Below are 508,149 nucleotides of genomic sequence, written 5' to 3'. Positions count from 1 at the left end.
CATACACTCACTCTGATATGGCTGGCTTCCCTACCACCACTCCACAACAGATTTGATCAATGCCAGTGCCAGGCAAACATGGCACTGCTTGCTTAATGCCTTCTCTCACAGTGCTTTGAACACAAAGGCAGGGCATTACACTCACAATGGGCATCATAGGAGGTTGGGTCTTTCCCTCAGTAACAGAGTCAGCTGGCATGGACTGATCCACTTACTACAGACAATGAGTTTAGAGGACCTGTGGCAATCAATTAATCGATTAATCGATCAATCGATCATTCAATCAAAAATGAATGAACTTGTCATGCAAAAGTATATGAACAATTCAGTGGACATCAAATTATTTTTGTTATTCACCATTATGGAGTAGCATTATTTTTACTTATTGTCTTGCATTTTTGCACAGTTACTTTGCACGCTTTTTTCTTTTTCATTTTTCGTGTTTTTAAACACATTACATCGGTATGAATTAGACCTTAAAATATTTTTGTATCCAGGAGGACAAATATTAAAGAGGCTGGGGAGAGGAGCAATGAGTGAGTTGGTCAGTTATTTGAGAGATATACTGAAAAGGGGTCCCTGCAAATACTGAGGGCATGTCATTTTGTATATAAAGTCTGGCATGAACTCACAATCTTTATCTGAACGTAACATTTTTGGAGAAGGCAGCTGACCTGGAGGCAAATGCTCCTATCTTTTCAGTGTTATTGTAATGATTTCTACTAGCTGTAAAATGTAAAATAAAAGCAATATTTAAAAAAACAAAACAAAACATGGAAATGTTTAACTGGGCCCCAATGTGAAGTAAAATAACAATTAATTCATTTATGGTACATTTATGTTTTTGCCCATTTTTAAGGTTAGATCAAATTATTCAGAAGGGTTCAATCTGTCTTTTTCAGTTCTCAAGTTACTCAAAAAAGTAATCCATTACAAATGACTCTATACAATTGTTTCAGATTACTGGCTTAATACAGTAGACTACTTCACTGAAAATAGAAAAATAAATGAACATTTCTAATAACTTTCTAAAACACTTCACAGAGAAGTTTTTGTTTTTCCACGCAACAAATTCAAATGAATGTCTATATTTCCTCCTTTTATTGTCACATGCAAATCATACACTCAGCACCACACATATCTCCCTTACAATGACTTTTTAGGGGGCGTACGCCCTTCAGCTGTCACAGAAATGCAAAAGGCATATTTATGAACAGAATATTTTTTGTTGTTGTTTTTTTCTTACAGAATTTCTATATAAATAATTTTATTTTAGAAAAGTGCAATTCAAGTATTGTACTTAAAGAAATTAAAAATGTGAAATTGTATTAATGTGCTACACTACTTTTTGAATATAAAAGCAATTAGATTACAGTAACTAATTACTTGGTAATCAGATTATTCCCAAAACTGGTCTTTCTCAACGCTCTTAATTCTAAATGTTTTATAATTTAATATTAATAGGATTGATATATTGTGAGAACTGGGGAGCATTTTTTTTCTCTCCCCTTTTCTCCCCAATTTGGAATGCCCAATTCCCAATGCGCTCTAAGTCCTCATGGTGGCATAGTGACTCGCCTCAATCCGGGTGGCGGAAGATGAATCTCAGTTGCCTCCATGTCTGAGACCGTCAATCCGCGCATCTTATCACGTGGCTTGTTGAGCGCGTTACCGCGGAGACTTAGCATGTGTGGAGGCTTCACGCTATTCTTCGCGGCATCCACGCACAACTCACCATGTGCCCCACCGAGAGTGAGAACCACACATTATAGCGACTACAAGGAGGATACCCCATGTGACTCTACCCTCCCTAGCAACCGGGCCAATTTGGTTGCTTAGGAGACCTGGCTGGGGTCACTCAGCACGCCCTGGATTCAAACTCATGACTCCAGGGGTGGTAGTCACTGAGCTACCCAGACCCCCACAACTGGGGAGCATTGAAAAATTATGAAAATGGTTTTAGACCAACTAAAAACAAGATCATATCTAGGATAATGTCTAATATTTAATAGTGGCTGTGAGGGATAGACTTACCATCTCATCAATGGCATGAATGGTTTAAAGCTGTATAAAGCTCCTAGATCACATCTGATTTTCCACAACTCATGTTGTCTGGAGTTTCTTTGTATACTGAATGTATCTGGACAGATATTTTATCAATTTTTTGTCTGCAGAATGATCCAAAAACACTTTAAACTGCAGTACAGCCCATTGAAGAGACTGTAAGTCTATCCCTCACAGCCTCGTTGTCATTCTCATAAAAAATCAAAGATGGCACTAGTGTGAATAAGGTCCATATAAAACACACAGCTGGCTGCAGTGGTAGACATTAAATATTTGGTCTCAAATTTGTACAATTTGTCACAGATGCAAGTTTTGCATTGTTGGAACATAGACCATAGTAATACAGCAGAAGCAAGAAACCACTGTAGGGCTTGTAATATCAGCCATCCACAAAAGTTAGAATTCTTTCATCAGTGAAATGATATCCATGTTTCATCTGTAAGAACATGGCTTCACAAGAGAGTGAGAGATTATGCACAAGCCCTGCTGCAGGCACTAGTCTGAGCTGAAGACCTGGGGAGGTTACTAATGACTTTAAGTTTTGCCCTCAGCAAAAAAATGAAAAAAATAAACAAATTACTGTTGACGGAACACCTTTTAATAGCACACATGCCTCATCATAACATGGCACGCAGTGCAGCTCAGTAAAGAGTCATAATTAATAGTATTAAGCGGGTTAGTAGAATGGAGCATATGTCCAAGCTAGACATATCACCACATCTGGGCAACAAACACATCACTATTATGTAATTATAAAAGCTGGGTAATCCACAAGTACTTATTAGTGCCAACCAATAATAAATGCAGTGAATCTTACATCAAGGCAGAACAACATTTCAATGACTGAACCCATCCGTTCAACCACAAAATGGAAAAATGAACCTGAATTGAAAATTGGATATCATTTTTTGTTTTCTTTGATGAGTCAGTGATTGAGTTTATTTATTGCCGTCTCAGTTTGACGTAGTTTGGTGAAGATGGATTGGTTGACACTCAGACTCATATGATGGGCTTGGCTAATGCACCACATGGATTCCAACCTTAATGGGACAAAATTGGATCATGTAGGGGTGAAAATTGAATTATGGACCGTATCAGCAGTAAGGACTACTTGAGCACATTGTTCTTGCTTCTGGATGGTGGTGAAGATTTGCTCGTCAAGAGGCAATTACAAAAATATGAATTTCACCTCTCTAAAGCTTTGAAGTTTATAAATAGACATCGTTTCATTTCATGGAATAGAAAATCGCCGACTTCTCATTGTGATGCATATTGTTCTCTGTAATCTGTAAATCTAATGCCCATATCCCCCATATCAAAAGCGAGTAAGCTACTCTTCATGCTTGCATTCAAACGTTTTGTGACATGATTTGTGCCAACATTATTGGCAGAATTCAGCAGCTATCAGCAGCTACTGTTGGAAAAAATGGCCCCAGACTGGACTGGACAGGGATAGGACCTGAGGCAGAAAAGAATCATTTAGCAAATGGAAATTCCTCAAGACTTTCAATTCCGTGTTCAATCAAAGCATCTTTCTTTAACTCTTGCCAATGTTTTGCAAAAGTGGAGTCAGTGTCCTGCAGCGGGTGCAAAGAAAAAAAAAAGGTGCCCAAACTTTTTCCTGTGAAGGGCCAAAAATCAAACTTGATTGAGGGCCATGGGCTGAAAGTAAACGTTGCATTATAACAAACACAGGGCTTAAAATTCATTTGTGGATTCACTTACACATCTCATATGGGGGGCATTTTTTACCTTTACAAAGGTAACTTTTTCTAACCTTATGACTCTGTCATCCTTTTAAGTCAAATACTTTAATTTAAACAATTAATTACATTTTAAAATGGTGTGTTTCAATAATTACAAAGTTGCATGATCTCTATTAAATGAACATAGCCTTCAAAACTAGTGCACCGACACAGAGGAGGAGGTGACAGCATTCAGATTTGGAATGAGAAGCTTATAAAAAACTTAGCAATTCCTTCATGCCAATTGAATAAAACAATACAAAAATAAACATTTAACAATGAACATCAGAGATATGATTCATACACCAAAAGTGGTTATTGTTCTATAAAAATATTATTGTATCATTAATAATGTTTTATTTAACATCAAGGTAATTAAACACATCCAGATATTACTTTTGTTAATATTCTTATTAAGTACATTGTAGCATTTGATATTTTTAGTGCAGGAGCATGACACTGAACTGATGTGCAGTATGAGAAGCGGAGTGCCTGTCTGTGTGCATTTATGGCGTGAGCATCTGCCACTGACTCGGCAACATCTAAATAATGGACAACACAAAACAAATAATGTTCAGCAAAAATTCAAATGAAAATCGCGATGGATATATTTGGAACTATTTCAGATAGCAGGGGAATTTTTTTTTGCCCAGAGCCCCCATTAATTTCCGACCCTGGATGGAACTAGAGATGGAGATGAGAGGTGTAACAGGTGTTTAAGTGTCTCTCTTTATCATGTAGCTGGTACATTACACAAAGCATTTTTGCTATTTCTGCCTTTCTTGCAAATGTGCTGCATTATGAGGGAGTGCCAAGATATGAAAGGCTTTCGCTGTCACGCGCTTGCAATTTTAACAGCTTTGTTGATTATGAACTGGAACGATATAGTTTTATTGCGTCACTTGCTTACAGAGACGCGGTATAATGCCATTTGCATGTGGAATTAACAGGTTTAGAAAGGCTTATACATCTGTAACATCTTAAGTTCAGTAACTATGTGACAAAACGCACACTTACACTAAAGGACGAAACATACTTCACGCAAGTATGCAAACGCAGATGCGATCACTTGGCCAACACAAGGCCAATGCGTGGTCCCGTTGTACATTACGTGCGCTTTTGCATTGCTCTGGTGGTTACAAACCTCAGACCACAAGGGGGCAATAGATTTTTTCAGCGTGACCACGAAACCGGATGTGGTAGATGAGTTGATAGTTAAGGAGTGGGGAGAGACATGGAGAAAAAACAAGTTCTTTTGAATGGACTGGAGACAAAAAGTTGTATATATTTTTAGAAAAGATTCAACTCAAATTGCTGCCCGAGTCCGCCATGACAGTTGTTGATTGAAATAAGGAAATCCGCTCTGGCACCCCTTGCGGCAATGCTGAGAATGCAGCCCGTACTTGCAATGTGTTATGAATTGAGCACTGACTCATTTCACAACGCAACAATGCATGAAATCGAGCTTGCATAGCAAGGTGCGTCTGCGTTCACGTACTTGCATAGAGTATGTTTGGGCCTTAAATTTGTCAAGCGCTGTAGGTGCTGCTGACAGCTTCAAGAGAGAGAGAGGGAGACATTGTGGATTTACTCACGCAGCTTCTGGAATTACAGTTTGATACTAATACAAGTATATTGATTTGTTCATCTGTATCTATTGGTTTACTAATTCGCAGCTGCACTGTAAAGTGAATAAAAGTGTGTGGGAATTTTCACATTATGAACGTGGAACTTGCGGGAATTATTAAAATTGTGTGCAATATCCGCAATCCCACGCGAAATTTCAGGCTCTGCGAACTGTATTATATTAAAATATGAAAGTTGCCCTGGTTCCCCTCCTTTATGATTTCATTATGCAAAAAAAAAAAAAAAAACCATTACTCTGCAATCTGTTAAATTAATTCAATGAAAAGCTGCGTCAATAGCACCCCCCCCCCCCCCCCCCCCAATATATGGCAAGGCGGGCCAAATTAAAGGTCATCACGGGCCATCTTTGGCTCGCGGGCCCTGGTTTGGGCATCCCTGCTTTAGAGGTTATGGTGACCTATTGGAAATTGGCAGGGAGCTTATATAAACTGGAGAAAAAATACACTGCATGAATATCAGGGAGCTTTTCTCCTCTTTTGTCATTTGCATCATCATTACGGCCATCCAAAGATATTGGTTATAGTTTGAGTATTTAAAATTGAGCTCTTGCTTTTGCTCTTTAACCAAGATAAAAAGAATTCCAACAACAAGTGCAGCATGTAATCAAGCAATTAAACCAATTGCATAGTAGACACTGTCGTAATAACCCTGGGGATCGAAGAGTCTGGAAATCTTTTCTTCACAAGGATGGAAGGCTATACTGTTGGAATCCGAAAACAATGAATATCTCAGTTAGCTGAAAATTGATAGCAAACGAGCAAGAGGGATGTTGGATTTAATATCAGCATGGCTGTAATTTGGCTGCGGATAATTACTGATATTCAGTACAATAGCATGATTGACAATGAAGAGCTTGTGAATAGCTTACATTTACATGAATCTACTTGGCATATGCATTTTTTTCTACCAAGAAAATGCATGGGCTTGCCTCTCTTTATCTATCAGAGCCTCTCCATCCATACACCCCAGCACACTCTCAGATCTTCTGGTTCCAGTATATTCACTGGTCTACTGGTCTCTCTTTCATGGGTGATAGGCTGTTTGCTATCATGGCTCCTAAACTTACAACCTGGTTTAATAGAAGCACAATAATATACCTAGATTTTTGCAAAGTAGTTTTTACATGCCTCATTGTACGTATCGCAGCAGTTTCCTGCTGAAATGAACACTAGAGGTGCTACAACGACTTTTAGTCCCTTACAAATTACAAGTACAACTGCAGATTATCAGTTCATGAACAGGGACTTTTCGCCCTGTTTATCATATAATGCTATCTTATGACATCTAAACACGTTTACCAAAGTGCATGACTTGCAAGGCGAATACATTTTAACATTTGAATTACATAGCCATCTACATTCAAAGGCTTGTTCGTGTGCAGCTGAATTGCACGGTATGTCAATTGATAAAGCATTGCACTTGCAATGCAAAGCACTGTATAAAAAATATGCTGTCATAAAAGCACTACAAAATAAAAAATAAAAAAAATCTCATGTTTGCTTTTTATGACACTATCGGTTAGGTTTAAGATTTAGGGTAGGGAGGTAGGTTTTGTTGATTTAAAATTCAACAGAACAGTAAAATGTTTTGGGTGATATTTAACTTGCTTTTAGTGCCACACATGGACATTCGAAGTGTCTATTTGCACCCCGGTGTAAATAGCATCTGCCACACGCTGCTGCTATTTTCACCCCAATAGTCTGGTGGAACCACAGAAATATATGACAAACTAAACAAAAGATGTCACTGCAGTGGCGTGGGGTGTAAAGACAGTGTGTGATGGTGTACTGTTGTCCTAATGACCACGGTTCGAATCCACATTTTGTCCCACTCTTTTTCCCCTCCTATTTCCTGTTTCCACTCTTATTAATTCCTTTAACACTACTTAAAATAATAGATAAAAATGAATATAAATGTTGATTTCAACAAAGTGATTTGGTCACGGTGAATATCGAGGAGTGCAGAGAAGGGTCTGATCCGGAGGTGTTGTCTGTCGATCGCACTTTTTCCAGCGGCTCAGCATCGCTTGTGTGAGATTGCATCGCTGTATTACTGTAGTACTATTGTAGTAACCATGTTTTGTTTTTTTTGGCAGAAACCATAGTTTTAATGCAATTAACCATGGTGTTAGTACAGTAATATGTTAGTAATATAGTAACCATGGCTAATTTTGTGGTTACTGTAAATTAACAAAAAATACCATGGTGAATCCATGGTTACTGTAGTAAAACCAAGATAATCTTTTCTAAGGTAAGGTTAGGTTTAGGTGTAGAGGTTAATGTAGTGTGTCTGCGGGACTCTAAATAAACACAATAAACACTGCAGTGATGAATAGAATCTGACACAATTTGCACCAGGGTGTAATTAGTATCTACCATTATTTGCCCCAGGGTTAGCGTGCAAATAATATCTACCACTATTTGCACTGGTTTGTAAATAGCATATACCATTATTTGCACCAGGGAGCAAAAAGGCTCTGCTGTGGACATTTCACCTCGGAAGTGCCACGATAAATGTAAGGAACCACTTAATATTATTTTGAAAAAATGTTGCTACAGTTAAGTAATTTTCATGAGATCATAATAAATTCCCTCAGAACTGTGTGCATGATGGAGAACACAATGCGGGTTGCTATATTTTTTGCTTTTTTAATTAATTTGGTGTCATTATGCACACCAGAGTGAATGACACTTGCGCCTCTGTGTGTCGCATGGCGTAATTCAGCAATTGTACATGTCCAGGAGAAGGCGACTAAAGGACTAAACTGCCAGTGTGAAAGCCCCCTTAGAAATACTTGGGAATACCATGTAAATACCTTGGAATAGGAATATTGTACTATGGTAATTTGGTCATTCAGTACAATACCAGTACAATTGTACTGCCACAGTACTTTTTATAATGGATAACCTGCCTTATCAATAATGCTTGTGGCATAAAAGAGCGTTCACACATTTAGTGACTAAAATATTGGAGGTCAGCAAGTCTCTTGCCATTGTTTTCTAGTAGGCGTTTCTAATTGACTGCAGTGTCCAATTACATCAGGCAGCGGATCAGTGTCTGCACTCTAATTGGTAGTCATGGCATCGTATTGCTGTTCATTTGCAGAAAGTTGAACTCTGCTTAACTTTGTCACCTTGGCAACGTTTGCTGTCACTCATGACATCGGAAATTACCAACTCTCATTGAAAAAAAATCACTTCCTGTCACTTTGTCACTGTACATGTGAATGCCTCTAAAAGAGTGAGGAGGTCAGAAATTAAATGTAGATAAACATCTATTGATAAGTGCTAATGCGCAGCTTGACTGTTTCACCTGTCTGCAGCAGTGAAATACAAGTGCTGCTAGTCAGAATTTCAGGGCCTTTGGGCGACAACAGCCCATCTACTGCTGTAGGATCACCAGAGAATTATTTGCTATCCTTTCAAGTCTTATAGGCCAATACAGAAAATAATTTCATCTTGATTTCACAGAGTAAAGAAAAGCTTAACTGCACCCATAACATATCTGTATCTCTGAGCTGACAATGGCCATGCAATTCACATCCAAGAAGAAGGGGAATGAAAAGCAGCCATTATTTAAAGAACAGTAAAATACAGAAGGGTGAAGTAGACATTACTGTAGGAGGAAGTGAGAGGCGATAATGAAGGGAAGAAGCAGTGAAAAAGACAGAAATGGAAGAGAAAAAGAGACAGAGGAACAATGTTTAGAAGGGAGTGAACTATGCATCTATCTTTTTTCAGTCAACGTTGAGCACTATTAGGTTTTTCACCCCCAAAGACACAAAACCATCAAAACAGACCAGCCTGACTGGGCTTGGATACCTGTTAACTTGGTAAGGCTGTTTTCTTTTTCAGCAGGGGTTAGTAAGGGGATGTCACTGCCATTGTTTAAATGAAACCTACACCACTGGAGGGAAGCAGCAGTGAAGGAAGAGAATGAATTTAATATGACATAAAGGAGAAAGATAAACAGAAGAGAGAATGAACAAAAGACAGACAGTGGAAAGAGAGGAAGTCAGACTAATTGCCTCAGTCCTGGATTTGCACCCGTCAGATGCCACGCAGTGACATTAAAATTGATTTCTTTTGTGCCACGGATCACCTGCGCTGCTGGAGATAGATCACAGACAGCCTGCCAGCCCGAGTCTGTGTTCCAGGAGCTGCTAGTGCAGAGGACACGGGGTCAGATCTGCACCCCTTCAAGTGTAACAAATATGATAGTGAGGAAGTGCCCTTTTTGGCAGAAAGAGAATTAGTCTTGTGGTCATAAGATGGAGAGGTATTGCACTTGGAGTGGAGTAAAAAAAGACAGACAGACAGATACTTCACACAAACAGACAGATGGACAGACAGACAATAGTTAGATAGAAAAAAAACAGATAGACAGACAGACAGACAGACAGACAATAGAGAGACAGACAATAGTTAGATGGAAAAAATAGACAGACAGATAGATAGATACATGGATGGACGGACGGACGGACGGACGGACTGACGGACAGACAGATAGATAGATAGAAAGAAAGATAGACAGACAGAGAGAAATAGACAGACAATCAGCCAGACAGAAAGAGATAGACAGAGAGACAGACAGACAATAGATAGATAGAAAAAAGAGACAGACAGACACTTTACACACACAGACACACAGACACACAGACAGACAGACAGATAATATACACACAGACAGACAGATACTTTTACACAGACAGACAGAGAGACAGACAGGCAGACAGACAGACAGAGATAAATAGATAGACAGACAGTCAGACAGACAGACATACAGATAGATAGACAGACAGACAGATAGACAGATAGATAGATAGGTAGATAGATAGATAGATAGATAGATAGATAGATAGATAGAAAATAATAATAGATAGACAGATAGACAGACAGACAGACAAATAGACAGTCAGACAGACTGACAGACAGACAATAGGTAGATAGAAAAAAGAGACAGACAGATACTTGACAGACAGACAGACAGATAGATAGATAGACAGACAGACAGATAGACAGATAGATAGATAGATAGATAGATAGATAGAAAATAATAATAGACAGATAGACAGACAGACAAACAGACAGTCAGACAGACAGACATACAGATGACAGACAGACAATAGGTAGATAGAAAAAAGAGACAGACAGATACTTTACACACACACACACACACACACACACACACAGACAGACAGACACTATACACACACAGACAGACAGACACTTTTCACAGACAGACAGACAGACAGACAGATGCAGATAGACAAATAGATACACAGACAAACACTTTTAGACAGACAGGCAGACAGACAGAGAGACAGACAGACAGACAGGAAGAAAGACAGACAGGCAGACAGACAGACAGACAGACAGACAGACAGACAGATAGATAGACAGACAGAGAGAAATAGACAGACAGACAGTCAGCCAGACAGAAAGAGATAGACAGACAGACAGACAGACAGACAATAGGTTGATACAGTAGAAAAAAGAGACAGACAGACACTTTACAAACACAGACACACACACACACAGACAGACAGATAATATACACACACAGACAGACAGATACTAATACAGAGAGACAGAGAGACAGACAGACAGACAGACAGACAGACAGATAGATAGATAGACAGACAGACAGATAGACAGATAGATAGATAGGTAGATAGATAGATAGATAGATAGATAGAAAATAATAATAGATAGACAGATAGACAGACAGACAGACAAATAGACAGTCAGACAGACTGACAGACAGACAATAGGTAGATAGAAAAAAGAGACAGACAGATACTTGACAGACAGACAGACAGATAGATAGATAGACAGACAGACAGATAGACAGATAGATAGATAGATAGATAGATAGATAGATAGATAGATAGATAGATAGATAGAAAATAATAATAGATAGACAGATAGACAGACAGACAGACAAATAGACAGTCAGATAGACTGACAGACAGACAATAGGTAGATAGAAAAAAGAGACAGACAGATACTTTACACACACACACACACACACACACACACACACACACACACACACACACACACACACACACAACACACACACACACACACCCACACAGACACACACACACACACACACACACACACACACACACAGACAGACACACACACACACACACACACACAGACAGACAGACAGACAGACACTATACACACAGACAGACAGATACTTTTCACAGACAGACAGACAGACAGACAGATGGCAGACAGACAAATAGATACACAAACAAACACTTTTAGACAGACAGGCAGACAGACAGAGAGACAGACAGACAGTCAGACAGACAGGAAGAAAGACAGACAGACAGGCAGACAGAAAGACAGACAGACAGACAGACAGACAGAGAGAGATAAATGCATAGACAGACAGACAAACAGACAGTCAGACAGACAGACAGACTGACAGACAGACAATAGGTAGATAGAAAATAGAGACAGACAGATACTTTACACACACACACACACACACACACACACACATACACACACACACACACACACACAGACAGACACTATACACACACAGACAGACAGATATTTTGACACACACAGACAGACAGTCAGACAGACAGAAAGAAAGAATTAGACAGACAGACAGACAATAGTTAGAAAGAAGACAGACAGACAGACAGACGATAGACAGACACACAGACAGACAGACAGACAGACAGATAAACAAACAAACACTTTTAGACAGACAGACAGACAATAGTTAGAAAGAAGACAGACAGACAGACAGACGATAGTCAGACACACAGACAGTCAGACAGACAGATACACAAACAAATACTTTTAGACAGACAGACAGATAGATAGATAGATAGATAGATAGATAGATAGATAGATACATAGACAGACAGACAGATAGATAGATAGATAGATAGACAGAAGTGATACCATGTGATACCAACAACTACCCAGTGTTTCTCCAGCAATTCCTGGAAAACTCAAAGTGTCAAGGTTCTCTTAGTGCCAGGGCCTTTTCTGACCATTTTGTCTGTCTGTCTGTCTGTCTATCTGTCTGTCTTTCTGCCTGTCAATATATCTATATACATGGATTAGATAGACTGCGCTTTTCAGTTAAACTCTTACAGATCTTTCAGATGACATCATCTCTTTCACAGATTTCTACTCACACATTTCTCATTCTCTCTCTCCTCCTCCTCCTCCTCCCTCAGTTCTGTCTCGCTTGTCTTTCTACACCAGCGATAACTAGATTTCCTCACATTGGTTGTTTCTGATCAAAAAATCTGTGGCCGTACAGAGGAAAATGTCTTCATCAGATTCTATCAGATGTGAGCTTTGCACCTAAGCAGTCTTTCCCCGACAAGGAGACTGTAGCTGTAATGTTGCACCACCTTCTAAAAATACCTGTCCTAAATTCTCAAAACCTACACGGAAACACACAGAAGCGCTGAATAAAGTGTGTCTGCAGCTTATCCTCTGAAATGTGCAACCATCGTTTTGGCGTTTCTTTGTTGCAAAAGATGAGTCATGAAAAAAAATTTCACCAGGTTTGGGTCCCATTAAATTTTCAAGAGCTTTTTGCATTCTTCCATTTAGTAAATGTCTCTCCCCAGTGCTGCGGCTCAGAGTTGAGGTATATTTTCTACTTTTAGACAAAAACTACAAGATCAATAAGTCAAGCATTTACAAACAGCTTTTTCATTAGATAACTGTAAAGTTGTCTCAGGAGGAAAAAGTTAAACAGAAAGTTCTGCCCAGCAAATGGTGAGCTTAACCAGGCTGTGACATTAGCCTAATTCAGGGGGAAAAATACTGAACAAATAACAACAAAATTGCATTATTCATGCTGTGATCTAGAAGCTTCTATTCTCTGGCAGTCTGGTAAATATCTGAATGCATTTGCATTTCTAAGAGCCCCTGGGAATAAGAAGTCTGCCTTAAGTTCACTTGCCTCAAGGTGCTATAGCACTGATTTGGAAAACAATATAACTTCACCCTTTCTATGCTTGTTCAAGAAGAAATGTATCAGTTACTAACTGCTGTGCAATAACGCTGTTTACAATTATGACTTCCACTAAAACAGGCTGATAACTGAGAAGAAAAAAAAGCTATATTTTTATAATCCACTAATCACTGAACATGAGACATATTTACTGCAGCAACTGCAAAGAATGCAATTCCACATGTTATAGTACACTAAGCATGAGCAGCATGATTATGCTTTATGGTGAAAAAAGGCAGTATATAAGGAAAGAGTATATAATTATAGATGGGGTTAAATTTTGAACACTAGGAAACATGTAACATCTGTTCACGATACAAACGCGAGCTGGGTTTCTTTCTCGCAACCTAGCCAGATTGGACTTGAGCTAAATTTCCATGGCAACCACTTTGTACCACCTCAGTTGCTCAAATCTGGTTGAGTTCCATGCATGCTGGCTGAGATTGCATCTTGTCTGTGCACGCTCCAAACAGTCAATTTTCAACACTTTTCATGGCTTCACTACAACAGAGCATGCTCTTTCAGCCACTCTGGAGAGCAGCTTGATTTTGATTTCAACAACAAGACTTGCTTGCATGACTCCTCTCTCTGAATCATTGTGCAGTGATTCAAATGCTACTCCCACTGTTTGAATCATGTACAACAATTCAGAAGCTACTCCTCCTATTTACTGTAAATATTGTTCAGTATTTGAAATACTACTCTCCCTTTCTGAATCATGTTCAGTGATGTTCAGTGATTCAGATACTACTCCCTCTATTTGAACTATGTTCAATTATTCAAATGTGGCTCCCTATATTTGAACCGAGTTCATGAATTCAATTACTTCTCCCCAGAATTAAATCAAGTTTAATGATTCAGATACTACTTCTGATAACTGAATCAGGTTTAATGATTCAAACACTATTCCCCCTATTTGTATAATGTTTAATGTTTGAAATGTTTGAAATCATTCTTTTGACTATTGTCTTGTTTTACCGTTTTTAACACCACATTTCTAACACTCCTGGCCCTGATATGTGTTCAGATAACACAGTGTATTTATATAGAAATGATAGAAGCAGATGTCATCCACAGCTCTCACATGTGCGACAAAGCAACAGAGGACTTCATATAGTAGAATTTGCTGACAATGACAAGGATCTGATTCTTTGAGTGCAAGCCCCTTGAGCTCTGGAATACAATTAATTTCCTTTTCTATACACATTCACAACCCTCTCCACACTCCAAACGCTAGCTTAATTTAAAGATGGCACTCCAACAATCTGGATACAACAGCATGACCGATTCAGTATGCACAGGGAATTCTGCATAATATTCCACTTGGCAGCAAAAGCTAAATTTTGCACAGACACAGAAAGTTCCAGTGCAGTTCATTTTTTAAGAAAGACTTAGTCCATGGTTAAAGCATTAAACCTAGTCTTGGACTAAAATTTCCATTCTGCCTCTAGAAAAGCTAATTTTACAGAAACAATCAGTACTACTATCAGTCACATTTAAAATATGTCAATATCATTGCATTAGATAACAAAACATCAAACCAAGTGGAACTTATTTTAAAGAAAGAGGTAGCATAAGCACAGTTTTCGAGCAGAACATTTAAAAAAAATACGTTTTTTAGGTTAAAAAAGGATTTAATTTTGAATTAATTTGGACACTTTCTAATTGTCAAATGTTAGTGGAACATGTCCATATTTAATGTGATGAACTACGCCTACTCTGCTAGGACACCTGTGTGAACTTACTTAAGGCATCCACTAAAAATCACATAAATAATTATAATAATTCATAAAGCTGAAGTAATGAGCAAAAATGTGAAGTAAGTAATAGTTCAGAGAAAAGCTCTAGCATCATTTCATTGCAAGTTGACACTTTGTTTGATAATTTGTTGCAAAGAAATTATTATTATTATTATTTTTTACTGTGACTTTACTGTTTAAATATGTTTTATGGCCTCTGTACACTGATACTGGAAACGAAAGACTGATGTGAACACTTCTTATCTAACTCACAGGTTAGACACATTTTTGGAAAGTGTTTAAAATGTATCTTTGGTAATTTCGTTACAGTTTAAGTTTGATGCTTTTAGTAGCTATATCAGGTGTAGGATGTTTCAGCAAAACGAATAGGGCTGCTGTCCTCAAAGTCCTACAGGCTGCTAAATGCTTCTGCAGCAGTGTGTGACTTTCAAGTTTCTGAGAGACCAGTTCAATAAATCTTCCGTCTCAAAGAGAGACTTTAATTTTCTCGACCCCTCTCCATTTCTTGCTTCAGCTCTTGTTTTTCAGATGACACAAGCACAAAACAAATAGCCCAAGAGTACCAGAGAATAAAATATAACAAGAGAGCCCTCAGAGAGAGGTGAGAAATAACTTTGTGACATACACAGCGTGATGAGCCAACCCTTGACTATTTGGAAGATTGGGGCTACAATTCATAAAGGCCTACCTCACACACCTGAAGTGCTATTTAGCCTAGATTCATGGAGGCAAACACAGACAAAGCAAGCCCTCTTTCATGCACTCTGACAAGAGGAGCGACTTTAAACATCCATTGTTGCACAGTGTAACAAAGACTCAACAGCTCAAGGGAAGAGAGACACATCCATTTCTTAAATAAGATGCTGTGTTGGATGATAAACTAGCAATGATTATTAAAGGAATAGTTCACCAAAAATGAAAATTCTGCCATTATTTACTCACCCTTATGTTATTAGAAACCAGTCGGATCTTATTATTATTTGTCAGTATTCGTATGTAATATTTACATGTACATTTTTGTACGTTTGAATAGACGCTGAAATGTACAATATGGAGGTACTGACTGCAACAAAAACGTAAACATTTTTATGTGTTTACAGCTTTCAAATCGTGATTATATTTACAAATACTTTATATCATACATATTTGTTTAGTTACATTTTTACCATTTTATACATATTTTTGTTCCACTTTATATTAGGAGTCTTTAACTGTTATGTACTTAAGCATTTGATACAATGTACTTATTATGTACATACACTTTGCTGCAAAGTACTTGTATTTAATTACATTTGTAGTTACACTGTTAGCCTTACCTCTAACCCTAACCCTACTCCTACTCCTAAACCCACCTGTACCTCAACCTCAGTAGCAGCAAATGTGAACCGTGAGATCTTTGCATGTAGTTACACAGTAAATACTGTACATTGTACTGTATGTATTTTAATGTTAGTACATATAGTTAAAGCCACCTAATATAAAGTGTGACCCATATTTTAAATCCCTTAACCTCACCCAACTCCTAAACATTTTTCAACAATATAAAAAAAAGCAACAGGAAGATTAATGCACAGTGACAATATTTTTTGCTGCAATATACCAGGGGCACCTGCAGGATTTCATCTCTGTGTATGCAAAGAAACATGACCAAGTAAAAGTATACCCACATTGTCTGTTTTTTGCAATAAAAACACCAAAGCGTTCAATTCTGGTGACATTGGGAGAATCATTTTTACACTTTCTTGAGTATGTGTTGCATTCATGTAACTGCTGGCATTCATGTAACTGTTGACCGTTCAGACTGAACTCATACTTTCACTAAAAAGCAAGATGAAGCATAACGAACAGATCAGAATGCAGGTTTTGAAATGCATTTAAACCAACCTAGTGTCATAGAATGAACGTTACTATTACTACATTTAAAAAAAAAGAGTTTTACTTGGGGCACTCTACGCTTCGCCGCAATTTCCTGGTGAGATAGATTAACACTAGGGCGCTACAACAACTTTATGCTTTATTCACTTTCACACAAATCACAAGTACAACGGCTGATTATGACTTTATAAGCATTCTTTTTCGCACTATTACTCACCCCCCGCTATGATATCGAAACACTTTTATAATACACATAATTTGAAAAACAATACTTTTCAAAGCTAGTATTACAGACTCACCTAAACTAACACACTTATTCCAACATGACTAGCTTGCATGGTAACTTACCTGAAAGACTGTTGGACTTTGAACTCTGAGGACTGAGCCTCGTGTCCACACAAGCATGCAAGCTTGCATGTGAGACAAAAGTGTCATAGAAGTGACATGAAATGACTTGACTGTTTAAAAAAAAATAAAAAAATTCTCAAGTCGCATTTGCTTTTAGGACACTATCTGTTAGGTTTAGGTGCTGGTTTTGGGTAAGGATGTCAGTTTTTTTCACCTCTCATTTGCTTTTTTAGAACACTACTGGTTAGGTTTAGGTTAAAGTTTTTAGTTAGGGAGGTACATATTTAACTTGAAAACCTCATTACAACACAATTTTACTCGCTTTTTGCGTCTCCTGCTGGACATTTCCCTGGGGAACGTGTAATGAAGTAGTTTTGTTTTGCAAATACAGTATGTTGCCAGGATAATGTTTTTTTTTTATTTTTATTTTTTTTAAATTTGGTGCTCGTGGTAATAAAACGTGGTAAAACAGCTGCAGGCACCACTGCAATATACTATTATTTTTATATATATATATTTTTTTTATTATAAAAAAAATTAACAGGGAGAGACATATAATCACAACAATTTATTGCAAAAAAATGGCAAAAAAATGGCAAAAAAAAAAAAAACATGTACAAATGTAGTCCAAATGACAATGTGCAGCAGATTTAAATTATAATGCACAGTGCTTCTGTTGTGTATTTTATACAAAAAATTGTAACTTTTTTTTTGTGAAAAAAATAAAACCAAAATATTTAAATAAATAAGTATATATTAATATATTAATTTTTTATATATTAATCCCCTTTTCTCCCAATTTGGAATGCCCAATTCCCACTACTTAGTAGGTCCTCATGGTGGCGCGGTTACTCACCTCAATCCAGGTGGCGGAGGACAAGTCTCAGTTGCCTCCACTTCTGAGACTGTCAATCCGTGCATCTTATCACGTGGCTCGTTGTGCATGACACTGCAGAGACTCCGCATTTGGAGGCTCATGCTACTCTCCGCGATCCACGCACAACTTACCACGTGCCCCATTGTGAGCGAGAACCACTAATCATGACCACGAGGAGGTTAACCCATGTGACTCTACCCTCCTTAGCAACCGGGCCAATTTGGTTGCTTAGGAGACCTAGCTGGAGTCACTCAGCACACCCTGGATTCAAACTCGTGACTCCAGGGGTGGTAATCAGCATCAATACTCGCTGAGCTACCCAGGCCCCATGAATAAGTAATTATTAAAAGATTACAGAACTATAGTTATTTTAACATTTTGAAGTTTAGTCTAAGTTAAAGTAATGAAATCCTTGGAAACGAGTTGAATATGGCACCAAAAATCACACAGAACAGAATGAAACCGTTATAAATGTCAAATTAGGTAAATGCGTCAATTGCCTTCAATAAATACAATGGCATTGAACATTTAATCATTCAAAGTTGTTCCTCGTGATAAAATTGCACTTGTTAAACAACACCAGAGTCAATTATTTTCACAGTATGTTATTACTATGCTATTAGTATGTCATTCCTACAGGTCACAGGACAATGCCCATGTTCCTATATATCCATACCTCAAGAACATTCTTTATTAATGGTTGAGATGTTCTTCATCAAATATAGTAAACACCTTCAAAGTACGGGAACTTGGACGTAGTTTCTATTCCTAAATATTTTTTGCCAGTTATCTACATCGCAAGTTAAAACGGTTAAGTTACATCTTTCCATTTTAGATGCATAGATTTGTGGGGAGCTGCTATTCTAGTGTCCATTAAATGAAATATGGGAATAAAGTTTGAAAGCTGATCTCTATCTTTATAGTTTAGAGCAGTGCTTGACCATAACTCCCATCATGAGAGCACATTTCTCTTCGGTTATTTTCCCTCAGGGCGTTTTGCAGGAGGGGCGGCAGTGGCGCCGCTGTGATTAATATGGGTGTCACTTGGCGTGCAGGGCTGGGAGCTCCATAACAGGATCGGATCTGAATAACTCTCTGCTTAATGCGCCTGCGGCCCACACTCTAATGCCATTATTAACCCTTCATCCACCTGCATCAGACATTCTGACTCCATAAGGCACAAGCTTGATATATGACACAATCTAGCTCTGTTAGTAACCCTTTATATGCCATCAGTATCAAATTCAGAAGTCAACAAACGATGGCATGGCATGAGGGTGAGTAAATGGCATGAGGGTGAGTAAATGGCATGAGGGTGAGTTTTTTTTTTTGGGGTGAACTATCCCTTTAATGGCTCCATGGTCAATGAATTACTTTTATAACATGACTCTTAAGAAGACTGCATGACCCTGATTTACAGTTTGCATTTACTCGCAAGGAAATTGGTTATAAAGAACCCCAACATGAATCCCTTGCTGTGGGCTGTTGTTGCACTTTGCCTGAGAGGAAACAATAAAAAGGGATTTAAAATATATATATCCAAATTTTGATGCATTTGTGCCCATCTTTGAGTGGCAAAATGAATGGCAAGAAATAATCACAAGGACTTTAGTCCACCACATTTTTGGTTCCCCCTCCAAATTTGTGTTTGCATGGGGCTTCTGATACAGATAGACATAAAAATTGAGGATATCCTTTAGATGGGAGACCCTCAGTCCCAACTCACAAACCAAGCAGGAGAAGCATAGGCAATAAAATGACTTGATGGAAAAACTATTTTCGGAAAACAACAAAACTGAGATGACTTTCGGTTTACAAGTCTTTTTTAAAGCCTTTGATTTTTGGACCAATGCTAACACATCTTATAGATTTGTAGGTCAATTATTTATTTGAAAGACCACAAGATGTACTGTACTTTTAACTCTGGATCTCAGAATTGAGGTCATAGCACACACATGTCCATTTGAGCACATGTACAAGTCAAGGGCCAAGCCGCAGTTTTGATCTATTCTTGGAAATTTATAGATCTTTCATGCAAAATCTGATCCAAGCATTGAGCCGAGTGTTGGTATTCCTCCACCTAAAATTATGCCAAATTAATTTCTCCAAATGTTCAGTGGAGGCAGTGCTCTGACCCGTTTCTTATTTCCACAGCAAAAGAGCATGCTAAATTGCACTTTTTTCCTCTTTTCTTTCTTCTTACTATAATGTTTGCCAGCCTCTGGTGTGAGTATTGATCTTCCTACAATATCCTGGAAAATCATGAATTTCTTCAAAATCAAGTTGCTCCTCATGTTCAATTTCACATTGTAGAGCTAAAGGTCAACTTGAAATGAACTTCAACCTACATTTCATATTGCTGGGAGGGAAATTATTTGTCATACATTTTTTTTTACATTTATTTATTTAGATATACAAAGGGATTTCATTTTTACCTTCAACTGTACAAATTTTATATATGCAAAAACAGAAAATTTACATTTCTGAAAAATGCTGGTGAATTGCCAATGTATGAAACCATACGATTTGAGAAAAAATAGAAAAAAACTATTACAAAAATCTGAAATTTGAATCACTTCATTAAATTCTTTTAAATAACAAATCTTTCCTTGCTACGTTATGAAAATATGAATAATATGCAGCTAAATGAAAATGAATGATCAAATCCTACCTTGCTTAAATCAAAGGAAATGCATTAACACCTAAGTAATAGTCCCATTGGGCCGTCTCATGCTCTGCAAAGAAGACTGTCCCATTCATTCAGTTTCTGATTGCACCGCATCAAAAATTCATTACTCTGATTCTAATTGAGCTTGTTCTCCAAAGGAAGATCCCTGTATTCTTTAACCACTCCTCAAAAACATGAGTGAGACACAAAGACCACACCATGAGGGCTCATTAAGATGCAGAGGACACTCTGGCCTGCTCCAACAAATGCCATACTGGTCGAGGTCAGTTTTCCCAATCTGTCTGTATACATATGAATTAGGGCTGGGATAATGGGGATGTATTGTTCTCGCTGGATCCAAAAGGGCGATCTCGAGATGAATGATGTCACAATCTAAAAAACAAACATGACATCTAAAAAAACAAAAGAATTAATGAATAAATAAAAGTAAATGATCGTCTGATAGGCACATAATAAACATTTATTTTTATAAACATGAGTGACATTTTCATTTGGTATGAAACCACCGTGGTGTGCACCCTTATCTCATTATTTGTAGGTATTTGTACATACTGTTTACATATACATTTTTGTACCTATTGCCAGTATTTAAAAGTTAACATTATTATATATGTACAGCTTTAGAAATGTAAGAAATATTTATCAATCCTTTACATTGTAAATATGTGTATTTGTACATTTTTACTATTTCATAGATATTTTTTATTAAATACTTTCATTAAGATATTATTTTATAGATCCCCTAACCCAACCCCAACCATAAACCTACCTACTTTTCAACAATATATATATACTGTATATACTGTACACACACACACACACACACACACACACACACATATATATATATATATATATATATATATATATATATATATATATATATATATATCTCATCATTTATTCAATTTAATATAAATAATACAATCCTTTTATGGTACTTTTGTGGTGTATTTTATGCTCATTTTTTTTAGCCACAGTATATTCTGAAAACTCCTTTTGTGTCCCACTACAAACAAAATAAAAATTACATTATTAAGTCATGATTAAATTATGACAGAATTTTTATGAATTTTAACATTTTAATTTAGTTTAGTCTTGGTTACATTGATGCAATCCTTCTAAATGAGTTGAATATTGCACCAAAAATCACACTGAAACCGTAACAATATCAAATGAGGTAAATGTGTCTATTGTGTTAAATAAATATGAATATTTAGTTACTCTCATTGATTATCAGTGCAATGACAACAACTGATTAATTCTATGAATTCAATAAAAGGATTCGTAAACATTTGCATGCACTCAAAACCCTAATATGTTGACCCTACTCAGTTAATTGAGTAAACTCGTTTCCTCAGTTGAATTATGTATATAGTAATGGCAAACACTTGTGTAATTATTTTCACTTAACTTGGTATTCATATAGAATGAACTTAACTATTTAAGTTAAGGCAACTAGATGGAAGTAGACAACTCAGATTTGCAATTTAAATGTTGTTGTCTCAACATAATAATTTTAAATAAATGGAAAATTAGGTCATACAATAATGAACAAGTCAATCATCAAATAAACTTATTTCTCCACAAAAATGCATATATGCCTATCCTTCAGCTGCACATGCACAAGGTGAACTGTAGTGATGTTTCTTCATGAATGAATCAGTCTTTTTAAACAAATCTTTTAAGTGAATGAATCTTTCTCATTGTTCACTGACATCTTTCCCTTTTGAAGCCAATGAGCTCTAGTTTGAAGTGCGAGACTTCTTTGGTGGCTTTTCATGCCTGTAAAGACTGATTATAGCATGAGCCAATAGCATTCGAGTGCAGGCTGTGAAGGAGCATATAACTGGTTCGACCCACTGAACGAATACTCCCCTTCAATGAACTAGTCTGTCATTTGAGTCTGAACGAGATGAGAGGTGTTGTTCATGAATGAACTGAATGTACAGGTAAACTCGTTTGTGAACGAAATTAACGACTTAGTCATCTCATTTGTTAATGAAGATCTGCTGACTGACTGAACGAGTGGAGGCATATCGTTCGTTCAGTTCAACATGTGAGTCAATTGCGTTCAACAAGGAGAGAAAAGGGTGAAATGCACTAAAGACAAGTTTATTGGTATACACAAAAAATAATCCCCAATTTATGAATGTGTAAAAATGACTGAAGACCATATCATTCAAATAACTTGAATTACAGATGTTAATGTTGTGCTTTGATGCACAGTGTAAGGTATTATCAGGATTTTCTTGAACTTTTCCTCTGTCTTGGTAAAAATTAAGCCCAGCATTTGACAAAATATAGGGAAAATAAGACCTGCCACTTGTGGTGAAAACAGTTTTTGTGTTTAAACTCTATTTTTAAGTGTCTTCCTACATTTGTAGACATGCAAATTCCATTTGTGTTGCTTTTAAAGACTGACTATAGCGCTAGCCAATAACATTGGAGTACTGGCTGTGAAGGAGCATGTCATTGGTTGGACCCACTGAACGAACACACCTCTTCACTGAACTAGTCAGTCATGTCATCTGTGAGTGAACTGAATGTCCTGATAAACTTGTTTGCAAACGAATGAAATTAGTCAGTCATCATGAATGAGGATCAGCTGACTGGCTCAATGAGAGGAGTGACTGCATGTCGTTCATTCAGTTTGTCAGTCTCATTCAACAAGGGGCCGGATTAATTAAGAATAGAAGTGAGTGATGACCACACATTACAATGACATACAGACGTTATTGAAACTCATAATTATTTATTAGGCTAGAACTGTTGTTTTTTATTGTATAGCTTGATAAGAAGTCGTGTTCAACAGTTCAGAAAATGATAGATATGCTTTGTTGTCATTTGTAGGGAAATGCTTATGATGCTTAAATACTCAGTGCTTAAGTCTCTTAGTAGAATTGTAGACAAGCAAATTTTAATAAAGGATAATTAGACTTGTTCTGGATGTAAATGACTGCTTTTGGTTTAATGCAGTTACTTGAAAGACAGTCATTTGGCACCATCCACAGGCACAAAGGTGTAACCTGAAGAAATGGTCAATGAACAAATTAATGAACGAATCTGAACAAATTGTTTTGGTGAATGGAATCAAAAGAATCGAGTCACTGAAATGTATCAAAATCACCACCACTAGTGAACTGAGATTGGCTGATATTTTCTAAGAAAAATAAGTTCAAGGAAATTAGCTATTTGAGTTGTAAACCCAAAACTTGACATTTCAAGTAATGTTTAATTAAGTGAACTGATTTTCCAGTAATGACAAGATTAGGGTTTAGAGTGAGAAATGTAAGTTATTTAAGTTTTCATACTTAATTTACATTTTAGATGCTGTCAATACATCAGTGTTGTAAATTGTGTTTTTGCAAATGTACATGTGCTAGAACCACAATTTATGTAGGAATACGTACGAATACTCATGAAATTACATTGATGCTGCTCATAAAACAGAAATATATTAAGTTCAAAACTCACAATCTGTACAACAATGTTAAATAATGTGAACATCAAACCAGACTAAAATGCCGTACTGTTTGGCCACATTCTCACAGCAGCTAAATGTGGAGTGACAACCGCATTCTACAATCAAATTCGAAAAATCTACTGAACGTAGTTCCAAACATGGTAAACTCTTGACATCCATGTTTCTTCTTTATAATTGCAAGATGGCAAAACATTGCTATATGGTTATCATCACTATGGTTATCATAAGTTCAGGGTAGTAGGGGCGACTTCTTTATTCCATACACGTACAAAATGATAAATTCAGTCATCACTCCCAAAACTTAGCAGTGTGAATGTGGTCTTTGATTGCTAAGGTATGAACCAGTTGGGAAATACAAAGACAAAAAAGGACAGTGACTCAAATACACCTCGACATTCAGTTTATTTTCTACCACAAACAACACAACAACAGCGTCCTGTTTACCATTTTACTGCAGAGTCACTTTAAGGGATCGTTTCATTGTCTTACTAATTTCAGGGCAGCAGCTCATTACATGCTACCTCACATCTTCTAAGGAAGTATAGAAATGAGATCCGTATCTGTTAGCTCTGTTTCCAGCTTCTCATCAGGCTCTGTGGCTGGTGCATATCCAGATGTGTAAAAGGCCTCTTTGACATTTGTTTTGACTTTAAATGTGCAGCCCTCCCAGCTTGTGTAAGTAAGCCTGGCTTTTTGCGCCATGAAAAAGCTAGTGTGATGTGGGTGCAATCAGGCCAAATTATTGTGACCAAACAGGTCATTTAAAGGTCAAAATTCTGCTTCCTATGTAATAAAACCAAATGTTTGTTAAAGCAATACAGCAGTTCACCCCATGATTAAAATTCTGTCTTTGTTTGAACTAAATAACAACAGAAATGTAACTGTTGGTTGAACGATTCCTTTAAGAAAACTGAAGATGGAGTCCCAAAGTACTGTTTTAACTGTTATAAAAAAAGCTGACACATTTTATTTATCTCATAGAGGTGAGACTATTTCTGTGAACCAACAAAAGGTGAAAGACTCTTAAAGATCACCATCAATTCCCAAGGAAATATCTAAGAAATGTGATGTTGGTTCCTGTGAAGTCTCAGTATCTTCCCTCCACTCCAAACTTTTTTATAGCCGCCTGCTCAATGGCTTCATGAATAAGCCGCACTTCATCCTGGGTCAGCGTTCTCTCCATGTGACGGTATACAATGCGGTAACAGTGGCTTACTCTCTTTGTCCTGAAAGAAAAAAAATTTTTTAATATGGGCCAATATTTGTACCCTGGAAAATATCAAACATGCAATAAACTATACATTTGTCACAAAAACTTCAGTTAAACAAAAGAACTGAAATAGGTTCTGTACAGTTATCCCCACTGACTATAAAATCAAGTCAACATCACATAAAAAAGTAACTGTACATAATAAACACTCTCTGCTGGAATTTTACATAACTGGTTAGATTGTACAGCTTTCTACTGTCTACCGTCAGGGTACATTTAATGTAATCGCTCCTTTGATGAGGATTTGGGCTTGTTGGAAGTGTTTTCAGAGCTAATTTTAGTCTTATTTTGTTAAAAACTAGGGATGTGCACGGATGGTCAACATTCGGTTGACTGTTTGATGCATCACTATTCAGTTAATCTACACATGTTAAAAAGAACTTTATAAACACATCTCCAAACACCTTTGTTGTGTTGTGCCATGTTCTAAAGTTCAGGTTGCAAAAAGGACCTCACATGACTGTTACACCATTAAACATGATTCCAGGTTGTTTTTCACGGAGCAAAGTTTCAGCGCTTGATAAAAGTGGTTTTCCCTTTTGCTTTAATGTGCATATTTACATATAATAATTAGACAAGTTCAATGCCATTCGATTTTAAACCAAAGCACCCCGAAGAGGCTATTTAACCGCAGCAGTGTAACTCCACGCACATGTATTGTGCTATTAGGCTCATAGCTCACTGTGCACTTTATTTGCTGCTATTTTGAGCAGTGTTTGAGAAATTCCATTGCATTAAACATTTTTATTCCAGCATCCCAATGAAAAAATGCTCAGAAACCTCAAGGTTAACTGAATGTTAAAAACAGTAACAGGGCATATCCATATACATATATATAAAAACCACTTAACGTAAAGATTTGGCAGGCTGAAGTAGCAGCAGACGAAGGCGATGATGAAAAGAAACAAAGTGCAGTTTATTTACAAGGTGCAATCCAAGATAACTAAAACTTGAAGTTATCTAGAAAATAAACTAAGAACTAGAACAAGAAAAATCCAAGAAATGCAACATAACCACACACAATACCTGACCAGGAACAAAGACAAACAAGAGGGTTTAAATACACAGACTGGGGTAACAAGATAACAAGATAAACAATCACAAGACTGAACTAATAACATAAGGACCAATGACAGATCGGAACTGTTAATAAGATAACAAGACTAATAAACCAAAGACCAATAAGAACACAACAGATGTAACATAAGGGTCACATGACAAGACCAGGAAATCACAGACACATGACAGGAACAAGGAAGTGAAAATTAACTTCAAAATAAAAGACATGTAATCAAAACATGAAACAGGAACACACACACAGATGCTACACTTAACATTAGCTCTATAGTGTTGGGGAAGTTGTTTGGAAACTGTAAGTATTAAACTACAGTCAAGCTACTCTTTTAAAAAAGTAGTTAGCTACACTACAAGCTATTTACAAAAAGTAGCAAACAACATTTTAAATAAGACAATATTTTAGATATAAAACAATCACATAATATTATTTAATTCTGCAATCAGTTCTGACTGCTGAATTCAGTAATATCACCTGATAGTTATATAAAGTATTTAAATAGCTTTAGTGATCTGAAAAAAAAAAAAAAAAAAAAAAAAAAGAAAATCATGGTTACTACCAGTGTTGGGTAATGTTACTTTTAAAAGTAACACTTTAGAATATTACGTTACTCCTTAAAGAGTAACTTAATTAATGAAAGTAATTTTTTTATGGAAAGTAAAGTGTTATGTAACTTTTGTGTTACTTTTGCATTACTTTTTTCTCACAGCAACTTTCTCTTCTGCTATACTGTGCATTCCATACAAATAAGCCATGCATTGCATACAAGAGACATTACAGTCATGCTAGCTACTGTAAAACACTCATGTCAAAACAACATAGTAAACAATCAGATATTTAGATAGTAGATCTTCATGTCATATTTATAATAAAGAATCAATAACATGAATATGCATGATTTGGAATAAGTCTGATGAATAAATTAATATTTTTCACTTAAGTCATCTCAGTGAAGCTTGTTTTGAGTTGCTCCACAGTGCGTACAGATGCAACAACTTCAAAGGCACATGCTGATACAACTTGAATGGAATCCTTTTTAATGCTACCAAAATGTCATAAAAACTAAGAAATCTTCTCTGAGTACACAAACCATGTAGAACGTGCTTGGAGTCACTGATCCAGATTCAGCTTTTCTCATTCCATTCTCCCAGTTACAGGGAGCTCTAACACGGAGCAGTTCGGCTGCATAAGTCAGTGAATTGAGCGTGAATTTCTCCCTCTGCCAAAATGCGTTTACTGATTTTTTAATGCAGTGTGTATTAATACACGAATCAATTGCGTTTCACTCAACCGAATGTTGAGTTGATCTCATATTACGCTAAAACACGAAATGCGCGTTAGCGAGATGATTGACAGGCAATGCCTTTTTTAAAAGGTGATTGGTTCTTTTACCTGCAAGGCGGGACTTCCTTTCTACATCCATTGACTGTTCCAATTTCTCCCATTCATTTAAATAGAAGTGACTTGTCTCTGCTAAATAGTCTCTGGCCTCACACTCTACACTATAGAACTCACAAGTCTCCTTCCTGAAGTTTGGACACTTTTACTCGCAATACAGGGACAGTAGAGGTGTATAAAGCAAAGAGTTACTTTATTTAAAAAGTAACTCTGATATTATGATCTAAAATAAAAAATATTGCGTTACTTTAATACTTTTTAAAAAGTAATCTGATTATGTAACATGCATTACTTTTATCACGTTACCCCAACACTGGTTACTACCATATAACTATAGTAAAACCATGGTTAATTTCAAAAGGGGTCAACAAATACAGTGACAACATTAAATTGAACAAAAACATATAGTTAATATACACTAATAAAATAAAAAACACCCTATTTTATACAACTGAATCAAAATATAGTGATAAACAGCAGCAATTTACAAAATATTTCACTTCAATAAAGAAGGCAAAGTCCTTTTAAGGCTGCGTGGGGCTCAAGTGAATCAGTGAATCATTTATTTGAACTAGTTCATTTACATAAACAGTCTAAAAGAACCAGCACACTAAAACGAATCAGAGTTCCCAATCCTAAATATAAGGGAATCGTTTATTTTAACCGATTCATTTACATGAACTGTCTGAAAGAACCGATTCACTTAAATGATTTGGTTTTCCCAGTGCAACATGAGAGGACGGTTTAGGTGAGTGTGTTTGATCACTCACTCGGCTCCATTGCTGTGTTCACAATACAATGTGACAAACGTAGCATTTTTTGACACTACTAGCACACTACCAGCTGGAAAATGTAGCACGTTTCTTTAAAAGCTACACTGTTGTGAAAAAAGCACAACTTCTGTCACGCTCCTGAAAAATGTGCTGAATTTTAGTTAACTACTTCCCAACACTGGGAAACATTAAACACCACTCGCCTCTAAAACAGCAAACAGATATCCAACAGCTACAAGTCACCACAGTGTCTGCAGAGGCACTAAATATATTACTAGACAGGCCTTAAATAGACTGTATCACCTGTTTCATAACAGAGTACACAAAAGAGGAATTCACTACAGGTGCATTTTTTTTAGGCCACATAATTTAAATATTTGAGCCATTTTTGTCGATTTCAATTTTTGTTCCCCAAGCCCCGCTTAATTTCTCACTTTGGAGGAGATGGAGAAAGACAATCATGTTAGTTCAGTTGGAACAGAATAGAGATTTCTGCACATTCAAGAACACTACACGGATAAGTTATACAACACTATATATGAGGTCAAGTTGATACATGGAGTGAGGCGTAACAAACTCGTTCAGGGAGCTGTCAGCCAGTCTAACAGACTCTCCCTTTCTCTCACACACAGTATGCTTTGTCTCAGGAGGGTAGCTATTTGGATTTACAAAGAACAAGAAACGACAATGTTTTCACTTACACAGCACTCTCCAGGGAGAGCACTAAAGTCAAGCATGATTCCTTCAAGTTGGGCTATGCTGAATGCACGCAAGACTGCAGAAGACTCAGGAAGAAAGGCAAGGGTTTGGACTATAACGAATCTTTACGGAGCAACCAAGTGAAACAAAATGGCTGACAGGCGACTGCAGCAAAGCAGCTGCTGAAATATCAGCGCAAACCAACGGGGAGTTGTGAGGCTATATCGGATTCACTTTGCCGATATTGGATTCGCTGTCAGCAGGGCCGGGCTGGTGCCTACTGGCAGTGTTGTAGTCCTCAATTCGTGATAACGATGACTCATGACTCGTCTCGGATTTGAACACTAATGACTCGAGCATTGGGTGCATTCTTACTTGGAGGAGAGGACTTGTTACAACCGTTAACTTTTGCGTTTTGCCCTTTTATGGCTTGAGATCACATGCATGTTGTTGAGAAATTTGGTAGTATAAATGTACATAGTATGGATTAAAGTGCCTGCATACCTTCACCAGTAATATGCAGGACATTGTATAATGGAATTAGTTTAGGAATCTTGGTTGCATTCGACAGGATAAATGACAAATGATCAGATTAGAAATTGGAATAAAATTCTCCACCATCAAAAATGTAATACAACAGGCTCGTTGAATCAGTTCACAATTTATATGTAAGGAATCGGCTTTATAAGGGAATTATGATTAATTCACTTATTGAAAGAATTAAGGTGTACATCTGATCACTCGGCCATGCTGAGTTGATATGATGCATCTGTTAACTCTTTAGAATAATACTATTCTCATGGCTTATTGAAAATAATATCACAAATATGTTTAGATATGGTTCGAGCTTCGGAGCGCAGATCTTTTAAAAATCAAGTGAAGAAATTATTTATCAAAATATACCACAGTCAAATTAGCTTTGAATACAAACAAGACTTTATTGCTAATCTAAAATATCAAACTAACTAATATATATATAGACAAACATAAACAACAGGTTGGTAAGTGAGCTGTAACAGAAGGTGAATGAAAATGATCTGTAAAGAGAAAATAGAACTTCATGGAGTCTATAGACATTGCCTTGAGAACCATCGATACTTCATTTAGTCTAACTCGATTTGCAATCGGGTTACTCAAATTATGTTAAAGAGACACCAGCACTTTCAATGAAAGTTTGGAGATGTACTAGCATTTCCTTGCATTGCTTTGGTTCTTTGGCTCTTTGTGGAAAGTTCTGGTTGTTCCGTCAATGTTTTGGACCTCTGTTAATATCGTGGATAGTTTGTTGCTGGAATGATGGGGCGGGGCTTTGAAGTGAGGCCTTCCACAAGGAAGACTCACGACTCCCGTCACGTGTGAGACGTAGAGTAGAGAGGGAGAAGAGCTTCCTCTGAACTTTGCGTTCTGAGCTTTCCTGGATTCTACATTGTGCAAAGCCAGCCGAAGAAGGGCTAAGAGCCCAGAGCCAAGAAGGAAGAGGCGGAAGACACGAAGAAGAGCAGAAGAGAGCCGAAGAAGAAGTGTGCATTTGTCCTAGGTGGGGAGGCTTTGTTTAGTTGAGGTTGGCCACACCCCAAAGGTGCCTTGTGTCAATCAGTAGTGTTTTTCAGATACCATGTGATCATCTCTCTGTCCCTCCTTCTGAAGGTGATTAATGAGTCTTTGTTCTTAAGGTTGCTGTTTTCCACTCAAAATTGAGCAATGTTTAATCATGAACCTTTATATAATGAAATTGCTATAAATATTAGAAAATACCATTCATTAGCATTCGAGACATGCAAAATGAAACTCAGCTATAGTAAATATGACATACATTCATCAGTTTCAACGTGCAAGTTACAAAACATGAAAATACCAGATTAAAAATCATAATGGTAAATTAATTGGTTTTACAACATGGATAATAGATTACACATTATGAAAAACATAATTGTCAGGGTATATTATCAGGTTAAACCTTGAATGAGAGTTCTAGGCACTTTGGCAGATTATGTACAGGATAAAATTACAGTAAAGTAAGTTTTGCGATTGTGTCACAGTTCCTGGATTAAGATGAGATGTCCTGAGATACACTTGTATACACCTGAAAAGTTAATTTGTACATTTGAAGTTATGAGCAGAGCATCTGTTTTCTGTTCTGCTAAAAAGATAATACAAAGGGATCATTTCAAAGAAACCAAGACAGTTTTCAAGCTCTCTCTTGACAGAGTTTTAGCATGTGACACAGGAAATGTCTCATTGTGGTCATTCAGTATATAATTTTAAGTGTCCGTGTGTTACTGAATGAATGAATCAAAGGAGCTTCTTTTGGACCTCTGGCTCATTTGTTTGGCATCGGCAGAGCACAGTCTTTAATTTATGACATTGAGGAATTTCCGGTCTTGATCCTGGATTCAAGTAATTTTGCATAGCAGTTGTTCGTTCTTCCGCCCATAATATACTACAATGTCATGCCATGTACCGGTTGCGCGAGCGTGAATCTCTGCACTCGCACACGGATTTCCTTTGCTTTCACTCAAAACTGGACGCGCACTCTCAAATCCCCTTGCTCTCGTTCAGAGAGTGTGTGTGCCACTCAAAACATGTCATGTGTACTCGCAAATCTATTATAAAGCAAAATAACTCTTCCTCTGTTTATTCATACATTATTCTGCCTCTGTAGACGTGGTGTAGCGAGAGAGAATACGGAGTTTGAGAAATCAACTCGGCATTTGGTTGGTGGTGCATAATACATGGTTAAAGTCGTACTGTAAGAATGATATTCTGATGCTCACTGACAATGTAAGAGACATAAGCAATTCAAATGACAGAAACAGTTTACAAAGAACACGTTACGACACAAGTCCTCTCCACAAGAAAATTTACCTGCACAAGTTTGTCTAGAATGCATAAATGATTTTTCAGAATCTATGTGGCGGCACATACGTAGAAAATTCGAAAATATGTGGAACAAAATCGTAAATCATTATTACAAGTTATCATTATAACGGGAACATAAGATCATGTTGACATATGTTCATGCGTTTATGACAGGTGCAGTTTTACATAGAGATGGAGACTGACTTGTGTGATGCGAGTTTATCACAAATGTAGGCTAAAACAGTTAAGTAATCCCATTGTTAAAAGGATAAACATCCAGCCATCCATGGAAAGTCATGTGAATTGCTCCATGCCTGAATTATAATGAATTTTGATAATATAACACTTGAGGACAATACCTGAGAAAAAAAGTAAAATAAATAAACTTCACATAAATGGCAAGAAGGCATTGTTGTTTACAGTGGAAAGTTATTTGACATCTCATTTTTTATTTCCTTGATTATTGTATAGGTCTATATACAACATTGTGATGAGATAGAATTTCTCAAGTAATTATTCAAGACAAAGAAACAGTTATTACTAAAATAAGAACTAAGAAGCAAATGAAGAAAGCTGTGCTTAAAGTTTCTAAAAGCAATATCAAACATTCAAGTAACATTAAGAAAAAAAACCTACAGACATGGTATTGCTATTGTGTGTATGGTTTATTGTACAATACACTTTGAAAGGCTGTGTGTGTGTGTGTGTGCGCGCGCGCCAATAAACTTAAAATGGCAACAGAATTTTGATTTTTTGCTTATTTTATGACATAGAAAAGGACTCGTAACTCTGACTTGTATGCAGTTATTGGCAACTCGACTTGAACTCGACTTGGACACAATATTGGTGACTTGGACTTGGACTCGGACTTGACTCGCCCTTAAGATCTAGTGACTTGACTACAACACTGCCTACTGGGATGCTATCTAACATAATAATGCACAAGAATAGTTCATCCAAAAAACCCACATTCACCCGGATGTGTCAAAACACATATTACTTTTTTCTTCTGTGGTGCGGGGGTTGATCTACTCCTTTAAAGTTTAAGCATCAATCAGGGCCAAGAAACTGATTGTTAAAGACTAAATACTATGAGCTCTGACAAATTTTTGAAGTAGATTTTGCTGATTTAAAACTTAAAGGGATAGTTCACCCAAAAATGAAAATTCTATCATCATTTACTCACCCTCATGCCATCCCAAATGTGTATGACTTTCTTTCTTCTGCAGAACACAAATGAAGATTTTTAGAAGAATATCTCAGCTCTGTAGGTCCATACAAGGCAAGTGAATGGGTGCCAAAATTCTGACGCTCCAAAAAGCACATAAAGGCAGCATAAAAGTGATCCATAAGACTCCAGTGTTTTAATCCATATTTTCAAAAGTGATATGATACAGTACATCCGGAAAGTATTCACAGCGCTTCACTTTTTCCACATTTTGTTATGTTACAGCCTTATTCCAAAATGGATTAAATTCATTATTTTCCTCAAAATTCTACAAACAATACCCCATAATGACAACATGAAAGAAGTTTGTTTGAAATCTTTGCAAATTTATTAAAAATAAAAAACGAAAAAATCACATGTATATAAGTATTCACAGCCTTTGCTCAATGCTTTGTTGAAGCACCTTTGGCACCAATTACAGCCTCAAGTCTTTTTGAGTATGATGCTACAAGTTTGGCACACCTATTTTTGGGCAGTTACTCCCATTCTTCTTTGCAGGACCTCTCAAGCTCCATCAGGTTGGATGGGGAGCGTCGGTGCACAAACATTTTCAGATCTCTCCAGAGATGTTCAATCGGGTTCAAGTCTGGGCTCTGGCTGGGCCACTCAAGGACATTCACAGAGTTGTCCCGTAGCCACTCCTTTGTTATCTTGGCTGTGTGCTTAGGGTCATTGTCCTGTTGGAAGATGAACCTTCGCCCCAGTCTGAGGTCCAGTGTGCTCTGGAGCAGGTTTTCATCAAGGATGTCTCTGTACATTGCTGCATTAATCTTTCCCTCGATCCTGACTAGTCTCCCAGTTCCTGCCCCTGAAAAATATCCCAACAGCATGATGCTGTCACCATCATGCTTCACTGTAGGGATGGTATTGGCCAGGTGATGAGCGGTGCTTGGTTTCCTCCAGACATGACGCTTGCCATTCAGGCCAAAGAGTTCAATCTTTGTTTCATCAGACCAGAGAATTTTGTTTCTCATGGTCTGAGAGTCCTCCAGGCGGGCTGTCATATGCCTTTTACTGAGGAGTGGTTTCCATCTGGCCACTCTACCATACAGGCCTGATTGGTGGAGTGCTGCAAAGATGGTTGTTCTTCTGGAAGGTTCTCCTCTCTCCACAGAGAAATGCTGGAGCTCTGTCAGAGTGACCATCGGGTTCTTGGTCACCTCCTTGACAAAGGCCCTTCTCTCCCGATCGCTCAGTTTGGCCAGGCGGCCAGCTCTAGGAAGAGTCCTGGTGGTTCCAAACTTCTTCCATTTATGGATGATGGAGGCCACTGTGCTCATTGGGACCTTCAATGCTGCAGAAATTTTTCCGTACCCTTCCCCAGATCTGTGCCTCGATACAATCCTGTCTCGGAGGTCTACAGACAATTCCTTGGACTTCATGGCTTGGTTTGTGCTCTGACATGCATTGTTAACTGTGGGACCTTATACAGACAGGTGTGTGCCTTTCCAAATCATGTCCAATCAACTGAATTTATAACAGGTGGACTCCAAGTTGTAGAAACATCTCAAGGATGATCAGTGGAAACAGGATGCACCTGAGCTCAATTTTGAGTGTCATGGCAAAGGCTGTGAATGCTTATGTACATGTGATTTTTTTTTCATTTTTTAATTTTTAATAAATTTGCAAAGATTTCAAACAAACTTCTTTCACGTTGTCATTATGGGGTATTGTTTGTAGAATTTTGAGGAAAATAATGAATTATAATATATATATATATAATGAATCAATTTTGGAATAAGGCTGTAACATAACAAAATGTGGAAAAAGTGAAGCGCTGTGAATACTTTCTGGATGCACTGTAGGTGTGGTTGAGAAACAGATCAATATTTATGTCCTTTATTGCATGAAATTCTTATCCCTGCCCAGAAGTGGGCGATATGCATGAAGAATGTGAAAGTGAAAGTTAAAGTGGAGACTGACTGAGCAGGGAGGAGAATTTATGTATAGTAAAAATGACTTAAATATTGATATGTTTCCCACCCACACCTATCATATCGCTTCAGAAGACATTGATTTAACCACTGGAGTCATCTAGATTACTTTAATGCTGACTTACTGTATGTGATTGTTGGAGCTTCAAAATTTTGGCACCCGTTCACTTGCATTGTATGGACCAAAAGAGCTGAGAAATTCTTCTAAAAACAAAATTGAGTTCAGCAGATGAAAGAAAGTCATACACATCTGGGATGGCATGAGGGTGAGCACTGCAAATTAATTTGTATTTTTGGGTGAATTATTCCTTTAATAGCACGTTAACCTAAAAAGATCATTTAAATTGCTTTTAGCACCACACAGGAACTTTCACCACGGAACTGCCACAATACGCATAATAAACTATGTAACATTTAGCATAATGTTGCCACAGCCATGTACATTTCAAGAGATCAGGCTGGTATTTTTATGTTTATTAAAGTATTGTGTTGTTAGCTTAGCAACATGCTAACATCAAACTCTATTTGTATCAATTGTGAGTCGAGCTTTCTTTACATTTTACATTTCAAATCAGTCACTTGAGAGGTTCCATTTCATTTAGGATGCTGCCTTAGAAGGGGGTTTCCTATGTAGACAACAAGCAGATCACTAGGTTTGGATAAGAACTCTAGAATTGCCTCTGTTTGTTGTCACAAATGTCCATTTGTATAATGTGGGAAAAAGACCCATATTCTTTGTAACCACACATTATCTTACACTATAGATAATGCAACATAATTCAACTCTTTACCTTATGATTGCATCTCTATTTAAAGAGAAAATAGGTTAAAGCATAAATGCTGAGGTGCTCCCTGCATCTCTGTTACAATATAGCTCCTCTCCCCATAGAAGGAAACAGCATCCTCACAATTAAAAAGCTAAAAATAAACATCAGATGAGTGTGATCCCTGGGAAACCTTATCCGTAACTGACTGACACATAAGAAAAGATCATACCTAGTGCTGTGTGAGAAGAGATAATTAATCAAACCACAGTTAGTGTGAAGAAAGACAGAGCTAAAAGGAAAGCAATTAACGTAAACCCTAGAAAGACTGACCCCCCACCCCCATCTGACATAAATAGATATATGTAAAAATAGACAGCTATGAATATATCTGTGAAACGTGACAGCTTTCTACCCACACAGGCTGTGGAAAACGATTTGCAAACTTGTGGATCCATAAGCTGATGCACTCATTCTGACTCCCAGCCAGATTTCTACTGTGTGCACTCCACAAACGTGAAGCTTGACAATTTTTGTCTATCGCTGATTGCCACTGGAAAACATACGGTTTCACGCGTCCCACAGAACCAAAGCAGCTAATTGTATAAAGTGATTTTTGTCCAGCACTAAAATCTAAAATGTTTTAATCCTTTCAAAACCTCCAATAATTTCTCTCTTATAGCACATCAGCATTACATAAGGAAAGGACACTGTGGGGCAAATTTACTTAAGAGTTGTGCTACTTTTGTGCACAGTATTTCAGCACAGATCTAGACAACATGATCACAAGGAAAATCGATGTCTTCCGTGTGTTCATGAACCCTGAAATTGACCACATTTAGCTGACTTACTGACAGGCGCCATCCCCATCAGACATTTTTGTATCAATTCAAATGCGTTTACCTTTACCTCTGGCACTAGTGATAGCATGTTGCATGGTCAACCTCTGAGACACGGGTTCTGGTCCCATGGAATCTAGGAAGCGTGTTCACAAAAACAATGGTGGGCACAGTTCTGAGGTTGCATTATCGCTCTAATATGACATTTTTACTCCATTGCCAGTTGGTTTAGGGTTGGGGTTTGGGTTATGGATTAGAGTTATAGAGATAGTTCACCCAAAAATGAAAATTCCCTCATCATTTACTCACCAGAATGCCATCACATATGTGTATGACTTTCTCTCATCTGCTGGACACAAACGTAGATTTTTAGAAGAATATCTCAACTCTGAAGTTTCATGATGCAAATGAACAGGTGCCAAATTTGTGAAGCTCCAAATAATCCACATAAGGGCAACATAAAAATACTCCAGACAGCTCTGATGGTTAAATCCATGTCTTCTGAAGCGATATGATAGTTGTGGGTGAGAAACAGATACATATTTAAGTCCTTTTTCCTTCACTTTCACTTTCCCCTTCTTCTGTTTTTGGTGATTCACATTCGTCATGCATATCACCCCCTACTGGGCAGTGAGAAGAATTTATGATAAAAAAGGACTTAAATATTGATCTGTTTCTCACCCACACCTACCATATCCTGTCTGAACACATGAATTTAACCACTGGAGTCGTATGGATTACTTTTATGCTGCATTTCTGTGGATTTTGGAGCTTCAACATTTTCGCATCCATTTACTTGCATTGTGAGGACCTTCAGAGCAGAAACATTCTTCTAAAAATCTTAATTTGTGTTCATTTTTGGGTGAACTATCCCTTTAATAAAATAACTCTGTTTTGGTGCCACTCTGTGGACATTTAAGGCGGAAACTGTAGCTCACATGAATTTCGGTAAGCACAGATACATTTCAGCAGCAGAGCTTTAGACTTACTCTCGCCAAATTCACAGTGTGATCAGTCTGGTCTGGATCACAGTAGTGGAGCAATGCTTTACAGTCCCAATAAAATGTGTCAGATTGAGGTAGCCTGCTGCATCAAAATTAACATGAACAGCATATAATTAATTCAAACAATACCTTCAGTCATTTTATTATGTACAGGTGCATCTCAATAAATTAGAATGTCGTGGAAAAGTTCATTTATTTCAGTAATTCAACTCAAATTGTGAAACTCGTGTATTAAATAAATTCAATGCACACAGACTGAAGTAGTTTAAGTCTTTGGTTCTTTTAATTGTGATGATTTTGGCTCACATTTAACAAAAACCCACCAATTCACTATCTCAAAAAATTAGAATATGGTGACATGCCAATCAGCTAATCAACTCAAAACACCTGCAAAGGTTTCCTGAGCCTTCAAAATGGTCTCTCAGTTTGGTTCACTAGGCTACACAATCATGGGGAAGACTGCTGATCTGAAAGTTGTCCAGAAGACAATCATTGACACCCTTCACAAGGAGGGTAAGCCACAAACATTCATTGCCAAAGAAGCTGGCTGTTCACAGAGTGCTGTATCCAAGCATGTTAACAGAAAGTTGAGTGGAAGGAAAAAGTGTGGAAGAAAAAGATGCACAACCAACCGAGAGAACCACAGCCTTATGATTGTCAAGCAAAATCGATTCAAGAATTTGGGTGAACTTCACAAGGAATGGACTGAGGCTGGGGTCAAGGCATCAAGGAATTTGCCTACAGTTGTCGTATTCCTCTTGTTAAGCCACTCCTGAACCACAGACAACGTCAGAGGCGTCTTACCTGGGCTAAGGAGAAGAAGAACTGGACTGTTGCCCAGTGGTCCAAAGTCCTCTTTTCAGATGAGAGCAAGTTTTGTATTTCATTTGGAAACCAAGGTCCTAGAGTCTGGAGGAAGGGTGGAGAAGCTCATAGCCCAAGTTGCTTGAAGTCCAGTGTTAAGTTTCCACAGTCTGTGATGATTTGGGGTGCAATGTCATCTGCTGGTGTTGGTCCATTGTGTTTTTTGAAAACCAAAGTAACTGCACCCGTTTACCAAGAAATTTTGGAGCACTTCATGCTTCCTTCTGCTGACCAGCTTTTTAAAGATGCTGATTTCATTTTCCAGCAGGATTTGGCACCTGCCCACACTGCCAAAAGCACCAAAAGTTGGTTAAATGACCATGGTGTTGGTGTGCTTGACTGGCCAGCAAACTCATCAGACCTGAACCCCATAGAGAATCTATGGGATATTGTCAAGAGGAAAATGAGAAACAAGAGATCAAAAAATGCAGATGAGCTGAAGGCCACTGTCAAAGAAACCTGGGCTTCCATACCACCTCAGCAGTGCCACAAACTGATCACCTCCATGCCACGCCGAATTGAGGCAGTAATTAAAGCAAAAGGAGCCCCTACCAAGTATTGAGTACATATACAGTAAATGAACATACTTTCCAGAAGGCCAACAATTCACTAAAAATGTTTTTTTTATTGGTCTTATGATGTATTCTAATTTTTTGAGATAGTGAATTGGTGGGTTTTTGTTAAATGTGAGCCAAAATCATCACAATTAAAAGAACCAAAGACTTAAACTACTTCAGTCTGTGTGCATTGAATTTATTTAATACACGAGTTTCACAATTTGAGTTGAATTACTGAAATAAATGAACTTTTCCACGACATTCTAATTTATTGAGATGCACCTGTATATAAGTTGAACAAATTCTTTTTCTGTACCTAAGCAATTTTGAGTTGAAGCTACCCTTTTAAAAAATAGTTAACTACTCTACAAGCTATTAACAATAGGCCCTAACTACACTGAAGTATTATATCTATTACATATATATATAAAACTATCAGTATTAAACAGCATTTGAACAGAAACAACAGTGTGTAAATAAATGTTAACACATCAGTGTAAACAAATGAATCAAAAACAGTGGTGAACAGCAGTATTTAACTAAATATTCAGCAACAAAATTCTTTATAAAAGCATGCCGTGCTGGTCTGACGTGGACTCCATGAGCGCATGCGCTGAGTTTCTGGGCTTGTGGCGGCTACTGTCAAACAAACACTGCGTGCTGTTTATAAGCTGCCCTCTGCTCTCTTTTTTTCAAATAATGAAACTAACCTTCATAACCTTCATAATCAGGGTAACAAGTAATGAGAGGGTCTGTATCAAAGTAAAGAGTATTTATTTGGTCAAAAAAATTTAGCGAAGTAAAAGTTGCAACAAATTTTAACACTCAAAAATACTTGTACATGGTTACTTTACACCACTGCACAAGGGAATAGTTGCATGTAAATAAAGACATTTTAGAACTGCATTTTAGCACATTGCCTGTTTTGCACGATTGCTTTAGTGACTCCTGTGCTATAAAAATGTAGACAGCATGTGTAAATAAACAACGCTATCAGTGGGTGCAACACTGTAGCTAGCAAAGCTAACTAGACCTGTCAAAATGAAAGGCAACCACGTTGAGATTGAAACATCAGCCATCAGCTCACAAAGCTACAACATCCACAACTTCTTTATAATTATTTTCATCTTTAAGAATAAAAATGTGTGTTTAATTAAACAATTGAGATCTATTAGTCTCGAGCTAGCAGTGTTGGGTAAGTTAATAAACAATTATCCAGTACAAATGACTAATCATTGCTCAAAAATTATAATCAGATTACTTTTCTGATTACTTCATAGAAAAACTAATCACATTTCTAATTTCATTACTTTTAAGTTACTTTCTCAAACACTTCACAGAATCCTTTTTTTATTTGCATTTTTTTACTTTCAAAGTAATCTCCTTGTTTGTTGTTGCACACCCTTCAGCTGTCACAGAAACAGAATATTTTAAATGTTTTATACATAAATAATATTTTTTTAGAAATGGCGCATCCCAAGTTATTACCTGAATTGAAAGACGGTAATTGTAATCTGATTACAAGAATTTAAAATGTTATATATTAAACTACGTTTTGACTTAAACAGTAACTAGATTATAATAACTAATTACTTTGTAATCAGATTGCACCCAACACTGTGTGCTAGCATGTTATATCCATTGATGTTATGCATAGCTTTTCCTGTCTCTTTGCCTCTATCTACCTCAGTAAAAAGAACAGATGACATTTCCAGTGAACACACGTGTTCAATAATTCAGTGGTCACAGAAGGCGAACAGTGATCCAAACACACACAACAATTCCATTTTATTGGAGCTGACTCTGTTTTATTGCTTGGCAAAATTTGGTGTGGGAGCTGGCAGGCGCAGTTATTCATACAGGCTTTGCTTTGAATGGAAAGGTGTATGTGACAAACTTCAAGGATGCACATAAGAGAAAAAACAAGTGCACAGATATGAAATTCATTAAGAGTGACAGAAGAAAAACTGTACCTCAGAGATACTGAGAGTGAGTCTTGAAACAGAAGTTTGTTGATCAAGCTTATGCTCTATTTTCAAGACAAGTCATTGTAAGAGGTACCTCTTTTCTCATAGCTGGCTGTGTAATATATTTTCTTGATTAATCTGGCATGGGTTTGAGCTTATGCTACCAAAATGTATGATTTCTTAAACTACGCCTAATCTGTTGCATACAGTTAATTTATACTGCACCAAGCTAACTAAGCATAAAGTCTGTTCTTGGTTTATTATTATAATATAATTCAAGTTTTTATATGACTATTTTACACAAACAGGCTGTCGACTGATTTTCCATCCTGCAATTAGAGATGTTAATAAAACCCTGTGCAAACCGCCCATGAAGCCACAGAGATTCATAATACAGCTTCAGTAATGTAATAAATTAAACATTGGCTCTCTTTCTCTGTCATTTGCAGCCCACAGTATTAATGTGCAAATATACACAACTGAATATATAGAACTTAACAGCTTTAGCTATTCATATGGCATCTGCCAGCTTTTCACAGCTATGATATGAACATTGGTCTTCCATGCTCTTCAGAAAACACACAATCCATTATTAAGGTCACATGCATTTCAGTTAGATGGGAAGATCTAGACTGTGTAGGATTACTTTTATAATTTTACCAAAAATACTGTTAATTTTTTAGGGAGCATTTTGTGGAGGTTTACACTTTTAAAGTGAAACACTTAAGTTGTTTTGCAACACAACTATTATATGTAGACTACATCTAGAATAAACTGATAATGTTTTAATAATGTTTTGTACATGTACCGTCCGATACCAATCCTAACAGAATATGCTAGGGCTTTCTATAGTTGCTATGGTTACCTCCTTAAGCAAGTGTGACTTATGTTCACAAGTAATTATGAATTTAACAGTGTAGACACCATATAGGAATAAGTACCTACCATACAAGTATTAGCTTATAAAAAACAGTTAACAGCTAACAAAACAGAGAAAGGAAAAGACCTTTTAAATGTGTTGTTTCAAGTCTAGGAATGTAACTTTTCAGCATTTATATTAAGCTGACAGTGGACGTGACAACAAAGTCACAACAAAATATATGGTAGAGTGAAAAAAAAAGAAAAAAACATGTTTCATGTTCACGGAGCACAACAGAGCCCAAATGGCAGATGCTTGAAGCGTTAAAGGCCATGGTGATGGTGAGCAGTGTTTTTCCATGTCTCCTTTGCTTCTAAGTTCTGTCACTGTGTGAGAAGCTGTAAAATCAGGGCCTCATTTTACAGAGGTTTCAGCATGGCCTTTGCCTCTCCATCCAGTAATTGGGAGCAGTATTCCAAGACAGTGCCTGGCTACATGGTGCAATTTAAGAGACATAGGACAGGCACAGCATGGCTTTTCTTTTTCATTTTTTTTCAGAGCCTGAAACCACTACAGCATTTGTTAGACATTGAAAAAGAGGTATATCTAGTCTCATGTTAAAGTATGCTTTTTTCTTTATAAGAAGCAAGCTATTTTTAATGTATTGCATTTGGGGGCCTCTGTGGTCTCTGATGAACAGTTCGAAAAATAATGACTCAGTCCAAGTACCAAATTTGCAAGTATTTGCATCCTGTATTTGTTTTTATTTGTGTTTTTGATTCCATATTTATTATTATTTTTGACTGCTCTTCCTAAGCGTACAGTATGTAAGAATCACTTGTAAACTGGGACCGAACATCGTTATCTGAAAATAGTTCATTTAAGAACTAAAGCTCATCTCCTGGGCACAGAGTCCACTTATTCTTTTGTCTCGAACATGGTAGGAAAATGTAGGCCACATCACAATCTTGAATGTGGTCTCAAATGTCTCTTACTTAAGAGGCACAAGAGGAACCTTCAGTAACTCCTTGTAGCATATATCCTATAGCACTACATAGTGTATATGCAGTTGGGATCAAAGTAAGAGTCCACTAGTAAAAATGCTTACATTTAGCATTTTTATAATTTAATACAGTTTTTCCATTAAAAATCATATTATAATCATAAAAATGTTATGAGCATAACAATTTGAGTGAAAATTTGAATTCATTAAAAAATTGAACAAGAAATTTAGAATTTAGTAAGTCCCCTTTTTGCTTAATCACAGCATGCACTCGAGTTGGCATGAATTTCAAAAGTTTGTGCAAAACCTGATGATCCATGTTTTACTTTGTATTTATTTATTACTTTTTAAATGTTAACTAGAAATTGTACTGGTTCTTAAATATTTCTTAATCATTTAAAATCAATTATAACGCTTCTTTGTTTCAATTTGTAAACCCTAAAACTTTGTTATTCATGTGAAAATTTTAATGTGGTCTCAGACATTTGAACCCAACTGATAAATCTGTGCTGTGAAATACCAATGTGTTTGGGTCACCTAAGTCCATGGACATAAACACAGGCAGTATGTCAAGTGGTAGATGGGAATTTCAGTTCAAGTAATGGGAAACCACATGTACAGAAGTAGAGTTTCATTCATGGAAGCCATTCCTGGAAAGAGGTCTACAGAACACACCCAAGATAGGCACTTATCTTTCAGAAAGGGAGAGATTATGAAACATGACACTCCCCACTGGCTGAAGCTCTTAGAAGGGGAAAAGGCACAGACAGAAATTTCACTCAGTGGGTTGCTAATGATTTTACCCAGGGAGTGCTGCTAACATGCTAACAGCTCCAGCACTCTAGCAAAGTGATTTCCTGTAAAAAAAATGTTCAAATGAGTTCATGTTTGGCCAAATGGGCCAGCCTCCACACAATTATCAATTAATACTCAAATTAAAATACACTGACAGTCATAAGCTCCACTCAACAGGAATTTGGCCATTTTGGATTGTTTGAAAAATGCATGCTCTGGAATTTGAAATACTCCTCCTAGGGATTTCATGTTACAGGTACCAAATGTGGGCGACATCATACCAAGACATTGATGATGCTAAATTGTGAACACATTTTTGATATATCCAACGGTGTTGCCATGGTGACACGATAAATTAATGTCAAAAAATGGGAAAAAGAAAGTATCTCATATCTTCTGCGTGCATCGTGTGATTTACATCAAGATTGAGCCAAATGTTTGGCCTTGTAGGCTGATCACATTGATGTGGCTTTTGTGGGTCATGGTCGTAGTGCCACCAAGTGGCGGAAGGAAGTGTGGCATGTTTAACAGACTTTGAAATATCCCTCTTATGTTTACCTGAATTGCTTAAATTTTTTTTATTAATGTCAAGATAGCGGAGATTTAAAATTCTGAAGGGATTATTGATATTTTACAAAGTGTCACCATGGCAATGCATTAAATGTCATTATTCCTTTTTATGTATATTTACATGTTTTTGAGGTACTTGGCATGCTTGAATTTTCATGATATTTTGCACACATATCAGAGTTGTCGGCCATTAGGCCTGGGCAAAATTTAACACATTGGAATGGCCGAGGAGCTCTGTAGCACCACCTTTTAACAAAAGTGGTGAGGTCAGTTTCGTCTACAGTCACCAAACTTGCTACATATATTGTTCTCATCAAGCTGGAGAACTTTCAAAATTACAGTCATTAGCTCCACCCATCAGGGAGTCAGCTATTTTGGACTGAATGTGCATTTTTTTTAAATATATTGCAGGCCCTGAACTTTTGAATACGCCTCCTATGGGATTCATGTGACTGGCACCAAACTTAGGCAATATTATGCCAAGACATTAATGATGTTAAATTGTGAACGGATTTTTGATATTTTGAACGGTGTTGCCATGGCGAGGCAATAAATTAAGGGCAAAAATGTGAAACAGGAAGTTCCTTATAACTTTTGTGTGCATTGTATAATTGTGATGAATATTCAGCTGTATGTTTTGTAATGGGGCTGATCACATTTATGCGGCTATTATTGGTCACGGTCATAGCGCCACCAACTGGCACCAGGAAGTAAGGCAATTTTATCAGACTTTGAAATAGCCCCCTTGTGTTTACATAAATTGCTTCAAAATTCTTTAGAATAATGTCAAGACACAGTTGATGTAAAATTGTAAAGGGATATTTGATATCTTAAATACTGTTGCCATAGCAATTTATTGTGCAAGTGAAAGTAGTTTTTAAAGTGAAATAAAAAAGCTTTAAAAGTTTATTGTAATGAATATATACTGTACAAACTTTTTATTTTTTATATAAATAAAATATAGTAAAAATATCAACCGAAATGTAAAAATACTAGAAAACAGATCGAGTGGCAATGTGCTCAGATGCAGTACCAGAATTGTCCAATAGAGGACAGCCAAGCTCTATTGGTCAGAGGACAGCCAAGCTCCAAGAGGTCTTCATTGCTGTCTGTAGCGTGATGACGTACTTGATTAGATCCAATATGAACCGTATGTTGTAACGCATGCACCGGAGAGAATTTTGTTGACATCATGATTGTTTGAACATGCCTGCACTAAATCAATGGCACCGATGAACTGTTATTGTATGTGTTTTTAGCGCTCATGTTGTCTTTGGTAAAATTGTTATGTCTGGATTAATGAAATTATATATATATATATGTTATGGATGTTAGAATACCCATGCACAAAACAAGATAATTAATATTTCATGATATATGCATGCTCCATGTTTGTGTTTGTTGCAGAGCTTCTATAATTTTTTATCACGTGATCTTAGGTTTAAAAGAAAAGTATTTTGTGATAAGTATAAATTCATAAGCAATTAGTAGATTTAATGTGTGTAAAATGCTTTGCCATTTTTAACATGCTTAGTGGTGTATAAATAGCCAGTATGAAACAAACCACCTCCGTGAAGTTGGCACCCCATATAATTAAATCATTACCAAATCTATACCATTCATTTGTGCTGATTTGTGCCGCAGAAATTAGAATTTTTGCTGGTTCGGTGTTTGAGATATTAAACATTATTCTTTGGGCTGTGTGATGTCACTTTCCACCCCATGAGGTCCAAATTGCTCCAAACAGGTGCTGTTAGTTTGTGCTCGATTTGTGTCGTTAAAAGAAACACTGTATCTATTTCCCTGAATTCCTTAGAAATAAGAATTTGAGGGGGGCCTGGGTAGCTCAGCGAGTATTGACGCTGACTACCACCCCTGGAGTCATGTGTTTGAATCCAGGGTGTGCTGAGTGACTCCAGTCAGGTCTTCTAAGCAAATAAATTGGCCCTGTTGCTAGGGACGGTAGAGTCACATGGTGTAACCTTCTTGTGGTCGCGATGAGTGGTTCTCGCTCTCAAAGGGGTGCGTGGTAAGTTGTGCGTGGATCGCGGAGAATAGCATGAGCCTCCACATGCTGTGAGCCTCCGCGGTGTCATGCACGGCGAGCCACATGATAAGATGCGCGTATTGACAGTCTCAGAAGCGGAGGCAACAGAGACTTGTCCTCTGCCACCCGGATTGAGGTGAGTAACCGCGCCACCACGAGGACCTAGCAAGTAGAAGGAATTGGGCATACCAAAATTGAGGAGAAAAGGGGATAAAAAAGAAAAAAGAAATAAGAATTTGAGTTCGGTATCAGTGTCGTCACTCTCCACACCATGCCATCCAAATTGCTCCAAACCGGCGTCGTTCATTTGTGCTCGATTTGTGCCGTTAAAAATTTATCTTGTATCTATTTTCCTTCCTTAGAAATAACAGCTTGTATTCGGGAGCAGTGACATCACTCTCCACCCCATGTGGTCCAAAATGCTCTGAACCTGTGCCGTTCGTTTGTGCTGATTTGTGCCATTAAAAGAAACACTGAAACTATATATCTTCCTTATGAAACTTTTCTGGTGCAGTGACATCACCCCAAATCGCTCCGAACCGGTGCCGTTCGTTTGTGCTCATTGATTCTGTTAAAAGAAACATCATAACATATTCCTTTCTTTGTATTTAACAAGATAGCTTTTGCAAGCCATGAAATCGTGCAGGCTAAACCCCATATCAATCACTCTCACCTGTCTCCATCGTTTGTGCTAGCATCTGGTTTGTGCAGTGTTTGGTATCATTGAAGCATTCATTTTTAGCAAAGATTTAATCTACCACCACATCAAATTCCAAATGCAAAAAAATAAAATTAAAATAATGTCTTTGTGCTTCAAATTTATAGGTTATATGTGACACTGCATAACAAAGCTGTGCATAATGTTTATATAGGTTAATTATTCCAAGTTTTTTCTCAAGTAAACAGCCACAGTTTTCAGATCTGAATTCGCTTATTGATTTTAATTTAGCTAGAAGCTAGCACGACTTGTGTTGACGGTGTTTGTGTAATTGCATAGTCCTATATGTTAGCTAATATTCAAAATATTTGTTTGAAATTTCATTGCAATGTTTAAAAACATGTTAGGCACCGTTCACATGCTGGAATGTGTTGTTGTTGCAATAAAATTACACGCAGCGCCACAAAAGAGCAAAACGTAGGTGTCTCGACTCGAGACATTTAACAGTTTAGGTTCTTTTAACTTGACATGGCATCTAAAAACAAGAACAAGTTGGCAAAGACATCTATCTAGCGCATGTTTAAATTGAAATAAATTATAAAAAAGCACGGACCGACACAAAAACACACTCAATGTGAATGGCCCCTCAGTGTAAGACTAGAAGTTTGATCACACTTGCCTATTCTTTATTATTTGTTACTACACATTTGAGATTTTAGAGTATAACATTATCAAAACTAAGAAGTAACACAAAAGTATGGAAATTATGCAGACCAAAACAAATTATATCAGAAACATCTTCTATTTGAATTTCTTCGGTGTAGCCTTTTGTCTGTTCCAGCTCTGCATACTCTGTTCATTTTCTCATTCAACTTCAAGTGCATCCTGTTATGCTTTTTAAACAGTATTGAATGATTTCATATGCTGGACACTTGTTGGCTACTTTTCTTTAAAAAAAAAAAAAAAAAAAAAAAAACTACAACAATTAAATAAATAAATAAAACAAATAAATAAAAGGTTTGTATAATTAGGCACAATTTATTTTTGAGTACAGAAATAATCCCATGAGCCTTAGTCAAACTTAATCCTTTGGACTGGTTGTGTAGGCTATATTTATTTTATATTTATAAGTTCTTGATATTCATTTTATTTACTAACTTTTACTATTTTTTTATTTGATTTGTATTGTATCTTGCTATGTTTTACTATTGCTGTAGATAAATCGATGATAACTGAGTTTCAAGTTTTTAGTTTAAGTTTTTATGCTTAAAGTAACCATTTAAAATGATTTTAATAAGGACAATTTAGAAATTTTTCCAAACAATTTGGTGAAATTAGCTTCAGAAAAGGTGACTTTAGCTGAAAGGTGAGTAGTTTGCATCCCTGGTTTAAACACCAGACCAAATCTGATATTTCCTGACAGAGAGATGTGTTTGAGTTTGATGTGGTGAAAGATTAAATCTTTGATCAAAAATGAATGCTTCAATGATACCAAACACAGCACAAACCAGAAGCAAGCACAAACTATGAAGACAGGTTTAGCCTGCGCGATTTCATGGCTCCTAAAAGCTATCTTGTTATATACAAAGAAAGGAATATGTTATGATGTTTCTTTTAACTGCACAAACTGGCACAAATCGAGCACACATGGACGACACCGGTTTGGAACGATTTGGACCACATGGAGTGGAGAGTGACATCACTACACCCGAAAAGTTTCATGTTATTTCTAAGGAAGGGAAATAGATACAAGATTAATTTTAATGGCACAAATCAGCACAAATCGAGCACAAATGAATGACACCGGTTTGGAGCGATTTTGACCACATGGGGTGGAAAGTGATGTCACACAGCCAAAAAAATGATTACTGACATCTGGCTGATGACACAGCTTAATGCTCATTGGCTTAAACAACCATGATGTTTCGTTATCTTCTAAAATGTTAGATTTGTTATCAATAATATCACATTTTTATGTGTATAAATTATATGTGAACATTCCAAACACTATGACTGTGCAATCTCTGTATGGGATATGTGATAGGTATCATATTTCTGTGCCGCCTGCCTGCTACAACTGCAGCTGACTCGCTCTCGCAGGAGTATTTTTCACATACGTGGTCATGATATCACAGCAAGTTTTCTAACTGGCATGCACCTGACGGTGATCACCGGTGATCGGTTCTGCACAGAACTTGCCCATCTCAAATGAGAGGAAGTGTCTCTTATCTTCTGTGTGCAATGTGTGATTTAGATCAAAACTGAGATGTATGTTTAGTCTTGGGGGCTAATCACGTGGATTTGACTATTTTGGGTAACAGTCATAGCGCCAACACCTGGCAGCAGGAAGTCTGGCTCTTACAACAGACTTTAAAAAAGTCCTCTTATACTTACTGAAATTGCTTCAAAATCGTTTAAATTAATGTCAAATGCCAAATGCATGTATCCACCTTGCATTGTTTTCTGAAAGCCACCAGGTGGAAATAGACCAGTTGTGCTTGGGCCCGTCATCGCTGATTGTAGCTATATTTAAAATAAAATCGCTCAATGACAAAACAAACAAACAAACAAAAAATCAGCCAATTGCTGATTGGAATTTACATTTGACAAGCTTAACATATTTATGACTAGAAAAAGATCTTGTGAAATGGCAGACTGAAGCCAAACACAACTTTCAAAGGTTTGAGAATGGAGCGCAACCGTAGAGCTCTTGAAGTAAAAGATCCCATTTTTTTTTTTGGCCAATAATTCCAAACCTATCATGATGTCAGAGGTTGTTAAGTGATGATATATGCCTCTGTAGAAGCCACAAGTCAGTGTGACCTCTAGGTTTTAAAAAATCATGTTTAATAGCCAAATTCCTGGTGATGAACTACACTACCCATAATCCTGAAGAAAGATCCACCAATCAGAAGTCATTGTTACCACTGAAGCTGAAATTGCAGCAAAAGAGCTAAGCAGACTCCCTTTAAGCATTGCGAATGACGTAAGTTGGGTCGGTCTTCCCACACTCTAAAACTACTTCTATATAATTATATACTGCATATCTGAATAAAAAACAAAAAACTTTAAATGCATTGTTTCTCAGGCTGTCAATCAATGTCAAACTTTAACCGAATTAATTACACGAGATGGTAGTTGATAAATTAATCAAAATGATTATATTAATTGACATTAATTTACCCTAATTGACATTGGGTCAGGGAGGCATGATTAATTGCATTTTTTTTTTTTACTTGTTTCTTTTTTAAATACAATTAATCACACTAAATTAATGTGTTAAATTGACAGCTATAATTGTTTCTATTCTCAAAATTAATGACTATAAGTCAATAGTTTTACATTTTTCTGTCATTTTGTATTTGATTACTCTCTTTAACGATAGGCCTACTTCACAGACCATAGCTTATCCACTCATAAAATATATTAATATAAAATAAGTTTGAGTATTTTTAAATAGTACATTTAATAGGACATTTTTACAATACAATAAAAATTTTCAGCAACTTTTTGCTTTGAAACAAAGCTTGTTATGTTGCGATTCTATTAATTCGTATAAGGCTTAGAACTCTTTATTGAAGAATTTTTTGGAATGGAGAAAATAAATTAGGAAAAAAAAAACAACTACTGGAACCAAGACAGCTGAAAAATTGGCCGGTCACTGTTGCGCTCTACCAGTTTAAAGACTGACACTTTGGGTCACTGCTTCCATCATCTTCAGCAATACTTCAATAAACATAATGCCATGATGAAGATTGCCAGGTAAGAGGATTCAGCTTTGACTTTCATGGCCTTTGATGAAAAGACAAGACTGTGAAAAAAACAAGACAACATTATTTTCATCAAAGGCATGGTGGTATTTCTCTCCACTGGCATGAGAGGGAACAGCTGAAGAATTCAATTTGCATTCCATTAAGAGTTCCAGACTTCGGCATCCTGACTTGTAGCAGATGAACCTCTTGTCTTTATTAATCAGACAACTAATTTATTTTCTAATCATACCCGACAAAGAGGAGGGTTGCTGAGAGCGCCTCTTGTTCTACGTGTCGAGAAACTGGACGTGTAGATGGATAAGGGCTATTTCAAGGATACATGGGAGGTCATTTGGTTGAATGTTACATAAGTACACTAAACTTCACGTTTTAGAGGAGAGTAACAGAATGCATCGGTGATCACCACTTTTTCAGTGGCTTTGATTCTGGAGGTACTGTATATTCAAACCAACCAACTGCTACATTACAAACTTTGATTTTAAGCAAAAAACTACATAAATTAGGAATTAAAGACAATGCTACAAGACTGGGTACTTTGTTTTATGAAGGAATAAAATACGTATGCAGCACTGCAAATATCATAATTGAATAAAACATGATGGTACAATGTAAAATTATTGACCTTTAGACATTGATTATAAGTATTAAAACAATATATTTTAAGTTTATGGCAAAATATTCATACATGTATAAATGGGAAAACATTTTGAGAGTTTAGAGAGACTTCATGGGAACTGACAAGCTCTTTTAGCTCAATTTCCATTTCCATGCTAACAGTGACTTCTCTGATTAGTAGACCTCTCTCCAGGATTATGGGTAGTGTAGTACTTCTCTGGGAATTGGCCTATTAAAGGAATATTCTGGGTTCAGTAAAAGTTAAGCTCAGTCAAAAGCATTTGTGACAAAATGTTGATTACTACAAAAAATAAGTTTGAATGGTTCCCTCCTTTTCTTATAAAAAAAGCAAAAATCGTGGTTACAGTGAGGCACTTACAACGGAAGTGATTGGAGCAAATTTCTGGAGGATTTAAAGGCAGAAATGTGAAGATTATCATTTCATAAAAGCACTTACATTAATTCTTCTGTTAAAACTTGTATTTTATTTAAGATGTAAAGTTGTTTAAATAGTCAGTCTTACGGTCGTTTTAGGGTTTTAGGCGTTATGTCATCATGGCAAAATTGGATATAACTGGATATAACCTTACACAGAAAAGGTTAGTAAGATCTAAAATCATGCTAACATATCGTTTCTGTTATTTGTCTATACTTTTGAAACAGTGAGGATTATAACATTTACAGATTGGCCCCATTCACTTCCACTTCCACTTTTTTTTTGTTTTTTAAAGAACAGAAGTCAAGATTAATTTTTGTGGTAATAAACATTTTGCCACAAATGCTGTTGATTGAGCTTTACTTGAATTGAATTATTTTTCTTGTATTAAATAATAACAATTATTTATAATTATTATTAAACACAATATTTTGGAAATGAAGTTCTACAGAAGCATATATCATTGTGTAACCTCTGAGCTCATAGTACAGTAGGTCTGTCTAGAAAGATTTATATGTTTTAAAAAATCAATTCCTCCATAGAAAAAATGAATGGTATTTTTACTTTCAGAACCCTACTTTTGTGCTTTATAGTCCTTACATAGTCATGTGAGCCTTATGTGATCTTCAACTAGAACATTGCTATTAGATAAGCTGAGCTTTGAGAAACGATACTGTACTTATAATTACTCAGAAATGCATGACTTTAAAATCAACACATCTGTTTTTCAACCCAACCAGTCAAGCACAAAGAACACATAAACCTGATACTCAGCTCTTGTTCTGCGCTCTATCCTAATATCTGTTCCCCAGGGGGGACAAATAAAGCGAGACAGCGCTCATGAGAAAATAATGAACCTAATTAAAAGGAAAGTGCCTCGGATGATGGGAAGAGGGGAAAGAAAAAACTTGGGGGAGATCAAATTAAAATTCCAGCTCAGAGGGAAGTCTACAGGCAGAGAAGAAGTCACTGAATTATTAAGATCTCTGTCATAAAAGCCGGGAAGCACCTCTATCATTAAAGGAACTCAAGGAAGGGTGACAGTATGGCTTCTTCAATGCACCTGGCAGCTGGTCTAAAATAGGCATCAGTCTGCTGCTGTTAAAAAGTGGTGAATCTGTGCCACAAAATGCTGTTTGTGATGATCAATATTCTCATAGGCCGTTAAAGGGATAGTTCACCTAAAAATGAAAATTCTTTCATAATTTACTCACCCTCATGCAATTGCAGATGTGTATGACTTTCTTCAGCAGAACACAAATTAAGATTTTTAAAAGGAATATCTCAGCTCTGTAGGTCCATAAAATGCAAGTGAATGGTGATTAGCACTTTAAAGCTCCAAATGTTCAATATTCTGGCATGTTCAAATGAAAGCAAAATCAATGAGGCTTGTGAACAGCATTCTGTAACCCAGCTGCACTTTCGGTTGTATCACATCAGTGAAAGAACTTGTAAAGAACACTTAAAGAACTTGTCTCATTTCTGGGAGCGACAGCGCATCACACAGTTCAGGGAGAACTACGTGTGCATTCATCCATCCTTATGACGTTTACGTGCGGCTATATAATATATTTTTCAAATGTGTCAAGAAACCTGCTCTTCTACACAATTCCCATTTGTATTCAACTTATTTACTCTGCAAACTCTATGCAGGCTTTGGATTTTCTAGACACTGTTATTTCAGCATGACCAGAGCAACATTTCAGATGTGATGACTGGTCCGGTGGTTAGTCCAGTTATGAACTTATTATTCAGTCACATTAATTTTTAATGCGCATCTTGTATTCCTAATAAATTCAATAGGAGTTTATTCGGTAAATGCATTTCCATCATAGTTTATGTGCATTTCTTCTTATCAACTAAAAACTGTCCAACTCAAGCGAGCATATACGTTTTTGTTAATTTATGCACATTTTGGAGATTTTATTATCCCGATATCCCAAAGTGCACATAAAAATGGATGGAAACCCAGGTAAATGACATTAATACACAATTTTTTAATCAGATGCACAAAAACATAATTATTTTCTGTTCATCACAGAGAGCTTCAGAAGTTGTGGAATATAACAGCATACAGGTTTAGAACAAAATGAGTATGAAGACATTGATACAATGATACAATTAAAATTTTGGGGTGAACTATTCCTTTATCACTCAAATCTTTGGAATTAAAAAGTTAAGACATGCTGATTTGGTAGGCTGTTAATATTCATGACATTTCTGAACCTGAATGTAAGAGTCATAACACTATTTACTTAAAAGTTACAACTACAAGAGTATTTACATCATGGTATGAAAACCAAAATATGAGGGAACTGCATATGATGTCTTTCAAATCTAAATTTGGATAATTTGAGTTGAATTAATGTTTTAAAAAAGGGGTCACAATGCACCTTACACACTGTCAAATGGAAGCTATATAAATAAATAAAATTTCTTAATAGATATTTTAGAGATTCGGTATTTAGTATGAGCAAGCCAACAAAGAAAGGCTCAGATGAATAAAAACACGGTTTGTATCCAGCTGATTGTAGCAGATCAAGTTTTAATTAGGAGGCTCCTCATCAATCTTTAATGGGCTTAAGGCTGTGGAACAAATGAATTATTTACAGTACATAGTGTAATTCTGCATATTTACGGACCCTGCTCTTCTGACACTATCAAATCAGAAACACTTTTTAATATAGACCCTAATTCAAGTGTGTGCATGTATTAAAGTGAACATGCTGGATGAATCAAAAGCTTTGAAAAGATTACATAAAAAGTTAGAAAGACATCACCCAAGAGCCATATGTGATATTTAAGCAAACGAATATGAGTGTGTTATCGTGCATATCATAGAAATAAAAGCATAAAGTAACGTAGAAGAAATTAAGAATGAAGTCTTTGCCTCAGATGGCACACCACACACAGCCCACAGTCCATTCACTGACTGTGTATGCACACTGACTGCACACAAAAATGGCAAGAGAAGGTGAAATAGGCAGTTTCAGTCTGATTGCTGGCTTTACGCAAGTTTAGGGAGTCGATGCACCAGTCAGCCTGGAAAAACTGGGTTTCATAGGTACTGGGTTGATAAATTAATCACTGAGGGAGAACTGAGAATTGGATTTTGCTAAATTTACTTTTTATTTGAGGCATGTAGTCACAAGTAAATTAGATATCCACGGGCAGAACTGTTTGCTTAGTATTATGAGGTACAGTACGTCTGCAAAATAATCTGTACTGACAGAAATTCTGATTGCAAAATCTACATAAATATTCAGCTTATTTTTTTCTGTGTTCTGCTTCTTTCTGAGTTTTGCTGGTTTATTATTTTGGTATTAACTGTTTCATTGACTGAGCATTGGGACTCTTATGACTCAATCACCTGTGACACGATTATGAGCTTGCGCATTCAGTCACAGCTGGAATTAATCAGCAACATCACTGTATAAATGACACTATTGTGCGTTTTTATAATTAAAAAGTGTTATCATGAAAGACGAAGAAATAAAAATACAAAGGAGTGTATTTTTTATCTTTTTCTAACAACTCTAATATTTAAAAGTTTGTTTACTTTTCATGAACATTATGGATGAAAGGTCAGTTTTTAAAAAGAGAAAATAAGTCTTCATATATTTACACTTGTGCTCGTCCTCTAACGACTTGACAAACTTCAGAAGACATGATGATGTTTCTGGTAAGGGAATGGGTGCATTCTGGGAATTTTAAGTGAGTGAATGTTTCAGTGCGCTGGAACGATTTCACGATTAATACAGCCCTAGAAATGTGGCCGTTTCTTGGCTAAATGAAGGTGCAGTGTGGACGAGACAACTGTGCTCAATCACTTTTCCAGCCATCTGAGTTCCGGAAGTATTTTTCCCATTCACATTGGTTATAAACCATGAATCAAACCAACCAGCTCCTAGGTGAATCACAAAATGACAAAATTGGATTTGAATGAAAAAAGTATTTGAAAATCGGACATAACGTCAAAAGGTACTGTATACTTACTGTCCTTAATGAGGGAACTACAATCCAAAGAAGCATTGCGAATGACGTTATCGAATTAAAAACGATGGAAATAAACTATTGATTTAAGTTGTTAATTTTAAGTGTAGATTGATATATTTAAAGTATATTGCAAACTATCCAGATATATACAAGTGTATATGTAGTTTGAGAGTGTAGGGAGACCGACTCAATTGTCATTCACAGTGCGTCATGGAACTGAGCGGTTGCTGCAGAGCTTGTTTGGCAGGATTTGTTGGCCTGCAATTTTCTGATTGGTGGATTTTTTATTGATCTTTTCAGGAACATGGGTAGTTCTTCACCAGGTTTTCCGCTATAAAAAAAAAAACAAACAAAAATGGACTGATGGCTTCAAATGAATCATATACAGTGCATTCAGAAAGTATTCAGACCCCTTCATTTTTTTCACATTTTGTTGTTGCAGCCTTATACTAAAACACTTAAAATAATTGTTTTCACATCAATCTACACTCCATACCCCATAATGACAAAGCAAAAAACAGATTTTTGATAACTTTGTAAATTTATTAAAAAGAAAAAACTGAAATATCACATTGAGATTAGTATTCAGATGCTTAACTCAGTACTTAGTTGAAGTTGGCAGTGATTACAGCCTCAAGTCTTATTGGGTGTGATGTGACAAGCTTTGCACACCTGGATTTGGGGATTTTCTGCCATTTTTCTTTGCAGATCCTCTCAAGCTCTGTCAGGTTGGATGTGGACCGTTGGTGGACAGCCATTTTCAGGTCTCTCCAGATATGTTTGTTTGGGTTCAAGTCCAGGCTCTGGCTGGGCCACTAAAGGACATTCACAGAGTTGTCCCTAAGCCACTCTTGCATTGTCTAGGCTGTGTGTTTAGGGTCATTGTCCTGGGAAAGTGAATCTTCAGCCTAGTCTGAGGTCCTGAGCGATCTGGACTAGGTTTTCATTAAGGATATCTCTGTATTTTGCTGCATTCAGCTTTCCTTCAACCCTGACCAGTCCCCCAGTCCCTGCCGCTGAAAAATACTCCCATCACGCAGGTGATGAGCGGTGCCTGGTTTCCTCCAGACATGACATTTGGAATTGAGGCCAAATCTTCATTTCCTCAGACCAGAGAATCTTTTTCTTGCACTGAGGAGAGGCTTCCATCTGGCCACTCTGCCATAAAGCCCAGATCGGAGGAGTGTTGCAGTGAAGGTTGTCCTTCTGCAAGTTTCTCCCATCTCCACACGTGATCTGTGGAGTTCAACCAGAGTGACCACTGGGTTCTTGGTCACCTCTCTTATCAAGGCCCTTCTCCCCTGATTGCTCAGTTTGGCTAGGTGGCCAGATCTAAGAAGAGTCCTGGTTGTTCTAAACTTCTTCCATTTAAGAATTATGGAGGCCACTGTGCTCTTGGGAATGTTCAGTACAGCCAAAAAATTGTTGTAACCTTCCCCAGATCTGTGCCTCAACACAATCCTGTCTCTGAGCTCTGCAGGCAGTTCCTTTGACCTCATGGCTTGGTTTTTGCTCTGATATGCATTTTCAACTGTGAGACCTTATATAGACCGGTGTGTGCCTTTCCAAATCATGTCCAATCAATTGAATTTGCCACAGGTGGACTCCAATCAAAGTGTAGAAACATCTCAAAGATGATCCAGAGAAGTGGGATGCACCTGAGCTAAAGTTCAAGTGTCATAGCAAAGGGTCTGAATACTTATGTCAATGTGATATTTCAGTTTTTTATTTTAATAAATTTGCAAAGTTATTAAAAATCTGTTTTTTGCTTTGTCATTATGGGGTATGGAGTGTTGATTAATGTGAAAAAAAAAATAAAATGTAAAGCATTTTAGCATAAAGCTTTTTTTGTGAAAAAAGTGTAGGGGTCTGAATACTTCTGAATTGCACTTTACCATTGATTAAGTACACCAGAGCTCATGGTAGGTCTATCTTTAAAGGTTTATAACTTATAGTTAAAAACATATTTGCTTGTATATACAGTATATATAAAAAAGAAGGGAATTTTACTTCCGGAACCAAACTGTTGCAGTCTACTTACAATCCCTATAAACTATATCAGTTCACCAAGTGATGCTATGCAGAAAACTTTCTGGCTACCAGTGGTTCAGCCCTGTTGAAAAAGAAACAACAACAACAAAAACAGCTTAAACCAGCCTACGATGGTCTGCTGGGCTTCCAGCCTGGTCTGTTTGCTGATTTCAGAAGGGTTTTGAGAATTTGTTTCAGCTAATCATGCTAAGACCAGCTGGCTACCCAGCTAAACCAGTTGAGCACTAGCTTGGCCAGGCTGTAATACCAGTTTAACAAGCTAAACCCAGCTTTACCAACTAAGATCGTCAAACCAGCTTTTTTCAGCAGAAAAGTAATCAATGAAATGTTACAGCTGCGAATACAAACTGTAATATTATCATAAATAATCATGACAGGAAGAACAAAGGAACAGAATAACAAAGAATTTATTTGCCTGCTGAAGGCAACGCAAGGACTGAATGGACACTATTCTGTGCCTGAGAAAAACATTAATATGGATGTAAGCACAGATATTTTTTCCTGAAGAAATAGCTACACATACAGCACAGTATTCCATTTGTCGTTGTATGGGACAAAAGGGAACTTGGTCACATAAACACAGGCCCATTCTCTCTCAGATGGATAACAGTGGAGAGGCAGCAGTATTTGTACTGAGCATACCTACGGTGGCATGAAGACGTTCCACTCTGCAACACACTGGAAGGCTATCAATTATTTGTCAATATGAAGTGGATCCATGGCACGCATGACAGTCACCTCCTCTCCATCTGCTCAGTCAGTGAATGCCTGATGAGTCTTTTCAGTGAATCATGTAAACGCAAGCACTGTGTGGACAGCCATACATTAAAGTGCATTATGGGTCCTCGTTATATGGACATACCTCTAGAGCTTGACTTTGAATGGATCCCGTTATTGTTTTACCATGTTCTTTGGAAATACAACAGAGTTCCTTTTTTGTTTCCCAAAGGAATGCAATGTTTAATGCAATCAAACAGGTCTTGGTGTAAACCATTAGTTATCAACAGGTGGCTCAAGACCCAAAAATGTCCCCCAGGTCTGTTCTGATTGGGTTGCTAACTGCAATGGAAAAAAATAATATATATAATAAAATGCAACTTATCATACAATCATGTATAGTTAGGATAGCTACTTTACTTATTAACTTAAAAAGTTAAAAAGGGAGAAAACTTTTGAAAATCTTTTGTCATTGATGTCAATGGTTGTGTGTCCTATCAAGCTCCAAGGCATTTGCCACAAATGACATGCCTAAAAAACCTTAAACAAAACTATTTAAGGTAAAATAAAATACAACCCAAACTACATTAAATACAGGTTCAATTGTGAGTCTGGTCAATCGCACTTCTGTTGTTGTTTATGCATTCACAAAATTGTCAATTAACCTATTCAGCCATGTCTTTGCACTATTTTTGGCATGCTTCTACAACTTTTTGTAAGCAACAAAATGACATCACTGTGATGTCATCGTGAGCAACAACTTGCTACAAACAAATACATTTGTAAATGTTGTTTACAAAAAGTTGCAGAAGTACGCCAAAAATCATGCAAACGCCTTTATGCATTTTTAAGATATGAGCAATCAAACATTGTGGCCTTATTTTTTTGGGCCACCCTGTATATACTTGGGCATATACATGTTAATATTAATACGTTTCAATGGTTGATTGCATTGCAACTTGATGTACAATGTACAATTTGGGTCCTGAAGTGAATCCAAAGAACTACTGCTTTAGATTTCAAATTCAAATAAGATTGACCCAACCAAAGCTTTACATAGGGAAATGTAAACCTGCATTTGCTTTAGTAATGTTTTCATATGGAAATTTAAGCTATATATCAAAGCTTTCTTCCAGATTCAAACAAGGAGACCCTGGATATCATTCCACAACACATAGGTTTACATAGGAATATTTGCTGCTCATTGTAAAATCTGGGACCTGAAGCAAAACCAGTTGAAAACCACTGGTGTGAACCATTCAACTTTTTTGGGGTCTCACAAGACCCTCCCTTTGCTTGAAGATATATAAATACAGTAACTATACACTGTAAAAAAAATCCTGTTGTTTTTACAAAAAAAAAAAAAAAAAAAAAAAAAAAACATTTGGCAGCTGTGGTTGCCAGAATAATTATGTAAAAAAATACAGTAATAATGTAAACAACTTTACAGAACAACCTGTACATTTGACAGTTTAAAACTGTTGTAATTTACATGACCACGATGGCACTGTATAAAAAAAGAAAAAAAAAATCTGTTAAATTTACAGTAAAAAAACATAATAAACTTGATATTAGCCTACTGAAACTGTAAAATCTGCTTTTTACTTTATAAGGTATTTGTTGTAACTACAGAAGAGTACATGATGACATGAAGTTCACCAACAGTGGCTCTTCCAGGAGCAATGACCAATAAACATGTAGAGACAGCGCTCAGTGTCACTCACACAAACACTAAACACCATCAGGGTAACACGTGATATTTAAATAATACAGTAAACATGAACTAAACTACATCAAATATAAAACAGTACACCCCAATGTATGTAACTGATATTAAAAATAAGAAGAAACATTACTATTAACATAAAATATAATGAAATGTAATGGGTCACGCAGGGAATTGTGGGAACGCCCGATTACTGCTTTATACTGTAATTTTAACAATAATTTGCTGTAAAAAGTAAATGTACTCTCTTTTTAAACATGTAATTTTTTTTACCATTAATTATACAGGAAAATCTTACTTTCTCAATCTAAAAAAAATGTATTGTAAAAACTACTGTATTGTCTTTTAAAATATATTACATTTTTTTACTGCATATTTTACAGTTAATACTCATTAATCACTTAACGTTTTATTTCTGTAGCATTTTTACAGTCTTTTACTGTTAAAATTACAGACATTTTTTACAGTGAAAGATAAAAGGGGCCAAGAAAGATTTGTCAAAGGACCTGTTTGCTGTGCAGCAAAGGACTTGCTGCTTGGCTTTCTGTATTGATCCAGTTCATGCAACAATGTAATTCAGTGGTTCCCAACCATGTTCCTGGAGGCCCCCCAACACTGCACATTTTGTATATCTCCCTTATCTGACACACACAGTTCAGGTCGTAGAGTCTCTACTAATGAGCTAATGAGTTGATTAGGTGTTTGATTAGGGAGATATCCAAAATGTGTAGTGTTGTGGGGCCTCCAGGAACAGGGTTGGGAACCATTGGTGCAATGAGTAAGTTACCGTGAAACTGCGCTCGGGGAGGTCGTATTTTCATGGATTTAGCTTTATGGACGATACTCCAGCTGGGCCCGAAGAACCAAAGACATAAAAAAATATATCAACAATGTAATCTCTGACTCCTTTTGGAGCTAAAGAGAGCTTCCTAACGCCAGGCCGGCCAGATGCTGATAATGTGGGATAAAGCACCTGTTGGTAGCTTGGGATCTGACGGTATTTTTTCAGTTTACCAAAGTTAAAATGGTGGCATGGGTTCAGCTATTAGCAGAAGTTACAAAAGAATGTATTGTTTTCATGCGATGTTTAAATGTTTTGTCCAGTTCAACTGTTTTAAAATGACAGGTAGTGGTGGTGTGTAGGAATACATACATGGATTTCTGACATTTTCATTTAATTTACTGAAAGTCTTTATGGTTTTGAGACATCACAGTATGTAAATCTATAAAGGAAACTATAAAGGAAAAGCAAATTTTTATATCCTGGTGTTGACAGCTTACTATGCCCATGTCCAAAAATACATCTTACATTGTTATTGTGTATGGAAACTGTGGCAGTACAATGATACTTTGATGAATACCATGGTACTGAATGACAATCATATTCATGGTATATATAGAATGGTATTTAAATGGTTCCCCAAGGGACTTCAAACAATACTATGTCCAGAAAACCATGGTATGCCGTGGTACTTTTTGATACTTTAGTTACTAAGAATAGACAAAATATAAATGGCTACTTTCAGTCTAAAATAATTTATTTGAAGAGCAAAGATTTTGACCTTAAATGTGAATGTGTAATTGCAAAAATAATATTTATTATTATTATTATTATTTTTTGTAACAATTAAACGTTTAAATTGCAATCATCTGCTGTTTTATCAGACTTGAGCGATAAACAACAAAAAATTACTCAAGCGAGCACTGAATGGTGATAACCCATGTGTGTCAGTGATATGCAACAGCACACTGGTGTGTGTGTGTGTGTGTGTGTGTCATGAAGGGCAGTTGAGTCTCTGTGCTTTCTGCTGCTGTGATTGAATTCTCTCAGTCACTGAGTGAAACGCATTAGTGAATGGCAGGAGACGTGTGCAGGGTCACAGCCGCCTGCTTGCCTTTAATCCACCAAACGCTCTCCATGCTGCCTCCTCATTACTGCACCAGAGCTGGTGGCAGTCCTAATGGCACCACACACACACACACACACACACACACACACACACACACACACACACACACATACACACACACACACGCATTGGGTTTTTATGTTTTATGAGGACTCTCCATAGACATAATGGTTTTTATACTGTACAAACTATAGATTCTATCCACTAACCCTAACCCTACCCCTAAACCTAACCCTCACAAAAATAATTCTGCATTTTTACATTAAAAAAAATATATATATATTGTTTAGTATGTTTTTTAAGCAATTTGAATTATGGGGACACTAGAAATGTCCTCATTAACCACATATATAGCATAATACCCTTGTAATTACCAGTTTATAACCTAAAAAAAAAAATCCTTGTAAACCACCCAAACCCACCCACACAAACACACACACACACACACACACACACACACACACACACACAACAAGCCTTGTTCCAAAACCCAGTGGGCTGCCTCGCTGCCTAAACAGGCAGTAATTGCCTTATAACCCTGTAGAAAAAAACAGCTTAAACCAGCCTCAGATGGTTTGCTGGCCTTTTCTGGTCCTCCAGCCTGGTTAGGCTGGTCTGGTTTGCTGTTTATAGAGGAGTTTTGAGTAGTTGTCAGTTGGTCAGATGTTAGGGAACAGCTACCTGACTGCTAAAGCAGTTTGCCAAGGCTGAGAGACCAGCTAGACCATCTAAAGACTGGTTAAGACTGGTAGCATCCTAACCATCATGACACCTCATAAGCGACAGATTCAAAATGCTCTACCCAGGCATTTTTGCGCACCACACAAATAGCTTACTGCGTAGTAGCTTTGACTCTTGATTTCAAAAGGCAATTGATAAACGAGTTATCTTAGGAGGCAGCATATTTATGTTGCAATGGGAGCACATCTTTTACACCTTGATTAAGTAATTCATATCCACTGCATAGCTCTATGAGGTACCTTTCTTCAAACAAGTACATACACCCTATGAAATCAATTGGGTTTTCTTAATTCTGAAAAGCGTCATTCCCTATCTGACATTTTTGCATCAGTTCTAGAGTGAATACATTTCTCTCTAGCTCTAGTGATAGTGTTTTGCGCAAGCAGCCTCTGAGACACAGATTCTGTTCTCGTGGGAACCAGGAAATAATTGCGTTCACATAAACGATAGTAAGCACAATTCAGAGGTTGCATTTTCGCTCTAAGATTACATTTGTACTCCACTGACGGTTAGGCTTAGGGTTGGGGTAAGGGGGTAGACTTAATACAATATGCATTCCTGTTGACAGTATAACATAATTTACTACTAAAAATACAACTCACTTTTGGTGACAAACACACCAAACACACATTTCACCCAGAAACTTTAACATACGCTCAACATTACTTTCAGCTTCGGCCACTGGGGCAGTGACTCTAATTTCAGTAAGCACAGACAGATTTCAGCAGCAAAACATTCGACCTACTGTGGCCAAATTCAGTGTGATCAGTCTGGCTCTGCCTTTAAAATTGTATGGAACAATTCTAGCTTTAGCTACTATTGCCATGTTTTAGTGAAGGTTTAATTACAGCCCTTCCACACTATACCTTTAAAGCCTGAGTAATTTTCAGTAGTTTTTAAATTGTGGTGTTGTCAAATGTAGTGTATCACTCATAGTCTATACAGTGTATGATAATAATTAGGGCCATCAATCAAAATCGGAAAATGGTTTTGATTGGCGCTCTCCAAATAAAGCTCTAAATGAACAATAAATGAAAGAGATAAATAATTAAATACACCTCCATTAATCATATCAATGGTTTGAGATGAATTACAGGAAAACAAACTTTCAATCAATGTACAAAAATGCAGATTTTTTAATACAAAACATTTCATTAGCTTTTTATAAATTATAAGTATTATGTACGCTATGCACATGTTTTGTGTGTGTATGACGCAGATGTAACTGCCTCATGAAAAATAAAATACAACACTATTACATCGATCAATCACGGAGCTATTGTGGCATAACCTGGGTCACATTTACCATCACATATCTTTTCACAAAGGCCCTTGAACTGGGTGTTTGTCTCCCAAAGCAGCTCTACAGGTTTGAGAGCTAGATCAGATTCTCGGTGACTGTCGCAGAGAATGAGCTAGTCTTTACTGTGAGCTTCATAATTAATTGTTGATGCAGGGTGTACCGGAGAAAGCGTGACTGTGTTTTAATTTATTTTTCTCAGGGGGGCTGAGAGATTTCAGATTTTGTGAAGTGCATGACGGGAGGAGGGGCTCAAAGGAGTATTTCTCTTGGTGATGGCTTCCTTTCTGAACCATGCCTATTTTCCATTAAACACTTTGCACTTGGTGGCAAATCCGCCTGCTGTTAGCTATCCATATCCATTACCTTTTGCTAACCTTACCTATCCCTCTCAAGTGGATAGATATATTCCTGCAAATTAGAGGCATTTTCAGGTAGATCAAATCACTGATTTGTGTGCAAAAGCAATAAAACCATAATTTCAAGAATGTTCCCTTTACATGTATTTGCCTCAAGTAGCAGTGGTGGTGGTGAAATTATCATATGATTACATTGTCATTAGCACATACTCAAATTACTGATCCTAATCTATTCCTTATGCTTTGGAAAACATGAGGAAATGGGAAAAAGAAAGCATATTGTACAATATCAAACCAAGTAGCAAATCTTCACGAGTTCATAAATGCAAGAAAGAAGCTCATTCACAGTGCCACATCTGTTCACATGAGAACTTGCATTGTTTTTAACACTAAACAACATGCATTCTCGGATGCACACGAGCCACTGTGAACAATCTTCTCTCTTAGCACTCATGACGTGCAACGGACATCAAGATTTACAAAATTACTGAAAACTGACAAAAAGTTAGGTATCACATCTTGAGACCAGTTGGTTAAAAGTAATTGCAAAATGGCTAATAAATCAATATGATCACACAGGAAGTAAGCATGTTGATTCCAAAAGTTCCAGTACCCTTACATCGACTCCATTTGGCCGAGTTACTGACAAGCACCCTCTTCCATCAGACATTTTTGCATCAGCTCAAGTGTGTTTATCTCTCCTCATGTGTTACAATGAGCAGCAGCAGCATCGGAGACCCAAGTTCTCATCCTGTGATGAAAGTAAGTCCCCTACAAGCTTACATTTTTCCTACACTTATGGTTAGGTTTAGGGTTGGGGATTGGGTTAGGGAGTTTAGTTAATAAATTATGCTTTCTTGTTGACTGTATTACTTCATTTACAGCTAAAACCAACTTGCTTAAGTTTAGTTCTAGCCCAGTTCTGATGGGCTGATAATGTGCCACATCACGTCATATTTTGACATTCAGTGTAGACAGACGAGTTACTTGTCACTGGCATGTATTAGGGATGAAAGAAAGAAAGAAAGCATGGAAAAAGAACAAAACAGAGAGAGAAATTTACAGTAGTAGGGGACGATTGGATTACAGTTACATTTGCTCCATGAGAGGGGCTCCTGGGAGCTTGGACTCTCAGTGGGAGTTCTCACACACATTAGTGGCAGAGCCTTTCTCAGTAATGAACAATTCTGAACACTGAGAGGAAGAGAGAGAGACCCATCTGTGGCAGAGTTTGACATTAGCTGAGCAATCCACCCAGAGCTTTATTCTCTTCTCTTTCCCGTTATTCCCCTTAATTATTTATGGCAATTTATTTTATAGTTGCCGATTGCCAGATGGCATTTCCTCTTCTTAATTGCTCGTTAAATGTTTCACTTGACCTTTTTTTTAAGGGGATAAAAAACTCATTTCCTAAATAATACTCCTTTAAAAAAATATTTTTATTTCCACTGATTATCATTGCAGTGCTCTTTGACTTTTTGAATAGAAAAAAATCCTGAACCATAGACATCACTGCTCATATAAGATAAACAGCTGTTTCCACTTTAATATTATAAACCAGATCTAAAGTCTGATAGGATGAGCCGTGTTCACAGCTGTTGTAAAATGACTAAAACTCACCCCCCTGTGAGCGCACATTCTGTATTAATGCTACATTCCAATTTGCTTCTTTGCTAGGCAACCATGAACTCCTACAGTCATTTAATTAACTATATTATTTGGAGGAAGAATTGTTTATTCAGATAATAATTAATCACAAAATGTGACTGTTTATTGAACATTGGTGTCTTTTCTCATATTGCAGTTACCACTGTCATATAAAAGCAATAAGCCACTTAAGTGTATTTTACAGTAGCTGGGTTTCCAAACTTTGCGATATTGCATAAAATATGCTGGATGGAAACACCAATTTGTGAATAAAATATCTCCAAAACTTGCATTAAAAATGTATTCGCTCACTTTAGGTGGATACATTTTTTATTTGGTAAGAAGACATGGCTATAAACTACTATGGAATAAGCATTATTAAGAATAAATTCCTATAGAATTTATATAGGAATATGGATGTGCATAAAAACCCCTCTTAACCTCCTGAGACCCCCGCGTGACTGCTGTGTGCATTTTCCATTTCACTTTTTGATTTGTAACTAGTAGCACCTAATAAACAAGAAAAAAACAAAAAACAACTAGAGCAAATATTTTTCATAAAATTTGATGTCCACATATGTGGACAGCGGGACTAAGTTGTGAAATGTAAGTAATACCACGCTAAAGAAAGTCAGATTTTTTTAATCAAAAATTTTATTATGTGTCCAGGAGTGTTTGTTATTCATGTTTTTGAGACGTTACAGATATTACAGCTGATTTTTTAAACATGTTGAATTGTCCAAAAATCATTTGCAGCCTGAAATGGAACTTTTATGAAGCAATTAGCTTCATAGAAAGCTATAGGATGCACCCTTGCTCCCTATTTAGTGAATGACTTAACCACCAGAGAGCTGTCTAGTGGTTGACCGATATATTGCAGAAGCCGATAAACCAGCCGATGTTCTGATTTTTTTAATTATCGGCATCGGCCAATAAATGTTACCATTTTCTTGAAGGTGCCGAAAATCATCTGCTTGCATGTGAAGCATCTGGAACATGTAAATGACCAGTCACGGTTCGTTTGTTGTTATGTGCCATCATGTTACTACAATAATAGACTGGTGTGGAACACTGAGTCATTTAAACAGTCTGCATATCAAAGCTGTGGCAGACGTGTTTGAGCTCATAATGTTAAAGTTCTTGTCTGTTTCATTCTCACTCTGTCTCTCCTCATCAGTTCCTTGTAACTTTTAACTGTCTTGTCTATTGATAAAAAGGCAAATATCAATAAAAGTAATCCATCTACAAATATGTGTATATCTTATTTAAACAGATGTAATAAACCAACCTCACACAGTTTCAGCAGATCCAGCATCCTGTGAAGCGCTCATTTATTTACTCATTAAAGCACGTATTCTATCAGCCTCCCCTCAGCAGTTCCCTGTAACTTTTCTAATGATAAAAGGCAAATATCAATAATACTTCTATTATATACTATCTGCAAATACGCAGATATCTCGTTTAAACAGATGTAATTCCCAAGCCACACGAAAATCCAGTGTTTTCTTCCTGTCGAGCGCTCACCTAATATCTTCCTCTGAAGTGTGTATTCCATCAGCCAGAATCAAAAACTTCAGGATCAGGATTCACAAATAATGACAGTCTGTCCATAACAATCTAAGTAGGCAATCCAGGTCATTTAAACTGTCAGGAGATTGAGGCTTGTGCTGCATTCGCACGAGCGCGTGAGAGCAACTTCAAGGCTGTGGCCGAATCTATGAAAATGCTACCTCCAGAGGCTGTATACGGAGGTACGATGAAAATAAGGTGCTTTTCAAACTGTTCAATGTCAGTTAAGCCATTAACTGATTAGGCAGCAAGGTAGCAAGTCAGCTGCCTATGTTTTCGGATGCAGCCCAAGGTAAAAGCGCTTCTCGTGTGCTGTAAGTAAATGTCATATCTTGATCCTCTTCCAACGTATTTAGTTAAAGCATGTTTACCTTCTTTGTCTTCTTTAATCACTGAGATCGATCATTCTTCACTGTCTTCTGGCTTGGTTTCTATACCATTCAAAACTGCTTCAATAACCCCAATAATCAAGAAAGCAGGGGCAGATCCTACTAATTTTGATAATTTTCGATTTACCATTTATTTCAAAAATTTTGGAAAGGAGTGTTGCAGTTCAGCTTTATGATTATCTTTCAGCTAATAATTTGTTTGAACAATTTCAGTCGGGTTTCCGTCCACATAGTATGGAAACCGCTCTTGTCAAAATTTCTAATGATCTGCTGTAGGGGGCCTAGGTAACTCAGTGGTAAAAGATGCTGGCTACCACCCTTGGGGTAAAAGACGCTGGCTACCACCCTTGGGGTTCACTAGTTTGCTAGTTCGAATCCCAGGGCGTGCTGAGTGACTCCAGCCAGGTCTCCTAAGCAACCAAATTGGCCTGGTTGCTAGAGAGGGTAGAGTCACATGGGGTAACCTCCTCGTGGTCGCTATAATGTGGTTCGTTCTTGGTGGGCGTGGATGGATGGCATGAAGCCTCCACACGCACTATGTCTCTGTGGCAACACCCTCAACAAGCCACATGATAAGATGCGTGGACTGACGTTCACAGACGCGGAGGCAGCTGCGATTCGTCCTCCGCCACCCGGACTGAGGCAAATCACAACGCGACCACAAGGACTTAAAAGCGCATTGGGAACTGGGCGTTCCAAATTGGGTGAAAAGGGAAAAAATCCCCCCCCCCACCCCCCCATTCTGGTCAGCTGTTATTTACTGCCCCTTGGTCATATATTTAGGAAACGTGTCAATTTTCACTGCTATGCTGACGACACCCAGCTCTACCTGTCTTCCAAGCACACTTCTTCCCTTCCTCCGCCCTGTCTGTCCAGCTGTTTATTGAACTTAAAAACTGGTTCTCATCTAATTTTCTCAAATTAAATTGTGGTAAAATCGAAATTCTCCTTGTAGGCACCAAATCTAATTTGGCAAAAACTGACTATCGATCAGTCCACTGCTTCTCCTTCACCACAGGTTAAGAGTCTGGGTGTCGTCCTTGATAGCACCTTATCCTTTGAAGCCCACGTTAATAATATAACTCACTCTGCATACTTTCATTTACGTGAAATCATCTTCGTCCCTCTCTCACATTGAACAGCACTGCCATTCTCATTCATGCACTGGTTACATCAAGTATTGATTACTGCAATGCTCTCCTCTCTGGTCTTCCTTCCAAACTTCTTCATAAACTTCAGCTGGTCCAGAACTCAGCTGCACGAATTATTTCTAGAACCCCCTCTATTGAACACATTTCACCTGTTCTTCAACATTTGCACTGGCTTCCGGTTAAGTACCGAATTGATTTCAAAATCTTGCTTCTTACCTACAAGGCCTTAAATAATCTTACTCCTTCATACCTCTCTGATCTTTTTCATATCTATACACCTACTTGTACCCTCAGATCTTCCTCATCAACTCTTCTTGTCATACCACGTATTCGTCTGAACACTATGGGGTCTAGAGCCTTTAGTTATACTGCCCCTCACTTATGGAATTCCCTTCCTCTGGACATTCATAACAGTGAAATTCTTCATACTTTTAAATCTCGTCTTAAAACTCACCTTTTTAAACAGGCTTTTTTATTACTGCCTTGAGTTCATACTTTGTATCTTCCAATGTTTTATTGCATATCATAGTATTGTTTGCTTAATGTTGTTATTGTTGATGCTTTCAAGGATGACTTTTTTGTGTTCTGTTTGTAAGGTGACCTTGAGTGTCGTGAAAGGCGCCTATAAATAAAATGTATTATTATTATTATATTCACTATGCACTCTATGTACAATTGGTTTGATTTGATATTTTTTGAGTAAATGCGATTGTTAATGTGCACATGCCATCCATAGTTGCTGGACTACTTTGTGTACATGGTTGTGTACAGTTACTTCCTTCTTCCTAATATATAAACAATTTCTTCATGTGCAAATAAATGACTAAAATTTGATGACCAAACAGAAATCTGAAGAAACTGCTATCTACCATATAAAATGCAATATTATTTTTTTAGTTTTGTGTGAAATTTTGTAAATATAGTGCTAAATTGTATTTATTTATTTATTTATTTTTTTTTAGCAATTTTATGTTTGTTATTTATTATATTAAATTGTGTGATATATCTGCATTGTATCGGCCTATTGGCCACCCTGATCTCTGGATATCGGCATCAGCTATTAAAAAATCCATATCGGTCGACCACTAGTGCTGTCTGTCTGCACTGGTCTCAGAACAGTTTGAAATGCACCTTGTTTTTATGCTAACACCATATAAAGCCCCTGAAAGCAAAATCTTTCAGCTTTTGCGTAAACACATTTATTCTCAATGTGAAAATATATAGTAAATATATAGGAATGCATTTACTAATGTTAATGAATAGAACCATACTGTACAGTGATAACAAAATAAAATTTAATTTTTTTTATATTAAAATGAAGCAAAATGACCCACAGACATGTTATAGTTTAAAATTATTCAAAATAACTAACATGTTTTTCCACCTTTTGAGGGAAAATGTCCCAATTTCCACATATGTGGACTTCATCTTTATCAACGCGCTGACACGAAAATGAATGGATTTTTTAAAGCGGCATATTAAACTTAACTAGAGACAACCAGAGGGGGGGGCAATTACAACCCAATATTTATACCATGATCAATGGAAACATATAAATGTTTCACGCTGCAACCCCCACAATGTTCAAGCCAAATTTACACCCTTGTTGCGCTCCCTTTCTCCACTGCAATCGGTTTGAATAACGCGGATGCGCACGCTCGCATTCTTGGTAAAGTTTAATGGAGACTCGCTTGTGGTAAATGGTTTTGCGAAATGGAAATATATAACATGTATACATTACTGTGGAGGTGAGGGCGTGGTCGAGCGCCCGTCTGGGGAGAGAGAGAGCAGTAAGGACATCAACCTGAGATGAACTGTGACTAATTACCATCTCTATGTTCACAGTGAGAGTCAGGGGAGATAAAAAGACGGCCAGTTCACAGAGAGAGGAGAGAGACAGACAGACCAGAGTCTTCGTGTCTGACCCCTGAGAGAGAGTCTTGTGTTGTGTGAAGCTGAAAAGCGGACTGTTTATTAGAGTGATGCTGAAAAGCCATCGTATGTTTTGAGTAAAGCTGTACAGCGATTGCTGGTTATTTGTCAATAAAACAGACTCAGGTGAACTTTGGAAACTGGTTCCCGCTTACTCCTTTTCTGCCCAAACTGAACCTTTGTTACAATTACAAAACATAGAAAATAGCATTAAAATGTAAGTTATGCACTGGAGAGAAACGTCACGGTTACTTTTGTAACCTCCGTTCCCTGATGGAGGGAACGAGACGTTGTGTCGATGTAGTGACACTAGGGGTCACCCTTGGGAGTCTGAAACACCTCTGATCTTTTGAAAAATGCCAATGAGAATTGGCAAGTGGAATTTGCATGCCACTTCCCTGGACATACGGGTATAAAAGGAGTTGGTATGCAACCAATCATTCAGGTTTTGTGCTGAGGAGCAGAGACAAGGTCCCAGCCATTTCAGCGGGTAGTTCAGCGTTGTGGCAAAAGGGACACAGGGAACGGAGGTTACGAAAGTAACCATGACGTTCCCTATCTGTCACTCACTCGACATTGTGTCGATGTAGTGACACTAGGGGTCCCTATACAAAATGCCACAACTAGCTGAACTGTGTTACGTGGACTAGCGGTGCGAGACGGGCAGACTTTTGTGTGCCTCGAAGCCAGCGCATCAGGCTGTCATGTAACCTCCCCCAATGCTGCCATGAGCGTCGAATGGTCCTTCAGGAACAAGTTGACTGCTCAACAAATAGGGACAGGCTAGCCCAGCCGAGGCCTCTTTTCCCTCTTTTTTCCCCCAAAAGAGTGGAATTATGTTAACAGACTGGGATCCGCGAGTGTCCACATTGGGGGGGGTGTCACTCCCAAGGGGAAGACACCACGGAGACCACACCCCCCCAGAGAAGGGGGGGGGTACTTCAAGTGGAAATACATCACATGGTCTTACCGAGTCTTGTCGGAAGTATGTCATGTGGAGAGTCGCATGGTAGGTCCTACTCAAGGGGGGAGGAGTTTCTACAAGCATGGCGACCGGAGCAGAGGGCCCTTTCCTCAAGGAAGACGTAGTTTACCAAGTGGGAAACAATTTTACGGAAGATATAACACATGGGGTTGCCTATGGAGAACCTACCTCAGTACAGGGCTTTACCAGCGCACTTACTGAGCCAGCAGCGAGTTTCTCTGCAAACTCGACTGCCACAGGGCTAAGGAGGAAGTCATCCAGGGATCACAGTCTGTGAACACTACTGGGAGTCAAGAGCGCACGACTTCCCCTCAAGGTAGGGGAAAGGCGCTATGCGCAAGCGGTACACCCGGCCAGCTGTCCCGGAACTTACCTGCTTGTGCCTGCCACTACACGGTATGAAACCGACTCAACCCAGAGATTGTAGAACCTCGCAAAGGTGTTGGGTGTTGCCCAGCCCGCTGCTCTGCAGATGTCTGCCAAAGAGGCGCTTGGTAGAGTGGGCTTGTAACCCTGCAGGGGGTGGCACATCCTGAGCTTGATATGCCATAGCGATGGCGTCAATGAGCCAGTGGGCGATCCTCTGTTTGGAGACAGCGCTTCCTTTCCGCTGTCCACCAAAGCAGACAAAGAGCTGCTCGGAGCTTCTAAAGCTCTGTGTGCAATCCAAATAGATGTGTAAAGCTCACACCGGAAACAGCAACGCCAAGGCTGGGTCTGCCTCCTCCTGGGGCAGCGCTTGTAGGTTCACCACCTCATCCCTAAAAGGGGTCGTGGGAACCTTGGGCACATAGATCCTCCCTGACCTTGCACAGGGTCTGTACAAGTAGGCTCACTGGGGGAAACACATACTTGTGTAGTCCAGGGGACCAGCTGTGTGCCAATGCATCTATACCGAGAGGTGCCTCGGTCAGAGCGTACCAAAGCAGGAAGTGGGAGTATTCCCGGGAAGCAAACAGGTCTACCTGTGCTTGACTGAATCGACTCCAAATCAGCTGGACCACCTGAGGGTGGAGTCTCCTTACGTGACAGCATGTCCGCTGCGGTGTTGAGGTCGCCCGGGATGTGAGTGGCTTGTAGCAACTTGAGGCGCTGCTGAATCCAGAGGAGGAGACATCGGCCGAGTTGTGACATGCGATGGGAGTGTAGACCGCCTTGGCGGTTGATGTAAGCTACCATAGCTGTGTTGTCCGTGCGGACCAACACGTCCCTGCCCTGGATCAATGACCGAAACCTCCGCAAGGTGAGCAGTACTGCCAAAAACTCTAGGCAGTAGGTGTGCCAACGCAGCCGCGGGCCCGTTGCATACGGCACCCCAGCCCGTCTTGGAGGTGTCTGTTGTAACCATGACGCATCTGGAGACCTGCTCTAGGGGAACCCCTACCCGTAGAAATGCCAGGTTGGTCCAAGGGCTGAAGAGGTGGCGACAATGGCCATGCGATGTGTCCTTTCTTTGGTTTCATCGTAAGGGCTGTAGAAACTTTTCCTCATCTCAGCTGGAGGGACAGGCTCTATCGCGCCCTTGCTAAGGAGGAGCGCGATCTCCACATGCAAAGTAGCGGCGTTCTCGCCCTTCACCGAGGTGAAGCGGATGCCACTAAACCTGGGCGGGCGCCTGGCAAACTGAATCACATGGCCGAGTCGGACGGTCCGGGTCAGCCATCGTGACGGGTTGGAAAGTGCGAGCCATGCGTCCAAACTCCGGGCGAGGGGGACCAAGGGGATAATCGTGTTGGACGTACCGGCGGGTGGGGCCTCGCGGGGGGGTGGCGCTCGAGGTGCCACATCGAGGGGACTCGAGCCCCATGGCTGTGCTGAGTCGAGGGACATCAAGCACTTACCTGGCTCCTGCCAGGAGGGTGGAGGAGGAGTCTCAGCCCCGAGGTCCATCAGCACTAATCCCATGTGGGGGTATTCATAACACAGCTGGGCTCCCAGGGGCGGGGGGTGCCAACCCTGCCAAAAAGGAACGGTGGACGGTGGTAGTGACGACGGCCTGCACACCAGACATGTGACCCAGGAAACAAGGAAACTACTCTTTAGCTGAACCTTTGGGTACCGCAGCCTCTGGGGCATGCGGCGAAAAAAGAAACAAAAGATTCTCCTCCCGGCCCTCCACCGGGAGGATGGAGTGGTCTGTGCACCAGCTCCAGAGAGATGGGTCTCCTTGCCCCTGGGTCACCCATCTCAGGGGCGTTTCAAAGCCTTCCTTGGGTTCTTGGTGGCTGGCCGTGAGACGGGAGGTGTCTGCTTCCTGTGATGGGCTGCACGCCGGGGCCGGGCCACGGGGCGGGCTGCGGCAGAGCCGGAGATGTTGCTGTAGGGCGACACCCTTGGTGACGAGCAGACGGGGTGCAGGATCTTGAGCCGCGCCGGGGCAGGATGTGCTTTATAGCCCCCGTCTGCTTCTTCACCGTCGAGAACTGCTGGGCAAAGTCCTCGATGGTGTCGCCAAACAGGCCAACCTGGGAGATGGGGGCATCAAGGAACCGTGCCTTGTCGGCCTCTCTCATCTCTATCAAGTTGAGCCAGAGATGGCGCTCCTGGACCATGAGAGTGGACATCGCCTGCCCGAGAGACTGCGCTGTGACCTTTGTCACCTGGAGAGCGAGGTCAGTCACCGAGCACAGTTCCTGCATCAATCCCGGTCAGAACTACCCTCGTGCATTTCTTTTAGCACCTTGGCTTGGTGTACTTGCAGGAGAGCCATGGCGTGCAGGGCGGAGGCAGCTTGTCCAGTGGCACTGTAGGCCTTAGCCGTCAGAGACGACGTAAACCTACAGGCCTTGGATGGGAGCTTCGGGTGCCTGCGCCAGGTGGCGGTGCTCTGCAGACACAAGTGCACCGCGAGCGCCATTTCCACCTGGGGGATCACTGAATACCCCCTGGCTGCTCCACCATCGAGGGTAGCGAGAGCGGGGGAGCTGAAAGATAAGACCGAGCAGTAAAAGGTGCCTCCCACGACCTTGTCAGCTCCTCATGCACTTCCGGGAAGAAAGGAACGGGGGCGGGGTGCAGCTGTGAGCGACGCCCTGAGCCCAGGAACCAATTGTCGAGCCGCGAGGGTTCAGGGGAGAGTGGAGGGTTCCACTCTAGCCCGACGCTCGTGGCCGCCTGGGAAAGCATGTTCGTCATTTCCACGTCGGCCTGAGACTGGGCGACCGTTCCCGAAGGAGGAAGCCCAGCCGAAGCCTCAGCATCAGACCGAACGAGCCCGCTCTCCGATGCTGCGCTCGATAACTCATCATCTTCCGGGGCGCCAGACGAGATATCGAACCTGCCCTGAGACGAGCCGGCAATCTCGTCCCAGCACGCGGGAGAAAGTGGCCATGCTAGGGAATGGGAGGTCTGTGGGGGGATACCCGGCGGAGGTGGTCCCATTGAGGTCCCCAAATTGCCCCCAGTGCTAACCAGCACAGCCTCATACTCGTAGGTAGAAGGACCGTGGTGGGGAGCCGCTGGGGTGGCTTGCTTTCTTACTAATGCAAGTCGCGACCGCAACGTTGCCATGGTCATGTTCTCACAATGAGGACATGATCCATCCACGAACGATGTCTCTGCGTGGGCAGTGCCCAGACACATAAGACAGCGATCGTGGCCGTCGGATGTGGAGAGATAATGACCGCAACCAGGAATAACACACAAACGAAAAGGCATCTTTAAAAAGACACGTCTTTAAAAAGACGTTCTGTTTGTGCCACTCTTTCAGAAAGATAATATACTCTTTTAGAATATACTCTTTTAAATGTTCTGCTGAAGAACCCAGGGGCATTCTCTGCAAACCACAGATGCAGAGGGGGAGAAGCCGCTGAAATGCACTGTAAGATCCAGCAGAGAGGTGAATTAACTCGGCGGATGAATTCAGCTCAATGAATAGAACCGCTTGGCTCCAAAGAAAAAATCTGAATGAGTGGTTGCATACCAGCTCCTTTTATACCCGTATGTCCGGGGGAGTGGCATGCAAATTCCACTCGCCAATTCTCATTGGCCTTTTTTCAAAAGATCAGAGGTGTTTCGGGCTCCCAAGAGTGACCCCTAGTGTCACTACATCGACACAACATCGAGTGAGTGACAGATAGGGAACAAGTTTTAAGCGCATTAAACAGCACACACATCTTTCAATGCACCTGATGCAGCAACCACTCCAGTTTAAACTGTATGTTTATTATGATCTTCTTTGAAATGTTTATAAAGTGCTCTCATGCGATGGGCACTTTGGGTCATGTTGTTTTCCACTTCAACTTGTCTCCATCGCTGGGTTGTAAAGTGACGTCACTGATGGATCTTCTCCGTGCTCGCCACAAATCGATAATGAAATTCGCTATTGATAATTTTCATTATCAATAATTATTGACTTTATCGACTAGTTGTTGCAGCCCTACAGGTATCCCACATAGAATGTGCCGTTCTATATGCGAGAGCTCCAAAGTATATACAAAAGTTGCATACAAAGGTTTTTGAACTTTTTTAAGAATGAACAAAGAGTTTACAGGTTGGCAAAAACGGTGCAACTGTGCGAACTGAAAGATTAGAAAGAGCGACGTTTATTTTGCAATTTCTCTATATGTAGTCTAGGCTTTATTCAAGATGTCAAACCACAAAAAGAAAAAGTTGTTAATGAAAAATAATGTATACATAATACATAATGTATCTTCTATCCCACGTCTGGCCGACATCAAAATTGTATGCCCCTTGTTAATGATTTTTAAAGGTTTTGTTTTGGGTCGAAGCTTTGTGCTCTCGATGGATGCCAAACGGCACTGAAAGTGTGCATTTATTCAAAGAAAATAATGGTCTCAGACCCCTTTTACTCTGCTTCACACTGTGCCTAAGAACACCACAGTAAAATCACTGTAGACATTACTTTATTTCACATAACAGTGTCTGATGACAGGTGTTGCAAAAAAAAAAATTATCACAAAAAAGCTCCATCTCTTTGGATTTATACTGACACCGGCTCTCCCCTGCTTGCACAGCAAGTCAGTGAGTGCCACCAACCCCCCTGAGAAGCCAAAGTGTTTGTATTCACAGGCATAAATGTTTAATACTGCTGTGGCGTTTGCACCCAATCAATAATCGCCAGCAAGCTGTCGAGTTTCCGCAGTGTCAGACAGTGCTGTAGCAGTTATAGAGGTCTGACGGCGTCAGGTATCGAGGGGGGGCTGATTGTTTTTATCTGCCTTGTAAAACTGTTGACAGCGTGCACGCATTCACATAAACAATGGAGTTTAATCAGACAGAAGTTTGCGGTGCATGCTTTAATGTGTGTTTCTCAATTATTGGATGGGTCAGTCATGGCAATTGTGTGGGACTAGACCAGCTAACAGATGCCTGCAGTCTGTTTTTATCTTCTAGTCCGTATGTATGGCAATAATAAAACTGGTCACCTTAACTGGTAAAGCGGCACAGTGGAGCTCCAAAACCATCTATAAACAATGATTTCCAACCTCTGTATTGCTGGGAAAATATATTAAACATCCTTAAGCAAGTTACGCCACGTGAGCGATACATCTTACATACACCAACAAGACAAAACTGCATGGATACACAAACATTTACTGATGCTGAACCCTTTCCAGAAATGAAAAATGAACACAACAGAACCTAATGGCTTCCTAACTAGAAGGCATTCCCTCACAAAAATCAAGAGTTCATTGCAAATCTGCCGCAAACTGGCTGCAAATTCGCCACTGATTATTTTCACATGCAAATGAGCTTTATGGCAAACTTGCGGCAAACTGTCCATTGCTGCCAAAGGTTTTCTGCAGGTTCACCACTACCGGTAACGAGCTGCAAACTTCTGGCAAACATTTGTGGTGAATCACAAGCTCATTTGCATGTGAAAGTAATGAGTGACAAATTTGTGGCAAGTTTGCGGCTAGTTTGTCAGAACTAAAGATTTTTTTTGTAGGGGAAAATACATTTTTTAAAGGTTAATATTTATATATACACTGGCAGCCAAAGGTCTGGAATAATGTACAGATTTTGCTGTTTCGGAAGGAAATTGGTACTTTAGTTCACCAAAGTGTCATTCAACTGATCACAATGTATAGTCAGGACATTACTGATATAAAAAAACAGCACCATCACTATTTGAAAAAAGTCATTTTTGATCAAATCTAGACAGGCCCCATTTCCAGCAGCCATCACTCCAACACCTTATCCTTGAGTAATCATGCTAAATTGCTAATTTGGTACTAGAAAAGCACTTGTCATTATATCAAACACAGTTGAAAACTATTTAGTTCGTTAAATGAAGCTTAACATTGTCTTTTTGTTTGTTTTTGAGTTGCCACAGTATGCAATAGACTGACATGTCTTATATTAGGTCAAAAATTGCAAAAAAGAAACAAGCTTTCTCTAGAAAATCCTCAGTCAATCATTGTTTTTAGGAATGAAGGCTATACAATGCTTGCAATTGCCAAAAAACTGAAAATTTCATAAAAAGGTGTACTCTACAGTCTTCAAAGACAAAGGACAACTGGCTCTAACAAGGACAGAAAAAGATGTGGAAGGCCAGATGTACAACTAAACAAGAGGATAAGTACATCAGAGTCTCTAGTTTGAGAAATAGATGCCTCACATGTCCTCAGCTGACAGCTTCATTGAATTCTACCCGCTCAACACCAGTTTCATGTACAACAGTAAAGAGAAGACTCAGGGGTACAGGCCTTATGGGAAGAATTGCAAAGAAAAAGCCACTTTTGAAACAGAAAAACAAAAAGAAAAGGTTAGAGTGGGCAAAGAAACACAGACATTGGACAACAGATAATTGGAAAAGAGTGTTATGGATCTTAACCCCATTGAGCTTTTGTGGGATCAGCTAGACTGTAAGGTGCGTGAGAAATGCCCGACAAGACAGCCACATCTATGGCAAGTGCTACAGGAAGCGTGGGGTGAAATGTCACCTGAATATCTGGACAAACTGACAGCTAGAATGCCAAGGATCTGCAATGCTGTCATTGCTGCACGTGGAGGATTTTTTTGATGAGAACTCTTTGAAGTAGTTTAAGAAGTTCTGAACATATTTTTCAAATAGTAATAGTAATTTTTCATGTTATTAATGTCCTGACTATACATTGTGATCAGCTGAATGCCACTTTGGTGAATAAAAGTACCAATTTCTTTCCAAAAGAGCAAAATCTGTACATTATTCCAAACTTTTGGCCACCAGTGTAAGTCATACAGTATATCTTTAATGCCAACTGGAGTTTCATGTTGTTAGCTTAGCAAAATGCTAACACAAAATTGGAATCAATTATAAGTTATGTCTCATGGAAAAAATCCTTCTAGATGGCAGAAGGAGCTGAGAGAAATTAATAAATGTATAAAAGACTATAAATGTACTTAGATTTCATTCACTCGTCAAAAGTATCAACAAAAACAACTTAATCTAATTAAAAACTGACTATTTAAAAAAGCTTGCCGAAAATTTTCCACTCACTGTTTTCACATGCAAATGAGTTTGTGATTCGCCACAAATGTTTGCCAGAAGTTCGCAGCTCTTCACAGGTAGTGGGGAACCTACAGCAAACCTTTGGCGACAATGAAGAGTTTGCCGCAATGCTTATTTGCATGTAAAATAATGAGTGGCCAATCTGCTGCAAATTTGCAACAAGTTTGCCAGAACTCTCGATTTTTGTTAGGGGTTAGCTTAGCAATATGCTAACGGCAAACTCTATTAGAGTCAATTGTAAGTACAGTTCAAGTACAATTGCCTGGCTTGTGCAGCTGTAGAGACAAAAAGCTTTCCAAACCAGTCACTTATGATGCCCATGTATTTCATTTAGGATGCTGCCTAAAAGACAGCTGCCTATGTAAATAGTAGACAGCAAGCAGCTAGCTAGATTTTGGAACAGAGCAAATATCTCAAGATTACAAGGCATGAGAACAAACATGGAGTGCAGAGAGCACAGTAGAAATGACCTAACATGTTCTATCACAAACTGTTTACTTTTGGAAGGATTGTTGCCTCTGATCAGAAGAAAAAACATAGGATGGTGTGTTTGCAGTTTGTGTTGCAGTAATACTCCAAGCTGGAGTTGTAATTATCAGCTATAATGTTTGCTCAGTGATGGTGGTCAATTAAGACTGACTGTTCAAAAAAGTTTTTTAACAGTGTATAAATCTACACTTAATTGCTTGTTTGAGCATATTAAAATCAAATAATGTCGGTGTAAATAACATGTAAATAATTGATATAATCACGAAGATGACTTCAGTGTGATGCTAGACTGAGAGTCAAATCTTGAATCATCCAAATGCATGAGCAGGAACGCAAGAGCAATAAAATAAAAGTATGGGGGACACATAAAAAATAAAATAAAAAAATAAAACGTATCTGCTTGGATTTTGAATATTAAATTACATGAGTAGTCCAAACTGAATTGCTTCAAGGCAGAAGTTGGCAAGTAGGCGCTAACCAAAATATGATTGCTGCTTACCACTTGCACTTTGCCCACATAACCATTTAGCAGAGGTTTCTGCTTGGTCTTAAAGTTGGAATTTTATGCCACCAGCTAAGTTTTTATTTCTTTGTAACAGGGCATTACAATGAATTGTCTTGTTCTGGCCCGTTTTCTCATTCAGGTCAACTACTGTCATGGCCAAGTAAGAGTTTAAAGAGATTCTTCATGAGCAAGTTGGTTAAAGTTAATTGACTTGGTAAAGGAATAGTTCACCCAAAAACGAAAATTCTCAAATCACCCTCATGCCATCCCAGATGTGTATGACTTTCTTTCTTCTGCAGAACACACATGATTTTTAGAAGAATATCTCAGCTCTGTTGGTCCACACAATGAAGCGATATGATCGTGTGGGTGAGAAACGGATCAATATTTAAGTCTTGTTTTACTATAAATCTGCACATTTGACCAACCCCAACCAGTAGGTGGCTGAATGTGGAAGTGTAGATTTACCATAAAAAGGACTTAAATATTGATCTGTTTCTCACCCACATCATATAGCTTCAGAAAACGTGGATTTAACCAATGGAGTCGTATGGATTAGTTTATTGCTACCTTTATGCCCTTTTTGGACCTTCTGAGTCCTGACCACCATTCAACTGAATTGTATGGCCTTACAGAGCTGAGATTTTCTTCTAAAAATCTTCATTTGTGTTCTGCAGAAGAAAGAAAGTCATTCACATCTGAGATGGAATGAGGGTGAATAAATTGTAACAATTTTAATTTTTGGGTGAACTATCCCTTTAAATTTGCTTATCACCAAACTAGCTGACAAACTGTCAACATATTTATAGCTACATGAGTGAGGTTTGTTAGAGCCACAGTGATGCAAAAACGGATGTTAAGTATTTTCAACAAGTTTGTGTACTTGTGTAAAGTATATGTTTCTGGTTTAAAAACTATTAAAACAAGCTTAGTGATATGTTTATAATTAAATTAGTCATTTTAAGAGGGAAAATGAGCGATACCCCACCTGCAAAGATGAGCAACCAAGTTAGTAGGATTGAGAGATTGACAGAATTTAACCACTCGGGTTTACGGTACATTCCTCACCCAAGTGTGCTGCTGTTACGAGATTTCCCTCTGTTATAGAAGCCTGAAAAACACTCAAACTCACTGGAGACTGCTTGGCGCCGGTAGCTGTGGGTCAGTTTTTACCGGAAGCCATTAATCCATACATCTCCAAGCTAATTACAGCCACTCTAATATCCATCCACTTCCTGCTTATTTCCACAGGTATTGAAAACAATCTATTCATTCCACTGACATACTTCACCCAAGCTCATACAAGCTGGGTTTGTTAATATAATATCTGCAATACCTTAAATGTCATAAAAATAAACAAATTTTAGCATAACCGTGCATCCTTTCCATTGGCTCCCTATTAAGCCCTTGTTTTGTCGGAGTGGAGCCATATTGATCAGATCTGGTCTGGTCGGGCTCCAGGTAAGGATCATAGAGCAGCAACAGGGATTGCTGTATACTGGCAGCCAGAACGCCATGAAAGCACCTCCTGTAAGGTGACCCAAGCCAAAGGAGATGCTAAATGCCCTGCAGTGTGTGTGTGAAATGAGGAAACCAGCACAGAGGGGCAAATGGATAACAGTTTTCAGAAGGAGTTTTTAGCAAGTAGAGATCAACTTTCCGTACCCGTTGGAAGATTCGAAAGGAGATGGGACTGGGTAAACTTGGGCCAAAAGTGCTGATTAAATATCATTAAATGTAACTTAAAAGTGTACAACACAACAACTCAAATCTTAAAAAAAAAAAAAAAATCATCTTAAAGATGTATTATGATCATATTAGCCCCATTCTATCGTCATTACATTGGCTACCTGTTAAATTTCGAATACATTTTAAAAGTCTGTCACAGTACTTAAGTGACCTTCTGACACACTATATTCCGTCACGTTCATTATGATCGCAAAATTCTGGCTTGTTAATAATTTCAAGAATATCAAAATCCACAGAAGGAGGTAGATCCTTTTCATATTTGGCTCCTAAACTATGGAATAGTTTCCCTAACACTGTTCGGGATGCAGACACACTCACTAAGTTTAAATCTAGACTAAAGACTCATCTATTTAGCCAAGAATACACCTAATTTATCCATCAACTCACAATTAGGCTGCTTTAGTTAGGTCTTCCGGAACCAGAAACATCTATCATGATCTATAAATCTGCATAAAATTTAACGGCATCTACGCTAATATTATTCTATTTGTTTCCATGTCTCAACCTCGGGATTTATATCCCGATGTTACCAGAGCCTGCCAGATCCAGCTCCATTCCAGCTGAGAGATGACGACAAAATACAGCCGGTGCTAGCCAGATATCACTTCAGTTTTTTAACTTCAGATGATGACCTGATGCCAACTCCAACTGTAAGACATCAGATACTGCATATGCCACTGCCTGAACCTTGGAATTAGGATGGGCCCCACCGAAATGACCTACAGGTTGAACTGCGATGCACCTCATCATTTATCTCTGCCTGCATCACCTTTGTCTATTGATGGACTACACACTTGAAATGGAATACATAGACTATCATTTAATTGCCAACAAAAGCCTTCATCAGCCAACTAACAAAAGACAATGCATCTATGTGAACTTCTGCAGTAAATCCAAGATGGACTTCAAAGACATTAGTCACTAATCTTAAAGTTCATAAAATATTTTTATTTTTATTTTTAAAACACTGGACCTTAACACTTAATTTACAAATTTAAAACCATGACTTGCACTGCACACAAATAACTAATATTGTCATTATATTTATGTTGTTTAGACAGAGGGAAACTGGCTCCCACAGTGAGCCTGGTTTCTCCCAAAGTTATTTTTCTCCATTAACCAACATCTTATGGAGTTTTGTGTCACCTTCAGCTTGCTCACATGGGTTCTAAGTACAATTATTATTTATTTATTTAATTTCTATACACATTTTACAGTCATTTAATCAAACTACACAACGATCACTGTAAGACATTTTTTTGTTAATGCATGATTTCCTGTAAAGCTGCTTTGACACGATGTGCGTTGTGAAAAGCGCTATACAAATAAAAATCACTTGACCTGACTATTATCTGCTCAGAACTGCAAAAAGGATTGTTTTCAAAAAGGATTCCCAAACCCGTCTTCCATCGGTTGGGAAAACAGATGGTTCCGCCTCAAACTTCCCTGATGACATATTGGTTGAGCCAATAGTTCGGTTTCCAGCCACACATTTTTATGCACACCAAGATGCGAATAAAATCTCCAAAATGCGCCTAAAAAAAATGTATACGCTTGCTTGGAATAAATACATTTTTTATTCGATAAGAAGAAATGTGCATTAACAATGATGGAAACACATTTCCTAAATAAACCCCTATTTATTTTATTAGGAATAAAAGATCAAACAAGTAATGTGACTGAATAACTCGTTCATAACTGGACTAACCAGCGGACCAGTCATCACATCTGAAATGTTGCTCTGGTCATCCTGAAATAACGGTGTCTAGAAAATCTAAAGCCTGCAAAGAGTTTGCAGAGAAAAATAAGTCAAATACAAATTTGAACTGTGACAAGGAGTAGGTTTAATGACACTTTTGAAAAATATCTCATAGATATGCATGGTAAATTCATAAGAATGGATGAATACACACACATAGTGCTCCCAGACATGAGAAGTTATTTACAGTGGTTTTTTTTTTTTTTGCATGCTCTAAATGGAGTTAATAATAAAAGAATCACACTGGCTACAATGTCCGCAGATGTGACGATTTTGTTCTTTTGTACACATGGGATGGAAACGCCGCTTTATTAGCACATTGTTTTTGCGATATTCAGATTTTCGCATAAATTACATTCGCAGCTTGGATGGAGATGTAGCTAATGATGCTGTCTCACGGTAACGATGTTGGCTGCTGGCAATGATGGCAATGACGAAGACGATGATGAGATGAAGAACCCAAGTGTAGTTTATTTACAAAGTGAGAACCAATAACCCTGAATACATGTGAAGTGAACTAAACATGAACATGAACATGACTTGACTTGACTTGACTTGACTTGACTTGACTTGACTTGACTTGACTTGACTTGACTTGACTTGACTTGACTTGACTTGACTTGACTTGACTTGACTTGACTTGACTTGACTTGAACATCTACAAACACATTCAATACTTGGCCACTAGACAAGGCAAACATGAGGGCTTAAATACAAGACATGGGAGAACATAAACCAATGAACAAACAGAACTCATAACAAGCTAATTAAACAATAAACCAATGAAAACATGAGACATGAACATGGAGGGAAAACAGAAATCACATGACAAGGGAAACAGGAACTAAACATTTCAAAATAAAAGACATGAATCAACAAAATACACATGACACTCACACTGATTGGGATGCTCTAACAAACAGAGCAAGTTTAAACCTCCTGTCACTTTTCTTATTCTTTTTCTCAGGATATTAAGCTGAGATTGGAGAAAAAAAATGTAACACCCAAAAAAGTGCACAATTCAGCTTTAAATTTAACTTCACTTGAAGAGTACAACAAACAATCCAGAATTTGCATAAAACAATACATACAATAATCAACTTCTTTAGGCAATTGTTATTTTTTAAACAAAACTTATTACCATTGCTTTAAGGTTTAAAAAATTTTCTTTTTTAAAACAATGCTATTCTTGAATATATCCCATTAGGAAAACTCTCCATCACTAGTGGATCCAGTGCTGCTTCCCTTCTAATTACTGGGATTCAGGCCGTCGATAAAGCTTGTGCGATGGGTAGAAAGGCTCTGAAATGCTTAAAAGAGCATCAACAGGATTAGCCTGTCAAACTGTCTTAACCACAAAAATACAGGACTAAACAGATGGGTACTTTCTTAATGACAAAATTGCTGCCAAAGTCCTCCACTGGTCTTAAAAAACTAAACTTAATGTTTTCAGACTGGGTGAACTAGGTGATGATGAATTCAGATTTATTGCATTTCGGTCAGGCTATTTGGGAATGCTCAGCTTCTGATGGCTTCTCTGAGGGAACTGATCAATATCTCTAATGCTGGGTTAGGTTAATCTACCCACACGTTACAGTATAGTGTAAAATATATTTGCTCAAAGAACAAAAGAGCAGGACCTACAAGATCATCAGCAAAGAGAATTACAGGACTGGTTGTTTGTTGGATTACTCATGCGCCTTATGTGTGACGAGTTTCAGTTTAACCAAGACAAGTCTTGGTGATTATTGCTGTCTGGTGCATTGAATTTGATTGTATCATTGTTATCTAACACAAATATTTCATTCTAAAGCTTCTGGCACTCAATGAGCTACACTAACTCTAAATATTAACTAAAATATTAACACTAACATTACTAGAACAGATGTGTTCCTGAAACAACATCTTTTGACCTTACCGAAAAGACCAGCTTAAGGTGGTTTAGGATGGTTTAGCTGGTATCCCAGTATGGCCAAAATGGTACCAAAATGGCTGCTTTGGCAGGTTGCCCAGTAGGTTGCCCAGCCTGATCATCTGACAAATGGCCAAAACTCCTGTAAACAAACTGCACCAACCTGGTGGCTGCTAAGACCTGAAACCACCTTAGGCTGGTTTAAGATAGCTTTTTAAGCAGAGGATGGTCCTGGAACAACATACATTTCAAACAAACATTGTCCTAACCTTGTCCCTAACCCTGACCAATAATTAGCCCTAATATCAGAGGGAAATCAGTGGTTAGGATAAGGTTGATATAACTGTTGTTGAAGCCCCAACCCCAGCCCTAACCTACAGTTGTGCTCAAAAGTTTGCATACCCTGGCAGAAATTGTCATGCAAAAAAACAACTGTCTTTTATTTAAGGATAGTGATCATATGAAGCCATTTATTATCACATAGTTGTTTGGCTCCTTTTTATATCATAATGATAACAGAAATCACCCAAATGGCCCTGATCAAAAGTTTACATACCCTTGAATGTTTGGCCTTGTTACAGACACACAAGGTGATATACACAGGTTTAAATGGCAATTAAATGTTAATTTCCCACACCTGTGGCTTTTAAAATTGCAGTTAGTGTCTGTGTACAAATAGTCAATGAGTTTGTTAGCTCTCATGTGGATGCACTGAGCAGGCTAGATACTGAGCCATGGGAAGCAGAAAAGAACTGTCAAAAGACCTGCATCACAATGTAATGGAACTTTATAAAGATGGAAAAGGATATAAAAATATATCCAAAGCCTTGAAAATGGCAGTCAGTACTGTTCAATCACTTATTAAGAAGTGGAAAATTTGGGGATCTCTTGATACCAAGCCAAGGTCAGGTAGACCAAGAAAGATTTCAGCCACAACTGCCAGAAGAATTGTTTCGGGATACAAAGAAAAACCCACAGGTAACCTCAGGAGAAATACAGGCTGCTCTGGAAAAATATGGTGTGGTTGTTTCAAGGAGCCCAATACGACGATACTTGAACAAAAATGAGCTGCATGGTCGAGTTGCCAGAAACTGTGTCAATGCCACGAAAAAGCCCGGTTACAATATGCCCAACAACACCTTGACATGCCTCACAGCTTCTGGCACACTGTAATTTAGAGTGACGAGACCAAAATAGAGCTTTATGGTCATAAACCATAAGTGCTATGTTTGGAGAGGGGTCAACAAGGCCTATAATGAAAAGAATACCATCCCCACTGTGAAGCATGTTGGTGGCTCACTGATGTTTTGGGGGGGTGTGAGCTCTAAAGGCACGGGGAATCTTGTGAAAATTGATGGCAAGATGAATGCAGCATGTTATCAGAAAATACTGGCAGACAATTTGCATTCTTCTGCATGAAAGCTGCGCATGGGATGCTCTTGGACTTTTCAGCATGACAATGACCCTAAGCACAAGGCCAAGTTGACCCTCCAGTGGTTAGAGCAGAAAAAGGTGAAGGTTCTGGAGTGGCCATCACAGTCTCCTGACCTCGATATCATCGAGCCACTCTGGGGAGATCTCAAACTTGTGCCAAGACGAATGGGCAGCTATACCACCTGCAAGAATTTGGGGCCTCATAGACAACTATTACAAAAGACTGCACGCTGTCATTGATGCTAAAGGGAGCAATACACAGTATTAAGGACTAAGGGTACGCAGACTTTTGAATAGGGGTCATTTCATTTTTTTCTTTGTTGCCATGTTTTGTTTTATGATTGTGCCATTCTGTTATAACCTACAGTTGAATATGAATCCCATAAGAAATAAAAGAAATGTGTTTTGCCTGCTCACTAATGTTTTCTTTAAAAATGGTACTTATATTTCCAATTCTCCAAGGGTATGCAAACTTTTGAGCACAACTGTAAATGATCCTGATCTCATGAAAATTATATTACTATGTCAACAATTTAGCAAAATTACATTACTAGCATCTGACACATATCCTGATGCATTTCCGAGGTGAAATGTCCACTGAGTGGCGTGAAAAGTTAATTACATTTTCTCCCAAAAGAGATGAAGTTAAGGTTAATGCTCTATCGAGTTTTATATCAGCACAACCTCCCTACCCTAAACCTAATCAATAGTGTCATAAAAAGTAAATGTGAGATGAAAAACGCAACTGCAGAAGCAACCACGTCATTTTGTGCTGCTTCTATGACACTTTTGAAGTGTCGATGTGTTTTCCAGGACTTGTACCCCAGTCCTTTGCATGTCAAATGCAAAGCTTTATCCATTGAGCTACCAATTTAGAGGCCAACTGCAAAACAATACTGTGCACATTTAAATGTGTGCTTAATTCTTGTGTAGATGGTATGTAGTAGGGGTTTCATAGACTAGTCCATTAATTGACTAGTTGCTTTACACATGATTTACAAATGGGTCTGTAGGAAATACTGCAGGTGGTGGATTTCCAAAACATAGGATGGTAAGGGAAGACTCATTAATTAATGAGGAATCTTTACCTGATTTATGGGGGTTAGGGGTTGGGTTATAGATTCTCTACCCAATCAGGTAGTGCTTTCCTTATAAATATTACTAAATCGTCCAGTCAGTTATCACTTTACTCATGAAAATAATTTACTCTTCCCCTGCCATTATACGTTTCAGAAATTCACAATTTTGTGTGTTTGGACATCTAACCTACTTTCTGTTCGATCCATCAAGAACACAATTCGGCAAGTTAGAAAAGTGCTTCAGGTTGGAGTATGATGAAATGATGGAATGCATCCCATCCAGCATGCAAGATCCCATGACCACCCATAACAATCTGAAGAAGCGGCTGCAAGAGGAGGGGGGACCACCAGCAGCTACAGGTAGTCCAGGCTACACTAAAATATGTTCAGAAGTATGTATGTAAACTTTTAGAGTTACAGCTCAACGTATTTTTATGAGTACAAGTATGTACAGTATCAGAGCCAATCAGGACATTCCTAGATCGTTCTACAATTTATTCAGTGTTTAACAATGAATGATCTTTTCGCAGCCAAACGCACTTCCAGAAACTGTAAGTGCCAGACGTTTATAGGGCCATAAATGCAATGCACTTTGCGAGCTTCACTATAAAAAAGCAGACGAACGCGGTGGAGGCTTTTCAAAGCCACTGCACTTACAATATAGGAAGCAACCACTAGCCAATGAGTCAAATGATTGAGCAAATGAGAAGCAGGCTGTTGAGAAGTGTTCTGTTTCTGAGAAAAAATCGAATCCATTAAGGCTGCATATGGGTTGGTGGATCAGATGCCTTAGAGATGGTATATGAGACAGACAACCTGCTGAGAAAGATGCAAATAAAGCTTCCTGTTGACATTCTAATAGCCCTGGCTTGACACTGGGACATGATCTGTAATGCTGTTATGATTTTTTCTAAAGGAATTCAGCCCCATTTTTATGAAAACTACAAACAGTTTGACAATATGATGAAAAGCTCAGAGAGACTGTCAAAGACCTCAAACAGTTATCCTGAATATTGAGGTGTAAATTAAACAATGCAACAAATACGATTGAATTTGATGTGTAAGAAGAATCTCATTTCCATGAGTGAAGTCTTTTGTTTACCTCACGCCACATATTTTCCTCCATCTTTTTAGAAGAAAATTAATAAAATTCTACCAGGAACAGTTGTGTATTCACATTTAAATTGCAATGGTTGTTTTCCTTGCAAACAGTTTGCTTGTGGATTATGGCATCAAAATCTCATAATGAGTATAATGTTTCCTACGTGAATGGATGGTGTTTCTTCCAGAAGCGAATTGAGGACAATCAGGTGCATCAATGCTTTCCTTTTTTTCAAAAAGGAAAGCATTGATGCACCTGATAACTTGTTTACACAACTACTGTAATGAAGCCCAAATGCTTTTTAATGGGAGTCTGAGACAGCGGAAAGAGAAAACCGGCTCAGACAATGGAGCTCCTGTCACCAGGCGAAAGGATTACAGAGTGACCCAAATCACTCTGCAATCTGTCAGAATGTCTCTCGCCCACCCAAATACTTTCCATTCTCTCTCTCTACCTGTATCCCGCTGTCAGGTGAGTGTTTGACACAAACAAACTCACTGGTTTGTATCCACCATCATTATTACCCGAGTTATGATGTAAGCTTATAGTATCCTTCCTGTTCATGCTCTGCAGTCTTCTCCACTGTCCATGCTTTCATAGTCCCTCATTCATCACCTCAGTAAAGTAATTTCATTCTTTTGCTTTCTCATCACCTCACAGGCTGCTTTTGCACTACCCTTCTGTAAAAAAACAGGTCATACCAGCTTAGAATGCGAAAGATGTTTCTGGAACATGGTAGGTAGTTTGTTGCTGGTCCAAGGTGGTCCAACAGCCCTAACCAGCTTGACCAAAATGGTCTACCAAGTAATCCAGCAGATAAACCATCTAGACCAGTGAGAAACAACCTGGTCGCATAGAATCCTGTTATTATACCAACATTTTTGCTAAATGATTTTTACTGGACTGTATCGCATCAGTTTCCTGTTGAAATGAACACTAGAGGTGCTACAACAACAATGACTGGGTCTCATTCATGAAACATGAGCATAACAAATTTTTGTGTTAATAGTTTGTAAAGCCGATCTGAAGTAAATTTTTGGACTCATAAAAGTGTTCGTATTTTCAAAACATTAGTTGGTACGAACAAAATTTACTCAACGACCATGTGTAAATCCTGCGTAAGACATCCGGACATGTTGTGTTCTTTCAGACAAACTGCTATGACTTCATTTTGATAGAAGTCAAATTAAATAATTAATGAAAAAAATAATTAATAAATAAATGAGTAAAATGAACCTTAAAAAATAACAAATAATTAAAAAAAGAAAAAAGCTTTTGATTAGAAACATTTCTTTGCTGCTTGTATTAATTTTTTTCAAAGTATAATTTCTTACCCCACTCTGCTTATCATTTTTCTAGCATAAGTTCTTGACATGGGGTGAAAGGTTCATGGAAAGACACAGTTTGTGTTGGAAAAAAACAATGCCCTCTAACATGACTGGCTGGATATTTTTTTTTTATTGATATGAATTCTATTATTTAGGTTTCATAATTTAGTATAAGCATCGGTAAATCGCGTTCAGTTGATAATGGATTGTCAATGGTATAATGCTGTTAAACCCATAAATAAACACATCGTGGCAGGTTCACAATACAATGGGAAAAAAAGAAAAAGCCAGCAGTCGTATAGCTTACAAATCTTATAGCGTTTTGGTCAAAGACCTTCTTCAGGCATTCAGTTAATTTCTTTGAAGATTTTTCCTTTTGCAAGGGAAGTATATCACTGTTACAGTCTTGATTTCCCCAAGAAGTTTATCCAATGACGCTGGCAATGAGCTCAACTGAACCAGAGAATTAAGGTTAACAGTGGCGGACATCCTTCTGCCGCTGTGAACTGAACTTTTTTTTACACTAAAGCTTCATTTCAAACCATTTTTATTGACCTCTTGGACTGTTAAATAATAATAATAATAACAATGTTCAAAAGCATGCGATGACTGTAAGTTCCTCACTATCTTTTTAGAACGAACATGCAAGTGTTTGCTAAATAAATATTTTACGATGTGAATGAACTCCATAAAAAAAAAAAATAAAAAAAAAAACTTTTATTACTGTTTACATAGATGTTAAAAGTTTCGTATTCTCATTTACTAGCGAGTCTGAAGCCTTCCTTACAGTATATGGCATTTTCATGGCCGTGGATTATGATAATTGTGAATGAACGCGCAAGCATGCTCTATTTTCGGACATTTGGAATTCACTAACATACACACGTTTTACTAACATCTGGGAAATACAATGCGTTTGTGAATCCGGCAGAACGTTTTCGTTAAGCTCCATTTTATGCGTAAATTACTCCCAACTTTCCCAAAGTAGTAAATAATAGAAATGTCATAAAATATAGATACATCAATTATTGATCAACACGCTATTTTCTCGATACGTTTTTAAGGCAGCAGTATATTAACGTTAGCCGGCATTTAAATTAGAAGCCTAATTTGTGTGCTTTCCCTTGTCAGTTGGCCTTCTGTTGGCCTTCCGTTTAATGTAGTCTGGTGTAATAGTTTTGGGAGACCACAAGGGGGTGATATAAAATTTACTAAAGCAGGTCACGTACCATATGAGAAGTGCCACTTCGCAGGTACAATAAGGTACAGGTTTCACACATAGGATGCATAGATGCGGTGGAAGTGGCAGTCCAAAGTTGTTAGTCTAGTTACCAAACACACAAAATTTACATAGGTTTTTTTAATTCTTCAAGAATTAACAAAGTGACATTGATGAGTTTGCAGGTTAGTTTATGAAACTGGTGTAACTGCGCAATCCGAACAATTACAAATAGCGATGTTTATTATGCAATTTCTCTGTATGTGGCCTTGAATAGGTCTCATTCAAGCTGTCAAACCACATTAAGACATACTAACTGAAAACGTTGTACATTGTGTAGGCTATATGAAAGATACATGTACACAATATATCATCCATTGATGTCTAGAGTAAATAGTCTTTGTCCTTTGATCATGATTTGGGTCAAATTTAATGGAAAGCTATGCAAGTTTTTTGAGCAGCCTCCAGAGTCGTAACTGGGCACCGCTGACAGATGCAGAGCAGCAGTGTGTGTACCTTCATAGAACGTAATTGTTTCTAATTTCTGAACACGCCATTTCGTCCGCCAGACGCGTCCATTGTGCGACCCCCTTTAAGTTACCTGCTCGCACTTTACCAAAGTTCTGTTTATAAATACTGCATGTATGAAGAGACAACTTTAATTATGTCAACGACAATGAAGACGACACAAAAAAAGACACATGCACTATTAATAATGCACTAACACTAGCACTAAAAAGAAAAATCTAGAAAGAATTGATTCAAATAATCCAGTCAGTTGGGGATTTTCCCACTTGAACTGCATTTGCTGCAAGAGCTGAACACCTCTACAAGTTTGGTGTTATAGTTTGATAAGTTTTTGTCATGCTGCACATTATTCTCACCAAAAATTGTGTGCCACTTTTTTTTTAATATATATAAATTTACTAAAATGAATGAATATGACATGATGAAATATTGACTAAATTTAAATCATATTTCCATTACAAGACCAATATTATGTAAAAAAATAAATAAAAGTGAAAATAAAAACTTCTGCCAAATGAGACATTCTTCAAAACATTTTCTTTAAAAAAACCGAGAGCAAAACAAACAAAAAACATTTAAATAAATAACAAAAAATGAAGAAAGTAATAAGGGTCTGGAATTATATGAGGTTGTGTACATGATGACAGTGTTTCAAAAGCAGGATTTTCCAGCAGTGTTTCCATCATTAACTCTCCAAATCTTTGCACTAGACATCTTTGTCTGTGATAGATACAACACATATGGGGCTCTGTTTTCATGAGTATGCAAAGCGCAGCGCTATGCGCTACAACCGTGCCCTACGTCTTATCTAATTTTGGTGAGCATGCTTATTCTAAGAGCAATTTTCGTGCCAGCAGAAAGCGCAAGTGGGCGTGGGTGGGAGTGTAGGCGCTATCTGTGGGTGAAAGCATGCAAACTGTGGGTGTATTTTAATAATGAAGTGGTGCAAAGCGCAATTTGCTATTTTCCTGAGAAAAAGGTCATTGCGCTAATATGTTTTAATTCCATCTCTGTTTTCAGCACAAAGTCTAAAATCAGTTCCTGCATTTGCAGTTTGGAGATTTCACCAGAAGGTGATAATAAATCCTATGTCCAAATTCTGGAAATATAGTGGAACATCAAATTATGTCCCTGACAATCAGAGTTGTAGCCGTCTTATGAAACAAACATTTATGAGATTTGTGTTAAACTATCTAGAGGTCATGGTTTATTTTTCAATTATTATTATGTTTATATTTACAATTGCATTTATGATCTAATTTGGATTGGTAATTTCCCAGCTGTTGTCGAAGAGTGATTTTTAAGTCACTGCTAAAGGTGCCAATGAAAGCAGTTGGAGAGGAATTCTTTATTATTATGCTTATTCATTGTATACAGTCCATTTACACTACCAACTTCTTATGAATGTGCTGTCTTTGTTTATATCACTGGTGCTTGAGTGAATGGAAAATATAATAGGAGGTAGCCAGTGCATTAAATGGAGAAGAACTTCCAAATTAAACTGCACCTGACCCAGCCCATTAGCGCATTTCATGCACGATTTTGCCAAATCCACTTGTGCCTAGGCTTAGCGCATGCTTGTTCAAAAATACCAAAACTTCATTGCCATGCCTATTGACTATGCACTTACGAATTTAGGCGTAGTGCTGCACTTTGTTACTAGCGCTCTTAAAATAGGGCCCATGATGTAACTTCAGAGTACAAGCTATAAATACGTAAACTGCCCAACCATCAATGTTGTACTGCCATTTTGCGGTGGAGTGGTTTCTCTCTTTCTCAGTCCTTGGCTCTCAAACTCCCAGAGCACACGGCTGTCACTCAGTCATTGACCTCTGACCTCTTATTGGGCTGACATCGGTGATACAACACAGCCTGTTTGTTTAGCTCCTATTAACAGAGGTACCGAAGTGATGACCTAATATAGTGTGTGTGTTTGGTTTGTGCACACAATTGTGTGTGTGTGTGTGTGTGTGCATTCTCTTGGGTTATTTGTTGTTGAAAATTGCTACCAAAGCTCATCCTAAGCAGCGCTTTCTGTTTGCTAAATCTGTTAGGGGAGGATTCTGGGCACACGGCGTCGATCTTCTTGCCCTCTGCTGTGTAGGAAATGACAAGCGGAGCCGGGTCTAACTCCCAGACCTTTCGCATCACTGTTCACCCAGCTACATGCCTAAGAATGCCACCAAACAAATCGCCGGGAGAAGGAACGGCACAAGGGCTCTCAGGGCGACATGTCTGAACATGCGCACGTGCACACCTTTAGAGAGGACATCAAAGTGTTTGCGTAGTAATCCTGGGAGGGTTTAGACTGGCTCATTTGTTGCCACTGCCTTGAGCAGCTCTGCTCTGCTCTAATTACTCTATTGATCCAATCAGAGTGGATACTGCTGGCCTCTGACTCATTTGCAACAGCATGTTTCCATCGCAAATTTGCGCTCTACAGTCAAATATATTCAGAGGTCATCGGAGAATTAGGAGGCTTGTTTGCGAACAGGTAGTGTTAAATTTATTCTGACAAAACCACCAACATATACTAATATACCAGCTTAGTTATGATAAGTGTTGGGGCTGAGTAAACATAATTTTTCTGATTAATCGCAAGCTTCATTTGAACGATAGTGAACTCGATTCTTAAAATCCCAAGATCAAACTTTTGCTCTATGCACAACCCTCTACAATGCGTTAAATCACTTGCATATGCTACCAATTTCGAGCTATGCAACTAAAAATGTGATAAGCCATGGGCTGGTAAATTTTCAGATTTCACTCACACAAATTAGTACAAATGATGCATGTAAACAACATAATAATAATATAATAATAGTTGGCTTGGGAACGATGCCTTTTTCACACATCGATAACCAGAAAATTATCCAGCTGATTATCAATCTACTGTATATCGGCATTTTTTCAGACATAAATAGGGCTACTCATTGCACAATAGTCTTTGTCTCTTCATACATATTTCCCAACATAACATTAGTAAAGTATGAATGGCAGGGTCTGGTTTAATTTGCTCTATCATGTTTCACGAAAAGTGACTCTCCACCATGTTAAGCAGCCACATATCACCGACTATAAACTTACAATTTGTTATCTTTTTGGCTTGTGATGAATCAATTGAAAAAAAAAAGTCCTAGGGTTCAAAGCCTCCACAATTTTAGGTTGTACACGTTTGTTGCATTTCGCTGCACATCCTTGCCATTCGCTATAATATCTGTTAATATGGGATATTGGCCAGCTTCAACAACCCAGAATATTATATGAATATGAAATGACTCCAAAATTCACTTCTTTTGCCCTTTCCCCAAAACTCTCCAATTTGTTTATCCACCAACACTATGCAAAATACCAACTGCACAAATGTAGGCGTGACAGAGGTGATGATAACTTAATTAAGACAGTAAACATTATATCACCCTCTTGTGGTCTCCAAAAGCTATTACGCCAGACTACAATAAACGGAAGGCCAACTGACTGTGAATACTTATTTAAATGTCAGGTAATGTCAATATATCGATGCCTCAAAAACGTATCGAGAAAATAACGTGCCAATCAATAATCGATGTACTGTTATTTATGACATTCCAAAACAATAGCAATATAATATATGCAACTTTAAGACATCATGTTTATTGATGGAATACCCAGAATTTGTGAATTTAGAAAAAGCTAAAATGTGACCAAAATTATGTGAAACTTTAAATACATTTTTAAAATTAATATTTTCATAATGTACCAAGTTAAGAAGATTCCCTGTGTATTTATTAGTGCCCGACCGATTTATCGGTCGATATTAGCCTTTCACTGATATATCGTATATGCGCAGATGTGCGAAACTTTTTTTTCAGAACATATAATGCATAAAACAATGCATGGGGTGATTTAGAATTGGTGTCATAATGTAGTTTGTCCAGCAGAGTGCGCGCTGACTCCATTGTTTACAGAGCTGAGCTGACGGTGGTTCTGCAGACAGTGCAGAGGTAAGCAGTGTCTTCATGGTAAGTTGCTAACTAATCTGTGAAATAAATACTGGAAAGTTAATAAACAATGACCCCATCATTTTCCCTTTTCAATATAACTAATATAACGTTAACCCTGTTCCTGACAACCATGTCACTCATATTCATCACATCTGTTTACTATGTTAGCCAGCTACAATTTGTCAGTGCAGTCAGTAACATAGCAGATTGAAAGGTAAACATTAGACCATCATTTTGCAGTTCAGCAGACAACAGTGCAGTTGTGGATTGTGTCTGTTGAGTGTTGATTTTAAGCTACGTTGTTACCTAGTTGGTGAGATGCAATGTTGGAAAGTAAATAAACAACGTCCATTTTTACTCTCCGTGACAACGAGCTTATAGCTAACTAGCTAATCACATAGCTACTTACATACCTTGTCAGCTGAGTGGAAGCTAATGTGTAAACGTATTCACCAAACTGTTTTGTTCAGGATTCGCAGATTGGTACCCCCTTCAACCGAACAATTCCAGTCGTTGCATTTACAAAATATAATATTTAAAAGTCTGGTTTTCCACCATTGAAAGCTTCCCCTGAATTTGTATAGCAGAATATGGTGTAACACCACTGACGCTGTTTATCTCTTGACTCGGAAGGTGTAAATGCAGAGAAGCTGTGCTTCTTGTTTTATGTTGGGCCTCATGTATTCAGATAGAAGACAAAGGCAGGCCTAACACAGTCGTAAAACCTAACTCAGGCCCCCACATATGTCATAAATTTTACTGATAAAAATCACGGCAAAATCAAACAAAGGGAGTCCAAAACAGACTACAAATCCCATGAAGCCTTGCTCACTAAAGGATCAAACTCTCAACTCCTATTGGATGAGGCACACAACAGAACGCACCTCAACCATGACATCATCAGGAGTAGAAATACCTCTGAAATGCTTCCGGGATTTGCTTCCAGCAACTTTGCTCACCGTGTGTAGACGCAGCTCATCGCTGCTCTCAGGTGCAGCCTCGTGGCACAAGGAAGTAAAGTCCAACTTGAAACTGTGGCCATACAATCTCCATCTACATTGAGATTACTCTGTGTTCCACCGAACACTCTAATGGATCCGAAGGAGACCGCCGAGCAATCCGCATCTGCATCCGTTTGCCTGCAGAAGTGAAAAGATTTCTCTTCCCTCTTCAATCAAGTCAACGTCGCTGATTTCTCCGCCAGCCTACCGAGAATCAGCAGCCGTACCGACCGCCGACAGAGTGAGGAAACGGCTTCCCGTCATCACCCGAGCCTCAAGGAACCAAGTCTGAGTTAAAGGATGGATGAACACACATTCTGCATCCTTATGTGATTCAAGTAAGAGGTTTACGTCTGGGCAGAGATAGAATATTATAGTGTGTTATTCTTGTGTATCAAGGTTATTGCTTGTACAGTTTACGGACCGTCATGTCCATTCATTATTAATACTCAGGGTATTAATTATCATAAATTTGATTTGCTGTACTGTAGTCCAACCACATTGGGCTGTTGTGCATTTCCGCCATTGCGGGTGAGACCGGCAAACTGAGTTTATCCATTAAAGAATCAAAGACCACGAGACGGTTTACGAGCCGTCTACCGCGTCTCTGAGTGATAAACTAACAGCTGCTTTCTCTCCCACGATCGTGAAATCGGCTTTGGGGCCGTCACTTCATTCTCTCTCTCTCTCTCGTACTAACCACACACACACACACACACACACACACACACACGCGACCCCTCACAAACATTCTGGCACACATTTTTGGCTAGTAGATAGCTTCGTGATAAAACTCAGCTTTGTCCCTAAGCTACCCATTGACTGGCTTCTCTCTGCCCACATTCAAAGGATATTCCATACCATATACTGTATTCCCTGGCCGGAAGTCTCGCGTGACATACTCTCCACGAGAGTCACGTCCGCCATTTTGTGCGCGTCCCTCCTTACACACACACACACACACACACACACACACACACACACACACACACACACACACACACACACACACACCTTATGTGTTATAGGATTATTTTAGTTTCCATATCTAATCATATCACTGTTTAGTTTGTAGTTGTAAGTCAGAAGTTTATTGACTGCATTGTATTAATTATTAATTACTGCATAAATAAACTTTGTTATATTACAAAGAGAAGTGTTTTGGTTTGTTTTGCATACACCTGTGTCATGCTGACGGGATGCAGTGCTCGGATTCAAGCCTTCATTCATTGTTTTTTTTTTCTGAAAATCGATATTCTTCGGATGTCGATTTTCCTAAGAAAACAATCTAATATTGAGACTGTTATACTATCTGGTTATTAGTCCCTGATTCCAGGGTGGTGCCCCATCAAAATTAATCCTTATTAATATTCTATTGATTTTTGATAATTGATAATTATCTTTGATGATTGTTGAATTTGAATGATCAATAAGCTAGTGTTAATTTTAATTAATGTTTCATTGATGTTAACAATTAACGATTATCTTTGATAATTGTTGATTTAAAGGATTAGAAAAAGCTAACATTGATTCTCATCAATGTTCTATTGATTTTAATAATTAATAATTCTCTTTGATAATTATTAATTATTGCTAATAACCAAACCCTCTCCTAAATGTAGCACACTACATTTACTGGAGCCCCATATGAGGTTTTAATGAGTTAGATTCAATTAATTAATTTAAATATGAATTAATAACTAAAGAAATAATTCATTATTTCTGATAGTAACACTGATCTAAACAACCAGTAAAGCCCTACATTTACAACCTGCCCCTAACTGACTGGCAGTATTAAAATAGTTAGCATTTAACTGATACTAAACAGTACTACTGATGTTTATTTAGCTACTTATTGTATTTTTATCTATTCTTTATTTTCTCAGTGTTCATTTCTAGAATTTGTTGACAATGTATAATAATAATGTGAAATATTCTTTGATAAAAATGTTTAAGAAAGCAGCCTTCTGAGTACCTTTGCATAGTCATATCGGTGCAAAATCACTGCACAATCCACATAGAAAAGGCCTATTTTCATTCCAGCTCAAATTAACTATATCGGCCACCATGTCGGTAATCTGTGAATTTTCCCCCTCTAAAATCGGTATCTGTCTCAAATCCCATATCGGTTGGGCTCTAATATTTATCAGCATTAGCTAAAAGAAAATGACTTTCAAATGAAAGCAAAATGGACATAACTTAAACATACCTAAAATGAATAAGAATTGAATCAAACCAAGAGCTTGTGAATCAGAATTGAATCCGGAAATCTGTATCATTACCAAGCCTTAGTTAATGTACATTTGCTCCTACTATAAACAAAATAATCAGAACGAGCTTTATTGCCAAGTATGCTTACACACACAAGGAATTTGTCATGGTGACAGAAGCTTCCAGTGCAAGAGAATGCAATGTACATATATACATACATAAAAACATACATTTAAACATACATACTGTAACGTTGGGCTCTTGGATTGGAAGAAAGGAGACGCAGGAGTAAATCCTTTAAAGACAATCGCTGGAGTGGAACAAACAATAAACCTTAACATCAAAACTTAACACAACATACTTCAAGGACTGACAAAGAATGGGCAAAACTAGAGGACATTTATCCAAAAGGAGCTAAATGAGGGAATGGAAGACAGGTGAGGATAATAAGGAACAGATGGAAGTGATGAGGGCAGTGAAATATGGGAGATGTAGCCTGGAGGAAAACTTCAAAATAAGAGTCCTTGAAGAACATGAGGGAGACAGACCGTGACATTCACGGGTCATGGGACGGTTGAGGCTACAGGCCTGGGCACTGGCTCGTTGACCGTGGCAGGCTTGGAAGGAGGGTCTTCCTTGTGGGTCGTTAGAGGTGAGAGGAGATGTAGGGACAGCGTGGCTCGGACAGATTCTAAAAAGGGAAGATTTTCCACTTGCGGAAGGGCTGTGGGATGATGGAAGTTTAGGCCCATTCCATAAATGGCACAGAGGTAGTGGTCCGAGACAGTGGAGGAAGTGACGAGTTGACAGAATTTGATGGTGTAATCCAGGAGGGGAAGGTCTTGTTGGAATAATTCCATTAAAGGACCAGTCAGCTCCATGACTTTTGTCAGTCAGGGCTTGTAGGAGAGAAGGATTAGAGGAATCACGGAGAGTTTTGTGAGGAGGAACAGGTAAGTAAATCCATATTCTTTGTGGGTCAGTCCTTCTGTAACGTTGGGCTCTTGGAGTGGAAGAGAGGAGACACAGGAGTAAATCCTTTAAAGACAATCGCTGGAGTGGAACAAACAATACATCTTAACATCAAAACTTAACACAACATAACACTTCAAGGACTGACAAAGAATGGGCAAATTTAGAGGATATTTATCCAAAAGGAGCTAAATGAGGGAATGGAAGACAGGTGAGGATAATAAGGAACAGATGGAATTGATGAGGGCAGTGAAACCTGGGAGATGTAGTCCGGAGGAAAACTTCAAGATAAGAGTCCTTGAAGAACATGAGGGAGACAGACTGTGACACATATAGTGACATAAAAATAATAATAATAATAATAAAATAAAAAAAACGATATAACAGATAAAAAAAAAAAAAAAAAGAAATATACAATGGTGCAATAATGTTGTTAGAATATTTTTTATACAGATATACAGTTATGTTAAGGTGATGTAATGTATTGAAGAAAAGGTAGGGTATGTTAAAGAATATAAATTAAATATGGATATAAGTAGGAATAAGGACATAAAAAAATTACATTTCTTTGTAATATTACCAATACATTTTGTACTGGTCCAGTAGCAGTTCCATGGCACAGTGATGGTATTAGATGGTAATATCATGGTACTTTGATATACAGTATACCATGTACATTCCAACATTCTCTCAGATAAAAAAAAATAAAATAAGAAAAAAGAAAGAAAAAAGAAAGAATTTAGAAACAGAACAATAGAATATTTTTCTGGTACTAAAAGCTGGTGGTATTACTCTGTACCATGGTAGAGTGATGGTATCAAATAGAAATACCATGTTATTTTAACATCATATTGTTTACCAATTCATGTACTATGGTGATTACATGGGGATTACAAGAATAACTGAAGGACACGCAAATAACAATATTAATTGTTGACCAGAATTGAAATGAAATTGCCAAAGGAACATGTAAACATGTCATGACTGCATTAAAGACCATTATACAGATGACTGTAGGGTTGAAAGCTCACTTTTCTGAGTTGCATTCAGTACAGTAATCAGAACAGACTCATTACAGCGAAAAGAAAACAGAAATCAGTACTCCCCTCAGCATTTGGGATAGAAAGAGTTGCCTCCTGGCCAGGTAAAATGTCTTTAGCCACAGTGCACAACACTGATCTGACCTCAGCCGCTTTCCTCACATTTCCCACTCCATTTATTCTTGTGTGTTTCTGACAGAAAACATGATACCAGCTGATGACTCTGTGTGGTCTGGGAATGTGCCTCATATCTGATATACATTCTGATAAACGTTTCAGTGGTGGTTCAGTTACAGAAGTCCAAAAATATTGTGGTGGGAACATTTCTGGTTGAGTGGGAAATTGTCTGGAATTCTGGATAAGAATTTGGAACCCCACTGATGGGTGGTAGCACTATTATACAGCAGAAAAAAATAATCACACACTGTAGGTTTGGTCTTAAAGATTTTAGTTTTACCAAAAATAGTTATGTTAAATGGTTTGGCAAAAATTGAGGATAACTGAGCTCAACAATAAGTTTCCTGAGGTAGAAAACCCATTTTATATTAAATCCCATTCAGAATCCATTCATTCATACCTGCTTATTCTCTGTAGGGTCGCAAGGCCATTCAAAACCTCCACAGAGAAATTGAAATTAAGCAATTACGTATAAACCTTTCAAGACAGACCTACTATGAGCTTTAAGTTTGAGTGATAGTGAATGCTTCAGTAGAAGCCACAAGTCAGTGTAATTTTAAATTTATTAAATAAAACAAGTTTAATTACTGAATCCAATGAAGCTCTACATTATCCACAATCCTGAAGCGAGATCCACCAATCAGAGAAGTGACTGTTTTAATGGAAACAGAAATCTCCACAAAGTTCTGGTAAGTTTATACAGTGTACTTAGGTAATGTTAGCTAATATTAGCATGTTCCTTAGCTAGCTACATTCCTAACATTAGTTAAATGGGAGTAGTTCATTCATTCCCTCATTAAGTTCACAGTCTTAAACCTTTTCACAAAGATCTTGTTGAATCAAATCTTGTAATTTGGTTCATTTCAAAGCTAGTTGGTTTGGTTCAAGGCTTAGAGCTCTTATCTAGAGAATGTTTTTTCATGCTTATAGAGAAAATGGGAAAAACACCAAGGTTACTGACCAACAGTCAACAGTCACCATTGCGGGCTATGAACTGAGACAATTGTCTCGGTACAAATGATGAAAGTCCCCCAAAGATCTTGTTGCATCTGTACAAGAACTCATCTTCTCTGACACAAGGAAATATGTGAGATATCCCTCTTGCTTCTATGTATGTATCCTCCCCCTACTCTTTGAATCATAAAGTGTCACAACAGCAGCCTTACGCACGAGTATGTCCAGCTCATCAGCACCGCTTCACAGTAGCTATAGCGATATGTGGTTATGACAGGAAGACTTGCTGTCTCTCTCTCCTTCAATGTGATAAAGTGACAGCCCCATCTGAAGAGGCCTGCACTGACAGGAAGGCGACTGCTGCTGAGCTGACTGCTTGTCTGAAAGAACTCATACCTTTTTCATCTGTGGGACTGCTGCATCCCAGGTAGCATGACAAGGGCACACCTTTACACGGCAATTTCAACACTGCCACATACTCTGGAGGACTGAGTTGACGTCAAATGGGTGGATGCACTGGCATCTAAAAAAATGCCCATTTATTTCTTAAAGCACTGTTTTTGAGTAGTTCACACGTAACGTGTCTATAGACCTTTTATTAGAAATAAACATCAAGATTTAAGGTTAAAATGTATGTGAATGTAGACATGAAAGTGCATATTGTATAGGTCCTGTAACTGGTGACCATTTCTTTAAAGATGTTCACCATTTTAAATAACCTTAAAGTACGATTTTTTTTTTCATGTAGTCTCTTTTCCATTTAGTTTAAAATGGTTTCAGTGAAGTTTAGTTTGTCACACCGCAGAATATGTGAACTCACCAAAACTATTTAAAAGTTACTACCCTTTAGTATTCAAACCATATTAAATGTCATTCCAAAAGTCATGTGTATAATGATATAGTACCTCTGTGTGAAAGTACTGTAAAAGTAAATGTGCTTATGTGTCCTGAATATAATGCCACAATGCAAAAAATATTAATGGTCCTAAGTATTTGTAGGAATGTTAAATGCTCTAAATGTTCTCTGTGCAAAATAAAATGTTATCTTTTTATCATACTGATTTGGGGTTAGGGCTGGGCGATATATCGAATATTAATGATTTAATCGCAATGATTTGCAGATGATATAAAATTCAGAAATAATGTAAATATTGCAATGATTTTAATGTGCCTTTATTTGGCCATTAAGTTTCATAAAAAGCATTCTGCAGTTTTATTATTACATATGACCATATCACCTTATTGATGTCATTTTAATTAATCCTACAGGCCTGAAGGATCGTGAACTTAGTCTACTTCAGTAGACTAAGTTCACGATCCTTCAGGCCGGCACAATTAAATAAAATGACATCAGTAAGGTGATATGGTTAAATGTGATAATACAACTGCAAAAGGCAACGATCAAAGACAGATAAACATGTCTGACTGCGCTTCAGAATAACCGGTCAACGCGCTGTTCTTTGCATGTGCGGGTTTGATGGGCTTGTGTTTTTAGCAAGTTTAGAACAGTTCACATGCATTGTGAAATCAAAGTACTGCAGGTTCAAGCATTCGTGGAATTCCAAGCATTAGTAACCACTTCAAGTATTGTACAAATCTACAAAGGCAGCACAATAAATCAGAAAAGGAGATGTCAGTGGTTCACCAGATGAAAAACATGATTAACTACAAACTGGAATTTCAGTGTCAAAATAAAAGCTCCAGATAAGATAAAGTTTCAAAATAAAAGCTGCAGGTGAAGTAAATATGACAGAAATATATTACAGTAATAATTTAGTATTATGCAATATTCAACTGGGTTACTAAAAATAAGTAGTTGTTGCACACCTTGTTCATTCACCAACAAGGTTTTGGTAAAAATATGCAAAGCTAAATAATGCTTTTTTACTAATCTACTATGTATCATTATATATAAATATAAAAGTGCATTTCAGTGAAAATGATTAGATCTCATTCTCCCTTGTGTTCACTGTCAGAGAGCGAAAGCAAGACAAAGAGATCCAAGAACAGAGGAACAGTTCAAAGGATTTATTAACTATAATTATTAACTTTCACTGTGCTGGCGAAGACTGAGAATCCTGGCACCGGCTGCAGTTGCGGGGAGAGGTTTGAGGATGTGTGTGCGCCATGGCCGCGCAATGGGCAAATTCATGAAGAGTGTGTTCGTAGGCGAGTGTGTGCATTGTGGAAGTCAGGAGCAGATTCATAGGAATCCTCCATTGAAGCATGGTGAGGTGCTGAGAACACCCAGCAGACTGGAAGGCAATCAATCTCCTGACACACGGGCACAGACGAGAAGTCCCCCGTTGAAGACTTGTGAGTGCAGAGAACAAGCGCACAGGAAACTAGAAGGCAACCATACTCCCGACACGCGGGCAAACAAACAGATACATGAGACAGGACCAACTAAGTAGAGAGAGTGAGGTAAGTTACTTCACATCAAACAACAATCTAGCAAAGTTACTGAGAACATGAAGGGCTTAAGAAGGGAGTGAATTAGTGGAGAATCAGGTGCTGCTAGCACGCTAATTAGTGGCATGATCAGCGTTCCCCTGGGAACAATCAATGTTCCCATGGAAACACTGATCATGCATGCTGGCAGCCCCTGCGAGACATGAGGGAGAGAGAATAACAAAACACACAGAACAAACCGACAAACTCACCGAAGCCGTGACATTCATCTAGTGAAATACTGTGGGGAATTATTTTTTAAAAGATTTATTCAACGCCTTTAAAATATTGAGTCAACTTGGCTACAGGGCTGTTTGGATGAAATGATGGTTCCTCTGATTAAAAAAAAAAACAAAAAAAAACAATAACTTTTAAGCCATTTCAGAGCACATACATGATTATAGAAATATACTGTATATCAAATATTATCAATAGGCTGAAAAATATTGAGATATTTGGGGTTAAATACAGTATAACCAGGACATTTTCTAGACAATTTTTATGAGAATAGCCCATATGCTGTATTACAAATTGTTTATGATTTTCCACATTTGTAAGCTGCTTTAGATAAAAGCATCTGCTACATGACTTAATGCAAATGCAAACAATTAACCTGAAACAAATAAAAATATATAAATATAACTATATAATAAAATATTTCACATCAAATTTATTGACTTAAAAAAGGGATAAAAGGGATGTTGACCCCTGTTTTGTACAGAGAGATTGATTCTAAGGGCAGAGACATTGGCAGTGAGAGCATTTTATGTGTAAATTGACCACCACTGCGAACACTGTATCACTGTAGATACAGACACACTCGGTCCTGTGGGAATCAATGGGGCAGTGGTGTCTCCCACTGGTGACCTCTACTCAAAATTACACAGAGATTATCCAGCAGCCCAGCCAGGCTAGTCAGCCACTATAAATTTAGAGGCAGCACAATTATGCTCACTCCTGGCCGCTAATGCCATTAAACACTACCAGCTCATATACACACAGGAGGGAGTTGCGAGTTAATACAGACATCGACAGGCGTTGAGAAAGTAAGAGAGAGATACAGATGGAGCTTTGCTCACACTGCTGCTCAAGAAAGACCAATTTGTTCTCCTACATCTGATGATATCATCACCTCTCCTAAAGCAAAACACTCTTGGGTGCTTGTCTTTATAGTAGCTAATTCATATATTATCATTAATGTATATATAACACGTCTACTTTTTTCCCCCTTTTTAAAGAAAACACAAAATCACTTTCTTAACAACTGTCCCTAGTCTTCTTCTTATGCTCTGTTATTCTAAAGAAAAACAAGTTTCATAATATTCAATTACATTATTTTTTTAAATTATTATTTTTATTATTATTTTACTTTCAACACTTATGGAATGACTTTTCAGCTGACATAAAGAAGGCCATGTGTGCTCTATGTGGGCAGGGAAAATGATGTCAACCAATAATGTCATCTGTCAACTTTTCACTATACAATCAAATTCTGATAAAAAAAAGGCCCCACCCTACATTATTTCAGAAAAATGTCACATCAAGAAAATTACAAGTAGGGACCAGCACAAGTATCCGAGCACTGGGTACTCTGCATATATATATATATATGTTTTATTTTTCATATATTAAAGAGAGGATACAACAAATGATAGAACGAGATTCATTAACTCCATGCTGAAATTTTATGAGATGCAACTGGCTATCAAACACATATTGAACTACACATAACACATAAGCTACACATAAGCTACACATACTGTATGTATTTTTTAAAGCACTTTTTGAGTCTAAATAGATGCACAACTTACATAATTTCAGTATTACATCCCAATGGCAATAGCCATATCTTACTCTTCATGCATTTTACTTAAGTTTACTTTCAAGTTGCTTCTTTATCAAATAGCAATGCCAAGTGAAACAACAGCAAGTCAGTTACTGAAATAACAGCATCACTCTGAGTAACAAATAGCATGTATAATATGTAAATGTACACGCATATGGGATATAGACAGTTCACTGTCGATGCACAAAAATTCGACATGATATAGTAATCATTTGTTTGAATATCCTCGTGCAACCAGTGTACACGTGTGTACATTGTATTTTGGCTTTGCTATACGCAACACATAATTTAAATCCATTTAAACCAACTGATCTCAGTTCAGAACACTCTGGGCTGTCAGTAAAGGGTTAAACTTTAAACTTTCATGTGACAAAACAACATGGCGCCAATCACAGTGGAGTTTGTCTTTGGGAGAAACAGCAACAAAACTACATCTGGTAAGAAACCTAATTAAGTTTTTATACTGAAACTAGGGATGAATATAATTTAGTGGTAAACTGTTAACCGACAGTAAGAATTTTGACGATTAATATTATCAGTTAAACAGTTAAACAAAGTAATTTAAAAAAGTTTGCTGCATGGTAAAAGAAAAATATGCTATACATATCAATCAACCCATGGAGGCGTGTCGACACGTGCATCAAACCACACGTGCCTACAGCCATATTTCGCTGAGTGAGCAAAATGAAGTGAGCAAAAAGAAGTACTGCATGGGACCATTTCGACCGAAAGGACGATGAAGTTATTTGTAAGATATGCAATGCAGTAGTGAACTATAGCAGTAGTACAAGCACAGTGCAATACCACTTGTGAAGCAATCATCCACAAGCATCGGGTGATGGAGGACAACAAACTTTTCTCTCTATGTGAGCAGGGAGAAGATGCGATGCGCGGCGGTCTGAGGAGATAACTCTGAGAATCTGTTCAATGGTGGTAAAAGACATTTTGCCCATCAGCGTGGTCTGTGGCAAGGGTTTTCAGGAGCCACTGGGCTATATCGAGCCTAATTACCAAATCCCATCAAGACAGATTATTACTCGTCGAATTGAAGCCTGTTTTGCGAGGGGAAAAAAGAGCTTAAAACGTAACTTGCTAGCACCAAGTTCGTGGCTCTTATGACCGACTGCTGGACAGCGCTCACAACGGAGAGCTACATGAGTCACAGACACTCGTCCATTCTAATATAATTTAATTTAACATTCTAATCTCGTCAGTTAACTGTTAATGGTCAGTTAATGAGCATTGGCTATCGGTCAGGAAAAAAATTCAGAATGAGCATCCCTAATTGAAACCTATTTGAATCAAAAGATTAGAGTCTCTAGATTCATCCGATATGCCATTTTAATAATTTGAGCAATTTATCGTGAAATGCCACGCTACTATACACAATGTACACTATGGTGTACTATAGCACTACTAAATCCTATATTTACTGTGCATTATCACATTGAGAATCAAAGGGCTCATCCAAAAGCTGAAAATGTTGCTTTCAGAGGCTTTATATGGAGTTTGGGTAAAAATAAGGTGCATTTCGAACTGTTCTGAGACCAGTGCAGACAGACAGCACACTGGATGTTAAGTCATACACTAAATAGAGAGCCAGGGAGCATCCTATAGCTTTCCTATGCAGCCAAGTACATTAACTCTTAACATCCAACCAAAAGTTAAGTTTCAGGCTGCATATGATGTTTGGATCACTCCGCATGGTTGGTAGACATGGGACAACTGTAATCAGTACATAGATTCAGAATTTATAATGAATAATTTTATTTTAACATGGATGGCATATAATGCTGGCCATTACTTTGAATCACACTAATTTATGCTAATTTCTGATTGGTAAAATGCATTGGCTATCACTTGTTTGTTTGACAGTGCAAAGAGAGAACACCAAGTTTTTGTTGCCAAAGTAGAAATAAAACATTGTAACATAAAAGTCAAATCAATTCAAATCATTTTTATTTGTATAGATTTTTATTTGTGCTTTTCCCAATATACATTGTTCCAATGCAGCTTTACAGAAAATTAGCTGTAATGTCTGTAACATCTCAAAAACATGAATAACCAACACTCCTGGAAAAATAATAAACAATTTGATAAAAAAATAAAATAAAATCAATAAATAAAAATAGCTTGGTATGATTTAAAATTTTACAACTTAGTCATGCTGTCCGCATATGTAGACATACATTTTTAGGAAAAGTATTTGATCTTGATTTTATTTATTTATTTATTTATTTATTTTATTTTGCATGTGTATTCGGTGCTACTAGTTAAAAATCAAAAAAGGAAATGGAAAATGCACACAGAAGTCGCGGTCGGGTCTCAGGAGGATATAGTACTCATACGTCATGTAATTAACAACAAAATAGATCTCCTGTGATAGTAAACTTATGTAGATATGAAATAATCATAAAAATCTGATGGAAGCACAAATATATGTTGCAACACCATTACATATCTCGGCTTACTAACAACCCTATACACTTTTGATAATCAAGCATTTAGAAAAACATTTTTTTTTATTGTTACACTATTCATTCAGATGTGATTTTCAGTTGAAAAATTTTTAAACTGACACAAATATATTGACGTAACCATATTCTTGCTAGCAATATTCTCTTCAAACTGTTGCTCCGCCATGACAGTAGTTTACTTGAAAGAGAAACCTCACTGTAGAAGTGGAGAGTTCACACTAGTGTACGCTATAATGCCCCTCGTGGCAATGTTGAGAATGCATTGTGTACTTGCGTTGTGTTATGAACTGCGTTGTAGTAGATAAGAGGCAGATTAATTGAACAATTCTACGTGGAACAACTATGCAGATCCACACACACACTGGTATTCCCCTAAGCCACAAGTCACAAAAGAGTCTAGGAAAGGAAAGTTTGTCTGGAATAGCACACAACCTGCATTTACACCCCCTTTGAGTGTCAAAACCTCAAATATAAGTCAAATATACACCCAACCAAATTAATATCACAAAGCTGGAATGCCACAGAACATGTAAAGAACATGAATTACACATGATTAAAGATGTGTATGAGTGGACATTCGTAAGCATCCTCCTAAAACAGAGTCACTACTGATATAAAACACACTTCCCAAGGGAATGACCCCTTTGAACTCTCCCATGGACACGCAACTGTGCATTTGGAGAGATGAAGAGAGCATTAGAGTCCATTTTCCACACCAGAAATGAATTCTGATTTATCTTACACAAATAATAAACCTAAAATATGTTACTGTGACTTGTAATCACTCTTATAAGTAACAAGTTGGAGGGTATCATCTTTAATCTTGTATTATTCATGTTTTAATAGTCAGTGAACTAACCATGCATAGCGAATACCTTGTATTTGATATGAAAAAGCAAGTCTGTTGATGTGTAGGATGTCGATGAAGGTCACACTTTTTTATCTCCTATTGTATTCATGATATAAAATTAATGAGTGGGAAACTGTGGACAAAGAACCATCAATTAATTACCCTGAGGAGAGGAGAGAGAGAGAGACACATGCTACAGCAAAAGACACTTCTGACTGGGTACAGTACATTTGGAGGTTGGGCCAAGAAGAAAGAGTTAAAAGTCCATGCCTTGAATGAAGAAGGGCAGTTCCGAAAATTCTCAAGAGCCCCCTAAGACCACAAGGTCTCCCCTCGTGGGAGTCCTCATTTTCTGAGTCTCCGAAGTATCTAAAAATGTAGAAGTTACAAGCTTTCTTCTGCCGCCACATCGAGGCTCCACCTGGTCTTTCCATCATCCATGCAACCAGTACAAGATCGATTTCTGCCTTTCAATTTCATTTTGATTTTCAGCACTAACAGTTACTTTCAATGAACCAAGCCAAAGGACTTCCAAGCAACAGACAAGTAGTACTGTACCTCCAGAGTTTCACTTAAAAGCTAGTGTTTTTTTTAAATATAATTTGGGTAACCCAATCTCAAATCGAGGCGAATCAAATTAAGTTTGATGTTTCGTTCAAAGCATGGTCCATATAAGATCCATGTAAGTTCATTTTTCTCTGTTACAGATCATATCCATTCATTTTCTGTTAAAGCTCATTCACTAACACGTGTTCATGTTTGTCTATGTTTAGTTAGTTTAGTTTTATGTTGTAAATTAGTCAATACAGTCTTGTTTGTATTCAAAGAGAAGTTCACTGTGGTATATTTAATTTAAAACTTTGGTCAATTAAAACCTGTCGCTCTTAATCAACCCTGCTTATGAAAAGTATTTCAATATATTTGTGATATTATTTTCAATGGCCATGAGAGTAATAATGCTTTAAGAATTAACAAGTACGTTCAGATCAACTCAGGGCTGGTCGCAGGTTGATCTGGTGTAAACGCTAACTTTTTTAATATTCCCAGAATTAATTACGGTATAATTCCCTTCTTGGGCTAAATTCTTTACAGCATTCTGACACATTCCGGAATGTAGCAACACATGAAATCAAGCTTGCATAGCTAGAAGCATCTGCATTCACATACTGTGTTTTCCAGAAGTGAATTCGCACCTGAATAAAAGTTGGACCTGGTAAAAATCGTGATGTTGAAGAAAAAAACATAAATAAGAAATCTGAGTTTAAGTCGCACTGACAGAGGTAGGCATTAGGACCAAGCAGCAGCCCCCGACTTCCCCCGATGCTCAACATGTCAAACGCGCTCTGTGAAGATTACCTCAGGATCTACGCGTCGTATTACACAGTATTTGGGCTTGTTTTAATTGGGAGCATTGGCTTTAAGTAATCGTGTGTAACTTTAAAATGCAACTATGATCTCTTTGACTGATGTTTTCTTCTGTTTGTGTGTAATGATATGTGTGTTTGACCGGCCGACATCAATTATGTATAAATTATGTATATAAGTCACTCAGATGAAATTAAAAAAAAAAAATACAAAAAACTTGATGGATATTCTGGAAAATACTGTACTTGTGTAGTGCGTTTTTGCCTTTAAAAACTTTTGAATACAGTTTCATGTTGTCTTCAAGTGTATGGCCCTGCAAAATGTGGCCAGACGCAAAGTGGCTCTCCAAGACACGTCTCTAAGATGCTAATCTACCCATCTCTCCCATCTAGTCCACATACAGAGTATGGGGTGTTACCCCCGTCTTCTTTTATCACGGATTGCACCACAAAAATATCTGCAGTAGAATGCCTTCTATAATTAACCTCACAGCTGAGCGAATAGACCTCTTAAAGTCCTCATCTCAGTCCGACCGCTGAGTTTAAGCTGACACACCAGCAGTCAAACTGATGTTAGTCAGCCTTGGCTTTCTTATTCATATCTCTCTCTCTCTCTCTCTCTCTCTCTCTCTCTCTCTCTCTCTCTCTCTCTCAATTCAATTCAAATTAGCTTTATTGGCATTACCGTATACAATGTACAATGTTGCCAAAGCATTCATTAACAATAAATAAATAAATAAAAAAACATGCATTACATACATAAAAAAGTCAAATAATAAAATATTATTAATAGTAATAATAATAATAATAATAATAATAATACCAGACAGGTAAGTGTACAAAATGTAAAGAAAAGTAACTACAGAGAACAATGAGTAACTTTCAGTATTTAGCGAGGGGTCACCCTCTCCCTCAGATCATGACAGGAGAACACATACTCTGCTGCTAAATCTATACATTCAGCTCTCTCTCCTAGAACATATGAAAGTTCCTCCACATAAATCACTCTGCTGAATTCAGGCAGTATCTGTCCTATGACTTTAAAATATGTGTGTCTGATGGTCTCATATTTACTGTGCTCAGTGAGGAAGTGAAGTTCATCCTCTATGACTCCTTGAGTGCAGTGTGAACAGTCTGGGTCTCCAGCTCTGTCTGTGTCGACCCGTCTCTGCAGCCATACTGTGCTCACTCACATGATACTTCGTCAGAAGCTTCCTGTGATGGTAGTCTTTAATTTTGGTCAGATATGATGCCAATTTATATTCTGTCTTAATTTTTGGGAAATAGGATAATTTGTTTATTTCTTTGAGCTTGCTTTGCCAATGATGAATATATTCTTCTTGTGTTGTGTTTTGTATATGTTTCAATTTTGCATGCCTGAACTGAATTGATACATTTAGCTGATGTTTGTCCACTAAATACTGTAAAGGGTCACTCTCTGTGTATAAACGCACAGTGATGGTGATTTTCTAGGGAAGAGTCTGACAGGTGGAACCAGAATTTACTGGCTCTCTTTTGAATGTCAGTCAAAAGAGGGAATCTGCCCAGTTCTGCCTTACAGCCCAGGTTAGAAGCACTTCTTTGAACTCCCAGGATATTTGTACAAAATTCAAGGTGGAAGATTTCAACTGGACTTTTGTCCCAGGCCTCATAATTCAGTTTATATTTGGGGCCCCAGATTTCACTGCCATACAGAAGGATGGGTTTGATGATGCTGTCAAAGGTTTTCAGCCACAATTTAATAGAGAGGTTCAATTTAAATAGTGATTTTCTTATGTTATAATATGCCTGCCGAGCCTTGTCTGTAAGTCTTTTACTGCTAGGTAATTTTACTGCCTAGACAATTAAAACTAGTAACATGACTAAGATTTGAGTGTAAAAATATAAATTTTTTTGTACTCAAGATGATTTTTGTTTTGAAAAATTATCACTTTTGTCTTGTCCATGCTGATTGGTAATGCCTAACTACTGCAGTAATGATCAGTTGTTCTCTGTTTTGACAGGAATCCAATTTGACAATTATTTAAAATTTTGTGTTCTTGGAGAGTATTCTCAGCAAAGTATCCTGATTTTATTAGCAAATTCAATAATTTGAGAATGGTCTCTCACCTGTTTGTGCTCTTATGTTTCAACATTTCACTGCATATTCCATCTGATCCACTGGACTTTTTATTTTTCAGTGAGTTCCTTCATTGTAATGGGGTTGTCCAAATGATTAAATTGACCCTTTATTGTACATTCCAGGTTATGTAGTTGGGAGGTCAGAGTTTTTTGGGTGAGGTTTTGTTCATTTTGTGTATAAAGGATTCCAAAATGTTCTGTCGAGGTATTTGGGTCACAGATGGGAATTTGTTCTTTTTTGGACTTGGGAAGGATAGGAAGTTGTTCCATAATTCCCAGAATGAATTTTGATCAATTGCTTCCACTATTTTGTTGAGCTTTGTTGTCATATGTTTGGCTCTTTTGCTCTTTAGTAGTGACTTGTATCTTTTAAGAGTTTGTTGGTGGATGGCACGCGTTAGTTGATTTGCGGGGTCTCTGTGTTTTTATTTGATAACAATCGTAGTTATTTTCTTAACATTTGACATTCTTTATCAAACCAGTCCGCTTTAGGGATTTCCTGTTTTCTCCTGATCAATTTTATTTTATTCAATGATTTGCTGGCAACAGTGAAAAATAATTTAGTTAACTGATTTGTTGGCAAATTAATGCTTTTCTCAACTTTTCCAAATGTGGATAGGATAAAACCCACTGATAAAAAACACTGTTGGTGTTGTGTTGTTTTTCTGATGTGTTCAGGAGTAGAGGTATTGACTGTTTCTGTGCTGGTACACTGTTGCTGTTATTTTGTGGTTGTGATGTGTTCAGTGCTTGTGTGTAGCTGTTGTCTCATCTCCTCCAGTAGTTTCTCCAGCATATTGCTGTGTTGATCTCTCTTGACCAGCTCCTCTCTCACCCTCCTCAACTTCTCTCGCAGCTCCTGATTGTTCTCCTCAGCAGAGCAGATGAATTTGTTGTAAGCTGAGGTGGCTGGTCTGGTTTTGGAGGAGGCAGAGGTTGTTGGTAGTTTCCTCTTTAAACAGGAAGTAGTCCTGCTCCAGCTCAGCGATGTTGTCTTTCAAGGTCTTGATCTTTGGAGATGCATGCAGGAGAGACAGGGTGTTTGTGTGCTACAGGGGTGCTTGAGCTGAGGTCAGTGTTAGTGGCTGTTGTGGTGCAGGACTCTACACTGCTCTTCACATCAGGATCTTTCTTTAACTTCTGAACCACCATTTTAAAGTCCATGAAATTCTTCTGACATTAATCAAGGCTGGGTTATGACCCCTGGACCATGATGTAGGCATCTGTTGTAGGGCTCCCTGTTCTTCTGTTCTATTCTATATGCAAAGTAATGTTTGGGAGTCTAAAATGTGTATTTCCTATTGACTCACTAAAGCTAAAGATATAAATAACCATCTTAAGACAAATGTTTTTGAGAAACATCTTATGTGCCTAAGACTTTTGCACAGTAATGTACTGTGTGTGTATACAGGTGCATCTCAATAAATTAGAATGTCGTGGAAAAGTTCATTTATTTCAGTAATTCAACTCAAATTGTGAAACTCGTGTATTAAATAAATTCAATGCACACAGACTGAAGTAGTTTAAGTCTTTGGTTCTTTTAATTGTGATGATTCTGGCTCACATTTAACAAAAACCCACCAATTCACTATCTCAAAAAATTAGAATACATCATAAGACCAATAAAAAAAACATTTTTAGTGAATTGTTGGCCTTCTGGAAAGTATGTTCATTTACTGTATATGTACTCAGTACTTGGTAGGGGCTCCTTTTGCTTTAATTACTGCCTCAATTTGGCGTGGCATGGAGGTGATCAATTTGTGGCACTGCTGAGGTGGTATGGAAGCCCAGGTTTCTTTGACAGTGGCCTTCAGCTCATCTGCATTTTTTGGTCTCTTGTTTCTCATTTTCCTCTTGACAATACCCCATAGATTCTCTATGGGGTTCAGGTCTGGTGAGTTTGCTGGCCAGTCAAGCACACCAACACCATGGTCATTTAACCAACTTTTGGTGCTTTTGGCAGTGTGGGCAGGTGCCAAATCCTGCTGGAAAATGAAATCAGCATCTTTAAAAAGCTGGTCAGCAGAAGGAAGCATGAAGTGCTCCAAAATGTCTTGGTAAACGGGTGCAGTGACTTTGGTTTTCAAAAAACACAATGGACCAACACCAGCAGATGACATTGCACTCCAAATCATCACAGACTGTGGAAACTTAACACTGGACTTCAAGCAACTTGGGCTATGAGCTTCTCCACCCTTCCTCCAGACTCTAGGACCTTGGTTTCCAAATGAAATACAAAACTTGCTCTCATCTGAAAAGAGGACTTTGGACCACTGGGCAACAGTCCAGTTCTTCTCCTCCTTAGCCCAGGTAAGACGCCTCTGACGTTGTCTGTGGTTCAGGAGTGGCTTAACAAGAGGAATACAAGAACTGTAGCCAAATTCCTTGACACGTCTGTGTGTGGTGGCTCTTGATGCCTTGACCCCAGCCTCAGTCCATTCCTTGTGAAGTTCACCCAAATTCTTGAATCGATTTTGCTTGACAATCATAAAGCTGCGGTTCTCTCGGTTGGTCGTGCATCTTTTTCTTCCACACTTTTTCCTTCCACTCAACTTTCTGTTAACATGCTTGGATACAGCACTCTGTGAACAGCCAGCTTCTTTGGCAATGAATGTTTGTGGCTTACCCTCCTTGTGAAGGGTGTCAATGATTGTCTTCTGGACAACTGTCAGATCAGCAGTCTTCCCCATGATTGTGTAGCCTAGTGAACCAAACTGAGAGACCATTTTGAAGGCTCAGGAAACCTTTGCAGGTGTTTTGAGTTGATTAGCTGATTGGCATGTCACCATATTCTAATTTTTTGAGATAGTGAATTGGTGGGTTTTTGTTAAATGTGAGCCAAAATCATCACAATTAAAAGAACCAAAGACTTAAACTACTTCAGTCTGTGTGCACTGAATTTATTTAATACACGAGTTTCACAATTTGAGTTGAATTACTGAAATAAATGAACTTTTCCACGACATTCTAATTTATTGAGATGCACCTGTATATATTAGTGTTGATAATGAGAACACACAGGCTCTGATATAATGAGTGCTATCTTTGTGTAAAGGCTGAGGAGAATGAGTCTGGGCTTTTGAAACAATAACTGAAAATGATTGGAAAGGATGAGGAGATATAAAACTTGTTTAGTAGAGGTTAATGCCTCTCATTGGAATAAATGTCAAGCCATTTATTGATCAAATGTCTGTTCTAATTGAAAACACAAAAGCACTCTAAATGCATTACTTGCTCAGCTGCATGGCAGTTTATATATTCAGTACTTTTTAATAAACTCTAATCTACAGTGCTTTTGAAAATTATTCACTTTTTTATGGTTTAGCATTTCGCTCCTGCTACATTTCAACATTTGTCTATGTTTTGCACATTTGAATTGTTGGAAATTCATCTGCATTTGGCTCAATCTATGTTGTTCTTGATGATGACAAGCTTCCAGAAAGTCCAGAATATAATGCTGCCTGCCACCAATGGGCTTGATAATAAGAATGGTGTTCTTGGGTGTTGGGCTGTGTTTGATCTGTACCAAACACAGTGCTTTGCTTTCAAACCCAAAGCTTTGGTGTCATTTCAAAATCTCCTTCTAAATGGCTTAAGGTTTTGTCACATGGCTTCTAGTGAACTCAAGGCATGACTTCACATTTCTCAGAAGTGTCTTCCCTCTAGCCACTCTCCTAAAGAGGCCGAATCTGTGAATGAGTGAAGAGGTTGTTGATGTCTGGAGAGTTTCTGCCATGTCACCTGAAGAGCTCTACAACTCCTACAGGCCTCTTGGTCACTCTTTTCACAACTGCCCTTCTGCTTCACTGGCTTTATTTGGTAGGAGAGGCTGATCTTAGCAGAGTCTGGGTTCTGTAATTTTTTTGTGATTTTGTTATAATTCACTTCACCACACTCCACGCATGTAATTTCATCTTTAAGTTGCAATGGCATCTCCTTGGCCTTTCCGCAGCATGACTGATCTGATGCTCTTTTATATAGTTGCGTCACTATATACAGTGGTGTGAAAAAGTGTTTGCCCCCTTCCTGATTTCTTATTTTTTTGCATGTTTGTCACACTTAAATGTTTCAGATCATCAAACAAGTTTAAATATTAGTCAAAGATAACACAAGTAAACACAAAATGCAGTTTTTAAATGAAGGCTGTTATTATTAAGGGAAAACAAAATCCAAACCTACATGGCCCTGTGTGAAAAAGTGTTTGCCCCACCTGTTAAAACATAACTTAACTGTGGTTTATCACACCTGAGTTCAATTTCTCTAGCCACACCCAGGCCTGATTACTGCCACACCTGTTCTCAATCAAGAAATCACTTAAATAGGACCTGCCTGACAAAGTGAAGTAGACCAAAAGATCTTCAAAAGCTAGACATCATGCCGAGATCCAAAGAAATTCAGGAATAAATGAGAAAGAAAGTAATTGAGATCTATCAGTCTGGAAAAGGTTATAAAGCCATTTCTAAAGCTTTGGGACTCCAGAGAACCACAGTGAGAGCCATTATCCACAAATGGCGAAAACATGGAACAGTGGTGAACCTTCCCAGGAGTGGCCGGCCGACCAAAATTATCCCAAGAGCGCAGCGACGACTCATCCAAGAGGTCACAAAAGACCCCACAACAACATCCAAAGAACTGAAGGCCTCACTTGCCTCAGTTAAGGTCAGTGTTCATGAATCCACCATAAGAAAGAGACTGGGCAAAAATGGCCTGCATGGCAGATTTCCAAGATGAAAACCACTGCTGAGCAAAAAGAACATTAAGGCTCGTCTCATTTTTGCCAGAAAACATCTTGATGATCCCCAAGACTTTTGGGAAAATACTCTGTGGACTGACGAGACAAAAGTTGAACTTTTTGGAAGGTGTGTGTCCCATTACATCTGGCGTAAAAGTAACACCGCATTTCAGAAAAAGAACATCATACCAACAGTAAAATATGTTGGTGGTAGTGTGATGGTCTGGGGCTGTTTTACTGCTTCAGGACCTAAAAGACTTGCTGTGATAAATGGAACCATGAATTCTGCTGTCTACCAAAAATCCTGAAGGAGAATGTCCGGCCATCTGTTCGTGACCTCAAGCTGAAGCGAACTTGGGTTCTGCAGCAGGACAATGATCCAAAACACACCAGCAAGTCCACCTCTGAATGGCTGAAGAAAAACAAAATGAAGACTTTGGAGTGGCCTAGTCAAAGTCCTGACCTGAATCCTATTGAGATGCTGTGGCATGACCTTAAAAAGGCAGTTCATGCTCGAAAACCCTCCAATGTGGCTGAATTACAACAATTCTGCAAAGATGAGTGGGCCAAAATTCCTCCACAGCAATGTAAAAGACTCATTGCAAGTTATCGCAAACGCTTGATTGCAGCTGTTGCTGCTAAGGGTGGCCCAACCAGTTATTAGGTATAGGGGGCAATCACTTTTTCACACAGGGCCATGTAGGTTTGGATTTTGTTTTCCCTTAATAATAACAACCTTCATTTAAAAACTGCATTTTGTGTTTACTTGTGTTATCTTTGACTAATATTTAAACTTGTCTGATGATCTGAAACATTTAAGTGTGACAAACATTAAAAAAAATAAGAAATCAGGAAGGGGGCAAACACTTTTTCACACCACTGTACAATTATGTTAACTGAACACAGGTTTATACAAAATGAACAGAGGTGTTGTTAAAGCACTTAGAGTGATCTCTTCAACCTGGTTTCATAGAATCAAGTTACTATACCTACATCTTTGCAAAATGAGTTTTACATGCTTTGTTGTACGTATCGGGTCAGTTTCCTGGTGAAAAAAAACACTAGAGGAGCTACAACAACAATGACTTTTATTCCCTTTCACACAAATCACAAGTAACATGGCAGATTATCAGTTTATGTAAGGGGTAATGTACAGTCAGTTGGCTGTTATTGCACAAGCACCCCGACAAGGTGATCAGAACACCGACGCGGAGCGGAAGGGTTATATTTTATAACAACAAGCTGACTGTACATTATCTCGCTTATTACACAGCTACTAACCAAATAAATACATAAATGTAATTTATTTATAATATGTAATTTGAAAAGAAAGAAATTGCTGAACAGCTGAAATCAACCTCTGGTTTGCATCAGTTATGTTTGTGATTACTTTGTAAAAATGACCATCTGACTCCTCAATATTCAGTCTATTAAAAGGCTACTTGCCAAATAAATAAATAAATGCACATGAAACATTAATTTGAGTTGAAATAATAAGTTTTCTTTGTAAAGTACTTTTCAAAATAACCATAAAACAAATAAATAAAAATAAATAAATAAAGAGCTTTAAGAATACAGGAAATGGACAGTAATCATAGAAAATAGAAAGTAATGTAACCGGTCCTGTCGACCCACTCTGAGAGGGATCTGAGCCGGCTTCTGCTGGCATGGGAGGAGGACGCGCTAACGAGGAGGTTAAAGGCTACAGCCCCTAGCGTCAGTGGCTAGTGCACCTCTTGAGGCCAGGGGAGTGAGGTTTACACATACCGCATGTAACAGTTCAAGGATGGGCAAGGAGGAGGCAGGAACCGGCTGAACAGTAAACATAAAGTTTTAATGTCAAACTTAACTTAAAACAAACAAACAAACAAACAAACACAGACACACATGCAACGTGGCCGCGTGCGTCTCTCTCGCTTTCGAACTGGCGTCTCCAGCTCCCCTTTATCTCGCTCTCCCACTGATCAGATGATTCAGTGCCGGCCGCGCAGCCTCACGGCCCGGCCGCGCCCTCCTCCTTGTCACACTCCTCCTTAGCCCGATTCAGGCTGGGGCGAGAGAAGATGCGGTCCTTCTGGCCGTTCTGTCAGCCGGTGGTCCACCCCGCCTCCTGGGAACCTGGGGTGGAGACGAGGGGAGGTGTGGGGAGAGGGAAAGGGCAAGCGGAGACACAAAGAGAGTGAGAGAGAGAAAGAGAGAGAGAGAGAGCGAGCGAGAGAGAGAGAAGAACCTGCTCGCCAGTTCCCGGATTCACAACCGCTCCTCCGCCCTCTGGCGGACGCCAGCTCGCTCCTCCCCCGGCGGACGGCAGCAATTCCTCCGGCCCCTGGCAGACGGAACCGCTCCTCCCCATCTTTGGCGGACGAAAGCGGTTCATCCGGCTCTCGCCGGCCGGCAGCGACCCCTCTGTCCCCAGGCAGACGGCCGCGGCTGCTCCCCAGTGGCGAGGACTCCACGACAGCGCATCTCTCCTCCCTCCTGGGTTTTGGCACGACACTAACAGTTCAAGGATGGGCAAGGAGGAGGAAGGAACTGGCTGAACAGTAAACATAAAGTTTTAATGTCAAACTTAACTTAAAACAAACAAACAAACACAGACACACATGCAACACGGCCGCTTGTGTCTCATTCTCTCTCTCTCTCTCTCTCTCGACCTGGCATCTCTGGCTCCCCTTTATCTTGCACTCCCACTGATCAGCTGATTCAGTGCCAGCCGTGCAACCTCACTGCCTGGCCACACCCCCTCCTCGTCACACCACACAGCTGTCACGTACCAGCAGGCTCCCATTACAGAAACATTAACAAATTAACTGCAAATGAATAATATATATATATATATATTTTAATGTAATAAATCATGACTGAGTGAAAAAGAGAGCATAGTTTTTAAGTGCACAACTTGTCCATTTAGCTTTCTGTAGGTATCGTTTGGAATCAAACTAAATAACAAGATCATCTAATCACTGCATCGAACACTGCATTGTAATCATAATTTTTTTTTAATTATTAATATTTTAAAATGTAAATTTACTGTTATTTTATTACTATTTAAAAAAAATTTATATTAGCAATGCACCTAAATATAGTGACACCGTAATACTGCTGTATTTTTGTGATGAATAACATTCTATGACAATCTCAAATGTTTACACCCCTAGTTTTGAGGTAATTTAATACTGCATTCCATTTAATATTTAAGGGGGTGAAGACATCTAAATGCTACATTTCATTGGGTGTGAATGTGTGTGTGTGTGTGTGTGTGTGTGTGTGTGTGTGTGGTGGGGGGGGGGGGTACCCTTTAAATATACTTTAATCTGACATTCCAGAAGAGCAGAATGAGAAATACTTCATGTGGGGTGAAAACTTCTGAAGGCGCTGCATGACTCGAACATTTCTTCAGTCAAATATGACTAAACATTTAACATCATTATTCCTTTTTTAGTACCGCTCACTCTGGTATCAAATATAAATGTGCTAGTTCGTGTGTGTGTATGTTTGAGGTGTGATGTGATGCATAGCATATTACCATCCGCAGTTTTGCATCGTCAACAACAGCCCATTTTTCACAAGCCTGTGGCTGATGCTCTCTGAGCTATGGACTAATAAATACACTTCTCTCTCTCTTACACACACACATATACTCACTCTCTCGTGTCTCCTTCACTGTAGCTCAGTAATTGTGGCAGACATTAGACTGCTGGCTTGTAGTGCCATCCGGAAGGATCCCAATGGGCCTCCGACAAAGAAAGCAGATTTTTAACAAGTCTGGCTCTTCTAGAAGCCTCCTGATGAGGACAGCCATTTGCTCGCAGAACATCCCCGGCCCCTATCACTGTCTCCCAAACCTGACCAGTTGTGCTTAACTGCAACTACAGTCATGTAAGTTCACACTGCTTGACACCTATCTTCTCTCCGTCCCTCACACTCTCTTTTTTAACAACTGGATCCATCAATATACACAGTATACTGTATATATATATATAGATGGGAACTCCTTCAATACTGTTTAAAAAGCATCCCAGGGTGATACCTCAAGAAGTTGGTTGAGAAAATGTCAAGAGTACATGTCTGCAAATACTAGGCAAAGGGTGACTACTTTGAAGATGCTAAAATATAACACAGTTATGATTTATTTTGGATTTTGTTTAGTCAAAATATAATTCCCATAGTTCTATTTATGTTATTCCATAGTTTTGATGACTTTACTATTATTCTAAATATATATAACAGCAAAATCTGTACATTATTCCAAATTTTGGCCGCCAGTGTGTACTCATTCTTTATTATATATATAATAAAGAATGAGTACACACTGGCGGCCAAAATTTGGAATAATGTACAGATTTTGCTGTTTCGGAAGGAAATTGGTACTTTAATTCACCAAAGTGGCATTCAACTGATCACAAAGTATAGTCAGGACATTATTGATGTAAAAAACAGCACCATCACTATTTGAAAAAAGTCATTTTTGATCAAATCTAGACAGGCCCCATTTCCAGCAGCCATCACTCCAACACCTTATCCTTGAGTAATCATGCTAAATTGTTAATTTGGTACTAGAAAATCTCTTGCCATTATATCAAACACAGTTGAAAGCTATTTGGTTTGTTAAATGAAGCTTAACATTGTCTTTGTGTTTGTTTTTGAGTTGCCACAGTATGCAATAGACTTGCATGTCTTAAAGTCAATATTAAGTCAAAAATGGCAAAAAAGAAACAGCTTTCTCTAGAAACTCGTCAGTCAATCATTGTTTTGAGGAATAAAAGGCCATTCAATACTTGAAATTGCCAAAAAACTGAAGATTTCATACAAAGGTGTACACTACAGTCTTCAAAGACAAAGGACAACTGGCTCTAACAAGGACAGAAAGAGATGTGGAAGGCCAGATGTACAACTAAACAAGAGGATAAGTACATCAGAGTTCTAGTTTGAGAAATAGACGCCTCACATGTCCTCAGCTGACAGCTTCATTGAATTCTACCCGCTCAACACCAGTTTCATGTACAATAGTAATGAGAAGACTCAGGGGTGCAGGCCTTATGGAAAAAGCCACTTTTGAAACAGAAAAACAAAAAGAAAAGGTTAGAGTGGGCAAAGAAACACAGACATTGGACAACAGATAATTGGAAAAGAGTGTTATGGATCTTAACCCCATTGAACTTTTGTGGGATCAGCTAGACTGTAAGGTATGTGAGAAGTGCCCAACAAGACAGCCGCATCTATGGCAAGTGCTACAGGAAGTGTAGGGTGAAATGTCACCTGAGTATCCGGACAAACTGACAGCTAGAATGCCAAGGATCTGCAAAGCTATCATTGCTGCACGTGGAGGATTTTTTGATGAGAACTCTTTGAAGTAGTTTAAGAAGTTCTGAAATTTTTTTTCAAATTGTAATAGTAATTTTTCACGTTATTAATGTCCTGACTATACATCGGTTGAATGCCACTTTGGTGAATGAAAGTACCAATTTCTTTCCATAAGAGCAAAATCTGTACATTATTCCAAACTTTTGGCTGCCAGTGTGTGTGTGTGTGTGTGTGTGTGTGTGTGTGTGTGTATATATATATATATATATATATATACAGAATAATTACAGAGTACTGGCGAACCCTGGTGGCATACAACTGACAAACCTTGTCACAAATTCATATTTTCATCTGCTAAACAATAATGCGTCAAATTTGTGGTCATTCACCCTACACATTTTTTAACAATTGGATCCAATTATCCAAAGGAGAGATTTTATACCTCTGAAAAGTTAAGTTAAAATGTGACATTTGGCCCTTTTTAACTTGCCTCTTTCACAAACAAAAGCTGGTAGTGCAGATATTCTTAAAATGCACTTTACTCTCTCTCAAACTGTCTAATTTGAGGCAGTTAAAATGGTGTTTGTCGATGGGGCCAACACAGCCAAGGAAAACTTCTGCAATTCAAACAATTTTCTGTGAACATTTTTGGAAACAGGATAAATGACAGGCACACCAAAATCTTTCAAACACTCAAGCTCAGGATGTGCAGGATGTGCACAGATACATCTAAAATATACAGACAGACCTCAGCTTACTAAAAATGACTTCAGACTTCATGTGTTACATTTGAGTTGTTATCAGAATTTGCAGCAAAGTGCAAAAGGGGCAACCCAGTAAATATGGTTAGACAAAGGATCGCTAGTATGACATACCTAACATATGACACATACCAGTTATATAACACAATATGACATGATAATGCCCTGGCAACAAAACAAAACTAAAATCAAAAGCAAAATTCAAAGCTGGTTTGTTGGTCTTAGCTGGTTTAAGCCAGTCTAGCTGCTGTTCAAGCAGGTTTGTTGTCAAAAACCCCTCTAAAACCTACAAACAGTCCAGCTGACCAGTAAACCAATTTAGGCTGAATATATATATATATATATATATATAATTTTTTTTATTTATTTTTTTGTCAACAGCCAACATCACCCTAGCATGTGAGCACCACTCACATTTTGTTAAGAAAATGTGAAAATCTGGTCATAACATTATTTAGATTAATACTGAATATTGCTGTGAGAATGTTGCCATCATGTTGCCATGAGTGAAACAGCAAGCACAAAGGATAAGCTTTACATATCCACTGGTTTTTTTATGTATGCTTCTAGAATCTTCCTTATTGTGTCAAAGAAGGGCATGATGGGAGACTTACTGCCAATCTCATCATTACCGGCTCTAAAAACCACTTAAAGGCCGAAACATACTACGCGCAAGTATGCGAATGTAGATGCGAGAGCTTGGCCAACGCATGGCCTATGCCTGGTCCCATTGTACATATTTTACGTGCGCTCTTGCACTGCTCTGGCGGTTACAAACCTCACACCACAAGGGGGCAATAGAGTTTTTTTTAGGTGCTACGAAACCGGATGTAGCAGAGTCGTTTACATGTTGCCAACATGTCAACAGTTGAGGAGTGTGTGCTTTTGTATTTGCTGAAAAGATGACTGTGAATGTTCCGTGGAAAGGAGGAGGTGGGAGGCAGGTTGCTCTACTCACAGGTTGGTTTCTTTAATGACCACACTGCTCTCAACTTTACAATAATAACTTCTTCCATGATAGAATTTACAATCTCTGCAACTTAACTATAATAAACTCTTAACTTCACAACCATAACTCTGGGGACCCAGTCTCAATTTCTCTCGTCTGCTGGCGGTGTGGCTCTTTTATGCCGCTCTCCCTGTGCTCACTGTAATTAGAGACAGGTGTTAGACATAATCTAGCTCAGGTGCAAGCGCCCTTACCGCTTTCTCTCTCTCCGGACGGAAGCTTGAACATGCCCCCGCTGCCACATATCCCCACCGCCCGACTCAGGCCGGGGAGGCATCCGGCATGCCTACCACTCCCCCCCATTTCTGGAAAGGAAGTCGGCGACAGCCATCTGCGCTCCCGGTCTGTGGACCACCTTGAACTTAAATGGCTGAAGAGCCAGATACCAACGGGTGATCCGCGCATTGGTGTCTTTCATGCGGTGGAGCCATTGGAGCGGGGCGTGATCCAAACAGAGGGTGAAGGTCCGCCCCAACAGGTAGTATCGGAGAGTGAGGACTGCCCACTTGATGGCGAGACACTCCTTTTCCACGGTGCTATACTTAGTCTCTTTCAACGAGAGCTTACGGCTAATGTACAGCACTGGGCACTCCTCCCCCTCCACCACATGTGAGAATATGGCTCCCAGCCCTCTGTCTGAAGCGTCCGTCTGTAAGACAAAAGGGAAAGAGAAATCAGGTGAATGTAAAAGCGGCCCCCCGCAAAGTGCGGCTTTAACTTGCGTGAACGCCTGCTGACACTGCTCCGTCCACTGGACCGGGTCTGGAGCTCCCTTTTTAGTGAGATCAGTCAGCGGGCTGGTGACATCAGAATAGTTAGGTACGAATCTTCTATAATAGCCAGCCAGCCCCAGGAACTGTCTCACCCCCTTTTTGGTCTTGGGCCTTGGGCAGGTCGCAATCGCAGCTGTCTTAGAGGGGAGAACACATCCGCAAACTACTTTTTTTATAACCTGGCAACCTCCGCGTGTTGACTCGGTGAGAGGTGGTCTCCGCAAGTGACCGGGGTGAACTGTTTATGTTTTTAATTCACCTCGGGTCCGAGCTCCGCCCTCTCCGGAACTACCGTAGCCAGCATCACAGGGACCACCTCCCTCCACAATATCAGGAGGTTGAGGTGGTATATTTGACATGTGCCCCCTCTATTGGTACGTTTAACCTCATAATCGAGATCCCCCACTCGTCGTGTGACCTCAAAAGGCCCTTGCCACTTGGCGAGTAATTTAGAGCTTGATGTGGGAAGTAATACAAGCACTTTATCTCCCGGTGCAAATTCCCTTAGCTGAGTTCCCCTGTCATACAGTCGGCGCTGTCGTTCTTGAGCTTGGAGCAAATTCTCCTGTGTTAGTTGTCCCAAAGTGTGGAGTTTTGCTCTAAGATCAAGAACGTATTGAATTTCATTCTTACTATTTGAAGGTCCCTCCTCCCAAGCTTCTCACAACTCGTCGTGCACGAACTTACGAATCACGTTTTTTAGGGTTTTATTAAATCGTTCCACCAGGCCATCTGTTTGAGGATGGTACATGCTGGTGCAAATCGATTTAATGCTCAATAATTCGTACAACTCGCGTAGTGTCCGTGATATAAACGTTGTGCCTTGATCGGTGAGGATTTCTTTCAGAATCCCCACCCGGGAGATTATTTTGAAGAGGCACTGCTTCTGGATATCACGTGCCAACCGTTCTAATGGCCCGACAAGGTCCATTCCAATTCTTTCAAAGGGGACCTCGATCAACGGAAGAGGGCGCAATGGCGCTTTTGTGGTGGCCGGTGGGTTAACCAGCTGACATTCACGGCATGCCGCACACCACCTGCGGACATCGCCGCCAATGCCCGGCCAATAGAAGTGGGCTATTAGACAGTTCAGTGTTTTCCTTTCTCCTAAGTGACCCGCCATGGGATTATAATGAGCCACCTGGAATACCATTTCCCGACGGCTCCGTGGTATCAAAAGTTGAGTTGTATCTTCTTTAGTCTGAGCATCCTGTGTCGCTCTATACAACCGCTCATTTATAATTGCAAAATAGGGGTATGAAAAGGCAATGTCTGGCTGGAGTCGTTTACCATCGATGACTCTCACTTGGTCGAAGGCGTGTTTGAGGGTTTCGTCTCGCGACTGCTCCAAAGGTAAATCTCCCTCAGGGAATGCAGCCTCTCCCCCTCTCTTGTCATTATGATGTGGAGCTGTCGAGGACGGCCCCGGCTCCGCCTCCCCTGCCAGAGCATCGCACATTGCACATCTCCCTAATTTAGTACAGGACCCATCTGCACAAATTCCCTTCAATAAATCTCTAAAGTTAGGCCAATCTGTCCCCAAAATCAGCGCATGGGTGAGGCGGGAACTAACCGCGGCCTCCACTCTATGCTTTTCCCCCAGAATTTAATCGTCAGAGTCACCACAGGATACTTGTGAATAACCCCGTGCACACATTTCACCCTCACCGTTTTAGCTGTGCCCAAAGCCTTGGGTTGAACCAAGTGTTGGTGGAGAGTGGTTTGATTACACCCGGTGTCCACCAACACTTGGTGAGTACCCCCCTTGACACTTACCGGTATCCGGTACGCTCCGGCCCGGTCGGGGGCAGCCTGCGGGAGGTCAGAAACCCGCACCACCATCCCCAACTCCATCAGAGGGCACTGATCACGGAAGTGGTCTGGGTCCCCGCACCTCCAGCAGGCTGGCCCAGGCGCTACGCCCACACTTGTGTCGGCGGGTGCCCCCACCTGAGAGGGAGAGTGGTAGGGTATCGGGGTAGGGGGAGGTGTCGCCTCACATGCCCGGGGAGCTGGTCTCAGTGGCTGAAGTCCTCCTCGTCTGCGTGGGGCAGGAACGGGCCCTGGGGAGAGAGCAGAACGAGAGGGGGGATGAGACAGGGGAAAACATAGGGGGAGGGGAGAGTAGGAGGGCTCCTCCGCCCTAGGGATCGCCACCATGTGGTCCTCCGCAAGCCGGACGGCTTCCTCCAGCGACGCCGGGCGGTGGCACTGGACCCACTCCGCCGTCCCTTTTGGCAGTCGATGTATTAATTGCTCCAGTACCACCTGGTCGATGATCTCGTCGACGCCGCGGTCCCCCGCTAGCAGCTATCTTTGGCAGGCGTCGCTGAGCCGTTGGGCAAAGGCAAACGGGCGGTTGGAGTTCTCCAGCTTCAGGCTCCGGAAGAGTTGACGACTCTCTTCCGGACTCCGACCAACCCGTTGCAAGATGGCTTTCTTCAGGTCACCATAAGCCAGGAGTCTCATCACCGGCAGTTGTTAAGCCGTGAGCTGGGCTTCCCTGGACAACAGCGGAATAAGTCAGGCCGCCCACTGGCCGAGCGACCAGCCCCAGATCTCGGCGGTGCGCTCAAACAAGTCCAGGAACGCCTCGGGGTTGTCCACCATCCCCATCTTCTGTAACGCAGGTGGGGGCAACGGCGTGTGGGTGTCCAGGGTCGCGGCTGGGGACGCCTCCTGGCTGAGGAGACTCCAGATCGCCTGCTGGTCCTCTGATTGAGCGCGTAGGAGCTCCACAAACCGGCGATCTTGATCTTGCTGGAGCTCAAGCAGGGTTTGCTGGTGCTTCCGATGTAGGCCAGCGAGGGCTTTGAGGATCTCAGCCAACTGGGAGGACTCTACGGGGCGCCTTCCATCCATCTTCAAGCAAAGGTTTTCCCGGGTTTCGGCACCAGTGTGAATGTTCCGTGGAAAGGAGGAGGCGGGAGGCAGGTTGCTCTACTCACAGGTTGGTTTCTTTAATGACCACACTGCTCTCAACTTTACAATAATAACTTCTTCCGTGATAGAATTTACAATCTCTGCAACTTAACTATAATAAATTCTTAACTTCACAACCATAACTTTGGGGACCCAGTCTCAATCTCTCTCGTCTGCTTGCGGTGTGGCTCTTTTATGCCGCTCTCTCCGTGCTCACTGTAATTAGAGACAGGTGTTAGACATAATCTAGCTCAGGTGCAAGCGCCATTACTGCTTTCTCTCTCTCCGGATGGATGCTTGAACATGCCCCCACTGCCACAATGACAGAAAATGCAGAGAATGCAGCGCGTACATGCGTTGGGTTATGAATTGAGTGCTGACACATTTAATTACGCAACGACACGTGGAATCAAGCTTGCATAGCAAGGTGCGTCTGAGTTCGCGTACTTTTGTGAAGTATGTTTGGGTTTTTAGTCAGCAGAGCCGCAGAGAAAAGAAGAGAAAATGACAATATTGTGAATGTGACATTTCTGACGAATACAGGCAGCTGAAGGCTAGATGAGCTGTGATTGGCCGTCCTCTCTGTGTTATTAGTGTTTTTAAGTTGGAGGAGGTTTAAAGTATCGTATGTCTCCCTCGCCCTCCCTTTCTCTCTCTCTCTCTCTTTGGGTGTAGAAGATATGAAGCAAAGCTTGCAGGCATTGACGCAACTGCAGCAAAAAGATCATAAAGAGGAAATTAGCTGCAGGAGACTTTAGCAGTCACACACACAAATACACATTTACATATAGATCACAGCAACAGATCTGCTCATAATTTTACACACCCTTTCAGAATCTGCAAGACTGGAAGATGCTTAAAATAAATAAAAAAATAATAAAAAAAACACATAGGGATCATAAATGTTGCATTTTTTAAAGGAGTGTTCAAAACAAGTTAAGCTCAATCAAAAGCATTTGTGGCATAATGTTGATTACCGAAATAAAAATAAATAAATAAATAAATAGAAAAAATCTACTTTTCTTTAAAAAGCAAAAATCTTGTTATAGTGAGGCACTTACTATGAAAGTTAATGGGGATAGATAATCTATCTATCTGTCTATCTGTCTATCTATCTATCTATCTATCTATCTATCTATCTCTCTCTCTCTCTGTCTGTCTGTCCGTCCGTCCGTCCGTCCGTCCGTCCATCTATCACACACACACACTCACCGTGCACTTTATAAGTTACACCTGTACATCTACTTATTTATGCGATTATCTAATCAGCCAATCGTGTGGCAGCAGTGTAATGTATAAAATCATGCAGATACGGGTCAGGAGCTTCAGTTAATGTTCATCAACCGTCAGAATGGGGAAAAAATATGATCTCAATGATTTGGACCGTGGCATGATTGTTGGTGCCAGATGGGCTGGTTTGAGTATTTCTGTAACTGCTGATCTCCTGGGATTTTCACGCACAACAGTCTCTAGAGTGTATAGAGAATGGTGCAAAAAACAAAAAACATCCAGTGAGTGGCAGTTCTGTGGACAAAATGCCTTGTTGATGAAAGAGATCAACAGAGAATAGCCAGACTGGTTTGAGCTGACAGAAAGGCTACGGTTACTCAGATAACCCCTCTGTACAATTGTAGTGAGCAGAATAGCATCTCAAAATGCACAACATGATGAGGCAGATGGGCTACAACAGCAGAAGATCATGTTGGGCACTTTATTAGGACCACAGTGTTCCTAATAAAGTGCTCAGTGAGTGTATATATATATATATATATATATATATATATATATATATATATATATATATATATATATATATATATATATATATACTGTATATATATATATATATATATATATATATGAGAGAGAGAGAGAGAGAGAGAGAGAGAGAGAGAGAGAGAGAGAGCAAGCACTGGGCTGACAGAAAAACTGAATTCTAAAGTCATACAAAATTACAGACATACAGACCATAATTGTTAATCGTGAGAGAAGTAATAATGTATAATTCATGAACAACTTGCTCTTTTGAGTCTTCTCAATGAATCAATTAGTTCACAATTGGGACTGATCCAGTTCTGAATTAATTAATTAATTAATGATCCGGTCACAAAAGTTAACAGTTCTTTGGAGGGGAAGATTATCAGAGAATAAAGACATACATTTCGGTCTGTTCCTCACACAATTGCTATCGTATGCTTCAGCAGACGTGGGATGTAGTGCACAAGTCATATGAACCACTTTTATGATACTCTTATGTTGCTTTTCCCCCATCCACATTCATTAAATGGAAAAGAATGACCAGGATATTGTTTGAATTGTATATTCTTCCAGTTACACTGGAATATATGAAGAATTAGGGATAAAAAAAACAACAAAAAACAAAACAAAACTAAACAAACAAAAACAGCTGCCGAGCCAGCCAAAGCCTGTTTGCTGGTTTAAGCTGGTCTAGCAAGTGCTCTAGCCTCGCCAAGCTGGTCTTCAGCTGGTCTTCAGCTGGTTTAACTGGTCTCCCAGTCTGACCACTTACCTAACTGTTACATTTTTTCAGAGCACTACAAATAAACAAACAACGATATCTCTTATTATATATATATATATAAACATCATATAGGTTCTGCAAGAACTAAACTTATGAGCACAACTGTACTTTGAAAAGTACTTCTGTGGCTAAAACACACTTATAGTGTTACAGATCGCACACTATTCTGGAAACTATTGCACTAATATATTTGTTTTCAAAGGAATGTGTGCACAAACAGACGGTCTAGAAGGAATCAAAAGAAAGAAAGCAAAACACACACTAATCTTTTTCTAGCCTCCGTACAAGCTATTATACCTCTCCGCCACCACTTGATGCTATCTTATTTATGGATGTCATTAGGGGAAGGGGAGGGAAAAGGTTGCTATTTAAAAAAGATTAAGAGCAGGGACAGGGATGAATGTTTGCGTCACTTTTTACGCACTGCAGGTTCTTGCTCTATCACTTCAAACACACACACACACACACAAACTGCTCCAATAGAGGGGACTTGGGTCAGCCAATACGCTGTGCCCGCAGGTGAACTCATCCTCTTTTTCAAAAAATAAATTATGACCGGGTTATTTCGCAAGGCGATGAAACAGGCAAAGGGCAACCTGAGTACAGTCCTGCCTCTACAGTCCCTGCAGGTTATACTGTAGTTTAGACAAGAGTTGTGCTGCATGAACTACATTCAGAACTGTGGAACAATCACATGGATGTTTCTGTGGCTTTATGAGGGTGCTTATGTTTGTGAATGAACAACAGAAGAAAGAGCTAATGTGTTTGAAGTGTCTTCCAATGTGAAATGGAGTCCAATGCTCTAGAGTTCAGAATGAAGCCATTAGGCATCGTTGACCTCTGCTCTCTCCGTCAATAGATGAACGCCACACTGCCAAACAGTCTGCCACATGATAACATTAGCATATCTCCTGCCAATACTATTGGCTTTAGAATGAAAAAAGAAAGGATCCCAACCGTCAAAGAGTCATAAAGATACAGGTTTTAAAAACAAATGATAAACATGGACAAAAGCAGCTTCTGGTTTGATGTTGGATAAACTTACGCATTCATAAAAATGTTATGGTGCATACTTTGCAGAAGAATAACACATGCGGTGAGGTACAAAATTTTGAGACCACTTGTTGCTTCCATTTTGCTTTTTTTTTTCATTACAATTTTCATTAAATCTGTCATTATAAATTCTGTTATTAGCATAATAATTTGAGTGAAAACTGAAAGTGAATTTTTTTCTGTAATGCACATCTGTTTAAAACCTGATGATTCATCCAGCATAATTGGAAAATCTTCCAAACAGCATTCAATGGAAGTTAATGAAATCTGATCTTTCATACACAGGAGGTAATATGGTAATACAGTTTTTGTATAATATATTAATTTTACATCATAACATTTCTTGATTTAAAAAAACATTCTGTGTATTTTCAGTCTTAAATTAGATTTTCAATGTAGTCTCAATGATGGACGGCACTGTACTGTGTAAATACAATTATTAAATTGAATTTATTTTAGCATTTAAAAAAATAAATAAATTTTGGAGTGTAAATTACACCATTCATGCAAAAACTGACCACAAATTTCCTTAATCACGCATGTCTTTTCCTTGAAGCTAGATGATCTTGATTAGGGATGCACCGATATGGAATTTCTTGGCCGATAACTAATAATTCATCGCTCATTGTGGCCGATGCCCATAACCAATCATTTTACTTTTTGCCTTTTAACCCTTTAAACTGGAGCTGCTAGCTAATTATTTAAAAACTACACACTTGCAACAACATCTGTGCCATTAAAAAGCTTGGAATCTGGACTTCACAATCTGATCAACTCTTAACTGCTGCTATTTAAAGTTTGGCGGATGTAACGAGAACCAAAAGTGCATCAATATTACAGATGCATGCTGATTTGAATGAGAAATAAATTATGTTGATATTCACTTAACCATGCATATGTCACCACTTATGTCACCACCAAATTTAAAGGGATAGTTCACCCAAAAATGAAAATTGTCTCATCATTTACTCACCCTCATGCCACCCTAGATGTGGATGACTTTCTTTCTTCTACAGAACACAAATGAAGACTTTTAGAAAAATATTTCAGCTCTGAAGGTCTACACAATGCAAGTGAATGGGTGCAAAGTTTTTGAAGCTCCACAAATCACGTAAGTCTGCATAAAAGCAATCCATAAGACTCCAGTGGTTAAATCCATATCTTCAGAAGCGATATGATAGGTGTGGGTTTGAAACAGATCACTTTCACATTCTTCTTCTTGTGTTTTTGGTGATTCACATTCTTCAAGCATACCACCCCCTACTGGGCAGGGTGAAAAATGTCAAGCAAAAAATTACTTAAATATTTATCTGTTTATCACCCACACCTATCATATCACTTCTGAAAATATAGATTTTCCCACTGGAGTCGAATGGATGTGATTTTTGGAGCATCAACATTTTGGCACCCATTTACTTGCATTGTATGGACCTACAGAGCTGAGATATTCTTCTAAAAATCATAATTTGTGTTCTGCAGAAGAAAGTCATACACATCTGGGATGACATGGAGGTGAGTAAATGATGAGAGAATTTGTGGGTGAACTATCCCTTTAAGATGAAATACTACACAAAACAAGCTTTTTTCAATAATCAAAATTATTTATCTACTAAGATGATAATAAAATCAAATGGAGAATGAAGACTCTCAAGTGATTTTAAGGGTGTTGTCACAAGGGTGTTTAGATATTTTTACTGTAAAACAAGACAAAAATACTGATTGAGGATACATTTTTATCAGTAAATACATTTTTAATAAATAACTGGCAGCAGTTTTTGTACTTGTGCTATAGAAACACCTGTTTGATTATGACGAAAGAAGTCTCTTGGATTCAGCTTCAAGGATTTTAAGATTTCTTACTTTGGATGCGTGAAGTTGTCCAGCAGTGTGACCTTCTCCACAAGATCTCCTCCCACACTTCGGACCAGGTCGTGGAAGTCGTTCTCTGTGTAGCCTTCAGATGGCAGCCAAAAAGAGATGTCATTAAAGAGCAGAGGATACTTACTGAGAGGCTGCAAGAGAGAGAAAGAGAAGAATTAATCTATATGTTTGGAGTGTATGGAGCTGCACAAGGACAAAACAATGAAAAACAGATTGCCATGATTACCATACGCATATATCATGGTTTTTATATGGTACTCCAAGTTACTTTAAAAATACTATAGTACTACCATGGTATAAGTAAATAAATTTATATATATATATATATATTGTTAGTGATTAAAGCTTTGTGTAGTATGTAGTATTTGTTATACATAGTATATGTAACATATCTTTGTTGCACTGGGGTCCATTTTGCAATAATTACTGGTTGACTGTACATTATACAGCTTATTACACAGGTATTAGTAAATAAGCAAACATGAAGTATTGGTTTGAGGCAAGGGCAAACAATGGCTTGAACAATGGGGGGTAAATGTGGTCTAAACAGCTGTTTGGCGCTATAACCATATTATTTCTATAGCCGTGAGCTGAATGCATATTCTGAACGCAGTTTGCTGTTGCTGCTTGCAATTGCATGTATTTGTGAAATAATCACTTGTTACTTTTGTATGGAATGAAATTCTGATTTTTCTCATTCATTTATTCTGTGTTTTATGTATTTTATTTATTGTTAAATCATTATTGGAATATTTCCTTTTCTATAGTTGTCTATTATTGCTGTAATTAAAATTTCAGATTTACCCATACCTAAACAGTACATAAAAACAAAACATACAGCGGATGGTCACTTTACATATCGGTCAGATGGTCTGGTCTCTCCCTATCTAAGTGGGTGCTTCTTGGCCAGAAAAAGCTGCAAAGTGGATCAGACTTTATGCCGACTGTCGAAAGTCTGGCTCTGCGAAATGAGTGGAGTGGTAAAGGATGACATGCAGCATTGACAATATAGCTATACGGCTATAAATGCCCACTTGTTTTTGTAAAACAGTAACCACAAAATACAAATATTAAGAATGCAAATTTGCATTCAAAAGATATAAAGCAAATTCATTAAGTGTCATTCTTCTGTTAATAAATAGCTGGACAACAGTAGCTAGTTGTTAAGGCCAAAGTATACTTCATTTTTCCATGTGCCTGAACGTCTAGCGCACAGGGCGCGTGACTCAAATTTCATCATAAGCACACTTTGTCTTTGTGCAGCCTAGGTTTTCTATACATGTTAAAAGGCTGCATCTGTGCACATCGTCTGTGCATGCGTCTGCTGTCGACTGTACTAAAAGCAGTCATGGTGTGCATACAGTACATTGAAGTTGTCCATATGCACTGAAAAAATTATATGTTGGATTTACTTAAAATAAATATGTAGCATTTTTGCATTCCTTTTGACCAAAAAACATGCTTAAATCAGTCAAGCGCAACAGCTTATTCCTCACAACCTCAGTTCTGCACTTGATTGTTTGAGTTAGTAGTACTTAAAATCATAATTTTATGAGGGGCCTGGGTAGCTCAGCGAGTAAAGGCGCTGACTAACACCCCTGGAGTCGTGAGTTCGAATCCAGGGTGTGCTGAGTGACTCCAGCCAGGTCTCGTAAGCAACCAAATTGGCCCGGTTGCTAGGGAAGGTAGAGTCACATGGGGTAACCTCCTCGTGGTCACCATAATGTGATTCTCACTCTCGGTGGGGCACGTGGTGAGATGTGCGTGGATGCAGCGGAGAATAGTGTAAAGCCTCCACATGCGCTAGGTCTCCGCAGTAACGCGCTCAACAAGCCACGTGATAAGATGTGCGGATTGATAGTTTCAGATGTGGAGGCAACTGAGATTCGTCCTCCGCCAGCCAGATTGAAGCGCGTGACTACACCACCATGAGGACTTGGAGCACATTGGGAATTTGGCATTCCAAATAGGGGAGAAAATAAAAAAAGAAATAAAAAAGGAACACACGATTATTCATTTACTTTACGTAACTCTCTAAGTTCACCTTAAAATTGCTATTTTGTGTTGTACACATTAATGAAAATAAAGTAAGCTAAACATTTTAAAAAAATATGCATTTCTGAGTAGAAGCTTTTTATTTTTATTCATTATGGTTGTTGAGACAACAAATAGTTTGTTTCAGTGTGGGCTTGCGGTCAAACTTTGAAAGACTATTTTCTTGATAGTCTGTGCTTCCCCACTTCAATAAGCACCAGTCGCCACAGCTGTGTTCACAATATAACATGGCCTCTCATAACTTACTGCTAAACTGACGCACAACTGAAGCACTGTGTTAACCAATCATGTGTGAGAGTGCCGATACAAATGTGTGGACAATGCACTTGTCTTACTAGAAAAAAAATTTGACAGTGGATGTGTGGCATGAGCAGTGTGTGTCTCACACAGTATGTCTTATTGTGTGTAGTGATTTATAGTGTGCAGTTGTGTGTATGTTGTGCGTTCTTCTCTCACAGGACACAGCAAAACACACAAGGGCGGAGGAGAGCACTGACCCCCGGTCATACCTCATTACCAGCAAAGAGAGAGACAGACACCCCTGTGCAAGTCATCTATAACCCCAGAAGAGCATCAGGCAATCTGACAGACAGACCTCTCTCTCTCTCTCTCTCTCTCTGAGTAATGGACACTGGGCAGAGAAGGAGATGGGCTGAGAAATGAGCTGCACCTAGAGAGCACAGGTAATCAGTCACATACACACACTGCACACACACACACATACACACATTAACTCTCTATTAATGTCTGTGTGCAGTTAAAGTGAAGCAAATCCAACTGGTCAGGTCTGCTAATTTGAGAGAGATTTTAATATTTATATTTTTAAATATCAGGTGCACTGTGTACAATGTTCGTAATTTTAATGGAAATATAATGTACAAATACTACTACTACAAAAAAAAAAAAAAAAAACCAACCGGTTAACTTATCATATACAGTGAAAACTGATATATTCAACAAGAAAATGCATGTCATTTTACTGTAAAACATTGGTTCTAAACCTTTTTGCATTTGATGTTTTTTCCTTATTGTTAACAGTGAAAACTTATTATATTACATTTAACAAAATAAGACATGTACTTTTTCATTAAACTAAAGTTAAAAATAGGGTGAAAAACAATCATCAGACATGACCCATCACATTTAATTAAATTTTATTGAAATAGTTCTTCTTATTTTTGATAACTGTTACGTACATTGGGACATTTTATGTTACATTCTATGCGGTTTAGTTAATGTATATAGCATTAATTCAGAATCACCCAGATGATGTTCTGCAGAATTATTATAGTTCCAGTAGGTTGTTATATTAACATTGTATCGTTTTATTATACATACAGTTGTGAACTGTAAAATATACAGGGACGTAAATGGCTTCCTGTAATGGCTGAAACACTCTCACCGTATTTTACAGTAAAGCTCTGGCCACCACAGCGGTCATTTGTTTTTGTTTTTTTACCGTAAATTTAACAGAAAATGTTTTACAGTGTGGAGTAGACAGTGACCTTAATGCAATTGTAATTATAATATCATTCCTATAACCCAGGCTGGATCTGCTGAATTATAATTCTGCTCTAATCTGCATTAGTGTATTAAAGTCGACAAAAGAATGTTCACAGTCATTTTACTTCCATAATGGGACATATTTCAGAGTAAAACAGGATATTCAACCAAAAATTTTTTTTTAATAAACTTTATTATATTTATTGCGAATTGACTGGACTATGAAAAGTGGGCTTTACATACCAAAATGGAGCCAGGTGGTTGGAGAGGAAAGGTTGCAAAGTAAGAGTACTTGGTGATGTCAGCCTAGAAGGAAAGCTGTTTCAGAGGTGGTTATAATTTTGATGCAATATTTTTTGCTGTTGTTGAATGGAATAATGTACACCAATGAATCATGCGCATATATCCAGGTGCGTGTATTATATTGATTTCATGTTGACTTTAAGGCCAATTGACTCATACACATCAGCGTCATCTGGAAAGTATTGCATTCTAATAATTGTGTGCAAACATTTGACAGCTTAAAAAGAGCTGACTCACATAATTTCTACATAAAATAAATAAATAAATAAATGTGGTAATAAATGACTGACTCTAAACTATCCCATACATAACATATTCTCATTTTGTCAGCAATTGCTTGCCAAATCATGTCTTTCAGCTCCCATTGTTTGTTGTCATTATGGATTATCTTCCTTGTGCACTGATGTCTATGTGCAACATTGGTTCCAGGCACATGACCGAACAGCTTTATCGGTCACTGGTTTTTAAACCAATCTGCCAAAAAACATCGTCTCACGGCAAATTGTATGACAGTATTGTTAGATAAATCAATTGTGATTCAGCTTGCAAACTTGTGCCCGACATTGTCTGTAAGCTCTAACGTCATACGGCTGACTATTATGGGATATGGTACTGTGTGTGTTCCTTTGACCCTTAGTATAATAGCAAACAGAAGAAAAAAATAAAAATACAACAAGACTGAGAGAGGCAGTGAAGAAAGTGAGGAACAGAATATCAATTCACCCATCAGGACAGCAATAAGAGATGAGAAATGCACAAAATGTTGACTGAAGTTGCGTGTCTGAACGGGAACCCTGGTTTGAGATATTCTTAGTTAGGTCTGGACCCTTTTATGTATTGATGAATGAAACGTGCAGAATCTAATTAAGGTAACAGATGCAAAAACATCTGATAGTAGATATTAAAGCTTAATTGTGTCTGAGATGCAATTACAGGGGTGTAATTGCTGCAGACAGCTATGAACAATGCATTCAATATACACCTAAAGTATTTGATAATCTAATTGATGTACAAGGACTGCTGAGCTGTAAACAATCAAAGCTTGCTCCATGTGACTCTATCCCATTCCATTCCCACAAGACAACAGTAAATGGTCTTCATTTTATTAAATCAGTTTGAAACAGTGATTGTGACTCTGTTGGCCCAGAAAGATGCTACAAACAATTAACTTTGTGATGAAAAAATATTTCCAAAGTGTTCATTTGAGCATGCAAGCATCTTGTCTTGAAAGTAACCGAGAAGCTATGCATTTAAGAACGCTAGGGCTTGCACTAGTCTTTTCTACTCTTTTCCAATTTTGAACCTGCAACCCTAAGGTTACTAGCGGGGAAGCCTAGTATTGGATTCCCTTTGTGATAGACAGTGTAAATCCTACCTGAAAGGTTACAGGCTGATAGATGTCAGACAAGCAGAACTGCTTCAGGAAGCGTTCGTCCTCGCTCCAGAAAAGTCGAATATCTGGGATGCCGAACAGAACCATGGCCAACCTCTCCAGCCCGAGACCAAAAGCCCAGCCCATTTTATTACCAGCACCAGCTGCAGAAGTTGAAAACAACGGAATTAAAAACAAATATATGCAGTCTTAAGAAACTGTACCCCCCTGTTGTCCTTCGGGTCATTTTTGACCCACATTGAAAATCATACAAAATGCATAAAGTCTTAGACAACGGCACTAAAGACCCCCCATCACTCCGTGATCGTTGGACGGTAAATGTGAGTAAGGGCAGCTGGTGGAGTTTCTGTTGCCCCCCTAGGGAGTTGGTGCCCTACGCAGACTGCATAATATGTGTATAGGGAGCAGCGGTACTGCGTGTTTATAACAGTTTAACTATTTTAAACTTGACACACTGTTTTAAAAAAGTGTCGCTCATGGCAAGAACGCTGAAATGTAGTGAGACATGATGCAGTGGCCAAAGATGTTTGTCTAACACATGTTTACATAGACCAACAACTAATAAATAGTGCAGATGCAATGCAAGAAAATAACCTGTGTGAACAGCCTTTAAGTCTGCCTTGGGGAGATTGAAAAACTACATTACAAAATGGTTTGCTGTGGACTGTAGGCCAGTGATCAGATTATGAATAAAGATATAGAAATAAAACAAAAAATTTTAACTCATAAAGCCAATTTTTCTGTGAAAGCATTCAATGCTTTCTTCTGCCACAATAATGTAATGTCTTTGAATTATCTTCATTTAGAGGCTTTGCAATTAATTTGATTAATTTATCAGCATATATCATGTAATTACAGTATATCTATTAAAAAATTTAATCAATTGAAAGCCCTAATGACAACACATTCAGTTCATGACATGACAATTCATCTAATTCACCCACAGGACAGGTAGAAGAACTGCAGTGACAAATCCTGTTGATTGACAGGAACTGATAATGCTGCGTCACACTCCTGCGGTCAGCGTCAGAAATAGCTGCCCCTATTTCAGATGTGATTATGGTCATTAGGATTTTTTATTTGCTTTGCAACCCTGCCTGACCCATTGTAGGTAGAAGAGTGAACAAACTGTGAAAATGATTTTTTTCCTCTATTCCTTCCATTCACTCTCTTTCAGTCTCCCTCTCACTCTTCATCTCTGTTAAACCCAGCACGGCATTCCCTTCAGATATGAAGGAAATGTGCTTTATATGTTAATGAAGGGAATGCTCAGGGGTCAAAGAGCTCAGCCAGACGGGACAAAATACAGAATAAATCTCAAACCTCAGATGTACAAGAACATGTTGAAATCAATCAGCTCTCTTTCTCTCCCACGAGCACGCATGAACAATTTCGCTCTCTCTTAAGGACCGTGGAATAAAATTTGGTTTCAAACGCTCATTTCAGCAATATAAAAAAACGAAACAAGTTTTTATTAGTCTCCAAGCTTGAATAAGCACAATTTGATTTGAGTGGAAGCTTGAAATTTATTTAAACAAAGAGTACACCCAAAAATGAAAATTCTCTCATCCTTTTTAGTCACTCTCACGTCTTTCGAGATCTGTAGTCCAAGCTGCTATTTCCCATTTAATTAGATGATGATCAAGGCTGTCAAGCGAGATTTACTGTCATTGACTATGGTTTCTCTCTATTAAGCTATTGTATGGCTTCTGAGAGACTTTGTATTTAGCACACAAGTTGTATGGAGTACTTTTATGTACTTTTTTGGAGCTTGGCAGCCTTGGTCTCCATTCACTCTTACTGTATGGAAAAGAGAAGCTCAGACATTTTGAAAAACTTCTCCACTGGTGTTTAATGCACAAAAGAAAATCATAAAGGTTCACCCTTATGACTTTCTCTCTTCCATGGAAAATAAAAGCAAAACTCAGAAGAATGTCTGAGTTGATCTCTTCTATACCATGAAATTGGAAGAGGACCAAGGCTGTCAATCTCCAAAAAGAATAATAAAAAAAGCACCATAAAAGTATCTTAAAAGTAGTCCATGTGACTTGTGCGCTATATTTCAAGTCTTCTTAAGCCATAAATTCATTTTAGTGAAGTTGTTTGTTCAGACTGTTAATCTAAATGAACCAGCTCAAATAAATGATTTAACAATTCAATAACATGTAGCATTGGGCAGTAGAATTCATTTTAATGAATCAGTTTGTTCAGAAAGATTATTATATAAATGAACTGGTTAAACTAAATGATTCAGCGATTCAATTATGTGCAGCATTGTGCAGTCAAATTCATTTTCGTGAATCGATTCATTCAGATGGTTCATCTAAATGAATCCGCTCGAATAAATGAGTCAACGGTTCAACTACATGTAGAATTTGGCAGTCAAATTAACTTTATTGAATCAATTTGTACAAAAGGTTTATTTAAATGAACCGGTTAAAAAACATATTCAACAATTCAACTATTGTAGCATTGGGCAGTCAAATTCATTTTAGTGAATCAGTTTTTCAGAAGATTTATTTTAATTAACCAGTTAAAAAATAAATGATTCAATGATTTAGTGATATGTAGTGTTGGGCAGTCAAATTCATTTTTGTAAAATCGGTTTGTTCAAACGGTTCATCTGAATGAATCCGGTTGAATAAATGATTCAACAATTCAACTGTTCAGACGGTTTATTTGAGTTAACCAGTTAAAATAAATTATTCAATTATATGTTGTGTTGGGGAGTCAAATACATTTCTGTGAATCAGTTCGTTCAGGCGGTTCGTCTAAATGAATGCGGTCGAATAAATGATTCAAAGATTCAACTACTTGTATGTTGGGCAGTCAGATTCCTTTTAGTGAATCAGTTTGTTTAGATGGTTTATTTGAATTAACCATTTAAATTAAATGATTCAATTATTTGTAGTGTTGGGCAGTTAAATTCATTTTTGTGAATCGGTTCGTTCAGACGGTTTATTTGAATTAACCAGTTAAAATAAATGATTCAATGATTCAATGATATGTCGTTTTGAGCAGTCAGATTCATTGAAGTGAATCAGTTTGTTCAGACAGTTAATCTAAATAAACAGGTTAAAATAAATTATATGTAGTGTTCGGAAGTCAAATTAATTTGACTGATTTGGTTTATTCTGACTTTTTTCTGAAGCCAAACAATAGCTTAACAGATACAACCGTAATTATTCATTGTAAATCTTGCCGTGATAGTCATGGTTACTCTTCTACTTTCATTGTTGAAACTGAAATTCACTGAAAGAGAATAAATCGACATAATTTTTCTTTTTTGGGGAACTATCCCTTTAAAATCTACATGGTTGAAGAGGTAGCGGTAAGGAAGTTGCTTAGGCACTGAGTCATGGATTGATGGGTGGCCTGATTGCTATCACTCGTCTGTCAGTGGAAATCACGAGCACATCTAGGAAGATGAAAGTGAAACGTAAAGCGCTGTGACACAGTTAAGAGTAAAGCGGAGACTAAGCGGTGGGTGCAAACACACACAGAGTGAACAGCAGAGATGTCAGCCAAAAGCTGGCATGAATCAAATTACCTCAGTTGAACGGCACAGCCGACTGGTATTGTAACCAAACACCCTCCTTACATTTTCTATCCTTACTCAGGTCTGTGATGCCTGTAGCGCTTGCAGCCAATCAGAGCGAAGGGGGCGGGGGAGGGGATGTTGCATGGGGGCTGCGTTTGACGGCATTCACCTTGTGATGACATCAGTGGGTCTAACAGTCCTTGGCAGCTCAGACTTTCACAGCTTGACGTCTCTTTGCAGTCCCCTCCCCTGCCAGTCCCTCATTTTCTGCCTTCAACACTCTCATTCTGCATCCTACCAGTGTCTGGGAAGCTACTTTAAAACTGTAGCTTCAAGCTTCAACTCATAACTTAAAGTAGCTAAACTACAGTCAATCTACTTATTTATTTATTTTTTTTAAGTCGTCAGCTTCAATACAAGCTATTAACAAAAAAGCACTGAAAGAAAACATTTATATACTGTGACTGAGGTGAAAACACAGTAATAAGTAGCAGCAATTAACCAACAGATTTAGCTTAAAAAAGACAGAGTGACTACTGCTCTGGGTCTCAAGTGAATCAGGGAATTGTTTACTTGAACTGGTCCGAACCAACCCATTCACTAAAATGAATTCCACTGCCCATCGCTGCATGAAATTAAATTGTTGAATCATTTATTTTAACTAGTTCATTTAGAGAAACTGTCCGAACAAGCCGATTCATTAAAATGAAACTGACATCAACATCAACAAGGCGTTTCCATCCACAGTACTGCCGCTCACTGGATGTTTTTTGTTTTTGGCACCATTCGGAGTAAATTCTAGAGACTGTTGTGTGTGAAAATCCCAGGAGATCAGTAGTTACAGAAATACTCAGCCCATCTGGCACCAACAATCATGCCACGGTCCAAATCACTGAGATCACATTTTTTCCCCATTCTGATGGTTGATGTGAACATTAACTGAAGCTCCTGACCTGTATCTACTTGATTTTATGCACTGCACTGCTGCCACACAATTGGCTGATTAGATAATCGCATGGATGATGGTTGGTGCCAGACGGTCTGGTTTGAGTATTACTGTAACTGTTGATCTCCTGAGATTTTCACGCACAACAGACTCTGGAATTTACTCTGATTGGTGCCAAAAATAAAAAACATCCAGTGAGCGACAGTTCTGCGGATGGAAACGCCTTGTTGATGTGAGAGGTCAACAGAGAATGGCCAGACTGGTTTGAACTGACAAAGTCTACTGTAACTCAGATAACCACTCTGTACAATTGTGGTGAGAAGAACAGCGTCTCAGAATGCTGTTATGCGATGCGGGTTGGCGCTCTTTTGGTGGCACGAGGGGGACCTAAACAATATTAGGCAGGTGGTTTTAATGTTGTGGCTGATCGGTGTATAATTTAATCATTTATTTTAACCGACTCATTAGATCAATTGTCTGAATGAACTGATTTACTAAAATGAGTTTGACTGCCCAACGCTACATGTAATTGAATCTTTGAAACATTTAGTTTAACCATTTTATTTAGATGAACAATATGAATGAACCAATTCACTAAAATGAATTTGACTGCCCAATGCATATAACTGAATTTTGAATCAGTTGATTTAACCAGTTCATTTAAATGGATAGTCTGAACAAGCTGATTCATGAAAATGAAGTCGGCTTCCTAACGCTACATTTAATTGAATCGTTAAATCACTTATTTTAACAGTTTCATTTAGATGAACATCCTGAGGGAACCAATTCACTACAATGAATTCGACTGCCCAACGCATATAACTGATTTGTTAAATCATTTAATGTAACCGGTTCATTTAGATGGACAGTCCGAACAAGCCAATTTACGAAAAAGAATTCGACTAACCTACACGACATATGTAACAGAATCACTGAATCCATGATTAAAATCAGTTCGTTTAGATCAATTGTCCAAGCAAACCAATTCACTAAAATGAATTTAAACACTCAACGTTACATGTAATTGAATTATTGAATCATTTATTTTAACGGATTCATTGGATAAATTACCTGAATAAACCAATTTACCAAAATGAATTCAACTGCCCAACGTCACATGTAATTGAATCTTTGAATCATTTATTTGAACTGGTTTATTAAGATAAATCATCCAAATGAAGCAATTCACTAAAATGAATTTGACTGCCCAACGCATATAACTGAATTGTTGAATCATTTATTTTAACTGGTTCATTTAGATGAACAGTCCAAACAAGCAAATCACAAAAATTAATTTGGCTTCCTAACGCTAAATTTAATTTAATTGTTAAATTACTTATTTTAACCGGTTCATTTATGAACCGTCCAAATGAACCGATTCACTAAAAAGGATTCAACTATCCAGTGCCAGATATAATTGAATTGATCAATCTTTTATTATAACTGGTTCATGTAGATGAATCATCTGAACACACCAATTCACTCAAGTAAATTTCACTGCCCAATGTTACATGTAATTGAATCGCAGTATCATTTATTTGAACCAATTCATTAGATGAACTGTCCGAATGAAGCGATTCATTAAAATGAATTTGATTGCTCAACATTATATAAAATTGAATCATAGAGTAATTTATTATACCTGGTTAATTTAGATGAACCATAAAAATGAACCGATTTACTACAATTATTTTGACTGCCTTTCCCTGCATATAAGAGAATGGTAAATCATTTATTTTAACCGGTTCATTTAGACCATTCAAGCAAATTGATTTACTAAAATGGATTCAACTGCCCAACAGTATATATAATTAAACTGTTGATTCGTCTGAATGCAACAATTCACTTAATTGTTTTGCAAGCTACATATTAGACATTGATAATCCACTGTCATCCAGTGAGTGTTTGATTATCTCATTGGCTTGGAGGTAATCAAACCACCATAAAGATGCTATGCCGCTACTCATTAGAAAACTGAACTACTGTCAGCTACTGAAAGGCTTCTGAAAAATATAGTTGAGTTAGTAGCATCACTACTTTTAGTTAGTTACTTCCCTACATGCCTTCGGTACTCATCCAAGTCTCCTGTTCTCTCTCCTCTCTCTGTATTACTCACCCTCTCTTGCCCTTTCCGCCACATTTCCCTCTCTGGTTCTATTTCTTCCTTTGATTCTGTAGTCTCTCAACACCACTCTCGTCTCTGGTGTTGATGTGGATTTGCACTAGTCTTCCCTCAAACACACCTGCTGCTGCCAGCATTAATAATCGTGTTTGACAACAGGCTGGCGTGTCTAAAACAGCCGTTGGCATACCGAGAAACAGAGTGTTGGTCTAGCTTTGTTTCAGACGGTTGTGAGTTGAATGGCTTTGGGTTTGTTGGGACTTTCCTAATAGAATGTTCCATCTATAAATGGATTCTTGTATTTGTGTCGTGTACACAGTAATAAATAAATACATATGAATATGAATGCATGAACACACTACCAATTTTAAAGCTATTCACCTTCATGTTGCTCCAAACCAGTGGGACTTACTTTCTTCCATGGAACACAAAAGGTGAAATTTTGTGGAATGTCGACACTGCTCTTTCCCATACAAGGAACATGAATGGTGACTGAGGCACTAACATTCTGCCTAACATCTCCTTTTGCATACATCCGAAGAAAGATAGTCAAATGGGTTTGGATGAAGGTGAATAAATGATGACAGAATTACATTTTTGGGTGAACACTTTGATGGTCATAAAATAGGCTTCATTTTCTTTATGTGGAATATAATACCAATTTTTTTTCTTTAGATTTTGGTGTAAAACAATATGGATGAAGCCTATATCTTACTGGACTATAATTGGGCTTGAATTAGACATCACCTTCAGAGAGTAGCATTTACCTACATGTATGTGAAAAACAAAATATCACAGGTTGGTTCTGACCAGCAGTTTATTTATTTTTTTGTTATTTATTTTTTACTTTTTCACACATCTGTTTGTTTAAATCCTTCTTATCAATTCAATAATCAGAGAGCAACTTTTAATTGTTAACCTGACAAACAAGCGGCGCTATTTATCTACTGCCATCCAGAGAGACCCAATAGTCGGGGACAAAGACTCTGCACTAATAATAATGGAGTCACAATTCAAGAATGTTGGATTAAAATGGTCTAAAAATAAACTGATCTTGTCTTATCATTTTCTCACCCTAAACTAACTGTCTAATTGTCTCTATTGAGCATGAATCTAATATCATGAACAGAAAGCATAAGGTATCGCAATACATAAACAAGCTAAATGTGTGAAGCGGTCATTGTGCACGCTTGGATACTGAGTGTCATTAATTCCACACTGAGAAAAAGAAAAAAAACAGATTAGAAATCTTAATCATTAGGTACAGCATGTTGCTTAGATTACAATTAAACGAAAGCACAGACACCTGCAGTCCATGCTAACAATGGAGAGCCTCATTTATCCTCTTATGAACACAAAATTACATTTGCATAGTGAAATTAATATGGATTTTGCTGGAGGAATATTGGCTCACGCAGCTCCTTACTGAACCATCATCATATATTAATGCTATAGGTTATTACCTACTGTGGTTTGCTTGCTAGGCATAATGAAGTGTAGTGTTTTTCTTACATCGTGTATGTCGATATGAGTATGTCGAGGGAGAGCTAAATATTAGTTGAGGGTGAAAGCGTTCGAAACCTGTTAAGAGGTGGAAATGAAACTTTTGCTTGGCTGATTTTAAGGAAAATATCACCTATATTCTGGCAAAAACACTAAACCAGAAGAAAAAGTAGAAAAATTTACTAGTTAATTCAGATTTTTATAAATTATTATATTATTGATAATCTGTGGTAATTTAGCACACTGGCTATAGAATACTATAAAGTACCATGCTACTAACCTGTTTTTTAGACATAATTTACAGTAAATTGGTAATACATTGGTAATTTTTTGAAGTACATATATATATATATATATATATATATATATATATATATATATATATATATATACACACAGTATATATATATAAATACACACTCACCGGCCACCTATACATCTACATATTCATGTGATTATCTAATCAGCCAATCGTGTGGCAGCAGTGTAATGTATAAAATCATGCAGATATAGGTCAGGAGCTTCAGTTAATGTTCACATCAACCATCAGAATGGGGAAAAAAATTTGATCTCAGTGATTTAGACCGTGGCATGATTGTTGGTGCCAGACGGGCTGGTTTGAGTATTTCTGTAACTGCTGATCTCAACCATCTCTAGAGTGTACAGTATAGACCATTTCAAGGAATTAGAACGGTCCAGACATATTTCCGGATCCTTTCAACAAAGTTTCTTTTTCAAGGTAAGTCAGTCCACTCGTCGGCCATTATTTGGAACGTTCTTGGGCAGTTTTGGCAGCTATTTTTCCATGTAACTAAGCGGCATGAAAGTGCACCTCCTATCTACTTGAATGGGGAAAGACCGAAATCTCCAAAATGGTTGGTCAAGATTACGATAAAAGAACATATTTCAAATGAGCAAAATCTGACAACACTGTGCGGCTTCACTCGAGGGGTCTGGCTTCCCTGGGACTCAGCACTTAAGGGGAATAGCAGACCAGCATCCTGGCCCGTCGGCCGTGACACCGGGTTTCCGGGGTGCGGGTCTAGCAACGTATCTAACTCACACCGGACCTTCCCTGCTCTGTTTCTGGACCTGTAAAGACGCCAGCAGGTAGAGACCGGTCTCTCGAGGTGAGGTGCACTTGGTGTTTAAAGGCAGTGGTGATGAATATATATATATATATATATATACACTATATACTGTATATACTGTATATTTATTACACGGCGCTCTGCAATACTCGATTCTGACTGGTCAATGGCACCATCTAGCGGTCTGATATCTTTGAGTAACAACTACACATCCACATATCAGACCGCTCATCCGGGTACTGTGAGTCGTCTTTCCTGCTTCTGGTATCACTGTGCGATCTCAACAAGTAAGCTTATATAAAACATTATACTCAAATCAATATTTATTGTCTATTTATTTCTTAATTTGGTTAGCAGCCGTGTAATAAGCAGAATAATGTACAGTAAGTCAGTTATCACATAAATAAAAAAAAACCTTCAAGGTGATGCAAGACCAATCCGATTCTCTGACTGTACATTATCACCATTATAAATATTTTAAAAATTACCATTGCATTACCATACCTGATACTTGGATCATTAATGTACAATGTAACCATACAGTAGTTTCAAGCAAAATATCAGATTTTCAACAGCTACTACTGTAATAATATTGAGCTAACTTAGCATACTAACAAAAATACCCCCCCCAAAAGTACAGTTAAAAAAAAGTACAAAAACATCAAATAAAAATAATGTAACTGTTCTGAACACAACACATTTTGAAGAAGATCCTATATTAATTTATGATTTTACAATAGTAACAAAAATGGTAGTAACTATGGAAATTTGGAAAAACCTTTGCTTACCATGGTCAATAAAACAAACAAACAAACAAACAAAAATATCTCAATGGTCAACAGAATTTTAGAAGTTCCTTGTCATACCTTATCAGACCAACAATTTTTCAACCGAAGAACTCTTCAAGATTTACATTCACCACCACTGCAGGCATCAGCCAGTACGCTGTACACTTCTATCTTTATATATGAGCTCTATCACCGTGCTGAAAAAATCTAACTGAAGCATCTCCGACCATAAACACAGTTGAAGAAAAGCGTGGCTCTTCCATGCATTATTGAAGGGTCAAACAAAATGATTGAGGGCAAATAACTATTGTAGTGCTTGTTTTATTCATGCAACGATGAGAGGCAGTTGGCCCTTTCACATGACTTCAAGCATCATATCTTATGCAAAGGAGACATGGTCAAGGGAAAAGCCCAAAGGAGGTTGTAGGGGTGTAGAGGCCACGAACACCGCATCAGAAACTGCCCCAGTCTTGAGGTCAGCACCGCTTGTGTTGAGAGTACCAGTGATGTGTGACACTGAATACAAAACTGACTGACTATGTGACTAGAATGAAAAAAAAAAAAACATTACACGCAGGGGCTTAGCAGTGATTGATGGTCAAATTATTGTGCAACAGGTATACAGAAAGTCTGATTTAAGCCAGAAATCACTTGGATAGGAAATTTGGCTGGACTTGAGAAGGAATAAGAAACTGCTCTGCAGAAAGATGTATCAGCTTTGAGTCAACATGAAACGGCATTCGCAAACCATTTTACTCCTATAACGTGATATATTTTCAGAGCCAGACTTTAACGTGAGTTTGCAATGCATTGTGGAGGACTGCTGCCCTCCTGAAACACCACAGGCACCCACTTTTGAGGAAGCTTTTTGACCAGGGTGTGGAGGATGCAGGTCAAGTTCACCCCTGAGAGCATCTCGGCGTATTTCAACAGTAAATCTTCATTTTCAAGTCTATTGTTATTTTGAATTAATTGTAATATAACCTGTATTACATTAAGCAGCATTGCATTACTGTGTGAAAGGGATAGTTCACCCAAAATGAGAATTATCTCATCATTTACTCACCCTCATGATATCCTAGATGTTTATGACTTTCTTTCTTCTGCAGAACACAAATAAAGATTTTTAGAAAAATATTTCAGCCTTTGTAGGTACATACAAAGCAAGTGAATGTTGACCGAAATTTTGAAGCTCCGAAAAGCACATAGAATTAGCTTTTCAGTAATCAATAAATCTCTAGTTGTTTAATCCATGTCTTCAGAAGCGATATGATAGGTGTGAGAAACAGATGAATATTTAAGTCCTTTTTAACTGTAAATCTCCACATGGATTACTTTAATGCTGCCTTTGAGTGCATTTTGGAGCTTCAAAGTTCTGACCACCATTCACTTGCAATGTATGGATTTACAGAGCTGAAATAATCTTCTAAAAATCTTTGTTTGTGTTCTGCTGAAGAACGAAATTCATACACCTCTAGGGATGGCATGAGGGGGAGTAAATGATGATAGAATTTTCATTTTTGGGTGAGCTATCCATTTAAATATTGGTATCTTGTTAAAAAGGCTGAAATAATGGCCAAAAAATGTATCAGTCAGAAAATATTTATGAAAATTACCTTACTGTGGCAAAATATTTGCTTAATAATATTACCTGGTTCCTAACACATATCACGGCAGTTTCCAGGTAAAATGTCCATTATGTGGCACTAAAAGTAATGATGCACCGATCAGGAAATATGAGGGCGATACTGATATTTTAACACTGTGATCAGCTGATACTGATCTGATCACCAATATATCTCTTAAAAGTGTCCTTTGCCACACTTTTGCAAGTTATATGCTGAAGTTATATGTTGAAGCCATCATTGTAAAGCTACATTCAATTGACATTAATTGTGAAATGCTAACATTTGAGTAGTTCTGTTGAAACTATCAAAGATCAGTGTGACATACTGGCAACCAACAAACACAACAAGAGCATCACACACAGCAGAGAAATATTCAAAAATAAGAGAGATATATACATTACAATCTCCAAAACTACTCCAGTGAGAAATCATATGTAGGCCTATCTATGATTTGTTTACTGTCTTTGGCATTTTTTTGTAATGCAAATCACTAATTATTAAGCAACTTTGTGAAGAAACAATGCCGTTATTGAACGTTAAATTGTTATTGCTGATATTAGTGGTATTGTGGCACACACATATCTCTGATTTAAATCGGGGTTCTCATAAAATAGCGCTGGAATGAGTGACTGATAAAAGACAGACGGCACACTTGTTGAAAGAAATGAAACTGAGAGCTCGCATAATTGCTCAAACTCCCTGCATTCCAAACGGGATAAATCCACAGCCGAACGGCACTTCGAAGGGGAAACGATCAAGGCCACCATGTTGAAGGGACGTTCCAAACTGAAGGGCTCATAAATACAGAACCTGCTTCGAAGGGCACTTCAAAAGGGCTGTTTCTGTAGGGTTCAACTGATGGACACTTCGCTGCCAAGCGGACCAGAACCGGCCCATATGTCTAAATTTGCAGGTTTCTTGTAAATTAAACAAGCTGAACCTTTAAACACATTTGGGTTCTTCAAACAAAAATGTATGGTTTACTGAATAAAGGCTTTTAATTATTATAATTAACTTTTTAAAAACATTTAAACCCCTGGCTTTCTGTTTGAAACTGGCTTTTGCTTGTGTTATTTTCCTGTACATTTGCTTGATCTGTTATTTTAATAAAGGAGCTGAGATAAAAGAAATATACACAGTGGCATTTTATTTATTTAATAATTGAACATAATAAAGTAAATTTTTATTCTGGTTAATTTTTTGCTTCATATAATTTAAACAAAACATATTTTAACATGAAGCTTACATCTGATCTTATTTCTTTTGCAGCATCTGATGACAAACACCTACAGTACATATAAGCAATATATAAAAAAAAAAATTAAAAAAACGTGTGATGTTATTAGCGTCAGTCTTTGTGCGACGGCAGCGGCTCCTTTGGCTTGGATAGATGACGTGCAAGTGCATTCCAAATGACTGGTATTTTTTATTCCTACACCCAGTGTCAGTGGGACGTTGACCACTGTGCCCCACCCACTTAGACCACATTTCAACCACTGACATTTTAGTGCAGTGGGTGGACTTTTCAGATGGTCCCTTAAGCACTGTAGGAAAATATACTTCAAACATAAAACCCTGCTTAGAATTAACACTCTGCCCATCAAAAAGTCTCTGGAGTTGTGTTCACCTGAATTGAATTAGAACAGATACAAGTCAGATATGTTATAAACAGTGAAATATTAAACATATTACAAACAGTAAATAGCAGAAATGCATTCTCACCAGGATAAGAGAATCTGCTAGTTCTGCCTGAAACTGTCTCCTGTTCAGCATCTCTTTTGGCAAAATCTTGAGCACTTTGCAGTCTCGCTTGTAGAGGAGCCAGGCGTTGATTACAGCGAGAATAATGGTGTGCCAGAAGATGTACAGGTACCACCGTTTCGATTTTATGCGGAACTTATATTTGGCAGGAAATGAATCCAATGAATCCACACCTCCCATGAATTTGTTGTAAGTTCCCACAATGTAAGGCCTCTCAACTTCAATGTAGGTTTTGGAGTCTTTGTCCCAGCGTTTAATTTTCTGCACAGGTTCTGGCCAGCAAAGGATGACACAAGTGTCACCGCCCTGTTGTCAAACCATTTGACAGCACAGATGTTGTGGTTCCCCTCGACTCTGAAGTCAAAGCTTCCTCTCCCACTCTTCTTCAAGCTCTTCTCATCTGCAAGGTTACAGTTGGGTAGATGTACCTGTCTGGCTGTTCCCACATAATGAATTCCACGATGAAGGAGCTAAACTACCAATGGGATGCAGGTGAAATAGTTGTCTGCACAGATTTTGTAGTTCTGCCCTTCTGGAAGCGTGGAAGCAAGCTGCATCACAACATCCCCTGACAATCCAAGTTCAGATTTGGCTCAATGTCCATTGACACTGCCTTGGTACACCTCAAAATCACAGACCATGCCAGAGATTCCGCTTCTCACCCATAATTTGAACCCCCACGGGTGTGGCTTTCCTTGCAGATACTGGTTTATGCCACTGAATTTCCCCATGAAAGCGATCATCATCTCATCCACAGAGTTGTGTTCCTCCAGTACAACCTGCAGATACTTCTCTCTGAATGAGCTGAGCCAAGGTCTTAGTTTCCACAGTTTGTCTGTCTTTTCTGTCTCTGGAACTGTCAAGTTGTTGACAAAATGTAACGATCTCAGAAGTTCTTGGAATCTGTCAAACAAAGCCCAGGGCCAGTTCAATGTAATTTTTTACAACTAGAATGTAGTCATTTATTCAATTCAGGTCTAAATTCAAAATGTTAACAAATAAAACACATTTAGAACTTAGTTATAGTGAATAATCAAAGACATTATATCTCTATTAGTATTAGTTTTCCATTTGGGCACATGTGAGAAGTGCAATGTGCCCCCCCCACCCCCACCCATGAAAAAATGCTACCTGACTCAACCAGTGTTGTAAAATAGCAACACAAATATAATAAGCTCAAAATCATTTATTTATTTATTTATTTTACAGATTTCACAGTAGCTAAATATCTACATGTTGTACACATTGTAATAATCACAAAAAATAAAAATAAAAAATAAAATAAAATAAAAATAAAGGCATTTTACTTACTTGAATCTTGAGCTATTCAATCCAATAAAAACCGGTTATGTTGCTCCGAGAATGTTCGCAGGTTGAGTGAGCTTCGGGTCAGATGGTTCGGCACCTTTATACATTTTAATGGACAATAGGATTCAGAGGCGGACCAACCCATTGATTATTTAAATGTAGTCTGAAAAATAAATAAATAAATAAAAAACTTAAAGATTTTTTTTTAGGATAGCTCAAAATAATTGTTGTAATATTACAACCATGGCCCTCACAGGGTTAATAGAAGCAAAAAAAAAAAAAAAAAAAAAAGGAGAACGGATGATAATAGCGCTGTACGGTACAAAGGGTTAAGATAATCAAATCACAAAATAAGATGTGTCCCATGTTCATACAGTCTTCATACACTGACATGCAGTTTCTTTCCCCTAAATACAAGAAAGAAATCACTGAGTGTTTGAACTCAAGCTTTTTATCACTCTGTAGCGAAGTTCACATCAGCAGAGTCGTGTGTAAGTATAATAAACTATTTGTTTATTATATTTGGCCTAAAATGTATGAAGTATCATTCCTCTTTGTCTTTGATTTTCCTGATTTTTAGTTTAAGTTTGTTTATTTTAGTTTATTTTAGTCTATTTTAACAGAAGGGGAGACAAAATAATATTCAAATAAGATGGCAAATATTAACTGGCGACATTAATTTCAGAGCTAAAAGGGAATTTTACGACTTGTATGACTTTTACAATGAATTTGTGGAAATTCTAAAGGCAGGACGCATGGAATTCGTGTTCAAGTAATGGTAGAGATACATTAAAAATATATATGTTAAGGACTATAGGTCATAGCAGTTGCATAGCATTATTTCTGGTAAGTCTGATATGTGGGTATGAATTGGTGAACTGAATTGACTGCTGCGAATGATTAAATAGGGTAGTTATACAGTTGCAATCAAAATTATTCACCCCTCAAGACAGTAAGGATTTACAAAGGTAAGCTTTTCTGATGACCCAGAATTTTAAACTTTACATCTATATCAGTTGAGTGACATATTCAAAGTCATAGTGTGAATATATAACCTAATATTTCTAAATAGCAGGATTTTTTTTAAATACAGCCATGTTATAATTATTCAACCCCTATTGCATGTAGCTGTTTCTTAAATATGTGAGGCTACACAAGTAATTGTTTTAAAACAAAATTAAGTCATCAATCTGCAATGGCACTTATTTAAGTTTTAAAATGTAAGTTTAACATTGTAAGCAAAAATGTATTTCTATGCAAAAAATGCAATTAAATATAAGCTGTCTCCAAAGCTAATAGAGGAGATTATTTCATTACACAAGAAAGGTCATGGCTAAAAGTACATTTCCAAGGCACTTCAATTTCCAATAGACAAAGTTGGCAGCACCATTCATACATTTTTTAAATATGGTACAACAGCAACCTTCTTGGGGTGTGGAAGAAAGCAAAAATACACCAAGGGAAATGTTGACTTGAATATTTAAGAAGTAATTATGAAAGACCTGTGGAGTCCTGGAAGAAGGTTTTATAGACGTATGACACTAAACTGAAAACGAGTTTTAGACCCATGGGTCAGCATTACGTCTGGAGTAAGATGACAAGGTGATGACAAGAACGACACCATCCACACAGTCAAGCATGGAGGTGGGTCAGTCCTGTTATGGGGGTGTTTTGTGGCTGCAGGAAATGGCTATCCTGACTATATGACTGACACCATAGATTCTTTCAGGTATCAGGCCATTTTGGCATGAAAAATGTGATGCCTTCAGTGTGTAAATTGAAGCTCGGTGATCACTGGACTTTCCAGCAAGACAATAACACCAAGGATACATCCAAGTTGTCCAAAATCTGGTTCAGGGATAGGCCATGGAATGTCCTTAAATGGCCCTTTCAGTCCATCATTAAAATCCCACTGTAAACTTTGTTGGGATTTCAAGGAAGCAGTGGCAGCACAGAAACCAATGAATGTCAATGAGCTGGAAGCTTTTGCACGAGAAATGTGTAAAAATTCTAACAGAGAGGTGTCCAAAGCCTGAGAACACTTATCTGAAACATTTATTTGCTATTATTAAGGATAAAGGATGTTCCACAAATGATTGACTTTGGGGGAGAGAATTAGTTATTTTTTATTCAAAAAATGTGGGTAAACTGAACTCTTTGTTCTCAAAATCACTCAAATGTGTATTAAAAACTTACATTGACTGTTTACTGAGGTTTTAGTTGATGTGTTTTAATTCACATCACCAGAATGTATTGCTGGTCAGCGGGGTTGAATAATTTTGATTGCAACTGTATGGTGCATTTATAATTTTGACTCCCAAACTGTATTGCAAAAGGCTCTGGACTGATCTGGGCCCCAATAACGAATCTTAATCTAAGCGGTTAAGAGCATTTTCTATGAACAATTTTACAAATGTTCCTTTTTTTTTTTTTTACATGTGTTTCCCAAAACTGCACTAAACATTTTGTATAGAATGATCTATTTATTTTATACAATCACTGCTTCGTTCATCTGGTGTGCATTTTTAATACTTAATTTTTACAAATTGCACTGTTGGTTGAGATGAAAGTTTCCAGGATCAGTGAAGACAGCGAGTTGAGTGTAACGAGGTTCACCATTTTTGCGGAGCGCAAAATAAAGAGACGTGTGGAAGCTGCGATTTAGGGACATTCACCAGTCAAAAGGAGGACTGGTCTTTACTCCCAAAAGTGATAACGGTAACAACAATGATACACAACATGTGCGGTACTACACAACCCGTGGTGCAGGCGAGAGCGCCCTTGGTTGTCAGAGGGTGTTATCATTCTCAAAATGTGCCCCCCTCTGAAAATTTCACATGCCCCCATATATTTCATCCTGGCTCCAACTCTGCCTACACCTTTCAACCCTCCGAAGCTCTCACTCTGGAGGGCAAACCCTCTGAAGGGATTAGGACAGAGGGATGAGGCCTTCGGAATGGGACTCATTGACTGTCTCTATATTGCCCTAATCAGCCTCACGTAGCTACTGTATAGTGGAAAGCACCGTTGCGCAACCCCTCCCCTTCTCTTTGGCTCTCACACAAACTCTCTCAGGAGCACAGTCAGCCATTCTTGTACAGCTTTTCCATTACTAAACAACTGAGTCATGGGAGGTGTCCCCACGACTCAGTTGTTTAGTAATGGAAAAGCTGTACAAGAATGGCGATACTCGCTACTGCTGAGGAGTATAATGAAACTTAAACTTTGGCAATTTGAAGATGTTATTCCTGACGACAGCCAGTAATTCAACTTGCGATCTCTCTGTTTATCTCTTTTTCTCACTATCTCTCTCTCTCTCTCTCTCTCTCTCGCTCTCTCTCACACACACACACACACACACACACACACGCACTACCTTGTTACTTCAATGCCAAAAAGCAGCACATCCTCCGTTGCTAGTTGTAAAGTGACGTTTTCGAAATAGAGACGAAGGCTTGAGCTGTATCAAAGCTAGATACACTTGATTAATACAACAGTTTCTATATTATCTGAAGGATCTGTGGGAAACACCCTCACGCTCCCCCTCTCTTTTTCTCTCTCACACACATGTGGACACACATACATATACGCATTACGCACACACTTACTCGTGAGCGAAAAACAGAGCCGCTATGTCAGCACACACCTGCATCTCAGTGGGGTTGAAAACAGTTGTTAAAGTTTACAACAGAAAAGCTATATACAAAAACACTGACACTCGCTGCTGCTGAGAAGTGCTTAAACTTTACTTTTGGAGATTTTGAAGCAATGTTACTTCTGATGAGATCTGCAACAAATAAAGGTAATCCCACACGCAATCTCCCTCAGTTTCTGAGTATCTATCTTTCGATAACTCAAACACAAACTCACACATAAACCCACAAACGCACTACCTTATTACTCCAGTAAGTACTTCAGTAAAGCGGCGCAAGCCTCACAATCCTCCGTTGCTTGTTCTAAAGTGCCTTTTTTGAACTAGAAATGAAGCAATGAAGGCTTGGACTGTATCAATGCAAGATGCTGAATCCGTGGTAGAAGATAGTAGTTCCACTAACAAGAGCATTTTTCACAAGTGCATTATTTTTCAATAATTCAAAGGGCCAGAGTCAATTATTCCTTAATTAATTTGTTTTTACACTAGTTTGCAGTATCTTTGTCCTCTCTGTAGCTTACTGTACAGCAAGGAAGAATTGCTAGCATAATGACTCTTGAAAATGGGCATCATAATATTCATGCACATGTAAATTATACAAAATGTAAAAAAAACCTGGCATTATCTTCTGAACTACAGGATGTGTAAAAGTTTACATTTGCGAATGCTTAGAATTGCCAACAACTCTAGTCCTGATCGGACGATTATGATCAGTGCTTTTAAGTTTAATGCTGTATCCAGTTTTTAAATGAACAAAACCTATCTACCAATAGTGTCATAAAAGCAAATGTGAGATTAGAAACACAATTGCTGAAGCAACCACACATTGTTGTGACGCTTCTATGACACTTTTGACTCTATTTGTGTGGGCTAAAGCACATAACTAGTAATCAGAAGGTTGCCGGTTCGATCCCCACAGCTGCCACCACCATTGTGTCTTTGAGCAAGGCACTTAACTCCAGGTTGCTCTGGGGGGATTGTCCCTGTAATAAGTGCACTGTAAGTCACTTTGGATAAAAGTGTCTGCTAAATGCATAAATGTAAATGTAAAATGTAAACTCAAGTGCTCTTCAAGTGTTGAAAAAATCTCCTGACAAGTCATGCACTTTATTAAAAGTGTTTAGATGTTATAAAATTGTATTGTGTGAATGTTACAGTGAAGCACTATTTGCTGCTATTGTATGGAAATCAGTAATGTGACCTTCTTTCAAATATATTCTTTGTTCCACATAAGACAAAGTAATACAGGTTTGGAAAAACATGAGGATAAGTAAATAACAGAATTTAAATTTTTTGATGAACTTTTGGATGTCTCCGCACATATAACTGGGATATAAAAAAGGTTTTTAACACAGAAATAATTTGCTACCTCGCATGTGTGCCGCGCTCCAAGGTGTTTATTATGTTTACTGAATGGCATGGTCCTTTTTATTAGGACTGAACTTGGGATAATCTAAAAAGTGGACTTCTAAAACGACCAAATTACCCAATTAGCAATCTGTGGCGAGCATCGTTTAATCTGCTCTGAAATCCTGTGAACTCAAAACATTGACCTGCAGTCAAATCTTGGCTGACAGCATCCTCATTTATCTCAGTCTCATTCCTCTGTACTCTAGAGTCTTTTTTGTCGTACCATGCTCATTTTGTCCTCTGCTTAGAAGACGATGACAACCAAGTTCCTTTTATAAATCGCAGCAGCAAGTACAGCTAATTATTCATGAGAGGTTGACAATGTGGCCTAACCTCCTCTAAACGCTGGATAAAAACTAAGCCATATCAAGTTCCACTTTAGCAAAACTTCCTCCACTGCCATTTGCATTTAATCCTCTCCAAATTAAAGAAGTTTTTGGCATTGTGTGTGTGTGTGTGATTCCACCGAAGAATAAATAAATAGATAAACAACCACAGCTAAAAGTATTTCGCTTTCACGTAAAGAATTATATTTAAAAAGTTTACTGCTGAAAAAAACAGTCTGACGTGGTTGCTGGTTTACCAAGTTAGCCAGGCTGGTCTGCTTTACTGGTTTTAGAGGGGTTTAGGATACTTTCAGCTAGTCAAGCTTGGAGACCAGCTGGCTGAACAACTAAACCAGCTAACCACCATGCTGGGGGACCAGACTTGCGAAAACCAGTTAAAACTAGCAAGCCGCATGAGGCTCGTTTGATCTGTTTGATTGTGTTTTTCTGCAGGGTACTCACCTGATATAAAGAAAAACTCTTAGTTTAATACATTTAATTAATAGTTACACCTCTGTGAGGCAGCAATAAACAGATATATTAGCATGCAAGGTTCGTTTACAAACTTGTTACATCTCAATTAGTGTATCTTGGCTATGGCGGGGTGATTGCTCCGTCTGGCTGCACTCTGGTCCCATTGCACCAGCTGCCTAGGGACATGAAACCCCCACACTCACCGTGACATATTCATTCTGTTTATTCTTTTGAGCACCACACTATTAGCCGCTATCTTCCAAACAATGCGCAGATAAAGAGCAGTGAACCATCCAAATTTAGAATAGGTTACATCTATTCTACATACAGGTCATGACCTGTTCAACTGGTTGAAGAGCTTTAGCTCTTAGTTAAAGAAAATTTCTGCAAATGCAATGTGACATATTGCATAAGACAGGGAAGTACTTGCATGGATAAAGAAAAATATAATGTATCTAATGAAATGATAGTACTGGCCCTGGATGCTGATTGGTCTCTACAGTGTTTCAGGCATTCTAAAACACACAGTATAGTAACAGTTATGATGCAAAACGGTCTAGGTCTGCAATGATGGGCTGATTGTACATTATCCTACTTATTATGTAACCACTTAAATAAATAAATAAATAAATAAATACAATGACATGAAATATTGATTTGAGGTTAAAATTATTTGATTTGAGGTGAAAATTATTTATTATACTAACATTTTTGACCGCAGACTGTAGTGATGGACCAATCAGAATCAAGTTGTCCTGAGAGCTGTGTAATAAACAAGAAACTTGGACCACAGATTTCTGTAATTGGCCAGAATAAAGAATAAAGAATAAAGTACTTCAGAGAAATATATTAAAACAAAATATCTGACCAAAGTAAAATGCCGAAATTGACCAATCAGAATCAAGTGTTTCAGAAAGCATTGTAATAAACTAAAATATTTGACTGCAGAATGCTGTGACTGACCAATCAGAATAAAGTGTTTACGCAAGCCGTGTACACAGTGCACATTGCACAATATCACATATAACGTATCTGAATGTGAAAATTCATGCACTTGTTCAGGCTTAATGAATTTGACTGAGAAGCACTGATTATTGTTATTTATTTATTTTTTACCTTACTTTACTGATTAATTGAGCTAGTTCATGAAATGAACAAACTGCATAGTCCCATTATCCATCTATGGACATGGTTTGTTATAGGTGACTGTCCAGTGTGCACACTATTGTTTATGTAAAGATGATTTTGTGTATTATTATTTTTAGCCTTTATTCTAATCAGTATTTTTTTATTTGAACACTTTAATGAAAATCAGAAAGCGGGGCAATAAGGGTGATAAAAGACCCCAGTTACAAGACTGCAGATCAAAATACAGATCAACATCATTATGTGTATTAATTAAATCTACAGGCTTGTACAATATAAAATTTATGCTAGCAATCCACTTGATTTGGCATTTTTGCATTTAATTTGCATTCATTTTCAAGAACTACAATTAATCTTTAATTATCTCGTAATGCATTTCTTTTCTCATTTTCTATCTTTTTTCAAATCAAGCATAACAGATATTGTGTTGTGGGTAGGGACTGCTCACGCCACAAAGACAATAATGGCCCTTGACCATGAATTTGCAGTCAAATGAATACCAACAGTAAATGAGGGGTGGGGGATTTAAATTCTAATTATCTCTGTAACAGGACTTCAGTTTCAGTTTCAAAGGATTGTTGAAAAAATATGCTCTATGATGGCAGGATATTTTTCAAAAATCCACCTTTAAGGTCATCTCTTTCGTCATCAATTCAGGTTTCATATCGTAAACAGTAAATATGCAAAGTCACCAGCTGGTCCCATAATTATCAGATGGTTCAGGTTTGTTAATGATTTGCAGGGAATTAACATGTCCACTGATCTATCTAAAAGCAGGTGACTGAATCTGTAACATTGCTGCCTTGTGCGCTTTATCCGGAGTGTTAAAAAAAGGGTAAAAACTTGGCTGCAACAATGAGTGGTTTAATAATTGAAACTGAAAAATTCAAGCTGATGGTTTTACTTGGCCTGTTTCTATGATACCAAACTTGCATATTGCTGTACTAATCGAAGAACTTGCAGTGAGATGGAAATGATTGATTTGTTCAGTCTACCGTTAGTTCAAGTAGTTCCGACTGATAAATATGCAGCGAAGCCTAATGCCTGGATCAATGGCTGTTATAATTATACAGCAGAGTGAGAGTGAAACAATGAAATCAGGCAAACAATCAAACCCTGAATGCAATGGGCACAGTGAATAGAGAAATAAACAAATGCCAACCTACTGCACACTCATATACATATGTATGTACAGTAGATGCTCAAACAGTCTTCTTTTTCAAATAATGAGGACACTGATAATGGGGATTTATTTAACTCCTATTATTGACTGATACAAATGGGTCTTTTGGACTCTTTCAAGCATCAGATCTGTTTAATGACCAAGTCCCAAACTTCTAAGGCTTCTCCAAAAACTTTTCCATTTGACATAGCTCAGAGAAAACCTGTGGCTTCTTTGATCCCTCTGTAAAGATCACATCCCAGTGTACTGACACATGAAATAATGCAATTAACTAGTGGATATGCATGTCTGAAAGAGTTTGTGTAGTGCATCTACAATAGAAATTAGTTTTCTTTTCAAACCACAGAGAAGAAGTAGAGGTTTCCTTACAACTTGGAGTCGCATGGAGATTAAAGCTTAGGGGTTTCATTATTCGGAAGGTTGCTAGTTTGACAAGCCATGCATGAACTATCACCATTGTGCTATTGATAAAGGCACTTATGCCCCCATTTGCTTCAGGGGTGTTGTCACAGTTTATTGTTAGCTTACTGTTGGACGTTTTGGATAAAAGTGCCTGCTAAATGAGCACTTACTAATCCGATGGATGATGGAAGAACAAAGTCTTGTGAATATGCATTATTCAGCACATGATTAACAAAGCTCTGAATGGCAAACCTATTTCCGTGATAAACGAAGCTTAAAACTTCCTTGTGCCATTGGTCTGATGAAATACAACAGATAGTCCCACCCCAAACTTATGGCATTGGTTGAAATAATGTTGATGTGTCAGGCTGGTAAAGATGCTCAAACAAACAGATCAATGTTTTGATAGTGCCGCAGAGACACAGCGATAGAACTTTTCAGGGGAATCAACCTACAAATGGCTTACTTATATTTTACTCTGCATATTAAACTAAGACTGGAGAGAGTTTTTAAATGGCAAAAAATTGCATATACTACATATTTAAAATCATCACAACTGCCATGGACATTGAAAAAAATAAAAAAATAACACACACATAACATACCAAACCAACAAAATGCTGGTTACGAATGCAACTGTGGAAGACCGCCAGGCAGTACTGAAAGCACTAGTGGAAAACTCTTGCACTTTGACCGAGAATAGAATTAGAAAGTTGTCACCTCGTGACGTCAGCTCAATCTCTAGATCATTCTTGCGAATTCCGTGTTTCCAGAGGTCTTCCACTCAGTCATAGAACCACAGTTATATTCATAACCAGCATTCTATTTCCTTCTCGTCCCAGACCACCCGAAGCAGTTTGAAAGTACTAGTGGAAGACGAATACCTATGCAGTCAAGAGGAATCCCCTTGCGATGCATCAGTGCAGGTAAAGAGCACCACAGCACACACTGCTGGCAGGGGAGTCACATTCAATCTGTAGAAATGAGAAAAAGTTCAGGCTGAACTCCATGTTGCTGCCGAACAAATTTCAGAAAGTGATACCTCGAAGCACTACCCAGGATGTTGCGCGAGCACACGTACACTACCGTTCAAAAGTTTGGGGTCACTTGCCTGAAATGTTTCTCATGATCTTAAAAACCTTTTGATCTGAAGGCGTATGCTTAAATGTTTGAAATTAGTTTTGTAGAAAAAAATATAATTGTGCTAACATATTTATTTATTTAATAAAAAAAAATAAAAAAAATAAAATGTATTTAAAAAAAAAAAAAGTTTGTGAAATGGATGACTTGGACGGAATAATTAAGAAAAGCAGCCAATAATTGCCCAGCATATAGATGGGAACTCCTTCAAAACTGTTTAAAAAGCATCCCAGGATAATACCTCAAGAAGTTGGTTGAGAAAATGCCAAGAGTACATTTCTGCAAAATCGAGGCAAAGTGTGGCCACTTTGGAGATACTAAAATATAACAGAGTTTTGATTTATTTTGGATTTTTTTAGTCACAACATAATTCCCATATTTCCATTTCTATTATTCCATAGTTGTGATGACTTTACTATTATTCTAAAATGTGAAAAAAAATTAAAAATAAAGAATGAGTAAGAGACCCTAAACTTTTGAACGGTAGTGTAGAGTGACAGTGAATAGACTCGTGTGCATGAGAAATGATTTACGTCACCCAGTGCGCTAGTCTCTGCTTGGAGAGCGCAGTACCTTTGTGTGCATCACTAAAGCAAACGAACAACTGGTCAGTCTTGCCCCAGGCTGCTGTTCTATCAATGTAAACCCTCAAAGACCTAACTGGATATAGCTCAACTCGCATGTCAGCCCTGATTTTGCGGCAGAGCAGCCAACACAATGGGCTGAAACATAAATTGTGGAGACAATGTCTTGGCTAAAAATGCTGGATTGGGCCACAATTAAACATTATTGAAATCAGGCCCCCAGCGCAAACAGGGAGCGGTCACTGATAATGTGTGGAGCTCACTCACACACTTTGCTGATGTAATGGCCAAGAGGAATGAAGTTCTCAAAGACAGCCATTTAACATCAGTGTCCATTATAGGTTCTAATGGTGCTTGAAATAAGGATTTGAGCATCACACTCAGGTACCACGTTGGGCTTCGCACACCCCGTGGAAAGCACAGATGATTAGCCCCTTTCATAAAGGCCACAACTAACTGGTCAAACCCAAATGCGACACCGCTCACATCAGAACGGTTGGCTGCCAAAGCTGCTACCTTTAGTGTAGATGCAAAATGTCCAAGATCAAAAAGATCTTGCAAAAAATCTAAATCTGTCCTACAGAACAGTGTAATGGATGGTTGGTGCACCAGTCACAGAATACCTTCCACTTACCAGCATACAATTTTCATGTAGATGCTGCACAAGCATTCAAAACAGTGTTTCTGGCCCCCTGTGAACACTCCAAGAGAGGCCTGATGGACCTAGTGGCCACACCCACAATTTCAACTGGTCTGGGTGAGGATGCCAAACTCTCCCCTCCAACTGAGTCAGCAGATCTGATCTGCTGGGTAGAGGACAAGGTGGCTGGCGGCGAACACATCGTCTATTACGTTTCCATAAGTCCACCATATCAGCTGCACCACCTCCGGGTGTAGTCTCCAATCTCTCTGTAACTCCCTGCCGCAAGAGAGAGCATCCGCAGCATGGTTGAGACGACCGGGAAGGTATGCAACTCCAATGGAAAGAAGGTTTGCTTGAACCCATCTCAGCAGATTGTGAGCTACTTGAAGTTTGCTCCATGACCCTGTGCCCCCTTGATGATTGATTTATAAAACCATTGCCATGTTGTCCATGTGAACCAAGACATGTTTGTTCCTGAGCACTGTTTTGGCAGACAAGCCTCTCGTTCGTTAGTAAAGGAGGAAGCAGGAACTGGATTGACACTCAACAAGACTTTAATTACAACTTAAAACACTGAACTGGAACATAATAACATGATGACACACACACACACACAGCTTGTGTGTGTCTCTCTCTCTCTCCAGCACTCCTCCTCTTATCTCTCTCCCACTGACTGGGCCACTCAGCACCAGGCGCGCATACTCACAGCATGGCCACGCGCTCCTCCTCGTCACATACCCCCACCACCCGATTCAGGCAGGGGGAAAGCTCCGGACTGATTTACTCCCGCCCCTCCCTTCCTTCCTGGAGGTGAGGAGTTGCCCCTTCGACCATGTCGCTGGCTGATTTTCCCCACCACCTGGGTATGATGAGGGGAGGGGAGGGGAGGGGAGAGGAAAAGGGGGCGGGAGAGACAGAGAGAGAGAGGGAGAGGAAAAAAAAAGTTGGTTCCCGACCACGCTGCCATTTGGTCCTCGGCCCTCCACAATGCCGGGCAATGGCACTGCACCTCGCCTCCTGGTGGTTGGCAGCTAGCTCCTCCTCCTCCCGGCAGACGTCAGCCGCTGCTCAACCTCCCGGCAGATTGCAGCAAGCTCCCCTGCCCCCTGGTACAGTAGCAGCTCCTCCGCCCTCTAGTGACCGGCAGCAGCTGCTCCACTTCCTAGCGAATGGCAGCGAGCTCCCCCACCCACTGGCGGACGACAGCGGGCTCCTCTGCCTCCAGGCGAATTGCTCCAGTACCACCACATCAAACATCCTAAGTGTCGCGAACCTCCGTCAGCGGCTAGGGCTCTCTTATGGCACGTCTTCCTCCAGTCTCTCGTTCGTCAGTAAAGGAGGAAGCAGGAACCAGATTGACACTCAACAATACTTTAATTACAACTTAAAACACTGAACTGTAACATAATAACATGACGACACACACACACACACAGCTCCGTGTGTCTCTCTCTCTCTCTCTCTCTCTCCAGCACTCCCGACTCCTCATCTTATCTCTCTGCTGCTGATTGGGATGCTCAGCACCAGGCGCACACACTCACAGCCTGGCCACGCCCTCCTCCTCGTCACAACCGTCTAAAAATGGAGTAGAGTGAGAAACACTGCAATCAATTTCAGAACCTTTTTATGTGCTGTGCACAAAGCCCCACTCCAAGTGCCATTCACTCCTCTCCGGCTCCAGACTCCACCCCATTCGAGAAGACTGCCATCCGTCTTTATTATCTCCCACCGTGCAGGTGGAGGACCCAGTGAAACTCCTTTGAGTAGGAACTGCTTCCGTGACTATGGAGCCAGGGCCTGAATGCAGCACGGTGTGATTTTGACCCTTGCGTATTTGTCCCACACTAGACACTGCTGCTTCTGAATGAGCCAGCATTGGAATGGTCTCAGCCATAGCGATCCCAGTGGCACCACTGATGTTGCTGCTGTGAGCTTCCCTAAGATCCTCGTTAAATTAATGTAGCATTGAATGTGGCCCACCCAAAGACACTTCACTGCTGTCAGAATTGACCGTACCCTGTCCAGTGTGGGGGAGGCCAGCATTGTGTGAGAGTTAATTATCAGACCTATAAAATGGGTCGACTGAGTTGGGACAAGCCTGCATTTGTCCCAATTCACTGCAAACCCCAAAGCCGTAATATGGTCAAGTAACTGGCGAGATTGATCCATTGCCTGTTGTGGTGATGTCGCACAGACAAAACAATTGTCCAGGTACTCTCATGCCGTTCCTTTGTAGTGGCCTCAGTGCAGCCTGGATGCACTTCGAAAACACCTTTGGTGCCAGAGAGATGCCAAACGGGAGAACTCTGAACTGAAATATTTGACCTATAAATGAAAACCGAAAGAATCACCCATTGTTCCGGAACAATTGGAATATGAAAGTAAGTGTCCCTTAAATCTATTGTCTCAAACCAATCTTGAGACATAACGGCCTGTAAAACATCTGCCATGCACAACATTCAGAATGGCAGCAACTTTAGAATACAATTTAAATTCCTTAAATCTTAGATCGACCAAAACCCACCACCTTTCTTTTTGACCAGAAAATAAGTGGAAAAGAATCCCCCGGGATGAACTTGGGGGTTGACAAGTTCTATGGCTCCTTTGCACAACAACACTTGAACCTCATGCGCAAGGGCGTCTACCTGGCATGGATTGTGAACTACTGTGGGTTTCACGCCAGTGTATACAGGGGATCGCCAGTGAAACTGTATGTTTGTTGTTATTGATTCCCAATGAGCCAGCTGACTCTCCGTAAAACAGCCCATAGTCGACCTTACTGCGTCAGCACTCCTGTCTGCACTTTTCTGCAGAGATGGGGGGGGGGGGGTGCTACGGGCCTTGCTGTCGCATGTGACACTGATGCCCCAGTAGTAAGGTCTGATAGGAGGAGGTGGAGGTCAGGGGCTCCGACGGCGAAGCTGATGAGGAGGCTTAAATGTAGATTTTGCACCAACATTCTGATAGTGAACAATAGGGGTTGCTGTAGGTACCCTGGGGTCTGAAGCTGTCCCTACATGATGGGAACAAGTCTCTGAGACTGAAACACACCAGTCCAGAGCTTCCTGTGCCACCATTCCGAAGATTCGACCATTTACTAGCGGCAGCCTACTCAAGTTGTTCCGATAGACCACTGGTAAAGGGGATTTGGCCACCCAAACCTGGCGCTGTGCTTGCCCTATAGTGCCCAAAGCTGTGCCGCAGGGGTTGGGAATGACACCTATCACCTGCAACGCAAGTTCAGTTAGATCCACCACTAAAGGGTCAGATGATGTTGCACTCAGGGAGGAGTGAAATACAACAAGCATGTGCGCAAAGAATTAGAAACACGACCAAGACATGCTGTAGAGTTGTATGCCCATGACAGCAGTTCATCTGTGCGTCTGCAGTTGATGTTGGGGCAGCGCACGTTTTCACAGAGTGCCTTATCAGGAGACACGATGAGCACCGCAACACTGGGTTCTACAGATGGCATGCTGCCAAGACCCACTGCCTCTGGGTCCTGCATCACAGCCAGTGTGCGGGCCAGCTGATCAGGACATGTGGCCTTCGATGATGTACAGATGTAAAATCACGGCACTGAGGCATCATAAAGGAGGCTCTTTGTGCGCGACACAGAAAAATATTCTCAGAGCTCATTGCTTATTGTACAAAGTTCTCTAAGTTATACAACTGAGCCAGCAGGTGGCAGTATGGAACTGCATGTAACTAATGCAGTGTATTCTATCTGTGTTCGTGTTATATTGGACCAGATTGTATGCGTTTGGGACGGAGTGGATACTGTTCTTTGTTATTGTTATAATTTGGGCAGTATTGTGTGCGTTAGTGACAAGTAAGTAATTTCTAAATGTTAAATGCTTGAATCATTATGGTTATTTATCTTAGAAGTGTATGTTATTGTTGTTGTTATTGTTACTACTAGTTATATGACTCAGCAGTTTCACTATCTCAGTCACATTTGGTGTGATACCATGTAAACTTATTGAAACTAATGTTGATGTCATATGTTAGAATGCCATTTGTGCCTATTTTTATTTGTGTGTTCTTGTACCTGAATGTACGTCAATAAGCAGGGATTATGGTGTTTATCTAATATGTGCTTTAATGACACCAATTTGACCAGCACAATCTTATTGTAACTACGTCATTAGTTTAACACACTGTTTCATGAAATGTATATTCATAAGAACTGTGACTTATATATGTAAAGATGTATATCTTAATTCAGCAAGGTTATATAATGTTGTAACATATTGTATTTCTACATTTCTATATTTGTAGGAAACCACAGACACCCATACATTTGTACTTATACTTCTATCAACCGGATTAAAGTTTGTTCTTTGGACATCTGGACTATTGCACCTCTTTTTAATGGAAGAGCATGGCTGGAAGGCGGAAGCCAGTGTAACGTACATGATATCAGTCACACTCATAGTCCAGATTAATAAGAGCGAGCATCGCTTTCAACGTTTCCTCCAAGAACTTTCCCACTGAAGATGACCCACCCTATTTCTCAGACATTGACTATGTCAGAGTGGTGTGACTGGGCCCCAGGCAGATTTTCACCAATGAATGAGTTTGCAAACAGATTTGCACCAAAATATTGTTTGACAAAATAGCATTAAAATAGTACATCAATGTGTTGTTTGTTAATCTTGGGTTGGGCTATTCAGAAAATAGCAGGCATAATCATAGTTCAAAGTGCAACCCCATTTTGCTAAAAAAAAAACAAAAAAAAAACAAAACAGCTTAAAGTAGCTGCCAATCAAGCTGTTTTCCACTGGTATGGCTGGCCTGGTTTGCATGTTTTAGGCTCTTGTTAGCTGGTGTGATCAGCTAGATCAGCTGAACACTAGCTTGGCTCAGACCAGTTAATCAAATGAGCCTAATCCAGCTAAGAACAAACAACCATAGCCTAGCTTAAGCTGCTTTTTTATCAATAGGTAATAAAATAGTGCCTTGATATATACTGTAACATTGTACTTTATGATAACCAAATTTAAGCATCAAGGTGTTTAGGTGATACCCAAACGAATACCATATTACCATGGTACTTGCCCAAAATCCTAGTATTACTCTGGTGCCATGTCCAAAACAATTAATAAATCAATAAATAAATCAATATACACTACCGACTGAAATGTTTCTCATGATTTTAAACATCTTTTGATCTGAAGGTGTATGCTTAAATGTTTGAAATTAGTTTTGTAGACAAAAATATAATTGTGCCACCATATTAATTTATTTCATTATAAAACTAACATTTAATTAAAAAAAAAAAAATGTTTTGGGAAATTGATGACTTGGACCAAATAAAAAGAAAAGCAGCCAATAATTGCCCAACATAGATGGGAACTCCTTCAATACTGTTTAAAAAGCATCCCAGGGTGATACCTCAAGAAGTTGGTTGAGAAAATGTCAAGAGTACATGTCTGCAAATTCTAGGCAAAGGGTGACTACTTTGAAGATGCTAAAATATAACACAGTTTTGATTTATTTTGGATTTTGTTTAGTCACAACATAATTCCCATAGGTCCATTTATGTTATTCCATAATTTTGATGACTTTACTATTATTCTTGAATGTGGAAAAAAAAAATATAATAAAGAATGAGTATGTGTTTCAAAACTTTTGACCAGTAGTGTATATACACCAATCAGCCACAACATTAAAACCACCTGCCTAATATTGTGTAGGTCCCCCTCGTGCCACCAAAAAAGCGCCAACCCGCATGCCAGAATAGCATTCTGAGATGATATTCTTCTCACCACAATTGTACAGAGAGGTTATCTGAGTTACCGTAGACTTCTGGCCATTCTCTCTTGACCTCTCTCATCAACAAGGCGTTTCCATCCACAAAACTGCCACTCACTAGGTGTTTTTTGTTTTCATTCGGAGTAAATTCTAGAGACTGTTGTGCGTGAAAATCCCAGGAGATCAGCAGTTACAGAAATACTCAAACCAGACTGTCTGGCACCAACAATCATCCATGTGTGAGGCAGCAGTGCATAAAATCATGCAGATACAGGTCAGGAGCTTCAGTTAATGTTCACATCAACCATCAGAATGGGGAAAAATGTGATCTCAGTGATTTGGACTGTGGCATTATTGTTGGTGCCAGATGGGCTGGCTTGAGCATGTGTGTAACTTTAATTAAGTCCGACGGACGACTTTTTCGTGACATTATTTTATGTTGCTTCATAAAAGCATATAATGCAAAACAATTGTGTAGATAATAGGTTTAGAGTGCGTTCCAATGTGTTATTTTGCTGAGTTCAAACTGTCCCGTGTGGCGATGAAGAGCTTAACTTCTCTTGCACATCTGGACACGCAGCACCGCAGTCACATGCAGCTTACTGTGTGAGTCCGGTGGGTTTGTGAAAACTGGATGTCATCTTTTCAAGTGCTGTTGCATTGCTGAAGTTATCTTTTTTAGGTCCAGCATTGTTTTTCAAATCTAAAGTGAAGCACTGTCAAACAGCTGAAACTTCTTGTCATTGTGTGTTCGCACCCTCATCAGTAAACTGCATCACTTCTGCCTTATTTTCAATTTGACAATTCAACAATTTTGTAATTGAGGATTTTTTTTTTAATCGAGTAATCAAATTAAATCGAGTAATTGTTACAGCCCTATTTACAAAGATAAAATCAACATGGGGTAAGAGACCCCATTTTTCCTCTGGTTTACCTGTAACATGTGACAACAAGCTGCCTCATTCAAAACAGCCATGTGTTACATAACACACATCTGCACGATCAGACCGAGTCAGATGAACTTGATTATCGGTAGAAATGAACATGGTACATAACACTAGCAGCTGTGAGTGCTTGTCTAAATGGGATGTAATTTACTCCTCTTTACACAAGGCAAGCCTGATGCGCTACTGCAAAGCCTTCATTTCTGAAAGTAGGCCAGTAAAATGCATTACCCAGCGCAGGGAAACACATTCATAGATCTCATTCACTGATTTTCCTCTCCTTCTCCATTGAAATTCCTTCACTTTTTGTCCTTTCGTTGACTCTGTCCGCTAAAACGTCCAGCTGAATTTGTACTGCTCTCTCGGGTGAGATGGCTGAAATGGAACAGTGCACAAACAAATGTTTGCTTTAACAGTGCAAACCCTGGGGACTAGACGTGTAGGAGGAAACTGTGACTGAGTGTGTGTGCATGCCTCTTTAAGAGAAAGAAAAGGTGTGTTTATGAGAGAGCTAATGACAGACAGACAGACAGACAGACAGAATACACTAAAACTAAAACAGCAAGACAAAGGGATAGGGAAATAGAGAGGAAGGAGAGTGTGAATGGAGCGAAAGCTGACTGATTAAAAAACTGCCAGCTCGTCAAAAAAGCATCATCTTGACAAAAATTCTGTAATGAAGCTAAAGACATGTGTTTGAGAGAGACACAGTGCTTTAACTGGAGTTGGTCACAACTGGCACATGATTTATTCATTCTGGGGGGGGGGGGGGTATTAAGGATTAAGAACAAGATTGAAAGTGCCACCTGAACCTGAAAGGGAGCTCAGCTGGTACTTTCCCACCTTCCAGCCACCCCCTGCTCCCCTGCTGTCCCAGAGGACCAGAGGCACGTGATTTGAAGGACCGTTAATTGTCACCAAACATGGCTTTAATCACATTCCCTGAAACATCCCCCACCGCCCTCTGGGGCGTGACTAAACCTCATCTATGCCGCTGACACATACTATCATTAACACTGGGTCCCATATGCTGTGGACAGCCCCTGCGAGGTCCCCCAGGGCTCACTATTAGGCCCGCTGCAGATTTGATGTGTCCCGGGATTACACGGCGTGCTCTAATGAATAACTAAGTGGTTCTACCGCCAAACCTGTGCTGCATGGTTGCCCTACCTCCTCCCCTTTCATTAGACAAGATCCACCCCTAAACCAAACACGCCACCTCTGGCACACTTACACCACGCTTGGCATATGGTGGTCACGCTCGGAGATTAATAAATAACCTTTCAACTTCCCGGGATGCCCAGTTCCCTTTATTCTCTCGTCCCTCTACCCCCACCGACTGTCCACCATCCGAAGAGCTCCTGCCACATGTTTAATGCTGTCTTGCTGGCAGCTTTCTATTGTCTCAATGCTCCAAAGGGAAAAGAGGGAATGTGTGAGTGTGGAAGGAGGGGTATGCGAGAGGACTGAATGAGAGGTTGCTATAGCAATGGAGCCACATGGCTCTGCCGCAGTGAAGAAAGGCAAAAGGAGAGAGAGTTGGGAGAGTGAAAATGAGAATGGGGGGAGTGAATGAGAACAGTGAAAAGGATTTGACAGAATCCCTGCAGTCTGGAGAGGAAGCGTGGAAGGAGAGAGCTGGGACATCGAGAGAAGTCAAAGAGGTGATCGAGTGAGCGTGAGTTTGTTTACGTACGTATGACGACAGTCAATGAATTGCAGAGGAGGGTCAGCAGTTGGAAAAAAAAAACCTCCCTTCTTCCACTTTATTTTTCTTCGCCTTTTCAAATGAACAACTAATAACGAAGAATGTAATTGCTGGTTTAACACATCATTCGGTAACCTTACCAGAAGTGTGAATGTGGGCCGCCTTGAAGTCCTATCTGCCCAAGGCAAAGTCATGATAAAGGTTGTAAAAATGGAAGTAGAGTATCTATGTTTACTAGCCAACATGAATTCATAATTAACCATTTACTTTCATAATACACATTCCTGACATGATTCATCAGTGCATGTTAGGACACCTATACACTAGTGTATATGCTGCTTCAGAGATGGTTAAGTTGAGTAGAATGGACACAAAGGAAAAATGGCAAAAAAAGTAATTCGACCATAAATTAATATTTTATATATATATATATATATATATATATATATATATATATATATTTTTTTTTTTTTTTTTTTTTTTTTTTTTTTTGTTGCTGCAATACACTTTGTCATAGGTGGACCTGGCTCTTTCTACACCCTCTAAACAGAACACAGCAGAGTTTTCTCTCGTGCACAGATGCCCTTATTCCAATGAAAAAAAAAAAAAAATGGCTGGCTCCGCCTCTGAAATGGCTTTCCTTTTCGGCTGATGTCACAAAGCCATTTTTTGTAACCCACTCATTCCAACCACCTGCCATTCAAAGAACACTTTCATTATGCAATAAATTCCCAATAGATAAAATCAAGTCCTGCTCAACATTTTTTTTTTCCTCATTGAATATACTGTTTCACGAGGAAATGTGTGATATTACGGAAGTAAAATGGGTTGCAAATGCCAATTCATGTTGCCTGTAATGTTAGTCTGAAATATGAAACTGCAGAAAAAGGGAAGCTTGATTAAAAAAAAAATTTTTTTACTGTAAAGCGATGTTACAGAGACTTCCAAAGATTGATATAACAATTGTGGAATGTTATCTACTTTACATGTAATTTAATATATAATCTCAGGACATTCAATCTATACTGTAATTTATTCAGTAAGGTTAAATTTTTTCACTGTTGAATGAGCAAGTGTTGAAGGCAATCGGTTGTATCATTATTAATAACTGATTTAAATGAATGATAATTGGACCTTGCACCACCATGCAAACAAAAATGGTGCCCATGGCACATGATACGCGTGGAATATGGTAATCATTCTGGACCATAGTTTATATGTGTGACAAGGTTATTAACTCTCTTGACAAGGAGGAAGCGGGAGCCGGTTAAACATTCCACATAAGTTTTTATTTCACACACTATAGTACTGCAATGCACACACTAATGGCTTTTCAGCACAGGCGCACACTCTATCTCCCCCCCCGGTCTGGACTGCCCCTTTTTATCCATCTCCGCTCTCACTGCAAAACACAAAAAACTGTTAGAGATAACACCCACTGGTTGGACTCCTTACTGCTCTCATCTCCCGATCACGCTCTCCATTCACAAATTGGCGCTCAACCATGCCCCCACCTCCACATACCCCCATCACCCGACTCAGGCCAGGGAGCAATCCGGCCTGCCCACTACTTCCCCCTCCCCCCATTTCTAGAGAGGAAGTCAATGACAGCCATCTGTGCCCCCGGTCTGTGGACCACCTCGAACTTAAATGACTGAAGAGCTAGTTACCAATGGGTGATCCATGCGTTGGTATCCTTCATGCGATATAGCCACTGGAGTGGGGCATGGTCCAAACAGAGGGTGAAGGCCCGTCCCAGGAGGTAATACTGAAGGGTAAGGACCATCCACCTGATGGCCAAACATTCATTCTCAATGGTGTAGTACCTCGACTCTCTAACCGAGAGCTTTCAGGTGATGTACAGCACCGGGCGCTCCTCCCCCTCAACCTCCTGGGACAACACAGCTCCCAACCCCCTGTCTGACGCATCGGTCCACAACACAATAGGGAGAGAGAAGTCAGGAGAGTGTAATAATGGCCCACCGCAAAGCGCAGCTTTCACCCACATGAACGCCTGCTGACATGGCTCCATCCACTGGACCGGATCTGGTGCCCCCTTTTCAGTAAGATCAGACAGTGGGCTGGTGACGGTCGAATTGTTAGGCACATACCTATGATATTTGCTAGCCAGCCAGCCCCAGAAACTGTCTTACCTCATTTTTGGTCTTAGGTCTCGGGCAGGCTGCAATCGCTGCGGTCTTATCAATTTGGGGCCGCACCTATCCATGACCCAAGTGGAAGCCCAGAAACCGTACTTCCATCCGTCCAACTGCACACTTCTTAGGGTTTGCTGTGAGTCCCGCCCATCACAACGACTTCAGGACAGACCTCAGATGCTGCAGGTGCCGCTGCCAATCATTACTGTAAATGATGATGTCATCGAGATAGGCGTAAGCAGCGTGCGGTCTGAGGATTCTGGCCATGAGCCGCTGAGACATAGCCAGGGTCCCGAACAAACCAAAAGGAAGGGTGACAAATTGGTGTAAACCGAATGGTTTGGAAAAGTTTTTTCACGGGACATGGGAGTTAAGGGGATCTGCCAATATCCCTTTGTCAAATCCAGTGTCGAATAAAAGCAAGCTCTTCCTAACCGATCGAGCAGTTCATCAATACGAGGCACTGGGTACGCATCAAATTTAGACACCGCATTGACTTTTCTATAATCCACACAGAACCGGACTGAGCCATCACTCTTCAGAACCAGCACCACCGGGCTGGCCGAGTCACTGTGGGATTCTTCTATTACCCCCATATCTAGAATGGCCTTTAATTCTTCCCGAACCACTTTTTTGTGTTCGGGTAATCGGTAGGGACGACTGCGTACCAATACCCCTGGAGACGTCTCGATACGGTGCTCTATGAGATTAGTACGACCAGGAGGCGAGAACACGTCAGAGAATTCTCTTTGCAACTTGGCAACCTCCGTGACTTGTGATGGTGAGAGGTGGTCTCTGCAAGTGACTGGGGTGACTCGATCGGTGGCTTTTAAGTTCACCTCCGGCCCAAGCTCCTCCCTCTCCAGAACCACCATTGCCAAAGTCACGGGGACCACCTCTTTCCACAGTTTTAGGAGACTGAGGTGGTAAATTTGACTTGCTATGCCTCTATCAATTCTTTTAACCTCTTAATCAATCTCCCCGACTCACAATGTGACTTCAAAGGGCCCTTGCAACTTCATGAGTAATTTAGAGCTTGATGTGGGTAGCAATACAAGGACTTTATCTCCCTGTGTAAATTCCCATATGCGCTCCCCTGTTATACAGCCGAGACTTACTTTCTTGAGCCTGGAGCAAATTCTCCAGCAGACCGGCCCAGAATTCACGCCCACACAGTGGATTCACCAGCCTGTGGGGGAGAGAGGAAAGGTTTAGGGGAAGAAATTCCCCATTTCCGGGAAACAGGAACAGGATGAGAGGAAGGGGAGGGGGAAGGAGGGGAGGAAGATGGAGAGGGATAGATAAAGAGAGAAAAGGGCTTGCCGGCCCCCGGATATGCCGCTAGATGGTCCTTAGCCAACTGGATCACCTCCTCCAGCAATGCCAGAAAGTGGCACTGGACCCACTCCGCCATCCCTTTCGGCAGCCGGGAGACAAAGTGCTCCAGCTCCACGAGGTTGATGACGTCATCGGCATCGCTCTCCTCCTCAGCCAGCACCAACTGACGGCAGACATCACGGAGCTGTTGTGCAAAAGCGAAAGGGCGGCCAATCTCGCTCAGTGTCAGGGAGCGGAACCACTGGTGGTGCTCATCTGGACTGTGGCCGACCCAAGCAGGATGGATTTCTTCAAATGGGGGTAGTACAGGAGGTTGGCGACCAGCAGGTGAACAGCCCATTGCACCCGTGGCCAACTTAGGGCTTTGGCCGTGTGCTCAAACAGCTCCAGGTAGGCCTCTGGGTCGTCCTGAACCCCCATTTAAGCAGGCCTCACGTGAGGGTTTGCTGCTGCCGGGGTCATGGCGGATGCCCTGTCCTGGGGTAACAAGCTCCATAAGACCTGCCGGTCCTCCTGTTGGGCCTGAAGGAGCATCTCGAAGTGTTGTTGCTGCTCCTTCTGCAGCTCCATGAGGGCCTGGTGTTGGGCCTGGTGGATGCCGGCGAGGGTTCTTAAGACTACTTCCAGTGGCTAGTACTCCATAGCACCGTATCCTCCCTCCTTCCCATTTTTCGGCAGCAGTGTGACAAGGTTCTTAACTCTCTTGACAAGGAGGAAGCGGGAGCCGGATAAACAATCCAAGTAAGTTTTTATTTCACACACTATTTTACTGCAATGCATACACTAATGGCTTTTCAGCACAGGCACACAAACACACACACACAGCCAACTTCGTGTGTCCTTCTCTCTCTACCCTCCTGTTCTGGACTGCCCCTTTTTATCCCTCTCCACTTTCACTGCAAAACACAAACAGCTCCACAGTATGAAAATACCATGGTATAATATCATCTGATACCATCACCACCAAAGTACTTTTTGTAAAGGGAAGTTTTAAATTGGGTAGAAACCTGCCAAAGACTCTTCATAGCACTAATAGTTTAGTGTGGGAAAAACTGATAATCTGAGCACATGGCATTGTTTTACTATCACCATTTCTTTACTTAATAAATTAAAGCCTTCAAAGGTCATGTAAGAAGGTACTTTGCAGCTTCTGACAGATATTTAGTTAATAAGCCATTTTATTTGACACAAATTGTGTGGGTTTGTCAAAATTCAATATAATATTTTCTAAGATGAAAACTTTGATTTAACAAGCCCCGTAACCTCCACAGGAAGGAAACGTTTGGTCACAGGCCACCAGAAAGATACCTTTGAGTGGATTCTTTAGAACAGTAAAGCCTGAGTTGGGAGCAAGGCCTGTCGACAGTTTCTGTAGACATGAAGGCTTTGTTTACCCAGTTTTGAATATGCATGGCCTCTCAAGTGGGTGTACATACAGTAGGGATAATGCAGTGATTGAGTACAGCTAGACAGAACAGGAAGAGAGAGATAGGCTGAGTAATCTGTACTCCTGTCAGGCGTGGCACAGAGAAATACACCAACTTCTACTAAACTCCAATCAAATCAGGATTACAGGTGTCCTTTCTGCGACAGTACAATACTAACCCAGCTTAATATGCAGAGACAACTATTGTATAAGTAAGCCATTTGTGTAGGTTGATTCCTTCGAAAAGAGTAAACTCTGTAATGCTTAAAAACACTGATCTGTTAGTTTAAGCATTCTAAACAAGCCTGACATAGCGACATTAGTTTAACTAACGTTGTGAGTTTAGGGTGGGACTATCTTTTTGTCTAACCAATGGCAGATGGGGAAATGTTCCTCCAAAAATGAAAATTCTGTCATTTTTTACTCATTCTGTCATTTTATATATATATAGTGCTTTTATAGTGTTAAAACATATATTACCCACTTGTCTGATATAATTTACCCTTTTGCACATGCACTAAAGCTATAAACTGTTTTCGAAGATGTGAGCGCCATGAACAGAATGCTCTTCGCAACAAACACTATTTATGCATAATGCCAAAACAATGCAGAGGACCAAAAGCATTTCAACACAACAGAAGACATGCTTGATCATGAGTGCTTTCAAAGAGGGAAAGATGATGTGGAAGGGTGGAATCAAAAATAAAAAATAAAGTGAGAAGGAGAGAGGGGCCTCTGAAGGACTCGCCCCCTTAGATAGAAAACTTTTTAATTATTGACAGGCTCAAAACGCCAGAACATCCAAGAGTGCCTAAAGATGGTAGCAGAAAAAAAAAAAAAAAAAATGGGGGAGGGGACATCTAAAAACTGACCACATTTATCTGTGCATGCCTAAAATGAAAAAAGAAAAATAAAATAAATAAAAAAAAAAAAAAAAAATGTGGGTGCTAAGAGATACAGGCAATTATGAAAAGTCAAGCTATCAAGTAAACATATTTACAATGAGAAGGAGATTGATATTTTACACACATAAAATTAAATTAACTATACTGTGTATACCAATATAATGGGCAACATAGAGCTGAATACATGTAGATTTATGTTGGAATATGCTGGTACCATGTGGGTAGTTGACAAATAAAATGTCCATTAACTTTTTATTTGTTTTTATTTTTTTATTTTTTATTCAACATCAAGACTTAAAGTGAAAATTTATATTAATGCATAAAATGATTTATTTAATTATATATATATATATATATATATATATATATATATATATATATATATATATATATATATAATTTTTTTAATCAATAATAGATCTACTAATAACATATATTAATAATCAATGTTTGAAATGTATACATTTGTATTTATATACATTTTTAATTAGAATATATTAGAATTATAATAATTATATATCAATATTATTATATTAGATTAATTATGTATTAATATATTAATTAGAAATACATTCATATTATATATTTGGGATTTATACATTATATAAATTATATTAAATAACATTTATTTATATTATATATTCAAATGTATCACTATATATTCACGATTTATAACTATAAATTCAGATTTACAACAATATAAACAAAGACTTAAAACAATACATTCAGGATTTCTAACTTTATATTCAGATTTATAACTAAATATTTGGATTTATTGTTATATATTCTGATTTATAACTATATATTCAGAATTACAATGATATATTCTGATTTACAACTGCATATTATTAAGAGAGAGTATATTTTAAGTGCTGTAACAGGTCACCATTTCCGTAAAATTTGTAAACTATTTATTTATTTTGTCAAATTTTTCTTTATCTTCTTTTTTTTAAATGAATCATCCTCTTACAGTACACTTAAACAAATCTGCAATACAACAAATTAAGTTTTAAACTTACAAGAAATACAAAATGTTTTTTGTTTAAAATTATTTTAGATGAAGTATAGCACGTCACACCAGAGGACATGTCTGTTGCTGCTTGAAATTTCAAAGTCAACTTTAGGTAACATGTAAACCTCTTTTCGGAATGAAGGTGGACCTTAATCGGAAATGTCAGGCTCAAGGTAAGAATCAGGATCTTTTAATCAACATCACAGTGTGCTGATGAAGTCAAATGTTGTGTCTAGAGTGTCAAATCATAAAGTTAACAGAGCGGTGAGAAAAGAGAGATCACTTGCAGTTGAGTGGCACTGTTGTTAATTGGCCGTTTCATGTTCCACGTGTCTAGCGTGCAGACAGCGGGGGGTGCAGTGCTGTTTAACACAGACAGGATCGATGAAGAGTGCAGATGAGATTGTGGAATTAAATGGCAGTGAGGAGTGAGCTAACTGAACTAGTGGAGAGGGAAGGGTGGTCATCCTGGTCTTGTCCCCAGGGAGGAAAACCATGTCTTGGCAGTCGTGCGTGTCCTTCCCCTCCCCCTTAATGGCACGCCTGGATCTCCCTCATATGGGACAATCCCATCCATTTCATGTTGTCCAACACAGCACTGCACAACACCGCCATCTACTGGCAGAGGCAGAAGGCCATACTGGGTTACCGCAATTCTGCCTAGCTCAAAGGTGTGGCCACCACAGTTGAGTGCCATTTAGAATTGAAAATCAATTCCTGAATCAGGATTCATGATTGTAATTTGAATTTTATTTTAAGAAAACAAATCAAAACATTTTTAAGTTCTATTTTGCTTAGCATGCTACCTCCTATATATATATATATATATACATACATTGGTGGCCAAAAGTTTGGAATAATGTACAGATTTTGCTCTTGTGGAAAGAATTATTTTTCTTTTTTTCACCAAAGTGGCATTCAACTGATCACAATGTATAGTCAGGACATTAATAACGTGAAAAATGACTATTACAATTTGAAAAAAAAAAAAAAAAAAAAAATTCAGAACTTCTTAAACTACTTGAAAGAGTTCTCATCAAAAAATCCTCCATGTGCAGCAATGACAGCTTTGCAGATCCTTGGCATTCTAGCTGTCAGTTTGTCCAGATATTCAGGTGACATTTCCCCCCACACTTCCTGTAGCACTTGCCATAGATGTGGCTGTCTTGTCGGGCACTTCACACGCACCTTACAGTCTAGCTGATCCCACAAAAGCTCAATGGGGTTAAGATCCATAACACTCTTTTCCAATTATCTGTTGTCCAATGTCTGTTTCTTTGCCCACTCTAACATTTTCTTTTTGTTTTTCTGTTTCAAAAGTGGCTTTTTCTTTGCAATTCTTCCCATAAGGCCTGCACCCCTGAGTCTTCTCTACTATTGTACATGAAACTGGTGTTGAGCAGGTAGAATTCAATGAAACTGTCAGCTGAGGACATGTGAGGTGTCTATTTCTCAAACTAGAGTCTTTGATGTACTTATCCTCTTGTTTAGTTGTATATCTGGCCTTCCACATCTCTTTCTGTCCTTGTTAGAGCCAGTTGTCCTTTGTCTTTGAAGACTGTAGTGTACACCTTTGTATGAAATCTTCAGTTTTTTGGCAATTTCAAGCATTGTATAGCCTTCATTCCTCATTGATTGACTGACGAGTTTCTAGAGAAAGCTGTTTCTTTTTTGCCATTTTTGACCTCATACTGACCTTAAGACATGTCAGTCTATTGCATACCGTGGCAACTCAAAAAAAAAAAAAAAAGACAATGTTAAGCTTCATTTAACAAACCAAATAGCTTTCAACTGTGTTTGATATAATGGCAAGTGGTTTTCTGGTACCAAATTAGCAATTTAGCATGATTACTCAAGGATAAGGTGTTGGAGTGATGGCTGCTGGAAATGGGGCCTGTCTAGATTTGATCAAAAATGACTTTTTTCAAATAGTGATGGTGCTGTTTTGAACATCAGTAATGTCCTGACTATACTTTGTGATCAGTTGAATGCCACTTTGGTGAACTAAAGTACCAATTTCCTTCTGAAACAGCAAAATATGTACATTATTCCAAACTTTTCACCGCCAGTGTATATATATATATATATATATATATATATATGTATATAGAAATAGAAGCAGCTCACAAAAGTTGAAGTATATGTTTGTGTGTTCTCTAACCTGAGTTCACCAGTTCTTGCTCCATCACCCCACAGCCCAGCACCTCCAACCAGTCACCCTGGAAGCGCACCTCCATCTCAAAGGAGGGGTGTGTGAAAGGGAAGTAGCAGTCCACCCAACGGATCTCCAGATCTAAAAGACAGAACCAAACAGATGGAGAAGAGCCAGACACAGCCGAAATGAGATGTGTGTGCCATTTCTACCTTCCCCAAACAGGTGTCTCATGAGGCGTGTGAGTGTCTGTTTCAGATTAAACTCCACGAGTTTGACGGCCTCCAGCATGTGCGTTTCCTGTTTCTGAGAAGAGCGACGACCACCACGCTCAAATAGGGACAAATCCTCACCATTTTCCACTTGGGCGAACAGCTGATAGAGAGATAGAAGGGATTTCGAAACTTTAACATTCAAGTGCATTCACAGACAGATTACATTATGATTTCATCATGATTTCTTGGAGTACAACACCTTATGTCCTTGTTTTTTTTCTATGCAATAAGGCAGGAGGTTCTAGCAGACAGATTATGGAGAACTAGAAGTGCCACTTTGAAACAAAAAAATGACGTGTGTCTTTTTTTCAACATTAAACTACCACCTCCTTTCAAAACTGACTATGCAGAGATAAATATAAGTAAGCCATTCATAGGTTGATTTTCCTGAAAAACTATCTGTTTTTTGTTCTGTTTTGTTTTTGTTTATTTATCAATGGCAGATGGGGAAAGTGTTCAGGAAAGCTGTTTAAAAACAGTCATAATTTTTTAAACTTAAATACGTTTTGTTTAGTGATACTAATGGTACAAAAATTATTAACACTTTACCGAAAGAATCCATTATCAATGCATCCATTCAAAAATAAAAATGTAATATTTGTGTAAAAGTATATTCTGTATTGTGTTTAAAAAAAACTCTCTCCAAACCTTTCACTGGCAGCCATCCTATGTCAAATGGGGCATGTCTTAAAATGTATTCAAAAGATTACTGGTTGCTTCTGTGTGATCAACTTTCCAATGATTTAAAAAAAAAAAAAATGTTATCTAAATTTTTTATAAATGCTTATTCATTGGTCAGTTTGTAAATTGATTATTTATTTATTTTATTTATTTTTGACATTTGTGTTGTAATACATTCATCACTGATTTTTCTTTTTTTTTTTTTTTGTGGCACTCATTGTCTTCCATAATGGTCACCATCATATCCTTAAGGTAAATAAATAAATAAATGCCAATTTCTTGGTCAGTTTGTAAACTGATTTATTCATTTATATTTTTGTATACATAAATTGATCAGTGATTCCTTTTTTTTTTTTTTTTCATAACGGACAGCATGCTTACCTCATGGTTGGAGAACAGCCGTACTCCCTCCATCTGGTGAAAGACAGGGTAGTGGCTGGAGTCTATCTCATCTCGTCTGTATACATCTCCAGCCAGCAGGAAGCAGTCCAGCCCTGAGCGCACCAGCTCCTTCTGGTGGGCGGAGGTGTGCGCCCGCAGCATGTGTGTGCAGTTCAGGTAGTAGTTATCTCCTTTTTTCCGACTAGGATGGTCTGGCGGGATAAGTAGGCTATCGAAATTCTGTTCCACTGTCACTATTGGACTGAGGTTGTCATGTACCGAAAAGATTGGGTTTCCCGAGCGACCGATGTAGGAGCAGTAGAAATGGTCTTTGATGCGTTCTTTAATAAGCCACAAGGGGTGGTGCGGCCGGTTGTGAAGTTGCCGGCCAACCTTGGACAAGATTTTAGCCGTCACATTGGTCACGTCATCTCGCAGGCAGACACGGCCAAGAAGTTCGACAGAACTTTGACTAATCTGTGGTTGAGGGGCGGAGCCATCAGTGGACAGCCCCCTGCAATGGTGGAGATTGTGGGAAACAGAAAGGGCATTGGTCCATTTGCAGTTAGCTGGCCAGTGGCGTGCGACGTATTTGAAGAGAGGGAGGAAAGTCCGGGAACTACAGTACAATGTCATGGTAGATGGTCCATTAGTCTGTAAGGTAAGATAGAAATGAAAATAGGTTAGACTTCCTATTCATTTATCAAAATAAATGAAATGTCACACATTCCTCTTAATTTTTAAAATCCCTCCCATTACCTAGCTCCATTCTGGTATGTAACGCCTACTTTTCACAATACAAATAACTCCCAATGAATAAAATCAAGTCCTGCCCAACATTTTTTCCCTTGATAAATGTTGTATTGTTCTGGCAGTAGACGCTGCTGTACTTACAAGGGATATTCTCAGGTAGACTGGGCCTTTGACGATCAGTTCGAGATTTAGATTACATTACTCGGATGTCAGATGAGTTCACACACAAGGGACTTAACCTCAGAAACCCTTGTGAGATGTGCAATGCCTGTTCTAACATGTGACATAGGAAGCGAGGTCCCAGGAGAGAACTGATGGAAATGGCAGATGAGAGCTCATGCCCTCACAAACCGAGACAGACACACAACTCGCTTTCTCTGCTGCAGCACGCATGACACATTAAAGCAAGATCTGATATTCATGTCAAAACCCACGTCACAATACACCGTGGATGTGATTTATGGAGCTAGCAGCATAACTGAATTAAGGTTGGTCTCTTCTCATTGTTCCTCTTTGATTTCCTCATTTTGTATCATTATCCTGTCCAAACAATCTCTGCCCTCCTTTCATTATTTTTACCTTTATAATAAAGTACTCTGGTGGTACCATGGTACAGTGATGGTATAAGATGGCAATACAATAGTATATTGTATAGATTAGTATATTAGGGTTAGGAGAACCATGCTATTCCCGTGCACAGGTCCCAACAATTAAAAAGGATTTACCATGGTACTCCAAGGTACTCCACTTAAAATTTAAAAAAAAAAAATTAAATAAAAAATACCAGGGTATAACCATGGAAAGTTCAAAGAACCATGCTTTTCCCATGGTACAGTACATGTCCAAAATCCAAGGTATTTCAAAGAATACCATGGTATTACCATTGTTCATGTTCATAGAACTGTGCTATTCCCATAGTACATGCCAAAAACATGGTATTATATGTTATATGTTCAAAGGACCATACTATTCCTATGGACCATACTATTCCTATGGTATATTTCAAAGAATACCATGGTATTACAATGGAATATTTTCAAAGAACCATGGTTTTTCCATGGCGCATGCCAAAAAACATGGTATTACCATGGTACATGTTCAAAGAACAATGCTATTCCCATGGTACATATCTAAAAACTGAAGTACTTCAAATAATACTATGGTACACGTCCAAAAAACAAAAACAAACAAAGAGTACAGGAACAGAGTACCTTTATTTGTTAGTGTATTCTCCCTTCACCACTTTCCATTCCAGTTCTAATACTTGGAAGCTTCTGTGGCATGTAGGCATCTTTTGTTTCCTTATGTTGTTTTTTTCCCTTGCTCGTTCTCTATTATATTACACACTTTTATCCCCTTCTTCCCCAGTTCTCCCATTCCCACTCTTTCTTTTTCACCATCCCTCTCTCTCTTTCTAACTCTCTCTCTCTAGTGTGGTGCAGGTTTATGTTCAGGTGGTGGATGTACTGATGACACAGGGGAGAACAGCGCTGTATTTATCCCAGACTAATCTTCTTTCTCTCGGCATGCCGCAAATATTTGCCTTAGCCAAGCAATATTTTATGAGGCTGAAAGAAAGGACAGACTCCTATTTATCTCTTCACTCTTTCTGTCTCTCTCTGGCGAGCAGCACTAAACAGAGGCATTGTCACGCGGTGAGACTTATGCACTCTCAAGTACACATGCATACTGTCAGGGCTAAGACTGTTACGCAAAACCGCAGGAAAAAAAAGCGTGTGGTGTACTGCAGTGGCATTGCAGTATGGCAGCATTGAAGATGTCTGTGCCATAGATGGATGTCATCTTGAGCACAGTTGTCAGACGGCTCTGTTTGATTAAAAAAAAGTAAAAAAGTGCAAAGCGAACACATGTAGAGGTACACATAAATACCTAAAAGCTAAAACATATGTGCAATTTGCTCAAAGTCATGTAGTCTGCACAAAAAACAAAAAACAAAATCTCTCTAACAATAAAGAACTTTAACACCATCAGATGATAATGCTATGGTACTTCAATTTATACCATGGATTACTATGTTTGACTACCATATTCATGGTATTTACAATGTACTTAAAACAATAACACCACTTACAAATAAGTACCTTTCCAGTACCAAAACTACCATTGTACTAATTCTCACTTTTTGGTGAAAAATCCTTTTACAGGAATATTCCGGGATTAATACAAGTTAAGCTCAATCGACAGCATTTGTGGCTTAATATTGATTACCACAAAAATGTATTTTGACTTGCCCCTCCTTTTCTTTAAAAAAAGCAAAAATCGAGGTTACAGTAAGGCACTTACTGGAAGTGAATGGGGGGCAATTTCTGAACGTTAAAATACTGTTTCAAAAGTATAGCCACAAGGCATAAAGGATATGCATGTAAATATGATTTAAGTGTGATAAAATCACTTACTAACCTTTTCTGTGTAAAGTTAGAGCCAATTTTACAATTTAGTTACCATGACGATGTAATGTCAACAAACCCTAAAACCACTGTAAAAATGATGATTTAAACAACTTTACAGCTCAAATAATGCATGAGTTTTACAGAAGAATTAATGCAAGTGCTTTTATAAAATTATAAGCTTTACATTTCTGTTTAAACCCTCCAAAAACTGGCCCAGTTCACTTCCATTGTAAGTACCTCACTGTAATCTCATTTTATAAAGAAAAGGAGGGACAAGTCGAAATCAATTGTTGTGTTAATCAACGTTATGCCACAAATGCTGCTGATTGAGCTTAACTTGTGTTGAACCTGGAACATTCCTTATATACTGTATAAGTATTATTTCTCTCAATTACTTTTTTCACCCTTGGGAATAATTATTTTTAGGCCATTAATGCTGGAGTTCATCTTGGATAAGTTCATATTCTCACTTCCTCGTTATTTTGGTTTCAGGTGAGATGAGGAAACCTGACTGTAGATCAGTGTTCAAGGCCACACATAATGCCCTAACTTTCAGGCCAAAAGAGTAGGCCTGCGAGAAGGAGGAAGTCTTTAAGCACAGCATTTAACGTCTGTATTAATTAGACACGCTCAGACGTTAATGAAATCAGTCTCATCTAGTCACATCTGCTGCACAGTGTGTGATGAAGGGTCAAAGGTCACCCATCCACCTGCGAGAAGATCAGCATGAATGCAGCATGGTATACTCTTATTACTCCCTATCTGAAAGAGTTTTCTAAAAGTTTCAACCTCGCCACAAAGTCGAGAACCTCATCATAATTCTACATTCTAAATTTAGTTAATGGTTCTTTGGATGCCTGCTGTCCACCTGTAATACCAGAGCAGAGAATGGGCCTCGTTCACAAATAAGCGTGTACAAATGTTTTTATATGCACAAAACAGGTTCTCACGCTAAATTTCTGTCGAATTCACACAACAGACGTGTACGTACAAAAAATTGTTCTTACCCTGGTTCTAACAGATCATAATTAGCTAACCTGGTCTCATAGAATCATGTTACTATACCTACATTTTTGTAATCTGGTTTTTACGTGGCTCGTTGCACCTACCCTGGCAGTTTCCTGCACTGGAGGTGCTACAACAACGATTTTGTCTTTTATAAAAATCATGAGCAGAAGTGCAGATTCAGTTCATGTCAGTCCATAAACACTTCGATTTTGCCCTGTTCTTCATACAGTGCTATCTTATGACATTCAAATCACTTTTGCTATAGTGCATGACTTGTAAGGCAATACATTTTAATGTTTGCATTACATAACCAACTACTTTTCAAGCTTAATCAAGCACTATCAAGTTGCGAGGTAGCTCAATTGCGAAGAGTCGACACGTGAGGCAAAATGTAATTGAAGCGCCACAAAATCACTTCAGCAGTTGCACTTTTTTATCACACATATGCTTTTATGACACTGTCGGTTAGGCTTAGGTTAAAGGTTTAGGGTAGGGAGGTCAGTTTTGTTGATTTTAAAGAGAATTAGCTTCAAAAACCTCATCTGTTTAGACCATTTAACTCGCTTTTGGCGCCACACAGTGTACATTTCACCTCGGAACTGCTACGATACACATAATGAACCACATAATATAATTTAGCAAAAATGCTGCAAACTTAATTTTAATGAGATCAGGCTGAAATGTAATTATCTGTTTAAACACTGTTAATTAAATGAGACCCAATACTTGAGAAGCTGTGCTGAATGGAGCGTAATTCTACGCGGAATATTTGGCTTTTTTTTTTTTTTTTCTAGCAGTCTGAAAGAAATAAAGACAGCAGTATTGCTTGGCTGCATAGCTGAGATGATGTCACTGCTATCCTGGAATAGGAAGCAGTGTAAAGCTGCATACACAAAAACAGCTAAACAGAGTGCAATGGAATGGAACAGGATGCAGAATGAAGGTGTCTTAAAATGTGTTTTAATGCCCAGGATTGTTGCCAGTCATCAGAGATTCATGGTAACTGAGAATTTTTTTTCCCCAAGCTTTGTTTAAAAAGAGTCAGATGTTGGTCCTTAATGATATGTTGTGCAGGGTAATTGGGCATTGTAGCAGACAAATGTTATATTAATCGATCAATACGCTCAAGATGCTTGTCCCAACCACAGTTTCTTCTAATTGGCCCATTGTTTTTAAACTGACATTGATGTGCTTCTTTGCATATCAAAATTATTAAATATTTTAAACTTGACACAGCAACTTAAAAACAGTCAGGATGCTGAGAAACAAACTGCAACTGCCAAAGACATTGGTCTGACACACACATGTTCTGTATGTACTGTATATGGACCGACAACTAAAAAAAGTGCAGGTGAAACATGAGAACATGTCTTGTGTTCAAACGCCTAAGGTAATAATGAAGGTGTGTGAAAGTGAATGTGAGATGACTGGATTATGGACTGCTTAGATTCAGATTAATTTTCAGTTTTTTTTAACTATTTAATTCAATTTAATTTGTATAGTGCTTTTTACAATACATTGTTGCAAAGCAGCTTTTCAAATCCCCCAGTGAGCAAGCCAAAGGCAAAAGTATCAAGGAGAAACTCCCTTAGATGTTTTATCACCATGCAACTTATGCTCTTTGTTTATGAAACATATTTGATGCTAGTTATACAAAGATGGGAGAACAAGAACAGAAAGCTAAGAGTCATCTTCTTCAAGGATACTTCAAGTAAATTTGAAGGCACAGGGTCAATACATAAAGATAAGGCTAACAGCGGGTGCTTCATCCAGCGGTTGCTGAAGAGGTCTTCCCAACACCCTACTCCCTACAGTGGTGCAACCCCATTAAGGTGGCAGTCCTGAAGAGAATCAGGGATTGTCTCACCATGTTTACTATTAACATGAATACATACCATGATATAGCAACTATAAAAGCAATTAAAATAAATAATATACCTAAAAAATCATTATGATCTTTCTTGTTTTCAAATCTTTTGGCTAAGAAGATAATCATGGGACTGTTTCAAGCAAGGACATCCATAAAGTGTCCTCTGCCTACACATTTCTGTAATTGCCATTTTGAAGGGATCTTTAGAGAGAGCTGTTTCGAAAGTTGCTGTTGGGAATACTCCTACATTTAAAGACATTGCCAGTGCACATAGCACATTGTGGATCAGTGATGGACAAATAGTGTATCGACAAAGCCAAGGTATTATGCGGAATATAAATTACATTTTTTGTCATCCAAAATGTTTTGCGACTTAAAGTCCAAAGCAATTTGTATAACGTAATTGATGCTGGATGATCCAAAACAAACCACACACCAATACACATATTGTATAATTACACACAAACAGATTAAATTACAATTTTGTTTTTTCATGAAACAAACAAAATACAAGCAATGGTTACTTAAAGCAGATGCTCCCGATTAAACATGTGATACGATTAACAGATCTTGAGATAATCTTCATGGAGTGACTTGACATGCAAAGGGGAGTCGGCTACTTCTGGGTTCTAAGGTTCTAAGGTCTAAGGTTAATGCTCTTTTGAGGTTTAAATCAACAAAACCTCCCTAACCTAAACCTAACCGATAGTGTCACAAAAAGCAAATGTGAGATGAAAAACGCAATTGCTAGCAACCACGTCATTTTGTGTTGCTTTTGTGACACTGACGGTTCATGTGTCGACTTGTGTGCTCTTCAGGACTCATACCCCAGTCCTTTGAATCGTAAGTGCAATGCTCTATCAGATAAAATACTGCACAGTTTAATTGTGCTTCAATAAGTTTGTAAATATAGTTAGTTATATAACGCAAACATTAAAATGTATTGCCTTACATGTCATGCACTATAGTAAAAGTTGTGGAACAGGGCGAAAAGTACGTGTTTATGAACTGATAATGCTGTTGTACTAGTGATTTATGTGAAAGTGAACAGAAGTCTTTGGCTACATTCACACCGCAGCTGAATGTGGCCCAAATCGATTTTTTTCACTCACATGAGACACACATCTGTTAACTGGATGAATCTGACATTTTCAAATCCAATCTGGGTCACTTTCATATGCTGAAATAAATCGCATACGTATCTGATTTTTTCCAATGTGTCTTCGGTGTGAACAGCCAGGTCAGATTTAATGTGACATGAATCTACCTCTACTGTACATTCGTCATTTTCAGGCTTGATTTCCAGCCTGTTACATTTTATCATGCGAGTCATATCTGTGTAGTTAACGCATTCAGTTTCTTTTTAAGGAAATAAAGTAAAAGCATAGGCTTCAACAGTTAGGCTCAGCGATTCATTTAGATTGCACATTAAATATGCATATGAAAAGATACAGATGTAGATTTATATAATGACACTCTTTGCTTGTGCCACTCGCTCGGAAAACACAGTTTCTATATTTCTCAAACTGTATCAAAATATGAATGCAAGCCAGTAAATGGAAATATAAAATAAAGATAACTCTTCTTATCTTACATATACTGTATGTAATGCCATTTTTCCTGCTTTCTTTTCTATTTTAGGGTGTGTTTCGCTCGTAGGTAATATTACACTTGAACTTTGATGATTATTTAAATTCCACCATCCGAAGGCAAATGACTACATAAAAATACTTTATCCATCAACGGTCTTTCTCCATCACTCACGGACATAATATCAGGCATGTGTCTTATCTGCGTTAAAAACGGATAATTAAATTTTTTAATTATAATTGAATTCATTATGCTCAAGGACGCATGCATGCGGGTCAATTTGAGAGTGTCGGCTGTTCAGACCAGTGTCTGATATGGGCTACATTTAAAATGTCATGTGAAAAACCTAACCAAAAAAACAGATTTGAGCAAAAAAAAAAACAAACAAAAAAAAAAACAGATCTGGGCCACATTCAGCTGCGGTGTGAATTTAGCGATTGTTGTTGTAGCGCCTCTAGTGTTTATTTCAGCAGGAAACTGCCATGATATTTATAATGAGCCACATGAATATATCTTTGCCAAAATGTAGGTATAGCAACATGATTCTATGAGACCAAGTTGTATTGGCCATTAAAAACAAACAAACAAACAAACAAAAAAGCATACTGATCGACCACTACCATTGAGAGTGTTCAAAGACCAGTTGGGACTGCATTCAGAGTTTTAGAAAAAAGGATGTGATGCCTCTATTTTTCCTGTCCTACTATTCGGTTTTTCAATGACACCTGGTCCAACTTGGGCAGCATGTTCTTCAGAAGTTTTTCATCCTATTATGGAATGAACTCTCCAGCCTTTTTGCAACAACATTAATGTCATACACAGGTTTGCCAAGTGTAAAAGGTGTTTGTATCGAGAGCTGCATCAGATACTTCAGAAAGCCTGGCAACTCCAGACTTGTCTAATCTTGTTCCATGTAAACTTGTGCAGTGTTCAAATGGATGACAATCCTTTACTTTCCTTTCCAGATCCTGGTTCTCTTCCATTAGAAAAAATCAAACAGAATGTAGTACCATCTCGGCCCCATTACTCATCTGACCCAACTAGTTTTCAACCGTTAAAAACCCAAATATCAGTAAGAGCTTTAAGGTTTCAGGAACATGATACAGGGATCTATTAGGGATCAGGCAAAGTCATAACTGAAGATTTACAGTTCTGTAACTCATGTGTAAAGCAGCCAAGTCTCTATACTGAGAGAGGTAGAATTGTCTCTAGAGGTACCTGTGTTTGTTTCACCATAAATAAACTAAATGATTGGCTTCAAGACCGCCAAACAGACAGTTTGAAGCCAGATTAACTTTTATGTGATTTCTGTCCAAGTTACTAATTGCAGCTAAAATCCCCAGCAAGAAGCAAATATGCTGACTCACAGTTTGCAACTGTACTTACAAATTTCAAAAATCATTCGCTCATGAGCAATTACAGGGCACATTAATTGACACAACTGAGATTCTCACATTATTTTGACAATTATCTGATATGAATCATGATTTATAAAGGCAGTAGCTGTACTGCTGTTCTTTTGTAATGTCAGGTGTTCGGAATTTACATGTAACATTAGGAATCATATTTCCCATCATGGAGCCAGGAGTTTCAGTCTAGAAACTCAAAACAACACAGTTAGCTAGATCAGGACTTTTGCAATAAAAATGATCTATTTGCAACTTTCAACATTTAACATCACACTTCTAATGTTTAGAAATGACAGAAAATGATAGAAACCTTAATACCGTTTAAAAGTACTCAAAGACACATTACTTCCATAGGCTGTCATTTGAAAATAGATGTGTCAGAGTAATGGCGGCAGGGCAACATTTGCTAAGACAGGATTGGTCAGAAGCGCTTTTAAGGCGGGGCATAGCGAAGGGTCAATTACACAGGAAGTGATTCACAAATAAATGTTGGGCAGTGTTGTGTTTGTGAGTAAAAATAAATAAATAAATAAATAATACATAAATCACTGTTTTATTTGCAAATAATAATTAATAATTTATTTATTTGTGAATTCACTTCATTTTTGTGAAACTCCTACCATATATTTGTGGATCTCATTCAATTTATTTGTGAACCAACTTTCTATTTGTGAATCTCTTTCTGTTTGTATGTTAATTAGAAACAGTTCTAACACAATAGATCTAATCCTGTCTGAATAGGAATGTCGGTGATTGTGGAATATTATTTTCGAACAATGCATCTCCAGATTTATTTTTACATTTCTCATTGCACTGCCTGGTGCACAATCCTAAATCCTAAATGATTTGGCCAACTTTCTGGGAAAAATAACAGTTGGTACCGGATAGTTTCGAGTACTCTTGCACCTCAAAGAAGCACCACTGACATCACTGAGAAACACCAGTCTCAGTGTTTACTCTTATCTAGACAACCTGCTCCTTCACTATACACAAACAGATGAATAAAAATATTGATACATGGAAGTATCGATACAATTTCATAAAAAAAAAAAAAGAAACACAATATCGAAATATGATTGTACTGGCACAGCCCTATATACAGTACAGTATGTCTTGTTTATTTCAATGGGTTTTGTAATGCCACATCAAGAGCACGACTTTTCGTAATGCCCATATCCAGATAACAGACACTCCCACACTAGATATAAGTGCAGATATCCCAATCCTGTTCGAATCAGTAAATTAAATCACAGTCGTCTAATATTAATAATGTAACTCAAAAGATGTTTCAAAAACGAATCCCATCCAAATAATGCTATTTGTAGTGACAGAAACAGAAAAAGAAAGGGACAACAAACAAGGTGGAGTGCATTGGAGAGAGACTGTGAATTAGCCTTTTCCTGTGGCTATGTGCTAAGTGAGTCAGACTCACTTAGATGAGGCCTCTGTGGTGCCTTAATTCACGTGACTCTCCGCTTCAGACGACGCACAGCACCACGGTGGTGAAGCAGTATTTCTAGTGCTATCAGAGACTCAGCCAAACATACACATGACCTGGCATGTACACAATCTGCCGCAGGCTCAGCTGTAGATAGAGGTGTCAGTCAGTGTCGGCTACTTTGGGAATAGTGTAGATGGCAAGAGATCTGTATTAGTTGAGAAAGAGAGGGTTAGACAGAATGTGAAAAAGTGCACTAAAGCACTCACCTTAGCACTAACGGACAAATTAACTAAATATCTGCGTGACAACGCACAGTATTTCAGTGAAAAAATTATTATTCACAAACATGTCACAATACAGTGTAACCTTTTCATCACGTACATGTAAATAAGGCTTATTTTAAATATATGCATGCTTTTTTTTACAAACTCAGTGATATTTCCCTGGTAAAATTAATGTCTCACTATAACAGGCAATGAAAAGCAGGTGGTGTACTTTACTTTATTAAAAAGACATTATCATTGAGCATGTATCCTCACGCGATATAGTCAAGCGCACTTTCAGCATTTTAAAGAGCCAATTTAGTACCCTGGATCAAAGTAGTGGAGCAATGCTGTAAAATCAAAGTAAAGTATGCCAGATTGCAATAGTCTGTTGCATTTCTGACTCAGAACCAACCCACAAGATCTAGTATTGTGCAGTTCAAATAAGGTGAACAGTTGGTTCCATAAGTAAAAAAATCTTGATGGATTCTTGATGAAGAACTACACCAATCATAGTCACGACAAACAAACCGCAGAAACTGCACATCAGTGCATGCTACGCTTTTGAACAAAAATATATTTAATTGAATATTGTGCAATAAAATGTATATACTGTATGTGTGTGTATATATATATATATATATATATATATATATATATATATATATATATATATATATATGTATATATATGTATATATATATACACACACACACACACACTGATCAGTGACAACATTAAAACCACCTGCCTAATATTGCGTAGGTCCCCCTCGTGCTGCCAAAACAACACCAACCCGCATCTCAGAATAGCATTCTGAGATGATATTCTTCTCACCACAATTGTACAGAGTGTTTATCTGAGTTACCATAGACTTTGTCAGTTCAAACCAGTCTGGCCATTCTCTGTTGACCTCTCTCATCAACAAGGCATTTTTATCCACAGAACTGTCGCTCACTGGATGTTTTTTTTTTTTTTTTTAGCACAATTTGGAGTAAATTCTAGAGACTGTTGTGTGTGAAAATCCCAGGAGATCAGTAGTTACAGAAATACTCAAACCAGCCCATCTGGCACCAACAATCATGCCACGGTCCAAATCACTGAGATCACATTTTTTCCGCATTCTGATGGTTGATGTGAACATTAACTGAAGCTCATGACCTATATCTGCATGATTTTATCAGTACACTGCTGCCACATGATTAGATCAGTGTTTCTCAACTGGTGGGTCACGACCCAAAAGTGGGTCGCAGGCCTGTTCGGACTGGGTCGCGGACAGCAGGGAAAGAACATGCCATTGTTCTCCCATTGAAAATTTTTTGCCGGCTGCCTAAGTGAAATTTCAGTGCTTTATACACGCAAAAATGCTTCTCATCTGCAACGCAATACTTTCGCGGTGTGATTAAGCTTGTTTTTCATGCAAGTGTAATGGAACAACTCGCGCCAATGATCTGCTCTCTGATCAGCTGTATCTCTGGTGCACGCATCAATGCCCATTTGAATTCTAGTGAGAATTTTTCTATTTTAAATCACTATGGAGGAAGTCAAACCTCTCAAACAGGCAGCCCTGACATTATACACAGCAGTGAGGTGGAACATAACAACACTGTACTATGTGCCAAAATAATGTTGTTGTTTTTAAAATTACATCATTACTCATACAAAGTAACAGTAAATGTGATCTTTTGACAAATGTTATAGTTTCATATAAAATACTCTATTAGGTAGAATCTATCCTATTTTTCATGAACACTATAATTTATTATTATTATTATTATTATTATTATTATTATTACTATTATTAGAAAGAGCTAGATTGACCTAGCCATGGTCTTATGCCTGTACTTATATGTCATTACACTGTAAATATAAGGCCAAATACATTGAAGGGCTTTAAAATCTGGACCTCCAAGAATTGTGGACAAATTATAAAAAAAGTTTTCCTCCTTTGTAATATATGTTCTGTTAGAATGATGTTTGATATTAGGAAATAAACTGGATAATAAATATATTGGGCTTATATAAATAAATATACTCATCAACTTTTAAAAAGGAGGAAGAGAACTTCTTTTTTCATGTTGACATCAACAAAAAAAATTATATCACTTGATAAATGGATTTATACTTGAAAACCATGAACAAAACTACGCAAGATAAAAGAAAATGCTATCCAGGATGCATTAAATACAGGTTATGTTTTTTACTATGGTGGGTCGCCACTTGATGTCCAGTGTAAAATCTGGGTCCTGAAGCAAAACCAGTTGAGAACCACAGGATTAGATAATCACATGAATAAGTAGTGTACAGATGTACCTAATAAAGTGACCAGTGAGTGTGTATATATATATATATATATATATATATATATGCACTGGTGGCCAAAAGTTTGGAATAATGTACAGATTTTGCTGTTTCAGAATGAAATTGGTACTTTAATTCACAAAGTGGCATTCAACTGATCACAAAGTATTGATGTAAAAAAACAACATCACTATTTGAAAAAAGTAATTTATCAAATCTAGACAGGCCCAATTTCCAGCAGCCACCACTCCAACACCTTATCCTTAAGTAATCATGCTAAATTGCTAATTTGGTACTAGAAATTCACTTGCCATTATATCAAACACAGCTGAAAGCTATTTGGTTTGTTAAATGAAGCTTAACATTGTCTTTGTGTTTGTTTTTGAGTTGCCACAGTATGCAATAGACTGGCATGTCTTAAAGTCAATATTAGGTCAAAAATGGCAGAAAAGAAACAGCTTTCTCTAGAAACTCGTCAGTCAATCATTGTTTTGAGGAATGAAGGCTATACAATGATTGAAATTGCCAAAAAACTGAAGATTTCATACAAAGGTGTACATTACAATCTTCAAAGACAAAGTACAATTGCCCCCAAAAAGGACAGAAAGAGATGTGGAAGGCCAGATGTACAACTAAACAAGAGGATAAGTACATCATAGACTCTAGATTGAGAAATAGATGCCTCACATGTCCTCAGCTGACAGCTTCATTGAATTCTACCCACTCAACACCAGTTTCATGTACAACAGTTAAGAGAAGACTCAGGGGTGCAGGCCTTATGGGAACAATACAAAGAAAAATCCACATTTGAAACAGAAAAACAAAAAGAAAAGGTTAGAGTGGGCAAAGAAACACAGACATTGGACAATAGATAATTGGAAAAGAGTGTTATGGATCTAAACCCCATTGAGCTTTTGTGGGATCAGCTAGACTGTAAGGTGCGTGTGAAGTGCCCGACAAGACAGCCACATCTATGGCAAGTGCTACAGGAAGTGTGGGGTGAAATGTCACCTGAATATCTGGACAAACTGACAGCTAGAATGCCAAGGATCTGCAAAGCTGCCATTGCTTTACGTGGAGGATTTTTTGATGAGAACTCTTTGAAGTAGTTTAAGAAGTTCTGAACAGTTTGTTTATATTTGTAATAGTAATTTTTCACATTATTAATGTCCTGACTATACATTGTGATCAGTTGAATGCCACTTAGGTGAATACAAGTACCAATTTCTTTCCACAAGAGCAAAAACTGTACATTATTCCAAACTTTTGGCCGCCAGTGTATGTCTGTGTGAAAAACTATTGCACTCTTTTGCGTTCAGCACTAAATTCTTGGGTATGTTTGCACCATTATCTAATTTGCATAAATCCTTTAGTGAATTGGGTGCTAAAACAACACAGACAGTGTGTACAAATAAACAACACAATCAGTGGGCCAGGAACCATTCGTTTTAGTGAATTCCCCCTTAACTCTACCATTGCAAGCTGCTACATGTGATCCAGCTTGGATGACACTAACACTGCAGTGTCATAAATCTTAATACATTGATGACTGGCACTCTTCTCTGGTGGCATTTTGAAGAGAAAACTATTGAATGTGGCTTTCTGTACAATAACCCTTGTCATTTACAGTGTCCTTGTTCATAAATTCTGAGCTCAATTTGTAGTACAGACAGATGGCAACGCTGCTTGGTGTCTAATTGTGATATATCGTCCTCATTACCAATATGCAAAGTTTAAGTTGCCATTGTGTAACATAACATAGGGGTCATTTATTAATTGCATAATGATGTTATGCCTTTCTAACAAAACATTATTAAAAGTCAAAATCCAATCAATCAATCAATCAATCAATCAATCAATCAATGTTTGTCTTGACAAAATTTCCAAAGACAAAAGAAGTGTGTCTAAGTTATTAAGTTTATTTATTTATTAAATATACGGCAATATACAAACAGTAGTTTCTATTCGGGTCTCATGCAACACACGTGACCACTCATTCATGCCACTGAAGGGATTAAAATTCATGGGACACTGCCTGAGAATAAGATGGCATGACATTTATTTTCCCTCCAGCTCTTTTCCCCATGCTATTTTGAGAGTGCCAGGTTGGCGGGAAGCCCGTGCCATACGCCTTTGCCCAGGTCTGATTGGCCTGTGTGTGTTCAGGCTCTGTGGGCACCAGTGGATCCATGCAGAGCCAGGTCACCCTCAGATGAGCTGGCATCAAAGAGAGATCTGGTGTGCAACAAACAGAATATACAAGAGTATACAACAGATCTTACCACAAGAAATGACTGAAGTCCCTGTAGCTCAACTGGTAGAGCATGTTATTAGCAATGCCAAGATCATGGGTTTGATTCTCAAGGAATACATAATGATAAAATAATTCCACTGAAGTCCCTTATACAGTAAATGTCCTCCAAATGAATAACTGTGAATGTAATGAACACCAATGGCAATTCAGTTTGCATCCATTTATAGCTATCTGAACTGAACAATATTGTATCAGCTCTCTGAAATATAATGATGGGGAACATAACCTTTAAAAGTAGCATGCTACATTATTGCGTTACTCCAAAAAAAAAAAAAAAAAAAAAAAGGAATTCATTGTGTTACACCTTTTATGGAAAGTAAAATGTTACTTTTCATCACAGTCGGTTGGCCTAGGCTCTTTCTTTTTCATAATAGGAACAATACGATTGATGTTGAGGTGTTTCCTGCTATACACCTAAATAATGTAGATGTATGAGAGCAATCTTTTTTCATTTATTTTTATTTTTTCACACCGCTCAATTTTAGACAGAGTTTGATTTGTCACGTGTACTGCATATGTTTATGTGCCTACGTTTTTGGCAAATGAGAAGTTTTAAATTACATTATTTGTTATTAAATAAACTGAATAAATAGAAAAAAAAAATTTCCGTGCAACCTATTTGAAAAAGAAACTCAGATATTATGGTGTAAATTCATAAAGTAATCAAACTCTACTCGTTACTTCCAAAAAAGTAATCTGATGACGTAATGTGTGCTAATGTAACACCCCAAAGACTGCTGAAAAATTCCTTTGCAAATAAGCATAATAAGTGGGTTTACATGCACATCAATATGCTGATAACTGAAATAAAATCCGAGAACAGAAAATCACATTTACATAATATTTTAAATTATTCTCCGTTTTTGAAAACGTAAAACTTCATGTGTACAACACTTGCGCACATTGTATATAAGCTGTAAGAATGCTAATAAAGGTGTTTATATGCAACGCAAATTCAGGATAATGGGCAAAAATTTACGGCAATCTTTTTTTCTTTTTTTTTTTTTTTGCTTAAACAGTTTATGCCCTTACCACAATAAAGGAATGGCATTTAAGGCATATCCATGACCACACACGTTGTCGGCTTACTAAGCATAATCAGTGTAAGAACGTGCCGCTAAACGCACTTACAATTTTACAGATAATTTGCTTTATAGCGATGTTTTCAGGTGCAATTCAAATGGCTTTTCTTGTAAATAAACTGTAACAGATCCACAGGATTAGAGTCCAAACAGATCATGTGCAAAGACACCGTCCAACCATTAACGAACAGAAAGAGGTTTAAAAACCTCCTCAAGGACATCACCTCCATCATCATTATGACCACTGATGCTAATGTTCCCACCATGTTTCCACTCTAATGGCAGGCTCTGCCTATAGACAGAAACCCACGGCAGTGTGAAGGTTACCAGCAGACAAGAGCATGACAAGCACATGCAGAGTCATGTGTAACTGGCACCTCAGTGCTGTAATCACTACATCAGTATGCCACTTCTTGGTTCATGTTTAAATCGCTGCTTATGGATCATTTAGATGGATCATGCCCTTTCCGAATTAATCTTCAAATAATCCTACATGTTTTTAATGACTTAAAAGTCATCATAAGTTCTGTGCAGGAATTCTCTGCTGTGTTTCTAGGTTGCTATAACATTACAACAAATTAATTTTAATATCACAGAAGTAAGATGTACTGACTAACTGCATGTCTATGTGAAGCGTCCCAGTGCTGTTAAACTAAATATCAGCAATTATGGGACGCCACTTGTCCAATTAGATTAAAGGGCTAAAACAAACTGTTGTACAATGACCAACAATGGAAGAACAAGCAACACAGATGTGTTTCTTTGAAAAAAGCAAAGGAAAACCCATTGGTAACAGCTAATGTCCACTAAAAACTCTCAAAATGTTGCTACTAAAACACAGTCGGGGAACTTTCATTGTCAACTTGATGTCAGGCACTCGAGTATAAAGTGTGAGCAAAACAACATCAGCGACCACAAAAGCCAACAAGCCATCACAGAAGTGATCTTGAGATTGTAGTGGAAACTTCAAAGTGTCCATCAAATGTCTTCAATGTGGCTCCTCAGAGAAAGTACAGTTTGTAGAACAGTGTCAGTAAATCACAAGTGGCAATTTGAGTGCAAGTGATGAACTGTCACTATCAAAAGAAAGAGACAGCGATTAATGGCGATCCAAGTCATGGCCAGTGAGGTCATTATCTGAGAATATGACCATGGCACATAAACATAAGACAAGGTCATCTAACTGCTTTGTGTTTTTTTTTTTTTTCCAACGTTCTTTCAGCAAACAATTTTCATATGAAGGGGTTTAAAAACGTAACTAAAAGATATCAATATAAGAGAGAGAAAAACAAACAAACTGCTGACTGCTAAAAAATGGTAGTTCACACCTTGACATCCCTCCACCCATGTGTGTTGTGTGCAAGTGGTAGAGGCACAAGTCCACTGATCGCTGGCATGACCATATCTTGACACAGCTTTCACACCTCAGATGGTGATTCAGTCGAGGGGTTAAATGAGGGTGTGTGTGTTGGGGGGGGGGGGGGGGGGGGGTTGGAGTTTAACAAACCATGCCGTTACACACACCCACGGCAGAGCCATCCACCTGACAGGAAACCAAGAGCTGAGGAGCTCAAAGGCGCCTGCTAAGAGGCCATGCTGGGCTCGGAGATAGGGCAGCCCTCATGCCAGTCCAAGGCATAGGAGCCACGCATCTTGGCTGATGCACTGTTCCCACGGAAACGCAGGGTAGTGCCATCCTCACCCACGCACTAACTGGTGTCCCTCGCACCTCAGCCAACATTCTACCGCCCCCGTAATAGAATGTCCCACTTCCTGTTTCTTCATTACATTGTGTCCTTCTTGCATTCTGTTGGTGTGTTTTGTAAATTCTACGCTGATCATTTGTTGCAGTCTTTTTTGAATGCAATGTTATGCACTATGCCACAATGACAAGTGAAAAAAACAACAACAAAAAAAATGTATGGAGAAATATGCTTTGTGCCTGCATAATGGTGTAGTTACACCATCTACCAGCAGGGGCTAATTGCACATGCTAACCAGCTAAGCACATGCATCTAGGGTTTGAAATGGACACCAGACATGTGCCAAATGTGTAAATCAATTCAGATCAAGTTGTAATTTTTATTGTATAGCGCTTTTCACAACAGACGTCGTTTTAAATCAGCTGTACAGGAAATTATTCTATATCAGAAAATAAAGCTAATAATGTCTGTCATCATTGTGCCAAGTGATAAATATATGATTGTTGATTGTGCCTTAATTTAATAATATTTACATTTAGACCCCCAGTGAGCCAGACACATTCGACTTTAAGAAAAAAAAAATAATAATAATAACTGGTCAAATTTAAGTCACCAGCCACTCTGATAGGTGTTTTTTTTTTTTTTTTTTTACTTTCTATGAATGCCTGTGTCAACTTATAAAAGTAATGTGACATGTTCCAGTTTGAGGACCAATGACAGCAGGTGTTTTTAGAAAGAACAACTGCTATTACAGCTAGATTATTGCAGAATAATAGTTTGCTAATTCCCCGCTGCTCATCGATTACAGCCTTAGTTAGCTATAAATCTAGAAGCAAGATAAAGATAATGGTTAGGACCATTCATGCCATCAGGAAGACTGGAAGACCACTCTTAAATTTCAAGAGGATGTGCAAATAGGTTTTAATTAAAAACAGTAATGATTGCTTTAAAGTTATGTAGAAGAATTAGGGTTGGAAACTGAGAAGCAGTTCTCATTCAGAAATCCAGCCACATTTAAAAATAAAAATAAACAATAAATACCATAACCAAATTATTTTCATGACGTTTGGTTGCGCTAACAGTTCTCAAACAAGCATGCTTTGAGGGATGTGGACAAAAAAAAGTCGGCTCTTTTTATTGAATCAAAAGGATTTACGAATCAGTCAGAGCAGTGACAGGATGAATCTTAGGGCCATTTGAAATTTGTTTTATTTTTTTCCCAAAATTATTTTTCTGTCGCTGCCCCAAAAGCTCTGGAATGGTCTTCCTCATCTCATTAGGTCCTCTCCCATTATTCAAATGCTTAAATCCAGCCTACAGGCCCATATATATTCTTTAGCTTTTTACTAAATTTGAGGTAGTAACGATTGTTCTTGGTACAATTCAAGAAACTGCAAATCTTAAATCTATCATTTTTGTTTTATATATATCACTTTTTAATTTTAATATGATTTATTTATTTATTTACCTTTTTTAATGCACTATATAAATAAACTTGACTTGACTTTGAAGTATGTGTTTTACGTTAATTTGTTTTCTGTATTCCGTGTTTTGAGGCTCAATTCAATTTTATCAACAGAGCATCACTGTATTAATGAAAGCATTAATGAAAACTTGTATATAGTACAACAGAACTCTTGCTTGTGAGATATTGCTTAAATGTAATGTAATTATTACTGATATATTATTATTTATTATTATTACTATTATTTATGAATACTAGATTGAATGTTACATTTTACCATACAATGGTATTATATTTCTGTTGCAATTTCTTCAATTTCACGCGTCTAGGGAAATTGAGCTTTTATTTTTGCCGGAAAACCGAATTAAGCACTTTTAGTTTTATGTTTTTGATGACAGATTCTCATTTCTGGATAAGCAGTTCACTATATGGCTTATTGTGCTTTATAAATGGTAAAAGGCTGTGATTTCATTATATAAATATATATGCATGTGCTCTGCTCTTTGTCATCTACACACACACAGAGCGTGCGTGATGTTTATGATGCGGTCAGGTTCTATCAGTGTAGGAGCAGCCAGCTTCACACATTCACTTTAATGCGCACAGACTTATTTAATTAATTCTCAGCCTTTTGTAGTTTAATCATCATACCACAATTTTACTTTGATTAATTGTGCATTCATACAACCCCAATTCCGACAAAGTTGGGCCAGTATGAAAAATGCTAATCAAAACAAAAATGAGCGATCTGTAAATTATACTCACCCTTTGCTCTATTGAAAGCGCTAAAACTACACATTATATAAAGTTTTACCTTGTGAATTTCATTGTTTTAAAAAAAATAATAATACAATTATGTACAGTAATTTCAAATCAGATGATTGCAACGCACTCCAAAAAAGTTGGGACAGATGTGTGTTTACCACTGTGAAACATCACCATTTCTTCTAATAACACTTATTAAGCATTTGGGCACTGAAGACTCAAGACTGTTAAGTTTAGAAAGTGGAATTTCTTTAGCTGCGCAATTTATGGGGACTTCATTGCCGTATGGTGTGCTTCATTATGCACCACACATTCTCAATTGGAGACAGGTCAGGACTGCATGCAGGACCATCTAGCACCCACATTCTCTGTTTACACAGCCATGCACTTGTAATCTGGGCAGTATGCGATTTGAAGCTGTCCTGCTGGAAAATGCAGGGACATCCCAGGAAAAGATGGTGCTGGATGGCAATATATGTTGCTCCAAAATTTGTACATATCTATCTGCATGCATGGTGCCCTCTGACACACCCCTGTCCCATACAGACACTGGCTTTTGGACCTGACACTGATAACAGCTTAAATGGCCCTTTTCCCCTTTGGCCCGGAGAACACGATGGCTGTGTTTTTTAAAAAAATTTGAAATGTGGACTTGTCAGACCACAAAACATGATTCCACTGTTCTACTTTCCATCTCAGATGAGACCGAGCTCAGAGAAGTCGGCAGCGCTTCTGGACAGTGTTGATGTATGGCTTCTGCTTTGCATAGTAAAGTCTTAACTTGCATCTGTGGATGCAGCAGCTAGTGGTGTTGACTAGCAAAGGTTTACTAAAGTAATCCCAAGCCCATGTTCATTACAGATGAATTATGTTTTTTAAGACAGTGACGTCTGAGGGATCAGAGATCACGCGCATTCAGAAGTGGTTTTCATCTTGCCCTTTATGCATCAAGATTTGACCAGATTCCTTGAATATTTTAACTATATTGTGCAATCTAGAGGGTGAAATGCAAAATATCCTGCCAATTTGTCCTTGGGTAACATTGTTCTCAAAGTGCTGGATTATTTGCTGAAGTGTCTGTTGGCAAATTTTTCAAGTCTCGAACAATCCTTGCTCTTGAAGGTTTAGGCTGTTTTTGGAGGCTTCTTATATGCTATGACACGATTGCCTCACCTGATTAACATCTCCTGTTTCACATCGCCTTGTTATTTTAGCTCGTCAAATTGTTTTTAGTCTTAAATTGCCCCTGTCTCAACTTTTTTGGAGCCTGTTGCAATCATCTGATTTGAAATTATTGTACATAAAAAAAATAAAAAATAAAACAAATTGCAAGTTAAAACATCATATAACCTGTAGTTGTAGTGCTTTCAATATAGCAAAGGGAAAATATCATTTACAAATCACTCTTATTTTTGTATTCATTAGCATTTTTCATACTGTCCCAACATTTTTGGAATTGGGGTTGTACATTCATTTCATCCCAAATATGTCAAATTTAGTATTTTAGTTAATTCCGTTTTTATGACTGGAAATTATAGAGTCCAAGAATCTGTCTGAATTAATTGACTCACTCTGAATAAACCAGGATTTGTTAAATTATGTGTTCTTTAGGCTCGTGAATAAATTCACATGAAAATATGCAGTTTAAGATACACATTACTTATTTGATAGAGCAGTTCACTTTTAAACATCCTCGTGTCTGTCAAATCCACCTCAATATTCAACTAAATCACCAAAAAAATGGCAGGTAAGAAATCTGACTGGCTGGTATACTCTCTACCAGCCACCTTGACTGGTAGGCTAGCTAATTTTGGAATAACAAATAAAAAAAAAAAAAATAAAAAAAAAGAAAAAGGAAAAGTTTATTTCTGAATTTCAGACCCTGCATGCATCAGATGGTTGCCTTTAGCTTTCCTGCCACGTCTTGTATGTATATATATATATATATATATATATATATATATATATATATATATATATATATATAATTTTTATTTTTTTACTACATTTACTAATACATTTTTATATATTTATTTATTTTGTGAATATCCTGTCTCAATCAGCTTACCAAGTGCACATTAGAGTTGATCTTGAATGGAATTCAAGGTGATATAATGCTTTGTGTTACTTTTATAAAATCATGATATGACTTAAAACAGTATCGGTTTCACAAAAATGCAATAAGTTTGAAATAAGTCACATTAGGTATTCAGTTTGCTTTTGTGGTATTACTGTAAGCAAACGTTTAACATACAGCTTCTCTGACAGGGTTATAAATGCAATAGAAGTGAATTTAAGGACCAGCGCTCCAACTGGGGGCCTGGGAATCTCAGCGAGGATTGATGCTGACTACCAACCCTGGAGTCGCGAGTTTGAATCCAGGGTGTGCTGAGTGACTCCAGCCAGGTCTCCTAAGCAACCAAATTGGCCCGGTTGCTAGGGAGGGTAGAGTCACATGGGGTAACCTCCTCATGGTTGCGATTAGTGGTTCTCACTCCCAGTGGGGCATGTGGTAAGTTGTGCGTGGATCGCGGAGAGTAGCATGAGCCCCCACATGCTGTGAGTCTCCGCAGTGTCATGCACAGTGAGCCACGTGATAAGATGTGCGGACTGACTGTCTCAGAAGCAGAGGCAACTGAGACTTGTCTTCCGCCACCTGGATTGAGGTGAGTAACCGCGCCACCACGAGGACCTAGTAAGCAGTGGGAATTGGGCATTCCAAATTGGGTAGAAAAGGGGATTAATAAAAAAAGACCAGAGCTCCACCATGCCTGCCAGAGCCCTGGTAGTTTCCAGCAAAAGAGCAAACAAGGTAAACTGTGTGTGCGTGTGTTGTCCCTAATCGACCCTCAGTCTTCAGAGCCAGTCACTTTCCATGATGCATACTGTTTGTCGGTACCGTCTGCATTATGAACTGTCACATCTGATGCAATGATGGTAAAATGACAGACTTGACATGACAGCTCTTAAAGCAATAATCTGCTTACCAGACACTTTCCACTTGTGGCTTGACTTCATCCCTGTCTTTCAGATAGGGATTCTATTATGTGATCTTCAAGTGGAGCCGGAAATACTGTAAGTGTGAGCTGCCATCACATGAATGACCAAGCAAAGTCAGATTTACTCAGAATTTTCAGTGATTTCAGATTTGTTGCAGTGGAAGGGCCCTTTCCACAACAGATGGTAGTGAATTAATTTATTTAATTTCAGTGCTGTATTTTAATAATAATATGGTATACAACGGTATATGAACTCAACAGAAAATTTTAATTCAGTGTTGCTTCCGAATGTTCCTATACTCTGAAGTCAACTCCATTCTGCTGAATTTCTGACAAGTGCAATCCACCATCAGATATTTTTGCATCAATTCAAATGTAATATCCTTTCCCTCTAACACTACTCATGGCACATTGAGCAAGCAACCTCTGAGATGTGGGTTCTGGTTCCATGGGAACCAGGAAGTAATCACATTTACATAAAACTATGGAGAGCAAAATTCAGAGTTTGCATTTTAGTTTTGAAATGACATTTTTACTCCACTGACAGTTAATTTAGGGTTGTGGTTTGGGTTAGAGTGTACGGTTAATAAAATATGCATTCCTATTGAATGTATTACATCATTTACTAACTAAAAATACAACTCACTTTTGGCAACACTTTGTGCACATTTCACTAGAGCTCACATGTGCCCATACGTTCAACAATGCTTCCATCTTCGGCCACTGGGGGCAGTGGTTCAAATTTTGGTAAGCACAGAACTATCGACCAACTATCGCTGAATTCACAGTGCGATCAGTCAGTACACTTTGCTGATTTATTAATCAAAAAATGAATACATTATTTATTATATAACAAATACATTTATAAATGTTGTGTACAAGTTATGAAGGTATATTCACTTATGTTTAGCCACTGGCACAAAAATCTGTTGTTATTTGTATTGGTGGGGCTACTATGTATTTTGTTTCTGCCTTGAATGTACGAGAACTCGTTATACAGATACCCAACGAGAAAGTAGGAGCTTCCCAAGAGTACATTCCATTCCAGTTGATCTTGACTTGAAAGTCAAGGTGACAAAATGTTTGTTTCTTTTTTTATATCACAATGTGATGTGAAACAGAATAGGTTTCACACTGAGGCAACAGGTTTGGAGGGAACTGAACTGAAATCCCTGCACTTGCAACAGTGTTAACACACTTCATTTTAACACACTTCATTAAACCATTATGTCTCTTGAGGCAAGCAGCTTAATTTTAAAGGCCACTTCTGAGGAATGCCTGTCTCTTTTTATTTCTCTTTTTATTTCTGTCTAGAGTTCATTGATGAAACAGTCAAAAGGACTGTCTTTACTGAGATTCCACAGAGATGCTAGCTCAGTCAACTCTCCTTGAGCAAAAATCAAAGAATCGGTGGTGTAACAGTCCTGAGGTCTTGGCAAAGTTTTTTTTCCACATTTCAAGAGAAAATTCAGTCAACACAGCTGAGACAAGAGTGACATAACAATTAAATTGTGCCCATTACAGATTCTACAGGTGGAAGAAGTGGATTTAAAGAAAATTTCCCCCTCAAAGGTGCACTAAGTTATTGCTTATTAAAAAAAGTTTTACACAAAGACCTGGACAGCATTTTTTTTGCACTCCTGTGAGACGAAGACTCCAGTCATATCAGTAATGAAATGTGGAGCGGGTTGCCCTCTCAGGGGCGCTGCCATGTTGACAGCACATGACACTGTGTCATGCAACTGACTGAGTTACTACCACTAATAATGACAATAATAATAACATGTTTACTTTATTTAGTGCTTTCAGCCAATGCTCAAACATAAAAGTACATGTAAACAAAACAAGCAAACCAAACAATATAACGTCATGGTTACTTGTGTAACCTCCGTTCCCTGATGGAGGGAACGAGACGTTGTGTTGATGTAGTGACACTAGGGGTCACTCTTGGGAGCCCAAGACACCTCTGGTCTTTGATAAAAGGCCAATGAAAATTGGCGAGTGGTATTTGCATGCCACTCCCCAGGACATTCGGGTATAAAAGGAGCTGGTATGCAACCACTCATTCAGGTTTTATGCTGAGGAGCCGATATAAGGTCCAGCCATTTCAGCGGGTAGTTCAGCGTTGTGGCAGGAGGGACACAACGTCTAGTTTCCTCCATCAGGGAACGGAGGTTACACAAGTAACCATGTTGGGGGAGGTTACGTGTCGACCTGGTGTGCTGGCTATGAGGCACACAGTCGTCTGCCCACCACACACCGCCAATTCACATAACACAGTTCAGCCAATTGTGGCGTTTTGTATAGGGACCTCTAGTGTCACTACATCGACACAATGTCGAGTGAGTGACAGATAGGGAACAACAAATGCAATATACTTACTACAAACATAGTCCTGGGTGATGATATCAGCAGGAGTGTGATCCAACAGACAGTCCAAACAGAACGAGTGGAAGTGGAAAGACAAAATGTCCAAACAAGAGGTCCCTACTGGAATGATGAAATAAACTGCTACGACCTGCAGCTCTCGTGGCGAATCACAGATAAGCGGTGCGACATCAAACGCCAAAGCACGAGCATATGGCGGTGTTCACCCTTACAAAAATCGAGAGCTCAAGGCAAGTTAGCTGGAAAACTGCCTCAAATTTGCCACTGTTCATTTTCACCTGCAAATGAGCTTTGCACCAATCTTGCAGCAAATTGTCCATTGTCACCAAAGGTTTGCTGTATGTTCACCACTACCGGTGAAGAGCTGCAAACATCTGGCAAACATTTGCGGCGAATCATAAGCTCATTTGCATGTGAAAATAATGAGCGACAAATTTGCGTCAAGTTTGCCAGAACTCTAGATTTTGGGCAGCCCGGCAGAGAGCTCGCGAGCCACGGCTGCACGATCACAGTTCAGCGTGCAACAACATGTGAAAAATCATTTGGACTGAATCCAAGAATGTCCATTACAGGGATGTGTATTATGAGATGAATAAAAACACACACTAAAAGTAACAAAACAGAAGGTAAACAAACATATTCGGTTCAGGATTCAGGACATATCCAGGACGATGGGTGTCAGCACAGAGTCCAGAACCACAAGTACAACTGGGACCGATGGGACGAGTAAGAGCCTCTAAAATCTTGCTGAGTGCACCTTTAAAGAAATATTTTGTTCCAAAAATATCAATTCTGTCATCATCCTGTCATTGCAAATTTGTATCACTTTACTTCTTCTGTGGAACAAAACAAAGTTAGCAAAAATAAAATAATAATAAAAGTACAAAAAAGTAGTCCATACAGTTCATGCATCATTTTTCTCAAATCTCATTTGATTAATCTCATTAATGTTGTCTCATTTGATTAACCTTATTACAGCTATGGCAAAGAAACACTTTTATAAGCAAACTACTTAGATTCCGGTCAGTTTCTTACACAACGGTTCCTTCAAAAGACTTAGAATGTAGTGCAAAAGTCATAGGGAGTACTTTTAGATGCTTTTGTGGTGATTTATGGTGATATTTTTGGAGCTCGACAGCCCCAGTTCCCATTGTGAAAAAGATCTCTGGACATTCTGCAAATATTTATTATTCCATAGAAGAAAAAGTCAGTCAATGAGTAAATGATGAATGACCAATTTTCCTTTTTGGGCGAACCTTTCTTTCAAAAGATGGCTTGATGTGGAATCGATTGCATAAACACTGTGTTCCCAACAGGTATTGTTGTTTCAACAGGAAACTGTCTAGAATGGTAAAGCCCCACAAAAATAGAAGCACATGGGAGTTCTGGAGCTCTGTGTGGTAAGGGAAGTGTGTGGGCACGGTCACACTGGCAGCAATCAGGCAGGTGCTCATAGAAGCGTGTGATTGGAGAATGAAGCAGTCATGTGCAAAGGAAATTAATATGAGTCTTGCAAAAATTTGGCCAAATTTTGAGGCAGCATTGCATTATGGCTGGGCGATAGGACGATGTAATCAGATATTGACGATGTCTTACAAAGATCCCAATGCTGATTGCGAACAGACGATGATCGACAATATCAGGAAATGGCAAAACCATGGATCTGGGAAGTCGCCAAATATATTAAATAGTGGCCAGGGTGTGGAACAAGCACCCACAAAATGCGACAAGGCTGAATCCAGTCCGCAAGCTCCTCGCCCAAATGTATTTCATGCATGGGTAATTTTGCTCATCTACCCGCAAGAGGCGGGCAACCTGTCTCACAGTGACACATGACAAGAAATGCTGTTAGTCACAAAGACATGCACTTGAAGAAACACACTTTATTGTATTTTTAAGAGCAGACAAAAGAAAAGCCGTCAATGCTTGTGTCTGATTCGCTGTTTCTTCAGAAGCATGCAGCACGAGCTTGTCATGTGGAACAAGCGCATGCAATGAGTTTTCACTCTTTTTTCTCTGTTTCATTCATCTGAAAACTGTTTGTAAGAATAATGTTGTCAGTAAGAATGCTGCAAATTATCGCCGATAATCTCAAGATGTGCTGTGAGTTTAGCTCGCTTTATTTCCGCACGGTTGGCATGCACTGTGAATGCAACTCTGCAGGTTCAGTAATTTATCTCTTTGTATTAAAGAAACAAAGACAAAAGTGATTAAATCATAAAGTAATACAAGACACCTTGAACCTAAAATTGAGTTTTCTTTAGGCAGCATTAACTATATTACCATAATTAATAACTTAATAATTGTATTTATTTATCACATGTTATACATTTGCACATATACAGTGAAATTCTTTTTTTTTTTTTCACATATCCCAGCTAAGCTGGGGTCAGAGTGCAGGGTCAGCCATGATACAGCACCCCTGGAGCAGATAGGGTCAAGGGCCTTGCTCAAGGGCCCAACAGTGGTGTCTTGGCAGTGCTGGAGCTTGAACCCCCAACCTACTGATCAGTAACCCAGAGCCTTGACCGCTGAGCCACCACTGCCCCCTGTAGTACAAACATAAGTTCGATAAGAACACACATTTGGCAGCATTATTTTGGGAGCACAAGGGCATTTATTAGGCTTATTTATTTTGATTATTATTGTCTTTACATTTAGAATTGTCTTTAGTTCTTAATCTGTAGGCTATTAGTAATTTTCCAACTGTTCTCATTAACAGATGCTTGCTTGAAGGCAAATGGAGCCGTTGGAGATGGTAAATGTTTAAATAAGGTGGTTAAATACGATTTTTTGATCACTTATTTTATTGCTTTTTCGTTTAGTTTAAAGTGCAATTTGAATTTAGAAATGTCTTTTGTTTATGTTTTTTGTGTTTCAATAAATGAATTAAATTTTTAAAGCAAAATCAATAAAGCAAAGAAATTCACTGACCCTCAGCAGGGGGGGTTGATGATGTAATCGGATATGGTGATATTTTTTAAGGCGATTATCGCTAAAATATTTTTACATAATGCCCAGCCCTACATTGCATGCACCTTTCATGTAGTCAAAATAAATGTTGACTATAAATATAGGCCTACTTATGTTTGATTAAATAAAAATGTACAATTTTACTCAATATTTTTATGCCTACTACATTCACATTGTTAGCTTAGCAACATGCTAACATCAAACTGATCTGAATCAAGTGAATCAGGGGGGTTACCTGGAATCTTTGCCCCTGCCAGAGCTGTAGTATCTCCACTTCAGTTGTCAAGGCAATTATCACAGAACCCATGAGACGGATGCCAAACTGATACAAACTTGACCTGACTCTCTGAGAGCCTGAAAAGCCCCAGCTTGCCCACAGACTGTCTAGATGATGTGCAGTCAGCAGGTTGTGGCCGCGGGGACTACCAAGAGTCCTATGCACTATAGATAAGCTGCCCCAGTCGGGCCATCCCTTGGGTGGTTTGACCTGATGCCCAGCCTTTATAGTGGCATCCTCTTGCCTACACATCCATCATGCAAGCCCCTTTCCTCCCCTGCCTCTTCTTTTTTTTACTGTCTCCAACATTTAGACTCTGCCATACAATGACATTGTCCTTCAGATAATTCATCTTTGGCTCACAATGTCCTCCACAATCAGCATTCACTCTGCAAATCCAGGCCCTGCAAGTGCAACATGATCATATGGGAAGTCGCATGTTGCTTCCGAGAGTTTCAGTACCCTAGGATCATGCACATTATGCCAACTCACTGACAAGTGGCATATCAGACATTTCTGCATCGACTCTGGCATGTTTATCTTCCCTTTGTGATCAAGCAAGATTGGGAGGTTGCATTTTTCCTTCTAACATTACATTTTTACTCTACATGTGTTAGGTTTAGGTTTGGGTTGGGGGATACAGTTTATAAAATATACATTCCTCCTTACAGTATTTCAGCTGTTAAGCTGAAAACAACTTTTGGCGCCCCTCCATGGTAGGGCTGCAATGGTACACAAAATTCATGGTTCGGTATGTACCTCGGTTTTGGGGTCACGGTTCGATACGGTTTTGTTACAGCAGGGAAAATAAAAAATATTTCTTTAAATTATTTATTTTGAAAACACAGTGGCTGATGGGCAACTATTTTTATTGTGAAGGCTCATTTATACATGACTGCACTATGAATATTTCTTCAACAAAATTATGAATAATACAGAATTTAAGAGCCTCTTATATGCAAATTGTTTAAAAACCAATAATAATAAAAGTAGAAAAAGTGCAATTATAATACCTGTAACAAAATTAAGACATTAGCACTGTAGATTTCTGTGTCTTTTGCCTTTCTGCTCACCACTTGTGCATCACACTCAATGTTCAAGTTTTTTTTTTTTTTTTTTTTTTTTTTTCAGGAAATTCAGAATATCCAACAGGTCTGTGGATGATGCAGTCAACATGGGATTGTATCATATCCTGCAACATCTGGACAGACCAGGGACATATGCAAGGATCCTTTTGTGGACTTCAGTTCGGCTTTCAACACAATCATCCCAGCTATTCTCCGGACTAAATTACACCAGCTCTCTGTTCACACGTCTATCTGTCAGTGGATTACCAGCTTTCTGACAGACAGTCAGCAGTTTGTGAGACAGGGGAAATTCACTTCCAGCACCTGTACAATCAGCACTGGTGCCCCCCAGGGATGTGTGCTCTACCCACTACTCTTCTCCCTCTACACCAATGACTGCATCGCCAAGGACCCCTCTGTCAAGCTCCTGAAGTTTGCAGACGACACCACTGTCATCGGCCTCATCCGAGATGATGATGAGTCTGCATACAGAAGGGAGGTTGAACAGCTGGCTGTCTGGTGCAGTCAAAACAACCTTGAGCTGAACATGCTCAAAATGGTGGAGATGATTTTGGACTTTAGGAGGAACCCCCCAACACTGTCCCCCCTCACCATTCTAAACAGCACTGTGGCAGCAGTGGAGTCATTCAGGTTCCTGGGCACTACCATCTCACAGGACCTGAACTGGGAGACCCACGTTGACTCCATTGCGACAAAGGCCCAGCAGAGGTTGTACTCCCTTCGCCAGTTGAGGAAGTTCAACCTGCCACAGGCGCTGCTGATAAAGTTCTACATTGAGTCTGTCCTCTGCACTTCTATAACTGTCTGGTTTGGTTCAGCTACGAAATCGAATATCAGAAAACTACAAAGGACAGTTTGGACTGCTGAGAGGATTATTGGTTGCCCCCTGCCCTCCCTTCAAGAATTATACACTTCCAGAATGAGGGAAAAGGCTGGAAAAAATCACTCTGGACCCCACTCACCCTGCCCACTACCTTTTTGAACTGTTGCCTTCTGGCCAACGCTTCAGAGCTCTGAGCACCAGAACCGTCAGGCACAGGAACAGTTTTTTCCCCCGGGCTATCCATCTCATGAACAGTTAAAACTGCCCCTTTGAGCAATAATTAATGTGCAATACACAGCTTGGTCTTTTTATATTATCCAACACATCCTACCTCTTCTGCCATTACATTCCCTTGCACTGTACATAACCGATTTGTATTTAGATTTGCACTACGTATGTGTATGTGTATGTATGTATGTATATGTATTCATATGTGTATGTGTGTATATATGTGTTTATGTATGTATGTGTGTATGTATGTATGTATATGTGTATATATATATATATATATATATATATATATATATATATACACATACATACATATATATAGTCTATTGTTTATTCTATATATAATTTTTCTTTTCAATATTTTTCAATATATATATATATATATATATATATATATATATATATATATATATATATATATATATATATATATGTGTGTGTATATGTATGTATATTGAAAAATATTGAAAAGAAAAATTATATATAGAATAAACAATAGACTATATATATGTATGTATGTATGTATGTATATATATTTATATACATACACATACACATACATATACATATATGTCTATTGTTTATTCTATATATACTTTTTTCTTTTCAATATTTATCTTTTTTATATTCAATTTTAATTATGTTTTAAAAGTCTTGTTGCTGTTTTTGTATTGTTGTGCACTGGAAGCTCCTGTCACCAAGACAAATTCCTTGTAAGCATACTTGGCAATAAAGCTCATTCTGATTCTGATTCTGATTCTGATTATCAGAGGACAGGGCAGATCTGTTAGCACTGACAATATCCCCTGATGTTGTAATATTACTCCTATGGTGTTCGTTATCGCTTTAGCTCTGTTTGACCTTGCAGAGAGAGGCTGCTTGAACGCTGTGGCGAGACTAACTTGCACAGGTTGTTTGTGGTTTGCTCCCGTAAGCTCAAGAGACACATGTGGATGATGTCACCACAAATGATGCATCCTGAGAAATACCCGACTTCGGTGAAACAAAGCCGACACAGCCTTCGTCCTGTGTACTACTCATTGCTCAGTATTACTGTATTTTACTGCGAAACCATAATGCTCCCAAAAAACAGATTTTAGAGACGGCAGTGGGTCTTCAATCTCTGGCTTATTTAAGTCCGATATATTTCTATTTTGTTTAGTTCCATCACAGTTGGGAATAATAGCGAACTAGCTAGAATCACCTTCACATGGATTTATCTGATCCACAGTTTCTAGTGTACCATGTGGTGCTATGTTCTGTTAAGTTTTGGTTCCTTGCGGTCCCGTGTTGCTCCGCAGTCTTTTTGCATTTTAGTTCTATGCAGTTTGTGTTGTTCGTTATATGTTGTTTTAATATTGGTTTCACGCATGCTATGTAATCATTCGTGTGACTAAATGTACCATACCGAAGGCCCGGTATCCATTCGATTCGGCACGGATACATGTACCATTGCAGCCCTACTCCATGGCCATTCTACCCGGAAAATGGAGCTCACAAGCCCGCATGCCCAAAACTAACTGCTTTGGCCACAGGGGGCAGTGTTTTTACATTTCGGTAAGCACAGACCAATTTTAACTAAAGAAAAGTAAACCTAATGTTTCTGATTGCATTGTGAGATCAGTCTGGAAAGTGACCCTATTTGTTGGGGGACCAACCTCCTTTTATAATAATGCAGACCCTGGTTGTGTTTATTTCATCCTGGCTGTCCTTTAGTCTCAAACAATACAAATTCAAAGACTCACTCACCTTAATTTATTTTTGCTTTTTGATTCAAATTAAAAATCCACCTAGGTTTGAGTCCTTCTTTATCAAAATTAATCAATAAACTGAAATGCCAAAATAAACAAATAGAATCTGTTTAGGCCACAAGGAATTCAAGGCAGGGCATACTCCAGATTCTTCTTTAAATTGAAAGGCCATGTTTGTTATACCTTTGAAATGGTAGACTCCTTTAAAGTAAAAAAGAAACGGTATTCACAACCCATTTTACTGGCATAATAATACATGCTTCCAAGTTCCCTTAGCTCTACTAGCAACACCAATGTCATTGGTTCAAGTACCAGGGAACACAAACTGTTAAAATGTATACATTGAATGTTTGAATCGCTTTGCATATAAGCATCTGCCAAATGCACAAATGAAACTGGGAAATTTTCATCTGTATCATTTCATCAGGAATTGATTGGCCTGTGAAAAGAGCCAGTCCTGGATGCAAGTTTGTAGTCATTTGGAAAGGTCTAGTCCCTTCCTGAAACAACACCGGCACCAAGTTTTGAGGAAGCTTGAGTGGGATGTGAAGAATACAGGTCAAGTTCACTCTGATGAGTATCTCAATGTACACCAGTGATAACACTTCTTTTTCAAATCTGTTGGTATTTGCCTTTATTGTTTTAAACTTTATTAAAGAGGTAAAGTTTGTGTGGTTAGAAATTACACAATTCGGCCTATCAAACTCATGTTCAGACCACAAGTGCTTAGACTGTGCTATTGAAAAGAAGGTTTCCACTGCAAGCTTTGAGGTACTCCAACCATTAACATGAAACACAGTAGAGTAGGGATAACGAACTGTCTTTAATGCTAAGGTAAATGATACAATTCTCAAAGATTGATGATTGAGCTTTAATTGTTTTTCATCCAGTTTATCATTCAATAAATCAAGTGATCAAATAATGACAAAGCATGAATCAACATGCTCACACAAAGGAAGCAGCGTTTAAAAATGTTAGTCATATTAGTCATTCGCAGACTAATATTATTGGAACTGCGGCCCACATTGTGTCACCTTAAAATGAAATAACCTCCAATATGTTTCAGAAATAAAATCATCCTCTTGACCTATTCAAAGTGTGAAAGAATAAATAATCACATGATTTCATGCCACTTCAAGCAGTCTTCTAGCCCACAGAGGCAGAGCATCTAAATGTCACTCAATGACTGGAGCAATGAAACCACACCATGTGTAAACCGATTGAAAGAGGAAGTGAATGGACAGCTGGCAGGGGACGCAGCCCGTATTACATCACAAGGCAAGCTGGCACTGAGGTGGCTGTGCTGGGCACTATTCATGGGCACAGGCTGAGGCAGTAGACCCAGCAGGGCCAGGAAGAGCTATATGGAGCAGATGGGAGCACCCTGCAGAGCAACAAGATTCCATAAGTCTGAGAGGAGCGCTCTCCACAGTCGGACCACTGCGATAACATCTACTCAATTTATTAGCATGCTTCTCACCAGGTGATGTGTGGTATGGCTGGTGATAGCAAGGTTATTTATTGTTTATTTCATTTCTAGCCTTTTTTTTTTTTTTTTTTTTTTTTGCCAATTTTACTGAAAGAGGCATTATAGAAGAAACAGGAATTTGTCAGGAAGAAATAATAAGTACTTAAGATGGATTTGAAACTGTATCTTCAGCAGGGCTGGATTATGAAAAGTGGGGCCAGTAGGGCCAATTCCCCGGAGCCTCAGACTGCCAGGGGCCTGCAGCACCCCCAGGCCTCTCACACAATACTGCACAACATCAATAATTTGGTGAGTAAACACAACTGCTCTGTGCTCGTGCTGCTGTCTATATAATAATATTTCAGTCATGACAACTCTTGAAATAGGTATAAACAGCATTTTATTAATGGGAATGGAATTTAGGTAGGTTTGGTCTTGGTGGAATAGATCTACTACACTGCTGCTGCTGCTGCAGCTACTGTTGCTACTGCTGAGCAAGCGCGAGACTTGCTCAGCTGAAGTGCTCAGAATTACGAGTTAGGATGCATAGTGCAAGGTTAGATAGGGAAAACCCAGTAGCAGATCTATACAGGTGGTGCCGGGGAAGGAGGAGGGCAAAAGAGCTTTCATAGCGCACGGTACGGTGCTAGCCGGGTTGAGTCATGCGTATATATATGAGATTGAGAATCTCATTTAGAAATATAGCCGATTCAAAAGACGACAGGATTTGTCGAATGCGGTTGAGCTTCTTGAAGGGGAGAGAAGCTTGCATAGCTTCGCTATATAAGGTGATGCCCAAAAATTCAAGGGAGGTGGCGGGGCTGATAGTTTTCTCTACCAAAAGGGGGACGTTGAGGTTAGAGAAAAGTTCCTTGAGTTTAGAAATACTGCTGTCTGGAGGGCATTAATGGAAATCAGCTACTAGGAAATCATCTAAAAGTTGGAGGATGAAGGGAAGCTGGTAAATATTTTGCAAAATCCAGCACAGCGCTTCGGAGAGAGTCAAAAATTCGGGGGCTGCTTCCGCAGCTGAAAGTTAAGCACACATAAAAATAAATTTTAGATCTCTATCTAAGAATAAACAGGTTACATTGGGAAGGGTGGAGGGGCATAATTTTGAAGGCATCAGTAATGTCGGCTTTGCCTAGCCAAGCACCTTTACCCGCAGTTTTAATGAAATGAATAGCGTGGTCAACAGGGTTGTAGGACATAGAGAAAATGTCTTCAGGAATAAAGCTGTTAATTCTAAAGGTTGAACTATTATGCGGGGAGGACAGGTCGAAAATTAACCTTTTCTATACCTATGGGATTAATGCAGAAAGAGGGAAAAGGAGAGAAGCGAAAAGGTCCGATCAAATACCCTTTGGCTAATTCTTTTTGTATTAGTGTATTGACTACGTCGGGTTCTTTTAATGTTGACATGAAGTTTTTGCACACGTAGGTGGAAGAGGGCAAGAAACTGAGCCCAGCAAAAAATGCTTGAATGAGACCAGTAATAAGGAAGTTAACAAAACATTGATTAGGATGGTGGGATACATTCTTAGAGAGTTCTTGGACGTTAGGTATACGATAGACGTAGAAGGATGTTTATTCGTCTTTTTGAAGATTTGGGAGGAGTTTTGAACCTGTGGGGACAAACAGCTCTAGGATGACTGTCACCACATACAGCACAACAATGCAAGAATCTACATTTTCGGTATGGGCACACTGATTCATTGAAATTAACGCAGGTTGTTACTGTAGAGTAATCTGAAGAATTCTCCTGGCTATAGGGATGAGAAAAGTTACTAGTCCTGGGGGCAGGTTGGTTGGGCTGAGCGGAGCTCTGTGTCGATTGGTATGCAGTCCTGGGACAGAGGTTAACGGAGTGGGAAAAGGAACCACAGACTGAGCAGGAGATGGCCTTATGGCCAGTAAAATGTCTATTGATCAGTTCAAGATCTACGACGGACCAATCCAGTTTAATGTTGCAGAGCTTAATGTACACAGCTGCCTTAGCTGAAAAGGACTTATGGTACTCGTAAAAAAGGGAGCCACCGTAGTTGAGAGCCAGGTCAGAAATAATAGCTAAACAGGTGTCTAGCTCAGATCTCCTCTCCGGTAAAACCTCGCACATCGTATCTCTATAAACGCCAAAAGTCACGTTAAATTCTGTGAATGACAGACTCTTAGAGAGTCTTGGGTCGCATTCTTTGAGAACAACAGGAATATCCCCGCAGTCAATGATGCATTTGTCTAAGACCCCTGAAGTACATAGCATAATTTTGACAAGATTAATGTCATTAACTGCGATAATCTGGCTCCTCAGGAGAGAAAGGAGGAATAGATGCTGCTGGTGGAATGAAGGGAGTTCCAGTAGATGGCACGGGAATGGCTGTAGTGAGGCTGTGACGAGGTGATACGTTGTTTGGGAAAACACCGGGGATGTCCGAGGGAGGAGTTGAGAGAGGAACGTGAAGAGACAATGAGGTGAGTGATTTAGGATTTTCCAGTGCGGAAACTCAGGCGATTGATTGAGTCCTTGATCTCGAAGACAGCTGCGAGTATAGGGTCCTTAGAGAAAGGGTCAGAGCAGGGCCATTTGGCTGGAAAATCGGGAGCAGCCGGGGTGATGTGTTTTTGCTTAGCTTTAGCCAGGATGGAGCTGAAAAGGAGAGAAAAAAGGTAATAGGTAGATAAACTGGTTGGAGGGGTAATATCATGATTGAATAAATGTCCCAAAATGTTAGATACTGGACAGTCAGAAATGGAAGCGTGGTGTTGTGCCAGTCGGGCACTTCGGCGTTTAGGGAGTGTGGAGAGATGATCAGCTTCGGCGGGTAGACTGTCTGGGATCTCAGTGTCAAGATCTGGATCAGACTCGGGTTCATCGAGGGATAAAACCTCGTCGATGTCTGGGTGAGACATACCTCTGAAGTAGCGAGAGGAGCCTAGAGATAACAGTAGCACTATCAAAAGAGCTCTCATGGCACGCAGTATGGTGCTAGCTGGGTTGAGCCGGACGTATATATAGGATTGAAAAGATGGGAAGGGGAGTTTGACTGGCAACTCTAACTAGTTAAATGGGAAACATTCAGCTGCGTGGAAGAGTTTCATGGCTGAACTATGTATTTTTTATTACAAAAAAAGGTCACAAAATGCTACAGGTACCTTTTAGTCACATTCTGGAGTCCTGCTGATCATTAGGGCCCTTTGACGCATCCAACACAAGTTGAAACTAGGGTACACTGGCTCCTAACACTTACACCATGGGTCTCTAAAGATGAGTGCCAAGGGTCACTTTTGATCAACCATGGATCAAAGGTTTAGAACATTTAATTCAGACATAATGACGTGATTTTGGTCAGAATAAAATGGATGTGTTGGGCAATTACATATTTCTTTATCTATTTTTTACTTCACAATAAAGACAAGTCTTTATAGTGCTAGTGCAACAAAAAGAAGAGCAAACAATGTCTTTAACTGATACTTTGACTTTCAGTTTGTGCTTGATTTTGACGTGACAAAGGCAGCATAATCACTTGGACATTGCTCTGACATTCTGAAGAAATTCCTAAATATGGACAGCTAAAATAGCTTTTGCAAAAATAGAACAAATTAAGATGTTTGAGGTAAATCCGTATCATATTAAAGGAATAGTTCACCCAAAAATTAAAATTTGCTTATAATTTACTCATCCTCAGGCCATCCAAGATGTATCTGAGTTTCTTTCTTCATCAAAACAGAATTTAATATTTTTAGGCCTCCTCCTCTAAACAATGCAAGTGAATGTACTCCATTTATTTGACGATCCAAAATCCATATTTAGGGTGCATCAAAATAATCCACACGACTCCAGTCGACAAATAAAAACCCAAACGATTGATTATTTTTAGAAACAAAACAATACGTATATACTTTTTAACTACAAATACATCTCTGTGATGCGCGAGGGATGACGTAAGCTCGTTGGTAAGGTCACGCGTCACTTGGAATAGCGCTGCACAAAAGTTTAATTGTCTTTGCTGTAGATTTGTATTTGTATAAGTGTATTGTTCAAAATGATCGTTTGGTGTGTGTGTGTATCCTGGATGCTTCAACCTTTAGAAACCCCAAAGGAAATGCATGCTGGGAAAAAGATACACTTTTCATCGATTGCTTATACATGATCATGAGCGATTGAAGCTCTGGCTTATCGCGCTGAACCTGGATATCAGTACACCCCTACATTCTCTCAAATATTGGAGGGTGTGCAGTGAACATTTGACCCCTGAGGATTTCAGACCATCGAAAGAAACAAAGGGTCGATATCTGAATTCATCAGCTGTGCCCGTGCTGTTTTTCCAGCAAACTTGGATATGTGTGAAATCGTTGTCATTGTCACGCCTCCCTCGGGCTCTGCACCTCCCTCAGTGCTCCGCTTCTCATCACCCGATTTCAAATTCACCGCACCTGCACTCAATTCACTCGCTCATCTTTGCCTGCATAAATAAGTTTGTGAAGCTTCTCTTCTGTGTGATATCACCTGTACCATTGATCTCACTGTGTAAACCCTATAAATCATGTGAATCTCAGTAAATGTTCTCGCACTTGGTTTCATTAACTACAAGTTGTGTGGCTTGAATTCCTGACAGTCATATAGCCTATATATTTTGTAGATTAAGTAGATAATGCAACGGCATTGCTCCGAAATAAAGGATGGTTATTTACTGCAGTAATATTCTTTTTATTATTATTATTTGGAAATGATTTTTTATTTGTATGTAATGGAGGACATTCACTTGCATTCGTTTAAAGGAGGAGGCCTGAAATGAAATCCTAAAAATCTTAAATTCTGTTTTGATGAAGAAAGAAACTCAGATACATCTTGGATGGCCTGAGGGTGAGTAAAATATCAGCAAATTTTCATTTTTAGGTGAACTATTCCTTTAATAAGTTAAATAGGAACTTGTAAGTGGAGATGGACTATGGCTTAGCTGTTCTCCTGCTAGCTGTTCTCAGCAGGCCTTATGGTTTTATATCACCAACAATTTCAAACAATTATCAGACCCTCTAATTTGTCTCAATGACAGCTAAACAAATGCAACAACTCCAACAGGAGGTCATTATCAAGGCAGCGCTGGGTAATGTATTTACTAATGCCTTGCTACACCAATAACGAAGTGATTACAGCTTCAGGCTTCACAATTAACTTCTCGGGAACCTTCTTCCTATATCTTGCAAACTCTGACATAACGAATAATCAGGTCTGGGTATATATATATATATATACACTACCGGTCAAATGTTTTGAAACACTTGACTGAAATGTTTCTCAAGACTTAAAAATCTTTTGATCTGAAAGCGCATGCTTAAATGTTTGAAATTAGTTGTGCCACCATATTAATTTATTTCATTATAAAACTAAAATGTAATACAAAAAAATTAAAAATAAAAAAAAACAAAAAAAAAAAACTTTTTTGAAATTGATGACTTGGACCAAATAATAAAGAAAAGCAGCAATAATTGCCCAACATAGATGGGAACTCCTTCAATACTGTTTAAAAAGCATCCCAGGGTGATACCTCAAGAAGTTGGTTGAGAAAATGTCAAGAGTACATGTCTGCAAATTCTAGGCAAAGGGTGACTACTTTGAAGATGCTAAAATATAACACAGTTTTGATTTATTTTGGATTTTGTTTAGTCACAACATAATTCCCATAGTTCTATTTATGTTATTCCATAGTTTTAATGACTTTACTATTATTCTTTACTATTATTCTAAAATGTGAAAAAAAAAAAAAATTATAATAAAGAATAAATGTTTCAAAACTTTTGACTGGTAGTGTGTGTGTGTGTGTGTATATATATATATATATATATATATATTTTTTTTTTTTACACTTCCAATGTTAACTAAATCAGCAAAAGTCTTCAGAGCCCACAAGATATCTAAAAATGCTATAGGATACAACCACTCCTAGAAAACTGATTTCAGTGTTAAAGCGTTTCTTTAAAGGCATTAATAAGAAATAAGTTTGCACTAGGGATGTGAAGGGTGACTTACTAATCGACTAGTCATCCAACAACTGACTAGTCGATTGGGGTCTAACATTCATATTTTTAGTAGTGGTGGTTTTAATGGGAGATGCAATTCTCAAATTAATTAAGAGTTGCAACTTCTAAGAGAGCATTTTTGCATGATGATAGCTTGCTGTGCCTAAAAGTAAATAATAGTCAGCGGAGTAAAACCTTCTACAAGAAGTTTAATCTCTTTAATGCTGTAAGTTTAATCCATTTATGGCTGCTGTTTCAGCCAAGCGGCGCATCAGCAATACATTACAAGATGATCACTGTCGGACGTTAAATTCTCTGCCGTTCCCATATTTGTGAGGTAATGTACAGAGATTAAAGTCTTTTGCTGATATTTTCGTATACTGCTTGAATAAATATTTGCAGTAGAAAAAAAAGGTTTAAACTGCTTGTTGTAGTGAACCAGATATGTACCAATAATAATGTCTTGCAATTATGCGCTTTTGAATGAGCAGAGAATGAGCAGTGAGTACGTCAATCTGTGTTCAAGATGCACATCAGTGGTTTGTGCCACTCAGTTTTGGAGCATTTCTTATTTCTTACTTTGATAGTTTTGTGCAATAAGAGGCTATAGTTGTTTAGCCTATTTACTTGTGGACTATTTGTTAGTTACCATGTTGAAGTGCCGTGCTTTGCGTCCATATATCCCTCTGAAACATGTCTGATCAGGGTCACTTGAACATAATGGAGGCTAATTATACATTACTATCCTTAACACTGACTAGTCAATGACTAGTCGACCAACTAGTCGATTATGAAAATTGGTAGTTTTGTATATCCCTAGTTTGTACAGATAGTTACAAACAGCAAGCCATTTTAGAGTTGCAACAGCCATCTACTCTAAATGTTTTTAGAACAATCTGGCCTATTTTGGGTTGGTGTTTATCTCCTCAGGTGGATATAACCAAGTTTTTGTTTGTTTTTTTCTCCATTAGCAATTTCATAATTTGACTAATTATGTAACTTTATTTCACTGATGGAAGTTGTACTGACTTAAAGCACTCATTCCTTGGGAATCAAACCAGTGACGTTCTGTAGCTAGTGCTATGCTCTACCAGTTGAGCTACAGGAATAAGAACATTATTTTAACAATATCTTATCCAGTATGACACTTCCTTTTTTGCTGACTTGCCAAATCTCTCTCCCAATATGTTACATTTATAAATGTAAGCATCCTTTTACCATAGAATCTACAATATATGGAGAGGAGTTGGATTCATGTTCAGTTCCTTTGACAAACACCATGAGGAGGGCATTATACAGTAAAATCACCTGGCTCCTTTAGGACGACCATCAATTCACTCTATTGCATGTTCATGGCGGTAATGGTTTTAAATGTAGAAGCTCCTTGTCTGAATGATGTACCCCCAGGGGGTTGAGAGTGAAGATAAACTAGTTTAATTTGTGCTAAAAGACTGAGGCCATACTAATAACAAGATTTCACACTGAACTGTGAACTCCGGATCGCAATCGGAAACCTCTTAACCACATTAAAAGCTAGGTGTCAATAAACCCAAGAAGCATTGTGATCATTGTAAAGCGTCTTACTGTAACCTAGATTTTTGCTTTTTTTTTATATAAGAAAAGGAGGGACAAGTTTTATTTTTTGTGGTAATCAACATTATGCTACAAATGTTGTCGGCAGAGCTTAACTTGTATTGAACCCTGAATATTCCTTTAACTCTGCCACTCTTAGTCCCTTTAAATTTTTCAAGTGAAACAGTGTGCCATAGTGAATTTCAACACCACAATGAAATCAATAAAATGTTCAACACAGTACAACAAATTGTCACATGGGCCAACTGGTCTAAAAGCAACAGTAGGAAGAACTGGAAAACTTGTTTAGTGGAAAGCCACGATGGGAGTAATTTTATGGATCCAGTCACAGCCTTAACCAGGTTTGAATTATTCCAGGTACTGCACAGGAGACACAAATCAGTGGGTTGAAACCTAAGTAATCAATGCTGTACACTGAGTAATGACCAGCCATTCACCTCTCTTGAGAGTGGATGTAGTGATGACAATAATCACAGGGTACAGCCATCATAGCAAAAACCCGTGTTCTGGTAATACCGACTTGACAGCAGGTAAACAAAGGTCTCTACCTCTTTCAAACGCAAGATTTTATTGAGAAATCACTTTCAGTACACTCATAATCTACATTAAAGGAATAGTTTACCCAAAATCATTTAAGCCACCATCAAACTACATTTCATGCTCCATTCGCTTCTATTCATCTTATCATAATGTGGGGGAACAGAACTGCAAGTTCATGTGAGAAAATCCAGTGTTTTACGGCACATGACAGTTTGAGTTTGGTGAACTTGGACCAGCAAATTCATATGACAAGAAAACATGTGTCCAATAGAAGATCTAAATGTCACATACTAAGCACTTGGCTTAGGTAAATACAAAGAATACATACCGCACTTCAAAGTGTGTGTTTTGTATTGTTGCAGGAAAGTGAGTAGATGGTCCTGCATATATTCACATTTTAAATATAATATTTGCAATTTGTGATTTATTATTTGTTAAAACCAGAAGCCCTCAAATGTCATCATATCCTGTCCATTGCAGTGTCTGAAGCAATTTGGCATTTGGCAAACCTAGTGTAACCATGGCTTTACTCAAACTCATGTTGTTCAAAACTCGTGTGCTGTATTTTTTTACGCAGATCTTTTCCATGCAAAGACAGTTTATATCCTTAAAAGTAAAAAAAAAAAATACTTTTTTTAAATCAAATCAAAATAAAGACAATAAGCGCCATAAATTCTTGTGCACTCAACATGATCACACAGGAAGTCGGCATGTTGTTTCCAAGAGTTTCGGTATTCTAGGATCGGCCACATTATGCCGATTCACTGACAAGCGGCATCTCCTATCAGACATTTCTGTATCACCTCAAGCGTGTTTACCTTCCATGTGGCGTGACTGGAAGCAGGTTACGTCAGCAGCGTGGGAGACGTACTGTATTCGGATTCCATGTTTAAACCGGGACGTAATCGCATTCACACAATCAGGGTCAAGCGTGATTCGGAGGTTGCATTTTTTCCTCTAACATTATAGTTTTACTCAACTGATGGTTAGGTTTAGGTTTGGGGGTTGGTTTGCAGGGTACAATTTGTAAAACAGGCATTCCTCTTCACTGTATCACAACCTGTATAGCTGAAAACAACTGGCTTCACAACTCGCTTTTGGCACCCCTCTGTGGACATTACACCCAGAAAATTGAGCTCACAGGATCCCATACGGCCAACAACACTTACCGCTTTGGCCACTGGGGGCAGTGTTTCAAATTTATGAAAGCACGGACCGATTTTAACTAAAGAAATTTATCCTAGTGTTTCTGATGTCATTGTGAGTTCAGTCTGGTGCACTTTATTCCAAATGTTCTAAAGATGTAAGACAGCTTTGTGTGAGGAACAAACTGAAATGTATGCTGTTATTCTCCAATTATTGTCCACTTCGCCGAAGCTACGAAATGTATTGCACATCCTGGTGTGACGTGCTGAGGCCAAATGGTATTGTTTCATGCATGTGCCGTAAGTTATAACCAAACATGCCAGTTGAAATATGGGGAACTGAGAATATTAATTGAGAATTTGGGAATACGAATTTTCCTTTTTGGTAAAAGAAATAAATAAAAAAAAAATTTTTTTAAGATCGCCAAGCACAAATCTTGTTTAGGCCTATTCTTCTTCACCAACCAAAAGACAAATCGTTCCTGCTCGTAACAAACATCTCATTGGAAATCAATGACAGGCACTTAAGCTTGACTGCTTCACTGTAGTGGACGTGCAGCTGCACGCCTCCTCTTCCTCACCCATTCAATCATGCACACTCTCAATTGCTGACTGTGAGCAGTGGCCCGAGTCAACATCAGAACCCCCCTTGACCAGCAGTTCAGACGCCTGTGCTACATGAGCATAGCACTCAGCTGTTCTGTCTAGCATTGTCATATGCAGCTGGTGGGTTGCTGAAGGATGTAGGTTGAGTAATCATTGTCACTCAAGTGCATACTGGGTTCAGTCAGTCACTAATAAGAGCATGTAGGTGTTGAGTTTATGCAGTGCAGACACAGCAGGTTCTGCAATAGCGATGACTCCCATACGAGCACAACACTGTAAACCCTAATGTTGTCATTACTGGAAAAATCAAGTTGACTTAAACATTACTTAAAATGTCAAGTTTTGGGCTCACAACTCAAATATCTAAGTTCCTTGAACTTATGTTTCTTAAAAATCCATAGACTTAAGATTTTAAGTGTTAATTACTCAAACTACAGTACAAAATTGGGGCTATGGGGCATAACTACAATGTCTTGCACTAGGGTAATTTAATCATTTCCTTGGTGAAATGGAACATATGGGGCATTTAAATGGTTGTTATTAAGCATTCATAGAGGTTTTAGCTCTTTTGTGGTACTATTTATTTTATTTGTTGCAAATAGTTGTTTCACGTGATGTAACTATTAGGGTGATCTGTGTTCCCTTTAGTCAAGTAGGACCCCGTTCACACTATCTTAGTTCAAGTGCAACTGAAATACAGGTATACGCATTTCTGTGGATAAATAAGTTTATTTGATGATTGACCTGGAATCAAGCTCTGTTATTGTATGACCTAAATTTGAGTCCATTAAGCTAAAATTATTACATTGAAACAACCACATTTAAATAGATTGAGATGTTAGATGGGAGAAGATATGACGGCATCTGTGATTAAGCAAAGCCAGGTGAGGCAATACGTATAATATTTTGATTCTTATTGAATTATACTCTATTGTTATTTGGTTCTTGTTATGGTCATGCAAACCAACATACAAGGATCTGCTTGACAAGGACCCCACTCTCCTATGGACTAAGTTAACCCAGCTCTCTGTTCCCGCCTCTATCTGTCAGTGGATCACCAGATTTCTGACGGACAGGCAGCAGCTAGTGAGACTGGGGAAATTCACCTCCAGCACATGTACAATCAGCACTGGCACCCTCCAGGGATGTGTACTCTTCCCACTACTCTTCTCCCTCTGCACAAACAACTGCACTGCCAAGGACCCCTCTGTTAAGCTCCTGAAGTTCGCAGACGACACTACAGTCATCGGACTCATCCAAAATGACGATAAGTCTGCATACAGAAGGGTGGTTGAACAGCTGGCCTTCTGGTGCAGTCAAAATAATCTGGAGATGAACACGCTTAAAACAGTGGTGATGATAGTGGACTTTAGGAGGAACACTACAGCATTAACCCCTGCTCACTATTCTGAATGGCACTGTGGCTGAAGTGGAGTCATTCAGGTTCCTGGGCACTACCATCTCACAGCACCTGATGTGGGAGACCCACATGGACTCAATTTTGAAAAAGGCCCAGCAGAGGTTGTACTTCCTTCACCAGCTGAGGAAGTTCAACCTGCCACAGGAGCTGCTGACACAGTTCTACTCAGCAGTCACTGAGTCTGTCCTCTAGCTCTTGTCTGGTTTGGTTCAGCTACCAAGTCAGACATCAGAAAACTTCAAAGGATAGTTCGGACTGCTGAGAAGATTATTGGCGCTCCCCTACCCACCCTGCTAGAACTATACACATCCAGATTGACGAAAAGGTCTGGTAAAATCACTCTTGACCCCATTCACCCAGCACACTTCCTTTTTCGAACTGTTGCCCTCTGGCTGGTGCTACAGAGCACTGAGCACCAGAACAGCCAGGCACAGGAACAGTTTTTTTCCCTCAGGCCATCCACCTCATGAACAGTTAAAACTGCCCCCAAAAACTTTCCTTTTGTCAATACAACCACGTGCAATATTCAATCCATCCATTCCTACTTACTGTATATCTATACATCATTTATATTTTTTAACATATCCTTTAACATAACAAATCCTTCTTCAATACATTACATCACCTGCACATATCTGTATATAAAATATTCTAACAACATTATTGCTCTATTGTATATTTCTCTTTTTATTTATCTGTTATACCTTATTGTTTTTAATGTTTATGTCACTATATGCATATATATTTGAATGTATATGTTTGTATGTATGTATATTTGGTTGCTTTCTCTTTGCACTGGAAGTTTCTGTCACCATGACAAACTCCTTGTGTGTGTAAGCATACTTGGTGATAAAGCTCATTCTGATTCTTTTATGGTGGAAAGAAAATGTGAAGCGGTACAAGAAACTCTGAGGCTTATCAGACCATGTGAGTGAAATCTCAATAGAACGCATTTTATAAAACGCAAACTTTCACCACTTTTTTCTACATAACAACATGTGAAATGAATATATATTATGAAATAAATATTACAGTTTTTATGTTGACTTTATAGAGACTTATAGAGAGTTTATATAAGTGTATTTCCCTAATACAGTCTGTACTAGTTTCTGTGTAAGCACCGGGTGAGTGCAAATGTTTTTGCTGTTATTTTTTTTTTAATCTTTTTTTAATTTTACTTTTATTAAATGGATAATATTCGTCATTTATTTTTTCAAAGAGAAAAGCATATTTTGTTGAAATTAGCTTATTTTGAAACAGTTCATGATAATGTTTGTGAATAAAACAAAATCTTAATTTCATGTACGTTTCATACTTATTTTTAACTGAAATTTTAATTTATGAGTTATCAATTACTAATTATTTATTAATAATAAACATCGACTAGAAAATTATTTAAAAATGACCATATCTAGTCTGTTCATTGGATAACACCGCTTTATACTTTGGTGGTGATCGTTCAGCTGATAAATTTGGCGTTTCAAAAAGTGTAGACCGAAATGTAGAGGAATAGACCGCAATTTAAGTTGTTATTTTTATTAATATGTTGCTATTTTATAGAATGTGTATACTTCTAAAGAACATTAGGTAAAAAAAAAAATAATTAATAATAAAAAAAAAAGGGTTAGGTTTAAAAGTTAACCCTTTTAAAAGTTTAAAAGGGTTAAAAATCTGGTTCTATTTAAGTGTGAACAGACACACCTCAGGGGGAATTAAAAATATTTAAATGCAGTAAATTTCTAATAGATCTTTCTTAAAAATGTATAGAAAATATAAAGAGAAAAATGGAGACAGGCCAGCCAGAGATAAGAGAAGGCAAATCAGTGTTAAAATGAATTTAACCCACAAAATTCAAAAAACATGTTAGAGCTAATGATATGCAGTGTCAATTGTTCAGGAAACTAAATAGAGAAAATCAAGCACTAATTAACTTAAATAAGAACTTTCACATTACATTTATTCATTTGGCAAAAGCTTTTATCTAAAGCGACTTACAAAGCATTCAGCATTTTATCAGGATGTGTCCTTAGAATTGAACCCACAACTATAGTGTTGCTAGTGACATGCTCAGTTGAGCTACAAGAACAGCTGAATGAAGATAAATACAGGAGGATGCAAATTTAACAGAACCAAAGATATCCTAAACAGTCATTGAGAACTGTTGTTTCTCATCAAGAGATTATCCTAAATACTTCCCAGAAGAAAAAAAGAACTAAAAGTTGAGACCAGTTAGATGAAAACAGCATTCTCCTCCAAGGGAAGGAGGATATAACTGGTAGAAAAAAAGAGAAACAAAGGATACTAACAAGCTCTTTACGGGACCTCCATTTAGTCTACAATAAAACAAGCAATGAGATACACTCCACCAGGTCCATTCCATTTTCTAACACAAGAAAAACAAGCGACTACAATACATGTGCATGTTATCAACCTGAAAACATGAATCATCTAATAGACAGCCTTGCAAAAAGAGCAATTATCACTCACGCCTATGATTTGTTCTGCATTATCTCTGGAGCATGCAACTGCTTCCCATTATTTGTGCTCCAGAGACAGGATAGCGCAGAGCAGATCTCTAACGTGACTTCTTCAGTTTTCTCTCGATAATGCGGTGCAGACCACAAAACTTGCAACCCATTTTAATTACACTAAGTTTTTTACTTTAAAGTGTTATGTAAGAACTCACATACAGTCTCTCAAATGGCTAGACAAACTCTATTATTCTAACTAGAGGTCGACCGATATATTGATTTTGCCAAATAATCGGCACCGTTAACAGATTTCTGGAACTTTCGTTATTGCCAAAAATCAACACCGATAGTTTCCCCCTGTTGCGTCCGGTGCTGGAGTGGCTGGGAAGGGTCCACTGTCATTACACAGTATGAGAGCTGCCTCTAGAGGCTGAAATAAAAACGATCACTTCACTGATGCCTTGTGGTGTTTGTTTTGACACGTGAGACTACACTCTGCATGGAGCGGAACACTTCAGATGCGGATTTAAAACATCAACAACAAAAAGGTATGTATACAGTACACTACAGTACACGTTGTCATATCATTATAAAATAATTAATTTGTTGACTAGATGCTGCATTAGTAAAGAACAGCAGTATGTTTGCCGACAACGCTGAGAGGACACTAACATTAAAGCTAACCTCAAGCGGTTAGAACAATGTGACAAAAATACATGCAAGTCCTACCCAAATGTTTAAATGTTACGATTGATTCCATCTATTACCATCTATTTGCATTAGTTTATATCCAGCTGGTCACGTTTATGCATTCGTTAGCCAGCTAAGTTGCATATTTAAAGCTAGTGACGTGAGAAAGCAAATTAATATCTTCATGCAGCCGAGAGAAACATATAAACAAATCAGAAATGCATCTGATTTCAATTAAAACATTTTATCCTCACTGTAATACGACATCAGATCGATCACATTCTTGTGCTCAAAAAGGCTAGACACAGCACAACAAATACAGTTTAACAGAAAGCAGGTGTGTCAATATGTCTTTTTAATTAGACACATCATCTAAAAAACAGTGAGACACTGAATAAACAAAAACAAAGGTAAACAAAGAAGTTCGTCTAGTGCACGTTTACACAGAAAAACAAATGGATGGTAGCAAAATTGTTCACGTGAACAGCCCCTTACAGTTGGTGGAGGTCTTGCTCTCTTATAAGTATTTCTCAGAATAAGCAATGAGTTGTTTACAGTGTTTACAGTGTAACACCATGTGAACTGTCTATTGAAGTGTTTCCCGCCCTCATTTTACTTTTGACTTAACATTTGAGAATATGGACCGACTAAAACTTTTTATTTATTTATTTTATGCACATTAGTTGAAAATGAAATGCTCTTTTTAACAGCCAGGAAAGGAATGTTCTATGCAATAATATAACGGTGCTGAATGGTATATGTATTTATTGCGCTCTCTTGTGGACTAAGGAAACAACGTCAACTTAAAAATCAGATGACTTTAAAATTCAAATATTAGTTCATTAATATTTATACATTTATTTAATTTTATAAAGTACAATACATTTTGATGATTCAGTCAGTACTGTTTATTTTTTGTAATAAAGTTCAGCACTATTTTACTTTGAGTGTTATTTTTTCATTCAGTATCAATTTTAAAAACTATCGTTTGTTTCATCGGTTATCGGCAGGTACTGCCCAACTTAGTCATCGGTGTCTGTAAAATCCACTATCTGTCGACCTCTAATTCTAACCACCACTGAAGAGGAAAAAGGCAACACTGAGCCATGTGCTAGCATTTTTAAACTACACATTATAAGCCTTACTAAAGTTTATCACAGTAAATTGTAACTGACATTTCATATTAAATGATCACTCAGGGAGAATCTATGAAACTTTTAACTTTATTATGTAGATTTTACTCAGGGCATCCATGGTCTTTTCTGTGTGGAACACGGTTTGAGGAATAAGGAAGTGGGAGACGGCGAATCCAACTCAAAGGTAAATTTATTAATAACACAAAACATGTTAGCTTAACAACGTAACGGTAAGCTTCACAAATAAACACTCAAACGCTCTGGGAATGGCAGCCACCAACACACACAACTTGTCAGCTGGGTTCTCTCTCTCACTCTGAGGTCTGGTCTCCTTTTTATTTCCCCCGTCTCTCACTGCGAACATAGAAACAGCAATTACCAGCAATTCATCTCAGGTGAAAACCCTTACCGCTTCCTCTCTCCCCAGACGAACGCTCGACCATGCCCTCACCTCCACACTGTGGTTATGACATTATAAATGAAACTATAAAAAAAATAGGAAAACTATGGTAAACCAGCAAGTAGAATAAAGGGCTTTAAAGTCTTGACATCAAATAATTATGAACAATTGATGAGCAAATTGTTCTCTGTAATACAGTTGTGCTCAAAAGTTTGCATACCCTAGCAGAAATTGTGAAATTTTGGCAATTTTGAAAATATGACTAATCATGCAAAAAAAAAACAAAAAAAAACAAAACAAAAAACTGTCTTTTATTTAAGGATAGTGATCATGTGAAACCATTTATCATCACATAGTTGTTTGGCTCCTTTTTAAATCATAATGATAACAGAAATCACGCAAAGGGCCCTGATCAAAAGTTTACATACCCTTGAATGTTTGGCCTTGTTACAGACACACAAGGTGACACACACAGGTTTAAATGCAATTAAAGGTTAATTTCCCACACCTGTGCCTTTTTAAATTGCAATTAGTGTCTGTGTATAAATAGTCAATGAGTTTGTTAGCTCTCACATGGATGTACTGAGCAGGCTTGATACTAAGCCATGGGGAGCAGAAAAGAACTGTCAAAAGACCAGCGTAACAAGGTAATGGAACTTTATAAAGATGGAAAAGGATATAAAAAGATATCCAAAGCCTTGGAAATGCCAGTCAGTACTGTTCAATCACTTATTAAGAAGTGGAAAATTCGGGGATCTCTTGATACCAAGCCAAGGTCGGGTAGACCAAGAAAGATTTCAGCCACAACTGCCAGAAGAATTGCTCGGGATTCAAAGAAAAACCCACAGGTAACCTCAGGAGAAATACAGGCTGCTCTGGAAAAAGACGGTGTGGTTGTTTCAAGGAGCAAAATACGACAATACTTGAACAAAAATGAGCTGCATGGTCGAGTTGCCAGAAAGAAGCCTTTGCTGCACCAATGCCACAAAAAAGCCAGGTTACAATATGCCCGACAACACCTTGATATGCCTCACAGCTTCTGGCACACTGCAATTTGGAGTGATGAGACCAAAATAGAGCTTTATAGTCACAACCATAAGTGCTATGTTTGGAGAGGGGTCAACAAGGCCTATAGTGAAAAGAATACCATCCCCACTGTGTAGCATGTTGGTGGCTCACTGATGTTTTGGGGGTGTGTGAACTCTAAAGGGATGGGGAATCTTGTGAAAATTGATGGCAAGATGAATGCAGCATGTTATCAGAAAATACTGGCAGAAAATGTGCATTCTTCTGCACGAAAGCTGCACATGGGACACTCTTGGACTTTCCAGCACGACAATGACCCTAAGCACAAGGCCAAGTTGACCCTCCAGTGGTTACAGCTGAAAAAGGTGAAGGTTCTGGAGTGGCCATCACAGTCTCCTGACCTTAATATCATCGAGCCACTCTGGGGAGATCTCAAACATGCGTTTCATGCAAGACGACCAAAGACTTTGCATGACCTGGAGGCATTTTGCCAAGACGAATGGGCAGCTATACCACCTGCAAAAATTTGGGGCCTCATTGACAACTATTACAAAAGACTGCACGCTGTCATTGATGCTAAAGGGGGCAATAAACAGTATTAAGAACTAAGGGTATGCAGACTTTTGAACAGGGGACATTACATTTTTTTCTTTGTTGCCACGTTTTGTTTTATGATTGTGCCATTCTGTTATAACCTACAGTTGAATATGAATCCCATAAGAAATAAAAGAAATGTGTTTTGCCTGCTCACTCGTTTTCTTTAAAAATGGTACATATATTACCAATTCTCCAAAGGTATGCAAACTTTTGAGCACAACTGTATATGTTCTGTTACAATGATGTTAGGAAACAAACTGGTCATGTCTGCCTTTATAAATTCAGAGATGACTTATATCATTAAGAGCCTGATGTAAAGAACACATATCAGTTTAGAAGTAGGATCAAACTTTTTCTCTAAAAGTACAGTCTCATCTCTGTAAGGTGCTGTATTCTTGTCAGAATATTAACTAGCCCTATAGAAATAAGGTGTGTATTAAATTAAGTTTAGTTTGATTTCCCGTAGCACCTTGAAGTAAAATAGTCAATTTCAAAATGTTCCAGATGTTTAGATGATCAAAAAGAAGTTGTACTCCCAATGTGTACATGATGCAACTACATAATTAAATTAAATGTTAATTAACTGCAATTATGTAATAAACCAACTTCGCACATGTGGATGACATTGACCGCATACATCACTCATCACCAAGGAGCATTTGTGAACCAAGAAAAACCCTGAGAGTCAAAAAAGCATATGTGAAGTGAACAATCAGACATCCCTACCTTAAACCTTACACCTAAACCTAACCAATAGTGTCCTAAAAGTAAAAGTGAATAAAACTTGTTGTTGTTGCACAATGAAACTGCTGCAATACCTAGAACGAGGCACGTTAATCTCATTTTGTAAAAATGTAGTTACATTAACTTGATTCTATGTGACCAGTTTACATTTAAAATGGTGTCATACTTGTTAAAAAGAGGCTTATAACACTACAGATGACAAACCAACACAGGTATACTGTCAAAAAGAGGATGTCCAGGTTGGTGAGAAGACACTGAGGGGCAAAGAACCTCCACAACCATGAGAGGGTGTTTTATTTAATGATTTTAATAGGCTTATTGGTGGCCTTCTCTATAAATACAGTAGTTGCCATAGTTATGACACAATTCCGAAGTCTTTCATGCATGATGGACAGGCAGTTTGGGCTCATATTAAGTAAGCTGAGGATAACTTCATGGTCAAGAGTGACCGGGATGTGCTGTATAAAAGAATGCCCAGAGTGCACAGGGTTGTAATCAAGGCAAAGGGATTTGAATCTAGTTTAATATTAAATTCAAAATTTGATTTGTTAACATTTTATTGTCACTATACATACATTCATATTCATTTATAAACCACTTGAACAGATGCTTTTAACAGTAAATATACACAAATGTTTTGGGATGTTTTATTACAATTCAATACTTTTAAAATATCAATTTATCATAATCTCATTCTGATGTATGTTATTCCTCAGTGTTTTCCCATGCACTGCTATAAAATGTGTTTTTCAAAAAACAAATTACCTTCAATAATCTTCAAAAAAAAAAAAAAAAAAAAAAAAGAAACTTTATTACCATTATCATCTAATGACGATACAATTTGTATTTTAATTATTAAACTAAACTAAATTATAATACAAAAATGTAATTAAAATCAATCATTATTGTTTAAAATAATTATCAAAATATGATTGTGAATATAATCTAAAACAATCAGTCAAAAGTACTGAAATTTGGTTTATAGTTTGTTTTTGTTTTTCTGCCTCAAATGACCTTATAAAAGAAAGTGGTGTGTCAAAAATATTCATTTTGATATCAATGATCTCTCAGATACTGGAACCTTGACCATTAACTACTAACAATGTAAAGAAAAACTGACATAAGCAACCTCTGGTCAATCATTATCCGTCATCATATTCGCCTCTGGTAACTGATCTCTGAATGAGCGATCAAGTCAATCCATTGACAGGATTTCACAGCATGTTGCTCTGACCCACAACTCGCCGGTGACCTTTCCACTTAAAGCTAGTTCTATCTGCAAACAGCACACGTGTGTGACCTTTTCCAACCAGCACTGAGGACCAAACACTCTTTAAATCCAACCTCATCTGCACCCTCCAATCCCGCTCCTCACAATCATATGTCATGAACACAAGATCGATCTCTGCGGGTCAAAGACAGATCCATTTTTCATGCATCAAAGAGGAAAAGAGCAAGAGAAACAGATTTTTCTCAGAGGAAAGTGCGGCTTGTGTTTTTCATAAAGCTCATGCTGATGGCTTGATTTGTTATCTGCAGAGAGTTGGCAGTGGAAATCCACACAGAGAACTCCTCAAACTTAAAATATAAACTATGAACAATAAGAACTACAGCGAACTATGCCTTTAACTATCCCAGAAGTCATCAGTTTCTTAATTCTCCGGAAATTGATAGCTCATTTTACAACAATACGCTCAAAACATATTTTAATCTATTTTAATGTTAAGATTTACACATTTCAATTCCATAACTAAATTCCATCAAATTGAGTTGTGTAATGTTTAATAAAATTTAATTATTAAAACGTAAAATATGTAATTATTTATTTATTTATTCTTTTCTTTGTTTTTCTTTTTATTAGAGAATTTACCACATTTCACAATTGTATGTAATTTTGTTATGGAATTAAAATGCATAAATTTTAATATATATATATATATATATTACTATTGAATATGTAAACATGTTCAAGCCTGTAAAATCACACTCAAAAAACACTTGACAATAATGCTCCATTCGTTAACATTAGTTAATGCATTAGGTATCATGAACAAACAATTAACAATATATTTATTACCTAACTTATTAATCTTTAATGTTAGTTAATAAAAAATATAATTGTTCATTGTTAGTTCATGTTAGTTCATAGTGCATTAACTAATGTTAACATACAACATTTGATCTTAAGAACGTATTAGTAAATGTTGAAATTAACATTGATTAAGAGATAATTAATAAATGCAATAAAATGTCTGTTCATTATTAGTTCAGGTTTACTAATGTTGTTAACAAATGTTAACAAGTGGAACCTTATTGTAAATTGTGACCAAATTTTTTTTAGCCTATTTTTAAGATTTACACATTTCAATTTCATACCAAAATTCTAACAAATTGTAATGTTTAACAAATCTATATATTAAAAAACATTTTTTTTTTGTTATTTTAGTAGAGATCACTCAGTTCAATTTGATGGAATTTTGTAATTAATTTGAAGTGTGTAAATCTTAAAAATAGGCTAACATATTTTTTGAGAGTACAGTATTTTACTGATAGATGGCAGTGGTACCATCAGCCACTACACAATTTTACTGCATTTCCCACAGTGACTCACAAAGATTTCAACACATCACACTGAGACTCACTTGAAAACTTTCAAACATCTTCACACTGTAATTTTAGAACAGTGATCTTCAAATATCCACTCTTCACACAAGAGCAAAACAGTGCGGTATTTCCAGGGTTTCTGCAGGTCTGAAAAAAGTCTTAAAAAGTCTTAAATTGCCCTTTCACAAATTAAGGCCTCAAAAAGGTCTTAAGTCAGAGCAACAATTCTTAAATTCATAAGGTCATGGTATTAAATGTTGCATGAGGGATTGGTTTCTCAATGCGTTTAAGTCATTTTAAAATGAAGAGTAATTTCTGAGCACGAATAGCCCCATTCTAAATTTGCGGTCTCTAGGACAAACTCTATAGCGCCACCACCAGTTAAAAAAAAAAAAAAACATCTGTCCTAGAAATTATTTTTGCATGTAATTACGCTCCTCCTGATGATACAAATGGACTGCTTAAATTAAAACTCATCCCATTACAGTGGCCGCCATCTTGTATTATGACGTTTATTCACTACTATTCTTGCCAACTCTGCCCGATTTGCCTAAACAGTGACTCAAACTAATCTCCAGACTGATCTGCACAGAATAAATAGTACAAAATGTATATTTTTTATTATGTTAAAAAGTTACGTTAACACAAATTTAACAAGATTGACAGGAAGTGAGGCTATATCTTACCAATGGTTTATCGTATTGAAACGAAACTTGGTATGCTTCATCAGGACCATGATCTGAGGGTACATGCAAAGTCTGGTGACAGCGCCACCAATGGGTCAAGAAATGTGAAAATGCATATTTTTGCCCGTAACTTTTGAACCGTATGTCCTAAAATCATGAGTTGTCTATGCATACCTTCGATCATGAGGATTTCAAGGATACCCATATAAGCCATATATAATTGTTTTCCCATATCAGCCATACTGCTTCTCTGGCACATTGATTTTTTTAATCAAAAAGTTAAATATCTTTTGAATGCATTGTCAGATTTATAAGACATTTGGTATGCATCACTGATATCATGTCCTGAACGTACCTGAGTAGTTTGAAGACAGCGCCTCCTATAGATCAAAAGATAATCCACACATATATGCTGACTCCAACCTTGGCATGTCTTTTTGCCATTCGTGAATCATGTCAACTGAATGGCACAGTGTGTACATTTCTGTAAATGTATATATTATTGGCTAATCTAGGACAAGGGATTCAGATTGCAGAATCATAGGGAGGTTCTTAAAACAAAAGAAAAAAAAATCATAAATGCTCCTTTTGTTGAGTTTCTTGTTTTTACATGTTTGGTGGTGACAACTTATTCCGGAGATCTGAAGTATATTTTTGGGTGTTGTTTAAAAACTACTCAAGTGAAACAGTAGTGTCTTTGGGGAATATAGCTGATACAATGGGTCTGATCAGAAGGTAAAAGTTATTTCCACATTCTAGTGGTTAGGGGCAGAGGTTTTCAAGCCTTATTGTGTTACTCTTTGTTAAACTAATTAAAAAGTAATGGAGATCTGTTGAGTTTTTAAACCTTGAAGTGTTACTATACTGTAAATAGTATATATGACTGTTCTTGTGCTCCCTAGGCATTTACATTTAGAGAGCGATACAATGACATTTTGTTCTCTTAAATGTCTTAAATTTCCTTTAGTTGGTCTTAAAAAGGTCTTATAAAGTCTTAAATGTAGCTTCATAAAACCTGCAGAAACCCTGATTTCATTTCCTTCTCCATTGATTTCATAGGCAAATTCTACTGTACATTATTAGAGTCTCTGAGACCTAGAGCTAAACACACAGATAGATGAACGAGGACACTATTTTCAGGAAAACTTATGGTGCAAATTGTTGTTTCCCTTTATTAAGTCACTCTTAGTTCCAGCCCTACAAAGGAAAAAAAAAACTGTACCTTCACATTTCTTCTGGTAATCCAGAGTTGGCTCGACAATCAGAAAACTTTGAAGCCATTTACTGGTGTAGTTACTGTGCTTTGGCTTTGTGGGAAAGTAAGTGTGAGTAATGTGCCATTTGAAACAATAAACCAGTAGAAATTTCTAAGCGGTTTGAATTTAAACTGATGACTCACACCTGGTCTATTCATCAATAAATCTATGGATTAATGCAAACAATGTCTCTCTTATATAAAGAGACACTCTGATTGCTTTCTTCTTCTATCATCTATACAAGATTATTCTCACATATACTTGCGAGACTATTGCACTAGATCAGCACTACTCAACACGTGGCCCTCGAATGATCTTTTGCGGCCCACGTTATGATATCATCATCAGAAATATATTTATCAGCAGCATATTAAATCTGTATGAATTGTGAGGTGTCCATTTTCATGAGTATTTACGCTAGTTCTGTACATTGCTGAATCACATTAGAGAGGGAATTCAACTGCAAGAGGATGTTACAAATAAATAAATAAAAACAACAAATAATATCTGAGCATGGCTGATGTTATGAGAGCAGCGGTCAGTCTGCGCACGTTCATACACAGTACATATGCGCTTACACGTGGTCTGCAAACATGCATGCTCGCAATCCAACACACTCTCACGGCGAAAACGTCAGGATTCGTACGACTTTTCTAAATTTGGCTAATTCGTACAATATTGTGCGACTGCACTCGTTTGAATTCCTACGCCTTTCACTACAGATAATAGCCTAGTTTCCATCCACTTTTCGCGCTATTTTGTTATCGACAAAGTGAAAATACGTAAAGAAAATGCGTAGGCTACTGTTATGGGGCTACATAAGCAGTACACCCTGCAAATGAACCATTAGATGTTCTCTACATTTGTTCAGACAGTGAGTAAAATCACTGAAATTCTGCTACCCAACAGGCTCAACGTTGCAATATTACAACTTTTCCCTAAAAACGTACTAAAATGTAAAAAATGTAAAAACTCATTTATTTCTGCATTAGAGGCCTCCTACAACAACATATAAAAGGTGAATTTCTTTATTTTTATTTGGGTCTCACAGGGTTAAATCTCCACTTTTACTTTCACATCTATAGGCACATGTGGCATCTGTTTAGTTTCACTTTTAACATCTGAAAGTGAAAGTGGAGATTTATAGTAAAAAAGCCAATGACTTAAATATTGATCTGTCTCTCATCCACAGAGCTGAGATAGTTTTTTTCTAAATAATAATTTGTCTTCAGTAGAAGAAATGTATACACATCTGGGATGGCATGAAGTTGAGAAAATTATGAGAGAATTTTCATTTTTAGGTGAACTATACCACTAACTAACATTCCAACATTCTTACTATAAAAAATTTAACTTATAATTTTATATATACACTGTATAATCATTAAAATTAAGAATGTGGCCCTCAAGGGTACAAGGATCCAGCTTTGCTGCCCCTGACCTTTCTGAAGTTGAGTAGCCCTGCACTAGATCATTAAAAACTGGGTTTCATCCAAAACCAAAACATATGACATTGCCTTATCCTCAAAACTGAGAATATACATGGTCACAAACAGAACATGAATTAAAGGCAAACTCATAAATTGCTTTAACAAGAACAAGAAATCCCAAATGTGCATAGTTTTGCCCATGATTTAATGATAACAAGCTGCGTAAATAAATTGAGGCTTAATTTGAGAAAGGAAAATATCAGTGAGACAACAATGACATAATTATTCAATCATTTATATTTAAATTATTTATATAAATGATCATATTTTTGATTTGTCTTTTTTTTATTATAAATTAAAATTAAATAATACTGAAATAGACTTATAGCTCATCAAAGGTTTGTAATTTGGTACAACACAAAATAATTAAAAAAATGATTAACAGTGTCAGCTTGCTATGAGTGCTATGGACAACAGCGCACTAGTTCAGTTTAGGAAAACAAGACTAAACAGTCTGCAGCACAATTTTGACATGTGTCACACACACTGTCCATTAAATAATAGACTTACTTTACCAGTCTGAGACACTGTACGGCAGGATTCTGACCATTTCTTTTGTACCTTTCTTAAATAAATATGTCAGTTAGTACACGTTTTTGTTTGCGAGGTGATTAATTAACTGTAGATGAATCTAGCAAGGCAAATAATACTCATTAATAAAGCTAAAGCTAGCCTGCAATTCATACTCAAGCAGACAACTTCATAAATACGAGGACTGCTCATTCAGACCGCTTCTAATAACAGAGCCACTGTGTGATCACCACGACATTCATAATGCTTTGGTAATTTTCAAAACCAGAATTCATGTGCAAAATGAACACTTGAACTGTTTAACAAATCCTCTCACTCACCTCTGTCTGGACACGCGTGCTGTTTTTGAGAGGGTTACTTATGTGCCTGTGCAATATAAACAAAATATGTGAGATATTAGATTACTTACAGCACATTAAGGTAATAGTTCAGATTATAACATTTTAATCATGAATCATATGAGTAACTTATCTTGATTTTGAGCACTTGTTTATTTTTTAAAGCGTAAAAGAAAGTGTATTTGTTCAGGCGCGCCTCATGCAGCAGTTCTTGGGGTCCACGCACTTCACTGACAGCATTGTTTTCATCATGGCGGCGTCCACCAGAGCGCAGGTGCTGTCACTCTACAGACAGCTGCTGAAGGAGAGCAAGAAGTTCCCTTCTTACAACTACAGGTATTCACATGAATAGACATTTATATTTCAGTCGTGCAAGGTAGTGTTATTTATATGAACGTTTCTGCCGTTTGTTTCAGACTGATAATTCGTTGTGATTTGCAACAGGGAGTGAGTATAGACACATCTGTAGGGAAGTTAAAGCATCTGGCTGTGTTGATCTCAATATTGTTGTGTTTTTATGAATTTCTTTTAAAGCCTCGCTGTATATATTACATTCTACTTTATTAAAATGTTTTATACATACTCTTTATTCATAGTAATCAATGTGGACTAGTCATATTTCAAAACAAAGCAGTGCTTTATAAGTAAATCCCATTGCTTTAAAGCTACACGATGTAACTTTTTTGTTGTTGTTGTTGTTGTTAAAAACTAAAACAAAATGTTATTAATGAGAGAGTGCAACAAAAATCCATCTTCCAAACCATGTCTTTACTTTATCCAAATATACTTTGATAAACCTATAATAACGATTTATATTTTAGAGCTGTCGGGACGGATTTCGTGGGAAATTGCATACATATCATTCGCCCGTGTGTGTTGACATCATATCCGTACACAGAGAAAATAAACTTCAGCTACTGTAGCGTGTGTATGGTGTGGGAGTAGCGTGAAGCTGAAAGTTTGTTGTCACAACGAACAAGAAAAACTGACCATGGATCATTCAAAACGGCAAACCTCCCGGGAATCACCGGTTGTAAAAACAAAGAAACAGATCAGAGTCTACAAGCTAAAAGCGATAGAGTTCGTAATAAAAACTGAATCAACATCGGCTTGGCTTTTCAGAGGTGGCGACAACTCCGAGATCTGAAAGGATTTAAAAGCGACCCAGAGATGACTTTTTCTTTCTCAACAGGTAAGATATTTTATTGATATGGTTTATGTGTAGTTGTGTAATCACACACACACACACACACACACACACACACACATCTGTGTCTGTAGTGAAATACAATAATTATACTGTAATCGGTGCAGAACTTTTGACTTGCTAGCACACGTGTGTAGTTTTCTTTATAACGGCAATAATTTATATAAATAAATCCTTTAGTCTTAGGCTTGCCAAGGACATGTGAGTCTTGAAATGATGTTGACTACTGGTTGGTAACAATGGCAATCTATAAATGAGTTACTGTTGTGGTCTATTTGGCCAGAATATCCTGCAGTTATAAAAACGTTACAACATTTGACCTTATCAGACTAGCAATCGTTATGTCTATTGTTAACGAATGTTGCCTAACTTTTGTAACGTAATTTATTTCAAAACTTAAATATTTTCAAATAAGTCAAAACAACAGCATAAGATATGGCACGTACTGTTCAGGTGACGTTTTCGGATATCCGTCTTTTCCTTTCTTTTGTTATTTATTTGTCCATTTGCTCTGATAAGATGTTCTGTATCCTTGTGTACACCGGTGCCTCGAACCACATTCATCCGCACAGAGGAGCAGAGCCGAAGCACAACCAGATCTTTTGGGGTCCACTTATAATGTTTGTAAAGGTTTCTTTCACCAAAAACAATCAAAAGTTAGTTTTACAGGACAATATCCCACCCTGTCTTTCCATCCCTCATAGCTTTGTTTTAATACATGGTCTTATTTTGGGAAGGTAGATTACTTAATATACAGTATGTTTTCATTTTACATTAAACTTACGTTTCAAAAGCTATAGGGATATTGCTTTTTACATGACACAAACCCTTTCAATTGAAATTCAGCCATAACTAGGGCGTGCATTCTTGATGATTTTTGATATCTACGATTTTAGATATGTGGAGAGAACATTAATTTCTTGAGAGTTCAGTCAATTATACCCTTGGAAAAATAGTTAATTTTTAACCATGTAGTCATTTATATGCACGTCTTACAAGGCCAGTCCCCCTGAAGTAACCTGAGGTTGAGTGCTTTTATCCAGTGCACAGTAGTTGAGTTATAGTTAATTCCTGAGTTATAGTTCATTCATGGATCATGGTAGGATTTGAACCTGTAACCTTTTGGTTACCCAGGACAGATCTTTAACCAGTAGGGTTTACCTCTTCTTGGCTGTGTTCATAATGCAATACTACTGTAATGAAGTGCTTACTGAAGTGTGCACTGCATACACTGTATAGGCTACTCACTACTATTTTTCAAAAAATAGCATGTGAAACAATATGCAATATGCAAAGATAAACATTTCAAAAAGTAGTTTGCTGCATTTTTGTCACATGAACTTATGATGATGCATGATTATTGTGTGTTTTTTTCTCATTTAGTGAGTGGAGTAGATTTATCATCTTGGTTATTATTTAATTTTGTTTTTCAATCTTTAAAAAAAAAAAAAAGTAATTTTGCATTTTGGCAGTGTAGCTGGTTATCTGTATTCCATGCATACATTTACTGTATACTGCTGAACGAGTAGTATGAGTAGCGTGGTAGTATGCTATTCCAAACATAGCACTTGTCTCTCTCAACACTACTAATTTGGCAAATTATTAAATGGAAAATGGATCATATAAATATTTGTTATGCTGTGAAAGATTTGGAAGGAAATGAAGTTTAAATATTTTTAAATTGTTGATATTTTCTGTTAAGTTCAGTTGCTATTAATCTCAACTCTTAATGTATATTATTTGAGATCACTTAAATAGACTATTTAGACTATTTAGGGATGCACCGATCCGATACTGAAGCTTTTAGACGGATCGGGTATCGGTCCGACGAGCCCGAGCCAAATCCAATACTGTGTGTTAGTCATGTTCGTTACTGTCAAGCTCCAAAAATGACATAAAAGAAACATAAAAACAGCATTAAAGCAGTTCATATGACTCATGCATTTTATTCAAAGCCACTTGAAGATGTGCAATAGCTCTGTGAATCACAAAAGGCTGTGTTTATTAAGTAAATATATAGTATGCGCAGCGCCAGCGCATTAGTGTATGACACTGCTCTGTTGACACAAACTCACGCACAGGCTGGTGATGCACTCGCGGCTATTTTTAGCCTTCACAGATGCAATATTTGAGCGCTACTCAAGAACAGCATCTCAGATGTAGATGCTCAATAGTTCAGTTCACTTATAATATGCATTTAGAACGACACCGGAGGAGCATTTTACCAGAATTTGAATAAGAAGCGAATTAAACTACTGTGAACTTGCCTACAAACAGACACATACAGGACTTCCTGGAGAGTTCAGAATGTCAGAATAATAGCGTGAGGGTTTAAAAAGTGCACAATTTAAATATATTACTGTTGTATTTAAAATTAAAATTAAAAGTCAATAATAATATTAATAACAATTTATTATTATTATTATTATTATTGTCATAATTAGTATTTGTTTACAATTTATAACAATATTTAAGTTGAATGGGTTCCAAAAAATAACTGTGTGAATGAAAAGTGGACTGATGTCTTACAACTAAATTGAACAAAAAAGAGATCTGAATCCTTTAAAGTCCAGATACAAGTTGAAACATAAAAGAAAAACAAAAAAGGCAAAAATAAAACCCTGGTTTCTTTTCTACTGAATACTTAGACTGGAATTACTGTTAATTTTGCTGCTACATTATCCAGTAGACTAGTTAATTATTAAGTGTTTCTTAATAAGCTATACATTTATATTGAAATAATGTGTAGTTAGAGGTTTGTGTTTCTTTACATATTAAAGAGCACACCCAATTAGTTCCACACAATAATGTAAAGATATTCTAAACTGATTATGCAAAAAAACAACACTGGTATCGGCTTGGGATCGGTATCGGCCGATACTGAGATTTCCGATATCGTAATCGGATCGGAAGAGAAAAAGTGGTATCGGTGCATCCCTACTATTTACACACATTATTTCATCATAGGGCTTGTGTATCCCCAATAGCTATAAAAGGCTTAAAGTGTTCACAGAATAAAAAGCTGACAGCCAAAGGATAATCTCCCACCCACTCAGTCGGTTTCCATAGAGCTTTGTTGTTCCAGTGTAAAGGCGTCTATATTCTTCCTACGAAATCGAAGAATGAATGGGTATGATGTAATTTAAAACAAACTCTGGCCAAAATGAAGGTGTTTTTGTGTTCGTTTCGGTGGTTCATTACAGCTCGCTGGGGCGAACTTATAGGAAAAATTCTTACCGGCTGCAAAGCACCTTCTTACTGTCATTGGTCCACGTCATTGATAGGTGTGACCTTGAGCTTTACCTACCTTGAGGTTGTCAGCTCATTCTGTTTATGTTGTTCAGTCTGTCCAAATAAGTAAGCAAGAACACACCAGCGTGTAGCGTTATTAGCGAGCTGGTGCAAATGTACCGACATCTGTACGATCGTTCGCTTAGATATTTTCCAAGAACATGTCATGTTAATTTAGTCTACTAAAGGAATCAAATCTTCTCAGATATTCTCAAGTACCCATTCACTCATGTGCCATCTGCAGCGAAAGCCATTCACTCATCTGTCTAAAGTAAGATATGCCTCTATCATCATTGTTTTATCTTTGTTCTGCACATTAACACTTTTATACACTCATATTTGCAGTAGTGTCAGTGTCATCATAAATCACAATAACAGAGTTTAACTGGTGCATATTATGGCCGCGTAGAGTTGTTCTACATCTAGATTATCGGATCAGGTACGTGTAGCTAAAACGCAAGCAGTTCGGCAAAGTTCTACACGCAACTAGCTAACTGAATCACAAGCATGAAATCAGCCTATTAGGAATATTAGCAGGCTAACGGCTACAAAGCCCTGCTGTCTTGGAAACCTGCAATGAGGCTTGTTAGCCTCTAGCTAACAGCTAGCTATCCGGCTTATATGATATCATTGTGTACTGAACAAGACAGCACTGATAATGCAATATATAGCTATTGACTGACCACAACAGCAACTCCGACATCAACACCTTTGCTGATTTTTAATGTACTATTTAATTAACCTTTTTTCATGATTCATATCGCTGTCAAAGGCAAGAAAGTGTTTCTTCTTGCGATGTTTATTGGTAGTTGGCAATCCAGCTTATGGTGCATTACCGCCACCTACTTGTCTGGATTGTGGAGTGTCACAAGCAGGGGTGTTGCAACCATTATAACCGGAGGGGGACATGTAACCCTTGCTTTCAGAAATAACGAAATTCATGTTTATTTAATACGTTTGTTTGGTTTAATTGTAGTGCAAGGAGAAAAAAGCTCAGCCATTCGCCTAAAACGTAGCCATTTAGACCCATCAGAAGCCTCTGCTGGCTGGTTGATTCGGCAGTGGGTGGAACTAACTCAACTGCGATAATTCCACTGGCTAGTGCTTACATGTCACAGTCCCCGTTCTGATTCAGCAAATCAGTTCGAGTGAACGCAGGCAACGTGGTTAATATTAATGAGCCCTACTGCCTGCCAGGTAGTGCGGCAGACACTGAGCTGTTGACAGTATGCAATCTAGTTTTCTATGCAATCAAGTTTTAATCTTCACCAGTCAAAAAAACTGAAGGGGACAGACATTTGAGATTTCTTTCATTGGGTCATATGTGTGACAACAATAATCTTATGTCATAGTATAAATCTAAACAATGCTTTTATTCTTTGACCTTTTCCATGTTTTTGTTGGCCATTATATTGAATTTAGATTAATGGTAATGGTGATGTTTACAGCATATCTATTTTAGAAATAAACAATAATAAAAAAATAAATAAATAAAAAGTCCAGTGACCAAGTCAACAGTGTAGACAGAGAGGTGACACAAACTTCTGAAATTGTTTAGGTAAGATCATATTTGAAACTGACATTAAGGAATCTTGTTTATTTGATTATTTTGTTCTGCTGACTGGATCAGTGTTCGAAATGTTTGACAGCAGTCATTAAATTATATGATGATTCTTTTTATAATTTTTTTTTAATTCATACATGATTGCTACATTTTAGTTCTAATTATTAAAGTTCTATCATAAAAAATGCTGATGTTTCTTAAAAGTTCAGTTGATACATTTTTTTCAACTGATGTCACAAACTCTTAAAAACATAAAACATATTCTATAAAAAAGAAATAAAAATAATATATTCTCAAAAAATCTTTCAAAGTCTTGTATTGTGAAGAGAGGCTGATGAGATGTAGAATCTCAAATTTTCCCCCAAATTTTCATATCATTCTTGTGCCCCTGGTCACAAAAAAGGCTTTCAGTTAAACGTCTGCTGAAGATGATGAAATTGGTGAAATTTAATCAAAAAGAGGTTGCAAACCGTATGTAGGATTAAATCCTGAACTGAGTATACTTTAAAGGTAGCTTACCTTCTTGAGTTTACATGTAAACCAACAAGTTATGTTTACATTCATGAAATGCAAGCAGAAAAAAAAAATCTCTGTAAATCATTTGTAAATTCTTATGTCAGTTGTTGCAGTGTATTAATGAATATTCACACAAAACTCATCAACCACTTCACAATGCAATTTATGAAACACAAGCACAGTTCTTTTCTGTTGTTTGTGTAACCATTCTTGCCTTAATTGTCACGTTGAATTAAATGCGACAATTCAAGCCAACCACAATTCATGTAACACCCTAGCAATCACATAGCAACACGATTCAAGAAACACATGCAGAACAATTTTCGGTGTAACTCATTCGTAAAACCATGATATGTAAATTCTATTGTTACATTTGAAAATTCACATAAAACCCAATTCATCTAACACCCAACTGCATAGCAATGCAATTCATGGAACACAAGCAGATTGAATTGTGAACAATGCTTGTAACACCATTCTTGCATAAATTGTCGCATTCAGCTCAATCCAACGGTTTACGTAAGAATGGTTTTACAGGGGGCCTGGGTAGCTCAGCGAGTATTGACGCTAACTACCACCCCTGGAGTCACGAGTTCGAATCCAGGGCGTGCTGAGTGACTCCAGCCTGGTCTCCTAAGCAACCAAATTGGCCGGTTGCTAGGGAGGATAGAGTCACATGGGGTAACCTCCTCGTGGTCGCCATAATGTGGTTCTCGCTCTCGGTGGGGTGCGTGGTGAGTTGTGCGTGGATGCGTGTGGAGGCTTCACGCTATTCTCCGCGGTAACTCGCTCAACAAGCCACACGATAAGATGCGCAGATTGACGGTCTCAAACACGGAGGCAACTGAGATTCGTCCTCCGCCACCCGGATTGAGGCGAGTCACTATGCCACCACGAGGACTTAGAGTGCATTGGGAATTGGGCATTCCAAATTGGGGAGAAAAGGGGAGGAAAAATAAGAATGGTTTTACAAATAATTTACACAGAAATCTATTCTGCTCATAGTTCATAAACAAGGCCCATTGTTTGCAATTTAATTCTGGCTGGTTGAGAAAGAAAACATGTAAGTTTAATGGAAGTCTAGGCGCTCGCTTTCCAACTGTGTAATGTAATGTAGTCTGTTAAATTATTCAAGGCCTAAAAACGCTTTTATTCCACATGCTGACGGTAACTCAGATTTGCTTAGAGATGTGGAGAATAGTATACCTTCAAATTCGATTTTTAGTTGATTTTTTTTTTTCTGTGGTTGGAGCTCTGCGTACATTCAATCTGAAATTCTCAAATTTACGCAAGAGGCAAGAAGTTGAAACAGGAAGGGGAGAGAGTGAATGAAATGTAGGACAACTGAGAACGACTGCATGATGATTGACAGCCCGAAACAAATTCAGCCAGTGAGAGCGAATGATTGAGCAGGCAGGATGAAAGAGAAGTTGAATTTGATGGAAGGTAAGAAAATGTCTGATCTGCAAAAAAGAGAAATCACAACAAAAACCGAGAGAGAGAGAGTGTGAGAGTGTCTTTTTGAGGGGAAGAAACATATTGACGGTACACACTGCAGACAATACGACTGCAAGAGTAGACTGCAGAAAGTAGGGCAGCTCTTACGTAAAGTATCTTCCCGTTAAATATAACCCTCCCCGTGGTTCTCCAGCTTAACATTAGTGTAGAGCCAATGATGACATATTTGTGCTCAATCTTATTCATAAAGCTCAGAAGAAATAAACTTTTAAAATGCAGGGATAAATAAATGATCAGGGATCAGTTCTCCTCACATCAGTTTTCAGTGTGAAATCTCACAGATCTCCCTTGAAAGTGTGTTCCCTTGCCAAGCCGCTGTACTTATTCATGTCAGGGAGGTCTCCATGACGCCTGCTGGAAACAGAGGGCTAATTTTGTTTTTTCTGTTTGCATTTATTTATTCTTAACTATATGCTCCTTTAGCACATTACTTATGTTTGCATTGCAGCTTCATGCTACGAATCTTCAATGATGGACTTTGTCTCAGTCTATTATGAAGATATGTAACTCCAGCTGTAAAACTGATAGCTATGTCTTGCTTGTTTGCAAGTCCACAATCCAACTCGGATCTACAGCACAGCGACTCTGTAAGCTTCAGTAATGGATTAGACGTTACAGTGTTAATGCTGTGCTGCTGCAGCGTCTCTGTGGGTTTGATCTCAGTGAGCAAGTCTCTTTATCTCTACCAGAAGCTTTCATGTCAGAGCAGCCATGCTGAACTTCAAACTCTTCTCTTCTCTTTTGTCTCTTGTCTTGTTTCTCCCAATCTTTCTCCTCACCCCACATCTGTTTTTGTCTTTTTTCTCCTTTCTCGTCTCGTGTCTCCTCATCTCATCTTGTCTCGTTTTTCCTGGTCTCTCGTATTATAATTAAATTTATTGTCTCTTCTCGTCTAATCTAGCCTCCTTATTGCTTATATTGTCTCGTTTGTCCTCTTCTCTCCTCTTCTCATCTTGTCTCGTTATTCCTTGTCTATCCTATTCTAATTTTGTTTTTCCTCTCATCTCATCTCTTAATTTCTCATATCTTTATTCTAATTTCTTGTGTCTCTGCTCTTTCTTCTACTCTCTTATCGTCTAGTTTTGTCTAATTTCTCATCTCTCCTCATCTGTTCTCTCTTCTCACATCATCTCTCTGTATCATCTTTCTTTTTGTCCTTGTCTCACCTATTGTAATTTCATTTCTCCTCTCATCATCTCTCCTCTTCCCATCTTGTATTGTTTCTCCTTGTCTCTTCTATTCTTGTTTCATTTCTCATCTCTTCTCATCTCAGCTTGCCTCTTAATTTCTCATATCTTTGTCTTTCTTTTTTTTCTTTTGGGATTTTCTCCCCTTTTCTCCCCAATTTGGAATGCTCGATTCCCAATGCGCTCCAAGTCCTCGTGGTGGCGTAATGACTCGTCTCAATCCAGGTGGTGGAGGACGAATCTCAGTTGCCTCTGCGTCTGAGACCGTTAAACCGCACATCTTATCACATGGCTTGTTGAGCGTGTTACCGCAGAGACCTAGCCAGTGTGGAGGCTTCACACTATTCTCCGCGGCATCCACACACAACTCACCATGCGCCCCACCGAGAGCGAGAACCACATTATAGCGACCACGAGGAGGTTAACCCAATGTGACTCTACCCACCCTAGCAACAGGGCCAATTGGTTGCTTAGGAAGCCTGACTGGAGTTATTCAGCACGCCTTGGATTCGTACTTGCGACTCCAGGTGTGGTAGTCAGCGTCTTTACTTGCTGAGCTACCCAGGCCCATATCTTTGTCTCTTGACTCGTTTCTCCTCACGTCGTCTCTCCTCTTCTTGGATTGTCTCGTTTCTCCTTGTCTCTCCTATTCTAGTTTTCTTTCTCATCTCTTGTCTGTCTTTTTTATTTCGTTTCTTGTCTCCTTTTTTTTTCATCTTTTCTCCTCTCATCTCATCTCTTCTTTTCTCATCTCTGCTCTGCTCTACTCGTCTCTGCTCTTCTCACCTTGTCTCTTGAAATTTCTCATATATCTGTCTCTTATTTTGTTTCTCCTCTTCTCTCGTCTTGTCTCTCCTCTTCTCATCTTATCTTTCCTATCTCTTCTCTTTCTTTCTCATCTAGTTTTGTCTCATCTTGTCTCGTTTTGTCTCATTTCACATCTCATCTCTCCAGTCTGTTCTTGACTATTCTTTTCTTCTCTCCTCATCTCAACTTGTCCTGGTTTTTCATGTATCTCCCAAGAAAAATGGCTTTTCATTTTTTCATCTCTGTTCTTCTAATCTCTTTTCGTCTCTACTTGTCTCTTCATGTCTCGTCAGATCTCATCTCTTGAAATATCTCATATCTTTGTCTCTTGTCTTGTTTCTCCTCTTCTCTCTTCATCTCATCTTGTCTTGTTTTCCATTGTCTCTTCCATTCTAATGACATTTTCCTTCTTGTCTCATCTCTTCTCTCTACTTTGTCTCTTCACATCACTTGATATTTTCCTTTATCTTTCTCTCTTTTTGTGTTCCTCCTTTCATCTCATCTTTCCTCTTCTTATTTGGCTATTTTTTTCTTCTCCCCTATTCCAATTTAGTTTCTCGTCTTTTCTCTGCTCTTCTTGTTTTTTCACATTTTGTCTCACCTTGTCTCTTGAATTGTCTCATATTTTGTCTCTTGTCTCGTTTCTCCTTGTCTCTCCTATTCTAATTAAGTTTCTCGTGTCTTATCTTTCCTATTATCTCGTCTAGTTTTGTCTCCGTTCTTATCTCATCTCTCCTCATCTCTTCTTGTCTCTTTTCTCTTCTCCTCTCTTGTCTTGTCTCTTCTCATCTCATCTTTTCTTGTTTTCCTTGTCTCTTGTTTTCTAAAACCTTTTCTAGTCTCTTATCATGTCTCTTCTCCTCTTTCTTCGTGTCTTGTCTCATCTTATCTAGTTTTTTTCTCATCTCATCTCATTTCTCTTCTTGTCTTGTCTTTTGTCCTTGTCTTCGCTTCGCTTTTCTTTTCTCACTTTCGACCATGTGTAAACATTCCCTTTTGCATTGTTCTCATCTGATATCACGATTTTTACCACACTCATTTTTCAAGCGAAAGTGTGAAATCCATATTAGAGGAAGGAAGCATCTTTAGCTAATAACACATGGCCCGTGTATTCACAGCTGAAGGTGTCATTAAATATTAAGCCATTATAATTGGTTCCACTTCAGAACACCATGAAACAAGTTGTTTTTTGTTCCTTAAGATGCCTGTTATTACTCATGTTTTGTGTGTTGGTAAGGTAAAATTAATTGTGTGTTTAACTGCCCATGGTTGATGCTACGCTAATTGTCGCCTAAAGGAGTTTGCTAATATGCTGTCGTAAAATATTGTCTCCATAAATATCACTCTCTGAGAAGCCCATGTGTTTATTAATCACGCTCCCACCAGCTAGATTACATCGGACAACACATTATGCCATTGTTTAAGGTCAACTTAACTATATCCGACAACATGACGCATTTGCTTAAAAACACAGGAAACAGCGTTACTTTGTCAAGCGCATTGAGGCTCATGTTTAAATCTGGCTGCTTGGCAGATGGGGGTGATTGTGTCTCTATGGATTCGATATGCATGCCACACGATGAATCAGACATTCCTACGCTGGTGACAAAGACCAACTGCTTAGTTGTCCAGTGGCCCGAAACAGATTTCAGCACAGATCTACAGCTTGGTCTCTGTTTTCCTCTTGACAAACGCTTTGTATTGATGATGACCTTAAAGCCAGATGGCTGAAAATGCTGAAAATATCTATCAGCTGTTGCCTCAAAGGGATGATATGAGTGGTTTATTATTAACCGGTTCTCTCTGAGGTAATGAGATGAAATTTAAGCGGAAGAGTTTGGTGGCCTAGGATGACTGCACTGAATAGAAACACACAACATTTTCAGATTTCATTGTTGGGTGTTTCTTCAAATTTGGGCACTTCCCTGTCCCAGGGGTTGATTTTCATTAAAATGAATAGATCTCAACTTTTTACTTTTTGTTTTATGAAGGTCTTATTATTTAACAGGCCTTCATCATTTATATTTGGTACTTTTTAAATGCCTTTTATGTATAGATTTAACTGTTTTAGCCTTGTCCCAGACCTAAACTTTCAATAGGAAACTATGAAAAACCATTATAAAAAAAATAAATATATATTATTATGTTTAAAACTCTAATCATCTAAACAGAGTGAAATAAACATAAGCCGTTAACTGTTAAACTCTGATACATTTTTGGACGGCCTCCCGCAGTTTTTCACACTCCAATTTAAAAGCACACCATTCACACATATTGTGGACTAAATGCAAAAAACGGGTCTCTTTTTTTTATTTTTTTTTTATCAGAAATCCCCCCAAATAATAATAAAAAAGTCTCCAATTATTCATAAATAATGTTGTGTGTTTATAATCATATAATAAACAAAGGTTTTTGTTTTTGTTGTCCTAACTTTGTAAACATGTAATTCTGGTTCTGTTCACTCTAGCTCACTTTGAAAAGTCTTATCTCATTCCACTAGATGGCATCAAGCACTAGAATTTTTTTTTTTTTCTCTATCACATTCCATCACAATATACAGATCTGAAATGGCACTATAACACATTTTAGCTTTCAAATGTGTGCTCGTCCATAGACATTCATTCTAATTTTCAGTTCATGCACCACCTCAATTGTTTCATCAAATATCAGATGTTTGTATTTGAAGACTCACAGAAATCACTTTGTGGTTCTTTTCAAAATCTTTCAAAATGTGGTATTAGGACAACAAAATAATCATTTGATATATGACTTGTCTATTTTGGGGCTATATGAAGGACTTTTAGTTTCATATAAATATTTCTAACCCATTACCTCTAGGGGGTGCTAAATTTCAACACCAGGGTTTTGAGGCCTTATTTTGTTTTTTTATGTAACATAAATGCAGATGTGACGGTTATCACTGAAAAGTTCAGATTCTAAGCTTTCAAATGATACCCGACTTATGTATACGGAAACTTTTTTTTCGCAATATAGCACCCCTCTGTGGATCTGCCTTGTCTTGTCACACTGTGTCAGAGCACAAGTGTTAACCGCTAGGCCATGGCTGCAAGCAACTTTGACTAAACATAGAGGCAGGTGTTTTAGGAGACATACTGGGTAACATTGCTGCAGAGTGACATTGTAATGAAAACATGGGCTTTTAGGGTGAGACCTTTCTTAGGTATTAAAAAATTGTTCACCTTGCCAGTGACACATGCTCCGAATTGTGACATGTCCAGATCACATTGTCTGTCTCCCAGTCTCCTTTTCATGTAATGCAGGCTTTACAGAGAGACTCATATTGAAGTTTGGGGCAGTGTGAACTATATTGGACAGGTTAGCAATCTTGTAACATCATAACAGAGGTAATTTACATATTTCATTCTCGGGGCTGGGTATTGAGGCAGATTTACAAATTCAATTCCATATCGATTCATATGGGGATATTTCAGTTATAATGTCCCTTTTGCTTGCATATGAAATAAATAATCTCCCAGCTCATGCTGTTGATTATATAGGGGACATTCTAACTAGGTACAGTGCATCCGGAAAGTATTCACAGCGCTTCATTTTTCCACATTTTGTTATGTTACAGCCTTATTCTTGTTCTGGATTAAATGTATTATTTTCCTCAATTCTACAAACAATACCCCATAATGACAACGTGATTGGAGTTAAGATCCATAACACTCTTTTCCAATTATCTGTTGTCCAATGTCTGTGTTTCTTTGCCCACTCTAATCTTTTCTTTTTGATTTTTCTGTTTCAAAAGTGGCTTTTTCTTTGCAGTTCTTCCCATAAGGCCTGCACCCCTGAGTCTTCTCTTAACTGTTGTACATGAAACTGGTGTTGAGCGGGTAGAATTCAATGAAGCTGTCAGCTGAGGACATGTGAGGTGTTTATTTCTCAAACTAGAGACTCTGATGTACTTATCCTCTTGTTTAGTTTTACATCTGGCCTTCCACCTCTCTTTCTGTCCTTATTAGAGCCAGTTGTCCTTTATTTGAATACTGTAGTGTACACCTATGTATGAAATCTTAATTTTTCTTTCTTTTTTTTATTATTTTTTTTTCAAGCATTGTATAGCCTTCATTCCTCAAAACAATGATTGACTGATGAGTTTCTAGAGAAAGGTGTTTCTTTTTGCCATTTTTTTTACCTATTATTGACCTTAAGACATGTCGGTCTATTGCTTACTGTGGCAACTCAAAAAAAAAAAAAAAAAAACACAAAGACAAAAACAAGATTATCTAATACCAGATGATCAATTTAGCATGATCACTCAAGGATAAGGTGTTGGAGTGATGGCTGCTGGAAATGGGGCCTGTCTAGATTTGATCAAAAATGACTTTTTTCAAATAGTGATGGTGCTGTTTTTTACATCAGTAATGTCCTGACTATAGTTTGTGATCAGTTGAATGCCACTTTGGTGAATTGAAGTACCAATTTCCTTCCGAAACAGCAAAATCCGTACATTATTCCAGACCTTTTGCTGCCTGTGTGTGTGTATAATTGTGTGTGTATATGTGTGTGTGTGTGTATATATATATATATATATATACACACAAAGCCCTGACCTCAATCCGATAGAAAATTTGTGGGCAGAACTGAAAATGTGTGCATGCAAGGAGGCCTACAAACTTGACTCAGTTACACCAGTTCTGTCTGGAGGAGTGTGCCAAAAATGATATGACTTATGAGTCTTTACCTCATCTGAGTGTACATGAATTTAAACATACAGTATTTGTCAAGAGTACTGTTCTGTTTGTGTAAAGCCCCACTTTACTGCCATATAGGCCTATATGTCATAACTGACTGAATATTGAAAAGCATTGTACATTCTAAAACTAAAGACACATTTTATGATCTGTTATGCAAATGTGTTATGTGTTGTGTTCATGCATAAGTCGTACATGGCTCTGACCTCAGATCTGTCACACTGAATACACACAAGCCCTTAAAAACGCACATGATGCCTGCTTCAAAGCCGAATGCTCATTATTGACTCCTTTGAAGTGTCTATCAGTGTGGTATTTCCGAAGATGACTCACTCTTTATCAGCAACTGGCCCTTTTTTCCATCCAAAATCACAGTTTTGCATCTGTCATCTATCAAGTGTTTGTTCTGAGAATTTTACCCCTCACATGAGTGTGCTCCCACTTGCTTTGTTGCTTTGATATGTTCGGAATAGCACACTACAATACTAGTCATACTATTGCTGCAATTTTAGTATGTATACTGTTTGTGCATGGAATACCTCACAGCACTAACAACATGTGTAGTATACATCTGAGGACACTGCATGCAATACTGTATCCACTGATGCATTGCACTTGACTTGACCTTCCATGTCCAGTGTGATGGATGAACTGAATCTCTTTCTTGGCTCAATATTTTAAAGGATTGCCAAATGTTAACGCAATGCTAAAAAAAATGGGTTAGGTATGCAAAATAATTTATTTCCAAGATGATAACTGGACGCCGCTCGCTGAATTACTGTAAATATGCAGTGTGATGAGGTAATGTGCCTACTATGTAGCATACTGCATACTACAGTATTTAGTAAGTTGTAAGCTGTTATTTAATTCCAAAAATGGCCTTAGGCCCATACGGAATCTGCTTGTGCAGAACTACGTAGAAACTTCTGAATGGCCAATTCACAATCTTGCTGTTCAGTTGAGTTTGAGTTGATTCAGATTCATTAGGGAATATTTCAGTTATATTGTCCATTTTGCTTTCAAATGAAATAAATTCTCTCTCAGCTAATGCTGTTAATTTTACAGGGAATCTTCTAACTTGGTACACTGCTAAATATTCATTTGAAAATTAACAACAGTGCCAAAACTATGCAGTTATTATCATGAACATGATCAAAGATTAAGTTGGCAAGTAAAAGTAAAACATGGGTGTTGTGTTTTAAAAGGGGTCATGATGTGCCTTTTTTCTGGTTTGAATATGTTCCTTGAGGTTCACTTATAATAAAGTTTTTTGCACAAACATTTTCCACCTTCATTCTGACCCTCTGTCAGAAACGCTGGGATTTGCTGCTGCTTCTCCTTTAAGACCTGACAGTAAACGGCCACTGTTCTGATTGGCTCTCTGCTCTTGACTGACCCACTCTCTCCTTCCCATCTCACTGCTCACCGCTGCTGGGCGGGGCTACGAAAGTGATAAGGTAAAGTAGGTGTTAATGTGTTGTTGTGGAGGCAGTCCAATGCAAATTTCTACCACAGTGTGACATCACAATGAGGAGGAAATAGAGAACAAGTCGTTTTGGCTGCTTGGTTTCAACAAATGCTCTTTTTGCAGTGATGAGAAAGTTTTGAGTTCTTAAACTTACAGTATGTGTTAGTACAATGACCAAAAATGACCCCTTTAAGAACTGACATCGGGATTGTTGAAATTAAGATCGTGATTATTTAGAAAATCAATATTACCCAGCCCTACCCCCTCTCCTTGTGTGTTTATTCATTATTTTAAATAATTTAATTGTGTGTTCGGCTACCAATGGACTCTCATGCCCAAAGTACACTTCGGTCAGACGTGAACGCTGGACGCGTGACGCAAATCTCGTCATCAGCAGAGTGCGTGAGCACATAAAGCGTGCAACACAATTTGTCTAACTGCGTGTCTTTGAAAGCACAGAATGTGCATGCGCCTGTAATTATTTGCACAAATTAGTGTATCCACAAGGTGGCATTACTCACATTTGAGCCGTTTCTCGCAAAGAAACGCTAGAAGACATAATGGCCGGTAAATAACAGGAGACAAAGGTAAAAACAATAACAGTGGATATGCTTGCAAGAGCACGTGTGTGAGGAGGTCAGGAGATACCTGCATTTGTATAACTCGAAGGAATATAAAGACACCTTTATGGGTCTAAGCTCCTGAAGAGAAATTGCCCACCATCTCTCAGCAGTCATAGCGCGCAAGCGCCAAATGCCTGTGTATGTGCGCACCATCAAATTGAGTATACTTTGACTGGCTTGCGTTTGACTGTTCTCAGCGTCTGTGTCAAAATTTAACTATACTTTGGGCGTTAGCTGCATTTTGTACATTTTACCCTGTGAATTCCATAGATTTTCCGCCCAAAAAGAAAAAGAAAATCAGCACCAAATTTGAGAAAACATTCTGCAGTTTTGGTCTGGGCTTCTTTTTTTTAACTCTTTCTCTTCATTACTCTCATTAATTTCAGCTTCCATGAGCAGACTTTTCACCTCTCTGCCTTTCTGCCCCTGCAGTATGTTCCTCTTTTTCTCCCCTCATCCAGCGGAATGGGAGGAGGTTAGGATTTGGCTGTCAGAATAGGGTTGCCTCGTCCTGGTGGAGGTGCCTCCTCTGGTGCCAGGTGATTCTTTGATCTTGGCGTGGCACGGGAGCCCACGTATGCCCCACACTGCTCGTATTGCCATATGAAAAGGCTGGAGATATGCCGCCTTCTCACTTACTAACTCCCCAGAAGTGCAGGCGTGCAAAGCCACACTACAGCTTGGTAACTAGCTGTCAAATGACTGCTCCATTATTAGCATGTGGTACACACAGTGCTGGCGCTAATGAACACTGTCATCCTTTGAAAATGTGACTTATGCGCTGTCAACGCGCTCCTTGTCTCTTCGCAGCAATGTGATGAGCTCACTGCATCCCTGTCAGTCAATTCTCCACTTCCTAATGGCTTTGAGTTTTCCCGTTGACGTTTACAGCGCTAGTAGAGGGCCAGTTATCTGCCCACGGCATGGCTGATAAAAGACTTGACTTCTGCATGTAACTAGTGGGAGAATATTTGCTCTCAGTGCCTTAGTTTACAAACTTTGCAAGGGTATTTTGATCTTTTTGGAACAGAATCTTTTAATACATTTTTTTATTACCACATGACCAAAGCCAGTTGAATTTGTTTCTGTGTTGCCATTTGCCACAAAATGGTACTATTTTCTAACTTTTCTTTTATTAAAATACTTTGTTGTTATAACAGCTCTTTTGAGAATATGTGTCATAAATTTATGTTGATGTATACAGTAAACAGGCTGGGCAAAATTTTTTCCAAAGAATTGTGATCTTCATTTGAGCAATCCTGATATTGATTTTTAAAATCACAAGATAGAATTATGCTAGGGGCACTCGTTACGTTGATCGCAGTTGACCAGTCAGTCCTTGTTCATGATGTTGATAGACCAAAAGGAAAAGTGAATAGAGGAAGAAACTACACAATTATACAGAAATCTTAAAGATCACTTTTTATTTCTTCATTTCGGGATCAGTACACTGTTTGACTGACTGACAGGTGGCTTATATGTGCGCCGTGTGCTCTGAGAGCGCTTGTAGAGTTGCTGTAATGCAGATACACTCCTATACTGTAACATACATCACAATTCTGTGAAAAAATTACTGCCTTGGTAAGATCTTTAACACTGTTAGTTATGTCTTTTGAATTTTAACAATGGGACAAAAAGCAGATTTGTATCAAAGTATTGGACTTGACACTTAAATGCTGCTTAATAGATCGGCCAATGGCTGTTGTCATTAATATGTCATTAATTTGAATCAAATAACAATAACTGCTGCTCTTGCAACTTAAAATGTCTTAAATTCAGTTTTCCAAAATTTAAGGTCATAAAAAGTCTTAAATATCTTAAATGATACAGCAAAAGTCTTAATTTTTATTTAAAGAGGTCTTAAATGTGGGGACGGAAAGACAGGAATCGTGATATGACCTAATGTGATTATTAAACTTTTAAAGAATAAGATTGAATTAAATAAATGCATGCGCTGCGTCCTTCAAAGTGAAAACTTTCTCCAAGCACGCGGGGGCTTGTGAGTGTTTTCAGCTTTGCAGAGCAGTTCACAATCATTAAGCCATATTGGAAATTTATGACAAACTATCACTAAAGATCAACTGTTGATGATGATGATATAGTGTTGATGAAATATGACATTGTTTACTTTTAATTGTTTATATTGTAATACATTGTAGATTATTGTAGGTGTGCACATTTTATTTCTCTTATCTGTTTGAATGAGCAGCTGGAAACAAGTGATGTATTTCAAAGTTAAAGTGCTTTTAAACTTAAAGAGATTGTGTTGGTTTGTTTTGGTTTGGGGATACGGTATTAATTTTATTTGTTCAGGTCTTGGAAAAAAGGTCTTAAAGTCTTAAATTTGATTTTAAAAACTCTGCAGCAACCCTGTCTTGGCTGGATAACTTTAGTAAAAATTATTAATGCATTATAATCATACTGCACACACAAAAAGAACAGTAATTTAAGTAGTTTTATCTTACAGGTCATCCCTTTTTTTCAATATCTGAATGTTTACTTGAATGCTTCACAGTAAATACCAAAGGTTTTTACAACATTTTCACAATGTTGTATTTTGGTTGACATTAGGTAATGTCGCAGTACATTTTAAAAAGGTTCTAGAAACCGCACCTAAAAAGGAATTCAAAATAAAATGATTTAGAAACGTTGTGGTGGTGTTTTTTTTTTTTTTTTGGAAACATTTTACAATAAGATTTAATTTGTTAACATTAGTTAATGCATTAGGTATTATGAACAAACAATTAACCATATATTTTTTACAGCATTTATTAATCTTGGATAATGTTAGTTAACAAAAATACAATTGTTCGTTGTTAGTTCATGTTAGTTAAAAGTGCATTCACTAATGTTAACAAGTACAACTTTTTATGCGAATAATTTATTATGTTTACGTTTTAACATTTAACTAAGATTAATGTATTGTTTATTGTTTGTGTTAACTAATGTTAACAAATGAAACATTATTGTAAAGGGTTAACATTTGTTTTGTTTTGTTTTTCTTTGGAAAATAAAGCCAGACAAAACTGCAACTTATTTTTTGGGATGTTTAATTTTACATTTGAATTACACTTTTAAAAAAAATGTCAAGAAAGATAATGTGGTAAAAAATGTTTTGACTACACTTGGTTGGACGTGGTAAGCAGGTTCATGAAACGTAAGGAGACATGATGACGTGATAGCGTCAGTTCAAAACTATGTTTCTACAATGTTGTGAAAATACATATTTATAATGTAAAAACCCCTCTGCATCTGTCATATTAAGTGCATTGGATAAAAACTTCATCACAACCTTTTCATGACGTGAAAAACAAACCTGTTTTTACTACACACTTGTGTTTGCTGGGTTGATACTGCTGTTAAAACCTCAAAGCATTGTTTTCTTCATTTGTATCTTTGTTCTATTGTTTTATGTGTTCTGTTGCTTTACTTTGTGTCTTTGTTCATTATTACTGTTTGACTGTTGACTTCAGAACTTGAAACAATGATTAGTTAGTAATTTGTTGTGGTATTGAAATTGGTAGAGTGTCAAATGGCTTTCATATGAAAGCAAAATGGACATTATAACCAAAATATACCCAAATTAATCTGAATCTAATCAAATCCATTTGAAATCAGAATTGAAAGAGCTTGTGAATCTGAATCAAATTGGTACAGATACCCAGCCCTAGTTAACAGTCAGTAAGTGAGCTGGATGTTGATAGAGTAACCATTCGTACGGATTCCGTGAGTAATTTGTCAGACTAATTCAAACCTTTACGTTTAAAACAAGTTGCTTATAAAAGTAATTTATTTGTGATTCCTAATACACTAGTCCTACTGTATGATAGTTGTTGCACGCAAGCCAGAAAACACAACAAATTATGTTCAGAAGTACCCAGTCATTTTGTCTTATCACATTCACTTCAGACTTCAAACAATGTAAAATATCATTTATTTTGCTGTGGTGAAGTGTGACACTGCAACAGCACCGCAAACGTATTACAAGAATGAGCAAACTTTAGTTTAGTGCTTTGCTCAAGGCTTGGCTTGCTGTTCATTGGATTAGAACTAGGGGTGGGAATCACAAGGGAACTGGCGATACAATATAATATCGATATTTAGGTCACGATACAATATTATTGCAATTTTTATTTTTTTCCGGTGCGTGATTCAAAACTACGATATATTGCGATATTTCACTCAACGTTTCTCATTCATCTTCTTCAGACTTAAGAGAACTGTTTCCAAATCACCAAATGCATTGTTAAATTAATATAAAAGTGCCAATTTACAAAACAAAGCCTGTTTATTTCCTATTATCTATGTACAATGCAAAGCCATAAGCATATAAGATCATAATGGCTCCCTATTTCTGTGGTTAGGTCAATGTAACTAGTCTTTTTTTAAAAATAAATTATAGTATTTATGAATACAATAGCAGCCTAAACAGCAGCCTAAAACCTTATTTATAACAGTTTCAATACACAAAAGTATAATAGATTTCACCTAAAAGGTTAGCCTATTTTATATGATACTAACGTTTTTGTCAAAATAGTTAATGTTACTACAGTAACATTGTAATACATTTTAGTAAGGGAGGTGATTATGTGTAAAGCATGGTAACTGCACCTTTTAAGGGACTGTTGTTGAATTCTTTGAGCATGGAAATATCGATACAATGTCACGAGTGAAAATATCACGATACTTAAACATATCAATAGTTTTCCCACCTCTAGTTAGAACCAGTAACTAGGGCTGCAACTAACGATTATTTTAATAATCGATGAAACTATTTCTTCGATTAATTGGATAAAAGCTACTTTTTATTTCCTGTTATTTATTAAAATGTGATTTTTGTAAAACCGAAATAATACAGGGTGTATATTTTTGGTTAAATTTACGTAACTAAATTCACGGTTTGATACTTTTACAAAAATATATACGTTTAAATGTTACGACCAAATAGCTCTGTATAATAATGAGATCAGGCTAATTAGACAGTACAGTGTAAAGATTATTATTATTTCTTTTTCTACAACAAAAGTGGACTATGTCCATTTACTGGCGATCTTCAAAAGGACTGTATTCCAAGTTTGCAAAAGTCATAGTGACCGTGTGTAAGCAGCATATGTATCTAACATAGTTCTGTATTTTCAATAAGCATAATTATTAGCTAATGTTTCCATTTGGTGTCACCATTGTCCTGTTCTGGGCTGATTTGTAGTCCCAGTACATCTCTGATGGATCATTTAGCACTTTAAGAACAGTACGTTCACAGTTATTCTGGATGGATACCCACTGTAGCTACATTTTAAAGGAAAGGAACTATTTTACATAAAAATAAATACATTTAAAAAACACTTTCAATCTTACCTTTTCTTGATTAAGGCTTAGTTTAAAGAATCGTGAAACGAACCGCAAGTTTAGTATTGTGAACAGAACAGAACCGAACCGAGTGAATCGTTACACCCCTAATTATTATTGATTTTATCAATTAGTTGTTGCAGCACTACCAGTAACCTTCATGTTACCAGCTCTGGACTTTAACCAGTACACCACATAACCCACTTGTTTGCAGCAGGCACTGGTTAATACATTATTATTTACTTGTATCTCTTTCTTGTTTTCCACAGGATGTACGCCATACGGAGGGTACGAGATGCCTTCAGAGAGAACCGTACGGTAGAAGATCCAAAGGTTGTTGAGGAGCTGATCAACAGGGCACTGGACAGTTTAGCCCTCATCCAAAGACAGGTACTAATGGACCCAACTAAATGAGAAAAAAAAAGTGATGTTCTGAAAACTACAGTCCTTATTCAGGACAGAACCACATTTTGAGTTTGTAAGTCATTATCGACTTGATAGCAAAACCCATTTCCACAGTGTGATTGGCAGTAACGGTGACTGGAATATTGTACATTGCATACTGTATGTTCCTAAAAAATCAATTCAACAAATTCAGTTACACTTTTTATAGATGACCCCATTATGCAAGAAATATGGAACGAGGTGTGCTGAAAAACCTATGCACTATCATTCTGTTGAGATTCAATTTAAAGGCTGCCCTCTGCTGTTAAAAAAAACGCCAACCTTTATCAAACTTCATTTTCGCTCTCCTGGTGTACCTGATGAAAGAGCAGTGGGCTTCCTCTCTGTCTGTATAATTCACTGTATCCCCCTGAGAACTGGAGGAATATTTGACTGTCGCAGCTCCAGATGTATATTGATGAGCACCTGCTCTGCACCCACCTGTCCACTGGCACGTCCCACACAGCACTAATGACCGCTGATGCCTCGCTGTGCTTTGTTCCCATAATTTCACTCGAAACTCTGGCTGCATCTCTGGGGAACATATATCTTCACAAGTGTTGTGAAGGAGCTTTCTTTTTCCTGTGATCTTTATGTATTTTAAAGGTTCTTTGTGTCAGTTCTTATAATATTGTAATTATCTTTGTCAGTATTTTGTGGTACAGTAATTTCGGTATAGGACAGGAAAAGCAAATAATGCAAAAATCAGTACAAAATTAGTCCAAACTACATTACTCCAAACTATGTTATTTAAGTAGTCCAGACTGCCGTATTCAAAGTGCTCTCTGACGTCATACAGTAGTTTTGTGTGAGGTAGAGAGAGGAATTTAAATTGTTAATAGGTGAAAGTCAGTCACAAGACACACGAAAGCCAGTGTGCGTTAGACATCATTGAGGTAAATCCTGTGTCGTAATGCTTCTAAAGGTGGACATTTTTGATTGTTTAAATAAGTGCAGGATTTGACTGTTTGGGCCACTATGTTGAATGGGGACAAAAATCATGGAATATTTTACATTTGAAATAACAATCATGGAATAACTTAATTATAGTGTATGACTTGAATGGATTACTTTTACAATAGTTTTATGGTTATTTTTGTGGTGCGTTTTATTTGTGCATTTTTTGTGTTTCTTTTTAGTGATATGCACGAGTAATCGATTAATCGAGTACTCATTTAGCTTTAAATATTTGACTAGTGAACCAACTATTGGAATATTGCGATTGTATTTTCCTTTGCACCTTTGCCTGCCATGGGCAGCAATGATTCCGCTTCTCTCACCTTAAACTTGCCATTTTTCAGGTTGAATTCTAAATGTAAAGTAATCGATTGTTTGTTTGTTTTTAATGTATGTTAGAGTACTCAACCACAAAATTACTCTATGCTCATCCCTTGTCATGTCTTTAAGATTTAGCATATTCTGAGAACACTTTTGTGTCCCCTGGCAAACAAACTGAGAATGAAATGATCACGGATTATAAAATGATTACAGAATTTTTAACATTCTAACATTTTAAAGTTTATTCTAGTTTAAAGTGATGTAATTCTTTGAAGCGAGTTGAATGAGTTAATAATTTGTCTCTTGTCTCTTACCAAAGACATTCAGCTGTTCTTTGAAAGAGAATCAAAGTACAGCCTTAAAGATCAGACCATCATGGTGTCTGCATTAAGGGCTTCTTTCACCCTGACACTCAGCATGGGAATGAACTTCCTGGGGTGTTAAAAGAAAGACCTTCAATGAAAATGATATGGTCAGACGAAGAATAAACTAGTTTTGCATGCTTGTGTTGAATATATTGGTCTGTTGGAATGCAGGGGGAGCTCTTGAACGGTCATACATGCAAAGGTTCCTATATTTGAGATGCAAATTGCCTTGTTTAGGCATGAAACACTCTGTACGCTAGTACATGAACACGGTGGAATTGCACGATGCTTTGGCCATGAATTTTATACGTTTGCATGCTTGCATAGAGTATGCAGTATTTCTGGCAAAAGTGGTGTGTCATGAGTGGGACTGATGTAGGCTTTTGTGTGTGCGTGTGGAGGTGGGTTCTAGTTGTCTCGTCACAGCTCTGTCAGTGACACACTAACCAGCACAACAGTCATACAGGTTTTTTTTTATTATTATTAATTTTTTAACTCAGACACTTAACAACATACGGGCTTCAGGCTACTGTAGGAAGCTAGGCCCAAGCCCCTCTCTTTCTCTCTCTCTGTTACACGCACACGACCTACAAACACACAAACATAATGTCCTGTTGTGTGTCGTGACACCACCAGAATGCATGCCACCCTCTGCCCACACCCCAGACTGGCACAGACTCATGTCTTCAGTGGCCCTGTGATGTGTGTGTGTGTGTGTGTGTGTAGATAAAGAGCAGTTGATATTTTCCAAAGCGTGAGTAACTGGTACCTGTCTACCCCTGCTCAGATGGATGCTACACATGTTCTTTTTCTGACACTGACTGTTTCTTGGCATGATGATATCTGCGTTGTGAGATTTGTTTTATGTAATTTTTTTTTTTTCCGTAACAAAACATGTTTTTCAGTGGGTAAATCCATGCAGAGCAACAATGATGTACCCACTATCTGAAGACACACTGAAACGCCACATGAAATCAATCTGGACCCTATTTGTTAAGAATACCATTTGGTTATGTGCTCTCACGGGTTAACTTAAACTTCTACCTTCCCATCCCAGTTGAAAAGCTTTTTCAAAAGTGGGTGTCTGTGGTCTTTCAGGGGTGCAAAAATAATGATTGTTTTCAAACAGGTTTCCCAAATACTTCTAGCCAACTTGGTCTGATAGTGAAAACGTGACTCTATATACGTACATTTTTGCTAAACTTGTAAAAAATTCCCTGCTGTTTCCAGGAGAAATGAACACTAGAGGCGCTACAACAACAGTGTGTTTTATTCACTTTCACTCAAATCATGACTTTAATGGCTGATTATGACTTTATAAATCCTTATTTTTCTCTCTATTACTCAGAACCTGCTATTGTATGACATCAACACACTTTTACTCAAACACATCTTTTGAAAAACAATACATATTATTGCTTTAATACAGACTCACCTGCATATATACACTTATTCTAACACAGATAGGTTGCACGGTATCTCACCTGATAGGGCGTTGGACTTTGAGTTGGACTTGGAGGATCGCGGTTCAACTCAAGCCATAATCTCAAACTGACGCGTGACATGACAGAGTCATAGAAGCGGCACGAAATGAGGTGGTTGCTTCAGAAAATTAGTTTTTTTCATTTTGCTTCTGCATTTTAAAACACTAATGGTTAAGTCTAGGCGTTGATTTGGTAGGGATGTCTCTTTTAAACATCTCTTTTATATTTTAAAACACTATTGGTTAGGTTCAGGCAAAAGTTTTAGGTTAGGGAGGAATGTTTTAAAAAAAATTATATCTAAAATTCACCTTAAAACCGCGTCTGAATACGACACAATTTTACTCGCTTTTGGTGCCCCCAGCTGGACATTTCACTGGAAATCTGCAGCCAAACGTGATATACAGCACATACATTTTGAATTGCAAAAATGTTGTCATGTTCATGTAAATTTCATGAGACCAGGCTGCTTCTAGCACCTCACCGTCTGCCAAGACACTGTGAATTCGGCGGCAGTAGACAGTCGAAAGTTTTGCTTTCTGTGCTCACCGAAATTCTAATCACTGCCCCCAGTGGCTGAAGCTGGAAGTGTTGCATGGGCATGTGTGAACTCCAGTTTCCGGGTGAAATTTCCAAAGAGTGACACCAAAAGCAAGCAGTAAAGTAAGTTGTTTTTAGTTGCAAGTGATGCAATACAGTCAACAGGAATGCATATTTTATTAACTCTATACCCAAATCCCAACCCTAACCTTCAGTGGAGTAAAAATGTAATTTAGAGCAAAAATGCAACCTGCGAATTGCACTTACCATTGTTTATGTGAGCGCAATTACTTCCTGGTTCCCACGGGACCAAAACCCATGTTTTAGCAGACTGATCTCACAGTGAAATCGGAAACAGTAGGTTGAAATGTATTTCACTAAAGCTGGTCTGTGCTTTCAGAAATTCGAAACTCTGCCCCCAGTGGCCAAATGGGGTAACTGATGTTGGGTGAATGGGCATGTGTGAGCCACAGAAAAAGGTAAACACATTCGAATTGATGCAAAAATGTCTGAAGGGGAATGTAGCTTGTCAGTAATTTGCCTGAATGGGGTTCATTTCAGGGTATGGACTTTCTGAAGCATCATGTTGATTTCCCATATGATCAAACTCGTGGCAATGGCTGAGGCAGAATTTGTCATGTCAGACCGCTCAAACAAACATGATCATGTTTTGATGGCATCACCATGTTTGCACTCAAGGATTTCAGCTGACATTTGGTTTACTTATTGTTATCTCTACACATTTAACTGGGATTAGAGAGAAAATGTAGCATTGAGAAAACTACACTCTTCACCTTTAAATACATGGAAGCTGGAAAATCTCTGGGCACTCCCTAGGCCCCTCTACACCGCAGGAACCCTCTGCCCTTCCAGTGTTTCTACAAATAGATTTTTTATGAAAGTCTGCTAATGCATTTCACTTCTCTCTCTGCTGCCAGCCCTGTATATATTTGCCTGACCTTTAGTTTTTGTATCCATTTACCACCAGTTCAAATAATCAGTGTAATTGATTGATTGCATTTCATGAGCAAGGCAGTCATCAAAAGGCAAAAATAAATAAATAAATACAACCACCCACGACAAAATTATTTGTACGGTGCACTCTTAGGATGAAGATTAAAGATATTTATTCCATTTTAGCCCTGCTCAAGGGAATGTCTTTCATGGGTCCTTTGGTTTTTTCCAGGGCAAAATGGTGGATTGTATTTCTGTCATGGTGCACAATTGAAGTATTGGTCACTATAACTCAAACACTGGAAGTAGAGCAGGACTTGGAGCAGAGCTGTGTGTGTGTGAGAGAGAAGCCTGACCAGATTAATTCAGGGCTTTCCCACCTTTTCAGCCCCACACCCTCCACCCCAACTGACTGTAGTATGAAGGCAGTATATTTTCCATGGCTGAAATGAGTTTGACTTTATAGAGGAGTGTGTGTAAATAAGGGCAAGGGGAAAAAAGGACTTCGCTTGTAGATTTTTAATAGTGTTATTCCATGTCAAATCAACCAAATTTCAAAAACTTCTCTGGCTGATTTTTTAAAATATATTTTGTAAATACTTTCTCTGAAGAAAGAAACTAATTATGTTGCCAGAATATTAAATGCCATAGATCAGTATTTACTGAGTAATCCATTATTTTGTAGAAGGGGTCAAATGAGAATTTTCACGTGTGATTTGGAGCAAAACTTGCTCCAAATCACACGAAGGGTTATCTTAGAATCTTAGAAGGGTAGCATCATCAATATTTTATTTTTACACAGAAATAGGTAGGTCTATTACTAAAATCAGTAGACTTCAGTACTCCTTGTTGAATTATATATCAGTCGTGAGTACCTTTTTGTTTTTTGTTTTTTTTTATAGTGCCTATAACTCCAGATGATATCTTTATATCCTTTTAGATGCTGGTCCAGAACAAATGTTCCTTTATTCATCTTAATTTTTAAGCCCCTGTATATGGTTAAACACCAGCGATATGGGGCTCTCAATGAGGTTCCATCTCTAAACAGTTTGTGTGGATATTACATTAACTATAACGGAAGAGGTCATTTTTATTTTGCGATAATGTCCATTTGGCTACATTATTCTGGTTATTACACTGCTACTTGCCAAATAAATAAATAAATAAATGGACAAATGTTGATTTGAGTTTAAATTATTTTATAATGTGAGAAAGAAACCACACAGTGATTCGAGTGTTTGAATGTTTGACTGCAGAATGCTGCGATTGACCAATCAGAATCAAGTCATCCAGAAGGCCATGCAATAAAGTTAGGTAGTGTATCTTATTAGGTTGTATTGCTGTAATGTGCATTGAGCACAGCTGAATTCTCTTGAGGGCCAGTGTCGACACAATCAAGCTTTTGCTTTCTGCTCATTAATGCTTCTGACATGACATAATTTATGTTGGGCTTCATTTTGAACATGAAGAGCAGATTGAATGATTTGGAAAAGGAATTTCCAGACTGGATCAAGCCTATGAAGGGAAGGAGAAAGAACCAGATGAATGGGGAAAGATAGATGAAGAAATGGGCAAGACTTTAGTGTTGTGTGTCAAACAAATTGTTGTGATTCTTTAAAAGTGTTAATGTGGTTGCTGCCATGGCCTAGTGGTTAGCGCACATGCTCCATATATGTCGAGCCGTGGTGCTCATATGGGGAAGGCAGGTTCGATTTGTGTCCCAAATCCCCTTTCCCACTCTCTCCCCATAATTTCTTGTCCCCTTGTTAATGTTTCTGTAATACAAATTTAAAAAAAAGAAGAAAAAAATCTGAGTATGTTAATGTTGCTATTGATACATTGTTTGAATTTACCCAGCATAGTTTAAAATCCTTGTTTTGGTGCAATGATAATGTATTAGGTGAGTAGGAGGTGGTTCGATGTTTTTCGGTACCGATTAGAGCACTTACATACTCAACATGATCACACGGGAAGTCGACATGTTGTTTCTGAGAGTTCCTGTACCCTAAGATCAGCCACATTATTTAGACTCACCAATAAGAGGCATCTCCTATCAGACAATTTTTTATTTGTTCAAGCATGTTTACCGTCCCTTATGGCGCGACCGGAAGCGCGTTGCATCAGCAGCATAGTAGATCTGTGTTTGCATCCCTCATTGAAACCAAGAAGTAATTACGTTCGCATAATCAGCAACTAGTGCAATTCGGAGGATGCATTTGTCCCTCTAACATTACATTTTTACTCCACTGATGTTTAGGTTTGGGGTTTGGGTTGGGTGTTTCAATTTATAAAATATACAGTATATTTATCTTCTCTGTATTACGTCCTGTACAGCTGAAAACAACTCGCTTCACAATTTGCTTTTGGCACCCCTCTGTGGACATTTCACCCGGAAAATGGAGCTCACAAGTGCCCATATGCCCAACAATACTTATTGCTTTGGCCTATTACTTACTGGGGGCATCGTTTGGAATTTCGGTAAGCCCAGACCAATTTCAGCTAAAGAAAAGTCAACCTACTGTTTCCGATTTCACTTTGTGATCAGTTTGACATACTAGAGTTTACACTATATCAGAGAATGCTGTGAATACTGGCACAGGTTTGAGAAAGTGACACTCCGTCATAAGACCAAAAGTTGAAAAAATTCTTATTTTGTGCTGCATTTGACTTGGACATAGGCATCTGTCGGCTAATGAGAATTTCAGACAAGTGGTTGGGTCCAGTTGTGCTTTCAGAAGTTATTTTTTGTGTGTATTTTCTCTCGATTTCAAACTCACCCATTTTTTTTTCACACAATCAGAATCATCTGAACGTGGTTTGAACAATCGGATCGCAAAACCTTTCAGACCCTGTTAACACCCGTAATTATTGCTGTTCACTTGTGATCAAATCACCCAAGATGGATGTTAATACCAGGTGTAAACAGGGTCTTGACTTCAGATTTTTGAGGACAGGTTTCTTTTCCATTCAACGAATTGCTTGCATAGTGACGTTAAAAAGGTTCAGACAGAAGTATTGTGTGTAAATGACTTGGATTTTCCCATGGGAATTACTCCCATGTTTTCACCCCAGAGCGTGATAATGCATCCATGTTTAGGGATCTGTGTGTTTTGTAACTATTGTATTGTCATCTTATTTTCATGTCATCACAGTTTGACTTTGATTTGTGGCATACAGGTTTTTTCCCTCCCTATGGAATTGTTTGTGTTTTGTTTTCTGTCCCTTTCTAAACCACCCTCCCCAATGCACACACATATATACACATTTACAATGCAAATACACACCTTCATACAGACTTCTTGTGATTTACATCTACACAGCCTTTGATCCACGTCAGATCTGTAGCTCAAATGTAAGCACTCCTTTGAAGGTAAAATGTGTAATTTCTGTGCCACTAACACAGTGTTGCCAGATCTCGCAAGAGAATCAGTAAGTTGGGGGTTGTTTATGAATTATGGAGAGGAGAATTGCTTCATTTCATTGATTTGCAGAAAGCAATTTCTTTTTCAATAATTATAGTTTTGCAAAAATGTCACACAGAAAACTGGTCGTCTAAATTAGTGAATAAATCTCTCATGCGAAAACACACAAAAAAAATGTAATACAAATTTGTAGAGCATAAAAAAAGATTTTTAAGATAATATTTCAGCTCTATATGTCCTCACAATGCAAGTGAATGGTGACCAGAACTCAGAAGGTCCAAAAGGCAGCATAAAAGTAATCCATAAGACTCCAATATCCATATCTTCTAAAGCGATAATATTGGTGTGGGTGAGAAAAAGATCAATATTTAAGTCCTTTTTACTGCAAATCTACACTTTCACTTCCACATTCTGGTGTGGAAGTGACTTTCATTTTCACATTCAGTCACCTATTGACGAGGCTCATCAAAGGTGGAGATTTATAGTAAAAAAGATCAAATATTGATCTGTTTCTCACCCACACCTATCATATCACTTCAGAAGACATGGATTAAACCACTGCAGTCTTATGGATTACTTTTATGATGTGTTTATGTGCTTTTTGGACCTTCTGAGTAATGGCCAACATTCACTTGCACTGTATGGACCTACAGAGCTGACATATTCTTCTAAAAATCTTTGTTTGTGTTCAACAGAAGAAAGTAAGTCACGCACATCTGAGATGGCATGAGGGTGAGTAAATGATGAGAGAATTTTCATTTTTTGGGTGAACTACTGGGTGAACGTTATACTTTATTAACCTCTCAATATAATATAATCCTGTCACACTGCACCTGAGGCCCTGAGGGAAAATATTGACTACGTCTATGGCCATGACTTCCATCCACTTGTGTTTGAAATAAAGTATTGATCTGATTTACTTCTTCAGTGCCCTCTTCCAGATTATCCCCTGCTGAACAATCAATCTCCACTAACTACTACTGAAAGGATTCAGTGTCAGAACCTCTCTGCTACGGTGTTGGTACAGAAATGAAATCTGACTGCTAAGATGACTCATGGTCGACAAGATCTTTATACTTGCTGAACAGCCAGCAAAATATGTCTGACCAGAGGATGTGTCTGTTTTTGCATAGTGATGTATTTTGTTGTGTCAAGAATGGGGATGGGAAATATAAATGAAAATATATTGATATTTTTCAGTCGTTTAGCCTCAAATATCAAAGTATTTGCTATGAAATGGGTCAAAGTGATTTAAAGTTTTATGTATTTATTTTTAATTAGAAGAGCTGTTACTTGGACCAAACAGATTTGCTTCCAAGTAGTATCAAAATGTTTAAAACTGTAAAAATACTGCTAAAAAATAATTTTTCCCCCCACACTAATTGTTTTTTAGCCAAATTGTTTTTTTAGCCTATTTTTAAGATTTACACAGTTCAATATCATAACTAATTTCTATCAAATTGAATTGTGCAATCTTTTAACAAAATTAAATTAATAAAACTTTAAAAAAATATATGTTAGTATTATTTTGTTAAAGATTACTCGATTCAATTTGATGGAGATTTTTTATAAAATTGAAATGTATACATTTTGAATAAATGAACAAAAGAAAGAATTGTATTTAAATATCTTTTTTTATGTACCAATATAACAATTCAAACTAATCAATATTTATTAACTAATTTATAATCCATATATAAACGATATTTAACCACAAATATATTTACTAAATCAATTTAAAATTTAAATGTCATGCTTGGGTGTTTTTGAGTGATCACACAAACAAAACATTCACGTAAACAAACCACGCAAATAAATGTAATAATGTAATACACAAATATAAGTATAATACTTAATATTATAATATATATTCAAATATTTTAGCAAATGAAATGTGCATTACGATCATGTTGAAATTCACAATGCCGTTTTGTTTTTTTTGTTTTTTTTTGTTTTTTTAAACCAAAAGATGTTCAATCTATTGCCCATCCACAGTCAAGAAACATTTTTTTAAAAAAGGAAACATTTGCCCATTTGAGACATTTATGTTTATTTCACCTATTTAATAGGGGTGCATTTGAAAAAACACATTTGCTTCATATTCTTCCTCTTAAATCAACATTCATTACCACAGCATAACAAAATTAAGTCGTTTATGGCAGCTCAAACCACATTATGTCTGCTACCAAGATAAAGGGAAGATATTTACTCATTTAAGATGGGTTGACGCGATTTCACAAAAATAGCTTCCTCAATCCGACGACAAATGTTGAGTTGAATGCAACAAATCACAGATCTGAGAACAGTAATATTTGCTGCTTAACCTTGTTTACTCAACACTCCGCTACTGCTGCTAAACTGCATTAGTGTGACAGATTTGGAGGATGTGAGCTTAGTGTTTGAATGAGTACCTGAAAATAGAACAAATTTACTTTTCTTCACTGATCTTATTAGACCAAATTAGACAAGCGCTCATTATAGAGAAACATAACCCCTTGGCATGAGTTATATTACTTTTCCTCCTTTTCTCCACAAAGTACTCTTATATGAGCCTGTACAATGGCAAAATTATTTACCTTTTTATTTTTGGCCTTTTTGCCATTTTTATTAAAGAAATACTTTACCCAAAAAAAACCCTGTGTCATTTCAAACCCGTATGACTTACTTTCTTCTGCGGAACACAAAAGGAGATGCTTTATGAATGCCGTAGTCCATCTTAAATCAAATGTTTATGGATAGCCCCTCATTTTAAAGCATAAAAAGGAAAAGTATCATAAAATTAGTCCATGTGACTCATGCTTTATATTCAAAATTTTCCAAAGGCTAAGTGTGCATGAGAGAAGGTCTTTCACAACAGGAATTTGGATTGTTTTTAGCTCTAAACAATGTATGATCCCTAGTGAACACACGAATAATGCTTTGCAGAAACTTGTGGGATCCATGCCAGCTCAAGTGCATGCTGTCATTAAAGGAAGATGAGGATATACCTAAAACTTAGAAATGTTCATTTTTCAATACTGTTTACTCAAATTGTTATGCTGATAATATAATTTATGAAATAATCTCTATGAAATTAGAAAAATCCAAAAGGAATTTTTACAAATTATATTTTGGACCCCACTCTGTTTGTTATTATGCACCAATGTTTTAGGTTGCTGAACTACGTGAAACAAAGGTGTTATCACTCATAGTCTCTTACCTTGAGCAGGAGAGTACTGACTAATCTACACTGCATTCGATTCTGTCTCTGATTTCTCCTTTTGATTTTCAGTGGGCAGCTCGTATTGAGTTTGACTGGCTCTAGTGTTTTGCTATAATGCAGTGGAACACCTGTGGCTCTAGTGACTGTAAAGTGGCCAATAAAAGCAGAATGTTTCACCAAAAACACAATGTTGCGTGGAGAGCTGAGCAAGCAGAAGGAATGAATGCATTCCCCTCCAGGGGAGCGCTCGCCTCTTAATGCAATCCATCTCTCTCTCTCCCTCTACACATCCCTCTGTTTATCTAACCTCTGCTACACTGCCCCGAAAGGAAAACAGAAAGACTGTGGCAGGGGAATGAATGCAATATTTGTCTTTCTAATCCTCTTTTGCTCTTGCCTTTTGCTCATTTCTTGGACTGGAGCAGAGATGTTGGAGTTCCCATAGGGCTGTGTACAGGTGAAAATGAGCTGTCCTTGGTACTGAATTATGTTGACACTGTCTGTGGTGCTGACTTCCCTGTTTGCCCACTACAAAGCAGTGAGAATGTACAGTAGTACATACTTCTACCATGTATGGTGTAGTGTTGAACGATAGCCTATAGATAATATCTTCTCTTTTCCCCATTCCTCTCCTTTCTTTTCCATTCTTTTCTCAACCACCCTCTCCTTATGGTAGTTTATTGGATTTCGATGGGCTCATACTTTGATTAAAATTTTAACCATTTACTGACAGACCAGAGTGTTCTGAACTGAGATCAGTCGGTTTAAATGAAATGAAATTATGCAGAGTATAGCGAAGACAAAACACAATGTCCGTGCGGAAGGACGCGGGGTAACACGAGGTTAAAGGAATATTACGTGCTCAATACAAGTTAAGCTTAACCCACAGCTTTGTGGCAGTGTTGATTAGCACAAAAATGTACTTTGTCTCGCTCTTATTTTCTTTTAAAAAAAAAAAAAAAAGAAAAAAAAGAAAAATCTGGGTGACAAGGCACTTACAATGGAAGTGAATGGGGCCAATCTATAAATGTTAAAATACTCCCTATTTTGGGGGCCTGGATAGCTCAGCAAGTATTGACGCTGACTACCACCCCTGGAGTTCACGAGTTCGAATCCCAGGGTGTGCAGAGTGACTCCAGCCAGGTCTCCTAAGTAACCAAATTGGCCTGTTTGTTAGGGAGGGTAGAGTCACATGGGGCAACCTCCTCCTGGTTGCTATAATGTGGTTCTCGCTCTCGGTGGGGCACGTGGTGAGTTGTGAGTGGATGCCACGGAGAGTAGCGTGAAGACTCCACATGCACTACGTCTCCGCGGTAACACGCTCAACAAGCCACGTGATGAAATGCACGAACTGACGGCCACCCGGATTGAGGCGAGTCACTACGCTACCATGAGGACTTAGAGCACATTGGGAATTGGGCATTCCAAATTGGGGAGAAAAAGGAGAGAAAAAAAATAAATACTCCCTATTTTAAAAGTATATCCACAAGACGTAAACATTATGTGTGTTAACATGATTTTTAGTGTGATAAAATATCAACTCCATTGCCATGACGCCGCTAACACTTAAACCCTATAACAACCTTAAAAATTATGATTTTAACAACTTTACAACTCAAATAATATTATTTATTTTTATTTTTTATTTATTTTTTTTATACAAAAGAAGAGGCAGGTCAAACGCATTTCTTGTGGTAATCAACATTATGCCATAAGTGCTGTAGATTGAGATTAACTTGTATTGAACCCAGAATATTACTTTCATTTTGCTACGTTTATGATTCTAATCCACACTAGAAGTGTGTTTTCCTCTACTGAAAACATAGCATTTTTGAAATGTTCTCCATTACTGCTTACATTGGGGGAAAAAATATGACATTAGAAAAGTGTAAATGCCGGGCAGCGAATTTAAAGGTTGTGATGTATTATTTGATTCCAAGTTACTCTGCCCAGCACCTGTGTCTGTGTGTGTGTGTGTGCTTTGTTTTGTTTTTTTTCCCTTTGGGGCTTGTCGTTTGTAAGATTTACATATGTAGCTTGAACAGCCAGATGCATTTAAACTTGACCGAGTTCTGCTTGGAATGCGTCTCCCGAGGCGGTTTGAGTGATTGGATTTATATCCATCTCTAATCCGTCTTGGAGGGCATTTGCATTTGGTCTTTTAATGATCGGATAGCAATCCAATCAGTAAAAATACATGAAGTTACCAAGTGTAAAAACCCCCTCTAGTACCACATACTTTAATAAAAAAAAAAAAATTGCATTAGGAAAACAATGGAAAACAAAGTCTTTAAAAAGGAACTGTATTAGTGTGGTCCTGGCCTTTGTGTAACAAAATATAGTTATGCTACTATCGTATTTTTAATTAGTGTGACAGCTCAACTCTGTTCAAAACAGTGTAGCTTTTATCCAGTAACAAGCATTTCTTTTTCTTTTTTTCAATAAGAAGAAATACAGTATGGCAAAGCGCTACTTTAATGTCACAGTTGACTTACAACCGATTCAAAAATTCTTCAAGAATGTCCTCTGTCTTAAGTAGTGTTGGGATGTCCAATTCATTTATTGAACTTCAAAAAAAAAAAAAAAAACAATTCACTGATTCACCATGAAGAAGTGTTCTCAGAAGTCCCCATGTTGCATTTTACTACTTTTTTTTAGCCTAATAATTAAAGTTAAATAGTGCTGCTTGTTTACTTATTTATTTATATCTTTTGATTCAGTTATATACATTTGTTTATATAACTGGTTTTTAGTTTAATTATTCTTACTGATCACACTGTCAATTCAGCGACAGTAGGTTGAACGTTTTGGTGTCTGTGTTTACTGAAATTCAAACCACTGCCCCCAGTGGCCGAAGCTGGAAGTTTTGTTGAACGTATGCTCATGTGTGAGCTTCAGTTTCCGGGTGAAATGTCCACAGAGTGGCACCAAAATTTAGCTGTATTAGTTGTAAATGATGTAATATAGTCAACAGCAATGCATATTTTATTACCATACACCATTACCCAAACCCTAAACCTAACTGTCAGAGCAGTAAAAATGTAATGTTTGAGCGAAAATGCAACCTATGAGTCATGCGCACTATTGATTATGTGATTACTTCCTGGTTTCCATGCGACCAGAGCCAGTGTCTCTGACTGTAGCGCTAGATGGAAAGGTGATCACAATTATCATAATGCAAAAATGTCTGAGGGGGGATGGCGCTTGGTAATTTGGCAGCATGAGGTTGATTTCAGGGTACATGAGCATTCGGATGCAGCGCGTCGATTTCCAGTGTGATCATGTTGAATTATTTGTATTTTGTTACGCTAGTTATTTGTAATTATGTTGTATATTTATTTAAATAGCTTTAATGCTAGCTACTTTAAGTAACTAATAGTGTAGCTAGCCACTTTTTCTAAATGCCAGCTTGACTGTAGTTTAGCAACTTTAAAACTGTAGCTTGCAAAGTTAAAAGCTACTCATAATTTAAAGTATCTTCCCCAACACTGTTGTGGAGGTGCCCACATTGTCTAGGGACACTTTGAAGAGTTGCATACAGCAGCCCTTAAACCCTTTGGGCCTGAGGATGGTGCACAGACAGATGGGAGTGAGCCTGACTTTGCACTTAAGCGCCAACTGCAAGGCCACCCTCTGTTTTCTCTTCATTGCATTATTGTCCTATTCTAATTCTTTTTTTTTTTTTACCACTGACGCTGACTCGCCGTACCACCCCCTGGGTTTTCCCGCTCAGCACTTTTTCACACCATCACCAGCATATTGACTTTGTCTCTCTATTCATATTCCTCCCCGATGAAACACTCAGCTATTCAGAGAACATTGTCTTGCCTTTCCATTGTTTGTTGATTTTAATCATCAAGGGGGGAAGGAACTGTGAAGAGCTCTACGCTTGTAAATATTTTCACTTGCCATTACAAAAATGACCCTTTACACAATGTTCAGTTGGATCATTTCTACTATGCAGTACATTTTCATGTCTCCATTATACGTATATGTCTTTATATATTGGATAAAATATGAAACCCATTTTTAAAAGGGTCTTTCATCACTGTCTCACAACTAACTGAACATATATATACACCGATCGGCCACAACATTAAATCCACATGACTAATATTGTGTAGGTTCCCCTCGTGCCGCCAAAACAGCACCAACCCGCATCTCAGAATAGCATTCTGAGATGATATTCTCCTCACTACAATTGTACAGAGCGGTTATCTGAGTTACCGTAGACTTTGTCAGTTAGAACCAGTCTGGCCATTCTCTGTTGAACTCTCTCATCAACAAGGTGTTTCCATCCACAAAACTGCCACTCACTGGGTGTTTTTTGTTTTTGGCACCATTCTGAGTAAACTCTAAAGACTGTTGTGTGTGAAAATCCCAGGAGATCAGCAGTTACAGAAATACTCAAACCAGCCCATCTGGCACCAACAACCATTCATGCGATTATCTAATCAGCCAAGTGTGTGGCAGCAGTGCAGTGCATATAATCATGCAGATACGGATCAGGAGCTTCAGTTTTGGAAATGCCTTGTTGATGAGAGAGTTCAACAGAGAATGGCCAGACTGGTTCGAGGGGGTGTAGGTCCCCACGAGGGGGACCTACACAATATTGGGCAGGTGGTTTTAATGTTGTGGCTGATCGTGTATATTATATAGCTTTGTACTCAAAGAAGTGACATCACTTTATACACATAGGTGGAAAAAAACAACAGCACATACATCAGTAAGTGTTAGCAATAGATCCTATGAATTCTGTTATGTTTTGTGGTATTAGATGGTTTGGCTCACTCTAAAACATTTCATCCTGTTTGATAAAGTTATATAAATTGGTATGATATGATCCGAATTTCAAAAGAGGGTTTAACAGATAGAAATAAACACTTGTCATTCTGTTAGGTATGTTCAATTTTATTGTATTTTTAAAAGCTATAGAATTCAAAATCAACTACAAAACCCAATTGTTTAGATTTATTTTGAGTTAGTTGCAGTATTGGACAAAAAAATCTAGAAAAAATAACTCTCTAGTTTTCTTTTTCTTTGTTGGTCTTCTTTTCTATGTCTTTTCTCTCACATCTTTTTTTGTCGTAAGACATAATGCGTGCTTGGTATGTTGACTTTGCGCATCTGAAGCACAAGTGTTGACGTATTGCAATGATTATTCCATCTGTGTTAAAAGGCCGTCTGTGCAGTAATAACTTCATGATAAGTTTGTTATGGGGCTAATAACTCCATCACATTTCCCAGGGGAGAGTGGCACAGTTGACTGATGTCTGTTTCTGTAATGACTGCTGTGGAAACAAGCAGCGGACATGACATTCTGCTCTGGTGTTTGTCTGAACTGTTGACCCCAGCAGAGAGCACACTAGTCCAAACAGTGTTTTTTTTTTTTAAATATGGCCTTCCTGACACATTCTATACTATAAATATTACATTGGTCAAATAGCATTGTGATTGTGTTTCTGTGATGTTCAGGAAGGTGGTATACAGCCATTTGGTTAAGCACCAAATGTGAGTAAAAATTGGATTTGGGAGTAAATAAAGGTGGATGGTAATGTTTTTAAAGGAATTGCATCATAATGGTTTAAAGTTAATGATGCAGTGTGTTTCTTTTGTAATTTTGCCACTAGCAGCAACTAAAAGAATTGTAAATATAACATTTCCGAACACACTCCCCCATCTTCCATTGGTGAGACAAAAAGGTAGTCCCGCCTCAAACTTGCACTATTGGTTGAGCCAATAATGCCATATCGGGTCACTCAAAAAATCAGGTTGCAATTAGGTTTGGTGCTGCTAGAGGTGCAGAAAATATACATCACCTTAATCCATAGGTAAAAACGATAAAATGACTTTTGCTCATATTTTTGTTGTTGTTATTTTTTCATGATTGTCATAATTGCAGAATTCTGTGTGGCTGATAGTTATTGCCATTAAGCAAACAAATGAAAATATAAGGGACAAAACTATGATTTTGGTGCAGTTTGCATTTAATTGAAGACCTTGCCTATGATTTTTTCCTATCATTTCCTGCTTTGTAAGTGGGTGTTGTTGTTTTTTGTAAACTAATCAGTGTTTTTGAATTGTATATTTATTTTAAGTTTTTCGTTCCCTTCTTTTTTTTTTGGTGGTGAACGACTCATGTTTTTTAATGAATCAGTTGAGTCAATAATTTATTGAGTTACTCATAACATAAGACACTCATTTGTCGCCACCTTCTGGAGTAAATATGCAGCCTCCAGAAATTGTCACTGAACCAATCAAATTAAATCGTAATGAATGATGGATCAAAAAGCCACAAACACGGAGAAGCAGAGTGATATAGTGAAGTGGTGTTGGGGTGGATGGGGTGTGATTCAATTTGTGTGTGTGTGCTTATCTCAGCAAAAAAAAAAAAAAAAAAAAGATTTTTAAAACCACATTCGTAGGTGGTTTGAAATCTATTTAGAAGTGTGTCACACCTAATGTCACTCAATTTCCCTCAATCTTTGTTTGTGGTATTTACTATATAGTAAATGGCATTTACTATTTACTATATAGTAAATGAGTGAACAAGTAAACTAGCAATTTTGGACATGCATGAATGCGTACAGTATGGAAGAAGAATGTTTTTTGCATCGTGATGATGCCTACGTCTTTGTTATGGCAACCGATTTAGATATTGACTTCAGTAGTCTGAACAAACAGATCCAGATTCATCATTTGCAAAATGACAGTGTGGACAGTAATGGGGTATTTACTCTTGGCCACTTCATGCATTTTCACAGATCGGATAGCTATCCGATCATGAAATGGCCAGGTGTAAATGCCCTCCAAAACGCATTTGAGACGGAATGCAATCCGATCGCTCAAATCACTTCAGGAGGTGGTTTGAGACACATTCCCAACGAAACTGGTAAAGTGTAAATGCATCTGGCTGTTCAAGACGCATATGTAAACTTTACACTGCCCAAACAGCGTTACATCAGCATAGGGAAAACGCGAAATACAACAGCTGCTACAGAGTATTTGCATAAGGCTTGTGTCGCACAATAAATAACAACAAATTAAGGCACGGGTGCACGTTGTTGGAAAGACGGGACTTTTTTTAATTAATTTATTTGATGCAGATCGCTGAAGAAACTGAAACTAAACACTGGCAATGAGCGCTGCTTACGTGCTTGAAGCATCTTGCCTATGAGAAGACAAGAGGGGGGAAATACACAGCGCGCACACAAACAGAAACGCAAGCACACTGATCAAAGTCAGTTGGAATCAAATAATAAATCACATCATTTACATTTTATGCCCGGCATAAGCATAATCACGGAAATATTTGGTACAGTTAATATGTTTGATGTTTTCCCTATGCTGATGTAGCACTGTTTGGGTGGAGTAAAGTTTACATATGTGGCTTGAACAGCCAGATGCATTTACACTTGACTGAGTTACAAATGGAATGCGTCTCGTGAACGGATTTATATCAGATATAAAATATACACTATATTGCCAAAAGTATTCGCTCATCTGCCTTTAGACACATATGAACTTAAGTGACATCCCATTCTTAATCCATAGGGTTTAATATGACATCGGCCCACCCTTTGTAGCTATAACAGCTTCAACTATTCTGGGAAGGAGTGTGTTTATGGGAATTTTTGACCATTCTTCCAGAAGCGCATTTGTGAGGTCAGACACTGATGTTGGACGAGAAGGCCTGGCTTGCAGTTTTCGCTTTAATTCATCCTAAAGGTGCTCTATCGGGTTGAGGTCAGGACTCTGTGCAGGCCAGTCAAGTTCTTCCACACCAAACTCGCTCATCCATGTCTTTATGGACCTTGCTTTGTGCACTGGTGCGCAGTCATGTTGGAACAGGAAGGGGCCATCCCCAAACTGTTCCCACAAAGTTGGGAGCATGGAATTGTCCAAAATCTCTTGGTATGCTGAAGCATTCAGAGTTTCTTTCACTGGAGCTAAGGGGCCAAGCCCAGCTCCTGAAAAACAACCCCACACCATAATCCCCCCTCCACCAAACTTCACAGTTGGCACAATGCCATCAGACAAGTACCGTTCTCCTGGCAACCGCCAAACCCAGACTCATCCATCAGATTGCCAGATGGAGAAGCGTAATTCGTCACTCCAGAGAACGCGTCTCCACTGCTCTAGAGTCCAGTGGCGGCGTGCTTTACACCACTGCATCCAACGCTTTGCATTGCACTTGGTGATGTATGGCTTGGATGCAGCTGCTCGGCCATGGAAACCCATTCCATGAAGCTCTCTACGCACTGTTCTTGAGCTAATCTGAAGGCCACATGAACTTTGGAGGTCTGTAGCGATTGACTCTGCAGAAAGTTGGCGACCTCTGCGCACTATGCGCCTCAGCATCCGCTGACCCCGCTCTGTCATTTTACGTGGCCTACCACTTCGTGGCTGAGTTGCTGTCATTCCCAATCGCTTCCACTTTGTTATAATACCACTGACAGTTGACTGTGGAATATTTAGTAGCGAGGAAATTTCACGACTGGACTTGTTGCACAGGTGGCATCCTATCACAGTACCACGCTGGAATTCACTGAGCTCCTGAGAGCGGCCCATTCTTTCACAAATGTTTGTAGAAGCAGTCTGCATGCCTAGGTGCTTCATTTTATACACCTGTGGCCATGGAAGTGATTGGAACACCTGAATTAAATTATTTGGATGGGTGAGCGAATACTTATGGCAATATAGTGTATATCTCGAATCCTTCTTGTAGGGCATTTGCACTTGGTCATTTCATGATTGGATAGCTATCCGATCAGTAAAAACGCATGAAGTGACCATGTGTAAATACCCCCTTAGAGGTCGAAGTCTTAAAATGAGGTGCAAGTCTCTTTTGGTATGGACATACCTCTTATTAGGCCTCTTATTGTGTTTCTTCACGACGCACAACAGAAAGATTCGTCAGTGCTCCAAAGTTTTCGAAAGACAAGTTGATTTGTGTTTGGTGGTGTTTATTCTCTGTAAGGGGGATAGTAGGTAGAAAGAAAGACAGACTTGTTTTCCTCTTTTCCATGCTGTTTTTGTTTTCTAGTCCGAGGCAGAAATCACTTGTGCCACTCTGAGGGCTGCATGCCAGGCATTGCTTGCACCATCACAAGCAGCAGGTGTTGTGCTGACCTTTCATACATCTCTCTTGCCTCCCTCTATAATCCCGCTCCAAACCCCTATTGATGTGAGCTGATCCATTCAATTTTCCGCTTTGCTTCCCCAGTTGATAAACACAGTGTGCTCTTACAAGCACAGATTAATGGATATTATAGTCTGGATATTTGAAATTTGAAGATTACAGTTTGCCATTACGAGCAACGTGTCCCAGACAAAAGATGACGAATCAAATCCCACTAATGCTTCAAACCCTCGAGTGCTGGCTGGTGCCAACACGGCAGCGTTTTGAAAATCTGTGTTATATGGAAATATTGAATTTGTCTTGTTATATGTCTTGTTAGCGTAAGGGGTCTCATCAGTGTCAGTGTCATGCTGAATGGCTACGAATATTGGCTGTAATTTTGCAGTGATTTAAAGAGATTGCCAGGCACACTAAGACTGTTCGATCAGCCTGTTTTGTTGAGAGAGCGGTACAGAGAGAAAGCAGTATAGTTCTCTTCACCCTGTCAATCATTCAAAGCATCTCTTTGCCTCTCTCTTTTCTCTTTCAAACATTTTTTGTACATGGTACCATGATAGTTACATGGATTTTGGACATGTACCAAGATAATACCATGTTTTTTGGACATGAATAATGGTAATATTATGGTATTCTTTGAAGTACCTCGAAGTACCATGTAAATACCATGGTATATTAATATGGTAAGCAAAGAGTCCTGTGATATATCGAAGTAACATGGTGTTATCCAATGCTATGTCTATACCAATTGCACCATGATAATACCATGTTTTGTACTTGCACCGTGGTAATGCAATGATATTCTTTAAAGCACCTTGAAGTACCATATAAATATATACCATTGTATTTACCATTGTAATATGGCAAGCAAACAGTACTGTGGTTTATATCAAAGTAACATGGTATTACTGATACTATCACTGTACCGATCGCTCCTTGGCATATCCTCACGCCTCCACTCGTTCTTTTATGCTCTTTCTACATCTCTATCTGTCAGCCATTAAATATCTTATAGCTACTCAATGAGAGTTACTCTGCAAATCTTCTGGAAGATTCTTACATCTTTATTTAACATAAGCTGCTGTGAGGATCCCTGGATGCATATTCAAGACTCGTGCAATATCAAAACTAGCCCGACACAGCAACATTGGCTCAATAAATGCTGTGAGTTTTGGCCAGGACTGCAATGGAAGACATGGGGAGTGTTTGGTAAACCTGCTTGAAAACAATAATTAATTTTGAAGCTCCATTTGGTGACGTTATTGGTGCAGAATTTGAAAACTACACCTTTAAATACTTCAAAGAAAGTAGTGGTTGACCGACATAGGTTTTTCAAGGCAGATTTTATATCTACTTGGGGTGACCAATGGTGGATATGTAATATAATTCAGTGATAACAAATGAGACCACAAAATTGCTGAAATTAAATTAACATTTACTTAAAATTCACTCAAAATATTTGAAGTTTTCTTTGACAGCAGGTTTTGTAACTAACACTTTTGTTAATTGGCCAGTAAGTTACAGTTATCGTCAATCTTAAATACTGGCCGATTAATTGGTCTACCACTGGTTATAACGAGCATGTGCACTGAAAGTGATTTGTAGTGACAAACTGACTCGGAATCATTGGCAAAAAAAGGTCCTTGGCGACGTGACTAAAGACTGTTTTACACTACCCAAACTAAACACCAACTTTAAACCTGATTTGAAGTCTGTGTTCACTGATGCTAGTTGGCTCCAGTCTGCATATATTGAGCCAGTTAGATTTGACAGAAAATTGCATATTATATGAAAGGCACAGACTCCCAGATATCAAACGTGTTTGAAGCATGATACTGATTTTTTTTTTGTTTTTTTTTTTGAGCGGACTATAGAGGAAATCTTGCGGTGTATGGTGGTCCACGAAGCTCAAGAAATAAGATGCCAAACAAGCACTAACTTTAACGCTACTCACCACCAACTAGCACTGCCATCTATAAAGGCCATACTGGCCCATCCACCCAAGACCGCACCCAAATGCTCTTGGGCAGTTTATTTTGCAGCTCGTAACACAGAGTAGCAGCAACAACAACAGTAGCCAGCTTCTGTACCTCCATGTTTGTTTAGAAATGCGATCAAGCATTCCCTTTGCCATGCAAGTTTGTGCTTGGATCGGATTGATTTATTATTCAGTAAGGCATTTTTTAACGCTGGGTAAAAAAAAATATAATTTTTTATTAATCAAGAAGTAATTGATGGAGTAATCAGTAATGAAGATAGTTGTTAGTTGCAGCCTTACAGTATCTTCCACTGGGTGTCTACTCAACTCGGTTTCATTCTGTGCTACTGAATCTGTAATCTCTCTGTCTCTCTCTCTCATTCACTCTCTATCCTCAAGAGTCGTAGGGGATCAGATGGCCTTTTTAGCTCTGCAATAATGCGGTCACCTCCTCGTGTTCCCCAGGGACTGGGGCATGTCTCCCCATGTCTGTCTGCCATTCCTCATTGATTACAGCTACTTGCTGAGATGGGACTTCAAGCATGTGTCTGCTCTCAGGGAGTCAACATGCGCCAACTTCCCTCCTAAACCCGCTCTCTCCAAGAAATAAGATGCTAAACACTCCACACTCACAGAAGTTACGTTTCTAAGATCAGTAGGAGGGGAAAAAAGTTAGAACAATGTGAATTGAGCTGACTATTTTCTGGGCTGGCTATTTTTAGCACGCCAACAGTGGAGGATCACCAAGTCTGTCCCTCTCTCACTCTACAGAGATATTGTTAGTACAATCAAACTGTGGGAACTTGCTAGCAGCCACACCTTTTATAAAACAGATTTAAATAACTGACTAGCAAAATAGATGAATAAATAAATAAAAGTGCCATGGTAAACATGATTTTTGGACAATGCAAAGGCAATTGTTACAAACCACCCGGCTCAAGGCAGAGTAACATGAAGAGGAGGCCACACGTGGATAAGATTTAAACAAAAAAAATATTATTTATTTTAAAATCAAAGTAACATAGTCAAAAATATATAACAAGAAAAATAAATAAAAATAAAAAACAAGAAAACAAATCAAGGTGCTGGTGAGGGGAGGCAAACACACTGAGGAGAGGGGCCTTTTTATAAGCCTGCTCAATCCAGTGTTCATCAGGTAACTCATTGCACCTGTTTCTAGACTCCACCCTGGAAAAGAGACAATGCCATCTGATGGACAAAATTAGCATCCACACCCAGGGTCGTAACACAATATTATGTTTTTTTTTTTTTTGGATATATATAAATTTGTAATGCCCCCCTTACAAAAAGAACTGTGATGCTACTATGGTACTGTGATGGTATCAGATGGTTATAGCATGGTTCTTTGATATATATACCATGGTACTAAAATTGATGTAGCTTGGTATTCATGGTACTCCAAGGAACTTCCAAGTATACATGTTAGTATAACGGTACCATTTCCAAATAAGTAAATAAATATAAACTTTCTAGAACCATGTATGTTTTGGTAAATGCAAGATGTTTGGGTGGTTCCATGGCATTGATGTGTATGTATGTATATATATATATATATATATGTATATGTATTTTTTTATTTTTTTTAACATGTGCCATGTTGTTTTTTTTTACATTATGGTAATAGGCTGGCTTGCTATTTTTAGCAAACTGATAGTGGATGATCTCTCTGTCTGTCTGAGGAAACTGCAGATGCTGAGTTATGTATCTCTGGCTCCAATTAAAGGGAATGTAGAGTGTGAGGAGCTGTAAGTCTGAGACAGCACAGCCTCTCTCACTGCTGCAGAGGAGCTGTCCTCATTACATTCATCTCATACTCACGTGTGGGTGTGTGTGTGTGTGTAGGTTGGTGTGTGTGGGTGTGGGTGTGGGTTGGTGTGTGTGGGTGTGGGTGTGGGTGTGGGTTGGTGTGTGTGGGTGGGTGTGTGGGTGGGTGGGTGGGTGGCGGAAATCTTTGATTTCTCCTTGTATCATCATGTAAATCCACAGTGTGTAAGTGTCTTTTACAGTGCAGTTTGTGATAAAGGAGGTTTTCTCACAGGGGCTGTATTGTTTCACTAACAAAAAAGTACCATGGAATTGCCCTGTTTTTTGGACCTGTATCATTTTAATACAAATTTTTGGACATGGTACTATGGTAATAGTATGCTTTTTTTTGGCCATGATACCATGGAAATACCGTGCTTTTGGACATGTGCCGTGGTAAAACCATTTTTTGGTACTATGTTAATCCTATATTTTTGGATATGTACCAATGGTAACGCCAAAGTATTTGGACCTGGTAATAGCATGGTTTTGGACATGGTGCAATGGTGATACCATATTTTTCAACATGTATCATGGTAATATGGCAATACCATGTTTTAGGAAATTGACTATGGTAATGCCATAGTATTTGGACATGTTATCATGGTAAAAACTATTTTTTGGACATGGAACAATTGTGATCCTATATTTTTGGAAATGTACCAATGGTAATGCCATAGTGTTTGGACATGGTACTATGGTAATACAGTACCGTATTTCTGGACATGTATCATGGTAATACCATGCATTTATTATTTATTGGCGTGGGGAGGCATGGTACCATATTATATAATTTTGGAATTATTACCATGGGATTTTTGACGTGCCATGGTAATACAGTTATTTTGAACATGGTAGAATGTACCTTGGTAATACCACATTTTTGGACATTTACCATAGTAACACTAATATTTTGGTTATATTATTGCATTGCCATGTATTTTTGTGCATGTACTGTGGAAATACCATGTTTTCTTTGGACTTAGTACCATGGTCATACTACATTTACAAATTCACCCACACCAATGTACTGTATATAAATACGCTAATCATTCAGTAACATGGTTCCTATCTGATACCATCACTGTAGTTTTTAGGTAAGGGTTAGCAGTCATTCAGTATTGCAACTATCCCAGGTACATTAAAGCTGTACTGTTACAGAGGACCCAGGGGTCTTCAAATTGTAAAATCCTCCAATGACTCGTGACAATGGAGAATTAATTTCAATTTATGTTGCAGTTTTGCAGAGCACTAAATCCCAGTTGATATCATTTGCAATGTGGACTTAGTGGCTTTGACTACTGAAGGATGTAGAGCTGGCTTTAAAGGTCAGCTGTCCCACAGGGCCAGAGAGAAGTCTCTAATTCAGTCTGCCTCATTGCTCCGTGTCGTTAGCTCTTAAAGGTAACTGCCTCTGCAGGAGTGAGAGGCTTGTTAAACCTGGTGACGGGGGACTCGTTTCCGCACGCTTTTATTTATAATTCATTATTCATCAGAACACAGCAAGAAGGGGTGACTAATGTGGAGTTTACAGGCTTAGCCAGGCCAGATGATATAAAAAACATCCAATTCCATCTGTATGTAATGCGAGACAAGTCAGAGCAATGCCGTTATGGAATGCCGATCTTAACGAGGAGGTTTTCACATGAAGATTGGAGTGTCAGCATTGCAGCGTATATTTACATTTTCATGGAATATGCAAAAGCAATCCTGCTTGACATAATTTTAGCTTGCCCATGTAAATTTACTACAACAAACAATGCATTTATTTCAAGGAGACTGATTGTGCAAAATGCCTAAACGGCATCTGTGTTTACATATCGGTCAAGTGTCACGATTGAGAGAGAGCAAGGCAGGACCCAAAAGCAGGGAGGCAAGCATAAGGGCTTTATTTACAAAAACAACCCAAAACACTCATGAGGTGGAAAAATAGAAACAGAAAGATAAACTAGAGAAACTAACAAAAACCAGAAACTGACTGAGTTATTAACAGGTTACGGGGAAAAATCGACTGGATACAAACAGCACAATGAAAACAAATGATTTGACAAAGGACTCAGCATGAGGAGAGCTTATATAGGGAGAGGTAATTGGGGGACCAGGTGCCGCGGATGAGCAGCTGATTTGTGACGATCATTTCCAAGGCAACTGGAGCTTGCAAACACAACGTGGCACCTGTAAGACACAAGAGGGAGTTAGAGACAAAAAGCAACACAGGCAAACACTCAGATGAGTCCAACAGACAGTCAGGTGAGGCACAGTCAGGCCAGACTGTGACAGTCAAGTATCAGTCAAAAAAATACTGGCCAGTTCCTAGCTAAAATACTGGCCAGTTCCTAGCTAAAATTAACTGCAAAGTGAACCAGATAGTCAATAGTCTGGCTATGCTAGACTATTGTGGTATTTCTAAGAGTACCAAAACTATGAGTGCATTAACATGACCACCCATATTTGCATATTTAGCATTCAAAAACTTGGCCCACCTTGATTAAAGACAGTTTGTACTACATTGTTACACAGAGGTTAGCCAATCATAACAGAGGTAATTTACACCTCAAAGGTACAAACAGCATGATTAAATCTAATGACATGGCAAGGGGTGCAAATAGTATAATTAAAGGAATATTTCGGGTTCAATACAAGTTAAGCTCAATCCACAGCATTTGTGGCATAATGTTGATTACCGCAAAAATAATTTTGACTAGTCCCCCCCCCTTTTATGTATTTATTTATTTATTTATTTATTTATTTGGATATTCTTCCATTTCTCCCCAATTTGGAATGTCCAATTCCCAATGCGCTCTAAGTCCTCATGGTAGCGTAGTGACTTGCCTCAATCCGGGTGGTGGAGGACGAATCTCAGTTGCCTCCGGGTCTGAGATGTCAATCCGTGCAGCTTATCATGTGGCTTGTTGAGCGTGTTACCACGGAGACGTAGCGCGTGTGGAGGCTCATGCTATTCTCCGCGGCATCCACGCACAACTCACCAAGCGCCCCACTGAGAGCGAGAACCACATTATAGTGACCACGGGGATGTTACCCCATGTGACTCTACCCTCCCTAGCAACCGGGCCAATTTGGTTGCTTAGGAGGCCTGGCTAGAGTCACTCAGCATGCCCTGGGATTCGAACTCGCGACTCCAGCGATGGTAGTCAGCGTTTTTACTCGCTGAGCTACCCAGGCCCCCAGTCCCTCTTTTTCTTTAAAAAAATCACAAATCTGGGGTTAGTGAGGCACTTACAATGGAAGTGAATGGGGCCAAAAGTGAATTCAAAAGCATAGCCAGATGTAAACGATATGTGTGATAACATGATTTTAGTGTGATAAAATCATGTACTACATTTTCTGTCATGACGACGTAATTCTGTAAACCCTACAACCCTAGAAGACTGTAAAAACAATGATTTAAACAACTTTGCAGCTCAAATAATGCACAAGATTTAACAGAAGAATTAATGTAAGTGCTTTTATAAAATTATAAGCTTCACATTTCTGCAAAATTGGCCCCTTTCACTTCCATTGTAAGCGCCTCTATGTAACCTCGAGTTTTGCTTCTTTTTAAAGAAAAGGAGGGATGAGATGAAATATTACAAATTAAAATGTGTGCAGTATGCATTAAACAGGTCTGCTTAATGTAGGCTGCCTATGGACTGCATAATGCATGATGGGATGGGGCCTGTGTCCTCCCTGAAAGAACTGAGTTGTATCATGCCTGGGGGCCAGCGGATGAAGCATTTCTGCTTCAGTGGTGGCCTTGCCCCACAGATGACCTTTGAGAAACACACATACATACACTCTCAGATTGTCTTATTTCCTTCAGAGGTCAGCTAGCCTACTTCAATATACACTTGCCTGCCCCAGAAATGACCTTTTTCCAGTCACATTAAGTCTGCCCTTAAGGGAACGTTGAGAGGGGTATGTAGCCATATTCTTCCTTCATGTTATACAGCAGATACTACAGTCCATAAACTTGTTTTTGGTCTGTTTTGATTATCGGGGCACATTTACATGTGCTTGTGCTGCAGCATTTTATGGTTTGCAGTGAAAGCCCTAATACAGTAAGTTTACTTTACTCAATTGATAAACTCATTCCCTCAGTGTCGTCTTCAAAACTTGTGAAATTAATTACACTTGGTGTTCTTAAATGAAAGTTCTCTCATCATTCACTCACCCTCGTGCCATCCCAGAGTATGACTTTCTTTCTTCTGCAGAACACAAAGATTTTTTGAAAAATATTTCAGCTCTGTAGGTCCATACAATGCAAGTGAATGGTGACCAGAACTTTTATCTCAAAATATCACAAAGTCAGTATAAATGTAATCCATATGACTCCAGTGGTTAAATCCATGTCACCTGAAGCGCTATGATAGGTATGGGTGAGAAACAGATAAATATTTATCTTTTTTTTTTACTCTAATCTCCACATTCACTATCACTTCCACATTCTTCTTCTTTTGCTTTTTGGCAGTTCACATTAATCGTGCATATCGCCACCTATTGGTCGGGGCTGGTCAAAGTGGAGATTTACAGTTAAAAAGGACTTAAATATTTATCTGTTTCTCACACACATCATATAGTTTCAGAAGACATGGATTAAACCACTGGAGCTATGGATTACTTTTATGTTGGCTTTATGTGACTTTTGGGGATACAAAGCTCTGGCCACCATTCATTAGTATTGTGAGCACCTACAGAGCTCTAAAATGACCAAACTAGACTATGCTATAACTGCACATGTAAATCTACTGACAGATCCTTACATTATCAAGCACCGCTAGCAAGTCTTGCAATGTCAATAAGCCATGTCAGAGATAGATCTGTGATGTACATTTCAGTGTGTGTGGCCGAGTGAGATTAAGTGTACTTTGCCATATGTTTGTGAATGAATGTGTTTGTGTAAGTGTGCACACTTGTGGGTGTCAGTAGAGTGCCGGTGTGGGTGGCTCTCATCCCACACACAGCTTTTTAGCCTGAAGGCTTTTGGCATTGTTTCTCCGAATACCATTTTCATATCTTTTGCATCTGAGAGGCAGTGTGAGAGCTGGCTGGCAGAGGCACATCATTAAACTGCAATGACTGCCATGGTAATGACCGCTGAAGGCTGCCTGACTGAAAAAGAGCCTCAGAGCTGGTAACAGCACGTACAGATTGCATATAAAACGGTGTAGAAGACAATAAGGGATTGAGCAGGATGTGTGCATATCATTCTACTGAGATAAACTCTTGGTTCATTTCGGTCTTTATCCATCTATTCATGAGAGACAGGTTGGCCTCAGGAGTTTCACACTGAGGTGACTATGAGGGTGTGGAGAGTTTGTTGATGTCAAAGGTGGGGTTTCTCTAGTCTTTAGATACTTCAAATATGGACTTTATATTATCGCCATAAAGTCTGGTCCATTTAAGGGCTTTTCACATTGAGCTTAACACTTATATTTTGACTTGCTGAATGTAGTACATTCAATTGTACACATCAGTTAAAACATAAAACATGGAATCCAGAAAAATGTAAATGGAAAATGCAGAATTTGTAACTTCGAGACTTTATGTAGTTCTTTTAATCATGTCCTTTTCTGTGTGGTTTCATAAGCAATCTGAGGCTGTTTATTTGTTGCTGATGTATCGATTTAGTATAGATACCGAGGTACTAGAGCTGGTATTGTACCGAAGCCAAAATTTCGGTGTCGGAGTAACCCTATTAGGAGGTCGGAATGATGACATTGTGAGTTGTTAATTAAATGGTAATGAACGTACAGGCCTGTGACGTTGTAGTTATGTTGCTAATTAATAAGTCATGAAGTCACCAAAAAGTAAATGTGAAATTGGATACAACCCTGAAAGCGAAGTAAACCTATATGGTTGTGATCAGTTGACATTGTGTTTACTTATTACTAGGTGTCTCAAATGACCCACCTTTTTCCTGAACACACAAGAGTCTCCCGATTCATACCAGAAGCCTGTTTTCAATTTCAATTCTCCAGAGTTTTCACTCGCATTGGCATAAGGTCTTACCAGATAATTTAATGTTTAGCATATAAAAAAAAAAAGCATGTGGCTCTAGTGCCGATACTTTACTTTAGTCGCAATACATGGCTTTTAAGAGTGCCTTACCCTTTAAAGTTTAAGGAGTGGGTAGATGACACAAAGTTATGACCTGAGGTTAGTAACGTTGATATCATAAATTAATTTGAGTTGTACAAGAGTCGACAAATGTACAAGTTGAGCCTGAACTCATTTTTACTCCAGCTAACATTTAAAATGGTTGTTGTTCTCTCATTGGATCGCTTGTTTCAGTAGTTTTTACATTGATTCTTATGGAGACCGAAACTAGCAAACAGTCCAACGTCAGCCAGAATCATCATGGTGGCGCCCAGTGGTTAGTTAGGAAAACTCTGGATATTCTTGAATGTCTTTCAAAAATGTGATGCCATAAACCTCACTTGCAAACTTTGGCAAATCCAGCATCTAGTTATTTCTTGGAAGTTGCATGAAGCCAGCCAGTCAGATTGGAACTGACAATTTCAGCTATCTCTTGCCATTTTAGAGTGTAATCTTCACCAGATGGGTCAGTCTGTGTGTTCCATAAACATGCCATCTGAGGGTGAGACTAGGGTTTCTCCATCTCCGGGACACCATCATCCCATCAAAGGCATGACCTCGTCTGCTGCATTGCTGGTGTAATTAAAGATGAGAGTGGTAATCAAATCAGTCCTGGGACCCCCTTGAGCACCAATGCCTTGTCTCGGATACTCCTAGGATGAGATAGGACAAATGGCCCCAAAACTCAAGGGTGGATATCTGTCTTCCTCTCCTCTAGTTTTTCAGCTGAATGTCTGCTCACCGAGAGGAACAATGGGAGGGTCCTGTTACTGCACTTTACTGTAGAGAGGTATTGTGTTGCAGGTTCGTGTGTTTGTGTGTGAAAGGGACCTTTCATCCAAATATGAAAGTTCTGTCATCATTTACTCAAAACTTTTATGCTCTAGTCATAAAATGACCATTCATCGGAACCACGGCTGTGAAGCTCCAAAAAAGTAAAAAATGTAAAGGTAGTCCATACGACTTGTACGCTGTTTCAACTCATCTGAAGCCAGTCAAACTCCAAATTAAAAGGATAAAACCATTTACAGTATATTAAGGCTGTCGATTTAACGCATTAATTCATTGCGATTAATTATATAAAAAAATGACGTTAAACAAAATTATGCAATTAATCGGCCACAGACGCATACGTAAATTCTTAAATAAAAGTATGGATTTTCTTACAATTCGAGCAATTAAAGCTTAAATTACATCAGGAGCCGTGTCAATAGGTGGCAGTGCACCTCAACAGACCTCACAAGCAGTGCAGACAGATTAAGAACCACTTAATTAGGAGGAAGCACAATAAAATACAGGAATCTTGAGATGTGATTTTCAAAGTTTCTAGTTTTAACTTGAAACCGCATCCTAAAAATGCGGCGTGTATGATGCTGAAAACCAGAGAGTTGCTCCAAATGTGTCCATCTGAGGCATGTACATAGTACATAGATGTACATAGAGCAACAAATAAAAATAGCGCAGACAAAACACAAGAATGCGTAATGGGAGAACTGGACTTATTAATGAACTTAATGCAAAACAGATTGCTGTCACCTTTAAGCTTGTTCAATGATATGAGAATAGAACAAACTATATATTGAGTTCTTATAAGCCACTTTTTGTATTGTCTAATCAATGCTTTATTCATGTGCCACAATAATGCAATTTATTTTAAACTGAATTTAAACTGTGTGTGTGTGTGTGTGTGTGTATATATACAGTTGTGCTCAAAGTTTTGCATACCCTGGCAGAAATTGTGAAATTTTTAAAGGTTAATTTCCCACACCTGTGGCTTTTTAAATTGCAATTAGTGTCTGTGTATAAATAGTCAATGAGTTTGTTATCTCTCACATGGATGCACTGAGCAGGCTAGATACTGAGCCATGGGGAGCAGAAAAGAACTGTCAAAAGACCAGCGTAACAAGGTAATGGAACTTTATAAAAATGGAAAAGGATATAAAAAGATATCCAAAGCCTTGAAAATGCCAGTCAGTACTGTTCAATCACTTATTAAGAAGTGGAAATCTCTTGATCTTCGGGGATCTCTCGATACCAAGACAAGGTCAGGTAGACCAAGAAAGATTTCAGCCACAACTGCCAGAAGAATTGTTCGGGATACAAAGAAAAACCCACAGGTAACCTCAGGAGAAATACAGGCTGCTCTGGAAAAAGACGGTGTGGTTGTTTCAAGGAGCACAATACGACGATACTTGAACAAAAACGAGCTGCATGGTGCCAGAAATTTACTGCGCTAATGCCACAAAAAAGCCTGGTTACAATATCCCCCCCCCCCCCACCAGCAAAACATTCTGGTGATGTGAATTAAAACACATCAACTAAAACCTCAGTAAACAGTCAATGTAAGTTTTTAATACACATTTGAGTGATTTTGAGAACAAAGAGTTCAGTTTACCCAAATTTTAAAATAAAAAATAACTAATTCTCTCCCCCAAAGTCAATCATTTGTGGAGCATCCTTTATCCTTAATAATAGCAAATAAATGTTTCAGATAAGTGTTCTCAGGCTTCGGACACCTCTCTATTAGAATTTTTACACATTTCTCATGAGCAAAAGCTTCCAGCTCATTGATATTCTTTGGTTTCTGTGCTGCCACTGCTTCCTTGAAATCCCAATAAAAGGTTTGCAATGGGAATGATGGACTGAAACGGCCATTTAAGGACATTCCACGGCCTATCCCTGAACCAGATTTTGGACAACTTGGATGTATCCTTGGTGTTATTGTCTTGCTGGAAAGTCCAGTGATCACCGAGCTTCAATTTACACACTGAAGGCATCACATTTTTCATGCCAAAATGGCCTGATACCTGAAACAATCCATTATGTCAGTCACAGTCAGGATAGCCGTTTCCTGCAGCCACAAAACACCCCCATAACAGGACTGACCCACCTCCATGCTTGACTGTGTGGATGGTGTCGTTCTTGTCATCACCTTGTCATCTTACTCCAGACGTACTGCTGACCCATGGGTCTTAAACCCATTTTCAGTTTAGTGTCATACGTCTATAAAACCTTCTTCCAGGACTCCACAGGTCTTTCCTAATTACTTCTTTGAATATTCAAGTCAACATTTCCCTTGGTGAATTTTTGCTTTCTTCCACACCCCAAGAAGGTTGCTGTTGTACCATATTTAAAAAATGTATGAATGGTGCTGTCAACTTTGTCTATTGGAAATTGAAGTGCTTTGGAAATGTACTTTTAGCCATGACCTTTCTTGTGTAATGAAATAATCTCCTCTATTAGCTTTGGAGACAGCTTATATTTAATTGCATTTCTTGCATAGAAATACATTTTTGCTTACAATGTTAAACTTCAATTAAAAAACTTAAATAAATACCATTGCAGATTGATGACTTAATACTTGTGTAGCCTCACATATTTAAGAAACAGCTACATGCAATAGGGGTTGAATAATTATAACATGGCTGTATTAAAAAAAAAAAAATATATATATATATATATATATATATATATATATATATATATATATATATATCCTGCTATTTAGAAATATTTGGTTATATATTCACACTATGACTTTGAATGTGTCACTCAACTGATATATCTGGGTCATCAGAAAAGCTTACCTTTGTAAATTCTTACTGTCTTGGAAGGTTGAATAATTTAGATTGCAAATGTGTGTGTGTGTGTGTATATATATATATATATATATATATATATATATATATATATATATATATATATATATATGGGTTTGAAATGACATGAGGGTGAAAAATAATGACAGAATTAACATTTTTGGGTAAACTATTCACTTTAACAAGCAGAATTTTCAAGTAGCATATGTAAACATGCAGGGCAAGAGGTGCCACAGAGGTCAAATTAATTAACATAAAGCACAACCAAACCATGTTACTCAAGTCACTACTGGCATTCTACCCCAGAAATGCAAATGAAAAGAGAAAAACAGCTTATTGAGGAAAGACAGTAAAGATGTGTAGAGACAGCTGGATATAATCTTGCTCGCTCGCTTTTACTTCAGGGTCTGTTTATACTGCTGAAAATTTCAGTGGGAGGCAAAATGCTCACTTTAATTTACTCAGACTCGTTGATTCCTTGACGCCAAGCACCCTCCCCTCACGTCTGTCATCCCTTAATTTCCACCATGTCTCTCCCGGATCCGCATGTACGATGCTCTGAGGATTTCATTAATGGCTTGTAATGCCTAACAAGAGCAGGGGAGGTGTTTGATTGGAATCGCCCTCCGATGTGTTATCCAACACCCATGGTGAAGAGATTCAAGATTTGCACTGGGAGAGCCGGTGGATTTGTACAGATTCCATGTTCCTACACTCGCCGGTTTCTTCCTGGCCACCAAGGGCCATCACCGTTTCCACAGTAACTCAAATTTGTGAAGCTCACAAGCACATCATTTCTAGCATTCTAGCAAGTAATTGTGTAAAACAGCTACATTTATGAGAGATGAGAAAATAGTCTGGTCCTAAATAATGCCCTACCAGCTCATCAAATAACCTTCAAGTTCCTCAGTTAACTTACCAGAAAACCCCTAGTGCACTCTGCGACTGAATTTGTTAGAATCATTTTGTAGAAATGCTTCTCAATAATTTTTTTAATCAGGCTTCACTATTACTATTGCTTATAGTTTGGAGTTAAGGCGTGGTCACATTTACCTTCGCATGGTGAAATTCTGCATGAGAAGAAGGCATGGACGGATGTGAGGCGCGTGTGAAACCCACTCAAATTACTTGTCAAGCAGCCTCTTTGTTATGCTGCACTTTATAAAGAAACTTGCCACTTAAATTTGCTGGTCGATTGTGTGGGCAGCGATTCGCAGAGGTCACTTCAAACAGAGCAACTTTCTTTTGGTCAAGGCTGCAAAGTCACGCTTCAAAAAGACAGAGAAATTCCTTCACCACTGGAAGTCCTTCAGGAGCAGTTACCAGCCTGATCTAATGAAAATTACATGACTGTGGAGACATTTTTACAAACTGACATTACGGGGTTGATGTTTTTAAGGTTAATGCTCTATCGTGTTTTAAATCAAGAAAACCAACCTCCCTACCCTATACCTAAACCTAACCGATAGTGTCATTAAAAGCAAATTTCAGGTAAAAAATGCAATTGCTGTAGCAACCATCTCATTTTGTTGTGCTTTTGACACTTTCGACTCACATTTAGACTGGCATGCTCTTCTGAACCCCGTTGTACCCGGTCTTTCGCGTAGCAAGTTCAATGCTCTTAGTTGAATTGGTTATGTAAGCAAACGTTAAAATGTATCTCCTTACAAGTCATTTCTTATAATGTAAGTGCTTTGATATCATAGGAGAGCATTTTGTGAGGAACAGAGCGGAAGTGTTTATGAACTGATAATCAGCCGTTTTATTCATGATTTGTGTGAAAGTTAATAGAAGACAAGTTGTGGTAGCGGCTCTAGTGTTCATTTCACCAGGAAGCTACCGCAATATGTACAACGAGCCACGTAAACTCAATTAGCAAAAATGTTCTTATAGTAACGTGATTCTATGAGACTGGTTTGGAAATTCCTGTTTGTGCAGATTCCCATTGAGATGACCATTTCGCTCACGGAATTTTGCTGTGGAAAGGTAAATGTAATTGAGCCTTAAAGGTCTCTGACGCTTTCTGCCTGTCAATCATTTTAAGCATTTGCATAGTGTTGTAGTTGACTACAACACTGCCATTTTAATGGCATTTTAAGATTTTACATTTGTGTCTGTTGTGGGCGTTATTGTGCTTCTATTGTATTTGACAGCCGTGGGACCACACAATGCTACTCTGTTGCTCGATTTAGGTCTCAACGTTGTTTCTGGAGGGCGGGGTTTTGGAAAGAGGAGGCATGGATAATTCAACAGCTTAGTTTTGTGAAAATTCCAGAATGCTAAATTGCTTACAGCACCTTTAGCAGTGGTAAGTGGTTGGGCATGTCGCTAGCCACACCAAGCTAACGGATTTAATTCCCAGGGAACACACAAATTAATAAAATGTATATATTTAGTAAGTCGCTTTGAATTAAGGCATTTTCCAAATGCAAACGTATAAAAATAAATATGTCAGTAAGGGTAAATGTAAGCAGACAATAACTACGTTTCCATTCAAGGATTTTTTGCGGAAAAAGTTTTAGCGCATCAAAATATAGCTGATGGAAACGCAAATTAGCACTAAAATTTCACAAGTGTCAACATAATAGATTTCCGTTTAACTCTAGCGCATAAACTTTATGTCGATACTTCAAATGTCGTGAAAAACTGGTTTGGAAACTTGCCATTAATGCAAAAAAAAAAAATACCTGTATTAAATTAGGCTAAATAAATTAACAAATGAATAAAGCATTAAATAAAATTATTAATTACCAAATGAAAAAAATAATATTTTTAGACTTTTATATGTGCCTTTTGTTTTTACACAAACGTAAATTAGCTTTACCCTGTTCTGTAGATGAAAAAAGTCAGCTGAATGACATTCTCAGAATGTTCTAGACTTTTTTCAAGACTATAAACTATCAGAACTATTTGTTCAATGTTGCGTTAACTTTCAGAAAACGAGCTTTTGAACATTTTAAAACATTTAAATATTTTAAATCTAACCCTCTTTACCTCGGATCGCATTTGCTGAGCTTCTCCAGAAAATGTAAATTGCATTATGACACTAAAGTTACAATCAATGACAATCAAGTTCAGTTGGTCGTTAAAAGTTACTGGACAAATATGCAGGACATAATGCAGTTGTGATGGCGATGCTTTAGATTAGATGATTGTTCAAAATAGCCTATTGAATATCAGGAATGTATCGTTTGTAAACCCTGATATTACACCGCATCAGTTTTTCTTTAATATCTGTGCACACAGCATATACACATCGATGGATGGTCCTTATACTTAGACTGAAAGTTTCCCCTACTACTAGGTGCAGGTTGCCAGCTTGAACAGGGCCATGACGATTCACTTTCGGGTCAGAACCGGTGTGCAATCTGAGATAGGCGCAACATCAGGAGGACCAATATCACAGTCCTATCAGAAGGGCAACTGCTCCCTTTTGATTGCAATTCCTCATCTTCTGATTGCATTTATTTGTGAAATTAAAATAACAGTAAGCTGGCTAATTTCAATGAATTTTCTCAATACTCTCCCCATTTTACCAAAACTTCTGCAAACTAAAATTAGGGACCTCTCGAAAGGAACACAATTAGCGATATACACACATTTCTGTATGGAAATGGCTTAGGGGCAGATTTATTTTGTGATAAATCAAAACTTATGCAACAAAGTGTTTTTTTTAGGCATGAAGTCATCACGTACACCATTTTTATCAATAAAAGGCAATTTTAATGGAAACAGGCAGAAGACGGCAAATTTCCCAAACTTTATTTTTACGCATTTTCACTTTGTTGATAACAAAATAGCGTGAAAAGTGGATAGAAACTAGGCTAATAACATAGTAGATTTATGGTTTACTTTGTTATTTTAAACGAGTTGTGGTTGTTTTAACCTGCCTTTAAAATCCTTGTTCATCTCTGACTCTGTTTTCTTTGTGCCTTTCTTTGTGCTTTTGTATTTGCTAAAGGGCACAAGACATTTTCCAGCAAATGTTCAAAACTAGAAATCTTCCCTTTAAAGTGTTTAATTTTAGAGGTCAGTACCTGCAGCCATGAGTTTGAAGTGGGCACGATTTATCACCTGTCTGTGCATCGCCCCTGTTAACCTTTCACTGTGAGATTTTTATATCTGTAGTGCTAACTGAAGAACTTACAGTCTAGTCACAGTGTAGTCCCTCAAGGAATTGTGAACAACATCTGTGTGTATGTGTTCCATTCTTATTTCCCAGTGTAATGGCTGCAACAGTTTTTCTGCAGTGTCTGCAGTTGATCCACAGAAAAAACGAGACTTCTAACACCTCTTTTGTGTGTGCGTGCATGTGTGAGACTGGGAATCTGCAGTGTGACATCCCAACAATGGGGTGCCTGCTGCAGCCGCATCAATTAACATGAGGCTGTACCTGCTGCATGTGGATTGGTTAAGAGATTCGTCATTCCTCCTTTCTCCCCACCCACACAGGTCCACGCCCACCACGAGTGGAGGAGCAGAACCAGTCGTGCACAAGGACGTACCCACTAGGAGTAGAGCAAAGTCCTGTGTGCACGTTTGCTTGTGGAGTATAGTTTTAGACACCACTGCTCTCTAGTGGATGCTTTTGCAAGAGCCTAAGGCTGTGCACACCCACACATAAACCCTTTTAATAGGTTTACAACCAAATTGTCAAGTTCTTACAAATGTTTTAAAGAGTTATGTGCCAAAAATGATTGTCCTAGGGCAGCTAAGCTTGTAAATGTCTATTTTCTCATAAATCAGCAAAACACAGTGACTCTGCCAACACTGAAACTGAAAAAAATGACTTTAAAGTTGCTTGGTTTTAGTGTGGATTTTCATCATTACTGCAGTTTTTACACTTTGTTTTCTCTGAATCGGAGCATAGTTGAGCTAAACCCATCGGTCACAGGAAAGATCATAGTCTAAGGCTGGGGTTTTCAAACGTTTAAATGCCAAAGAGCCCCAAATATGGTGATCCCCTTCTTAAAACCATAACTTGTCCCTCGTTTATTTTAAAAAACGTGATTACAGAAATGCAGAAAGTCACTGGGGCCAATCCATCATTTCAAAAAATATAGCCACAAGACATGAACATCATACATGTTAACTTTATTTTAGTGTCATAAAATCGCTTTCAGGGTTTACCAGTGTTGTGTCATCATGGCAATGAAGCTGGAAAGTGTATATGACTTTATACAAGTAAGGATAGTAAGCAATTTTATCACACTAAAATCATGTTAAAATGTATAATGCATATGTCATGTGGCTATACTTTTGAAACAATCCTGCCAAACAGCTTGTGCAACATTACATCATCAAAGTGTGGACTTGGAGGAGGAGTGCGAGATTTGGGACAGGGCCACATACTTCTTTACTTTGAGAAACCATTCATTCATCACTGTTTGCCCACCTATGATTGCTTTGGCGTATCCATGTACAAAATAGAGAAAATAGACTAACCTGTGGCTCCAAGTGTAGTAAAGCAGTATTCATCATGAAGCTGCACGTATATTTCTGCCATGTGGTAATATTTAGGTTTGGAGCACAACTGCATATGACAGCAGTCTGTAATCTCCCAGAATCCCCCAGTCTTTTTTTTTTTTTTTTTCTCCACTTTTCTCCCCAATTTGGAATGCCCAATTCCCAGTGTGCTTTAAGTCCTCATGGTGACTAGTGACTCGCCTCAATCCGGGTGGCGGAGGACGAATCTCAGTTGCCTCCGCGTCTAAGACAGTCAATCCACGCATTTTATCACGTGGCTTGTTGAGCGCATTACCTCAGACAGAGCGCGTGTGGAGTCTTCACGCTATTCTCCACGGCATCCACGCACACCTTTAAGAACCACATTATAGCGTCCACGAGGAGGTTACCCCATGTGACTCTACCCTCCCTAGCAACCAAGCCAATTTGGTTGCTTAGGAGACCTGGCTGGTGTCACTCAGCATGCCCTGGATTCGAACTTGCAACTCCAGGGGTGGTAGTCAGCGTCTTTACTCGCTGAGCTACCCAGGCCCCCAGAATCCCCCAGTCTTGACACACAGGCAGCTGTTGTGCTGTCATTAAAATGCTGTGAAAACATCTGCCACCCCACCAACTGCGAGCACAAATAAATATGCTGCCTTCCTCCAAGGAGCCTTTAAGAATGTGTGGGAATTTAATGAAGCCAAGCTCTCGACTAACATACTTGGAAATAACTTGCATCATGCATATGCATTTTGGAGCTAAGACCCAGATCAATTTCAGACCCCCTAAGTCTGAGACCAATACCAGATCTCCCAAGACCCAGACCAGACCTGGATGTCAGATTTTAAATAACTTAAATCGAGAAAAATACTGTGGAAACATCTTTTACCACAACAGTTGCGAGCACAAATATACAGTACACAGCATATATAAGTACGCTCTCTCTGAAACCTAACAAGTTCAGCTCTTTCTCTTTACAAATAAGACCTATTTGGTGTTCATGTATAATGTAGTGTTTAAGCAACTCTGGTTTATCAGATACTAATGAAACATGTCAACACTAAACAAGAAAAAATGAGTTTCTTATCAAAATGTTAAAAGGCCATGTTGCAAAAACGAGTACACCCTCCTGAAAGTTGTAATATAAAACTTAAAATGTTTTCTGATGCTGGTTGAGGGACATTGATCAGCAGATTATTCTTTTGAACCATCACACTCAAATAGACATAGTTGGTTAAAGTGTAAAAGTTTTACTTATCCCATTGAATCACTCTCAGACTCAGTGCTGACAACAAATGGACCACATGTGAAAGAATTGTAAATGAAGAAATGTATTTAATTGCACAAAAGGGGACAATATGGTACAAGAGTATTAGCAAGTCACTGTTATTGATTCAAAACACAGTAGCAAAAGTGATACAGAAATTCAAAAAGGATGGACTTGTGACAAAATTCCTGAAATGGTCAGACCATCGCTGTCAGCATTTACCTCATGATGAGCAATGTTTGCTAAGAATTGCCAAGTGCGTGCCTCAGAGCTGGCAAAAGCTGTGGGAAACCAAACTGACTGCGTGACTGTTTCATCTCATACAGTAAAACATACTCTGCAAAGAAATGGAATGCATGGTTGTCATCCATGCATGAAGGCACTGCTGAACCCAAAGCATAAAAAAGCTTGTTTATCCTTTGCCAAGGCCCATACTAATAAAGGTGCTGACCTTTTGAGAATCTATAAGCTGGTCTCATGAGCCCAAAGTCTTTTTTTTTTTATCTGTTGGAATCCAAAATGCATGGTAACCACAGTGATGTGCAGTGGTGGTAACGTTCTTATATGGGGATTTATGAGTGCTGAAGGTGTGGGGGAATTGTACTTCATCAATGGCATCATGAATTCACAGATGTTCAGCAAAATCTTAAAAGAGAAGATGTGACCCTCTCTCCCCACCCTGGGCTTTCGGGCACTTTTTTACCATGACAATGATCCATGAACATTATTCCAAACCACTGCTGCATTCCTATGGATAAACAAGATAGTATGTCACCCAACCTCAACCTTATTTGAGCACCTGTGGTATGCAAGTCAAGCATCACTCCCCATTAAAGACATGACAATATGTCATGAACTTGTACACTTGATGTCAAGAAGGGTCAGAGGTATTTAAAAGTTATGGAGGACTTTCTAAGTACTAAATATTGCACACTATTTGAATTTATTCAGGGGTGTGCTCATTTTTGCAACCCTTTATTGATAACATACACTATATTGCCAAAAGTATTCGCTCACCCATCCAAATAATTGAATTCAGGTGTTCCAATCACTTCCATGGCCACAGGTGTATAAAATGAAGCACCTAGGCATGCAGACTGCTTCTACAAACATTTGTGAAAGAATGGGCCGCTCTCAGGAGCTCAGTGAATTCCAGCGTGGTACTGTGATAGGATGCCACCTGTGCAACAAGTCCAGTCGTGAAATTTCCTCGCTACTAAATATTCCACAGTCAACTGTCAGTGGTATTATAACAAAGTGGAAGCGATTGGGAATGACAGCAACTCGTAAAATGACAGAGCGGGGTCAGCGGATGCTGAGGCGCATAGTGCGCAGAGGTCGCCAACTTTCTGCAGAGTCAATCACTACAGACCTCCAAAGTTCATGTGGCCTTCAGATTAGCTCAAGAACAGTGCGTAGAGAGCTTCATGGAATGGGTTTCCATGGCTGAGCAGCTGCATCCAAGCCATACATCACCAAGTGCAATGCAAAGCGTCGGATGCAGTGGTGTAAAGCACGCTGCCACTGGACTCTAGAGCAGTGGAGACGCGTTCTCTGGAGTGACGAATCACGCTTCTCCATCTGGCAATCTGATGGACGAGTCTGGGTTTGGCTGTTGCCAGGAGAACGGTACTTGTCTGAAGGCATTGTGCCAACTGTGAAGTTTGGTGGAGGGGGGATTATGGTGTGGGGTTGTTTTTCAGGAGCTGGGCTTGGCCCCTTAGTTCCAGTGAAAGGAACTCTGAATGCTTCAGCATACCAAGAGATTTTGGACAATTCCATGCTCCCAACTTTGTGGGAACAGTTTGGGGATGGCCCCTTCCTGTTCCAACATGACTGCGCACCAGTGCACAAAGCAAGGTCCATAAAGACATGGATGAGCGAGTTTGGTGTGGAAGAACTTGACTGGCCTGCACAGAGTCCTGACCTCAACCCGATAGAGCACCTTTGGGATGAATTAGAGCGACGACTGCGAGCCAGGCCTTCTCGTCCAACATCAGTGTCTGACCTCACAAATGCGCTTCTGGAAGAATGGTCAAAAATTCCCATAAACACACTCCTAAACCTTGTGGAAAGCCTTCCCAGAAGAGTTGAAGCTGTTATAGCTGCAAAGGGTGGGCCGACGTCATATTAAACCCTATGGATTAAGAATGGGATGTCACTTAAGTTCATTTGCGTCTAAAGGCAGATGAGCGAATACTTTTGGCAATATAGTGTATCTTCCTGTTTTGTTATTAAATGTATGTGTAATGCATTTCAATTTTGTAATCTTTGCATGAATTTTAATAGTAATCATTTAGAAATATAAATATCTCTTTATGAGGGGATGTACTCATTTATGCTGTGTACTGTAGATGCTGTCGTTCTCCGAGGAACCTTTTGAGAAAGCATGTGAATGTAATAAAGCAGAGCTCTCGAATTAAATAGATGCAAGTTCCTGCATCATGCATGTGCATTTTGGAGTCAAGCCTGAACCCTCCAAGAATAGACTCTTTGAGGCCCAGAACCAGACCAAGACCGAACCCCAAGACCTAGAGCAGGGCCTGTCAGTCAAAGAACAAGGCTGTCCATTTTACTGAACTAAAACTGATGAAAGTACTGCATTTATTGCTAAATTTATTTTGGCTGAGTAGCCACAATCATTCTTGGGAATTCTTTTTGACCCTCATGATCTGTTGAGATTGATATTTACTGTTTTATGTTTGGAATCCTTGAGACTTAATTTCGAAACTAACCTCTTTTTTCCCCTTTAATAAGTACCTCTGACCTAAATAAAACCTAATAGGCAGATAGTATTTAATCTGTATCCTAACATTTTACCTCAAAGTCGGGCACTTTTCAGAAATGTACACAGATTCACAAGTAAATGTCTAAACCTGCTAGGCATTACTGCCTGCTGCACCTCTGCTGGTGCCTTCAGTTGTTCAGCTACAGGGCCATCAGCCGGGAGCCACCTATCACGAATGTTTCACCCCATTATTCCTGGAACATCTCCTGGTGGTGGGGCAGCGGTCAGGGATGTCTCCCTTCCACCCCCCGCAGCTGGACACCGGATCCTTTTCATTGCCTCTCGTTCTTGCTCTCCCATCAAGACGTCCAAGGCCTTTTCTCTGTTAGAAAAAACACAAGCTATCAATCTCTGCCTACCACCCGTCTAGTGCCTAGCCTTAAACCAATCCTCCAACAGATTATGTAGGAGAGCGACGTGAGAGACGAGCCGCGAGACTGCGTCAGCCGCCCCTCCAATATCTAGCTTGGCCTGGTTTCACTCCCCTACTCAATCCCTCTCCAGAAACACCCGGATAAGGAACGAGTGGGTCAGCGAAAATAATTCCTCTCCACCCCTTTCCTCTTCTACATGCCACCTCACCAAATATATCACAATTGTTCCCAATTCCTACTTTCTCACTTCTGCACACCCCACTTTTCATCCTTCCTTCTTAACCAAAGCCAGAAGCTCCCTTTTTCTGCTTCCTCTGCCATTTCCTTCAGAGACTTCTTCAATGCTGATCAATTGATATTCCAATAAACCCTTGACACCCAGCCTCCACAGGGTAAGTGGCAGCCCTCCATCCATTTTCCCTGCACTCGGTGGCCAGATCAGCATATTTTAGCTTCTTCCTCTCATAGGCTGCCTCCAGTCACTCTTTCCATGGGACAGTAAGTTCAATCAATATGACTTTGCTAGCTGATGCCGACCATAACACAATGTCTGGCCTCAAGGAGTTAATGGCGATCTCAGAAAGAAATTTTACCTGCTGGCCAAGGTCAGACCACCATTGACTAATCACTTCTTCCATGTGCCAGGATTGACCTTTCCTCCCTCCGTGCCATGCCTTGTGTGGCACCTCCCTTTTTAATAAACTCAATGTACTTCCTCTGAGGAGCATGATGGCCTATGTTGGCCTTTATTCTACACACCTCAGGGATCTCTGCCTGCTTTCGCAGAACCTGATTATGCCACCACCTGTACCAACCTTGTGCAAAGGCAGTCTTGCACCCAGCCAGCATGTGCTGCAGTTGCTCTTGGGGCCTTGCAGAGGGGACAACTCTCCTCTTTACCATACCACAGAGACAAATTTTCAGGGCTTGGAAGAATGTCATAGGTGGATCTTATTGGAAAACTTAGCCAGGCATGGGGTATCTTCCACAGGTCAGCCCATCCTAAAACTCTGTTAGATACACCTTCCCATACTGTCCTGTGCCCTTGCTGCTGCTGGCTGGCTGATTGAATCATACCCTTCCTTTTCCATGTTAGTTACTTCAGTCACTACCATCGCTTTCTTCTGTTTTTAGAGGCTGCTGACCACAGTTTGGGAGCCATCCCCCATCCAAGGCCTGCTGTACCTGATTGGATTCTTCCAACATTCTCCTGTTGCTTCAGTATTGAAACTGCCCTGTTTACAACCTCCTCTGCCTTCCAGGCACGGCCTGTTCAGACCTGGGCTTAACAAGCCTCACTGACTGGTCTGTTGAATCCCTCAGTTCTGAGAACAGCCTGGTCTTCTCCTGCTTGTAACCCAGGATGATGGACTTTAATGGCAGTTGTAAGGCATTTCTTCCAAACAACGCTACATCTGACAGACAACAAGGCAAGCCCAGCCATTTCCAGATGTAACTGTTGGCCTTGGTGTCCATCCTTGCCACTGCCACTGCAGTGATCTCGCACATCTTTAGTGGCCATATCAGGCGATGATACAATGTAAATTGGTAACACCAGACCTTGTATTTGCCTGGGAGATGACACTTGTCTATCTTATCCAAGCCCTCTTTCAGCTGCTTCAGAACCAACCCTGTCATGTGTTTTTCTGACAGATCTGCTGTGTATTCTCGCCCTAAACTTCAAATGGGTTGCCCTTCCAGCACCGGGATTCTTTCACCATCCACCTCAAATGACATCTGGTTGCTTCTAATCAATCCCCTTACGAACAGAAAGGCTACATGAATTTGCTGGCTTGATCTTCATCCTGGCCCATGCCAAAAGCTCTTCCAGTCTTTTTAAGAGCAGATAATAGAAACACACAATTTAAAAATATGATAAACAACTAGCAGAAATCTATTTCTTCAGTGTGTACAACAGTCAAATAATTTTTTCCAGTGAAAATTCATTCCATTATTATGTTGACTTGACAAAAATGTTTGGATTTTCCAAAATCCCTAAACCAAGACCAACATTATCATTATCGAAAACATACTTCAAATTGAAGCATCAGGTTGATACTTCATGATTTTTCCTTATCTTGTGAGAACTGATTATAAACAGAATTTCATAACAAAACTTCAAAAAATTCAAACTTGATAACAGGCATTTAACTGTCCTTCAGTAACAAATTACATTACTTCTATTTGGGGTCTCAGAGACTCCAGATATAAAACATTAAACTAAACAGAACTTTGATGTTAGCTTGACAAAGTCTTGTCTGAAAGTTTAAAGTAGTTTTATACCATGGCTCTCTTGAACGCTTTATTCTGATTGGTTGACCATTTTTTTCAGTTATTTCAAAGAGCTGTACAGGCTACCACAGCAAAATAACCAATTAAAACAAAGACATTGGTTAAGTGTATCGGATAAGAATGACAAACAATGGGTCTGTTCCAAAACATAGTGAACGTCCTCCGGAGGCAGCATTTTAAGACATCATAGGCTCCCTCCTCTGTTCCAAAAGGTAGGTATCTTAATTATGCTGCCTCTTAAAATATCTCATTTTGGGCAAATGCTAAGGTAGCATTGTATCCTTCCCCGGGTAGGTGATCCCAGAATGCACCGTGATGAGCTTGGCGTAAAAATATATCCAAGATGGCGGACGAAGCAATATTATATATATATATATATATATATATATATATATATATATATATATATATTTATATTTATATTTATATTATATATATATATATATATATATATATATATATATATATATATTTATATTTCATAAATTTACTTATAATCCTTTCACTTTGGAAAAGTATCAATAAATAGCAGTTTAATATGATACAAAACTGACTGTTTTACACAAAATGTGTGTTTGCTGTGCGTATTTATGTTCATTAGAGGATCGCGTGGTTCCTCTTGCATCACCTCTATTGAAATCAGTTGTGAGTCGAGTCTCCTGTGCACTGCCGCCTATGTAGAGCATTCCAAATTGCTCTCTTATGAGGCATCATTTCAGTAAGGATGCTGCCATAGAAGACAGCTGCCTATGTAGGCAGGAGACAGCGAGGTAGCTCACTAAGTTTTGGAACAGACCCATTGACAACATTGATGTTGGTTATACAGACATTATAACCATCAGAAAGCCAGTTATCTAGATAATCAGACAGACAGATACATATATCCATCAGACAGACAGATATATATTTAGAACGATAGATCAATAGATAGCTAGAACGAATGACTGAACTAACGAACGAACGATAGATACGCAATAGCAGATTAAAGGCATTTTGTGGGTTTGTTTATGTTTGAATATTTGACAAGTGGAGTTTGAATAGTTTTGGCATGTTTAAACATTCTGTCAATGTAAGTCTTTGGGATTTGTCAGATATTTGATCGTACGTTATACAAAAACCATAATTCTAATAAGATAGAAAAGTCATAGCAACCCAAGTCAGAACAGTATGAAGATCTGTGCGAAGTTTGGTGGATGTAGCTTGAAAGTTCTAAGAGGAGCTAGGGACAGCGATGAGACCCTCAACAGAACGTGTTATTGGTATAAGGTGCCATATCTAGTAATCAAGGTAATTATCACCTTTAGTATGCTAGAAATAGACTGCAGTCCTGTCTGTTACCACAAAGGGGGTCCCACACCAGCCACATCTGGCGGACGACATGGCGCATTCTAAAATTTGAAACTATAGCTTTCTATGAAGGTATGCACACCGCCGCCCGGCGTCTGTTGTCAGTGCCCAGCTACGACTCTGGATGCTGCTCAAATTTCTGCCACGCCACGGAACGTAACTTGCATAGCTTCCCATTAAATTCAACTCGAATCATTATCAAAGGACATAGATTATTTACTCTAGACATCACTGGATGATATATTGTGAGTATGTCTCTTTCATATTGCCTACACAATGTATTTTCAGTTACAAATGTCTTTTTGTGGTTTGACAGCTTGAATAAAACCTATTCAAGGCTACAGTACATACAGAGAAATTGCATAATAAACGTCGCCATTAGTTTGCGCAGTTACACCTGTTTAATACACTAACCTGCAGACTCATCAACATCACTTTGTTCATTCTTGAAGATGTACAAAAACCTTTGTAACAACTTTTGACTGCCACCTGCACCGCATCGAAGAGTCCTGTCCTAGCCGCGATGTGGCGTGGAGCTTCTCGTCCGGTGTGCGACTGCCTTAAGATAAAACGCAGATCTAGACCACAGAATACAGACTCCAACTCTGGCATTTACTTCTCTTAGGATTCATTGGATGGAATTAAGAAGGATTGTCACTGTCCACTGCCACATAATCTGTTCAGTTTTCAGATCAGTCTGTTTAGATCTTTTTTTTATGTATTCCTACACTTTGTTACACAGATGTAGTTTGGAGGTCAGTTGGGCTCGAAGTTCCTGGTCAAATAGTGATGATGGTGAGGGACGTTGTCTGTTCTGGGTGAGTTTGCACAGGTGCCTCCCTGGAGTGCGATGTACCCTGCGTGCCCTGCTGATGTCAGGCGAAACAGAGAGAGCTGTGATGGCACAGCACAAACTCATCCTGAGGACAGTCAAGAGCATCTCCAGCTTTGGCAGAGGACATGGTGAAACGCTGCTGACTCCACACAATTGTTTTCACTTGTTTGTCAGTGCCATGTAATGGACAGTATTAATGTGACGATATAGTTTTTGGTACAGAACCAGGCCTTTTATGGTCCTTAAACTATTGAAACATCAAGAATTTTAATTTTGGGTCACTTACTGTGGGCCAAGGGCGCTTTCAATGTAGATCGGAGTCTGTTTGACGTCAGAGTTCAGCTTGATTGACGTCAGTTGTCTTGAAAACTGTCGTCTGGGGAACTGTTCACGTGCCTTTGGCATGAAAGCGATCCGGCCTAAATTGCGGAAACGTGACCCACTATTGTTCGCTTTATAATTGCCTGTTGTAGTATGATACATATCTCATTGCTGTTTGTGTTAAGGTTGATGGTGAAACCAGAGGCATAAAATTTGATTAAAAAAAAAAAGGCTCCAGCTGCACTCCTCCTGAGTTATTACTGAGATTCACTAGTACTCACCTTGATGATGCCATTGTACCGCAATTTGGAACCAAATAATACAATGTGAAAAGAGACCTGTGGGGCCAGTGCGAGGGGGGTGAAATCAAACTTTTGAACTGTAAAAGCAGCCTTGTGAACCAGTGTAGGGGAGTAATTTAACAATTTTAAGTAGTGTGACAGTAGCTTAGCTGTAGAGTTAAGCAGAGTATGTTTGTCTATTAACTAACTGCTTTGTCTAATGCTTTGTAAAATGCACAGTGACTAAATATTTTATTTAATATATATATATATATATATATATATATATATTAGAATTTTTATTTTTTTTTTTTTTTTTTTTTTGGTGAATTCAGCCCTCCAAAGTAAATTTAACTATCTTCATATTTGTTATAGCTTTAGGAAATTTTAACATAAACCACATTATGGCAAAGGTCAAATATATTATGAAGGCAGATTTTTACTGAAAAGTTTAAATATTTTCTTAGGATAAAGGTATTTTTCATAAAATGACATGCATGTGTTTTAAATGTCTTTTCTTTTTTTTTTATTATTATTTCAGGTTTTTTTTTTTTTATTATTCCAACCCCAATTCTGAAGTAAAAAAAATGAGACCGTATGGAAAATCCTAATAAACAAAAAGGAGTGATATGTAAATTTGATTTATGCTGTGCTATATTGAAAGCACTACAACAACACATTATTTTATGTTTTACCTTGTGAATTATAATTAATTAATTATATTTATTTATTTATTTATTTATTTTTAATATTCACTCATTTCAAATCAGATGATTGCAACACACTCCAATAAAGTTGGGACAGTCAAGTGTTTACCACTGTGTAAAATTGCATTTGGGCACAATTTGAGTTTAGCATTCCCCATTCATTTATATGCAGGCCTTCAGCTGCATAATTGCACAGGGCCTTCTTTGCCGTATTGTGTGCTTCATAATGTGCCACACATTCTCAATTGGAGACAGGTCAGGACTGCAGGCAGGTCAAACTAGCAACCACACTCTCTGCTTACACAGTCATGCACTTGTAATCCGGGCAGTATGTGGTTTGATGTTGTCCTGCTGGAAAACCACTTCTGAATGCGTGTGATCTCCGATCCCTCAGATGTCACTGTCTTAAAACCCTTTTGCACGTGAGTTTCTCCTGTACTGACGGATCCCCCAGTGTGAGTTCTTTAATGCGTGCTGTAATAAAACAAAAATGTCACTGTACACTTCACAGCAGATGCACTGGAGGTCAGATGATATATTAGCAAACATATAAAGTGTTTTTTAGATGTTTATCATCACTGATTATAATAGATAAGATGCGATTATGAACGTGATTGCCGTGTGTGCGTGCCGCCATAACAGGCTCGTCTGAGATGCCAAACGCCTCGCCTTGAATGTAGATGAGAGTAGGCGGCTGCAGTCAGGGGAGCAGTGAAATAAGTGCTGTCAAGTCTAGTTTATTTGGTGATAGTGTGAATGTTTGTAACTTAAAAAAATAAAGATATTGTGATGTTGAAAAGACTATTTGAGCAGTTGATTCATTATGACAACCACTTCAGTCTCTGTCTGCTGGTTAAAATTAGCATGAATGCAGTACCTTTCACATCTGTGAGTGCCCCATTAATGCAGAAAGATATGTACACATTTTGGAGCAACATATGCTGCCATCCAGACGCCGTCTTTTCCAGGGCAACCCTGTATTTTCAACAGGACAACGCCATACCACATGCTGCCCAGATTACAAGTGCATGGCTGTGTAAGCAGAGAGTGTGGTTGCTAGATTGACCTGACTGCAGAAATCTGCAAAAATCGGTGTTACAGCGAGGCACTTCATTTCTAAAGTATAGACACAAGACATAAACAATATGCGTGTTTACATGATTTTAGAGTGATAAAATCACTTACTAACCTTTTCTGTGTAAAGTTATAGCCAATTTTACAACTTTGTTGCCATGATGATGTAATGTCAACAAACCCTAAAAATTACTGTAAAAATTACAATTAAAACAACTTTACAGCTCAAATAATACGAGTTTTAACAGAATAATTAATGTGATGTTTTATGAAATGATAAGGTGCGCAATTCTGCCTTTTAAACCCTCCAAAAATGTGCCCCCATTCACTTTCATTGTTAGTGCCTCACTGTTACCTAAATGTTTGCTGTTAAAGAAAAGGAGGGACGAGTCAAAATAAATTTTTGTGGTAATCAATATTATACCACAAATGCTGTCGATTAAGCTTAACTTGTATTGAACTCGCAACATTCCATTAATAAGTGTTATCAGAAGAAATGGTGATGTTACACAGTGGTAAACACTCATCTGTCCCAACTGTTTTGGAGTGTGTTGCAATTATCTGATTTGAAATAAGTGTACATTTAAAAAACAAAACAGAAATTAGTTCACAAGGTAAAACATAAAATAATGTGGTGTTGTTGCTTTCAATATAGCACTGGGTGAATAGAATGTACATATCACTCCTTTTTGTTTTATTAGCACTTTCCATACTGTCCCAACTTTTTGGAATTGGGTTTGTACGATATTTGTTGGCAAAATATATTTTTTAATATTTTTGTACAGTATGTTACCTTATCCATTTTGTTGTTTCATGAATCATTTTGTGCCTCAATTGTTTTACTAAAATTTTGCATAAAGGCGCGGTCACACATACCTTTGCACGCTGAAATTCTGCGGGCAAAATACAATCATCTCAATGGGAATCCATGTGATTGTAAATTTAACGCTTCCGGTGGTGAAGAATTTCCTTACACTGATTTCACCTCGAGTTCAAGTTTGGTGAACTTTGACAGGCGAAATCGCCGCGTTGACCAATAGGAAGTTGCTTGGTATGGTGGTGACCTCTTTGTGGCCAGTACTTTGTAAACCACTACATTGAATATTCACAGTGGACATAGAAATCATTTTAGCTGTGAGTTTTTAATTGAGCTCTTTTTAACTTAAGTCTCACTAAGTATAAAGTGCATTATAAAGGCTGTTTAAAATTATATTTTTGCTGGTTGCACAAGCGCTCATCGTCCGCTCACGCTATCGTCGCTCGCTGAATTTTGCCGTGAGAAGGTATGTGTGACCGCGCCTTTAGGATCTGCTGACGTAGATTTAAAGAGAGGTGTAGATTTTGTTTTGATGGTTATGATCGGGGGTTGAGCGGGGATCGTGTTCCCCCTGTCCCCTCCCAATGTTCATATATAACCTACGCCACTGGAAGGCAGATTCTATTGTGACAACTTACCCCATATAGTGTGACAGTGTACCTCACTATTGGGGCAAGTTATCACAAAAAGTCAACATGTTTTTAATTACCTGTATCTTTTTCCCCGGGCATAAACGTGTTAAATGACATGTTAAAAAAAACTTTTTTTTATTTGTATTTTTTTTTGTAGTCAAGACTTTAAGGTATGTGGCTATACAGAAATTGACTTTAAAAGATAAACCTACCCTGAGAAATATTCAGTAGAGAAGAAAATGTGACAACTAGCCCCAGTCTCTCCTATATTTAAGAATGATAGCCCCCATAAATAGCTTCAATGTAGGAAGCTACTTTTTGATATTAGCTTGTAGTGTTGGTAGCTACTTTAGGATTGCTTATCTGTAGTTTTGCTTCTTTAAATTAGGAGTAGCTTGTAGTTTGATAACCAAACGCTCCTCAGAACCAGAAATGTGTTGTTGTTTTGAAGAAAAGGTTTGACAGAGTTGCAGACACAAGCTTAAAAAAAGTATCAAACCAACCATTGAATCTTTTGCTCTATAAAAAAAAAAAGGAAATATTTTTAGGTTTCCTTCCCGTTTTTGAAAAATTGACTAATCGTGCTTTCACTCTTATGAGAAACAAGTCTGAGAAAGCAGTACGGCTGCACAATTAATAAAAAAACTAATCATGATTACGGTTATGGCTGCCACGATTATGTAATCGTAAAAATTGACAAGTACAGCGTTCAATTTAAGTCTGCACCTGTTGCATCAATGGTTCTGTTTACAGCATGTTTTTGCAGCAGTTGAGTATTCTAATGAATCACAGCCATGTCTGTTGAGCAATGAAACGGCAATGGCCAATCAGAGCCACTTAAAATTAGTCATCCATTCTATCAGTAATGACAACTGATCCTAATGTGCAAGTTTTAAACCGTCTGAATCACCAGATGCTTGCTTTATGTTCCACCTCTGTTCGTGGTGGCACACAAAACTCAATACTGAAGAATCATCACCTGACACTCGAAAAGAAGCTGTAATACAAATCCGAAAAGCACTTTTTGGAATTATTTTGGATTCATTGCATATTGCACCGCTCGCTTGCAACATAGATGGTAAATGCATTGCAAATGAGCAACACGACCAAACTAAAACGCTCCCTTTCTAATCAAGGCATAGACGCGGTGTAAATAATTGATTTATTATGCTGATTAGACAGCTTTGTTTTTAATGAGAGCATTTGCCAGAGTGTAGAACTCTGTTTGGCGCATCAGTTAGCTCACGCTGAACTCTGGGGCTCAAACAGTGTAAACTGCAGTGAGTGACAACAGTCATTGTAATAGGAAAGTTCTTCTCGTTGCTCAATTTCTGTGTATAGTTTATTTAAAATGTAATAACACTTTAGATTTGTCATGTTAATAATTATGCCAATGCGAATTTGATTTGTATAAAATAGCAATAATATAATTCAGCTGTTAGGTGCTTTTTGGAGCTTCAATGTTCTGGTCAACATTCACCTACATTTTATGGACCTAATGAGATGAGATATTCTTCTAAAAATCTGCGTTTGTTTTCAGCAGAAGGAAGAAAGTCATACACATCTGGGATTGCATGAGGGTGAGAAAATGATGAGAGAATTTTCATTTATGGGTGAATTATCCCTTTAAGCTCGAATTTGCATGCAATGCACACAAATATCTTGAAACAAATTATCACTAAATGCATGTGCACATTACGAAATTCTCATCAATTTTCTTAAAGGAAAGTTGACCCAAAAATGAAAATTTGGTTATTTACTTACCCTTATGACTTTCTTTCTTCTGTGGAACAAAATAAGACATTTAGAAGAATCTTCACGCAGCTCTTTGGTACATATTCCTTTAATGATTTGAAAGCAATCTATTCTTTGGTAAATGTCATTCTCCAACCAGCAAAAATGTTGCCAAAAAAAAGATTTATATAGTCATTTAGTTCACACCAACTTGAGAGCACGACACAGTTTAGAATCAGTCTGACTTTATTTTTACTAAATACTTGACTTAACTAATACCAGCTGGCCACTTGACTCCTCAGGATGCCACCTAGACCATAATGCAGCTTGCTTCCTCACCGTCCTATCAGTCATCTGGCTGTGCTTCCTCAGGATGCTGTGCATGGCTGCGTCAATGCCCAGTGTGTCTCTTTTTAAAGAGAGGTTATAGACAGGAGACTCAGGGAGAGAGGCTGAAGATGACATATGGTCTGTGTCACAGGGATGCAGGGCATATTTACAGAGGGCCGCCCATGCTCCGAAATGGATCTTAATGTTCCTCTTTGCTGAGCCATCACTATGAAAAATGAACACGTGCATCCCCTCTGCCAACCTTGCATCTTTTCCTCTTATCTTCTGCTCTGACTTTCTCCCCCCGACAGGCCGGCAAATTGCGGCACATTCCAAAGTGTCTTCATAACTGATGACTTTCTTGACACTTTTTGAGACGTCTTTAATAGTGCAGCCGGTGTCGTGTTTAGCCGAAACATCGGTCAAAAACTAAATATAGAGCAGGTGAAGCTGCAGCAGTGCTGTTGAGGTGAGTGTGAACTGCAGGAGTTTTGCTGGAGTCGTTTGGCACTGTGTCAACAAATTTAACTCACGGGTGGTTAAGGAGGAAAAGATTATGCTTCTACAGATAAATCAAAGCTCACATGGCATGGGCCATTTCTCTGTTTCTGGGCAGAACTGGGTGAGGATAACGAAGAACCTGCTTGATTGTTTCCTGCATTTAGGCATTTGTTGCTGCAGCTGTTTCAATTTATACAACAGTTTGTTTCAGTCCTCAAATCTGATTGGACAAGAGGCATTCCAAGAGTGCTGATATACTGTGTATGACCTGTGCTAGAGGTGGAGATTTTGTTTTATCACTGCGACATTACATATTTACGGCAGTAGGTGGCAGTGAGCGTCAAAACTGCTAAAAACACTCAAATACTGATTCATTCACGCACAAAACACCATGATGAGAACATTGGCATCATCTCTCACTCCATGATCACTCACAGTGGAATACTACATCTCTAAAGCTGTGAAGTATAGTTAAACCAACAGCTTCACTTTATGTAGGTACAGTATTTGCACCATTTCTGAGAGTCGTGGCAATTATTTTGATGCACTGTTTTTCCGCACCACTCTTCAAACCGAGCACACTGTTGTTTTTCCATTGCTTACTGTATGTAAACCTCGCGTTTTTTTAGTTTAAAAGAAGTTAAAAAGAACTTCAATTGTAAACAAATGTGTAATCAGTGAAGAGCACGATTCAGAGGTTGCACATTTCCCTCTAACATTTCATTTTTACTCCACTGAAGTTAGGTTTGGGTTGGGAGGGTAAAATATGCATTCCTCTTCACTTTATTATGACCTGTACAGCTGAAAACATCTTACTTCACAACTCACTTTTGGCACCCCTCTGTGGACATTTCACTGTAAAAATGGAGCTCACACATGCTCATACGCCCAACAACACTTACTGATTTCACTGTAAGGTCAGTCTATAGCAGCACATAGGCCAACCGGGAAAATCCCGCCTCTCCCGATTGTCAATCCACCCCAAACCACACTGCTTTCTAGATAAAACTGTATCAGCCAACAACTAATTTCAACATACGGTACCCATCACCAACATTGGATGAGATGTTTAATTAAACTGAAGCTCTTTACTAAATCCATAGTGGCCAAACACTTCATTTTAGGCTTTATTGTGGTGTAAAGTCTGTCCTCTCAAAGGTCATAGCATGTTCCAAAAATGTTGCATCCACATCTTCTTTTGATGGACACAGCACATGCAGTTTTCATATACAGTGTGTCCTAGCACATCATGAAGGACGCATCTTTCTGGCTTGACTCTCTGTTCACTATTGATTTGGCCACTTTCAGGGCTTGACCTCTGCTGAAAACATGGACAAATAAAGATTACAAAACGTCCTTTGGACTTCAGAGCACCTCACTGCCTTAATTACGTGCATATCTGCCATTCAGCTGCGTTTTTCTAGTGCCATGAACTCCCACTCATCATTTTCTGTTTAAGTCATAACCAAGAATCTCCTTTAACATTGATGGTCAGTTTTTAATTTTAATTGTGTAATTTCTGCGCCACTAGTACTGAGTCACTGAACAGAGTTGCAAAAACAATGACCATTTTCAAACAGGTTTCCCTCATCTGCCATTGGTCTGCCTATCCCTTTAAGCTAAAATGAGAGGAAATATTTTGACATGAAACACACCTGCTTCAACTTTGTGTTAACTTTGGCAGCTCCAGAAATTTTGATCTCTTTCCATTTTTCCCACAGGTGTCCATAGGGAAGATGTACGAGATTCAGAAGACCATCATTGAACATGGAGATAAGAAGACTGTTTGATGTAGTTTAGTAATGATGGTCAAGTGTTCTCTGACTATAAAGGACTGCTCTTGGATTTGTGGTTGTCTTATTTGAGCGTCTTCTGTCAATTCTTCATGTGTCCTCTTTAAACAACTTTATCAGGATGGAGTCTGGCCATTCATAAGGGTGATGAAGTCCTTCATGCCTTTAGAATGGATATACCATCCACCTTCCTTGTTTACACAGTCATTTAAGATGCAGTGTGCCATGAACTGATATATGAAATGTACATATGTATTTTTTTTTTTTTTTGTAATAATGTTATAATAAATTTATGTCAGTTACATTTATTTGAGTTTTATTATTTGATATCTGGACAGCAATGGTTGCTGTATATCAGTGGTTGTCAACAACAGTTGCAGTTCTGTTCTGAGATTATCACAAACAGCAGAACAAAACTGCTCAATACAAACAATTAAATGCAACTAACCATATATGTTAATCACACATAGTTAAGTTACTAAAATCTAAAGGCTTATCAACTTTTAATAGGGAGGAGAAAATGCTTCCTATCTTTTGTTGTTGATGTCAAAAGCTGTAAATCCAGTCAAACTCTATGCTATTTTGGTGCAAAGTATTTTGTCAGCTGTTAATATGGCTATTGTTTTTTTTATTTTTATTTTTTTATTTTTTGTGGTGAAAGATAAACATAAATGATGATCAAAGCCAAAATATTAAAAGACATGGATTCTGATTTACTGTATAATCCATTGTTTTGTTGAGGGAATCAAAATGACAATTTTCAACTATGATTTGTGACAAAAATACAGGCCAAAAATAATCTTAGAAAGGTGGCAGCATCACTATATCATCATTTTGCACCAAAACAGTCATAATTTAGTCATATATAATCATTTTCCACCCTGTCTATGGCCCTCTCTCTGAAACAATTGGTTTCAAGCTCTCTGGCCCTTTAAGACTTCAGTGTAAACGGCCACTGTTATGATTGACTAACACCGTGCAGTCCTTCCAATACAGCCATTTTTGAAATGCAATCCGAAGAAAAGGAACAAACTCCACACAACATTATAAAAATACATTTCAGAGTTTAACACATAACATACACCTAACACATTTCATCTGAATATATTAAACTGTTCACTCAAGTAGCACTTTAAACTATAAAACAGTCATGGCATATGAAATATTCATGAATGAAATTGTTTACTTACATTTTTGTGATCCAATAGTGTTTTAACTTCCCCATCTTTCAATAACAGTTCATTTGCAAATCTTGAATCATAATGTGACTTGTTCACATACAATCCACACTGAAATGTTCTGAATACGCAAACGTAATACAATCCATGGTAATGTTGGGGTGCTTCAACAGGCCAAAGCAGAGAGCCTGGTCTTCACAGGAGCGACATCTCACACATCTTCCATGTTTGTTTACACAGAACAGCTTGTGTTTCTTCACTGGCAGCAGCAGAATGAGACACGTTTTTAAAGTTGAGATTGTACCGCTCTTAAAAAGTGGTGCACATCGCCAGAAAAGCATCAAAAAGATCAGAGACATCCATTCTAGAGCATGTTTACAAAAGACTAACAATTAAAATTAGCACACATGGGTTTCAAAAAAATTCCAGGATGCCTTAAAAGCAGCACAACAGCATGAGAGCAAATAGCAAGATAAAACAGGATGGGCGTCTCCTTTTTAGAGTTATAACTTAACATTTCGTCTTTTAAAAGCGGCACGAGATGTATGATAATGGTCAAAGTTGTTCATCTAGTGCAGGCTTATGTAGAAATACAGATAGGCACATGAAGGTGTCCTGTGTAAGTCTCCTTTGGATGAACCTCCCATGACAGGCCCTCTCACCTCTTCACCTGTCACTGACTGTCTGAACACCAGTGGGCCAGGCGTGCAATGACGGAAAAATAGACATTGATGTCTCACTGAAGAGGCAGTTATATACAGATGTGTTTGGTCCTTGTGATGTCACAAGTTCCACAAATTCCAAATAAATGCTTTTTTTTTTTTTTTTTTTCATGTTCTGAAACCTACAGTATGTTTTTTATTGTACAATGACCTCATATGTCAAAAGATCAAGGAAAATTATATTCCTCATGTCATGACCCCTTTAATAACCTTTTAGATTCTGGTTCAGAACAAACTTCCCTTTTTGTATCTTCATTTTTTTTTTAAGCCCTGTGTGGTTATATCCTAGAGATATGGGGCTCCCAATGTTGCTTCATCTGTAAATTGTTCAATTTTACCCTTTTCCAATGGTCAAAAACCAAACATGGGTCACGTGGTATGAAGATAGTTTTTCTTGTCCAACAAAACAAAGGTCTGAAGTGCAAATAATGTTGAAACTAGTAATGTACCTTTGACTTTTTCACATAAAAACAATGTCAAAATCTGTATTTTTTGAGAGTCTAAAAATACACTCTTAAAAATGTGACACAAGTGGCTCTTCAGTTCAGTTTTTGGATTTTCATGTTAATAATTTTGCATATTATCAGGATCAGAATCAGAATGAACTTCATTGCCAAGTGTTCTCACGTACACAAGGAATTTTTATTTTTTATTTATTATTATTATTTTTTTTTTTTTTTTTTTGGATGATAGGAGAAACAAGTGCACACAGAACATTACATTTAGACACAGAATATAAAACAAGGTAAGAGTATAAACAGACATACAAATAGTAGGACATATAACAGAATGGTGTATGTACATGTGCAAGTGTTAATGTATGTGCAAGGTAGGGGTATGTACAGTTATTGAATTAAATATGTGAATTTACATGTGTACATGAGATATGTATTTACATTATTGCACTATAGGGGAGTCCTGAGGCAGTTTAATTGTTCATGTGGAAAATGGCCTGAGGATAAAAACTGTTCTTGTGCCTGGATGTCCTGGTACTCAATGCTCTGTAGCGCCGGCCAGAGGGCAACAGTTCAAAGAGGGAGTGGTCAGGGTGTGTGGGGTCCAGAGTGATTCTACCTGCACGTTTCCTCAGTCTGGAGACATACAGGTCTTGGAGGGTGGGCAGGGGGGCACCAATAACCCTCTCAGCAGTCCTGACTGTCCATTGTAGTTTCCTTCTGTCTGATTTGGTGGCTGAACCAAACAGTTACAGTTCATTGTAATGTTAATACATTTCATGTTTGATTTTAAGCATTGTGTTGGGTTGCCACTTCATTCATAATATAAAATCTGTGTCCTGAAGCAGTTGACAACATGCACTGCTCTATATAGTCATTTCTAACCCGTTTCTACTCTGTGTATCATCCACATTGATCCGATTGTTTTAAAATAGCTCATTCTATTAGTTTTCAATCATTGATGATAAAAAAAGAGAGGCAGGTTGTGCATAGAAAAGCAAACAGTTTTGCTAAAGCATGTTTGTTCATAGTTTAATATGTGGCCCAGTTATAACTGTGTCATGTAAACAGAGATGGTGAGATCTAAATAAAATTATGCATGCAAATTTACATTTATTCATGAGGCACATACTTTTGACAGAGGCATTTTTGCATTAATCATTACAGTGTTCATGAGAATTAAAGTAACACTTTTTATTGGATATTTCATTTGGAGCTATTTTGGCTCAAAGTATTTGACAGGTAGTCCCATAACATTAAATCAAAATGTCAAACAAAATGTAAACATGAATACACACTAAATGTTCTCTTTGCTTTGAGGGAGATTTACTGTATTTAAATAGACCCATTCAAAGCAGTGATTTTTGAAGCCAGTTTAAAATATGAGTTTGCATACCATTTTGTTATGTTTTAACATCTTAAATCTTTGCATTTAAGTCAGATGTAATGCATTTGCTCTATTTAGGCAGTTAATAATATACATTTGATTATGTGTTAAGTAATGTAAGGGTCAGATATGCTACTTGCTGTTGACTTTAGAGGTAACTTCATAACTTCACCTCCTTTAAAATATATGGACTGTTTGCTCTCAAAAACTAAAACACCCACAATTAATGTATCAGTGTACAGTGTAATGTACTAATGTACAGGGATGTATCAGGCCTATTTCAATTAACTAATGTTCCATTTTTTTTCTAAACTCCTTTCTCCTCCATTTTTCAAAGTGTTGCATCAGTGTTCTAGCCAATATATATATATATATATATATATATATATATAGTAAGACAAGAGCTGGTTGTCATTTAACTCCAATAAATACTTTCAGGGTGGGTTTATTTTTGAAAGTCAATATAAAGAAGAAATCGAACAAATACAATAAGTGTCCACACACCTTCAGTGCTTGCCCCCAACAGTCCAGCCAAAGGGATTTAGTTCTTTCGATGTTTGTGATCCCTTGCACATGTTCGGAATATTCTCCATCCTTTCTGATATGCACTTGAAATGGAAGGTGGTCAGCATTTTCCATTAAGGTTGGCTTACTGGACCAACCCCAAATTGGCTAAATTATTTTTTTGAGTGATAAGGTGCTCTTTTCCTTACAATGAATGTGAATGGGGACTGAGGCTGTAAAGCTCAACAAAAAAAAAAAAAAAAAAAAAAAAAAACATTTAAGTGACATAAAAGTAGTCCATACAACTTGTGCACTTTATTCTAATTCTTGTGAAGCCATAGATTCGCTTTTTGTAATGAGCAGACCAAAATTTGTATTTGCTATTAGTTGTTATTTGCTGAAAATCTTCCTCTGCATCATAGCTCTCAAATCTCATGCGCGCTTGTATCATACACATCAAAAATCATTGGTGTTGCGTGTCTTGAGACAGTTTGAATTATACATACTGAATGCAAGCACAAGTTTTGAGAGTTACAGTGTAGGGTAAGACTTTCAGCAAATAACAGCTTAAATTTCAGTCTGTTCCTCAAAGGCTTAAGAATACTTGGTTTTGTCGTATATGACACATGGACCCGTTTTATGATACTTTTGTTGCCTTTGCTTCTTTTGTCACTATCTTTGTGTGGAAAAGAGCAGCAGAGACGTTTTGCTAAACATGTCCTTTTGTGTTTCATAGAAAAAAAGAAAGTCGTGCGGGTTTGGAAGGACATGAGGGTGAGTAAATGATGACAGAATTGACATTTTGGGGTGAACAATGCCTTTAAGGTACAGTCAGGTACAAAACTTCATGAAAGTGTGTGTTTGTGTGTGTGTGTGTGTGTGTGTGTGTGTGTGTGTGTGTGTTTATCATTTCTAAGGTCAAAACGCACCAAAGAATCCCTTGCATTGAAGCAGCGTGCCAGTGCGTAAAAGCGCATGCCCATCTCACTTTATATAAGCTTCAGTCTCACACGATGTCGAGCTGTACTTCAGTGAATAGTTCAGTCCATCATTGTTATCCCAAAATTCACAGTTATCATCCTTCATGTACACAGCGAAATGAACAGATGCGCTTGGATCCAAGAAGGGAGGCGTGTACACGGTGAAGGAGAAGCGCTCTCCGTGCGTTTTGTGCTCGGTGGGCATCAGAATGGCTTGAGCGTCCACGGAAGACAGCCAGTCGTTGAAAGTATACCTGACACCAACCTCTCTCCTGTTACTCGTGCTCATCGCTCTTACGATCCCACGCACATCAAACTGTGTGACCGTGACGCTTTCCAACGCGACGCAACAGCGCGTAAGCCGCGTCTCCAAGTCACCGGAGTCCACGGGCATCTTGAAAGCCGGTACCAGGCGCTCCTGTGTCAAATTTGTCTTGAGGTTTACGCACAAGTCATCCATGAAGTCTCGGTCGTGATTAAGAGAAAAACTTTTCAGCCTGGAGAGCACCTGGGCAGGAATCTGGGGATCTTCGTTGGTGCTGAAGTGTCTCACGCTGGCCAGATTTAACCCGAGCGCATCCGCGAACTTTACGCGTTTCCTGCAGTTCTGAGAGATTTGGTGGTAAAGGTTCACCTGCTCGGGATACGCAGGTAAGGACTTGGCTCTTCTCCTGTCTATCAGGTAATCGGGTATCTCCTCGAGTTGAAGATCGTCATCGGAGTCTATTCCGTTCTCCATCCGCTCCTCGTTCATTGTGTTCCTCAATCCAAGTCTGTAATCTCCAAGGATATAATCTGTCAGTCCAGGAGAACAGATCCTGAGGAACATGTACGAATTTATAACAACTCCAGGAGTCCTAACAACCCCCGAGGAACATAAATGTGCAGCCCTGTATTGGTTACGCCCACCCACTGGCGGGTTCCAGGCAGCTTGCATTGCTGTAGACTGGATAGATAAATAGAGTAACCTTCAGTGAGAGATGAATTTCAACATCTTTTATTTCCCCCACTCACTTTTGAAACAACATGAACAGTATGTGCAGAAAAGAGAACTCTATAAGTTCTCTACAGTATATAAGGCATTTTTACATTTTTCCCTCTTGGAAAAAAAAGAGTATCTCAGAAGTTACACTCCAAACCAGTACAATGAACATTTCAAATACAGTGGCCCCAGAAATTGTCAGTGTGAATCTAAAAATAAATGTCTGGGGACATATTTTTTTGCAAAATAAAAAGAAAGTAAAAACAAATAATATTTTGCCTGAAGACAATGAAAACTATTTTTAAAATTACATTTTTTAGATATTTTTTATAAAAATGATTTATTATATTATACTGTATTCTTATAAAGCTGGTGATATATAATTAATAATTATATAAAATCCATTCTTATTAAAATGATAAAAAAAAGTATTATTTAAAGAGTCAAGTATTTATACACCATGGTTTTTGTTGTGCTGCCTTTAATTTATGCTGATATAAATAAAACCTGTTGTATTACAGTCATTATTTTATTGCAAAACAGAAAATACTTTAAATCCTAAACTGTATGAATATAATTAGAATAGCCATTAAGAATAATGTGAATTAAAATGTGTAGATAGAGAAAAATAGTCCTAGAAATAGGCTTAATTTATATATATATATATATATATATATATTCTGTTTCTAAAAATAGGCAACATTTTTTGGAAAAAGATGTCTGTTCTCTTTTAAATTATAAAATAATTCTGTTCAATCTTAAAGGAATATTCCGGGTTCAGTACAAGATGTGTGGCAAAATGTTGATTACTACAAAAAAGATTACAACAAAAAATAATTTTGACTCGTCCCTCCTTTTCTTAAAAAAACAAACAAAATAAAAATCGAGGTTACAATGAGACCCTTCAATTATGGAAGTGAATGTGGCCAATTTTTGAAGGGTTTGAAAGTTGAAATGTGAAGCTTATATTTTTATAAAAGCACTTATAAAAATTCTCCTGTTTAAACTCATGTATTGGGATCACAGGATTTATGGCATTACGTTGTCATGGCAACACAACTGTAAAACTGGCTATAACTTTACACAGAAAAGGTTAGTAACCAATTTTATCACACAAAATCACGTTAAAGTGCATTGTTTACGTCTTGTGTCTATACTTTTGAAACAGTATTGTAACATTTATGGATTGGCCTCCTTTCACTTCCATTGTAAGTGTCTCACTTTGACCCAGATTTTTGTATTTTATATTTAATAAAAGTAGTAATCAACATTATGCCACAGATTCTGTCAACTGATCTCAACTTTTATTGAACCCAGAATACTCCTTTAAGGATTTTGACACTTTCTGGTTGTTAAACGTTAGTGGAACATGCAATGAACCACAACTGAGGCTACTTTGCTAGGACATCTGTGTGAACTTCAGAGGAACTGACTTCATACATCCACTATAAACCATATTGACAGCAGTTGTGCAAAAGTCATTCATAAAATGGCTTAGGAAAGTAAAAATTAGGTCTGGAAAATGGGCATCATGTTTGCAGATGCCACTTGGTTTGATGTTTTGTAATCTATGCAGTGAAATCCAATTTAAGTTTGGCTCAATTGCCCAAATACTTTTTGGGGCCACAATTTAACAAGAAGAACTGTAAACAGGGTCAGATGTTCACATGTGGGTCTCCTCCTGCCACCAGCTTTATTTCCTTAAAAGCTGTCCTGGCTGCTCTCCAAAAACAACTGGCCACAGGTCAGTGAGATCTTCAAAACATGCTGTTATCACAGCCAAAACAAACACACACAGCACACCTACAGCTATGTTACAAGACCATTAGGAACCAACTGCAACATGACTGGATGGAGATGTTTAACCTAAAATGACTTTTTATGTACCTATGTTCACTTGTGTGTAAAGAACCATGTTATATGGTGTAAAGTTCATAGTCTAAGATAGTTTGAGCAATTTAAATGCCATCGCAAACTGAAAGTATAATACATTTAATGAATGATTTGTGAATTTTGATTGTAGATCAATTGAAGTGTAGATGCGTTATTGCTTTTTAATAATATAGAGATATTCTGGTACTATCTTTAAAACAGCAAGTCAGTGTTTAGGATGGAAGGATGGATGGTATTGATGGCTCTCTAATATGGAGAATTTTTGGAACACAACAATTATAATATCATAAAAAGGAGGACTTGTTGTTAAGACACAATTTTAAGATTATATTACTATATAAACTCAATATTTCACATGTAAAATGTAATAGGTATCAAATCCTCACCAGTAACATTGTTGCAGCTCTGACTCACCAGCAGATGTCAGTGTTTTAACACTGTACGATAGTTCACACACATACAGGTGCCCCAAAATCTCTCATTTAAAATGTGTGAGTTATTGCATTATAAATGACGTGGTATTTACGAAAAAAATGATGATACTTCACTTTTGCAATAACTTTTAGAATACTGGTGTCAAAGTGATTATTAGTGAAGTCAGTTCATCCTTAGTTCACACATGTAGTTCAAAACATTAACTATGGACATGTTCCACCAACGTTTGATATCTAGAAAGTGTCCAAATACTAATTTGGTTTTAATTTTGAACAGTATATATATTCTTTTAGGGTACAACGGGGCTAAAGGCACACCCTAAGGAAAATTACCTGTTTTTCTGGTCACAAAGTGTCTCAAGATTCAAGAAATACATTATTTTTATTGAATATTGATGGAGCGACATAATTTGTTAAAAGAAATAACAACAACCTTCTGTTGTTATTTCACAGGATATCACACGAGCAAGAGTGCGATATGGCCCTGTATCAGCACTGCTGTGATTGCCAACTGCACTCGGCCTGCAGCCGAATATAGGGCCATATCGCACTCTTGCTCGTGTGATATTGCTTATATACAACAGTTCAATGAACAAGTAAATTTTAAACAATTTGGAAAAAGTGAGTACGGTCACAAAAAAATGCATTTATGCATGGAACTACTTTCTTACGCGACGGATCAGAATCTGCCGTTGCTGGTTCAAACCAAATTATGCGTCCAAGTCTCTCAAAAACATCACTTCAGAACTACTAGTATCACAGCTTGAGCTGTTTCTAACATGTTACATGGTGTGTGTGTGTGTGTGAGAGAGAGAGAGAGAGAGAGAGAGAGATAGATGGAGCATGTGCGATCACCTGTTGATGATGCTGTAGTCTGTTAGTCAGCTTTCTGAAGATAATGTCATTTTGGTGAAATGCATCCTATTTTCTCATTGGAAAAATAGGCGTCCAAGCGGGGGTATTCCTCCCTATTTTGCAGTAGCCGGTGCGCAAGAGTCATTCACTACTATAGAAACCGCAGTATCCTCCGCCATTTTGTCCTCTCCAATGTGGAAACTCTGGTAACAGTTAAGCGTCTTGAGTTTGTGTAATTAATCAGTCTGTTGTGTCTCTCAGCTGTGATGAGCCTTAATGCTGAAGTTGTTAGTTTAAAGCTGTTTAAAGCTATTTCCTAGCTTATGAGCGATCACAGTGCGCTGTTGAATATAAACACTGAGTGACGCTGACTCACTTCACATCACCAATGGGCTCATATTACACACAAAAAAATGTATATGGCATTTCCAACACTAAAAGTGTCTTACAAAAGTTAAATGACTACATTGTTTTGTATTAATGATTGATCAGGGTGGTTTTCACATCATTTTGTAGCAAAAACTCTAGGCTACAAGATCTAGTTCTCAAAAGTCTTGTGAACAAATGTTTAGTATGTGTTATATGGCCTTATTTCAGTGATTTAAAATGTTAGTTTTTTCAAAAACCACGCATAAACATTATTTTCTCAAAAATACAGACATGTACATACATGTTGTTCACATATTATTGTAGCCCAGTTTGTGCTGAATACAGTGTTATCAGACTTTAGCCATTAATATGTTTTTAAGCAACTGAAAAAAGCACAAATGTCAAGGCATGTCAAAACTTCTCCAGGGCCCAAAAACACCCTCAGACCCCAGAGGGTTCTGGCTAGTACTGGTTGCTCCCCACATGTGACAACTATCTCCCGTATTCTTCATCTGTCTGGGCTATGAGGCAGGGTGGCAAGACACGAGACTTTTCTGACAAAAAAAAAAAAAAAAAAAAACATCCAAGCCCTCAAAAACCTATATCCAGTCTCCCAAAACCATGTGGAAAAATGTGTTATTGTCTGATGAGACCAAGATTTAACTTTTTGCCCAAAATTGTAAAAGGTATGTTTGGCGCAAAAACAACAGAGCACATCAGCAAAAGAACACCATACCCACGGTGAAGCATGGTGGTGGCAGCATCATGCTTTGGGGCTGCTTTTTTTCAGCTGGAACTGGGGCTTTAGTGAAAATAGAGTGAATAATGAATAGCTCCAAGTACCAATCAGTTTTGGCACAGAATCTTCTGGCATCTGCTAGAAAATGGAAATTGAAGAGATCTTTCACCTTTCAGCATGACAATGATCCAAAGCACACATCCAAATCAACAAAAGAATGGCTTCAGCAAAAAAAAGATTAATGATTTGGAATGGCCCAGCCAGAGCCCAGACCTGAATCCTATAGAAAATCTGTGGGGGGACCTGAAGAGGGCCGTACACAGGAGATGCCCTCGCAATTTGACAAATCTGGAACATTTTTGCAAAGAAGAGTGGGAAAATATTCCCAAGTCAAGATGTGCCAAGCTAATAGATTCCTATCCAAACAGACTGAGTGCTGTAATAAAATCAAAGGGTGCTTCAACTAAGTATTAGTTCAGGGATGTGCACTCTTATGCAGTTAGGTTATTCTATTTTTTTTTTCTTTTTTTCTGAAATGTGTCACTTTGGTTTTCAGTGGCACTGCATAGGTTATAATTTTTACATTTAAAGGTGCAAAAATTCGGATATTATTTATCTTTGTTTAATTTTTTACATCACAAAAACCTGCTGTTTTAACAGGGGTGTGTAGACTTTTTATATCCACTGAATCTATAAAACAGCCAGTAAGATGGATTAATATGATGCCTGCAAAAAAGTTTTTAAAATATGAATAGCTCAAGATTGCTATGGAAAGGGGTGAATGCCACCCAAACCCCTTCTTTCTTTCATGGACTCGAGATGAACACACATTATTTTACTTGAAGTTATAATAATATAAGCAATATGGGGGCCTGGGTAGCTCAGCAAGTAAAGACGCTGACTACCACCCCTGGAGTCGTGAGTTCAAATCCAGGGCGTGCTGAGTGACTCCAGCCAGGTCTCCTCAGCAAACAAATTGGCCCGGATGCTAGGGAGGGTAGAGTCACATGGGTTAACCTCCTGGTGGTCGCTATAATGTGGTTCGCTCTCCATGGGGCATGTGGTGAGTTGTGCATGGATGCAGCAGAGGATAGCGTGAAGCCTCCACACGCGCTATGTCTCGGTGGTAACGCGCTCAACAAGCCACGTGATAAGATGCGCGGAGTGATGGTCTCAGACGTGGAGGCAACTGAGATTCGTGCTCTGCCACCTGGATTGAGGCGAGTCACTACACCACCACGAGGACTTAGATCACATTGGGAATTGGGCATTCCAAATTGGGGAGGAAAAGGGGAGAAAATCAAAATAATAATAATAATAATAATACAAGCAGTACCCAATATACTCTTTTATAAAAAGAACAAATACATCTTATTATTGCATACCATTTCTTTTTTTTTTTGCATACAGTATTCCAAGTGCTCACTTTTTAATTAATCAATTGTAGCCTTTTTAATGCTTTTTATTTTATTTATTTTTATTATTATTATTATTATTTTTTTACTAAAGACAATGTACAAATTGTACATCAAGAAAGAGAAATAAAAAATTGAATAACCAATTTTTAATAACCATTCACAATATATTCTATAAATAACATGTTTAATGCATTCATTTACATGTTATATTTTATTTCAAATGAAGTGGAAAGTTAAGGCATCACCTCCTTTTTTTAGATATTAAATGAGATTGTACATCATACAGTACCTCATATTTTAACTAATTGTGTTCAAAAATCAAGAATCTGAAGGAAACCATCTATCTAAATTAATTTATAATATTTTTAAGTAAATCACATTTATGTTCACATTCCAGACTTTTAGTCATTTTAAATGTTACTTTCTTCATTTGGTATATTTCCAAAATCTTTTCTCTCCATCTCAAATTGTGGGGGTTCCATTTTAAGCCATTTTTTTGTAATCTGTTTCAAAGCTGCTATTCTGATTACCCCAAGTAAATTTTGTTCAGTTTTATTTCTTAAAGATAATGGCATTTTACCACAAATAGGTTTTTCTGGATTTATTTCTATTGTGCAGCCAAATATTAAATTAACCTGCCTTATCACTTAAGTTGTCAATTTAGAGCACTCATATAGAATATGACTGTAATAAGTCATATTTTCTACACAATTTCTCCAACAATCCCCTTTTACCATGCAATTATATTTACTTTGAATAACAGGGGTTATAAAAATCTAATTTGTATCTTCAAAGCATATTCCCTCCAAACACTGGATTGAGTAGTATGGAATGTATTATATGATATTTCTTCCCGGTCTTGTTGACTAATTTGTTTTTTAATTCATCCTCCCACCTACATATACTGTAACTGTATTCAGAGTGTCCTGTATATGACTTTCAAGTGCACTCTTTAAAATTCCTAACATTTTTATTAGATTACTTGTATCTATCAATTATATAATTTATGAATTGATGCATTTCCTTTTTTATTTATTTTACTTTAACTTCTGTTAATAAATATCATCTTACCTGTAAATAATAATTAAAAAAATTGAATTTGGAAGCTCATACTATTATGCTAGGTTTGAAAAGGTATCTATTCCATATTGTCAACTGATTTTAATTTGTTGCTTTGTTTGGGTAGGAACAGGGATATACTAATAGGTTCCCCCATTTGATAAATTTCCATCTTCCTCCTTTTCACTTTAGATTTTTCATTCATCCAAATCAATATAGGTTGAATTTGGGCAGCTATATAATAATCTATTACATTTGGGAATTCTAGTCCTCCAAGATTTTTTGAAAACTTTAATACTAATTCTAGGTTTCCTATTGTCCCATATAGCCTACACCGATCAGCCACAACATTAAAACCACTTGACTAATATTGTGTAGGTCCCCCTCGTGCCACTAAAACAGCATGAACCCTAAAAAAATATTCTTCTCACCACAATTGTACAGAGCGGTTAGTTACTGTAGACTCTGTCAGTTCAAACCAGTCTGGCCATTCTTTGTTGACCTCTCTCATCAACAAGGTGTTTCCATCCACAGAACTGTTGCTCACATGATGTTTTTTGTATTTGGCACCATTCTGAGTAAATTCTAGAGACTGTTGTACGTGAAAATTCCAGGAGATTACTCAAACCAGCCCGTCTGACACCAATAATCATCCATGTGATTATCTAATCAGCCAATCAGCCAATCGTGTGGCAGCAGTGCAGTGCATAAAATCATGCGGATACTGTTGTGGAATATTGAAGTCTCTTTTCCTCTCAGTAAGAAAAATCTCAAAGTCCAGGGGTTCCAGGTGTCAAAGATTAGACTTTATTGAACAAAGCAACAAAGCCGAGATGCCAGTTGATCACCTAGCATCTGAAATTACACTTCAGAATCATGCATCCTTTATACAGCTTCTGTTCCACCTTCTCTCTTTGAGTGTGGCCTCTTCATCCCCCAAGTTTCGTCATCACCGTCTCCCTTCCAGCTTGTCACCTTGCTGTTTCATCTCAATGACCTTGGCGTTCCCCTTCTGTCACTCACTCGAAGTTGTGTCGATGTAGTGACACTAGGGGTCGCCCTTCGGAGCCCCAAACACATCTAATCTTTGAGAAAAGGCCAATGAGAATTGGCGAGTGGAATTTGCATGCCACTACCCCAGATATACGGGTATAAAAGGAGCTGGCTCGCAACCACTCATTCAGATTTGTTCTTTGGAGCCGAGTGGTTGTGTGTCAGCGAGCTGAATTCCACTGCCGGTCCATTCACCTCAGACAGAAGCGTATGCTGTTGGATATACGGCGCATTCCAGCGGCTTTCTCTCCTTCTGCACACTAAGTGCAGACTACGCCCCTGGGTGCTTCGACAGTGCTACTAAGACAGTATATATCTCTGCAAAGAGTATATTTCCCTCTATTAAAGCAGCACATCGACGTGAACATCTTTTTAAAGATGCCATTCCGTTTTTGTTTAATTCCTGGATGCGGTCATTATCTCTCCACCTCCGACGGCCACGGGCGCTGCCTCTCGTGTCTGGGCCAAGCTCACACTGAGGCTGCGTTTGTGGATGGTTCCTGTTCTCATTGCGAGAACATGACCATGGTAATGTTGCGGTCGCGGCTTTCTTTCCTCTGAGGGAAAGCCATTCCAGCCACCCCCCGCTCTGTGCCTTCTACCTATGGGTACGAGGCCGGCCTGGCTGGCACTGGAGGCGATTTGGGGATTTCAATGGCTGTGGTCTCGCCGGGTAATTCCCCGCGGACCTCCCGTTCCCCAGCACGCTCGTCTGCCTCCTTCGAATTCCGAGATGAGACCAGCTTGCATCACGGTCAGCCTAACATCTCTCTCGAGGCTTGTGAGCAGGATGAGTCCTTGAACGCTGTGTCAGAGAGCACACTGGCGATGTCCGATGCTGAGGACTCGACTGGGCTGCCACCTTCGGGTCTGCCTGCCCAGTCTGAGGCCGATGCAGAGCTGACGCCATGTTTGCCCGGGCTGCCGCAAGTGTCGGGTTGGACTGTAACTCTCCACCCTCCCCTGAGCCCTCATGGCTAGATGACTGTTTCCTGGGCTTGGGGCGCCACTCACAGCCACCCCCCCGGTTCCCTTCTTCCCTCAAGTGCACGATGAGTTGAGGTCCTGGAGGGCAGTCACGCCGCTCGGGTTGATGCATATGAGACCACTTCAGCACTGGCTTCAGACTCAAGTACCAAGACGGGCATGACCTCTCCGTGGTCCTCCTGGGCCTTCGGAGAGCCCCGTTTGAGCCGCTAGAGTCAGTCGAGCTGAAAGCCCTCTCTTTGAAGACGGCCCTCATGAATGCACTCACCTCCTGAGTCTCTCGCACGATTGGTTGTGCGCTGCAAACGTCACTCATTCATGTGCGCAAGCGTGTAATCTAATTTTAAAGTCAGGATCGAAGTCTGAGTTGACACAGAAAGTTGATGAGCTGCATCATGGTACCAATTAAGCCTGTTTGGATTGGTTTGAATTTGTCAACCTGAAAACAATCCTGAAACCCTGAGTTCGTTCAGCAACATTCATGATACTGCTCATCACCTGTGCAATACCATCCCAACGGTGAATCATGGTGGTGGTAGCAACATGCTGTGGGGGTGTTTTTCAGCAGCAGGGACTGGGGGACTGGTCAGGGTTGAAGGAAAGCTGAATGCAGCAAAATACAAAGATATCTTTAAAGAAAACCTGGTTCAGAGAGCTCAAGACCTCAGACTGGGCTAAAGGTTCACCTTCAAACAGGACAATGACCCTAAGCACACAGCCAAGACAACGCAAGAGTGGCTTAGGGACAACTCTGTGAATGTCCTTTAGTGGCCCAGCCAGAGCCCAGACCTGAACCCAATCGAGCATCTCTGGAGAGACCTGAAAATGGCTGTCCACCGACGGTCACCATCCAACCTGAGAGAGCTTAAAAGGGTCTGCAGAGAAGAATGGCAGAAAATCCCCAAATCCAGGTGTGCAAAGCTTGTCGCATCATACCCATAAAGACTTGAGGCTGTTATCGCTACCGTCTTCAACTAAGTACTGAGTTAAGGGTCTGAATACTTATGTCAGTTTGATATTTCAGTTTGTTTTTTTGTTTTTTAAATAAATGTGCAAAGTTATCAAAAATCTTGTTTTTGCTTTGTCATTATGGGGTATGGAGTGTAGATTGATGTGAAAAAAATAAAATAATTTAAATCATTTAAGCACAAGGCTGCAACATGACAAAATGTGAATAAAAAAATTAAAAATAAAAAAATGAAGGAGCCTGAATATTTTGTGAATGTACTGTATGTGTACATACACATACAGTACAATAGTACTGCAATAGTTATAGGGCACAATTCGTCAACTTGGGCAAATACATTTGAGACAGCAAGATGCATTTTTGAGTAACAAATTAAGATAATGCTTATTCAAAATAACCACTTGAGAGAAGGGTGCATAATTTCTTGTTCATTTCAATCACATTTGACATTTCATTACATCTTAAGTATTCTATAAACAAATTAATCTCCATGATTGGATCAGTTACTTTGAACATTCTTCATAACAAATCTATTCACCCAACTTAAGAAAAACAATGTGTTTAATAGGTGCCCTTAGCCCCTGCAACAGGGGGGCTTTTTATCCCAAATGCTATCCTTTCATTTATATATATATATATATATATATCTCCATCCTTGAACAAAATTGAAAATGACAAATAAGTATTTTGTTTCAAAATAAATGTGATAATTTCCAGGATATTCATTAGCTACATAAATGTACAACGTTTTAAAAATTATTAGATATTAGATCAAATTGCCTCAAAATCAAACTTTAGACACTTCACGCAATGATATCATGGAAGAGGAAAAATTTGCAGTTCATAGTGTTAAACAGGTGTTTAAGAAAGTATTGTGATAGATTTTGATGCTATTTAGTGTTTTAGGAGAAAATTAAAATTAAAGGAGCCTTTTACCCCGTGGAGCCTTTAGCCCCATAGTACATAATGTAATGTATCAGCACCATTCATAGTGGTACACAGATATATATATTTACTGTAAATGGCACATTAGTGTGTAACTGGCAGGCCAAACATACTCTCTGATCTCTGCAACAGTATTATAACAGTGTGGATCTTCACGACAACTAACATGTGGTGACTTCCAACTGATAGTCCCTTTAGTTATAAGATTACTTTTCATAATTAAGCACAAAAATCAACCTAAATATCAAGAAATGAAACAACAGATTTTGGGGTGAAATATGACCCATACATGTTCTTGAGTGGTTTCATAAGATTCACCTATATGAAAAGCTTTTTTCTATGGATCTGTTATTTCCAGTAATAATGTTGCTGAATATCAAATGAAGTGATCCATGCTTAATGCTTAATCCATGCATATTTGTGACTTAATAATTATCTTTCTAACATGTAAAATGTAACAACACAATTAAATTACAATTTAGAGACAATTTAGATTTGTTTTTTTAATCTAAAGTATAACATGTAAAATGTAACAACATGAACACTTTAGATTAAAAAAAAAAAACAACAAAAAAACAAACAAATCTAAATTGTCTCTAAATTGTAATTTAATTGTAGTTGAACTAAAGTTAAGAAGTTTAGTTCAAGTGATTGTATTCAGCTTGTTCCACATTTTCCGTTTCATCGTGGACAACTGAATAAATGGTATATACATGGTTTTACACAAAAGCAAATATATTACACAATCAAAACTTCATCTTTTGGATACATATTTATAATGCTTAGTGTAAATATGCTTTCATATATCTTAAAAAAAAAAAAAAAAAAAAAAGTGCATGACCGCATTTAAATCTCAAGGGATAAGTGACAACAAACATTGAAACTAACACAAAAATTGCCTTCATTAGTAGAATCTTCATGGTAATATAAAAACCTGAAATGGATTATGATTATGATTAATGTAGTTCAACATGTACATTGAGCATGTCATGCCTCCTCTGCTGTGTATATACGGTACATCAACATGACAATTACAGCAGCAACAGCAGGTATCAACCAGTTTGACCACCAGCTGTAACAAAAGATGAAATAGAAGGTTTGGAACAAAGAACTTGATAATTAGCTTGAATTATTAATGCTATATGTGAACTACAATGGAAAGTTTCTAGTGAAAAAAGAATAAACAGCTTGTGCAAATAATTGTAGACTCATATGAGACAAAACAGCATGAACACTCATACACGAGAAACAAAATCCTGTAGCACATAGTTTAAGTCAGAAGTTTACATACACCTTAGCCAAATACATTTAAACTCTTATTTGTGAAAAACTTAGTTTTTCATAATTCCTGACATTTAATTGTAGAAACATTTAGGGTCACTACTTTTATTTTACGAATGTGAAATGTCAGAATAATAGCTGAGAGAATTATTTATTTCAGCTTTTATTTCTTCACATTTTTACATTCACTTTGTTTTTACATACTTAGCATTGCCTTTAAATTGTTTAACTTGGGTCAAACATTATGGGTAGCCTTCCAAGTGCTTCTCACAAGAAGTTGCTGGAATTTTGGCCCATTCCTCCAGACAAAACTGGCGTAACTGAGTCAGGTTTGCAGGCCTCCTTGCTCGCACACGCTTTTTCAGTTCTGCCCACAAATTTCGGACTGAGGTCAGAGCTTTGTGATGGCCACTCCAATACCTTGATTCTGTTTTCCTTAAGCCATTTTGCTACAACTTTGGAGGTATGCTTGGGGTCATTATGCATTTGGAAGACCCATTTGTGACAAAGCTTTAACTTCTTGGCTGATGTCTTGATGTTGCTTCAATATAATTTTCCTTCTTCATGATGGCATCTATTTTGTGAAGTGCACCAGTCCCTCCTGCAGCAAAGCACCCCCACAACATGCTGCTGCCATCCCCATGCTTCACAGTTGGGATGGTGTTCTTCGGCTTGCAAGCCTCACCCTTTTTCCTTCAAACATAACGATGGTCATTATGGCCAAACAGTTCAATTTTTGTTTTATCAGACCAGAGGACATTTCTCCAAAAAGATATTTGTCCCCATGTGCACTTGTAAACTGTAGTCTGGCTTTTTTATTGCAGGTTTTGGAGCAGTGGCTTCTTCCTTGCCGAGCAGCCTTTCAGGTTATGTCGATATAGGACTCGTTTTATTGTGGATATAGATACTTGTCTACCTGTTACCTCCAGCATCGTCACAAGGTCCTTTGCTGTTGTTCTGGGACTGATTTGCACTTTTTGCACCAAACCACGTTCATCTCTAGGAGACAGAATGCGTCTTCTTCCTGAGAGGTATGTTAGCTGCATAGTCCTATGGTGTTCATACTTGCATACTATTGTTTGTTCAGATGAATGTGGTACCTTCAGGTGTTTGGAAATTGCTCCCAAGGATGAACCAGACTTGTGGAGGTCCACAATTTTTTTTTCTGAGGTCTTGGCTGATTTCTTTTGATTTTCCCATGATGTCAAGCAAAGAGGCACCGAGTTTGAAGTTAGGCCTTAAAATACATCCACAGGCAACGGCGTAGGTTTGATTTTGATATTGGTGGGGACGTAAAAGTCTGCAGGAACCCCCCCTACCCGGAAGCTGAGGATTTTTGCATTTACAACCCTCTACGATCACGTTGAAGAAAGAATCGTCATTGGCTAGTAAATTTTGGTTTTTACTCGCCAGACTTTTGACGACATGTAAGCATAATGTAACAACAAAATATATTAAGCAAACTGAGAGAGGGGGCCTCATCATATATATTCAAGCAATATAGTATATGGTAATTTTATTTATTTTTATATTTTGCTTAATGATTTTAATCACATTTTAGCTTTTTAAAAATGTACAAATTTCACATTCTATCAATTTATATGATGTCATAAAATAGCATTTTTAATAATGATACAAGCTGTTGTCACTGTCTGAAATTTCGTACACATTTTTAACAAAATTCACAAGGTAGGAACCTAATAATGAAAATTAGGGGTCACGATTGTGAAATCTGGCTGACAATTAATTGCCTGTTTTAGGGCTATGATGATTAATTGTCTGTTTTAGGTGTTACACGAATATGATGATTAATTACCACACAAACTCACTATGTGTGCTTCATCCACACAACAAAGTCATTTATACAAATTTAGCTTGGGTCATATAATAAAATAAGGGTACATGATTTCCTTTTCAGGCTTCAAAAACATATGAATGACAGTCAAATATAAAAGTATAACATTTAAAATAATATTTTAATTATCAAAATATGTCTAAATAACTAAAATATATCTCTCTTATTTGTCCAATTTACTTTTGATCCATTGGACTTTTTCTTTTGCTTTTTTTGTAACCCAGCCAACCTGTATAGCTATTATATTATATTATGCAATAGTAAAATATTTCTGCCTTAAATTCTTCACATTCACACATTATTTTAAGGCTCTCCAATTAACTCACAAGCCTTTATTTCTCGTGAAGGAAGACTTTGAGATTCTGTTTCTTGCATTTTATCATCTCCACAGAAATAGAGCAGGGCATCTCCTCTGTCTCACTGCGTTATTAACACTGTGTGTATAAACCCACAATGACCAAGGACATTTGCCATTACATGGCCTTTAAGTGAAACTGGAACGCTTTGTTTATATTTTCACAGGAGTTTGGCATAAGCCTCTATAGACGGTGTGCACATCAGAGCGCTTGAGAAGTGGTTTATCTTCACACGCTCTCAAGAGAGCTGCTCGTGACGTCCGTGATGCGGTTCGCTGAGATGCTCAACTGTTCAACTGAATGAGACACAAGTGCTTTTTCCTGCGCGCTCATGAGACAGCATGCAGGGAAAGATGTGGATGAATCCAGCTTCTTAATCAACTGCTTTTTATTCAGTAAAAGGGCCTCGGTGCTTCAACACTACACAACTCTATCACTGGCGAGTGAAATGTTAATATTTACTTGCCAGAGGCTAATAACAGAAGTTTTTTGGTCGCACAGTGCGATATTTACTCACATATGCGAGTGATTTACTCGCAATGTAGAGGGCTGATTTATGATAGAGTTTTACATTTATGTCCACCTGGCTGGGCACAGTGGTCTGAGTGATGTCGACGTTCCTTCTGAACCTGCTGCTACTGCTGAAAATATGGCCTTGAATTTTCCAGACTGTTGGCTTAATGTCCCTGCTCATGGACCCACTGCACGGCATCACGTTATCACGGGACTGGCTAGGCAAGCAGTTTGTGTCCCACAATGCACATACAAAGCCAATGGCTGCTTTCTCTTTAGTGCTGCTTGTGCTCCTGAATGTCTTCCTGACATATTGGCAGCACCATCATATGTCTGACCCCTTAAACCAGACTTGGGAATATTTAGCCTCAAGAGAACATCCACTGCCACTCTAGCAATCTCCTCTCCAGTAGTCCCTGGGACTTCATACAAACCAACAAAAACCTCTTGTGGTACCAGGTCATGGTCTACATATCTAAAACTGTCCACATATCTAAAACATACAGATTCTTGCTCTACTCCTGAGGCCTCTTTAGTGCCATCTATAATGATTGAGTACTGCAAAACTGGTAGAGACTGGATAGATAGGAAATTATATTGTCAGAAGTATTGCACTAACAATTGCAAAATCTCATTTTGCACTGAAGGAGAGGTATAGTCATGACAACGCGATAGCCAACTAGAGAGACGGGCATCATCCTTGGCTTTGAATTTCAAAAGCTGAAATAGATTCCCATCTTGCGTCTCATGGCCTCGCAGTGCCACACCATGGCTAGCAAGGTACTGTATAGAACCTACAATATTTTGCAGGCAGTGCCTAACATCTTCCTGTTGTTTTGTCCAGGCACTTGAGAGTTGTGAATCTACTGGGGCTGCTTCTTGAGCACTAACTGTGACTGCATGATGGTGGGATTTACTATTCTGGTGGCGTTCAAAGCTAACAAGAGCATTCTTCCAGTTACTGTATCCCTTTGAGGAGAATGCAGGGTCTGCCTTTTTGGACAGTGTACTTTTCTTTATTGTGTATGTTTTCACACAGTGAAAACAGAGAATTCCCTTCACCGTGGGGCTATAGTGAATCCATGGATGCTGCTTGTACCAACTTTCCTGTAAATGGAGGACCCTCTTTGACAGCTTTTGAACTGCAATGTATTCGGGGTGAGATTGGTTTGGCTTGACTTCAAAGTACAGAATATCTCCAGTTCTACACTGTTATTCATTGTTGTCACTCTGTTATTCATTGTCACCACTCTCACTGCTATTCTGTCTATTGCTGTCTACAGTTGGATCAGTTTCCTTAGAAATACACCACAGTAAACAATTAGCCACTCTGTATCAACTACTGCATGTGAAAACTACGTCTACACACTGATGAGGCTAGTAACCAATAATTTTATATGCACAGTATAGTATTCATGCCCACATTATTAAAACCCACGTATGATTGAGTGCTTAATAGACCTCTTAGTATACCAGTGCAACCTCAATGTAATATAAAACAAATATCTACATTTACTCTTATAATCATGTTGTTACAAGCCTAGGCCTCACCTGTGACCCTGCCTCTCCACCTACCTCTCTTCCTGCTGTCTGAGCTACTATCTGGCAGGACTGCTTCTGTCACCTGATAAAATAACACATTGATGCATGCCATATGAACAATGAGACAACAACATGTGCCTATTCAAAGCTCTCATTTCAAACACACATTGATGAACCATACAGTACATCATCAGCCCAACATTTGTCACACTCTAATCTCACTACTAACATATCACCACATCATTGTTCGACCTCACCTGTGACCCTGCCTCTCCACCTACCTCTCTTCCTGCACTGTCTGAGCTACTACATGGCAGGACTGCTTCTGTCACCTGATAAAATAACACATTGATGCATGCCAATACAAACAGTGAGGAAAAACATTTATGGCTTAGTTAAGTATTATTATTATTACCATTATTGTTGACTCTACACATTAGCAACTGAGAAAACTATTTTAAGTGACTTACACTTTGACCTGTTGTAAAGTAGCTCCTAATGTCCACCTTTCTTTTATTAGCTGCCATTCTGACTCAGCATATCACCAAATTAGCATAATTGCCAAACACACACACACACACACACACACACACACACACACACACACACACACACAAACTAATGTTTAGGCTTGCCACTCATCCCGTTAATACAGGATTGTCACGTATTGAAAAAATGTCTCTCACTCAATATGATGCGATTTGTCCCGTATTTTTGTGCACAGAACTGTTGGTATAAGGGTGGTGTCTTTTCTCACTTACCTGTAGCCTGCACGATGATGCACATCTAGTTGACGGAGCTTTGGCGTTTCGTACAACCGGATGTAGCTACAGCCTCTCACACATTAGCAAGAAATGGCAAAGCCACTCCTATTAGCGACGTGGGTTAGGGAGGCGGGACTCGTAGTAGAGAATGAGATCGGTTAACTGTTTGTGTAACACAAATTGTGCTGCTGCCTGTCTTGCCAGGACGCTCTTGTTAAAGAGATTCTTAGTCTCAATGAGACTTTTCCTAGTTAAATAAAGGTTAAATAAAAAAATAAAAACACAAGACACCGACGGACAACAGTGGTTATATATTTTAACTGTTTGATTAAAATTATTGCTAGGGACAATTCAGTTGTCGCTTGAAATTGGTAGGGACGTGTCCCTAGCGCCCCTATTAAATTCTATGCCCCTGTCCACAGGCACACCTCCAATTGACTTAAATTAGCCAATTAGCCTATCAGAAGCTAATTGGCTACTTGCCTAAATGCTTGACATAATTTTCTGGAATTTTCCAAGCTGCTTAAAGGCACAGTTAACTTGCTGTAAACTTCTGACCCACTGGAATTGTGATATAGTCAATTAGAAGTGAAACAATCTGTCTGTAAACAATTGTTGGAAAATTATTTGTATCATGCTCAAAGTAGATGTCCTAAACGACTTGCCCAAACTATAGTTTGCTAATATGAAATCTGTGGAGTGGTTAAAAAATTAGTTTTAATGACTTCAACCTAAGTGTATGTAAACTTCTGACTTCAACTGTATATACATAATTAGGTAGCACTTAATTAAGCCACAGGCATATTACAGAAAACATCAAAACTTTTCAAAAAATTGTATTACTTGTAGTAATTGCTTCTGCTTGTATTATTCTCATTTGTAAGTTGCTTTGGATAAATAAATGAATATAAACAATGAAAGCATTCTGAACCTACCTTGTTGTTTCTTGAACAGTTGTTACAAGTGATTCCTGTTAAATGGAAAACCAAAAGCAAGTTCATACGATGCCACCCAAAGTGGGTCCAAAACAGTGCAAGGCTAAGATGTGTGTTTGTTTTAAAACTAAAACTCATGAAAAAAAAAAAAAAAAATGAAAAAAAAAAAATGAGACAACATCATGGTTTACGTACTGGTGGTTTGGCAAGCTTGTCCCTGTCGTCCTGGGGGAAAGGCAGAGAAAAAGAGGCAAAAAAAAAAAAAAAAAAAAAAAATCACATAATTACATTCACATTTTAATAACAATGCAAAATAAACAAAAATGAAAAATAAAACACTTTTTGATAGTCGGATTAAATATTTTCATTTATTTAGCACTCAAAAATACTCAAAACATATGGATTAATTTCAGATTATTTATCAAAAAGGAATTCCTAATACTTTTATAAGAAATCTGTGATTATGGAGCCACTTGGAGGACTAAAGAAATAGTTTAGCATAACCTCCCAATAAATTTTGTGTTTCCTTGCAATAACTTTATCCATGCCTTATGAATATTAACTATGAATGTTAATGATTTGTAGAAAAACCATAGTCCGCAAAATTTACCATCGTTTTACAACAGTTACCATATTTTAACAATGATATTTGAGATACAACCGCAGTAATAATACAGAAAAAACAACTATAAATATTGTAATAAGAATCCTAATCATTCTGTCAAAAAAATAAATAAATAAATAAAAAAAAACATGGTTAATTTTACTAAAGTAACAGCATAATTCATTTGTGGTACCATGGTTTTAATTTATTTCATGGTTGATTTAATATTTTTAATAACTAATTTATGGTACAACATTTTTTTTATCTTAAGTGATTTATTTAGTAATAGATATATATACACACACACCGATCCGCCACAACATTAAAACCACCTGCCTAGTATTGTGTAGGTCCCCCTCGTGCCATTAAAACAGCACCAACCCACAATAGCATTCTGAGATGATATTCTTCTCACCACAATTGTACAGAGCACAAGGTCTAGTCTAGTTACCGTAGACTTTGTCAGTTCAAACCAGTCTGGCCATTCTCTGTTGATCTCTCTCATCAACAAGGTGTTTCCATCCGCAGAACTGCCGCTCACTGGATGTTTTTTTTTTTTTTTTGGCACCATTCTGTAAAAAATTCTAGAGACTGCTGTGTGTGAAAATCCCAGAAGATCAACAGTTACAGAAATACTCAAACCAGCCCATCTGGCACCAACAATCATCCATGCGATTATCTAATCAGCCAATCGTGTGGCAGCAGTGCAGTGCATAAGTCATGCAAATACGGGTCAGGAGCTTCAGTTAATGTTCACATCAACCATCAGAATGGGGAAAAATGCGATCTCAGTGATTTGGACCGTGGGCAGATTGGCTGGTTTGAGAATTTCCTGGGATTTTCACATACAACAGTCTATAGAATTTACTCAGAATAGTGCCCAAAAAAAAAAAACATCCAGTGAGCAGCAGTTCTGCGGATGGAAACACCTTGTTGATGAGAGAGGTCAAGAAAGAATGGCCAGACGGACAAAGTCTACGGTAACTCAGATAACCGCTCTGTACAATTGTGGTGAGAAGAATAGCGGGTTGCCGCTGTTTTGGCGGCACGAGGGGGACCTACACAATATAAGGCAGGTGGTTTTAATGTTGTGGCTGATCTGTGTATATATTTATTTTTTCTACTAAATAAAACACAACAAATTAACCATGGTTTTACTATAGCAAAACTGTAGTAACCTTGTTTTGTTTGGCATAATTATTATGATTATTATTCATATAGTTTGGTTTTCCTATTTTGTTCCAATAGGTTCGCTATGAATATCTTGGTTAAAATATGTTTACTGTAGTAAAACTGTAGTCAATTGTTTCGTTGTGGTTTTACTACAAATACCAGAGTTCAGCTGTAGTTACTGTAGTGCACCCATTGTTAATTTTGTGGTTACTTTGGTTTTACAACAAACAGTTCAACTACGGTTACAAAAGTAAAAACCATGGTACATTTTCGTAACAGATGCATAAAGCTATTGTGAGGAAACACAAAACTTCTTGAAAGTGAACGCAAATCATTGCGAGGGAAGGCAAAACTATTTCAGAAAATTAATTCCCTCCCTGTCCTGTGAGGGGCTCCGTACTGTGACAGTGCTAAATCCAAAATCATTACAGATCCTTCAGGAGGGATAAAAATGGATTCTAGCTTATTGACAGTATCTCCAGCCAATGCTGGTCAAGGAAAACATCAGGGATGTTGAGATACATCTATGCATCAACAGGGCTGATGCTGTCCAAGATGAAAACCTAAGAATGTAGGACAATACTTGGAACATTAACAGGTAACTCAGGGAATTGGGGAAGTGGGTGATTTTGGTTAACTGTAGGTCTACTGAGTGTTATATATATATAAATCAGTTTATTGTTGGCAATAAATTGTGAGATGCCATCACTTCAATGAAACTATGAATTGACTATTTATGTTTTTTTTAGTGCCAGTGCTGACTGACGGTTGCAAAACAACAAATGCAAAACAAACAGACTTTGAAAAACAAGCAAAGTACGGTTTAGAAAAGGAAAAAGCGGTTACTGTCACTGTGAGCTGTCAAACCTCATTTATGCTGTTGTCTGCTTTCAAATCGACTAATATCCTGCACATATGTCTGAATGTGCAACAGTGTGCTAACAGCATATTAACAAAACCACAAACATCAGCTGACACACAGGAACTTCATCAGCCATATCTGACATCGACTTAAAGCTTTACCTGAACCGAAAGGCCTTCTTACAACTGACCAGCAGACTTACTGGATGAAGCTCTCCTATGAGCATAGAACTGGCCATCTCGCGTGCATCAGTCGAGTGCCCAACATCTTCAAAACTCTCTGTGGCATCTCCACCCGCCTGCTCTCGCAGCACCTCCTCTCCTCCCGGGTGCTGTTGACACCAGAATATCCATCAAACCTTCCAGATCATACTTCACAAATCAGGAAATCCACTAATGCTTACTTTCAAATGACCTTTGACCCTTGATTAAATGTAACTGTTGCTTGAAGACTCTGAATGTCATTTTCAAAGCACACATTCTAAATGATTTACATTTATTTATTTAGCAGATGCTAATATTCATAGGGACTGTGAATATACTGATAATGCAATGTTTTCCTACATTTAAAGCCTTTTTTACCCTATAATGAGACTAGTTAAAGGAATAGTTCATCTAAAAATTTAAATTCTCATCATTTACTCACCCTCATGTCATCCCATATGTGCGTGACTTACTTCTGCTGAACACAAAGATTTTACAATGCAACTGAATGGTGGCCAGAACTTTGAAGCTCCAAAAATCACATAAAGGCAGCATATAAGTAATCCATATAACTCCAGTGGTTAAATCCATATCTTCTGAAGTGATATGATATGTGTGAGAGAGAAACGGATCAATATTTAAGTCCTTTTTATACTATAAATTCTCCTCCTTGCACAGTAGGTGGCGATATGCAAAAAAAAAATCAGAATCGCCAAAAACAAAAAAAGAAAAATGCGAACGTGCATAGGAGGGCTGCTTGAAAGTGTAGATTTATAGATTTAAATATTGATCTGTTTCCCACCCATACCTATCACATTGCTTCTGAAGATATAGATTTATCCACTGAAGTCTTTTGGATTACTTTTATGCTGCTTTAATGTGCTTTTATGTGCTTTTTGAGCTTCAACGTTCTGGCCACCATGCACTTGCATTATATGGACCTTCAGAGCTGTTTGCTGTTTCAGCAGAAGAAAGAAATTCAAACACATCTGGGATGGCATGAAGGCGAGTAAATGATGAAAGAATCTTCATTTTTGGTGAACTATCCCTTATAGTACAACTATCACTGATCATTCCTTAAAATGACTTAGTAAATATTTAGGCCCAGTTAAACTGCATTACTGGACTGGATAATAACCTGTGACCTGGATAAATGTAGATCTTGATAGTATCGGAAAGTGGGGTTATCTGATCAAAGCACTCAAGTGTGTATTATGAAACTATAACTTCCCCTCAAATATATCTGATCTCAAAAATCACATTTACTAAGAAATAACTGTGCATCTGGTTTTTTTTTTTTCTTTCTCTCACCTGTTTATATTTTAACTTCATTTACACACAAAGCAATTTCACATTAAAGAGTTGGCAACTGAAGTTGGCAAGTTGCTCCATTCAGTCCTCATTTTGACCACTGCAAACACTGGACTAGAAGTTATGAGCTTTCAAATGCATCCACGTATTTCTTTGTGAATAGTAATTCATATGCATTACCCATTACCAAAACAATGCCATAATGTTTGTTTGCACAATGCACTGAACATTTTTTATGCATGCTTTACCCAATTCCGAAACAATTATGAGATTATGTAAATGTTAAAGATGTGTTTTGCACCACACTTAAGATTTGTAGCTGTATATATTTAACACTCACCTCCTCGAGGAACTTTGTGACGTCGTATACTTTATTATGGATGATAATCCATGTGCTTTTAAAAGATTTCCGTTCCTCCACCTCTGACAAGCGATAATATTTAATACCCTTACCGTCTGTACCGTTCCCTTCCATTGGTTTGTTTAAATGTGTGTTTTTGTACAGAAAGCTGCGAAGAAAATCTCAAAAGTTTACCAACGAATCAAATACTGCTGCACCTCCTCACAATTGTATTTTTCAACAAGCCAATCAACGCCCATTCCAGATTTACTGCAATCTGATTGGATGATATAGTGTCCGGTTTGCTTAGCGTGTCTGTTTTGATTGGGCCGAGAGGGACGTCAATCAACTCACTGGGTCATACATTTCTGCGAAGGCCACAGAGTGACTAGGCTGAAGTTCACTGAAGTTCATGCGTGCATAGTTCTCACGCAACACGGAAACGTTGCCGTTTATCACCATCTACGGTGGCGATGTCCGTTGATCACGATCTTTTTAGTGGTTTGCCCTTAAAGCCGCCTCAGGCTGAATTTGTTGATGATCTTGTTTAGGTGTTTCTGTTAGATTAAAGTTATTACTATTATTATTATTATTATTATTCAATGCCATAGGAACAAGAGGTATTTATACATAGTCACAGTAATAACATAATTAACGTTGCCAGACAAATAATTTTAAATACATTGCAGTTCCTTTAAAACTTTACGTCTATATATATATATATATATATATATATATATATATATATGTATGTATGTATGTATATATATATATATATGTATGTATGTATGTATGTATGTATGTATGTATATATATATATATATATATATATATATATATATATATATATATATATGTTTTAGATATTTTTTTCTTCAAAAGGTTTATATACGACTCAAAGTCATTTATACAATGAAATAAATCTGGTTTACAATGAAACCATTTTTTCTTGCGTATGTGGTATTTTTCCACCAAAACAATAAACTGTACAATTTAATGTTCTTTACATTTTCAAAATAATAACACATCCCAATTTTCTCTTAATATAGTTTTCAAAATCCTTCCAAAACAACTATACAACGATAAAACAAATGACGAATTTTTTCTTTCTCCAATTCAGTTCTCCAGTATATGCAATGTTCCTTTTAAATCTTTCCAAAACGTCCTGTCAGTGTTCACTTTAACATTGCAAGGCGTCATGGGGTTATTGGTAAGCAGCATTTATTTAGAGGGGGCATTCTGTGCCTGTCCTGGCTCATTTGGCTCCCTATGCGACATAAATAAATAATAAAGTAAATAAATAAATGAAGTATGAAGTAGTAAGATATATAATTCCTTGCAAACATACATTTTGAAGCAGCCAATAGAGTACACAGTACTGTATATGCGATAATACTGAATAAATAGGAATTATATTGCAGAATGTTTTTGGACTTTAGACTAGTAATCCGAGATTTCAGCAGTTTTATCATAATAACACATTTATTATGACAAAATGCAACTTAATTATCAAACACATTCTTTTGTGCACTGTCACGCGATCCCAGTATTGTGTCTCGCGCTTACCGCCAAAAGCTCGCGCCATAGTAGTACTAGAGTACCTCAACACTTATTACATAAGACTGTGAGGTAAAGTTTTTCTTTCTTGCTTTCTTTCTTTCTTTCTTTCTTTCTTTCATATATACGTTTATTTTGATTTGTCTGGTAAATTAATAGCTCACAAAATTCTCATTAGATCTTAAGTGTTGGGCCAAAATAGCAACGTACTAATAATGGCTAGTCACAGATCAGTGGTTTGGCCAAATTAACCCATTGTTTCCTTTCTTTCTTTCTTTTCCAGAATGAGTGGAAGTGGGTCACAGTCTTTGTTTTTCATCAGTCTTTCAGATCTGAGGAATTTATGTTGTGTAAATTTGTTCTTCCCGAACACTTTCGATGCAGGAGAGCTGACAAACAAGCAAATGAAAACCTGCAGGTGAAAAAAATAAGAAAAGAAAAAGAAAAGAAAAGAGAAAACAAATACAATGTTGTAAATATTAGGCTACAGTTAAGATATGCTATCATATCTGTTAAAGCATACATGCCCATCACTGCAAATATATTTCATTTCTCCTGTGAGGCAATGCTGTGTCTCTGTTCAGCTGCTTACGTAGACATCATTTTTTTGGGAAATTATACTGTATGGGCACACTGAATGCCACTGTTTAAGGCCCGACTGGTTTCAGCTCCTCCAGGTACCGGTTGCACCAGCTATACGTACGTTACAACTTAGCCTAGTTGTGGTGTAAATGGGCACTAAGTCACAATTTACGCACTACTAAATATTTGACCGTTGCACCATTACATTTATGTAGGACATAAACATACGTATAAACTAAATATTTACGGCAGCCTCCGACCAGGAGTAACTTAAGGAATAAAAAGCAGACTCATTTAATGACATCAATGACCTCATGTTTTGCGTGACAGGCATCAATCATTTCGACATACATGATGTTGACATTTACACTCATTTACATTTACGAGAGAGAGAAAAAACGTGCTTTTAAGCGTCTCTTCAGCATGAAACCGATCTAACGGTGCAGTTTTTAGGATGCGTCGCTCGGTGTCAAGTTTCAACACATTCAATATATATATATATATATATATATATATATATATATATATAGGATATTAAAATGAATAAATGTCTATTTTCCCAGCCTGTTGTATTAGTATTTATTTATCACCCTTATTTATTTTAGATACAGTTCCTATTTATTGTTATTTACACAGGGAAAATATACAATTTATTAAACCTACTTTTATTACGTTTCGTATTTGAATGGGGATATAATTTATTACATCTGACAGGGTTACAAGGTTTGAACATCAACCGTAACAAGATCAAACTGAAATTCACGGCTGTTTAACACTTCTGTGTACAAATTTGAAGGCTGCTTATTGGATCAATACAGGTAAAGGTCATATTATGTGACTGCATTACTTTATGGAGAGCTTAAGTCCTACTAGTTATGTCTTGCCTTAAGAACAGGTGGTGCAACCGAATTAAGCACTGACTTAGTTACAAACTAACTAGTAGTTACTAAGCCCTTAGTGTGAACTTTACCTCTTAACTTACCTGAGAACTTACGCACAGCTGGTGCAACCTTACCCAGGCCACTACAAGACATTTTGTTAAGAGTTTTTGTTTTCCCATGCACTACTCCTACAGTAGACCCAAGATACATGTGTAATGCAGTAGGTGTAATGCATTACTAAGTAATTAATTACTGTAATTAAATTACTTTTTAATTGAAAAAAGTTAAGGGATTACTCTTAATTTTTCAGTAATTTAATTGCATTTACTTCTGATGTAATTGCGTTAGAATATAGAACAATTCTATATAAAACAATAGTGAATTTAAAATTGAAATGTAACATCAAATGTTAAAATATATGTTTTCTAATTTAACGCTGCCCCCTTAAATTCTTTGGCCAGTTCATGAATAATTTATTTGATTTTATATTATTTATTTGAAAGATTTTTATGTCTATCCTTGTATTTTTCATCTAGTCGAGGTTGATAAGGGTTTTAGAAAGTAATTAGTACATTTACATATACATTTATTAATTTGGCAGATGCTTTTATCCAAAGCGCTCATAGAAAAGATGTGTTTTTAGCTGTTTTTTGAAGACAGAAAGTGAGTCAGCTTCACGGATGAAGTTGGGAAGGTCAGTCCACCAACATGGTACAATGAAGCCGAAAGTCCGGGAAAGTGTTTTGGTGCCTCTTTGTGTTGGTACAACAAGGCGCCGTTCTTTAGCCGACTGCATGCTTCTGGTGGGAACGTAGCTCTGCAGAAATTATTTTAGGTATGCTGGAGCAGACTCAGTGACTGTTCGGTATGCCAGCATCAGAACCTTGAATATGATAGGTGCATCAACCAGCAGCCAGTGGAGAGTGACAAGGAGTGGTGTAACATGCACTCTCTTTGGTTCATTAAAGACCAGATGTGCAGCTGCATTCTATTTCATTTGCATGGGTCTAACTGCCCAATGCAGGGAGGCCTGCAATGAGAGCATTACAGTAGTCCAGTCTAGTTATGACAAGTGACTGAACAAGAAGTTGTGTGGCATGTTCAGAGAGGAAGGGTCTTATCGTCCTGATATTGTAGAGTGTAAATCTCCATGATTGTGCTGTCTTTGAGATGTGGTCTGTGAAATTTAGTTGGTTATCGATGGTTACCCCTAGATTTCTGACTGTTTAGGAAGACGTTACTGTAGTTAAACCCAGCTGCATGGTGATGTTGTGTTCAACGGCAGGGTTGGCTAGAAAGACGAGGAGCTCAGTCTTGGCTGGGTTAAGTTGCAGGTGGTGTTCCTTCTTCTAGGCCGAGATCTCTGCCAAATAGTCAGAGATTCGAGCAGTCACTGTGGTGTTGTTGGGCTGGAAAGACAATTAGAGCTGTGTGTCATTGGCATAGCAGTGGTAAGAGAAACCCTGTGATTGAATGAGGGGGTTCCAGTGATGTTGTGTATATAGAGAAGAGAAGTGGCCTGAGCACTGAACCCTGAGGTACCCCAGTGAGTAGCTGATGTGACTTGGACACCTCACCTCTCCAGATTAACCTTGAAGGACCTACCTGAGAGATAGGAATTAAGCCAGTCAAGCACAGTTCCTGTGATGCCCAAAGTAGAGAGGGTGGAGAGTAGGATCAATTAGTAATATGTCATGCAATTGCTTTTCAGACAGAGTAATTAGTACAGTCATCTAATTACATTGTAGAAGATGTAATTAGTAGTTAGTAATTAATTACTTTTATAGAGTAACTTACCCAACACTGGCCACCAATCAGTGCCCACAGTGAGCAAGCCAAAGGTGACAGTAAAGCAATACGAGTCAGCTAAGATTTAGGGTGAAATAGCATTAGATTCGTATGACATTTGGATCTGTACAGAAAGCATGCAACTGAACAAACACCGTGGTTGCTGTCTATTCTGATAAAACATGTAATGTTTCATTAACTTGACTTCTAAAATACCCTGAAGATTTTAAATAATAAAAACTTAATCAGTCTCTATCATGCAGTTTCATTCACTCTCACAGATAAAAAAAACAAATCAAAACATTTTTTTCTGTCTTTCAGAGAACTCGTGCTCTTGTATCCAGACATCATTGCTTCACCTGTGTTGGGGCATTTTGGGGGCATCACTGTTGTAATGACTGTAAGTATGATGACCACATATCGAGCCCAGGTGATCACAGTTTAGTGATTATATTAATTACGTGTTAATAATCAGTTTATGGCATCTCTTAAAAATATGATCTCTTTAATAAAAATGCATTAACTGCACTGAAAATGTTAACCTAAAAATGTGCTTCAACCTGAATTAACTGGTTTTATCCAAGTCAAAAATATTGTTTAACATCACTGAATCAACCTGAATACATTAGGTTACAACAACAACAACACTATTTTTAAAGCGTTAGCTAAAATTGGTCTGTGCTTACTGAAATTTGAAACATTGCCCCCATTGGCCAAAGCATTAAGTGTTGTTGGGCGTATGGGCACATATGAGCTCTATTTTCTCCAAGTGTATCTGTCTGTGTCTCACAAGACGACAAGGAACACCTATTACACGACACGCCCAGTCCAAGAAACGCCGCCATTGGATCACAAAGCGATTATATTGACTGAAAGAACTTTTTTTTTAAAATCCTTTTAAAATTATGCAGTTGTTGTGTGATTCATGTTGTCTCAAAATGTAAATATGTTGTAAAGTTATAAAGAATACATTTGAAATAATATGTCACATATCACATTATTAAACCAAAGATATAAATGGTGAAATAAAAAATTTCTCTGTTCTGTTTTTCCCAGTTAGCTCATAAGCTAACCGGTCAGCATATTAGCTTAGCATCGCTAGCTTCTTCTCCTTTTCATTTTCATCTCGTTTCTCCTCACTGTCACCACCTAGTGTTACGGCGGTGTGATTGTATTCAGTATAACTTAAGTTTACAACAAAACTATTAATTTTGCAAGCTTTTAATTTTTTGATCTTGGTGGTTAGGTAGAGTTAACATTAGGGTTAGGTTTAGGGACAGGTGTAGGTGTACGGTTTCTGTGGGACTCCAAATAAACACTACAAACACATTGTATGAATGGCATTTCACCGTTTTTTTTTTAAATAGTTTACTTCTCATTTTCTGGGTGAACAGAGGGGTGCCAAAAGCGAGTTGTTTTATGCTGTACATAGGTGTGGGTGATTCTAGGGTTTCAATCTTAGGGGGGGCTCAGCCCCCAATGACACTATTAGATGTACACATTTTATGTATTACACTCTTTGGCATAGATAGTTTTTATTTTATTATTTTTTTTTTTTAATTTTTACTGTTCACATCATTCAAGCCAACTAGTATACATTCAGAACATTGTCATTTAAAAAAATAATAAACACACTTATAAAGTTATAAAAAAACTGAAACCATTTAAAGAACCATTCAAAGATTTTTTTTTACATTTATTTTCCATTTATTAACAAATTAAAAAATGTGTTCCGTACACCTCAGATCTTTGAGAAAAGGCCAATGAGAACTGGCGAGTGGAATTTACATGCCACTCCCCCGGACATAGGGGTATAAAAGGAGCTGGCTCGCAACCACTCATTCAGGTTTTGTGCTGAGGAGCCGAGACAGGGTTCCGGCCATTTCAGTGGGTAGTACAGCGTTGTGGCAGGGGGGCAGGAGGTTACGACAGTTACCGAGACGTTCCCCTTCTGTCACTCACTCGACGTTGTGTCAATGTAGTGACACTAGGGGTCCCAATATGAAACGCCACAACTAGCTGAACCGTGTTACTTGGACTGCCGGTGCAGGTGCAAGCATGCTGCTGCGTGCGTAGTAGCAGGTGCACCGGTCTGCATGTAGCCTCCCCCAACGCCCCAAAAATGGAAGAGGCACGGTGGTAGGTCCTGCCTGAAAGGGGAGGAGCTCTACAAACACGGTGACCGGGACAGAGAGGGCTCTGTCGAAGGGAGACGCAGGTCTGCTGACAGGGAGAACGTACTGCGGAAAATACATCACAGGGGGTTACCGGAGTAACCGGCACCTGTGGAGCACCTACCTCAGTAAGGGCATATTAGCACATGTACTGGTTCCGGCTGTGAATTCCTCCGCTGAATTCGCGAGCCACAGGGCTAGGAAGGAAGGACATCCAGGGTTCACGGGTTCATGAACTAGCATGGGAAAAGAAACGCACATCTTCGCCTCTTTTGGAGGGGAAAGGTGCTATACGCAAGCGATACAACCAGCCAACTGTCCGTATTCCAGAACTTACCTGTTCATACCTGACAGAACACGGGATGAAACCGGCTTAACCCGGAGATTGTAAAAAAGGTATTGGGTGTCGCCCAGCCCGCTGCCCTGCAGATGTCTGCTAGAGAGGTGCCATGGGCCAGTGCCCACGAGGATGCCAGGCTCCTTGTGGAGTGTGCTCGTATTCCCGAAGGGGATTACGTGATAGTCACCCGGGCCGTACTCCAGGCAGGTATCGATGACAAAGAATGCTTGCAGGTCCCCGACCCTCTGATGGAGGTGAGCGCAATCAGGAGGGCCGTTTTCAAGGAGAGGGCTTTCAACTCGACTGACTCTAGCGGCTCAAAGGGGGCTCCGCGAAGGCCCAGGAGGACCACGGAGAGTTCCCATGAGGGGAACAGGCATGGCCTAGGAGGATTCAGCCTCCGGGCACCTCTCAGGAACCGGATGATCAGGTCGTGCTTCCCTAAGGACTTACCGTCCACTGTATCGTGGTGTGCCGCTATGGCGGCCACATACACCTTCAAGATGGAGGGGGACAGCCATTCCTCCAGCCTCTCCTGTAGGAAGGAATGCACTGACCCGACTGCACATCTCTGAGGGTCTTCAGCTCGGGAAGAACACCAATTTGTGAACCGACGCCACTTCAGGGTATAAAGCTGCCTCGTGGAGAGAGCTCTGGCCTGAGTGATCGTGTCTACCACTGCTGGTGGTAGGCCACTTATGTCTTCCACGTCCTGTCCAAGGGCCAGATGTGGAGGTTCCAGAGGTCTGGGCGTGGGTGCCAGATGGTGCCCCATTCCTGAGAAAGAAGGTCCTTCCTCAGGGGAATTCGCCAGGTAGGGGCTGTTGCGAGGAGCGTTAGGTCTGAGAACCAAGCCTGGGTGGGCCAATACGGGGTCACAAGGGTGACCTGCTCCTCATCCTCCCTGACCTTGCATTGGGTCTGTGCAAGTAGGCTCGCTGGGAGGAACGCATACTTGCGCAGCCCCCGGGGCCAGCTGTGTGCCAGCGTGTCTGGGCTGAGGGGGGCCCCCGTCGGAGAATACCAGAGCTGGCAGTGGGAGGTTTCTCAGGAGGCAAATAGGTCTACTTGTGCTTTGCCAAACCAAGTCAGCTGGACCACCTGGGGGTGGAGTCTCCACTCTCCCCTGAGCATCACCTGCCGCGACAGCGCGTCCGCTGTGGCGTTGAGGTTGCCCGGGATGTGAGTGGCCCGCAGTGGCCTCAGTCGCCGCTGACTCCATAGGAGGAGACGGTGGGCGAGTTGTGACATGCGACGTGAGCGTAAGCTGCCCTGGCGATTTATATACGCTACTGTCACTGTGTTGTCCATCTGGACAAACATATGCTTGCCCCGGATCAACGACAAAAGCCTCTGCAGGGCGAGCAATACTTTCAGCAACTCGAGGCAGTTGATGTGCCAACACAGTCGCCGTCCTGTCCTGGAGCCAGTCCTGCATGCCCATTGCACACTGCTCCTCAGCCTCGCTTGGAGGTGTCTGTCGTAATGATGACGCGCCTGGACACTTGCTGTAGGGGAACTCCTGCCCGTAGAAATGCAAGGTCTGTCCAAGGGCTGAACAAGTGGCGGCAGATCGGCGTGATGGCCACGCGACGTGTGCCAAGGCGCCATACCCATCTCGGGACTCGAGTCTGAAGCCAGTGCTGAAGCGGTCTCATATGCATCAACCCTAGTGGCATGACCGGTGCCGAGGATGCCATATGCCCCAGGAGCCTCTGAAAGTGTTTCAGTGGAACCGTTGTTCTCTGCTTGAACAACTTCAGGCAATTCAGCACCAACCGCGAGCGCTTGCTCGTGAGGCGCGCTATCATCGAGACTGAGTCTAACTCCATGCTGAGAAAAGAGATGCTCTGAACCGGGGGGAGCTTGCTCTTTTCCCAGTTGACCCGAAGCCCTAGCCAGCTGAGGTGCCTGAGCATGAGGCCCCTGTGTGCACATAGCAACTCTCGAGAGTGAGCTAGAATCAGACAGTCGTCGAGGTAGTTGAGTATGTGGACACCCACTTCCCTTAACGGGGCAAGAGCTGCCTCTGCGACTTTCGTGAAGACACGAGGGGACAGGGACAGGCCGAAGGGGAGGACCTTGTACTGATACGCCCGGCCGTCGAAAGTAAACCATAGGAAGGGTCTGTGTCGAGGTAGAACATAGACGTGAACCAATCTTGATGCTGGACACACGCCAAAATGTGCTTTGGAATCAGCATCTTGAACGGGAGTCTGTGCAAGGCCCGGTTCAGAACATGCAGGTCCAAGATTGGACGCAACCCACTGCCTTTCTTTGGTACGATGAAGTAAGGGCTGTAAAACCCTTTCTTCATCAAGGTTGGAGGGACAGGCTCTATCATGCCCTTGCTCAGAAGGGTTGCGATCTCCGCACGCAAGGTGGCGGCGTTCTCGCCCCCTCACCGAAGTGAAGCGGACCCCGCTGAACCGGGGCGGGTGCCTGATGAACTGAATCGTGTAGCCGAGTCGGATGGTCCTGATTAAACACCACGATGGGTTGGAAAGTGCTAGCCACACGTCCAAGCTCCGTAAGGGGACGATCGCGTTTAATGTACCTGTGGGTGGGGCCTCGCGGCGGGAGCAAGCAGGGGGTGCTATGTCGAGGAGCCTCATTTCGTCTCGAACTCGTGGCTGTGCTGAGGGGACCCTCGAAGCACTTACCTTGCTCCATGCACCAGCCGGGCCGCCCTCGTACCTGGAGGTAAAAGGCGAGGCAAGGGGGGCGGCTAGAGTGGCTTTCCCCCGGAAGAAGGAAAGCTGCGACCGCAACATTGCCATGGTCATATTCTCGCAATGAGAACATGAACCATCCACGAACACTGCCTCAGTGTGATCACTGCCCAGACACATGAGGCAGCACCCGTGGCCGTCGGAAGTGGTGAGATAACGACCGCATCCAGGAATCACACAAAGACGGAAAGATATCTTTATAAAGATGCGTCTTTAAAAAGACGTTCAACATCAATGTGTATGCTCTAATAGAGAAAATATACTCTTTAGCAGGAATATACACACTTTTAGCGCTGTCGAAGCGCCCAGGGGCGAAATCTGCACTCGTCGTGCAGAAGGAGATAAAGCAGCTGGAAATGCACCGTATTTGCAACAGCATACGCTTCTTAAGAGGTGAATGGAACAGCAGTAGTATTCAGCTCGCTGATAGTACAACCGCTCGGCTCCGAAGAAAAAATCTGAATGAGTGGTTGCGAGCCAGCTCCTTTTATACCCGTATGTCCAGGGGAGTGGCATGCAAATTCCATTCGCCAGTTCTCATTGGCCTTTTCTCAAAGATCTGAGGTGTTCGGGGCTCTCAAGAGCGACATCTAGTATCACTATATCAACACAAGATCGAGATAGTGACAGAAGGGGAACTCATTTTAGGTGGGCATAGGCCAAATCCATTGAAAGATAGATGGGCATCCAGCGTATGCCTGCGTATTACAGGCTGTAATACAGTGAAGAGGAATGCATATTTTATAAACGTAACCACCCAACCCAAACCCCAAACCTAACAATCAGTGGAGTAAACATGTAATGTTAAAGAGAAAAATGCAACCTCCAAATTATGCTCGTCACCGATTATGCGAATGTGATTACTTCCTGGTTACAAAGCGGAATTCGGACCTGGGTTTCCCACGCTGCCGATGCAACACGCTTCCGGTTGAGCCATAGGGGAAGGAAAACACTGTGAAGCCAATGCAAAAATGTCTAAGAGGAGATGACGCATGTCGGTGAGTCTGCATAATGTGGTTGATCCAAGGGTACCTCAAAGTATCGGAAACATCATCGACTTGTGATCATGTTGTAGGTAACCACATTTTACAGTGTTATTTGCTTTCAATTTCTGTCAAGGTGTATTTTGTAGCTCGCATAGAGCTAATAAAGTGTGAATAGCTGAGCAAGAGGACATAAATTTATAACATCCCATTCCCAAACCTTGTCATTTAATAAGACCTACAGGTACACTTAAGAAAAGTTAATCTAAAAGAATGTGCTTCATGTGGTAACATACAGTTGAAGTCAGAAGTTTACATACACTTTGGCCAAATACATTTAAACTCAGTTTTTCACAATTCCTGACATTTAATCGAAGAAAACATTCCCTGTCTTAGGTCAGTTAGGATCACTACTTTATTTTAAGAATGTGAAATGTCAGAATAATTGTAGAGAGAGTGATTTATTTAATCTTTTATTTCTTTCATCACATTCCCAGTGGGTCAGAAGGTTACATACAATTTGTTAGTATTTGGTAGCATTGCCTTTTAAATTGTTTAACTTGGGTCAAACATTTTGGGTAACCTTCCACAAGCTTCTCACAGTAAGTTACTGGAATTTTGTCCCATTCCTCCAGACAGAACTGGTGTTACGGAGTCAAGTTTGTAGGCCTCCTTGCTCTCAGATTGAGGTCAGGGCTTTGTGATGGCCATTCTAAAACCTTGACTTTGTTGTCCTTAAGCCATTTTGCTACAACTTTGGAGGTATGCTTGAGGTCATTGTCCATTTGGAAGACCCATTTGCAACCAAGCTTTAAATTCCTGGCTGATGTCTGAGATGTTGCTTCAATATATCCACATAATTTTCTTCCTTATGATGCCATCTATTTTGTGAAGTGCACCAGTCCCTCCTGCAGCAAAGCACCCCCACAACATGATGCTTCCACCCCCATGCTTCACAGTTGGGATGGTGTTCTTCGGCTTGCAAGCCTCACCCTTTTTCCTCCAAACATAATGATGGTCATTACGGCCAAACAGTTCAATTTTCGTTTCATTAGACCAGAGGACATTTCCCCAAAACGTAAGATCAAAAGTAAGAAGCACTTGCAAACTGTAGTCTTTTTTTTATGGTGGTTTTGGAGCAGTGGCTTCTTCCTTGCTGAGCAGCCTTTTAGGTTATGTTGATATAGGACTCGTTTTACTGTGGATATAGATACTTGTCTACCTGTTTCCTCCAGCATCTTCACAAGGTGCTTTGCTGTTGTTCTGGGATTGATTTGCACTTTTCACTCCAAACTACGTTCATCTCAAGGAGACAGAATGTGTCTCCTTCGTGAGCAGTATGTTGGCTGTGTGGACCCATGGTGTTTATACTTGCGTACTGTTGTTTGTACAGATGAACGTGGTACCTACAGGCATTTGGAAATTGCTCACAAGGATGAACCAGACTTGTGAAGGTCCACTTTACTTTCTGAGGTCTTGGCTGATTTCTTTTCATTTTCCCATGATGTCAAGCAAAGAGGCACTGAGTTTGAAGGTAGGCCTTAAAATACATCCACAGGTACACCTCAGATTAGGTACACCTCCTATCAGAAGCTAACTGGCTAATTGTCTAAAGGCTTGACATCATTTTCTGGAAGTTTTCAAGCTGCTTAAAGGCACAGTTAACTTATATGTAAACTTCTGACCCACTGGAATTGTGATATAGTCAATTAAAAGTGAAACAATCTGTATGTAAACAATTGTTGGAAAAATTACTCGTGTCATGCACAAAGTAGATGTCCTAAACGATTTGCCAAAATTATAGTTTGCTAATATAAAATCTGTGGAGTGTTTAAAAAATGAGTATTAATGACTTCAGCCTAAGTGTATGTAAACTTCTGACTTCAACTGTAAATTAACTGGTTCAATACAAGACAAAAAATTGTAATTATCCAATTCAGGCAAATACAACCCTACTTGCTCTTTATCACAAAATGCCATTTTATTTTCACTGACGTTTTAGTTTTCACTAAAATAAAACACTTGAGATTCAAGGTATCCAATGAAAGTCACAGACATACAGTACTATATGTTTGTGTGTATTATTTATTAGGTATGTGCACAAGTAATCAAGAAATCGAGTACTCGTTCAGCACCAAATAACTGACTATTAAAAATACTTCTCGAAAATAGAAAAATTATTTTATTTTGCATATTTACCTGCCAGAGGCAACTCTGAATTATACCGTACTGTCCCTCTGAATCTCTCACCAAAATACGCAGTTACAATTGAGTGATTAATTCATTGGAAATTGCAAAGAAATGTCATTAGATGCATATTGTTTATTTCATTTTTTTATTTCCAAAGGAAACCCAAAGTTTGTTGAAGCTAGCTAAAACAGAAACTGTCCTTGGTAACTTTTGTGAATAAAACAAAATATACATTTCATGTAATTGTCATAGCTGTTATTTTTAATTTACGTTTTAATTTAAGTAAACGATTAGTCATTTTTGTGCAAGTTAACATACTCAACTACAAAATTATTCGATAATATCCATCGCTATTATTTATGTAAGATGATTATATCTAATGATGACTTGAGGCTAAAATAGATTTTATAAAAGAAAATCCATGTTAGGCAGAACACTTGTTATTTAGGTCACATTGCATGCCATTACATGTTAATAAGCTTCTTTTTTATAAGTGTTTGTGATATCTGCATCACTTTGCGTGCATGTGCACCTGTCAGTGCAGTGTCTCCCAATATGTGTGCGTGACTTTACATCTGTGTGTGCCTGTGTCAGCACAGCTCGTGCTAAGGCATGTCCCGTGCAAGCAAAATATTTGAGGCACATTCCACACTCTGTAATCTGTTTTCCTTTCTTGAACTGAGGCCAATTAAATCAGCAGCTTACACAGGAAGTGTCATAGGCAGCCAACAAGATGCCCCATGTTACGCATTCAATATTGCCTTTGATTTGAATCTAATGCACATTTTTTGAGTTTTTACAAATGTTTTGAATGTGTTGTCAGATGGGAACACTATGTAACTTTCATGTCTTTTGTACTTGTGTAGCCAAAACGGAAAGGCGACGTGGCTTTTTAGCGCTGCAACTACAGATTGAGTACTGAATGAAATTTTTTGTGACCCTTTTCTGAAGTCCTTGATTATCAGCTTTGATCCTGATCTGAGGTAGCATGTACATGGTATTTTGTTTAACTGTCTATTCTTTCTTCCGTGCACTCTTTCTTAGATTGCCTGTTACAAGAGAGGCGTCATCCAGGCCTTTGCAGAGAAACATGATCTACAGGTTGGTTTAAAGGGAATTTTTAGCCCCTTAAGTAAACAATTGCCTAACACAGATTTGAAGTCATGTATGTCCAGACAAATCTCTCAAACATTTCTATTGCTGCATGAGTTCAGTCTAACCATAAACATTTTGGCTGGTTAAATAGTGACTATGCCATGCAGAAGTCACTCTTTTTTGGGATATATACTAATTTATGGATTTTTCTTATTGACTATGTATAGACACTACATACTGAAACATGCCAATTAAAGGATTCATGTCATGGATTTTTATTTTATTTTCTTCCTTGAGGTCCACTTATTATGTTCGTAAAGTTTTCTTGCACAAAAAACAGTCATAATGTAGTATTACATGACCTTTTTCTACACTGTGTTTAGCCTTCTGTCTGAAATGCTCTGTTTTACCCGTAGTACATCTTTGAGACACGGCCACTGTTCTGATTGGCTAACATCTTTGCAGAGCGAACGCCATCTGGGTACTACATGTATGGAACCAAAAATGAAAGAATGAAAACATGCAAGCAATTTACAAAATCCACTAAAACACTCCAGACAGTCATTGATAGCTATACTGTATGTCCCAATAAATGTGAAGCACACATTCAAATTACAACAGTTGTTCGACTGAATAACTGAAAACTGAACAAAGTCGGCACACTGTTGCTTCCCAATACTTATATTATCAGGCATACACATTTTGGATATAAAATAAAAAAAAGCTGACAACAGTTAAATTAGTCCAGACTAATACAAGCAGTGAATGTGAAAGGTTAATACATCTCTTAACCTAAGACGGTGGGCTTGTGGGTTTCCCCTGTCTCTCTCCGCATTTATACGCTTCCCTGTGCCAAAATTTGCCATGAAATTTCAGTATTTTCTTGCAAGCATGCGCTAAGTGTAGGCGCAAGTAGGTATGGTGAAATTGCACGCGCAACACGCAAATAGGCTGGATTAAGTGCAATTTAATTCTGAGGATTTCTCCAGTTATTATTCCACCATCTGTGTCCTATTATATAGTTCATTCCTTCAAGCACCAGTGATATAAACCAGGACAGCACATTCATAAAAAATTGGTTGTGTAAATGGACTGTATTCAATGAATTAGAAGAATTTAAAATTACGTTATTTTGTGCATTAAATATGTCCTTGATGATTTTCGGGCATATTTCTATGACAGTGACACGCTCCTTTTATACGCATGGAAAATGTGCTTCTCCTCAGAATTTGGATGTACGCTCCATTAAATGACAGAGAATGTAAGTATTATTAATCGTTTAATAATTTCCATTTACTGACACACAAATCATGGCTAGTATTAACAGTGATTGTATTGACACGCAATTCACTTCTGCTGTGAGTGGGGGGGCACATATGGGGGCCAGGCTTCTGTCCCCCCCCAGAACTGACCCTGCATATAAGACGGCTACAACTCCGACCAGCAGGGACATAATTTGGTGTTCCACAACATTTTCAGAGTTTGGACATGAACTTTATTTCCACCTGCTGGTGAAATCTCCAAACTGCAAATGCTGGAACAGAGTTTGAACTTTGCGCTGAGTTAAGACGTGGTTTTAGTGCAACAGCCTACAGTATTTCTCAGGAAAATACAAAATTGTAATTAACATACGATACACCCACCATTTGCATGCATACACCCACAATAGCACAAACACTCCCACACACGCCCACTTGTGCTTTGCGCTGTATAAAAATTGGATAAGACGTTGCGCACGGTTGTTGCGCGTAGCCCAAAGTATGTATGATGGGTTTCAAGATGACTAGTTAACTAAAAGTAGCATTTAAATTAAAATGCCTGACATAGGGCTTAAAAGTGAATTATAATTTCAAATTGTTTTTATAAAGTACTTTTTGTTGCAGTATAAAGTGCTATGCATGTGAAACATGGCATATCAGGATAAAAATCATACGCAACATTAAACAAGCAAAATTACAATTTAAAAAAATACAGTTAAACTAAATTAAGACATAGGCTAATACTTAGCACTAAAAAGACCAATAGCCAGTTGAGAGATGCAAAATTCTGTGTTAAGGAGCCAAATATAAATAAAACTGTCTATTACAGACTTTTTATTCACCTCCTAAACTTTGGTTAGTTACTCTAAGTTACAGTACAATACTCTTCTACCTGGTCTCATAGAATCACGTTACTGTACCTACATTTTTGCTAAATTATTTTTACATTACTTGTTGTACTGCATGTATTGCAGCAGTTCGCTGTTGAAATAAACACTAGAAGTGCTAAAACAATGACTTTATTCACTTTCACAGAAATCAGGTAAAATGGCCGATTATCAGTTCATAAACACTGTTTGCCCTGTTCCTCACACAATGCAATGTCATGACATCAAAACATTTTTACTATAGTGTACTTTATAGTGCAAGGCGATGCATTTTAACGTTTGCGTTACATAACCAACTACATTTACAAGCTTGTTTGAGTGTGATCAAATTGCGTTGTAGCTCAATTGATTGCATGAAGTGTGATGCAAAAGAACCGCGGTACGAGTCCTGAGGGTACCAGAGTTGACGTGTCTGCCGAAAGTGTCCAAAAGCACCATAATATGATGTAGTTGCATCAGCAATTTTGTTTTTCATCTCACATTTGCTTTTTATGACACTATTGGTTAGGTTTAGGATTAAGGTTTAGGGTAGGGTGGTCGGTTTAGATGATTTAAAACTAGTGCTGTCAGTCGATTAAAATGTTTAATTTCTCGATTAATCTCATAATTTATAATAGTTAATTGCATTAAATCACAGATTTTGAAAGTGCTGAAGTTTGACTGTATATACAGTGCATCCAGAAAGTATTCACGGTGCATCACTTTTTCCACATTTTGTAATGTTACAGCCTTATTCCAAAATGGATTCAATTCATTATTTTCCTCAAAATTCTACAAACAATACCCCATAATGACAACGTGAAAGAAGTTTGTTTGAAATCTTTCAAAAATTTATTTAAAAAAAAAAAAATAAAAAAATAAAAAATCACGTACATAAGTATTCACAGCCTTTGCTCAATACTTTGTTGAAGCACCTTTGGCACCAATTACAGCCTCAAGTCTTTTCGAGTATGATGCTACAAGCTTGGCACACCTATTTTTGGGCAGTTTCTCCTTTTCTTCTTTGCAGGACCTCTCAAGCTCCATCAGGTTGGATGGGGAGCGTCAGTGCACAGCCATTTTTAGATCTCTCCAGAGACGTTCAATCGGGTTCGAGTCTGGGCTCTGGCTGGGCCACTCAAGGACATTCACAGAGTTGTCCCGGAGCCACTCCTTTGTTATCTTGGCTGTGTGCTTAGGGTCGTTGTCCTGTTGGAAGATGAACCTTCGCCCCAGTCTGAGGTCCAGAGCGCTCTGGAGCAGGTTTTCATCAAGGATGTCTCTGTACATTGCTGCATTCATCTTCCCCTCGATCCTAACTAGTCTCCCAGTTCCTGCCGCTGAAAAACATCCCCACAGCATGATGCTGCCACCACCATGCTTCACTGTAGGGATGGTATTGGCCAGGTGATGAGCGGTTCCTGGTTTCCTCCAGACATGACACTTGCCATTCAGGCCAAAGAGTTCAATCTTTGTTTCTCATGGTCTGAGAGTCCTTCAGGTGCCTTTTGGCAAACTCCAGGCAGGCTGCATGTGCCTTTTACTGAGGAGTGGCTTCCGTCTGGCCACTCTATCATACAGGCCTGATTGATGGAGTGCTGCAGAGATGGTCGTTCTTCTGGAAGGTTCTCCTCTCTCCACAGAGAAATGCTGGAGCTCTGTCAGAGTGACCATCGGGTTCTTGGTCACCTCCCTGACTAAGGCCCTTCTCCCCCGATCGCTCAGTTTGGTCAGACGGCCAGCTCTAGGAAGAGTCCTGGTGGTTCCAAACTTCTTCCATTTACGGATGATGGAGGCCACTGTGCTCATTGGGACCTTCAATGCTGCAGAAATGTTTCTGTACCCTTCCCCAGATCTGTGCCTCGATACAATCCTGTCTCGGAGGTCTACAGACAATTCCTTGGACTTCATGGCTTGGTTTGTGCTCTGACATGCACTGTTAACTGTGGGACCTTATATAGACAGGTGTGTGCCTTTCCAAATCATGTCCAATCAACTGAATTTACCACAGGTGGACTCCAATCAAGTTGTAGAAACATCTCAAGGATAATCAGTGGAAACAGGATGCACCTGAGCTCAGTTTTGAGTGTCATGGCAAAGGCTGTGAATACTTATGTACATGTGATTTTTTTTGTTTTTTATTTTTAATAAATTTGCAAAGATTTCAAACAAACTTCTTTTAAGCTGTCATTATGGGGTATTGTTTGTAGAATTTTGAGGAAAATAATGAATTTAATCCATTTTGGAATTAGGCTGTAACATAACAAAATGTGGAAAAAGTGAAGCACTGTGAATACTTTCCGGATGCACTGTATATATATACTTCTCTTCCTGTCAACATGCATTTATTTACTTCTTAGGAAAGAAAACAAAACAACATATAACAGTAATGCTTTATTAACATTTTCCAAACAAAGCCTTCCACATTATGAAAATAGAAATGTACTAAAACAGCACCAATTCAAGTAAGAAGTATCAAAAGTAAGACTAAGTGGGAGGTTGATTAATTGAAAGAACCAGTCTCCATGTATCTGTTCAAATGACAAAATTATCTGTATCTGTCTCTGTATTCAGATAGAACCGGGTGTGGGCGGGGCTTAAACCGGAAGTGCGTCAAAACTAAATGAAATGCCCATTTTAAACTGTTACTCTTACATTTATAGTTTCTATAAATAAAATATGCCTTTTCATAATAATAGTCTAATAATAATAATAATAATTACTATTATTATTATTATTATTATTATTATACAATTATTATTTTAAAAAATATGATTTTATTCTTTTTTTTTCTTACCATATGAAACTGAATTTGTAGGCTACATTAACTGTGGAATATGTTGTGGTTTCTCTTGGTATTTCAGATATTAAAATCTGCATGAAACACAATTTTCGGTTGTCTGTGCATGTATAACATTATTCTGAAGACAGGAGGTGTCAAGCAAAATGTGAAATGTTAAGCACACATTGTCACGTCTAGATGTGTTCATGTTCATGTTTTGTGTTTATGTCTTTTATTTTGAAAAGTAGTTCCATGTCATGTTATTTCCTGTTTCCCTGCCATGTCATGTGATTCCCTGTTTCCATGTCAAGTCATGTGATCATCCTGTTTCCCTCATTTTCTTTGTGTCTGTGTCCCAGTGATTCATAGTCTTGTTATTGGTTCTATCATGTCATTGGTTTATGCTCATTGTATTGTTATCTTGTTTAGAGTTCTGTTTGTTCATTGGTTTATGTTTCCCATGTCCATGTATTTAAGTCTCATGTTTCCATTGTGTCTGGGTCAGGTATTGAATGTATTGAATGTTGGTGTAACATCGTTGTCAAGTCAAGTCAAGTCAAGTCAAGTCAAGTCAAGTCAAGTCAAGTCAAGTCCAGTCAAGTCAATTCCTCGTTCACGTTAATGAATAAACTGCACTTGGGTTCTACACTTCATTGTCATCGCCTGCTTGCCAGCCTGCCAGCTAAAGTTGCAGAATACCTGACCCCCCAAAATGAACCCAGCAGATCTACTAATATGTCTACGTCAAGGAAAGCGTGCCATAGAAGACTACATAGAGGACTTCTGCATCCTGGCATATGAGGTGGAATTCAATGAGATCGCCCTCAACACTTTTTTCGTGCAGGCTTAAATGAGCCAGTGCACTTCTGGATGCCTGGCAGTTGGATTACCTTCAATCTAGCTCAAAATATCGACCTTGCCCGGCAGATAAGTGGTTCAACTTTCACTGTGGGGGAGGCGGATAATGAGCCAGAGTGCCACGTCATGGCCGCCGAGCCAGAGTGCCACGTCATGGCCGCCGAGCTTGTGCCACCTTCTACCCTAGATCCTGAGCTTGCTTCATGTGATGTCACAGCAACGCCTCAGCCTGCTCCGTGCCATGTCACAGCAACGCCTCAGCCTGCTCCGTGCCATGTCACAGCAACGCCTCAGCCTGCTCCGTGCCATGTCACAGCAACGCCTCAGCCTGCTCCGTGCCATGTCACAGCAACGCCTCAGCCTGCTCCGTGCCATGTCACAGCAACGCCTCAGCCTGCTCCGTGCCATGTCACAGCAACGCCTCAGCCTGCTCCGTGCCATGTCACAGCAACGCCTCAGTCTGCTCCATGCCATGTCACAGCCAAGCCCCAGACTTCTCCATGTTTAGTCACTAGACTTGACTAAGTCAAGTCTAGTCTAGTTCATGTTTATGTTTTGTTCTCGTTCACGTTAATGAATAAACTGCACTTGGGTTCTACATTTCATCGTCATCATCTGCTTGCCAGCCTGCCAGCTAACGTTACAGACATTTTGCAGTAATAATTAATACAAATTCAAACATTAAAAAAATGAAAATGAAATCAATATAGCCTACAAACAGGTGAAAGTCCTGCAAGTCTATCAGGAATTTTAATGATAGGACACCATTATTTAGTTAAATATTAATAATTTAAAATTGATATAGCGCCTTACCAGCGTTCAAGAACACTTAACATTCTCAAATATAAATGTGGTCAACTTTAAGAGACGGAAAGATGAGCTCCGACGTTAAATTACTTCAGGTCAGGAATTTAACATCGCGCTCAGGTTTAGGCTATAAATAAATACATGGGAATCACTTGTGAATCATGTGATACATTAACATAGACATTTCAAGGAGTGGAAAGTGTATACGATGTCGTATCTTAGTTAATGTTACACTTGACAAGCTGCAGAAGCACACAATTAACAGAGACCGCAAACAGAGTCAAGACCATGCCCATCCGAACTGAAATCACAACCTGTGCATTTTCATTCATAAGGTTTACACTTTAGAAATACTGGCTGCACAGATTCATAAATTCGTTGTTATTTTGGATATGTTTATTTGAAATGTCGCTTTATCCTTGTGCTTTTTGGATAATCAGTCATACAAATATTTTTTATATTATTTGGATGAATCCGTTATTCGTTTTGAAGTCATTATTCGTGCCTGTCCAAATAAGGTATTTGGCTTCGGGCACATCCATATTGCATAGTCACTGCAATGTGCATTAAATTAGTTAATTTTGACAGCTCCATCTAAAACACTATAGAGCAATAACCTCAAAAGAACATTTAATTCGGTTTTAACGGTAATGAACCACATAATATAATTTTGCATTATGTCGCCATAGTTACGTAATTTTATGAGATCAGGCTCGTACTCTTTAGGCTAATCATAATGTCTTTCTTTTTCCTAGTTCAACCCTCCACAGAGGGTTTTGCCTTCCATTCTGCAGACCTGTTTGTCTTATTCAGTGACTGCTAAACTGGCCCCCAAATGGAACAAAGCTGGCCAATACCTTATTGCAGGTGAGAGAAAATATCCCTGAGACAATACACCAACAAAAGCCTCATTATTACCACATGATTGTGATAGACTGCAAAAAATTAAGAATGAATTTTGCTTGTGTGCATTCATATGACACAGGCATTAGGCAATGACCGCAAGTCAATTCTCACTAAAGAAAAGATTGTTGTGTTTTAAATTGCTTTTAGTAAGGTCTTGCTAGTGTAAGATCAGAGTAAAGTTCAGTTTCTGGCTGATTTTGCTGGTGTGTAATCTAACTGTTGCATCACCTTTACCTTGAGCCTTATTTCTAGTGCAGGAATGAGTAATGCATGGAGGCTAACAGACTGGATGCTCCCTCTATCTCCTTTACTGAGCTAATATTTTATTGCCTTGGCTCAAGAAATGTGTCAGCAACTTTATTTTCAGTTCAGCCTCAGTTTAACAATAGACATGTGCTAGTATCAGACCATATTCATTAAGCTTTGGAGTTTAACAATGTGATGATGAATCACTGTGACAGTTTAACAAGTAATGTTACTACTAACAGCATCTGATATGTAACAATCAAATGTATATGTGTGATGCTCCCAGTCAACAGCAAATGAGCAGGTCATAAACCATTATGGTTTGTCAACAAAGCATTAGTAGATATTAAATATTTTGAAGAGAAAGTCAGTACATGATAAGATAATCAGATGGTTTTGTGCCCTTGTGTTGGAGGTCACACCTTGAAAACTTGTGTGGTTCGGTCCTTGAGCACAATTAAACCTTTTATACTGTGTTCATGGCAGTGGCGTAGCCAGAAACAAGGCTCTGGGTGTGCCATGGGAAAACAGGGTGTGCAAGAAATTGAAGTACAATAAAGTTACATATACCTTTAAAATCACTGCATTAATGTCTTTTTAGCTTTAAAATATTTTACGCCCTGTTTAACATTACAATGTCTTTACGTAGGCTTGTTTAATTTTTTTTTTTTTTACTTTTGTAAATTGAGTAGGTAGGCCTGTTAATTAATTCAAATATTAGGCTTATATTTAGTATAATTAGTCATAAAAATTGAAATCTGTCTCAAATCGATTTGATTATTTTGGAACAATTCATAACTATTTCCAAAATATACTAAAGATACAAAATGTAAATGGAGGGGCAGTTTGCACTATATGGGGACATTGATTAAAAATACAAAGGTTTTACATACACTGACTCAATGGAGGAGAAATTATTGTGTGATGCATTGTGGAAAAGAACAACAGCAGTCAAAAGATTGTAAATCTTTACTGAAGAACATTTAGGGAGCAGAGGGACAATTGGTTTATTCATGACTGCAAATATAAACAGAAAAAAATATTGTTGTTACATTACACATTGAGCCAATGTGAAGATAGTATAACAATGTCTGACGATGCAAACCATCAAAAACTGTGCTCTTTTGTGTTGCGCAGACACTACAATAGTGGCGAAGATGCAGCATCTCCAAGAGCAAAAGTTACCAATGCCATTGTAGAAATGCCCTTTTTATGAAAAATTTATAAATTTGAACTTGGTATAGCATAAAACAAATGCGCTTGTCATTCTTTGTCATTTTACGAATATGTAAGGGTTTTCAAGCACGTTATCAAAAAAAATTTAATAGTATTACCAGATTTCAATGCTCCCCCATCACGTTTTTTTTTTTTTTTTTTTTTATAAATTAAGCTGAAATCGTCATGGTTACTTTCGTAACCTCCATTCCCTGATGGAGAGAACGAGACATTGTGTCGATGTAGTGACACTAGAGGTCACTCCTGGGAGCTCCAAACACCTCTGCTTTTTTGAAAAAAGGCCAATGGGAATTGGCGAGTAGAATTTGCATGCCGGACATAAGGGTATAAAAGGAGCTGGTGTGCAACCACTCATTCAGGTTTTGTGCTGAGGAGCCGAGACAAGGTCCCGGACATTTCAGCGGGTAGTTCAGCATTGTGGCAAGAGGGACACAATGTCTCGTTCCCTCCATCAGGGAACGGAGGTTATGAAAGTAAAAGGGCCAAGGGCCAGACGTGGAGATTCCAGAGGTCTGGTCGTGGGTGCCAGATGGTGCCCCGTCCCTGAGAAAGAAGGTCCTTCCTCAGGGGAATTCGCCGGGGGGGCTGTTGCAAGGAGCGTGAGATCCGAGAACCACGTCTGGGTGGGCCAGTAGGGTGCTACTAGGATGATCTGCTCCTCGTCCTCCCTGACCTTGCACAGGGTCTGTGCAAATAGGCTCACTGGGGGAAACGCATACTTGCATAGTCCAGGGGGCCAGCTGTGTGCCAGCACATCTATACCAAGGGGTGCCTTGGTCAGGGCGTACCAAAGCAGGCAGTGGGAGGATTCCAGGAAAGTAAACAGGTCTACCTGTGCTTGACCGAATCGACTCCAAATCAGCTGGACCACCTGGTGGTGGAGTCCATTCTCCCCTGAGCATAATCTGTCGTGACAGCATGTCCACTGCGGTGTTGAGGTCGCCCGGGATGTGAGTGGCTCGTAGCGACTTGAGGCGCTGCTGAATCCAGAGGAGGAGACGGCGGGCGAGTTGTGACATGCAACGGGAGCATAGACCGCCTTGATGGTTGATGTATGCTACCATCGCTGTGTTGTCCATCCGGACCAACACGTGCTTGCTCTGGATCAACGGCCGGAACCTCCGCAGGGCGAGCAGTACTGCCAATATCTCTAGGCAGTTGATGTGCCAACGCAGATGCGGGCCAGTTCAGGAGCCGGCGGCTGTGTACCCGTTGCATACGGTGACCCAGCCCGTCTCGGAGGCGTCTGTTGTAACCACGACGCACCTGGAGACCTGCTCTAGGGGAACCCGTGCCCGTAGAAATGCAAGGTCTTTCCAAGGGCTGAAGAGGCAGCAACAGATCGGCGTGATGGCCACATGATGTGTCCTGCGGCGCCATGCCCATCTCGGGACTCGAGTCTGAAGCCAGTGCTGAAGTGGTCTTATATGCATCAACCCAAGCGGTGTGGCCGCCACTGAGGATGCCATATGCCCCAGGAGCCTCTGAAAAAATTTCAGTGGAACCGCTGTCCTCAGTCTGAACGCCTTCAGACAGTTCAGCACTGACTGTGTGCGCTCGTTCGTGAGGCGCGCCGTCATCGAGACTGAGTCCAACTCCAAACCGAGAAAAGAGATGCTCTGAACCGGGGAGAGCTTGCTCTTTTCCCAGTTGACCCGAAGTCCCAGTCGGCTGAGGTGCCGGAGGACAATGTCCCTGTGTACACACAGCAATTCTCGAGAGTGAGCTAGGATTAGCCAGTCGTTGAGAAAGTTGAGGATGCGGAAGCCCACTTCCCTTAGCGGGGCAAGGGCAGCCTCTGCGACCTTTGTGAAGACGCGAGGGGACAAGGACAGACCGAAGGGGAGGACCTTGTTCTGGTACGCCTGGCCTTCGAAGGCAAACCGTCTGTGTCGATGTAAGACTGAGATGTGGAAGTACGCGTCCTTCAGGTCTACTGCCGCGAACCAATCTTGATGCTGGAAGCTCGCTAGAATGCATTTTTGCATCAGCCTCTTGGGCATGCGGCCTCTTGGGTATGCGGCAAAAAATTAAACAAAGGATTCTCCTCCCGGTCCTCCACCGGGGGAATGGAGTGGTCTGTTCACCAGCTCCAGAGAAGCAGGTCTCCTCGCCCCTGGGTCGCCCGTCTCAGGGGATCTTCGAAGCCTTCCTCGGGTTCTTAGCGGCCAACCGTGAGATGGGTGGCATCTGCTTTCTGCGTTGGGCTCCACGCCGGGGCCGGGCCACGGGGGCGGGCTGCGGCGGAGCCAGTGTTGTTGCTGCAGGAGGACGCCCTTGGTGACGAGCAGACAGGGTGCGGGGTCTTGAGCCATGCTGGGGCAGGATGTGTTGTATGGCCTCCATCTGCTTCTTCACCGCCGAGAACTGCTGGGCAAAGTCCTTGATGGTGTCGACGAACAGGCCAACCTGGGAGACCCTCGTGCAGCTCTTTTAGCGCCTTGGCTTGGTGTACTTGCAGGAGAGCCATGGTGTGCAGGGTGGAGGCAGCTTGTCCAGCGGCACCGTAGGCCCTAGTCGTCAGGGATGATGTAAACATACAGGCCCTGGACGGGAGCTTCGGGCGCCTGCACCAGGTGGCGGCGCTCTGCAGACACAAGTGCACCGCAAGCGCCTTATCCACCTGGGGGATCACCGAATACCCCCTGGCCGCTCCACCATCGAGGGTAGTGAGAGCGGGGGAGCTGAAAGACTGGGACCAGGCAGTAAAAGGTGCCTCCCACGATCTTGCCAGCTCCTCATGCACTTCCGGAAAGAAAGGAACCGGGGTGGGGCGTGGCAATGGGTGGCGCCCTGAGCCCAGGAACCAGTCGTCGATCCGCGAGGGTTCAGGGGAGAGTGGAAGGTTCCATTCTAGCCCGATGCTTGTGGCTGCCTGGGAAAGTATGTCCGTCATTTCCGCATCGGCCTGAGACTGGATGACCATTCCCGAAGGAGGAAGCCCAGCCGAAGCCTCTGTGTCCGACTGGATGAGCCCGCTCTCCGATGCTGCCCTCTATAACTCATCTATAACTATTTGCTTTCTTACAAATGCAAGCCATGACCGCAACGTTGTCATGGTCCTGTTCTTGCAATGAGGACAAGACCCATTCACGAACGATGTCTCCGTGTGGGCAGCACCCAGACACGTAAGACAGCGATCGTGGCCATCAGAAGTGGAGAGATAATGACCACAAACAGGAATAACACACAAATGGAAAGGCATCTTTAAAAAGACGTTCCGTGTGTGCCGCTCTTTTAGAATGAAAATATACTCTTTTTAGAATATACACTTTTGTTATTCTGCCGAAGCGCCCAGGAGCGTTCTCTGCAGAGGGGGAGAAGCCGCTGAAATGCGCCATAAAATCCAGCAGATGAGGTGAATGAACTCGCGGATGAATTCAGCTTCAATGAATAGAAACGCTCGGCTCCGAAGAGAAAATCTGAATGAGTGGTTGCATACCAGCTCCTTTTATACCCGTATGTCCGGGTGAGTGGCATGCAAATTCCACTCACCAATTCTCATTGGCCTTTTTTCAAAAAAGCAGAGGTGTTTGGGGCTCCCAAGTGTGACACCTAGTGTCACTACATCGACACAACATCGACTGAGTGACAGATAAGGAACTCCCATTGTGCAATTTGTTTCATCATCTTTGAATAACAGATTTTTTTCTTTTCCAGGAAAAGACTTCCTCAGTCACTCTGGTAAACTAAATTCAGTTGGTAGGTGGGACTTTTCTATATACTTTGGCACAAGATATTGCTATTTCTCTTCACATTGTTAGACAGGTATTTCCCTGATTGCAGGGAGTGACAGTGGGTGAAAACTTATTGGGATAACCCTTCAAAATTTGAAAATGTATTTCTTATTATGGATATGGATAGCTGACAAACTAATACTTTTACTGCACTCAATCTAAAACATGTAAACAGCATTTTTCTATTTTTTAGAACAATTAAACATGCAGCTTTTATAACCTCATATTTATTACATTAAATATATTTGCTTAAAAAATTCACTTGTCTTACAATGGCCATTTTAAATGCATGTTTTTGTGAAAAAAAAAACAAAAACAAACAAAAAAAAAAACATTTATACAGTACAGTTAAATGGTGAAAAACTTGGTGACCAGTTACAGGACATAGGACCCTTATACATTCATATAAATTCTTGATTATAACAATTTTGATAAAAAGATATTTATTCGTGGACACATTTTTGCATCAACCACCAACCACTTTTGTAGTTATGCTCTCCCAGTCTCAGAAGTTCCTTTTTGGCCTACTTTTAAATATTCAGCTCATACACTCCTTTCCTTTAATCATTTGCCCCATTCTGAGTCATGCTTAGGCTGCAGTTTATCATGTTATGCTCTCATAAAGCCTAGATGTCTTTCACATTTCACTCACTAACTTTTGATGACAGACACAGGTGCCCTCTCTCTCTCTGACTCACACTGACTCACTCTCATGACTTCTGTGGCTGTGCTCTTACATGTGCTCTGTGTTCACTGACAGTGCTAGAGCTGAATGTCACCGAGACTCAACTGTGTGTCAGTGTGGGGGCCAATACAGTCAGGCTTCCCCCAACTGTGGTAAGCAGTCAAACACCACCAGCCTGTATTCACAAACCCCAGTCTAGTCTCTTTTAACCTATGGACCAATTTATTACCATTATGAAGTGGAACACATGTCCTGTGCCTCAGTCACCGGTTATCTACATTATTTCAGTCTGAGTGTGCTCAGGAAAGACAGCGACTGTCCAATACCTCTATGCAATAAAAGTTTCAACTGTTGATTCAGATCACTGACGTATCTGTTAGTTCAGGGCTGTACAGTATTGCTCAAATTAGATATTTTTATTTATAATATTCAAAGACAAATTTTAACCTGTGCGTGAAAAAAAAAATTCTAGTGTGCTAATAAAGTTTAATTTGTGCGAATGATTTTTTTTAGCCAACTAGCATCGGTGCTAACCCCTAAAAAATTAAGCATACAGCCCAGTGTTATTGCCTTATCTGTGTCAGTGTTTAAAGAGCAACTAAACTATCATAATTTATCATTTTATTAATTATTTATAATTAATTAAAGGTGCTCTCATATGCAGTTTATTTGTAACAACCACTTTAAGGCCAAAAACATACTTTTAGCAAGTATGCGAACACTGACCACTGACACTGACTAACATACCTCAGAAGCAGACAATTCACACTACTGTCCGATATAGTGACCCTTGCGGCAACATTGAGATTGCAACACAAACTTGCCTTGTGTTACTTTATGAATTGTTGTAAAGCTCAGACAGAGTATTTGATGGATAAGAATGCGTAAGCTTCTTTGGAGGGTGTAGAAAGAGCCATGCCACTTTGAATTTAAGCGATTTCTGGTCATCGGATGCCTACATTAGGGTATAATGCAGCAAATTGGGAGGTTCGGGAGGAGCGTGTTAATTTTAATCTGACAAATCACAGCCTGCGAGCAGGAGTATACAGTGCATCCGGAAAGTATTCACAGCGCTTCACTTTTTCCACATTTTGTTACATTACAGCCTTATTCCAAAATGGATTAAATTCATTATTTTCCTCAAAATTCTACAAACAATACCCCATAATGACAACGTGAAAGAAGTTTGTTTGAAATCTTTGCAAATTTATTAAATGTAAAAAACAGGAAAAAAATCACATGTACATAAGTATTCACAGCCTTTGCTCAATACTTTGTTGAAGCATCTTTGGCACCAATTACAGCCTCAAGTCTTTTTGAGTATGATGCTACAAGCTTGGCACACCTATTTTTGGGCAGTTTCTCCCATTCTTCTTTGCAGGACCTCTCAAGCTCCATCAGGTTGGATGGGAAGCGTCGGTGCACAGCCATTTTCAGATCTCTCCAGAGATATTCAATCGGGTTCAAGTCTGGGCTCTGGCTGGGCCACTCAAGGACATTCACAGAGTTGTCCCGTAGCCACTCCTTTGTTATCTTGGTTGTGTGCTTAGGGTCGTTGTCCTGTTGGAAGATGAACCTTCGCCCCAGTCTGAGGTCCAGAGTGCTCTGGAGCAGGTTTTCATCAAGGATGTCTCTGTACATTGCTGCATTCATCTTTCCCTCAATCCTGACTAGTCTCCCAGTTCCTGCCCCTGAAAAACATCCCCACAGCATGATGCTGCCACCACCATGCTTCACTGTAGGGATGGTATTGGCCAGGTGATGAGCGGTGCCTGGTTTCCTCCAGGCATGGCGCTTGCCATTCAGGCCAAAGAGTTCAATCTTTGTTTCTCATGGCCTGAGAGTCCTTCAGGTGCCTTTTGGCAAACTCCAGGCGGGCTGTCATGTGCCTTTTACTGAGGAGTGGCTTCCGTTTGGCCAATCTACCATACAGGGCTGATTGGTGGTGTGCTGCAGAGATGGTTGTTCTTCTGGAAGGTTCTCCTCTCTCCACAGAGAAATGCTGGATCTCTGTCAGAGTGACCATCGGGTTCTTGGTCACCTCCCTGACTAAGGCCCTTCTCCCCCGATCGCTCAGTTTGGCCGGGTGGCCAGCTCTAGGAAGAGTCCTGGTGGTTCCAAACTTCTTCCATTTACGGATGATGGAGGCCATTGTGCTCATTGGGACCTTCAATGCTGCAGAAATTTTTCTGTACCCTTCCCCAGATCTGTGCCTCGATACAATCCTGTCTCGGAGGTCTACAGACAATTCCTTGGACTTCATGGCTTGGTTTGTGCTCTGACATGCACTGTTAACTGTGGGACCTTATATAGACAGGTGTATGCCTTTCCAAATCATGTCCAATCAACTGAATTTACCACAGGTGGACTCCAATCAAGTTGTAGAAACATCTCAAGGATGATCAGTGGAAACAGGATGCACCTGAGCTCAATTTTGAGTGTCATGGCAAAGGCTGTGAATACTTATGTACATGTGATTTTTTTCGTTTTTTATTTTTAATAAATTTGCAAAGATTTCAAACAAACTTCTTTCACGTTGTCATTATGGGGTATTTTTTGTAGAATTTTGAGGAAAATAATGAATTTAATCCATTTTGGAATAAGGCTGTAACATAACAAAATGTGGAAAAAGTGAAGCGCTGTGAATACTTTCCGGATGCACTGTATAAGCCGCTGCTTACCTGCTTCCTGTGACAACTCTCCTGACATGAGAGTCTTTCTGGCATTCGGCCCCGCCCATTGCCCACGAACAAACCCAGGCAGTCGGATCATCGGATGTAACTTCACTGCAAAGCATTCAGCTCCACTAGAACAGCTCTTCCATCCAAACAATCATGTTATTCAACAGAAGCTGCCACAGCAGCTCTTTTGTTTTTAGCTGTATTGACGGCTACCACGTTAAGTGTTATATTTTTACCCTGTCTTTCTTTCTATGCTCCATTCGCTGAAGCAGTTTATAGTGTGAATCTGCTTCCGCAAACTGGTTGCTCTACAACTGATCATGTTCTCTTATCTAAACTTTCCACCTAGAAAGCAGTGTGAGCTGCCTCTGCGAACGGGCGCCGTTCTGGCTTCATACCATTAGGTTTCCATTTTTATTTGAAAGCGAGAGAAACATTTACATTTATATTTACATTTATTCATTTGGCAGACGCTTTTATCCAAAGCGACTTACAAAAGAGGAAGACATAGCAAATCATCTTAAGAAGACAGTGGTATGTAAAGTGCCATATTACAAAGTTTCACTAGCATTAGAATAGTATTCAAAACAGATTAATGTGCAACAAGAATTTATTTTTATTTTTATTTTTTTATGACTTTAATGACTTTGTTTAAAGAAACAAAGATTAACTATTCAATCCAACCACCATTTCAACCCCCAGCATTTTTAATCAGGTTCTGCCGCACAGGTGATGCTTGTCAGCCTCATTACCATGCCGCAGCTTGTTTAGGGCGTGTTCTTATCAGCGACTGTTCATCATTTTCTAACATGAATATCACGATTGTTTCTCCCTCCAAAGTGCCCTTCGGAGCGTGATTTATTCCATTCTGAACACAGGGGCATCATGCAACACAGAACTCCTTCCAATCGACCGATAATCTAATGACAACTTCTTTTCAAACCAACACAGATATTTTAACGCAAGCTCGCTGCCGCGCAGCACTTGCTCTGACCATTCCATAGCACACTGCAGTTATACACAACCTCTGTCCGAACAGACACTAGCTGAATTCACCTCCACAAGACGCGGATCATGCGCCATGTCCCAACTCATTCATAATCATCCTGCAACGCGTCTCGCTTCCTCTCAGCATTATTGACGTATATTGTTCAGCAGGGGCAGTCATACTCCTAAGGAATGAATGACCACAAGTGAATCCTTCATTAATGATTGCAAGTCCATTTCTCCTGCATATCAGTATGCAGCACAGAGCCAAAGCTCTTATTTCTCAGATCATTTTATGCTGGGTTTTTTTCACATTGTTTATTAAGACATACTGTATTTCCCAGCACATTTCTCCTGCATTTCTGTATGCAGTGCAGAGCTGCAACTCAGTGCATTCCTAGATAATTTCATGCTGTTCACACTTATTGCTATGCAATGTATTTCCTATGCAAGGCGTATACAGTCACACTTCTAAGGAGCGAATGGCCTCAAGTGAATCCTTCAGTGATGATTGGAAGTCCATTTCTCCTGCATGCAGTACAGAGCCAAAGCTCTTATTTCTCAGATCATTTCATGCTTTTTCACATTGTTTATTAAGATGTACTCTATTCCCCAGCACATTTCTCCTGCATTTCCATATGAAAATGAATCCTAATACTCAAGCATTAACAGTCTAATTCCTCTTGAAAAATTGAAAATATTGAAAAATTCTTTCTCCACTACCACAGCGTTGACCAAGCCATCCAAATTATAAAAAATGTCGGAAAAGGAGTCTGACTAGCTAAAGTTAACATCACTTCAGCGTTTAAAATAATGCCTATCCATTCATATCACACCTCCTCACCCTCGCCTCATCTGTCGCTGCGCTAAATGACACAATAACTCTTAACCAATACTGCCGCACTGACCTCCAGCTCTGGTTAACATTCCTAAAACAATGGAATGGACTTACCTTCTTTTACGAGGACTTCCTCTCATTCCCTGAAGACATCCAACTTTTCACCGATGCCGCCCTGTCTGTCGGCTTCGGGGGATTCTACCAAGGTCGCTGGTTCACCTCCACCTGGCCCCCAGAGCTCACCTGCCTTCCACAATCAGCAGCTTCCTCAGCCCTGCACGAATTATACCCTATTGTGGTCGCAGCCTTTCTGTGGGGAAACGAATGGACTTCAGAAGCATCATAGTCCATTGTGATAATCAGGCTATAGTTCACTGCATCAACAAGGGCCATTTTCGTGCCCCCGAAATCATGCCATTTCTAAGAAGTCTAATTTGGATTTCAGCCTGTAAACAATTCATTATCTCTGCTAGAGACATACCAGGATCAATGAACCAAATTGCTGACTCACTTTCCCACTTTTCCTTTCAGAAATTCAGAGCATTAGCTCCAGAGGCAGACTCGACTCCAATCCCGGTACCACCCTGTTCGGAGCTGAGATTCCTATAGACCATCCCCTCAAAAGAATCGAGTCATTAAAATGAATCAAAATCACCACCACCATTGATTATTTTTAACAGTATCAGTAATAGCAGACACAGTGAACTATGGTGCAATAAACACGTCAAACCTCCTCCATTCCGGCATCCCGGCAAAATTTTACTCCAGTCATTCATTCCGTATCAGCGCAGCAACCACAGCTGCCCTAAAAGGTTTATCAGAACAACAAATTCAATCTCTCAGTCGTTGGTCCTCAGACACATATCACAGCTACATCAGATCCAATCATTTCCACATCAGGAAAGCTCATCAATTACTAATCAGCTAATCTCATATCAGTACAACCTGTCACCATCACTCACGTCACCACCAGTAGCCATCTCGATACATCCTACATGCACACGTGCATACGTGTACACATACATTTAAGCACGGGTGTGCGTGTATGTGCGTACGTGGGTGCGTGTACGTGTGCATATATATATTTAAATCAGGAGTCCTTCCGTTTGAATCGCAGCATAGCCTTCTCAATCAAATGGCGTGCAAGCTCATCCACGTCTTCGTATCACTGCCTTTTCCCTCCGAGGTGATCGATGGGCCTTCTGTTTCAGACACGGACTGGCCCCTGTTTGAATGCATGCTGGGCTTACCTGTTCGAAAGCCGTGAGCTCTCTCTTTCTATAGAGCAGTCTCCCATTCAAATCTCAGTGTGAGCCCTCTCTTTTGAACACAGCATGACCAACTCATGCTCACTTTCCCTGTTCGATTGCTTGCTAGGCTTACCCGTTCGAATGCCGTGAGCTCTCTCTCTCAATAGAACAGTCTCCAATTCGAATCACAGTGTGAGCCCTCCCCTTCTAACGCAGCGCGGGCCAACTCTCGTTCTCATTCTCCCCGTTCGATTGCTTGCTGGGCTTACCCGTTCGAATGCCGTGCGCTCTCTCTCTCTATAGAGCAGTTTCCTGTTCGAATCGCAGTGTGAGCCCTCCCATTCGAACACAGTGCGAGCCAACTCTCACTCTTACTTTCACCATTTGACTGCTTGCTGGGCTTACCCGTTCGAATGCTGTGAGCTCTCTCTCTCCATAGAACAGTCTCATATTCGAATCGCAGTGTGATCCCTCCCTTTCGAACGCAGTGCGAGCCAACTCTCGTTCTCTTTTTTCCCTTTGACTGCTTGCTGGGCTTACCCGTTCGAAAGCCGTGAGCTCTCTCTCTCCATTGAAGCAGTCTCCTGTTCGAATCGCATTATGAGCCCTCCCTTTCGAATGCAGCATGACCAACTCATGCTCACTTTCCCCATTCTATTGCTTGCTAGGCTTACCTGTTCGAATGCCGTGAGCTCTCTCTCTCTCAATAGAACAGTCTCCCCTTCAAATCACAGTGTGAGCCCTCTCTTTCTAACGCAGCGCGAGCCAACTCTTGTTCTCATTCTTCCCGTTCGATTGCTTGCTGGGCTTACCCGTTCGAATGCCGTGAGCTCTCTCTCTCTATAGAGCAGTCTCCCGTTCAAATCGCAGTGTGAGCCCTCCCATTCGAACACAGCGTGAGCCAACTCTCGTTCTCTTTTTTCCCTTCGACTGCTTGCTGGGCTTACCCATTTGAAAGCCGTGAGCTCTCTCTCTCTCCATTGAAGCAGTCTCCCGTTCGAATCACAGTGTGAGCCCTCCTTTTTGAACGCAGCGTGAACCAACTCTCGTTCTCATTTTCCCCGTTCGATTGCTTGCTAGGCTTACCCGTTCGAACGCAGTGAGCTAAACCTCTCTCTCTCTAGAACAGTCTCCCATTCGAATCGCAGTGTGAGCGCTCCCTTTCGAACGCAGCACGAGCCAACTCGTGCTCACTTTCCCCGTTCGATTGCTTGCTAAGCTTACCCGTTCGAATGACGTATGTAATCAGGACTCCCTCCAGTATATGGGCAGCAAGCCAAAAATGTTTACTGCTTCAACACAAGATTACATTAACATACGAACTACTGAAATGGAATTAATTAACAGAGGTTCGGGAAGAGCATGTTCATTTTAATCTGACAAATCACAGCCCGCGAGCAGGAGTATATAAGCCGCTGCTTACCTGCTTCCTGTGACAACTCTCCTGACATCCCACCTGCAACCCATCTCCACCTATTCTTTAGATTCATTATCTAAATAAGTAAAGTCTGGGGGGGGGGGTAACCTCCTCGTGGTCGCTATAATGTGGTTCTCATTCTCGGTGGGGCGCATGGTGAGTTGTGCGTGGATGCCGCGGAGAATAGCGTGAGCCTCCACATGCACTGTCTCTGCGCCATCAATCCACGCATCTTATCACGTGGCTTGTTGAGCACGTTACACGTTGCTCACTTTGTTACGTTACATGTTGTTGCCTCCGCGTCCGCGTCTCAGACGCGGAGGCAACTAAGATGCGTACTCTGCCACCCAGATTGTGGTGAGTCACTACGCCATCACGAGGACCTAGAGCACATTGGGATTTGGGCATTCTAAACTGGGGAGAAAAGAAAAAAAAATTATAATAATAATAAAAGATTATTCTGTAGGACTCATGCCAACATTTCTTCTTTCAATAATTTCAGCTTTTATTTTTTTTTTATTGTCTCCAAACTGTTACACCATATAGCATTTTTGACTCAGAGCCCAAGAAATAATATGAAAATGACTTTGAAATCAGTATAAGTGAAAATGTGTTCATCATGAAAGGGGTGTATTCAAGTAATTGTTGTGTGAGCATTGTTTTTTATAAGTATTTTCTAATAAATTGAATAGATCTGAAAAAATAGAGCATCATGACATTGACTCATATAGTTTACTTTATATATCAATATTTGTATACTTTTTTTATTTAAATTGATAACAGACACATTAATGATATAATGACTGACATATGTGTCAGGTTTGAGGAAGAAGAGCGAGGACTCAATGCAGAGAAAAAAAAAAAAAAAACTCTGAGGGGCAAAAACACAGTCCAGGGAGCTAGTGGAGACAAAAGAAGACTAGTGGGAGACAAGGGTCGAGAGGAGGGCTGGTCAGGTGGTGACTGAGACCACAGTCAGGCAACCAGAACAGGAACCAACTGACAAAATCAGACTAGACACAAAGACTAACAGTGAGAACACTGAACAGACATCTTGACAGGGAAAACATCCACAACGATCTGGCAAAAGACAACGCACACAGGGAGACAAAATAGAGGGAGAAATGAGGAGGGTAACGAGGGAACCAGGTGAGCAGATGAACTAGTAATCAGCTAAACGAGGGTGCAGGACAGAGCACATGGCAACACCAACAGAAACCATGTGCTCACACACAACCCAAGAGATAAGACATGGGTATCAAATCAAATCAAATCAAATCACTTTATTGTCACACAGCCATATACACAAGTGCAATGGTGTGTGAAATTCTTGGGTGCAGTTCCGATCAACATAGCAGTCGTGACAGTGATGAGACATACGCCAATCTACAATAAACATCAAATTAACACAACACAATTTAAACATCTGTTATACATAATTAAACTCGACTTAAAACATCAAATTAACACAGCACAATTTAAACATCTGTTATACATAATTACACAACTTAAAACATCAAATTAACACAACACAATTTAAACATCTGTTATACACAATTACACTCAACAATATACAATAATAACATACATTGCACAGTATACAATATGCTGTTTTTGTTTTTTTTTTTTTTTTTTGTTTTTTACTATATAGATACTATATAGATACACATTATTCAATAAAAATTAAAATATATATGAAAAAAGTATATATATAGAATGTACAGTATTGTACTGTATTGATTGACATTCAGGCTGTCGGTTGATAGTCAGTTGTTAAGAGAGACATAATATAATGACAGTAATATAATTTATGACAGTCCGGTGTGAGATAAAAGAGTAATAAAGTGCAGGGATGATGTATTTTGATCGTGGGAGATCAAGAGTTCAGAAGTCTGATTGCTTGGGGGAAGAAGCTATCATGGAGTCGGCTGGTGCGTGTCCTGATGCTGCGATACCGCCTACCTGATGGTAGCAGTGAGAACAGCCCATGGCTCGGGTGGCTGGAGTCTCTGATGATCCTCCGAGCTTTTTTCACACACCGCCTTGTATATATTTCCTGGAGGGAGGGAAGCTCACCTCCGATGATGTGTTTGGCAGTTCGCACCACCCTTTGCAGTGCTTTGCGGTTGTGGGCGGTGCTATTGCCGTACCAGGCGGAGATGCAGCCAGTCAGGATGCTCTCCACAGTGCAGGTGTAGAACCGTGTGAGGATGTGGCGGTTCATTCCAAACTTCCTCAGCCGTCTCAGGAAGAAAGAAAAGGCGCTGATGAGCCTTCTTCACAACGACTTCAGTGTGGACGGACCATGTGAGTTCCTCAGTGATGTGGACACCCAGGAACTTGAAGCTGCTGACTCTCTCCACTGGTGCTCCATTGATGGTGATTGGACTGTGTTCTCTGTCTTTTCTCCTGAAGTCCACCACAAGCTCCTTTGTCTTACTGACGTTGAGGGAGAGGTTGTGCTCCTGACACCAGTGTGTCAGAGTGTGCACCTCCTCTCTGTAGGCTGTTTCATCATTGTCAGTGATCAGACCTACCACCGTCGTGTCATCAGCAAACTTAATGATGGCATTGGAGTTATGTGTTGCCACACAGTCATGTGTGTACAGGGAATACAGTAGTGGGCTGAGAACACAGCCCTGCGGGGCTCCAGTGTTGAGGGTCAGTGATGAGGAGATGTTGCTGCCTATTCTAACCACCTGGCGTCTGCTTGACAGGAAGTCCAGGATCCAGCTGCACAGCGAGCTGTTTAAGCCCAGAGCCCGGCCCGGAGTTTCTCATCTAGCTTGGAGGGCACTATGGTGTTGAATGCTGAGCTGTAGTCTACAAACAGCATTCTCACATAAGTGTTCTTTTTTTCCAGGTGGGAGAGAGCAGTGTGTATTGTAGATGCAATGGCATCATCAGTGGAGCGGTTGTTACGGTAAGCAAACTGCAGCGGGTCAAGATTGAGTGGTAATACAGAGCAGATGTAATCTCTGATTAGTCTCTCAAAACATTTGCTGATGATGGGGGTCAGAGCAACAGGACGCCAGTCATTTAAACAAGTTATTTTCGATTGTTTTGGAACAGGCACAATGGTGGATGTTTTAAAGCATGTGGGGACTACAGACAAAGAGAGGGAGAGGTTGAAAATGTCCGTAAAAACACCAGCCAGCTGGTTCGCGCACGCTCTGATGACGCGGCCCGGAATGCCGTCTGGACCCGCGGCTTTGCGGATATTCACCCGTCGGAATGATCGGGTTACATCCGCTACAGAGACGGAGAGTGAACTAACCAACCTCTGTAGCTTCGGCCGTGAGAGCTCTCTCCGCGAGGGCGGTGTTATTTCCCTCGAAACGAGCATAAAAAGTATTTAGCTCATCTGGGAGAGAGGCAGCGGTGTTCATGGCGGAGTTTTTATTCCCTTTAAAGTCCGTGATGATGTTAATTCCCTGCCACATGCTTCTAGAGTTGGTGGTGTTAAACTGTCCTTCAATCTTACTCCTGTACTGGCGTTTTGCTGTTTTGATAGTTTTTCGGAGGGCATAACTGGCTTGTTTATGCTCCTCCGCGTTCCCGGAATTAAAAGCGGAGGTCCGCACATTAAGTGCTGCGCGAACATCGCTGTTGATCCACGGCTTCTGATTCGGATAGATTCGCACAGTTCTGGTCGGAATCACTTCCTCTACACACGTTCTGATGAAACACATTACGCTATCAGCGTAAAGCTCGATGTCGTCATCAGAGGCGGACCGGAACATCTCCCAGTCCGTGCGATCAAAACAGTCTTGTAGCGTAGAGTCTGGCTGACTGGTCCGACCAGCACTGGATCGTTCTGAGGGTGGGTGCTTCCTGTTTCAGTTTCTGCCTGTAAGCGGGCAGAAGCAGAATGGAAGAGTGGTCCGATTTTCCAAATGGTGGGCGGGGGAGGGATTTGTAGCCATCCCGGAACGGAGAGTAGCAATGGTCCAAAACCCGGTCCCCTCGTGTGTTGAAACTAATGTGCTGGTGATATTTTGGTGCGACTGATTTTAAACTGGCTTTATTAAAGTCCCCGGTCACAATGAACGCGGCCTCAGGGTGCGCGGTTTCCTGCTCACTTATGCTCCCATACAGTTCCTTGAGTGCCCGGTCTGTGTCGGCTTGTGGGGGGATGTACACAGCAGTGATAATGACCGCTGTGAATTCCCTCGGTAGCCAGAATGGTCGACACAGAAGCATAAGAAATTCCAGATCAGGAGAACAGAAAGACTTGATAGAATGTATGTTCCTCTGATCGCACCAGGATTTGTTGATCATAAAACATACACCACCTCCTACTCTAGTTTTACCTGAGAGGTCTTTCGCTCTGTCCGCTCGGAGCATGGAGAACCCCGCGGGTTCAATGGCTGAGTCTGGAATCTCCGCAGACATCCAAGTTTCCGTAAGGCAGATAACGCAGCAGTCCCTCGTCTCTCGTTGGAAAGAGATCCGCGCTTTCAGCTCGCAGAGCTTGTTATCCAGAGACTGAACATTTGCCAGTAGAATAGTGGGTAGCGGGGGTCGATTTGCGCGGCGTCTTACTCTGATGAGAACGCCGGCTCTGTTTCCCCTTTTCCTCCTGCGTTTCCGCGGCCGTGCTGCCCAGACAAAGGGCTCCGCTTGCGTGTTTGTAAACAGCGGGTCGGCATTGAGGAATGTGAAGTCCGGTTTACGGTGTGAGATCGCTGAGCCAATGTCCAAAAGTGTTTGTCTGTCGTAGACAATAAGGCAGGCAACATCCAAGACAAGAAACATAAGAATTGTAAACAAAACAAACAAACCATTGCTAAGTTGTGTCGGAGCTCGCAACGCAGCAGCCATACTCGGCGCCATCTTGAGTATCAGGATCCTTACACAAAGAACTACAAACAAAGCAGACTGTTGTGACAGAATCCTGGCAATGTGTAGACATAAACTGACCATAGCTTTGTTGAACTGGAATGTTTTTTTCCAGTCTTTATAAGAAGTATTAATAAATGCTTTGTGTCTTCTGCCAGATAGAGGATTTTGATTTTCCTACTCCAGTGTTGAAAAACTTCCTCCACTCTAATGATGCTGTGCTTTACACAGTCATGCCAAATAACTGGTGCCACATTCTGCCAAGGTGAGTTTTGTGTGTGTGTGTGTGTGTGTGTGATGATCAGTCTCCTGCATAATGACTGACGGGATAAGATGACCTTGTTTAGAACTCCATTTGTAATTGCAGTTTATTTTCTCACATTGTACTAGGTTTTTAACAATAAAAATAAGACAACATCCTGAAAAAAAGTAAATTAAATTTTCAGAATTTATAAAGATTTTGCATTACATTTGAAACAAAATTTTTGTACTTTTCCTGCATCATTTTGCTTTTGTGTGTTTGTGTTTAAGCAGTATGAAGAAAGGGCAGATCATCAGTATCAGTCGCAGGATTCCACATGATTGCCCATTCCAATCTTACACAGACTTGCAAAAGCACTGGAACAGCATGGTACACACACATATACACACACACACACGCACACACAAACACACACAAACACACACACATAGTTTGTTTCACTATATAAGTGAGGACATCTCAAAGACAATGATGTTTTCTATTCCCTAACCCTATCCCTAAACCTAACCCTCACAGAAACTTGTGCACATCAGTAGATTTAAAGCTAAACAAGATTTGGCTAATTTATAAGCCTTTTTTTATTAGTGAGGACCACCTAAAATGCCATCACTAATGGGTTTTCAACAAGTTTCACTATATTAGTGAGGACATTTTCAAACATTTGGCACTCACAAATATAGTGAAACCTGTACACACACACACACACACACACACACACACACACACACACACACACTAACAAAGTGGTATGATAGTATAACATTTCGAGAGACTCATCAGGCTAGCATCAGAATGACTGTCGTTTTACAAACAAGGCAAAGTGTATAAAGTGACAAAAGCTGCATCAGAAAGAGGACATTACCAATTACCAAGAGTCCATTTGTCTCCCCACATCCATTAGAGTGCAGCCCTCACAATAAATCCAAAACTTATAAAACTAAAATAATGTGTAAACTGTTTGATCTAATTTAATAGAGTAAAAATATTTTGAATTTTGAATTTAGAGTTAGAGATTTAATTGTGCTCACTGCGTTACAAGAGAAAATGTCATTTAACACCACCTTTGTGCAGTTATTAGTGCTAAGGCAAGCATCACAAGCTGGGTTTCCATCCAGGGGCGATTCTAGAAATTTTTAAAGGAGGGGGCCACAGTGGGGCCAAAATGTGCAGAGAGGGGCCAAATTAATTACACATGTCAATATTCTATGATTCTATGCTCATGAAATGTGAACTCAAGACCTAACACACAATGAATGTAAAAAAAAAAACAACTTGTTATCAATACTTGCATTATTCTTTTATACATTATTTTACATTCCTCTTATCAACTCAAAAACAACCATAAATTCTTAAAATTCTCAAATTTACATGAATAGGTTGATCACATTTTTTATCCAAATGGTAATTTAAGTGCAAATTTAAACCCAGCAACAATTACTTATGCTCATTCTACAGTATTAAACTTTGGTGCATAAATCATCCCACACCGTACAATATCTAAAGCCATCAGACACCCAAAGCAGATATCTATAATATAGAAATATAAGTAATTCCATCTGACAGATATTTGCTACTCAATATGCGTGGCAGGCTCAAGTAACAGAGCTGCGGTTCTGTACTTTGAATAAAGTGTTTTGGTTTCCACATTGATCTCTCGGCTGTGTCTAGGATGCAAGCAGCCCAGTGTTACCCCAGGCAGTCTATAGTGAACTCACTGTGCTGTGTCCAGCAGCAGGTCTGTAAAACTTGGAGGTCATCTTTTCATGTGCTGGTGCTTTGTAGAAGTGCTGCTTTTGCGAGGGGACAAGTGGAACACAGGGGTCTCGAGAAAAGTTTTTAAAAGTTAAACTTCTTTCAACTTGACACAGCGCTCCTGGCACAAATTTTGTCTCTTAAAACAGTATGCTGTACCTGCAGACGTGATGTTAGGCTGATATTCACACCTCATGCTAGTGACAAGATATGCAAATAAACATCTTTTTTGGACCAATGCTTTTCCAGGACATGGGCACTAAAAGGGCCAATAAGGTTTTAGCTGGGGCCAGTGAGTGTAATATCTCATATAATGAGGACTGAAATGTCTGCTATTTCCATATGCCGCCAGCCTCCGTATGCCTGGGAGTACCTGTGCTCAAAACAGTTCTGGCAGATTGTGTGGTCCCACTTTAACAACCAGCCATGGGTAAAACACTCAAGTCAAGGGCTACGTTTGAAGAATTGTTTTGTTTTGAGGAGCGGAAACACATGCACAAATGGATAAAACACATCATCATTTCACGAATAAATTATTATCATCACCCTAATGCACATTTTGACTAATGCGAAACTCTATAAAATCCACCTCTGCCTAGCACATAAACTTAAAAGTGAATTTTGCGAGTTTATGTGCTTGTCAAGCATTTGCATTCAGGTTTTCTTAAATACCACGTAAAATCTAAATTAATTCATTAAACGATTAAAAGAGAAAACATAAACCCACATCGTGTGGTTCAAAAATATTAAATTAAAAAATTAAATAAATTAAATAAAGTTTTAGGATTTTGCAGATGCGATTCACCGAAAATGGCTAAATTGTTGATCGGCTTGTGATGCGCGAATGACTTGCACGCACAGCACGAGTCTCGTCACACTTTAATAGTGTTTAGTCTCCCATTCAGCTGATGAAAACACTCTGCATGAACATGAGGAAGGATTACATCAAGATGTAGATTGGAATGCAGGTGTGAAAAACTTAATATAAATAAAATAGACTGCTACTCTCTCGCTGTTACTTGCGTGCTAGTATATACCACTCTGCATGATTTAGAAAAATGTATACATGACATAATATATTAAATATTTAAGATTCCACACAGTTTCATGATCAGTAATCAAATTAGCAAATTTGTGACATTAACTGTGTTAACTCATTTTGTACAAAAGCACAGGTTTTCTTTCATTAAAGTACTTTCACAAGAAGCTCTGTGAAAAATCACATGCAGGATCATGATTATATCATAATCATCAGGTTTTGCCAAAAAATTGTTATGTTGATAATATAATTTGTATTGAAAAGTAAACGATTAAAATCAGAAAAATGGACTCAAACTTCTACAGTATTAAAATTCAGTGCGTAAATCATCCTTTTGGGGGGGGGGGGGGGGGGGGGTTGTTGATTTACAAGGACATTTGTTTAGGTTAAAAACTGGTAATTACAAGGGTATTATGCTATAAATGTTTAGGGGTAGGGATAGGGGATAGAATCTATAGTTCGTACAGTATAAAAATCATTATGTCTATGGAGAGTCCTCATAAGGATAGCCGCACCAACGTGTGTGTGTGTGTGTGTGTGTGTGTTTTGAGCACTGACTTCCCACTTCTGTTTGGATTAGAGGTCAACATCTAACCTTTGATCACAAACAAACTCACTCACATGGGCTTGGCTCTTTCAAAGAGAATTTGTCTGTATGTGTAGACATGCACGATTGCCCATTTATATTTTTTGTACACCATCTGTTTAAGTCTACACCATTTCCAACTATTTTTTAAAAGTGCTCATTTGCTTACAAACATACACTTACACAGGCAAACATGACAAAATCTGCCAATTAAAAGGAAACTGCATTACTGCATGTCATTATGTACTGTTCATGTCTCACTCTGTCTCTCTCCTTCTGTTTCTGTCTTGACCTTTTAACACTTTTTTCTTTGTTTCTTTAATTCTCTCTCTCGCATTCTTTTGTGTTTTAGTATGGATATCAGCTGCCTTCAGTAAGGGAAGAGGAAATGATCTACTGCAGTGTGCACTTTAAACCAATAGGTGACATACTGTTTACGTATCCTTTAGTAAAGACAGGTGCTGTTGTTTGTGGTCTGTGTCTTATTAAGAAACTATTGATTTAATTAAGAAAGTATTGATTTAGAATAATGTCTATCACACAGTATCAATAAAATACCATGCCAACTAAAATCTATACTGCTGTTTTACATTCTGTTTACAATTATGCTGCTTACTGCCTTGAGATGTTTATTTTTCATTTACTGCATTATTAGTAGAAACAATATTTTTTGTTTGAATCATTTTTTTTACTGATTGATACAAACTTATTTTGAAAAGCAGAATATGTCTCAGACTGGAATTCATACAGTGAGATAATGACACTTAGTGTACACCTAGTGCTATGCAGGTTGCTGTGAAACGGGTTTGACTTTTGAGAATTTAGCTATTTTATAGAATGGAATACTAGCGTACTGCATACACTAAAGTATGTGGTATACACTAAAACTGCCTACATGTTTTTTTTTTTTTTTTTTTAAACAGTATGAGAAATTAATATTTCAATAGTAGGCTAGTATTCTATAATACTGTTGTTAATAATGACTCATTACGTGGAAATAAATCTTGGAAAAATGTCAAAAGAATATATTTTTTATTGTAATTCTTTCTTTTTTAATAATATAAATAAATGTATTGACTTCTGTCTTTGGGCAGCCTGATCAAACAATGTGTCGAGGAGTTGTTAAAATTCACATTGTAAATGGAATGTCAAGTCAATGCATTGCATAGTGAGATACAGTATTCCTTGTACAGTAGAATGCCCGTATTGCACATTTTGGCAAAAGTAAGTTATCAGGGTACTCTATCCAGGGGTTTTCAAACTGGGGGCCAGGGACCCCCAGGGGGCCGCAGTGGGGTGCTTGGGGGTCCACGAAAAATTTCTGATATATAAAAATTTATAAAAGTAAACCATTTCCATTTACCAAAATGGAAATTATTAACATTTCATTTGTTTATCTAAGGGCTAAAACTGATTTCAGTAGAATTAAGACAATATTTTTCTTCACATTATAAACACAGTATAAATGGGTCTTTACATATAAAAATATATCACTGCCTTTGTTTTTGTTATTCAGCATATATTCAGGGGTCCTTGGCATCAAAGAGTTTGAAAACCCCTGCTCTATACATGCAATACAGAACATTTGCATACTACATGCAGAATGCATAAACTGCGAAAATAGTAAGACAGTGGTGTGATAGTATGCTATAACACAGCCTTTGTCTGGATTAATTTCATGGGACTCTGGGAATTCAACTCCACTCCCAAACATGTCTCCCATTATTAATGTTACATAACCACCATGCTCACACTGGAACTAGATCCATACACATAAATGATACAATCAGGTCTGCTTTAAAATGACCATTTACAGTGACTAAGTAAAGACTGTAAGAATGCAAATATGATAATTCAGTAGTGTTTGTTCTTTTGGAAAGCTGATATATGTTCTCTCTTGGCAGACATGTATCCTTAATTTCCTGCTCAGATATCCATTGTGCTGTATACGCACTCAGCCAATACAGTGCTTTCCCAGAGTTGACCTGCAAGGGGTGCTGAACACCTTCATATCAGATCTGCGGGAAGGACTGGAGTTTGTGTGTGGGATTCCAGTGCAGATGGCCAGCAAGCCTTGCTACTACAACAATGAATTGATCAGACCAATCTGTCAGGTATTGGTCATGCACGTGTACACAATCACAAGCATTCATTCAGACAGTTATGAGCTGCTCTGAGAGTCAGATTACTCTCCTGCTGATTAACGTGACGTAACAATCAATTGGATGTGACATTATTGAATAGTGTCTGCTGCTTAATACTACACCGGACATTTGGCTCATTTGATATGACAAAGCTCATCTGAAACACAGATGCAAAAGGATGTGTTCAATTGTTGATCAGAGCCATTGAGATGCGTATGCTAACCAGGTTTTACATTCATGTTGTAAGTGGATTATGTAGACAGTGTTAATCCCTTGTTTAAAAGAAGAAGAAGAAAAAAAGATACTGTACAAATACAGAAGTGATAAAATGAGACAGCAGCTCAAAATGCAGAGCTTAACAATGAATGCAACAATACCAGTAGTACCATCTTCTCTACTTACAATTACAACTACTCCCTATTGTTTCCACTCTCACTGCTGCTATGAATAAAATGGCAAAAGCAAAAATAAAATAAAAAAGCAAAATTTCTAAGTAAATACCAGAGATGCATACTGTATGTAAAATAAAAACTAAATTATTGATCTTTTCCATGTTAAAAGTTTTGCAGTGCACTAGTTCTTTGTATAGGTTTTTGTAAAGATGTGAATTTTTTAATACAGTTCTTTTATTTTGTTCTTCTTCTTTTCAAAGTGATTGTATGAACAGACAGGTATAGGGCTTTACTGGTAGTTTAGATCAGTGTTACTATCAGAAATAATTGGTAATTATTTCTTTAGTTATTAATTGATATTTAAACTAATTAATTTAATCTAACTCATTAAAACGTCATATGGGGCTCCAGTAAATGTAGTGCGCTACATTTAGGAGCGGGTTTGGTTATCAGCAATAATTAATATTTGTTTGACAAGGTCTAGGGAGACCAGGTAAGCTGGAATCCTTCCACCACTCAGACTGTTGACTGAGGAGCTAATTTCCCTGAGGAGGTCCTGCATTAGATCTCTAACTATACGCACATAAGTTATCTTCTCTGACAAAATCCCTAAAGCGTGCAAAGTGTTATTGATCAGAATGGAGTACAAATTTACAGTGACTATAGTACCCTGAAGGGTTTTATTCAGGCCCTGTAATTGTTCTTATTGGAGTCGTCGTCTCTGCTGGATTTTTGGATGATGGCGACTTGTCCATCTGAAGCTGGCGAACTGTTTTCTGGACTAAGTGGTCTCGGTATATCAACCTGAGCCTATGTGTCCACGATGGCAGTCAATGAGCGGAGCCAATCGGTTCAGTAGGTCCTGGCCAACTAACAGTGGTTCCGTATTAATGGGACATATGTAAACAGGGTGTACTAGCGTCATCCCTTGAAAGGTGTCAATCCAGGCCCGTTTTGTGATAGACGACCCATCTTGCATGTAGCTTGTGATGCTTTCGTTGCAGGTCTCTGTCTATAACGGTTTGCCAAGGGAAAGCTTTGCTCTAGCCACCTCTGCGAAGGTGTTGGAACCCATTAGACTATTTCAGAACCGGTGTCGAGTAGTGCGTGGGAGCTGAATGACCCATGTGACAGGCGTTGCCCTTATGGTACAGATTGCCCAAGAAAGTCAGAAAGGAGGGTGTGGCATGTTAGGAGTGACTGTTTTGGGGAGCAGCTTGGACCCTGTTCCCCTTTTCCCGACCTACAAGGTAAACTTTGGCGTTAACGGGAGGGGGTACATCGTCTAGTCATACTGACGGGGTTTCAGTGCCGTGTTCCTTTGAGGAGGTCGGCGGACCTGTTGAACAATGGAGCATGTCAAGCTTAGTTACTAACTCAGTCAAGCATCTCCTTATATCCTCCATTTCTTTTCTCAAATCTTGTTCTCTGAGGGGATTTGAAACCTTTTCTACCCACCCACCTTCTTGTTTGGGTTTTCGTTCGAACCACACCTTTCCTTTCGGCAGGCGAATGTTTTGTCGTTTAGGCCTGCCATGACCCTGGGGGTGTGTCTGGTTACCACCCTCCTGGTTCTGTTGCCTACCCTGCTGGCGGGGTGATCGGTGCCTCTGGGGTCCTGTTCTAGCATTCACCTTAACGCAAGGCATTTCGTTGCCTTCAAACGCTAGGTCTGCATATGAGGCTTGGATCCCCAGGACTCTGGTGTTGCCTTCGTGCCCTCGAGCAGGGTGGACATGTGTCTCCCATGCCAGTTGCGCATACCTTCTGATTTCCTGCATGGTGGGGTTGCCCGTTCTGCAGTGCATCATGACGTCATATCGCACGCACTCGTGGAGGTTGTGAAGGAAAAGAGACTTGAAAGCTCGTTCATCCTCCAGACCTGGTTCGTTACTTCCTTGGTAGTACGCGATTCTCAGGCATCTGTAATACTCACGCGGAGGCTCGTGCCTCTTCTGGGTGATGGCGAAAGCAGATATGGTAGCGGTGGCTTCATCGATATACAGCGAATACTCCTTGCGTAGAGCTTTACACAGAGCTGAGTAGCGGTTTCGAGTACCAGTCAATAACGTTTCCATGAACGCATGGACACTCCTTACTGTGGTCTTCCATATAAGCTTGAGTTTTTCACACGATGAAGCATAAGGCAAGTCAACCAGACAGTGCTCAATTTCTCTGAGATAATTGTCAATGTTTGAATCTTGATTACTTGGGTCAAAGTGCTCTATGTCCCCTGCGAGGGACTTGAGTTGTTGGATGTGCAGCGTTGGTGGCGGTATGACCACGGGTCGTCTGAGTCATCCGAAACACCATAGTCACTCAGATCGCTATAGCAATGAGGACGACTTCCTCCCCTTCGTGGTGGGGAAGGAGTCCAGTCGACGCGTGGGGGTGGACCCCGGGTTGCGTACAGCTCCCTGGCTAATGGGATCTTCGAGCTGCTTACACCACTCTGGGCTTGAAAATAATTGTCCCCCCTCCATGGTGTGGAATCAGTCGGTTTGAAGCGCAAGGTGGCGTGACTGAAAACTGACTAGGAGGGCAACTGTAAGGAGGGGCACCTGCATCCAACCAGCAGGCCGCTGGAGGAGCTTGAAAGGTGTCTTGGAGGACGAAGTCAGAGACTGTACCACTAGGGGCAGCTCGGCTCCTAGCGTGTGTCCCCGGGTTTCTCAGGGGCACATTTCTACATGTAGCGCTAAAGAGGGGGCCCTCTTCTTTGTCAGATGTTGTGCTGTGCTTTTAAGCTGCACTTACCTGATCTGACTCTACTCTTAGCTGGGCAGCTTGAAGCTGCCTGCGCAGGGTTTCGTTTTCCTCCTGCATCCGTGCATTATCTTCCTGTGCCTGGACTTGGGTGCACCTAACGTCTTGATGCAGGCTGAGATTTTCCCTCTGCACCGCTTTGTAGCTGCTCTGCAGCAGGGCGAGCTGGGCCTGGTGCTCGGCAGTTTGCAATTGGGTTCTGCGGTGATGGAGAAGGAACATTTGGCCCACTAGGTCCAGGATTGTGCGCTTTGGCTTCCCGATCGTGTTGTTGACCTAATCAACTAGTTCCTGCAATGCTTCATCACAACGACTAATATTGTAGCCATTAAGGTTATCTCTCTCCTCTACAGAGAGGCGGAGGACAGCAGCGACTACATCTTGCAGTGCTGGGTCGACTGACCTCTGTGGAGCTTCAGCTCCAGTCACGCGGGGTTATTGGTGACTCATTTTACTGGGACAGTAAAAATTCTTGCGACACAGTGGCTCTGATAGCTTGTTGTTTTACAGTTTCTATAATGCTGACACGAACGCACAGGTGAGAGGCTTCAACCTGTGGCTTATGGGCTACTGTTATGTAATGTGCGAATTTCACTGCGTTCTCTCTTTGGATGTCAATGAGGTGACTTGGCACCTCTGTAACATCTAGGTGAAAGTGTTAGGAGTTAAATAACAACAACAGCAGATTTTAAGCAGACTATAGTAAATTTACCAACCCCTAATACACTCTTAAGAGCACTTTCACACCACACTGGCTTATGTTTGGCAAGTTGTGAGAAGTCAATTGTCAAACAGAACCAAACTTTACTTTGGATTCTTATGCATACACACTGTGACATAACTGGCACGTAGGATGCCTCACACGGGGCACCAATTATTATGTAGGGCTTTACTGATAGTTTAGATCAGTGTTACTATCAGAAATAATTGGTAATTATTTCTTTAGTTATTAATTAATATTTAAATTAATTAATTGAATCTAACTCATTAAAACCTCATATGGGGCTCCAGTAAATGTAGTGCACTACGTTTAGGAGCAGGTTTGGTTATCAGCAATAATTAATAATTATCAAAGATAATTATTAATTATTAAAATCAATAGAACATTGATGAGAATCAATGTTAGCTTTTTCTAATCCTTTAAATCAACAATTATCAAAGATAATTGTTAATTGTTAACATCGATGAAACATTAATTAAAATTAACACTAGCTTATTGATCATTCAAATTCAACAATCATCAAAGATAATTATCAATTATCAAAAATCAAAAGAATATTAATAAGGATTAATTTTGATGGGGCACCACCCTGGAATCAGGGACTAATAACCAGATAGTATAACAGTCTCAATATTAGATTGTTTTCTTAGGAAAATCGACATCCAAAGAATATCGATTTACGAGAAAAATCAATGAATGAAGGCTTGAATATGAGCACTGACATCCTGTCAGCATGACACAGGTGTATGCAAAACAAACCAAAACACTTCTCTTTGTAATATAACAAAGTTTATTTATGCAGTAACATCAATTAATAATTAATACAATGCAGTCAATAAACTTCCGACTTACAACTACAAACTAAACAGTGATATGATTAGATATGGAAACTAAAATAATCCTGTAACACATAGGTGTGTGTATGAGAGTGTGTGTGTGTGTGTAAGGAGGGATGCGCACAAAATGGCGGACGTGACTCTTGTGGAGAGTATGTCACGCGAGACTTCCGGCCAGGGAATATGACCACGAATGTGGGCGGAGAGAAACCAGTCAATGGTAGCATAGGGACAAAGCTGAGCTTTATCATGAAGCTATCTTCTATCCAAAAATGTGTGCCAGAATGTTTGTGAGGGGTCGCGTGTGTGTGTGTGTGTGTGTGTGTGTGGTTAGTACGAGAGAGAGAGAGAGAGAATTAAGTGACGGCCCCAAAGCCGATTTCGCGATCATGGGAGAGAAAACAGCTGTTAGTTTATCACTCAGAGACGCGGTGGACGGCTCGTAAACCGTCCCGCAGTCTTTGATTCTTTAATGGATAAACTCAGTTTGCCGGTCTCACCCGCGATGCGGAAATGCACAAAAGCCCAGTGTGGTTGGACTACAATACAGCAAATCAAATTCATGATAATTAATACCCTGAGTATTAATAATGAGCAGACATGGTGGTCCGTAAACTGTACAAGCAATAACCTTGATACACAAGAATAACACACTATAATATTCTATCTCTGCCCAGACGTAAACCTCTTACTTGAATCGCATGAGGATGCAGAATGTGTGTTCATCTGTCCTTTAACTCCGACTCGGTTCCTCGAGGATCGGGTGATGACGGGAGGACGCTTCCTCGCTCTGTCGGTGGGCGGTACGGCTGCTGATTCTCGGCGGGCTGGCGGAGAATTCAGCAATGTCGATTTGATTGAAGATGGAAGAGAAATCTTTTCTCTCTTCACTTCTGCAAGCAAACGGATGAAGATGCGGATTGCTCGGTGGTCTCCTTCAGATCCGTTAGAGTGTTCGGTGGAACACAGAGTAATCTCAACTCATCCAGCGAGATGTATATTGTATGGCCACAGTTTCAAGTCGGACATTACTTCCTTGTGCCATGAGGCTACACCTGAAAGCAGCGATGAGCTGCATCTACACACGGCGAGCAAAGTTGCTGGAAGCAAATCCCGGAAGCATTTCAGAGGTATTTCTACTCCTGATTATGTCATGGTTGAGGTGCGTTCTGTCGTGTGCCTCATCCAATAGGAGTTGAGAGTTCGATCCTTTAGTGAGCAAGGCTTCATGGGATTTGTAGTCTGTTTTGGACTCCCTTTGTTTGATTTTGGCGCGGTTTTTATCAGTAAGATTTATGACTTGATATGGGGGCCTAAGTTAGGTTTTACGACTGTGTTAGGCCTGCCTTTGTCTTCTATCTGAATACATGAGGGCCAACACAGGCACAGTTTATTTAATAAACAGTGCAATCATGGAATTAAAGAATGGAGATCCCTGGCATCAGTAGTTGAATTATGATATCCTGAAAGTGCTCAGAATATAATAACTTGCCTAAACTCACAGTGAAAGTGGAGCAAATGATACATACGAGAAGTGTATATGGACAGTAGCCAAAGTATTCCTGGTATAGTCTTATAGCCTTAAAAAACAATCCATTAGTTTGTAGGAATAACGTAAGCCTGTCATTTAAAACATATAGAGTTTCCAGACAGAACAATATCTGACACTACATTAGGTAATTTCTTCCATGCGGTTGTTGTTGGCACATGCAGAGAGTCTAACAGTCCGCCAGATGGGCTAAAGTTTAATTTATGCTGGCCAGAGTTCACGTTGATGTTATTAAACTTTGACAAATGCTGTGGAACATGATGTGAAACACTACAGTAAATGGCAAATGGAAAGTTGGCACACGGGAAGCTTTCATTAAGCTCATAATGATTGATAATGATAACGTTAGGCCCCCAGTGATTATCTGACTGTGTTTAATTCATTTTGGATGTTGAAGAAGATGAACCTTACAGATTTAATTATTGGAAATGTCTTTTTTCCATGTGACTGTGAAAGCTCATTGCTCTGGAGGGAAAGTTAGCCAGCCTTGTTGCAACAGACTGTATATGGGTCATTTTACAATAAGTGTTGCAATCCATGTCTGAGCAATCCCACATTAAAATGAGCTATTCCTCAAAAATTAAAGTTATTTTGAAAATTTAATGTATTGCTATTTTTAAGATTAGACAATAAAAAATTTTTTTTAAAGGTTGATAAAATAGTTTTTAATGTCAAGATTTTTTAAAAACAGCATTTCTGCCTCTACACTTTGAGTACACTGGAAATGTAACCATATAAATTTAAATTTCACAAGAATTTTTTGGCTACAATTACAGAAAATATATGAAAGTTTATTTAAAAATAATTGTTTACTGATTATATTGATTATTAAGAAAATAGTAATAGTTTATATAATACAATTAATGTAAATGTCTGTGATGTTACCCAAATACATCATGACCAGAATACAATACCAGTCAGAAAGCTTTTGAACTATTTCCTGTTTGAAGAATTAGAAATTTACACATTGTTTGAGTTAAATCTTATATTTTATAGTGTTTGTGGTGTGAATAATTTTCTATACATTTTTCATTAAAAATAGTAAATATTGATATACAAGTAATGTTTCCTTATGCTCTTTAACCAGTAAGCAAAAATGTCTGTTTTTATTTTTTAGTAAGTCTTTTCTTGGTGTCTTGGTGTTACCACCTATACATTGATATAACAGAACTGTCTTTTGGTAATACATTTAAACAATTATTAGGCTCAATTATTTATTGAAGAATAAAACTGTGGTCACACTAGGCTTTGAGCATGCAAAATAATTTAGGACAACCACACCGAACAGGATATTATCTCACGCTCGAAGGCTATTTTTATTTTTTATTTTTTTATAAATAATAAATCACAAATAAAAAAATAATATTACATTCAAAATGTTAAAACATACCATCTACTCACTTTACTGAATCAATAAAAACATGCAGCTTTGAAATATGTATTCTTTGTATTCAGCCAAGAGGTCAGTATTTCAGTCTTCTATTTGTCACACATCTTCCCATCATGCAAGGTGAAAGTGAGAGTTCACCAAACTTAAACTTTTGTCCACAGCGGAAAACAAAATTTCTTCGCATGAGCTTGCGTTTTTGGTCTCCGGTGTTTAGAAGCATTTTAATGGGAGTGCAAAGCCTAGTCCGACCACATCTAAAAGGTTTTTAAGACATTTTCTCAGCTGGTTTGTCGCATTTATTGTAGAATTACCCATATGTTTACATTTTACACCTTTCACAAACTTCTCTTTTCCTCAAATTTTTAGTGCTCTGGGGCACTGCCTGTGAATTTGACAACAGAAAACACCAGCAGGGCTGTGCTGAATCAAAGACCCAGCAGCTGGACTTCCTCCAACTGCGCAACACCATCCACTTCCTCTCACGCAAATGCTCATTTTACACACAGCCAGTCTCAGTCTGTGTTTCAGAGGCCAAAGCTTGTGCCAATCTTCAAGAACAAATCACACATCGGCCATGTGAACATGATGACCAAGACCCCTGCAGAGAAACAGCAGAAACTAGAAGGGCAGAAGTTGACTGCAATTATAAGGCCTGTTTCATCTTCCAGTCTGTCATCTTCTACCAGTCTACAATGCTCCACCCCATCAGCCCTTTTTGACCAGTTAAAAAGGCCAGGCCCTGAGCGGGTGACCCTATCCTTTTCTGTGGGTCAAAAGGCCAACAGTGGGGTCACATGGGTTCTGCCACAGCAGCCTTTTGTTTACACACAGCCCCAGCGCATGCCTGAGATACCCAGCAATAGAGGGGTAAGTAAGCCATGCAAACAAGCCAACATGTTCAAATGGGAAATCAACATGTTGCTTCTGAAAGTTCACATATCAACCCCAATTACTGACAAGCACCATCCCCCATGAGACATTTTTGCATCAGTTAAACTGTGATCACCTTTCCCTCTAGTGCTATTGATAACACGTTGCAGGTGCAACCTTTATGACATGGGTTCTTGTCCCATGAGAACCAGAAAGAAAGTGTGTTAACATAAACAATTTTGAGCATGATTCAGATGTTGAATTTTCACTCTAAAATTACATTTTTACTCCATTGACAGTTAGATTTAGGGTTGGGGTTTGGGTTAGGGCATATAGTTAATACATTATGCATTCCTGTTGACTGTATAACATCATTAAACAACAAAAAACTCAACCACTCTGTGGACACTGCACCCGGAAACTGGTGCTCATACATGCCCATATATTCAACAACACTTCCACCTTCGGCCACTTGGGGCAGCGATTCAAATACAATGGCAAGTTTTGCATGAGCAAGCACCACTCACATTTTCTTCAGAAAATTTAAAAAATCTTGTTTGTAAATTGCTATACTCACAGTAGACATTACAGTTGATTTCAGGGCACAGCTTAAGAAAGACAACACAAATGAGGTGGTGCCCCCCCCCACCAAATAAAAATATAAAAAAATAATAATTTATAAACATTAATGAGTGATGTTGACAGAAATGTGTGTATTTGTTGCTTCTGATGCTGTCTCATATTTTAGGGAGATGTAATTGAGTCAAAACCAAAGAGACTCAAACAGAGTGTGCAGGATGTGGAGAAGTATGCAAAAAGCAATAAGGTAATTTAGGATATTTTTACCTTATTTTACTAGTACTATAAAAAGTATTTGCCCCCTTTCTGATTTCTTCTAGTTTTGTGTATATTTTTGCTAAATTGTTTTAGATCTTCAATCGAGATATAACATAAAACAAAGGCAACCTGAGTAAACACAAAATACAGTTTTCAGTTTTTATTGAAGCAAAAAAGTTCTCCAACACCTATATCACCCATGTGAAAAACTAACTGCCCCCTTAAACTTAATAGATGGTTGTGCCACCTTTAGCAGCAACAGCTGCAACCAAACGCTTCCGATAGCTGGAGATCAGTCTTTCACAACACTGTGATGAATTCTGGTCCACTCTTCTTTGCAGAACTGCTTTAGTTCAGCTACATTGGAGGGTTTTTGAGCATGAACTGCCCATTTAAGGTCCTACCACAGCATCTCAATCGGGTTCAAGTCAGGATTTTGACTAGGCCACTCCAAAACTTTAATTTTGCTTCTTTTGAGCCATTCAGAGGTGGACTTACTCCTATGCTATGGATCATTGTGTTGCTGCATAATCCAGTTGCGCTTGAGCTTCAACTCACAAACTGATAACCGGACACTCTCTTTTACGATTTTCTGGTAGAGAGCAGAATTCATGTTTCCCTCAATTATTGCAAGCCACCCTGGCCCTGAAGCAGCAAAGCATCCCCACACCATCACACTACCACCACCATGCTTGACCATAGGTATGATGTTCTTTTTGTGGAATTCTGTGTTTGATTTACGCAGATGTAACAGGACCTCTGTCTTCCAAACAGTTCCACTTTCGACTCATCAGTCCACAGAACATTCTCCCAAAAGGTTTGAAGATCATCAAGGTGTGTTTTGGCAAAATTCGGATGAGCCTTAATGTTCTTCTGGGTTAGCAGTGGTTTTCACCTCACCACTCTTCCATGGATGGCATTTTTGGCCAGTGTCTTTCTGATAGTGGGGTCATGAACAGTGACCTTTATTGATGCGAGAGAGACCTGCAGTTCCTTGGATGTTGTCCATGGCTTTTTTGTGACTTCCTTGATGAGTCGTTGCTGTGATCTTGGAAGGTCGGCCACTTCTGGAAAGGCTCACTACTGTGCCAGGTTTTCTCTATTTGGAGATAATGGCTCTCACTGTGGTTCTTTGGAGTCCCAGAGCCTCTGAAATAGCTCTGTAACCCTTTCCAGATGGATGTATTTCAATCACCTTTTTCTGGAATTTCTTTCGACCTTGTCATAGTGTGCTACTGGGTGAGAACTTTTAGCCAACTTCATGCTGCTGAAAAAGTTATATTTGGGTGTTGATCTGATTGAAGAGGACTGGCAATAATCAGGCATGGGAGTGCCTAGTCTAGCTTTCTTTCTTTTTCTGATAAATTTTACTGTATGCCACATATACAGTATTTAATAATTACTTAATACTCTAATAATTTCCAATGCACGTATATATAGAATAATATTTACCATAAGAATATTCTCCATAAGGACAAGATCATTATCTTACCAAAATCAGCAACTTCACATCAACATAATCAGATTCCTTTGCTGTATCATTCACATTAGAGAAAAAGATAAACATCTTGAAGATTAGTGGGACAATAAATAATGTCGGCAGATATTTAGCTTAAATTCTGTATAGTGCCAAATACTTAATTCTTTCTCACCATCCAGCATGGTTAAAGTGGGCTTTGAATGGATAGTTCACCTAAAATAAAAATTCTGTCATCATTTACTCAACCTCGTGTTGTTCGAAACATGTATGACATTCTTCCGTGAAACACAGATCGAGACATAAGCCAGAATGCTAGCCTCAGTCGCCTTTACTTTCATTGTATGGAGAGAAAAAAAAAAATCAGTGAAAGTGAATGGTGACTGAGGCTAACATTCTGCTTAAAATCACAATCTAAATGAAATCCATTATAAGCCTGGCATGTGTTCATTGACTTGTTTGAATGTCATTAACCCTGTGCGATCCTGTGTCCTACTGCACAGACATTGTGTTCGGTCTTCTCTTACAGCTATGCATAATTTAATTTCATTTAAACTGACTGATATTAGATCAAAACACTCTGGGCTCTCAGTAAAGGGTTAACATTTTGATGCACCAAGTCATGTGACAAAACAACATGGCGCCGATCCCAGTGGAATTTGTCTATGGGAGAAACGCCAACAAAACTACATCTGGTAAGAAACCTTATTAAGTTTATACATTGAAACCTGTTTGAGGTCAAAAGACTAGAATCTCTAGTTTCATCTGATTTGTAATTTTGATTTATCATGAAACGGCAAGCTGTTTAATATACTGACTACTTTTGAGGATTGTAGGCTTCCTTAGAAATCTTATATTTACTGTGCATTATCGCATTGAGAATCAATGGGTTCATCCAAATGCTAAAAATATTGCTTTCAGAGGCTTTATATGGAGTTAGGATGAAAATAAGGTGCTTATTATCATTTTAAATTTTATTTTAACATGGTTGGCAGTAATTGGACGATGCTGGCCATTACATGTAACATAATTAATTATGTTAATTTCTGATTGGTAAAATACACTGGCTATCACTTGTTGGTTTGACAGTGCAAAGAGAGAACATTGAGATTTTGTTGCCAAGGTAGAAAAAAACAATGTAATGTCCCAATACACATTGTTCCAAAGCAGCTTTACAGAAAATGTAATGTCTGTAATGTCTTTTTATCATTCTAAAACGATAGAAATGTAACAATAAGTAACACCCTGCTATAACAGTTTGTACAGTTTTCAGAAAAGGTATCCTAAGGGCACATTGTCACGTCTAGATGTGTTTTGTTCATGTTTTTTCATGTCTTTTATTTTCAAGTTTAGTTCCTGTTCCCTCATGTGATCTTGTCATGTGTTTTCCCCTGTTCATGTGTCTTGTTTCCATTGGTTCATTGTTTGATTACTTTGTTATCAGTTCTAGTTTGTCATTGGTTTAAGTTTATTAGTCTTGCTATATTGTTTATAGTTCTGTCTGTTCATTGGTTGATTTAAGCCCTCATGTTTGCCATTGTCTCTCGTTAGGTATTGTGTATGTAACGTTGTTTTGTTATGCCAAGTCAAGTTCATGTATAGCCAAGTCAAGTTCATGAGTCAAGTTCATGTTTATGTTTTGTTCAAGTTCATGTTTTTGTTTAGTTTACGTTTGTAGTTAGGGTTTTGGGTCCATGTTTGAAAAATAAAACTGCACTTGGGTTCATCATGTCATCGTCATCATCTATTCCTTTATCACATCGTTACACACATTTCCAATAATCACCCGTCTATTTAGCAAGTTAATGCATATTATTTGTTATAGTTCTAAAGTGTTTTTTTTTTGTTGTTGTTTTTTTCTCTGTTCTCAGCTCTCAAAGGTCAACTCAGCGACTCTGCAGGCTTGGTTGAAGAGTCGAGGATTCAGCGTACGCTCCAAGGACAAGAAAGAGGAGCTAGTGTCAAAGGTCATGATAGTCATAAAAAGTGAAACTTAAGGCACAGGATGGGTTACTCACCTGAAAACCACACTATTGGTGAGATTTTGCAAATTGAGGTTTTAATCTTGCCAAATGAGTTTTTGTTTGTTCCATTGGTAAACTGTTTTGTCATTTCGATAATAAGATTGTTATGTGTTGTTCCACGTTGTTTATTTCACATGACACTTAGCTAAAGCCGTTCTTTCAAGCAAGGCCAAACAACCTTTTAAACTGTTTAACTGGATCCAGAGCTTTGAAAGGAGGTCTAGATAAAGAGAAAGGAAAAAAAGTAGTTTTCTTTGCATGATTGCTCTTTTTCTTTGAGAGATGGTCATTTGACAGCAATCAAACATACCCTGCTACAACATGCAATCTGTAAGAGTACATAGCTTAAAAGGTAATGTAGATAGCATAGATAATTTGGTCTGGAAGAATTTGATGAGATGTTTAAATTCAGAGACATGGAGACATTGGAATCTTAGCAAATCTGAGCACAGTTGCAGAAAACACTGATGCAAGGGTGATGGCGACTTTCACCAACCCTAATGACATTTCAGACTCCAAAGACTGTGGAGTCAGAGGCCCTTGACTAAAATGGAAATCAGACCCAGCTACTTTGATGGCTAATGATAGGGCAAAACTACTCAGCTTGCTGTATCTTAAAACAGCAATACCACTCTTGTCTTTTTTTTTTTTTTTTACTTTTTTTATTTTTTCCCTTTTATTCTAAAAATGTTTAATGACCCATTCAAATCTGACTTGAAAAGCTTAGCAGTAAGTAGGAGGACATGCAAGAGCAACTATGCACTTCTGAAGGGCAAATTTTGTCAGGCTTTAAAAAGAGCTGTGCATGTTTTGCACATCAAAGTTTTGAATGTGAAACAGACTTCCAACCACCCCCACTGTGACTAACTGGGCGAATGTTATTCATTATTGTAACAGCTTCCAATGTCAGGATATTTAATTGATGGATGGCTTGTTTGTAACAGCAAAGCAGGAGTTTGTTGAGTTGTTGGTTAATAGTTTAAGTCCTCAGCCTAAAGAAATGTTCCTTAAAAACCATTCCCACACTTTACAGAGTCAGGACTTTTTGTTAAGTCACAATTAGGAAATGCAACCATTAAAGGGTGGGATCTCGGATACATCCTAATGAGATTTTAAACCACAAGTTTGATAGCAACTGTAAAATGAAACTAGTCAAAATGTGAATAAAGATGAAGTCAGACAACTGATAAAGTGGGACATTAAGTCGAATCATCTATTGTTATCTATATGTTCTTCCATTACTAAAAGTCAGCATTATGTTCATGCTGAACTAATATTGGATGCCACTGATGTAGCCATTTGGATCATATCTTAAAAACAATGGCAACAACAAATTATCACCCTAGATACTGTATAAATACATCTTATCTCTTTCTTTATTTTTCATTCATTATCGGTCATCAATGCACCCTAGAATGAGTGCCAGTCGCCATAAGGCACACTAAAAATTCCTCAGTCTCCTGCATGCTGGTTCATGCTCTCATCTCAAAGTACAGGCCTCAGGAGTCTTCTACTGCTCTGATTTGCACTGTTTACCTGAGTTCTGACCTGCCAGCCTGCACCTAAAACTAATATACAGAGTTAAAGAGTCTAATTTATGAGTGCTGTTATAACTGAAACATGCAACTTTACCTTTTTTATATTATTGAAATATAAGATATCCCATATAACTTAAACACAGGCTGACCAGAGCATTCTATCTATTTTTATTAATTGCTTCAAACAGTAAAGAGGAGATATAACATTGGTCTATCATGCTACATAGCAGTGCTTCCCTTTCCCGAGAGGGTGCGTGCACAATCAGCAAGGGCTATGTGAAAAGATATACTGTTTCATTCTCAATTGACATAAATGTGATACAAATAAAAATGAATTAATTCAGTCTGTGAGATGTTTATATTCAGAATATCTTATTTATACAGTAGTTAACATCCTTTAGGGATTATATGGTCTGCGTTATTGATGATGTTAAGAAGCGGAAAGAATTAATGAGCAAGACATGATAGTTAATGTCAGGATTCCCAGGTTCATGGAAAACCTGGAAATATCAAGAAATTTTAGATTTTTTTTATTTTTATTTATTTATTTTTTTTCAGGCCTGAAAGTCCATGAAATCTTAAAAGTAATGGACATGTTTACTTAAACAAATATGCTTCATGTGGTAACAAATAAATACACTGGTTTTATTCAAGTCAAAAATATTATTTAACATAACTGAATTATATCAGGTATAACTCATTGTTACAATTGCAGGTTACTGATAGTGTACAGTACAATGGATTGCATTTAATATATATTGTACTTTTATAGTTATGCCCTGCTTAATATTGCTCTTGAGTAAAGTAAAACTTGCTTGTAAGCAATAGTGATGTCTGATCTGTTCTTTTAAATAGGTCTTAATGTAATTTAATGTAAAAATCCTTATTCTGTCATCACAGATGCTGACCAGTCATCACAGAAAAGTAATTCAAATTCATAGGTCAAAAAGTGTGAGAACCCTGTAATGGTTAAGTGGTTGAAACATCCAGCTGCTGCCACCCCAATTGGCACTGATGAATTCAAACATAAGTGAGTCTAATGGAAGAAAGAAAGGCGAAAAAGCACAGACTTTGCCAGTTTCAACATCACTATTATATGTATTCAACACATCCTCTGTTTCCATGATAACTATGTTGACACAGTTGACACATGTTTTCAGATAAAAAATAGTCTGAATTAAAGTCAATGCAAATTGTAGAAAGCCACAAGCATGCCAGCCAAAACACTAGAGGTATGTTAGACTGTTTCAATGTTTGTGGCAAGGAAAAAAAAAAAATAAGCCTCATTTCATTGCTGAGGAAATTATTCTCCCAGCTGCATTACATAGGTGGAAACTGTTTAATAATGAAGCATTCAATGTTATCAGAATGGTTCCCTTATTGAATAATAAATAGTAGATCAGCATGGAACATAAAGTATATAATGAATTATTACTATAACAATTGATCGTTTAATTTTTTAATACTGCTTAATATTATCCACTTTAGTTTAAATAAAAAATAAATAAAAAGAGGAGACATAGTGAAAGACCATGGGCGGTAAATCTATCAAAAAAGGCTGGGAAACACTGCCCCTGATAGCAAATTGATCTCTTGCAGCTGAACGCCCACAGAGTCCTGTTGATATCCAGCTTAGTCACAGTGTAGTTCACTCACACATTCAACATATTTTGCTGCCAAGCGTAGAGCGATTTCCGTGGTTAATGTGCCCTAACATATGAAATACCAGAGGGGCGTTCCCAGCATTCAGCCTCTGAGCAGAGCAGGTGGCAGCTGGTCGGCTTCACCCAATTCGATAAAATCTAGTTAACCCTTCACAACGCCAGTTGTGAAAATTTGCTTCTGTTTTTTAGTCAACATGAAGTTTAAAAACAAGTTTTGAATACGACATTCACTATTTTTTATATTTTTTCCATAATACAGTATGATGCATTTTTGACAGGATCATTAAAAGGGTCTCTGTAAGACAGGTGGGGAAGGGAGGAGTTGAAAAATAAGAGGGATTGGATACATCAGCCAAAAAGTAAAGCTGGTTCAGAGGCAGAGCAAGTTATTACATTTGGATGAAAGATTATTAGACTTTTTTTTTTCTTGTCTTTGGAATAACAAGTGCTGTCGTGTCTTATAAAACACTTTTGGCTTGTTTTTTCATAAAGTCATAGTGTGTAAATATGGGCAGTCTTGGGTTGGATTTTTTTATATATGACATGTTTACTCTGCTGATGGTTAGGTTTAGGGTTGAGGTTTTTGTAATGGGGTAGAGTTAATAAAATATGCATTCCAGTTGACTGTATTAGATCATTTACAACAAAAATAAAACTTGCTTTTGGCACCACTCAATTTCACCCAGAAACTGGAGCTCACATGTACTGTTCAAAAACACTTCCAGCTTCGACCACATGGTAGCAGTGCTTCAAATTTTGGGAAACACAGACACAATTTCAGCAGAAGAACTTTTAACCTACTGTTGCTGAATTCACAGTGCGATTAGTCTAAAATTTAGATAAAGAAAATGCAAAAAAGTTAGAAACAGTAAGAACACAAAAAAACTGCACAAAGTTTTGTGTCTGCGCACCAGACAGATTTATTCTTTGATTGAGAATGGCAGTTGTATATGTGAAACATTTTATTTTTTGTAAAAACATATCATTACTAAAAAGACATTTTCTTTGCAGCAATTTAGCATTGTTTAATGTCATTTTTTGGCAAGTTCATGTTATAATAAATCAATGAATTCTCCAGAATGAGTAAATATTAAGTAAGTTGTATCAAGAATGCTTTGTTTTATGTTATGTAGAAAAATTGAATAGTAACTGAACTGTTGAACTAGTCATCTTTGTACTAGGCAAGCTGCTGTTTAGATAATGATGGGCTGTTCCCGAGTAGCACTGGAGCATACAGAGTGGATAAACAGAAGCAACTCTAGGCCTACATACAGGAGTCAAGTGCATTGAAAAAGGTCTTCATGGTGCTTGCAAAGCTTATTTCAAAACCTGCCATATGGCAACATGTATCTTTGCCTACAAGAGAGATACAAAGCTCAGAAAGGCTCAGGAAAGCTTAGGTATGTTGTTTTAGCTTGGCTGGCATGTTTTCAAATTGTAGTTGGTGGACATTGAGCTGAAGAGGTTTGTGTTTGTTTAAAGGCCAAATGCTCTGGTCTTTTACTATATGTTTGTTTTAGTTTGTAATTCTGACTAGCAGACAACATGACTGGGTTAAATGTAATGTCGTCGTGTTTGCTCTGTAATTCTTAGTATAATGGCTTATATATATTATTATTTTTATTTTATTTTAAAAAAATTTTAAGAATTAATGTATGTGAAATGCTAATTTCAGAGTTTGTGGTTTGAGGGCTCTTGTGTTGTCCCTGGAGACATCTGCAGACGATCCGGGTGTCTGGTTTCCATTTCCACACAAGAGTGCTGACAGCAGTTGCCTGAGGTTGCATAGGAAAAAAAATCTGTGGAAGAAAACTTATGCTTTCCATTAAGATCACTATGCTCCTTCATATGAAATATTATAATGTCACCCTTTTAGTCTTGCTCTCACGGAGAGACTGGTTTATAGAGGTCAGTGTGTAAAAATGGTCCATTATGTCTGTGAACTCACTGAACTGTGCCACAAATGTTAGAATGGGTTCTGCTGAAGCAGACTAAAAAATAAAACTAAATGTTTTTAGCAGGATTTCATGACCATTATTTCATAACTGCTAAGTTGTATAGGTACTTGTGTTAACACTAGACAAATTGCTTGAAATATTGCAGTAAAAATACATTGTTGAACTTACACTGATCAGCCACAACATTAAAACCACCTTCCTAATATTGTGTAGGTCCCCCTCATGCTGCCAAAACAGCGCCAACCCGCATCTCAGAATAGCATTCTGAGATACTATTCTTCTCACCACAGTTGTACAGAGCGGTTATCTGAGTTACCGTAGACTTTGTCAGTTCAAACCAGTCTGGCCATTCTCTGTTGATCTCTCACATCAACAAGGTGTTTCAATCCACAGAATTGCCGCTCACTGGATGCTTTTTGTTTTTGGCACCATTCTGAGTAAATTCTAGAGGCTGTTGTGCATGAAAATCCCAGGAGATCAGCAGTTACAGAAATACTCAAACCAGCCCATCTGGCACCACCAATCATGCCACGCTCCAAATCACTGAGATCACGTTTTTTCCCCATTCTGATGATTGATGTGAACATTAAATGACCAACAATCATCAATGCGATTATCTAATCAGCTATGTGGCAGCAGTGTAGTGCATACAATCAAGCAGATATGGGTCAGGAGCTTCATTTAATGTTCACATCAATCATCAGAATGGGGAAAAAACGTGATCTCAGTGATTTGGAGCGTGGCATGATTGGTGGTGCCAGATGGGCTGGTTTGTGTATTTCTGTAACTGCTGATCTCCTGGGATTTTCACACAACAGTCTCTAGAATTTACTCAGAATGGTCGTAGCTTGACTTCCTAAAAAATGCTCTGTTTGTTTGAGCGGTCTGACATGTCAACTTCTGGCTCAACCAATGACATGAGTTTTAGATGGAATTACCTGTTTGTACAAACAACTGAAGATGAGGAATTTTCTTCAGAAAGCGGTGCCTGCCCGTGTAAAAGTTTATGCCACGATTCCAAGGTGTTGTGGGTGGTTTCCAGAAGTGCCAGACCGATTTATTGGTTATCCTTTCACCGATGTATCGGTATCGGCGTATATGTTTACCGATATGCGTAGATATGAACTTTTTTTCAGAACATATAATGCAGAAAACAATGTTTGAATTGGTGTCATAACATAGTTTTTCCAGCAGAGTGCACTCCGACTCCACTGTTTACAGAGCTGAGCTGACGGTGGCTCTGCAGACAGGGCGGAGTTAAGCGGCGTCTTCTGTGTAAGTTGCTAACTAGTTTGTGAAATACATACTGGAAAGTTAATAAACAATGACCCCATCATTTTCCCTTTTCAATATAACTAATATAAATTGAACCCTGTCCCTGACAACCATGTCACTCATGTTTATCACATCTGTTTGCTGTGTTAGCCAGCTATAGTTTTTCAGTGCAGTCAGTAATGTAGCAGATTGAAAGGTAAACATCAGAGCATCTTTTTGCAGCTCAGCAGACAACGGTGCTGTGGTGGATTGTGTCTGTTGATTGTTGATTTCACGCTACGTTGTTACCTAGTTGGTGAGACGCAATGCTGGAAAGTAAAATAAACAATGTCCATCTTTTACTTTCCGTGACAACGAGCTTATAGCTAACTAGCTAACCACGTAGCTACTTTCATTGCTTGTCAGCTGAGTGGAAGCTAATGTGTAAACATGTATTCACCAAACTGTTTTGTTCAGGATTCAGTTTGGTACCCCCTTCAGCCGAACAATTCCAGTCATTGCATTTACAAAATGTAATATTTAAAAGTCTGGTTTTACACCGTTGGAAGTTTCCCCTGAACTTGTATAACAGAAAACGGTGTAACAACGCTGCCGCTGTTTATCTCTTTACTCGGCAGGTGTAAATGCTTCTTGTTTTACAACCTGCTCCTAATTGACTGGCAGTATTAAAATAGTCAGTATTTGACTGATATTAAACAGTAATACTGACAGGGGTGGACTGGCCATCGGGAGAACCGGGACTTTTCCCGGTGAGCGAAACGGGCTGGAATGGGCCGCCGTGTTATGCAGAACGGGCCACAAAATGCCGGTGCCATATGCCAAAGGGGGCAGCAATATGCATAAAAGGACAGTGATCAACCACCCCCCCTCCCCTCACAATAACTTTTGGGCCAGTTTCTATGTAAAATCCTAGGCCGATTTCTCTTCCCAGTCTGCCCCTTAATACTGATCTTTATTTAATTATTTATTTTATTTTTATTTATTCTTAATTTTAATGCTCAGCATTTGACTGATACTAAACAGTACTGATGTTTATTAAGCTATTTATTGTATTTTTATTTATTCTTTATTTTAATGGTCAGCATTTGACTGATACTAAACAGTACTGATGTTTATTTAGCTATTTATTTTATTTGAATGTATTTTTTATTTTAATGGTCAGCATTTGTCTGATACTAAACAGTAATACTGATGTTTATTTAGCTATTTATTTTTTTATTTATTTAAATGGTCAGCATTTGACTGATACTAAAGATACAGTACTGATGTTTATTTAGCTATTTATTTTATTTTTATTTATTCTTTATTTTAATGGTCAGCATTTGACTGATACTAAACATACAGTACTGATGTTTATTTAGCTATTTATTGTATTTTTATTTATTTAAATGGTCAGCATTTGACTGATACTAAAGATACAGTACTGATGTTTATTTAGCTATTTATTTTATTTTTATTTATTCTTTATTTTATTGGTCAGCATTTGACTGATACTAAACAGTATTGATGTTTAGTTAGCTTTTTATTTTATTTTTATTTATTCTTTATTTTAATGGTCATCATTTGACTGATACTAAACAGTAATACTGATGTTTATTTAGCTATTTTTTTATTTTTATTTATTCTTTATTTTATTGGTCAGCATTTGACTGATACTAAACAGTATTGATGTTTATTTAGCTATTTATTTTATTTGTATGTATTCTTTATTTTATTGGTCAGCATTTGACTGATACTAAACAGTATTGATGTTTATTTAGCTATTTATTTTATTTTTATTTATTCTGTATTTTATTGGTCAGCATTTGACTGATACTAAACAGTATTGATGTTTATTTAGCTATTTATTTTATTTTTATTTATTCTGTATTTTATTGGTCAGCATGTGACTGATACTAAACAGTATTGATGTTTATTTAGCTATTTATTTTATTTTTGTTTATTCTTTATTTCAATGGTCATCATTTGACTGATATTAAACAGTAATACTGATGTTTATTTAGCTATTTATTTTATTTTTATTTATTCTGTATTTTATTGGTCAGCATTTGACTGATACTAAACAGTATTGATGTTTATTTAGCTATTTATTTTATTTTTATTTATTCTTTATTTTAATGGTCATCATTTGACTGATACTATACAGTAATACTGATGTTTATTTAGCTATTTTTTATTTTTTTTATTTATTCTTTATTTTATTGGTCAGCATGTGACTGATACTAAACAGTATTGATGTTTATTTAGCTATTTATTTTATTTTTATGTATTCTTTATTTTAATGGTCATCATTTGACTGATATTAAACAGTAATATTGATGTTTATTTAGCTATTTATTTTTTATTTATTCTTTATTTTAATGGTCAGCATTTGACTGATACTAAACAGTAATGCTGATTTAATTCTTTGATTTAAATCTTTGATTTATATATTTGTTTTAGAAAGAAGCCTTCTGAGTACCTTTGCATAGTCATATCGGTGCAAAATCGGTGCACAATCCACATAGAAAAGGTCTGTTTTCATTCCAGCTCAAAAATGAACTATATCAGCCACCATATCGGTCGGGTTCTAGTTGCCAGGGAGCTGCTATAGTTTTTAGTGTATTACTATGAGGTTGCTATAGGGTGTTCTGGATGGTTTCTAAGGCCAAGTCAAAAGAACCCACCCACAAGTTTCTATGAAAATCTTGTCCCAAGATATTGCTTGGGTCTTTTCTTCAAAGTAAGTGTTTGAGATTTTTATCAAAGCACCATGATTTGAGGTATCATTCATATCCGTAGCACAAACAGTATGGGATGGATTGCATTTGAAATGTAATGCTTATAGGGAGTGAACTGCACCCAGTAAAAACATTCTTTATTTGCACACAGGTTATAAATGCTCTTCAACTTAATTTCTGATAATTATTTAATGTATTAATTAGTAGTGTGCAGTGAAGCCATTATCTGTATTTCTATCTGTTACTATGGCAAAATGATCTGTATTGGATAGAACCAGGTGTGGGTGGGGCTTAAACTGGAAGTCTCTCAAAACTAATTTTAAAATGTAACTTTCTTACATTTATCGTTTCTTTATATAAAATATGCCTCAGGCCTATATAATAATAATAACTATTATTATTTAATTATATTGTTGATATATTCCTTATTTTTTGCACCAGATGAAGCTGGATATGTAGGCTACATTAACTGTGGAATGTGTTTTTAGCTTTGGTTTCTCCTGATATTTTTTACATTAATATCTGCTGAAACAGAATTTTGGTTTATGTCTGCAACGTGCAAGTACTGTATATGTTTAAATTTATGTGCAGTGTGCAAGTATAACATTGTTATTCTGGAGGCACGGGGTGTCAAGCAATTGTGAAATGTCAAGCACACATTTTGCAATGAATATTAAATACAAATACAAACATTAAAAAAAATGAGAAAAAATTCATTAAACCTACAGACAGGTGAAAGCATCGTAAATTTATTTTATATCAGAATGTTTTATGATAGCCTACACTTGAGACTTATTTTGTGTGCACTTATTACATAATGTTGTAACATAATGAGGAGGACATAATTATTTAGTTAACCTACATGTGCAGATTTAGCGGAATGCAGTGGAATAAATAGCAAGAGCGAGCCTCTATACATTTCTAGAAAAGAAAAGGAGAACAAAAATTGCATGTTTTCTTTTCTTTGCAATCCTGTGCAGTAATATTCTGAATAGATTTACAAGTACTTTAACCTCTATGGAGCATTTAAACTGTTTGGGAAAAAAGGCTAAACCATGCAATTACCTTAATTGGTAATATGGATATAAATGTGGTCAGCTTTAAGAGAAGCACAGAGGAGCTCCGCTATAAAATCATCAGTTCTCTGGTCAGGAACATCGCACTCAGGTTGGTTTTTGAATCCTTATGTGTGAATTGTGTGCAACAGTTGGTGTTGATGTGTTGATGACATTTTAAGAAGTAGAAAATGTGTATGATATAGTATCTTGGTTAATGTTACTCTTGACAAGATTAGATTTCTGAGATGTGCACAATTAATGGAGACTGAAACGGAGTCAAGACCACGGCCATCCGATGAACTTGAAATCACACCATGCGTATTTTCATTCATAAGGTTTACACTGTAGTAATATTGGCTTCACAGTTTCATCATTGCTTTGTAATTTTGGGTATGCTTATTTAAAATATCGTTTAATACCTGTGCTCGTTGGATGGTCAGTCTCCCCAATATTTTTTGTATTATTCGGATGAATTCGTTATTCATTTTGCAGTCATTATTCGTGCCTTTCCGAATAAGGTATTCGGCTTCGGGCACATCCCTAGTATTAATGTTGCCGTGATCAATATAAAATTTACAGAATTATCACTTTTTAATACAGTTCAGTTTACCGCCTGCTTTCCTTGGGCGGTAATAGTGTGTTGTTAAAGATGCTGGTCAAATAGCAGAGAGTTTTGTGAATAAAGCGCAATCTATAATAAGTATTTCATAGAAAGGAGGCATGTTTGTGCATAAAGGAATGACAGTGACTTGATTTATATACTCAAGATGCAGCACAATTTCAGTGTTGATTGCGCCTGCTTAAGCTAGACTGCAGATAGTTAGTATACGATGCAGCTTTTTGTGCTGAAAAATACCACAAGCAAAAGTGGTGCAACTGGTTAGTGAATTGGCCCCTTACTGTTTTAAAAAAATCCCCAACTCAAAGTATGAGCAATAGTAATAACGATTCTTGCCTTAGCAAGCACCCCTTATCAGAAATGTATTTCAGTTCTCTTTTGCTTCTGCTTAGAGATTGTCTAAAATGGTCATAGGACACTGCCAAAAATGAAACGATTGCTGCAGTTCCTCAATCCAGACCTTTCCTTGAGAGACATTTCCTGCTTCTCAGCATATCAGTTCACACTGTAGAGCCAAAACACTCGCACATCCAGAAATAAAACATGGCACATTGGGGAGGGGAGTGAGAGTTTGTTTGAACTGCAGCCTGTATCACAGTGATAAAGGTGTGGATAGACATATCTTAATATAAACAGATTTTGTCATTTGGTTGTGTGTATTTATAGACATGTATGCTCACTTTTTTATTATGTCCATGTGACAACTTGTTAGCTACTTACATTGTTTAAAAACAGGGTGGCTTCAGTATTCATATTTGAGGTGAGACTGTGTGTATTTTATGTTGCAGAACAAAAAATTCCAAGTATCTTCAAGTAATGTTTACCACAGACTTTATTTTACTCAGAATTTGAAAAACCCCATTATAAAAGCCCATAGGAAATTCCAGAGGGAACCCATGTCGAATTAGCCTTCCAGGTTCACATATAAATAGACTTTATGGCAGAACAACTCTATAGAGTTTGATGTAAGCATTTTGCTAAGCTAATAAGGGATAAACATGGGGTGTGTCTCAATCAGCTCCCTAGTTCAGTAGTAAAGACACTGATCAGTGAGTCAGCCATTTTTAGGACTGTCCCATTCGCAAAATTGTTCCAGTGCACTGAAACGTTCGATCCCTAAAAAATCCCACAATGCACCGTAAAAACTCACTATGTTCCCTTACCGGAAACGTCATCATGTCTTCTGAAGTCTCTTAAGTCATTAGAAGATGAGCACAAATGTAAAACTATGAAGTCCAAGCCTTATTTTCTCTTTAAAAAAAATTTGTTTGTAATGTCTTTCATTCATAATTACCATGAAAGTGAATTTTTTTTTTTTTATATTTGAGTTTTTAAAATGTTTAAAGTACACTCCTATATATTTTTATTTCTTTATTTATGCCATTTATATGTTATAATAACACTGTACTTTTGAATATAAAAATGAACGAGAGAGTCATTTGTACAGCGGCGGTGCTGACTAATAACAGCTGCGCTTCAATGCGCGAGCTCATGAACGTATTGCAGGTGATTGAGTCAAAAGTATCCCAATGTTCAGTGGAGCAATACCCTTATCTGTGCCCAAATTCGTGTTCATGATATACTGATTCACGACATAGGGAGCTAGAGAGCTGATTGAGATAGGGATGGTGGCGCACAGCAAGGCAGGTGCTGTCACGCTTCCTGTTCATCGAGAGTTAAATTCTTTCCAGCGCAAATTATGCAGCGTTGAATGGCACAAACCATTTAAACATAATCTGGCAAATTACAGACTTTTTTCATAGTAATTTACATTGTTGTGCTCGTGATATTCACAATGCAGCCACACTGGGACGCTCCTGGACTGTCTATCTGGGGTGAGAGATCGATCACAACGATGCTGTATCAAAGATGAATTTGACATTTAACCATAAATAATAATGTGCTGTTTTGGAGGAGGAGTTAAATACCCAAACTGGTATATTAATCAGCAAAAGAAGAACATTAAACAGCCCAAGGTCTGCTGAACATTATCTGGAAATCTTTTCTTCACCCTGTTGATGCTTTCGAGAGATGTACACCTAAATCCTGGGCCGGCGACTACGGGTTTGGCCTGCCCTGTGGCAAATAGACTCCCTGACGGTAATCTTCACCATGCCATCGCGGAGGGTGAGTGCTCTGCTAGTTTATTGCAGAGCAGCAGTGTAAACTTTGACTTTCTATCATCTTCATTGATGAACATGAACTATTCCTATGCTCTGCCACCAGATAATATGCCTCCAGCTGTTCCTTTTGTTAGCACTGATCCAACATTACAGGTAAATTCAGCAATGAGATCCAAGCGCAACCTAAACCAAGAGATTGTGAAACAATGTCAGTTCCAACTTTTTAAAACTTTAAATCATGCAAAGATTCTATGGGATCATAATGTCAAACCTAAAGAATTGCTGGGTGGCCATCTGAATATCCGTAGTAGCTTGGCAACGTGTGATGAAGTTAAACATCTTGTCACAAATTCAAATTTTGATTTCTTATGTTTGTCTGAAACATGGTTGAGTAACACCTCACCATCAGCTATGCTAAATGTGCCTGGTTATAATATTTTTTAGAAGGGACAGATCAGTGGGTAGATGTGGGGGTATTATGTTTTATGTTAATGTAACAGTATAAGGACGGGCAAGGAGGAGGCGGGAACAGTCAACGTAAAGTTTAATCAGAAACTCAACATAAAACAAACATAAACATAAGGACACACATGCAACGCGGCCGCGTGCGTCTCTCTCTCGAACTGGCACCTCCGGCTCCCCTTTATCTTGCTATCCCACTGATTCAGCGCCGGCCGTGCACCATTACGGCCTGTCCACACCCTCCTCCTCGTCACACTCGTCCCCCGCCTGATTCAGGCCAGGGTGCCACCGGTCTGACTAACTCCCCCACCTCCATCTCTGGAGGGGAGATGCTGCCCTTCCAGCCATTCTGTCAGCCGGTGGTCCACCCCACCTCCTGTGAACCTGGGGGAGATACAAGGGGAGGTGTGAGGAGAGGGAAAGGGCAAGCAGAGACACACAGAGAGAGAAAAGTGAGAGAAGAACTTGCTTGCTGGTTCCCGGATGTATTGTTGCCCGGTCCTCAGCTGCTCCTCTGCCCTCTGGCGGATGCCAGCTTGCTTCTCCCCCGGCGGATGGCAGCGAGTCCTCCGGCCCGTGGCGGACAGAACCACTACTCCCCTTCTTCAGCGGATGGCAGCGGTTCCTCCGTCCCCAGGCAGATAGCTGCGGCTGCTCCCCTGGCGGACGGCAGCAGCAAAGACTCCGCGACAGCGCATACCTCCTCCCTCCCGGGGTTATTAGAAAGTAAGAAGTTTTACAAATTAGAAATAAACCTAGAAAGCAAAACTGTCTTCCATATCTAAATGAAAGCATTTGGTCCCTTATGAAACAAAGAGACAGTGCATTGAAACAGTTGCTTAAATCTAGATTGGACCATGAGAAGCAAAATTTTAATATGTTAAGAAATAAAGTAATAAGTGAAATTAGAAAAGCGAAAGCGGTAACACTTTTTATAATAATGGTCCGTCATTAATAGTTAATTATGCAGGAATGAATGCAGGATTAATGAGTAGTACTACATTAACACTTTAGTTACCACTATTAACTAATATGGAAACATGATTAACCAATCACTAAGTAATAGCGAACTGATGACTGAGTTCACTGTTAGGTAATCAATAATTACTGAATTTGATTTTCCTCATTGAGAACTATTAACTAACTATGGCTAATTTAAAATAACTACTAATTAATTACTAATCAAAACATTAACATGTGTCTAAAATGTGAATGATTATGTTTTTATTATGAACATGATCATGAAATGCGCCTTCAGAGAAACATGCGCCTCACGTGTATTCTTTGCTGGAATTCATTTATGAACATAACAGCTCTCTAAATCATGGCTAAAGTGTCTGGTAGAGTATCATAGTCAGCTTACAGATGTATGTGCCCAACATGTGTATTCATTGGGCTATCTTTCTGTTCATTACAAGTTATTAACTTCGGCAGGTTTGAAATTGCTGGATGTTTTTTTTTTTTTTTTTTTTAAGAGTCAAGTGTTACCACATAAACATGAAGGAATTACTAATTATTTTAAAGTGAGGGTCATGGTAACGCATTATTAATTAATGAAAACATACTTCAATATACACAACTTTTTTTTTTTTTACAAAACATTTTTTTAATGAATTTTTTTGTCATAGATACTGTAGGTTAATCTTACAAGAAGTGTTTAATTTTATGTGAAGTGCATTTTTTTTCTGAGTAACTTAATGGATCCAATGAAAAATAAAAAAAGAATGAGTGTCTGGTCCATCAAGCTTCTAATCCAATCAGGGTTCGCCATATTAAATGCTTGCGCTGAAAGTGAAAGAAGAGCGAGTGCGATTTTGCGTCACCCTCCCGTCGATCCGCCTGTACGCGGTAAACTTTAACGTACATTCTGTTCTGTTCAAACCGAACATAGGCAAAGGAGGAAACATGTCAAATTAATTTGATAAAACTGTACGTATTTACAGAGTAGACTGTCTAGGGCGGAAATACACATGTGGAATCGGCCTCATGCTGCACGCTGGTTTTCTCTCTGTTTTCTGTTGAAATCTTGTGGAGATCAACACACTTGTCCTTTAGACACAATTTTATTATTTTACTTTGTTAAGAGGTAAGACTTTTAAAACATGTAGTAACCATGAACACTAGCAATTATAAGCATTATCCTGCTAAAGGTTTGGAACCTATGCAATTATGTTCAGTTATTTCAATGATTCAAAATTCAATGCCAGAACTTTTTTTTTGAATGTTTAACTATCTGTTTGATTAAATGATTAAAATGTAGGAACAAACACTTGAGTGTTCATTACTAACTGACAAGTAACACCTCTATTATGTTACTATTAATGGGTTACACTGTGTTTTCACTTTAGAATAATGGTCCAGATAACCTTTAATTCCCAAGGAAGGAAACAGTAAGATCTCATTAATTAATAATGTGTTACCATGACTCTCACTTTAGAATAAAGGTCCAGATCATTAGTAATTCCTTCATACTTATGTGGTAACACTTGACTCATTACTTATGGGTTAACAGAATTATTTAAAAATGACCTCTAACATGCAGAAGTTAATAATTTTTTATTGAACAGAAGAGATATCCCAAGGAATACACAGATTGGGACATACATCCCTATATTTCTGTAAGGTAAGCTACCTATGATCATGGCCGTAACCACCATAGACATTGAGGGGGAAATCTATTATATGTCCTTTAACTCAGGTTATAAACATGTCCATAAAACAGGTAGTTTTTCCTGCTGCATGGAAATATTCAGTTATTACACCAATTCATATATCAGGGTGTTTTAAAAACATCAACAACTACAGACCAGTAAGTATTCTTCCAGTTATGTCTAAAGTTGCTGAAAAATTAGTAGCAGAACAATTAGTAACACATCTTAATAGAGGTTCAATTTCTCTTCATCCTATGCAATTTGGCTTTAGAAAAAAATATTCCACTGAAACTGCCAACTGTTTCATCTTGGAAAATATAAAGACAAAAATGGACAGAGGGGGTGTTGTTGGTGCAGTATTTCTTGCTTTAAAAAAAAGCTTTTGACACAGTAAATCATGATATTTTACTTGCTTGGCTATCGCATTTAAATTTTTCTACTGGTGCCATTGAGTGGTTTAAATCTTATCTCCAACATTGAAAACAGTGTGTAAGAGTAGGAAACTCAACATCTGAATATTTAGATTATGAGATTGGAGTTCCACAAGAATCCATTTTGGGACCATTGTGTTTTAGTTTCTCTGTAAACGATCTCCCCAATGTCTGTCCTCCTGGTGTTTCTTGTCAAATGTATGCGGATGATGCTGTTATCTATGTACATTCAAAAAATAAGCAAGAAGCTGCACATGAATTATCATCTGTAATGGTTCATGTTTCACAATGGTTGGCTGAATCTTTTCTACATCTAAATATAACAAAAACTGTCTGTATGTTCTTTACTAAAAGGGCAGATAAATATGTGTCCTTGGCAATAAGCTAAATGTTGTACAGGAATTTCAATATTTAGGAATCGTTATTGACTCTCAACTTTTGAGAACTCTTTTAAAAAACATGTGAAGAAAGTTGTAAAAACAGTAAAATTTAATTTGGCGAACTTCAGATTTATTAGAAATAATCTGACCACCGAGGCAGCAGTTTTATATATGAATGCAATAATTCTTCATCATATTACATATTGTATGACTCAGATGTGTAAATCTGTTCTGAAGCCTGTTGAAACAGTGTAGGTCTGTTGTTGACTTTTAAAATTCGCATTGGTTTTGCCCCGCCTATAATTAAACATTACATTTATAAAATTACAGGAAATGTAACTAGGGCTGGCATTAGGGGTGATTGTAAAATACCATTAAGAGAGAGTGTTTTTGGCCAGTTATCTTTTGCTTTTAGAGCAACGATTTGACTGGAATGCACTTCCAGCAGATTTGAAAGCTCTAACAAGTTACGGAGTTTCCTCTAAAACATTAAAAGTCTGGTTACTTTCAAACCAGAACTGCCAACATGGTATTTAGTATTGTCTTGGCGATTTTTTTATATTGTGTTTTTGAGTTTCCTGTTTTTTTTTTTAATTTTTTTTTAATTTTTTTTTAAAGATTTGTTATTGATTGGTTTTGATTGTTATGGTAATTTGTGTAAAAAAAAAAAATATATCATGTGTAATTTTCGATTTTTAAAATGATGTATTTTGAGTGTATTTTGAGCTTTGACATTGACCTGCCCAGGGACAGCAGATGAAAATTAGCCATTGGCTAAATCTGTCACATTTACATAATTGAGATGTTTGATTCATGTGTATTATCCCTGACAAACAAATAAATAAATTAAAATAATATATATATATATAAAATAAAAATACATTCCAGGATACCTTAACCATTAACACAGGGCTGTTTCTAGCCTTCTAAGCAATTCGGTCAAATCTTGGTATCTGAGGAAGCAGCATATTTACAACGATGTCTACCTTTTGGAACAGACATTGGGAGTCTCTCTAAGATGCCTTGAAATTCTGCCTCTGTAGGCAGCTCACTAGGTTTTGGAACATAGCAAATGTTTGGCTTATGTTATTTTTCTTCTACTGTATATAGGTTAAGCAAATAGAAGTTGGCTATCATTACGCAGGACTGCAATCAATAGTCATTTTTGAAAGCATTTGGAAAAATTACATGACTTTTCCGTGTATCTCCTTATTCATGGTCATTTGTTTTAATCAGGTCAAGCTCGAAGTCTCTAATCATTTGGACTTTAATAATGTAAGTCTAAACTCTGGGAGAACAGACTTCCTTTTTGACAATAGATTGCATTCCAAAATTGAAATAAACCAAAAACATTCTCACTTCTTTTTTCCGACCAGGTAGAGAGCTTTATTGATAAGGTGCAATCCCTTTACAAGCCAAGAAACATTGCCCTCCGTCACTGTTCATTTGTGTCTTTTTGGCTTTTTAGTTGTGTGTGTGTGTGTGCTGTTTTGTTCCTGCCTTGCTGAGTGTGCTTGTTATATTTTAGCTTTTAGTGCCACAACTCTCTGTCTTCTACGGTGTTGTAAGTAAATCAGGACATCCTTTGTGTATAGTGTAAAATGAATCAACTTCCTTTCGAAAATAAATTGTGCTTCATCTAACCTGAAGTGTCCATAGTGTAGTGTTTGAAGAACACTTCAGATTATTCAAAACCTCAGCTACTGGTCTGTAGTCATTAAGGCTGTTCTTGAAATCTTCTCTATGATTTTCCTTTAGACATTCTGTAAAAAGAATGAGAACTGAATATTCAAAACCCAGACAACTTGCAGCAATACTCAGCCTCTTGTTCTTCGAAACCTGTGATTTTCTTAAAGACGTGTCACAGAAGGTTTGGTGTTAATGACATCATTACAGTAATCAAACATAAAAGAATATAGCACACTTTTTTGTGCTTTTATGGTGCTTTTTTGTCCTTTTTGGAGCTTGACACCCTAGGGTAACCATACACTTTTGTTGTACGAAGAAGAACAGTGTGATTATTTTGATAAATATCTTCTTTTATAAAACAAAGAAAGTCATACAAGTTTGAAATGACAAGACATTCTGACATTTTCATTTTTGTGTGAACTACTCCTTGAATTCCTAATTACTGTGCTGTTACAGCCAACATCACACAAGAAGAAACGTCTCAAGAAACTTCCATTAAAATTGATGGAAAATACCTACAATTGACTGATCCCAAATGCCGTCATTACTGAGAAAAGAAAAACCAAAAAGCATGTTTTGTCCTTGTTTAACCTACATTTCAGAGGCATATTAATTGTATAAAAGTCTTTGTAATGTATGTTTGCCTCTACAAAGAGCAGTCTGTCCCTATTCCTAATCCAAAAGGATCTAAAAGTTTAGGTGCAATTAGGGAAATCGCTGGAGGAGGGAAATCGCTGGAGGGAGAACGGGTGGAGGCAGGCATGACCGGTGAATTAATCCTTCCTCTGAGCATTTTGGGGCAAGGCTCAACCTGTTCCTGATTTTACAAAATAGCTCTCAAGTTTGTATTTAAGTTCACTAATGAGGAAACTAGTGTTTATTACGAAATATACATAGTGACAGTCTGCAATATTTAAATAAAATTTATTCAATCAAGAACATTAGACTGAACTTTAAAGAAGAAAACAGATAATCTGTACCGTATTTTTTACATATTCTGAAGAAAATGGTAAGTGGTGTTACGATACTAGGGTGCTTTGGGCAGTTGTCAGGGCATTGCTATGTGGTTACTAGGCTGTTCTGGATGGTTGCAAGTTGCTTTCTTAAAGACCTAAGTCAGAAGATTTGATCTCATTCCCAAGTCACTATGATATTCTGTTTCTTAGATATGTCTCAGGTTCCTCCATTTACTTTTACATTTATTCTTTTAGCAGACGCTTCTTACCAAAACAACTTACAAAAGATGACTTCAGTACACTTTTACTAAATGTTTGGTTGATGGCTCTAATTCAAGAAAATTCTTCACACAGTGAACTTTACCATAGTGACTAAGAGACGGACATTATGGTGACTGGACCTGCCCTATTTAGAGTCATGAAACTCCTTGTGATTTACAGATTTACACCCACGATGAGTCTGAAAATGAAAGAGCTTTACAGTATTTTAAAGTCAAATATAAAAATGTAGACTACTATCTGTCTGGACTGGATCTATTTTGGTCACTTATTGATTCATTCTTGGTAGAAAAAAAGCACATTATAACCGTAATGAAAGGATAACCTAGATAATCAGTCAGCAAAAGGAACTGGCAACAGCACAAAGCACAGCCCCTTAAGCCAACTCTTTTACTAATGAATGCATCCATTCTTGACTTTCAGACCTTTCTTTTCTTCTCTTTGATTGAACTGCCTATAGGACAGAAAAAACACAACTGAGATCTATTTATTATCCCAAGTGTCTCCTTGAAAGCAGTGAGATTAAATGATGTTTTGCACATTTCCTGCTTTCTTCTAGAATAAAGATCCCAGTAACCTCACGTGTTCTCCTCTAAAGGATCAGAAGAGATATCAACAATGTCACAAACCTTGCTTAGATTTGCTCAGAAGATGTTAAACTCTGCTATCAAAAATCTGAGATTTCCATGTGAACTCAATTTAATACATTACTCATCCAATTCAACCAGAACAAATTATCTAAATTATGCAATTCATAAATTTTTATAGCTCTGTTCTTTAAGTTTGTCAACGATTTTCTCATTTTATATTTCTCCAAAAGATTTTTAGGAGAAACACAGTTGATACTTCAGTGAATCAAACATGAGATCTCATTTAAATCTCCTGTGCTATGGGTAAAAAGTAAATAAATAAATAAAAAAACATGGATTTTCAGTGTCCTTTGTAATTGCCTGGGCAGTTCATTTGCTCTGCAGAGCCAATAGCTACATACCTCCTGAGAAGCGTTTTACTTTGCTGTGATCATGTATTTTTGCAAGTAAAGAACACTATCTGGCATATTTAAAGTTTCTGTATGGGATTTAAAGGCAAATGTGGCCTCAGAGATGGTTCCTTAACTGCAGATTTCCAGGAATAACGACTGCCTAACAACTTTTAAATTACTACTCCCTCTTTTTCTGCAGTATGTATACACTCTACGTAGTATAGCACTTTTTAATGGAATACCCAGGTAATACTTATCATCACGATACATTTTGTGATTTCAGATGTTTCAAGAACTGTCAGTTTATTTGTTGAAGGCCCACAAAACTGGATCAAAAATGCAAAATAACAGTAACTGATATGATAACTGGATGACACTCACTGAATCAAATATTCCCACAAAGAGGTAATTTGACAACAATGTGGAACACAATACTATTGTTCGTACTGTTTCACGTATGTCAATGTACTCACTGTATACTGTTCAGTCAGCAGTATGCAAGTATTCCATTCCTAACATTGCCAAGTTCGAAATAGCATACTAGTTCGGATGAGTTCGGAATGGCATCCTACCATACTATTATTCCTGCCATATCTTTATACAGTGTGACAGAAATAGTAAGAGTATGGTAGTATGCCATATACCGAACTCAGCTGCTAAATTTGAAATCACATACACATAGTATCTTTTAAAGATATACGATTCCAAATTTTGCCAATGGTTTGTAACTACCATACTACTCTAAAAATTACTGCCATATACACCTTTTCCTGAACACGGAAGTGTTCCATGATTCGACTGTTTTCAATTTCCAGTCTCTAGTGTTTTCACTCGCATTGGCATATATTCTTAGCAGATAATGTAATGTTTAAGGTACAGGGTTTCTGCAGGTTTTACAAAGCTAAATTTAAGACTTTATTTAAGACCTTTTAAGACTAACTAAAGAAACTTTAAGGAAAAATTGAAGGGAACACAATACATCAATATGTTCTCTAAATGTAAATGTCTAGGGAGCACATGAAGAGTCATATTTGTAGAACACTTCAAAGTTTAAAAATGCAACTTTCAATAGATCTCCATTACTTTTTAACTCATTTTACAAAAAGTATTTTATTTTTGTCCATTTTGGCTGGAACAAACATTTCCCCATTTCTCCAACGTATCTATCATCCTCTCAATTGAACTACATCTCTAAACTGCGAGATTAAGAAAGGATTCATCTGCGCATGTTTGCCAAGTTCTTCTATGGCAAATGACAGATGAAGCAGCACATACTGCCACCTAATGTATACTGTTCAATGAATATTTAGCCGTGTGGCGCAGAAATGACTTAACAAGAAAACAATCCCTCATGCAACATTTAATGCCATGACCTTATGAATTTAAGACCTGTTGATCCGATTTAAGATATTTTTAAGGCCTTAATTTGTGGAAGGGCAATTTAAGGCTTTTTAAGACCCTTTTAAGACCTGCAGAAACCCTAAAGGTATTACATTTTAAAACGTTAAAACATTTTACACTTCTTAGTTAGTTTCTCTCAGTTATCCATAATCCTCCACATGAAGAGAAATACTGAAATAAAAGTATTTACATTGGATAAAATAAAAGTAAAATAATATAGCTACAAAAATTTAAATCTGTACCACATTAGTCACTCAGTGGGAAAATAAGCATTGTTGTTTTGTAATAACTGAAAAAGAAACATAAATCAATACAAAACATGCATATCAAACAGTAAGTAACTAGCACTGGATAGTCAAAAAAAAAAAAAAAAGAAAAAGGTTTTGTTTTTTGTACAGTTTTTTTTTTATCCTGCTACTAAACAAATGTTCTGATGGAGGGAACGAGACGTTGTGTCGATGTAGTGACACTAGGGGTCACTCTTGGGAGCCCGAGACACCTCTGATCTTTGATAAAAGGCCAATGAAAACTGGCGAGTGGTATTTGCATACCACTCCCCTGGACATACGGGTATAAAAGGAGCTGGTATGCAACCACTCATTCAGGTTTTGTGCTGAGGAGCCAAGACATGGTCCCAGCCATTTCAGCGGGTAGTTCAGTGTTGTGGCAGGAGGGACACAACATCTCGTTCCCTCCATCAGGGAACGGAGGTTACGCAAGAAACCAGGACATTCCCTATCTGTCACTCACTCGACGTTGTGTCGATGTAGTGACACTAGGGGTCCCTATACGAAATGCTGCTACTGGCTGAACTGTGTTACGTGAACTGGTGGTGTGTGACGGGCAGACCACTGTGTGCCTCGTAGCCAGCACACCAGGCCGACATGTAACCTCCCCCGACACTGTTATGAGTGTCGAACAGCCCTTTGGGGACAAGTTGACTACCCAAAAGATAGAGATGGGCTAGCCCAGTCATGGCCTCTTATCCCCTTTTTTTTGCTCTCCCCAAAAAAAGGGAATTAACTGACTGGGGCCAACAGGTCTAGTCAGGGGGGGTGTCCCTCCCAAGGGGAAGACACCGTGGAGACCACACCCCGCCCAGAGAGAAGGGGGGTATTTAAGTGGAAATACGTCACATGGTCTTGCCTAGCTATGTCGGAAGTATGCCATGTGGGGAAGTCCAATGGTAGGTCCTACCCTACGGGGGAGGAGTTACTACAAGCATGGTGACTGGGGCAGAGGGGCCTCTGCCCAAGGAAGACGCAGTTTGCCAACAGGGAAACGAATTAGCGGAAGATATACGTCGCATGGGGTTACCTACAGGGAACCACCACATGTGGAGCACCTACCCCAGTACTGGGCTTAGTTAGCACGTGTACTGAGCCGGCAGCGAGTTTCTCCGCAAACTCGTCTGCCACAGGGCTTGGAGGAAATCAACCAGGGAACACAGTTTGTGAACACTACTGGGAGTTAACAGCGCACGTCTTCAGCTCAGGGGAGGTGAAAGGCGCTATGCGCAAGCGATACACCTGACTGGCTGTCCAGGACTTACCTGCTTGTGTGTGCCACTACACGGGACAAAACCGGTTCTACCTGGAGATTGTAGAACCTCACAAAGGTGTTGGGTGTTGCCCAGCATGCTGCTCTGCAAATGTCTGTTAGAGAGGCGCCACTGGTCAAGGCCCAGGAGGCCGCTACACCCCTGGTAGAATGTGCCCATAGCCCTACCGGGGGCGGCACGTCCTGGGCGTGATATGCCATAGTTATGGCGTCAGTGAGCCAGTGGGTGATCCTCTGCCTGGAGACAGCACTTCCTTTCCACTGTCCACCAAAGCAGACAAAGAGCTGCTCAGAGATTCTAAAGCTCTGTGTGCGATCCAAATAGATGTGTAAAGTGCGCACCGGACACCGCAACATCAGGGCTGGGTCTGCCTCCTCCTGGGGCAGTGTTTGCAGGTTCACTACCTGGTCCCTAAAAGGGGTCGTAGGAACCTTGGGCACATAGCCCGGTTGGGGTCTCAGGATCACGTGAGAGTAGCCCGGACCGAACTCCAGGCATGTTTCGCTGACAGAGAACGCTTGCAGGTCTCCTACCCTCTTGATGGAAGTGAGCGCATTCAGGAGGGCAGTCTTCAAAGAGAGTGCCTTAAGCTTAGCTGACTGCAAGGGCTCAAAGGGGGCTCTTTGTAGACCCTGAAGAACTACAGAGAGGTCCCATGAGGGAATGAGGCACGTCTGAAGGGATTCAACCTCCTGGCGCCTCTCAGGAACCTGTTGATCAGGTCATGCTTCCCTAGGGACTTACCGTCCACTGTGTCGTGGTATGCCGCTATAGCAGCTACATACACCTTCAAGATGGAGGGGGACATCTGCCCTTCCAACCTCTCCTGCAGGAAGGAAAGCACCGATCCGACTGTGCATCTCTGGGGGAATTTGCCAGGAGGGGGCTGTCGCGAGGAGCGTGATGTCCGAGAACCACATCTGGGTGGGTCAGTAGGGTGGTACCAGGACGACCTGCTCCTCGTCCTCCCTGACCTTGCACAGGGTCTGTGCAAGTAGGCTCACTGGGGGAAACGCAGGGGGAAGGGGGCTAGCTGTGTGCCAGCACGTCTATACCGAGAGGTGTCTCGGTCAGGGCGTACCAGACTGAGACTGAGTCCAACTCCAAACCGAGAAAAGAGATGCTCTGAACCGGGAGGAGCTTGCTCTTTTCCCAGTTGATCCGAAGCCCTAGTCAGCTGAGTTGCGAGAGCACCAGGTCCCTGTGTGCACACAACATATCCTAAGAGTGAGCTAGGATTAGCCAATCATCAAGATAGTTGAGAATGTGTATGCCCAATTCCCTTAACGGGGCAAGGGCTGCCTCTGCTGCCTCTGAGATGCGAGGGGACAAGGACAGGCCGAAATGGAGGACCTTGTATTGATACGCCCGACCCTCGAATGCAAACCGCAGGAAGAGTCTGTGTCAAGGTAGAATCGAGACATGGAAGTACTCGTCCTTCAGGTCTACCGCCATGAACCAATATTGATGCCGGACGCTCACCAGAATGCGTTTTTGCGTCAGCATTTTGAATGGGAGTCTGTGTAAAGCCCGGTTCAGTACTCGCAGGTCCAAGATTGACCGCAACCCACCGCCTTTTTTCGGTACAATGAAGTAGGGGCTGTAAAAACCCTTCTTCATCTCGGCCGGAGGGACAGCTCTATCGCATCCTTCCATAGGAGGGTAGCAAACTCTGCGCGCAAGGTAGCAGCGATCTCGCCCTTCACCGAGGTGAAGTGGATGCCGCTGAACCTGGTGGATGCCTGGCGAACTGAATCGCGTAGCCAAGTTGGACGGTCCGGATCAGCCATCGTGACGGATAGGAAAGCACAAGTCACGCATCCAAGCTCTGGGTGAGGGGGACCAAGAGGACAATCTCATCGGACGTACCGGCAGGTGGGGCGGAGCCCGAGGTGCCACGCCATGTTGTGGCCGTGCTGAGTTCAGGGACATCGAAGCACTTACCTGGCACTTTGTGACCACCCCCGGAACAGCCTGGGATGGGGGAGGAAGATGCCTGTCCTCGTGACTCGTGGAGACTGTAACATTGGGGGCGGATTTGTGCCACAGCTGGGCGCGCAGGGGCGGGGAGACCGCCGCTGGAGCGCCAAACATGCAAGGATGTAAAGGTGGATGGTGGTCATGATGATGGCCGTGCACACTGGGTATGTGACCCAGGGAACAAGGAAACCGCTCTTTTGCTGAACTATTGGGTACCGCAGCCACTTGGGCATGTGCCGAAAATAAATGAAAAGGCAAATAAAGATTCTCCTCCCGGCCCTCCACTGGGAGATGGAGTGGTCTGCTTACCAGCTCCAAGATGGGTTTTGTCATCCCTGGGTCGCTCGTCTCAGGGGCGCTTCGAAGCCTTCCTTGGGTTCTTGGCAGCTGGCCGTGAGACGGGTGGCGTCTGCTTCCTGCGGTGGGCTCCACGCCGGGGCTGGGCCGAAGGGGCAGGCTGCGGCGGAGCCGGTGCAGTCACCGCAGGGGGACGCCCTTGGCGACGAGCAGGTGGGGTGCGGGATCTTGAGCCGCGCCGGGGCAGGATGTGCCGGATAGCCTCCCTCCATCTGCTGCTTCACTGTCGAGAACTGCTGGGCAAAGCGACGGTGTCACCGAATAGGCCAACATGGGAAATGGGGGCAGCAAGGAACCATGCCTTGTCGGCCTCACCCATCTCGACCAGGTTGAGCCAAAAGTGGCGCTCCTGGACCACTAAGGTGAACATCGCCCGCCCGAGAGACCGCACCGTGACCTTCGTCACCCGGAGAGTGAGGTCAGTCGCCAAGCGCAGCTCCTGCATCAAATCTGGGGCGGAACTACCCTCGTGCAATTTCTTTAGCGCCTTGGCATGGTGGACTTGCAGGAGAGCCATGGCGTGCAGGGCAGAGGCGGCTTGTCCAGTGGCACTGTAGGCTTTGGCCATCAGGGACGACGTAAACCTACAGGCCTTGGATGGGAGCTTTGGGCATCCGCACCAGGTGGCGGCGTTCTGCGGGTATAGGTGCACCGCGAGCGCCTTATCCACCGGGGGAATCGCCGAATAGCCCCTGGCCACCCCACCATCGAGGGTAGAGAGGGCGGGGGAGCTGAAAGATCGGGACCGGGCAGTAAAAGGTGCCTCCCATAATCTTGTTAGCTCCTCGTGCACTTCTGGGAAGAAAGGGACTGGAACAGGGCTTGGCTGCTTTGAGTGGCGCAGTGAGCCCAGGAACCAATCATCGAGGCACGAGGGTTCAGGGGAGAGTGGAGGGTTCCACTCTAGCCTGATGCTCGCGGATGGCCGGGAAAGCATGTCCGTCATTTCCGCATCAGCCTGTGACTGGGCAACCATACCCGAGGGGGGGAGCCCAGCTGAGGCTTCCACGTCCAACTGGACAAGCCAGCTCTCCGATGCTGCTCTCCGAGGTGGTCCCATTGGGGTCCCCAAATCGCCCCCAGTGCTAGCCGCGCTGGCCTCATACCCGTAGGTAGCAAGCCATGACCGCAACGTTGCCATGGTCATGTTCTCGCAGTGAGTACATGATCCATCCACAAACGCTGTCTCCACGTGGGTCATGCCCAGACACGAAAGACAGCGATCGTGACCATCAGAAGTTGAGAGGTAACGACCGCAACCAGGAATAACACACAAATGGAAAGGCAAGGTGTGTGCTGCTCTTTTAGAGAAATATACTCTTTTAGAAAAATATACTCTCTTTTTTCTGCCGAAGCACCCAGGGGCATTCTCTGCAGTGCACCAGTGCAGAGGAGGGGGAAGCCGCTGAAATGCGCCGTCAGATCCAGCAGAGGTGAATGAACAGTCAGCTCAGTAAACATCGACCGTTCAGCTCCGAAGAGAAAATCTGAATGAGCGGTTGCATACCAGCTCCTTTTATACCCGTATGTCCGGGGGAGTGGTATGCAAATACCACTCGCCAATTTTCATTGGCCTTTTTTCAAAGACCAGAGGTGTCTCGGGCTCCCAAGAGTGACTCCTAGTGTCACTACATCGACAACGTCGAGTGAGTGACAGATAGGGAACATTTGTGTTCTTTGTTGGAAGAGCTTTGGTTTTGCCACTAGCAATATAAGCCATTATAAGCTCAAAGAGAGCAGGTTTTAGATCACCTCAGGCATTCTCTTAGGAACTAACACACCAGCCTAACCAGACTCAGGTGTTGCTTCAGGGTCCATTCTTTCTTTCCGAAGTTTGGCTGACAGAAGTTAGGTATTTGTATATTTTCCTCCTTTGCTCCGAGCAACTGTCAGTTTGAGTCAGGTGATTCTCCTCTGGCCAGAGACCGATTCATGTTCCAGGTCGAATAACAGTAGCAAAACAGAAACAGGCATGGATTCTCTGTCTTTCATTCGCCATAATTTTATTATGGACTCTTTTTCCATTACCTAATCTTTCCATTCATTGTCAAAGGAAAAGAGAAGCAACTACAAATAAGAGGTTTGATTCAGACTTTGAAGTTTGTAATAGGATGTTAAAGGTTTGTGTCCATTGTTTGGATAAAAAGATACACCAAACTTACACCATTGGCTGTGCCGAAAGTTGACATGTCAAAAAAAACAGTGCAATTGAAAGTGCTACAGAGCCACAGATTTCACACTGCAAATGGCTTACTTCATTAGTATCTACACTTTAAATTGTGATAGAAGACATTAGAGATTTTTTAACAGAAAACAATTACACACTTCACCTTCACCTAAGGAGTAGATTGTTCCCAATGGTTCCTTGTCATCATAATGACCTCAATATATGCTTAGTGAGGCTTTTTTTCTTCACCTTAGTCCAGGCAAATTGCATTTAACTTTGTGATAAATGCACTAATAACGGTATTTGCCTTGTACCAGAGGATCTCTGTAATTTGAGGAACTTCACACTAAAACAGCTGCAGTGCATTTTTCTTGCCATTTTCCCAGGCAGCCATTGCAAAATGGTCATGCTTTATAACATCGACTTATTTATCACCAGCACTGGAGAAGATTGCTGCGAGCTGCATTCACAATCTGCTCCAGAATGTTCCCTTTTCATCCCATTACTTGTTCAAGGTCTAATGTTGCTAATAACAGGGTTGTCGATTGACCAGTTTTAGTTTTAAAAATACCTTTACCTTTAACTGTAAATGTGATTGATTAATGTATATTTAATTGGAATGCAGGATCAGATATTCATTCTCACCGATGAATGTGAGTTACACTTTGTGGTGGTTTTACCCAAAGAAAATAGAAAGTTGGATACTTTCTTTCTTTCTTTTCTACATCAAGTAGCTTCTGGAAGTTCATGTTCCCTGAAATCAACCCCATACTGCATTACTGACAAGCGCCATTCCCCATCAGACATTTGCATGAATATGTTTCCCTTTAGCACTACTGATAGCATGTTGCATGAGTAACCTCAGAGATTCTAGTTCTAGTCCTATGGGAACCAGTAAGTAATTGCATTCACATAAACAATGATGGGTGTGATTGCATTTTAAATGTACATTTTAACTTTACTGGCAGTTAGGTTTATTGTTGGAGTTTGGACTAGTGGGTAAGCATTCCAATTGACTTTATTACATCATTTACAACTATGGCCACTGGGGGCAGTGATTAAAATTTCGGTAAGCACAGAATGATTTCAGCAGCAGAACTTTCAGCCTACTGTCACTAAATTCACAGTGTGATCAGTCTGGCCAAGAAAGATCAACTTTTGTATGTGTAAGCATTGTAAAAATCTGGTGTTAACATAGGGCACATACAGAAAAACATCCAAATAAAAGTAGAAAGAAAAACGTATCAATAAAAAGAGGAATTAACAAAGAAGTCGATGGACACAAATTACAGATGAATTGTTCAAGATTATAGGTCTATAATTGGATGATTTAGTTTTGCAGAGACTAATCTAGATAATTTCATGTCTTTGGCACACTGATGGTGTTTTTCAAGACAGTTTCCCAAGCTTGGTTAGTATTGATATTTGATGCACTATGTTACATGTATAAAAGCAAAGTCAATACTTCTAAATAACAAATCTAATAACAGCTATACATGTCTTACAGGACACATACCCTCATTGAGCCTGCACTCATGAAAGATCCGATTAATGTCTTTTGATTTTTAGCTGCAGTGGATTTTTTTTTAATTAGTTATGGCTCTACCACTTCTCAAGAAACCACTTTATTTTAATAGCTAATGACTACCACACATTGGTTGGACTAGTTTGATACTATGGAGTTATATATGTGCCAAAATTCTGCGCATGCAAAATTATATTTGCGCAAGATGATATTCTGAGCCTGCAAGTTGATATTTTGAACGGAAGAAAGTAATTTTGCGCACGCAAGATGATATTTTGAGCACATAACAATTTTTGCATGCAGAAGATATTTTGAGCGCACAAAAAGTTATTTTGTACGCGCTTCAACTCGGTTTTGTAAAGCAATGTATCTTCTTGCAAAGATTAATAAAATTAATAAACCGATATATCGGTTTTGCTGATTAATCTGCACCAATAAAAGATTTCTGGAACTATCGGTTATCAGCAAAAATCCACACTGATAATTTTTCCCCTTTGTGTCTGGTGCTGGAGCGGCTAGGAAGGGTCTGCTGTCTTTACACAGTATGAGAGCTGCCTCTAGAGGTGAAATAAAAACTATCACTTCACTGATGCCTTGTGGTGTTTGTTTTGCAGAACACTTCAGATGCAGATTTAAGATGTTAACAATGAAAAGTTATGTATACAGTACACTACAGTACACATCATATCATTATAATTAATTTGTTGTCTAGATGCTGCATTAGTAAAGAACAGCAGTATGTTTGCCGGCAAGGCTGAGAGGACACTAACATTAAAGCTAACCTCAAGCGATTAGAACAATGTGACAAAAATACATGCAAGTCCTACCCAAATGTTTAAATGTCACGATTATTACCATCTATTATCATCTATTTGCATTAGTTTATATCTAGCTGGTCACGTTTATGCATTCGTTAGCCAGCTAAGTTACATATTTAAAGCTAGTGACATGAGAAAGCAAATGAATATCTTCATGCAGCTGAGAGAAACATTTAAACAAATCAGAAACACATCTGATTTCAATTAAATGTTTTTATCCTCACTGTAATACAATGACTTCAGATCGATCAGATTCCTGCACTCAAAAAGGCTAGACACAGTGCAACAAATACAGTTTAACAGAAAGCAGGTCTCATAGTCTGAGCCGCTTCACCACCAAATTCAGCCGAATACCACTGCTATCTGTAAATATTGCTACTCTACACACAACTGTACTGAATAAAAAACAATGTGGTATTTTGCTGTTGTTATGAAGCTTGAGTCTGGAGTAGTAGGAATCAGTGCAAGTGTAACACCATGTGAACTGTCTATTGAAGTGTTTCCCGCCCTCATTTTACTTTTGACTTAACATTTGAGAATATGGACTGACTAAAACTTTTCATTTATTTATTTTATGCACATTAGTTGAAAATGAAATGCTCTTTTTTAACAGCCAGGAAAGGAATTTTCTATGCAATAATATATTGGTGCTGAATGGTTTATGTATTTATTGTGCCCTCTTGTGGACCAAGGAAACAACATCAATTTAAAAATCAGCTGACTTTAAAATTTAAATTTTAGTTCATATATATTAATATTTATATATTTATTTATACAATACATTTTAATGGTTTAGTCAGTAATGTTTATTTTTGTAATAAAGTTCAGCACTATTTTATTTTGAGTGTTATTTTTTCATTCAGTATCAATTTATCGGCAGGTACTGCCCAACTTATTTATCGGTATCGGTAAAATCCACTATCGGTTAACCTTTAGATTGGACAGTTGAGGTAGCTAGCTACAGCAACCATGAACATCTCAGTGTAAATATAGCAGAAGAGCCAACAGGCACAATGCTCCATGTCCAGTACACTTTATATACCGTATGCAGTTATCATTACAAAAGATATTTACCCCATGGATTATAGACATACCAAGAATACTGTTAGGCTTAATTTACTGTAATGTAAGTTTTTCAAAATATAGTAGCCTGGGATCATGCAATGCTAAGGATTTCTTTCTATTTTTTACAACTTTTTGCAGTCTCAAACAATTGAGGTTCACTATACTCATAATATGTTTATTAAAGAAAATAATATTTTATATAACAATAACAAAAAGAAGAAGGTTCAGTGGTTGCTGCTCCATGGTAGACTGTAATCTGGTCACATTTATTTTAATAAACTGATCTCTCAGAATATCCTTTGGGATAGATAGAAGTCAAATTAAGTTCCCCCAAAACTACACTATTACATTAGTCTTAAAGAGTTTTACACATGGGAGAGATTAAATTAATATAATTTCAGATGAAAGTGGTAGTTAACATGGCCAAGCTAGTAGCTACGTAAGTGTAGCTTGGTAACCTAGATAACCAAATACTAGCCAAGAGAACCATACTAAAAGAGCTAGCCAGATGGTTAGCTAGCTAGTAAGCCTATTGGCAGTGTACAGACTAAAAAATGTATATTTCATAAAGGTTCAATAAAAACAGTTAAGTCAACAAAAGAGCTGCTTTGATGTGTTCATAATGTATCATACATTTCCTTTCTTGAAAACAAACTATCCCCTTCTCCTCTTCCTCTTGATTTTATTAGAGTATGATCTTTGGTCTAGCCAGCCAATCAAAATGTACCACCGCATCTATGATTGGCTGAAATTCTGGCACATTATAATGCTGTAACCTTGTTGAGCAAACAAGCAGTCAAAGCTATGTGCACATGCAGAGTGGATAGGAGAGAGCGAGTGAGATCTTGCACACGCAAAAAACAGTGGAGTTACGTAAATTTCAGAATTCTGTGCAAATTTAAATAAAATTTATTTGCAAAATTAGGAGCAAAATTTATCTTTGTTTCCTCAAAGTGAATTCATCTTTGCAAGAAGATAAATTGCTTTACAAAACTGAGTTAACGCACGTGCAAAATACATTTTTGTGCACTCAAAATATCATCTTGCAAGCGCAGAACATTTTTGTGTGCTCATAATAAAATCTTGCACGCTCAAAGTATAATTTTGCACACACAGAACATTTTGTGCTCTCAAAATATCATATTGCGCGTGCAAAATATAATTTTGTGCACGCAGAATTGTGGCACACATATAACTCCAAATGATACAGCTGTTTTTTAAAATTTGAGTGAAGACATTTTAAGTGGCAAACACATTTAACTGTTTAATATATTTCTTAAATCTAATTAATTATAATATAAATTTAATTTTCATTAACTAAGAAATAAGGACAGGTTTACATGGTTTCGGAAAAGTGGAGGCCAGGGCTAATTGTCGGACTTTATATTCCAGTGAAATTTCTAAAGGTGGATTTCTTTAGTCTTGAAAACAAAACAACCTCCCTTATATCTAGCAAGCTCAAACTATATTAATTTTCTTTACCAATCATATTTTATTTACTTTTCTTTTAATGTACAAAACTTCAGTTGTTTTCAAATAGAATACATTTACATTGAAATCTTGTATTCATTACAATGACACATTAAGTATTATTACATAATCGGTGACATGGTGTTGACATGTGATTTTCAACTTGGTCATTAAATTGTAATTTAGACCTTAATCGTCATTAACTATACAAAAGTTTTCACAATAGCAGTTAAAAAGGTGGGAATAAAAGAAACAATTTTGATTGATTGAAGTGCACCAAAACTTTTAGCACAAATTCTGTTTGTGTTGCATCACCCTTCTAGGATGTAGTAACACAATCTCTTCAATTTTTAAACTTTGACCCTTTTGTCATGAACACAGAACAGTTATAGCACATCACCCTGAGGCCTACACTGTTTTCTGACATGTTTGCACAATACCCAAATAGTGGACATTGCAGCTCAGAGTTATTGTCTACAATGCAGCTAATTCCTTCCAGAACTTTGTCTAAAGATATCCTGATATCTGGTTTTCTCAAATGAAAGGATATCTGCACTCCATTGTTATTCAAGGAGTACTGTCATTACTTTGTTACTTTTAACATGAAATGTTCGGTTTGCATGTCCTTTAGGCTCTGCAGCTGGTGTTTGATGACTTGTAATGGCTCTTTGTAGAACATAAAACAAGAAAATATTAGACCAATTTCCATATGTGTACAATTCATCTAGCTTAGATTTGTTGGTTTATGATACATTTATGCATAGAGCATTGAAATCTGTAATATTACATAAACTATTTCATCATGAAAACAACTTCAAATAGCATGTTATTCTGCAGGAAATTTAAACAGGACATACATATTCTCATATAAGGAACCACTCATTATAGAATTTAAAGGAATAGTTCTCCCAAAAAATTAAAATTCTCTCATCATTTATTCACCCTCATGCCATCCCAGATGTGTATGACTTTCTTTTTAACTGCTGATCTCAAATGAAGATTTTTAGAATAATTTCTCAGCTCTGTAAGTCCTTACAATGCAAGTGAATGGGTGCCAAAATTTTGAACCTCCAAAATCCACATTAGGGCAACATAAAAGTACTGTAGACGACTCAAGAGGTTAAATCCATATTTCCAGAAGCAATATGATAGGTGTGGGTGAGAAACAGATTTTGTATTTTTATTTTTACTATAAATTCTCCTCCCAGCTCAGTCAGTCTCCACTTTCACTTTCACATTCACATTCTTCTTCTTCTGTTTTTGGTGACTCACAGTCTTATTGCATATCACCCCCTACTGGGCAGAGAGGAGAATTTATGACATAAAATTACTTATATATTGATCTGTTTCTCAGATCGTGTCTGAACACATGGATTTAAACGCTGGAGTCATATGGATTACTTTTATGCTCCCTTTATGTGGATTTTGGAGCTTCAAAATTGTGAGGACCTACATATTAAATATAATTTTAAAATCTTAATTTGTGTATTGCAGAAGAAAAAAAGTCATACACATCTGGGATGGCATGAGGGTGAGAAAATGATGTAAGAATTTTCATTTTTGGGGAAACTATCCCTTTAAGAGAAGCCATCACAAGGTCAGGTCCTAAAGGCATAGTTCACCCAAAAATGAAAATTCTGTCATCAATTACTCACCTTTATGTTGCAAACCTGTATGACTTTCTTAATGAATATTAAAGATAACAAACAAATCTACAACCTACGAATTTTACACAATAACAGAAACATAACTCACAGCAGGTGATTTTAAACCTGACAGTAACTATCTTTTTATTGTAGAAGGCTTTGAGTTTGTAACAAAAGCACTGCTTTGATGGCTGTAGTAACAGTGCCTGAATTTAGAGACACAACTTCTGGGAGAAGGTGTCACCATTAAAAAAAAAATTAAAGTTGAATTTCAAAATTGATCCTTTTTAAACATAGGAAAAATATAGGCAAACTTACTAGCCGACCTCATGGACCATCTAGTTAGTTGTGGGTTGATTATCCAACTTATAATTAATCCCCACATTTGGGGCATCCACAAGAAAATCACCTGGAAAATTATGCCTTCACACATCTTACATTTACAAAACACCTGTCCTACCTCCTCCTAAGGATCCTTAGTAGACTAAACAGCCCTTATCGTCTCAAGGGTGTTTATAATTTACAAAATGAAGGACAGATGATCATTGTCAATGCTTAAAAATGTCTGTTACGTACACAACCATGGTTCCCTGAGGGGAACGAGATGCTGTGTATGAACGCTATAGGACACTGTCTGTGTGTCACGTGGTCTGAAGCCCTTGTACAATCACGCTGACTTTATGGAGCCTGTGACATGGCTCTCTAGGGGGCGTCGCTTAAGCACCATCAGCCAATAAATTGGTGTGATTGGATAAGGGCTTTAGACCATGTGACACTCGGACAGTGTCCCATAGCATTCATATGCAGCTCGAGTTCCAGGAAAGGGAACTGTGGCAGACCTCTGCCTTCCCTACTAAGGAGGAAGTGGGAACCAGAGTGAACAATATACATAGACTTTAATGTTCAACTTAAACACAACATAAAACTTTGCTTTTCAGCAGAACACAAAACACACGTCAACACATGTTGTGTGTACACACCTCTGTCTCTCTCTCTCTCTCTCTCTCTCTCTCTCTCTCTCTCTCTCTCTCTCTCTCTCTCTCTCTCTTTCTCTCTCTCTCTCTCTCTCCCTCTGATGTATCCGGCTCCTCCTTATCTCTCTCTCCCGCTGATTGGGGCAACTCAGCGCCAGGTATGCATCCTCACAGCCTGGCTGCACCCTCCTCCTCATCACAGGAACTTACTGTACAGTTTTAAAGGTTTTAAGTTAAAGTGAGTGTTATTACAGATTTACTGCAATTATTCCATTGAAATGTATCTTATTTGGAAGCTCTTGAAATATACAGGGTTCCCAGTCCTCCTGACCAAATAATTTCAATTTTATGAAGATACAAAGAGCGATTTTTAGCCTATTAAATATTTTTGAGCTGAACATAATTAGAAAAAATATATCTTTACTATAGAAATATTTATGATTTTGCCATACATTTTTAAGATTGTTTAACTTTTCCAAGCCTGGAAACAGGCCCGGTCCCAGATCAAAATCCCTGAAGATGCTTCTAAAAATAGTGGGGATGCTTTGTATAAAGCGGAGATGTATTATATATATATATTTTTTTTTTTTTTTTTTTTGATGAAATCATGTTTAATACTACCAAAACAGCTTTTTTTGTTTAATACGACCAAAACACGGAATACACTGCATTTGTTTAAAAGATTATTTATTTATTTTTTATTGTTTATGTACAGTCATTAATATCTACTGTACATTTGCACTGCGAATGAATGCAACAAGCGATGTAGGAAGAAAGATGTTATCCGAACCACTGATCTAGAGTCAGTTTCAAGTTTCACTAATAGTTAATGTTTGGATTTGGCTTTAGGAAACTGATCCTAGACTAGCAGTTATGGGCCGCTTTATCCCAGAGTGCGATGATTCTGATTTGAATTCTGTAAGCACGAGTGGAGGACGTAACCAATTAAATGCTTGTGTATGTTGAAAACAGAATGCTGTTCTGCAAATTAGGACACTGATTTGCAAAATAATACATGTTTATTAGTTTTGATGCAGGGATTTTGTTTATGTATTCGCTGAGATTCAAGAAAATCTACTTTGCCAATGTACAGTATTATTAGGCTATCACAGTTTTAAAATTCCCATCCCATTCATTTAAATGATAGGATAATTGCAACCCGATCTTGCAACCAGTTGTATTAATAGATGTCGAAATTTGTAAGAAATCGTACAAGTTGGCTCATACAAAAATGTACAACTTTTATTCGCATAAAGAAAAATAAACAAACCAATGAAGAATATATTATGATTTCTTTTCTAAGTTTAGCCCCCAAACCTAACAATAAAGTCTTAAGCCCTTACTCATCCTCTAAACCTAAACATGATTTTAATAGAAAAATAACTTTTTGTGTACCATGAAAGAAAGAAAATATCAGGGTTTGGAACAAGACGACAAAAGCGTACTGTACATGATTGGTTGTTCTAAAAGTCGCACTTTTTCTTGCAAGCCAAGACGTGTGACATTGTACAATTTCACCACACATACAAATCATTATGAGTTGTAATGTTGGGTAGTTGTATGTTGTCAAAGACAAGCAAGATATATACAGTATATAGCCTGTATATACAGTATATACTGTATATGTTTTTTGTCAAATGATACTGTATAAGATTATTCCTTTGTACATGGAACTATGTTATTCAGGTCCTTCCTTTGATAAACTGTATCTTTAAAAACTTTCTGTGCTTATGATTCACTCTCGGATTTCATTAATAACATTAATAGTCACAGGATAAAAACTTAAGGTAGTAAGTTCTTTGAGATGGATTCCAGAGCTTTAGGTAAGTTTCAAACATTTCTATAAGTCTGAAGAAACAATTGTTTTACACTAAAGTAAAGTGAAAAGTAGGCAGTTGCAAAGCTGTAACTATGTAAAAATATGTTAAAATCCTATATCACGGTAAACAATTTTTAAGGAAATCTCAAGAAAATCAAACTAAATATTGATCTTGAACAATAATCATGTTTGAAGGATTTGTGCACTCTTATGCTTAAAAAAAAAAAAAAAAATCTGATTCACTTGATGTAAATTAGTCTCAAAACAACAATGTGTTTGATCAATGGACAAGAAGAGATTGGTATCTGAAGCTTTAGCACAGCCAAATCTGTGTTCTCATTGTCGTCAGCATGGTTTGAACAGATCAAAACCACAGCCCTGTCGTTGCCTTGGAGAAACATCATTTAATAACCTCGCAAGCCAAGCTTGGAAGCGTTTGGAGTCCAACTGAGACATAAATCACTGAAGTTCACCATCAGGTAATATCTTCCTACCATGCAAGTCTCATCTGCCCCTTGCCTGACGATTCTGTTTAGTCTTTCCTACACTATATCCTCCTAAAAGACATCTGGAGGCAAACTGCAACCTGATCTCATGTGAAAATGGAAATTTTGAAGGTCAATCCAAACAAATCTACAAAGTTCTCCCCTTCCTTCAATAGGAACCAAATATTGGTCTGATCTTTGAGCTTTCTGTTGGATTCTAAGCAAGTGTTGATATGCGAACAGAATGTGATGTAGCATGACAGATGCAGCAGTGGTTTCATGTTGGTAAGTAATGAAACAGTAGGAAAATGACTGAGCCATGGTTTATTGAAATGCTTATACAAAAAACAGGTAGATATTTTTTCTCTCCAGCAAATACAATGGATACATTAGCTGAGATGATCCAGAGTTTCCTTGAGAGCCTTATTCTTACATAAAAGCAAGAGGCATATCTAAACCCTTAATGTAAACGTTTTTAACCACTATAGCCAATGTGATAGGGTTAGTTCACCCAAAAATAAAAATACTGAACTGAATGAATGAATGCACATTTTCAAACTTGGTGCATGTTTCGGCAGGTTTGATTTGTTATATGTGAAAGAGTAGCGTGAATATTCTTCAAAATATTCCATAGAAGAAATAGAGTCATGGTTGGAACAACACAAAATGATCACACAAGATATCGACATGCTGCTTCCAAATGTTTATATATTCTGAAATCGACCTCATTCTGACAAATTACAACCAGAGCTGGACTGGGACAAAAAATCAGCACATGAGTTCCCCCACGATCATTTAGCTGCCTGACATTGCATATTTTTTGTCACATAGAAATGCACATTTGGCAGTAAAGCATTGAGTTGGAATTCAGATTTGAATTTACTGATATTAACAACAGTAAAATTGGTAAAAAGTGAATTAACAACTAATTTATCTTAGTTTAACTAATATTGTTTTTTGTTTTTTTTTGTTTTTTTCTTAAATTAACCTTTACCATTAAGTTCATTAGAATTGAACTTATTTACAAAGGAGGAAAAACTCATAGCTTCGTCCTTTACAAATGGGTTTTCAGGCTTTAAAGCTCTTGTTAAATTCTCCATTGTACTTGCCCTTATGAAAATTTACCACAGTTCTTGCATAGTATGCAGAGTTTAATGGAGTTTAATGGTAATCACAGGTAAAACCATGATTATTACCAGATTTTAATTATGGTTTCTAAAAAACAAACTATGGAGTTTGTAATGAAAAAAAACAGAACAAAAAAATATCCATGAAGAAACCATAAAAAAAAATAAAAAAATAAATAAATTTAAAAAACGGTTATAAAAGTGACTTATATTCCCCTAATATACAATATTAAACATAATTATAATGATAGTAACACTTCTTATTAATGCAATAGTACTGCCAAGACACAATAGTTTCTACAGTTAGTGTTACTAACTGCAATGTAATAAGAATGGTGATGTGTGAATTGAAAAGCCTGTAATTACCATTGTGAATGACACAATGTTTTCCTGTTTACCTTGTCACTTCTGTTTACAATGTCGGGGCTGTTTGTCTGGTTTCAATGAGCTTTGTACAGAGCCTTTAAGGCACAGACGAGCGGGTTCGTCAACGCTGCGCCAGGTGGGCCGGTCCCACTCTGATCTCGCACTGCGACCAGTGGATGTGCTGCGCGGCTTAACCGGGTATCGCCGTTTCATCACACTTTTGCAGTATTTGATGTTTCCTATGCGCAGCAGTAAATAGCAGCGCTTAATTAATAAGAGTGGGACAACTTTTAGTCGCACGCATGGAAAATATTGTCGCAAAATGCGAACATATACCGACTAGCCCACTACTAGACTACTTGAAGTCCAGATGCTCCAAATGGCCAGTACATCCCTGCCCATCAGACATTTTTGTGGCATTACTGATAGCGTGTTTGTGTAAGAAATATTTGAGACACGGGTTCTGGTCCAGTGGAAACAATAGTGTTCTTGTAAACAATGGTGAGTATGAAGCGGAGCTTGCATTTTCACTCTAAAATAAAAATGTTTACTCTAAAGATGGTTAGGTTTAGGGTTTGGGGGTAGAGTTAATAAAATATGCATTCCTGTTGACTATTATATAATTTCCAACTAAAAATGCATCTTGCTTTTGTCACCACCCTGTAGACATTTTAACTGGAAACAGCTTAACAACACTTCCAGCTTTAGCCACTGGTGGCAGGGCAATGATTTGAATTTTGTAAGCAGACCGATTTTAGCAGCGGAACTTTCAATCTTCTGTAGCAAAATTCACATTGTAATCAGTCGTAATCACATGAAGACGAGTAAATGATGACAACATTTTTATTCTGGGGTGAACTAACCCTTCAGATAGTCCTTTTGAAGATTATAATCAGCTATGGTAATGTTTCAAAGGCTGTTAGTCGCGACTGGAAATAGTCATCAGAAAAGTTCTCCAGCATTGCACATGACTAAATTAGTTTTTTTTAATAGCTATTTTGAAGGTCCCATGTTGGTTTAGAAGTTGAGTGCCGTATGGACACGTCTCATCTTGTGTTCCTGGCCTTCACCCTGGTTTTCTGTGTCCTCCTGAATGAGCTCCATGAGGAGAGCCTGTAGTTGCTGTCGTACCGCCTGCCTGCGCTCACCTTTTTCCCTGCCGTCTGTCTCTGCGCACTCCTGCACGGCTCGCTGCAGCTCCACCTGTAGGGGGAGCCCTGCTTTCGCACCGAGTAGCGTGGGAGAAAACCAAGACCTGAAGATCTTCTCACAGATCACCTGCAGAGAGACAGAGAAAGAGACTTGATAAAGAAGCATGATAGTTATGGACCCCAAAGGGAATGCTGTGGGTATGGATGTGACCATTAGCGCCATCCTGGTCTTATTTCATCATCTCCGGAGCAATCATCAGCCATATTCGTTTTGTGTGCTGTTTGAAAGGGGCTCGAGCGCGAGATGTGATGGTCTCTTTGACCTAACGGGCTGAACGTTACAAAGGCCGTATTGTTCTGAATGGCAGGCCATACAATGGAATGGCAGAGGTCACCAAGGGTTGCGTTAAGTGATCGAGGATGGAGAGATGGGTTCTGTCTCAGCCACCTGTGGCACAGAGCTGGACTTGGTTTCATGCAGCTAGCTCATCTGTTAGCTTGTTCTCCTTAAGGGAGTTGGCACTGACAACAGGTGTTGACTACGAACAAACCATAACGAACAGATGAAAGAGGTTGCGTGACTATAGCAAAGCATCTGATGGGAGAATGTTTAAATTGATGAATAAATTGAGCATGCTGTTGCCTGTGTCAGAGTGGCAGCAATACAATTTTGAAATGAGTTACGTGATACAATTCGACTCTATTTATTGTCGTAGAGTTATTTATCGCAAATGTTTGAAGTATCATCTCTCAAAGACTTTAAATTAAATAAAAAAAAAAAAGCACAAAGAGCAAATCACAGTATTTTAAATGCATTGGCCAAAATAAAATAAAATAAAAATGTTAAATAAAATATTAAATTAGCATTATTATAACAATAATATGATATTAACACAATAATTTTTCTGAAATCTGAAATATATATATATATTTTTTTTCACCATACCACAAACGTTAGGTGAAAGATTTTTCATAACTTATGCTACATTCAGTTAAATGTCTGATTTTTGTTTTTTCTTTCCTTCACCTGTGACAGATATTTTTCTTGGATAACAGTGTGAACAATAAAATCCCAATTAATCAATTAATTTAAATTCCAATCTGGGCCACTTTGATATACAAAATAAATTGATTTTTTTTTAAAGTCAATCTAACTCGATATTTGTTGTTTTTGGGTGCCTGAATTATTTGCACTTTATTTTTATTTAGATTTTTAATGTGCAATTTGAATTTTGAATTACCCTTTTCAACAGAACTGTGAAACTGTAAAATTAAAATCGCATAATTTATTTATTTATTTATTTATTTATTTTTTGTATACTACTAATGACATAAAAGTGTTTTACGCATGTGTAGTTTAGTTTAGGAGCTTTGCCTGTTGAGACTAGTGTCTGATATGGGCCAGTTTTAAAAGGTCATGTGAACAACCTCACAAAAATTTTTAACTGGGCATTTTAGCTTGCAGTGTAAAGCCTTAATCTTCTTAATGTGGATTATAGTTATGAAACGAATGCCACGTGCTCTCATAATAAATGTTGCTTGTCTTCTAAAAATTTGTGTAGTTTTGCCGAGGATGATGGTAAAGCCTTTTGCGTTTTGGCTGTAGCCAACCATTGACTTGATGTTCTGTTACTTGCCAACATTCAAAGGTGGTTTCTGTGTTCGGTCAGCCCTGTTAACCCCCATTGTGTTTGGGACCTGTAATGATGGTGCTATCTGATTCCTTTCAGCGTTATCATCAACTATTAACATTCCCCGCGTTTTTCTTGGCAAAGTTTACAGCTGAAGAATGATCATCTCCTCCGGCTATTTTACCTGTTGTTCCTTTGTGAGAGTTACCCAAAACAAAGTAATTTTCTTTGCTCTTTCTGAGCAAGCCAACACCCTGACACATGCTCAATCGCTAACCACATTCTCCACAGATTCAATGAATACTTACACAGAGAATAATTGCAGCAAAGAATTAAAGTATAATTTCTTCATATGAACTAAAATAAACTAAAATAGAGGTGCAATAACATCAAAAGTCAAAGCAATAGGTGCCTCACCCACCTGAAGGTTGCTGTTTTTGCGTTTTGGCCCACATCTGTTTTTACTTCTGTCACACTTGGAAATGCAGTCGAAGAAGTTGCAGTCATTGTCACTGGTACAGTTTTGCTCAAGTATGTCTTTCATTTTGGGCTCAAAAAAAGCCATGTCCACATCTATTGCCACCACCTGATCAAAATAAATAAATAAAATAAACAATAAAAAATAGATACATTTATAAATGTAAATACAGTATAATATATATATATATATATATATATATATATATATATATATATATATATACATACTGTATATATATATTCTTCAAATAATTTATAAAATAATATATTATTTAATTAACTGAACAAAAATGTAATAATATAAATGATGTACAAAGTGCACTTATACAATTATAAACAGTTGTATATGTTGTCTTTACAATGTATAGCATAATTTTTAAGGAATAAGTTTCTCATTTACTATTGTAATTCACCAAATATTGACAAAGTGCTGAAAAACAATGCTTTTCTTTTAGAGCATGCTGAACTCTTTGTTAAACCAAAATGTTCATGTGAGATTGGTGCATAAAATTAACATCGCCCTCTGCATAAACTAAAATGGACAGTCAGTGGCATATTCAAAGTCTTTCTGCAGGCAATGCCAACATTAAAGAAAAAACTTAGAAAGAATCCTAAACACATATGAGCATACAGTGTATAATGAAAATTGCTTTTTGAGGATATCCACTTGATTGAGTGTCATATCAACACATACTGCATAAATAGTAACTGTCTGATGTCAGTTGTTGTTTGCAGTTGTTGGCAAACATGAACGTGTTAAACCCTGAGAATTAACAGCTTTATGCAAGAGCAATGCATGATAATCTGTCTTGCCGGCTCTGGAACATGACAAACATTGCACTGCATGTGCTTTGTATATACATAGTATCTAGGCCTTTATATAGATTTTTCATCTCATTCTGAATCGTATTCCATGACAGTGTTATAGATTTGCAATAAATTTGTTCTGAATAAGTGAGTAAATTTTCTTGCCTTCTGTGCTACAGTAAAATAGCCATTACCTTTCTGAAACGGTAAATGTTAATATAATGTTATGTTATAATAATGCAATTTATTTTATTTTTAAAAGTCTTTGAGAGATGTTTCTTGCATTGAAAAATAAAATCAAAATTTGCCATAAATGAAAATGGGATTACTAGGCCAATTTTGTCTAATTATAATGATAACAATCATAAAAAAACATGTTTTTATTATTTTCGTCTTGGACACAGATTACATCTGATGTTGATAAGCAACATTATTGATAGCTATTCTTAATATAATTCCTTTAACTGCAGGGCCAGATTAGATTTGTGTCCAGGAAACTGCCTCAGAGGCTTTAAAATCAACCTTGAAGCATTAATGCATCTAATCACATTGCCAGGAAGACTTTACCACATAGGTTTATTTATCCATTAATCTGGCTACATGGTTCCTGAATTTTTCAGACGTCCGAGTCTACAAGGGTAAATATAACTATTTCACAGAACTGAGTACATCAGTTCGTTCCACAATGACAGTTTTCCAGGACTTTCCAGGCCAGTAGTTTTTTTTACTTTCTTTGCCAACTCTTACACAAATGACAAATAGATTTTGACAATAAAAAACAGTGGAGATGTCTGCACCAAACTCAAAGACTTATATCGACATTACAGGTGCATAGGCTCAGAAAGTAAAATGCAAAAAAGGAAAAAGCTTGCACACTGTGTCCATAAAAAAGAAAGCTTGATTATTTTTTTATTTTTTTTTTTGCTCTTTATTTAGAAGCTGAAAAAATGCAAAAAAAATGCCAAAGTGCTCAATGCAAATGTTCTCAAATTGACAGCAGACAACTGGGTTTAGGCTATAAATAGAATTAGGTGCAATGCTTTGACTTGGACAATGATGAAGATGTAATTTGAATACATTTACACTGAGTACTTCTGGCCTCTTTATAAAGAAAAAAAAAAAGATTTCTTCTATGGATGCAATGTGCAAGCTTTCTCTTTTCTTGAAAATAGATTTTGATACACATTTCATATGTTTTAAACAAATATGATAAAAAAGTTGCAAACATTTTGACATTATATATATATATATATATATAACAACAACTCCAACTATAAACAATAACTATCATAACTCCATTATGGCCATAAAAAACTTGATTTGTGTCTTGGAAATGTAAATTGGAAACTTTTGCATTGAGCACTTTTTCAGAAGCCAATTTTTTGGCTTCTGAAAAAAAAAAAAGATTTCTTTCATCCTAGCAAATACATTTTGATACAAATATAAAATATTTCATCCAAATATGATAAAAAATGACTATATTTTTTGCAGAACAAATTATATTTTATATACTTTTGCTCTGCAAGAAAATGATTGCATGCAAAACAGTACTGTTCGCTTTCTTTTTTAACCCATTCAAACTGATGCTCCCAAAACTATGTCATGTCATTCTCGCAATTTCATCAGTTCCTCATCTACAGCATATTAGCCAGCTAACTTTATCTTAGTGGCATTTAAATCAGCATTTGTAATTGCTGCCGTCAACCACATTCAATACATCACTGATATCTAAATGTTTACGTTTATAAGGCATAAAAACATTTTACATGATCATCAGATGTAGGATGTAGTGACAACACAGTACTGGCCTGATAGAGCCAATATAAAAATACCCTCAGTTGGTTCCAAACTCTCTCACACCAGTCCTAGGCCATCAGGCCATCCTTACTGTTGATATTACAACATCTGTGAGATATCTTTTATTTTAAAATAAAATATTTTATTTTGCTTTGTTTGTGTTTACTCACCGTCAGGTCCTTCCTGATACCAAAGTTCTCTGGCTTGATATCACAGAGGTGCAAGCGGTGCGAAAAGTCATTGTCAAAATGTTCCACCATCTCTAGAAAGCTCAGGGCCACTCTGGGTACCATATCTCTTGCGGTTAACATCCTTTCCCCCCAAATCCAGGGGCTCAGCGAGGGGCTTAGTGACAGCTCCTCCAAAGAGAAGATGTTTTGGTCCCAGGTGTGTCCAGCCACCAGGTACTCAACAGCATAAAAATGACCACAAGAGCCCAGGATCTTGGCCACATGGTGGGTTAAATCCTGTAGTACTCTGAGGAACGTGTACTCCTCCTGTTGAAGCAGAGCCCAGAGCGAGGCCAGCTCCGCTCGCGAGTAAGTCCACTCTTTTTCCTTCAGCCTCTGGCCCCAAAGTCGAGGCAAAGTCAAATTCGTTCCTGTCTCCAAGCCAAGAGAGTTCTTGATCTCCAGGGTGGCATAGAAGACGACATCCAGAGGTGAGAGCTCTTCTTCTCCACCCATCCCTCCAGCTCCATCCTGGTACTCTAACAGAGCTAAAGCCTCATAGGAAGAGAAATTCTCCAGCTTAGACTTGAGAACTACAGGCACTCCACGCCAGCTAGCGGCTATGACCTTTTTGCCATTCTCATAATAGAGACAGCGTTTGTATTCCACTTGACCAGCCACACAGAGGTCTTCGCAGAGGTCACCGGTCAGTACTCCCTGCTGATACTCGTCACACTGAAACAGAGACACATAACAGTAACAAATTCCAGTTTTGTTGTAGGATTAAAAATATGCTCTGTGACTGTAATTGGGTGGATCTCACAAAAACTTATGAAAAAATATGTCCAGCTTATATTTTACTCTAAAAGCAAAATAAATTTGAAATTATATTTTGCTTAACCCTTTTTGTTTGGAGAATATTTTAAACAAATATTTTGTTTGGGTCAAACCTGGTTAAATACACTAGGAAAACAGCATAATTCCCTTTTGATTATAAACATACAAATACAAGCTTTTTAAAATAGCATTCTAACCATAAATCACCCAGGTACTAATGGTGGTAATATTCTTTTACAGTAGATGTACAGTAAGCCCTTTGTTTTGTGTAAAAAGAGCTGATAACTGGGATACAATATACAGTATCTTTTTGAAACAAATATGGAATCATGGATTTTATTCAAAAACATTTTTATTTCAGAATATAAATTTCTATCGGGCAGATGAAAAATGTTCAAAAAATCCCCTATAATTCTATTGAAAACGTCCCCACACAAATCTGGGGATCAGGAAACCATAGAGATTTGGGAATGATCCTCTTTTGTCTTTTGTGGACCAGTAAGCAACCATCTAGCAACCATTTAGTAATGACCTAGTAGCAACCACCTAGCAGTACCCTAGTAACCACCCAAAATTTCCTGATATTACATAAATATAAACAGGGTTGGGAGGGTTACTTTTAAAATGCAATCCGTTACAAATACAGATTACTTAGTAAAAATGTACTCAGTAAATTAATCCAGTTACATCAACAAGAAAGTAATGTAATCAGATTACTTTTAGTTACTTTTTGATTACCTCAAGATCGCATTTGTGAATAAAGTCAAGAGAAAAGCAATATTTTCTCAAAGATTTTTCATCATGCCTTCAGAATGCAAACAAACTGTATTTGAATAATGTTATGAGTGATGTAGCTATTATTATATACAGTATAAGAAAAAAACATGGGACGCTGCCTCCTTAATAGGAAAACAGAATATGTTCAAATGTAGAACAACTCCGCATTTTTAACCAAATCAGGTGATCTGTTACAGAAAATATTTTCTCATCAAGCAAATACAGTTAGAACTGATGCACTGAATTATGTCTTGGTTAACATTAAAAGATCTGACAGGATATGCCTCAGATTCAAAAACACTACAAAGTTGAATTTGAATTCTGCCATTTATTTCAGTTAGTATGTAGACTAATTGGTACTGACCATTCATTAACTTCCGACTGCAATAAGTAGATCAATAGGTAGGCTATCATTATTATTATTATTATTATTATTATTATTATTATTATTAATGCCTCCAGAGTCATCTGCTTGCTCACGATCCACAGTCAAACATCACCAGCTAACATTTATGGGTGATTCTATGTTTATGTTTAAGGAGGATTTTAATGACAAAAACATTTATAAAATAAAAATAAAATATATTAAAAAAATCTTGTTTTAAAGAATAGATAAAAATAGATCTTTTTAGTGTGTCTTGATTTACTTATTCCTACTTTCTATGATTTTTCAAATGTTACATTTGCCAGTATTTCTCTCTCACCCATACTTTTGAACTTCTGAACGATACATTTATAATAAGTATCAAAATCAGATAAATTATCCATTGCACTTTCCCCTATGAACTTAATAACATTTTCAATTCATTTGGTATTCATGTGTACAATTTGGATTTTTTTCAACAAAGAAATAAGAAAAAGTCAGGGCCAGGGCGACTTGCAATAATTGAGGGAGAACTTCCGGTCATCTGTCCGTGATTTGGAGCTCATGCGCAGCTAGATTATGCAGCAAGACAATGATCCAAAGCATAGGAGTAATTCCACCTCTAAATGGCTCAAAAGAAGCTAAATTAAAGTTTTGGAGTGGCTTAATCAAAGTCCTGACTTGAACCCGATTGAGATGCTGTGGCAGGACCTTAAACGGGCAGTTCATGCTCGAAAACCCTCCAATATAGCTGAACTAAAGCAGTTCTGCAAAGAAGAGTGGACCAAAATTCCACCACAGCGTTGTGAAAGATTGATCTCCAGTTATCAGAAGTGTTTTTTTTTTTTGTTGTTTTTTTTGCTTCAATATAAAAAAAGTATATATATATTTCAAAACTGTATTTTGTGTTTACTCAGGTTGCCTTTGTTTTATTTTATATCTCATTTGAAGATCTAAAGCAATTTAGTATGAAAAATACACAAAAATAAAATAAATCAGGATTAGGGCAAATACTTTTTCACAGCACTGTATATCTTCGATGTGTCTTGTCAAACTCAATTCCAATGCTTTAAATCTATTTTCCATTAATTAAAATCTTAATACCATCTCATATCAAACTTATTGAATACGTGCCTATTCTGAGATATAGTTCCAATTCCAACTGTCAGCATATTTTACCATCCTGCACAAAATCCACTTATTTAATGTCATGAAACAGCCAAATAATCATTTTCAAGTACTGTGTTAAGCCGATTTACAGCAGTTTTGCTTTGTCTCTCTCATTTTTCCTCTTTGACCCCCCTAATGAGAAATGAGCTAATTACTGGTTGTGCAGTCTGCACATATATATGTCAGTTTGGGGACTCAGGGGGCTCAGGGTGATCTGTGTTCCAGAGAGATTACACTGCAAATCCTCTTCTGTCACCTTCCAAAATAAACAGCTGTCATCCCCACTTAGAATGTAAGGGGCTGATCCAGGCAGATAATGGTCCCACATTGGCATTAGCATGTAAGCAAGATGTTTTCCGTATCATTATCCATCAGAATGGTTTATTGGATGGCCCTCAATCTTTTCCTTGTTTCTTTACATTAAATATGTCCTCTGTGTGCAAAAAGGTCAACCAAAGCCATTAAAACTTTAATGCATGTTTCTCTTTTAACAGGAACTTCACACATTTGTGCTAATTAAGCTAGTTTGACTGAAGATTTTATATCACTTTCAAAAGAAAGTGATTCTTGCTCATGCAAAAGTTGCTGACTGGCATTGCAAAGGTGTTCTGAGTGTTTTATTTATTTATTTATTTATTTATTTATTTAGTGTTGTTAATTCAGTTGCTAAGGTGTTCTGGATGGTTGCTTACTGGTCCAAGTCTAAAGAGCCCGACCCCTCTAAAGAGCTCTTTGGTCCCCAGAAATGGCTCAGTTCGCTCAGCTGCCCATATTATCATCCACCAGGTGAAATACTTATGATTGGTCACTTAGAAAAGTACAGCCTGATTTCATGAAAATTGTGACTACGGCAACATCTTTGCAAAAATTTACATTGTTTGGTTCCTTATACATATCGTGACAGTTCCAAGGTGAAATGTCTACTGTGTCGCTAAAAGCTATTTAAATTTTCTCCCAAACAAATGAGGTTTTCAAGGTTAATGCTCTATCAAGTTTTAAATCAACTAAACCTACCTCCGTGATTCTATGAGAACAGGTTGGAAAAAGTAATAGCACACCTCTCCTCTGTAAGCTGTATGGCTTTAGGTATCATTCATGTTTATAACACAAATTAATATGGCGAAGTTTAATAATTAATGTAAGGGGTTTGTTCAAATGCACACTGTATGAGCAATAATAACAGCGATGTGGGCCTTACCTGTAATTACCTGAATTACTCCCAGTTGGGAGCTTTAACTTCAGAGCTTGCTTGAATAACGCAGTGAAGAGGTTTGTTATCAGCTAGACTGGGACTAAACATAGAATGAGCTGATGAGCATGAATCTCTACAGACCCTCTCACGGGCCTCTCGTGATGTTTGAGTGGACCAAATAGGAATCTTGTGCTCTGCGGTCACTATTAGACAAACTGGTCTTTTTTTCGACGCTTTATATATATATGCCTGCCAAATTCCACAGATCAATTTGAATTCCCTAAATTTATCCGGCTTTACATCAAATGGGTTGTAAGTTGTTTTTAGCTCCTGTTTGCATGTAAACCTTCCCACCATAAGGTTCTGGATATAGTCAGGAAGAATGGATGCCCTAAAACTAATGTGTGTTTGTTTGGTCAGTACAGAAAATAAGCTAAATGTGTTCAGGAACTGCTGAGTCACAGAAATCACTTGCTGATTGGTAGTACACAACTCAGAGAACGTGTGACTCGTGCTGTAAATCATGGCTGTGTTTATAATCTAGTGGTCATGCTGACCAAAACAGACATTTCTTCTTTCGACGGAGCCAAGAGGGAAGGCCACGAAGTACTGGATAATATACTATGTTGGTTTGGCAAAATATTTCTGATGCATTAAAAGAGAACATTTAGATTGCCTGCAGGTATGCGTACAGTGACCCCAAAAAGTATTTGAACACTTAAGCCACACTTTAAGATTTATTATAGTCATTTGAATAGAAACCAAAATATAAAAAAAAAAAAAGTAGCATTAATTTGAACGAAAGCTAGCACAAGCTCTCCTTTAAAGTAAAACATTTCACACAAATCTGTTTTAAATGCTAAACTATATTGTTGAAAATTTGGACACTTTCTGGTTGTCAAATGTTAGTGGAACAAGCCTCTAGTTAATGTGGTGAACTATACACATTGTTAGCTATTGCAATGACTTTCATATATCTGAAGTCTGGCTTAAGTGTCCAAAAGTATCCAAATACTTATTTAGGCCACTGTATATTTTCTTATAGTTTATATTTTTGATATATACATTTCAAGAAGCCAAGTTTTTGCTAAACGTGACAACACTGACGTGCTTAACACCACTTATTTAACCTGAAAATGACTGCATAAGGAGATTTTAAAATCATTCAGAGTAGTTGATGTCATGGAAAAATGTTCAACCAGGGAATATTTTTGGCTTTGGATTAATGACATCTGTACATTGAGGAACGTTCCAAAAATAACCTAGATAGAGCTCAACAGTCGCAGCTAAACCATGCATTCTCTGTCCAGTCACACATTTGGTTCTAACATGTATTTACACTGATATATTGTGCCCATCTCAGTGAAAATCATTGATAAAATTGGATAATTAAAATACTAAGTCTGTGAAGATGTGAAACAGGAAGGAAACCATATTTTCTTTATGCTTCTGAGCATGTAAGTTATTGGTTAAACAAAAGACCCTAGAAAATAGCATTCTACTTCTATGGTCCACAGGCTGCATTGCCATCTGGCCTGAGTACCGGTCAGCCTTGGCATGCCAAGAATGTCTGCCTGGGCTGGCCTGGATCACTCCATCACTTTACAAGAAACCCAAAGCATTAAAACTGCTCCTTAAGGCTCCTGAATGCCAATATACAGCAGCCACAAAAAGTAATATTTGGACATTTAAGCCACACTTAAACATGCATTGATTGCATTAGAAAACTATCAAGAGGATTCTGTTTACAAATTATTCTAGAGCTTTTCTCAAAAACTGATTTTATATTTCTTTGCTATTTTTTTGCAGTTACTTTTACCCAAATGGTCCCAAGGTGATTTTAATTTTCGGAATGATTTTTGGATGTATGAAATAAGTTAGTTCCCCTCAAGTGTATTTACACAGGTGCCTATAGAGTAACCACAGGTGTAGTTCATCATATTAACTATGAATATGCTCCATATTGCTTGACAATCAACCAGGTGTTCAAATACTTTTTTTTGGGTAACACTTTGCATTAATGTTCCCTTTGTTAAGGTTTTATAAATGGGTTCATTAATGACTAAGTCATTTACAAATGCATTCTAAGTCAAGTAAGTTAAAACATTATGAATAAATAGGGTGTATTTCATGTAATACTTGACAAATAGTGAGCATTTTAACTTGCATTATAGAAATGCTTAATAAATAGGTCTGCACTTATACATACTTATATTAATCAAAGACATAACACGCCCTTATTCATGATTGCCACAATGCAGCAAAAATAGATTATTGTAGTAACATTAAACATATAAATATCAAAATATTTTTGCTCTAGTCCTAGTTACTGTACCTAAAGTCCTCTGAGAAAAAAAAAAAACTTCATGTCTTCATGTTCATTCACAGCATACATCATATTATAAACTCTGAAGACCATTAAACAATACTGAACTCCTATGTACAAGTTTCTCATGTTGGCAACTCTGTTGTTATCAAAAGTTACTAATGTTGAAAAAGTGTTTTTAAGCATTTATGACATGTAGGTAAAATGGCTCACAATTTGGCAGCTATTGCATGAAAGTCTCTCTTAATATGCATGTTTTTATAACCGCATATCAATGATTTATAAATGCATTTATAAAAGCTTTATGAAACCTTAAAGGGAAAATGAATGTAAACTTACCCTTTTTTGTTCTAATTTTGTACAGCACAACAGTATAGCCACTGTTTTATCATTTAAAACCTAATAAAGGTCTTTTTGTGAAAAAAGGGAAGAATAAAGTATGCTTGTATTATGTTTCTCTAAAATAAATACCACTTGGTTTGATATGTTTTATCTAATGCAGTGACATTAATTCAATTTAAGTGTTGCTTTAGTTTTAAAATACATTTTAGGGCCACTGTTTGACTATATACTGTATTTGACTATACAGTATATTTGAAAAATATATCACAAATTATCCAAACAAAATGCAGATTGTTTTGTGTCTTAAAACGCACACCGGCAGCCCAGTCCAAAATCACAGAAACTTGAAAGATGTTTCAAAGAAGTATACTAATTAAAATGTTAACAGTCATATTTAACAATCTAAAAAAAAAATAAAAAATCTAAGTTTTGTATTAATGCTAGAAGCAAAAAACCAACTCCAAAACAATGGTCTTTGCATGAAAGTCTGTCAAGTTAGTGGACTACCTCCTCACTGCATGGAAGACCATCTGTGCTTAACCTTCACATTAGAGTATAAACAAAAAATGAAACTGTGTGTCGAGACCCCGTGGCAGAACACCATTAAAAGAACAGTTTTATGATCTCATGCGAAGAATCCTATTACATATAGGCCTTGTTGCACAGGTGACAGATGGTGCCGCTGTAGTTCAGAGAGTAGTTGCCCAAAGGTTCTGAGGCACATGCTGTGATTAAACCATAAACAGTTTATTGTGTAAATGTGTACCACTCTTACTTGTTTATTACTGCAATGTTAAACCTCTTACACAAGCTAACTGTTTGGCAGGCAGTCAAAATGTTTTTTACAATTCATCAGTTGAGAAGTAGGCTTTAGTGTTTTAGAGATGCAACAATAACTTCAAATAATGGATAACTTACATTATCATAACTTAAACCTGAAAAATGGATTTGATCTCAATTAATACGATCTGAATCCTTCAGAATTAAATTGAAATATTTGAGGAAAAATATTTTTACCTTTCATTATTGTTACACTCTCTTTTAATATCACTATATCCACTGTATTTAACTGTTGTTTAACAGTGTTTGTGTGCTCATAAAAGAAAGAGATAGCTAACTACCCATAGAAGGATTTTTGGTTCATGCATTTTCAAAAAAACATCTAATGTGACTTATGACATCAGTTTGTATTAAAAAAACAGCTATGCTTTTGGAAATGTGCTTTTCAATTAATAACTAGACAGAGCACAGGATTAAAAAAAAATCTATATTTAATAAGCTTGTATTATTCTCATTTGTAAGTCACTTTGGTTGACAGCCTCTGCTAAATGAATAAATATAAATGTAAACTATATTTTGGCATCCTTTAGCTGCAAAATTGTCTTCTTTTTTTCACTCTGCAAATTCATGGATGTTTCAGGAAGGTTGTGTGGAGCTTTGCATGTCAACATGGAATGGGAATACATTGAGAAAAACATTCAGCAGAGACTTAAACTCATAAGGCTGTTATTTAACTAATCTTTTTAACATCATATTATTGAGCAATGAAAAAAGCAGCACAGATTATGATTGTATTTTAATGTGAAACATTTGTGAGAGCTTTCAAATTCTGACCACGTCTTGTTCTGTGGTCAAGAGTGATGTATCCTGCCGCAAAAATGTCCAGCTGTCTTTTGGCTCTGCAGGTACAAAAGATGTTGAAATTGTGTTTGCAAAGAGGAGGTTTTTCAGCTCTTAAAAGAATAATAACTAAATAAATTAAAATTATTAAAAGTATTTATATAATGAAGTATCTCACTGTTCATTCATAACTATAGTATGTTCTTTTCAAAATGCCTTGTAGATGTTTAACTCTGGAATGTCAAACTCATGGAACTTGTTTTTCAAAATTTTGACTAAAGCCCAACAATGATGGCAGCCAGTGTGTTATTTAGATTTTATCCTTCAAGTCATTACCACAATGACAAATACCTCATAGTTATGTCCACCCAGTCATTAATTTGCATGATTTTGGCAGAGAGCAGCATTCCATTGACTTGCAACTGAGTTTGAGTTAGTTTAGTCATGATCTTTTAGTAGTTCCTTCCAAAATAGTTCTGCGCACAACTAACACAACTTTTGAAACATCATTAAGCATAAACTGCATGCATTTGGCCAAAAATCATGAATCAGGTGGCTTTCAAATTGAACACACCAGGAAATAAATGCCATTTCAATTAGTTTACCGTAGCTCCATGGATTGCATCTGCCAGTGTTAGATGATTTTCCCCAGTAAATTTGGTAATCTGGATAATAATATTTTAGCTTGCTAAATTAATTAAATTAAAAATAAATGTATAAGTAAATAAATAAATATAAATAACATCTTAAAATATATTTATTCCCAAGCTGGATTGTACACACATTTTGCAGTACCTCTCAACAACATCAACAACAACAACAACAACAACAATAATAATAATAATAATAATAATAATAATAATAATAATAATACATTATTCCTATTATTATTGTTATTATTATTATTATTATTATTATTATTGTTGTTGTTGTTGTTGTTGATGTTTTTTAGTAATGTTTTATTTAATATGGTTTAATCACAACTTTACTATTTAGCTCTGATGCAAAATGCTTGATGCATTAAGGAAAAATGTCTTTGAAACTTCTCATGGTAACACGTTTAGTTTCAGAAATGACAGTTTGCATGCAAAAAATTTCTCACTAATTGACCATTTCTGTATGTTATGATGCCAGTAGTTACCTTCCAATCACTGTTTAAAGACCACCAGGAATGATTTTGCGGTTCACAATGTAGCAACAAAAAAACTGTTCCGTCAGCACTCACTTGACATCACGTAATCCAGTGGCTCTGAAAAAGCTTTAGGTTTCCCCGAGGAACAATGCTTAATCCTTTAATGGAGACGCATTACTGCTTTTCCTTATGATTCGCTGCTTGACTGATTAATCCCATGCAATGCTTTGTGTATTATTTGGTGGAAGTTTGTCAAAATTCCCTGGGGAATATTTGTAACTGTTATGAAACAACTGGTTTGCTGACAGACAGAAACTTTCTCTTCTTATTTATTTGGAATTTTAAAAACTAGCTAATCAGCACTTTTCTGAAACGTGAGAACAGAGTCTAAAATAATCTAAAGTTGAAAAGTGAAAGTTGACCTCTTACAGTATGTTTTTTTAGCCTACATTTTAAGTGTAGCCTACATTGTATTTTTTTCATCATTTGGTGGAAGTTGTGGTATCAGGATTATTGCTGCACAACAACTGATTTGCTGACACACACAGTAGAAACGTTTTCATTTTTATTTGTATTTTCAAAAAATAGCTAATGACATTAATATCTATAAACTGAAAGTTTTCCTCTTTCGTTTTAAATTTAGACCACATTTTAAGTGTAGCCTACATTCATACATTCTAATCTACATATATTTGTGTTTTATTTAGTGGGGGGCTTGATGGAAAATTCCCTACGAGACAACAATTTGCTGACAGATCAACTTTGTTCTTACTAATGGATTTATTTGTATTTTCAATTATGTTCAATACTGTAAAAGTCTAAAAGTTAAAAGCTGTTTCTCAATTTACTTTCTTGCATTCCTGTGGACTTGTTCGATGTCATCATCCATCGGCGAAATAAAGAAAATAGATATGAGGTTGTTGAATCTACATATTGCAGCACACCTTAAAACTTGCATAAATGTGTTCTACATCCACCAGTCCTTCTGAGGTCGTTCTATCAAGGTAGGTAGGCAAGATCTTCATGTCTTCATGAGAACATTGTTCTTTGCATTCTTAGCATTGAGAAACAGCCAAAGTTTTCCTTCTATGTTATTTATCTAGCCTACATTTTACACATTCTAATCTAAACAAATCCAGACAAGTACTTTAATTGTTCCCTCTTGTCTTTTCTAAAGTTGAGCAAGACTTAGAGTTAATATACTGTAGTACTCTGTTTTTTTATTTTTTTATTAGGACTCTGTGTTACGATACAACATTGTGCATTAGTACAGTATATCAAATTCGATTAATCAGAAACAAATGGAGTATTACAAAATTACCCTTACCACCCTCTGCAGAATCTGTTTGCTCTTGTCGTCGGTGCAGAAGTCAGAGAACATGTTCCTGTGAACAAACACCAGGCTGTTGAGAAAGAGCCAAGAGGCCAGCCAGAGCAGAACTATGAGCAAAGTGCTCCTACGGCACACCTTTACCCCCAGCCACCTGAGGACGGAGCCCCCGCGGGCCGACCCCAGGGCCCTGCGCAGGGACCTCCACATCTGTCGAGACCCCCTGCCACAGGAGCCCTCTGCCCCCTGTTCCACTCAAGGATCTGGTGGAGCTGTGGTTCTTCCTCAGGGTTCCTACTGCTGACATCTGTGGTGGTTGTGGTGATGTTGTGGAGGATATCTACCTTGCTGCTCTTCCTGGGGGTTGGTGTTTGTGGTTAACCTCCTCCTTTCTTCTTGGGGGACTTGCATGCCTGGTTGCACTGGTCTGTTGCTGCACTATGCGGAGCAGCATACAAATGTCTCTCTCAGCCAGATTCCTCTCTGTCTTTCCTGCATTTGTTTTGTGAATGAACTAGGCAAGCAGTGGTGTGTGAAGAATTCCTCAATGTCTGGGACCAGAGTCTCTCACTGTAACTCATTCACCACTTTACTTGCCTTGTTTCCCCCAAGTTGTCTTGCATTTTCTCGACTTATTTCCACAGTTACAGTCATCCAATGTTTCTCAGTGTTCTCCAATGTCTTGCATTCTCTCTTCCACCTCCTCTTCTTCTCTTTTTCTCTGCCTCTGGCTCTCAATACCCTCCAAAATCACTCTCTCTCTTCTCTCTCTCTCTCTCTCTCTCTCTCTCTCTCTCCATACAACACTCCACCTTTTTTCCCTTTGCCTCCCGCCCCCTTTCTTGAGAGCGTTCCTCCTTTGGGTCGCCTTCTTCTCTGTTTCCAAGGCAGCCAGGCTTTTCCTGCCGGCACACAGACCCCTTCTGGGCTGTGGCTGCAGTGTGCTCTGCCAAATCTGTCTCTTGTGCCAGGTGTTTGAGATGAGGAGCACTGCAAGCCTGAACCCTCAGATTACTCCACTTCAAATTCTGATTGTATTTTAAAGGTGAAGTGTGCAATTTCTGCGTCATCAGCATCACCAAACGTAATTGTTAATTACAGAAAAATAATGATGTTTTCAACCTGATCGCACGTGAAATGTTGCTACTGACTGTTCCGGTACCCTAAAAACAACCTCATTCTGCTGACCACATTCTTCCTGTGGTACTATTGGTAGTGCATTGTGTGAGCAGCCTCAGAGACACGGGTTCTACTCTTGCGTAAACCAGGAAGTAATCACATTTATATAATCAATGATGAATGTGATTCAAAGGTTTCATTTCCCTTCTAAAATAAAAATTTTACTCCACTGACAGTTAGGTTTAGGGTTGGGGTTTCAGTTCACATGCACCCATACAGTCAACAACACTTTCAGCTTCAGCCACTGGGGACAGTGGTTTGAATTTTGGTAAGCACAGACCAATTTTTTCTGAACAAATTTCGACCTACTGTCACAGAATTTGTTGTAGCTGAGTTTGGAATGACATACTACTATTTCTGCCATAGACAGATATGGTAGAAGTATGGGTAGTATGCCATTCCAAACTCAGCAAGTGAAATTCATCTGTTACCTAACACTCCCACTGTCTCGCACTGGTCGCCCAAAAAGATCGTTGCACCCTTGGTTGAAGCCACTGGTTGAGGCAAGTCACCGCTTTAGGCTGGTATTGGCATTCAAAAAAACAGAACAGTGTTTACTCTTTTCCGCTAAATTAAACAAAAGATTCTGCAGTCATGTTGGGCTTATACTGACACCTAGTGGCTTGGATGCAGCATCATCCAAAAGCAATTGTTTATGGTTACTGATGCAGTTGAAGAAATATGCTATTTGCAGTAAGCCATGAGTAATTTTTACTATTAGTGAAAGTGCCCAATAAAAGGCTACAGGGATAAAAAAAGAGCTATATTTGACTGATCTCAACATGGTGGCCCCCATCTAGCATCCTGCTTCATGTGCACTAAAAGCACTTTTATTAGGCAACTGATATGAGGAAATGAGTATATGAGGAAATAGTTATAGTGCGCCTTTCAGCAGCAAAACAATAAATTAAAAGATGCAGGCTGCCCTTTGGACCACTATTACTGGCTATTTGATTAGGGATGGGTTCTCCCATGTTGATAATGTCCAAATATTTGATTTCTGAGATCAAGAGCAAATTTGCAGGGCTGAGTTTGCAGTTCTGCTGGTAAATGCATTGGTGGAAATCTCAGTGGAGGTTGTTTCTTCGATTGTGAGAGTCTGCAGAAAACGGGCGCAGGTGCAAAGAATCTCTAATCATTCCATCATAAAAGAAAGAGCTTTCCAGCCAAGAGTAAGAATAATTCACCGGTTTTAGGTTTTCTTTAAGTGTTGGCTTACTTTAATTGCCACTTAGATAGCCAGTGCACTCTGTGAGGGATTCTGTCTTCAAACTTATTAAAGCTGTCAGCAAATCACATATACTCTTGAGATCTCCTTTGCTTTCACATACCCTACAAACTGCTGAATGAACACATTGTTTAAAATTGATAAAGAGTTGTGTTTCTTTTAACCTTGAGGGAGCTTTGCTTTAGGGCTAGTTTGAGGTCATTTAGAAATACAATAATGAAGTCATTAAAGTAAAACCGATTAATTGAAAAAAAAAAAAAAAGAAGAAGAAGGAAAAAAAAGAGGAATTTGATTGATCTTGATTGACTATGGATTTAGTGAATAGCCTGATGTCCCTTAAATATTATAAAGGACCAATTTGTTTATCCTAGTAATTTATTTAATATTTTGTGATTAATATGATTATTTGTAGCCAATAATAATAATAAAAATAAAAAAATAATAAAAATAAAAAAAAACACACAAATAAGAATCAACTTAAACAAAAAAACAAAAACAAAAAAAAACAACAACAAAAAAAAAAAAAATGATTTATGGAATTCTATGGAAAACAGGTAAATAAATCTCACTGAGAAAGCGTGGTGAGCATTGATTTCTCCAAAAGTGTAATACTGCCATCTTGTGATCCTATGACACTGTTACATTTTAAACAAATTAAACACAAGGATGTTTCTTGTGGATTTGAACAAACTGCTATCATTATAAGATCCCTAATGCATCTTTTAATGTGTGTTAGCCTGGGTTGTCTCCATGTATGGGCTATGATCTTTTTAAAGGCTTTGTGTATTTAATTGGGCATTTTCAAGAACCTTGTAATGGTGGACAAGCATTTAACATTTAAGTAACATATTATTTACATATATTACATAGATGTATAAATCACAAGTACTTATAATTCTCTAGGGCCAAATAGTGAAAAAACGGTTTGCTAAAGATGTTATAAGTCATCCTGGTGATGACAAATGTATGTCAGTGTGTTTTTGCAACTGAGACAAAGGTCATATGTGCACCACCCATTGGCCAGACTTAAGATTTCTAATTGATGAGTATTTTTTTTTTTTAGCAAATTGCCTTTGATATAGTGACACATTTTATTGATACTGTAGTAGAGAGACAGGGGAATGTAATGGGAATATGACACTGGCCAGACTTGAACCTGGGTCTCCCACGAACACCATAGCTCAATGAAAGAGCACTTGCACTGACCACAAGGCTAGCATTCCAACCAAATTACAAATCCCACATCCTGTTTGCTACCTCAATTCATCTTCATCACACCCACCAAGGGATGGTGGACCCTAACACCAACTTCTCAACTGTTTCTACTGTACCTTCATCTCACCTCTTTATCTGCTTCTTTCAGCAGTGTTGTTCAACCACCAGAGCATCACACGTTATCTGGGACTTCTGACAGTACCTCTAGCCCAGACACTGAATGCATCAGCTGAAATGCTCCAAGAATCACTCACCACAGAGTTATGTGCAGACCATGCAGCATCGGCGCCTGCAGCTGTACAGCTTTACGCACTGTGTGTACAATGAGCGCCGCCATGAGGATTTTTATCTCAGGGTAATAAATCATTACATAATTCTTCAAATAATTATCAATTTGTGTGCACTCACAACAGAAATGAGTGAGTGAGAGAGAGAGTGAGAAAAGAGAGAGAGGATAGGTGTGTGCATAATTGTGTGTGTGCATGGGGAGGGGTAAAACATAAGAGAAATCTGATTGGTTAGTTGTTGCATATTTTTTTAAAAGTGCCGCTTTTTTCCCCAAATAATAAAAAGAAAAGAAAAGAAAATACTAGGTAGTTCACATTTGAAGCCAGGCTCAAAATGAGTAAATGTTCACTGAAACAAGTAAACTTGATGGAAACCTTTACAAAAAGGCTTAAAAGTATTTCGGCAAATGAGATCGCTCGTCCCCTGGAAACCGCAGACTCCTCAAAACTCTCCACTGCTGATATTGGAGGCCAGCCACAAACCTCCGCACCTGCATCCAAGGAACCCCCACCACTTTCAACTGATGCATTAATGTTAGCTGCCTCTCCTCCCAGGAACCTTCTGCTAGTTCTGACAGCTCACATGACCACCAGGCACCAGCTAGCTGCCCTCTAACAGCAACAGACTTTTCCGATATAGGCTCATTTATAGCGGATGAGCTTAAATTGGCCTCTGATTCTGTTAAACCAAATGCACTGCAAAGTAGATTCAAACCACCCAGAGACTGGGTCGCTCCATCAAAATGCATTTTTGGAATGCAAAGAAAAATCCCAGATGAGTTTTTCAATAAGACTTCATATCCAACGTTGAGATAAATCATATCTCAGGATAGCCTGCTTTGTGTGGCCTGTATACTTTTTCTTCCAGCTACATGGTTCTCAGAACAAAACCACTCAGTGACTGGAGTACTGCCAAAAAATAGTCACAAAGCACCAATCCACTCAAGCACATCAGAGTGCACAGTTGCGTGCAACTGAATTTCTACATGTGAATACAGGAAAGAGACTATTTACGCAGCATTAGATCACTCCTACAAAGACACAACAAAATGCAACAGGTATGGTGTCAAAGCAATAATTTATTTAATTGCCATTTGCGGGCAGCAAAATGTGCCTCTTAGAGGTCATACAGATGAACGCAGCAATTTTCAGGCATTCCTTAACTATCATGCAAGTGGTGATGCAACTGTAGTGAGAATCACACTGGCACCCACCAATTGAAATCCTCATACAAGACACCAAAGTATGTGGTGATTTTTGATCACCTGTCACTTAAGTTGTACTATGTGTGTGTGTTTATTAATATCAGACAGCCCCTCCCTCCATTCTCAGGGCACCAGCTAAGGAGTTTCACCTTAACAGTAAAAGAATGATCCAAATGGACCATTCAGTAAATTAAAAATATGTAAATTAGAGGCAATTGGTCATCTAAATAATCTGAAGGATTTGTGTGATTCCCTAACCCTTTAGAGTTCTTCTGTATTATCAACACAAGTAACACACAGTTGTAATAAAACAGATTTATTTACAAAAACATATACAAGAATAACTAACAAAAACTACAAAATGGTTATAATATGTTAAAGAATAATATAAATGAATAGGTAAATAAAAGTGCATTGGATGGAAAGATGCAAGTGGTTGAATTGGATGTAGCAATAGCAAAGTATGAGTACTATTTTATGAAAGATAAATAGCTGTTTCTCTGTTAATAAATAAGTTTAAATCCTTATTCCTAATTAAACAAATAACTCAAAGATTATTTGATACACATTTGATACACAGGTTATGCAATCTATGCAAAAAGGAACATTAGATAATCATAAACTGAGAGTATACACTAATGCCAAGGTCTCTGAAAGAGGTTTAGTAGTGACATTTACGTTCTCCTTAATTGATCAATGAGTTTTGCGATGTTGACATCTTGCACTGGGGCTCAGGGCCATGTTACAGTGGGGATGTGACAGTAACCCAGACTCGGAGACGGTGGTGAACCCAAATGCAGGTATTTATTGGAACAAACACAAACACAGACAGCAATTAGCAGGTGAGTGAAGAATGAGCAGATCGGTTCAGGAACAGGCAATAGTCCATAGTTTCTGAACACATGGTTGAAGAGGGTTTCAGCAGTTTTCTAGGGCGGTGGGAAGACCTTTGAGGGGTATCAGCTTGCAGGCTTTAGAGAAGCGGTCAATGACAACCAAAACACAGGTGAATCCCTCAGAGGATGGCAGGTCCGTGATAAAGTCGACCTCAATGTGTGACCAGGGTTGATGTGGGATGGGTAGCAGAAGGAGCTTGCCAGCCGGTAGTTGTCATGGGGTTCGAGACATGGCACATTTCGGGCATCCCTGGACGAACCTTCTGACATCTTTGTCCATGCGTGACCACCAGAACCGGTCCTGGACAAGCGAGAGGGTCCTATTGGTCACAGGGTGGCCAGTACTCAAGGAGGAGTGGATGGAGTCTATGAGTGACAAATGCTGAGAGGAGGGTACAAAGGTTTTGTTGGCTGAACAGCCTGGCAGAGCAGGTTCAGTGGTGGTGGCTTCAGTGATTCTATCATCCAGGGTCCATTGGATAGGACTTACAATTACGTGAGGAAGAAGGATGGTGTCCAACTTCTAGGGGCTTTCCTCTGGAGTATAAAGACGGGAAAGGGCGTCCGTCTTGATGTTCTTGTCCCCCGGACGATAGGAGATGGTGAAACTAAAAGGTGTAAAGAAGAGGGCCCATCGTGCCTGGCGAGGGTTTAGACGACGAGCCTCCCAAAGGTACTCGAGGTTCTTGTGGTCAGTTAGTACCAGGAAGGAGTGTTGGGCCCCCTCAAGCCAAAGCAAACACTCTTCCAGGGCCAATTTGACAGCCAAGAGCTCCCGGTTTCCAATGTCATAATTTTGCTCCACTGGGGAGATTTTTCTAGAGAAGAAGGCACATGGATGGAGCTTAGATGGTTTCCCTGCTGCTGCTGCTCCTACGCCATTAGTGGAGGCATCCACTTCCACCAGAAAAGGCCTACTAGGATTGGGGTGGATGAGAAGTGGGGCCGTGGTGAAGGCCTCCTTCAGATGTTGGAAGGCGTAGGAAGCCTCGGAGTTCTAGGTCAGAGACTTAGGCTTGGATCGGAGAAGGGAGGTTAAGGGAGCTGTGAGAGAGCTGTAATTCTTGATGAAGTGGCGATAGAAGTTGGCGAAACCCAACAAAAAAAGAAGTGCTGGAGTTCCTTGATGGTAGTAAGAATGGGCCAGGATTGCACATCTCTACCTTCCCCTCATCCATCTGGATAACCTCAGGGCTGATGTTGTAACCTAGGAACTAGAGGGACGATTGATGAAAAGAACACTTCTCAGCCTTGAGGTACAGGTGGTATTCCCTCAGCTTTTCCATGTTGACGATGATCAGTCTCGTTCCGGGAGTACACCAGAATGTCGTCGATGTAGACGAGGACGAATTGATGGAGGTACTCGCGGAACACCTCATTCATGAAGCCCTGGAATATGGAGGGGGGTTAACCAGGCCATACGGCCAGTTGGAGTTACAAAGGCGGTATTCCATTCATCTCCCCTCCGGATTCGAATGAGGTTATACGTGCTGCGCAGGTCCAGCTTGGTGAAGATGATAGCTCCTCTCAACAGTTCCAAGGCAGCCGGAACGAGGGGAAGTGGATATCGGAACTTTACCGTTAACTTGTTGAGGGAGCAGTAATCAATACAGGGATGGAGACCTCCATCCTTCTTCACCATGAAGAAAAAGCTCGAAGCAGCATGGGATGTGGAAGGTCGGATGTAGCCCTAGTTGAGAGCCTCCTCGATGTACTCCTCCATGGCCTTCTGTTCAGGGATGGAGAGAGGATATATTTTTCCATGGGGCACTGGCTCACCAGGGAGAAGGTCTATCGCATAGTCCCAAGGTTGATGTGGAGGAAGTTGTGAGGTGCGGAGTGGGCAGAAGATGTCCTGGAAGTGGGAGTAACAGGATAGGATTTCCACAGAGGTGGAGCGGATAGGACTCTTGATGGAGGTGGAGATGAGACAGAGAGGAGGAGATTTCTTGACGATAATCGAGGGTCTTGGAATGGAAACAGTGGGGAAACAGGAAGGAAAGCACTGGGAGCCCCACTTAAATATGTCGCAGGTAGACCAGGAAATGATAGGGGAATGTTGTTCAAGCCATGGGCGCCCCAACACGATGTCAGCGGTGGAGTTCTCCAAAACCAGGTGGGTGATGGCTTCATGACTTGAAGTGTAACGGGACCCACACAATGACGAATCACACCTCTGCTGATGGGTTTGCCAATAATGGAGTGAATCCTTAGGTTGGGCTGACATGGCCACAGATGGAGCTGGAGTTGGTGACAGAGTGCATCTGAGATGAAGTTGCCGGCTGACCCAGAGTGGAAGAATGCGTGTACTGTAAGGGAAAAATTGGAAGCAGTAAGTGTCACACTGGTAGACAAAGGAGAGGAACTAACATTTGAGTAAGTAACATGACTCACCAGTGGGCGTGGAGGACAAATGGGACACGCCGGGATGACATGTCCCGTACCACCACAGTACAGGCACAACCGCTGGGTCAACTGATGCTGGCGCTCTGCCGATGATAGCCGAAAAACATCCATCTGCATGGGCTCCCCGCCTGGTTCTGAAGATTGTGCTGGAACAGGTGGAGACTGCAAGGTGGGCACTTCATCAAGGCAGGGCTTCATACGGTTGGTGACTTGGATGGAAAGTTGGATGAAGTGCTCGAGCTCCATGGTGTCATCAAATGAAGAGAGTTGCAGTCGCAGCATTGGGTCGAGCCCCTGACGGTAAGTGGTGAGTAGATTTAGTAGTGAGTCTCATTCCTTCCGCTGGAGGCTGCTAGGGTGCGGAAACTTGAGAGCATGATCTTGGACGGAGACTTTACCTTGACAAAGATTACAGAGTTGTTCACCAGTGGAAGTATCACTCGCAGGGCGTCCAAAAACCTCTCTGAAGAGTCGAGTGAAGCTCTCAAATGTTTGAGTAATGGGATTGTTTTGCTCCCAAAGTGGTTGGGCCCACTGCAGTGCATCTCTAGGGCGAGGAACATTGGAGCAAAAAGCCACCACAGTTCTCCGCCGATCCAGAGTATGGTGCTGGATTGACCAAGGGTCTGGCAGAATAGACCGGTGAAGAAATTGCGTAAGTGTTGGTCTAGATCGGTGAAGCTGAGGGGTTAGATGAGGTGGTTAGTGCTCGACGGAGTGTGTCAACCAGCTCCTGAATGGGGTCCGGACATGCTGGGTTCATGGTTTTATGGGGGTCTGGTATCCTGTGACAGTAACCCAGACTCGAAGATGGTGGTGAACCCAAATGCAGGTATTTATTGGAACAAACACAAACACAGACTGCAGGTGAGTGAAGAATGAGCAGATTGGTTCAGGAACAGACAATAGTACTTGATGGAGGTTATTGTATTTGCAGGTTGAGGTATTACTTTGTTTGGAGAATTACACGAAGGAAAGGAAACTCTGGAGAGGAGACTTGGAATAACCTTCGGAACAACGCTGGAGAGGAATCTTCGAGGGAGCATGCTGGAATGGCATCTGAAGAGTCAGGTAAGTAGAAGGTGAGTCTGTATACTGCATTGATACCAGACAAAGACTGAAGGGAGAGTGGAGTGTTATATAGAGGAGCTGATTGACACGGTGATTGGAGACAGGTGCGGGTGATCAGTATTCGGGGGAGCGGGAAGATTGAGTGTTTGTGGCAGGAAGGTCAGGTGTATCCGTGGCTATTTCAACAGCCTTGGACACGAAGGAGCAGAGGAATGCGGATCTCCTGGAAGCATCGAGAGGGTTCTTGCAATCTGGAACATGCAGATATACAGCTCTTATGTCAGTGTAAGTCTCTTTATTTGGATCACGCAGATGCACAAAACTTGAAGAGAAGGTTTGCTCGCCAGAGCTAAACTTTGTCACTGAAGTTATCTCCCTGGTATATGTATTCCAAACTTGGCATTCCAACAGTCTCTTGTAGTGAGACTTGATACTTGGTCAATCTTTTACTGTCTCTCGGATGGAGACAAAGAATGTTGGATGATCTGTTATCCTCTCTCTAATGGAGTGAGACCAGTAGTGTTATAGGTGTATCCTGTTAATGACCCTCTGGACGGGGACACAGGACTTTGGAATGTTACTGTTATTCTGTTAACATCTCCCACCACTCAGGCAGGGACACAGAATGTTGATTATTAGTCTGTTATTGCTCCTGAACTTGAACAGCCAGGAACTCAGAACAAAGGTGTGGTCATCCGGAGTACAGTTTTATACCTTCCTGATGAGGAGGAGATTCAGTTTGGCATCTTCCTGTTTGAGGGTTATGACTGGGTGTTAAGATGAGACGTGGAACACAATTGTGGCCCATCCTTTCTCCTCCTGTGTGGAACATTTGCATATTTTAAAGTACATTTTTAGACCAGTGTCTTTAAAGTTTTATCTATACATTGTTTCCTTTCCAGACCTCTTTAAAATACTCTTGGCATTTTTCTGAAGATATAGAGACCAATCATGATATAGAAAAAGTAAATATTACGCATGCATTCATACATACCTTAACAGTTCAATTTGTGTGAACTATTATGTTAATAAAACAAATGCAATTTACATAAATTGTTCTGTGAACAAACATGGAATGGATGTGTTGCAGTTGATGACCATGTTATGAGTAAAAGTCTGTACATTTCTGTCTTTCTTTGTGGCTTCTTTGTTCAGCTTTCCACATGGCAAGTTAATGATGCCTCTGGAGTTTAAGGATTTTTATAATCCTTCGTACCTCTGGTCTCAGGGCAACCCTTAAAGGAGCACTCATTAATTCTAATCCAATACACATTTTGTCAAATTCTGCAAATATCTCCTCACAGTCTGCTAGCTGTCCGTTCTGTGGGTGGGCTGAAAAAAAATCTAGTATTTGTACACAGCCCTGGCTCTGTAAATGGGACAAAAACCAAGTGGATCAGACTGATCCACACAACACTACTCCAGCCAATCAGCAACAGGGGGTGGTTCTTGCTTGTGCACAGGATGGGGGTTGGGGGCAGAGTGAGAGGGAAATTCATTAGAAGAGCGACAGCAAATCTGGCTGATGCAAACTTACTAAACTCCAAGGAGGACAAATGGATGAGAAATAGACCAAGAGAAAAAGGTCAGACGAATATAAACTAAAAAAAGAAGGATTATGATAAGTCGAGGGCTAGGAGCCGCGTCAACATCGGCGAGGCTTTTCAGTGGTGGAGAGACCTCAGAGAGGTAAAAGGCTTGAAGATGGATGCAGAAGTTGCTCTTTTTCTTTTTGATAGGTGGTTATTGTTGTGATATTAGATTTTGGAACTGGTATGTGTAAAACCGTCTCATGTGCATGAATCTTTTTTTTTGGGTGGGGGGGGGTGTGGAGCTTCCAAAGCAGCACTGAAGGGAGGGGTGTGTTTGTTTTGGCAGTTGAGTTCGAATATCAACAGTGTTTCACAGGAATCGCTGAGTGCACATTTAAGATGGGGTTTGAGATATTGCTAAGAAACCACACATGGACCAATGATACATCCTATCCAATGTGTTGTAAGGCCGAGGGCCTTCTTTGTGAAGTATCTAGTAGTTGTCCAAGCAGCTTATCTGATGGTTGTGCTTGGAATTTGTTTGTATTGGTCCTGCCACGATCCAATAAAAATGGAGCTACTCTTCTTTGCCTTGACAGTTAGGGGAGGTGGTCTGCCATAAACTGGCTCCTGGAATGTCATCTGGTCCGATTGTTCACCACACAACCATAAAACAGTATTTGCAGGTTGCACCTTCAAATTCAAATTATTATGGGGACCAAATCCAAAATGAGCTAAATGAGTTGTGAGGGAAACAGATTCAAAACACAATTTTTGAGAAATGCAAAAAAGACCGGTGGTTTTCTCTATTGTCGGATGAAACGGCTGTTGGTATAAAAAACTATTCATTCAGAGAGGACTTTTTGTGCTTCGTTTCGACTGCTGACATGACTGGTGAGACCTTATCTAAAGTTTTGCTGGACAAGCTGAAGGAATTTAATTTGGAACCAGCTAATATGGTGGGACAGGGATATGATGGGGCCAGTAATGTAAGTGGCAAGTTACAAGTTTTACAGGCCCATATTAAACAGTTGTATCCTGCTGCCACCTATGTGCATTACAGAAACCATGCACTTACTTTGGCCATAGTGCACTCAACGTGTATCCCGGTAGTTCGGAACACACTGAACGCTGTACAAGACACTGTGTCTTTCATAACAGCTTCCCCCAAATGGCTGCAAATCTTTTTAAGCGACAACAGCACGAATCAGCATTTGAAAAAGTTTTCTGATACACGCTGGTCTCAGCATGATGCGTGCAACAGCACTGCCATCGAAAACTAGAAAATGTTTGTAACAATGGATCGAATAAAGACTGATAGGGACTCCAAAAGCTGCAATACAGCTACATATTTATGCAGAACAATGGAGTCATTTGACTTCATTATCAGCATAATTGTGATTCAGGGTTTGCTGCAATATCTAACAAAAACCAATTTGCGATCTACCAAGTGCTGCCACCAATGCCACTGCACTTGTGACACTGCTTCAAAACAAAAGGGAAGATGTGATGTTTGGAAAAATGTGGGATCAAAGTTGTGCATTGGCTGCCAAACTTCATGTCAATGCCTTGGTCCCTCGCATTGTAACAATACAGACAAAGGGGTCAAACACACCAGTGACAAACCAAGATGACTACTGGCGATGGAATCTGTTCCTACCATTCATTGACTATATCACATCTGAAGTGAGGGACCGAGTTTGCCTGGCACTCCCACGACTGAAAGGCCAGTATTTGCTACCGGAAAACTGGCGGAATTGGCAGGAGATAAAAGATGAGTATGGGGCACTGATGCCCAATCTGAATGGCACTGATGTTGAACTGGAGCTGTGGAGGCAATTCAATGTTACAGCACCCTGCAGCAGTGACATTTGTCAGATTTTGAAAAGCACTGTGTGTGCTTTGGGAGTACGGTGATGCCATGCGAATGGCAGACGTGTGAGAGACAGCTCTGCGCACTTTGCTAATTTTCTAAATTATTTTCATGATATAATCCGGTGAAATTCGATACACCCAGTTACACATTTACCGTTCGAGGTAAACATGGCAAAGAATTCAAAATCCTCGGGCTCTGGAGACATTAAAAGACACTTACGGGTTCAAAGGATTGTGGACCGGGGACACGATTTGGATGGCGCGGCGGGAGAAGGAATCCAGCGTCAACTGTCCAACATGTCGGTGATGTTGACAAAGGTACTTGCAGACTTGGAGGATCTCGCTATAATACGTCGATCGATTGCGGCGATGGAAAAAAAATTCTCTGAGCTAGTCACAAGAATGACAGATGTTGAAAAACGATCGATTATGTGGAGTCATCAGAGAGGGAATTAGCCGCTAATCCATCCGCGACCAAAGTTGATTTGGAACGTGTTCTTGAAAAGTTTGAAGATCTTGAGAATAGAAGCCACAGGAATAACATTTGAATTGTTGGAATTCCTGAGCATGAGGAGGGCAGAGATATGGTGAAATTCCTAGACAAATTTTTCCCGAATCTGCTCGACATAACAGGCCACAAACTGGAAATCGAGCAAGCTCACAGAGTCCCAGCTCACAGATCTGGTCAGGGAGGAAGGCCCTGATCGATTCTGGCCAAATTTTTTAAATCATCCGATAAAGATCTCGTGTTGCGCCAGGCGAGGAGCAAAGGAAAGCTTTCTTGGAAGAATTACAATATTTTCTTGTTCCCGGACTTTGCGAACTCAACAAGAGAGAAATGCGATTGGTTTAAGGAATGCAAGAAACTCTTACATCAGTGGAAGATCACTTTTGCTCTGATGTTTCCAGCCAGATTGAGAATAAACACCAAGGACGGCAGCAAAGTATTTACATGTCCCAATCAGGCAATGTCTTTTATTGAAACAATGGGTGAGTAACCATTGGGTGTTTTTCTTGTAAGTGGATTGACTCCCTGTACATACTCTGGCTTTCGAAGGAAGCTGGGCGCCATTTTTGTTTCTTTTTGCATTGGCTCCGCCGAGTGGTTGGAGTTTGTTTTGTTTTGTGGATTAACACTTTTCCTTAAAGAAACTTTTGCATTGACGGAAAATCACTTTTACAATGAAAGGATGACCGAAAAATATCTACATGCCCACACAAAGGATGTCTTTTATAAAGTTGGCGGACTATGTAAATCATGGGATATACTTTTATGCGGCCTCCGAGTGAATTGACTCTTGACCATCCGAACTACCGGGATGTGTGTTTAGTTTCTTTTTGTGCTGTTCCGCCTAGCGGTTGGAGCTTGTTTTGTTAATAACATTACTTCGGGACAGTTATGGATGAATCTGTCAGTTCCTTGTGCTTATGCCTCCTGTTGGCTGGAGTATGATTTGTGGAGTATTTTCGTGGGACATTGGAATGATTATGTCATCTGCTGCACTCATCAGCTGGCTCACTGAAGATTATTTTGTCTGACCGAGGAAACTGAACGGCTTTATATCGACTGGAATTTGTTTTGTGAAGGAACACACCTTTGAGACAGTTCTGTGAATGAGTCTACACATTCTTTGTGTTATTCTGCCTATTGGCTGTGGTTTGTTTTACAAAATATTTGATGTTATGTAATTTTGCCTTACAAATTTGTGAGGCAAAATTGAGCAATCTGATGGCAAAGTTGTTGCGGGGGCTCTCGTAGGCGTACATGGACTCTTTGAGTTTAAAGGGATTGACGCCAGTTGGCGCTGTCGTGCGAGGAGTTAATGCGCACATTTTTTTTTTTTTCTGTTTGTTTTGTTCGGGGGAAGTTCAGGGTTTTATTGTTGCATTCATGTTGAAATGTGGTCTTCATAATTTTGTTTTTGGCACACAATTTATTTTTTCTAATATGTCAAAATGTCAAATGTTAATATGAGTGTACTATCTCTCTCCACATAGAATGTGAATGGGTTGGGGCACCCCATTAAAAGAAGGAAGGTTATTTTATTTCAAGTAAGAGCAAGGGAGTCATTATATTGGTAAATAAACATCTACAATTCAAATTTCTCAAACAGTAATGATAAATTAGGAAGCGTCATTATTGTTTTAGCAGAAATTCAGGGGCAAAGTCTGATTTTGGCTATTATTTACGCACCTAATGCTGATGATCAGGGCTTTTTTTATAGATATTGAAGGGATGTTGCAAGCCGCTGGCACCCCTCATGATATAATTTTGGGAGGAGACTTTAATCTTTTGATGGACTCAGTCCTTGATCATAGTCAAGCAAAAATGTGCAAGCCTCCTAGAGCAACATTGACGCTTCACTGGATGAGTAAAAATCTTGGTCTTACAGATATTTGGAGAATTTTGAACCCATCTGGTAGGGACAATACATTTTTTTCATCAGTCCATAAGAATATTTTTTTATATCCAAATCTTTTCATCTGTTGTTGATTGCTCAATTGAAAATATCTTAGTCTCGGATCACGCCCTGGTGTGTTTAGAGGTGTTGCCACAAATAGAGAAAAATAAATCATATAGTTGGTGCCTTAATGTGTCCCTTTTGCAAAATCCTGATTTCCAACAAATGTTAAAGACTGAAATCAGTGTTTATATGGAGACCAACTGGTCCTCAGTATCCTCTGTGGGCGTGGCTTGGGACCTGTTACAATCTCTCCCTATAGATGTCCCCCTCTCTTATTTCAAACAATTTGATAGCATAGCGAAGTCCTTCATTTGGAATGGTAAGCGTGCCAGGTTAGACAAAGGTGGGTTAGGCCTACCCAAGATTTAGTTTTATTATTATGCATTCGGTCTCAGACATTTGGCTCATTGGTCGCTTCCACCTGAGAGAGCCCCTCCCTGGTTTTGTATTGAAAAGGAAGCTCTTGCCCCTATCTCGCCTCTGCATAGACTTTCGATCAAATTAATCAGAGAAGTTAAGTCACACCTCGTTATTTTGCATTTACACTCGATATGGACAAAAGTGTCCAGAGTGTTTAATTCTGTTATTTATTTAAATGTAGCCTCGAGCATATGGCAGAACCCTAAACTATGCATTAATAAGTCCCCTTTCTGTTGGTCAGATTGGATTGTGAGGGGGGTTAATACACTCTGTGACCTATATGAGAGTGGAGTATTGAGACCTTTTGAAAATTTGGTTCAAAATTTTGGGATTCCCAGATCTCAATTTTATAAGTATTTACAGTTGTGCCACCTACTCTGCACTGTTTTTGGGAGTGGCACACACTCCCCTAGTGCGGCAGATACTCTGGGAGTGGTGATTACTGCTTTTGGAAAAGGTCATGAGGCATCAGTGTATTACTCCCTGCTAATTCAGAGTCTGGGGGACGGAGCTTTAAATTCCCTCAAAAGATTGTGGGAGGAAGATTTAAATTTGTTTTTGGAGGAGGGAGTGTGGGCTAGGATTCTTAAAAACATCAAGTCTGCATCTAGAGATGTAAGGGTGCGCCTTATGCAATTTAAGATTCTACATAGATTTTATTGGACCCCTTCTAAATTGTATAGACTTGGTCTTAAGGACACACCCACCTGCTGGTGATGCCATTTAGAAGATGGAGACACCACCCATGTTTTTTGGGGGTGTCATAAGATGCAGGAGTTCTGGTTGAGGGTCCAGAATTTTATGGCCGACGTATTGGGTACTCGGATCTCCTTTTGCCCCAGGCTCTGTATTTTGGGTGACGTTGCGGTCATTGATGTAGGAGATAAGTACATGAATTGGATCCTGGGATCCTGGTTATGGTGTGCAGACAGGTTATCCTTAGAGGATGGAAGTCAGCTGGAGCCCCCTTGTTTCATGAGTGGTGCGAGGAGATGGGCAGGGTGGCAGCTTGGGAAGCGTTGTCATATAGGTATCGATGATGTTGGTCATCTGGCCCTGTTACCTTTGGTGTTAGTGACTATTTTCAGATCGTGCTGCCGGAGGAGCTAGTAGTGGATCTGAATGGCGTGTCTGCCGCTGCTGTACGTGATCAGGTGCGACTGCTGCTTCTTGAAGAATGTGTCTGTGACAGCCAGGTCATTTACCTCTGTGCATTCCAGGATGTGGTCTCCTTCCTTGTTCTGCCTTACATAGATTTGTCCACCATGCACCCAATCGAAGCCATCGCATACGTTGCCATCTTGTCTATTTAGGTCGCCACTGATAAGAAGCAGCTCCTCATCTCCAAAGGTTCAAATGCTGGTGCGGCGCATCAAGTCTGGCCCAGAAATCATCTTTTTCTTAACAGTGCAACTGGACTGGGGTGCGTAGCATGATAGGATCCACAGGATAAAAATGTAGCATGCCATATCATGAACAGGACTTGAAATGAGACAAACTTCACTTCAACTGTTGGGTAAGAGACTTACATACTCAATTAACAAATCTTTTACATTTTAAAATCTTTAAAAACTTGTTAACAGTTTTAAATCAGATTAAAACAATTATGACACAATTTGACTTTATGACACAGTTTTGTGTTCACAAGTAATGCATGGTAATAGCAAAACCATCCTTGCTTTGTTTCACATATAATAAAAACGAGTTCAGTCAGGACCACTTCCGTCAAATGAATACTTACTTGAATATTTGAATGAATGCTTTATTTATTTGTACACAATTTAAGCATCTGTTGGTGTTGGCAATATGGTTCTGTTCTGTGCAAACTCCCTACTCATCCATGCAGCCATGCATGGATGGAGCAGGGAGAGAAGCAAATAAAACCCCCAGGGGTAACAGATCAGATTCAGCTGAATTATTACATCATTATACAAAGTTTCTGACAGTACAACATGGTACAATTGATAATTTGTATAATGGATTAAATGGACACTTATTAGAACTTCAGTACTGTTGGTAAATCAGTTGATAAATCAAGAACAATGTGCAATACACATTGAAAATAGGAATTCCACACTGGATTGTAGTCTGAGAACACAGAATAGAGGACTGCATTTCTATGGAACTGCCACAGGACCCACAGGACCTGATCAGATTTCTTGCGGCATGGGATTCAATTTCCGAGTTGAAGGCGGTAGCGGATGGTATGTCCATGAGTTGAGTGTGGGAACGGGTGGTCAGAGAAGAGCCTAAAAAATCAGATGTGGATATCTGTTTTTATATGCAAAAATGGCAAAAAAAAAAAAAAAAAAAAAAAAAAAAACATTAATTATTATTTTATATTACAATTAATTTATTTTTGATTAAAGAAAAATAAAAAAAAAAATGTGCACACAACACGTGCATTAAATTATCCAATATTTAGAGCAGGCAGCAGTCAACTATGCTTTATAAAAAATGGCAGAGCAAAGCATGGAGTGGACACACTGTGTCATCAAAGGATGTGAAACTGGGACTGGAAAATGTCCACTTGAAGTGTTAAGAAACCAACCTCAGGCATCATGTCATGCGTCATCTGATAATAGCAATAACAGAAAAAAAAAGTTATTTGAGTACACTTGTTGTCTATTTGTATGGCTTTTGCCCTATGTGGAAAATAAATGCAGGGTTGCGGAAACGGGAACAGTCGGGAAGAAAATCACTGCGGGCACAGAGTGCGAGAACATGGGTAAAATTCAGTGGGAGCGTTTGTGTGCGAGGGCACATGGCAATGAAAAAAAACAACAAAGCTATGTGCTTACACACAAGAGAGACACAACATGAGAATCAAGATCCACCACAAAAAAACTGATGAAAAAAAAGACCAACAGAAGTGGCAGGATCCTGATAGCATCTTTTTTCTATAAAATGAAAGTGAATGGTGACTGAGACTGTCTATCCCTAACATACAGCCAAACATATCCTTTTGTGTTCCACAAAAGAGAGAAAGTCAAATGGGTTTAGTATGACATGAGGTTGACTAAATTATGAAAGGATTCTGGGGTTAACTACTAACACTAACCATTGTATGTGCATATAAATGTGTTTTTCTTACCAATAGCAGCAACCAAAATTTTATTTAGAATAGCAAGGATAACCTGTTAAGGACAAAAAGGAAAAAACACATAGTGGGGTATTTTCAGTATCTAAGTATTTAAGTCCAAAGAATAAATACACAAATGCTTGTTTTTTCTAGCAGTGGATTTCTATGACCCCATTTACACCTGATATGAAGATGCATCTCAGGTGATCCGACCACATGTGATCAGGCAAGACACATCGCTGTTTACACCTGGTCGCTAAATGCGTCTCCTGTGTCAACTTGTGTTAAAATTTGGAGGGGAGGGTCTTTGATTTCATGACGACATACAGTACTTCAATCACTATGTCAGTGTAATGTTATAACGTCTCGGTTACGTACGTAACCATGGTTCCCTATCTGTCACTCACTCGACGTTGGTGTCGATGTAGTGACACTAGGGGTCACTCTTGGGAGCCCAAGACACCTCTGGTCTTTGATAAAAGGCCAATGAAAATTGGCGAGTGGTATTTGCATGCCACTCCCCCGAACATATGGGTATAAAAGGAGCTGGTATGCAACCACTCATTCAGATTTTCTCTTCGGAGCCGAACGGTCATGCTCATTGAGCTGAATAGCACTGTTCATTCACCTCTGCTGGATCTGACGGCGCATTTCAGCGGCTTCTCCCTCCTCTACACTGGTGCACTGCAGAGAACGCCCCTGGGCGCTTCGGCAGAAAAACTAGAGAGTATATTTTCTGAAAGAGCATTTTTCCCCTCTAAAAGAGTATATTTCTCTAAAAGAGCGCACACACGGAACGTCTTTTTAAAGACGCGTCTTTCTAAAGATGCCTTTCGGTTCGTGTGTTATTCATGGTTGCGGTCGTTTTCTCTCAACTTCGGATGGTCATGATCGCTGTCTCTCGTGTCTGGGCGCGACCCACACGGAGGCAGCGTTTATGAATGGCTCATGTTCTCACTGCGAGAACATGACCATGGCAACGTTGCGGTCGCGGCTTGCTTTCGTAAGAAAGCAAGCCACCCCAGTGGCTCCCCGCCTTGGTCCTCCTACCTACGGGTTTGAGGTCAGCGTGGCTGGCGCTGGGGGCGATTTGGGGACCTCAATGGGATCGCCTCCGCCGGGTATCCCCCCGCGGACCTCCCATTCCCCAGCACGCTCGTCTGCCCCAATCGGGCTTCCGGATGAGTTCACCGGCTCGTCGCACGGCGAGTCTGGCTTCCTGTTCGAGGCCCGCGAAGATGATGAGCTTTCGAGCGCAGCATCGGAGAGCGGGCTTGTCCAGTCGGACGCAGAAGCCTCAGCTGAGCTTCCCCTTTCAGGGACGGTCGCCCAGTTACAGGCCGATGCCGAAATGACGGACATGCTTTCCCGGGCGGCCGCGAGCGTAGGGCTAGAGTGGAACACTCCGCTCTCCCCTGAACCCTTGCGGCTTGATGATTGGTTTCTGGGCTCGCGGCGCCGCTCAGACCAGCCGCGCCCCGCTCCAGTGCCATTCTTCCCGGAGGTGCATGAGGAGCTGATGAAGTCGTGGGAGGCACCTTTTACTGCCCGACCCCGACTCCGCAGTTCCCCCGCTCTCACTACCCTCGATGGCGGGGCGGCCAGGGGCTATACGGCGATTCACCCGGTGGATAAGGCTCTCGCAGTGCACTTATGCCAGCAGAGCGCCGCCACCTTTCGTTGACGCCCTAAGCTCCCCTCCAAGCCCTGTACGCTCACGTCGTCCCTGACGGCCAAGGCCTACAGCGCTGCTGGACAAGCCGCCTCTGCCCTGCACGCCATGGCTCTCCTGCAGGTCCACCAAGCCAAGGCACTGAAAGAACTGCACGAGGGTAGTTCCGCCCCAGATTTGATGCAGGAACTGCGCTCGGTGACCGACCTTGCCCTCCGGGCGACGAAGGTCACAGCGTGGTCTCTCGGGCGGACGATGGCCACACTAGTGGTCCAGGAGCGCCACCTGTGGCTCAACCTGGTCGAGATGGGCGAGGCCGACAAGACACGGTTCCTTGCTGCCCCCATTTCCCAGGCGGGCCTATTCGGAGACGCCGTTGAGGACTTTGCCCAGCAGTTCTCGACTGTAAAGCAGCAGACGGAGGCAATCTGGCACATCCTGCCCCGGCGCGGCTCAAGACCCCGCACCCCGTCTGCTCGTCGCCAAGGGCGTCCCCCTCCGGTGACTTCACCGGCTCAGCCGCAGCCCGCCCCTCCGGCCCAGCCCCGGCGTGGAGCCCACCGCAGGAAGCCGACGCCACCCGTCTCACAGCCGGCACCGAAGAACCCACGGAGGTCTTTGAAGCGCCCCTGAGATGGGCAACCCAGGGACGAGGGAACCCACTCACCTGGAGCTGGTAGAAAGACCACTCCATCCCCCGGTGGAGGGCCGGGTGGAAAATCTTTTGTTGCCTTTTTGTTTGATTTCGCTGCACGCCCAAGTGGCTGCGGTACCCAACAGTTCAACAAAAGAGCGGCTTCCTTCCTCCCTGGGTCACAAACCCAGTGTGTACGGTCGTCACCACGACTACCGTCCACGGGCTTTATCTTGCAGGATTGGCGCTCCAGCGGTGCCCTTTTCGCCCCTGAGCGCCTAGCTGTGGCACAAATCCACCCCCGATGTGACAGCCTCCACGGGTCGCGAGGACAGGCCTCTTCCTCCCCCGTCCCAGGCTGTTCCGGGGGTGGTCACAAGGAGCCAGGTAAGTGCTTCGATGTCCCTAGACTCAGCACGGCCACGACGTGCTGTGGCACCTCGCGCTCCGCCCCGCCGCGAGGCCCCACCTGCCGGTACGTCCGACGACGTTGTCCCCTTGGTCCCCCTCGCACGGAATTTGGATGCATGGCTTGCACTTCCCAATCCGTCGCGGTGGTTGATCCGGACCGTCCGACTCGGCTACGTGATTCAGTTCGTCAGGCGCCCGCCCAGGTTCAGCGGTATTCACTTCACCTTCGTCAAGGGTGAAAACGCTGTTACCCTGCGCGCTAGAACCTGTCCATCCAGCCGAGGTGAAGAAAGGGTTTTACAGCCCCTACTTCATCATATCAAAGAAAGGCGGTGGGTTGCGGCCAATCTTGGACCTGCAAGTACTTAACCGGGCTTTACACAGACTCCCGTTCAAGATGCTGACGCAAAGACGCATTTTAGCGAGCGTCCGGCATCAGGATTGGTTCGCGGCGGTAGACCTGAAGGACGCGTACTTTCACGTCTCGATCCTTCCTCGACACAGACCCTTACTGCGGTTCGCGTTCGAGGGTCGAGCGTATCAGTACAAAGTCCTCCCTTTCGGCCTGTCCCTGTCTCCTCGCGTCTTTACGAAGATTGCAGAGGCTGCCCTTGCCCCGTCAAGGGAGGTAGGCATTCGCATTCTCAACTATCTCGACGACTGGCTAATCTTAGTTCACTCTCGAGACGTGTTATGCGCACACAGGGACCTGGTGCTCTCGCACCTCAGCCGACTAGGGCTTCGGGTCAACTGGGAAAAGAGCAAGCTCCTCCCGGTTCAGAGCATCTCTTTTCTTGGTTTGGAGTTGGACTCGGTCTCCCTGACGGCGCGCCATACGAACGAGCATGCCCAGTCGGTGCTGGCCTGTTTGAAGGCATTCAAACAGAAAACAGCAGTTCCACTGAAACTTTTTCAGAGGCTCCTGGGGCATATGGCATCCTCGGCGGTGGCCACCCCGCTCGGGTTGATGCATATGAGGCCGCTTCAGCACTGGCTCCAGACTCGAGTCCCGAGACGGGCATGGCGCCACGGGACACACCGCATGGCCATTACGCCGGTCTGTCACCGTCTTTTCAGCCCTTGGACCGACCTCTCGTTTCTACGAGCAGGTGTTCCCTTAGAACTGGTCTCCAGGCGCATCGTGGTCACGACAGACACCTCCAAGGCGGGCTGGGGCACTGTTTGCAATGGGCACGCAGCCACCGGCCTCAGGATGGGTCCGCGGCTGCGTTGGCACATCAACTGCCTCGAGTTACTGGCAATTCTGCTCGCCCTGCGGAGGTTCTGGCCGTTGTTCCAGGGCAAGCACGTGCTAGTTCGGACAGACAGCACGGCAGCGGTAGCATATGTCAACCGCCAAGGCGGTCTGCGCTCCCGCTGTATGTCACAACTCGCCCGCCGTCTCCTCCTCTGGAGTCAGCAGCACCTCAAGTCGCTGTGAGCCACTCATATCCCAGGCAACCTCAATGCTACAGCGGACGCGCTGTCACGGCAGGTTCCCCGCAGGGGAGAGTGGAGACTCCACCCCCAGGTGGTCCAGCTGATTTGGAGTCGATTCGGTCAGGCTCAGGTGGACCTGTTCACCTCCCAAGAATCCTCCCACTGCCCGCTTGGTATGCCCTCACCGAGGCTCCTCTCGGCATAGACGCGCTGGCACACAGCTGGCCCCCTGGCATTCGCAAATACGCGTTTCCCCCAGTGAGCCTACTTGCACAGACACTGTGCAAAGTCAGGGAGGACGAGGAGCAGGTCGTCCTGGTAGCACCCTACTGGCCCACCCAGACATGGTTCTCGGACCTCACGCTCCTCGCGACAGCTCCCCCCTGGCAAATTCCCCTGAGGAAGGACCTTCTTTCTCAGGGACGGGGCACCCTCTGGCACCCGCGCCCAGACCTCTGGAATCTCCATGTCTGGCCCCTGGACGGGACGCGGAAGACCTAGGTGGCCTACCACCCGCGGTGGTAGACACGATCACTCAGGCTAGGGCCCCCTCTACGAGGCGCCTGTATGCCTTGAAGTGGTCTCTGTTCGCTAAGTGGTGTTCTTCTCAACACGAAGACCCCCAGAGATGCGCAGTCGGATCAGTGCTTTCCTTCCTGCAGGAGAGGTTGGAAGGGAGGCTGTCCCCTTCCACCTTGAAGGTGTACGTTGCTGCCATAGCAGCACACCACGACGCAGTTGACGGTAAGTCCTTAGGGAAGCACGACCTGATCATCAGGTTCCTAAGAGGCGCTAGGAGGCTGAATCCCTCCAGACTGCTCTTCGTTCCCTCATGGGATCTCTCCGTAGTTCTTCAGGGCCTACAGAGAGCCCCCTTTGAGCCTTTGCAGTCAGTCGAGCTTAAGGCACTCTCCCTGAAGACTGCCCTCCTGACTGCGCTCACTTCCATCAAGAGGGTAGGTGACCTGCAAGCGTTCTCTGTCAGCGAAACGTGCCTAGAGTTCGGTCCGGGCTATTCTCACGTGATCCTGAGACCCCGACCGGGCTATGTGCCCAAGGTTCCCACCACTCCTTTTAGGGACCAGGTGGTGAACCTGCAAACACTGCCCCAGGAGGAGGCAGACCCAGCCCTGGCGTTGCTGTGTCCGGTGCGCGCTTTGCGCATCTATTTGGATCGCACGCAGAGCTTTAGACTCTCTGAGCAGCTCTTTGTCTGCTTTGGTGCACAGCGGAAAGGAAGCGCTGTCTCCAAGCAGAGGATCGCCCACTGGCTCGTTGATACCATATCTATGGCATATCTCGCCCAAGACATGCCGCCCCCGGTAGGGCTACGAGCCCATTCTACCCGTGGTGTAGCGGCTTCTTGGGCCCTGGCCAGAGGTGCCTCTCTAACAGACATTTGTAGAGCAGCGGGCTGGGCAACACCCAACACCTTTGCAAGGTTCTACAACCTCCGGGTGGAACCAGTTTCATCCCAGGTAGTGGCACGCAACACAAGCGGATAAGCCCGGGATAGCCGGCCGGGTGTATCGCTTGCACATAGTGCCTTCCACCTCCTTTTGAGCTGAAGACGTGCGCTGTTAATTCCCAGTAGTGTTCACAAAAGTTGTTCCCTGGTTGACTTCCTCCGAGCCCTGTGGCAGTCGAGTCTTCGGAGAAACTCACTGCTGGCCCAGTACACGCGCTAGCTAAGAGCCCGGTTCTGGGGTAGATGCTCCACATGTGGCGGTTCCCTGTAAGGCTAACCCCATGCGATCTATATCTTCCACTAACTCGTTTCCCTGCTGGCAAACTGCATCTTCCTTGGGCAGAGCCCCTCTGCCCCAGTCTCCATGTTGTAGTACCTCCTCCCCCATTGAGCAGGATCTACCTTGAAGGCTCTCCACATGGTTGGAAAGACCATGTGATGTATTTTTCCACTTAAATACCCCCCCCCTCTCTGGGGTGAGGTGTGGTCTCCGCAGTGTGCTCCCCTTGGGAGGGACACCCCCCGACTAGACCTGGTGGCCCAGTCGGATAATCCCCCTTCTTTTTTTAGGGAGTGGAAAAAGAGAAGGGGAAAAGAGGCCACGACTGGGTTAAGCCCGTCTCTATCTTTGGGTAGTCGACTTGTCCCCAAAAAGGGCCGTTCGACACTCATAACTGTGTTGGGGGAGGTTACGTGTCGACCTGGTGCGCTGGCTATGAGGCACACAGCAAGTCTGCCCACCACACACCGCCAGTTCACGTAACACAGTTCAGCCTTGTGGCATTTTGTATAGGGACCCCTAGTGTCACTACATCGACACCAACGTCGAGTGAGTGACAGATAGGGAACGTCATGGTTACTGGTGTAACCTCCGTTCCCTGATGGAGGGAACGAGACGTTGGTCCCTCCTGCCACAACGCTGAACTACCCGCTGAAATGGCCGGACCTTCTATCGGCTCCTCAGCGTAAAACCTGAATGAGTGGTTGCATACCAGCTCCTTTTATACCCGTATGTTCGGGGGAGTGGCATGCAAATACCACTCACCAATTTTCATTGGCCTTTTATCAAAGACCAGAGGTGTCTCGGGCTCCCAAGAGTGACCCCTAGTGTCACTACATCGACACCAACGTCTCGTTCCCTCCATCAGGGAACGGAGGTTACACCAGTAACCATGATGTTCCTTGAGATGAAGGGAACATGACATTGTGTCACTAAACTGAGGCTAATGGGGAGTGTACTTCCTGGGATTTTCACACACAACAGTCTCTAGAATTTACTTTGAATGGTGCCAAAAACAAAAAACATCCAGTGAGTGCCAGTTCTGTGGATGGAAATGACAAGGAGGGAAACACTCAGAATATATATATGAAGTATGGACATATAGTATGAATTAAACCATTCTCGAACCCAGTCGAGAAGGAATTTTATTTGTAATAAAGTGCCTGTGACTTTTGGGAAATACAATGGTCTGAATGCAGACGGGCAATTCGCACCCTGCGACTCATTAGCCAGGGCGATCACATCAATGATCCAGTGAGAAAGTCTTTGCTTGGAGACAGACATTCCTTTCATGCGTCCTCCATAGCACACAAAAAGCTGGTCAGACTGTCAGGTGTGCTCAATGTATATGTGTAGCGCTCGCACAGTGCATAACAAATGCAGGGAGTTTTCCTCATCAGAATTAAATGGAGGAGGAAAAAAAGCTTGAGGTTGAACCACCTGTGCTCTGAAGGGCATGGTTAGAACCTTAGGCACATAGCCTTTCCTGGGATTGACAGTGGCTTTTGAAAGACCTGGACGAAACTCCAGACATGAATTGTCAACTGACAATGCTTGCAAATTACAAATCCATTTTACTGAGGCCAAAGCCAGCAGTAATGCGGTCTTAAGAGAAGATGGCACATAAACTTTGAGCATTGACGGAGTGAGCCCTGCATCCAATCGCTCTTAAAGAAATATACAAATTTCAGGTATAGGGCAGATCACTGGGTCTTTGCCATGTGAAAAGCACCAATTAGTGAACGCATTCCATTTCAGTGCTTAAAGGTGTCTCGTGGATGGTGCTCTAGCCTGTAAAATGGTGTTTATAACTGACTGAGCCTATTCTGGCTCGTCCACTGTGCTCCGTTTAGAGGCCGCACGTGTAGGCTTCACAGCTGTGGCTGGGGATGCCAAATCGTGCCTTGTGTTTGAGATAGAAGGTCTCTCCTCAGCAGTATTTCCCATGGAGACCCGTCCAGTATTTCTACCATCTCCAGAAACCAGGACTGATTGGGCCATTTCGGCACAATTAACAGGACTGTTTTCATGTCCATTTGGACTTTACTGATGATAGAATGAAGAAAGAGCACCTGGGGAAACACATACTTGCATTTTGCTGGCCATTCGTGGGCCAGTGCGTCCTGGAGACTTATATACTCCACTACTGTTGTGCTGTCCGAACTAATCAGAATGTGGTGATTCACAATGTCGGAATGAAAAGCTCTCAAATCTAGAAAGACAGCCAGTAGTTCTAGGCGGTTGACGTGCCACGCCCATTTCACATCTGTCCAAGTGCTGACAGTCGGGCGTCCATCACACACCGTGCCCCAACCTGTGTTGTATGCATTTGTGGTCAGCAGTTTTCTTCTGAAAATTTGACCCAGCATAACACCCTGTTGGTAGAAGGCTGGCACTGTCCATGGTGCTAGAGCAGCCAGTCAGCTGCGAGTCACCATGATGCGCCCAAGGCTCCAGGCACAATGTGGAACATCACTTGAGCCAGTACTGGAGAGTCTTTCTCCAGAACGAGGAAATAACGGCTGTAAATCCCTTTGTGTCTGTCGCAGTCTGGGACAGTCAATAGTGTTTTTTTTTTTTTTTGTTTTTTTGCGAGGAGACTATAAATCTCTGCACGCAACACCGGCACATCCTGCGTGGTGAAGTGAGGTGGCCGGTGTACAAACTGGACTCGATCGTTTTAAACACCCAGTCTGACACACTCATGAGGGCTTGCCACGCATTTGCGCTTATTAATGAATCTGAAACAACCTCTATCACGTTTTTTGCGAGAAGATTGTGTATTTTGGATCGTAACACCGACGCGTCTTTGGACGGAACTATGGAAGACAGAACACCATTGAAACGGGCCGGCCAATGTGCAAATTTTATTTTATAACCATGTTTGTTCATTTTTAGCACCCAGTCGAAAAGGGCCGTAAGGGCTTGCCATGCATCCGCATAACAGGACAGAGGGTAATTTGGTTTTTCGTTGTATGATATAATGTGCCACTCACCATTGGGAAGCGGTTGTGCATAATGTGTGGGCTTTGAAGCGGAAAAAATCTCTTTATTGAAAAAGTGTTAGATTCTCATGCATGTGCAATGAGAACTGTACTCTTTTTTGCATTCTTTATTGCATGTGATTGAATATGAGACACAGAAACAAAATTTTGAACAACATTTTGAACAACAATATTCCTTTCCCAACAAACAGCAGTGAGAAAGAGGGGAACAGTATTGTGTGTCTCCAATCGAGCCTTCTTTGGGATGGGTCCAAAAGGAACGGCAAGCTCTGCATTCCACTTCATAGGGCTGTGCCCGTGAGTAGCGCTTTTGCTGTGCTAGGGGGTTTTCCTCCTCACCGCGGTGCTCACGCTGAGGCGGCTGCCTTTGTTTGGGCCACGGCTTGCGCGGCTTTACCGGCAGCTCAGCGGTGAATTTTGGTGCCGCTGAGGCAGCAGGCATGGGGTTTCTAGCCAGGCGCTGGCCCGAGACAGAGCGGGAGCAAGCCGGTTGTGATGAAGTATTGCTCCGTTTTGGCATAAAATGGACTTTCATCTAACAAGGTTCAGGAGGAGCAAGTTCATTTAATCCGAACAATCACACTGCCAGAGTAAGCATATATAAACAGCTGCTTCCCTCTCTGTGGCATCGAGTCTTCCGGCATTATGCCCCACCCATACTTGAAGATGTCTCTCAAACTTGAACTGTTTCCTTCCGACGAAGAATTCTCAATCATTCCGGACTGCCCACAACAGCTTGTCGAAAACATGTACACCTTCTGTCACGGCTCCAGTGACTTTGCTGGTTTGTTTTGTATGTTTTGTTATTTTATCCCCCTCATGTCTCGCAGGCGCGGCTGGCATGCATGATTGGCGTTTCCATGGGAACATTGATTGTTCCCAGGGGAACACTGATCATGCCAATGATTAGCGTGCTGAGCAACACCTGTTCTCCTCTAATTCACTGCCTTCTTAAGCCCTTCGTGTTCTCAGTATCTTTGCTAGATTGTTGTTTGGTGTGAAGTAACTAACCTCACTCTCTCTGCCTAGTTGATCCTGTCTCGTGTATCTGCTGGTTGCCCGCATATCAGGTGTGTGGTTGCCTTCCAGTTTACTGTGTATCAGCTGGGTTTCCACGGAGGATACCTTGTCTTTGTCCACGTGTCGGGAGCTAGATCGCCCTACCCTGCTGGGCATCATTCTGCACCTCACTAAGCTTCAACGGAGGATTCCACGAATCTATTCCTGACTTCCACAACGCACACACTCATTTTACAAACACACTCGAAACACCCTGCTGCTGCAGCCGGTGCCGAGATCCTCGATATCCACAGTGACTGCTCACATTTATTGTAAATAAATCCTTTGAACTGTTCCTCTGCATTTAGGTCTATTTGTCTCGCTATCGCTCGTTACACCTTCACGTTCTAAATTTCCTCACAATTTATGGGCTAGTGAGAAATAATCTTTAAATGAACTGACGAATTACCCTGATATTGTTATTAAACCTGCAGATAAGGGAGTGGCCATAGTGGTTCAAAATATGGAAATATACCATCAAGAGATTCTCTCACAATTAAAAAAAATACCATATTTTACAAAAAACTTCTGAATGACCAACACTTCTCAATCTGAGGTATTTTCTTTTCTGAATAATGCTAAAACCCAAGGATGGATATCTCAGACTGAGTTTGAATTCCTATATTGCCAGCACCATATCAGGCCTGTTTTCTATACTCTCTCAAAGATTCACATAAGACTCATTGATCCTCCAGGTCATCCAATTGTGGCTCAAACTAATGCTCTTCTGTCTCCCTTATCTCAATATGTTTATTTATTTATTTATTTTTATTAAACCTTTTGTTCATTCGTTACCAGCATATATTACAGATTCAACAGGTTTCGTTAATAAAATATCAGATGTACATTTTTTACCTGAGACATCTTTGTTACTCACCCTGGCCATCACTAGTTTGTATACAAATATCTCTCATGAGTGGGGTCTTCATGTGCTAAACCATTACCTTTCTGGCCGAGGTGATGCGATTCCACCTTCAGAATTTCTAATAGATATGGCTTCACATGTTTTGAAATATAATTATTTTAGTTTTGATGATTTTTATGTACAATTGAGTGGGACAGTGATGGGATTGATTTTTGCCCCTAATTATGCTCATTAGTTTGTGGGTTTTTTTGAGCATTGTTATGTGTTTAACAGCGATGTTAATCCTTTCATTTCATACATCTTGAAATGGTATAGATACATTGATGATGTATTTATTTAGTATTTTTGTGGGGGATCTTACCAAAGTTCATGATTTTGTAAAACTTCTAAATGGTTTTGTAAAGAATTTAGAAATCAATTTGGAAGTGAGTTCGGTACGTGTTCATTTTCTTGACATGTGGGTTCAGAATAATGAAGTGAGTCTCCTTACTACTTTATTTACAAAATACACTGACCGAAAACTATTTTGCTTGCCTCCAGTTTTCTCCCTTCTCCTCTGAAAAAGGGTCTTCCTAAAAGTCAGGTTTATAGATTGAGGAGGATATGTCACTCTGATTCAGATTTTATTGATAAGTCCGAGATAATGAAAAATACATTTCTTCAACAGGGTTACCAACCTGATTGGACTGAAGAAGCATTTAGGACAGCTCTTTATAAAACACGCACTGATTTACTTAAATACAAAGAAAGCAAAAAAAAAACAAAAAAAAAACAAAACAAAAAAAAATTACTTTTACTACAACATATTCAAAAGGTATTCAGTTAACTCCGTTATCACCTGTTCCTCTACCCATGTTGTCTATTTGATTCGTTGTCCTTGTGGTCTTGGATACGTGGGTAAAACATTACGTCAGTTAAACAACAAATTATTGAACATAAGAGTTTGATCAGGCAAAAAGATCTAAATTACCCTGTTGCACAAGGGCATAGATTTGGCCTGGACATTGTGGGGTTTGCAGCGTGAAGTATTTACATGTTTCCATTGATCATGATATAAATATTGGGGGGGGGGGGTTTGTACTTGCTTCTTTTGATTATTTGATTAATCATTTGATTTGATTAATCTATGTCCTTGCTGTTGAAGCTCATTGAATTCAAACATGATGTCTCCTCTTTGCGTTTTTGTGGCATCGAGAGTGTTAAGATGCCACCAAGAGGAGGCAACACTGAACTGATTTTACAGAGATATGAGATTTATTGGATCTACACACTTCAAACCTTATCACCAATGGGACATTTTTACAGAGATGTGAGATTATTGGATCTACACACTTCAAACCTTATCACTGATGGGACTTTTTTACAGAGATGTGAGATTTATTGGATCTACACACTTCAAACCTTATCACTGATGGGACTTTTTTACAGAGATGTGAGATTTATTGGATCTACACACTTCAAACCTTATCACCGATGGGACTTAATGATGAAACCTTGTTTAATGTGATGCTGTAGATATACTGTATGTATAGTTAGTCTCTCTCTCTCTCTCTCTCTCTCTCTCTCTCTCTCTCTCTCTCTCTATATATATATATATATATATAATAAAAGAAAAAAGAAAGAAAAGGATCTGTATGTAATGTTGTGGGTTATCTTTCAGTTGTAATTTATTATATGTATATGTGCTTGTGTATATATGTGTATATGTTTCTCTTTTCTGTATTTATAGGTGTTTTCTAGAGGTTCTAACGGTTATGTTACGTCACGGTCATCAGATGTGCTGATTGGTTATAATGTATTTTAAATTTGGTGCTATTGCACTATGTGTTGTTTGTAAATGCCTGACGAAGGTCTTGTGACTGAAACGTTGCAAAATAAATTTTGATATACTCTTTGCGAGCTAAGATAGTGTGCGGGATTTTTTTCCTTTTCATTGACTTGGCTACAGCTTGTGTCCTATGCACCTATCAATTACTTTTCAGGTGTGCATGGTTAGATATTCATTGATTTAATTATAGGATCAAAATGTTTTGTATTTAGAGCCTTTATTACATTTAGAACAAACTGTTGTCACATTTATGCCCTTCACACCACTCAATAAAATACGAAGACATATAAATAACAAAGCTTAATTACCCATTCACATCATATATGCTATTTAATCTTGTATTCTGACAAAATAGGCCTAGAACTTTTTGTAAGGAACATATACATTGCAAAAATGCATTATAGTAATATTTTAACCAGTGACCAATTTTCTTCTTAATGATAGTTGTATTAATATGCAGGACTTTTAGCCTGATTAGTAATTATAATGGTGGTGTTATAGTAATAATGGTTGTTTTAAGTAGTTATAGCGGTAGTATTTAAATAAATGACTTGTTGCAGTATATGCAATAATAGTGATAGCAGCAATAATAGGCCTAGTATTTAGTGCTGACAGTAACCATAATAGCACCAATAAAGTTTATTTTACATCGATTTGTTTGTCGTGTGGTTATATTTCTTTGTTTTTCAAACTTTTTTAACCGTGTAAAAATAGTTCATACATGAAAACTATATTTAATTCTATTTAAATCATAATACACAAGTGTGCAATCATGTACATCTAGGAATTTCTCATCTTATCTGACAGCATTAAAGGATTGAGTAAAGATGGATATATACAGTATACAAACACACACACACACACACACACACACACACATACAGAAACATACTGTATTTAGGTGTCCTTAATGTGACCATTTGATATAAAAAAGAATTGTATGATATTCCACATTCTGTCCAGATGATGTCAGTGTTGCACAATCCATTACTCCACATTTGTGAAACTCCTGTTTAATTTACAATCAAATGTTTTAAAAGAGTATTGAAAAGTAACGTATACATATATTACATTCACTTGGAAATAAAAATAAATAAATAAAAAAATTTGAAGACTACGTAGACTATTTTGCCATATATACACACACACTACCGGTCAAAGTTTTGTAGACAAAAATATAATTGTACCACCATATTAATTTATTTCATTATAAAACTAAAATGTAATTAAAAAAAGTTTTTGAAATTGATGACTTGGACCAAATAATAAAGAAAAGCAGCCAATAAGTGCCCAGCATAGATGGGAACTCCTTCAATACTGTTTAAAAAGCATCCCAGGGTGATACTTCAAGAAGTTGGTTGAGAAAATGTCAGGAGTCTGAGTCTGAGTCTGAGATCGTCAACCCGCGCATCTTATCACGTGGCTTGTTGAACGTGTTGCCACGGAGACATAGCGCATGTGGAGGCTTCACGCCATCCACTGCGGCAACCACGCTCAACTCACCACGCGCCCCACCGAGAACAAACCACATTATAGCGACCACAAGGAGGTTAATCCATGTGACTCTACCCTCCCTAGCAACCGGGCCAATTTGTTTGCTTAGGAGACCTGGCTGGAGTCACTCAGCACGCCAGTTAGCGAACTCCAGGGGTGGTAGCCAGTGTATTTTACATATAACACAGTTTTGATTTATTTGGGATTTTGTTTAGTCACAACATAATTCCCGTAGTTACATTTATGTTATTCCATAGTTTTGATGACTTTACTATTATTCTAAAATGTGAAAAAAATAATAATAAATAAATAAATAATTATAATATAGAATGAATAAGTGTTTCAAAACTTTTGACCAGTAGTGTGTATATATACATATATATATATATATATATATATATATATATATATATATATATATATATATATATATATATATGTAGGCTACTAATACCTTTAAAGCAATACCAGTGGAGCACAATTTAACAGTGCTTAAAAATAAATAAATAAATAAATAAAGTGAAGGAAAAATTGGCTGTCAGTAAATTAGTGAAAGTGTTACAAGTAAATAATCATTTTGAAGTATTGGTTAAGTATTATTATCAAATGCTTACAAGACTTGTCATAAAGGCTATTTTTCAATAATAAGATACACCAAACTCTTTAAGGTACTCATACAGAAAGAATCTATTTTATTTTGTCCACTCTTTGTAACCAAGCATCATTGGATGTTCAACATGCTGTCCACAATTTATCAGAGTTGCACTATTTCAGTTCCATTATAAATGCTCACAAGGGCCCCATACACCTTCATTGACCTATACTGTATATGGCGTCCACAAGTAGGACCCATGTGTCTGAAATGTCTTGAGGGGAGTAGCCAGTTTGGATACATGAATTTGGGTCAGACCAGGTTGCAAAATGAGATTATATAAATGTTCAGGAGCATGAGAGATGCAGCTGCAGCTTGCATTTTCAGCAGACAGTTAACATAGTGTTACCTTGCATTGACTGGAGTTATGTCTACGGGTGAGTTGTTGGTTTAAACAAATGAGGCAAGCAGATTCCAGAAACATATTGACAGCCTTATTGGGAATTGTGTGGCACACACTTGCTTTGACAGTGAATTAGTTACACTGTGGTTAAAAAACTAAACAAAACAAAAAACACTCTATACAGTATATGCTTAACCTCCTGGGACTCTAGATGTTTATGTGGATGATGTGGAACATTTCTGGCACACTTTTCAATCAGATAAGTCTGCAGCAGTTGTTCAACATACCAAAGCAAGGCCTTTAAACCACTGACTGCGTCCACAGCTGCACTGCCCTTTCATGCTGTGACAGATAATCGGTTCATTTGTCAAAATATCATGCACAGGGTCATGCTGTTGAGTTACAAGATCATATTTGAAGAGACAAACTGTCAATGGCTGCAAATATTGCAGATGTATTAAAATCTTATCTGAGAGACTGATATTACTCATTTAGCTTTTGCAGCAATGTGATTAGAAGTGTTTAAAAAAAAATGAAATAATTAATGGTAACACTTTACAGTAATGTTGTACAGTATTTGTTAACATTAGTTAACAACATTAGTTAACATGAACTAACAATGAACAATACTTTTACAACATTTATTAATCTTGGTTAATGTTAATTTCGACATATTTTTAAAATGAAAAATGAAAACATCTAAACTAGCCGCAAACTTGCCGCAAATTTTCAGCTTGTTATTTTCACATGCAAATGAGTGTGATTCGCTGCGAATGTTTGCCAGAAGTTTGCAGCTCTTCATCGGTAGTGGTGAGCCTTTGGGAAACCTTTGGCAACAATGGACAATTTGCTGCAAGTTTGCTGCAAAGCTCATTTGCATGTGAAAATTATCAGTGGCGAATTTGCGGCAAGTTTGCGGCAAATTTGCAGTGAACTCTCAGTTTTTGTAAGGGAGTTAACATTAGTTCATGCATAATGAACTAACATAAACTTACAATAAGTGCATTTTCATAAATAAAAAATATTGTTCATTGTCAGTTAATGATACCTGCATTTGATATGCATTTACTAATGTTAACAAATACCTTATTGTAAAGTGTCACCAAAAAAATATTAATTTATATATATGTATAGTTTTAAAAATTGACAATTAAAGATTAATTAATATAGTAAACATATTACAAATGCTTACTGATCAAATCTGTAGTTAAATACTGCAATTACATCATAACACAATTGAATAATGTTAGGATTAGGATATTAGTATTCTTAATGAGTTACACTTGGTTAATGTGAATTTCTAAAAATGCAATTGCTTATTGTTAATTCCTGTTAGTTCATAATGCATTAACTGATGTTAACATATACAACTTTTCAATTTAGAAAATGAATGGTATACATTGAAATTAACATTAATAAAGAAAAATACGTATTGATAAGTATTGTTCATTGCTATTCAGGTTAACTAGTGTAGTTTAATGTTCAGGAATACTTAGTATAATTTAAGTATAATTTAATAATTGGTTAATAAATTATTCTTAAATACATTTATTTGAATTAAGTTATGTGATAAGCCAATATTTATTGATTTGTCAGTTTCTGTGTTCATTTTCTTTAATCTACTTTTCTTTTTTCTTTTTTTTTTTATGGAGGAACAATTTATGATAAAATGCGCTAAAAAATAAAAAATAAAAATAATATATACACTATATATATATATATATATATATATATATATATATATATATATATATATATATATATTACAAACATTCTCATTTTCCCTTTGATCATGTGGATACATCCTTTAAACTTTGTTTTCCATAGGAGAGTGGATTTAATACTGAAAGCTTTTGAGTGGATCGTAGGTCAGTCCATATGACAGAAGTGTGCTCTGATTGTACACTATATCCTGCTGAAGCCCCTTTGTGTGTGTTAATACAGTGGCTCTAATTAGTTCTGTCGAGACTGGGCTTCCTCTATTGTTAGTTACACAGTGTTAAGTTCAGAACGGCTTGCTCAGCAGCTGTTGAGAATAATAGAAGGTCGAGTGAGCGGGATTTGCGTCCAACTCTGGAACAAGAGCTAGTCTGTTACAAGACGCAAGCGGATATGAACAAAGCGTGTGTTATTCAGAATGGCTAGCTTTAACCTCACCTATGCTCTACAGGATTTTAGTTTCACTTGAACTTGAGGTGAGCACCACAAGTTAAATCTCCCAAGGAGCACTTAAAAGGCTGGTTTTGTTCTTCTTACTATTTTTTAATATAAATAATATAAAAATAATAGAGAGAGAGAGAGAGAGAGAGAGAGAGAGAGAGATTATTCTTGACCTTTTTCTACACATACAGGTACAGTATATTCTATATAAACCTTATGTATGCCAAATGATTATCAAATTATCAACTAGATTTGTACTTCTACAAGAGGTGCTTGTGGGTGGTTGCCAAGATGTTGCTATGCAATTGTTAAAATGTTCAACATAGCTTTTAGCACAGTGCTAGGCAGTTGCTAGTGTGTCTTGGTGGTTGCTAAGTAGCTGCTTACTGGTCTGAGTCACATTGAGCTCTCCCCAAATCTCCTTGGTCCCGATCTCAGGTCCCTCTTTCAATGTAAGGGGCCATTTACACGACAACGTTTTCAACTAAAAACGGAAAACTTTTTATGCGTTTTTGCTGTTCGTTTACACCACAACGGCTTTTTGGGGCCTGAAAACGCAAACGTTTGAAAATGGGTTTCAAAGTGCACATTTTTAAAACGATGCCGTTATCGTCTCCATGTAAACATAGAAAAACACGAATTTGTGAAAACGATGACGTCATGCGCACGCGTATTACGTTTTATATAAAGAATGATGGATTGATAGGCATAAATTTGAGATGTATAATTATCAATATGAATACTGGTGTCTGTGCAAATAACAATAATCAACAATTTATTCATTTACATTTATGCACTTGGCAGATGCTTTTATCCAAAGTGACTTACAGTGTACTTATTACAGGGACAATACCCCTGGAGCAACCTGGAGTTAAGTGCCTTGCTCAAGGACACAATGGTGGTGGCTGTGGGGATTGAACCAGCAACCTTCTGATTACCAGTTATGTGCTTTAGCCCACTATGCCACCACCACTCCCATTCATTTGGGTGTGGTGGTGGCAGTGTAGTGTGAACCACTACTCCCATTCATTATTCATTTGAAGTGTTTTGTATGGAGTGTGAACATTGTACAGTAGGCAGAAACTGCAATTTGAAAATCTTTAAATTAATTTCAGATTCAGATGAGAAAAATGTATTTGTATTTTAAATGTTATTTATTTATTTAATTTTATTTGATGTACCTTTACCCTGCAATTCATCCACCCACCGCTTATGTATATAGCCTATAGACAGAGATGTGATGCCATGTACAGTATTCAATGATATGCTTAGAATATGAAAACATGAGGCAGTGAAAATGCATGTTACATCCAGTGTACACAAGACCTCTCTCTCCGTCAGAAGATATCCATATATCAGAGTTCTGTCTGATATCCAAAACCAGTCAACATCAACAGCTTGTTATGTTAACTTACTCTCCTACCAGCCCAAGAGTCAGCAGGGGGAATACAGAAGAAGGCAGGAGATGAAGTGATGAGCAGAGTTTATTGAATAATCTTGAGCGTTCAGTCTATAGGCATGTGCGCGAGACATTCAAAACTACAATGGTGGACTACAGGACTGTGTTTGTGCTGCTCAAGATTTTGAGTTTATTGACGCTTCTCCAGCAAATTAATTGTAGTAATAAAGCAACCTCATCGTCCGTCCAGACAAAATTGCTCGATGCTTTTGCCATCTTCATCGTTTGTATTCACTGCTCTGTAGAAGAATGCTTATGTGCACAGGCACGTAGTGTTTCTTTACAAAGTGACATTGCCAACTACTGGCCTGGCATGCATAATACAGCCTTTTTAGTCGTTTTCGCGGATCTGTGTGAACGGGGATCGTTTTGACAACGTTGTCGTCTGTACGTGAAACTTTTCAAAAACGCAAAGGAAAAACTTTTCAGTTTTTAATGCATCGTTGTCGTGTAAACGTACCCTTAATCAATACATTTTTTTCACCCATTTTATCATCCACCAAGGTGAAAATCTGATATCCGAACACCATTGTTGAGCAAATTACTCAAAAAAGTAATCCACTACAAATTATTAACTACTTACATAAAATTGTATTCATAGTACTTTACTGAATATTTCATTGAAAAGTAATCACGTTACTAATTACTTCACTTTAGTTACTTTCTAAAACCCTTTTCACAGAAAAGTTTTATCTCAATGAATTTGCACACATGTTAATTAGGGGGCGTACACCCTTCATGGGCTTATGACATACATATGAACATAATTCATGTTTTAAATATATTATACATAAATATTATTATTTTAGAAACGTGTGTACCCCAAGTAAAGTAATCAACCTTTATATTAAATTTTATTGATTATTATAAGTAGTATTAATGGAAATATTAAGAGTGGAGACAGGTAACAGTATAGGGAAAACTTGGGCAAAAGGGGGAATCAAATCCGGTCTGTCGGTACCAGAAAACAACACATGCACAGTGTTTTTACACATCACGCCATTGAAGTGACACTTCAAGGAATATTCCGGTTTCAATACAAGTTAAGCTCAATTGACAACATTTGTGTCATAATATTGATTACCACAAAAATAAATTTTTGTCCCACCCCACAGTAAGTGTGGTAACAGGATTTTAGTGTGATAAAATCACATACTAACCATTTCTATGTAAATTTATAGACAATTTTACTACTTCTTTGGCATGACGAAGTAATGTCAACAAACCTTAAAACCCTAAAATGACAATTTAAACAACTTTACAGCTTAAACTGTTGCGGATTGGCACAAATGACACCCAGCCATTGCTCCTAGATGGGGTAGTCATCAAAGACATCGAGGAATTCTGTTATCTCGGCTGCATGGTGACCAAAAATGGTGGAACTGATACTGACATTGTCAATAGCAACAACAGAGCTCCCCAAGACTATTTCGCGTTGAGCAAGGTGTGGAAGTCATCTACCATATCCAAGAACCTGAAGCTATGCATCTTTAATGCTTGTGTAGAGAGTGTGCTCCAGTACAGCTGTGAAACTTGGGGTATCACACACAGTGTTGGGTAATGTTACTTTTAAATGTAACTCATTAGAATATTGCGTTACTCCTTAAAAAAGTAACTTAATTAAAAAGTTATTTTTGTGGAAAGTAAGCCATTACATTACTTTAGCGTTATTTTTACGTTACTTTTTTCTCACAGCCATTTTCTCTTATGCTATGCTATGCATTCCATACAAATAAGCCATGCATTGCATACAAGAGACATTACAGTCATGCTAGCTACTGTAAAACACTCATAGTAAACAATCAGATATTTAGAATGTAGATCTTAACGTCATATTTATAATAAAGAATCAATAAAATGAATATGCATGATTTGTTTTTCCATCAACATGGCAGCCAATATGACTAATGAAGCATAACCACTGTCTTACCTAAAGCAGCAAAGTCCAACACTTGAACCTGTATCATATGTCATCATATGCTGTGCCAATCGACAATCTCAGAATCAACTTAAGATGTTTTTCAAAAGTCAGGATAAAATTCAGTGAGGAATGCCAGCCTAACATTTTCAAGGAATAAGTCTGATGAATAAATGAATATTTTTCACTTAAGTCACCTCAGTGAAGCTTGTTTTGAGTTGATCAATGGTGAGTACAGATGCAACAACTTCAAAGATGCATGTTAATACAGCTTGAATGGAATCATTTTTAATGCTACCAAATTGTCATAAAAATTGTTTGTTTCATGAATCAAACTTCTTGTTTATTATAAAACAAAAATGTAGAATATTTTTAGAAACTAAGACATTTTCTTTGCGTACACAATCAATGTAGAATGTTGCTTGGAGTCACTAATCCAGAGTCTTTTCTCATCCCATTCTCCCAGTTACAGGGAGCTCTAACACAGAGCAGTTCGGCTGCATATGTCAGTGAATTGAGTGAGTATTTCACCCTGTGTATTATGT

General features: G+C 38.9%; 6 protein-coding genes across 10 annotated transcripts; 2 read left to right on the top strand and 4 right to left on the bottom strand.

The window, feature by feature from the left end:
• Window positions 1–24,725: 24,725 nt before the first annotated feature.
• Window positions 24,726–245,251, bottom strand: LOC127434152 (phenylalanine--tRNA ligase, mitochondrial-like). Of its 3 annotated transcripts, XM_051686687.1 has the most exons (9): window positions 245,228–245,249; window positions 242,853–242,937; window positions 185,585–186,238; window positions 184,460–184,622; window positions 184,257–184,388; window positions 141,184–141,344; window positions 139,749–139,811; window positions 138,512–138,672; window positions 135,945–136,078 (listed from the first exon to the last, which is right to left on the bottom strand). In XM_051686687.1, the coding sequence occupies exons 3-8, from the start codon at window positions 186,218–186,220 to the stop codon at window positions 138,553–138,555; spliced, it is 1,275 nt and encodes a 424-aa protein (XP_051542647.1). In that variant the 5' UTR covers window positions 186,221–186,238; window positions 242,853–242,937; window positions 245,228–245,249; the 3' UTR covers window positions 135,945–136,078; window positions 138,512–138,552. The 3 variants fall into 3 exon arrangements, with proteins under 3 accessions (XP_051542646.1, XP_051542648.1, XP_051542647.1); XM_051686686.1 differs by lacking the exons at window positions 138,512–138,672; window positions 139,749–139,811 and adding an exon at window positions 24,726–25,728 and having other exon boundaries at window positions 135,927–136,078; XM_051686688.1 differs by lacking the exons at window positions 138,512–138,672; window positions 139,749–139,811; window positions 242,853–242,937 and adding an exon at window positions 24,726–25,728 and having other exon boundaries at window positions 135,927–136,078; window positions 245,228–245,251.
• Window positions 245,252–245,466: 215 nt separating this feature from the next.
• On the top strand, window positions 245,467–324,889 carry LOC127434163 (LYR motif-containing protein 4B). Its single transcript, XM_051686699.1, has 3 exons — window positions 245,467–245,581; window positions 267,760–267,880; window positions 324,282–324,889. Exons 1-3 carry the CDS (start codon window positions 245,496–245,498, stop codon window positions 324,348–324,350), a joined length of 276 nt encoding a protein of 91 aa, XP_051542659.1. The 5' UTR covers window positions 245,467–245,495; the 3' UTR covers window positions 324,351–324,889.
• Window positions 324,890–326,889: 2,000 nt separating this feature from the next.
• On the bottom strand, window positions 326,890–330,802 carry LOC127434158 (protein phosphatase 1 regulatory subunit 3D-like). Its single transcript, XM_051686696.1, has one exon. It carries the CDS (start codon window positions 330,514–330,516, stop codon window positions 329,584–329,586), a length of 933 nt encoding a protein of 310 aa, XP_051542656.1. The 5' UTR covers window positions 330,517–330,802; the 3' UTR covers window positions 326,890–329,583.
• A 9,764-nt stretch (window positions 330,803–340,566) lies between these two features.
• On the bottom strand, window positions 340,567–353,264 carry LOC127434160 (cytochrome b5). Its single transcript, XM_051686698.1, has 5 exons — window positions 353,020–353,264; window positions 351,368–351,496; window positions 348,722–348,751; window positions 348,527–348,561; window positions 340,567–342,352 (listed from the first exon to the last, which is right to left on the bottom strand). The coding sequence occupies exons 1-5, from the start codon at window positions 353,152–353,154 to the stop codon at window positions 342,268–342,270; spliced, it is 414 nt and encodes a 137-aa protein (XP_051542658.1). The 5' UTR covers window positions 353,155–353,264; the 3' UTR covers window positions 340,567–342,267.
• Window positions 353,265–354,860: 1,596 nt separating this feature from the next.
• Window positions 354,861–411,356, top strand: LOC127434213 (uncharacterized protein C18orf63). The gene is made up of 13 exons (XM_051686777.1): window positions 354,861–354,994; window positions 358,149–358,227; window positions 367,291–367,351; window positions 377,870–377,876; window positions 379,945–380,003; window positions 380,799–380,875; window positions 392,897–393,003; window positions 393,273–393,369; window positions 396,730–396,815; window positions 398,308–398,491; window positions 406,542–407,042; window positions 407,794–407,871; window positions 411,231–411,356. The coding sequence occupies exons 1-13, from the start codon at window positions 354,861–354,863 to the stop codon at window positions 411,354–411,356; spliced, it is 1,596 nt and encodes a 531-aa protein (XP_051542737.1).
• A 38,770-nt stretch (window positions 411,357–450,126) lies between these two features.
• On the bottom strand, window positions 450,127–468,988 carry dipk1c (divergent protein kinase domain 1C). Of its 3 annotated transcripts, none has more exons than XM_051686691.1 (5): window positions 468,194–468,988; window positions 468,053–468,110; window positions 456,966–457,700; window positions 454,133–454,297; window positions 450,127–452,207 (listed from the first exon to the last, which is right to left on the bottom strand). In XM_051686691.1, exons 2-5 carry the CDS (start codon window positions 468,104–468,106, stop codon window positions 451,947–451,949), a joined length of 1,215 nt encoding a protein of 404 aa, XP_051542651.1. In that variant the 5' UTR covers window positions 468,107–468,110; window positions 468,194–468,988; the 3' UTR covers window positions 450,127–451,946. The 3 variants fall into 3 exon arrangements, with proteins under 3 accessions (XP_051542651.1, XP_051542650.1, XP_051542649.1); XM_051686690.1 differs by having other exon boundaries at window positions 468,210–468,988; XM_051686689.1 differs by having other exon boundaries at window positions 468,053–468,988.
• Between the last annotated feature and the right edge of the window lie 39,161 nt (window positions 468,989–508,149).

This window comes from Myxocyprinus asiaticus, chromosome 44, assembly GCF_019703515.2.
Source record: "Myxocyprinus asiaticus isolate MX2 ecotype Aquarium Trade chromosome 44, UBuf_Myxa_2, whole genome shotgun sequence".
NCBI lineage: Eukaryota > Metazoa > Chordata > Actinopteri > Cypriniformes > Catostomidae > Myxocyprinus > Myxocyprinus asiaticus.
This window is presented reverse-complemented; position numbering and strand designations above follow the sequence as displayed.

Coding starts and splice junctions, on each gene's coding strand:
- LOC127434152 (XM_051686688.1), bottom strand. CDS start 186,220: ATGACATTGTACTGTAGTTCCCGGACTTTCCTCCCTCTCTTCAAATAC. Junction 184,623..185,584: donor GGCTGTTCTCCAACCATGAG/GTAAGCATGCTG, acceptor TCTCTCTATCAG/CTGTTCGCCCAAGTGGAAAA. Junction 141,345..184,256: donor GCAAGAACTGGTGAACTCAG/GTTAGAGAACAC, acceptor CAACTTCTGCAG/CTGGTGCTGGTAATAAAATG.
- LOC127434163 (XM_051686699.1), top strand. CDS start 245,496: ATGGCGGCGTCCACCAGAGCGCAGGTGCTGTCACTCTACAGACAGCTG. Junction 245,582..267,759: donor TTCCCTTCTTACAACTACAG/GTATTCACATGA, acceptor TGTTTTCCACAG/GATGTACGCCATACGGAGGG. Junction 267,881..324,281: donor TAGCCCTCATCCAAAGACAG/GTACTAATGGAC, acceptor TTTTTCCCACAG/GTGTCCATAGGGAAGATGTA.
- LOC127434158 (XM_051686696.1), bottom strand. CDS start 330,516: ATGCAAGCTGCCTGGAACCCGCCAGTGGGTGGGCGTAACCAATACAGG.
- LOC127434160 (XM_051686698.1), bottom strand. CDS start 353,154: ATGGAAGGGAACGGTACAGACGGTAAGGGTATTAAATATTATCGCTTG. Junction 351,497..353,019: donor TCACAAAGTTCCTCGAGGAG/GTGAGTGTTAAA, acceptor TGGTGTCAACAG/CACCCGGGAGGAGAGGAGGT. Junction 342,353..348,526: donor ACTGTTCAAGAAACAACAAG/GTAGGTTCAGAA, acceptor CTTTTGTTACAG/CTGGTGGTCAAACTGGTTGA.
- LOC127434213 (XM_051686777.1), top strand. CDS start 354,861: ATGAGTGGAAGTGGGTCACAGTCTTTGTTTTTCATCAGTCTTTCAGAT. Junction 354,995..358,148: donor AAGCAAATGAAAACCTGCAG/GTGAAAAAAATA, acceptor TCTGTCTTTCAG/AGAACTCGTGCTCTTGTATC. Junction 398,492..406,541: donor TGATCAGACCAATCTGTCAG/GTATTGGTCATG, acceptor TCAAATTTTTAG/TGCTCTGGGGCACTGCCTGT.
- dipk1c (XM_051686689.1), bottom strand. CDS start 468,265: ATGTGGAGGTCCCTGCGCAGGGCCCTGGGGTCGGCCCGCGGGGGCTCC. Junction 457,701..468,052: donor AACAGATTCTGCAGAGGGTG/GTAAGGGTAATT, acceptor TCTCTGTTTCAG/TGTGACGAGTATCAGCAGGG. Junction 452,208..454,132: donor GCAAAAACAGCAACCTTCAG/GTGGGTGAGGCA, acceptor GTCTCTCTGCAG/GTGATCTGTGAGAAGATCTT.